Consider the following 527,411-nt stretch of genomic DNA (forward strand, 5'->3'; position numbering starts at 1 on the left):
GTACGCAGAAATGTACTGCGTGGTACACATCCTGACAACTAGGGCCGCAGTGGCTCAGTGGTAGAGCGTTCACCTCTGGTGCTTGGGGTCCCGAGTTGGATCCCAGCCCCCGCCAAGTGAACTTTGTGGTGGACAAACACCGTGTGCGTGAGTTTTCTCGGGGTTCTCTCGTTTCCTCCCACTTTCTTCATTCCACCATTTCATTCATTTCTCATAATCACCGTCTCCTTTACCTTAACCTGCATAACCATGGGACGTAAAACTCAAAGATTTCCTTTCATTTTATGAATGTTTTCTTTCACTTGATAAACAATGTTCTCAAATGTGGGGTCAGTAATGTAAGGGATGAAATTCTTTGTGTTTTTCCATAATTGTATTGAAATCTGTAATAAGTTTTGTCACTATCAATCTTAGGTTCGGTTCCACATTAAGATGATTTCTCTATAAGGTTTTAATACTGCAAAGAGTAGAAAAGGTCTGCTCATATAAGTAAATGGTAGGGAAAGGCATCAAATGTTGCAATGCCTTATCAGACAACTCTTCGTACTCACAACGCACACGCAACCAAAAGCTACACAGTTCATTTTCTTTGAAAACGTTTTTCCATTAAGTATCGCAGGATAGTTCCAATAACTGTTCTTGTTCTGTGTTAGAGAGCTTCGTATCTTGTATGTCATAGATTTCTGCGTTAGTGAAAGGATTTTCAATCCAACCATTACAAGGTTGTGGTTGCATACTTCTTGCATAACAGCTGTGAGTTCCATTTTATTACAACACATTTCAGTTTTTAGGTGTCGCGGACCCCCTGGCTAGGTCTTGCGAAGCCCCAGGGGTCCGCGGATCCCACTTTGAGAACCAAGGAAGTTAATTCCAGCCCACTTTCTATAAATACATCATGATTTTCAATTAAAATTACATATTTTACTCAAAAATATCACATTAAAAGCAGTGGCGGATTTAGCCCAGGGCCGGGGAAGCCTAAGCCCACCAGTTTTGAATGACAAAAGTAATTTAATCAATTGTTTATATATTTTTGAAAGTTTATATTAAACTCATGATTTACCTATCATAGTTTGGGCTCTGACTGCACCCCCTGTTTTTATATTCTAGATCCGCCATTGATTAAAAGTGCATATTACACTACCATGCACTGCCGTTATTATCATGTATTCCATATTTTCCGCAATAAATCCGTAACCATTTCTCCAAACTGCCAGAATTTATAAAACAGTTGAAACCTCGAAATAATTTCTTACATTCGCTTAATGTGATGGAACAGAGTACCGGTAACATTGTCTTCAGAGACTCATAATGTTTGCCTCATGTGATACATTCGACAAGCATAACCAGATATTACTAAAATATTCTGGAAACAGATATTGAAGAGAAATTCACCGAAGAAGAAGTAGGGTAGGGCGGGGCTAGTAATGACAGGGGCAAGTAGTGACAAAGCAGATATTTTATCTTCTATGAGGTGGCAACGATGAGTGACGCCGCTGCAAGTTTCAGAGTTTGGCGAGCATTAATCGAGGTGTAGTTAGAGGCAACACATTGTCGCGCGTTGATACTATAGTAAATTTAGTGTTTTTAGTGCACAAAAGTAAAATTTAGGGAATCCTTTGGAACAGTGTCAGTTGAAGTTTATGGTGAGGTAAGTAAAAATAGTTATTATATTTTTAGACAACAGTGTTTCAACATTAGTTTATATGATGTGTTGGCAGCAACACGTTGTTTTAATTCGTCACATTGTGAAACACAGAAAGCGAGGAGTGGGGCTAGTTGTGACACATGACAGGAGGCATGTTGTGACATTGTCACAACTTACGCTATCTGTAAACTTATGTTCGATTTTTGTTTCATTTTCAGAGATGGTTCATAATTATAAACGGAAAACGGAGAGAACTAAATCAGCTGTAGAGGACTATGAAAAAGTTGCGAAGGAAGTGGTTTCATATGCATGCAGCTTACGTAAGCACAAGAAATCTTCCACCTGAATAGAATATCCCCGCTTAGATATATGAAGAAGAAGAAGAAGAAAAAGAAAAAGAAGAACGGAAATGATGCTGTCACTATGGGATACAAGAAGACTCGTATGGTTTTCTCAGAATCTGAAGGAAAAGAGTTGTGCGATTATGCACTGTCAGCTTCCAAAATATTTTATGGGATTGTTCCTCGTGAACTAAGAAGTTTGGCATATGAATTTACCACAGTTAATAAAATTAAAGTTCCAGAAATGTGGGTAAAAAGCAGATCTGCAAGCAAGGATTGGTTTGCTGCTTTCAGAAGACGTGATTCGAATATATCGCTCTGTGTTTCTGAACCTCCGTGCCTAAGTAGAAGCACTTCTTTCAATAGACACAATGTTGCAGATTTATGACAACTTGGAAAAAGTTATGGAAAAGTACAACTTCACAGAAATTGATATTCGGAATGTGGACGAAAGAGGGACTGGAACTGTGCATAAACCTTGTAAGGCTATAGGACAAAAAGGAGAGTAAGGAGAGAGGAGAGTGGAATGACATCTAGTGAAAGAGGAACGAATGTAACTATGGTGTTTGGGGTAAATGCGTTAGAAAATTCAATTCCTCCAATGTTCATTTTCTCACGTAAGTTCTTCAGAGAATATATACTGTATTAGATGACTCCTAGTCTTCTGAAGATGGTGATTGCTTTTGCTTAGTGTGTTTTATTCCCTTCAGCAAATCAGCACATGGAGATGAATGGGTTCAATGCTTGGATTGTAAAAAGTGGGCTCATATGAACTGCACAAGTAACGATCTCTATTATGTTTACCTTAATTGCCAGTCTGATACTTAAATTGAGATTAAGTTTTCATTGGCCTAGTTCAGTTTGCCTAAAATCAGCCTGTATATTCCGAATTTTTGTATCATAATGTTTCATAATAATATGTCCTTGAGTTATTATTTTTTAAAGCTTATGTTATTCGCACAATTGTTATAAATTCTACATTTTAACTTGTATACCAATTTATGGTTGAATTTAGTTTTTCTTTTAAAAGTCAGTATTCAACCTTTGAAGAATAGTCAGTTTACATTGTAAGATCCATTTTGTTGGGGTGATCTTTTGTAAGTTTTCATTGGTTTATATTGTTATTTGGAACAAACTGATTTTCTTTTAATAAATAGTATAATACAGTGGTAGGTACTAATGTCAATGTTTTATAAATCTTGTCACTACCTGTCCCATGTGGGTCACTCCCTGTCCCATAGAGGGGGCCCACTTTCTTCATTCCACCATTTCATTCATTACTCATCATCACCGTCTCCTTTAGCCTAACCGGCATAATCGTGGGACGTAAAACTCAAAGATTTTTCATTTTTTTATGATACGGTTGTATACGTAAATAATTTACTTTAAAACGACTAAGTCAATCCCGCGAGTCTCACGCTTGGTGGATGCCGGAAGGTCTAAGCTTTTGTAAGCAAGTATTATTATTTTAGAAATAAATTTTGTTTAGAAGTTACAAGGTTGTAAGTAAAATTTATCTCAACTAGCCTCACCCTCCCCTATGTTGCTTTTCACATGATCCTGTGGCGTCATGCAACATGCAAGTAACATTTTCGTGTAGGCCCTATAAATCACTTTCAGTGACAGATGCAGAAACTTCACACAAGAAAATTCCCATATACTGTAACACCCTCGAATAAGGTAGGATTTCAACAAAACAAATATTTCATTTGATTTTTCGTGAATATGTTCGTGCTTGTTTTAATGATTTAGTTTTTTTTTTCAATTTGCTTCTCAGCTGAGGCAAGTGATTTGCCAATAAGGGCAAAATACCTATGATGATGATAGTATTGTTTGATTGAGCTTACAAACGGTGCAACGACGTTGTACAAATTTTTCTAAGGATTAGATCGTTGATAATCTCTGTAATCTATGATTTTTTAACGAGGAGCAGAAACTGCTGAAATTGCGCAAATTTCCACTGCGACATTGCCAACAACAAGATTCAGGAAATTTGTCCTTAGCGAAAGAAACGATACTTAAAGCTTCCCTTTAATATACAAGGTACACCTTTATCTCGTTTCGTCAATATAAATTCCATCCTGAAAGTTTCACTGATATTTTTTCAAGTTTATTGCTTCTTTATAAACTCACCCTCCTCACTAAAATTTGCTATCAATTTTCGAACCTGATTGACTCGTTCTGATTTTCGTTTTCATTGGCTTGTTATATTATTATATCTTCAACCAGCACACTGCCACTCATTTTTGTAACAATTTATATGGCAATAATATATAACATATCTTCGTCACAGCACCTAAGAACAGTAACTAAGATGCAAATGCAAATATAAGAATCATTTATAGAAATGTGAAAGGACAATTACTAAGATACGTGGTAGACACCTAAAATATGTACACAAACGACATTTAAAGGGAACTTCTAGAAATAATTATATTTTTTGTTTATTTCATACAAGTGTTTTTCTTACAGTTTTCAAATATTTTCTTACAGTTTTAATCCCACAGGAAATCTTAGAGTTAAACAAATGCAGAAAATTATTGACGGGACAAGTTTCTCCGTCTCCCTCTCTAACGACGCGCGTGCACACATATAATAGCAATAACTGAGAATGCTGTCATCCATTACTTGATTTTCTTTTTTTTTTTTTTTTTTACCTAAAACAACTTGGGTTTGGTGACTATTTTTATTAGGTCAAAATGCTTATGGTAATGATGGCAACGTTGCGCAACATTTTGTGCGCAATTTCCAATTTTGTTGCCTACTCATTAAGGCTTTATCTGTGTCCTTAGATAAGGGACTGAAAGTTTGCGCAATTTCAGTGTCCCCCTATAAATCCGGTCTCTAATGATAATAGTAAAATATTTTCCTCCCCCTTCGAATTGAATTTCTAAAAAAAAATCCATAAAAACTTTTTCTTCCTTGTTATAATCTGTTGTCATGCCAGGAATTAGAGGCGCAGTGCACTCTAGAAGCAAGCAAAATATTTAGAGTTGGAGCTTTTTTACACCTTACTCTTGAACAAATTCGTTAACATGACTTGGTGTTTGTCTACCATTAAATGCTGTTTAAGACAATAAGAGGGATCGCTCAGAGGAGTTTTGATTTCATGCGGTAGAGTAAATCACTGGAGGATGTTTGGTTCTATCTGACGGCTTGATGGCTAATTTCTAATATTCTACAATAATATATCTTTGTTTTAATAGTAAAAAAAGGGATGGCCACCGTTACCCGTTAAGGTATTAACGAATTGATTCTATTAACGAACTCAACAGTGATAATCGCTCTATCCACCGCAAGAAACAGAATTCAAAAGTTTGCTTTCGTTTAAAGAGTTATAATGTAGACCGTGTAATAACAAATATTGTAAGAGCGATTCTTTAATGTTTAAAGAAATGTATGCATTTATCATGAAAGTAACATTTGTTTTTAACGAAAGCTACTATGAAACATATATTTTGATCCCTTTACTAGTGCCAACTTCAAGCAGAAGACCGTTAGGAAGCAATAATAATAATTTTAGAAAAGCATGTAATCTGTTTATGAAATGAAATCCTTCAATTTAACGTCCCGCGACTATGCCCTTTAGACTAAGGGAGGCGATGATTAAGGCAAAAGAATGATCATGGAATAATTGTTGTAATGAAAAAGTGAGAGGAAACGTGAGTACCCCGAGAAAACCCACGGACACGATGTTGTCCACTACAAACTTACTTGGCTGGGGATTGAACCAGCGGCCCCACGCACCAGAGGTAAGCGCTCTACCAGTGAGCCACGGTGCCGTAAATCTCTTTAATTCTAGAAGATGCATTCAAAACTTTTTTATGATAAAGTAAACAAATTTCTTCCTCACTTAGTGATTAAATCCCAAAGAATAGAACCCATTGAGAATCCTCAGAATTCTGTTACTACTACTACGACAACTAATAATAATAATAATAATAATAATAATAATAATAATAATAATAATAATAATAATAATAATAATAATAATAATAATAATAATAATGTTTCATCGGCAGTTTTAGGAAAGTACTTGTAAATACATTCTTCATTATTATTATTTACTGTATTTATTTATTATTTATCTCAAGACTAGTTGTAAGAACCTGTCGTTGCGGGTCTTAATTCAGAACCTGGATAGAAATAGAGAAAAAATAATGTTCTTATTCCATTTCCCGTTTATTCATGCTCTGCTGTTACATAAGACTGCACAACCAAGATGTAAAGGGATTTCATACAGGCACGGCATTCTTACTAGAAACTGAGAGAAAAGTGCATATATTTTTACCCCTGAAATCAAACTTCCCGAGCGGAAAATCGAATGAAGAACTTCGTACGCGATTAGATCTCTTTGGAAATCTATGTGTGTATAAAATCTGGCAACTCTAGGTGATTCCTTTCGATGCGAATAGCTAATGACAAACATAGACAGACATTATAATATTATTATCATCATTATTATTAAAGATGAGGTGAATCCATGCTTCTGACTAGCTTTACCCAAGAAAATAGCAAATATTAAGTCTCCAATAATGCACACATTATGGTTCATGTAAAGCGATTTTTGGGGGAAATATATCGAAACTTATTTATTTGTGTATAAATGTACTCCATGGTCTTAGTCAGTGGGGATAATTAACAATTTTAAAAGGAACTAGCTGAACCTGCGCTGTAAACTCAGCGCATCATTCTGATATGACCATGAATCTCCTTCCCATTTCCTTGCTATATCTGTGCATGTCAGTTTACACATATAAGTAAAGGACAGGACGACGCACAAAGGGAGTGAATTGTCATTGAAAAACATGTAAACATTGCTTTTAATGTATAGATATAGAATTGAATTTGTGGCAAACTTGGAGAAGTGACAGATGACGTTAAATGGATTTTTTCCCTTATAAATTCTTATCCGTCCGAGTATGCCTCATTGCGGCTCTTGAGGTCTTTGAAGCTGTCAGCATGCAATAGGTTTTTCCATTCAAACTTAAGCAAAGTGCCTGCAATATCCGCAAACCCGCTCCACGTAGCTCCTGTACTGGTTGCCTAACACAAGGATACGAACATTAGCTTCGCCCTAGCGACAATGTTAATCTTATGAGCTCAAAACGAACCATAAATTGTTGATTAGAACAATAACGGCACTTTTTAAAAATTGGAATGAGGACTGGCAGGTATACACAAAGCTCGAAATTGACCAGTGAAAACAGCACGTTTCTAGAGCTTGTGGTTTCCGAGATCCCATTTTAAAAAGGAATTGGCTACAAACATATCAAATTTCGTGACCACAAACAAAACCTAGCATTTTAATATATAGATACACATCTTATTGTGTCAAAACGAATAATTTTTACGGAAGTTTCATGAAAATCTTATACTTTCTACTTTATATATGAGAGCTATTCAAATAGTTTCGCAAGTGCTGTCCACACTTTTGAATCTTAAGTGAGTAATTTTAATTAATACAGTTAGACTCACCGAACTTTGATCTATAAAAAATGCCTATTAGTGCAAGTTTAAATCTACGCAGTCTGAGCAAAGTGAGCTTGTGAGTTCAATCTATTTATGATATATTTGTGAGTCCACAAGAAAACGATCAATTTACACATAAAACAAGCTAAATAAAAGAGTTAAGAAGATCCAAGAGAGCTTGAAACCAGTTAATTGGGGTCTAGTGTATTCATTTGACATCATTGCAAGATGAATTCGATCATTTGAGATAGAGATGGAAGTAAATCGACAATCCTTGCTCTAGCCGACCTCGTGAATCTGTGAACAAAAGAATAATTCACAGTCAGTGGAATAACATCCCATGATTATGTTCTGAAGTTAAAGGAGAAATGAGATGGTGAAATGAGAAAAGTGGAAGGAAACGGTAGAACCTCGAGGAAGTTCAACCGCATGATGTTTGTCCACCACAAAGTCCACTTGGCGGAAACTGGGATCGAATCAGGAACTCCTCCGCCAGAGTTGATCTTTCTACCACTGAGCCAAAATTGTCGTGTTAGGCCTACCATGGAAATTATAAGTATGAAAGTTGATATTGATATTGGTAAAATTGATAGGATACTCCACCATTTGAATGTGAGGAAGATCTGTGTAAAATGGGTTCCTCATTCTTTCACTCGTGAACAGAAGATGAGAAGGAATGATTGTGCGGCAAAATTGTTCACTATTTTTCATCCGAGTGGTCAAAGACGACTGCAGAAGTATGCACAGGATATGAAAGTATCCTTCACTACCACACCATCCCAAACAAAACCAAGAACTCCGTACGATTGACTGAAAACGCTCCAAGAAGAGTAGTTCTTCGACAAGATTTAAGAACTTGAAAGCGATTTCTCACAATGATCTTCAAGTACGAGGGACAACTGATTGTTTGATTGGACACCAGAATGTTGGTTCGTGAATAAGATGTATTATCGTACTTCTGTGTTGGATTCTCTTTTCGAAGAATTTAAAATAAGACGTCCAAAGACAGGGACATTGAGGATGCTGCTTTTGCATGTCTGATAGGCCAATGGTGTCCCTTAGTCTGTGTTTGTCTCTGCGTTTCTTGTGGATGTTTGGTGTTGTGCTGTTAGGCTTTTATATTAAACCTTTTTTCTTGATTTACGGTTTTTTTAAGAAGGAAAGAAGCTGCTTTTCTCTGATATCTGTTAACATTTATCTTGTTTGAACTGTTTAAGCAAGATCATTTTGTAACTTTTTATGTCATCCATTTCCCTCACAATAATAAAACTGTCATTTTAACAATTTATTTTATTCTCTTATTTGCAATTTGCCACACTGATATATTTGTAATAAAATTGAGGTTTGCTCCAGCGCCTTTCGAATTCTCAACCAACGCAAGGACCGAGCTTTTTGGGTTGCCTGCAGGAAAAGGAGAATTGCAAGTGGTAATGCACTTTTGGAGTCATCCATACAAATACCTGAAGACTATATCGTTCAACATTTTCAGTTCAAAATTTTCAAAACGACTCGAACGATTTACTCATATTTCTGTTATTTAGAACTCTAGAGGGGCACTTTCCCCTCTGACCTTCAGACACATATGCATTTTAATCAATAGGACAAAATACACCAACGAAAAACTTGAAACTGTACTATAAAGGTAACCAAGAAACTTCTGTCGCTTTTTCACCCACCACCTTCGAACATCGATATATCACCTAAGACGTACCTGGAAGATCAAAAATAGTCCCTATCGAGATCTACGACCTTCTGCCAATGTTCTGGAGGGCCATGCATTCCATTGCGGTAGAACTTGGTGGTCCGTGAAGCGAAGATCAAGTGCATTTTGCACCTCTACTACTGATTTGAACTGGCGTTCTCTAAGGTGATTGTTCAAGGAATGGAACAGGTGATAATAGGAGGGTACAATGTTTCAAGACTATGACGGATGCAATAGTGTTTCCCATCCAAGGCGTAGAATGGTCCTGCGTCATCCTAGCTAGGTGGGGCTTAGCGTTGTCCTGGAAGAGGAGGATTCCTTTGCGATTTAGAAATGCTGGCTCCAAAGTTTTGAGTTTTTCTTGAACACGGCTCAACTGCTGACAGTACACAGTTACATTGGTGCCCCGATGCACGATGCCGCGAGCAGTCCACCAAACACAAAGGATAACCTTCTTCTGGTGCAGTGCTGGTCTCGGCTGTTTTGGTAACCAATGATGACGGCGCCGTGGAGATTCGTACAGGACCCACTTCTCATCACATGTCAACATCCTGTCCAGAAATGGCTCCTTCGTCAGACGAGACAGCAAAGTAACACAAATGTCTACTTGCGTTGCCTTCTGGCGCGAAGTCAAATCATGTGGGAACCATCGACCCAACTTGTATGCTACCCAAGTTGATGGAGGTGCTGTCGAATTGTTTCTCCACTCACACTGAATTGTATTCCCAGTTCCTCATATGTCTGGCCACTGTTCGCCTCAATTGCTGCTTGAAGATCTTTATTTTGTACATGTGTTCGTCTTCAGGCACATGGTGCGTCTTCAAGTGTTTTGTCACCGTCCTTAAACTTGTTAAACCTCCGCTGCACTGTCCGCGTAGTCATGACACCCTCACAAAAATCCTGGCATATCTTCCGCTCCGTTGCAGTGGCAGTTGACCCCAGTTTGACCTCGTACAGCATATACGCCCTTATGAGGCTCTGTGGAGGTCCTATGTTCACTCTGTCCTTACGCAAGTTCATGGTGTAACTGAACTGTCACAACCAGGTAGTATGTTGGATTGACCTTCGCCTTATCTCCATTTGCATTCAGCTCACCGTGAGAGGGGCAATGGAACACAGATCTCTAGAAAAAGTGACAGATCTTTCTTGGTTACCTTTATACATTGGGGGTTTTTCCTCCCCAAGAAAACACGTGCGATTTTGATTCTACGATCTTGGTGTTGAAAATGAACTTTTAAATGAATTAGTCATTTGCTTTAGAAACAATCGTAATTGGATGCATACTTTAATTTCAATGTATCATTAAAATATTACCGTGTCCATGTTTTACAAGTTAACAAATATGAACACCGAACTTTTAGTTAACTTTTTTTTTTAAACCACTATTTAGTTTTGTATGTTTCAAGTTACACTGTTACTAATGTTTGTCAACCCTACAGTGCATGGTCTTGCCATTTGGCTACGTTTTATACATCTTGCTATAGCCGCAATAGTACAACTCCAAACAGCTATATCATGCATTTACTATACTCTGCTGTGGTTCTAATTGTAATTTTTCAACTTAGATCTCATGTAATTGTATTTTGGTAGCGCATAAACACTAAATGGTAATATAAAAAGGAACAATAATTTCAAAAATTTATGTATTGTAGAGTTAATAATATGTAACATAACCAAATTGTCTTTTTACGGAACCGATTGAAAAATTTAAATTGAAGAAATAGGTTGAGCAGTATTAGTAACATTGTATTTCACTTCTTGAATAGCTGGAATTCTTTGTGCTGAATAAAATATTTAAAATTAAGTTCAATAATTCTGTTTCTAAGACACATGTTGGATGTATGATTATACAGTGAAATTCAATATTATTTTTCCTGTAGTATTGTGCTTAATATCAGAATTTTTAAATAATAGGCTACCTTCAAAGTGAAAACTTGAAACCCTAAAGCTGAGGAGAGGGCTTTAGGGGCAGAGAGCGGGGGCAAATCACAGCAGATTTCGTTGCCACCGCCGATGTGACTTTCTGTTGTAGAACTCTAAAGCCGCCACTGCTGTTGATTAATCATTAAAATTGACAGGCTTTACTACTGTGTTAGTTTCTTCAACTTATAATGAAAGTGAAAGTTAGAAGTACAAATTAAGTAATCGGTGTGTAAATATTATTTTTTATTTATTTATTTTCACTTTTGCCTAAAGAACACTGCGTTCATTACTTCGTCAAGAGATACAGTACATTATTACAATTAACAGTACAAATGTTATACATTCAAAATATATACGTAACAATAATACTAAACTAAAAATTTATTTTGTAAAGAAAAATATTAATTGTACCTTGTTTTATATATTTCGACATTCAAGTAAATCTTAAGATTGATATTTTACAGAAAGATCAAGCCGAAGGTATTCCTCTAGACCAGGGGTTCTCAACCTTTTAGACTGGCGTACCACCAAAGCGTTACTGCCATAAGTCGTACGTACCATCATCAGCAGTTCGCGTACCACCAGTGGTACGCGTACCATAGGTTGAGAAACTGTTCTAGACCATAGGAAAAATGTTTATGTAACAGCAACTTGAGGTTTCTTGTAAACTACAAGATTGGCATTTGTTTGACAAAATCTGGCAATTTATTATATAGTTTTATTCCTATGTGGTGTAACGAATTTTGATTTTTTGTTAAACGGAAATTTTATATATGAATATGATTGATTATTCTAGTGTTATATTGGTGTAGGTCCGAACTGAGTTGAAAGTTTCTTTTATTCATATGTATGAATAATGTTTCGAGGATGTAATTATATGCATGGCAATGGTAATATTTTTAATTTTTGAAACAGTGGTCTACTTGGTGTACGAAACTGAACTGATAGCATTATTATCGTAACACTTTGCAATTATCATAATTATGTTCATTAATACAACAATTTGAACTCCATAAAGACTTAGACAACATGGAAAGAAAATTAGGACCTCCCCATTTCTAACAAGATACTGTAGGATTTTGGCATTACTAACTGTAAGAAATAATATTGTTAAATTCACTGCCACGCCTCCCACCCTCTGCAATAAACGTCTGTTTAGGTTACTGGTTCAAAGTAATAAATGCAAAAAATCTTCAGGCAGGCAGAGCAATTACATATTTCCACAAAAATAATTCTAAACACAAATTGTGCTGTGTACTTGAAATCTCGATTTTTCAAGAGGGTTCACACATTAGAATTTAAATAATCGTTACACGGATCTTACTAATTATAAGCTATTTACGTAATGAAAATGGAAAATCCCCTTAAGATTTCCTGTTAAGAGTAAAAAAATTAAATGATGCAAATTATGTATGTATGACGTTGTTAACCATGGTTTGGGTTTGAGGAATAAAGAAGCAGTTGTTATTTAAATATATTGCTTATTTCTATAATGAAATCTAAGATGAGATCCTACAACTCATCTTATTCACCATTTATCTTCCTTAGTTGATGGCAACGTTTTGAGTTACATGAAAAAGTTACGTAAGTAATAAAGAGGATAAGAAAAGAGTATATCTAATAAATTACGATACAAAATTATAATTCTTTTGAAGCCATATCTTTATTTTTTCTTCATTCAAAGTACTGTACGTATGAATTTGACGTCATTGCTATTATCGTAAGGGCGTTTAAACTGTCCACATATTTGTCTTTCCATATTCAAGGTCATTACATGAATTTATTTTTAGGTACCTTGTAAAAATATGAAAATAAAATCGGGTGAAAACAAACATAGATAATACAAATTTCTTAGAACTCGCGATTTATGCCATGTATGTACAGCTACATAGGTTTACGTTAGAATAACTTCGTGGTATGATAAATTAGTTGATTTAAAGTTATAGCAATAATTATGCTTTTAATAAGGAGTTAACAGATTTTTTTGAACAGTTGTGTCTAAAATATATTGTTTTTAGTATATTTACACTTTGTCACCATAAATTTTATCTGAGCATTACTGTTTTATCATAGAAGATTAATTTGACACATATATTTATGTTGTTCGCCGCGGGAAGTCATAAAATTTGAAGATTCATGTGAAGTAGATGTCATGTCTAAATTAAGAATTTGTATTCTTCCTAAAACGCCTTCTGCAAACTGTAATATCTTTCTTTACTTTAATAGAATTGTGTTCATAATTTTTTACCACGTTTGAAATTCAAGAGTAAATTTGTGATTCAATCTTTGGAAACTTTATCCAGCATTGGGGCAGTGATGGTATGAACTTTTTATCAGAATTATCCTTCAGAACGCTGTAATGTTCTCTTTCTCACTCAAAATATTTTCTTAGACGCCTTACCAACTATACATCAATTTTGACTACCAAATTAATATTCCTAATGGATACCAAATGTTTTCCAAACTTTGCAAGAATACGTAATACTGCAAACAAAGGTCGTGCTTTAAACAAAATTGCAATAGGCTGAAACAAACAATTTATTTACACCTGAAATTCAACGTTTCCAACTTTAAAAGGAAAATGAGATCTGATTATCTGCCTACATTGATGTCAAAGTAAAGTAAATGTGCTAAACGGTATTACACCTTGATGTTATTATCACACTATAGTTCCTAGATTACAATGTCTTCTTTACAAGCACTACAGAAATATTTTTCGAATTTTGTTGATGCAATGCAGTCCTCTGCGATGGCATGATTTTCGTCATTGTAGACACGAAATTATAATGGTTTATAATGGTTTATGTCTTACCATTATGTTTGCGTCTATTATTATTATTATTATTATTATTATTATTATTATTATTATTATTATTATTATTATTATTATTATTATTATTATTATTATTGCTTTAACATACCATTAGAATTTGAGTGAGTGTAAAATTCACATGTACAATATGTGTGTATGTGATCAAAGGACTGTATTTTAATATTTGTAACATATATATTCAAAGATCTTCTGTGAACAAATCGCTGTGATAGAAGCCCAATAGTGGTTCGAGTCTCATTTTACATTACACACCCTGTCTTTTATTATGAGCTAAATTTTGCATGAGAACGTAAAGAAAAATCACAAACGTTAATGTGAAATCTAACATTAACATGGGAACTGACACTGCAGGGCCGGATAATCCTTGGGTTGATGCATAGGCGCCAACTTTGGGAGGGGGGAAGCAGGACACTTTTGGCCCCCCAATATTTAAAGATGCGGTCCTCGCCCCCCCTTCCAATATAATCCAGTTGAGGAAGAATTAACAAAGAGGAGCAATAATTTATGTCGTAAACTTCGTCGTGACTTTATTTCAATATTAGGAACAGCCTTCTTATTCGATAGGAAATACCGTTTTCAAAATGGTGTTTTTAATAGAGCACTGAAGCTTCAACCAACACTCTGGCAGCACTGATATGAAAAGTAAAGTTCAATGTAATGTGGTGCACAAAGTTGCAGTGAAGTTTCCAAATTTTGAACTTGATTTTTTTTTTAAATACCTTTAAGCGAATTTGACTTAGGTCGTGAATTTCGCAGCGGAGAGGATGCAATGGAGCAGTGGACCGACTGAATATAATGATATATTTATTCATTGTTCGGGCTTCCCCAATATTTTCTTCAAGTTGGCGCCTATGGGTCGATGTATTTGTATAAAAATCCTCATTGATGTGTTGTTAGATATCTAACAATCCTGAAAGTCCCTAACCTTATACAGAAATCGACCCCACTGAACATGAATTAAAATTGTTCCTAAAACTTTTATTTAAAACAAGAAGCACATCGTACTTTTCTTCTTAAACATGTTACTAAAAGTAGGAAAATAAAGAGCTGGAAGTATTTCAGGCTATGCACGTGTTTGTATTCAACAATTTAAGCGCTGATCCAAAGAAGTTTTGTTGTACTTGACCTCACTCAAAGGTTACACGGATCTTGGTAATTAATATGCTTTGACGCAACAGAAATGGAAAATCCGTTTATTTATATTCTTCAGGGTAACAACGACAGTAATAATAGTAAATCCAAATGTCTTACGTCTTTGCAGTTACAAATAAATGCGGTGATTTTTTTAAATAAACATACTTGTATATATATATATATATATATATATATATATATATATATATATATATATATATATATATATATATATATATATATATATATATATATATATATATATATATATATATATATATAAGTACGTATATTCGAGCCTGTTGCTCTCACGCCTCATGGGATTTGCCAGAGTATTTCCGTTTTCTTCTACAATTCCTTTCATTAATTATATTGTTGGGAGAGACAGGGATTATATTCATTTATGCCATTCTTTCTTTTTTTTTAAATTTTAATTTGAGAAATTTTACCATCTTATTTTTAATTGATTTCAATTTTAGGATTAGGAATTAGATTTCTGCGCTGTTGGCATCTGAGGCCATTTAGCTCGTCACGTATGAGGGATGACGCCCCTCGGCGAGCACACTACCTAGGGAAAGGGAAGGAAGGAAATGGCCTGGGACCTATAAGTTAGGTACCATCCTGGCATTTGCCTGGTGTGAATGTGGGGAAAAAACCATTCAGGATGGCTAGCCTGAAAAAGCTTTTTACACTTTTTCGACCGAATGTCCCCACCAAGAATCGAACCCGGGACCGCTCGCAACGGAGGCGAGAGCCATGGTACCCATAAGTATGAGCAGTGTTACAGTACGGATATGCTCGTGTTTCTGTCCATCGTTCCATCTGTTCCATCTCTGCCATCGGTATCAGAGCAGAGGCGGTACGAGAAGCTTGATCGCCATAGAGAAGAACATATAATAGATAGCGAGAATTCATTTAGGCATATATGAATCCAGCGTCGAAGAATAGGTCTATCTACCAAAACAGGAAGTGGTAGAAAGTTGGTACCACTTTCTGCTCCAGTATTGATTCCTAGACTGTAAAAGATAACAAGAAGCGATTTTTTCTTTTAAAAAAAATATAGGATCCGAAGAATATATTTAATCTCAGCTGTTATTTTTCCACTAAAGCCAGAAGGAGTAAACAACAAATACAACTCCCGTTTCAATGTTGATTCTTATATACCACAGAAGACTAGCAAAAACTTTTTTTTTTTTTTGTTATGAATTTAGCGACCTAAGAATAGATTTCATCACCAACTTTGTCCTTCTAATGTAATAAGAAGTTATTATAGAGATACTTCCGGTCTCAATATTGAATTCTCACCGCCTTATGCAGAGTCGTTTTGACGTTATATTAGCGTCATACTAAAGGCTTGACTACTGCAAGAAACATATGTTAGTCGAACTCTTTAGTATGGCACTAATATAACGTCAAAACGACTCTGCATAAGGCCCTCATAGTTTAGAAATCTGTCGTAATTTCATTACCTAAGTAGAAACACTACGCAAATATCGGCAGTGGGACATTGGAATACTCTGTAATACCATCCACTAGGTTACCAGTGTTGCCAATCCAAAATAAATTTGTATCTTTTTAATTGTACTACGTCAAGCTATTAGCCTGCATATTTCAAATATTACATATTAAATGAAATTTTAGAATGGCACACTTATTATGTAGTGTTGCAAATTAAAACGCTACAGATCAGAAACATCGAAAAACTACCAAATTAGTATGTACGTTTCTGCAACAGTAATAACGCAAGTAAGAGAGATGGGGCAATACGTATCCAAAACACCTTACCCTGTGTGGATATTTTATTAATGAAGTGATTTACGCAATACTATGGGGTTATTAATGAACACTTATGGATTGTTATTGAAATATTTATTTATCTAATGTGGAGTTACCTGACTCGTGTTTGAAATGAAATTAAATGAAATCTTTACGTTTTACGTCCAACGGTTATGCCAGGAAGGGGACGGTAAGGATGAGAAATGAATGAAATGGAGCAAGGAAGACAGTGAGAGAAAACGAGAGAACACCTAGAAAACCCTCCCACAAGGTGTTTGTCCACTATACAAAGCTCACTTGGTGTGAGCTGGGATCGAACCAAGACCCCATGCACCAGAAATGAATTCTATTCCACTGAGCCACCGCGGCCCTGGCTTGTGTTTGAGAAGTAGTTCGGAAAGAACTCATCCCCGAGTATAAACTACCCTTTGTGGCCTTCTACCTGAGAAATGGTTTATGTCACAGGATAGGATTGTTAAAATGTTGATTGATAAGATTAAATAGTGTCGCCCACTAAAACAGATGAGACGAGAAATAGGGCTTTCTCGTCTGTCCTCGCGTCGTATTTTTTCCCTCTCGCCTCAATTCTCGAAGAATTCTTTCTCGTCTGATCTCGATTTTTGGAAAGCCTTTCTCACCTCGTCTCATTTTCAGAAGCGGCGATTAGGGGAGCAAGAGGGGCAGTTGCTCCCCACTTTCTTGAAGTGACCCCGTAATGTGTACATATAGTTTAATTTAAAAGTATAAAGTTTTTGTATGTATTACTGGTTCATAGAAAAAATGGAGCCATATATTTGCCGTTGCGTGAGTAGGCCTATGTACTGGTTATTTGTCTTCCCGTAGAGTTAAGAAAAATACAGTAATTGCGTTTTAATTGCAATTCAAAGCAATTAATATTGCAATTTCGTATTTCTTTAAATATCGTTCCATATATTTGTAGTATTTGCTGTCTGTAATGTCATACATTTAATGGCACGTGTGGAACTAAAAAATAAACTTGTTCATTAATCCCAGTTTTAATATAACTTCTACAAAACAAGCCTCATTATTCATTACTATGATTAATATCACCCTCTCTATTTATTTGTTTTGCAAATTTATTACTAAATAATCTGATCACACAATTTTCCAGACAGAACTTTAAGATGTTCATGAACAAGGAATCACATATCTTGTTCACTTCCGTTGTTTAAGAGTACCTATTTATGTTGTCCTTGTCAACTTACTTAACAAAATATGAAATACGATATACAGTATTTTAACTGAAAAATATAGTATCCTATTAGTTATACAACCCTTCGCTAATGTATTAGAAACAACCTAGAAAACTAACATTGCTATACAAATATTCAGATCATGTCTTGCTCTCCTCACTTTTAACGTCCAATTGCGGACACTGCTCATTTCGTATATTATGTACAAAATTTAAGTCTTTATTTTTTCTTAATTTCGTCTAATTACTAATTATTAGAATTCTTCTGTCACGAGAGATGCACTAAAAATACCTAGTTTTGGATCCTGACAATCGGGTACACGAATCCAGAACCGAGACTCAAGGTACCAGATCTAGAATCTGGAATCGGGTACCCAAATCCAGCACCAAGAATCAAACACAAGGATCCAGAACTGAAAATCGGGTAACCGGTTCCAAAACCGAGAGTCGGGAACCCTGATCCAGAACCAACAATCGGGTGCCAGATATGAGAGTGATTAGTACTTATCATTTCGTTTGTCCAATCAATACATACAGAATTGAAATAACCTGTCAGTAAGATTCCCCAATTCTTTTCAATTAACAACTTATTCAGCCAATCAGAATATTTTATAAAATCATTAGTTAGTAGGTTAGGAGCAGATAATGCGGTCCTAATAATATTGGGGTTATTGTTAAATATGTATCATTTAACAATAATGACATTTAGATTCGAATAATAATAATAATAATAATAATAATAATAATAATAATAATAATAATAATAATAATAATAATAATAATAATAATAATAATTATTATTATTATTATTATTATTATTATTATTATTATTATTATTATTATTATTATTATTATTATTATTATTATTATTATTATTATTATTTCTTGCAACACGTAAAACTTCGCGTCGCACTTATCAGCTTGCTACGGCACGACGGTTGTGGATCTCTGGTTTACGAAACTCAAGAAGTTTATCGCCAGGTCTTGTATTTGAAAATGAACATCTCGGCTCGGTTCTCATCTCATTTTCGAAACGAGAATCAAGACGAGACCAGAAATTTCTCGTTTCGTGGGCAACAGTACTTATTTTTTATCGATTCTCGGAGTGTGGGATATTTTTAAGGCATGAGGGAAAATATAGATCTCCACGACGGAACTTCTTTGGTTGGCATCACTGCTGATACACTCCTGTCGCACATGCTGTCAGTTTATGGTTGTGGTTGTATAAAATACGTGTATTGAATTTGTCAAATATTTGCTTAGCAACATATGTGGTAAAAGTTAATTTAATATTATTTATCTTCTTATTTATTTGTAACTTTACAACTCATGAGTAGATTCTGTTTTATTTTTTGTTCGTGTGTATTAAAGAAAATCTTCCTTGTACTATTTTCCATAAAATTTTCTGTGATTCTAGTGTAAGTCGAGTTACTGTGACCCTAGGTTATTTCGTGGGTTGCAGCTCCAGTTTGTGGTGTGGGTTAAAAACCCAATGAACCTTTTTTTTTCGCTGATAATTATTTTTTCAAGGAGAAAAAAAGAACGGTGAAATGGAACGAACTAGATTGAGATACGGCTTCAGGTTAAAGTGGTTTTTGTTTTCCATTTACGTAAATAAAACTCATAGAGCCCCAGTTTAAGTATACATGATGTGGCTTGTGTATAGCCCGCTCCCCCCAGTTCTTTGTCACCGGAACAGGAAGAGTCACTACCAGTTAGAGATGCAAAAAAGCCGGCTTTTTTGAATCGATGGTTTTTTTCACATAAAAAGCCGGCTTTTTTGGGAAAAAAACGAGAATTTTGGAAATTTTGGCTTTTTTCAACTTCATGATTTTTCTATCTAAATAGCTTTCTTATAGTATATTCTATAGTTAGATAAAAATTCCATGACCTGAATGTGATATTTCGCTCTGAAATTCACCATCAAGATGGATGGAGCACATGTTTTACGAATTAAAGCTAACATAAAAAATGTAGAATTTGAGGGCAATTTCAGAAACTATTTAACTTTATTTTAACTTTTGAGTTATCGACATCTTTTTTCTTCTCTAGTTTGTCATCCGTGTTTCATTTCTAAGAGCTTTTAGTACTCTAGCTTCTAGCGCAAAAGTTAATCTTGCCCGTTTTTCTGTTTATCCGTCAAAGCGTACGTTTTTCAATATATCCGTCAAACCGTATTTCCACATTTCTGTCATACTGTAGCTGTGAAGTGATTTAGCAATAATTTTCCGGACACAACCTTGAATACCAATTTATACAAATAATCAGTAGCGGATTTAGAAAAGTACTTTAGGAGGGTTTTTTCTGATTGTTTCGTTTCCTAAAAAGTCCTAATTTTATTTGGGAAGTGCTTGAAGTTTATGAGTACAGGCATAACTAATATTTCGTTTCGTTTATATGTTTAGCAATAATCTTCCGGATACAACTTTAAAAATCATTTTATACTGAGAATCAGTGGCGGATTTAGAAAAGTATTTTGGGAAGGGTTTATTACTAATGTTTTTTTAAACATTCGTAATTTTTATTTGACGGGAGCTTAAAGTTTATGAGTAAAGGCATAAATAATAGATATTTCGTTTGTTGCAGACATTCCGTAACTTTGGGGAACGGGCTTCAGTCCGAAAGACCGCCCCCCTAACCTTCGCAAAACCGTCACTGCTGGTAATTAGTAATAATAACGATTTAAAAACAATAAAAAAGGAAGTCGCCCAACTCACAGTACACGCACAATTTCTACATTCACAGATGGAATGAAGAAAAGCTTTGTCAGAATGGTCGAATGCTGGTTGAGTCCCGGAATTCCCGATAGAAGCGCAAAAGCTAATCACTCAGTCATGTTTGTTGTGCAGTTGTATTTAGCTTAACTTAAATATATTCCGTAGTCTTTTTTTTTTTTTTTGGGGGGGGGGGTGGGAGTTCCGTAATGATATGTTGAATCCCTCTTGTTAAAAATTCAGAAAACTTGAGGATTGGGTAAACTGTGATGGTGGTTCTATAAAACTTAACTGTAGAATTTCAAGAATATACAGAACCAAAAGCTCTAGATGTGCAGCCTTTAAGTGTATCATATAAATCTAAGTATTTCTCTTATGTTTTATTTTAATTTTATTTTGTTTCAAAAAGAGGGTATGGAATATTTTGAAGTAAAAATACTACATACTATTTTGCTAGTTATTTGTGTATTCTTTAAAAAGAAGTGTTTACTTTTAGGGTTGGCTGATTTACACCAACTTTTTTTTTTTTTAATAACTGGTTTAAACCACAAAAATAAAAAGAATGAAAAATGCGAATCGTGTGAACTTCATGGTAACGTTTCCAGATATCAAACTACCTGCAATAGTTTTATTTCCCTTTCACCTTTTAATCAAGGTGTCCCATGTTCAATTCTCGGTCGAACCACAATCCTTCTTTCATGCGTAACCCAAGTAGCGGTTCGGATGTCAGTTTAAGCGAAAGTCTTCTCCTTGATAACCTCGATATTTCGTAAGGATGTTAAGCCTAAATATACGAAACAAACCAAATTGTATATTTCTACATGCCTAAATGCGTGTTGTTTTATAAAGAAGCCAATATTGCTTAAATATATTGATAGAAATTGGCAAAATTTATCGATTGCCTACGTAGCTTCCAACATTAGCTTGGATTGGACTTTCAATGATATCTACGTACCGGTACTAAATTTGTAATACCTCAGTTTTAGCGTACTGCTTATGGTACGTTGACCTTTAAATTTTACATGCAAAGCAATAACAGGATTTTCCCGTTACATTTCAAGTAATGACGGGATTTTCCCAATGGCTAGGGCGGGAGATTCTCAACTTAAGAAATTTACTGACCGCACTTCTTTAAGCTTATGGGAGTTCTTCCGGCATAACCCCGCTGTTGCATAATAACATCAAGGCGAAACATACTTAGGCTATTTCTGTGAATATGTAATATAAATACATAAAGCAAAAAATCTAAGTCAAAAAACCCTGGTTTAAACCAAAAAAGCCTGGTTTAAACATCCTCCAAAAAACGGGTTTTTGGCATTTTCAATAACAACCACGGTTCTTGCCAACTCTGCTTACTTTTGTATATAGGAGGTTAAAAAATTCTTATTATATACATTGGTTAATCCTGTGGAATTCGTAATGTAAATATGTTGAAGAAAAATTGTTTGAAATATTTTTTCGAAATTCATAGTTTATTTTCGATGTTTTATATTATTATCAGCATCAACCACTAATTAAATGATTTTTTGTGTTATAGAGAAGCGATACAAAGTCTGTTTTATCAATTTAAAGCAGTATTTTGAAAAAAGCCCAAAATTTCCGAAGCAAAAAAGCAAAGCAGAAAAAACCGAGTTTTTTTCCAAAAAAGCCTGTTTTTTTCCGAGCCCTTGCATCTCTACTACCAGTACTTATATCGAGAACGGAACCCAACCAACCCCTGCGGGGCTTCTAACCCGTTCCTACTACTACTACTATTGCTACTAACTACCACTACTACTACTGCTACTACTACTACTACTACTACTTATACTAAAACTTCCTTACCACAAGATTTACATCTTAAATCTTTATAACACGCGATTCCGATTCATTATGAACTAGTATGAATCGTTAGAATCACTATGATTCGTTAAAAATCACTGGGGGGAGCGGGCTATACTCAATCCACATGATGTATTCACATCTTTCATCAAGAACTGTTACTGTCTTGGAAAGCATTTCTTAAGTGAGGAGTTACCGTATTCACTGTTTGCAGGTTCACTTTAGTATGGCTTATCTATTATGAGTATAAATATACCGTGGGAACTTGCGCCATTAGAAGTACATTCAGAAACCCTAACTTCTGTTATGCGACCACTAAAAAGCGAGAACTATATCTAAAAATCAGCAGGGCGGCTCAAACGACAGGGCAAGGATGCGTCCGTAGAGAGCAGGGGCAACGTAGAACACAGGTCTCCCTTCCCAATTTGCTGTAATAAAGACAGAAAACTCCTGCGGGGCTCTAACCCGCCTTCACTCGCTAACGCTCGTTCGATAATACTATGTGAATTAAATATTAAACTTTGGTACTGAAATAAATCAACCTAGCTAGTGATCTACATAGGGTGACCTATATTCTAGAACCTTCCCGAGAGGGCAGGCACGTCAGCGATGGTTGTTATACCTATAAACGAAGATAATAGAAAAATATTTCACATGTTATTTATTAAAAATTCATACTTGCCCATGGCGTAGGTTTTTCCACACTGCCTCCTTATAGCACTTAACTTTATCATGGGTTCCTTATGGAGTATGATGTGGTAAAGAGCACACTTTGCATTTCGTATTTCTACCTTGGGGTTAACTGCTGTATTGCCTGACCATTTTTAGAAAATTTACGAAATGAATTGGAGAATTAATTTTGGGTTGTGAGGAAGAGAGAATGAAAGTTAGGTGAGTGGAATAGTTGAAGTTAAGAAAGTACTTGTTGTTAGTTGTTTTTGATGAGGCACTATGTGTGGAGGCGGAAAGGACTATTTGGCGGAGAGGTAGAATTCTTATGATTTATGGAAAAGGCAGTGTGGAAATGATGCGTAATGACAAGATTGTCACGTATCGTGTTTGAATTTTATCGAGTTGTACAAAAATGAGTGTCAGTAGTTGAAATTGTGTGAAAGGCATAGTCTACTAAATAGGCAGTTTGTCATAAGTGTAGAAACGAATTGAAACTACAGAAAAGAAGAGGAACATCTAACGAAATCAAATCTAATCTAACTTAATTTAGTACATTTTGATACGTTTTTAGATGGCATTTAGTATCTCCGCCAAAGCTGTGCAACACACAATCCGTGCTTTTTATGACGTATAAAAGTGTTTTCCACTGTGCTCGTTTATGCATATACCCACCGCTACTGATGCGCCTGTTCCCTATGCACGACCCCTCGCTACCGCTCGAGCACCCTGCTGCGCTTCTGCCCTGACTCAGATGACATTAATGCTTTTTAGTGGCCACCTAGCAGAAGTAGGTTCGTGTTTTATACACTGTAGTTTGTATGCCATGCGTCCACACTGTTTATACTCCTCACAGTTACAAATAACGAACCGTAATCAATACAAGATGATTTGAGGGAGAAACTAAATAATACCCACAACGCAAATCATATCTTCTTATTAGGACGTGTGCTTCTTAATCACACAGAGGCGCAGAATATGTTGCTTATAGTTTGTGTATGCTACTTCTGGTAATTTAACACAAAAAAAATAATTGCAAAGTTTTACGAGATATGAAGTTAATAGAGCTCCCTTGTAATTATATTATTAGCGTACGCGTCTTTTGCGCGCGAGACCCGGGTTCGATTTCCTCTCGGAGCTCATGTTCAGATCCCACGTTAAACCGTAAGCCCACGTCCCATCAGTCTGCTTGCTGAAGGGACGGTAAGTTCAAATCAAACTGAATAACACTATATATAAAATAATGTACATCACTTGTCTAGCTGTAAATAATATCCTAACCATTCTGCATTGTTCTTTTCTTGGCGCATGCCCAAGTAAATTTGGACGGAATGTTAATATTCGTGCAAAGGTATACGCCAAAAAGTGGAGACAGGATGAATATGTAATCTGGTTTAGGGCACAAATGTGAAGGATCATCCGTAAGGAGCAGGCCCGAAGTCGCGGTGAGTATGTGCAAAAAGCTATTATTCATGCGTGAAGCACCCACCAACCTATGTTAGATGGTCACTAGAATCAAGAATTGTATCTATTATAACTGTGCAGAGCCTACCTTGTTGGTTAATTTCCACTTTTTCGTGATAATCCCAAAGTTTTGATAGATATACAAGTAGTATTTTACATCGTGCATTGTACAACATTACTTGTAAAATGGAATTACGCATACTGTTTATTGTGGTCTTCCATCGTTGTTTTCTGATGTGTATTTTCGTATTTCTATGTTTATGACAGTTAAACGACTGATTTGTATTAATCCCGTAAGAAAGCGCATCGAGCAAGAAAAGTTAATGTCAGGACTCATACATATTAGGAATGATGTGCATTGTTAGCAGATTCTTCTTTCTTATCTATAGGAAAACACAACCCAGTTAGTTTTATTGCACAGAGTCGGGTTTTTATCAAAATTTTGGTTACATTTAAACCGTATTCCTACGTAAAATACCATTTAAATATTCATAATCTTTTGTAGACATGAAACAGTGAAATTTCCTGTGTTGCACAAAGGAAATCCACAAAGTCCCATCCACGTTTCTTGAGGCACATATACAGTAGCATTGGCTCTTGCTTATATTACTGAATCCTTGAAAGAACCAAGTAGACAATTTTGTAGAGGAACAAGGAAATGGATAGGTATATAATATAGAATAAAACTCCTACACTCAAGAATTTTATCTCTGGGCACTTGCCCTGACTAAAGATTTGTTTAATTTTCTTCAAAATACGTCAGTCAAATATTGGGATAGTACCTCAAGGCCAGGAGCCAAAGATGAAAAAACAGCTTTATTAAATGGACTTTTTTTAAAAGTATGTTTCTTTGGAAGAATTGAAATGTTTCAAACTTCTTTTATTGAAATGTCATTTCCAGTTGTCAGTTTGCTTTCTTACAATAGATTTTACTAATAAAGAACCTTTATAAAATACGATAATCAATAATCGTACTATACGTCATATATTCCACCACATATACAAGAAGGATTTGGAAACTTCCCGATCTCTTTTTCAGTGCAACTTTTTCGTTATTATGCATATACTTATCCAAATGTGACGTTGAGAAAATAGTGATAGATCTTTAGTAATTTAGGTGAAGCATTTGTAGTGTGTTTGATTGAGATTATGGTATTACAGAAAAAAAGTCTGATTTATGTATTTGTACACCATATGACGTCATCCCTCGCACGTGACGGGCTAACATGATCATAGCTGCCGAAAGCCCAGGAATCTAATTTCTAATCTTAATTTTGTAATAGGTTTAAAATACGTTTCGACAGTTATGTTTTAGATGTATGTTCATGTTTTACGGAAGATATATTAACGAATATGATATTATTAGGGGAAATTTGGCCAAAAATATTAAAAACTATATTTTGACTTTTGTTTACAATATGTAAAGTAGTATTAAAAAAGCCTTTTTTTAAAATTTCTTTTTATAATCTGTCACTGTATTAGCTAATATAATCGTGTAACGTTTCGTTCCATTGTATGTGTACTTCTTACCTGTATTAATTGTTTCTTACAGGGTAAAAAATGTCAGAAGATAGTACAGACAACATGGGTCAGGCCGGAGATACCAAGAAGCCAGTGTTTAGGGATCTCAGTGCTGATGATCCAGAACCAGAAACAACAGAAATTGAAAGTCTGTGCATGAACTGCAATGAGAATGTAAGTTTGGGTAGAAGGAACAATCTTTTTCGTGTATATCGTGATTCCAAAGAATTAATTTTCTCTTTTATTTTGCCTGTTAACAGAGATTTATCAGTTACTTAGTTTGATGTATGAGTGTTAATAAGAAAGAAAGACAGTAGAAAGAGAAAACGAAACGTGTAGATTGTTCGAAAATTAATGACGTAATAGGATACATATTGATAATTAGAAATTAAATGTTTACGAACTGAAACACCAAAATAGTTGCGCAAATTTACGTTGCGTTTCAGTGACCCCGTGTCATTTTCATGATCTAGACAGAAGGAAAGTGATCAAAATATGTAGTTCTACAAGAAGCATAAGTTCTATATATATAAAAGTAGTAGTCCTGACTGACTCATCAATGCCTAGCCAAACTGTTTAAGCTAGCAGCTTGAATAGTATGTTAGTATTTTCATTATCTCTACACCGTCATATACCTAGGTATATAGTATAGAAATAAAAGTTATTTTACACCCCTGTGTTGTACTAATTTCTAATGAAACTTCCACTGCATAGTAAGGAAGGAAAATATTGGGTCATAATTAAAAATTAAAACAACATAAGGATGTAAAATAACATTTATTTCTATTGAGATTTGAAATTGACACATTACGTAGATTTTTGACGTAAGGTACCACTAAGGAAGGGTTTTTGGGAATTCGATGTGGAAAGGGAAGAAATGGGGACTACATTTATTATAATAAAATGTCCATATCTTGGAATCCCATAACGTTTCGTTTATAATAGTTAAACACATTTCGTTCCCCCTATTTTTATGTTTGATCTAGAATGGAAGAAAAATAGGTGAGGGTTCACTAAGTTGCTCATACAAGGCAAATGTCAAAAAAATATTAAAAAACAAGAAAATGATAGAAGAAGAAATTTATTGTAATTGGTACACAGGTACATATCTTGGCTATTTTTCAACATAGTCACCATGAACCTCCAAACGTTTCTGGTAGCGTGACACAAGCTTTCATATACCCACTATGTAAAGACCTTTTGCCTTAGAATGTAATCAATGTAGAACCAATGTTTTTGAGCACTTTACTGTCGTAAAAATGCTTCGATGCAAGTCACTTTTTCACGTGAAGAAAAAGAAAGAAATCACTGAGGGGAAAGTCAGGACTGTAAGGGGGACGATTGAATAGTTCCCATCAACTTGCCTGTTATATGGAGCGTGTTGTATCTCAACACACTTCCGTGCCTCGTGCGTTGATATGTATAGGATGATTGCTCGCTCTTCTGTAGAGATATACTTGAATTTTTTTTTTTTTTCACTAGAGATGTTGGTGCCTTTTGTCTTGGATTAAAGTACAGAGGATATCGTGAAGCAAGAGAATTATTTTTTAAGTTATATTTTGAGAAATATCCATAATAAATTATGGTTTAATTGTTCGTTTACCATTGATAAACACGATAACATAAAGAAATTGTCACTGGTAATAATGTGCTTTCAACTGATGTATGTCTCATCCCTGGACAGTATATTAGTTAAACAGAAATTAATGATAATTTTGAACTGTATCTTGTTAAGCATAATATGTACTGTCATAACGCAGAGCTTGATGAGATATGTTTCAGTATTTCTTTCATATTTTTAATAACTGGCGTAGTTCTTGTACAGCATCAATTTTTATGTTTACAAAATAAAATCAATTTTCTCGAAAACTACGCATGAGATTTTATATTAACCCATGTCATTTTGTTCAGCTCCTGTTATCTATCGATTGACGTATCTCGCATCTTTGGGCAATGTTTTCCCCCCTTAAACGCTAATGATTTGTTAGAATTGTTATTTTAACTTACTTGAAAAAAAATGCAGCGACTAGGCATCATTCAGTTGCAAAAACTTGTCGGCAAGGTTTCTTCATAGGGTTTACATGCGCTCAGAGCAGGAGTGGCACAGGTGGCTAGGCGGCAATTGCCGCCCAGATAGGATCCACATCAAAAGCGGGGGCAAATGAAAATGTTAATAAAGAGAGGTGGTCAGGAGGAAGGGGAAAATGTGGAAAACGTGTGCAACAACTAATATTCTTGTGAACAGCCACGGCGGCATCTGCAAACTCAAGTTCTTCGTGCGTTACATAACATACACCCTGAGCTCCTTCGTAGCTAAGCGGTTAGCGTACGCGCCTTTGGCATGGGAGACCTGGATTCGATTCCCGGCGGGGGGACTCATGTGGTTCAGATTCCACGTTAATCAGTGGGTCCCGTCTCATATAGCCTCGCTGCTGGAAGGGACGTTAAACTAAAAAATCAATCATCAATAACATATACCCTGATTCTATATTATGGTCTTTATGGTATAATGTATGATGTAGCTACTAAAGAATAGTGTGTTTTATCTAAGATAATGGTGTGCTTTTATTGTGGGAAAACCATGGGCAATTGAGGGGTGGGGTTGAGAATTTGGTCTAACTAGTAGTCAGTCCGACCTTGTTTATCATCCTTAACAGAAGAATCTATTGTTGTAACAATTCATGTACTTTTTTTTGGTATTTTCTTTTTAATGTTTGGATAAATAAAATAGAGGATTAGAATGTTAGTTGTCTTTGTTTCTCTATTAGTTTGCTGTTTTTGAAAGTTTGACCGTACGTTCTTACGCACTACCGAAATTATGAAGGACAGGACCTACTATTAACGTAGATTCCATAGCTTCGTGACGGGGACAGATAGCCTCGTTGTTGACGCTACCACTAAACTATGATCATTCATTCGATCGGAAAATTAATCCTGTGCAATTGGTTGGTGCGCAGATAATCATGAAAGATCAGCTCTTACAGTACAACCCTTCCTCACCACACTATATTCTGTTCTTTTTAGTGATAATATTATGTTACGTAATTGAAAGTCTTACATCCTCATTTCGTACAGAATATTTTATAAAATTCTTCTTTTTTAGGGCATCACAAGGTTGTTGCTGACAAAGATTCCATTCTACAGAGAGATAATATTAATGTCATTTGAATGTAAACACTGTGGTTTCGAAAATAATGAAATCCAGTCAGGAGGGAAAATTCAAGAGAAGGGTTTACGAATAACGTTACATGTAAAGAATACCAGTGATTTGAATAGACAAGTTGTGAAATCAGATTATGCATCTGTGAAAATTCCAGAATTGGATTTTGAAATTCCAGCACAATCTCAGAAAGGAGGTAAGTCGTTCTATCGTCGTGTACGTTTTACTAACCTGCTTATTGGTTCTGTAGTTCAGGAATTTGATGTTTCACCAGCTGTCAACGGAACCTGTCCTGTGTCAATTTGATTTTGAGTCATAATTGTTGTATCCACTTCGCGAATATCCCAACATTTTAATTTTTGACTGAAATGTTCGGGCCTGAAGGAAACCGTACACGATAGAGGTTTTTCAAAGCTGGTATTTTTTAATATGATATACTCAAGGACAACACACTTCTCCAGCGATGAAGCGCCTTTAGCCCAGTGGAAAATAACCCTCCAGGTTTTAATCGTAATAAATTCTATGACATCATATTCGTTAGCAAAACATATTATGTAATTTTTATTTTCTATGGCGTTAAAATACATGTCGTCCATTGCCAGTCTGATCCAGTTGATAGTTCTTATTCTACTGGAAAAGTTTTATTTGTTTACTTATTTATTGTTAATATTAATTTATGTAATGTATAAAAAAAAACTATGAACCTTTAAGGACCAGATTTGATTTCTCTTAGCAGGGACGCAGACAGTGCTTATAATGTAAATAACAAAAAGCATTGTCAAGCACAAATTTTTGTTAAGAAGAATAGTTACAAGGCAAGAGCAAATATCATCATAATTTAATTTAGTTTCTGCCATATTTAAAACTTAAATTTCGGAACCCATTCTTTCGAATTGCTTTAATGGAGGTGACAGGAATTTAGTCGTGAATTGAATGAATGTATGGTGAATTGAATATTTCATTGAATTATTGTTTATGTTGAAGTAAGCACGTCCGAAAAATACTGCGGCACTAACCGAAACTTCAGAATGTATTATTTAATGTTTAATATAAGGTACGCTTATAGCCTTTTGAAAGAAAGAATTATTAAAATGAAATGAAATGAAATCTTTGTATTTTACGTCCCAAGGTTATGCCGCCTAGATTAAAGGAGACGGTGATGATGAGAAATAAATGAAATGGTGGAATGAAGAAAGTGGGAGGAAACGGGAGAACTCCGAGAAAACTCCCACACACGAGAAGTGTTAAAAATACATAATATACACCTAAATGTAATTCAGTATTTCTGAAAGAAAAAAACAGCTATTTCAAAGGTAATACAGTATTTAATTGAAACAGTCAAATTCTATTAAAATCAGTAAATTTAGTTGTCTGTACGTTTTTAATAGTTATAATAAAATGAAAATGCAGTAATTATCCAAATTTGAAATAATTAAAATCAGTAAATATATGCAGTTCTTTTTCAGTACATTCAAACTAATTTAGAAATAGTACAACACGTACATGTTTGTTTGTTGGTGTGTAAAAAAATAAATCAAATTTATTCAGAAATTGATAGTCCAAGAAATAAGTATGTATCAGATCTAAAATTCTATACTAATCATAAGCGATTACTTTGCAAAGGTTAATTTTTAAATAAACACTACATATACTCGTATTTTTAAGTATATTATCATACACTGAATTAAAACGTAATTCAGCTATTCAATAAACACTCAATGCGTGTACACTTACATTGAAATCACATGCATTTTTATTATGACGAAGATATCAGATATTTACTTTTGTTGCGTAACTAAAATATTTCTACATAAATAAAATACACATAACTCACTACCACGGCAAAGTCAATATATATTGCTCCTAATCAAAAATCGAAGTAACTTTTTTTTTATACCACAAAGAAATAGTCAAATGAAATTGCTGAATAAATAAGAAATGAGGATTAGGATCTACCTAGATAAATGATTATCCTGCTTTAATTTACTCCCTTTCAGATAATATATAATAGGAATTTGTGTTTCAAGTATAATTAAATTCAGCATTCATTAATAAATGCCTTATTTATTCAAAATCTGTGATACAGTAAATTTTGATTTTCCAAATTTTTTTTTATATATATATAATGAAATTAAGTAATCGAAGACATGAATTTCGAACATATAGTCGGCATTGGCTATGAAAAATAAAAGGCTATAAAGCACTTTAGCTATTCGTGGCGATAATTGAAAATTTGTGAGGAAATCTTACTGCAAGTGCAAGAAACATATTTAAATTCGGTATTCTGTCCCAGATTCCATTGGTTTAAAACATGTTAGAACTTGCTTACCAACTAGAAATTTCAGCCACTATGTTTTGGTGCTGATATCAATGAAATATATAACTATTTAGTATGTAATGGACTGTCAAAAGAAGCACTGAAACATCATTTTCATATTTTTGTAGTCAGTGGAGAGCTGAGTGTCTGAATATATATGGAAAGAAAAAGAAAGAAAAAAAGAAAGAAAAAAAAAACTAAATTTTTGCTTTACTTTTACAAACTTATCTCTTTACGCATTTAACATCTTCCAAGTAGTCCGTAATCCTGCACCAAAATTATTTCATCTTTCACTACCTAGGGGAGGTTACATGTATGTAAACAGAGCAATTTATCCACTTAAACATTTAATAAGAAAAATAATTCCATGTTTTGTTTGATTTTCATTAATTAATTTAGCTGGCGTAAATGAAAATAGTTAAAATCCAGTAAAAGTACTATTTTTAAAACGCGGAAAGCTGCTTAATTTATAAAATTTTTGGTAAAATGAACCTAATAAATGATATTAACAAAAGCTATTTAAATGAATTGTATTCCTACTTCTCTACTGCATAGTGACGTGGTCACTACTAGAAAATCTTATTACTCTGATTAATAAGCAACTAAACATTAAAGAAACTTGTTAATCGAACTAGATGTGAGGGTAGTAACAATGTGTGTGTTGCATATGTTTATAATTTGATTCTTGCGTCTTCTTCCAGAAGTAACAACAGTGGAAGGCATAATTAACCGAGCAATCACAGGATTGGAACAGGACCAACCCACAAGACGAGCTCTACACCCGGAAGCAGCGAGTCAAATTGACGACTTTGTGCAGAAGCTTCAAAACTTGAAAACCTTAAAAGAGCCATTTACTCTGGTAATTATTCAGTCCTTTCGATGTTACCATGCATATATATATATATATATATATATATATATATATATATATATATATATATATATATATATATATATATATATATATATCATTTTAAAATGTTTTCGTGCGCAGGGCACGTAATATATGTTTGTGACTTCACCGGTATTTGTTGTTCACCGGTGTCCATCGCAGGGTAGATTCATTTGTACAGTCTTTTGGAAAAGGTCGTATGTTTTTAGAATTCATATAAATTTAGTGTTCATTATCCCGAAAAGATATCTCATTAATGTTGGGAGACTGCAGGAGAAAACAATTTGTGTCCTAAAAAGTTTTGTGAGAAAAAATTACAAGCGAATTCTCATAAATTGGATAATTATAAAGGTGTTATAATTAAACAAACTATATCCCAATTAAAAAAGAACAATCGACGTCAAATTCCTAGTTCGTTGTTCTTAAATTAGGTAATCGCACAATGTAAATAGAGAAGAAAGAAAGAAATCTTTGTCATCGAATAAGACAGCGTGGAGTGAATTGTCTGTTGTGTTTTTATCTCAGTTTGATCATTCACTAGTCCTAATCACCCGTCTCCCTTAGTCCAACGGACATACTTGCGGGGTGTTAAACTGAAAGATTTCATTTAATTCCATTTTCTATCTCAGTTTTAGTACAAGGGGCCGCGGTGGCTCAGTGGTAGAGCGTTCACCTCTGGTGCATGGAGTCCGTGGTTCAATTCCAGCTCGCGCCAAGTGAACTTTGTTGTGGACAAACACCGTGTGCGTGGGTTTCTCGGGGTTCTCCCGTTTCTTCCCACTTTATTCATTCCACCATTTCATTCATTTCTCATCATTGCTATCTCGTTTAGCCTAGCCGGCATAACCGTGGGACGTAAAACTCAAAAATTTCATTTCATTTTCAGTTTTAGTACATACTGTGTAATTTACAATCCTTTTATATGCTAAGTATTAAGCAGTTTACACAAATGAAAATAATTTTTTTCCTTTCTTTTTATAATTGTTTTACGCTTAGGCCTTTTAGACTAGAGGAGTAATGAATGTGAATGATTATGGTTGTGCTCTTTCACCGGAAATCGAACCTGGGACCACGTGTGCCAGAGGCATACGTGCTAGCCACTATATCAGGGGGAAGAGTGCAGAAACTTCAAAAATTGAAAACTTTAAAAGAGCCAGTTACACTGGTAATTATTCAGTCGTAATTTATATGTTACCAAAAGGTAAAAAAGAATAAAACCATGCCCCAGTCGATCATCTTATATTTGACAAGTATTACATATAAGAATATAATTACATATAATTGATGGCATGATCTGGATATCGAAAAGGGATATTCTGTAGTCTTATGTGCATGTTCGATTTGTTAAAAGAGCAAATTATTATTTAAGCTCGAACGGACTATGAAAATAGCATAACCACTGTCCACCCCACCATGGATAACCTGCACTGTAAGAAAAAGCTATTCGATCTTATTTGTACCTACGACCACAAGGGTACAGAAAAAAAAGTTCAATTTCGAATTTTCTGTTCTGCTATGTATCAGTAGGGAGGGTCCGCAGCCAGATATACCTTTTAACGCTCTAGATCTTTAAGGCCCGGGCAACAATATTCTGATTGCTGTTTGTGCATACATAAAAAGTACTTACCAGAAAATATTGCAAGCGTTATCATGTAACAAGAAAGAAGGTACACTGAAAACGCTAGTGAAGGTACTTTCGCTAACGCTTCATCATGTAGATAGGAGAAGGAAGTAGAGAGAAAAGAAAGTTACATAAGTAGATAATATCAGATTTTGTAATATTCGCTATATAGTCCATATTACTCTTACCTAATTGTAACATTTTTAGTTAGAGAAACACATCTACAGATTATTCGGTACCAAAATTCAGCCAAAAGCTTAATTAATTAATTAATGATGAAGAAAATTATACCAACACAAAATCGTACTAATTTTTATCCTTGAAACAAACAAATTCAATGTTCCATTGCGTGCGGTTTGTTTAGCAGCATGTATTTTTATTAGTAAATCTAATCACTTTCAGCTATGACTCTCAAGGATTGAAGGATTGCGAATTAACAAAGTTCACTTCATAATGCTAATAATAATCATTATATATATATATAATACCAGTATTTGTTGATTTGCTCGAGGTATCAATTCTACAGTATCTCAGATTTAATCACATTTCATGAAATATTAGAATTTTATTTTAGACAAAACGTTTTCTTTCTATACTTTGTGAAATAAGTATATTTTCTCAACTGGTAATCTTTTCAACTCCACAAAATAAGCAGTTGAAATTATTGTTAATAAATTTCAGTTATTGAATTAAGGTGATTTAAAATACATTTCTTGGTACAACTTCAAATGCGTATATTTTCTATGAAGATGATTACTTTCGATTTATGTAGCTTGTAAAGACGTGTGATCTTTTCGATGAGACTACATATAGTGTACTAGTGCGTTGTGTTTTCAGAAAATATAACTTTTATCGTACCTCCCATGCATATTCTTCTATGGCATCACAGCTCGTAGTCGAACCTTGGCCTCTGTCAGAATCTGCCCTTTTTTTGTCTGCTGCATCTGCTTTCCAGTTCTGTATTCAGCTTCATTCATATTCCCTAATACCATGTCCCACCACCTTTCTTTCGATCCTTCCTTCTCTGTGTGCCTTCTATGTCAGCTAAAAAAATCTTTACTACTACTATTTCTTCTCTCATTCTGGTAAAATATCATATTCATTATAAACGGCTAAGTTTTATGTATGTTACTTTGTCTTCATCTTTGTAGCTGTTGTATAGTTTGTTGTTGTATCTGATTCGATATGATTTTCATCTATTTTTACTGCTCCATATATTTTCTTTTTAAAGCTTCCCAATAGATGTATTTTTTCTTTACGCACTTCTAGGATTCAGATCCATATGTGACTATTGGCCTAGTTAAGGTTTTGTAATTTTCGTTTTCGTGTTTCTGGAGATAAAGTTAGATCTTAATAAGGGAAATAGTGTAAAGTAGGCTCTGTTTGCAGTTATAATCAGGGTGTCTATCGGTCATGAAAGTCAAGAAATTTAGCTTTTGGGTCACGATTTTTTAAAATTGCACAAATATAAGTACAGACTGGAGGATTTTGTTCTATAAAACGTCAAAATTCACCGCCAAAAATGTCTATAGTCACCTTAGATGCTACCAAATTGCAAGCAAAGCACGCTTCTATCGCATGCATTAAAATTGGGTCTAATTCGCACCCATTCTATTATGTAATATGATTCCATTCTATTGTGTATCATGGTTGTCAGATCTCTTCCAAATAATGTCTGAAGATAACGTTAAGTTATTGAAACCGTAACGCCTTATTTTAATTTTAATAAAAAAGTACATACTCTAGTGAGAAAAATATTAATTATTTATCTAGTAGTTCCAAAGTCGAAATAAATGGAATCTATATTATACTTCTGGATTTCATTTATTAGTTCTTCAAGTGCTTCTGATTTATGTATAGTTCTGACATTCTGTGTTCCTATTACCATTTCTTTGTCCCTTTTCTGTTTCCGTTTTTTCTTGACCCGTCCATTCCGAGTTAATTCTTCCGGTCTTCTAACAATGACATTTTCTCCAGTGTCAGGTTGTCATCCTAACGACCAACTCCCAACCTGGAGAACCAGGCCCAGTTTATTTTGTCCCCTTACCTTCCATAGGGATTTCATACCTGTCTCCAGCAAGGGTTAACAATACCACCACAAGAAGGCGAGGTCGGAGTTGGATAGGAGAGTGGTAGGCTTTATTTAAAAAAGAAAAATAAAATCTACCATTCGGTACACTTCAGAACCCATCTTGGTGCCCGTATGTAAAAATACATATGTTTAATGCGTTTAAGACTATTTCACGTTCTGAAAATGCTGTCAAATTCCATGGGGACAGTAAAGTGAATCACAGTTTCAGGATTTGTGAAAGTTATGTAGTTAAGTCGAGTTTAACAAGTCAATTAATAATGCTCTAAGCTGAATTATTAAATTGAATAACATATATTAGTTTAACTCCTACGATTATACTCCGAGAGTAACGGAGACTGTGATCATTAGGGCTCGGAGGTTGAAGACCTAAAAATTGCGTAAAAAGGATCTATAAAAAGACCTTAAAAAAACCTAAAAACTGGAAAAAAGGACGTAAAAATAAGACCCAATTTAATTAGAATTACATATTTAATAAATATAATGCTGAAGAACAAACTAATATAACAAAACTTCTCCACCCTCACTCACCCTTGCTGGAGGACATTACACCTCCTTATCTGACTTGTGATTGTTGCAGATCTGATCTTATGAGTCCAGTCGTTGAAGGATGTCTTATCTTTTGAACTTTCTTTACTAAAGAAAAGATGTTTAATAGGTGGTGGTGATTCGAGTTAATGACCAATAAATTTATTGTCGAAAGATGAAATGAAAAAAAAAAAAAAAAAAAAAAAAAAAAAGAAGCCGAAAAAAGCAAAAAAGGACAAGTAAAATCCACCATTTTCTGGCCTACAATGACCCAAAATGATGTTATGTTTAGCCTCGTCTTCGGGCACTCGTAAAAAAGATTATTTATCCTCAACTTCCGGGCCCTAGTGATCGTTATGATAACAAATGAAATTATGGAATAAAAAAGCGGGAAGAAACGGAGAAACCTGAAAACTGGTGAGTTCCAAGTTTGTCCACCACAAAGCCCGCTTGACGAGAGCCGTGATCGACCCGGGTACCCCACGCATCAGAGATGAGCGCTGTACTACTGAACCACCACAGCCCCTAATAATACATGTATGTTGCGAATTACATTATTGTGATTTACAAGCAAATTCTTTTAATCTATCTGTGCATTTGAATAAACTGACTCATGAAATACTGGCCGGCCAGGTGGCGCACGTTCAATTCGATAATGCCTGGTAGCATTTACTCCCACAAGCTGTTATTTCAGAGTTTCTACACGGAAGTTAGCTTCCTTCCGATGCACGATATTTGGTGAACATCAGATATTCAGTGCCTTAATCGAGAAATGAATTCAGAATCGTGTGTGCTAACCATTCGGATGCACGGGAACTATTTATAGGATAAAGAAATGGAAGTTTATATAAATTCTTTAGTTTCTTTGCTAGTTTTATCATCTGTCACCGAATAAAGTAAATAAATAAATTAAATACTGTGGAAGTCCACGCCATGTAGATTTGTTGTTGGATTGGTACTTTTCCGTGAGTTTCCTTTTTCTCTCCACTTTACTATTTTATTAGTTATACCATCATCACCATCATTAGGCTCTACAGAACAGAAGACTAGGGTGGAAATATGGGCATCATTTAATGAAGTTTTCGGTACAATAAGTTTTAAATTTGGGTCAATGTATGTGCCATTATTAGTACAAAGCACTGCAGGTTGTTTGAGGGTAATCCTTAGTTACTTGTTCCTAGTCTAATCTATAAAAGATTATCTTTTGTGAACTGAAAATGGTCCACGTTAGCTGGAAGTCTATTCAACCCTTAAAAAGAAGAAAATCTAAATGTATCCTTTGAACAAGTAAGTTCAATTCGGATTTATTGACTGCAAGACACTGTGCCTGGATTATTATTATTATTATTATTATTATTTTAAACTGCCATATGCACATCACCATTTTCACACTAATTTTCGCTAAGTTAAACTGTTAGCACGTGAGAAGCTAAAGGGACCAAGAAAAAGTTAAATAAGCTGGGCTGAAAAGAATTAAAATGCATTTAAAAATAATTATAGATAGAACAATGGAACATATTTTTAAAATGTCAAGTACTTACTTGATATGTTTGTAAGTAGCAAAAATTAAATTTCTTCGCTCCCTATATTTCAAAATCTTACGGATTCCATCGTCTGGGACACTGATGATACGAGATATAACAATGTAAAGAAGAATGCAACTGGTAGCCTCCCATCTTCAGTAGGTCAGAGGATAGAATCCGTAAGATTTTGAAATATACGGAGTGAAGAAATATATTTTTGATTGTTTAGAAATACTGTAAACTAAGTACTTAGCATATATAGCGATAATATTTCGTTTGTACATTGTAAATATTGTTATGCTCATAGGAAAATTACATATTCTAATGATTTTAGAAACATTATGGTAAGTTGTCTTTTGATTGCAGTTTGATTAAAACCATTTTGATTCTATATGACATGTAAATTTGTAAAAATAAAATGTGAAACAAATTTATTTTTTTCTCCCTTCTTTTTCCTGATTATTTTAAAATTACCTAGATACTGGAAGATGTAAGCGGTAATAGCTTTATTGAGAACCCGTCTGCACCACAGAAAGATCCTAATGCAGAAACTCTTCATTTTGTGAGAAATAAAGAGCAGAACCATCTACTAGGATTATATGACCAAGAAGAAATTGGTGATGAAAATCAGGAATTAAAGAAACCTTCAGGTGAAGTAACGTATGAAGACTTACAAAGTGAAGTTCTTCAGTTTCCTACGAACTGTCCAAACCCTAAATGCAATGCACCATGTGAAACGAACATGAAGGTGACAAGTATCCTTTTACATGAAATGTTAACTTTCTTATGAATATTTTTTTTTTTTTAATTTTGTATAAGTTGTTGAGAGTTGTAGTAAAGCAGAATGATAAATTGTTTAACTGATGACTGATATCATTCGGTAAAAATACATTACAAAGGGAAGGACAGAAGAAAGGAACGATCAGGGTTTCTGACGAAGACATCAATCTGATAATTTTGTTAGTGTGTCAGTATTGCTTTTGCCTTATTTTGTACCTGTGTAAAATTTAAATTCTTATTCCCCGGGAAAGAATCTTTATGCCATTCAAATGTTGTATATTGACGAGTTCCTGTATATCTGAGGAGAGTATTTCTGTGTAGTTATTATGCCAATACCGTGATGCTTATGTTTGTAAGCATAATGTCAGTGGAGGTCCAGATTTTCGATGTTGTAACAGGATCACGAGACAGTTGAAGAAGATAGATGTTTTAAAGGGTATTGAACTCCAGTCTACAAAGCTAGAAGTAATGGCGCTCAGAACATACGACGATAAGTCGGAAAATAAGTTTCCCCTGGCGGTTATGGGAAGAAATATTTATGCAAGTCATAAAGTATACTGCCAAAATAAAGAACAAGGTTTACTTTATTTGTCCACGCAAGAATCAAGGACGTTGATGCATTTGTCATACTGTTTTACAAGGTTTGAAAACATCCACTTGAAGAAAATGCGTGTCCTGCATACCAAAAAACTCCTTCATGGTTCTCTTCACTTCGTCATTGGTTCCAAAGTTCCATCCGCTGGAAGTTTTCTTTAATGCCGGAAACAATGGAAGTCGCTGGAGGCGAGGTCGGGACTACGGCGAATGAGCAAGGTTCTTTCAGCCGAAAGTTTTATGGTTTCATATTGCTGCCGCCTATAGTCATCCATGAAAAGAAGGTCAGGTCGCTTCCTGCAAATAGCACACTTCAGTCTTGTCACTGTCTGACAATACCACTGAACATTGATTGCTCCAGCCTTCATATTTGCTGGATATAGAATGGGCCGCTCGTTCAAACCTTCTGCTAGCACTGTGATAACACCATCTGCAGGATCTTGCTCGTATGTCACCAAAGCACGTATTAGTCTCGTATTAAACCAATGTTTTGTTTGCCCTATTGTTTTACTATTTCTCATTGTGATGGAGAAAAAAAGGAAGGAATTATTTTCAGACTTCCCTCGTATGTGTTGACCACACATCATCAGTTGAATACGTTGTAACTGACTTACCGTAGCGTGTAATGAGCTGCAGTGGCAGATGTTTTTATTTTTAGTAATATTGATTTGCTGTAAAAGTATGCCAGTACAATAATTAGAATACGGCGATAATATAACACGAACTTTGTGCTTTTTTTCATACTAGTCATAATTCGATGTATAAAATTATTTCAAAACAAATAGACACAAATGTTTAATTAATTTTATTAATTTAACAAATATTGGTTTAACTATTAATTCAATGCATTATTTTTCTCTAAATGTAATCTTTCTGTTACATTTGCATAATTTTCATAGGAAGTGATGTTTGCCTATATACATATTGAAACTTTTTCTTACTGTTGTTTCCTTAAACGTAACCAGAGATACCATGTTTTAAAGAAGTTGTGATCATGGCAACCAATTGTGAAGTTTGTGGTATGCGAACAAACGAAGTGAAATCTGGAGGAGGAATAGAGCCGACCGGAATAAGGATTGAAATCAATGTGTATGGAGAAGATGATTTTAATCGAGACGTATTGAAGGTAATTCTTGACTTTAACTACATATTTAATTACATTTATTAATAATTGTGGGATACAGATTAAATTCACTCTTCTGCTGTTTGTTTACGAGTAGAAGCAGAAAATAAAGTTACAAAGCCTGCAGTGAAACGTGTATATATTAACATACAATCGATACAATCATACGTTACTTTTGACATACTCTCCATATCGGCTGGGGCACTTATCACATCGTGGGATGAGTTTGAAGATTCCCTTCTGGTAACAATCTCTGACTCATCACCGAGCTCCTTTGTGGCTGAGCGGTTAGCGTACACGTCTTTTGTGTGGGAGACCCGACTTCGATTCCCGGTGGGAGCTGATATGGTTCGGATTCCACGTTAATCAGTAGGTCCCCTCTCATATAGCCTCGCTGCTGAAAGAGACGTTAAACTCAAAATCAACTCAACTCAACTGACCCATTACCGATTTTTCTAAAATTCTGCATGCAGTAATGGTTTGGGGTAAGAGTTACGAAAACGGCAAAGAAAATGTCCGGAACACATCACACAGAAAATATACAACGTGTTCCAAAAATTGTGGTTTGCGACAAAGAACTTTCAGACCTTTTTTAGCTATCGATTTGAAAGGAGGACCATTGGAAAGAGGAACAACATTTGCACATGATTGCCTAAGTCAAGAAAATATGTCACATGAGAAATAAATAGTAAAAATGTTTTGAAATTTTCATTTTGAATTTTATATATATATTTTATAATTTTATATATAGAAAAAATTCTGCAGGAAATTGGTATAGACATAGTGTAGTACCTATACCCAATTACCACTAAGTCGCAAGATAGCATTCAATGGGATCATAAAGAAAGATCTTATGTCGAAATGTGTACAGCACAAACTTACTAAATTTAGCGACCTTCTCGGAATAAGACCTGGAACACTGATGTTTCAAAATTGCTTAAATCAACGGTTCTTCACACTTAATAATCTGAATCCTCTTTGTCATAACCCCACTGATGAAGAAATTTGTTGATTTTAAATGGAATGTTCCATATATATATATATATATCTTATATCTTATCTTTGAACATTAAGAGTTAATCATAATTCTGGACTATGTCTCAATCATAGTGTACTTCTAGTGCTATAATGAAAAGCTTGATTAGTGTATACTTCAGTATGTTTCAATCTTAGTAGATGGCGTGTTATTGGGCAGGATTAGTTTCTCGGTTCAGAAAATTCGTTTCTGTCTATTTTCTCGAAAATTATGCAGGAATATTTATACTCAGCCATATCATTTTGTTTAGCTCAGTAAGATATGTCGATTCATAGATGCCTCATCTTGAGAATTTTTTTTTTTTTTTTTTTTTTTGTTAAACTGATAATATTGTAGGTTTTTTTTATTATTATTATTTGAACCTCCTCGTTTATGCACCGAGGCTAAAGGAGACAGTAATGATAATGGTAGAATGACGAAAGTGGAGGAAACGGGAAACTCCAAGAATATCCACACACACGGTGTTTGTTCACAACAATACTCACTTGGCGGGAGCCGGGATCGAACAAGGAACCCTATGTGCCAGATGTGAACGCTGTACCAGTGAGCCATCGCGGCCTCGTAGAATTTAAGTCAGCTTGATTATGATCATCAGCCTTTCTTTTTATTCCATTACCCTCGAGGGTATAACGTATATCATCATTATCATAACTTTTGTAGTGTCGCTGTCAGGTACCTGTTGCAAATTGAGAAACCTCCATTTACTACTGTGTTACAGTAATCTCTTCGTCGTGACGTCAAGAATTTGTCTGCTCTGTTCTAATAGCATCCATCAATTGTAGATTGTACTTTTATTCATTCTGTCTTTTTTTTTTCTTTCTTTGTTTCTTCGTAGCTTCTATTTGTCACTCAGAATGTAACTTTCCAAATTTTCTAATCCTAAACTGTATAATTATTATAATGTAAGTCCCTTTAAGAGCAATCTTATCAATAAACTCACATGAAAAAATGTTCATCTAGATGACGGAACCACATTCTAACTTCCCACTTCACTCCACTGTCACAATCAGAATTAAGTTCTCTCAGATATTTCGGAAAAGGCTGAAAACCTGGTGTAGTTAGATCTGGATTGTGTACAGGATGAGATAACAATGAGACTAAGTTGAATCTTCTTAGTTGTCATTGCACGGTGTAAAGGCGAACATTTGTGGACGAACTCGTGCAATGCGAGGTTTCAGTTTTGTGAGATTACTACTTCAGAATTGATTGTAGTTACCTTAAGGGAGAATTCCAGGTACACTATATCATGAACACCCCAGAATATCATCAGCATGGCTTTGCCTGCCGATAACACAAGCTTAAAGTTTTTTTAATGCAGGCGATACTCCATTAAATATAGGGTTAAATATAGGCGATGCAGGCAGGTGCTCTTGTTTTCAGAATCGAAATGGTGTACCCAAGTTTTATCATCTATAACGATGTTGTTCAAGAACTCATTACCTTCGTGTTCATGGTGCTGAAACACCTATTTGCAAATATCCATTTTTGTTCGGTTTTGTGTTGGGCGTCATCTTCACCATGTGCAAACTTTCTGGTGTTCCAGATCTATAATTATCTCCTCCACTCACTCCCGTGATATGCCACGCTTCATAACAAGTTCTGCCTATGTGATGCGTCGGTTCTTTCGAAACAGTTCACCAACAAGATTGCGAAGTGGTTCATCTGTTGCAGTGTGTGGCCGGCCCCTTCATAATAAGTTCTACTGTACCTGTGTGATGCACTGGTTCCCTCGAATCAGTCCGTCAACACGATTGCAATGTGGTTCATCCGTTGCAGTGGATGGCCTTCTACTTTGTTCTCTTGTCAACTAAGGCAAGCTTTGTTCTAATTGGTTTTCTGTACGAGCGTGAACAGCCTAAATCTTCCCGTACTGATGTCTACACAGTCCTTCCTGTATACAGCCGTCATTTCCCGATGCGTGTTAATTAGGGCACCTTCTGCTGTGAGAAATTCGATCATCACATGCACCTTCAGCCACACCGACATAGTATTGTTACATGCCACCATGTTTCTTGCTATAGCTCTGACTCTAGTGCTGATGAGTTTGAAACTTCAAGAGAAAAGTGTCATTAATACATTGTAATGGTACTCACAATCGAATATTTGTTTACATTCAAGAATAAAAATAGGAGACGTTACATTCCAGCATTGTTTCTATCTAAATAATTAAATATTTGTATTCGTCAATTTATTTCATTAAGTAACTGTCCGAAAAGAAACTTATTGCCAGGAACTTAAATTAGATCAATCCTCGACTCACCTCTCTCGATACTGGGATTTGTCAAAGGACTTAGAATCAAAATGAAAACAGAGAAAACAAAGGGGAGAAGAGCTGAAACATGCCAAATAAATTACTCAATGAAGGAAATTAAACTTACTTCTGAGTACTTAGGAATCTCCAAACACGTCAAAGAAGACAAAAGAAGTGGTTGAAACTGTGTGATGATTACCAAGTAAGACGTATTCACAAATAAGTATTTTCTAGGAATTTACGATTACCTCCCTCTTCAACTCAAGTAATTCTCATATATTAAAATTAATCATAAAGCATACATTTAGAACTGATTATTTCAAGCTACGGGAATAATGATGTTATTCCTTACATAGGTTTGAGTACTTACAATATTATATTTAATAAGGCTCAAAATTCAGCAAATCCTACCACTAGCCTAGCCTGAACCAACGATTCTTAATTCAAATTGTTAATTCCAAAAGCTCCGTTACAGAGATGACAGGTAATAAATACATACTTACATAGTCTGCGAATTTATATTTTAAATTTGATTTTTTTTTATAGTACAAGCAATGATATTACTTGTAATTTTTTTTTTTCAGTCTGATACGTGCTCAGTGATTATTCCTGATTTAGACCTCGAGGCTGGTCCTACTGTATTGGGAGGTCGATATACAACTGTAGAGGGTCTCTTGAAAGCCATGAGAGACCAGCTGGCAGAGAATGATGTGGTGTTTGGTGATAGTGCACAAGTGGATACTAAACAACGATTTCAACAGTTTCTAGCAAAAATGGACGAGGTGTTACAAGGCAAGAGAGAGATAACTATAATTTTAGACGATCCTGCAGGAAGTAGTTATGTTGAGGTAATAACATATGTTGAAAATTTTCCTTCTTTTTGTTTCGATTTTAAGCTGTTTGGTAAACACGTATAGGAAGCCTTCCATTTAACGGAATAATAGAGGCAAAAGGGTGTCCGTAATAAAGAAAGTCCGTTAAATCGCGAATTATGAAGAACATTTAAAATAGGATATTACATTTGAAATTGTGCAATATAATGTAATTGTAAGGTATTTAATGTACCTACTAGTAAGAAAAAAGAACTTTACAAGTGTGTTTTAGAAAGGTGAAGAAAAGAACTGTGTGTGCAAACCGCTGTCGTATTATAATCGCATCTTTAAAAAAAAAATGATCAAAGTTTTTGTCACAATAATTTCTTTCTCCCAACTGCGCTACATTAGTCAAATTCTATCAGTTGATTCGAGGGTTTATTGTATAAGTAATAATGAATGTCCTGATGTATTATCAGCTAACCAAAAATATTCGTCAATCTTTCAAATTGCTCTTCCAATGACTTCGCGCAGGAAGTAGTAGTAGTATAGGGCGTATGGGCACGTGAAGTGTAAAAGGCACATCGTAATGAGTCTGTGGACTGTCCTAGCGACATCAATAGTGTGGATGTAGTACTCAAATAATCCCATATTATGAATGTGGAGAACTCTGTTATTTGCAAATGCCTGCCTTATGAATACAAGTTGGGTACAAAACTGGCTATTAGCAGCCCGTAAAATGTAGGGGGGTTTACGGATAATGAAATAAATATATTTACGGCATAGAACTTGTTCAAAGAGAAGTACCTGAAAGAGTGAGTCTCATTTAGGACCACTAACGGTGAGGATGCATTGAGGACAGTGATTGAAATGTATCCAAGCCAGACTCTTGCAAGAAGATTTCTTGTAAATGTTCATTTACACGGAATTGATAAATTGTGGGAGCTATAACAAATTCCTCGCTACTGTTCTGTCACAACATAGACTCTCTTCTTAGAGCTTTAACGTAATAAGATTAAAGATGGGTGTTGTACACAGATTCAAAACTGTGATACCAGTGTTTAACACCGGAGGAATCAAAACTACATAGATCGAAGCCCCCCGTTGCACCCAAAGAAGTTATTGGAATGTACTTGGCAGACAGGCGCCGCAATTTTCTAGTACGGTATAAGCTATTACCTGATTGTCAAACGATCAACTAGAATGGAACTACAGCGTGTTGAATATATGATACGACAAAGGCAGTCTACACTAGTCAACAGAAGAGGTGTCCTCTATGTTCAGGCGGGGCCGCGGTGGCTCAGTGGTAGAGCGTTTAACTTGGTTTGAACCCAGCTCGCGCCAAGTGAGCTTTGTGGTGGACAAACATCGTGTGCGTGGGTTTTTTCGGGGTTCTCGTTTCCTCCCACTTTCTTCATTCCACCATTTCATTCATTTTTCATCATCACCTCTCCTCTAGCCTAGCCGGCATAATCTTGGGACGTAAAACTCAGATTTCATTTCATTTCTTTCTATGTTCAGGACAATTCTTATATTTACCCTGAGGGATTAAAAATCGTAAATGAAAGCTTGTTACCCCGTCATTCGTATATCTCTCCAACTGACGTATCACCTGTCACTGGATAACCACATGAAAAACAAACGGTTCAAAAATAGAAATGAAGTGGAGAATGAGATGTCTGTATTCTTCGCCTCCAAAGACGTTTCACTAGTGGAAGAGTCTTGGAGTGTTATGTCTCATTGACAGTATCCTGTAGATTTTGTGGGAAACAACTTCCAGTGATTAAATCTACGTCATCATGGAGGTAAGCGTCTTTCATTTCTACCTTCCAAATGCGCACTACTTTCTTGGATAGCTGATTCGTGTGTGCTAGCGTAATCGGTGATTGCATTAGACTAGAGTGAGAAATTGCATTATTACCTTCAGAAATAATAATAGTTTTCTCTTCTGTGTATGATAAGCATTAGATATAAGCTCGTAGTACTTTTGATCAGTCATACTAAAATACAAGGCCATATTTTGAAAAATTTTCGACTGCAAAACATGCAGTATTATACAAAGCTGTTGGTGATACATGAGCAACAGAAGATGAAATAAGGATATACTGAAATTCTACATTTTCTGAGCAAATGTGTAAAAGTGTCACAAATGATACACTATCGTATAATTTAGCTTATGAGTTACATTGCATGAACATTCATATATACGGACATCCAATTCTTGCCATATAGCGAATGACATTATCAAGACGAAGAAAAAAATACTATATATCAAATGTGGGCAGTGACGGCTCTTAATATTTAGTCTTCGAAGGGTAGCAACACATAATCTTTATATATATATATATATATATATATATATATATATATATATATATATACAGGGTGGTTCAGTAATGTTGGACAGCCCTAAATAAATCGGAAACCAGAAGAGATATTAGCAAGAGTGTGGTGGATCCAGATACTTGTGGAAGGGGGACGTCTTTTGATGTACCACACAATGTTACAAGGTCAACAGTGTTGCCAGCTCAGTACAAAGTTGTATTTTTTTAAATGGAACATATGTAAGTTTATGCTATCAAGATAATTAGTACAGAATGTGAATACCAACAAGCGAAACCGCACCTGTCAGTGTTGCCAAATAAGGAAGTTATAAAGCTTCAAAGATCAAGAAATTAAAGTGTCCGTAGAGCAAAACTAGCAAAAAGGCAAGAAAAATAATACTACAGAATGAAAAGGAGTAACCGAAAGAGTAAACCAAAGAACGCATAGCATCCAGTGAGTAACAGGGTTGCCACAGCAAAGGGGGGAAAATTGAAAATTTTGCAGTTACCATAGGAGGAAAAGTGCCCATATGACATAATGCTGAAAACACCATAGAAAGTCTATGTAAGATTCAGGAATCCTAATAGCGTTTGTTCGAAAGCGATATCTCTAACCGTTCCTGAGATACACCAAAGGTGTGCGGGGTTTGCAACACTGCGTAATAATTCCGTCGCCCTCTAAACTACAGGAACAAGTAATGAAAATGACACGTCCAAAAAAATGTAAGAACTACACGGGTCTAATCGTCAAATAGAAGGCAATTATACCTTTATGTTTACAAGAACATATGATGAAGTGTGGGATTTTCCCCGTAACTCGTATGGGACACGGAGACATCATTGTTACGCAACGTCCGTGACAATATACACATTATGGTACACAAACCAGATCAGGTGTTCTTGTGATGTAGTGGTTAACAATTCGGGCTACGACGTAGGTCGTTGGTTCGATCCCATTCAGGGCTACTGCTGTTCTTTCAACAAGCAATATAATTACGTTAGATAGAGGCGATTTACTATGAAACGTTTTACTAACGTTCCTTGGCTTCGCGTTAGGATGTAGTCGGTTACACACATAAGAATTCCAAATCTAGAAAGAATAATAATTACATGGTTGTAGCAGTGAACCATTGTTTTTAATAATAATAATAATAATAATAATAATAATAATAATAATAATAATAATAATAATAATAATACGTTTTACTGAACGCTGGAATAGGCCAGTTATAACAATCATCAATAATGTTTCAACAAGCTCGTATCATGCTTGTTGATGGTTCTCACAACATGAAGTCTGTCAAGCTGAAAGCAAGTGACTGCCAACCGTACCAAGCTATCATACTGTATGAATACAGTGTATTGACCATACTAATAGTAACAATAAATGCGTGGATCAGTGTTAGATAAAGGCAAGAGAAATGACGTAAAACCTACCTTGTAACATATAAGAGGAAAACTTAATCAGTTTCAAGATGAGTACGCAAGATGGCGCTTACTGTTAGATTTTGCTACTCCTGTGCTCAATTTTATGAAATTTTTACTTACAAGCATAAATTATTTTACACGTAGTTGTCTCATTACGGAATATGAATATTATATTATCGTTTTTGTGTTATGTTTTACATTTTTTCCACGTAAATATTATACGCACGTGAAAGACAAAGATAGTTTATTTTGAAGATCATTTTAAACGTTAAATATGTAGCCTAATATGTGTTATTTCTTTTTTCTTCTTTTCGTTCCTTTCTTTCTTTATTTTTGCTGAAACTTAATTTGCTTAGGTAAAATATTATATCTTCTTGAAAATAATCTATTTATGTTTTTGAGCTTTCATATAATCACGAATAGTTCCCTGAATAAGTTAGTGGAAAATACTAATTAATTTCACTTATTAGGGAAGGTTGTGGGGTGTTACTCTGACTTCATATTGATACTATGCTCAGTCGACTTCTTTTTACATATGAAACAGTTGGGTAACCGGAGAAATCCTCGATCGCAAGCTTGTGCGAATTATGAGCGTTAAAATTTCAAAATTGAACAGATTTTGAAAAAGTTTGAAGAAACCATTTTTTGAGATACACGCTTCATTTTTAGTACTGGGGTGTTTTCTTTGGTGCTCGACAGAATGGTAAGGTCAAAACATACGCATTTTGCAAGATACGGAAACTTATTGGGAAAGGGTTGAAGAGTAATGGCGTCTTTCAACTTGCAAATTGCATCCTATTTGGCACACCGGGTAAATAGGCTAATAAAATTTATTTGAAAGCAACTGTATTGCCATTCAAGTGTCACTTTCCCGTGTGGCCACCTAAACATTAAACAATGCATTTGTCTCCGAAATGCTTAGCTGCGGAACTAACTTCAACGGGACTCCCAACCCAACAGGACTCTGTGCATTGTAGAAAAAATTAAATATTTCAATTTAACATCCAATGATTATACCCTTTAGGCTAAAGAAGACGATGATTAAGGCAAGTGAATGGTGATGGAAGAATTGATGGAATGAGAAGGAGGGAGGAAACAGGACTACCTCGAGAAAACCCATGGACATGATGGTATTCATTGTGGAAGACGGTGTTTTTGGGCTGGCTACCGGCCTAGTTCCATACTCACTCATTTTTTAATTTTTTTTTTAAAGTTTTAAAGGTTTTTTGACACCTCGTAACATTAGAAAATTGTTGTTTCCGTAACTACCGGATATGGAAGTGGAGATATAATTTTAACAACTGGTTCCAAGAACCTGAGAAATTTTAATAACCGGTCCGGGCGAACTAGGTGCATGACACCATTAAACAAAGCAATATGCTCTGTCAACGTTAAGGCCATGAGCGTCCGCAGCTGAGGTAAGGGGACAATCGCTTTACCTTGCATTTTCGAAAGGTGTTTGGTTGTTTCAAAACGCTTTCATCCGGAAACACACGTGAAGGCACATTATATTTGGCTACACCTACTAGAATATTTAATATAGAGCTATTTAATGTAGTCCTCAATAATAATTGTTTTGCATTATGCGTTATGTGCATCAATGTATGTCGGTCTTTTGCCCCTTCCCCGCCTTTGGAAAAAACCTGCGATTGTTTCTGGATAAAAGTGTTCTTATTCGGAACTGTTATTATGTTCAGGTGTGCATAGTATCAAGTATGAACCAGTACTGAAAGATACCGTGAAACTGTTTTGAATATATGCCACTATAAACAAGAATTAGAGAATTCATACTTGAGCTTGTTATTGTTGAAGATCATGTGATATATGAAGTACAGCAATCATGGTGGAAAAGCAAGTACTTGCAAAACACTTGGAGAATTGAAGTAGGTTAAATATACTAGCAGATTTTAATAAAATTAGCTGTAAATAGTTCGGTAGATAGATCACTTCTGGCACACGAGATCGCTGTTTCGATCTCAATTTTCGCCAGGAAGACTTTATGTAGGACCCCTAGTGTGCTTGGATTTTCTCGGTGTTTTCCCACTTCCTTCAGTCCACCATTTTGATAATCATCATCACTGCTCCTTTTAGATTCGGACTATAACCGTGGAATATTAAACCAGAAAAATTCAAATAGCGCCTTCGGCACCCTAACATCCATGCTAATCGTGTAGCTTTACTCGCTGCGGAAACTTATGCAGAATCATTCTGATGCGTGATTACTAAAGAGTTCGACTAACATGTTCCCTGCAGTAGTCAGGCCTTTTATGTGACGCTAATCATGCGTCAAAACGACCCTGTATAAAGCCCTATCTCAGATTCCTCATTCCACCTGGATTGTGGAACAAATCTGTCTGTGTAAGTAAGCAACCTAGTAAAGTTAATAGTTTTCATTTAACGTAGCCGTGTTTGGTTCACAATTTTAGTCATAATGATTATGCCATCTAAAGTAAAGTTGCACTAAGACATTCAACTTACAAAATACATGCACTGGGGAACACAACTTACAAAATACCTGCACGATAATACAACTTGACAAAATACCACGCTTGAAGGAACTAAGTCCGTTTGGTTGAAAAGATCGGATTTGTGTAATGGTTTTGTATTTGTATTCTTATTCTTAATTTGCACCTTTCAGACATCTAGTTATAGATAAATGTATAATATACAGGGTTTGAAAAAACCCGGGTATTTTTGAAAAAAACCAACCCACCTGGGACCATGTGGGTTTTTCGGGTATTTTCGGGTTTAATTGGGTTTTTTCGAAATATTTCAATGTCTTTGGGTTAAAATTTTAAAAAATGATTTACATTTCAAGATTGTCATTATCACAACTTGCAACATTTTTCTATTCTCTGCTGTTTTGAAAAAATGGCCGCCATATTGAATTTTTTTTATTGAATAGCCGAAAAAATCTATACAGCAAATTTAGAATGTCTCGTGCTTCTACCCTCAAAATTTGAACTTAAAAAGTCCGAAAATTGTACCCTGTAGCATGGATACACGCTATTTTGAATAATGGCCGCCATTTTGAAATTTTATGCCGTCAAAATATATACAGCTAATTTAGTCTCTCGTGCTTTTACTCTGAAAATTTTAACTTGAAAGACCGAAAACTGCCCTTTGTAGCGTGGATATCCGCTATTTTCTTTAAAAGAGCCATTTTGTAATTTTACGTTCGTATGCCGCCAAAATCTATGCAGAAAATTTAGTGTGTCTCCAGTTTGTATCCTGAAAATTTAAAAGACCGAAAGTTGAACACTGTGTAGTACAGGCAGACAAACGAACAAATGTAGATCATCCCAGGAGCCTGAGTGACGTTCGGCAAATATGAATACCAAATAGTTAAATTAATTTGAAACAAAGACGTAATTCATCAAAATGTCTTATATGAAATAAATATTTGTCAACGTAAAATAAATGGTTTTATTGTTGAAGTTCACTTTCGATGCTTTGTGCGTTCAATTACAGGAATTTCCCGAGCACTTGTTGCAAGACGGTTCTTTTCTAGTGTTTGCTAACTATGGAAAGTAGAAAAACCGCACCCCCGCAACACAAAATTCCCTATGATATAGGTGTAAGTGTAACGTATCTCTGTTTGGACCACCTCCCCCATGGGGAGGAAAATACTATCGTGAACAAAAGTGCATTAGCACCTGTATTCTGCATATCCTCGGTGCATTCAATAATAATCTTAATGCTATAAATTAGGAATGGCCAAAATTTTCCGAATTCCGGAAATTTCACTTTCCGGATTTCGAAAAATTTCAGAGTTCAGAAATTTTTCCGAATTCCAGGATTGGCCATCCTTACTATAAATGAGAAACTGAAATCGGCATTGATCATTTTTGTATTTATCACCACTTATTTAAAATTATCGAAACAAATTAATAAATTAATCTTTACTTGACAATTTTGGATTTGGAAAATGAAATTTATTCTTTAAACTTACACTTCACTACAGAAAATTGCTTTAAGAAGTACTTTTTTTTTTTTTTACTCTCAATAAATGTATAAAGTTCCTTACAAATAAATTTCAAATTTTCCGTGATACAGTCCCTGTCATCTCTTCAAAATTATGTAAGCAGATGAACAAAATATATTAATCGTTGATAGATGGTGAAAGGTGAGTTTTGGATTTACAGAATGAAAGTTACTTTTTAAATCTATACTTTGAACTAGGTATAAGTTTGAAAAAACTGGTCATAAATGGGCTGGTAAGAAATTTGCACCGGTCACCGGCTTTAATCAAAATAACAGCAATATTTCCGGCCAGGCCGGTGAAAAACCAACCCTATTCTTTTCCGAAAATTAATTTAAAACAATTAACAAAGATGGGCCTATAAATTCATATTTTATAAACTAAATGTTTCAAAATGTAATAAATGAAATTAAATATCTTCCAGCGTAAAATAAATATTTTTATTGTTGAAGTATTCACTTCCGATGCTTTGCGCATTCAATTGCGGGAATTTCCCGAACACTTCTTTCACGACAGGTTTTCCCTGAAAATGCAGCTTGCTTTACTGTACATCGAAAGTTCAATTAACACTGAAGTTTGAATTCAGCACTTGAAATAGTAAGCGTTACGTAGTCTTGGGAGCTCCAAGCATTAAGCTTCTTAATTTTGACAAGAATTTTTATGTTATTGCTGGTGTTGATTCTACAGAATGCTTATTTGAAGGGTAGCAACAAATGACTGTTGTTGGAAAACCAAATTTTTCTGAATACTTTTGTTACCACCAAAGGTAAGAAATAATACTAATAGGTTTACTAATGTATTTACATATTTACTGTTAGTACCGGCACCTATGATCTTAAACCCGTCAACGTATGAGGGGTAACGTCTCTCGGCGGCGTCGAGTCAGCAAGCACACTATTCACGGAAAGTACTTCTCTAAAATATAGAATTGCTTATTTTACTTCAAATAGGCTATAAGCATAATCCACACATTAATTTGTTCTATAATCATCTCAAGCTAAGGGAAGTTTTTTATTCATTCATTCTGTTTATTCCGAACTTTATAAAGGTCTTATGTTGAATTTTGTTGTCTACCTTAAAGTGAAAGCATCTAATTCGCCTAAATAAAGTTCAAAATCTGATAAAAATAACTTTCAATGTGATCACCTTAGTTGTAACAATAATATACTAACAAAAAGCTCAAAAACCCAGGTGGGTTTTAAGGCGGGTTTTTTCAGGTGGGTCCAACCCGAAAAAACCCGCTGGATTTTTTCGGGCTGGGTCCACTTGGGCAAACCCTGATAATATATCTGTCATTTGCTGAGAAAATTTTACCATAAAAGTAGTTTTAGTTACCCCTAAATGCAGTTTGAGTCGACTTTTGCCCAGAAAACGTTGGAATGTTAGCCATGATATTTAAGCCCCTAAAGTAAAGCTGCTCCAAGAATTGCAACTTCCCTTACAAAATTACATTTTTGAACGTACTAAGAATGTGTTTTGTCCTATCCATCTAGGTAATGATTTTGTATTTGTACACGTATCCTTAATCTGCACCGTAGAGACATCTAGTTATAAATAAATGTATAACGTTTAACTGCCGTTTTCTGAGAAACCATTACCATAGAAATATAATTTTTCTCTAAATGCAAATTGAGTTGCACTTTAACCAGAAAACGATGGAATTTCTAAATTAGAGATAAGTTTTACATCAAGGATTGCAACTACGCTTATAAAACACCATTTTTGAGCGTACTTAGAGTCTATTTTGTCCAAAAGATGAAATTTATGTAATGATTTTGTATTAGTATACGCCCCCAGGCCCCGCGTTTGCCCGGCCTACGGCCTCCATCTCTTAGGTATCAGCGTATGCACGAGGAGTGAATTTTGTGCATTTGCTCTTTAATCACATTTCCTGAATTTGGCACAGCTGGGGGGCTTCGCCCCCTAGATCCTCACGTTTACTCGGCCTACGGCCTCGCACCTCTTAAATCCACAATTCTACCAAATTTCAAGTTTTTTTCCTATTTCAACTATCTAAAAGATAACATTTTTTATCCTAAGAAAACGCCCATTTAAATAACATGGGAATTTCTTCATCCCCCCTTTAGACCCCTTAAAAATTAAAAATATTCACTTTTGGCAATTTTCTTGTACGTTAGTCCCGGAAGGCTACACTCTTACGAAATTTCATCATTCTAGTCCTGCCGGAAGTCTCTAAACATTTTGGGGTGTAGAAAATGTCCCATATAAATAACATGGGGAAGATTTTTCAGTTTCTTATAAAACCACTCTACATTTGGAAATTTTTATTTTTAGCGAATTACTTAGTTAACGCTAACGAAAACGTATAAGCATACCGAATTTTAAGTTTTTATTTTAATTCCAAGTACCTAAAATATGAGATTATAGGTCAAAAAAAGGCCCATTTAAATAACACGGGGAATTTCTTCACCTCTCCTTTAGATCTCCTAAAAATTAAAAGTATTCAGTTTGGCAATTTTTCTGTCGGTTAGTCCCGAAAAGCTACAATCATGTCAAATTTAAGCATTGTAACCCTACAGGAAGTGCCCAATAATTTGCGGATGTAAAAGGTGTTCCCCATACAAATAACATGGGAATGATTTTTCAGTTCCCTATAAAACCACTCTAAAGTTGGATTCTTTTTATTTTTGCCAAAAGTGAATATTTTTAATTTTTAGGAGATCTAAATGAGAGAGTATATATTAGTGTACCATAATGTGTATATTGTCACGGACATTGCGTGACAATGATGTCTCCGTGTCCCATACGAGTTACGGGGAAAATCCCACACTTCATCATATGTTCTTGTAAACATAAAGGTATAATTGCCTTCTATTTGACTATTAGACCCGTGTAGTTCTTACATTTTGTTGGGCGTGTCATTTTCATTACTTGTTCCTGTAGTTTGGAGGGTGAGGAATTATTATGCAGTGTTGCAAACCCCGCACACCTTTGGTGTATCTCGGGAACGGTTAGAGATATCGCTTTCGAACAAACGCTATTAGGATTCCTGAATCTTACATAGACTTTCTATGGTGTTTTCAGCATTATGTCATATGGGCACTTTTCCTCCTATGTCAACTGCAAAATTTTCAATTTTCCCCCCTTTGCTGTGGCAACCCTGTTACTCACTGGATGCTATGCGTTCTTTGGTTTACTCTTTCGGTTACTCCTTTTCATTCTGTAGTATTATTTTTCTTGCCTTTTTGCTAGTTTTGCTCTACGGACACTTTAATTTCTTGATCTTTGAAGCTTTATAACTTCCTTATTTGGCAACACTGACAGGTGCGGTTTCGCTTGTTGGTATTCACATTCTGTACTAATTATCTTGATAGCATAAACTTACATATGTTCCATTTAAAAAATACAACTTTGTACTGAGCTGGCAACACTGTTGATCTTGTAACATTGTGTAGTACCTCAAAAGACGTCCCCCTTCCACAAGTATCTGGATCCACCACACTCTTGCTAATATCTCTTCTGGTTTCCGATGTATATAAATGAATGTAATGTATGTATGTTTGTTCCAGTATAACTCTGGAGCGCCATGAGGAATTTTAACCAAACTTGGTACACATATTACGTCAGTCTGGAAAGGAGTATTGTACACCGACAATACTCTTTTCCATGCCTAGTACACCTAGGGGGAGGAGGAAATAGAAATGATCGATATTAGTGTCGAATTCATAGTTTTCGGGATCCATGAGCTGATTGGTGACAGTTCAAATTGTCTTTAAGTCCAATTTCATGCCCCCAGTGAGAGTAAGATCTAGCAGAACTAAAGGGAGTAGGAGAGGTGACATAAAAACTATATCATGTGGACCTGATAGAAAGAACCAATTATTTTGTAGTACATAACTTCAAAAGTGCTGCTGAGCAATTATGTGAACCAAGCTTATATTTTCTAACATTTACTACGGATCTAGGCAAAGAAACAGGCTTAATATCTGTTCCATTATTTAATCGGTAATTTTTCGATATAGAATCTGAAATCATCACCTAATAAAATTAGTAACTAAATATAATAGAAATTAAGTTTAATGTGACAAAATAATAATAATAATAAGAATAAGAATAAGAATAATAAAAATAATAACAGATGTGTTGAATATTTACACACTCCAGATAGAACTATTCCCTAAGAGCCATTACTGAATTAGGATAGAAAGAGGTAATAACGATGGATGGGAGTAGGAGAATCGTCTTATTTCAATTAAAATATATGCGAATTGTTTTCCGTGTCAGTGTGATAGTATAAAATACAGTATATAAATAATAAGGAATGTGAACATGAACACATGGAAAACCAAATCAAGATACTTGCGTAATAATCTTGAGTATAACCAAGTGAAACAAGTACAAATTAAAATTTTAAGTGTTTCAGTCATGTCAGACAATAAAAAAATAAGAAAATACAAAGAAATTGAGGAGGCCTGATTTTTAAACTGGTTTTAATATAAGCTCGTAATTTTTCCTTTAAATCATTTTAAGAGTGATTCGCTTACTTCTATCAGTTGTGATAACGTCTTAAACTGTCAAGTGAATTCTAATTAAAAACAATTGAACACTCGTCTTTCTTTCAAAAATCCTATCTGAACTCTCGCAGGGTGGTGATCGAGATATTTCTCAAGAATAGTTGTAAGATCTTTGTTTAATACAATCCTATTGCTGTTCACAGTTTAGTATAGTATCATTAGAAGTCCAAAGGCTTCTGGAAGATTGGAGTTCTTCCATGACTATGTGGTTATTATACACACTTTTTGTAAGGGAGACCCGGATGCTACTCCCAGTGGGAGCTTACGTAATTCAGTTACAGGGTGTCTATCGGTCATGAAATTCATGAAAAAGTCACGAAATCAGAAAAGGGTCATGAAAGTCAAGAAATTTAGCTTTTGGGTGACGATTTTTTATTTGTACAAATATAAGTACAGACTGGAAAATTTTGTTCTATAAAACGTCCAAATTCACCACCAAAAATGTCTATGGTCGGGTTTAGGCGCTACCAAGTCGCAAGCAAAGCATGCTTCTATTCGACCTAATTTGCACCTAAATTCGCTCTTGAGAATGTTACGGACTTTTATGGTTTGGTAAAGAAAAGATCACGAAAAAGTCACGAAATTTCAGTTTGGTAATTTAGTAGACACCCTGAGTTAGCTTCGGTTCTAAAAAAGGACGCTAAACTCCAAACCAACCCACTAGACTTTCAAAATATTGGTGTCCAATACGTTTAGGACGCGTATTTGACAAAGTTGCAGAATTGTGTTTGACGAAATTAACAGAATTCATAGGATAATTATTGTATTTAGGAATGTTTTTCTTTTTCAGAGCTTAGGTTCTCCGGATTCCAATTTAACTGTAAAGAAATATGAGAGAAGCTTTGAACAAAATGAAGAACTGGGCATAAATGACATGAAGACCGAGAATTACGAGGAGAGTTGACAAAGATTATGAAATGTACATAATTATGTAGAATAATTTGTGCACGTTTAGCGCTGTATATATACTAAGAAATTGATGTACATTTTTTTTCGGCACAATATGAACTCTTAAAATCAGTGTCTTCGTGTTTTATTTCAACAACCTGTACCAATCTTCGAAAATTTTAATGTGTTTAGAATGGAGTTAAAGAAATGGTAGAAACGAACAATGTATTATTACTGGCATACTGTGACAAATATACATGTGTCTCGGAATTAAGATTATTTGCATGGCTAAGTTCCTAAGATCTTAGCCAACTTGCTACGATTTGAAGTTCGGAAATGTGTGGTCAGTAGCATGGGCGCCCGAAGAGGGGGGGAGGATGGGGTCCGGGCCCCCCTGAATCACGAAAATGTGTACGTAATATAGCAAACCACGTATATTAAATACCACAAAAACCAGACGTTATATAGAAACCATGGAGATGTCCCCTTCCCCCCTAGAAAATTTTCTTTGGGCGCCACTGGTCAGTATGTAATCATCTTTTCTAATTTTTTAGACGAGTCAAACTATTGTTTTTTAGGTAGGGCCGTAATTTCCCTCCGATACTGAGCAAAGACCATTGCCAATGTCATGTGGTTTTCCCCCATCACATACTCATCTAAGTACTCTGCAGACCGAACATGTCTTGAATTCGTTGATTTCAGGGAATAGGCCGTTCGCTACGTTAAGACTACGTAAATTATTACAGCTACTTAATGGGGCTGCTGCTTTTCGTGTTTCGTGAAGATTTGCCCAATTGGGCTCAGCATGGCTGCAGTCCCATTTCAATTATGGAAATTGGTTATAGTCTTCAGAAGGGTTCAAGCTTACCTGTTCAGGCAGATGCTTTTTGAGATTCATTAATAATTTGTTATCCAAGGTTCAGTTCGGGAATGCAAACAGACCAGCTCTACCAGATAATGAGACATGTATTGTATCGTTATTTTTCTGCTGGGAATGAAGGTAAGATTTTTATTTTATTTATTTATTTTTATTTTTTTAATATATTTCTGAGACTACTGTCTTCTTTGACGGAAGTTAAGACGAAAATACAAACTACTAAGATTAAGAAAAAATCCTCAATGGAACAAGGAGAATCGTCAAAGCAAACTATGTAATTCGTAAAGTGCTTCTAATTCTTGAAGGTCTTCTCCGTGGCTTTTTAACCTTGAAGCGAGATGGTCGTATGTCAGTAGTCTAGGCTTACTGTCAACCTCTGTAGCATCAATGTGGATAGCATCCAATTTTATCTCTGCAATGCTAGTTTGTAGATCAATAGACTGTTCTATTTGCTAATTCCTTCTTCATATGATTTTTAATACCATTACTTCCTAAACTTTACAACCACTATGCAAATAATATATTACATATAATACAAAAGCATGCTGAACTACCAGATGAAATCATTACCTGAAAATTACTCACCGTATAAAACAGAAAATAACTTTTCATGTAAATAAATTAACCAAATGTTCAAGGTAGAATCTGTGAGTCATAATCTTGTAATATGCCAGAGATAAAGTTACACAAATAGGTTTTTATTACTTAAGGTAGAAATTACAGAAGGTTGATCCGTCTGTGTGTGTCCGAATTTGATGTCTCACCTACCTTAGGAAAAACCACAGGACCACCATCAGTTGGCAAGTACAGGAACGGGAAAAGTCAGGACGGGTTTTTGCATCTCGTGAGGTGTACGTTACGGCTCGAATTTTGTCAGAGTCTGATAGATAAATCCATGCTTCATCGAGTATGACAACAAATTTCCACTTTTCCTCGGGTAGATGGCGTTCGTAGGGGTGCCTGTAGTGGGTTTTTCACTCCCGATGGGCCGCAGTAAGGACATGTCCACGAATTTTAAACACCATCCGGCACTCCACGTAGATTGCAGTTCAAGTTGACTATGCTATGTGTAATCATCTTGCCATCACACGTGGAGAAGAATCTTCCTGCAGGGCTAATCAGCGCAACTTCTGAGCTATAGATGGAATTAACACAGTACATGGTCGCTATCTACTCCGATTACTGAGTGAACGAAGTACTGGAATGTCGTGGTGTTTATGTCGATTAATTATGTTCTTGATGGTCGTTGACCCCCAATGCACATCCATTTTCCTTGCACTTGTTTTGAATCTGTATCATGGAAAACTTGGCGTGGAAAAGTGCTACGATGTAGTCTTCCCAGACCCGGTTCACCTTGGAAGCCATGATGCACACATCACACATACATGCGAACTTGGCGCGATACTAGAGGTCTCTGACTTTTCTCCTGCTGTTCGAATCATTCGAATCGGTCGATTCTGTGAGCATGGGTTAAGATCTAAAATCGGACACAGAGATGGATCAACCTTCTGTACCTTAGGAGTTCTTAATCCGGCACGGAGGCCACATGAGTTGTAATCTGTTTGCATGTCCATCCAACAACCACTTCACTGGTTTAAAAAGAATTGACGTCACTGAAATATTGTGTGTTAGCTAAATTTCGGTTTTAATCAAATTCATATAAATTTTTAACATATCTAGGTTGAAATTGGGAATTTTTTCATTACATAAATTTGTCTCACATGAATTTCAACATGTATGGTGCCTCACTTCAGAAGATAATTAAGCCAGGTAAGTGCCTGATGTCTGCTTATATCTTCGTATTAAGAATTAAATCTCATTTTACACTTTCATGCAATGATAACACATAATAGTCAATTTCCTGTTTTAGTTTAAAGTATTAATGTTTCGAAATTTTAACCAAGTCAGCGTCCGTAATGATAGGAACTATGATGAAATTAATTGTAAAATTTCAAAAAATAATGATCAATCAAATAAGCACTATGAAATATCGAAATATCAAAAATCTTTATTTATTGAATTACAAATATCTCTGTTCCAATTATATGGAATATATAAAGAATTGTAACTTCTTTAATTTTAATGCATCACAAACCTTCAGTTTTTATCACAAAGGTTAGTGATACAATGATGAACCAGACACATTCAACAGGAGAGAAATCAGGTGAATGCGAGGTCACGAGAGCAGGGGAAATAATAGCCATCCAAGAATTGTCGGACGTTGTGTGCCACATGCGATCGCCGGTGGGAGCTCATGTGGTTCGGATTCCACGTTAATCAATAGGTCCCGTCTCATATAGCCTCGCTGCTAAAAGAGACGTTAAACTCAAAATCAACTCAACCCACATGCGATCGCACACTGTCGTGTTGGGAAATAGCGCAATTCAGAAAATGTGAGCATAAGTTTTAATTTCTCAAATGATATAACTGGCTGATCAACAGCCCGTTAATACAGGGGGAGAGGGTGCAAAGCAGGTATACAATTCATTATTTTTAATTTTTCAGATAATCATGGCTGGTAGTTATATTAAGTTTATTACATATATCTACATACATAAAAATGAAAGCCACTGTGTTTGTGACTTCCCACCGCTTGAACTACCTGACCGATCTCCGTCAAATTTTCAACATATATGAGGTTCGGGCTAGGGATTGTCTGTCATTTCACTTCGACGGTGCAACGAGAGAGAGAGAGGGGGGGGGGGGAGAGATTAAAACATTATCGAAATTGACCGATATTAGTGTCGAGTCCATACTTTTGGGGATCGCTGGGATGAACAGTGACACTTCAGATGCCGTTTAAATCCAAATTCAGCCCACATCTTGACAACGAATTATCCAATCGTAGGATAGGTCGACAGGGGCCAGTTTATGGTCACCACGATCACCAGACATCGCCCCAATGGACTTTTTCTTTTGGTGTGTTGTCAAAGATAAAATATTTTCGGGGAAACCACGCACTATTGACAACAACTAATTTCATGAGAGAAGCTTGCCAAAAGATTCGTTAACAGTTAAAATATCTGCGCCAGTGTGCTTGAGTGTAGAAACTAGACTGCAGGAATGTGTATATGCTGAAGGCCGGCACTTTAAGAACCTCATAGAGTGTACTTAATTGTAATTCCTATATCAACTTGATTCTGACCTCATAAAGTTATTATTTTTTCATAATTAAAAACTTTTAAACTTCTAATAAAAGAGAAGAGCTCTTATGACTGTATACCTACTTTTGCAACCACCTGTATATTAGTAGAGCTACGGTTGTTGCATTCGTTCAACATGAGCAGCAATTTTCACACTGTTGGCATCCCTGAATATCTCGCGATTAAATGCGGAAACCTGCTGATGTGACTCTCGAATTCACCAACAAGGTATATTTCTACTCTAGGAACACATTAACATCAAGTAAACGTACTTCGTAACTATGGCCCACTAGTCGTATCTTGGTTTCTGTTAAAAGAAGCGTGGCTGGCGTACGTGATGCGTAGCTTTTTGCCACTTTAATCCTTTCGTGCTGTACATATTTTGCAACATGAGTCAATCAGGTGACTCCTGGTATTAAAATGTCAGTAGATAGCAAAGTACTTCGTATTGTTTTCACCTTTTCTATGCCGATTAGACTTACCTGGTCTCTCTCACGAGGGCTCAAAGTAACAGTTAAAGTGCTAATTTCTCACTAACAACAACTTACCTGATCATTTACCGAGTTCAGCTATACATTTTTCAAGTTTCCCTGGTCAAGTAAGTTTGTGGTGGACGTCATGATGTCCGTGGATTTTCTCATGGTGCACATTCTCATTCCACCAATTATTCCAGCATCATTCACTTTCCTTAATCATCCGAGTCCCTTAGCCTAAAGGGCATAATCGTGGGACGTTAAATTGAAATATTTCTTTTCATTTACATTCTCGAAGTTTTAGATCCACTTTGGTGGCTTGTCTTACTCCACAGTTCATAGTCACTGCAGCACTGTAGTAGGCAGGTGAATCGTATCGAAAGCTTCGAGAATATATTTAAAAAGGAATTGGATTAAAAGGTGAGCTCTTATTTCATTGCTCTAAAAATTTAAGTAATTTTGCAGTAGATATATGTGTATTATTCATTCATCATCATCATCCCCCTTGATGACTGTTTCTCCATCTAATTTCTTCAAAGTAGGAAGTCTCTTCAGTGCTTCTTTTTGCCAGACACCATCAGCCATAGCCTTGTCATAGAGAGGATTACCTGCGTACAAAATTCACACTGAGTTGCGCATTTATATTTTAATATTTTCCTTACACTAAATCTAGCAATATTAGAAATATGTTTTATATGTAATTTATATCCATAAATCCAGCAGTCCATTGTTTACAATATTGGTAACTTCAGTGAAAGAATCTTCGCTTTCCGTGACTTCCACCTCCAACCCCATGCCCAAGCTCTCCGATCCTACACTAAAGACAGAAACCATTTTCATTACTCTATTACCGAAGCATTACCACCTCACCATCCTTGCTTTCGTAGTTATCAATTTATTATACATCAATATCCTACTCACCCATGACCTCAACGCCCTTGAAAAATTCGTAAGTACTCAACCCAAACCACAAAAGCGAGCGCACAATTTCTAAGCTCACTAGCTGAGTTCACATTCGAAAATAACCATCTAAAACCAGGCCAACCTATTAATGGGACACCTGGAAGAAAAATTACCGCTCCGCTCATTATCAGTTCAGCATTCCTTCTGGCATTTGATTCATAGATCGTTTTCCTAATATGGTCCCATGGAAATATAGTACTCGAACTATTCCTACAGTCCCGAAAAGACGAAGTGTCCAGTCAAATTTATGTGCTCCTAGGTGCATAGCAAAATGCACATGCCATTTACATATAACTCAGGAATAGGATGGGTATAAGAGATAAGATGTATTTGTGCTGCAAAAAGTCGAAGATAATACCAGCTCTGTGCAGTGATGCATTGTCCCAGTGCAGGTGAAACTGAATTTGCTAGCTGTCTTTTTTGCTTTTGCAATGCGAAAAGCAATATCTTCTTCAAAAGTTATACATAATACTGCCCAATGATCGAATGTCCTTTTGGTAAAGGATGAGCTAGAATTATCCTTTTTAACCCAGAATATGGCATTGAGAACGTTACGTTTAAGGGAAAATCGTGCGATTTGGGAGGAGGGGTATGAGGGATGTTTCCACTGTTTTGATTAGCGTTTTGTTCCGGGATTGAACAGGGGAATAACGTTTCATCCATAGTAATCACGGAGTCGTAAGTGTCCATTGGCAGCACTATTTCTTGTCAAGAGGCTACTGGCGAGACGTCTTTATTTCATCCAGCAGCCGAGAGACGCAACGTAAACTGTCTTTATTTATTTATTTATTTATTTTTGTTTGTTTGTTTGTTTTTAAAGCTTCAGGTGGTATGTGTTCCACGACGCAATGCGAGAACTCTGTTAGGTTACAGATGTTCATTTTTCACCATCTGCCGTCCGTTACCAGGTTCTCAACATGGGTAATGTTTTCAGGGGTTGTTATACAACTTGAGCGTCCAATTCTTGATAAATCGTCCATTGATTCCTCCCCGTGACTTCACGCACCCCTTTCGAATAGTATTATCTGCAAGTACAGTGAACTCACACACACATTCTTCAGTTGCCGATTAATATCCACAGCCTTTTCACCTTGGGCAGACATTAATTTTATAACAATTCGTTCTCCTCTCCACAGTAAAATCTATGATATTACATCAATATCCAAAAGGTGTCTTCAACTTCGGTTCGCACCTTCATTTGTACCATTGATTTCCTTGACTTCTCAATTTAAGGAAGGATATCGATAAAGTACGCATCAAACCTACTAATATCATAAACTCAAGAACTCTGCATCTACATCACAGTGATCGTCAACAGCTACATCATTATCAGTACGTAAATCGTCCAACCCCCAATACTCTCCACAAAAAATTCAATCTGAAAAAAAATCATTACCGTAGATCTTTTATTTAGACTTTCCTCACTTAATTCCATTCCAGCCTCTATACCCTACACAAACTCATAATCTTGCTTATTTCGTCTGGAAAAGTCAGGGAATTTTAAGTACGGATTACTTCCCAGAACCTTTTTTTTTTTTTTTTTCCTTACCCGGCTGTAAAATAAATTACTTTGTTATGCAAAGCTTCTTACACATTATATACATGTATATGCTTAGTAGATGAGGAACCCCCAGGTCGGGAAAAATATAGTTTTTTTTTTTTTTTTTTTTTTTCATTACATATAGACCTAGAAATTTGTAAATCGTAGTCTGGAAAACCTGGAAAAGTTACGGATTTCATGCTCGCCAAATAAGTGCGAATCCTGTCACGTAAAATCAAAATTCTTCCAACTCCTCCCAAAATCATGTACCGAAAATGTCTCAAGCTTCACATCCAGTGCAGGAGATTCTTGGAAGACATCGCATCTCGACCGAAGAATGTTAAAAATTCCAAGAATAAAACTTTATATTCGCCTTCAGTATGACTTTTCAATACTCTATTTCAAATAAAATGCATTCCATTCTATCATTACGATACTTGTAAATCATCTAGCCTCATTTACTCCTTAGATGCAACCGTTCTATGCTAGAATTGGCGTAACTAGGAAATTTTGCTAGGAGGGCCGTGGCCCCCTTTTGAAAATTGCAAGAACCTTTTAGAAGACCTTGTTATTATAATGTTTGTCCTCTTTCATTACTTTCTGAGCCTTCTATGCTCGCCCTCCTTATCATCTCTTCAAATTATGTAGTTCTCTTTCTCTTTTATTTCTCTGGTCTTTCATCTCAGATTCCTTCTAGATTGGTATCGTTCATTGGCTTTTTCAGGGCTCATAGTGAGTCACTTTTTTTTTAAACTAAAAGTTACTTTTTTTTCAAATTTGTCACTAAAAGTTACTTTTTTTTCAAATTTGTCACTAAAAGTTACTTTTTTTTTTAAATGTCACTAAAAGTTACTTTTTTGGGAGGTAAAGTGACTTTTTCGTGTGATTTATGTTTTGCATTGGCAGTTCTCTGAGAAAAATATAAAAATAAATGGAAAAAGGCAGAAACTTGTTACACATTACTCTTCTGAAAGCTTCAATACTTGCTGCCACATGTGAAACAGTCAGCTTTATTCTCACTTCAGCTTTTATTCTTTCTAAAGCACAGTAGATGATTGGTGGATGCTTAAGCTGCAAGGTGTTGAGAACCCTTCTGTATCTATGCTTTCTTCTATAATGATAGTCCTTTAGTTTTCTCTCGTAATAGTTAACGCTCCGCTCAACGTTGTGTGTGTGTGTGTGTGTGTGTTTGCGTGGTTCATCATGTTCGTCTTGTGTTATGCTTTTTGTATGTTCTTCTTAAGAGTAGGTGATGAATGCTCTCAATGCTAAGTTGAATATAATGTCTGGGATGGGATGAAGAAATTCGGAAATAGGCCAGAACTGGTTCCACTTACTCAGAAGCTTCTTACATCTGCTAAGTCTGCTTACCGTAACTACAAAGCACACTTAGAAAACCTAAGAAAGGAGGAAGCTCAAAGAAGAAAAGATGAAACAAAACAAACAAAGAGAGAGAGAGGTGATTGAGAAATTGACAAAGGAAAAAGGGACATGATGAGATTTTGGTCACTTTTCAACTATTTACAAGAGACCAGACCGCTATGAGCCCTGCTCTTTTATTTCCATTTTCCCCTCTTTATTTTCAAAAGCACAAGTTTAATGTGCTTTAACTCGGCACTTTCATGTAATATAGATCAGTGAAAAATTATTAACTGTTAGAAATTTATTTTAAATGAAATATTTCCTATGTTCTGTTGTTACTAAATAACTACCTAAAAATCTAGGCTAATTATAGAAACTCAATTTTCTATTATTTTTACACACATTCTTCTGATGCAATTCTGAGTGAAACCAAATATATTCGTAATTGTATCTTCCTTGTTCTCAGTTTACTCTTACATATGATAGGATCATAAATACATTTACATGCAATACCATATTATAATTTAATGTCGTAACATTTTAAAAATTATTCATGGTTCAAATATGTTCACTTTTGTGTTTAAGGTAGATTGTAAAATTTTTTCATTTTAAATTTTACAAGAAATCGCTGTCGCTTACTGGTATTGCAGCTTAATTACACAAGCCATTGCTAACAAAAGAACAAATACACACACAATTATTTACACATAAGACGTTTTATTAACTAAAAAACAATGGTATTTGTAAACATTTCCGAGTAGGAGAAATATAGTTGTTTTTCCGCAAGACTCAAAAATAAAAATTGCAAATAAAAGCAGGTCAACGATGCAGAGAGAGAAGATTCGTAGACGAACTTGAGGGACAGCAATAACAGTCAAATTAATATATAGTCTACATAGTTTATCATAGTCTACATAGTCAAATTAATGCATAGTTTATCTCATACATAGTCTCTAAGAGTGGTAGTAAGTACAAATTTCTTATTCGTTACGTTACATTAAAACAAAATCTACATGTCTTACATAAAATTAGAATCTTTAAGAGAACTAATATAAATTTTAAGTACCCATGGTTTACAACCCTCACAATATAAAAGTAAGATAGGAAAATGTTAGAAGACGTATTGATTAGAGTACTATGTTTGTACACTTCTCCCCACAGCAACCTAGACTGTCTTCTAGACTAAGTACGAAAAAATTATCCTAGAATTATATGAATTCCCTTTTGGTCTGACTCAGTTTCTCTGTATTTTTGCTAGGGTCAGGGATGGAAACTAAACGATAATATTACAGTATGTATATGTAAATTTCGTTGTAGATAAACAAAATAGTTAGAATATAGGATAATACGGTAATTTTAAGTAGAACATTTATACATTATTTATTTTTTTAATCTAGAACAATTAAAAAAGCGACGGAAATAACTAATGTTACACCGATTAACCATCTGCTTCATGCGATTTGCTAATTCTTTTCCTGTCAATTCGAGTGTCTTCAAAATATACCTTTGTTCGACTTCCTTCCTTGGAGCGAACACTAAGGAGTAATTTATGATGGGAAGGGAAAGAAAGAAATATCGAAATCAGCAGAATGAAAGTAAGAATATTTGAAAATATTCTAGTGATTTCTGGTATAACATGTGATTCATCCGACCTGTCTTTTGCATAAGAGGTTGAGAGGAAATTGATCTTGGCTTCTAAAATGGTTGGAGATAAAAAAAAAAAAAAAAAAAAAAAAAATCAAAGAAAAATCACATGTACTTGTAATGGAAATATTACAGCCTAGCAGAAAATTAACCAAAACCTGAATAAATTTTGTTGTACATAAAGCGAATTAATTTTCTTTCTTTTTCAGGCCAGGACCTTAAACGATTTTTTAAAAGGAAACAAACTTATGGAATTTATTGTCTGTAATGAACTCTGTAATTAGTATTCAAAACGCGATGAGAAGAATCTTTAAAATTGTAAATCGTTATTAAAATATAATGATTGTTACTTTTATCTCTGGTGCGTGGATCTCTGACTTGGTGGTGGACAAACACCATGAGTGTGGGTGTTCTCAGAGTTATCTCGTTTCCTCTCACTTTCTTCATCTTACTGTTATCATCCATCTCATTATTATAGTCCCTTTTAGCCTCGATTCGTAATCCTGGGACAAACTAAACGAAACGTTCCTCTATTCTTAATTAGGACCAATTCTACCTTTTGCCAGGAAGAGAAATTTTAATATTTAAAGTGCAAGAATAAAGCTGATGTTTCATTATGTTACAATAATTCTTACTCATTTTAAATTAATAATATCCGACGAAAAAAGAAAGATAGGGTTCTTGTAAAATCAATCCTTATTAGAATTTCAGTATCTTGTGTTTTTGTCGTAAAAACAAATAAGAAATTTTGCACTTTTTCTTCTAGTAACTGCTTGTATTAGTAAATGTATGATACTGATATATTTTAATTTCATAAAATTTGCATTAATATATCTATTTTTCTTAAACCTTGGTTTTGACACAACATTAAGTTCTTTGTAAAAAATTTCGAACTTACCAACAAATAAGACATCTTCTAAAACAGGACATTCTTGTAGTTTCATGAATTCACTCCAGTCTTTCACCAGGTTATTCGACATATACAGCACTTTAAGCTTCTTCAATACCCCAATTCCTTTCAATTTATCAATAATATTATAAGAGATCCACAGTTGTTCTAAAGTATCAGCAACAGGATCCTGTAATAACATGTAAAATAAACTTAATTTCAGCGGTGGAAGCTTTAAGAATGCTGCTGGTATATTTGTTAGTGTTCTCTATTTTATTTTCGTTATTTATGAATGATCCTCTCCTATCTATGTTTCAAAACGAGTTCTTGTACCTTGCAGTATGCCATTTCCAAATATAGCCCTCAAATGTACTCCTCTTGAAAACGACAGTTTTTCAAGTTTATTAAAATGATGCAGAAGAGATATTTCAATTCCTTTGTGGTATTATATATATATAGCTTCCTAAATAGTATTCAGAAAAATAACATTGTTGTTGGTGTTCTTCAGTAATCAGAATTACAACTTGGAATCAACTGTGACGACATAACCTTGAGCAAAAACCCAGTAACCTGTTAAAAATGAGGAAACTGCTTAATTTGAGCGCATATCTGTAAAATTATGTGTGTGTTCCGAAGGACGCAGAAACTTGGGACATGTTAAGGTATTTCTTTAGGACATACGTACTCTGAATTATAAAGAACTTACTTATACATACGTTATTTCCCTATCAAAGCGATTAAAAAAATTGATTCACGGAATGTTCCGTCACGAATCATTTGTTGGGATATAGTATTTAATTTCTTACCTTGCGTGATTACGAACGACCTCCGTTGTTCGGAGCAAAACTGGTTGAACAGAAAGGACAGCATTGGATGAATAGGAAACGGATATTATCTTTGCAAAATGGAAATAATTTATTTAAGAAAGTAAATGCTGAACACGAAGCACCAACTCCTACTAGTTTCTGCGTGGCTCCTTCAATAGCGAAACAAAACAAAACAAAACAAAAAAAAAAAAAAAAAAAATACTGACGGTGAATTAATCAAGGATTGTATGATTTTAGCAGCAAAAGAAATGTGTTCAGAAAAAGCTAATTATTTAAAATATCGGTTTGTTAGCAAACAGTGTGACTCGAAGAGTGGGTGATATTCCAGAAAGTGTATTAACTCAATTGTCTGATAGAAATCGACATTTAGAGTGGTTCCCTTTGGCCCTGGGTGAGTTAACAGATGTTTCAAATAGTGCTCAGGTGTTATTTTTTATTCGAGGGATAGATAAAAATTATTATGTGTATGAAGAGTTTCTTGCATTCATGGCACGACCACTGGAGAAGCTATTTTTAAAGTAGTTTAAAATGCTGTTCACAAAAATAATCTTCAATGGAAAAAATTAAAGTGTTTCGCTATTGTTGTTGGCAAAAACATGTGTGGAAAAAAATTAGTGTTGTTTCTCTTGTACCAAAGGCCCTAGAAAATAACAGTGGTTTAAGACTATTAATCGTACATTGCGTCATTCATCAACAACCTTAATACAATCTCCCATTGAAGTTTTTCTTTATATTTTTATTTATAACGTTTTTCTACTATAAACGTGCTCGTGGATAGTTCTATAACGTGCTTTTATATTTTAAATTCACATCTCATTAATGACATATAATAATATACGAACTCTTGTTCAGAATGATCACGTAGAGCTGGTGTTAAATACACACTATCGCTACAACGAAACATATTGGATTTAAACATTTGCTGAGATTTGAACCTTCTCAAAGATTAATACCTGTATTTTCTAACCTTACGCTTCCTCTAAATTTTGAGTAATTCTGAGAATGTTTACGTAGTCTCATAAAAACGCTTTACATTGCATTCTTTAAAGATTGATATTGTTTCATTGCAAATTACACACATTGTCTTATTCTTATTATTTGATTCAGTGACGAAATATTAAATGTTCTGCACTCAAATCTTTCGTTTCTTTTCCATATTTATACAAATCCATACAAAAGGCACGTAACTTCTAATCAAGATCATGCTTATTAATACCATTACTAGCAGGGCTTGTGAGTAATTTGTTGCTCTCTCAACACAATATGTTCGTATTTTTCCGTATCTGAAATACGACACATAAACTTCGTGACCTTTGACTTCTCTTGAGATTGGTGACCTAATTGTTAGGCTTAGACTTAATCTTAGGTAGGTCATTTATCTGCATGATGAATTACACTTCGGTGGGTTGACTTCATTTGTTACGGGAACTTCCTGAAATGAGTGCTATTACATCAAAAGTCACGAGTTACTTCCTACAGGTCAAAGGTCACAGTTCCACACATTCCTGATCCTTGTTTCACATTGGATGCTTCGCAAATATGCCAATTTGTGCTTTTAGAAATCGATATTTCGAAAATGTGTATGTCATACTCGAATTTAACACATTGAAATCCCACTATTATTACGTATTCTGTCTTTTAGCAGGTCTTGGTACTAATATATATATATATATATATATATATATATATATTTATATATAATTTTAGATTTGCGCCTAAGATATGTCCAATCGAATTAGGCGTGCTAGGAAGGATGCTGACTAATACGTCGTCTTTTCTCTCCTATCGTTTTAAAACATGTTCATTCGTTATTCTGTCTGTCCATTTTATCTTCTCCGTCTTCCTCCAACACCACATTAGGAAGCTCTTTAAATATTTCTTCTCTAATTTCCGTAAATCCAAGTTTTTGAACCATACAGTCCAATACTTCATATATAGCACTTGAACAACTTCTTCTTTAGTCCAATATTAAGCCTGCAAGTAAAGAGTGAGTGATCTTTACTTGTTGAACATTTCTTTGGCTATGACAATTCTTGACCTAATCTCTTTGGTGCAGTAAATGTCTCTCATCAAAATACTTCCCAAATACTTGAACTTATCGATCTCTTCAAGTTCTCTTTACTCTATACTGACCCATAAGGACATGTTTCCCCGGGATATTCTCGTGATTTTCGGAGTTGTGTTTCCCACTGTCAGCTATCTAGTCCAATTCTAGCTATAATAACCGTATCATCTGCATACCTGATCTTGTCAATAATCTGACCTCCAATCTTGAAACCTCCAATTCCCAATAATGCTTCCTTCATGAAACATTCACTGTAAATGTTGAATAACTAGGGTAACGTACAACCTTGTCTGAGCACTCTTCCAACCTCCTTACTATTAGTTTCTCCTTCATCCAAGCGCAACTTCATTCGTTGTTCTATGTACAGGTTGAAAATGAGTCGTCGGTCTCTCCAGTTGACCCCGATTTCTTTCAGTATTTTCAGAAGTTTCATCCAATTGATCCGGTAGAAAGCTTTCTGACAGTCGATGAAGCACAACCACAACTCCAGAATCCAAATTGATCTTCCTCCAACATCTCTTTTATGCACTTTTCAGTCGTCTTTTGTCGACTAATCAGTATGTGCGGAAGATTATTCCAGTATGGAAAATAAGGCTAATGATTCTGTGAACGCTGCACTTTGCTTGCTTGTTCTTAGGCAATGCAACCATTGTAATATCAAGAAAATCCTATGGCAATTCTTCACTCAGGTAGATCTTGTTAATAAGTGAAGTCAGTACTTTCATTGCATTGTCTCCTAATCCCTTGAGCAAATCCGCTTGTATGTCGTCGCCTCCAATAGTCTTCCTTCTTCCCATGTCTTTGATGGCTTGTACTACTACATTTTTAAATATACTGGGGCCGTTTGCTTATCACCCATTCTCTTCCTCTGTTTCGATTGCAATATCTTTGGGGCAATTCTTCTGATCATACAGCTCTTTTATGCATTCCTCCCAAATTATAAGTATTCTTTGATGATCAGTGGACTACATGACCTTGATGACCTTCGATTCCAAACGTGTGTATACTTTTATTAGCTTTCCCTCGTAATTCTTGTACTTTCTGATACATCAGATCATATCTGCCGCGCCGTTGAAGTTCCATTATTTCTTCACATATCGTATTGAAATGTATCGTATTTATTTTCGTCCTTTTTTCATACATTTAGCACTGTATTACAATGCATGTGAAATGGACAAGTCATTTATATATAAACACAAAAGTAAAAAGAAATAATAATAATGTAAATTATATACATTAGGTTAATAATATGGTTACATTTTGCATGATATCACTATTACAAATAAAGTTACAGTAAGTAGTTATTACTTGCAGTGTATGTAGAAATCCTTCCATATATATATCTAATCCTAAAGACAAGTAGTGACGCTGATTTAATTAGATCATAGATTTTTTTTCAGTTAGCTATTCATGTATTCTTCCACCGAGTAAAATCAGTGTTGTAATAAATATTTCTGAAGTTCTTTTTTAAATTTAGCAACAGAGTCCTCAGTATTTATATTTTGGGGAAGTTTATTGTACAGCATGATACCCGCATATTTACACCTTTTTTCATATACTTAGGTAATACAGTTCTGTGTTCTACAATGGAAAAGTTTTGTTTGTTTCTTGTATCATACTCATGTTGTTCTTCTACTCACGCAAGAATACCCTCCAGGTGTTTCTTTACAAATCAGTAAATTTATGATATACAAACAGGGTACTGGAAGTATAAGAAGATTTTTTTTTTTTTTTTTTTTTTTTTTTTTTTTTAATATTGGTTTGCAGTGATCTTTTGGTTTAGCAGTTGCCATCATTCTTACTATTCGTTTCTGTATTGTAAAAATTACTTTGGCTTTCTGTGAGTTTCCCCAAACTATAATGCCATATGTTAAATTCGACTGGAATAATCCAAAGTAAATTGTTTTTAAAGTAGAATCTTTTAACACGTTTTTTAAGTACTTTAATTGCGAAAAAAATTGATTTAATTTCTTACTAAGCTTTGTTATATGCACATCCCAGGAAAGATTTTTATCTATCCAAATTCCTAAGAACTTCGTTGAATGTACGTAGTCTATTTCACATACTCTTCTTTGACTTCGAACGTTGCTTTTCTCAGTTCATTATTCAACCTGTACTCTCCTATGGTTTTCGCCCTTCTGCATTCCTCCATCTTCTTAAGCATCGCTTTAATTATCCATGGTTTTCTTGGTGTTACATTGCCTATCATACGCCCATTGCACATAAGTTTTCTTCAGTCTCTTGTTTCGCACCACTGTCCATACTCCTCAGTCGCTCTAAGTTCCATTTTCGATTTCTCTTCCTGCTTTCTTGGCTAACCTTTTAAATTTGGCGTTTTTAAGATAAATTATATACTTTCAGTCAGGAAGCTATACCATCATCTCTATTTATTCTAGGCTCATGGTTCGTACCTCGTTCTCTTCAGAATAGAACAATACTTCGAACAGCACCATTCACATTTCCTTGTCATGTTCCTGAGGCGGGAAATTTTGAGAAAAATCGAGATTTTTTTCTGAAAAAAATTCTTTTCAAATTTTGGGCTTTACTGGACCTCCATGTGTTAACGCACAGATCTCAAAATCAGCTGAAAAATACTAAGGGGTGTGCGGAATGTGTGTACAAAATTTCAACCTTCTATCTTGAATAGTAAGGGCGGGAAAAATATTTACCAATGAGCTAAGAATATCCCCTAAATGTCCCAGATGACCCCAAAAGACCCGGATATAATATAAAAATTTACTGAGACATCCTTATTTATCCTAGGTCATGTTTTGTACCTCATTATCTTCAAAATAGAATAACCTTTCAAACGGTACCACTTACATGAGCCTATCTTGTTCCCAAGGAGGGAAATAGGGATTTTTGGTGAAAATTCCTCTTTTTAAGGTTTGGGGCCCCTCTGGGCCCCTGGGTTAACGCACAGATCTCAAAATCAACTGAAAGATACTAAGGGACATACTGAATGTATGTACAAAATTCTATCTTACTCTGTACGGTTCTATTCATATGTCTCCATCATGTATCGGGGGCGAGAAAATTACGAAAAAAGGGATTTTTGTTAAAATATCCTTTTTCTTTTACCTATTTGTTCCTCTGGACCCCCCATGTGTTAACGCAGAAATCTGAAAAATACTAAGGGGATGCACGAAGTGTGTGTGCAAAATTTCAATCTTTTAGGTGCAAAAATGATTTTAAAAAATAATAAAAATAGGCTTAACAAAAAATTAGTTTCTTTTAAGTTATCACACTCTATGTCTCGATGCAGAAAGGCGTGAAACCATACGTAATGCGCTCTACATTGCTTCCAGGCTTTAAAAAATGAAGTAAAAAGCTTCATCAGTGCTTTCTTAATCGAATAATGAAGATACTACTCTATCGTGTAAAAATACATGATTAAATTTAAAAGGGGTCAACTAAGGTGGAAAAACACATTTTGACCTTTGACCCTGTAACTCATTAATACTTGAAACCCTCGATCTTGCTTTGGTGTCACACAAAACTTCCGATCTTCATCTATAACCCCACCAAGTTTCACTTTCCTAGAGATTATCATTCCTATGCAAAATGAAAATGTAATTTACTCATGAATTTTGGATGATTCATTGAATGCTCAACCGTTGTTAATAAGGATTCAAGTAGCTAATTGCAGTAGTAATGTACTCTATACTTGAAATCAAACTGAGGACTGCGTTAATTAAAGCAATTACACTAGTTGCTCAATACTTGGGTGTCTAATCATTAATATATATAACGAATTAGTTCTTTTTCTTACCCATTTTTACCGAAAGAACCGGAGGTAAGTCTATGTAATACCTATTATTGTAAATTATAGTTTCAAAAATATTTTACTTACCAATCCAGCTAAACTTTTGATGTAGTTTCTACCAAGAGAAAGGATTTTCAGATGTTTAAGAGAGCTTAATCCTGCAATTTTGTCAATCATATTTGACGACAAGGATAATTTTCTGCAAAGAAAGGTAAATGATTCGCCATGAATAGCTATGGATTTATTTTGTTCGTTTTTTAAAAATAAATCCTCGAAGTATGTTCAAAATTGCAATATGCGTTCCGCCAACTTTCAGAAGTAAGTACATATGTATATATATGTATATATATTATTGCATGAGGAGACAAACCGTTGGTTTCATCAACGATCGTCAATCTCACAGTATTAATTTACTTAAATATTCAGAGCAATGTACATAAAATAGAGCATCTCTTTTTTCCACTTGTTTAGTGGCAAACATGCGGGCCTTTTTTGCACAGGATCATGCGTTCGATTCCAGGAAGATAGCATTGAAATTTGAAAACATCGGAAAACTAATAAATTGGTTAAAACGAAAATCACTACTCTCTTCTTCTAACTTGTATTGCATCTCTATAACGATAAAGAGATTTACAGTATTATAGTTCAATAAATTTTCCAAAAATATTTTATATTGAATGAAGGATAGTAGACTATCACACATCTATTTAAGGTGTATATATATTGATGAAAGAAAACACAAAATTAAAAAAAAAAACACTGAATACTGAATGAAGCATATTACTCTATTTTATGAACACATTTACTAAACGAAGGAAAACACATTTGGCCTTAAAAATAAAAAGATATGCTTTAAAAGTGTGTGATTTGTGGAGTTGTATATTGTTATGGAACACTTGACATAACTGATAATGAACATTTCCAAGGATGTTATAATGTAGACGATCTGCACAGTCAGTGAAGGCGAAAATCAAGTGAGCATTGCTAAATATGATTGGCTCCTCTCTCTTTCGCCATTAATGGCTCAAAACATTAGATTGTCCGTATGCGAATGTGTAGTGTTTATTGCGCTTATTTTTATTTAAATATTGCTTTAACGTCCAAAATGGTTACATAGCTCAAAATGGGCACACACTTACTTCGGCTCGGGCTCATCAATCTCAATTGGACTCGTAGTCACTCGCACTTGAGCTAACTTTTCTCAGCTCGCGCTGACATAACTGAACGAACATTTCCAAGGATGTTTGCAGCTGAGCCATTACCTTCAATGGCGCTTGAGGTCTCTGCTGCCGGTGGGACTTTACTTATTTGAACTCAGTTCATTACTTTTAGTGGCGCTCGCTATTTTCCTTGAGGTTTACGCTTATTCAGGCTCACATTCTTAAATGAGGCTCACACTCACTAGCCTCCATGCAGCTCGCGGTTACAAATTTCTTTCGTGCACGCTCTTACTTGGGCTCGAGTTCAGTAATCTCAATTGGACTCACGCGCACTCGCGTTCGGGCTTATGTCCCTAAACTAAGCTCGAGCTTACTACCATCAGTAAGGCTCGAGCTCACTGTCGTCAGTAGTGGGACTTGAACTAATTTGCACTTGGGTTCATTACCTTCAGTGGGGCTCGCGCTAACTATTCTCGTTGAGACTTGCACTTATTCATGCTCGGGCTCACATCTTTCAATAACACTCGCATTCACTAGCCTGCTTTGATATCGCGATCACTAATTTCTTTCGTGTACGCTCTTAGTTCGGCTTAAGCTCACTACACTCAGTGGAACGCGGGTTCAGTAATCTTGATTTGACTCGCGAATTTCCGCGCTTGGACTTACTTCTGTCAACAAGGCTTGGATTCACTACATCAATGGGGATTCAGCTCGCTGCCATCAGTTAGGCTTGTACTCATTTGGGCCTGAGTTGAGTTCATTACCTTCAGTGAAGCTCGCGCTTATTAGAGCTCGGGCTCACATTCACTAACCTGCTTGGAGCTCGTGATCAATAATTACTTGGGTTTAAACGTGTATATTTAAACGTGAAAATAAGGAAATACGTATTATGCCTTCTTCATAATCTAAAATCGGTGCCTTTTAAATTCTCAGCAATCTGATCATGGATCGGAATCATTTTTACTGTGGTAATAGGCCATTACTTACGCATCTTTTAAAATCTCATTTCTTTGAAAATTCCATCCTATATGGAGGACAGGGTGAGAAAATGGTATTATCATCACGTAATTATTTCGAGCCGCTGTACGTAAATAAACACAAAGTTTGGTGTACCAAAGATACACTTCATACCATGGCGAGCTGTCTGGGAATATCATATTTCCCAGATAAATTTTCTGTTAGGGTTCCAAGTTTTTATGAGGAGAACCAATGGTCATCAGTATTGTTACCAACTCTGTTTTTATGAAAATAAGCCAAGTTGCAATTCAAAAGTCGCAAAAATTTCTATATTAGACCGTATCAATGGACTAAACTTCATTCTTGTCAGCAAAGGGTGTTTAGAAACTTGATAAACCCGGATTTTTGAATCTAACTTTTATTTATTTTAATGTCTAAAAAATATGATTATTCTATCACTGTCGGAAACTTCAAACTTGAAAAAAAAATGCGGTTAAATGAAGAAAACTCAGTAAAAAGTGGGAAAAAATCATACACAAAATACGAACGTATCATTTACTTGCACAGATTTAATTAAACAGATGCAGGAGATGTATTTTTTGTCCTGCACCTTCGTAACTTAACATAAAAGTTAGCAATAATTTTGTAATTGTTATAATCACGGCAATTTATTTTTTGGTCAAATGACAAGCTATTTGGAACAGATTTTCATAGCGTTGTGTTTTACTGAATTCCACCTCGAAATTAGTTCTATGAGTTTATCTTGAACAGTTGTACATTCTGGGAACTGACCGGAGATTTTCCCCTTGACAAAAGTTGTCCCTCCCTCGGAAAGAAAACTTTCATTGCTAGCAGCTTCGTATGGTCATAAAGATAGAAAAGGTCAACTTTTATCTTGTGTAGCCAACCAACAAAGTATTTTATTTAATATAATTTCATAAATTGTTAGATATTTTTAAGGTTAAGTTTACACACACACACACACACACACACACACACACACATATATATATATATATATATATATATATATATATATATATATATATATATATATATATATATATATATATAAGGATTTCTTCATACAGATAAAAATCCATCTAATTTATTTATTCGTATGTACTCTGTAAGAGTTCAGATTTATGGAAGCGCATTAGTGAAGATGTTACAGCACCTAAATTGTTTAGATCTGACGATGCACATTTGAAAGATTTAGATTTTAGTAGATCTGTGGAACGAAAAGTTCGAGGTTATGCGTTAATTACTGTACATCGTACGATTAATGACAATTTCGTCAATCTGAAAGTGTCACCGAATCACTTGACCAAGACCATATCTTAGGGTTAGATACACAGCTTTGTATCGCAATATTGATATCAGTAATGGGAAAATTTATTTAGAACACTAATTTGAAAGCACTTTTAGATATTTTGCCTAGAGAATGTATTTTTGAGGAAATTTCTGATGGTCAAGATGAGAGTTCTTTAACATGGAAGTGAAAATTGACAAACCATTATTTCTTCAACATTATCGTATGCCTCATAAGTATTTACCTGTTGTTAGGGAAGAAATTCAGAAAAGATTAAATTTAGACTTAATCATTCACAGCTATTCTACAAATTCTAAGCCTATTTTAGTTTAACTAAGAAAAATGGATATCCCGAGTGTGTGTTGATTTAAGGGATTTAAGGCTATTTAATGAGAATGTAGAACGGCAAACCAAATATGAAAGTATACAAAACTATTATTTAAAATACAAGGTAACCCATTCATGACATCTCTTGCTATGGTCAGGTCGAGCAATCAAGTATTGTTTACTCCTATGTTACAAAGTATATATTCAATTTCGAAGACCAACATTATCAATATCACATCACGTATTTTGATTACAAGAATGGTAATTCTCTGTTGATGAATGTTACAGAAATCAATAGGACCTAAATTACATGCGCAAATTTTGCGATATATTGATGATCTTGCCTGTTTCTCTGACACTTTTGAAGAACATCTTCAATTGCTGCTACAAGACAAACTTCGAGAATAATCTTATTAAAAAATGTTTATTCTGTACAAGCTCGAAATCATTTTAGGTTATCAGATCAATCCACAGGGTATTGGCAACGATCAAAAGAACATAGAAGCAGTTAAGAAATTTCCACACCCACAATTCTGAAAATTTTACAATTGGTGATAGGTCTTTTTAACTTGTTTTTGATTTTTTGGTATCTAATTTATCTGAAAAATAAACCACTATTTGAATATTTAAGGAAAGTGAAAGTGGGATTACCATGAAAAGCATTTCAAGAAATTAAGTCAGACATTTGTCAAGATGTTATGTTAACTCATTCTGATTTAAATTTGCATTATTATATGGAATCAGATGCTTCACTGTTAGGCATTAGTGTGACTGTGTTAATACATAAATGATTAAAAGTGTCATTTAGTTTACTAGTAGGATATTAACGCCACCAGAATCTAGCTACAGTGTATCTGAGATTGAATATTTAGCTCTTATATTCGCAATTAGGAAATAGCGTCAACATTTAATTGGTCATGATATTTTATTACGGACCATAAGAATCTTAGTTGGTTAGATAATACAAAACCTTGTAATACATACCTTTTACGATGGAGCATAGAATTACAGCAGTTAGACTATGAAATTAAATACTAGAAAGGCTCCCAAAATGTATGCGTTGATGCAACTTCACGTTTATTTCCTTCTAAGGAATTACTCGCATAGCGTGTTTATCAGTTACAAGTACATAAGAATGATGTTGCAAATATTTCACTGGATGAGTTACATCGTCTTCAGCACCAAGACATCAATTACGTAACAATTATTTCTGGACTGGAAGGTAAGGAATGTGAGGAATCTTACACGAAAGCCTCCAAACTGGTTTATATATTATAAATTGGACAATGGCATTTTGTTTTAATAGAGATTTTCAGTTTCCAGAGTCATGGAAAATTTGTATCCCCTGAACTTTAACAGATGTCATTATTAAGTTTTATCATAGCTCGATCATGCAGAACTGATAAAACATTTTGTCTCATCTCAAAATTGGATGAGCTCTGATCTTATAACATTGGGAAATGTTAAGATATTAACAATATACTAAAGACTGTGTAAAATGTATATAATTTACCATTATCCTCCAGGTCATTTATTGTCTTCTAACGCTTATTCTCACCTGAGAGCATTGCTAGGTTTAGATATTTTATTACCGTATTCAGTTAGTAATAATCAAGCTCGATTTGATCCTGTCATCGTTGATGTATTCACCAAATATTACATTGCTTATCTAATAAGATCTACTGCTTCCGAGGTATCAAATATTTAATCGACGTTTACATGCTGCATTTACAATGTTGTTCGATAATGCTCCTGCAATTCACAATTAGAAATTTTTGCTTTAAATTTAGGAATATAATATTGAAATTTATCACATGACCCCTTTTACTCAAAGGCTAACATTACAAAACGGTCGAACAAATTCCTTTCAAATCTCAAGTTCTGTGTACCGACGCAAAGAATGAGCTAAAAATTTAACACAAGCCGTGTTGCTTCATAATTATTCGATTACACATCTACGAGACATCATTTAAATATATACTTCTATACTCCTATTTTAAAACATTTTGGTTTAATATTTAAACAACTTTCAGCAATATAGATTCGCCGAATAAATTTCTCATGGCTGATGGAAGGAGAAAGACTATTGAAATAAACTTGGGAATCAAACCTACTAGCAGTGTCGTTTAGTAACTCCAGAAGATTATTTAAAAAATATTAGATAGAATATTTTAAAATATTAGATAGAATTGTTTCCAAACAAGGATAAAAATGTTTATATAAATGTAACCAAGAAAGTCCTGTCACTTTTTGTGGAGGTCTGTGTTCAATTGGCCCTCAAACCGTGAGTTGAATGCAAATGGAGATAAAGCGAAGGTCAGTTGTTGGTGTGGGTATATCCAAAATACTAACTGTTTATGGCAGTTCAGTTATACTGTGAACTTGCGTAAGGAAAGAGTGAACACAGGACCTCCACACAGCATCACAAGGGCGTGTATGATGTACGAGCTGAAACGGGGATCAAACACCGCTGCAGCGGGGCGGAAGATATGGCAGGTTTTTGGTGAGGGTGTCGTGATTACGCGGGCAATGCAGCGGTGGTTGAACAAGTTTAAGGACGGTGACGAAACACTCGAAGACTCTTCACGTACCGGAAGACCAACACCTGTACAAAATGAAGATCCATGCAGCAATTAAGTTTAACAGTGGTCAGACATGTGAGGAACTTGGACTACAATTCAGTGTGAGTGGAGAAACAATTCGGCAGCACCTCCATCAACTTGGGAAGCACTGCATGTTGGTCGATGGCCCACATGATTTGACTCTGGGTCAGAAGGTGTTTCTTTGCTGTCTCGTCTGAGGAAGGAGCCATTTATCAAGAGGCTGTTGACATGTGATGAGAAATGAGTTCTATACGAAGCTTTACGGCGCCGTCATCAATCGTTAGGATCCTATGAACCGGTTTTAAAACAGCTGAAACCAGCACTGCACCAGAAGGTTCTGTGTTTAGTGGACTGCTCGCGGCATAGTGCATCGGAAACTGCTACCAGCTGGTCAGAACATCAATGCAAGTATGTACTGTCAGCAGTTGAGCCGTGTTCAAGAAAAACTTAAAACTCTCGAGCCAGCACTTCTGAATCGCAAAGGGGTTCTCCTGTTACAGGACAACGCTAAGCTCCATGTAACTAGAATGACCCGGAACACCATTCTTCTCCTTGGATGGGAATCACTATTGCATCCGCCATACTCCCCTGACATTGCACCGTCCGTGTATCGCCTGTTCCATTTTTTGGACAATCACCTTAGAGCACGTCAGTTCAGATTCCTAGTAGAGGTACAAAATGCACTTGATACCTTCTTCGCTTCACGGCCCACCAAGTTCTATCGCGATGGAATCCATGACCTTCCAGAACGTTGGCAGAAGGTCATCGATGCTGATGGGGACTATTTTTGATTTTCCAGATGTCTTAGTTGACATCGATGTTCGAAGGAGGTGGGTGAAAAAGCGACAGAACTTTCTTGGTTACCTATATAAATTACATTTGAAAGGTAAGGGGAAAAACAAGGAATGTCCTTGTGTGTGCTGTAACGGGTGCTTTGCCTTATCTGTTGATGACTTGATACTATTTGACTGTATATGCCATGCATGTGTAAATGTAGAAATGTCTATGGAAAGGGGCAATTTGACTAACCCTATTCATTTTGTACGCGGTTTTCAATATTAAAGCGTCGTTTTCTCGAAAATACTGTTTTGTGACCTTCCTTGTTTTTTTACCCTTACCCTTAATTTGTGATCATAATTGAGATTCATTTAACGTAAATGAAAAGTTGTAGTAAGGTGTATAATCAGTTATATACAATCATATAAATTATTTTGTGATAGATGTTTTAACAATCGCACTATCTTCGAGGAACATCAAAGTGACAGTTGTAGCTTTGAAATGTTATGTTTAACGCATGGTGTGTTCTGCTTTGTACACAAATATTTGATGAATTTTAAATACATTTTAAAGTATTCACATTACCGAAATTGATGAATAGACATTTTTCATATGCATTATTTAATCTTTTTTAGAACAGAGAAAATATTGAAATTATAAGAGCCGTATACTTAGAAAAAGATTTCTTATATAATGTGTAACATTATTCTTAATGAGTCACTTAATACAACATTTAAGAGGTTCATATTAACATGTGTTAATATTCGTTGTTAAAAATAGAAGAACTTTGTTTAGAAACAAATACGTATTTATTAATACTGAATTTTAAATGGAATGTTTCAAACTTGTTTCCGAATACACGCGTAGGATGTTGTAAATAACTTAAATCCAAAATCGATGCTACGCAACAGAGATTCCTGTTAGTAACTGATAATCCTAACTGGTTGAAAGAATGTATTTATGTAATTTAAACTAATACAAGTAATTCTCTATATATCCATGTAGTTGCAAAATAAATCGTCAGATGTATTATGAAATAAAAATATATTCTAAAAATGTTTGTATTCTGTTTCCTTATTTTATTTGTACACCTCTTCTAACTTTAAGATATTTGTTTTCAGTTGAAATTTGATTTTTCTCTTCTATTTTTCAATTATTTTAGAATATTTATCGTTTTGTATTAGTTTTTGCTAATACTTGATTTTAAAATTGTTTCGTAAAGGTAACTAGTTCGAACCAATGTAAGTTAGAGTATCGTAATTTTTACAGTTTCCTATTAGTCTTTACTAATACTGGGGTTTTAAAAATGCTTCCTAGAAGTAACATATTCGAACCAATATGGTCAGAATATTGTAATATTTACTATTTCTTATTAGCCTTCTCTAATTCTTATTGTTAGTAAAAGACGATACTGTTTGCAATAAGTAACTAATTCGTACTATTATTTAATTACAGTAGAAAATCGAAAATCCGAACTAATTGCGACCACAGGTAGTTCGGATTTTTGAAAATGACCAAGAAAATGCGATTTAGGCTTAAATATACTGTACGGTATGCTCTTTTATCGATACAGTGGTTATACAGTACATACAGTAATTACAATACCGTATGTAAAGCTACTTACATTTAATGTTTCTGAAGAACCTGCTCGTACACTAAATCACACTGTTCTTGTAACTCACACTTAAAACTTAACTTACATAGGCTTAAGGGAAAATAAAAGTAAAAATATGTATGACAAACAATTACATATGAATGAGCTTTTGTAAAAACACTGACTTCACACAATGTTGGCGGACAATCCTATTGTTTGTTTATCGCTAGCGCTAAGACAAAATGTAAAAAGCTTCTAGGGACCGCGTTCCTATTTTTGACGTTCGGATTATCGACGTCCTACTGTATTTATATTCTCGTAAGTGTAATTAATTTTATCATTTCAATAATACTCATTGTGAAAGATTCATTATATGAGGCGCCTAGTATCAAAACCCACCACATCCATTTTACTTAGTTTCGAGTAATCTCGCAAAATATGCGGTGAAGCTCCATATAGACACGTACAAGTTCCATATTTGAACTAGTTTATTTTTAGTATGAAATATTAAGCTTTTAAACAAAATTCTGTTTCCATGGAATTTATTTAGATGAAACATATAACAAGCAATATACAATTAAATTTCGGTAAAAAAAATGGATTTGGAAGCTTTGGTACTAGGCGCCTCATGTATTCTTGGATAATTATTAAATAGTTTGTGTTTAAAGTGTAATAGACGCTCGTAAAATTATAACAATGTAAAACAATCTCTTACTGTAGTATTAAAAGCTTCCTTTTGTTTCTTGTGAAAAATCATAATTATGTACAGTTTAAAAAAATTACACTCCTATTAGTACAATCATTTTAATAATTTATTTTTCACTTTTTATTATTATTATTATTATTATTATTATTATTATTATTATTATTATTATTATTATTATTATTATTATTATTATTATTATTATATTTTGAAAATATTAAACTTACGTTGTACTCAGTTTAGTGTTGTCTAAGAATAAAGCGTTCATTTTTAAAAATGTGTGTGAAATACGTGAAATTATATTCTTTTCTCAAAGTTGAAAACTAATAATGGAAAAAAAGAACATGCAAACATGATCTAAATTGTATCTATGAAATTTAAAAAAACCCTTAAATAACAACATCTAAAAATTTACTACATCGCTTGTTCAAATTTAAAGAACAACACAGCAAACACAAATTTACATTATGTAAGAAATAAGAAGACAATATCGAATATTAACTGCATCGTTTTCACGAAGTTGAAAACTTTTAAATAGAAACGTGTAAAAATAAAGTACAACCTATAATAATAAAAATACAATATGCAAATGTTAACTACATCATTTATTTGACAAATTTATTAACTATTAAGCAAGATACAAAAATAAACGTACATTATGTCAAACTGGAAATGCAATATGCAAATACTAGCTACATCGTTTTTACGTAGTCTCAAACTCTAAAACATACAAAAATAAAAATACATGTAAATATTAACAAAATCGTTTTCTACAAATTTAAAAACTCTTAAAAAACAACATGCAAAATTAAAAACAGAACATGCAAATATCACCTACATTTTTTGTTTGAGCCTTTCCCCGTTCATAAAGTGGCTTTAACGTTTTCAAAATTCGATCATTAAAGAATATAATTTTATAGATAAGAACATGCATATATAAGCCTTACACAACATTTGTCAACATAGAGAGTGAATTGTCCATCTTCTCAATTGGTGGCCACAGAAAACACAGTTGTACTTCAGTTGCTTCCGAGGCACGTTTACCTGTTTTTTCTTCCCACCTTGCAATAGCTTCTTTAATTGTTGTACCACCTCCCTTTAAAAAATAAAAAAATATAATAATCACAATGATATCTAATCACACTATCATAAAATTATTTTAAACCTCTTTAATAAGGAAGTAGAAATGAATAAGATGTATATAGACTCTTCATACTCTCATGACTGATATTTGTTTATGGCGTAACTTTTCTGTTGGATATCAAATGAAAGGATAAGTCGCGATGATTCAAAATATATTTTATACTTAGGTATTTTATTACATATAACAAAGGAAAGAAAATAATAAATTCTCGATTCAATAAATAAGTAAATTCAGCAGTTTTCAAGTTCTTGAAGAATGAACAATTGCTTGTTTCAAACACTCGCTCGCCTGTAATGGAAACATACAAGAAGCTCAATTTTGAAATGAAATGAAATTAAATCTTCTGAGTTTTACGTCCCACGTTATGCCGGCTAAGCTAAAGGAGACGATGGTGATGAAAGTGGAATGAATGAAATGGTGGAATGATGAAAGTGGGAGGAAACGGGAGAACCCCACGCACACGGTGTTTGTCCACCACAAGGTTCACTTGGCGCGAGCTGGGATCGAACCAGGGACTCCATGTTCCTGTGGTGAACGTTCTACCACTGAGCGACCGCGGTCCCCCAAGAGCTCAATTTTGAATAGAAGTGGTGTGTACAATTGCACATGTTTCTAGATCCGATAATTAACTCCTTTGTGGCGGGAGATCCGCGTTCGATTTCCGGAGGGAGTTCAATCAGTTCGGATTGCTCGTTAGGCTGTAGGTCCACATCTCATAGAACCTTGTTGTTGAAGGGATGATAAACTTTAATTCATCCATCCAACCATAGGTCTGCTAGTAGGGTCACTAAGTCATCATGTAATAGTGGTTCTGATTCCCACCATTTTAGAGAGATTTTCAGCTAGAGGAAATTTTAGGAGTTGGGATTGTAAGTTTTAGTTGTAATTTATACTGGTAAAAGAAATTTAACGTTCTGTCCTTCTTCCTCCTGGTGCGTGTCTGTGTTTACATAATAGTTCGAAGATTCAGGAGAGCAGTGCGTACGCCACTGCAAACGAGAGAAAATGGTTCCTGATTCTCCTATCCCAAGCCCATGTCACTTCATTTTTAATCTAATTGTTTCTCCTCCCTTCTGTTTATTTATTCATTTCTTAGCACAAAATTACATATAACATTTTTTGTTTAATTAGTTGGCAACATTTCTGCACTGCAGTCTGCATTGTTTACAAAGCTTCGTGAAAATCAGAGTAGTTCTAGTTACCTCCCTTTCGGAAGATTTATAAAGAAAGTCCCAGCCTTATAGCCCAGTGGACTGCTTCACTAAATTTGTTTTAATTGTTTTTGAAAACGTAGATTTGTATAAAATGGCGCGTTCCAACATGGACGAATTCGTCTGTTCTAAGTAAATTTGTTTTTACACTATTTGTAAAATTACTTGGGGGTTAGAGGCTCAGGACATATAAAGAAGATGTAATAATATATAACAGTTGTAAAGAAATTAAATTTTGTCAAAATTTAAAATTATGAACAAATTGCACTGTTGTAGGAGCATGACACTCCAGATGTAAAGATGTCCGTCGCCATCTTGTTCCCCTTGTCAAGAAACAACTTGAAAAACGAAGAATCGACATATACCAAGGATGTTATAAATAGAGGATCTGCCCATATGTATCTTCATCCTATGAAATCGATGAAGCCAAAAAACAACCGAGCATATACACTTCTGATTGGCTACTCTTTCTGCCATCGTCTGATTGGCTACTTTCGTTTCCGGCATGATTGTTGGCTCAAAACATTGCGGTCCTATTGGGCGGAGTGGGCACAGTAGGGGTGGTGAAATTGTGACGTATGGCTTCAAGATTTTATTGTAAGGGCCTTGTATCGTATCTATTTTATAAGATCCTTGTATCATACAGTATACCCTACATATGAACCACAATATTGAATTGAATTGAATTGAATTTCTCTTTATTTACAATATAAACAACATATGAAAAGAAAGAGATAATCTATTTCTTAAAACTGCTCAAAAAATTCACCTCTGAACGATTACAATTAGTTGAGGTACTGATTTGGTAGGTCAATATAGTACATCCCAAAAATATTACGTAGGCCTATAACAACCGTTTAAAAGACACAACATTAAAACAATGAAAATTCTTAAAACTGCTCAATAAAGCCATTCTAAAGTTTGAAATTTTAATTTTGTTCGATATATTAAATAATCCTATTGAAAATGTACACCTTGTCTCAAAAAGGTTGAGCGCATTCTTTATTGGTGTTTTGAGGCAAAAATTTTCTAAGTCCAGCTTCGGGTATCTTCGGGAAAAAGTAAGCCAGGTTCGAACCTCCAAGCCAGCCTTTGCAATCGGGAAAAAGTTTGCAGATGTGTTTTTCTTCTTTTAAATATAATAAGACTTGTTACCAAGTGTTTAAAAAAGCAACATTGATTGAAATACTTAATGATACAATATTTCGAAATCTTTTATTAATATGAGCACATGCTTGTTTGTCATTTAGCTCTCTATACGTAATGGAACATTTAAATACGTTAAAGAATCTTTCCATATGTAAAAGAATGCTCAAAGTTAAGAAATAGAACATAATTATCGCCTGAGTACTAAAATAAAAGTCAAAGTAGAACAGAAACAGCGTTTGTAATGGATATGAATGTCATAATTATCTTGAGATACGTTATACATCGCTAGAAGCTTAGTTCTAGAAGTCGTTGTGTTGGCTCATTGGTAAGCTATCGGATTTCAAATCCTAAGGTTGTGAGTTCGAGTCCAATCTGAGTCAATACTTTTTTTGAAATTATATTTTCCGCAATGCATGAAAAATTATATAAAATAATTATATTAAAATACATAAGTTGTTTATATATAACATAATAATTGCAGAACATAGTAATTATTATGTTTAAAATATAACATCTGAGATAATTTTCACAGTAGGTCGGTATTATATATGGGGATGTAAATACAAGTTAAGAAACTCGTTCAATAGCAATAAATAAATCATGTAGTGTATTTATTTGCAGCTATTTGTCATATAGAGAGTAATTCTCAACATTCATAATATAGAATGTCATTTATGTTCTTGAAAAGTTATTCGATGCATAAACAGAGGGTATAAACAGAGAATCCAAAGTCGGAACGCTCGCAAAAAAATTCATGAACCCCAAAGGTCACGTGAGCAGACTGGAATTGTCCTTATGAAGCATGCCACAGCAGAAAGTCTTTACATAGATTTTCAATTCAATTCCTGATATATGCTTTTGCAATGTGGAAGTGGTGATGCCTTGAGTCGCCCTCTCTCGCTCGCTCGCTCGCTCACTCTCTCTCTATTTATACAGAATATAAAAGTGGATTTATGTGTGTGTTTCAACATAATTCTGATATATCTAGAGCAATTTTAACTATATTTCTTACAGTCTGGAAAAAGAGTACTGTCGGGATACATATAAAAAATGCTAGAAACGGGTCGATATTATTATTGAATCCATAGTTTCGTGGTCGCTTAGGTGAATAGCTCTACTTTCAATTCAAGTCCAATTAAGCTCCCATTAGCACCCAGGGTGGTTACGTAGCGACATAAAGATATCGAAATCAACCGATATTAGAATCGAATCATAAGTTTTCAGCGCCGCTAACAGTGCAGCATTTCCCATTAGTCCACATTAGTCCCATTGCCTAGAGGGCAAAATATTTGCAGAGTGCAAATTTTAAAACTTGAATAATATTTTAATTTTTTCCGTATGAAAAAGTTAAAAATCATGAGCAAATATACTATTTCACGAGCAATCCTCTTTTACTATTCTAATATGTTTAATAATAGCGTAAGAAATGTAATAGTAATTCAGAACATGTTTCACAGTTGTTATTTTTTCTTACATAGTTGTAGCTGTAGCATGTAGTGAGTGGAATTTAACTGTAATTAATTCACTAATTGACCATATTCGAATTAAGTTTTATTTTTCAGTTCGGAATGAAGGGGCGGAGAAATATGGAGTTATTGGGGGCACCGAGCTTTTCTACATTTTATTTTCAAGATCTCCATTTTTCTTTTGTCATTTGTTCCTAATAAAAAAAGTTCAGTCACTTTTGGATTGTCATAGGATAGTAGGAGTTGGATTTTGGGATGCAGCCTGTGAGATTCTAGAGGAGCTAACTGCTTGAAAAAGTATTTTTGAATCATCTGTGACATATGAAATAAGGATATGTATCATAAAAAATTGAAAGTAACTATGTCTGCGTAATCATCACGGTCAAATTGCAAAGGCAAATGAATTGACGTTTGGTATATAATCAGGCTCCAATCCCAACTGGGAAGTTATCATACGCGTGTCACTTTCATTATAATACATATCCTTAGGGGGAGTAGAAGTCCGAATTTTTGCGAAAAATTTAGTATCTCACAAGCCGTTCAACTGAGAGCTGAAATTCAGCATATAACTCTTTATTAAAAATAAAGAGAATATGCCCTGGCATTTTTTAAAATTGTCTTTTATGAGCGGGGGGACGGGGGTGCATTTTCTATATATTGGAAATTGGTAGTGGGTTGATTTGTAAAAATAATCGAAAACGATTGATATTAGTTGAGAAAAAAATTGAGTAATGCAAACTAAAGTTCTTTTTGAATTTTATACCCACTGCTTTCTATTTATAATTGCTGAAGCTGGTGTTTAATATATGGAGCGTTCCGAGCATAAGGCAATCAAGCCATAAAGTTAGAGAAAAATGGCTATAAAATGTGTATTCTAAACTTAATTACATGGGCATTTCCAATTAGTACGGCATGCTTAATTATATAGAAAATTAGTTTCTCTCTTTCTCTCTTTTTTTTTTTTTTTTTTTTTTTTTTTTACGTTGGTCTACTTTTCCTTGATTCGAAACTTTTAAATTTCACCCTATTTTCTACTGAAATGTGTCTGTAAGGCAACAAAGAAATAATTACATATGATAAATTTAAATTCATTTTAATTCGGAAGATGAGAAACACTTTGCCATTATATATCGTAAAGGTCAGACCCACCAGTATTGTAACAAAGAGGTGCTTGAGCCAATGACGGTAGAAATTCAAACTCCAATAAGTGATAATTTCACAGTCTTGTTTTATTACAAGTGTAATCTCTTTAGTCAATGGAGAGGAGGACGTGGGTCATCGGTCAGAGTTGATGTCGATGGGTTTTGGTAGGTCGGAGTTGGTCGCAATGGTTCAGAGTGGTTCATAGTTGGTGGTGGGTCAGAGTGGATCACGATGGTTGATGGGTCAGAGTGGGCCAATGGGTCATTTGGGTGGTGGGTCATAGTGGGTCATGGTGGGTCCTGGATCAAATTTTCATTGACCCACACCATCTCTGGTTAAAATTGTACTAAAGATAAGAGGCACCGAAGATGCATGTCGGCTATTATGCTCAAATTTTGCGCATGGATAGTACTCCACCAGAAAGCAATAAATCTGAAACGGTTCACGGTATGACCTCCTAGAACTCGAGATGTAGGGGTTTGTCTGATTGGCTAAATTAAGACGTCAATGATTTATCCTTCAACAACCAAGCTTTTTATGATCGTTTCCGTGGGGAAGTCAGAAGAACACGTGCCTAGTAATCGTAATATTGATAGTTCGCGTCCACCCCGGGGTATTTGTTTTGTGTTTTTTTTTGTTTCACCTAAATATAAACAAATCACACATATAGGCATTTTAACATATTTTGGGAGAGTAATTTTGTGGTTCGTTGGCGTTTCATCGCGTCTCTGCCGCTGGTAGTAAAGTTTTCAATATGGAACTTGGGCCATTACGGATCGTCGCTGCGGGGCCACCAATTTCTGGCGAGAGGTTAATAGTTGACCATCTGTAGTCCACCGACGCTTACAGCTTAGGGTAATGAACGATGTCCTTGCCTTATAGACTTCATGACTACCGACGTCGGCAGTCAACTAGCTTTTAGTATTCCTTTACTAACCATCTATCGTTCATGTTTGTACACGGTGTTGTCATAATAATAATAATAATAATAATAATAATAATAATAATAATAATAATAATAATAATAATAATAATAATAATAATAATAATAATAATAATAATAATTATTATTATTATTATTATTATTATTATTATTATTATTATTATTATTTGTAGTAACAGTAGTATAATTGATGATAGAATAATTATTGTCTATGTATTGTCTAGGTAGGACTACACACAGGATTTGGCTCGTTTTGGTTCGATATGACTCTAATCCGAGTCGAGTTGGAAGATATTTTTCGCGCCGAGTCCAAGAGTAGACCTCAAAGATGTCTGTTTCGAGTCGAGTCGAGTTTCAAAGAAAAGTCGTTCGTGCCCATCCCTACTAATGAGAGCTTAATCGGAGTTAAGCGAAATTGAAAGTCTCACTATTTATCTAAGCGACCCCGAAAACTATGAATCTAATATCGATCATTTTCTAGCAATCTTTTATATGTATCTCCTCCCATTCACCATAGGTAACCCGACAGCACTCTTTTTGAAACTATAAGAAATGTGGTTAAAATTACTCTAGGCCAGTGGTTCTCAATCTAATTCCTATCACGATCCCCTTTTATCACACGCTCTTGCCAGCGACCCTTTTATAATTTGTTTTATAATAAGCTTGTGTGGGATTTTTAACATACCTATTTCTATAATAGTAGAATCCATTTTTTTTGTTTATAGTGAACAGTGCCATGGAAAATCATTGCCCGGGGCGAGAGTATAGTACGATGTCACCGTATATATGAGTGACGTCGACAGACTAGCTACGAAGCGCCACCATGGTTGGCACGAAGCTCAATAACATTTTCAAAATAAACCCTACCTTTCCTTAATTTTGAGCACATTTTATTACGTTTTTCCTTCTATTTTACACATGTGCACATGCACTTTCCTAACTTGAGTAACACACTTCCTCCGAAATGTGTGGCCCCTCTTCGGCGCCCGGCACTGACAGTGGATACAGTAACTGTAATATCTATATTCCCAACGACGAAGGTGCTGGTTCAAGATGGATGTTAAACTCCTTCATTGAAGAGGCCATTAACGTATCCGATCTAAGCCCACAACTTCTTGACCAAATAATAGAATGATCATGCGACAAGTCTTTGCAACTGGTTTTCTGTAACGAAGACTTGGACAAGTTCTGCCTGATGAGGAGAGAAGAATATCCTGGTCTGGTGATTGCTGCTTTAAAAGTAATAATTCCATTTGCTATATCGTACTTGTGCGAAAGTGTTTTTTTTTTTTATGGTAAACATTAAAACAAAGATAAGAAATCGCTTATCAGTTGAAAACGGCTTGATAATATTCGTCATGAAGATTGAACCGGGCATTGCTGCACTAAATTACACCATGCTTAGGTATCTCATTAGGTTTTAATTTTAATTGTATTTCAATGTGCAGGTTTTGTTTCATGTGTATTTTTCTAGTATTTCTATATACAGTTCTCATTAGTTTTATATCATACCTCTTTGATTTAAATTCATTTTTAAACAACTCTACCAACTAACTAACTCTATGGCCTATGGAACCCGGAGGTTCAATGCCGCGTTCACAAAAGCTCTACACTGACTTCTATCCTTAGCCAATTGGATCCAGTTTCTACTTTGTATTCTTATCTCAGCGAGATCCATCTTAATATTGTCCTCCCATCTGCCCCTAGGTCTTCCTAATGGTCGTTTTCCGTTTGGTCTTCCAGTCAAGACTTTCAAAGCGTTTCTACTTTCTTCCATTCTAGCTACCTGACCTGCCCACCTAAGCCTCCTAGACTTGACGACCCTAACAATGTTGGGTAACCGTATAAATTATGTAGTTCCTCGTTATGAAGTTTCCGCCATTCCCCATTCCCGTTCCTCTTTGGTCCGAATATTCGTCTAAGGATCTTGTTCTCAAATACTTTCAGTCTATGTTCTTCCCTCAGAGTAAGCGACCATGTTTCGCAACCATACAGAACAACAGGCATGATTATCGTTTTGTATATTTTAAGCTTCAAATTTCTCGACAGAATTCGCGACAACAAGAGACTTTGAACCGAATAGTAACACGAATTCTACACCCTTTGAAAATGTTCAGTAGACTTATTTTTTATTGTTCTTTACAGTGTGTATAAAAAATAAAAGTATGCCTATCAGAACAAAATTAAAAATAATATTTAAAAATAATTTCTGGTATTAGATTCTAACTATATTTGTCTCTTCCGCCTATCTCCGCGATCCCCTAGGGGCCGCGACTCCCAGGTTGAGAAACCCTCCTCTAGGCATACATGAGTTATGATGGAACATACATACATACACTTTTATATGTATAAATGCAGATAAGAGAGAGTTGAGAGAGAGCGATTAAGGAATTACCGCTCTCAATCTCTTCCCTTTACTTTTGCGATTCGTGAATTTCTTACGTGACAGTTTGGGGCTAGCTAGTTTTTTGTCTTGAACCACGATCCGATTTTCGATATGCTCTACCTAAATGCTGTAATGCGAATATTGAGAAGTTATCTGCGATGAAAGTAGCTGCAAATAAATATATTACATAACTTATTTATTGCTATTACACGATTTTTTAAATTTGTATTCAATATTCACACATAACACACCGACGTTCTGTGAATACATAGTCTCGAAATATTGTATCATTAAGTATTTCAATCAATGTTACTTTTTTCTACACTTAATACCATTTCAACATGTCTTATTATATTTAACAGAAGGAAAAACATATCTGTACATCTTTTCCCGATTACTAAGGTTGGCTTTGGAGGTTCGAACCAGCAGCTTTAGTTTACTGTTTTCCGAAGACACCCGAAGTTGGACTTCGAAAGTGTTCGTCTCAAAACAGCTATAATCATATCGCTCAATCTGTTTGGTATATGGTATATGTTTTTATACGTGTAAAGTCAGTATAACAATTCATTCTTTAAACAGCTTTTCGTATGTATTAATATTCGTTTATAAAAACTGTTTTTGTTATTATTATTACGGCGCACCATTTTCAGATTTCTTTCGCGAGCCGTTGACCAAGTCGTTCGCCACCAGCGTTGCCAGACTCACAGCTCGGAATTATTCCTAAACCTGATCGAACTTATGCTAGATTCGGTCAAATTATGCTAGATCCTCATAATTACTAATTCAGGAGTTAAAAAAAAAACAAAGTTGAGATACGATAACGTAACTTAAAATACACAGAGAGCAAGAATGCATGGATAGAACTCAATACTTCACGCACCAAAATTTTAACTCAACTAAATTACTGCAGTCGTTGCCAAACTCAATGGTGTATATATCGTATAAATGAATGCAAAGTTTTTGTTTACATATTTTGAAAGAAAATTACTTCGCAGCATAAGCGGAGTTGGGAATCGTCTGCTGGGGGAGGGGGCAGATTTTTGGTCGGTCTCGGAGCTGTCATTTCAGGAATAAATGTGATCATGAAGTCAGAAGTAAAGATGGTGAAGTTGTCAAAAAGTTGGGGGGAGAATGGCCCCCATAGCTCCGCCCACGCCTCGGAGTTAAAGGATTAGAAAACCCTGGGTGGAGCCACAAAAAAAAAAAAAAAAAAGCCCAAAGCCGTTCCGAACTTACTTAGGAAAATAAGACTGCCTGTATGGTTTACCGAGTGTATGAATCAATGGAAGAGGATACATTTCTGCCGTTCTTTTTCTTCCCACGACCAACTTCTCCAGGTTTTACGGCTTTTTGATAACTTGCTGAAATTGTGCTAGATTTGGGCAGGATGCTAAAAGCAAGATGCTAGGTGCTAGAGACATGCAAATTATGCTAGATCTAGCATCATTATGCTAGATCTGGCAACGCTGTTCCCCACAATAGGCGTGTCGTGCAAGTAACCAATCACACGTCAGGTACTAGCTTTTACCTATTGCTTTCTTCTCACAGCTCAGAACATTGGTAACTATGGATAGACGTACAGCAGTAATTACTTTATGGGAGTTGGAAGGTTATTCTGCAACTGCAGCTAGCAGGCGAGTAGGTGTCCCGGCCTCTACAGGAAGGCAATGGATTCGGAAATATGGTGCTACAGGTCAGACTGGTAATTTACGATCTCCTGGTCGTCCGCATGTGTCAACCGAAGCCCAAGATGCGAGATTAGTAAACGAAGCCCGGTTAGACCCACTAAGGACGTCTAGACAGATAAGGGAAGCTTCTCTCTTTCCTTGTAGTAAGCATACAGCTCTGCGAAGGCTTCGTCATGCTGGGTTACGTGGCCATGTTGCTGCCGTGAAGGAAAAACTCTCAGACGACCACAAAATTTACCGTCTCGCGTTTGCACAGGCGAATGTGAGTCTCAATTGGGAAAACGTAGTTTTCTCAGATGAATCCATATTCACAACATCAAAGGAGGGACGCCGTTTTGTGTATCGTCCGAGAGGCATCCGATATGACCATGGATATGTGGTTGCTTGCAATCGCAGTGGCCATGTATCTATTTTATGTTGGGGTTGGATTTCCAGTCGCGGAGCAGGACAGCTTCATAGAATTGAAGGACATCTGGACAATGCTCAGTACTTAGACATTATCAGTAATATCATGGTGCCATCTGTTTCAGCCTGATGGTGTAATTCAGTTCCAGCAATACCAGTCGCCAATACATAATTCCCGTGTGGTTCAGGAATGGTTCGCAGGGCACCCTGAGATTGATTTAATCGACTGGCCGCCTCGTGGAGCAGACCTCAATCTCATGGAAAATATGTGAGCAGAAGTGAAGCGTACTCTAAGGAAAAGTTGGCCTGAGGCCGATCCACCAAGAACTCAGGATGACCTGTGGCATCTTGTTTCCGAAGCATGGCTGGAGGTAGGGGAAGGAGATGGATTTGTCACCCATGTAATAGATTCCATGCCCAGAAGAATGGAGCGTGTAATAAATTCAGAAGGGTCTTGGACACAATATTAATGACCCCGCCTTAACTCCCGAAAACAGCCCTTTTCAGGGCTACCTAAACGCTTCTGAAAACATTTCTAGAAGTAAACCACTCCTTGTATCCGATTTCTGTGCAATCCTACTAACAAAAGAATGATAATTAGCTGTAGGCTTTGAACTCAAGACCTCTTCAGTGGCAAGTCCGTACTCTACCAGTGAGCTAACATGAACACGCAAACCTAACCTGAAGAAACACGACTTTCAATTTCTGGTATTCGATGACAATGATGCTCATATACTTTGCAAATGTTGTATTCAACTTGGGATATTCTGCAACACACACACACACATAAACAAAGCGAAAGAGAGAGAGAGAGAGAGAGAGAGAGAGAGAAAGAAAGAGAGAGAGAGAGAGAGAGAGATGAGTACACAAAAGCATATTCAACATATTCGAATGAGACTCTAAGTAACGACATTCCGTTCTAAAGAGAATTTGTGTTTCTTCCCGTGACGTTAAGGGGATCGGGAAAAGCTATGTGTCTTGAAGCAGGATACGACTTTGGATACTCTGTTTATACACTTTCTATATCCGTAGGAATATACTGTATTTCACGAATATAAATAACATACTGTAATGAGAATATTGAGAAGTTAAATCTGTATGACAAATAGTTGCAAATAAATACACTACATAACTTATTTATTGCTATTAAACGATTTTCCTAACTTGTATTTAACATTCTCATATATAATAACGACCTACTGTGAAAATTATCTCAGATGTTATATTTTAAACATAATAATTACTATGTTCTGCAATTATTATGCTATATATAAACAACTTATGTATTTTAATGTAATTATTTTATATAATTTTTCATGCATTGCGGAAAATATAATTTAAAAAAAAAAGTATTGACCCAGACAGGATTCGAACTCACAACCTTATAATTTGAAATCCGACAGCTTACCAATGAGCCAACACAACCACTTCTAGAACTAAGTTTCTAGCGATGTATAACGGATCTCAAGATAATTATGACATTCATATCCGTGACAAACGCTGTTTCTGTTCTACTTTGACTTTTATTTTAGTACTCAGGTGATAATTATGTTCTATTTCTTAACTTTGAGCATTCTTTTACATATGGAAAGATTCTTTAACGTATTTAAATGCTCCATTACGTATAGAGAGCTAAATGACAAACAAGCATGTGCAAGGTTTCGAAATATTGTATCATTAAGTATTTCAATCAATGTTGCTTTTTTAAACACTTGGTAACAAGTCTTATTATATTTAAAAGAAGAAAAACACATCTGCAAACTTTTTCCCGATTGCAAAGGCTGGTTTGGAGGTTCGAACCTGGCTTACTTTTTCCCGAAGATACCCGAAGCTGGACTTAGAAAATTTTTGCCTCAAAACACCAATAAAGAATGCGCTCAACCTTTTTGAGACAAGGTGTACAAGTCTAATTCCAAGTAGGCCTACTTAAAACATGAGATTTTATAGGTCTAAAATAACGCCCATTTAAATAACATGGGAATTGTTTCTTCTTCCCTTTAGACTCCCTAAAAACTAAAAATATTTACTTTTGGCATTTTCCTGTTGGTTAGTCCCGAAAAGCTACAATCATGCCAAATTTCATTGTAGCCCTACAGGAAGTGCCCGATAAATTTGGAATGTAGAAGGCGTGTCATGCAAATAATATGGGGAAGATTTTTCAATTGTTAATAAAACCCCACTAAAGTTGGAAATTTTTATTTTTGGTGATTTGCCTAGGTAACGCCAACGAAACGTACAAGCATACCGAATTTCAAGTTTTTATTCCAATTTTAAGTACCTAAAACATTTCAGTTTCAAGCACCTAAAACATGAAATTCAGGTCCAAAAAGAGGTCCATTTAAATAACATGGGGAATGTCTTCAATTCCCCTTCATATCCCCCTAAAAACGAAACATGTTCAGTTTTGGTAATTTTCTGTCACGGAGAATCATGCCAAACTTCATCATTTCAATTCTGGCCGTAGTGCTTAAACATTTTGGGGTGTAGAAGATGTCCCATATAAATAACATAGGAAAGATATTTCAGTTCCGCATAAAATCACTCTAAAATTGAACTTTTTTTTTATTTTTAGTGATTTTGATGATACTCCTATAGAAAACGTAAAGCATAGCGATTTTCAAATTTCTATTCTAGTTCCAAGTACCTAAAACATGAGATCATAGGTCTAAAATAACGTTCATTGAAATAACATGGGATTTTTCTTTTTCCCATTAGACCCTCTAAAAACAAAACAAAAAAAAAAAATCAGTTTTGGCTTTTTTCGTGCTAGTCCCTAAAAGCTACGATCATGCGAAATGCAATCATTGTAGCCCTATAGGAAGTGCCCAATAATTTTGAAATTTAGGTGTGCCAATATAACATGGGAAAGATTTTCCAATTGCCCATAAAATTCAATAAATTTGGAAATTTTTATTTTTGGTGATTTACTTAGGTGACTCTAACGGAAATCTATACTCATATCGAATTTCAAGTTTTTATTTCAATTCCAAGTACCTAAAACACGAGATTATAGGTAGGGCTGTTCCGATAATAAAGTAATCGATAACAATTCGATAAAATTTCAAAACCGTTTCATCGATAAAGAATTTTAATTTTATCGAATTATCGAACTCTCGAGACTTTCGAAATGTTCGAGACTCTCGAAATGATCGAGACTCGAAATATTCGAGACTCCTGAAATGTTCGAGACTCCCGAAATGTTCGGGACTCTCGAAGTGTAAGAAACATTAGACAACTTCGAGACACTCGAACTGTTCGAGAGTTTCGAATTGTTTGAAAGCAGCAAATACAGAAATATATCAATATGATCGCATTTGTCAAGTCGCTTGAATATTTTGAAAAGTTCGGATTATCAGAGTGTTCGGAAGAAACAATGTATTCAAGGTTATCATACTTCTATATAATATGTACTACATATATGCAGGGTGTACATTTTGAAACTTCTCTCCTTAGTAATGAAGTGAAGGAAAAGTTTTTTTCCCCACAGTCTGTCAGAAGAGAGAAGGAGGAAGAGGAAACATGCATCACCCGAATGGAATTGGAATCCAAGACACCATTAGTCTACTAATAATCACTTTGTCGATTGCGCCAATAACGGGGCAGGCAGAAAAATAATTTTACATATGATTTCGAGGGTTTAATTTAAAGTTCTGTACACAGCTACTGATATAGGTAGAGGTAAGGAAATTCGATAAGGCTGAAGACTTATCAAATTTCCGTTTCGAAAATTTACTATCTGGCGCTCGAATGCCTTCGAGTATTTGAGATTGCCATGAAACAAACCTTGAGAATTTTGGGTCCGAAGCTCCCTATTACAGACCGTCCTGTCTGTCTGCTTGTATGTGGCATCCAACGATAACTTTTGAACGGATTGTACGATTTTGACGGAATTTAGTTTAAAATGCTCTCGTTTGCTTTCACAATTGTTTTGATTGTCATACCACAAGGGGAATTTTCCCAAATTCAAGTATTTGTTCTTACTTTGAGCTTAGGCGTGTGAAAGCTACGATAACTTTCGAATGAATTGTCCGATTTTAAAGGGAATTAGTCTAAATGCATGTCAGGTATCTGTTGCTCTTGGTTATTTTACGATATTTGATTTTGTACATAAGATGCTGACCTCAGATTCAATGCGTACCTGAAAGGGGGGATGCGGCCGAAGCGTGGTGCCGACAACACCACATTCATCTACGACTGAGATCAAGAAAGTTTGGAGAATTAACTCCACACTCCCTATATGCCCTCATGGCATGGTGCTATGCACAAGGGAGAACTTTACATATGACAGAACAGAGACTAAAGGAAAATGAAATGAAATGAAATCTTCCAGTTTAATGACCTACTACAGGGTGTCCAATATACAATGCAACCCGGAGTTTAGGATAGTACAACTTTTGAACCTGAAGTGATACACAAATAATGGTTATACCAAAATGAAGCCTAGTTCATGTATATATTTTTAAACTAGGAAGCAACGGTTGAAGTTTACTAGGAATTACACAATGTTGCCAGATGTAACCAAAGGTGTAAAACTTTTTTTTTTTTTTTTTGCAAAATACGTAAATTGACTCATAACTTATATGTATGGATGTTCTGTCGTTAATTTTCAGTTTGCTTAGTTGGAGTAGCTTGGAAACTGTGGATCAGAAAAAAAGAATTTTGTTATTTCCACCGATAACTAATCGGATGGGGCCTCTATAAGGAGGAACTGGGGCTCTGATTCAATTTCCATTCAAATTAAAATAACTTCCGATCACTTCTTAAGGAAAAAAAGAAAAACATTATTTCCTCAAGAGTTATCTGAGCTGCTTCGTATATTGTTGCAAATAGACTTTCAAAGAAAGATGGTCGTGCAGTTACTTGCTTTGCAGTTGTTGAAAGAAATATTGTTTCTTTCCTTTCCGAAACAAGAAGCCAATGTCTGTGAAACTAATTGCGATTACATTGCACTTCGGTTGTAATCAGATTTTTCTATGGGAAACAAGGTTATACTGCTAGGACAAGCTGAAACGATGCTGGAAAGTGTGTTTAAGTTACTGTAGTGAAAATGTCAGCGAAAAGATCATATGGGATATTTGGATCATTCTGAAACTTAGATATTTGGATAGGGATCATACTAGTTCCTAAATAAAATTTCGATTCGACTACGGTAGATCCTATAGTATTGGAGGTATGGACCTATAAAGTTCATTTATTCATGTTTTCGGCAGCCTATAACTCCAAAAGGAAGCATTTGTGCACCCAGGTTGGTCTACACTTTTTATCTTGGTCTCAGGATAGGGTTACCATATTTTGAAATTAGAAAAGCGGGGGATTCTAAACCGTAAGTACTGATGTGAACTTGTGTATTGTAAATACTGACGATCCTTCTGACCATTTTTTTTTAGTGATTTCTTTGTTAAGTGACACTTCCAATATACTTTTCTAACAAAACTACAGTAAAGCAAATTTAGTTTTTGCCTTCAATGTTTTATCGAATTGTAAAGTAAGTATTAAGTAAGTATTACAGTGAGATATCTAATAAGGATATCTGTAAGACAAGTTGCCCCCCCCCCCCAAAAAAAAAGCAAGCGATACATGGCAGATGTTGTTCATACGGTTTTCTCTCTTAAGAAATACAAAATAATTTCTAAACTTTTATCGTAAGAAAGCTAAACCATATTTAGGAGTCTTGGTCCATCTCTTATAAAATTTCTAATCATTTTCAAAGATTTCTACTTGAAATCATACTAACATACGAAATTACCACAGTTTCACAATATATGAAATACAGTATAAACATTTTTAGAAGAAAAAATACTAATAATGAATCTAATCTAAACAAAATGCTAAGGATACCGTAGTTCAATTTGCAATCATTTCGGAATATATAAAGACTAGTTGAACATATAGATTACGTAGCAACATAGACTTGTTCAGTTGAACTGGACAGAATGTTATCAAAGAAATACGCACCCATGAGATTATACATTAGTATTCATGGGTTGAACTAAAATGTGTATGATTATGCCAAATTTTTTACATCTTTCATTCCCTTCAAATTTCTTTAAAAAAATCTCGATTGCATAAAATCTCATCATAAAATTCTACGCATGATACATCTTTCATATTGTACAAAACCAGTAGTAATAATTTGACAGTTTCTACGTTCATCTTATTTCTGTCATCTATCCACTCGCGATTGAGATTGACACAGAAATTTAGCGGTTTACGTTGAATATAACACTTTATCAACAAGTCGTCTTAGATTTTTCTCCAATCCAAAAAAGCGGGTGTTTTTTCATGATTAAGAGATGATTAAGCGGGGGACGAATATAAGACCTGAAAATCTGGTGGTATCCGCTAAAATCAGGTAATATGGCAACCCTATGTCAGGAATCGCCTCCCAAACGTTGGCGGTGTTGTTTTAAAACACTCTGTATAAAATAATGCACCGCGTAATTCTGAATTGATGCAAAACTCTTACGTTTTTAAAGCCTACATTATTCATCCAGGAAGCAATCTGCCTCCACCAAACGACGCTTCTGGATCCGCTAGTGTATGAATTCATCATAATGTATTTACAAACCGACTGTATAGAACATATGCTACACTGTATATTCACTGTCGAGCTAATAGATTTATTTCGGTTTTTCATCTTCATTAAACTTAGTGATGATTTCAAGGTTTCCCCGGGTAGGCTTACCATACGTCCTAGATTCAAGCCCGGTCCGGAAAATTGTCTGGGATTAACTAATGCCCGAAATTTTAGGGAAAATGGAAGACTGGAAAATTTCGCTGTGTTTGGTCAAGTCTTGCAATTCTGTCTTGTGCTGATATTTATGAAAAAATCAATAGCGATAAGGTGTTCTTCGCAAGAATACTTTACTCAGGAAAATAATTAAGACAATAATATAAAAATATGTTTTAAGTATAGAAAATGAGCATAAGCATTTTTGGAACTTAAGATTAGACTTTTGTTAACTTCTCAATAAACACACACCATTCTTTAAAATATCCAGAAATTATGGTAATCCTACCCCGGGGGATTTTGAATATACGGAGGGTGAAAGTAGCAAAAATACGGGTCCATGGTGAACATGATCAGAGATATGTTTTGGGGGAAATATTCCTCCTGAGCAACCCTCTAAAATCACCACTGACTAACATTTATTTTACTGAAAGGCTAAAGGGGGAGTTTGCGCCCAAAGCATCATCATGTCTGATTGCGGCAATGTGTGAACTAGTGGCCATTAAGAGAAAGCAAACACGACAGAAGATAACACATTTGGCTTAAAAAAATTTTTGCTACAACATTTTAGCAACACCGTACGTGATTAATATGGTTGAGGTGTTGGGCGTATACTGTATCGTATGAAGACTAAATTACCCTATTTGTACGTTTAAGACCTGTATGTCTGGCAAGAGTGATACAATAGCTGTCAGTAAATAACAAACAAGAGATAAAATTCAGGAAGAAATTGAACTTCCTGTGTGTGTGTGGGGGGGGGGGGGACGAAAAAGCAATTCCTTTCTGTACGCTTTCCTTTCTCTTCACAAATACAAGTTTCCAATAACTTATTAGATGAAAATAGTTGTTTGACTAGTTTGGCTGCAAGAATCAATCATTGGAGAAGTGAAGGAACCGAACTGTCCATCACTACTTTTGATAATATCCGAAACTTCGATAATACTTGAAATTTCGATAATATCCGAAACCGATAATACTCGAACATTCGATAATACCCAAAACTTCGATAATACTCGGACTTTCGATAATACTCGAAATGTCGATAATACCCGAAACTTTGATAATACTCGAAATGTCGATAATACCCGAAACTTCGATAATACTCGAACTTTCAATAATACCCGAAACTTCGATAATACTCGAAATTTTGATAATACCCGAAACTTCGATAATACTCGAAATTTCGATAATACCCGAAACTTCGATAATTTCAAATACTCGAACGGTTTCGAGTAACCGATGACAACTCGATAAATTTTCACTCCCGAAGTTCGATAGGTCCTCAGCCTTATCGAACACCTCTAATTATAGGTCCAAAAAAGGCCCATTTAAATAATATTGGGAATTTTTCACCCCCCTTTAGACCACCTGAAAATTGAAAATAATGTCTTTTGGCAATTTTCTTATGGGTTAGTCCCGAAAAGCTACAATCATGCCAAATTTTAACTTTCCACGTCAACTGAAAGTACCCATTATTTTAAGTAGGTTCATGTAGTTTTATATATAGTTATGTATTTTATTCCCTTTGTATATCAATATTCGTATTATTGCTTTTGCTTAACATAGGGTCTGCATTGTTCTATTTTTGCAGATTTTAAAGCAATCGAAACAGCTATTACGTACTTACCATCTCCATAAATGAGGATGCATATACTGTTGGTAAACGATAAGTTGCTACAGGCACGTAGCCAAGGGGGTCCAGGGGGTCCGCCCACCCTTCGAGACCAGAAATGAAATAAAATAAGGAAGATTGAAACAAAAAGAAAGGAAAAAAGAAGAATCAGCATTAAAAATAAAAAAGCTACATCAAGCTTTTGGTTACTCTTTCTTATGAGGAGATTAGTATTATTTGCAACAAATGGTGGCGAACGAGCAGGCTATCCTGGAAAAGTAAGAGAATTTGAAATTTCTAGAAAAGTTACGGAATTCTTAGAATTTCTGCTGCTAGTGAGGAAAATTTCAAGGTTTTGAAAACATAGTCCCATTCTGTAATAGTGTGGACATCATATATATATTTTTTTAATCATAATTTTTCGTAATCGCTTCTCTACAGAATCAAACATGTTATTTCAGAAACAGTTTTCTACTGCTCCTTTAACCTCTCATTTGGAACAGACTAGTTGACGGAATAATGAAAACAAAAAAGTTAATATGGAAAGAAAGTTCTGTTAACATTTAATTCTAAAGAGAAAGGAACGCAGATATTGTAATATATTTTACAAGACAACATTGGGAATGTACTTTTTATAATGGTGGATGTGTACTTTTTATAATAGTTGAGGTCATAATGAAAGGAAAATTGTTATATTTAAATGAACAGAGGAAGGAATGTAGATATTGTAAAATCTTTTTCAATACTTTTTTAATATTGTTTTACTCGAGATTTTTTCATAGTTTGTTATTAAAATACTTAATAACGTATCCTCATTTTATTGTCCTAACAAATTAATATATGTTGCCAGTAAAATAGCTTAGATTGATCGAGCTCCTGGGCCTTCAGTACTTCATGTCAAGCCCCCCTCCCCCTTATTACGAAATCCTGGCTAAACGAATCACTATATGTTGCCAATAAAATAGTTTAGAATGATCGAACCTTTGGTGTGACGGACCCCCCCCCCCTTTACGAAACCCTGGTTACGTGCCTGGTTACTATGTTCATCATAATCAAAAGAAAGAAAGGATAAATAATACACGCTCCAGCTGCGCGTCGTTTTAAAAGGGTATAGTAGAATAGGATCGGGTTAACTTAGGATAAGGGATGTTTAGACCATTTTGTTAAAATTAATCGAGTGTAATTTTTTGTCTGCTTAAAGGTATCAACTGGAGCGGGCCTTGTAAAGTTTACCCGAAAGAAATGTTAGTTCAGACTGGAATTAAGAGTTAATTTTGACTGTTACTGTTTTATTGAAAGTTTTCACGGAGATTTAATTGAATACAAACAACCTTGGGCTTGCAATTCAGGGCCTTTAGCAGAGTCATTCTGACACGTGATTACTACCGTACTAAAGAGTTCGATATTTCCTGCAGTAGTTAGGCTTTTAGTATGATGCTAATCATACGCCAAAACAACTCTGCATAAGGCCTTCTTAGTTTTAAAACTACTTTGTCATAAAATATGAAACTAAATGCATTACGGTTGAATATTACCTTACTCGAAACAGGGACGAATCCAGGGGGTGATCGTCCCCATAAGAGAGAGCTTTCTTATTTTATATATAAATAAAACCCATCCCAGAGTTTGGAGCTCTTAAAAGTAGCTCTAAAAGTAGCTATAGGAGCATTACAATCCACCCCTATCCCCCAGAAGTCATCCTGGATCCGTCCCTGACTCCAAATTTGCATTAAATGTTTTTCACCTGGTAATCAAATTGATTATTTCTCCTGATATTTTATGAATTTAAAATTACCGTTTATTTAATTTTAAGTGTAAATAACTTTTTGCGTTGTTTTTTTCTCCTTTTCAGATTCTTCTTATGGCATTTCATTTCAAGCAAATCTTGCCAACAGCAAATTTAGTGATTATACTGAAAGTAAACTAAGTTTTTAAGAATATAACAGTAGACTAAATTTAAAAAATGATACGAAATGTGGCAGTTTAACGTCCTACGTTTATCCCCTTTAAGTTAAGGGAGACGAATGATTTAGACAAGTGAATGATGGAAAAATTGGTGGGAAGAAATGTGAGAAGAAACGGGAGTATCCCGAGAAAACCGCGGATACGATATTGTCCACCACAAACGTACTTAACTGGGGATCGAACTAAGTTGAGTTGATGTTAGTTTAGCGTCCCTTTCAGCAGCGAGGCTATATGAGACATGGACCTACTGATTAACGTGAAAGCCGAACCACATGAGCTCCCGTCGGAAATCGAACCCGGCTCTCCCATGCCAAAGGGGACCGAGCTAGAAACCCCACATACCACAGGTAAGCGCTCTACCACTGAGCCACCGTTTCCCCAAGATTAAATAAGAAAGATTTAACAAAACAAAGATGCAATGTTGAAACATGTAACAAGCGGATTCAAATCGAGTTTATGCACACCTCGAAAATAAGAATGAATGAACAACTATAAACAAACTTGTAATGTTCTGCCAATGGCGGAGCATTACAAAGTGAATTGGTTAAAAATATTTTTGCCAATTGTCTCGGTAGATGTTAAAAGAGCAAAGAGCGTCTTAACCGAATACTGCTCCATTATTAGTAACCCAGAGAATTTCTTCAAAGACGGTAATTTTAACAGAAATTCGGTTACTAGCAATCGAATTGAGTTGAATTGAATTTTAGTTTAACGTCCCCTTTCAGCAGCGAGGCTATATGAGACGGGACCTACTGATTAACGTAGAATCCGAACCACATGAGCTCCCGCCGGGAAGCGAACCCGGGTCTCCCACGCCAAAGTTACTAGCAATCGAGTTTTCATTTAATTCTCACCAATGTGGAAGTCCTCAATGGAAAAGCAGAATCACATTGGAGCAAAATTCGTATTGTGCAAAGTAATCCTGTATTTAGGATGATGAAATTTTGTCAAACAAATTAAGTATGTGTTGTTATTAAGCAATGATGCAAGACACCACATCTTACAAAATTTACAGGGCAAATGAAACACTTTCATGTAAAGACATATTTCTAACGAAGAAATCTCTATAGGTGACCGATTTAAGTAGGAAGTACTTCAGCGGTATTTTATGTTTAACTGTTGTAAAATTATTTTAAGTGCTTTACGACAGTTGAAACTAATAAGTGCATATGAAGAAGGACTATATTAGACATTATTTTCCGCCGGCGTAGTATTTCTGCACAGTGTACAAAAGCCGTATTTTATTTAACAAATGTAGTGTTACATGCGTGAAACACTACATAAGTGCTATAAACATTCGTATCACTGCGAAAACCCACATTAAGGTATATGTAAAGGCAACATATAGGGCCTTATGCAGAGTCATTCTGAAGAGTGATTAGTGACACACTAAAGAGTTCGACTCTCATATGTTCCCTTCACTAGTCAGCACTTTAGTACCACCTTAATCGTACATTAAAACAACTCTGCATAAGGTCCATAAGCACTAAAATAAACTACCCTACTAATCTGACATATCCTACTAATCTAACCTGATCTACGCTACAACCCGTAACGATAAAGCTGTCCGATAGGTAAGCTATCTAGTATCATGAGAAACATGGTGGGCCTTATGTAGTCATTTTGATGTATGATTAGCGTCATATTAAGGGACTGACTACTGTCGGGCAAATGTTAGTCGAACTCTTTAGTATGGCACTAATCACGCGTCAGAGCGACTCTGCATAAGGCCCGGTATGTTTATACACTCCGGTGTTCGAAGTGGGAAAAAAGCAGAGGTGGTATATTTTACAATAAAACTTTCATTATGATTTTGACTCGACATATCGGCTATGTAAATGTTAAAATACAGTGAGGGTATGTTGCTTAAAAGATTGTATTTTTATTTACATAATGACTCAAAACCATGGAAGAACTCTTCGTAGTTACAAGGGGGATGGAGAGATTTTGCCCCCGCCGCCAACTTTCTGAGAATGAAAAAAAAAGACCCCCTTATGTTGTATTGTAGAAAATTATACACAAAATACTGTAAAACTGATTTTTTATATTAACAATTTTTTAAACAGTTTTCGCGAGACTCCCCCCCGCACTCGACTGACCCCCGGAAGTTTATCTAATTATTAGAAAGACACAAATATACGTTTTAATGAAAATATACAAGCTCAATCAATTTACTCTTTTTGACACATTACATAATAACCGAACACTTCAGCAAACAACAGATTTTTTGATTGTATACACTACATATATTTTTTCGTAAATACCGGACTCAGTTACATATTTATCATTGTAGACACAAAAGAAGGCAAACTTATAACAATACTTTCCGATTTCAGTTTAAACGAGTCGTCTCAATTACATGGCTTTTGTTTGAATGGGACCATTACTAATTCCTTTCTGTTATGTGACACTTATCTACAACCAACACCAGTTCTTGCATAGGAGAAAGGCGCTAACTTCTTTGTAGACACATCATTTAAAAAAAAAGAAATATATAACAATGTTTGTATTACCAACTTAGAAATTATTTCTACATAAGAAATAAGATGTTTGATGTATAAAGCTCTTCGTCAATTACTGTGTATAAAAATGGATTTAATGAAGGTGCATTAGCATCCACTTTCCAGTGACGGTGTCTTGATCACTAAAAACCAGAAGCGGCATGTCTTCATCACTGAGAAACCAGAGAGGTATAGCATACCACCGCATACCGTCTCACTTCGACCACTGTTTATATTATTCTTGCTTACAAGCGTACTCATAATCGCGGACGCGCCTGCTCCTTCTGGAATCACCCTCGCGCGCCCACCAGCTTCGCTCTTTTCGACTCGATTAGGTAATATTCATTGTTTTTATTGGTCATCTAACACAGGTTGCTTTATTTTTTCGACTATAGTTTTATTGCATATTTATACGCAAATCCTGAAATAATTCAAATTTTTCAACAATTAATTTTGGTACCCCTTGAATTTTTTCTTGGAATATTGTCATGTCGAGCGCAAATATTTTGGAGGACAAGAAGAAAATTATTGAATTATAATTTTCAACTATAATTTCAAATGGCGTAGTGGATTCAAATCTCATAATGTGCCAACCGAGAAGTAAACTACTCGTAGAAAGAACTTACCATTTTGTTTTGCTGTTAATAGGTTAAAGTGGTATTTTCAGGTGTGTGGAGCGCTGCGTATCAGGATAGGTTTCACGTAGTTATTTACATCTTGTTACCATGACTACGGAAAATGATCACCCATAATGCATCATTTTCGAACAAGTTACTGGCAGTTTCCACGTGACCTTCGATAACCAATGGCGAATTAGTAGTAAAAGCTGAGCACAGTGTATCATAAGTGGTGTTATTCTGGTACAAACATTGGGCATTTAGATGAAAAATGCCCAATAAAACCAAAAAAGAAAAGGTAATAACTAAGTTGCGATAATCTTATGCAAATGACAATGATTCTGTATTGATGTATATTTATAGCCTAAGAGTAATAATGTTACAGTATTTTATGTAAGCATGTGCGGTTGAGGGTGTAACATTGACGCCGTTGGTAGTTAGGCTTAAGTTTAGGTGCACGTAATCAAAGATCGAAACTGTACATTTTAACTGCTATAAAGTACTTTAAAAAGGTCGTGAATGTACATTGCACTAAGAGTTTTGTTTTCTTCCGTAGGAACCGGCAAAAATTAAATCTGTAAATGGAAAGAATGGCAAAGAAAACTCGGAGAACGGCGATGAGGTAATGAGTTTCTTTTAATTTTGTAGTTTTTTCCCGATCAAAATTAGGTATAATACTTAAATTAATTTTCAGCTTCAATAAAAAAGTAGTGCAGTAAATTTTACTATGCGGTATTTTGAGCGTAAGTAATGCCGCCAGAAATCGTATTATCGTATATGTCACATTTGCACTTAATGAATATGACAACGTAAGTCATAAATATTGTTGACATAATATGAATAATTTATTGTAGAGTGAACGCTTAATAATTGTTCAATGTGAAATCTTAGCATTCGATGTTTTTTCATACCTGCAATACCGGTATATATGCAATAAGATCTCAGTTGAAATGGATACTGCACTATTTATACTACAGTGTATGCCCTTGATATTGTCGGTGTCACTACCAAAACTGAAATGCAGTTGCATTTCAGTGCAGCTTTTGTTTGGAAGAGTCGTCCTTCTTTGTAAACATACTGTATAGTTAGGAGGGATTAAATTTAACTAACTGTGTAAGGCATATGTTAGAAGTGCAAGGCCAATTATTATGATGTGAGAGGATGCCTTCAGTTAGTAACGTGTTTTTGTTTATCCCCCAGTGATAGGCACATGTGTAAGTGTCAGGTTTTTATTTTGAGGGATATGACTTTCGTTAATATTTTATTCAGTATCGCGCACCACGTTACGTTGTTGCGGTTTCATAAAATTGAAATTTGTGATAATTGAACAGTTTCAGATTTTTACACATTAGAATATAATAATAATATAATCCCATACATAAATTTAAAGTTGTTCGTAATTTATTAATTTGGATACTCTTGTTTTTAATAATTATTATCCAAAAATATTAATTTAAAATATCAAATGTCATCGTTAGGAAAGTTGTTAAAATTTAATATTACATCATGCATGCACATAAGTTAATTTTCGGAGCAGCTTAAGTTAATATATATACTATGCAGATTTCGGTAAATCTAAACATTATTAATAGTTCATAAAATGTAGATGACTGAAAAAAATTCCTAGATTTGGCAAGACTATAGCCGATATTATTTCCTACATGGGAGGTTGTATGTATCTTGTAAATACGTGAAATATGTACTTTTCCTCATGCTTTCTTCTCATTAAGCTCTCGTAACACTAGTGTCAGTCAGAAAGATTCGAGAAAATAAAAATGTTACAATTTTTCTATTATTACTGTGTGAGCTTCAGCTTTTGATTATTAAATGTTTTAAAAGCAGAACTCAAGGAAGAGGATTGGGGGAACTTAATGCAAGACGTACTGCTTTTCATAATCATGGATTTTGATCTAATAAGCGACTGGTTCTGTTATCAGGATTTTATGTACTATCCAGTATTGCTCTGCCAGTGACCTTTTCAGCAGTATCTATTGTTCTGAGTAAAAAGTGTGTATTTGGCCTTTTAAAACTAAATTCTTCGGTACGTATACCGCTTATGTGATTAGTTTACGTGTAGCACAGCCAAAACAGAGAATAGTCGAATTATCATGAAACTGTACTCTTAAGTCTAGCTGTTATTCAGCTGAACTCGTCAAGTGAATTCTGTTGTACATGATTACTTTGCAGGTGGTAAAGTATTATAGCACTTCTTAATTATGTCATTTTTGGGTATATTATAACTGAATTGGTATTGTTTTTCGTATCGTAACCGTGTCATACATGAATATGTTTACCTTTTCTCACGAGTTTTTATATAAAACTGTTTCAGTGTTTGCTGAAATTTTTGTCACGATATCTTAAAGTTACTAAACTGGACAGATGTTAAGGTTCCTCTCTTTCTACGGAACCTTTCTGAGAGTAGAATATATGTATAATCTAATAGGCTTAAGTTTAGAGTTGCCCCTCCAGTTTCATACCTACAAAAAACCAGTAAACACATTAAAACGTGCAGTTTTAGTATACGGATCCATAGTGTAAGTAGTAGTAGCAGGAGTAGGAGTAGGAACAGATTAGAAGCCCCGCAGGGGTTCGTTGGGTTCTGTTCTCGACATAAAGTGGGGATGCTGCTGAATCATCGAAACTTCCCGCTTCTTGCAAATAGTACCCATTTTCACATATCTTTTCTCGTGTTAAACATAAACTTTACTGCCAAACTTACACACCTAAACATTACATAAGAACTCCAGATCATCATTTCTTACCTCATTTCTCCTGTAAATTTTCCTAATTTTTATAAAAAACGGAGGGGCAACTCTAAACTTAATCCATCTAATATAATAGAGGAAAGTAGTATAATCTCATTGCTCAAAGTTACAACAACATTTGAGCATCTATCAGTAATCACTTTTAGTATCACATTGAAACAGTTATAATCATGCGTCAGTTTCTTTCCTTCAGTACTGAGATACAATGGTTAACCTAATCATGGCCGAAGAAGACAGTCGGGTCCATCGAACGTTATTCTTTCATGATATTTACATACACTGTAGCTTTCTTTTCGACTTCATGTGAATTGTGTTTTTGTAAGAGCAGTGAATTGATGAGAAATACAGGGTCAATTATTAAGGGAAGTCACTGATTATTTTGCAATGATTGTTTTCTTTAAAGAAAGCAAAACCTACAATAGACCTAGAAGATGCAAAAGTAAAGATCCTGTAATACAGTAATAGAAATGGTTCTGATGACGTTCCAGGGAGGAAGGAAATATTTAATTGAAGTACCGGTAGTAAACAGGGAGGGATAAGGTGAGCCACTTTTTTAAGGGAGGGATAAGGTGAGTTTCTTCAGTGATTTTGCAAATATTCTAGAAACACGAAGTAAATATGATTCGTATTTGGACGATAGATCTTCTTAACTTCTAGAAAAAATGAAATGAAATCTTTTTAAGTTTTATGTCCCACGGTTATGCCAGTTAGGCTAAAGGAGATGGTGATGATGAGAGATGAGTGAAATGGTGGGATGAAGAAAGTGGGAGGAAACGGGAGAACCCCGAGGAAACCCACGAGCACGGCGTTTGTCCACCACAAGGCGCGAGCTGGGATCGAAAAAAAGCAAGCACCGGAGGTGAACGCTCTACCACTCAGCCACCGCGCCCCCCTAACTTCACTTCTAGATTATTCTACAAATAACATATACAAAAAGGAAAAAAAAAGTAGTAATTCCATGTAATCGACAACATTACAAGATATTTTATATACTAAAAATTCATGACAATTTTCTTTTTACGTCAGCAATTGTGTGTGTGTATTATTTCGAACTTCTGATGCTCAGGTAAATTCTTCAAGACGCAATAAACGAGGTAATTTCATACTGCCACTTCTGAAATAGTGAGGGTTTACGCTTTACCACAGTTTCTTCTTTGGTAAACCCGTAGTCCATAAGTTGTGCTTAGTATTCAGTGGTGATTATACTCCAAGAAACTAGAGCTATGATCGTTCAGCAGACTTCACACGCATGATCTTTGGAGGTGGAGAATCAGGATATTTGTGTTGATTGGACTGCTGTTATCCGGAGTGTAGTATTGTACTGTCATTTCGTCTGTGGTTATGAATCGACAATTAGATTAGTTTGATGTTTATCAAAGTTGCCCTTAGACATTTTCATTATGTTTCATTTTCGTTCAAATGTCATTTGTCTCATCTATCGTGCATATGGTTTCCTCACACAATTTTTCAATCAAAATGAGAAATACTCGTTCGCCTGAAATGTTAGTGCTCCTGCAGTTTTATTACGATTAATAACGGTTCTCGAATGTCATATCGTGCAGGACTGCTGTGGCTCGGTTTTAAGGCGTTCACCTCTGCTGCATGGGGCTCTTATTTAGATTCCAGTGTCCTTAAGTGGGTTTTGTGGGGAACGTATGCGTAGGTAACTTTATCCATCCATTTTTATCCACTTTTTTAAGGAATGTCGTTTGTAGTGGCAGATTTTGCTCGGCCACTTTGCTCTTTCTTTTGAAGCTTTTACAACCGAGTTCACATAATAACAGTTGAAAATAATAGTGTACAGTCTCCTAGAGTCATTTTCATATATATTTCTCTTGTACGCATACCCTTCTTCACCAAATCTTAGGAGACAGCTCGGTATTCAAAATTTGTCATTTAAAAAAAAGTAATAAAACACTAGTAAGCAATTCATACATTCAACTTGTATGTTACAGTAACCATAATAATCCTTAAGAAAAAAGGAAATGAATATGTATATTATTTCCGTGTAGTAGTATCATGGTTCCTCGTACACACAAACGTAGCACAAAGTTTTTAAGTGCCATCTAGTAATTTGTGAATAACAACATATTTTACGTTTATATTGCTGTATATACTAAGGTGGAAAACAAAATCTGTTCAAATGGATGAGACTTACTTGATGGTAGTGAAGGATAAATGATTATATGAGGCGTTGCGGGTAGTAAGGGCGAACTCAGAGAAAAAGTTAACAATCTTCCATACCCATTTGAGGTGTTAAGAGTAGTAATACTAAATAGATCTATAGCAGCTATTTCTCGTGCCTATATGTGTAGGTTGTCATTAATCTTTTCCGTTATATATAAAAGGTTTCAAATCAAATTACGATCATTTTGGTTGTTCAGGACAGGAAACTGATAAGAGGGGGGGGGGGGGAACAAGCCTTTGTTGAATTCACGTTTTTTGGTACTGGATCTGTTACCACAGTACTCTTCACCTATTTTACAAATTCTTTTCGTTTGTAACAAACTTAACATTGATTTGCAATTCAGCAAAACTGAGTTCCTGAATTATATGTGACAATTGGCAACCGTGTTGTGGACTTTTTTTTACATTATGCATGAGGTTCCGGGCATTTTCATTATTCGTCAGATATACAAATCGTTGTTCCGCAGTTTCACGAGAATATTCTTGTAGCACACAGTTAGTAGTTTCTTTATATCATTAAATTGTTTCTTATGATACTTGGTAAAATTTTTATAGTAGAAAGTCAGTAGTGTTTCAGCCAGTTAATTGGAAAGAATTTGTCTTTCGAGTTTTCTTCAGATCTTTTTATTGTTTTCAGTGTCTTGAAAAATCCAGTCGTATTTAGAGCATACGTTTTTGTACGTTGGGACATCGCTATATAATAGTATATTTCTTTCAAGTTCAAATTGAAAATTGATTATTTATTTTTAATCGTACTGACTCATCTATAATTGTAATAAAGATATTAATATTTAATTTCAAAATTACAGCAATTGATCTTTCTTTCGTTTTTTCTTCGTGTACTCAGATTTGGATGTAAGGTGTAGTGTGTTGCATGTAAGAGAGGTTGTGTCACATTTATGGTATCACGTACGATCACCTCGTAGTACCATGTATGCACACAACAAAGCAGCTTTTGTGGGTAGTTTCCAAGTATTGTTGACTACCACCTAAAATGGCTGTTGTACATATGAGCGGTCATGTGGCACCGAAGATAGCTTACTTTGGGAAGACTACATTTGTGCCTTTTCGACATTAGTTACTTACAGCCAAATAAGTAAATAATGTATGAAAGGAGGTTTAATTGTGTCAGAGAAAGAAATTAAGAATAATTATTAGAAATGGCTTGTTTGTATTTTTTTAGACCAAGAGTGGATACTGGAAGGGTCCAAAAGAAAAATGTATTCTAAAACTCAACATGATGTTAAGAATCAATATACTTCTCCACTTTTTATCCTGCATGTTTTGAAGTATTACTGTACGCAAAATTAAGACCACAGATATACCATAAGTACAATATTAAAATGACATACTCCCTTCTTCCCTAAAGAGTGTTGAGAAACATGGGACTGATAGGCAAATACCGTGTACGTGCGTTTTCGCAGGGTTCTTCCAAGGGAAAGATGAGCTAATTTGTAAAGAAAAAGTAAAGAAAATATTCTTGTCCATGCACTGGCTACCCACTATTATTTTTACTAATGGAAGGTTTCCTAAGTTTCCCACTTGAAAACAATTTATTGTGGACAGAGAAAAGAAGAATTTCAAATTCAGATTGGAACTTTTTTTTTGTGTGGTGCTTCAGATCAGTGATGTATGACAGACGTCTTGTGGGGAAGAGATTTTCGGTCTCTTGTATTGTATCTCAGATTTATTTCCAAATTGCAGAAAGAATTTCCAGTACTGTGAACGGAGAATAATTCCTGTCCGTTAAGAAGAGGGTACAAAAGCGTTGGCCTAAAAGAAAACTGCCCATATCTGTAAAATAAAAGGGTTCTATCCCATCATCATAGGTACGTTTTCGTCGGGACAGAACTAACATTTGTTCTTATTATGGAGGTGTCCGATAAGGACGATTTCACTATATTATATTATTATGTATGTGAGAACAACAAAACACAACCTTGTAGATTGTACGTTTTCTTAATGAAAAGGATATTTTAATATCAGTTTTCATTAAATACTTAAACTTGTGACGAAGAAAATTTAGATATGATACGGATACTATTATTGGATTACTACAATTTATACAATAAAAATAATCATAATAGTTAGAAATAGCACTGGTCATTCCACGTGAAATCATCACATGGAACAAAGTTGGTACTATCTCAGATCATGACCAAAAAAGTCTCAAATATACCCATGGTAAAAGAAGTTGAAATCCCAAATGGAAACTTTGTCACTCACATAGTGCCCCCCTCCTCCTCAAAAAGAAGTCAGGTCGAAGGCTTGAAATATCGAATACCTGCCTCAGGCTGCTTTTTTGTACCTACTTCAACTAATGGACATACAGAAGTGGTTGAAGGGTCATTAGAAAACTGAAGGGTTCCTTTACATGTACAAGGCAGTAAAACGACTGAATAGTATATTGAGCCATATGTTTGTGCACAGTGAAAACGAATAAAAGTGGCCGTTGACAACAACTTTGGAGGAAACCTGGATATTTGTGGGTGGAGGTACATGTGCGGTTTCTGGCATGGTGAAGCACCTCCTGATAGTGATATATTGTGGCTAAAGTTAGGTTAATGCCGCAAAGCAAACATCGGGGGCTTTGAAGTACAAAAAATGAAATTTGGCGAAAATTGGAAATGCTGGCAATCCGTAATCGTCTTCTGTGGAAGTGGAATCAAGTTAAGAATATATTCATATTGTACCACAATATCCCACCAACACCACCGGAAATTTCGTTCAGGGACTCACATTCGTGATGTAGGTAAAAACAAAATATGTTGTAGCTGTTGCCGCAACTAGCACAGTATACAGATTGTTACGTATGGTACATATGTACACCATATACGATATGTATTTTGTATTTATTTCGTGTATTTGATCAATCTAAGGCAATTGCTAATAATCGTGTGCAAATTCTTGTATCATCAAGCCGTTATGACACACGAAGTTCGATGCATTTTGAAAATGGTGAGATTGAAATGTAAATTTTTGTGTGTTGATTTGACGTGAAATATCCATATGTTGTTCATACAATAAAAACACAATAACTACGATTGAATTATATTATGGATGCTAATACGCCATACACCAGTTACACCTTTCACCCGTAGCAAATAATCTCAGTTAAACCTTTACCTGAATCTGCGTGAAGAAGTATCAATGAAGAAGTTTAAACTGTATTACCATTCTAATTGATGGGATACTATATTCTGTTCATATGCTTTCAGACTTCTGAAAATGCAAAAACGAGGGAGAACATGAAGAACGCTAGTCACAATATAACATGAAATCGAGACTTGCATATCATGAAGTCTACGATCCACCAGATATATACATCATTTAGGGTAGAAAGAGTAAGTAGATAGGTGTTTAATCATGATGGTTTTGAAAGCTCCTTCATGGCAAAGTGGTTAGCGTGCGCGCCATTGGCGTGGGAGACCCGGGTTCGATTCCCGGCGGGAGCTCATGTTGTTCGGATTCCACGTTAATCAGTAGGTCCACGTCTCATATAGCCTCGCTGCTGAACGGGACGTTAAACTCCAAATCATGATCATCATGATGGTTTTGAAAACATGCACCAATGTCATTCTGAACTTCTTTGGTAAGGTACTGTCTACCAGTCATTGTTCCTGGAGATATATCAGCTTTAAGAATATTAGTAGATTTCACCCAGCTGGGTTCATTGTTTCAGTGGAATGAGACTTCTGGTTCAGTTGGTTGTAGACACCAATAAACTTTCCCACACCCACTTTCTTCATTCCACCATTTCATTCATTTCTCATCATCACCGTCTTCTTTAGCCTAGTCGGCATATACGTGGGACGTAAAACTCAGATTTCATTTCATTTCATTTTCCATGTCTTGAGTGTTGGGGGAATTCATGAATTGTTGATAACCTAAGGAAGTTGATGTGCATCCTCCTTAATACATCCCATTGCAGTAAGAACTCAGTGGAAAATTCTGGTTTGTGGAATAGTGATGGCCACATCGTGTATAATCATCAGTGTCACAGAAAAGAGTTTAATGCCATTAGTTTCATTTAGTGCTTACTGTTACAACTATTGTGGTGTTCTAGTTTGATCATTGACTGGTTTTTGCAGCTAGTTTCTGTAGTGTGCCTCCAACACCATTACGTGGAATTATTGCCGAACTCGTGGCGAAGAATTCCATTCAGCTTTAGTGTTAAAGTCATACTGATAGCAAACAAGATTGGCAGAATTTTTGTAATTTTTCTTTTATTGACTGCTAGCACCGTCAGAAAAAAAATGATGTTAGTGCAAATTACTTTGCACAATTTCGAAAATCGGGGACAATGGTGGTTCAGTGATAGTGCGTTCACCTCTGGTGCGTTGGAGGGAGTCTGGTTCGATCCCAGCTCACGCCAAGTAACCTTTGTGGTGGACAAACATCGTGTGTGGAGTGTTTCTCTGGGTTCTCCTGTTTCCTCCCACTTTCTTCATTCCACCATTATCATCCATCTCATCATCACCATCTGTCTTAACTTCGGTGCATAATCTTGAGACGTTAAACTCAAGAAAAAAGTACAAAAATAAATAAATAAAGAGTTTAAAAATGGAAAACTCAACATTGTCTTGAAGATAACCTTTCTTGAATGAAGCATAAAGTTCATTTAAGTTGGTTAAGATTAATCTTTTTTCCCAGGTACATACGTATCATCATAAAATTCCTGAATTGCAGGGTTGGCAAAAAGCATGGTTTTTATTCAAAAAACTCGTTCTTTTGGTTTAAATAATTTGCTCTATGTATTTATATCATATATGGACAGAAATAGGTTTGTTTTATCTTGGTGTTATTATGCAACAACCGGGTTATGCTGGAAGGGGTCACATAAGCTTAAAATGGAGTCCAAACCGTGTCTCGACTTACATCCGAAACAAATTGTCCTCCATTTCAACTCGAAACCAGGACTAATTGGCCTGAATGCGATACGTCTGCCGACTCACTCACGAAGGACTCCTAACACGTTGTACTGATGTTTACATACTTTTAATATAATTGTCTAATTGTCAAGAGTCTTTGACAAGCACAAAAATATAAACAGTTGCACAAGTGAAACCATAATACAGAATTACATATGAACAATTTCAAAATACTGCAGAGTACAGAAGAACTAATTAAGTGCAAGTTGGTTCACTACGACTTTTATTAGTCCAAGTTAAAGAAATACGACTTAATTTGAATATCAGTAAGAAAAGTGAATAAAGATAAGAATTATTTGAGTCCACTTTGGCTCTGATCCATTTATACATAAATAGATACCAAAGATACTTCTGATTTCAGTAAATGCCTCGTTGTTTTTGTATGACCCCCCCCCCCAAAAAAAAAAAAATGCGGTATTTCGATGTATTGTATCAATAGTAAACATTATTAAAACGAAACAATATTTAGAATTTTTCTTTGATTGCAATTTCATAACAATAATAATAAACTATAAAAAAAAATCACAAAAGAAACATTCGTAAACTTAAAAGAAAAAAGTTGCTTTTGTAGTATAATCTCTTTGAGTAATAAATGGGGAATTTAGCTCTGAATACAATACGAATAATATGCGGGAGTGACACGTGATAACCCACAAATGTGTGTTCATCAAGATTTTACGAACACTTACACTTTTACGAACATTTTTCGTTTTTGTTTGTTTGTTTGTTTAAACCAGTCAACCCTGCTGAATTGCATACACTATATCAGGGTGAAGAATGTTTTTTGGTAAGATATTAGGCAATAGGTCTTGCTGCTCTTTCCAGATTGAATGAAACTTGGTGTGTGGTAACTGTTTGATGGCAAGAGTTTACATAATTATAGCCAATTACTAGTAATGCCTTAGACTGATCAGATGCAAAATATCTGGACCCGCGTAGCGCTCTTGCCTTTATTGCGAGCGGTCATGGGTTCAATTCCCGTGGGGACACACAGGCCAGTCATCCTGAGTGAGATTTTCCTCATTAATACCAGGCAAATTCCGGGATTATACTAAACATAATGGTCCCAGAACGCTTCCTTCTTTCCTCATTCCTTTCTTACTGGCCCTAATTCCCTTAGTGTGATCACCGAGGAACGTCATTGACCTTTTACGTGACTTGTTAACATGGCCATAGATTCTGAAAAACCAGAAGTCGAATTTGAATCCTTGAGTGCAAAATGCATACCGTATATGTTGTACATGTGTTCCATACGTACCAATCTGTATATTGTTGTTGCGGCAGCAGCCAGGGTTATTTTGTTGTTTACCTGTATCAGGAATGAGTATCAGAATGATACTTACAGTGATTGTTGGTAGATATTGAGACAAATGAATATGCTCTCAACTTGATACCACCTTCCACACATGACAGTTAGTGCGTGCCAACATTACCATTTTGGCCAAATTTTATTTTTAGCGCTTCAAATACCCGTGTTTGTATTATGGTATCCTCCTGACTTGGGCCACAGTAAATCACTATCAGGAGGTGCTTGACCATGCCAAGGATCACATATGCTAAAAAAATCTCCAACCACATGTCATGTGCCCAGCAGGTTTCCTCCAAAGTTGTGTGTCAGCGACCATTTGTATTTATTTGCCATGTGCCATGAACATATGCCACAATACATTTTTTAGTAATTTTACTGCCTTGTATGTATATAGGAACTCTTCAGTTTTCTAATAATCCCTTAACCACTTCTGTATATCCATTAGTTCACGAACGACAAAAGTAGTTTTGATGCATGTATTCAACGTTTCGTCCTTTTGTCCTAACCTCCTTTGCTTTTTGGAGGGGAAATATGTGAGTGACAACACTCTTATTTGGAATTTCAACTTTTCTTACCATGAGTTGCATTTCAGATTTTGTTTTATCATGATTTGAGATGGTCATGCTCCCAGTCATTAGTTGATTTCACGTGGAATGACTCAACACTGGATGCCTAAGCCAGTTACATCAAATGATGCTCATCTAGGTGACAACAGTTATTGCAGTGCAATTCAAAAATTTTCATTACCCATACATATGTATTTATAAAACTCGTGATTAATGCTAACTATAGTCAGCCAAAATATTGACGAAATTATCTTTATTTGCATACAGAGAATTCAGTGAGAGAGAGAGATTGTTTTTGTATCGTCAGTGCGGGTTATGTAGTCGTGATTGAGTTAATATGAATCAGTCAATTATTGCTAAATAGAACAAGGGTTCGAGAAAAAGACTTTTTTTTTTTTTTGTTGGAAAAATAAAACTTTTTTGTTAGGAAGTTTTTGCTTTTTAAAACATTTCAATTTTAATTCATTAAAAGTCATGAAGACGTAACTACTCATACGGTGACAAGAATAAAGTTTAGCCCATTGCTAATGTAGGAATTGGATAACTTTTAAATTATTACTTGACTGTTTTCATAAAAACTGTGTTGGTAACAGTGGTGACGATCTTTAGCTACGTTTAGTTTTAGGGTAGGGTGACCAGACGTCCCGATTTTAACGTGATTGTTTCCTTTTTTTGAGGGTCATCACTGTTCCGAGAAAAATGTAAACGTGATTCAAAATGTCCTCTTTTTAATGTAAGTGTTCCGTTTTTGGCTTGTAGTTACGTAGTTTAATCACAAAGTGTTTTTTTAAAACATATTTCGTGTATGGAGTTCTTAAGTTTTTTGAAGAGGATATCGATTCTTTTACAAGAAATTCAGTCATCAAAAAAATGTGACATTCAAGTGACAATAGATGACGCTAATCATTGTTCCTAGTGAAAGGTGATGTAGAAGATAAAAATTGGGATAACTAACTATATGGCCTACGAAACCCGTAAGTTCAATGCCACGTTCACAAATGCTCACCATTGACTTCCGTCCTTAGCCAAGTGGATCCAGTTTTTACTCGTATTCCTACTTCTGCGAGATCCATCTTAATATTGTCCTCCCATCTGCATCTAGGTCTCCAGTAAATTTGAAAGCGTTCCTGCTTTCTTCCATTCTTGCTACATGACCTGCCTGCTTGAGCCTCCTTAGACTTGATGACCCTAACAGTGTTTGGTAAACGGTATAAATTATGTAGTTTCCGCCATTCCCCATTCCCGTTTCTCGTAGGTCCAAAAATTCGTGTCAGGATCTTGTTCTCAAATAATTTCAGTCTACGTTCTTCCCTCAGAGTAAGCGACCATGTTTCGAAACCGTACAGAGCAACAGGCATGATTATCGTTTTATATATTTTAAGCTTTAAATTCCTCGACAGAATTCGCGACGACAAAAGATTTTGAACTGAGTAATTAAAAAATAGGGTCACGGTTAAATAAATATAAATCTGATTATTTTGAAAAGCTAGTAACTTCTTCCTCAGTGGCATGATTGACGACAGAACAATGACTATACCTAGGTGGATTGTCAGATTATGCTAGTTTGCCGAAATCCAGATCAGTATTCTCGCCTTGCATGAACTATTTCTGAATGGACTGCATAATTTAACTCAATTACAGTCCACAAGAAAGCAGGAAAGAAACAAAAGCATTGTGATATTTCGGGAGTAGTAAGAACTGCTCTTGGCACATTATGCTGTTTCCGTGCAAGAACAGGACCTTTTTTCATTCTAAAGACCAGAATAGGAAAAGCAAAAGAAATAGTTAATTACACTAACTAAATTAAAAGGATAATAGTTGATCATAATATTTGAGTTGCATCCAAAAGATGTTACTAGTCAAGTTAAATGATGACACTACGTTTTCAATGATCCTTTGTCATCTTCTTCATGTATGTATTAAAATAAAAAAAAAAAAAAAAGAAAAGAAAAAACCGCGCTTGGTAGAATTGCATAGTTTAATCAGTTTCGTCCGCAATAGAGTTTTTGATTTTACAAAGTTGTACTCCTTTGTTAGTGCTGTATTTATGGGCTTACGGTAAAGGGGAGTTCTGGGAGTCAAAATCCTCTCCCCCTAATCGTGGAACATAAAGCTTTTAAAGATTTCATTTCAAAACCTTCCCCGAAATATTTTAGAACTCCTTTTAAAAAATGAAAGAAATACTATTTTACATGTACAGTACAAGAAACCATGTTATTCTCTTTATTATGATTACTAGTTAATTATTGACCATTACAACTTCCAGTAAAATATTCTTTTGGTACTCACGTATGTATTTTACTATTCAATTCAAAAATTTCATGCAACTTAATATCGCACAGGTCAGATTAATAATAATAATAATAACCATTATCATAGACATTAGCTACATCGAATTTTTGATTTTATATAGTTTTCTTGGTATACTGTAGCAATAGTAACATTATTAATGGCTCATGGCGCTGTTGAAATTAGGAAGTATCAACCAACGTGTCAACGTTAATTTAGCTGATCCAGAAGAAGAATATAGTTTTCGTACCAGTTCTAGAGTGTCATTTTACAATTGAGCAATTTGTAAACAAACAGTCGTTACAAGTATTAAGGAGTTCATTCCGATCCTTTAGTTAGATACCTCTATCACTGAACTTAGGAAGTAGATGCACTTCTATCAAGGTACTTTACCCTATTCCATAACTAAACTTTTTGATTTTGAACTGTAGGAGCCAAAGTTGAATGTCATTATAAAAAAAGTGAAGAACTTCAAACAATATTGACGTATTGGTGCAATGCATACAAAAACATTTTATTCCAATGTATCTATGGAAATGTTGCCAATATTTGCTACTATGCCTAATGCCAACTCCTTCAGCTGAAAGAAACTATATTATTGAAGGGACTGCTTGCCAAAAGTGCATAACGTAATTTATTAATTTTATATTAAATAAATCATAACTTTGCTCTTTTTTCTGTGAAAAATGAAAAGAAAAAATCCTTTACTTTTTGCAGTTGAGACTTATGTAAGATATGTGACAAAAGTAAGCAGAGACTGTACATATATGGAAATACGTTATTTATTTGGAGATGGTGGAAGTAGGGAATATATATGTTCTAGTGAAAATGTCATGGCAGTACCCGACCGGACATACACTGTTAAGTCGCTTTCTTCCTAAATAATATAATTTTTTCTCAAATCCCTTCTGAATAAAATTTCAACTTCACGCCACTGGATATATTTAAGATATATTGTTCAGTTTGAGTATAACTTGCATTGAGGGGAAATATGTTCTTAACGGAAATAAAATATGGCGTCGCGTTATTTCGTTAAGCTTAGTCAGTCTATACCATTTTCTGAATTAAGTACTTATTATACATTTAGTATATCGCAATTTTTTTTCCGTGTGTTGTAATAATATGAATAGTAGCAAAGTTCGGTGTGATTTATGTAGAACCGTAGTATTATTTTTTTTCTAAGGAAGTAGTCAATAGTTGTATCGTCCCCATGTTTGTTAGCATGTCATGGTAAGTTAATTCTGAATATTGTCCGGCGAGAAATTATGTTCTTATTTCATACGTAGAAAGAGCGCGACGAGAAAATGCTTCTACCCTATATAGTGATGAATATGAAAAATAAATATCTGTAGTGATTTATTTTCTAGTGCTTTTAAAATTCGAATATTGAAAACTAATGTTTCAATATCCAAGTAACAACAGAAAAATTGTACCAATATTCAAACATTTTAAACACTATCTTTTATTATCAGCGTTTATTTTGTATGAAAATTAGTCGTTCCTGACGCAGTTCACTGGCTGTTCGATATGTTTTTCGCTATACGTTAAGCTTCTGCATTTCGTAGGGTAACTTATCCAATATCCATCTCATGTGTGCGCCATAGTAGATGCACCATTCAGTTTCTGACTTCAATCACTTTTTCTTCTTTTTCCAAGGTGGTGTTTTTATAAATTAGGTTTCTTATCAGCAAGCGACCTCTTTCGGTTGATAAGATACATTATCGTCTACACAATATGTGACCGGTTTGATGATTAGCAATATTAAATAATGGAGTTTTTTCCTGGGATTACTGTGGTAATGTTTTTAAATTTTTTTTCTGTAGTTTTATTTACTATTATAGTATATTGCTGAATTCGATTTCACTTGATTCAGAAGGGAATATCACTTAATTGTTGATAATGCAGCATGTTAAAAGAGTTTTCAGTCCTTGTAGCATATCTTGTGTGAATATTTCGCAGTATTCTTCGAGCTGAAATAGTTCAGTTACTTTTTATTACGTTTAATATTGGAGTTAAATATTAGCTTTGCTTTGAGATTTTGTAGAAATTTTTTACGGAAAGGAACAAGTATGGTTCGTTCGACTTTCCAAATGTTATACAACTGTTTATTTATATGGTTGTAACATTAGACAAGAGACATCGTGATCAAATCCCTGGAGGTCCAATTTTCACTTACAGCTAGTACTATTTCCTTTGTTTTTAGTGCTTGTATGCGAGACATAGACTGTTTTGTAGCAATATAAGCATTAATTTTCTTTAAAACTGATATTTCGGCGATTAAGTTATCAATGTTTTCTGCTTAACTTATTATAGAAACGAATAAGCGATTAGAGTTTTCAGCCGAATTAATGCCGAAAATACCAAACATTGTGAGCCAGTAAAGATGGTCATACTTACGTTGTATCAAGACATGGATTTTGCTTTTATATATAAAGGCAAAACAACCTTCGGTTTCATATTTACAAGACAAATTTATACTAGTTCATGTGACACTATGAATGACTAGTTTATGCATTAATCTCACACATATGACAACACTGTTTTTGATTTAAACTGCAACTTAGCTGGTATTTAATGAGTTAATTCAGGAATATTTTTCGGGCAGTTTTAACGTATGATTATACGAAATATCAAAGGTTTGCTTTATCTTTCGGTTTAAGTTTAAATGACTGCTTTCTGAGAGGAAGTGGAGGGGGAGGGGGGTTTAGACTTTGTCATAGTATTCCGTTTTGACTACAGAATTCACATTGAGAAAATGTTTATTCCAGGTTTAGGCAGAATTACGTCATAAAACTAAAACATAATAATTGGAGCATACTGTGCTTCATGTACTATTGTTCTAAGATTTCAGTGCTTGGGAGAAAATGGTATAAAAATATTTCGAGACAATGTTTCAACGGAACTCCCTGATTGAATATAGAAAAAAGAAAAAAAAATTATCGTGTGTTGAGTGTTGTACAGTGCGGTCATAAACCTGTAGACATAACGAAAATGCCATGAAAAACGGCTAGAGACGTTTGAAATATATGAAAAAAAAAAAAAAATGGTGGAAATTAGCTGAGTAGAACGAAGAAAGAATGAAAAAAAAAATGTTAGGAGTAATAAATGAAAAGATCAGAGTTAGGATATTAAAAGGGGTAACTGAAAAGTTTTGAGTCTTGAGGAAACTATAAGAAGTACAAATTTGGTAATACCTTTATTTTTCAACATAATCCCCTTGGACAGCAACGGTGCTGCAGTGATCTTATTCCAGGTTGTGATCACAGAAACTCCTCCACGCCTGTAATAACGTCATTATCGCTTGCAAAACATCGTCCTGCTAGAGCCTTTTTTAGATTATGGAAGAAGTGGAAGTGTGAGAGGGCCAGATCAGAGAATAGGATAGATGAGGAACGAGTTCAAAGCTGCATTTGTGAATAGTAACCATGGCAACTGCTGATGTGTGACCGGGAGCATTGTCATGCTGGTAGAGAACGCCTCTGGACATCATTTGTAGCCTTTTTTCTTTAATTTGCACTCGAAGTTCTTTCAAAAAGTCACTATAGTACTGTCCTGTGATGGTATGACTCCTTTGCAGGTAATAAATGAATATCACACCTTAGGAATCCCAAAAAACAGAGGCGATCACTTTGCCAGCGGAGGGAATTACCTTTGACTTCTTTGGGGCTGGGTGGGAGGGGGTTCTTTGGATTGTTTTGTTTCTGGCTGATAATGGTGTACCCAACACTCGTCCATAGTGATGAATCGACAGAGAATATCGTCCATATCACATTCTAACAGTTTCAAATTGTTCATAAATAGGTAGGAGGTAATCGAGTGCGTTTTTGTTCGGGAGTGAGAAGATGGAAAATTTTTAGTAAACCAAGCTCATTCTTCAGAATATGATCTGCTCGCTCCTGTGATATATCCAGCCTATCTGCTATCTGTGAGTTGACAATCGACGATCTTCCATGATTATATCAAGTACCAGGCCAGTGTTATTCATGGTTGTAGCACTTGATGGTCTCCCAGATCTCGGCTCATCTTCAATACACTGTTTACGACGCTTGAATACCTGCACCCTTCTTTTGATGGTGGCATATGAAGGTGCAGATTCACCTACGGTATTGATCCAAGGTCCGAGGAACACTAGGGTCGACGGACTTTGGTATTGACCGTATCCTGGTGGATCTCAGACACCAATATTCCTTTTAATTGCAGATACTTGACGACTGTCCTGTACTCGATTTTTTCCATTTCCCAGCTGGTGCCATCACACTCACTTCAGGAGCCTGTAAAAGACAAAAGAAATTACGTAGAACCAAGAGCTTGATACACATTAATATCAAAGGTTGTACTATTCTAATACATGTAATTATTCTATTCTAGATTCTCATTTTCTATGTTAGGCTCAAAACTTTTCAGCCACCCCTCGTATTGTATAAGTAATATTCTCGAGATCGTGGTAGAACATAATTGTGGAAGGAAATTGAGATAGGGAAGACGCAACATTATCGGCAATTGGGAAATCACAGTGGCACAAATTAAAACTTTTATCGCTACCAACTAAGGGTAGAAAATTTACCTAATGTAATAATATTTGTACAACAATTGAATTTAGAGCTCCTTCATAGCTTAGCGGTTAGTGTACACGCCTTTGGCGTAGGGGTTCGATTCCCGGCGCTAGTTCATGTCGGATTCCACGTTAATCAGTAGGGATCTCTATTTCATATCGCTGCTCGCTGCTGAACGGGACGTTCAAGTCAAAATCAACTCAACTCAAAGGTTAAATTTTTACAGATGTAATTTCTTTTAACAGCCGCAATTGGTTGATAGATGTATTACAACAGTTAATCCCTACATTCAGATTGAGAGGTTAGCTTAGAAGCTTAATAATTTGCAACGACTGACCTGACAGGAACGACAGATTCTGATGATGGTTACAATTTTTGTACTGTCAGCTTGTGATTCTACGAAAAAAAAAAAAAAAAAAAAAAGATTATTGATTTGCATACGCATAAATATATCACCAGTTTTGTTCGATTCGTGGTGGAGGTCTAAGTCGTTGATAAAAGCCCTGGTATTTGTTTGGATCTCATTTTATGTTAAATTGTAGTCAGGTATCAGTAAAACTCTTCAATGCTCATTAGAAACATTTAGGCAGGAGCTCATATATTTTGGATCTCACGTTAAACTGTTAGGTTCACGTCTTATAGCCTCGGTGCTGAAAGGGACGCTAAACTCTTAATTAATTAATGAACATTATGTAGACAGCTTAAAATTTCTAAAAGGGTTTTCCGTGGTAGTAACGTGATGTTACAGAAAAGAAACCAAGTACATGTACATTTACAGGACACGGAACACCCATGATTTATCTTTCCTCCCTGTGAATACTTTTTATTTAGCAGAACATTTTGTACAAGCCTGAGCCTGTTGTGAAATTCTTTGCCTATTATTTTTAGTTGAAGTGAAAAGTTTAATTAATTTGCCAAAAATTGATATCTGTTTTCAAATTTACTTTTTAAATTGCAAATCCGAAAATTATTTTTTCTGTTCCCTATTTTAGTCCACATTTGAGTTTGAGAGAGAGATAGAGAAGAAAAATAAAAGATGGGACAAAATGCCACTTTGAGACAGGACTCGTATCGTGAAACATGTCATTGTGATAAACCTTAATACCGTCATTGTTAGTTAACATCGAGAAATATTTTCTCTTCTTTGCAATGGACCAAAAAGTTCAATGAAATGCAATTGTGAATTATAAGACCTGTTCCTTCCGGTACATTATCGTGTATCGCGACAGTCGTCTTTTTCAAGGCCAGTAGAGTAGTACGGAGGTTTGTGTACATTCCATAGCTGATAACTTCTTGTTCATGGCTGTAAATCCCGTTTTGGAAGGCTAAGTATAAAAGCATAAACGATCTTCTTGAAAGAATTGTTTTTATTGGTTAAAAATATAGAATTCATTACAGAATGAGAATTTAATGTTTCAAAACTCTTGCAGCACATAGTTTTCCTTGGTTAGGGTTGAATGGCAAATAAATACAGCTACGTTGTATCAATTCCGTTAATAATATCCTAGGGCCATAGTTTAGATTTAAGGTTTTGGTGACCTTGAATATACATAACATAGTGTTGCGTGTGATGTATGTATAATCTGCGACCGGTTCAGCAGACTTCTAAGCTGATGTCGCTACGGATGTTGTAAGCATTCACCTTTATCTTAACGTAACGTTTGTGGTTTCGTCTTTGAAATTTTACGATGAATTTTAGTGGTCTTTATTTGCGCATGCATATCACGGCTTTTTTTTTATTATTTCGAAGCAAGTATTCAGTATCTCATGTGGATAAGATGTATTTTATTGTTTGTGGAATAATGACCAAAGTGTGTTAAAGATAACCTTGTTTGAGTCTGGCATTACTGAGCTAAGTAAGGCGAAGCTCTTCATTTTGTACTGTGTTCAGCGTTTATAATTCAAGAAGCGAGAAATTGTTCAAAGCTTATACCATGATAATTAAAAAAAAAAAAAAAGTATCCATCTCTCATCTGAAAGCACAATATTATTATCCATGTAGCCAATGGAATTAAACAGATGCGAATCATCTTTGACTGATTGAGATACCTATTTTTAAGGTGAATGTAAAGGTTCGAGTATCGTCAGTAGATGGCCCTACCTTTCCAGTGTGTTTCTAAGGAGTAACAGAGTTCATAAATAGTTCAATAAAATTCATTAGATGAATGGGATAATTCATATAGTTTTTAGTAATTGTATTTTATTAATTGGTGAGAACTTCAATGATACTCTTCAGATATCCCCAATAATGGAATTCCATCGACAATGGAAGAACCAAAATATGAAAAATGAAAGAACAAATACATTATAAAACTGCAGGGATTATACTCCGATTATTGAGTCAGTTTGTTTTCGGGGAGAGTTTCGAAGTCAGTCCCTTAATTTTAACTGAATTTTTGCAGGTAATGTCATTTCTTACCAGAATGGAAAGAAAGAAACGTGCTGCCATTTATTTCTGATTAACGCTCCTTTAAACTCAAGCAAAAGTATCATAACAGTAACTCTGTTACAATTTCCTAAGCGCAGCTGCGAGAATATGGTGTTGAAGCGCTCTTGAGGAGTCACATCGACAACAAATTAAATTTTATCGCGACAGGCTGATGGAAGAAAGCATACCTAATGTACGAATTCTTGTATACATCTTTGTGAAATTGCATGACGATTTCTTCCTTTAGTTTGCAGCGATAAAATTTACATCCTTACCGAAGTGTATTCAATCAAGATCCTCCACTACGTTGAGGGGCGCTGGGGATTTTTTTTTTCTTTTTTTTTAACAGGAGGCTGTTATGATCAGGCTTATAAATATAAAGATATCTGGTTAATAGTGTCCTGTAAGAAAAGTGATCTTAAATCCTAGTTTGTTTTATCTTTTTTTTTAACATCCTAAACCAGGAGAGACGATGATGGTGATAATGAATTAAGAAAGTGAGGGGAAACGGGAGAAAACCAACGCGATATTTATCTACCATAAAGCCACTTGTTGCAAACTGGTATTAACTAGGGAGGTGAGCGCTCTACCAATGAGCCAGCGTGACGTTGAAATTTGTAGTTGAGTATATAAACCAATATGTACGCAGAATTTCATCAAGGGTATTCAAGCATTCAATCTAATATCCTTTCAGGACACGCGTGATATTTGTATATATTTTTTAATACAGTAATTGTTTATTTTTTATAATATATTGTTCAGTGGAGTGTTAAAACCCCGAAGCCTCCTTGCATGCGGCACTGATATAAACAATCGTAAATACATAAATGTAGGTAGGGTTGGGTTGGATAAAAGGTCAGTCATGTGTAAATGTGTGTAAGTAGGCAATAAGCTGAAGATCGGGGTTTGAATCCGCGACATCACTGTTCCGTCAGTAGGGTTTCAAGATATATATAAAGCAACAAAACGTAGGACAAAGCACGTATCTCTGGTAAGTAGCCCAGTTAAGAGCAATCCTCTTAACAAGCGGTAGATACTAGTTCCTAAAGAGTTCATAGAGTCATGCTAGTAATAGTTCAGTCTAATAGTTGTCACTAGCTGCGCTGACTCGATGTCGCTTTCGTGCAGGCAAGTTCCAGACGAGTCGAAGGCTTAGTGACACTGTGCTCCAATGTGAATACATTACGGGTTGGGCATGCTCAATAAATCTGTTCGTGTAATGCGATAAGGCATGGGGGGGGGGTCTTCGTTGATGTATTATTTTTAGATAAAGATTCATATTTTCCAGAGCTGAACTTTCTCAAGACTTTTGTTGCTTAGGGTTGGGTTCAATTCCTTGAGAGATATACATGATTCAGATTGTAAGCATTAATAATGAAAATTGATATTAAATTACAACCGAACGAAAGCATAAGTAACCATTTTAAAAATGTTTTATTTCTAATTTAGAACCGTACATTTGTAATTGGAAATTTGTGAGACAGGCTTGAGATATGTTTCACCTGGTATATTGCGTATTCTCTACTAAGAAGCATCACTGATGAAGATGTGAATTGAATGTATAAGAGAGAGTCGTCCTGTTGTAGACTAGTTCGATTAGGAAGCGTCCGCGAAGGAGAGGAAGAGCGGCATTAATATGAAGAGCAATGATGTATCATTTATGCTGCACCCTATCAGAGAATTAATTGTCGTTGTCTGTGCCAAGTGGTTTGCATAGTAAGAACGTAGGAGAATCTTATAGCAATGTATCACTACAAGATTTTTACTTTCGAGCTACGATAGGAGTGGAAAAATTGATGATAATTGTGAAAAAAAAAAAAATAATAAAATAAAGAGATGTCAGAAGATTTACACGTTTCATGATCGCTAGAAATCAAAGAAGTGATTTTTGGGGTATCCGCCTGCTGTACGTCCGTATGCACCAATGTAAATGTGTTCACTCGCGTAGAGGCCAATTTTATGAAAAACCTTAATTTTATAATTTGGTGTGGATACCGTTCTACGTATCCGCACCAAATTGTAAAATTAAGGTTTTCATAAGAATCCCCACGGCCTTGTTCGAATTTTCGTTTTACCTGAAAAACTAAGAGTAGTTTACTAAAGGGTAAAATTAAAAAAAAAAAAAAAAAAAAGACACTAACGATTTTCTTTGTTTCATATATGTATAGTTCATTATCAGCCCTATAGTGTGGAATAAGTTATTTCTGTGGGAAAAATCCAGAAGGCTAATTCATCCTTAAGAAGTGTTTTTCTTGGATAATTTTCTCTGAGAAAGGTCAGGCAATTTTCTTCATATGTCACAAATAAATGCTTCACTCATAACCTGGCAATATGGCATAACTAATTTATGAAAAAATTCCTAATGGGTAATTTACTCTTGTTTTTTTTTTTTTTTTTCTGGATGATTTTCTCAAAAATGACCCAGACAATTTCGTTCATGTTTCATTAATAACCCCAATACAATGGCATAAGTCATTTCTCATGAAAAAATTCACAAGACGTAGTTTACTTGTGGGTTGTAAGTTCTCTGTGCCCCTAATTTTATTCGTATTTAACTAATAATTATTTCAGTAATAACTGCATCATAACATGATTTGTGTTCAGATATTGGAGGGAAAAAGTTTAGTGCGGTGGCCCGTACCTTTTATGTTTCATGTTGTTGTAAGTCCACAGTTCATGAATGATAAACCTTCTGTATGATACGGTATAACGAAATAAAACTGTGTATTAAATCATTCAATCTTTTATACTATGATGCTCATTCTGACGAATAGATTTTAATGTCCTTTTGAATTGATGTATCTATATATTAAAATGCAATGTTTATATGTTTGTGGTCAATCCAGTTTATATGTATGTGGCCAATTTCGTTTATATGTTTATGGCCTATTCTTTTCGACGATGAGATCTCGGAAACGACAAGCTCTAGAAACGTGGTGTGTTCACTGGTTTGTTTCAAATTTTGTGTACACCTGCCTGTTTTCATTCAAATTTTCAAAGATCGTGCCGTTATCGTTCTATTCAACATTTAGGAGCCGTTTTGAACCCTTAAGATTAATATTGTAGCTAGGGTTAACGGTAAAATAAGGTTAATATCTTTGTTAGACAGCCAGTAGAAGAGTTACGTGCAGCGGGTTGACGGATATTGCAGGCGCTTTTCTTAAATCGGAATGACAAAACCAACTACATGCTGGCAACTTCAAAAGGCCTCTGAACCGCTATGAGGCATTTTCGGATGGAGTTTTGAAATCACGATATCCGATTTTATTAAGACTTAGTATCTGCTTTCCTTTAATCTTCTGAAATACTCTCCATCGAAACTATGAGGGGGAGGGTAAAGTTGGAAAATCCGCTCACTTTTCAGGTTTTCAAATATACATAATATACAATTTTTAAAGGTAATAAACGTAAATAATAATCTACTTTGATGCAGTGTAATGCATTTTTTCTTTAGAGCTTTCCTATCATCTCCTTTTCTTGCGGTCGAAATTCGCCAAAGGTAAATGGATAAAAGTGGAAAAGTTCTTTGAAATTAGAATTTCCTTATTTAAATAATATGATTAAAAAAAAAAAAACATTCTGATAACTTTCGCCAGAATTATTTTATTTTGACGCAATAAGCCTTATATTTTCTTCCAGGCAGGATTCCCATCATGATATTCGTAAAGACCTGAAATTCGTAAAGAATGAAAAGATGAAATTAAGCCCACTCTTACCTGATTTTTTTTTTTTTTTAAGTGCCATGATAATTTTCGTAGAACAGAGTCGATTTTTATGCAACATGCTGCAAATTTTCTTTGAAACCTCCAAATCAATCCTATTGCATGGCGTTAAAATATTCCGAGAATGAGAGATGAATCCCTCCTCCCCCATCCATTTTTTAAAGGAGAGTTCCATACTGAACATTATGCATTGAACAAATTATTATGGCTACATTTCGACCCACGTGATCTGGCCACATTAGATTTTATCCCGCTGGTTTCAGACAACGAGGGTTTGAATAGCAGAAATTTGGGAGCCGATGTTTCAGCCGTGAGATTTTGTAATTTTAATGCAATCATTTATTTTTATTATGGCGACAGTAAATTTTCCAACAGTAACATCTCCATCGTGATTATACAGGGGACTTGGTTCGATTTTCAGTAGAAAAATATGTGATTAGAATTCTGCGTTAAGGTTGAGGTCAACATCTTATGTAGCCTTCAAGTCAATCTGCAGGGAGCATGCTTAAAAAATATATTACCTCGTTGTGTAAAGCAAATGTCATAATTGATTTTAACCCTACTTGAAACGTAAAACTTGGGTTTGAGAGAATTTGGATTTGTAAATATCAATACGAGAATAGATTGATTCTATTTTGTAATTGTGGGTAAACTCTTTAAATTCTTCAACTTGTATATGAGATAACGATTTTTAAACGCAAGTGTGTTTGCGCTAATGACATTTCACGATGTAATATGATTCTTTGCGTAGAAGTACAAAAGTGTTCATGTTGTTTTTCTGTGTTTCATGTCTTAGAGAAACTATTTTTATCCCTTAAATTATAAGTTTTATTTTTGACCACTTCGTAATAGGCAATTGTTTCTTTTATCTTGTATGAACAGACGAAGGTTTTCAATCGATAGCAAGTTAAAAATCAATCGTGTCAATAAATAACTTAGTCGGTCATGATGTGATGGTTATTTAGTTCGCCAAGGAGCGTGAAGTATAATTGTAGATCGCGTGCAGAATAGATTTATTCCGTAAATATTCCATTGTCGTAGACTAATATACCATAGTGCCATGACATACTCGCTCTGTGTTTACGTAGATGATGTCTTGTATAGTCTGGTCACGTTCATTGACGTAATGTCCTTCGTTGGTCAAATCCGCTTTTCATGTATCCTGTAATTGATGATTTCTTCGGTTTGGTTCTCTTACGTTCTATTCGCTAACCTAATAGTTAAACATTTCCAAGTATAAACTGTTTGGCAGTGAGAAGGATTTCAGGAGATAGTAAATTTTTTTGTGTCTTATTCTAGGTAATATTCCTGGTATTGTCTTAAAATAAAGTGGGCGTACAAAAATTGTGATGACTGTTCTTAGTTAATAAGTGCTAGATAGGTCATGAGCGATTGGGTATTTAAATATACTATTACCATATAAGAGAGGGTCCAACCCTATCCTCTTGCAAATTTTCAGAGTAAATCAACGAGAGATCAATTCTTACTACTCCTTAGTATTTCTTAGTATTCATAGTACGTATATTGAGGATCCACAAGGCGATGATTTTCAACAAACTTAAAAAGTTTGTTACTGAATTCTCTGTCTGTCTCTGTGTGTATGTCTGCGAATTTTTCAATTTAGAGCCCTCCATTCAATAGAACATCAAAGACTATCTGAAAAAAATGATGGAAAATTTCGCGTCACTCTTACCGTTCCCAAGATATTGGCCAAAAAGTTCCGATTCCGGGAGTTTTAAGGAGCCATATCTCGGGAACCATAAGTCATAGAGAGAATAATACTTTGCGAATTTTTCAATCTTGAGTTCTCAATTTTGAGGATGTGTCTTCGTAAAACAACATATCGTAGAACATTTTAACAGAATTCTTAAACAAAACATGTGGAAAAAGTTTAGCACTCAAAAGAAATTATAAATGGATAGATGTATTACAGGAATTGTTTAGGGAGACAATAATAAAGTAGATAGAACAATTGGTATAAAGCCTGTAGAAGTTAATAAAAAAAAATAATAATTCTTTTAAAATTGGTCCTGGCAATGCCCTTGGAGCATTCTCAACTGGTTTGTATTAAAATTCAGTGGCGCTGTAAGCTGGAGCCAGGCAGATGGGGTACGTTGAATCATGTAATGCGTGGTCTACACATCAGCTTCGAAGCCTGTAAGTTCTGGTTTTATAACTTGGACCTCTCTCTGTAGAGATACGTATGGATAATATGAGTGTTGCTAATTTAATATTGAAAATATAGCCCAATTGAAAACAGTTGTTATAAGGTTTCTTACTTTGGACAATAATGGCGAGATTCGCGTATTCTAATGCCTTACTCGAGATCTTCGAAATTTCGAAATGTATATTTCTTTGGAACTGCTTTGTGTTCATTGTTAGAACTCATATATACACAAAACTCGAGAGTAAATGACAAACCAATAAAATCGATAATTGATGTAGTAGTTCCAGAAATGATGAAGTATTGCATTATAGTTTGTGATAGTTGTAGACCCCACGCTTTTTCTTTTATTCAGTTGAACGAAATAGTTTTAGTGCATAGATGTATTTTGAAGCGCAATGTAACTCCCTTCCACATCTATAAAATACGACTAGGTGTTCATCCTTGCCTCTGGATTCCTGTAAGTGGCCAACGTAACAAAGTAATAATAGGGCATGACCATATATATTCGAGTGGCTTGAGTTAGAGTCTAAAAGTAGAGTCGCAAACATTTAGAAGTTTTACTATATAGCTATGCCAAATACTGATAAAGATTTCTTTATGTACTCATGCGTATGGGCTATTTCAGAAGACACTCCTGGTCGAATTGGACTCTAGAATATGTGCTTATCTGATCGGGATCTTCAATTCACTCTTGTAGTTTGTAGGGATGCGCACGAGACGAGTCGAGACAGGATTTTCCTGACAAAATTCGAGTCGAGACACGGCTCTTCCAATAGTGTAATATAAATTTTTCGAGTTGAGACATCACTTTTACAATACATTTTCGAGACGAGACAGCCATAAATCTTGTCTCGTGCGCATCCCTTGTAGTTGGTTGTGTGCGTGTTGAGCAAAAACCTAGTAGCACACTGAAGCTCTCGTGCATAGTGTTAAAATCAGTGCAGGGTAGCAGCGGCGGGTGTATTGTATGGGGTAATGCTGTTAAAAATCGAATAATGAATTCAGTCAAGGATTTTGTAAAATAGAGAATCTGCCCATATGTATCTTTATCCTTTTAACTCATTGAAGAAAGAAAAAAAATAACCTGTCAGACCACCGAGTCTGATAGGCTTCTCTCGTATCCGCCGTGAATATAGGCTCAAAACATTGCAATCTTATTGGGTAGGGTAAGCAGGGTGTGGGTGGTGGGTGACGTATGGCTTTACGATTTTGTTGTATAGGCAGATTCTCTATGTTATAACATTCTTGGATTTAGTAGCGAATAATGTATTCGGAGGAACCTGGAGGTTCAATGCCGCGTTCACAAAGCTCTCCACTGACTTCTATCCTTAACCTGTTGGATCCAGTTTCTACTTTCTATTCCTATTTCTGCGAGATCCATCTTAACATTGTCCTCTCATCCGCCTGGGCCATCCCAATGGTCGTTTTTCGATTGGACTTCCGGTTAAGACTTTGAAAGCGTTCCTACTTCCTTCCATCCTGGCTACATGACCTGCCCACTGAGCCTCCTAGATTTGATGGCCCTAACATTTGATAAACCGTAAATTATGCAATTCCTCGTTATGAAGTTTTCGCCATTCTCCATCCTCGTTCCTTTTCGGTCCAAATATTCGCCGATCTTGTCTCAGGATCTTGTTCTTAAATACTTTGTCTATGTTCTTCCTTCCGAGTAAGCGAGCGTGTTTTGCAACCATGCAGAACAACTGATATAATTATCGTTTTATATATTTTAAGCTTCAAATTCCTCGAGTGGATGACGAACATTTAGTGTTACTGACTTACAAATATGATGTTCTGAAAATAAAATTGAGTACCGTGTATATGTAAATGATTACAGAAACACAGCCGTACTGGTTTTAGTTCACTTGTATTGCTATTGTTACAAAGGAGGGCTTGAAACGTCAAATAGAAAGTAAAATACGAGACGCATCCAGAAAGTTTTATTGGATTGTAAAATGAAAGACGAACATAAGAAGAAAATTATTTTCTTAGTATGGAAAAAATGAAATCTTTCAGTTTTACGTCTCACGATTATACCGACTAGGCTAAAGGAGACGGCGATGATGAGAAATGAATGAAATGGTGGAATGAAGAAAGTGGAAGGGAACGGGAAAAACCCGAGAAAACCCACGAACACAATTGTTATTGTGGAGTTAGTGATATATAACCTAATTTTCTACATATGTATCATCCTTGTTGAGGCATTTGTGTAACGCGGCACCAGCTTTTGTATTCAAAGAATTCTGCCGCAGAGGACTGGAACTAGAATGTCAAACTGTCTGCAACTCAGCTGCGCTGTTGAAACATTGTCCTGCCAGAAATCGCGTCAGACTGAGGAACAGATTAAATTGTTGGGCGCACGGTTGGTGTATAGGGAGGGATGATCAAAGGTCCCAGCCAGCCACGGTCGGGCCTACAGTGTTATTCTTTGTGCACATTGAAGCGCCTACTGTGAATGGTCTGCACAGTCTGCTGACAATATCTTCTCTCGTGACATCCGATCCATACACTTCACACAATTGCTGATGGATATCTGACACAGACAGCTTCTGGATAAACCTAATTACCACATCATTCTCAGTCGGCGTGAGACAATGCGCGCAGCTACGTGTACCGTAGTACAGTCACGAACATTAATAAATGGAGGCTGAAGCGATTATTTCTTATGGCTCCAACTTCCATTTTTTAATGTTGTGACCGTACAATTGTCTCACTACTGACTCCACATAACTGCTCAAGCGCGTCCCGCTCGTACTTACTCTTGCCCTCTTGCGGCACTTTCGGACTTTGTTGTGGATTCACCTCGTACTTTTCTTTCCCCGTTTGAATTCCTGATTACTGAGTAGTAGTAGTAGCTATATTAAACTTAAATCTTCGCCCGATTTGATTTGAAGCCAACAAACTAAAATAAACACACCCTATTTCCCTTCTGCTTTTCATCTGAGCTAATATGCGATCAGTGTAATCAGAATCACCTGCACCCCCATTTGCCTCTTCTGGTTTGCCGCGGCTTTGTTTCTCTGGCTGCCGTCGATATACGGCTCGCTTTTTTAAAGACTAGTGCTTCATTACCAATTCATGTTTGTGCTTCAGAGTGCATATAAAATTAAATTACCGTCTTAGTAGTAATCTGTTAATTTGATTTTAATTGATTTTAGCGTCCCTTTCAGCAGCAAGGCTATATGAAACGTGGACCTATTGTTTAACGTGGGATCCGAACCACATGAATTGTCACAAATGGGAAGAAATCGATTTTTAAAAAAAGTAAATAATGTCCCTTTTCAGTAATAAAGTTATACAATGTATAATGCATGGATTTACTACCTCGTAAATCGGAATCATATGTATTTCCATAATTAGAACTCCAAAACGTCCCGGTTTAGCCGGGACAGTACAGGATTTACATTCTCTCTTACACACCTGAAATTATTCGAAACTCCAAATGTCCCGGTTTTTATTGAAAACATAAGTTAATATCATTTGTGCGATATTTAGAATACCGCATTTATTGGTCATCAATATTCAGCTTATAGAAATAATCTACTGTGTCATTAACTTTTGGTAGGTATTGACCTATTATTAATTAATTCTGATATTGCAGCAAAAAGTAATTGCATTAACTATAATAATAATACGTTCACCTCTGGTGCTTGGGGTTCCGGGTTCGATCCCAGTCCCCGCCAAGTGGACTTTGTGGTGGACAAACACCGTGTGCGTGGGTTTTCTCGGGGTTCTCCCGTTTCCTCACAATTTCTTCATTCCACCATTTCATTCATTTCTCATAATCACCGTCTCCTTTAGCCTAACCGGCATAACCGTGGGATGTAAAACTCAAAGATTTCATTTCATTTTTATAATAATAATATAAATTTTTATAGTGTGTCTCGATTTTGTTAGTCTGAAAACTTTGGAGCCCTACACCAGAAAAATAAATAAGTTGTAACAGACTTACGTAAGGTAGGCGGAATAGTGTAAGTACGATCATTAATACATTAAATTTGGCAGTACTCATCTCTCTTTTCTTTCTTGAAGAAAGAAAAAAAAGAAAGATGTGGATAGTTATGCTAATGATGGTCGAGTTGAACAATTATAAGAAGAGCAATTATTTAACAAGTAGAATTACGAACAGCCTGACGTAGGTCTCAAGGAAGAATAAACACCTTATGTGAACGATGAGAGATGTTAAATGTGCAGTCTGCGTGGGTACAGTATTGGATTTGGCAGATGACGTTGATGTCTACCGCTATGAATAAATTGTTTTGCTAGTTATATAATCTGTTTTTCATATACTGCCTGTACCATCCATTGGTTATATTTTAGAAACTAACCAATAGACACGGTGTTAACGTTTGTTTCCTGTATTTTAAACCATGAACTTCCTTGTTATACAAAGGAGATCAGTATATGTTTTAAGAGATACACAGTTGAGGAATGTATATTGGTACACTATGGACAGATATAGATTGCTTTAAAATAATAATAATAATAAAAAAGTACTGTAAAGTGTAGGGGGATAGTTTGGAGGGAACTTTGATATTTTCGAGAATACTTTGATAAAACGTGCTTAAGATTGTTTAATGTGGTGTCACTACACCTTAAGAGACCTTAAAATCCAAGCTTCTACCCTTGTAATAACCAGTACGTCATAATTTGCACACTGAATTTTGCAGGTTAAAGCCAATAATTTAAACAACAATAGAAATGGAAGTGAATAATAAGGTATTTTGAGTATTGTTAATGCTTATGTGCTGTTCGTAGTCGGCATCTAAACAATTATTGCTTGAGATGGGTTGTTTGTATCCATCTGGTCCCAGCTGGTTTACAGTGTCGGAAACTTTATTATTAAAATAATTGTTGACGTTATTGAAATGCTAGGTGTATACCAGTTGGAAGTAAGTTATAGCGTAAGTAGCACCTAATTAAAAATGATTCGTAACTGCGAAAGTAAGCCTGGAAGTTGTCCATACTAAAATTATGCCATAGAAAAATCTCCAGAAACCTTTCACGGCAGTAAAAATTAACAAGTTGCCAGTAAAGAAGACAGCAGAAATGTAGCATACAAGATAAAGAGAACCATCTTAATGCATAAATTACGTGATGATCATCCAGGAAAGCCAGGTCATCCAAGTTTTATTCCCAGAAGAAAAGCTGATAACGGACACTAGAGGAATTTCTGCAGATTGGAGATTTTCTATGACAAATACTAATATAAGAACTGTTGTAAGTAAGTTGGGAAACAAAGTCGGGTAGCATCCCAGTGGAAAGACGATGTTCATGACTTCGTAGAAGCATTTGTTTCCAGAGATGGTCTCTTTACCAGGCTAGCCACTAACATAAAACGTCAGAGTGCATTAGTTGGAACAGAAGAAATCAACGAATTTTTGGTAACATCCAAGATTCGCTCGAAAGGACAAAATCTAGCCTCATCTTCTGTTATTGTAAGACAAATCTCACGGATGACTCTGATGCTAAAAGACCTTTGGTACCGCGAGGACGCAGAAGAGTTTAAAGAATTCAAGAACATTCTAAAACAGCAATTAGCATTAGGTTTTGTAAACCAGCAGATGGATCCTTATTACCTCCCATGGTTGTTTGGAAATTTAAACATTTATATGAGTGCTGGACAACTAGAGAACCTACTGGAGCAGTTGATAACAGCAGCAAGTCCGTGTGGTTCGACATGAATCGCTTTGAAAAATAGTTTTTCAAGGTTCTGTTATCTCACATTTGAGCACATCAAGGTAGGAGAGAAAAAGTTATTGTAATAGGAAATAACCTGGGATCTCATTTCTCCCCTGAAGTTGTACAAACTGCAATAAAATATGGAATATGTTGAACTTCTGCCCACCAAACTCAATGCAGTTGCTGCAGTCCATAGATGTCGGAGTATTTGCTCCCCTCAAAAACATTGAAGGTAAATCTTGGACAAGCGGAGGCAAGAAGGACGACGGAAGGGAATTGTACCCAAAGAACAAGTTCCAATGTTGTTAAAGAGATTGATGCATGCTTTGTCTGACAGTTACAAGCAATCGTAAAAGTGCTTTTAGAAAAACTGGCACGTATACCTTCAATAAGCAAGCTGTACTTAAAAAAATTTCAGGCAGTCACAGTGACATATCTGAAAGAGTCTTGGATGCCAGCATTTTGGAATTTCAGAAGGAAGGAAAAGGTTTCAGCTTAGAAAGAATTCACCACAGAAGAGGGAAGAAAGTGAACGTAACAGCAGGAGCACAAATTAGAATGCAACGAAACCAATAATCAACCAAAATCTGAAGAACTTCCAGAGCTTGAAGTAGCAAGTAATGACTTCACTCTGGAAAACTTAACATGCCCTAACACCATAATCCCGTCATCATAGAACTTCTGTGGTTTCTGGTTTATATATATCAGGTAGGTAATGGTTGTAGTTCGTAACTACACATTTCCAGACACATGAACAAATTAACTGTTTTACTTGTCACCCACATGGAATCCACCCCTAAAGTTTGCCCGTACATATTTGTTACACCCTCCTTTGAAACTAACGTAACATCATTCAGAGAATCCTGCAGAGACTGAAACAAATGATAGTCTGACGGTGCCAGGTCCGAGCTATATGGTGTGTGTGTGTATTAAAATCTCCCAGTCAAGTTACCTCAGTTTCTGATAAGTCATTAAAGTAGTATGTAGTCTGATGTTTTAGCGTGGTATACAACACCTTTTCTGTTGACCATGTCCGAGGCACACTCGCACTAATTGTCGACAGTACAGGTCTGAGTCTGCCCTTCTGCTCAGTTTCATCAGCTCGTGATGCACGATAACCTACCAATCCTTTATCGATATAAAATTGTAAAATATAGCGCAGTTTGCGGAAAGTTCACTCATGTGCACTGCGCAATAGCTTATATTTGATTACAAGAACCGACATGTACTGGCTTCAGCTGTAAGATGACGTTAGGCCTGACCCACTGCCACTCAAATCGTGAGATTTAGGACACTATACCATCTCGTGCGTAAAGGGCTTAGTACTTTTTACATGTGATATTTTCGATAATTCGCATTGATGTGTCTAGTTACTGTTCACTGAATAACCATTGAGATCGATTAAGTTTTTTTTCTTTGCCATAATCAATATGGAACTTTCAGAAAGTATCGATTATTACGTAACAAGAAGTAGATGAACCTCTGTAAGTGTTGTAAAGATTTTTGAAAAGAAGACAGTAGATAGCTCTCGCAGCAGTAAATACAAACAAATTTTTAAAAATATGTTATCACAGTTTCTCAATCGCGTAATAATGAAGCTAGGAATTAAATTTACTATTGTCCTCCTTGCTAGTCTAGCGGCTAGCGCGCGCGGTTTTGTGCATGGGTCTCGGGTTCGATTTTCCAGTGGGAATCCTTGAAATTTGAACACATTACAGTGGTTCGTATTCCACATTAAACAGTAAGTCTAGGTCTTATATCTTCGTCGTTTTACCGAAAGTAACTAACTCCCGCAGTAATACATTGGTGTTAGTTACTTCTTTTAGAACGACTTGGATATAGTCTTTGTGCTGAAAAGGGTCGCTAAGTTCCAACTCACCAAATCTACTATTTTTATTGGATCACTATAAAAATAAGTAAATTGGTATACTTGGTTCCAGGTTCGATTTGTTTTGGGGTCATAGAATTGTACAGGGTGGCCCAAAAGTAGGTATACAGTCCCGTCCCGTGTTTTATATCATTTCTTATTGTTATCAAACAGGTAGACCTAGTTTCTTTGTTATTTGTTCTTATCGTCTTCTTACTTGTATCTTAAGCCCGGAACAGTCGAAGCAAATAAATCCATAAACTAGAATGTTATACTTGATCAATGCAGGGGGCGCGGTGACTCAGTGGTAGAGCGTTCACCTCCGGTGCTTGGGGTCCCTGTTCGATCCCAGCTCGCGCCGTGTGGACTTTGAGGTGGACAAACACCGTGCTGATGGGTTTTCTCGGGGTTCTCCCGTTTCCTCTCACTTTCTTCATTCCACCATTTCACTCATTTCTCATTATCACCGTCTCCTTTAGCCTAACCGGCATAACCGTCGGACGTTAAACTTAAAGATTTCATTTCATTTTGATCAATGCAGGGGTGTATATTTACTTTTGGGCCACCCTGTAGATGTGTTTCCAGTATTGTAAGGTAGTTCTAAAAGAAAGCAACTTCGAATTAAGACGGATACAATGGCTCTATGCTATAGTTCCCAGACCTGGTGCCTCGTTCAATCATTGGCCACGCGAGTTTGTGGTTAAGAACATCGTGTCCGAGTTTCTCCCACATTTTCATTCTACCAGGCATTTTATAATCATTCCCTTTGATTAATCATCCGTCTCATTTAGCCTAAACGCCTTAGTTGTGAAACATAAACTAGACTATTCATTTCATTCATTTAAAATGTATTGAGCATGAGTCGAGAAAGTTATAAATACGAGCGATGGCAACTCATGCATATATCATTTAGTACCGAAATAAAATCCATCTTGTCGTCCTGATTCCTTAATTAGCTGTAATGCTAGGGAGGTATAGCTTTTTATATAGGCCTATATATTTTTTGTCTGAAAGATGAGAAAACCTTTCAAACACCCAACTATAATTTTATAATCTAAACATTTTATATTTATACTCAGATGACGATTAAATAAATTGTTAAGAATAATAAAATGATCCAGTTATCGTTGAAAACCCGCACATTATTACTTCATTACAGAACCAAAAGTTTTGGTCTGGGATTTTTTTCCCGCCCCTAATCTGTTATTGGGCATTCGCATCTACTTCCGATTTCCATGTAATGACAAAATATATTTTCCTCAGCTTTTCAAAGAATCGTATGTAGTAGAGTTCATTAATGCAAGACGTAAATGCCTTCAAGGCTAGCCCAAATAGTTTTGTCTGAGAACTATTGATTTACACCTCTCTGCTTCTACTTCCACATGTAGTCAGATTCTTTCCACATGTTTGTCCGGTCACCGACACACGTTTGCACGAGACCGCTGTGCCATCTACCATGTCCCTACGTTACTTGACCTACCTCATACGAAAGGAATACATATGAACAGAGACAAAAGCAGCTAAAGGCGTATTCAAGCGAGAGCTGTAACATTGTCATTGTTAATGAAATCGATAGTGGCTAGTTAAACGCTTTGCACTAACTAGGAGAATTCAATATGTAATAAATAAGCAATATCAACGTTAATGAGGTCATGACGCGGCGCGGCGCACACAACTAACTTGTAAGCGAAAGTTCAAACCCTGATGCAAGAAACACTCAATTTAGTATAGGAGACTGAATTTCGTTAACTTATATCAAACGTTTAAGTATGGTGACATCTGAATCCCATTCCCAAAAAAGCCGTGACCAATCCCTGATTCGAGATTTTGCTTTACATTCGTGTGCAATGTCGAGGTTCTAAAGAAGAAACTCATTCCTACTGAAGTAGAATCCAAACCACTATCCGAAGTTTTATCTGAGACATGCTTTTTAGAGGGTTTGAATTTTCTGCATCACACACCGAAAGTCACTTATCAAACCATAAAACTACGATATAACCCAAGCAGCTAACTTACATAATAGAAAGGTCAGTCATAAGTCTTGCAGTATTTGCACAACCCAAACAGCAGGCGCGTATATACGCAGTGATCGACCGTAAGTACAGGGTCAGACTGACCCAATAGGTAGTGCGGTAAGAGGATTATTTAAAACGGAACCTGCGACTCCGTCGGTTTTTGGTGGCAGTGACAATGAATGCTCAACATCTGATACATTAACTTACTATATGAAGTTTGAACTCGGGCATAACTGCGGCAGCAACCGACAACATTTGTCATGCGAAAGGGGAAGGTGCAGTTGTAACTCACTATACTGTACCACATTTCAAGAATAAATTCCCACGTTAAGCAGGTTTGCATGTTCAGACTCCTAACTATGAAAACATTTACAATCACTCCAGCCCCAATCATGTAATGAATTGAGTCTGTTTTGTATGACGTAAAATCGAACGACACTTTTCTTCTGTGGTCTAAAGATCACAAGACTTTTAGGTGTATTTTCTTAGAACGTGAAGCCATATTTTATTATATTAGAATGATTTTTTTTTATCAGTACACTTAGCTATTTTTGCATTAGTGTTGTCCCTTACACGACTAATTGCATAGCACAATCTACTTAATTTAGTTAAATGAGGTTCCCAGTTGAATTTATTAGATATTTTTACTCCGAGAAATGTATTTTTACTCCGAGACATATGTAATTATTTTATTGTGTATTATTATTGTATTGGTTTATTTTGAACATTATGATCGCTGGCCGTGTGAATTCGTAGTGGACATTATGAGTTCTCTTGGAACTTTTCCGTTTCCTCTCTCCTGCTTTTTTTCTATCATCATTCATTTGCACTTGTCCTTGTAAAGGCATAACTGTGGGATAGACGAAAAATTTCATTTCATAAATTGATTATGGCTACTTTACGTTATATATATATATATATATATATATATATATATAAAGTTTGTGGTATTTAAAGTGGTGCCTTGTGTGAGAGTTTGTGATTATCAGTCTGTTCCAAAGATGGCCAAATTGCAGTTAGAGCTTAAGATATCTCAGACTTCCAATCACTAACATCAGTAAGGTTCGCTATCGTCAATGGAGCTTGAGCGTAATTGAGACGAGATCTAGGGTCCCGAGTTTGAACATCTGGTCTATTCAATGTACCACAAATTGTCTCGCATCCGGAATCATATGAACAGAAAACACTCATGCTAGTTCTCTGCTGATCAGCAGCTCTTCTTTCAAATTGTCCTTTGCACGTGTTCCTTTATACCTGCCTGTACATAAAATGTGTCTGTTGCAGAAGGCCTACGAAGGTATATATATTGTTTACAATGAATATGGACCAAGAAGTTCCTGGTTATAATTACCGTGTTTGACGCTCTGAATAGAGTTTGTTTTCCCGTAGCTTTTAGTTACGTAATAATGTTAAACACCTAACAGTGTTTTGTTTAAAGACTTGTTGTGGTGATTTATCTTCAGTGCATTATCCTTGTTTATTTTTGCACTTCAATACACTGTATCTGTAATGCAGAGTTGTAATAAACCGAGCTGTATCACCGAATTTTAGAGGAAACGTAAAACTCTTCCATCATGACTTATATCAGTACAAAGAATATAGTTACATGAAAACACACGAAAATGTGTATTTACTTTATATAAACGATGCAAGTATCAGTTGATTGATTGTCAGATAGCAGTTTTTGGTTTGCACGGGAAATAAACATAAACATCTGTCAAATAGTCTGTGCTCCGTTGCTGAATGATGTGACCCATCGATTCCTTTTCAATAAAAATAGTCAGCGGCCTAAACTCAGAGTTTGTAAAGTGAAGCTTTACGGAATAATTATAGGAAATGCATAATAAAAGATCCATCGAACTAGCCTATTTAGTAGTTTCGGTACCACCACGTGGTAAAATACTTCAAGACAGTATTTTATTCACTTGTATCTTCGTGCTTTTTCGCAGCAAAAAAACAAAATTAGAAATGAAATCTTTGAGTTTCACGTCCCACTGTTATGTCGGCGAAGCAAAAGGAGACTGTGATGATGAGAAATGAATGGAATGGTAGAGTAAAGAAAGTGGAAGAAAACGAGAGATCTCTGGGGAAACTCACGCACACAGTATTTGTCCATCACAAAGTTCACTTCGCGCGAGCTGGGTTCGAACCAGAGACCTCACGCACCAGAAGTGAACGCTCTTCCACAGCCATTGTGGCCCCACCAAAATTAGAGTAAATGGAAGAAAGTAATTTCATTTTAAAAATTGCTGTTTTCATGTACATGTTTTGCAATGACCAGATTAGTGAAGATCTTAGACTTCAAACACATTGATGCCTAAGCATTCATGCGTCTTGCGATAATTTATGGTTGAATTTCAAGTGTGCCATAGATGTGAATTGGTTATGCTTGCCTGCTGTTAGTTGAGTGACAGTCAGTTTAATATACTAACGTGTGAGTTGAAGTAGTTTTGCTCATGAGGCGAGAAACAGAACGATTGAAGACCTCGCTGCCAAAAGAAGACATCTCCAATTTTACAGTGGTTCAGAATTGAAAACAAACGTTTTAAAAATCAGCTGAGTTGATTTTGTTTTTGGAAGCTAAAGTAAATTTGATTTTTAACACTTTTTTCCCCTCTTTCAATCCTGAACGAAGTGTATAATTGGAGCTGTTCTTTCTTGCACCGAGGTCTCGCTTTCGAGACGAGACGAAAAAATTCTCGAATCTTGTGGGGAACAATAGTTCACCCAAATCTAAGATCGCAAATGTTGTTTTAGTGTTAAATAATTCACGGTATATAATATAGGGCTTGAAAAATTTTGTTTGCAAGTACTATCTAGCTAAATAATCTACTAGCCAAACCATTTTGGGCAGTGGCGTGTTGGCAAGTATTCATCTGCTGGTAAGATTTTTTAAATTCCAAATATGAAAGACAGGTAGAACCACGTTTGTGTCAAAGCCTAACTGTTTCAGCATTAACGCCATTGTTTGGCGAGAAACAATAACAAAATTTACAAAACTATGTACTTAGCGGTGTGGAGAAGCGGGGAGTCGAATGAAAAAAGAAAAAAAGTTGACGATGATGGTGCGTTCAATATTACATTTTTTATTTGTTGTGTGTAATAAATAAAACACGTTTTTGATTGCTCGGACTTTACTCGCCAAATGTAAAAAAGTACTCGCCACTGGCGAGCAGGCGAGTGGATTTTTCAAGTCCTAATATATATATTTATAAAGGGATTGTATGAACACAGTGAAGAGCGTTTATCAACGTTTAAAGATGTGCAAGTAATTACACAGTATACCCTAATAATAAATATTATTTAAATGTTGTTATATCGGAACGAATCGTGGTGCAGAAGGTTTCTAATAACTTCTAGATGAAATTAAGAAAATCAGAACATAAATTTTATACATAAGTTTACAAAACGAGACGAGAATTTGACAATACTTATGAGGCGAGACAGCCTTATTTTTTATATCGTGGATAACAGTGGCGTAACTACAATGGAGCGAGTAAAGCAGTTGCTCCAGGGCACAGTAAAAGGGCGAATAAAATATATGAAAAACTGTTCCTTATGCAAAGAACGTTTGAAAACATTTCAAAAGATACGCTATGACTATTAGCAGTTAATTGGCAACACCCGATACCGGGGGCGTATCCAGGAATTTTTGAGAGAGGCGCAGATCTGATAAATAAGCTTGAGACATTTTTTCGATATTTGTTTTCCTAACTAAAAATGTGGACTGCAGTGCTTCCATCCTTCTGGAGGCGGCATTGAGGAAAGCCTTGTTGTTGAACGCGAGAGAATCCAGGATTACCATGAACTGGAAACGCATACATTATCTGCAATGAGTGGAGAACACACAGAATCTTCCTTTTGAGAGAGATTTTAAAACTTTTTTTTCCCGTAGCCTTTGAACAAGCGCTTCACTAGGGACTAATTTATATATTTTACTCATGGAGGGGCGCGCGAGTCCCGCGCCCCCCTTTCTGGATCCCCACTGGGCGATACTCGGACAATCATCACTGCAATATTTGTCTAGCTAGCTGCCTAGTAAAAGTTTTGCATAATGAGTCATTGCAATCAACGCGTATATTGTTATATCGCATCAGCTAAAATGTGTGGGGCAGGGGCGGGTATGAGTAAATCGATGATCGATCGATCCAGGGCGCAGTAAAACTAGTTACGCCACTGGTGGATAACACTGCTTTGAAGGATTGAATTTTTGCATTCTCCCTCGTTCTCCATTTCCCACTCAACAACTAGTAAGATAAATAAATATTCGAAAATAACAAATACGTATTTAAGCCTTTAAATTTGTCGAGTAGAGTGTCATTTAGTTTCATCTTAGTGTTACATTTCACGGACATATTAGTATTTTGTATCCTTAGCATTATACTAACCTGCCAATCTCAGCAGCACTGCGGGTAGTCTGCCAAATAAGAATATGCATAATTACTCCTACGGGAATACATGCGGAACCGATTTTTGATTGCTCATATCTTGGGAACAACTGATAAATGGATGGAACACCTGAAGAAACAGTCTCGATTCTTAACTTTCGACACTCTAAATTCAGGTAATCCTGGTCCATTAACTACCGTAGTTCTTGAGATTGTCTCTCTCGGAAGAACTAACGGTAGAGTAAATATAAATAAGTTTTCGATATACCAGACTCTTTAAAAAGAAGAAGAAAAAGTACAGTCGAATTCCTATCGTTTGCCCTCGGGTGGTCCGCCACTCCGGTTGATCCGATCGTGCTCGAGGCGAACTTCTCCCGACTTGTCGGTGACTCACGAGTCCCATTGTCATTTACTGCCGTCGCGGCATTGTTGTTAACTTGCTGTTACCGCATAGGCGCGTTAGTGTTCTGTCATCTCTTGAACCGTTTCTTTCGTTGGGCGTATTTTCTGTACTGTATTATGCGGTTTTTAGTGCTTACTGTTCGTTTGTTTTTACTGTAGAGAACAATACAGTCATTTTTGAGTTCAGAGATCGTTTAGTTTACTGTAAATCCGTATTTTTGTATATTTTCTAATAATCCGACCTTTTTGGCGTTCCGACCATACCCCCAGTCCCAAAGGTAATTAGAGGAGTTCTACTGTAACCTTAGATGAAGCAGTAACGACGTCATTAATTCTATTCTGTATGTAGATTACTCACTGCTAAACATTTTATAATGAGATATGTAATGGGTGAATAATGCTAGCTTTTTTCAAACTGCGTCTTCTTTTGTCTTCATTCATTGATCTTCGTTTGCAACGGGACACGTATTAGCAGTTCCAGTTTATATATATATATTGCGCATTCTTTCGTTACGTGTACTGTAGCACACTGTGATCCTGAAAGTTCAGGCGATGCCGTAGTAACAAAAAGCAATATTTTGGATTTATTGTTACGTTCATTTTGTAAAATATTGTACTGTTATGAACTTATTAGTAGGTAGTAATCTTAAATTCGCCCAAAATTATAATGAAATTTAGTAACAATCATGGAAAGTGATTATCAGTTTACCAGAAATGTGTAAAATATTTTAACAGGATTTATTTGTGCATTTTTAAAAATATAATTTATTCTTAATCGTTGCCACTTTAAAGAACTTCAGCGGTTAAGAAATCCTGAACGTCAGAATAGTTTAAGCTATTATCGATGTAAGATATTGAGTCGCTGTACGTTGGGATAAGAACTACATTTTCTTTTCTAATTCTGCAGAGGATTCTATCACTGGTAGGAGTTTACTAAAGCCTTCCTAGACATTTATTGCAAAGAAAGTCCGTTACGATTATTGAGGCTCACCCAAGATAATTTTTCTCAAAGGGAGTAAAAAAAAAGCCCATTTCAGTGGGAAACCCATTAGAATCGTGTGGTTTGCTATTTTTCATCTGGAAGCTTTTCAGCATCACATTACAGTTATCATAACATAGCATATATAGTAGCTACCAACGAAAATACAGCAAATCATGCATATATTGCACCACTTTAATCTGTTTTGATGTACGAGGTGTTATCAAAAATTTCGTGCAATCAGCTAGAAGAAATCCACTCTGGAGAACTCGTAGATTGTGATGGTATTAGTCCTTCCCTACATAGTCACCATGCCAGCGACACATTTTTGCCACCGGTTCTTCACTTTCCTTAAGCTCATTTTGTAAAAGTCTACAGTTTTACACCACAGTTCAACCTCAGTAATGACGTCATCCCTGCTGTCAAAATAGCGTCCTCTGAGTGGACACCTCATTTCTGGGAAGGGAAAGAAGTCACTTGGTGCTAAATCCGTTGAGTATAGCAGTGGGGAGGATATTTCATATCCTAATTCCACTGCCTTCATGATGGATACATGGGCGGAATGAGGTGGTGCATTGTCTGCCAATAGCAGGACCTCTTTTGTGACCAGTCCACGACGTTTCTTCTTCTTCAGTTCCTCTCGTAACTTAGTCAGGAGATAGGAATAATAGGTACTAATAATAGTTTGTCCCTGTGGTAGGTAACTTAATGATAGAGCCAACTTCTATCCATTGTAACTTATCTGCGAAAAAGTCCTCTTCATCCATCTCAAATCAGTTCAACATTTCTCTTACAGCGTCCTCGCGATTTCTCTTCTGGAAAGGTGTGAGCAATTGTGGCATCTACCATGCTGACAGTTTCTGAAGATGCAGTTGGTTGTGTATGATATTCCGGGCAGACCTATAGCTCGTACCTATTACACATATAACACTTTCAGGATATCCTTCCGTTTTCCAAAATGATCCCAACTTTCTCCGTCAAGGCAGCAGCACCAATAAAATCTGGTATTCCAGATCTAGAGGCGTCCGTGAAGGTCATGTAACCAGTTTGGAATTGCCGTTTCTACTTGGATACCATCTCATAGGATGGGCTTTCATTCCAATAGGCTTCTTTCATCTTTTTGTGGATCTGCTTTGCTGATTCCCCTGAAGATGGAGAAACAGTGACGCTCCGTGCCCCAAGCTTGTGTATCATCGCACCTTCAATAATTTACCTGCGACAAAAATGTTGTGATGAGTCCAGAATTTAAAGTTTATTCAAGGAACGTTCAGTACCTCATGTAAACAAATACACGTGGTGAGTGTTTGCTTTTATTGGTTAGAAAGCCTTAGAACATCCATGTGGCAGAAGAAAATAGTCCTTGCTTATAAGGCTCATTACCAGAATTCCTTAGAATTAGACATCAGAAACAACATTTTATCTAAGAACTAAATTGAATTAATGCAATAAGAGAATACGCATGCATTGAAAGTGGTTTTGATCCAACTTTAGCGCGAATCACAGTTAACAATATGGCCACATGCGGGGAATAAATAAAACATCGACAGGGTACAAGCACGTTCTTCTCGAAAGAAGCGCTGACCGATAGCCAATCATTCGATGACTGGCGGAGTAACACAATTCTGCAATGTTTACATCAGGATCAGAAGGTTCGTTGAATGAACTTTACATATGGTTAACATATAAGGACCTAACTATAAAATGCATGCCCGAGGGATTCATAATTCGTCACTTTGTACGTGATTGCACGAACTTTTTGATACCTCCTCGCAAAACACCATACTTCGAGCCAACATTTATCGACCAGGAGGTAATCCGCCTTCTCCAAACGAACTTTCTGGATCCGGTCACGGCATGCAGTTCATATATAATCTTTGGACCTAAGATTTGTATTACTTTTCGGACCATTATTACTTTATTATTGAACAGGAATAAAATAAAAATTGCTCTTGTGCTATTAGGTACTTTCTACCGAAGAAAGAAATGAAAGGAAACCTCTCATCAAAGTGTTCCGGTTTGAAAGATTTGACTCCCACCAAAATTGCCCGGTTTACAATAGCATTTATATTAGTATGGCAACTCTAAATATAAGGAAAGATCCGATGCGTGTCCAACGTGATCCAAATTGAAAATTCCTTGCACACATTTTACTACAATTTTCTTTTCTACTCAGTTATAATATTTTGCCCATGTTGTAAAGGGTAGGCGCAAGAATTACAAATGCACCAATAGAATTAACATTATTCTAAAAGTAGATAATCTGTTTTCTTTGTACTGTTTTTGTGCCGACTGCTTTATAGAGTTCTTATTGTGTATAATTGCTTGTTCTTTTCGGCGGATTACATTACAGTGGTGCTTACATTAATTATGCTATTTCTACCTTATTACGACGCCTGCAGAAATAAGTTTCTTAGATATTACTCTTTCTTTGTGAATTTCTATACTTGTAAATTACCCCAAGTACTGGTCATCATATTTTTAATCTATACAACTTCACTATTTCTTACTAATTGTATAATAAGTGAATGATTGTATAGCCATTATTGTTGTTTGTACTTGCATAACTTTCGCCTCACGCGGTTGTATAGGAAAAAATATGGCAATCACTATGGTAACGAGATGAAATTGCATTACTGTTTCAGTTTGTTGCAGTCCTTAGCTTACCTCTTTGCTCTCACGTGGCAGTTATCGCATTGATATTTGTCCATTAAAACGTCTTCCCCGACTCGTTTTCCTTTCAGCACACCTTCTGATATCCATTAGAATACTTAGGTACATTTTTCTCCTTGTCTTAGACATTTAAAAAAATAGATCATATTAAATATCTTTATCTTCCTTACTGTCTCAATGGATTTCCGTTGCACCCACCTAAACTAGGTTATTCATTCTTCTCCATATGCACATTCAAACCTTTCTAAACCCTTTCTGTTTCAAGTTTGCCCATGCTGGCGCTGCTGTCGATGTGAGTTTGCCCATACCTTCCTCGATAGACAAGGGACGAATTGCTGTGGCCGAGATTCTTCAATAGTTTGATGCGGACAGGGTTGCCACATTGAATTATTTCACGGCCTTCGCTGTGCACTGCCTTGTTAGTCATTCTAACTAGACTACAATCTTCATTCGCCAAGACCAAATGACTGGCAACAAAGCCGACGTCATTTAATTCTTACCCCAAACCAAAAGGGATGGTTTCCTCCGTAAGAGAGTTGCGAGAGTGGAGCCAAAGTATGTTTCACATATTTTCCGAGGACACATTTGAAATAGAAAGGTTCTAGTTCATATGACTTATCATTGGATTTTTAAAATTCTGTCATCGAGAAAAGGGCGAAAATCATTATTATATATGTACTTTGAAGATTCATATATGCATTAAGACGAGAATAAATGTGAGAGACAAAAGTAAATTTTAATGGAAGGTTACATGTGTCTCATATGCGAGTTATTAGTTCGCAAATCTGCTAATTTAAAATCTAAACCTATTCAGGAGAGCAATTTAACATTAAAATAAGAAAATATCTGCTCACCTAGAGATCAGTAATAGGTGTGCATATCATGTTATTTTGAACTTAAATGGGCAGGTAAAAATATCTTAGAGTACAAGGGGATAATACATAACGAAATGAAAATAATTAACTATCAACAAATCACCATGTACTGTGAAACAATATTCACAATGAGTTGCAATTAAAGAAAATTAAATTAAATAAAAGTGCCTGTTCGTAAAAGTATTCTCAAGATTATGATCGTATGCTGTTTTAATGACAAGTAACTGAACCTGTGCTCTCACAGTGTATCATTCACATATGAGCATGAATCTCCTTGTCATTTCCCACATCTGTACTTGTCTCTTTACAGACACATGTGAAAGACGTCTTGATAAAAATCGGCAGGGGGCATCATAAAGGGGAGATTTTTCGATTATTTTTTCAATATTTCGCACTGTTTGCAAGATTTGAGCCCACTTCCGGTTGGAGTTTCTAATTCATGTATGATCATTGTTTTCTTTCTTTCTTGCATGCGGTATGTAATATAAAAATACATTACATACATAATTATAATATTAGTAGTATATGCTGTTCATTAGGGGAAAACACTCTAAAAAAAAATAAAAATAAAATAAAGACTCATCTTAACCTGGAGAAATGGTTATTCTTCGTTTTTCATTATCATTTGGCCATGAAACAAACGCCTGAGAGATATACAACCCCTGTAAACAATTATGTTGTGTTGGAATGTATAACTCATAAGATATGATGCTTTTTTTTAAAAAAAAAAAATCAGCAATCCAGTGTGCTCCTAAAAATGTAATAAAGAAATTATGACCACAGTTTTTAAATATTCAGTTAGAACTGGGCAATCTACACAAAATTTGGAATCGCCTAGCGAAAACGGCACGTCTCTAGCACTTGTGGTTTTCGAGATCTCCTTTTCGAAAGGATGGGATACAAACATATAAATTTTCTTTGGAGACAAACATATAAACCTAGCATTTTAATAAATAGATTTTCTATTTGTCATGGAAATAAATTAGAACTATTTCCAATCATTAATTTATCTGTCAAGTAATGATAAAACAATAGAAAAAGTATAAAAAGAAAGGAATGAAAATTGGTCTAACGTGGGTCGTGCAAATATGCTTTACAATGTGATAGGACATCTAGATTTCCGATTTTTTTTTCAGTACTTGTAGGGTTTATGAGTTTCAAATAAGATACATATATATCCGTCATTACTGTTCCACCAGTAAATAATTTCATTTAACATTTATCTCCTCCCTTTCACGTTGAAATAAACCATTCGTGGCTCCAAAATGTCTACAAATTGTAGAACTCTCTCTTCTGATGAACCTATGCGCAAACAATTTTCTTTATTTTTGTGTCATTAGGGGTTTTGGAGTTACTTATACTTTTAAATTATAATAGTATTTTAGTTTTGATTTTGTTTGCCCGTGTACGACAGCGGGGTTATGAAGGAAGGGACCTACTTTGAGCTCAGAACTACAATTAGGGCTTGAATCCGATAGATTTTGAGATGAAATAACCATCATGCAAAATCGGTTTCTATCGCCACCACACTGTCCCCTCCTAATTAAGCATCATTGATAAAACAAATTCATATGATTTTTTTTTAAACGTTGATTATAGAACGTGTTGGTGTGATGTTACAAAAGCAACAAAATTGTTTAAACAAGAAATCTCTGAGGGGAGCAATGGCCTCTGCTGGCACCTATAGTTATAATAAATGTATGGTATTTGTATGCATACTGTTCGTGAAGAGTACTGTAGCAAAGGAACAGGAGAGCTAAACACAGATAGCTACTGGAAAGAACTTTCAGAATTCATAGCTTCAATAAACCCTTGTAGTTTATCGGTGCTCGGGTAGAAGCTGGAGGCTTCGACCTTGAATCTAAAACTACGTATCGAAACATTATGCAACATGCCAAAGCAGGTACTGCGAGAAGTGAATTTATAAGCTAGAGAGGGTTGTGCACGCAGATTTGTTTTCGTGATGAATGTAAACCATTACTTCATTTTTATGTACTACGAGCTGGCTTTGAAAGAAAGAAAGACATTACACGTTGCAAAAATAAGAGAACCAGATTAGGCTGTGCTAGTCAAGTTTTTCTCCTTTTATTCCTACCGGTACAGTCACCAGCAAAAGTATAGGCCGTCCCATACTTGTTTTTCCTTTAAAACAATAACTTCAAAACAAATAACAGTTCTGAGTAAGATTTTTGTAAAATAAGTTGTTTCTTTGGTTGGTTCTAATTTAGCGTCCCTGTTTAGCACCAAGGCTATTCGATACCTACATTTTAAGGTGGAATCCGAACTACAAGAGCTCTCGCCGGGAATTGAATCCGTCTTTTCCATGCCGGAGACTCGTAGGCTAACCATATATTCACGAGAGAGTTGTATTTTTTTTTAAAGTTAAATTTATTAGGATTACAAGTAAATTCTGACAGGCTGAAACAAACACAACGATCAATTGTAACAATAAGTAGAACAAACTTTGTTCTTTAAAAATCATTATGGCTTAAAAGTTTTCCAAAAAATAACCATAAAAGTTTAAACTAACTAAAACCGCAATTATTATTATTATGATAGAGTGTACAAAATTATATACATGTATAGCAAATATGTTTTGAGTGAATAATTTGCAACGTGTCATGCAAAAACTGCGGAGAGGAATGCTACGCTCTGAAATTCTTCTAATTCATGAGAACGCCCAGCCCCACACAGTTGCTCGTACAAGACAATTCAGATATTTCGATGAACACTATTCAATCACCCTGTTTCAGCCCCGACCTTGCTCCCAGCGATTGCTTTCGTTTTCTTCACCGGAAAAAGTGACTTTTGAATCTAAGTTTCAATGACAGTGAAGTGCTGTAGATATCAATTGTAATCGTTATTTACGGTGACACAATTCTAGACTGGCTGCAATTTCAGGCGGCAGATTTTTACACAGAGGGCACGGAAGCTTGTGCCATGGCAATGTCTGAAGCTTCGTGGTGACTACGTCGAAAATAGCCAAGGTATAAAGTCATATGTCGATCACAATAACTTTCTTCTATCATTTTCTTGTTTATTTAAAAATATATCGACCCTTCTTTTTGGCATGCGCCTCGTATATAGGTCTACATATAATGTGAAACTCACATTCCTCCTGATCCCTCTAAGGAATTGCATTTTCGAAATGTCTTTATAAATTTCATGCAGTTCATGACCTTTCATGATAAGAAAACGGTCATGATTTTTTTTTTTAACTAAGAGTTGGGTTACAAGGATATTGAAAAATTCTTCCTCATCTTGTGACGCCATGTTGAATTTGCGCAATTGAATGATTCATTCTGTGTACCGAGACGCTTATATATGTAATTTTGTGTGTTCAGCAGTTCAAAAGAAACATGTAATTGTAGTAAAACGTCCATTCACCTCTCGAGTTGAATTTCGAAAAATTCGAGATAATGAAAAGCTTACTACTACTACATTGATTTCTTCTCAATCACATCACTGCAGTGATGGAATGCCACCTTTTTATATATTGCTTTGCAGACTTTTCTTCTTTTCATCCCATTGTTTCACTATAAAATGGGTAAAGAAGCATTGTTAATTGCTAAAGAAATATTCAGTATTGTCAATTTTATAAAATGAAAATATTTCAAGATTATCTGCAGCTTTCATCAATTCCAAATCATTTTTGTTGTCGGATTGGAGTTCAGTACCTCTTTTAGCACCGAGGCTATGTGAAACGTGGACCTTCTGTTTAAAGTGAAATTTAAACCACCGTAATGCTTTCAAAAATTTCAATCCTCCCACTGGGAATCCAATCTGAGATCTTGTGCACTAAAGGCGCGCACGCTAGCCACTAGATCAACGAGAAGGCAGTTCCAGATCATTGTTGCTATAGTTCGTTATCTTAATATTCTGAAGGGCACCTATATGTTCCTCTGGAGCCAAAAACTGTAATTACAGTATTTTTCCCTCATTCATTTTAGTATAGTAAATTTGAGTAGAGAGAGACTCAGAATTATTAATTTTCCTCGACCAGCTGACAGCAATGAGTTCTGGTAATACGTTAACCTTTAAGTCACCATGAAGGTGCGGTGTCTTGACCGTGTAACTTACCTAAGTGACCCGGTCAAAGCCGGGAATACCTATGAAACAGGCGACAAGGAATGTTGATTTAATAAGGTCAAACAATTGTAAGGACAGTAAAGAAATTAGTAAACAATAATAGTTTGTCTTATCATGCATATATGTCAATATACTTAATTCGTTAACATTTTAGCTACTTGTTTCGTTAAAGGAAAGCACGTTTCATGGTAGTATCCGGTATAGTGACATTCAGTTGACGTTGCCAGGATTGGATAACAGATTAACAAGTGTTGCCACTGTGGATACGTGCTTATGATGAGAAAAGAGTGAAATAAGTGTTGGAACACGTTCACGTAAACGACAGCAGATGGCACTATGCTACAGCTGGTGATATAAGTGTCGAAAGTTGTGTAGTTGTTCAGCACCACCTAGTGGGGAAGAGTAAAAACTTGTTCGAAGGCTATAAGCGTGATATACCTAAACTTTTTGTCTTAATAAGACAAGTACTAATTAACTCATTTCTGTAACTTTTTTTTTAAAATAAGGAAAACTGTATAAGCACGTTGGTTTTATTGAAATTAATAATTATAAAGTAATGTGAAGCTGCAGTGGCGACGCTAGAGGGGGGCGCTCCTTGATAGCACCGCCGCCCCCCAGTGCGCCGAAAATATTATATTGTAGTCGGTAAGCATAAAGGTAGTCACTCAAAAATGTCTCTGCTTCTCCGCTGCTCCCCAAAAAATTTAAGCCAGCACTGTAATTGTAAAGCAGCTTTTATTCTTCCAAAGGCTGTGTGTTCTTTGCTGTCTTTTTTGTTCTGGATGTGCGTGTGCCTTTGATATATGAGGTCCCAGAGTCGATTCCTAATGAGAGACCATGGAATTAACTATAGGATTCAGATTCCATTTTTAACTAGGTTTTATTCTATATAGCCTCGTTTAAATACTTATCAACCAAGGACGTAAGTATTAGGATGGTCAAAATTTTCTGGAATCCGGATTACAGAAAATTTATTTTCCGGATTCGGAAATTTTACTTTCCGGATTTGGGAATTTTTTTCCGACATCGGAATTTTTTTCAAATTCCGGAATTTTCCGACTTTACTTTCCGGATTCCGAAATTCCGGAATTGGCCATCCCTAGTAAATACAAATCAACCAATTAAACTATTTTTGATAAGTTGAGAACCAGTACCAGTGGCAGAAAATACCATTTCTAAAAGAATTACCTCGAAACTCTGGTTTCATAATGTATTATATAAAACGAGAATTGTGGCATAATTTGTTTTCAGAAATCTAAAATCCTTGACAAATTTCTCGCAATGTATGTTACTGTATAAAATAATTGAATTAAGTTTCCTTAGCTGGTAAACCATTTTACACTGGCAACTTGAAACACGGAAAGTAATTTTAGCAGGAAGTCCATCAGGACCTCTGTTCTGTTTACATGTTAGGGCTAACTCTGGAAAGATGTCTGATTGCGGGATTCGAACTCAAGACCTTTGTTTTCTGAAGCAAGATTGCTAAATGAAGTTTAGCTGTTCAAAGTTTGATTAATTTATACCATCTGTAGTATTCGTGGTCTCACATGTACTTAGCCTATAATTAACGGCTAAAATTACATAGTTAGCAGATGATGAGATGTGATTTAGAGTTTAGCATCCCTTACAGGAGCGAGGCTGTATGAGACGTGGACCTATAGCTCAACGTGTGTACTTTTGGAGATGCGATATGATTTAGCTTGCTCTAGGGCAAAAATTCTTTAAATGATGTGCCATTGTGACGCAGGCTTTCGTGGTTATGGTGCAAAAACCCACAATAGTATTTTATTAAAATTGGAAACCATGAACATAGACAAAACGTATGTGATCAACGTTATTACAAAAGTGTCACTTGTTAGAGAAATGAAAAATGTAATGCAGACAGCGCTAGTTAACATGTATTCCTTAAATTGAACCACCTATACAAATTCAGTGAAAATATATTAATACGCGATGGAATTCCAAATGAACAAATGTATAACTTATGTTCTCAGAAGCCTCCATCGTTTTTAATTTTTCGTGTACAAAGTGAAAAAAATTGTGTTCACATTAGTAGGTTGTTCAAATTGTAATGTAGATAGGGCATATTCTAGTTCACTCTTCAGTTATTTATTTATTTATTTATTTATTTATTTATTTACTTTTTGCTGAAATTCAGAGTTAAAGTAACATTGTTTCTCAAAATTTCAGTTTCAGAGTTCTATCACCATGAAATTTATTCAGCTTTCTACGTGTGATTGTGATCTAGTCGTATTCGTACAGATCGAGGAAGTACTGCTGTAGTTTGGACTCTAGACCCGAAAGATGGTCTAAAATCAAATTAACAGTAATCATTGAATCAATATTAACTAGAGACGGAATACCTAGGTTACTTTTTTTAACTTTTGACTTCCACCTTTTGATTTTAATGAACTCATTTATGGAATGATAATTTCTTCCCAACATATTACATTAAATGGTCAAATGTTCAGAAATATTAGCTAGGTATGCAGTGTTTGAACACTGATTTGTCTTAAATGATGGCCGGAAAGTCAGGCTTCTCTATGGCAAGTATTTATAATAGTTCTTTTTTTTTTTTTTTGTTATTTTTATTTATTCATAAAATTGATTGGGGAGTACCTTTTCTTTTAATAGCTAACGAACAGTGGTGTAAAGAACCATAGTTTCACGAAAAACACCTGCATCCTACATGCATGAAGTCCGTTGGTATACCTTCAGTTTAGTTAATTGTGCGATAGTTGAGCGCATTACGGATGTTTTTAGCTACCAAAATTTCTCGGTGAAGGAACAATGTATGGATGTAAAGTGAGAAAAGACTAACTTCAATCTTGTTTTAGTTCTTCGTCATGCCGCTACGTCTTCATACATATTTCACTTGGTGTGAAGTTTACACTTCCGGAACAGGAAGTACTCCGCTGGATTTTTTTTCTGTTGTCAGAACTATCGGACAATGTTACAGTTGTGTGAGGAAACATCGTTGTGGAGAAGACACACCATTCGCTGAAGAGTGGTGGCCGCGGTGGCTCAGTGGTAGAGCGTTCACCTCTGGTGCATGGGGTCCCGGGTTCGATCCCAGCCCCCGCCAAGTGAACTTGGTGGTGGACAAACATCGTGTGCGTGGGTTTTCTCGGGGTTCTCCCGTTTCCTCCCACTTTCTTCATTCCGCCATTTCATTCATTATTCATCATCACCGTCTCCTTTAGCCTAACCGCCATAACCGTGGGACGTAAAACTCAAAGATTTCATTTCATTTTTTTCATTCGCTGAAGATTTGCATCATGAGGTGTAGATACAAGCCGCTATTGAATAAGTCGAATTTAATAAATTGATTAAATATATATAAAGTAATCAAAAACTTGACTTCTGCATGCTAATCATGGTTGATCTTTGCTCCCTGGATTGACCCACGCGGACGACTGGTGTTCGGAAAGGTGATACTTAAAATACCATGCCACATCCCCGAGAACAATGGTTTTAAGAAAATTGGCGAGAAATTTGCTGTCATGGCGAAGACATTGAAACATGACATTGATTTCCTCTGCTGTTTCAACATGCTGTGTGTACAGCGTCTCTTTCCGCAAATCCTCGTGATGGCACGCCTGTGTATTAATGCTAAAGATACTGCTGATTTTTTCAGAGCTCAGATGATTTTGTCAGCAAGAAGGTTCTTCATGGAGTCTATTCGTCTATTCTCGTTTATTCGTGTGTTTGGACGCCCTGTCTTCTCATCGTCCTTCTGATTCCCTGGTGTCAGGAAAGTGTTTGTGCAACTCAGATGTGCTTATTTTAGATCTAGGCAATGTCTCATACTCGTAGTATTCTGGGTTTCCGTAACTAATTTTCCCAATTTTATACCAACGTTAATTGGAAGCTATTGCTTCATGTTAAAAATGACAGAGATACTGCGTAGGATGTAGTACTGTTAAATTCTACTGTTCCAAACTCACTTTCTAGGCGTTCGAAATACTGAATCAAACAAACTTGAGTCTGCTAGAAAACAAAACCAAAGAATGGTGTAAGTTAAATTGGAAAGTAATAGATAAATGATTTAATAATAGAAATGTTATAACTTGATTTGCTATATAGTAACTATAAATCATAAGTATAATATTCCGTGTCAGAATGCACAACAATGTGATTATTCCATTTGGACCCTGTTTGGTGTTATATCCATGAAAAATATTTCCCCAAATTTTCCAGCCTGTATGTTGAATTAGATCGTCGAATAAATATCACAATACATGACACTACTTCAGCCATTGCTGTACACCAATACTCAAGTGTTGTTGGATTTGGATTTAAGAGAGTTACTAGTGATCTTGTAAAAGAGTGATGGTGATTGGTTTATCTTCGTACGTGTTGCAAGAATCGAAAACTTTGTCGCGATCGTGGCCCTACGCCGCGATCGAAAAATTTAAAAAAAGTACTGTTGTATGATTTAAGTCTTATCTTGGTCTCCTGAATATTCAAGCACGCTCTTGGCTTTACGTTCATCAACAGTTGAATTCTGATGCAGTGTTCTTTATTAGTCTCAGAGCATGGGCTTAGTCCGAAATATACTGTGTAGCGTTACAGTCCTCAAAGATCTATACGGGGCCTCGTGGCATACACGGTTTATGTATGGATTTATCCGTTGAGTTTGTTCAGTGGCTGTGGCTTGGGGACAGGAAGAGAATGAAAAATGATAAGATGAAAATAGTGAAATAATGATAATTTCATACCCTAGGCTAAAATCCGACTCATCGTTGGTACGTTCTGTGTACGCCAGCCTATCGCTACAAACCATCCAAGATTGTCAGGCACCACTATTTCCTGAATAGGAATAGGTACTCATACCCTCTTTAAATGCCAGCAACTTTGGATTAATATCCTTTAATTATAGAATCCCTTTAGTTGTTACAGGTAGTGATTATATCGTAAACTAGCGTTTCTCAAACTTCCTTCAAGTGGGGACCACTTTTATTAAGCAGAATGTTGTGTTCGTGTCCCTTTCGAAAGCAAATTTATATACAAGGTGGCCCAAAAGTAGGTATAAACCCCTGCATTGATCAAGTATAACATTCTAGTTTATAGGTTTACTTGCTTCGGCTGTTCCGAGCTTAAGATATAAGTAAAAAGACATTAAGGACTAATAATAAAGAAATTAAGTCTACGTGATGGATAACAATAAGAAATTATATAAAAAGCAATGAGTTGATCAGTACGGTACTGTTTACCTATTTTTGGGCCAGGTAGACTTAATTTCTTATTGTTATCCATCGACTTAATATAAAATTAAGAGAATTTTAAATAGGGTATAGGGTATATTGATATTAGTAGATATCAATATACATATATTTTTAGAAGAGCATTATACCCTATTTAAAATTCTCTTAATTTTATATTGGTATTAATAAATTACGTAGTAGTTTTTATAATTGAAGGCTAACAAGAGTATTTTATATATTTATATAAGCTGTCGACTTCATTATATTTATATAAGCTCTTGATTTCATTTATACCTATTTAAAATTCTAAACTATAGCGTGTGGTACATAGTTCATTTAAATTTTATTTTTTCTCCCTCTTTTTCTGAACTAATGTTCAGTCTAAGAGACCACAATTTGAGAAACATTACCGTAAATAATTAAAACAGCTCCAAGCTGACAAATGCTGCTTATATTCACCAGCTGTAGGTTTGAAAGTCGGAATAAGATCGTGAAAAATTAAGGAACATTTACCTGGCTTACATAGAAGTTAGCTTATTTGTTGCCTTTCTTCAGAAATTACAGTGGATGAAAAGTGGAGATAGAATCACTTAAACTTTAACTTATATGTTTAAAGCTACAGAAATGTGCTGTAAAATGACAGAAATTGTGCTAGATGTGTGACTTGAAATGAAACGAATAATTCCTTTGAAGAATATGAAGAGTGAGAGTTGAATTGAAAAGCCGATTTCACTTCGTCATTGATTTTCAATTGGAAAAGAGCTTTTGAGAACGAAGAGACTAGTTGTATAGATTGGCGCAATCGTGTTTCTTCAATAGCGTCTACCCATGAATGTAAAGATACACCTTCAACTCGCAGTGCTTGCAATTTCCTTGTAGAAAGGCCAGGCTCATTTCAAAATTCTGTCACACGTACAGCTCGATAAAAGCTCATCCGCTATTGGTTTGGGGTCACTTACTGCACACTATTAATGCGAGTCGTGCTAATGGAACATAGGCAAACAATTGATCATTAGAGGACATGGCTGGAATTTCTATGGACAGAGAACGCGGCATGCATGTGATACGTGTGGTTCCACGGAGGACATTTAAATTGGTGATCAAGCATCATCGAAGCCAAATAAAACTGTTTAGAAATTCATTGGTATGCAAGAATTCAAATAGGATATTTAAATCAATGGCTAATCATCAGACTTGAAATTGCTAATGCGAGGTCGAACTTTGTATATAGATAATATTGTGACTCCAACCAACATAGCCATACATAAGTTAAAAGCGGCTACTAACCATTAGTTTTCAGTAGGTAACCAGAATCAGAGGTAAAGTTCGAGATGAGTGTAGGAAACTTGAGAACTTGATATTAGTATTAGTATTAGATAGGCCTATAACGAAATTAGCAAATTACCTCACGTGCTACTATGTGCAGTATTTTGCGTTCTTCTGCAACTTTCATTAGAATTCGCCTACGCTGAAAGTCTCCCACGAAATTCAAGCGCCTCGTATAGACATCTTAGTGCCCCCCACTCGCTTTCTTTCATTATGGATTAAGCCTGTAAACCAGTTGAGAATGCTCCAAGAGCACTGCCAGAACGAACTTTAAAAGAATTAATTTTTCTTATTAACTTCTACAGGCTTTATACCAATTGTTCTATGTACTTTATTATTATAGTTATTAAACAAGTCTTGCAAAATATATATCCATTTATAATTTCCTTGTACTTTTCCCCCCACATGTTTTGTTTACAAGTTCTGTTAAAACGTTCTACGATTTTTTTTTTTTTTGAAGACACGTGCTCAAAATTGAAAAATTCGCAAAATACCATCAGGTTCCCGAGATATCGCTCCTTAAATTTCCCGAAATTCGAACTTTTTTTTTTTTGCCAATATCTGGGGAACAGTGGCCAGTTGGACAGTGGCTACCGGTTGCTATTTGGTACTAAAATATTTACCATCCTCTTAAGTACTGATCAACATCAATATTACCTCTCTATAACATACAGTTCCCAAGATATGGCTCCTTAAATCTCACGAAATCGGAACTTTTTTTTTTTTTTTTTTTTTTTACCAATATCTCTGGAACGGTAAGAGTGACGCGAAAAATTCCATCACTTTTTTTTCAGGTACTTTTTGATGTTCTATCGAATGGAGGGCTCAAAATTGAAAAATGCAAATAACAGACAGACACACACACAGAAAGAGAATTCAGTGACGAACTTTTTAAGTTCGTTGAAAATGCTGAAATCTCTCACCTTAAGGAATTGGGACATGGACGTTTTGTTGTCATAATTGCAACCCTTACCTCTTTCCTTTCCGACTAGGTCAAATAAAAAAACGGTAAAACAATATGTTTAATTATTTTAAATGAAAAGTTTTAAATACCAAATTTCACGTCTCTAATACATAAAGACCCAAAGCGGTGTTCCAAGAGCTGATAAAAGTTTAAGCATCTTAGGAAACACTCGAAACCTCCTGTTATATTTTTATTTTTAAATCCAATGCATACATTCACTGACACACATTACGTATATACAAAATAGCAATATAAAAGGATTATATAATCATAATTTGTAAGACAAGTCTGTGTAGGAGTACCGGTTTGTGTAAAACCTTCTCATTCATTTTCCTTCTTCTCCTTCCTACCTTCTTTTTGACTGTTAATTCCATTATAACTCTTCATTTCATTACAACCTTTTAATATTCATAGTTGCTGAACCTAAATAAAAATACAAAGATTTAATAATACGCACAACTTAGTAGCTATTAATCATTATAAAATGCACCTCAGACCAAGTGAAGAATCATAACAATAATACGTACTCTCTTAAAAGTCGAAATAAAATTTTCAAGGCATCTCAGTTACTTTTTAAATCTACAACGGTATAAAAACAATAAATAAATATAATTAACAAGAAAATAATTATTAAAATAACCAAACTCATTAAATTGGGGTCCCGAGTTCGATCTTAGCCCCCGCCAAGTGAACTTTGTGGTGGACAAACACCGTGTGCGTGTGTTTTCTCGGGATTCTCCCGTTTCCTCCCACTTTATTCGTTCTACCATTTCATTCATTACTCATCATCACCGTCTCCTTTAGCCTAAGCGGCATAACCGTGGGACGTAAAACTCAAAGATTTCATTTCCAAACTCATAAAATCCTTTTATTCTATGTTAAGGAGATTCCAAGAAGTGGATGTTACAATACTTGTAACTGCTGTTCTCCAGTGCGTCTTCTACGTCGAATTTCCAAAAATCTTTCCTTAGTGGGACCTTACGTCTCTAAGCCTATGTAGTGCCCAATTTTCAAGTTTATGGTAGTTTGGTGTAGGTATTGATAAGTCAATCAAGACTCTTAATATAGATCTATAGAGAGAAACATTGATTTTACATCTTCAAACGTAGATTCAAGTTTTCATTCTCTTTCGTGGAGGGGAGATCCTCTTTCGTTTCAAGAAGTAGAAGCATTTAAAGATCTGAAACGAACGTAGAAAACCGTGACCTCAGGCACGAAATACGCACGCGCTAGCCACGAGACTAGCGAGGACAGATGCAGTTTCAAATAATAGAGAATCATCTTTTGCTCGGACGTGAGAGGTGCAGCCTTACTTTAGAACAGATATTCAATATTTTCACTTTTTTTTTTTTTTTTTTTTTGTTATAGAAATTAGATCTTTTGGATAGTGCCCCAATGCTTCATTCCAAATTTTGGCCTTAAAAAAAAGTGCTTTTTGAAAAACTTATAGTCACTAATTGGGACACGTTTAGAAACAGAGACCCGCTACTGTACCAAGACAATAGTTACGCTCAGTAAAATCATAGATTCACTTGTCTGTGCATTTATAGACTTGAAAGCTTTGGTTTCTTCTATATTAAGAGGACCAGTTGAAAAAGAAATCTCTTCATCTTGTAAAATTAATTTTGAATTTTAGATAAATTTTAGAAAGAATTCTCAGTATCAGAACTTTATTCCGAAAATGCGAGAGTATCAGAACTTGATTCACTTAAATATCACTTCCCTTGCAATTGTTAAGTTATAGATATTCCGAAGCAGGCCACAAGCATTGACTGGACCATCCATCCATGTCGTAATTGCGTTGCATTAGGGCTTCATAGAATAGAACAAACGATGGTTTACGCAAGCAGCAGTGAGAGAATCGCTACTAATAAAATAATAGGACACTAATAGCGTATAAATAATTCATAACATGAATGATTACGTATGGATATCGAGAGATAGTGTGAGTACTTTGCCCCTTTAATATACAGGGCGATTATAAATGTTTCATCGGATTTAAAGTGCAGCTCGTGTCGAAAATATCAGTACAATGCATTTGTGCTAATAATAAAACGAAAGAATACATTTGAAAGTTTATCATATTCCTACTTTTCGCGACACATGGCAGCACGTGGCTAGTTTCCAAAGTAACGTGTATGCAGCAAACAGTTTTCTGTATTTTGGGATATTAGCAGTGTTCCATTGTTACCGTACAGAGTGAATTCAGTAGACAGGAACATGTGAATGTGCTCCACTAACAGTAACTTTGGGTGAACTCAAGGATCTCATTACAGTTGCATTTACGGCTGTTAGTAGGGATATGATAAGAGTTCGTATGGGGCGAACTAGACTACCGCATACATGGATGTCGTATGACGAAAGAAAAGCATCTTTTAACATTTTGTAACAGTGAATGAAACTTGAACAGTTCATGTTCATACATCATTCCTTATTGTATGTGTTAATATATTTTTCTTAATACAGCTCTTTCAAACCCAGTGCATCATCTATAGCAACGCTAACGCTCTCGCCTTCGGTGTGAGAGGTCCCGGGTTCGATTTCCGGTGGGGGCACTCGGTCGAAAAAATGTAAAAAGCTTTTTCAGGCCAGCCATGCTGAATGAGGTTTTCTTGGGTTTTCCTCGTTCACACCATGCACATGCCGGGATGGTACCTAACGTACAGGTCCCAGGCCGCTTCCTTCCTTCCTTCCTTCCTCAATCCTTTCTTCCGTCCCTTTCCCCGGATAGTGTGCTCGCCGAAGAACGTCATCCCTCAAAACGTGATGGGCTAACATGGCCATAGATGCCTTAAGTCCAGAAATCTAAAATCCTAAATCCTGCACATAGCAAGAATAAATGTTGAACCCATATTAATCTTATCTTTAAAACAGTGATTCTTGTAATGTTGACGAAAACTGTTCTAAATATGCTGTTCGTCGCATTTAATATTGAAGGATATGCTAAATGAAATTTGAGATTCAGACATAGTTTCTACAAAAATAAATGTAAAATAAGAAATTGAATTTCATATCCGTAGGATAATTATTAGCGATTAATTTTTTTAGATTCAGCAATTGACTGATTGTTGTGTTCGTAGGTTATTTTTTGTTTATTATGTAGTCTCGCATGTCAGTAGGAGGGAGTTTGCATTTATCGATGTGAATCCAACATCGAGGAAGCGATTGGGGGAACTGCTTGAATTAACAGATAGTAAATGTTGGTCTAGGAAACCAGAAATATTGGTGCTGGGAGCAGATGCAACAACACACATTGTGTAGTCATCTGGTCTCTTAGGCATTTGTAAGTTGTAGATAGCATTCTCCTCTTGTGCATGAGGTCCTTGGTTTGATGTCAGCTCTTTTAACGTGGGGGACTCGGGTTCGATTCTCGGGGAGCTCATGTGGTTCGGATTCCACGTTAAGCTGTAGGTCCACGTTTTGTATAGCCTTGCTGCTGAAAGGGATGCTAAACTGAAAATCTAATAAATCAAATCGATCCGAGCTTGCGCCAAGTGATGGGCTTTTTGGTAGACAAAGACCGTGTGCGTATTAATAATAATAACCCAGAAAAGATCTTTTTTTTTTTTTTTTTTTTTTTTTTTTTTTTTTTTTACATATTCAAGTTAAAAGGTAGTCGTGTGACATTTCTAGCGAATTGTGTTCATTTAATCGTGCAAACCTAACCGAAGCTTGAAGATAACATTTAAGACAATTCATTGAGACGCCGGACCATAATTGCATCACGGGACAGCCAGGTGAGAGATCCAGGATTGTAATAAACACATTTCCAGGGTAAGTTTAGATATGTATTATTTTAATGGAAAGAACGAAAAGTTATAATCGAACTCTTGCGTTCCAGCGCAACGGACAAACGGACGGAGACGGAATACAGTGATCTCTTATATTTGGAATATAAAAATGATAGTGGTAGCATGTTTATTTGAAGAAGGAATTACAGAGAAATGAACATGTATTCTAGGAAACGCAATAGAAGGAGCTCTGTTTGGTTCGAATTCCAATTTAAGCTGTAGGTCCACGTCTCATATAGCGTCGCTGCTAAAAAGAATGCTAAAATCTAATCCAACAAACGAAAAATAATAGGTAGTTTGATTGATTTTTATGATTTCCTTTTAGGACCTATAATGGTTCGAACTTTAGACTTGATGTAAGTTATCTCCCCTGATCAAATGTTTCTAGCTACAATTACTTATAGGTGGGTTTTAATAAATATTCGTCTTAAATCTTAGAGATCCAGATAACATAAAATGTTCCGTTATGCACTTCCAGTTTCTGTTTTTACTTTTAAAATTGTATTTTTGTTCCGTTATGCACTTCCAGTTTCTGTTTTTACTTTTAAAATTGTATTTTTTTCTTTTATCTTCACGTGAAAGAAAACATTTTTATTTATCTTTACGTAAAAGAGAACTTTTTTTTTACTCGTTCTAAATTTATTGGAAAAAACGCATGTATGATGTTTATACATTTCCCCCCCCCCCTGATACTTGTAGGCGATAAAATAACAATACGCTGACTTTCGCAATTAGTCATTCTCGTAATAAATACTAATAGTTCATTAGTAACAAAATGTACGTACGAACAAAATATTGTACTAGAAAGAAAATGTGGAAAAAAGGTAAAGTAAAAGTCCATGATAAAAGATGATACCTGCAAAGTCTGTTATGAAAATGAATAGTGTTTTTAGCATCTCGTTTGCTTTTTTCTTTTTGAAATTTATCAAAATGTAACTAAGTGGTTAAGTAATATTTGCGGATTACTCGGATAAGTAGCTTTTTTCTTTGTTGGATTTCTTCTATACCATTCTGGTCAGAGATCGACGTTCCGAGCCGTCTGTAAGCAGTTTTGTTACGTCTAGATTGTCGCAGCTTTATTCGGAACTAAAAAACAAACACTTTGAGATCTGGCATGAGAATCTCTTTGAGAGTATGCTGAGAGCTGTTGACACAGAGTCTGCTTCACCTACTTCTCTCAAGTTGTCTGGAATAGAAAGATATAGACTGAAGAGGAATGAATTTGTTTTTGCCACTTAGGTTCTTCAACAGCCGCTAGTACAATAGGCACGTGCCACCCAAGACTGCTATTGGTGGCAATGTGGTATCCTCATCACATATGGAGACCTGTAGAGCATTCTCCCACCAATTCCCCTTCTTATGGTTGAATAGGTGCCAAATGTGGCTGTGTTTATTTCTCTGCTTGTGCTGTGACGACGCCCTCTCTGGGTGCCGTTGTGTAAGTTAAGTGTTTCTTTCTTCGTGGATCGAGACGGTCTGTTCCGACCCGCTGCACAGGTTATGTGACGGTAAGGCGAGTTACTGAACATTTCGTGCGGATTCGTCAAGTGTTAATTTCTATAGCCAACAGGGGGAGCTTTATTATTGTTGTGGTGTGAGTGTCCAGATTTAGTCGTTTCAAGTGTTTCGCTTTAGTGACAGTGTTTCGTATCTTCCCTAAAGTATTTTGGATGTGATTTTAAGAAAATGTGTTGTATGGTAATAATAATAATGTGTAGTGTTCTGTGGAAGTTTTTAAGTGAATATTAAGGTGAAGATAAGTGCTTTCCTTTATTAATTATTATTATTATTTTAAAGTAACAACAATGGCGTTTGGTAACATGTTTCGTCGAAAGAAAAGCTGGACTTTGGAGGCTGTTCGTAATGCGGCGACCAACAGTTTCAAAGGCTCATCAGATTCAAATCGTAATTCAACGACGGCAAATTCAAAATCGGAAGGAACGAAAACTGTATGCGCTAATAAATCTAATAAAGTTTCGGAATCGGTTAAAAACACACTCCCAACGAGTAACGGGTCTAAATTGCTAGACACGACTGAAATCTCACTTGCGCCTAACATCAAAGTAACAGACGATGCCCAGAGCACAGAATCTGATAGTACTAACAAGTCAGAGATAGTGGCGGATTCCGAAAGTGAAACTACGAATATGACAGAAGACCAAGATGATTCAGCAGATAGTACAGAGGTAAATAAAACTGTGTACCTTTTATGATTATTGCGAAGTAATTAATGCATATCTTCATGATAATGAAAACGAAATTTTTACAAATCAATTTGTATTGTTTTCTGTATTTCTTTGTTGTAATTTTCGCTTAGATTATTGCATGACAATGCCAGTAAAGGTACATCTGGAACTACGAGTTACGTTAGCTAAATGGAATGTATTCATTAGAAAATTAAAATTTAGGCAGTCAGGGCAGCCAGAACCCAGGCTATGATAAATACACCATGAGTTTAGTATAAATTTTCAAAAATATAATTAATAGCTTAACTTACTTTTGTCATTCAAAAGAACTGAGAAGAACCTATGTCCCCGGCTGTACGCCACATTGGCCACTGAAATCAGGAATAATTCCAAATTCTAATTTTTCATTAATTTGTTGTACATATGTCGAAAGTTCATTGTTGTATACCGGTGCTAACAATCGTCATGACAGGTTGAGTCCGAAGTTCTAAGTTAGCTGGGAAAACGACAGAAAAACTTACCTACAATATGCTCTTGTAGTATAAAAGTAAATGATATGCACAGTCGTGTATAGAATTAATGTGATATTCTGGTAGTCTTTATTCAAGTGATCCCTTATTTATTATATTTACTGTAAGTTCGAGTACTTGTAAATAGCCTTTGGTATGACAGATACAACATATAATACGGAATCGAGATTTTTTTAAAAATTTATATACAAAGCTCCACGTACAGTATTATGACGATTTTGCACGGGAAATATTAAAAACTAGTGACAAGAGTGGGAAGGAATGGTATTAGCAACATTAAATTATAACTACATTTGATATTCTTTCATGATTCCTCTTTATGGATATATATGACTTTTGTGTTTTTCGAAACTCGCCAATAGGAATAAGCTTTCACTTTCCAATGAGAGTACAGAACATTCAAATCAGGGATATCAAGTATTTTGAAGAAAATGAAATAAAATCTTCAGTTTCACGTCCGACAGTTACGCCGGCTAGGGTGAAGGAGACTGTGGTGATGAGAATGAATGAAATGGTGAAATGAAGAAAGTGTGAGAAAACGGAGTAATCCAGAGAAAACCCAGGCATACAGTATTTGTCCACCACAAAGTTCGCCTGGCGCGAGCTGGGATCTAACTAAAGAGGTGAACGTTCCACCACTGAGCCACCACAGCCCTGGTATGAAGCAAGTCTGTTATTCTTCCAAACCAATCGCTATTATGCAAATTATGAAAGCTTGCTTATCTTTCAAGTCCTAGCTAAGTTTGCAGAAAAAAATTAAGTCGATAGTCGGTTGAGAAACAAGATTCAAGATGATCATACAAAGGAGAATGAGAAAACATTATGCTTTTCGCGAAGGTATAGACTTTTATGATTGCTAATTTTGATGAATGCTTCGTAATTGAATTTTTGTACTTAGTAATTTTTTGTATCAAAAAATTTTAGATAGCGCTATAGTACTAATATCTACCAAATATTTGTTCTATCCTTATGAATATTCTAGAACAGAAATCAATTCTTGTTTATGTTATCTATGAATTTCTGGTGGTCTTTTGTGGAAATAGGTCAGAGACTCCGTTATTTATTGTTATCTTAGCATCATATTTTCCTTTTTGCTGCTGGTGAAAATTTCTTGCATTTCGTATGATTAGTACTGAACAGAGTACAGAAGTACACACACTTTTTCAGTGGACTGACTAGCACAGCTATAATATGCTTTCTAATATAGGAATCGTAGTAATACCAACAGAATAACAATAGTAATACATGAAATAAAATTATTTTTGAAACGGCGAATTTAATGGACTGTTTTAATATTTTCTTTTTGTTTCTAAAACTAACACTTCATTCCTGTTAAAGTTATTATTCTTTCCGGTGCTTTGAGCCTTTCGTGTCTCATTTTCCATCCATATAGTGATGTGTGTATTCATTTATTTAATGGGTGATTTGTTTAGATAATATAGTGCATGGCCACTATGACAATTTGGAATGTCGTTTACAGGTTTTATAACAAAATCGCAACCGTTATGTGATTAAATAGCACTTCTGAATAAATAATCCCTTTTAAGTCGCGTGATAATCACTATTTAATGATAATGGTTTAAATCGTGGGTCCTTAGCTGTCCATTGCACAATAAAAATTTTCAAGATGTTGCAGTCAATATCGTTTGTAATGACTCTGGAGTAACGTTCAAAATTGAGTTGAATCAGTAGAATATCTTTGGAGTCATACATTTTTAAAAAAAACATTTTCCGCAGAAGTGGAGTGTGAAGTTATGTAATAAAGAATTTGTCATTTTACAGGTCTTCAATTGGGTTGAGTTTATCGTCCATTTCAGCAGCGAGGCCATGAGATGTGGACCTATAGCTTAACGTGAAACCCGAACCACGTAAGATCACGTCAGAAATCGAACCCGGGTTTTACCAAATCGCGCAGGCTATATAGCTATAAGGGACCTGTGTAGGGCTTAGAGTTTTTAAAATAAAGGTATGCCGAAGACTTAATTTTATTGGTAATACATATTGCTATTACGTATGAAATATGTTTTTTTTTTTTTTTTGTGACGATTTGAAAGGTGAGTCGTTATTCTTTGTAAAAAAATAAAAAATAAAAATGAAGCCCCTCCCTTACCTTACGACACACATTTTAACGAAAATGACATATGACCCGGCGTGAGCCAAGTGCTATGTGGAATTCATTTCGAACAGTTCAGCCGTTTTCTCATGGTGATCACACGAACAACGTCGGTGTTACTTGAGAAAAAATATAAAAATTGGTCCCTTCTCCGTCCTTTAGAAGTGGAGTCCTTTATTTTAGTAGAGTTTATATACCATGTTCTATCTTCCTAACCATGGAGGGCTCATTAGCTGGTCTATTCTTGGCGTAAATTTTGAACTCTTCTCCCCCTTAGGATATGCATTTTAAAAATTCTAAATAGCCAACAATCTCCTTCCTGCAGTTACCTAGGAATATGTCAAACCAGCGGTTTGAATTTCTTTGTGTAAAAGACAAACATATGTTAATTTTAAGATTATGCAATTTCAGAAGGCCTTTCATTAGGAAAAAGAGATAAAATCATTACTAGGTTCTGCAGTGCTCAATATTGATATTTTGTTGTGGATTTCACTTATTTTGCGTGTAAACCACGTACACTTTATTCCCGTTTTTTTTTTTTAAACTTTTTCTTAACTCGATAGGTAAAAACGGAAAAAGTTTAATAACATGCAACAAGATGTATATAGTACACAATCGTTGAAGTGTTGCATACGAATGTAACTGTAATGCAATAGGATATCATGCAATTATGGTTTATATAACTCAGTGTTGGCAGATTGCTACTGTAGATTTTTAACAGACCGTACATGTCTCCGCCTACCGACAGCAATAATACGGAGTGCATTCTTTTCAGTTGAAATCTAGATTGATAGACTAGAAACTATAATGCATAATTGTTACATTGTGACAGTTTCTGATATGTATAGTACTCAGTGCATTTTTTAAGGAATCGCTACTGGGTATCCACAAAAGGGCCCTTGAGACACACAGCAAAATTCAAACGGACAGAGTTTTTTTTGAAAGTGCATTTTTGTGTAATGTACACTTTTGAAATAATGGCATACAAAATGACTTATTTGTCAGACTTCTGCTAACCATTTCATTTCCTATTCAACACATCGCCATCAATATAGGAGAGGATATTTTCTTTTTTACGTTTTGGCTTAGATCTGCCTTCAGGTCGGTACTTAAAGATAAAACCGTACGGTGCTACCATAATTGGATATTTTCCTCCATTTCTTTACTTATTTATTTTTATATCCATATTTTTAAGTTGGACATAGACAGGACAAGGACAGAGAAACGCGACTGGTACAGATGGGGAGGATAAAAAAAAAATACAATACAAGACGCAATACAATCACAAGACACAATACAATTCTAATATCAGTGTAAGGGGAAAATAAGGATGGGCACAAAGGTAACCAGCGACAGATTTAGGAAAATATTTTGGTAGGGGCTTCTATTAGGAATATTTCGTGTTTAGAAATTCCAAAATTTTAGGGGAAGGGCTTGAAGGTTATGAGTAACATTTGATTCTACAAAAATCATAAAATTTTGGAGGAGCTCAGCTCTTTCCCCGCCGGCGTAAATCCGCAACTGAAGGTAACTATGCAACAAAGAGAGTCAAAAATTGTTAAAAGTAGCGCTTTGTACTTAATGGACAATCCCTTACTTTCTTACAAGTTTGTGGCATCTATTAATTATGTCAGAAAATTTGCCTGAAGAAATCTCAATTACTGATATTACCCATAACAAAGACGAAATGTTTGGTTTGCATTATATGTTAGGCCAGGATAAAACAGGTTAGGTTAAAGAGAACAATCATTGGGAAGAAGACTAAAATTGGGCGATAATGAGAATTGAGAATCTGTGGAAAACGAACCAAATTACGAATGCGCGAGTGTAGCTCAAGAATAGCCGAAAGCTAGTCTCAACAGGCCTCTCAAGTAACAGTTTTAGTATTATGTATGTATAAACAATGAACTCAATGTAACCCAATCTAAGCAAAAAATCAAGTTTTTATTTTTTTAAAATCAAAGGTTATAACTTCATATGCGTCCCATTAAATGAATATCAACAATATAGTGCATAGCAGATCGATGTGATGATAGGATGTGTGAAACAATCACGTGGTGGTAAAGAATAAAAGGCAGTCTGACTTTAAAGGAAATATCGTCTGTGATCACTTCTGAATAAAATGAAAATGGATTCTAGGAAAATTTGATATTCAATTGTCTCCAGAAAACCTACAAGCAACAAAATAAAACAAACATGACAAGTCTAACTAATTCTGTCGCTCTAGTTCCTTCCTATTTACCATAACCTCCTCTTCAATAGACAGGTTAGCTTAGATTCAAATATGTTCTAACACGTGGGCCTACCTTATAGATGACAGACGACAATCCTGCTCTAAGGTTCCCGTTTTCGATCTGAGCCTGTGGACTTTGTGGTGGACAAACCTTTCGATCTAAGGTCCCTGGTTCGATCCCAGCTCGCGCCGTGTGGACTTTGTGGTGGACAAACATCGTGCTCGTGGGTTTTCTCGGGGTTCTTCCGTTTCCCCCCACTTTCTTCATTCCACCATTTCATTCATATCTCATCATCACCGTCTCCTTTAGCCTAACCGGCATAATCGTGGGACGTAAAACTTAAAGATTTCATTTCATTTTCAAGTCAACGAAGTCCCCCACCTGTTCTTGCTTATGGATTTTTGTACGATTTCCGTTTCAAAATATGTAGAGATCTGTAATTGTAGACTTGAGTAAATTAATATGGTGCAAGCCTTTCATTCTCTGTGGACGTTCGGTATCGCTTCTCGTGTGGGTGAACAGCGGGAGATACAGATTTCCGCCACTTTAAAAAAAGAATATTAATTTTTTTTTTCGCATTAAGGTCAACGTAAAGCCGCCTGCTCTTGATAAGCAATTATAGCTATACACAAAACTAATGAACAGTGAAAGATTTCATGTTTTCATCACTTACAGTTGGAATATTACGCGTTGAAAAGGTGGGCCACGTAACTTTTGGGACACCGTATATGATATCATTTCGAGAAGAAGTCGGTTTTACAGCCAGACTGAAGAAAATAAAACTTATGTACAAGCTCAGGAAAGCAACACACGAGTTAGAAATGAGATTATATTGAATATTATTAGGTCTCAATCGTTAATATTGCGATAGTATGTTTCTATAGTTGTGATTTACTCGTACTTGTAATGTGCTTTATATTTGCTACTGATGCTACCCGGATCTTGTGAAAAATTCTCCACTGAAGCATATATATATATATATATCCATTCGAAGACATTGGTTTTTCATGTTAAAAAATAGTTTAGAGGTTGTCATTGTTTTCGAAAAACGAAGACTACGATATTGCATTCGTGCTGACAGGTTTCACTCCGTTGAGTGTGAAAAAGTCCGTAACGTATTAGTTCCCTTTTGAGCATGGAGCTACTTCAACGTGTATTGAAAGAATGATTTTTTGCTACATTTTCTTACGTAATACGTGTTGGATGTGTTTTATGTTCTATTGTTCAATGTTTTTCTTCTGAGTAGTAATTTTTAAAGGATTATGTACTCTCTGAAATCACAATTCTAACGTTAGACCTATCTACTGTAAATGGTCTGGAAAAAAATCAGAACGATATCTTCCTTTTAATGAACATTATTTCTAACATGCTACTGATGTGCTCTACTCATTTAATTATATATGCCGTTGGGAAGAAAAGAAAGGGCTTTAGATAGAACCAATGTAAGTGTCTTAAGAATATTATGTACTATATTGCGGTAAATCACTATTTTAAAATTGGTGCAGCTGTTCATCTTCGTCTTGATAGAACACGGTACAGTTGTATCAAACTTGGTACAATGAGAATATATTTGAAATATTAATTAGTTTGTAGTATGTAGCTGGCAGTCTGAACGATGGGAACGTTTCCCAAACTAATGCCGTATCAAGACATCTTTTTCTCCCCTGTTGTGAATAGCTGTTCTACAGGAACATTAAAGTGGCGATTCAGATTTTTTTTTTTTTCAAACCTTTTAAAGGATTATTTGATCGTATGCAAAAATAGACGTGTACTATATATCAGCATGATACAAAATAAAATATAGAAGATGATTGGAGAAAATTTGAGGACACAACCATTTTTTTTAGAAATCTGTAAGGGATGCTTCTTCTCCATTTGGTCTAACTTACTAATTTCTTTAGGGGGAAGAAAATAGGACTTGAATTTAAATGTTACGAATATTCCTTAAAATTCTTCCCTTATACTTGCACATAAAGCTTTTCTCAGATTTATATAATCTTTTTAAAGATTTGTACTGGTTTTAATTTATTAAAAACAACTCACTCACTCACTCTATGGCCTATGGAACCCGGAGGCTCAATGCCGCGTTCACAAAAGCTCTCCACTGACTTCTATCCTTAGCTAACTGCATCCAGTTTCTACTTTGTATTCCAATCTTTGCGAGATCCATCTTAATATTGTCCTCCCATCTGCGCCTAGGTCTTCCTAAAGGTCGTTTTCCGATTGGTCTTCCAGTCAAGACTTTGAAAGCGTTTCTACTTTCTTCCATTCTAGTTACATGACCCGCCCACCTAAGCCTCCTAGACTTTACGACCTTAACAATGCTGGGTAAACCATATAAATTATGTAGTTCTTCGTTATGAAGTTTCCGCCATTCCCCATTCCCGTTCCTCTTGGGTCCGAGGAACCACTCGTCTGAAAAACTGTAAATAAAAGTGTGGTTACATTGTTAAGTATTAGAATCAAACTTGTTCTCTTGTAAATGAATGTAACATTTTATCTAAATTCTGTGATGATGTTTTGGATATAATAAATTGGAATCGAACAAAAATGTATATATATATACAGGGGCGGGTCCAAGGGGGCTATAGCCCCCACTTGACACTTATGTATACACTGGATAAAATGGACTTTAATTCTGTTTTACACTGGATAAAGCGGAAAACTATGGTTTAGCCCCTCCCTTGATCATATCCTAGATCGCCCAATATATATGCGTGCTTCCCAGGGTCCCGGCCGGTTTCATGGTTAGTCCCGGTCAGACGGAGAAATTTAGTTTCTAGTCGCAACGTTATTTAATAACTTCTAGCGCTTTTTTCAAGAAGAAGTGTAATGGAAAAGTCAACAGTAACAGGACTGCACTCTGCAAGATGAAATTTGCAATGACTTGCAGTGAATTCTTTGATAAAATCTTCCTCGTTTTGCGAATCTTAAATTAGTTAGTTATTAAATTTTGTCTTGCTAATTTTTTAAAACATATATACTCTTATGTATGTATTTCAGCAGAGACAAGTCTTAAAAGAAATTCAATTGCTTGAGAAACTACAACACTAAATTTGACATACTGAACAACAAATTTTGAGACTGAAATACTTCAAACTGATTCCTGCATTATTATTATTATTATTATTATTATTATTATTATTATTATTATTATTATTATTATTATTATTATTAAAGTACTATGTCAAGTCAATCAAAATAGTGTTATTGGGCATACTAATAATTTTACTGTGTAAATTGATTTGAATTCTGAGTGGTGTGTAAGAATAAATCTTATATTAGAATTTTGAAAAACGTGAACAATGAATTTTCAAACAGAATTTATCATGAGAATTTTTGATAAAATATTGACATTAATAATGTCCCGGTTTGGAGCTTTAGAAATCTGGCAAGTATATATATATATATATAGCCGCCCCCCCCAAAAAAAAATGTTCAGAATAGTCTTGAAAAAAACTATAATATGGTTGGATCGGGCCCCCTGTAACTTCTACCGGGCCCTCCCTACATTTTTGGGCTGGCTACCGGCCTGTATATATATATAATATGCTAAAAATGGCTATATCTGTGAACAAATTTTATAACACACATTTTCGATTAGAAAAGTATAACGAAGTGTTAATGATGGTACTTCTAGATTTTACAACAGTTGAAGTACTGAAATTATCGTTAAAATTCTTACGTTTTGTAAAAAAAATTACTACATGACTCTGTACGTCATCATTACATAATACAGACGTTTTCTTCTCATTCAGCTAATGATAGAATATAGAAGAGAGTGCGTGTTATTTTATTAGATGCTGTTGTAAGACTGTAAACGATCCTGAGTTGCAGTTTTAACACCTGTTGATTTCAAGGCCAACAACGATGACAAAGGAATAAGTGATTTCATTGCGCCTTCCTGTGATTGTTAATTGTCTTGTTCTCCTAAATAAAGTGTTCAAAAAGAATTCACTTGAACGCAAAAATAAATTGTAAATGAAAGCTTTGTTAAGAAACTTAAACTATTATGATTGGAAATCTTAATGACCGTGTGACTTCGCACGAAACCGTAATTATTTGTAGGCCCTAACAAGGACTGTAACAAGTTGTGATATACGTTGATGCATGAAAACGATGTTAAGTTTGCATATTTAAAGGTAACATTGTTGTACAGGTACCTTTAAAAAAAAAAAATAATTATGAACATTCAAACCAAACCTTTTATTTTCTTTTGTTTGAAAGATTGTGTGGTAAAATCGGGACATAATTAACAATCTTAGGAATCTTTATTTTCTTACTTTACTGTTATCAGTAAAATGTGTAAAAATATTAATTTTATCGAACATTTTTATTTCTATTATCCTGCTGTTATTAACATCAAATGAAGTTTCCTGAGAAGCAACCACTGAAATTGAATCACATATGGAAATTTAGAATGGCATTGTAAATACACAATATTACAGCCAATAGACTGTTTAACAGCACCACACATCCTTATGTCTGTCACTCCATTCATCCGATTTACAGCCTGTATGGAGTGATAGACAGTCAGTGAGCTTTGTAAATGTGAAACCCACATCTAATGCATATGACGCTGGCGAAGGATGTCGATAGCATAAAAATTTTCCAGGTGACCTCTTGTTATGTGTGTCAATATTAATCATATCTTGTTGAATAATGAACCACGAAACCACACCAGGGAAACATGAAGTCTTAGCATCTTCTGAATACGACTGTGCCATCGATCGAAGACTGGAAATTGCCTCTCAAATCATGATCGCGTGTCCTGATGGTACAGTCACTAGTAGTATAGTCACATTCGTCGCTAAAATGAACGTGCCACTATTTCACAGCTGTCGATATTTTCTAAATAAGTGCAAACGAATCCACTTATATGGGACGTCAATAGCTAACGGTTAAGGAACTTCAGAAATGCCGGTGTTTCTACAGTTCTGGTATATACAATTTTTAGTTTTAACATACTGTATCTAATTAATATTCGAGCGTGGCCACAGTTTTGAAAGGTAAAATTTAAACCTTAACAATCCAACCTTTCCATCTAGAAACAAGTTTATCATATTCTGATATGCATTGATGTTAGAATTTAATTTCTAGATGTGTTTTCTGTTTCCATAAGGAGATTCTCGTGTTCAGTTGGATGTGAGGCCAGCTCCACGCTGTATTCAGAACGTCTTGAAATCTAATATGCAGTATGTCTATTGAAACACATGATCATTGTGTGACAATATGACAATTACGAAATTTCCTCCAATTGGTTCTACCATGACCCTGTAATGCTACTATGCTTTTTAGTTATACCATTGTCGTGCGTATTCTTTTCAATTGCCAATTTTAATACCTGCATAAAATTACATGTTCAGAGAAGCAGAAACATACACAGTCTGCTTGATACAGATCTCTTCTTATGACCAAGTGTAGCAGATATGGCTATCTACTATAAAATTGCTGTAAGTAATGAAAATGTTGAAACAACTTAATTATAGGGCAGTTAGGTCTGATGGCTTCCTGTACAATGTACTGTCAGTAATGATTTTGTAGTACACACACTTCTGTCGAACAATTTCTAAGGTGAGATTATTAGTTTTTATTATTTGTTTTCGTATAGTTTGAGATACATCCGAAATAAAGGATCAAGAGGTAAATTTACAATAAGTAGACCTAGATAATACTTTTTTTTTTCTTTTTTTTTTGTGCGTTTGATAAAAGCAGGTGGAACAAAATCTTTCCATTTTTTGTCGCAGTATTACTTTCGAACTTTCATGTATGAGCCAAAATACATGTTTATTCAGTGTGTATATAACACCAAAATACATTCAGAATCTGAGAAGAAATTGAAATTGGGTAAACCATAAATCACATCGCTGTTTGAGGTACCAACCAGGAACCATAGATATTTGGAACAGACGTGTTTGGTACCGTATTACTTGTTTCAGGAATGAGTTACACGCACGATGCTGGGAACTGAAACAACATACGTTGGGCCGAGGGAAATATTCGCAGCGTCTCAGGCGTCTTATTTATGATCGAAGTGTCTTTTGTTTCCGTTTTAGGGTGAATATCCTTTTACACGTTTCATTGTCGGTTGGTTTATTTTCTATTTACATGCTCTATAAATTTTCCACGTTGAAAAACATAAGCCATCCATCATGCATGACTTCAGTTTGGTGCGTTTAATTTTGCTGGGAATTATTAATGAATATGCAATAAATGAAGGAAGTAGGCTGTTGAAGTCAAATAGAAACATTATTTCGCGCGATGCCAGTGCAGCTGTGACATTGATTACTTGTGTGTAATTTAATTTTATTTTTTCCCAAACATTATAGTATTGTACAATACTCATATTCTTTTAACCGGCAATTACAAAGTTGTACATGAAATTTTATTGGAAAAGAAAATGTGTAGCGAGAAAGTACGGTGTTTTTTAAATTAACAGACATGTTCAGCAAAGAGTAATTCATTGTTATTTATCTTAAGTGTTCTATCTGGACAGATTCTATTCTAACTCATTTATCCTGAGGTAATTCGAAGGGGTCAGTAAGCAATCAGGGCGGGGGTAAAGTGATCTGTTCTTTGTATTCAAGACTGATGTGGAGTACTGGAAATAAGAGATGAGGTGCAGGTACAGGTCGAGAATTAGAATTGGGAATGCTACTTATATAAAGAACTCAGTAATCGTGGGCTTTTTAATAGCTACTAGCTGATCCTGATCTATTTACACAGCGCACAGTTCTAATATGAGTGTGAATCTCCTTCCCACTTCTCATTATGTCTGTGCAAGTCCCTTTACGAACACAAGTAAAGGACAGGAAGTCTCTAAAAAGGAGTGAATTGCTATAGACAAGCATATAAATGTAGTATTTTAATATATAGAATGTTGGGATAAATTTGTGGCAAAGTTGGATAAGTGATAGATGATATCAAATGCAAATATTTTTTCTTATCATTCCATTTCCAAATACGCCTCATTGTGAATCCACAAGCCTTCGAAGTTGCCAGCTTGCAATAGGTTTTGTCATTCAGATTAAAGAAAAGCGCCTGAAATGTCCATCAACCAGTTGTACGTAGCTCCTCTACTGGTTGCCTTTCAGAAGGGTATCAATCTTAACATCCTAGTGGCAATATTAAACTAATAGAATCGAAAGGACGCTTAAAATGTGGAATATATATATAATATTAAAAATTGAACGAGAATTAGCAAATCTATACAAAATTTGGAATCGATCAGCGAAAGCTGCACGTTCTATCACTTGTGGTTTTCGAGATCTCATTGTTGCAAAATTGCCCGCAAATATATAAACATTTCTAACAGACTAGCTGAACCTGCGCTCTCTACACAGCGCATCATTCACACATTAGCAAGAATCTTCTTGTCATTCCTCACAACATCTGCACAAGTGAAAGACTTCTACATAAAAATTTGGCAAGGAGTACCATAAAAGGTAGATTTTTTCGATTATTTTTTTCAATATCTCGTACCGTTTGCAAGGTTGAGCCTACTTCCGGTTTGAGTTTCTAATTATGTATTATCAGTGTTTTCTTTCTTCTTGCATGCAGTATGCAATAAACAAATACATTGCATACACAATTAATTATTACAGTGGTATATGGTGTTCATTGGGCAAAACACTTCTGACAATAAAGATTCATCTCAGACTGGGGACATGGTTATCCTTTGTTTATCAGCATCATTTGGCCGTGAAATAAACGCCTGAGAGAGATACAACCGCTGTATACAAATATGTGTTGGAATATATAACTCGTAGGATATGATGCTTTACTTTTTTAAATTTCAACACTTCCAGTGTACCTCTGAAAAATGTATCGAGATTTCAGTGTCGAAAGGATTGAGGACAAACACATAAACCTAGCATTTTAATATATAGATTCACCTGGAATATCAAAACATTGTTCCAGTATCAAAATTCAAATTCTTAATAGAATATGTCTACTTGAAATATTTAATCCTTTCTTTATACCATTTTTTCTTCCTTGCTTGCTTGCTTTCTGGTCATACCCTTCCCCCTTTCCCATAACAGTTTATTGCTAAGATATGATATACGAGGAAGTATTCCCCGAAATGGAATATTTTTACCTTGTTTTATTTTGCCTACTTGTACATTCTTTAGATACATTTAGTTACATATGTCTGCATATAGATTACTTCAGTCAACTCCAAAGTATTGACCATGAGTTTCACTACATTTGTTCCAACGTTTTTCCCACTGTTGAGAACAGTTTCGAAACTAGTGTGACTAATACTGTCTTTTTTTTTTTTTTTGGTAATGTTTTTGACCTCATTGATGTCACTGAATCGCTTCCCTTTCAGATTATTCTTAGCGACAGAATCAACAAACAAAAAAGTCACACGGCGCTAAATCGGGTGAGTACGGGGAATGGGGCACAACCACCATGTCTTTTTGCAAAGAACTGTCGCACAGACATGGTCATGTGGGCTGCGGCGTTGTTGTGGTGCAGTAACCACATTACACTTCTCCATAGTCCTGGACATTTCCGTCGCACACTTTTACGCCATTTTTTCCCAAGACATCCAGGTAAAGTTGCTGATTCACGGTTCGTTGTGGGGAAACAAATTCCTTGTGGACAATCTCATTCACGTAAAAAGAGGACAAATTAACATTATTTTCGCATTGAATCGAACTTGACATGCTTTCTTGAGATGTGGTGAATGTGGAATTTTCCAGTGACTGAATGCTTGTTTTGATTCAAGATCGTATCCGTAGTACCAGAACTCATCCTAAGTTACAGTTCGTTTGAGAAAATTTGGGTCATTGTGCAACTCACTCTTGAAGTTGTAACAAACAATCACTTAAGGTTGGTGTAAACGGACAGGTTTTTCCGATAGATGTCACTACAGTCTTCGTCTCTCTTTCATGTGTTTTTCACCTTCGAAAAATTTACAATTTGTCTTATAAATTTCAGCCTAGAGACTTGATTTTTTTTTTCAGAAAGAACTTCATAACCCGTCAAAGACAAGAATCCGTGCCGATTTCTTATTTAGTATTTCCTTCATTGTTGAAACTGTTCCATTGTTAAAGGTTTGGATACCCATTTCAACAATGAAGAAAATTCTGAATAAAAAATCGGCATGGATTCTTGCCTTCGATAGGTTATGGAGTTCCTTCTCAAGTCTGAAGTCTCTAGGTTGAAATTTGTAAGAGAAATTTTAAATTTTCGTGAAAGATAAAAAATACATTAAAGAGATTCGAAGACTGTAGTTGCGTCTATCGGCAAAACTTTTCCTTTAAACCAGCCTTAAATCTTTTTTTCACCCTGACAGCAAGTGAGGCACAAATTTGGCGGAAACTCCTCTCATCTTCAAATCGGAAAATAAAATGCACTGGCAGGTACTCCAGTTTAACCCCACTTGTTCAGAAATATGCTCGATAGACTTTCTACTATCTTCATTAATATAATCTCGAACTTTTTCAATAATTTCTTCATTACTTTTAGTCGAAGGACTGCCAGACTGTGGTAGTCTTCAGTTTTGAAGTGGGAAAACCACTCATAGACCTGTCTTTCCCAAAGTAGCAGCATTAAAGTCTTGGTGAAGCAAAACAACGGTCTCAGCTGCAGTTTTTCAAAAACAAAATATACGTGCATCCTGAAATATTCTGCATGTTTTAAAACCTTGATTCATACATTTGGTCTACAGTATTGTGAAAAGACATCATACAATTCACCAGTGGCGTAGCACACTTTTTCGGGCCCTCCCGCAAAGTATAGAGAAGGGGCCCTAGTTGTAAAGCCGATAGAAGTAAGATTGAAGTTCTACTTCTTTAAATCTTTATTCATAGCAAGACTTCGGGGCCCCCTATACCTCGGGCCCCCCCGCACTGCGGGGGTTGCGGGGGCGGCTGCTACGCCACTGCAATTCACCTTCCCTAAAATCTTGGTTTTAAATCCATTTCATGGAATAGGTTCTTTCAGGGGTTAAATTACAAAGCAATGGACATGAATCAACTTATATATTTTAGTTTTAGGGGCACTGAAAGTCTATAATACATACACAGACGCTTTTATAGCCCTTCCGAAGTGAAGTGAAGTTGTTGAGTTGAGTTTTACTCCCGTTCAGCAACAAGACTATCTGAGACGTGGATCTACTGATTAACGTGGAATCCGAGCCCGACGGGAATCGAACCTGGGTCTCCCACGCCAAAGACGCGTACGCTAACAGTATAGCCACGAAGGAGCTCGTCCGAAGTTAAGTTGTGACAAGTGAAGCATCGCCAAATCTAGCAAAATAGTATAACTTTTAAAAACATGTTCATTTACATCGTATATGCGCTGTTTACATTTAAATGTAAGCTGGTGACATTTTACGTTCAGACATCTGTCATTATATGAGGCACAGTTTGAAGGGTTCCTGGTTCGATCCCAGGGTATGTGAGTTTGTGATGGACAATTATACTTGCGGTAAGAATAAAATTACTAAGGATATGTTGTTTTCTGAGAGACCTTCATTATCATTAACTTTCATTTAGATACATCTCTTTCCTTTAACATACAGGGCACAATCGACACACTGAAGATTTTATTTTTAATTACTGTTAATTAGGGAGAATGGATAGTTTATTTTATTGGGATAAACTTTTTATTGTGGACTATTCGTACTTTGTAACAAGGAAATTCGACCAATTTAAGTTACGTAGTTAAAAATAAACCTATTGCAATATTGAGAGCCTTTCATTCACATATGGAATGGCCATGTGCAATTTTTTTTTCTTGGAATCGCTTGATACGCTCTGTTTGGTAAGGTTGGATTTTCGAACTGTGTGATAGTCCGGTGGACGGTATTTTTAGTTTTACGAGACGTGGTTAGCAGTAACGTGCAGGTTCTGCTCACGTGCCTCGTCTTATTGTGATGCTACTGTTAATTGTGAGTGCTCGAGCAAATATACCAGCTAGCTTCGCAGAAAACGGTGGTATTTTCCGATGTTACGTGAATTTTATTGTTCCACTTTCGTGACTATGTTATCTGAAAGGAATTGTGAGTTCATTTTAAACGAAAATAGATGCTCATGAGACTAATACGTGTGTTGTATAGTAGTCAGAAGAGAGTTTTCTCATTTTTGGATATTTTTATTGTATTATTCTAATTATATATAGACTCTGCATAGGCCTGTATATAATACGCGGTGAGCTTTTTAAATTTGATACTGCTAAATATCTGGAGAAATAAGTATCGGACAAAGAGTTCGAAATAAAAAGTTATTACTTTGGAGGAGAAAATTTATCTCTGATGAAATGAGGCTGTTCCTGCCCCCAGGGGCCTGGATGGGGACAACTTTGGAAACTGAGATAGGGACCTCCATTTTTTAAATTAGTACAGATTCGGATTCTACTAGAAAAAGCAAGTAAATATTCTTTGAAAAAAACTTTTCGATTCGTGATAGATGGCACTGTAATCAGTGAATACTAGCTTCACTAAAGTCTGTTCAATTGGGAGCTCCCACGCTTAATTTCAGAATAAAACCTCCGAACGTTTGTCTTAAACGTTTTCCCAGCTTTTGGAAGGTAGCGTGAAAGATGGGTCTGCATTCGACGTGAATTCGGATAATTCAAATGTGGCAGTACAGTTAAGTAAACCGTCCGGTGGAATCGTTTGGCTACAAGCATTTTATTAATAGCGTCTCTCCACAGTCATGAAACCAGGTAAAACGAGTTGAAAACGAATACATGAACGCAGTTCAAAAGAAGTGTCCAATGGAATGTAGTGTCAATAGTATCCAGAATGTGAAGTAAAGTAACTTCAAAATGAATACAAACTAAACGAATGAAGCGATCAGTGGCGTAACTAAGGGCTTGGGGGGCCACCCCGCAGACAACGTGGAATGGGGCCCCTTACGTCCTACATCACGATTTGGGGCCCTGTGATGGCTTCGGGCGCCCCGCAATGCGGGGTCTGCGGGGCCCTTATTTACGTTCCTGGAAGCCATTAATAAACTAATTTCTTAGTTAACAATTAGATTAACATCTTTGTCAATTAAAGGAGTGAGTATTAAAAAGTATCGGATACTTCTAAAATAGGTACACTTCCGGTCACAGAAAGCGGGTCTACCTTCCAGGGACTAAGTCCATAAAGTTGAACCTAGATCCTTACGTCCCTGGGATCTCCTTACAAGGGAAATCTGTTTTCCCTACATTCTGTTACAGAGCAATGCACATGTTCTCTAATAGAAATAGACAATCAGGACATTGGTTCCAAGTACATATTCAGGTGGCATGTAGAAATCAATCATTAAATACGACAGTAAATGAATAAGGTAAAAAAAAAAAAAACTGCATGATACGAGATTAAAACCTATGGAAAGTACACCATCAGCAGAATAGTAACAGAAACAAACGTATAAAGCTAATAGAAATATGCGCCATTGGTCTAGTGGATAACTTAATAGATTCACGTGCTAATGTTTATTTTTATCATGAGTTCGAATCCTGGCTAGATAAGTCTTTATTTTACTGACAAAGAGCATTCATGTTTGAATGCAAGAATTTATAAATATATCAACTATGTAATATAGTACATTTAAACAGAGCAAAAGTCCTCCTCTCGTATCTAACGTTGACTCAGGCGTGGGAGATCCATATTCGATTCCCGACGGGAGCTCATGTGGTTCGGATTCCACATTAAACAATATGTCCAGGTCGTCTATAACTTCGGCATTGAAAGAGATGCTAAATCCCAATATAGCACAGTCTAATGTTTACTCGTGAACAGAAACCAATATGGAAAGATGTTCATCTTAGAAACTAATTCTTTAGTAATTTGCGTAAGCAGAGGCCTCATTTTCTGGAGGGCAGGAGGCTATTGCTTTTCTGAGTTTGAGATGTTTATACATTTTAATCAACAGTGTAATAATATACTAATGGAAAACGTGAAACTATGTATATCGGAAAGGCTCCCCCCTCCCAGGCAAACCTAAAATGACTACTGCGAACAAGGGGAATCATTATGTAAGAAAGTAAATTTTACCAATTTGCTAAATTTGGTCACTAATCAATACTAACAAAAGTGGCCTTTTTGCGTTCAGGAAGATGTAATAAATATAAAACCGGAAATTTGGATTTCAAATATGGATTTTTTAAGAAAAATTCTAAATCACGTATTTTTAGAGATATTTGAATATTTCATAAGATTCCCCCGTTTTCTTCATTAGACAGGAGTTTCCGAAAAGTATATCCGTAGTTGTAATTAAAAGTTTATACACGAAATTTTACACCTCCAAATTGAGCATGCTTTAGGTAGGTCATTTTCTGAATAAAGAAAAAAGAAATTTAAATATTATAGAAAAAGTTATTTCCATTCTCAAGAGTGGAATTTTTAGAAGCACATCCCTTATCTATCTATTAAAATGCTACAATAGCAATTAAAAGCGCCTGAGCTCCAACCTATAACTTTGGCTTTCAAATCTTTCATTTACGGTTGTGAGAGATTTCACTTTTAACAGAGACAAACATTTTAAGTATTTGTACTTTAAATAGTCCAAATTAGTTAGCTATATCTTTTTCATAAAGTTCATGATATAAAATTATTGTTCAAAGCCTTTGTATTTTTAATAAGCCTTTTCTGAAATCAATGCATGTGAATTGTGCTTCCATCTTCCGAGTTCTTTTAAACTATATGTTCAGGACGTTTATATGTTTGTGGTCAATTTTTTCGACAATGAGATCTAGGTAACTACAGGCTCTAGAAAGATGACGTTTTCACTGATCGATTGGAAATTTTGCGTAGATTGTCCAGTTCTAATTGAATATTAAAAAAAAAAACATGGTCATTATTTCTTTATTACATTTTTTAGGCTACACTGGAAGCGTTGAAATTTAAAAAACAACTAAAGCATCATATCCTATGCGCTATACATTCCAACACCACATTGTTGTATATTGGGGTTGTATATGTCTCAGGCGTTTGTTTCATGGCCAAATAATAATGAAAAAGGAAGGATAACCATTTCTCGAGTGTAAGATAAATCTTTATTTTTTGAGTGTTTTGCCCAATGAACACCATGTATAACTGACATTATAATTAATTGTATATGTAATGTATTTGCTTATTACATACTGCATGCAAGAAGAAAGAAAAAACACTGGTCATACATGAATTAGAAACTCTAACCGGAAGTAGGCTCAAATCTTGCAAACGGTGCGATATATTGAGAAAAAAATAATCGAAGAAATCTCCCCTTTATGATACCCCTTGCCGATTTTTTTTTTTTTTATGAAGACGTCTTTCACTTGTGTCTGTAAAGGGACATGTACAGCGGGGGACACTTCTAATGGTACACCTTAGCCGTAAATCTCCATATGGCTGTACCATTTAGAAGTGTCCCCCGCTGTACATATGTTGTGAGGAATGAAAAGGAGATTTATGTTCATATGCAAATGATGCGCTGTATAGAGAGCGCAGGTTCAGTTAGTCTATATATTAAAATGTTAGGTTTATACCTATGTTTGTCTCCAACGAAAAGTTTATATGATTATCTCCAATCCTTTCGACAATGAGATCTCGAAAACTGTAAGTGCTAGGAACGTGGTTTTCGCTGGTCGATTCCAAATTTTGTGCAGATTTGCCAGTTCTTGTTCAAATTAAAAAAAAAAAAAAAAAGTATTTATTTTTCTATTCCACATTTTAGGCATCGTTTTGACCGTTACTTTAATATTGCCACTGGAACCTTAAGGTTGATACCCGTGTGAAAGGCAACAATAGAGGAGCTATGCTTAGCGGGTTGACGGACATTTCAGGCGCTTTGCTTTAATTTGAATAATAAAACCTATTGCAAGCTTGCAACTTCGAAGGCTTGTAGACCCACAATAAGGCGTACTCGGATATGGAATTATAAGAAACATATTTGCATTTGGTATCATCTACTACTCATCCAAGTTTGCCACAAACTCACCTCAACATTCTATATATGAAAATACTACAGTTATGTTTATCTATAGCAATTCACTCTCTTTAAGTGTCTTCCTGTCCTTTACTTGTGTCTCTAAAGGGACTTGCACAGATATAGTGAGAAGGTGATTCATGCTTATATTAGAACTGTGCCGCTATGTAAATAGCGCAGGCTCAGCTAGTTTTTAATTAAAAATCTATTTACTAAATTTCATACCTCCATGTTAGACGAATCCTTACATTAAGCACTTTCAAAATAAAGAAAAGGAAATTTGGATATAGAACTGACCCCTTTAGAAGCAGAATTTTTTGAAACACTGAAACATACTTCATTATTTTTAATTAAAAAAAAAAAACTATATGCCAAATTCCACACCACCAACTTAAGCAAATCTTTACATTCTGTATTTTCTGAATAAAGTGAAATTTGAATATTATAGAAATGATACCCCTTTCCTTCTTAGAAGCGAGGTTTTGAAAACATCGAAACACGTATTTCCTTGTTTTTAATAAAGTCTCGTTTCTGGAAAGTTGAATGGTCTTTATGCCCCCTTGATTTATCACGATGCGATTATTTTTTCTATGGACTATTTGAAGGATATGTTTTATTTCCACCGACTTAACACTACAAAAGAATCGTGGTGTTTATTTTTATTGTTGTTGCTATTTTAGATCATTTGTAACAATTTCCTGTCAAATTCACTCAATTGATTCAAATAACCAGGACGGAGTTGCATTTTTAATCCTTTTTAGGTGCTTGTTCCAATTTGTAGGTACTAAATAGTGTCTTCATTATTTGATTTAAAAAGTACCAATAAAGCTTTTTACTTCGTTTTTTTTTTCAAGCATAGAGGCATAGTAGAGCATGTTACATATGGTTTCATGCTTTCCCACGTCGAGACATAGGGAGTGATGACGTCATAAAAATAATCTTTCGTTAGGTCACTTTTCATTATTTTTGGCGGGCTTACTTTTGCACCTAGAAAATTGAAATTTTGTACATACATTCATTCCAACAAGTAGTATTTATTTATTTATTTATTTATTTTTGCACATCTCTGCGTTAACACAGGGGAGTCCAGAGGGACAAAAAGATAAAGAAAAGAAATATTTTTTTTCCAAAAATCCCTTTTTACGAGATTTTCCACTTCAGATACATGATGGAGACATGTGAATTGTACCGTTTTTAAGGCTGCTGTATTCTGAGGAGAATGACGAACCATGATCCTAGGATAAATATGGATGTCTCAGGAAATTTTTACCTGACATCCTTTTTTATACCGGAATCTGGGGTATATTATTTTTGACGGGCTTACTTTTGCACCTAAAAGTTAAAATTTTGCACAAACATTTAGTCCACCGAGTAGTATTTATCAGATTTTTTTCAAATCTCCGCTTTAACACAGGGGGGAAGAGGGACAAAAATGATAAAATAAAGATATATTTTAACCAAAAAATCCCTTGTACGATTTTTACGCTCTAGATACACAATGGAGAGATGTGAATAGTACCGTTTGAAAGGCTGTTCTATTCTGAAGAGAATGAGGTACAAAACATGACTCTTAAGATAAATAGGGATGTCCCAGGATTTTTTTTTTTTTTTTACCTGAGATCAGGGTCTTTTGCGTTAATCTGGAGCATTGTGGGGATCATTTGTAAATATTTTCCCGCCCGTACTATTCAAGATAGAAGTTTGAAATTTAGTACACCACTTAGTATTTTTCAGTTGATTTCCAGATCTCTCGGTTAACACGGGGGGGGGGGGTCCAGAGAGGCTTAAAATTTGAAAAAAGTTCTAAGAATAATCCCGATTTCTCTCAAAATTTCCCGCGTCAGGGACATGATAGGGAAGTGTGAATGGTATACACGACTCCAAAAGTGCATTACCACCTGCAATTCTCGTTTTCCTGCAATAGCAGGCAACCCAAAAAGCTCGGCGGTTGGGTTGGTTCCGAATTCGAAAGGCGTTGGACCAAACCTCAATTTTGTTAAAAATATATCAGTATGGCAAACTGGAAAATAAGGAAATAAAACAAATTGTTAAGAATGACAATTTTATTATCGTGACGGAGTTGGATGACATCAAAAGTTACAAAATGATCTTACTTAAGCAGTTCAAAAAAGATGAATGGCAAAAGACACATATCAGACAAAACATTTCTCTCCTTCTCCCCCCAAAAAAAGAATTTTAAAAAAGAAAAAGTTACATAAAGTAAAGGTTTAATATAAAAGACCTACCCAAAATTTTGAAAATTGACACGCGAAAGGCAAGAATAACTGAACCCAAGTGAATAAAATTGTGCACAGATATTGCAGACGTAAAAAGTGGGAATACAGGTTTCATATTTTATTGAAAAAAAACGGTAGGGTGGGGCAAGTACCCCTCCAAACCCTTGATCACGAGATATCAAAAATGCTTGTAACAGTATGTCAGATGTGTGTAAAGGACATGAACAATTGTAACGAAACTTTTTCTATGGACAACACGTAAAAAATAAAGGAATACGAGGTTTTAATGTTCTGCGGAAAACAGTTTTAGGGGGCAAAAGCCCCCACGAAAAATTTTGAAATTTGACGTCCAAAAGGTAAGAAGAAGTGAACCGAACTGAATGAAATTCTGCACAGATATTATAAACATAAAATGAGAGAATACGGGTTTCTTATTTTCCTTTAAAAAAACGGCTGGGTAGGGCGCGGACTCCTCCAAACATTTGATCATGAAATATCAAACGTACTAGTAACAAATGTCAGATGGGTGTAAAGGACATGAAGAATTACAACGAAACTTTTTGTATGGACAATACGCAGAAAATAAAGGAATACGTTTTTTTATTATTATTTTCTGCTGAAAGACCCACCCCAAAATTTTAAAGTTGACGCGAGAAAGATAAGAAGAAGTGAACCGAAGTGAGTGAAATATTGCAAAGATGTCGTAGGTTTAAAATGAGGAAATACGGGTTTCGTATTTTCCTGCAAAAAAAGGTTCGGTGAGGCACGGACCCCTCCAAACATTTGATCACGAAATATCAAAAGTGCTAGTAACAGTATGTGAGATGTGTCTAAAGAACATGAAGAATTGCAACGAAACTTACTGTATGGATAATATGCGAAAAACATACGAATACTGTTTTTTTTTTATTTTCAGCGTAAAAATGGTTTTACGGGGAAAAGCACCCACCCAAAATTTTGAAAGTTGAATAACGAAAAGCAAGGACAAGTGAATCGAAATGAAGGAACTTGTGCAGACATATTGTAGACGTAAAATGAGTGAATACGGGTTTCGTATTTTCCTGGAAAAAACTGTTGGAAAGGGCACGAACCCTTCCAAAGTTTTGATCACGAAATATCAAAAGTACTAGTAACAGTGAGGTGTGTGTAAAGGAAATGAAGAATTGCTACGAAACATTTTGTATGGAAAATAACCATAAAATAAATCAATACGAGTTTCTTATTTCCTGCGGAAAAACTGTTTTAGGGGTCAAAGGCTCCCACCCAAAATTTTGAAAGTTGACACCCGAAAGACAAGAAGAAATGAGCCGAAGTGAATGAAATTTGCACAAGTACTGCAGACGTAAAATGAGGATAAGGGTTTTATATTTTCTTAGAGAAAACAGTTAGGTGGGGCGCCGACCCTCCCAAACGTTTGATAACGAAAAATCAAAAATAATATTAATAGTATGTGAGATGTGTGTAAAGGAAATGAAGACTTTCGACGAAACTTTTTGTATGGGAAATGCGCTGAAAACAAAAAATACGGGTTTTTCATTTTTGCGGAAAAATGGTTTTATGGGGCAAAAGGCCCCACCCCAAAATTTTGAAATTTGGCACCGAAAGGGAAGAAAAAGTGAACCGAAGTGAATAAAATTTTGCGCAGATATTGTAGACATAAAATGAGTGTATACGGGTTTCGCATTTACCTAAAAAAAACGGTTAAGTGTGGCACGGACTCCTTCGAATCTTTGATAACGAAATTCCATAAGCGCTAGTAACAGTATGTCAGATGTCTGTAAAGGACATGAAGAATTGCAACGAAACATTGTGTATGGAGAATACGCGAAAAGAAAATGAATACTTGTTTCTTATTTTATGCGGAAAAATTATTTTGTGGGCAAAAGAACCCACCCCAAAATTTTGAAAGTTGATGCCCGAAAGGTAAGAAGAATTGAGCCGAAGTGAACGAAATTGTGCACAGATATTGTAGACATAAAATGGGGGAGTATTGGTTTCGTATTTTCCTTGAGAAAACGGAAGCGTGGGGTGCCGACCCCTCCAAACCTTTGATCACGAAATAACGAAAGTACTATTAATAGTATGTCAGATGTGTGTAAAGGACATGAAGAATTCCAAAGAAACATTTCGTATCGACAATACGCAAAAAATAAAGGAATACGGGTTTTTTATGTTCTGCGGGAAAACGGTTTTAAAGGCTATAGCCCCACCCAAACTTTTGAAAGTTGAAGCCCGAAAGGCAAGAAGAAGTGAGCCGAAGTGAATTAAATTGTGCACAGATACTGCAGACGTAAAATGAGGATACGGGTTTCGTATTGTCCTGGGGAAAACGGTTCCGTAGTGCGCCAACCCCTCCAAACCTTTGATCACCAAATATCAAAAGTACTAGTAACAGTCAGTGACGACGCCAGAGGGGGGGCAAGGGGAGCGAGCGCCCCCCTAGTAGCTACTTCTGCCCCCCTGACTGCCACTTAGACTGCCCCCCAGACTCCTACAATCTTTAAACATTCTACATGTAGTATTGTATATCAGTATCATAACCAATCTCACTGTCAAATTGTAGTCTACTTTTCATGCATTTACTATGTGGCAGATTAGTCCTCAAGCTGCTTTCTTTGAGCTTCTGGGTATGCACGCATATTTATGTTTTCTAATTTAGCGCATTTTGAGGTAAATTTTAGTTATACTTCTTTCTTATAATTTTTAATTATCGTGCCTAGCGAATAATAGAGATTTGGTCGACTTACTCATTGGATCAACTTCAACTTCGATTGGAAACAAAAGAAAGGTAAAACCAGTTACGTAACTTGTTTGTATTTATCCAGGTTTGAAGTTTTCAGTTTAATATGTTGTTTTATTTAAAACTTCTTTTTTCTGAAACATTATTCTCGGCTTTCAATATTCTGAGGATGTGCTTATAACAACTTAGTTCGCAACTACCAGGGCTTAATTCTTTGAAGGGGATAAAGGGGGTTATGTTTGCCCTTCCTTCAAATGATAATAATAAATGTCTGGAATTAAATTGATTCCCAATAAAACGTATTGTCAGAGTGCTATCTTTCGTAAGTAATTGGTAATACTAGTGCTCGCTTACTTATTTTGTTTCAAAGTACTGACGTGACGTCTACCATATTGACTAGGAACTGCTGAAAATTTCGTAGCCCAACCCAGAAGGAGTGCACGTGGAATGGTGAAGTTTTACTTCTTCTACACTTCCCCCGAAAGTCAATATACTACCTTGTACAGTGCTCCAGTTTCTGCAGTAAAGTTAAAAGATTTCCTCGCACCACTGTTCGTAGCACTACCCATATCAGATCTAAAATGGCGTCCTTTCAAGTGTTATTTAAGTTTGGAAAATAAGTACACGTAATAGTTAGACGGAGCTAAATCTGCGGAATAACAATGATGATCTAGAAATTCAAATCCTAGATTATGCAATGTCAATTGTATTCGCAGGGGCTTGATGGACAGGTGTATTCTCCTGAAGGAACAGAATCCCTTTCTTTTCATTTTCCGCGGCGTTGAAATTTGAATTTTTCTTTCAGTTTTGTAAGTAATGTAGAGATTCTGGATTAAATATCTGACCGTTGCGGAGGTAGTCTATGAGTAGGACTCCATACTTATCCCAGAAGAATGTTGCAAACAGTTTCTCAACCTACTTCTGTGTCTTGAACTTCTTGGGGCGAGGAAGAAATGAGTGCTACTACTCTATTGACTGTTGTTTCGTTTCAGGATCATAGTGGTACAACCATATTTCATCTATAGTTACTATTCGTAAGCGAACTTGATCAGCATTACAGTCAAATTGGAAGAATACTTCTCTTAATGCCGCCACTGTTTTATTCTCCTGACAGATTTTTTGAGAACCCATTATGCCGAGAACTTGTGCATACCCAAGCCATTCTGAATTTGCTACCTACGAGTTTCAAAGAAATGCCCAGAACTGAGAAAGCGGGGCGCAGCCAGACCTCTGACTATAATAAGTATATCGTGAGTTTACTATACACTTTAAAAACTATACAAATAATAGCTTAAATTATTTTTGTCATTCAAAAACTGAGGTGGCCTAGGCCCTCTGGCCCCGGGCTATATTCACCACTGGCTGAAATGCTCCAATTTTCAAATGTCACAAATTGGATCCATGATTTTGGGAAGAGTCATTGCTTTTAATCATCTTGCATGTAAAGCATAATTTGTTGAGAAATCGTCACGTTTATACTAAGCCACTTCTTCACCACAGTCTATAACGGAGGAGAGTCCCGAGGTGTTTCACTGATTTCCTAGTTAATTTACTTCGGTGACTTTCCTTGGTGGAACAAAAATGTTATAACAGTTAGGATCTGAGAGAGAGATAGTTACAACAGTTAGGATATATATATATATATATATATATATATATATATATATATATATATATATATAGATAGATAGATAGATAGATAGATAGATAGAGAGAGAGAGAGAGAGAGAGAGAGAGAGAGAGAGAGAGAGAGAGAGACGTAGTACTAGAGGAATGTGTTGCTTGTAGCATAGCGAAAGTATTTCAATTTATGTTTAGGCTTCAAAAGTTTTATTGAAAAATATTTCATGTGCTGTCGTTACTTATAATTATTTGTTAGTTACACATTTTACTTCAAATAAGTTTAATTTATAATCATATAGGTCTAATATAAAAACAGCAACGAAATACACAATGTAATGTAAAATAAGTCAAACTTAATAAATATATCATTTTTGGTATGGCAAATAGCCGTTCCCCCCGAAAATGTATCTGCCCCTCCTTTGCCCCCCTAAGAACTTAAAGCTGGCGTCGTCACTGGTAACAGTATCTGAGATGTGTGTAAAGGACATGAAGAATTGCAACATATCTTTTTGTATGGACAATACGCAAAAAATAAAGGAATACGGGTTTATTATTTTCTGCGGAAAGACTGTTTTATGGGGCAAAACAACCCACCCCAAAATTTTAAATTTGAAGCTCGAAAGGTCAGAACAAGTGAACCGAAGTGAGTGAAATATTGCTCAGATATTGAAGGCTTAAAACGAGGGAATACGGGTTTCGTATTTTCCTGGAAAAAAAGGTTGGGTGAGGCACGGACTCCTTCAAACATTTTGATCACGAAATATCAAAAGTACTAGTAACTGTATTTGAGATATGTGTAAAGGACACGAAGAATTGAACATAACTTTTTGTATGGACAATACGCAAAAAATAAAGGAATATGAGTTTCTAATGTTCTGCGAAAAACGGTTTTAGGGGGCAAAAGACCCGATCCAAAATTTTAAAAGTTGACGCCCGAAAGGTAAAAAGACATTAGCCGAGGTAAATGAAATTCTGCACAGATATTACAGACGTAAAATGAGGATATGAGTTTCGTATTTTGCTGAACAAAAAGGTTGGGTGAGGCACCGACCCCTCCAAACCTTTGATCACGAAATATCAAAAGCGCTAGTAACAGTATGTCAGATGTGTGTAAAGAACATGAAGAATTGCAACGAAACATTGTGTATGCAAAATAACCAAAAAAAGTAAATGAATACTGGTTTCTTATTTTCTGCGGAAAACTGTTTTAGGGGTCAAAATCTCTCACCCAAAATTTTGAAGTTGACACCCGAAAGAAAAGAAGAAACGAGCCGAAGTAAATGAAATTTGCACAGATATTGCAGACAGAAAATGAAATTACGGGTTTCGTATTTTTCTAGAGAAAACAGTTGGGTGGAGCGCCGACCCCTCCAAACGTTTGATAACGAAAAATCAAAAGTGCTACTAACAGTATGTCAAATGCGTGTATAGGACATGAAGAATTGCACCGAAACTTTTGTATAGACAATGCACTGAAAACAAAGGAATACGGGTTTTTTATTTTTGCAAAAAACGGTTTTATGGGGCAAAAGACCCCATCCCAAAATTTTGAAATTTGACGCCAAAAAGTAAGAAAAAGTAAACGGAAGTGAATGAAATTTTGCACAAATATTGTAGACATAAAACGAGGGAATACGAGTTTCGTATTTACCTAAAAAAAACGGTTAGTTGTGGCCCGGACTCTTCTGAACCTTTGATCACGAAATATCAAGAGTGCTAGTAACAGATTGTCAGGTGTGTGTGAAGCCCACCAAGAATTCCAAAGAAACTTTCTATAAGGACAATACGCAAAAAATAAAGGAATAAGTTTTTTTTTATTATCTGCGGAGAAACAGTTGTAGGGGGCAAAAGAACCCACCCAAAGTTTCGAAAGTTGATGCCCGAAAGGCAAGAAGAAGTGAGGCGAAGTGAATTAAATTGTGCACAGATATTGTAGACATAAAATAAGGGAATACGAGTTTCGTATTTTCCTGGGGAAAACGGTAGCGTGGGGCGCCGACCCCTCCAAACCTTTGATCACGAAATATGAAAAGTGCTAGTATGTCAGATGTGTGTAAAGGACATAAAGAATTGCAACACAACCTTTTGTGTGGACAATACGCAAAAAATAAAGGAATACGGGTTTTTTATGATCTGCGGGAAAACGGTTTTAGGCGGCAAGAGACCCACTCAAAATTTTAAAAGTTGACGCCCGAAAAATGCGAAGAAGTGAACCAAATTGAATCAAATATTGCACAGATAATGTAGGTTTAAATTGAGGGCAAACGGGTTTCGTATTTTCCTGAGAAAAACGGTTAGGAGGCTCGGATCCCTCCAAACCTTTGATCACGAAATATAAAAAATGCTGGTAACAGTATGTCATATGTGTGTAAAGGCCACGAAGAATTCCAACGAAACTTTTTGTATGGACAAATACGCAAAAAAAATAAAGGAATGCTTTTTTATTTTCTGCAGAAAAACAGTTTTATGGGGCAAAAGAACCCACACCAAACTTTTGAAAGTTGACTCGCGAAAGGTACATATTGTCTCAAAGGTCGAGGGCATTCTTTATTGCTATTTTAAGGAAAAAATTTCTAAGTCCAGCTTCAGGTATCTTCGGGAAAAAGCAAACCAGGTTCGAACCTCGAAGTCAACCTTTGCAATCGGGAGAAATTTTGCAGATGTGTTTTTCTTCTTTCAAATATAATAAGACTTGTTATTAATTGTATAAAAAAGCAACATTGATTGAAATACTTAATAATTCAATATTTCGAAACTTTGTATTAATATCAGCACATGCCTGTTTGTCATTTAGCTCTCCATACGTAATGAAACATTTAGATACGTAAACGAATCTTTCCATATGTGAAAGAATGCAGAAAATTAAAACAGAACACAATTCTCGTCTGAGTACTAAAATAAAAGTCAAAATGGAACAAAAACAGCGTTTGCAGTGGTATGAATCAGAGCCCTGCACGGGCTGGGCGTGTCCTGTTCGGTCCGGACACAAATGCTGTAAGGCTGAACCGGGCGCACGTATTTCCGGGTTGCAACCGGCACTCAAGGACGGATTGGAAACTAATGTTGTCATTTTTTCCCTTAAATGTCCTCCACTACCCCTGCCTTTGCCGTGTTCGTACGGTCTTACTGTCAGTCTATGTTAATCGTAGTGTGTTTGGGAAACTGACTCTTTATTCAAGACTGCAAAGTACTGTAATACTACTAATATTACTACTACTTCTATTATTACTACTACGACGACAGTTAATACTACTATAACTGCTACGAATTCGCGTCAGAGTTGACATGTCTGGTGGTACAGAATTTGCCTTCTAAGTACAGTATTTTATAACAAGACTTGTCAAACAGGGTGAAATATCCCTATTTTCATTTTCCAACCATTTTTGACCATAAATCGACTTTTGCGAGGTGAGAAAGGAAGATACGACAGAAGGAAAACAAAGTTATTGTAGAAGCATTATCATCAATATCTTGCATTCCAAAATACGGAATGTTACTTAAAAAACATAACTTTAAAAGAAATATCTACTAAAATGAAAGAACAATCATGGCATTTTAGGCGTGTGCGTAACAGTAATATACAAAATAAATAAATAAATATTACAATACTTTTGAGGGTCTAGATCATTTAGATTAGATATTGGTATTACAAAGATAAGAAAATGAAATGTTTTTTTTTCTTTTCACTGAAAACGTGATTTTTAATTATATATATATATATACAGACTGTTATACAATTCGTGTAATTTTCTACAGCACTGGGAGAAGATGAAGTTTTCACACCATTAATATAAAATTTGGCACTCTTATTGAGAAATATATGAATTTTTCGAATTTCTAAAGGAAATAGAAGAAAATTAATGTTTAGCCCCCATTTTGGAAGTGTAAACACAGAAGTTCATTTTCCTTATGGGAGGTTCAATGTTAAATTTTGGAAGCAGTTTTCTCCAATAATTATTCGTAAAGATTTTGGGGCAAATGAGTTGTATTTGTTACGAAATGCAAAAACACTCATTCACAAAGCTAGTAAAGCCGTCTCAAACATTATTTTGGGAAGGCCCCCCTTCGGGGGGCAAGTGCCGTAAAAAGCTGGTGGGTGATGTGTTACCAAATCCCAAAATTTATTTTCGGAGTGCCAGTAAACGTCAGATTAATCACGAATGTCACATAATTAATGCTCCAATGCTCCTTACATGTAAGAGTGACTGATAATGGGGCTACAGCCCCCTTTCAAAAGTAAGAAAATCACCAGAAATATTGTTAGTAGGGACATACGAGAAAAAGGTGTTTTTGTTAATTAGTGTGAAATTTGGCGTCAGTGTAGCAAAAGAGTATGCATTTTTGAAATATGGAATGCTATTTTGATAACGCACCGCCTTAGGGGGGCACAGGGGACGAAGCATTAGATGATGTACCTTTATAAAAATTCAAAATTTTGTTCCGGAAATGCCAGTGAGCGTCAGATTTTTCACAAATGTCACAGAATTAATATTCTAGTGCTCCTTGCATGTGCCAGTAACTTGTGTGGGGCTATAACCCCCTTTCATAAAATATCCGCATAATTCTTCAATTTATTTGAGGTGACCTTTCTGCTGCCTCTGTACCATATCGGGTTGTGCATTAATGGAAGCCATGACTAAAAATAATATACATTTCCCTTCCCCCAACTTCGATCCGACATTTTGTTCTCGAGTTACGGCTGTTTTGGGCATTTTTCCGACTGGTTTTTGGCTGGTCATAGCGCCAAAAGGAAGCATTGTGCGCCCAGGTTGTCTTATCATGGTGTCAGGAATGAGCTCTCAAACGTTGTAAGTGTTGTTTTGAAACACGCTCTATATTTCTATCCTGTTTCTGATTAGCTTCTCTTTGCCAATCAATTTCCAGTATTCCCAAAATAAACCAAAAGTGAACTAAATTCACTAAATCGCCTTCCCCCTATGCTTTCTTCTTGTATAGTACTTATTATATATTTATATTGTAATTGACAGAGATACATGTAATATTGATTAAAATATCTGGTTAAAATTCTATTAGAGGAATTCCCTCTTCAGCACAGAAATTCCCTCCTTGCATCCTACCGCCATTTTAGGCGAGATGGGATTAAGTAAGATGGAAATTCCCATCTCGCCTAAAATGGTAGACATTCTTATTTTGGAGATATAAGTGGCTGATAAATCGTTAGGCGAGGTGGGATTAGGCTAGATGGGATGGAATCATCTGAAAATGTAGGGGTACGGTAGGTAGCTGCATGACGTCACGCCGTCCCCCATGCCTATCTTTGCCCATTGTAATTGCTTAGAAGTGGGAGGACGCCGTACACAGTTTTTTGGAGGTGAGGATAGGGTCCCCCGCGTTCCCACGCACTTTAACCCCTGCTGCTAAGTATTAATTGCTGTGAGCACTAACGAAAAATATTATGTGATAACAACAACAACAACAACAATAATAATAATAATAATAATAATAATAATAATAATAATAATAATAATAATAATAATAAAGTATCTGAATGATACAGATATTTTTCAACTTTTATTACAATTGCTGTGGGCTCCCATGAATCTGGTTATATTGTTTTTGAAAGGAATAAAAAGGCTTCAAACAACAATATGATTTGTATAAAAGAAAAAAAGCCTTATCAGTTGCAAGAACTGACAAGTGGCCTTGTGTCTGTTTTTTTAAACACAATGTTACGAGGCACAGAAGCCACCACGCCTGCGGTGTGCTTGCGTTTTTGCCTCAGGCAGCTTCAGTACTAAAGTTAAAGACTTTGCTTCAGGCAGACAGTACTAAAATTCTGTCAATTTATGTGTAGCTATCAGCAACCACACAGGTTCTTTGAAACGCTGAATTTTACAAGAAAGGTTTTGTCCATCGGATAGGAAGCGAACGAAGTCCATCGTACTTTGTAATCCCTTCCCCTCTTTTGCACACTGTGTGAAATTTAACTTGTATACTGTAGTAAGTTATAGAAAAGAGAATGCTATTTTTTAAAAAAAATGACATTATCGAATAAGATTGACCATTATTACAATATATTCAAGATGAAAAATATTCTTTTAACAGTCGTCGTACTTAGTTGTCTGCACTGAAATTCCCATAATGTGCTTTCTTCTTTTCTAATATGAGCTCCGAGCTTCTTCGTGGCTAAGTGGTTAGCGTACGTGCCTTTGGCGTGAGAGACCCGGGTTCGATTCCGGTGAGAGCTCATGTAGTTCGGGTTTGTCAATTAATCAGTAGGTCCCGTCTTATATAGCCTCGCTGCTGAAAGGGACGACAAAATCAACTCAACTCATATTGAGCACCATAGGAGATATAACTCCGAGGTGAATTTTGTTCCTGGAAAACCTCCCAAAATCATCAACGGTACGAAATATGTCTGCAATGCAACATGTTCATCATTTCCAACTCTATGGTCTGTGATCTAGTTTGCTTTTCATGTTTTCAGTAAACTAGACAGACAAAAGGAAGAATAGAGGCTTTCTTCCAGAAAATTGTGTTCGAGGGTGGGGGGTCACACAGGCTCGTATCCACGGGGAGTCTAGGGGGCCGGGCTCACCAAATTTTTTTACATTAGAATGATTTATGAGCATTAAAGTAGTCAGCCAATAGGATTTTTTTTTGTTTTAGGATGATACCAGATTCGACTCCTGGTGTAAGCTCAACTTTCAGTATTGTGTCATTTGCAGGTCTCGTCTCATACAGATTCGTTGAAAAACCTCTAAACATGTGCAATGACTAGTATGCGAACTAAAGTTTTTTTTAGCAAAAGAGAGAGAAATTTCTTGCTTTAGACTCTGCCCTGTAATCCAGCTTTTCTGGAGGCTAGATAGTATGGTTGGAAACGACCTATCAGATTCAAGTTCCGAACCCACATATAAAAGACCTTCCTTTATAACCTTGGTGTTCTATAAAGACGAAAAACAAAAATATACTGATAGCTCCAGTAATAGATATTATAGCAAAGAGATTTAAAAAATAGGTGGTTTTGAAATAGAGAAAGGACAGTACCTGAGTTTTGTTAGTATTACTAGCATATATTACCCGCTTTGCTAAGTTAAAATGAAAATTTTAAAGCACAACTCCGTATTTCATGTGTTTATTCCCCGTGAAATATGCTGTTTTCGTTTTTAATGGCATCGATTTAAACAGCATCGGAAAGATCATTGATCATCTCGGCGACCCCAAAAATCATGGATTCGACACCAATAATGGTCATTTTCGGTCATTTATATATATATATTTCCTCCTCCCCTATGTTGCGGCCCATGGCAACGAAAGTGTCACTGTTCATCTCAGCGACCCCCCACAAATGTGGATTCAGCACTAATTAACGGTCATTTTCCATTATCTTTAAGGTGGCTTCCCACTTGCGACAGTCCTATTAGCGACAGGAACTGTTAACTGTCCTATGAGCGACCGATTCGATCTGTTAACTGCCCTATGAATCACCGATTCGTTCATACTAAGATAATGGAAGAAGATAAGGTTCTCTCTTCTTTATCTTGTTTCATGCTAATGTGATTTAGAACCTAACAAAATGTTCTATGAAAAATTTCGCTCTACCTGAATTTAATACGTGAGAATGCTCTCATTACATTAACAATCTTTTATACGTTTTTCCTAATATTATATTTTTGAATTAATTTCTATGAATACATTGATTCTATCAAGGGGAAAACTAACTAAATACTTAGAGTAGCCTTTGCCTATGATTCTAATATAATTAAAAATTTCGTGTTAAAATGATACGAAGCGTAAGTTTAGATTGAATATGTTTATGGCATAAGAAAGAAATCAGAAGGAGGTAGGGGCGCCCGAAGAAAATTTTCTAGGGAGAGTCATCTCCATGGTTACTGTATCACGTCTGGTATATCTGGTATTTAATATACGTGGTTTGCTGTATTACGTATACATTTTTGTGAGCTAGGGGGGCGACCCCTGCCTTCCCATCGGGCGCCCACGGAAAAAAGGTGTTCACCATTTGAGGATATCAAAGAAATCTAAAAAACACGGTCTATTCGAAGAAATTATTACACAAGTTACAAATCTCTCGCAGGACTTAACAGTTCGTCTAGTTATAAGGGATTATTTCAGATTGCTATACGACAAGCTTTTATGTATAAGTCAAAACAAGGGAGGAAGGCAAATTAAGCAATTAGTTTACGTTTTAGTAGCTTACAATAGGGGGGAATGTAGTTTAAAAAGTTTGTTTACCTTTTGGATTGTTTAGAGTGAACTGCATTGTAATTGGTGCGATTGGTTGATAATAGCCAATCAGATGTAAGGGATCTCAAAAGCTGTCTTTTATCATTGACATTTTTTTTTCATGTTATTCATAAAGTCTTAGGAAGTCTAAAAAGTAGATAATTGGCGAAACTGTCACGTTTAAGTTTTCCAAATAAAATATATTACTGTGTTTACTTAGTAATTAGATTTGAATCAAATTAAGTACAGAAAACAGAGCTTTTGAAGAAAGGGAATATTACAACTGGATTTTCAATAATTACATACTAGGAATATACTTTTCATGGAAATATCCCTGTTGTCTCGTTAAGTTATTTGACTATGTTTTATGTCAAATCTAACTCAAAATTAAAATAAGTTTTATTTGCAATCACAGTAGAGGAAAATATAGTTGAACTGTATCACTGGTACGTACATATTTCATACGAAGGTTGTGCGGGCGCTAATAACGCCACAGGCAAACATATTTTACGAGATGGGATCATATCATCTTCCATAATCTCAATGTAAATGAATCGGTCGCTCATAGGACAGATAACAGTTCCTGTCGCTAATAGGACTGTCGCTCCTGGGACTAATTCATTTTTAAATATCTCTTCCTCCCTTTCCCCCTAGTTGTGGGGTTGAATTTGAATTTAAACATGATCGAAAGTACCACTGCTCATCTAAGCGACCCAGAAAACTATAAATTTGACACTGATAGTGGCCATTATCGATCATTTTATATATCACTTTCTCCCCTTCCCGCAAGTGGCGGAGCTGATTTTGCATTTAAACCAGATCGAAGATGTCACAGTTCATCAGAATGATCCCGAAAACTATGGATTAGGCACTAATATTGGTTATTTTCGATTATTATTATTATATATAGCTCCCCCGCCCCCGTGCTGCGGCACACGAAATCAGAATTGTCACTGTTAATCTCAGCTACTCTTAAAACTATTGATTCGACACTAATATTACTCAGTTTTGATCATTTTTAAACGTTTATCCCCCTCTCCTCCATTGTACCCTCCACCTTCCCAACTATTAGGGCTGAACTTGGATTGAAACAGCATCAGAAGTGTTACTGTTTGTCTCATCGGGCCCGAAAACTATGGATTCAACATTAATATCGGTCATTTTTGATCATTTTTAAATTTCTCTCCCTCTCGCCCTCCCCTACGTTGTTTCGTCAAAGTAAATAGCCTAAAGTAATCCCTGCCCCTATTCTCATGTATATTGAAAATTTGATTTAGATCGGTCGGGTGGTTCAAGAGTGATAAAGTCACAGAGACAGACATTTTTATTTATTTTTTTTTTACATATATCTGCCCCCTCTCCCTCCCCTACGTTGGCTCGTCAAAGTGAAATGATAAAAAAACACCCAAGGCCCGACCCTCATATTTGTTGAAAATTAGATCGAGATTGGTTGGGTGGTTCAAAAGTTATTAGGTTTTATTAGTTTCTATTTCTACGTTCCCCCCTTCCCCCTAGGATGTACCGTTAAAGTAAAATTACAAAAATGTTTCCAGATCGAAACCTCATATATCTTGAAAATTTGATTGCGATCGGTCGGATATTCAAGATATAGTTCAAGAGTTATTAAGTTACAAAAATAGTGGCTTTCAGTCTTATATAAATTGATTATATATATATATATATATATATATATATATATATATATCCTCCTTCTCCGCCCCCACGTTACTTCGTCAAATTTAAATAACACGATCCCAAGCCTGAGCCCCATCTATGTTGAAAATTTGATCAAGATTGGCCGAGTGGTTCAGGAATTATTAAATTTTATTTATTTTTACACACCCCCCCCTAAGTTGTACCATCAAAGTGAATAGCCTAAAACCAGCTCAGCCGTAAAACTCATCCATGTTTCAAATTTGATTAAGATCAGTGCAGTGGGGCGGTTCGGGAGATTTATAGTCACAAACATAGTGTTTCTCAATTATATATATATATATATATATATATATATATATTAGTAGTGTCGAATCTAGATTTTTTCCTATGGGGGCAACGTAAAATTTTACGGCACATTCCACCAGCCCCCCTTCCAACAGAACGGCGAATATGCATCGTTTTTACCACTACCACTCTACATTGAGACTTTTCCCAAATAGGCAGTACTGGCTTCGATAGAAGGAAAAAAAGTTTGAAGAGCCGGATCGGGACAGTGAAGAGAAGAGTGGCAGTGTTGGGCAAATTTCAATTGAATTGATAATTAACAATTAATCTGTAAATTTAATTGTTAATTGCAATTGACAACGGAAGTAAGTAATGGTTAATTGTTAATTGCAGTTGCCCATTAATAAAGGAGAATCAATTGCAATTAATCAATCGATTGAAAGTAATTGCAGTGGAAAGTAATTGCAATTGAATTCAGTCATTCAATTGCAATTGAAATTAATTAGCAATTAATTCAATTGCAATTTTTGATTTCCACAGCAATTACTTTCAATTGATTGATCAATTGCAATTGATTTTCACTGATTAATTTTCAACACTGTAGTTCAGAGAGAGTGTGGGGCAATGAAAACTTTAGCCACGACCAACTGACCCACCACCCATCGTGACCCATGACCCACCGTGACCCACTCTGTCCCACCACCCACCATGAACCACTGTCACACACTGTGACCCAAGACCCACCGAAACCCATTGTCATCAACTCTGACCCATGAATCATGCCCTCTTCTCTACTGACTAAAGAGTTTAAACTTGTAATAAAACAAGGCTATGAAATTATCACTCATTGGATTTTGAATTTCTACGATCAATCACTCAAGCACCGCTCTATTACAATAACGGTGGATCTGACCTTTCTAATATAAAGAAAATAGAGTTTGCTTGAGTGTCTGTCTCTCTATCTGTGTGCGGCCCGTGGACCAGACGAGTGGACGAAAGTTTTCAAAATTTGGTCGCGGGTAGCTTGGTCTAGGCCACAGATCAAGACGAAGAGTTTTTTTTTTCAACCGGGACCGGCCTGGGAACCAGACAAGTTGGCAGAGAGTTACCAAATTTTGGACACGGATACCTTGGTTCAGGTCCCAGACCAAGGTGAAGCGTTTTTGACTAAATTCAAACCAGGGGGTTCTCAGGAGGGCGTTAACCCAGACATGTAAAAGTAGTAGAAAATGACCGATATTAGTGTCGATTTCATAGTTTTCGCGGTCGCTGAGATCAATAGTGATACTTTCATTAGCGATGATTTTCTAATTCAGCCACCATTGTATGTGGGCCGGGAGTCACCGGGGTGGAGAATTGCGAGACATGTAAAAATAATGGAAAATGACCGATATTAGTCTCAAATCAATAGTTTTCACTGTCGCTGAGATGAATGGTGATACTCACACGCGTTGACTTCCAAATACTGCCCCCATCGGCTGCTGGCCAGAGGCATGTTTTTTTCAAAATTGGAACCAGAGGATCATAGGGGCTTTTATCGGAATATGTAAAAGTAGTAGAAAATGGCAGATTTTAGTGTCACATTCATAGTTTTCGCGGTATCGGCTGGAGGCCAGAGGCGATTTTTTCAAAATTCGAACCAAGGGGGTCTCAGGGGGCGTTTACCGGGACATGTAAAAGTAGTAGAAAATGACCAATATTTGTGTCAAATCCATATTTATCGGGATTGCTCAGATGTATAGTGACAACCCCGATAGTGTTTACGTTCAAATTCAGCCCCCATCGGCCTTCCCAATGAAAACACATGTAAACATTAATGTCATAGTAGATTAAATGATAAAATTCGAGTTAGTAATTCTGTTTTCCATTGCTCCATACATACACTGCAGCAAATCCCGGGGGGATGAAGGGGACATGTCCCCTCCAATCTTGGAACTGGGGAGATTGTCCTCCCCAATAATCCGATTTGAAATGTGTTTTTTGGGAGAGAAATTTGATTATTTGTGTCCGATCGCTAGAAAGGAAAGTGAGATGAAATTAATGTCCACTCAGAATAAGCCTCAAATCTGCCCGCCTCCCAATGTTGAAGACAATTCTGCTCCCCTGATCCTGTACAGCATTGTTTCTCGGCTACAGAAATATTTTGAACATCGCTATATATATATATATATATATATATATATATATATATATATATATATATATATATATAATATGGGAACGATCTTACCTGTCATCCCCCCCCCTAATGTTGAAGACAGTTTTGCGCTGTTGCATACATACCTGTCGTTTCTCGTTTCTTTTTGTCCATGAACTCAAAATCCTGGACAAGGCTTGCATAAATTTCTCGCCGTGCTTTTTGCTTTTCAATCCTGTCCTTGAAAGAGTCTGTTATCTTATCCCATATGCAAAGTCTACATTCCACAAGTTCAATAACGGTTAAAATATCGAATGGAAAAATTCCTGCCATCTCTAAAAATCTAAGGAAAACTAGAAAGGTAAGAATGCAATAATACACAACCATTTGATCCAGTCACTGTAGCTAAAATGCAGAACTCTATCAGGGGGTCGATCCCGGTACAAAGGGGAGAGGGAAAACTTGTATACATAGCTTTGGTCTTTGTTTTCAATTGCAATTCTACACATTATTTTTTAAAATGGGAGATTTGGGATAGTTTTGGAAGTGAGAGAAAAAATCTGTAACAAGTGAAGCATGAAGTCACATCCCTATTGTTGAGATCACAATCAAGAAAATGCCAAGTGAGTAACTTGTTCTTGGAGCTTGGGAAAGAGTGTTTGATTATGTTGGTTTCGTTTCAAAATAATAATTCTACTTTGACTTATCAAAAAATATTGTATTCAATCACTGCTTATTGAGTGGAACCGGGAAAAGTGATCTGCACACAATTCTAATGAAAATAAAAGGAAGTAATAATAATCAGGATTTTTTCCATATGCTTATGTTCACAGTCTATCAAAATTTGAAAATTACGCTTAAATTAATTTCCAGAATGTATTGAAATTTAAATGCATTAATAGATTAAAAAATATACCATCAAAGAGTGTGTGTGTGTGTGTGTGAGAGAGAGAAAGAACAAAAATTAAAAATTAGTGGAAAATAATCAAGAATTTGGTTATCTAAATTTTCTATATTCTATTTGGTAATAGCTATTTAGAGGGAAACCAGTACTCTTCAAACTTTCCACATTTTATACTTATTTAATAAAGGGAATTAGCTACTCCAAAACAGAGACTGTAAAAAATAATCTGTTCCGAAGTTGTTTATAGGACAATATAATAATAATATTATTATACAATTATAATAGAAAAAAATGGAAACAACAAAATTCCAAAGACAAGAAACGAAACAAAAATATACAGCGCCTTGTCACTCACGCTCTTCATCTAACCCACTGGCCGGCCGACATTATCGGCCACATGTGCATCCAATCATAAGAAAACATTGCCACCGACAAAATCGGTGTCGGCGATACCGCCCACATTATCTGGGGCTTGGCCGACAGCATCTGCGTGTCGGAGGATCGGCCGATAATATCGGTGGCGTGTGTAAGCTACGATTTGAGTACATTGAAGTCGATTTCACCGCCGACATTATCGATGCTTCCACCGATATTATCGTTGCCGTGTGCAAACGCACTAAGACTTCTCTTTGATCTGTATGTAAACTTTTGTCAGTTGATGCAAAAAATAAGTGAGTTTGTTCTACGCTCTACATTTCGAAACTGATTTTATAAGATGAACAGACTCCCCACACTTGAAAACAACATAGACAGATTTTCTGAAACTTTCGTACGTTGTCAGCTGCAATATTCCTCTACAGGTAATTATTCGTGGAGATGTTTACATAGAATCAAGGAAATCTTTACGATCTATGAAGAGAAAGAAAACAGACTTTGTTCTTATTTGCTGTCAATCTGCATTCCATCGGTTTCTTTTTCTCCGCGGACAATCCTAAGTTCACGCACGTGACCTAGCGAGGGAAGAGAGAGAAAGAAATCTACCTGGTTAGATTCCTATCTGCTGTTCTGCACTGTTGCAAAATGCAGCCAATATCTTAAACAGCTTTTAAATGGAAGAAAATTAATTTTTAATTACCGCGCTATAATATTACCTTAGCAAGAAATTTTAAAAGTGAACATGCAATATTAATACTAATAAACATTTGGCCGAATTTTGAACTCTATAAAATAAATAGTTTTTATAAAATTTTGGAAAGAAATATGCTATGTTATTATATATATTAGGGATGGCCAAAAATTTTCGGATCCGGATATCCCTCAGATTTCAGATTCCGGATATCTTGATTCGTATCCAAACCTACATCTGAAATTGTGATCTTATAAAATTGAATATCTAAAATTCGTTAAAACTTTTTTCAGATTCACTGATATAGTAGGTTGCTGTGCTTTTAAATGTTTCCGTAACACGTTTGTGCTACCTTTGTTCTTTATTTTATTTTAACCTTGCAATATTTACATGTTGCACTTTCTGTCGAAGTCGCTTTAGTAAAATGTTTCCAAGTTTGATTTCTTCCCATTTCAGAGTATAGTGAACTGTCTGAAAACTGATGTAAATGGTAACAAATTCCTCTGTTTAGCTCCTCTTCGAAACTTAATGTTAGCTTCACATTGATAATATTTATTTTATTCTTAGAAAATAAACTTTTTCCTTTTCTCATATACAAATGAAATATCTTTTAGATAAGGCCCTTTTAATCGCAGGAATACTAGACAAAACAAACTCTTTATTAATAGTAGTTTCTGACTCACTAGAGTCCAACCATCAACAAATGTAATAATGAATATCTTTCACTTCGAAGGTATATACAACAAAAAATATAGACTGGTTGGCGTGAGATTTTCAGGAGAGCGATATGGTTGTGTTCGTTGTATGACTTTATTACCTAACTTATGGCTTGCCCTTCTGAGGTCGGTCGTTTGTTGAAGGAGTAAATATAAAAGAGATTTCTATTATTTTTTCTTCACCCTCCACGTTTCTTTAAACATACATTGCAGGAGGTAACCAAAACATATCCATGCGTCGTATCATTGAAGCGTTTTGTGTTTTGTATATTAAAGTGTTCATAAAAATTTAACATATTCGCATTTGTTCATGTGATCTCAGGTTCAATTATCGGTGGGAACATACATGAGAAAATTGAAAGCTGAAACAATATGAAAATAGTATTTAAAAGTCAGGAAATTGATATTAAAACTTTAGCTATATATTGGGAGTGTAAGGCTGTAGTTAAATTAACCCACACGTTTCGTGAAGATATATTACGTCGTTATTGTTTTTTCACTATAAACTACCAGATACATCCTCAGAGGCTACTTTACACTGTAGTAATCAACAGATGAAAACATTGGAAAAGGAATGGAAGGAAGGTCTCCAGAGCCTTAGATCAAGGTACTAACCTAGCATTTGCCCAGTATAACTGAGAAACAACCCTGGAAAATCCTCAGTCAGGATGGCTGGTCTCCGAATTCGAATCCGGTATTATCCAATTGCGGAGCAAGAATCATAACAAGTAGCCTGAGCTCGCTCCGTATTATTATTATTATTATTTAATTAATGTAATGTTTTAAAATTAGTGCAAATTAAACCGTACTTTATTTATTGCTGATGTTATAGTTAATAAGTCTACATGAGACATCAGTCCGATATCAAGAAATAATAATAGAACTGGAATTCAGGAAGCGGGGGTAAAGAGATTAATTAGGATGAGGAAACTATGTACGATGCAAAAACTGAGTAATTATGACTTCGTCACAGATATATTCACTTACATACGTCAATTAATATTTCTCTGATACAGTGCACTCTTACTTTCTATAGTGGCATGAAAATGGCCCGCTTTTGTAAACGAAGACACTAAGCACGTGGGTATAGGCGCAATGTCCGTGGAAAGAAATATAGGTAAAAGTAGAAAAAAAATAGGGAAAGCGAGGGGAAATGATAAACCGCCCTTCAACGTAAAAAAAACTAAAAATAACTAAACGTAGAGCTACGAAAGACGCGAGACGAATTTTATTGAAAAGATTGTTTTTCCTTAGTGATTAGTTCTTCTAACTATGAACATGAATTAAGGAGAAAACAAGTAGCTAGCTCCGAGTTTCGCAAACTAGTTGAAAAGAAAATATTGGATAAAATTTAATAATAAAGAAGGCATTTATGATAATTAAAACAAACCAAATTCTTGGCACGACAGTCCTTTGGTTCCTACCAGCGGCCTTACGTTCAAAGTGGGGATGTGTAGTCAGCGCATCAACACCCGAAGTCCTTATGCCGGCTTTCTAGACTGGAGTCCGCTACCTCTTACTTAAGATAACTCCCCCACGATGCTGGGTCAACATCGAAATTGTTGAGTGCCTCTCCGGAAATTGAACCCATGACCACTGAAACCGAAGGCAGGCTTTCAGTCTTCTATAGACGAAAAGCTATAGTTACCCACATTATCTAATACAGAAATAAGTTCTGATTCTCTAATAGCTGCTGATGGTGATAGTCAAGGTTCACCGAAGCATGAACCCAAACCCAAACTGAGATATTGATGTCACTGGAACGCCTGAAAAGTCATTGTGGATAAGTGAATTGCCCCGGATGTCCGAAATTGTCAGGATGAAGGGCGATGGTGATGTGAAATGCGGGGGGGCTGTCAGAGGTACTACTTATGATAATTGGATTTATAATCTATGTTGCCATAAACCCTCTTCAAGAACATATCTGTTAATCTTAGCTTATAAAATGTTACATAAGGAGTTTTATTGCTATTATTAGGTTGCATTAGGAATTATCGGATTTATTTTAACGCTTAATTTTTACATCTCTTCTAATTTACGAATATTTAAATCGCAATTATACCCTTAAGGTCAATTAGTGATATTTTAAATCATGAAATGAAATGAAATCTTTAAGTTTAACGTCCCGCGGTTATGCCGGTGATAATGAGAAATGAGTGAAATGGTGGAATGAAGGAAGTGGGAGGAAACGGGAGAACCCCGAGAATACCCACGAGCACGATGTTTGTCCACCACAAAGTCCACACGGCGCGTGCTGTGATCGAACCAGGGACCCCAATCACCGGAGGTGAACGCTCTACCACGGAGCCACCGCACCCTTCATTTTAAATCATTTCGAACCAACTTTATATACGGTTAGTCTTACTATATTTGAATAATTGAGACCAGAAGCAGTCTACACGCTAAGTTCAAAAGAATCTTGGCCGACCTCCTGATAAACCACGTCTTTCAGAAAGGTGAATTGTGACAATCCGATACCCACATGAGGAAATCTTCGGTTCAGTGTGAAAGCTTCCATAAGAACCAGCACTCTAATCAGTGAAATATGCTTTGCTAATTTTTATTCAATGTGAAAGTACCTAACTTTATTGCTAAAAAAATGGCATTTATTTCAAACAAGTCGCTATTACAGTTTTCGTATTTAAACACAACACTCATGAAAAGTCATGTTAAAGCGCGACTTGCCCCTGAAAAAGAATATATATATCTGTTTTTAGTTTCTCGTGTTCCGCAAAGTACACCCTGACTTAGTGCAAGTGCCTTCCGCTCGCACTACCTAGGTACAAACGGCTACGATCTTGGTACTAGCACTTGTTTCGGTTTCCAGATCTCAAATATTTATCTTTCAGCCTGATTCTATGTATGAATCCGAAATTTCAAATCTAGATAAGGGGCACAAAAATTCATAGTTTATTCTCGGTGCTTATATTGTGATTTATTATATAATTATTAAATCTAATTGTAAGTTATACATTTGATATTTTGAGCAGACTGAGCAAGATAAATATACGTAAAAACTAGTCAATACTTATCTTAACTGTTTATGTTCTCTTAACTGTCAATGAAATAGGTGTATTGAGGAATTTTAAATATTCGTGTTTTGTACTCCGGTTTCAAATATAAATATGTATGTATTTCATCTCGGTCCTGCAACCGGGTGGACCTAGATTCGACATTCGAACTCTCATCCGGATCAAATCAGATTATTTTTTAGTTAGGCAAGCATTTAATCTTTAGTGTAGATTGAAGGAGAGAAATAGACTTGCCAGTATTCTTCTTAATTTTCTGTTTTCTTCTTCACTGCCAGGACTTCGTGAAATTTCTTTCGGCGAATTTTTGATATTCAAGTTTATCACAATTTGGGTGGGATGTGGGTTTGGATATGAATCAAGATCTGAGATCCGAATTTCGAACCCAGATCCGAATTTCGAAATGAAATGAAATGAAATTTTGAGTTTTACGTCCGACGGTTATGCCGGTTAGGCTAAAGGAGACGGTGATAATGAGTAATGAATGAAATGGTGGAATGAAGAAAGTGGGAGGAAACGGGAGAACCCCGAGAAAACCCACGCACACGGTGTTTGTCCACCACAAAGTTCACTTGGCGGGAGCAATCCGAATTTCGAATCCAGATCCGGATCCAGATCCGAGATTTGAGATCCGGATCCAGATCCGAAATCCGAGATCCGGATCCAGATCCGAGATTCGAGATCCGAACCCAGATCCGAGATCCGGATCCAGATCCGGATCTTCGAATCCGACCAGATCCGGATCCGGCCATCCCTAATATATATAACGTTACCCTCGCGTTCCCCTTCAGTTTTACCCCTACTATATATGAGAATTAACATTTCCCTTTATACTTATTATGGACATAACAAAATGGATACTCAGAACAGTTTTCGTTTTCAAACACTAATGCCAAGAAGCAAGCATATCTCCATGAAACAAGCATGTCGTTTTGTTTATTTCTTTCTTTCTTGACTCTTTGATCTAGTCGATCGCCTGAAGGCAAAACATCGCACAGCAAACAAGCTGCTTCGACACGTGCCAACGACAGAACGAAAGTCTTGATTTTAGTACTGAAACTACACTCAACTCAACAAAAAAAAAAAACAAAATGCCCGCACGCTTCTGTGCCTTGTAACATTGTGTTAAAAAAACAGACATAAGGTCAGCTGTCAGACACCTGATAAGACTTTTATACAAATCGTCATTGTTTCAAGCCTCTTTAATCCTCATAAAAACAATATATCCAGATTCGCGAAAGCCCACAGAGATTGTATTAGAAAGTTAAAAAATATCTTTATCATTCAGATCATTTATTATTATTATTATTATTATTATTATTTGTAGTAGTAGTAGTAGTAGTAGTAGTAGAATTAGCACATAATATTTTTCGTTAGTCCTTACAGCAATTAATACTTAGCAGCAGAGGTAAAAATGCTTGGGAATGCAGGGGACGCCGTCCCCCACCTCCAAAAAATGTGTACGGCGTCCCCCCAGTTCCTAAGAAATTTCAATGGGCAAAGATAGGCATGGGGGACGGCGTGATGTCATGCCGCTACCTACCGTTCCCCTACCTTTTCAGATTCACTTTATCTTTGCTTAGCAGGAAATCGATACAAGAGTTAGTAGGACAGCCACTCTTTATTGATAAAAATCGTAATTTGTCGTTATTAAAAACAATATTTCTGTGTCTAGAGGTAGAAGAGAGGGGACCATGGAAGTTACTATTGCCACGTACAAAAATGAAACCTGTATTCAACACTGACTACGTATAATTCAATGATTTTTTTAAAAAAGCAAAATGCTTACACCTTTTCAAAAGTAAAATTAAAATAATTACTAAGAAATACATTCATTGAAAAACTCAGGGGTGGAAAGTCCACCGTTTTAAATCCGCTGCAGAGCGTTCGAGTCCAAATTCAAGTAAAGTTAACGCATGGAAGACCCAGGTTCGATTCCCGGTGGGAGTTCATGTGATTCGGATTCGACTTTAATTAGTAGGTCCACGTTTTATATAGCTTCGCTGCTGAAAGGGAAGTTAAGCTCAAAATCAACTCAAGAAAAGTTAAAACAATGAGAATGTTTTCTACTGTTTTGTCGTATGCAATTCTATGTTAAATAAAACTACATACACTATTTGATAATGGAAGCATCGTCAGAAATACAGTATCCAATAAATAAAACTTTTCACGGAGGGTTTATCTGAAGATACATACAAATATTGAAAATAGTTTAAAAAGGTGCATAATTCGGAAATACTATTTTATCGCGTATGAACTTAAGGCTTCTAGAACAGCAAGTTCTGACCAGATATTAACACCGCAGAACCAGAATATGATCAAGGGATGGACTAAACCAGCGTTTCCCAACCGGCGTGCCGCGGCACAGTGGTGTGCCGCAAATGGGTCGCTGGTGTGCCGCGAGGAAATCGGAACAAAATTATTGATTCTATAGCAATCAAATTGCAAGACATACAGAAAAAGGTATATTTGTATTTCAAATTACTACTATGAATCTAAAATTTAAAGTTTCATACTGTGTTACTTTTCTGTAGAACATTTTTCTGTACATTTCTAATTTTGAAAAAAAAGTATTTGTTATCATTGTTATGACCATTATTGCTTCTTTATTGTTGCAGACTATTTCGTAACTTGAAATTTTAAAATATTATTCAATCCTTCCGGCAAAGTAAACATGCATACGAATTACCTATATTTGTGTTTTAAAAGTAAAAGAGATTCGTTTGTTCGTTTGTTATTTAGTGATCCTCCTTCTTAATGAAAGGTTGGATACAGTTTTCGAAAAAAAAAAGTGTATTTTTAACAACTTGAGCCCTATATCTGATTGTAATTGTTTTCTATTTTTAAATTAAAATGAAAAATATGCATAATGATTTACCACGGGGAAAAAACAGTGGTCTAGCATTCTTCTCTGTGAGAAGGATGTCAGTAATCAGAAAAAAATACTACAGTATTTTATATTTTCAAATAATAATAATAATAATAATAATAATAATAATAATATGTGTGCCGCGAGAATTCAAGTTACCCTGAAGTGTGCCGCAAATTGAAAAAGATTGGGAAACGCTGGACTAAACCATAGTTTCCAACTTTACCCAGTGTAAATAAAGTAGGATTGAAATCCACTCTATCTAGTGTACACCTGAGCGTCATGGGGGGCTGTATCCCTATCCCCTATAAATTTTCTCTTGGATCCGCGCCTGTTGAAACCAATTCATATTTCATAACTTCATACACGGCACAATCAAGCACTGAATCTATTGAAATCTTACTACATAAAATAATTATCGAGTGTATACACTTTTTCTATTAAAGCTCATAGTATATTCTATCATAATATAAATTGTCACTCAAGTAGTGTGTGCTAATATAACTAGGGATGCGCACGAGACAAGATTTGTGGCTGTCTCGTCTCGAAAATGTGCTGTAAAAGTGATGTCTCGACTCGAAAAATGTATATTTCTCTATGGAAGTGCCATGTCTCGACTCGAATGTTGTCAGGAAAATCCTGTCTCGATTCGTCTCGTGCGCATCCCTAAATGTAACTCATGACAAAAATGTTTTGTTTTAAAACAAAATTAAACGGTTGAAGTGGACTCTGCCGAGTAGAAGACATCCAATTTATTAAACTGCCTCGCAACTCACTTGGCAGCACACTTAGGTTACACTCTTCACCTTTTTCCCATGCTATCTAAAGTATCGGCTCATCTTAAATTCGCATAGCCGATTCGGGTTTTCTAACAAGAATTATTATGTTGCAACTTAATTTTGATGTGATATCCTGACTTAATTAGCATTTAAGAACTTCGAAGTCTGCATTAAAATCATGACAGAAATATAGTTAAATCTCAGTTATAAATTTTATGTCTACCTTGCATCTAAATACTTGTGCTGTCATTTCTTTCAATGTTGGTAGGAGCCGAAGTTCCAATTGATCCCAATTTTTTGGTTTAATTCCCTCTATTTGTTGATAAAATTTTAGAGAAGTATTATTATTAACAAGCAACACTTCTGAAGTGTAACACTCCGATCTTGATAAAATTTGGAAGGTAGATACTATACATGAAATAAACGAATACGTGTTTCTTATTTTCTGCGGAGAAAACGGTTTTAAGGGGCAAGAGACCCCACCCACAATTTTGAAAGTTGACGCCTCAAAGGCAAAAACCAAGGAAACCGAAGTAAACGAAATTTTACACACATATTGCAGATATAAAATGAGGGAACACCTGTTTCGTATTTTCCTGGAAAAATCGGTTAGGTGGGGACCGGATCCCTCCAAAACTTTCATCACGAAATATCGAAAGTGATAGTAGCAATATGACAAATGTGTGTAAAGGACACAAAGAATTGCAACGAAACTTTGTGTATGAACAACATACCAAAAAATAAAGGCACACGGTTTTTTTTATTTTGTGCTGAGAAACGATTTCAGGGGGCAAAATCTATCACCCAAAATTTTGAAAGTTAAGGCCCGGAAATCCAGAGGAAGTGAACCGAATTGAATGAAATTGTGCACAGATATTGTCGACACAAAATGAGGGAATACGTTTTTCTCATTTTCCTGAGAAAAAAAAAGAAAACCGTTTAGGTGGGACACACACAACTCCAGAACTTTGATCATGAAATATCAAAACTGCTAATAACAGAAGTGTTTGAAGGACATGACGAATTGGAACGACACATTGTGTAGGGACAATACGCAAAAAATAAACGAATACGGTTTTTCTTTTATTTTCTGCGGAAAAACGGTTTTAGGGGGCAAAAGCCCCCATCCCAAATTTTGAAATTTGAGGCCCAAAATGCAAGAAGAAGTGCACCGAATTAAATGAAATTGTGCGCAGATATTGTAGACGAAAAACGAGATAATTGGGTTTCGTATTTTCCTGGGAAAAGCGGTTGAGTGAGGCACGGACCTTCTAAACCGTTGATTACGGAATATCAAAAGTGCAAATAAGCATACGCAAAAGTTCCTAAAGAATATGGAGAATTGGAACGAAACTTCGTAAAGGGACTATTTGCAAAACAGTATATGAAACGTGTTTTAATTTTTGCGGAAAAACAGTGTTGGGGCCTAGGTCCCATCCAAAAAAAAAAAAAGGAAATATTACCGTAAAAGCTCAGAAAGGAGTGGACCCAAGCAAATCAAATTGTCTGTAGACATTATATGTAAAATAAGGGCTCTCGTGTTTCTCAAGTGTTCCTATCCGTTTTGCTTAAAATTTGGCATACCAATAGCAAACTGGAAATAAATCGACACGTGATTTTCTTTATGCTGAAAAAACATTGCAAGGGTTAAAGGTGCCTCCTGAAATACTATAAAATACGCTATACTGTTTGTGTTTGCTGTTACTTGATCTGCCAAATTTGAAGAAATCGGATGGAGACACGACACTTGTGAAACACGAGAGGCCATATTTTACATATCCAATATCTACATACAATTGCTTTCGCTTCGGTCCACTTCTCCCGCAACTCAACGCCTCGGTTCACTCACAATTTTTTTTTCTTTCAGGAAAATACGATACACGTATTCCCTCACCTTACCTCTACAATATTAGTGGACATTTCATTCACTTCGGTCCACTTCTTCTTGTCTTTTGGGGTCAAATTCCAAAATTGTAAGCGGGGGCTCTTGCCAATCAAAACCGTTTTTAACCAAAATTAAAAAATATATTCGTTTATTTTTTGCGTATTGCCCATACACGCAGAGCTCCTCCGTGGCTAAGCGATTAGCGTACGCGCCTTTGGCGTGGGAGACCCGGGTTCGATTCCCGGCGGGAGCTCATGTGGTTCGGATTCCACGTTAATCAGTAGGTCAACGTCTCATATAGCCTGGCTGCTGAAAGGGACGCTAAACTAAAATCCCATACACGCAGTTTGATGCAATTCTTCATGTCCGTTACACACATCTGATATACTGTTACTAGATATTTTGATATTTCGTGATGAAGGGTTTGGAGGGGTCCATACTCCACCTGGCCGTTTTTTCCAGGAAAATATGGAAACTTATTCCCTAATTTTGTGTCTACAATATCTGTCCAAATTTCATTCACTTCAGTTCACTTCTTCTTACCTTTCGCGCGTCAACTTTCAAAATTTTGGTTTTGGGTTCTTTTGCCCCTAAAACCGTCTTTCCGCAAAAAAGAAAAACATATTCTTTATTTTTTTGTCCACACAGAAAGTTTTGTTGCAATTCTTCATGCCTTTTACACACATCTAACATATTGTTACTAGCATTTTTCATTTTTTGTGATCAAAGCTTTGGAGGGGTCGGTGCCCCACCCAACCGATTTCTAAAGGAAAATACGAAACCCGTATTCACTCACTTTATGTCTACAATATCTGTGCACAAATTCACTCCCTTCGGTTCACTTCTTTTTGCCTTTCGGGAGTCAACATTCAAAATTTTGTTTGGGAGGTTTTGCCCCCCAAAAACCGTTTTGCAGCAGAACATAAAAAAACCCGTATTCATTTACTTTCTGCGTATTGTCCATACACAAAGTTATGTTGCAATTCTTTATTTCCTTTACACACATCTGACATACTGTTATTATTACCTTTGATTTTTCGGGATCAAAGGTTTGGAGGGGTCTGTGCACCACTTTACTGTTTTTCTCAGGAAAGTACGAAACTCGTACCCTCATTTCACGTCTGCAATATCTGTGCACAATTTCATTCACTTCGGCTCACTTCTTCTTGCCTTTCGGACGTCAACTTTCAAAATTTCGGGTGGTGGCTTTTGCCCCTGAAACCGTTTTTCCGCAGAACAAAAAGAAATGTATTCATTTTTCTGCGTATTGTTAATACACAAAGTTATGTTGGAATTCTTCAAGTTGTTTGTACACATCTGACATACTGTTGGTAGCACTTTTAATATTTCGTGATCACAGGTTTGGAGGGGTCCATGCAGCACCCAACCCTGTTTTCCAGGAAAATAGAAAACCGTATTCCCTCATTTTACGTCTACAATATCTGTGTAGAAATTCATTCACTTCGGTTCACTTCTTTTTGCCTTTCGGGCGTCAATTTTCAAAATTTTGTGTGGGAGCTTTTGTCCCCTAATACCATTTTTCAACAGAACATAAAAGAACCCGTATTGCTTTATTTCTGGCGTATTATCCATACAAAAAGTTTAATTGCACTTCTTCATGTCCCTTATACACTTTCTACATACTGTTATTAGAATTTTAATTTTTTGTGATCAAAGGTTTGGAGGGGTCCGTGCCCCACACGACTATTTTCTCCAGGAAAATATGAAACCCGTATCCTTATTTTATGTCTACAATATATGTTCACATTTGCACTCACTTCGATTCACTTCTGTTTGCCTTTTCGAGTTCAACTTTCAAAATTTAGGGTGGGAGCTTTTGCCCCCTAAAACCGTTTTCCCGCAGAACTTAGAAAAACCCGTATTCGTTTACTTTTTGCGTAGTGTCCATACACAAAGTTATGTTGCAATTTTTCATGTCCTTGACACACATCTGACATACTAGCACTTTTGATATATTGTGATCAAACGTTAGGGAGGGTCCGTGCCGTACCCACTCCTTTTTTGTAGGAAAATAGCAAACCCATATTCCCTCATTTTATGTCTACAATGTTCGTGCACAATTTGATTCACTTCGGTTCACTTCTTTTTGCCTTCCCGGCGTCAACTTTCATAATTTTGTGAGAGTTTTTGCCCGTAAAACCGTTTTTCCGCAGAAAAACCCTTCTCCATTTTTTTTTGGCGTATTGCCCGTACATAAAGTTTCATTGGAATTCTTCATGTCCTTTACACAAATCTGATATACTGTTACTAGCACTTTTGATATTTCCTGAGCAAATGTTTGGAGTGGTCCGTGCCCCACCTAACAGTTTTCTCAGGAAATACGGAACTAGAATTCCCACATTTTATTTTCACAATATGTGTGCAAAATTTCATTCACTTCGGTTCACTTCTTCTTGCTTTTTCGGAGTCAAATTTCAAACTTTTGGGGTGGGTTCATTTGTCCCCTTAAAACAGTTTTCCTGCAGAACATTAAGAAAACGCATTCTTTCATTTTTTGCGTATTGTTCATACACAAAGTTTCGTTGCAATTCTTCATGTCCTATACACACATTTGACATATTGTTACAAGACCTTTTATTTTTCGTGGTCAAATGTTTGGAGGTGTCCGTGCCCCACGCGGCCCTTTTCTCCAGGGAAATACGACATTCGTATCCTCATTTTACGTATTCAATATCTCTGAAAATTTTTATTCACTTCGGTTTACTTCTGCTTTTCAGAGGCCGCCGTGGCTCAGTGGTAGAGCATTCACCTCTGGTGCTTGGGGTCCCGGGTTCGATCCCAGCCCCCGCCAAGTGAACTTTGTGGTGGACAAACACCGTGTGCGTGGGTTTTCTAGGGGTTCTCCGTTTCCTCCCACTTTCTTCATTCCACCATTTCATTCATTACTCATCATCAACGTCTGTCTCCTTTAGCCTAACCGGCATAACCGTGAGACGTAAAACTCAAAGCTTTCATTTTTCTTCTGCCTTTCGGGCGTCAACTTCCAAAATTTTGTGTGGGAATTTTTCCCTCTAAAACCGTTTTTCCGCGGAAAATAAAAAAAAAACAATATTCATTTATTTTTTGTCCACACATAAAGTTTCGTTGCAATTCTTCATGTCCTTTACACACATCTCAGATACGGTTACTAGCACTTTTGATATTTCGTGATCAAAGGTTTGGAGGGGTTAGTGCCCCACAGAACCGTTACTTCCAGAAAAATACTAAAACCGTATTCCCCCATTTTATATCTACAATATCTGTGCACAATTTCATTCACTTCGGTTCACTTCCTTTTGCCTTTCGGGCATCAACTTTCAAAATTTTGGGTTTGAGCTTTTTTCCCGTAAAACTGTTTTTTTCACAGAAAATTTAAATAAATGTTTTCCTTTATTTTTTGCGTATTGTCCATAGACGCAGTTTGATTAAATTCTTCGTGTCCTTTACACACATCTGACATGCTGTTACCAGCACATTTGATTTTCCGTGCCACGTTCCGTGCCCCACTCAACCGTTTTTTCCAGAAAAATACGAAACTCGTATTCCCTCCTTTTACGTCTACAGTATCTGTGCACAATTTTATTGACTTCGGTTCAGTTGTTCTTGCCTTTCGGGTGTCAACTTTCACAATATAGAATGGGGCTTTTATATTAAAACTTACGTAACTTTATGTAACTTTTTCTTTTTTATGAGATTCTTTTTTTGGGAGGTGAGGAGAGAAATGTTTTCCTCTGATATGTGTCTTTTGCCATTCATCTTTTTTGAACTGCTTAAGTAAGATCATTTTGTAGCTTTTGATGTCATCCATCTCCGTCATGATAATATTATTGTCATTTTTAACAATTTGTTTTATTCCCTTATTTGCAGTCTGCCACACTGATATATTTATTACAAAATTGAGGGTTGGTCCAGCGCCTTTCGAATTCGGAACCAACCCAACCGCCAAGCTTTTTGGGTTGCCTGCTATTGCAGGAAAACGAGAATTGCAGGTGGTAATGCACTTTTGGAGTCGTGTATACAATTCAAAGGTTCCTCTGTTATGAAAAAAAAAAAAGAAAGAAACTAGGTATGAACCATGATTCTACGATAAATAGGGATGATGATGTAGCCGCTTGACTAAAACTATAATTTATCCTCCCCCCCAAAAAGGGCAGAACTTAAAAGTATAAACATTTAGTGTCTTTAAGAACTTAATACGAAATGGATATTTCGATGAAAAGTTGGATCAGGGTGTACATATTATATATTAATATCATTTCATCACATTACTGGTGAAACAGACAAAAGGTGGATAATTCTGCTCCTAAGGGGGAAAGAGCCAATTTCTATGATATTGAAATTTTCCTTTATTTATGTTCAAAGTGACGAATGTGGGGATTTACTTAAGTTGATCAGAAACTCGGTTTATAAACTCTTAAATATAACTAAGGGAACATATGTTTCAACATTTTCGAAAATTCCGTTCCTAAGAGGGAAAACGGGTTGATTCTATAAGAACTAAATTGCCTTTTTTTTTCTTTCTTCAGAAAGCGTCCAGTGTGAGGATTCGTTTAAGTTGAAGATGAGGTATTCGGTGTATAAACTCATATAAACATAAGTAAAAACGTATTTGAACCTTTTCGAAAGTTAAGCTCCTGGGGTTGGGGGAAGAACAGGACCCGATTGTATAAAATCTAAAATTCCCTTTCGTAATTGAGAAAGCGCCCATTGCAAAGATTTGCTTAAGGATGAGATGTGAAAATCGATATATAAACTCTTAAATAAAAATGAGAATCCCTGTCTAAGAAAATTTCAGACAGGGATTCACTGAAATCCTTATTTCAGTGTATGCGAAAATATCACTTCTAAAAAGGATAAGCGGTAGGTTTCTTTAATATTAAGGGCCTATGGTCTCGGCCTTTTGATACACCCGGTATATGTTTAATATTAGCATGTTTAATGTGAAATGCGAGAGCGAAGTGAATTTATCTATAACCACAGATGTTGCACGTGTGATGATGCAAGGTAGTTTATTTCATTTTGATTATAAGAGTAGTTATTATAAGAGAAAAATCTCTCACTCAGTGGTTGTAACGTAGGGTTCAACGAAGTATGAATTGGAATTGTATGAAAGAAGGGAAAGGAAACAAAAGAAATCGACGAACGTGAAAAAATATATATATTTACAGATCTTTACCCACGTCTCTCGTACTCCAGCGCAGTTTTTATTTTCTTTTTTGAGCGTGTGTAGGCATCTATTCAAGCGAGACAGTTTCATTATATAAAAAAGCCCATATATACATACGTAACAATTGTAATTAAACATAGCTGGCTCCTTTTGATTGCTGATGTTACGTTTGTTACATTAAAAGTTAATTCAAAATTATCGTGTAAAACGATTGGGAATGAAAATTGCTCTCTTGTTAGAGTTACGGTAATTTCGTAAACATATCAATGCAATCATGATTTTGGTGATATATGTCAAATTATACGTTAGCTTAAAATAAATGATTTACATTTAAAAAAAATGTTATGCAGTATATATTACACTATACTTTAAAACAAGAAGATGGGTAAAATTAAATTTACATCCTAATGGGGCTAATTGAACATTACCAAGTCTATATGTTGGAGGAACTACATTCACATATTGGCTTTTAGCTCCAAACACGGCTAAATCGACTTGGAAATATAAACTGAAAAGGGCATGTTTCGCAGAGTTAAAGTAAGTTAAGCAAATAAGAGTTACCCATCTTAAGTTTGTTGAAGTTTGTTCTTTTCCAGCACCGAGACTATATGAGACGCGGAACTACAGTTTATGATGACGAACCACCTTCGGGGAATTAACCCGGGAATCCGTGCACCGAAGGCGCGGTATTAGTCACCAGAGCAGCTTGGAGGTTTCATATTAAGTTGTATAATGCAGTTCATTCAGCTTCGGTGGTGGAAAATGTGTAACGTCAGTGGAGAAAGTGAACTTAGATTATAATCTTATAAGAAGCTCAATATTTGTCGGTTTGTATGTTTGTCCTTCATACAAATCCGCACACTTGACTGGGCGTACTTCTAAGTAACTGTTGGGAATAGACCTTAGGCTATTTAGATTTTTGAAGTCCATATTCTAAGGGAGGTTCAAAATATATACTATTTCAGTTCGTGAAGTTAAGACAACCAAATGGCTCTACTGTATTCCAGGTTGCGTACTGTTCTGCCCGTGTCCAGAGTAACACTTTTACTAATTTCGATATTTCAAATTAGTAACCTGAAGTTGACCGAACTTAAATATGGCATAGCCACCAACTAAAGTTCATATTGTCTCCTATATATTTTCAGTAGTTCTAAAACTAGCAAGGCAGGGTACCCATGTGTAACACGCCGATTGTGATAAGATTGCACAGACATAAAGAACATCGAAAAACAAGCGACACGTATTTTTTATATCGGCCAACAAGCACATTGAAAGTGTCAAATAGGGGCATAAAAATGGGGTCAAAATGAGATTATGTGGAATGTAGCGAGAATGAGAAGAGAGATCGGAAAAGTTTAAAAGTACGAAATACTACCCATAGTCGACGCAATTCAATGAGGTAGAACGCACCCATGAGAAGAGAGCAGAACATCCGAAAATGGACCGATCACGTGTACAACATTATCACAATGTGTTACGGAAATGAGCGAAAAGGGTGAAAAGGAGCAGGAAGAAAGAAGAAACGAAAACAGAAAATAACGTGTTTTTGCTTTGGGTGCATATGTTGCCCGTATGCGAAAGAGACGCAGATTTATCTCAATACCCGAAGATGGGATAACACGCAGGAAGTATGCAAACGCCGTTCATATAGACAGCCAGCGAGACAGCACTGTGTGGTGTGTTACATATATGGCCTATCGCGTAATGAGAACAAAGATGAGATGGATGTTGGAAACGAAAACGTGTGTAGGCAGTAGTAACACAAAAAGAAAATTGTTACTATTACTGTTATGTTGTACGTGTATTTTCGTAGTAATATAATGTTGATGCTCATGTGTGGTACTGATGATGGTAATGTTGCTGTTTATCTTACGTATGTGGACCACCTGCTATTATATTCTACTGTGCTATGAATTTTTGTTCCCATTACCCGATATATGCAACCCACTGCGCAGTACTGTCTCGCTGGCTGCCTATACGAACGGCGTTTGCATCCTTCCTGCGTGTTATCCCATCTTCGTGCATTGAGATAAATCTGCGTTTTTTTCGCATATGGGTGATGTATGCACCCAAAGCAAAAACAGGTATTTTCTGTTTTCGTTTCTTCTTTCTTCCTGCTTCTTGTCACACTTTTCGCTCATTTCCGTAACACATTGTGACAATGTTGTACACATGATTGGTCCATTTCCGGATGTTCTGCTCTGGGTGCGTTCATGGGTGAGTTCTACCTCATTGAATTGCGTCGACTATGGGTAGTATTTCGTACAATTAACCTTTTCCGATATCTCTTCTTCTTCTCGCTATATTCCACATAATCTCATTTGACCCCATTTTTATGCCCCTATTTGACACTTTCAATGCGCTTGTTGGCCGATATAAAAAAAATACATGTCGCTTGTTTTTCGATGTTCTTTATGTCTGTACAATCTTATCACAATCGGTGTGTTACACCTGGGTACCCTGCCTTGTAGGTTAGATTTGAATACATTTCAGCTGACATATAGATAACAATTCTCTGAATGTTTAATTTTTTTTTTTTTCAAATTTGTTAATTCACTCACATTTTTAAGAATAAAAAAGTGTTTTTATTAACCATTATACACTGAGAAAAATGATTGGCTTGAAGTTGACCCTATTGGTATATATTTTAACTCAACCAGGTGGCTAAAACTGCTCCAACCCAAATAGGGTCAAAGCGTTTAGTTAAATTGGGTTGAAATAAGTTCAACCCAACGTATAATTAAATGTAGGAGTCCAACTCAGCGACGCAATTAGTCGTGAAATTGCATAACCGGTTAATACGTTTAACCCAAATTGGTGTACAATATGATCCAACAAAGTGTAAATTCCATTAACCCGGTTGTGTGTTTGACCAAACGTGTAGTTGAAAGTGAACAAGCGCATAGTGGGGTCACTTGGAGAGGGGAGGGAGTGCAAATGAGGTAAAATTGATCACGGTGGAGTTAAAATATGACGAAACAATGGATTTTAAAAAACGTCACGGCCACATTAACCAGTATGGGATTTAACACAGCAAGTGGGTAATGTTAAACCATCAGTTGGTTATGAAAATGATCCAACACTACACAACATAAAATGACTACCACTTGGGTTTTTATTCGACACCAAGGATATCCTCTTCCAAGCATATCAGAAAGAACTCCTTACTGGCTGTATTTGCATTGCTCACACCCACTAAGTAGTTATTTCAAAACTTTTTGCAGTATATTTGGCATGGCCAGCTAATAAATAACGTTCTGTGTTTTCCGTAATTGGTCACAATAATAGTTTATTTTTATTTTTTATTTTTTAATTTGCGAATAGTTTGACAACAGTTATACCAATAACAGTTTCACCATTTGTTGTTCTTAGATGCTAGGACATAAGAATAACAGGTAAGAAAAAAAGATTACAGCACTGCTATTCATGCATTGTGGCTTCAGTGCAATGTTTTTTTCTTTCGGCGCTATTTTCTTCGTCTGTTGCCTTCCGCTTGGGCCGGAGCTAACGTTACTATAGTAATGTGCTCTGTCAAGATATAACTCTGTCTGTATATTTTCGACCAAATAGACAGTAAATAACAAATATATGTTGTAATTTTTGTAGTACTAAATTGTCCACGAAAGTCAGCTTCCTTTGGACTCTGTTTCACCCATCATGACACTTTTCGTTAACCAGGTATGACCCAAATGTTGGTATAAAATATTCTACAGTGACATATAGTCATTTTGTTGATCCAACGGTTAATGCAGTTGGATTGCAAGTGACCACCCATCATTCCCAAACAACCCAATTTGGTTTGAAACTTTTTAACCACATCGCGCGGTCATGGTTCAACCCAATCATTTTTCTCGGATAATTAACTATTTGGTCTAGGAATTAATTCGTGCGGGTGGACAAGAGATGGCGCAACGAACGGAGCGTCCCACAGTTCCGTGTATCCACACATGTGTTGCAAGCCCCTGTCATCGCGTATCGTTCGTAGTATAGGGCAGTGGATTAAAGCGTCAACAACACCAGTTTGTAGTTAAGTGAACATGGCGCAATTTGTGCCTGATAAAGTGTTTTTGCGGGGTGTCCTGCTGCATTACTTTAACATGCAGAAAAGTGCGACTGAAAGTCATCGTATTTTGGTGGAAGTGTATGGTGACCATGCTCTAGCTGAGCGAACGTGTCAGAAGTGGTTTGCACGGTTTAGAAGTGGTGATTTCGGCTTGGCAGACCAAGAGCGAGCTGGACAGCCAAAAAAATTCCAAGACGAAGAATTGACAGCATTGCTCGAGCAGGATTCGTGTCAAACGCAGGAACAACTGGCAGCAGCATTAGGCGTTGATCAAACAACAGTCTCCAAACGCTTGAAAGCCATGGGAATGATTCAAAAGATGTCACATTGGGTTCCACATGAATTGAAAGACAGAGACGTTGAAAGACGAAAAACCATTTGCGAATTGCTGCTTCGCAGAAAGGGGTTTCTGCATCGAATTATTACGGGTGATGAGAAGTGGATCCATTACGAGAACCCTAAACGAAAAAAAGCCTGGGTGAAACCAGGTGAACCAGGTCCATCACAACCAAAACGAGATATTCACTGTGCAAAGGTTATGCTGTGCATATGGTGGGATATGAAAGGTGTGGTGTACTATGAGCTGCTGCAACCGGGTGAAACTATGAATGGAGAACGTTATCGACGACAATTAATGCGTTTGAAGCAAGCTCTGGCCAGAACACGACCAGAATGGGAGAACAGACATGATAAACTTATTGTTCAACATGATAACGCTCGCCCACATGTCGCAAAACCGGTCAAAACCTATTTAGAAAATGTCGGATGGGAAGTTTTACCCCACCCGCCGCATTCATCAGACGTTGCTCCTTCGGACTACTACTTGTTCGATTGCATGAACAACGATTTGATTGGACAGCGGTTTACTTCTTCAGAAGATATCGAAACATGGGTCTCTGACTGGATCGCTTCCAAGGATGAGGACTTCTTTCGCCACGGAATCCGTACATTGCCTGACAGATGGGCGAAAGTGGTGGCTAGCGATGGACAATATTTTTCTTAAGGTATTTATGTATTTTGTGTTTGTACTACAGCTTCAATGTGTGCGTACCAACCGCACGAATTAATTCCTAGACCAAATATTTGGTATATTTTCTTTTAAACGCTATGTTCTAAACTTCTTTGCGACTCAATAATACATTTGCATGAAGCAAATAATTGTCAGTGACGGTAACATTGCTTGACGGTTGTCGAGTTATGGAAATAATAATACAGTAAAACCTCTCTAAAGCGGACAGCCGTGGGGAATCAAAAATTGTCCGCTATAGAGAGGTGTCCGCCTTAAAGAGGTTTCAATATTTTCTTACGTAAATTAGTAATCAAGGTGATATGAAATTAGAAAAAAAAAATATATTTTTGCATGAATCGTGTATTTAGAATATTACCAAAATGTTACGATACCTGCATTATCATCCACCATCCAATACTCTATGTTCGAGGCACAACATTGAAATAAGATGCTATTATTCTCTGCACTTTACACTTATCACTACTTACTACGTTTTCAGCATGCCACTTTAATTTGTGGGTTAATTGCAGTCCAGAAGTATCTTTTTTGAGACAGTATGCGTACCCGCGGGCAAAAAATACCAAACTTGTCTTCTTCAAGTTAGAGATTCCAAAGGGACAGTAGCATAACATGTCATACCAAACACGAGCAACTGTCAATCACTTTTGTGTCTAAAATAGCTTGGGTGGGAGTGGGATGCAAGCAAAGGACATGAGAGTGTTGTTAAACAGAGATGTTTCATCTGGGTTGCTGAACAGACAGTTGAGAAAACTAAATGTCACATTGCTTCATTGGTGACACATATACGAATTACTAAAAATGAAATTTTACTATACTTTTAAACTTATTTCTAGAGAAAGTGTCCGTAATACGGAGGTAAATAATATCTATAAAAGACCGAAAAGACTGTCCGTGTCCGTACTAGAGTGTGTCCGCTTTAGAGAGGTTTGCCAATATGTTTTTTCGTATTGCAGTATTTGGCGATTACAAAATATGTCCGTTACGGGAGGTGTCCGCTTTATAGAGGTGTCCGTTAGTAGAGGTTTCACTGTAATATCCGTTTTAAATAAAACTTCTGTGCACAATATTGAAAACGATAGGTGTTGGCTTATTGCAGGGGCGGATCCAGGACAGACTTCTGGGGGGCGGTAGGTTGTAATACTGCTACTTAGAGCTACTTTTAAGAGCTCCAAACACTGGGATGGATTATATTTATATATGAGTTCCCTCTTCTGGGGGGGGAATTGCCCCGATTGCCCCCCTGGATCCGCCACTGGCTTATTGTTTAAACTGGTTTTAAAATAGCAGAAGAACACTACACTGTGACACAGCAGAATCCCTCACGACAATGTAAAAAATTAGGGGACCAGTGTTGAGAGTGTACTAACCATGGAATTTTACCTGTAGTTACAATTAGCAACTACCATGGCATTATTTACGAATTAAGAGTTATCCTTTATTATTAAATACGTAGGATTCTTATGGTACACTTATTTACAAATGTTGGTACTTCCTACTCGTTGAGTTTATTTTATGAGTATAACGTGCATTTATATTGGAAAAGAGAAATAAAACTCGTATAATTAATGATGAAAATGAATGGCGGATAATATATCTACAAATCCGGGTATAAACCTTCACGATTGAAGTGAATAATAGGCCTAATTATTCCCCCCCCCAAAAAAAATGTTAATTTCGTAGCTATATTGTTATTTTTATCCTTTCAAAGAATTCGGGAAATTTACTGTAAACTTTAAAATACATTACCATTACATACTACTGAATATATTGGTAATAGCCTAGTAATCTACGAGGATAAGTTAATAAGTTTCTGCAATCAATTATTATTATTATTATTTATTACCACAAAAGTACAGTGTTTTTATTCATACCATTTTTCAACATAGTCACCGTGCTTTTCAATGCACCGTTGCTCTTCGAGCTTTTCGATACCCTCTGCAGAAAAGGTTTTTGGCTGCGTAGCAAGCACAGATACAACGCTTCCTTCACCTGTTGATCGGAGCTGAATCGACGGTCTCTAAGAGCATTTTAATTGGTTCAAACAGATGGTAATCGGACGTAGGGGAGATTGGGACTGTATGCAGGATACTCTAACACCTCGAAACGCAGTTTCTGAAGAGTTTGAGTCGTGGGGCCGGCTCAGAAATTATAGAAAATTAAATACTAGTAAATACACAGTTTTATTCCTTAATTTCAATAATGTTCGAAGAGTTCGCTACCCAAGTTTCAACGGACAAGTATAAAAATGGAGCTTCTAAATTATACCTTTTTACTTTCGAGTGACGAAAGAAGAGGAGAAAGTATGATGATCGTAAAAAATATCGAATTCGAGATTCCAACAATTTTACGCGTTCTATGGCCCATAAATTCCATAAACGAGTTATTTTTCTACATCTGTTCGTCCTCATGTACAATCACCTAGAGGCTATACCGTTCAACGACGTATCTCATCTAAATTTTAAATGTGAGATTTCTATGTAATCTTCCAAGTTCCTTTTTTGTTTCTAATTTTCTTCCTATCCCGAAAAATAAGGGTTTACGTAAGGGCAAAACAAGAAATTGCGTTCTCAAAAATGTTCTTAACGATTTTGTTTATATTGGACAAATCAATTTTCCAAAAACAACTCCATCATGTAGTATAAGTTATTTCTATGAGAAAAATCGTGTACTCTTGTGGTGATTCTTTTTTCGGACGATTTTCTCAAAAGCGACTCCTACGATTTTTTTTTCATATTTCATAAATACGAAGAGAAATAACCTGACAATATAGTATAACTCATTCGTGCTGAAAAAAATTACGAGGGTTAGTTGATTCTTGGAGGTACTTTTTTTGGGACGATTTTCTTGAAAACTACTCACGCGATTTTGTTCGTACCTCATAAATAAATAGATAACTCGTTTGTCATTAAATAATTACTCATCATCATCATCATCATAGGTATTCTGCCCTTATTGGCAGGTCACTTGCCGCAGCTGAGAAGCTTCCATGCTCCACGGTCCTCCGCTAACCTTTTCGTCTTCGCGTATGATCTTTCTGTTTTAATATCATCCATTAATTGTAGTCTCCTTCGCCCCCTCCCTCTCTTTCCCGCCACCATACCCTCTAGGACGTCCCTCATGATACAATCTCTTCTTAGGCAATGTCCCAACCAGTTTCTCTTCCTCTTCCTAATAATATCTAAAAGTGTTCTTTTCTCACCCACCATTTCTAACACTCTCTCATTCGTTTTCCGCTCGACCCAACTAATTCTTTCCATTCTTCTCCACACCCACATTTCGAAGGCTTCAAGTCGATTTTCTTCACCTTTACGTAATGTCCACGTTTCCGCCCCATACAGTACAACACTCCACACGAAGCATTTTATAAGTCTTTTTCTCAACTCTTTGTTCAAGGTCCCACAAAACAGACTTTTCTTTCTTTTAAAGGCTTCTTTCGCCATTCCTATCCTTGCTTTTATTTCACTTTCGCATTTCATGTCATTACTAAGAATACTACCCAGATATCGAAAACTATTCACTTGTTCTATTTTCTCCCCTCCTACTTTTATATTTGACACAGACCCCTTCGTTCCAATCACCATGGCTTTTGTCTTTCTAACATTTATTTTCATCCCATATTCTTCAAAGCCCTTTCTCATTTTTTCTAACATTTTATTGATTTTCTTTTCAGATTCTGCAACAAGCGCCATATCGTCTGCAAATCTTATGCATCTAATCATTCTACCTCCTACCGAAATGCCATCATCATCATGTAGGCTCTTTTTCACTATCTCTTCTAGATAGACATTAAATAGTGTTGGCGAGAGGCAGCATCCTTGTCGAACTCCCCTTCCAATTGCACTCTCTTCCGTCAGTTCTTCCCCTATCCTAACACTTACTTGTTGGTTCATGTATAAGTTTCTTATGAGTCTTCTATCTTTCCATTCCAGCCCTATCTTTGTTAGAACTCCCAACAACAATTCCCAATTCACGCGGTCAAAAGCCTTTTCTAGATCAATAAATACAACATACATCTCTTTCCCTTTTTCTATAAATCTTTCACCGATCACCCTTAATAATCCAATAGCATCTCTTGTGCCCTTACCTCTTCTGAACCCGAACTGCTCTTCCTCAACATCTTTATTTGTTCTTCCATATAACCTTCTGTTCAGTATTCGGAGTAATAATTACTAGGGGTAGTTTATTCTTGGGTGTTTTTTTCCGGGCTGTTTTCTGAAAAACGACTCATGCGATTTTGTTCATATTTCATATATAAATAATTAATAACCTGACAATTTCCCATAACTCATTTGACCTGGAAAAGTCTACGAGGAGTAGTTGATTGATGGGTATGAGTTTTTTCGGACTATTTTTTCAAGCCATTTTGTTCATATTTCGCAAATAAATAGTTAATTAATAACTATAATATTGTATAAATTATCCCTTACGAAAAAATCATGGTGGGTAGTTCACTCTTGGATATTAGTTTCCTTTTAGACTGCTTTCTCAAAGACTATTCAGGCGATTTTCGTTATTTTCATAAATAAATTAACTGAACCTACGGTATTTACACAGCGCACAGATCTAATATGAACGTGAATCTCCTTCCCACTTCTCACTGTATCTCTGCAAGTCCCTTTACGGATATAAGTAAAGGACAGGAAGAATCTCAAAGGGAGTGAATTGCTATATACAAACATATAAATGTAGTATTTTAATATATAGAATATTGGATGTGTTTGTGGCAAACTTGGATAAGTGATAGATAATACCAAATTCAAATTTATATATATATATATATATATATATATATATATATATATATATATATATATATATATATATATATATATATATATATATATAAAATTCCATATCCGAGTAAGCCTTCGAAGTTGCCAGCCTGCAATAGGGTTGTCATTCAAATTAAAACAAAGCGCGAGGGGGCCGCGGTGGCTCACTGGTAGAGCGTTCACCTCTGGTGCTTGGGGTCCCGGGTTCGATCCCAGCCCCCGCCAAGTGAACTTTCTGGTGGACAAACACCGTGTGCGTGGGTTTTCTCGGGGTTCTCCCGTTTCCTCCCACTTTCTTCATTCCACCATTTCATTCATTACTCATCATCACAGTCTCCTTTAGCCTAACCGGCATAACCGTGGGACATAAAACTCAAAGATTTCATTTTTTTAAAAAAACAAAGCGCCTAAATGTCGATTAACCCGCTATACGTAGCTACTCTACTGGTTGCCTTTCACAAAGATGTCAAGCTTAACGTCCTAGTAAAAATATTAAATTAATAGGGTCAAAACGACGACTAAAATATGGAATAGAAAAATAAAGACAATTAAAAAAAAATGAATGAGAACTGGCAAATGTACACAAAATTTGGAATCGGCCAACGAAAACGACACATTTCTAGCACTTGTTTTCGAGATCTCGTCGTCACCGGAAAGAATTGACCACAAACACAAACTCGAAAGTTTGGCCATAAACATATAAACCTAGCATTTTAATATATAGATTTACCATTATTATGTTGGATAAATAACTTTCATGAGAATATCAAGAAGGGATAGTTTACTTTTAGGATTAGTTTTTATTTATTTTTTGAAAGTGTTGTAAAATACTTCATGCTATTTTATAAATAAATATTTCATTAATAACTCTGAGATATGGCGTAAATTATGTTTGTATTAAGCGAGAAAATTGATTAACTGTAGCACAACATGATTTAGTTTGAGGAATTGAAGCGAGAAATTTTAGTGCGATGGCTCGTACTTTTTATTTTCGATGTTTTGATGAGATTATGTGAAGTTTATGGTGAAATAGAATAGGCGAAAGTCGAACTACTGTACCCGACAGTTATCATTATTAGTTATTCCATGCACTGCCGTTGGAAGATATTGTGAAGTAATACTGTTTGTTTTTATGATTGTGTATAGTTACCATATGTATGTTAAAACGGACAAAGACTTAAAAAGGTAAATTTATGAACAGTGCGTCGGCGTTTACTTTCTCTCACGTGGGAAGACAGTCGATGGGAAATGACCTTGAATTTACGTCCTTTTTTGTTCTTATTTAAGAAATTCTCTTAATGTACATTTATTGTCAGAAGTAAAATGAAGATATATTTATAATGTTTTGTACAGTAGTTTCTTTTTGTAAATCGAGCAATGTACATTGTGTAAACATGCAGAGCTTGTTAGTAGTCGGTCAGTAACTTATGTGGGGTAACAGTTCGTGAGATATTTTCAAGATCTGAAACACTTTAATGAATTTAAACTAAGCATTGCATTTGCATTGTAATCAGAATGCATTGTAAAGTAATATATTGTCTAAAAATATTAACAATGGATAAAATAGTGTATAACATACTTTTATTGCTGAATATAGAGTCAATATTTTTACAAATTACCTTTCCTATTGAGCATTTTTCTTAAAAGCTCCTTTCTCACGCCCACGTACGATGTTTTGTTACGTAATCTTTCAATTCATTCGTAGTTATGCAGTTCATAGCGTGTAAAATTGAAGTAAATGAAGGTATAAGTGCTATTAAACTACAAAAAAAGAAGCTTACAAACTTTTAATTCTCACTCTCAGTAACATAGCAATATATGTATAAAAGAGTGAAATCTCCCTTAATGGATACGGTCATAGTATGGACAGGGCCGTACTGCAACCCAGGGGCTCCACCAGGAAGGTATTTTCTTGGGGGTCTACTCACATGTACGTACTGCCCCTTCCCTGACAGTAAAAAGGAGTCGGGGAGTCTCACTCAGATCAAGTGTTCTGAAAAATCTTAAATGCATATTTGAAATATTTTTTTAAGGCAGTAATTTTCTCCCGGACACTGACAGATCTGATATAATGTCCAGTCCCCTATTCATCTCTTGCAACAACAATCATCTGCATTATTTCACATTTCTCCCTAAAATAAGAATGGCGCACCTTGCCATGAACTCCTCATAGACGCCCCTGGTCCTGTATTAACAGTGACCAAGGGGGGTTCAAAATTTTTTATAATTTCTGAAAACATTTTCACCATAAAAGTTACGACATGAGTCACTCCTATATAATTCATGAAACCTTTTGAAAGTAGTAATGGGGCGACTTGAGGACACTTTTTGGCCCCTGGGTCCCTGCCTCAGGACCCATGGTCCCTGGCCGGGGTCAATGACCTAGGGGTACCTAGGACCACCCCCTCTAAATTTTGGCAGGGGTACCATGGCCCACCCCCTAAATTTTGGCAGGGGTACATAGGACCACCCCCCTTAAATTTTGGAAATTGCCAAATCTAAAAATTTGGTATGGTAGCCTAGGACCATAGTATGTACCTCTATTAGTATTGGGTGTCTATGTCGTTCCCTTTCATGGGTAAAAAATTGCCAAAAATTCAAATTTCGGGGGTTTTTGACCTAATTTATCCCCTTGGATGAGGTGTTATTACCCTATATAGTTATATGGGCGTATACAGGGGTCCATTCCCTTTCATAAGACATGGGTACATTAATGCACCCCTTTAAAAATTTGGGAGGGGTACCTTGGCCCACCCCTTAAATTTTGGAAATTGTCCAATTTAAACATTTGGTATTATAGTATAGGACCCTAATATGTATTATGATAAATTTGGATGGTCCACCTCGTTCCCTTTTAGGGGTACCAAATTGCCAAAATATAAACGTAAGCAATACGTAGTACCACGTGTTTGGTTTTGACCTAATTTATCCCCTTTGATGAGGTGTTATTATCCTATATAGTTATATGGTCATGTATAGGGGTCCATTACCTATCATAAGACATAGGTACATTGGTGCACCCCGGGAGGGGTACCTTGGCCCACCCCTTTAATTTTTGGAAATTGCCCAATTTAAACATTTGGTATTATAGTATAGGACACTAATATAGATCACTATAAATTTGGGTGGTCCACCTCGTTGCCCTTTAGGGGTACAAAATTGCCAAAATTTTAGTACAACCACGTGTTTGGTATTTGGTCGATTTTATCCTATATAGTTATATGGGCGTATACAGGGTCCATTACCTTTCATAACATATGGGTATATTTGTGCACTCCTTTAAAAATTTGGGAGGGGTACCTGGGCCCATCCCTTAAATTTTTGGAAATTTCTCATTTTATATATTTGGTATTATAGTACAGGACACTAATATGTATTATGATAAATTTGGGTGGTCCACCTCGTTCCCTTTTAGGGGTACAAAATTGTCAAAATATAAACGTAAGCAATACTTTGTACCACGTGTTTGGTCTTTTGGCCCAATTTATCCCCTTTGATGAGGTTCTATTACCTTATATGGTTATATGGTTATGTATAGGGGTCCATTACCTTTCATAAGACATAGGTACATTTGTGCACCCCCGGGAGGGGTACCTTGGCCCACCCCTTTAATTTGGAAAGTGCCCAATTTAAACATTTGGTATTATAGTATAGGACACTAATATAGATCACTATAAATTTGGGTGGTCCACCTCGTTCCCTTTTAGGGGTACAAAATTGCCAAAATATAAACGTAAGCAATACGTTGTACCACGTGTTTGGTTTTGACCTAAGTTATCCTCTTGGATGAGGTCCTATTACCTTATATGGTTATATGGTTATGTATAGGGGTCTATTCCCTATCATAAGACATAGGTACATTTGTGCACTCCTTTAAAAATTTGGGAGGGGTACTTTGGCCCACCCCTTAAATTTTAGAAATTGCTCATTTTATATATTTGGTATTATAGTACTGGACCCTAACATGTATCATGATAAATTTGGGTGGTTCACCTCGTTCCCTTTTAGGGGTACGAAATTGCCAAATTTTAGTATAACCACGTGTTTGTTTTGGCTCAATTTATCCCCTTGGATGAGGTCCTATTACCTTATATGATTATATGGTTATGTATATTGGTCCATTCCCTATTATAAGACATGGGTATATTGATGCACCCTTTAAAAATTTGGGAGGGGTACCTTGGCCCACCTCTTTATTTTGGAAAATTGCCCAATTTAAACATTTGGTATTATAGTACTGGATCCTAACATGTATCATGATAAATTTGGGTGGTTCACCTCGTTCCCTTCCATGGGTACGAAATTGCCAAATTGTAGTACAACCACGTGTTTCGTTTTTGACCTAATTTATTCACTTGGATGATGTCCTATTACCTAATATGATTATATGGTCATGTATAGGGGTCCATTTTCTATCATAAGACATAGGTACATTGATGCACCCCGGGATGGGTACCATAGCCAATCCCTTAAATTTTGGACATTTTTTCAATTTAAGCATTCGCTATCATAGTACATGACCTCAATATGTATCATGATAAATTTGGGTGGTCCACCTTGTTCCCTTTCATGAGTAAAAAAATGCCAAAATATAAACAGAAGCAATATGTTGTATCACGTGTTTGGTTTTTGGTCCAATTTATCCCGTTTGATGCGGTCTTATACCGTATATGGTCATATGGTCATCTATATAGGTTCATTTCCTATCATAAGACATGAGTACATTGGTGCACCCTTTAAAAATTTGGGAGGGGTATCTTGACTCATCCACTCAGTTTTAGAAATTGTTTAATATAAGCATTTGGTATCTTCGTACAGGTCTTCAATATGTACCACTATAAATTTGGATGGTCCACAAAATCAAATTTTGGAGGTTATTGACCCCTATTTAGCACGTTATATGGTTTATTACCTTTATATGTTTATGTTCTCTTTTAAATTTGGGAATTATAAAATAACATAATTTGGTAAACGTTTTCTAGGACCCATTGGTGTTCCTCTTATGGCCAAATATTCAAAATTTAAAGGTTATTGACCGGCTTTATTATTGAATAAGTACAGGATTTATTACTTTTCCATAAGACACAGGTGTATTTGTGTATCAATCTTAAATTTTGGGAGGGGTACATTTCTTATTGTCATATCAATAATTGGTAATTGTTCTTTGGGTATCTCATTATGATCACGTGATCAGTTATTGACCTATGATGGGATTAGGAGTCCAGGACATTGGTACATTGAAACTTTGTACGATAATTTGAGAATTACGTCATTGGTATTGATTATTACAGCCAAATATAAACGTAAGCAATACGATGTACCACGTGATTGACCTTGATGAGGTAGTGTACAGGGATACATGGCTAACCTTATTGAATCTTATGACTTATAGTCTTAAGGGAATACATGCTACAACACTGGCAAAGTTATTGTTGATGCAATTTGATTGGTTGATCACTATCTTTCGTGCAATCTGATTGGCTGATCACTATCTTTCGTGCAATCTGATTGGTTGCTGATTTTCAAATCTTTGCTGCATTCAGTTTTGTTTTGTTTAACATTTAAAAATCTTGGTTTCGTTCAACATTTTGCACTCACTGATAAATATGATCAAAACCGTTTATTTGGTAATCGAATAGTTAAAAACCGGATAACGTTTGACGGTTAACCGTGAAACGTAAAATTTTTTGTTTGAAAGTTTTTGTTTGAAAAAAATTTTGTTTGAAAATTTTGTTTGAAATTTTTTGTTTGAAATTTTTGTTTCAAAATTTTTTGTTTGAAATTTTTTTGTTTGAAATTTTTTTGTTGCAAAATTTAGTTGGAAAATTTTTTGTTTAAAAGTTTTTGTTTGAAAGTTTTTCGTTTCCAAATTTTTTTTTGTTTAAAATTTTTTGTTCGAAATTTTTGTTTTGAAATTTTTGTTTCAAAGTTTGGGTTGACATTTTTTTTATAGATTGTGCACTCATTAGTAAAGAACCGGAACTGTTTAGAACAAAAACCTTTGTCAACATTTTTTTTTCATGATGCAATAGCACACGTCAGAACATGGGGCTGTACTTGAAATGAAAAAACACAAATCATTGAAATAGATCATTTTATTACACTCCACATGCATCCATACCAGATAGTGGTTCTGGATATTGTCGATACAATGTATTTTGAACTTCTTGCACTAGTTTGTCTTTAGCATATAATTTTAATTCCAATTGAAGTCTTTTAAGGTCTATTGCAATATCTATTGGTGGAAACTCAATGTCCATTTGATCACAAATAAACTGTTTATCAATACAGGTATGCACCCACGAACGATGTTGACAACCATCACAATATCTAGATGCATGTTGTACAATATGCGTAACACATTTTTCAAAATAGTACTTTTTCAGAAATATACTAGTTTTGTTGCACACTTCCACTGCATGTTTCACACACTGAAATACGCTGATGAATTTGTTCCATTCTGTTTGCGTTAGATACACCATGTTGCGAGGGGCATGAAATGTACTCTTTTTACGTAACAGCACCATCTTCTCTTCGAGGACTGTACGCAGCACCACTTCATGATTTGAGCCTAATGATTTGACTATGGTCACGTTTAGCTCATCATGAAAATAATCGTTCATTTGGTCGATTCGTGAACATAATATTTGCCATTCTTCACAGGTCAGTTGTACACCAAATTGTTCTGCTTTGCCCAATCGAATCACTGGTTCATATGCTCTAGCACTGATACCAATCATCACATGTTTTGTTTGAAATATATTTATTGGATAATAGCTTGCGAAGATGAACTCTTTATCGTTAGAAGTACACATCTTTCCTCCTGAAAAGCACTTGCTCAAATGATTTCACGGTATTGGTTGATTTATAGAACTACGACTGACGTCATTGGAAAGGAATGTGCTGACATTTGAATTCATGATTTCATCACAGTTGCTGACGTCATGCCGAGCAACCACATTCATACAACTATGTCTGATGTGTTGATGTTTGAATTCATGATTTCATCACAATTGCTGACGAATCTGGCTGTGTACTAAATTCAAATTGATGACTTCGACCCAAGAGTCTTTTATAGCATAAAGATACAGATCCAGTATTTAAGAAACGCAGCAGTTCTTCTTGTTTTGATGCTTCCATGGGTAAATATCTTGCTGGTAAAATTATATTCTTATCATTTTCAAGCTTCACTACGATTCTTAATCCAAACTGTAGGGATCATTTGGCTAGCTAAGATTCTATAAGGTACATTCTGTTGTAAATCAGTAATCTTGGTAAATGATTTCATCACATCACGTGTGTTTAGAAACTGCAGACAAGTAGCCATGATGATGTTATCATGAATACTAACGCGAACGATACTTATATATGATGCAAAACTGATGACGTTTCATTATCATGTTCTGACGTGTACTATTGCACCATAATGTTGCCAGAGGTTTTTGTTCTAAACAGTTCCGGTTCTTTACTAATGAGTGCACAAACTTTTAAAAATGTCAAACAAAAATTTCAAAAAAAAAATTTCAAACAAAAATTTTCAAACAAAAAAAATTTGAAACAAAATTTTCCATACAAAAATCTTTGAAACAAAATTTTGGAAACGAAAAATTTCAAACGAAAAAATTTTAAACAAAAAATTGAAACAAAAATTTACAAACAAAATTTTCAAACAAAATTTTTTTCAAACAAAAATTTCAAACGAAAAGTTTCAAACAAAATTTTCAAACAAAAATTTCGAAACAAAAATTTTTAAACTAAAAAAAATTCAAACCAAAGTTTCAAACAAAAAAAAATTCAAAACTTTTTAAATGTTAAAACAAAACTGAATGCAGCAAAGATTTGAAAATCAGCAACCAATCAGATTGCACGAAAGATAGTGATCAGCCAATCAGATTGCACGAAAGATAGTGATCAACCAATCAAATTGCATCAACAATAACTTTGCCAGTGTTGTAGCATGTATTCCCTTAAGACTATGAGTCATAAGATTCAATAAGGTTAGCCATGTATCCCTGTACACTACCTCATCAAGGTCAATCACGTGGTACATCGTATTGCTTACGTTTATATTTGGCTGTAATAATCAATACCAATGACGTAATTCTCAAATTATCGTACAAAGTTTCAATGTACCAATGTCCTGGACTCCTAATCCCATCATAGGTCAATAACTGATCACGTGATCATAATGAGATACCCAAAGAACAATTACCAATTATTGATATGACAATAAGAAATGTACCCCTCCCAAAATTTAAGATTGATACACAAATACACCTGTGTCTTATGGAAAAGTAATAAATCCTGTACTTATTCAATAATAAAGCCGGTCAATAACCTTTAAATTTTGAATATTTGGCCATAAGAGGAACACCAATGGGTCCTAGAAAACGTTTACCAAATTATGTTATTTTATAATTCCCAAATTTAAAAGAGAACATAAACATATAAAGGTAATAAACCATATAACGTGCTAAATAGGGGTCAATAACCTCCAAAATTTGATTTTGTGGACCATCCAAATTTATAGTGGTACATATTGAAGACCTGTACGGAGATACCAAATGCTTATATTAAACAATTTCTAAAACTGAGTGGATGAGTCAAGATACCCCTCCCAAATTTTTAAAGGGTGCACCAATGTACTCATGTCTTATGATAGGAAATGAACCTATATAGATGACCATATGACCATATACGGTATAAGACCGCATCAAACGGGATAAATTGGACCAAAAACCAAACACGTGATACAACATATTGCTTCTGTTTATATTTTGGCATTTTTTTACTCATGAAAGGGAACAAGGTGGACCACCCAAATTTATCATGATACATATTGAGGTCATGTACTATGATAGCGAATGCTTAAATTGAAAAAATGTCCAAAATTTAAGGGATTGGCTATGGTACCCATCCCGGGGTGCACCAATGTACCTATGTCTTATGATAGAAAATGGACCCCTATACATGACCATATAATCATATTAGGTAATAGGACATCATCCAAGTGAATAAATTAGGTCAAAAACGAAACACGTGGTTGTACTACAATTTGGCAATTTCGTACCCCTAAAAGGGAACGAGGTGAACCACCCAAATTTATCATGATACATGTTAGGGTCCAGTACTATAATACCAAATATATAAAATGAGCAATTTCTAAAATTTAAGGGGTGGGCCAAAGTACCCCTCCCAAATTTTTAAAGGAGTGCACAAATGTACCTATGTCTTATGATAGGGAATAGACCCCTATACATACCCATATAACCATATAAGGTAATAGGACCTCATCCAAGAGGATAACTTAGGTCAAAACCAAACACGTGGTACAACGTATTGCTTACGTTTATATTTTGGCAATTTTGTACCCCTAAAAGGGAACGAGGTGGACCACCCAAATTTATAGTGATCTATATTAGTGTCCTATACTATAATACCAAATGTTTAAATTGGGCACTTTCCAAATTAAAGGGGTGGGCCAAAGTACCCCTCCCGGGGGTGCACAAATGTACCTATGTCTTATGATAGGGAATAGACCCCTATACATACCCATATAACCATATAAGGTAATAGGACCTCATCAAAGGGGATAAATTGGGCCAAAAGACCAAACACGTGGTACAACGTACTGCTTACGTTTATATTTTGACAATTTTGTACCCCTAAAAGGGAACGAGGTGGACCACCCAAATTTATCATAATACATATTAGTGTCCTGTACTATAATACCAAATATATAAAATGAGCAATTTCCAAAAATTTAAGGGATGGGCCCAGGTACCCCTCCCAAATTTTTAAAGGAGTGCACAAATATACCCATATGTTATGAAAGGTAATGGACCCTGTATACGCCCATATAACTATATAGGGTAATAACACCTCATCCAAGGGGATAAATTAGGTCAAAAACCCCCGAAATTTGAATTTTTGGCAATTTTTTACCCATGAAAGGGAACGACATAGACACCCAATACTAATAGAGGTACATACTATGGTCCTAGGCTACCATACCAAATTTTTAGATTTGGCAATTTCCAAAATTTAAGGGGGGTGGTCCTATGTACCCCTGCCAAAATTTAGGGGGTGGGCCATGGTACCCCTGCCAAAATTTAGAGGGGGTGGTCCTAGGTACCCCTAGGTCATTGACCCCGGCCAGGGACCATGGGTCCTGAGGCAGGGACCCAGGGGCCAAAACGTGTCCTCAAGTCGCCCCATTACTACTTTGAACATGTTGAGAGAAGGCAAATCATAAAAGTTATGTTGGGGCCTCGCTTGTATTTTCCCGCTCCAGTGCCCTCAATCGTCTTAACCCGGTCCTGTCAATACGGAGAACAACGGCGCTGTAAAATATAAATTATTTTCTTTTGAGTTATGGCATCATTTGAGACTTCAATTTAGCTGAATACTTCAATATTACTCGTAGCAAAATTATAAAACAGAGTGGAAAATCAAGAATTGAATTATGAAAAATGTGAAATGCTAGCAATATCATGGGCTGGCAGTGTGGTCTGGGATTAGCTCCATTACTCCCGTATGCAAGGAGTGCGTGGCGTGTGCCTTTTTGTACATATACCGCTATTTACGGTACGAGGCGGAGGGCACACTAAAAATTGATCAACCAGGGCCCACCGGGAAATTTCCCAGTTTCCCGCCTGGCCGGTACGGCCTTGAGTACGAACATCTTTTTTGTCCCTGCAAGAATATGTATTACTTTGGGACACTGTTTTTACCCTTTTTACGGACACTTAAGACGCTGGGTTGTTTGCAAAAAACACTTCTCGCTATCTGTTACTGTTTTCGTTCTATGGCGATAAACGTTGAAACCAGAAATGACTAACTTGAACCACTTCCGGCTTGAATAGAGTTAACGAAGGAGATGAAAGGTATTCTTAGTACGCTGAATTGATTGTAAAAACCGTATCTCGATAAGTCTTACCACTTTTCTCCAATATTACAAACGGGTCCATTACTACAAGCCGCTACGTCTAATGTAGTGTTGAACGGGTGTTATTCTGCACGCGAAAAAAGTAGATAAGTAATTGTAATGTGGTAGTATTAATTTTAAGTTAAATTTAATTTACATTTTTAGTTTATAAAATAAAAAAAATTAAAAAATTATTTGTAAACAATTGTATTTAAAAAATTAAATTACAGTGTAACTGTTATACAATTATGTTAAATTTGTTTTGTGTGCTTATAACAACTTTACTTACATAGTTAAACTCATTACAAAAAGCTAGCACAAACATACTTCTTTCTACCTAAATTCCAAATTTGTTTTAAAACTTCTAAAACCCAAACTCAAAATACTTTATTACTGCACGTGGCTTTACGTCACGTCCACAAACTATTAAATTATCACCCTCAGCAAAAATCCTAATATAAAAAATTAGGTAATTTAAAAAAAAACAAATCAAAAAGTTAATGCAGTTTAAATAATACATAAATTTAAATCAATATCTCTATCTATCATCATCGTTAACATAACTCCTATCAAGTTTAACACCGCCGAAACAATGGGTGTTCGGCGTAACCACTATATAACTAATAAAGGACTACTAGTCATCAACACTGTCTCCAAGGTAATAATTCGCCAGCAACTAAAACCACATCAGGGTCAAAGCTGAGCAGCAATCAATAGCATAAAAATAAAAACTTACCCTTATCAAAACATACCAGGTATGTATCAAAAAAATCTGTTTATGCTAAACTTACCAAATGCATAAAATAATTCATTCACAAACACACAAATTCACATTAAAAATTAACTCTATTAAAGCTCTTTATAAATTTAATATATAAAATTTAATTATTATACCTCTCGCTATACACCCCCAAGTTAAAACCTAAAATTAAAACAATCTCATATAACAGTAAAATACTTCCACCTGTATTTTCAGGGGAAAAACTGTCAGAACTAGATCGTTTTTATAAGAGAAAAGAGTACAAATGAAGTATAAGATCAAATTTTCATGCTACATCAATCATTTCCGTGTTAAACAAACATAGTTTTATTAGAAAGTGTACAAATGTATGTTGAGTTAGGAAATTTGGGGGTGTCAGGTCCCGGTGAATCCCGTGGCTCCTTCCCAGCGCCTTATTATAGTTACACAGGTATTGTTATTGAATATATATTAAAGAGGTTGTTGCCTTTGTTCAGTACTTTTGTAATTTACTTTCATGAAGGTTATTACAATTAAGAGGGATTGCTTCAGCGTGAAGCATTGGTTAGTAGATTAAGAGGTAGTTATTTGTAGAAAGTTGCGTAATGTTTACGTTTGTTTGCAGTAACATATGTTTTATGAGGCTGTCATAAGACAGAAATGTTCCTTCGCAGCGAATAAGCTTTTAGTTCTGACATATCAAAAACTGAATGCGAGTTCGTTAGTAAGGACCTCAATTAATTTATCGTATATTTCACGCTAGGTAATTACAGGTTTAAGAAGTATGTAATATTTTTTTCTTATAAAACTGAACATAGGTATAGTCTGTGTTTGTCCATTTTAAATTGTTTAAATAAATTTTTGGATGTTTAAATGAATGTTTGAATATTGTACCTGTCTTGGACTGGGTTTTTGTCGTGTCACTTCGCCTAAAATGCTTAACCTAAAGGGGAGAGAAGAGTTAAAAATTTGCGGAAAAAATAATCTCACGAGCCACTCAAGTTAAGATGAAACTCGAATATAAAATCCGCATTAAAAAAAAAAAAAAATAGCGGATACGTTTCCAACCGTTTTCGAAAATTCTGGTTTTGATTGGGAGGAGAGTGGGGCAGTTTGTTACATTTTAGATTTTTTTTAAAACTTACATTCTACTTCAGCATGATTTGTGTCCATATATATATATATATTATATTCAGTATGTATTGTCAGTATCGGCAAAGTATATGATTTGTGCCAACAGTGGGTGATACGATATTTTGAGTGTCATTTTCGAATTCGGGTGGTCGAAATACACAAAGAACACCTACTTTTGCGAAAAAAGTTTTTTCATTGTTGCACTGTATAATTAATAATAAAAAATTCGTTGCTTTCGTTCCATTCAGTATGTAAAATATGAGCCATTCAGTATATAAAATAATTAGCAATTGACTCGACGTTGAGTGTACAGAATATAAAGTCGTGGTAGGTATTTGAAAGAAAGGAAAAAAAAAAAAAAAAACTCAAATCTCAGCTGTGTAGGATAAGAAGGAAGCTTTTGTCAGTAGCTCGTCTGGAAGTAAGTTCCCTCTGGTGAGCAACAACCTAGTCGTTTCGCGATTAGGCTCTTGTCATCCCTTTCGGAAGAGTTTTTGCACACGCAGACACGAGTGAGTGACTGAAATTGTGTTATGTTGTTGGGTAGTGTCAGCATGAGCATACTATGAATTCTGATTGCGATGAACCGTGTGACGGAAATTACGTAAGTTATTGCACAATTTTACTTAAGTTTTATCTTTATTCGAAAAAAAAAAGAAAGAAATTTTTAAAAAAGAAATAACTAGAACACATACAAGCTATAAACATGACAAAAAGAGGTCACTAGTGGATTTGTGACTGCAGTAAATCAGAAGTACTTCGCTGCGTTTTAATAAAGCTAATTGGCAGTGATTTGAGTTCAAGGATCTGATGCTTCCTATGTGTATATATGAAAATGCATTACAGTATGTTCGGGGTAAGAAGTAATGACAAATGAGAAATAAGTTTTGTTTAGATCTAATGTGCAATAAGTGATACATCAAATTTAAGAAATATTGTACAGAAATTAAAACTGTTATTATCTCAAACTTCTTTTGATTTTTATTAGAATCTAAAAATGCAAATCGAGTTGCTCTCCATTCTTTTCAGTGGCAGATGATAAATGCTTATAGTGTCATCTCACCTCATTAACTTAAACGAAAATTGATTAGTCGATTGATTAATTAGAAAATTGTCGTTTGTGTATTGAATAGTATGCGCCTTTATTGCACGTTGTCTCAGGTTGGATTCCCGGTGGGAAAGTATTTTAAAAAATTGAACTCTTTTTCGGTAGTTCGGATTTCACGTTGAAGTACAGAACTACGTCTCACATAGCCTCGGTGCTGGAAGAGACCCTAAACTTCCACTACTATCCCTGAAATAGATTTTTTGCTATAGCTCTCCACGAGTCCAGTCCGTATGTCTTGTTTTCTCGCAGCTGATATTAGTAATTCGAAGAATATATTACCATTTGTTTATATACCGGTACAGCTTCCTTGTACTTACGAAATGTTTTCAAGTAGTGCAAACACGTTCATTATCGCACAGTAAAGGGCGAGATTCCTAGAAGCTCATTATTTAATTTATTAGTGGTTTATAAATAGATTAAGAAACAGCGAAATTACAGTCTTGTTTTCAATTAAATTTTGTTCTCCTTGTAACCAAATGGTTAACTGACATTTTGCTCCTAGCTTCGAGTGTTTGATTTACGACGACAAATTGTCGATGGTTATCTAGCGTCTTGAAACAATTGAGGAGCTATTTGAATTAAGTGGTAGCAACCAATTCCTTTCTAGAAATTCAGTGGTAACGATAAGCGATGTCGATGTGCTAATCCAACTAACAAACATTTCCAAAAATTACTGTAGGAAAGTAAGACTTCGGGGTTTCCTGTCTAAGTATAGATTCCGATTTCGACGAGGTTGCAGGACGGACAGATTCCTTCATAAAACATAATAGCAGAATCAGTGTAAACAATATGTCGTAATTCTGGTTTTCATCCAGGCTCTGTATTAAGTATATCACTTGATCTATAATGAAACAAAGACCTATTCGTTATAAAAAGTGGTGTTCAATACGTGACAGTAATTCTAGGCAGTGTATAATGTCATAGCGGGAATTAGGGTTCAGTTGTACAGTGTTTGACGTACTGTTGCTAAATCAAGCATTTAGCATCGTCGTCTCAACTCAACAACTGCTGCCATATTAGCATCATTCCAGTTTCCACGAGAAGTGAGTCAACATGATTTTTAAAAAAGGAACTTTACGTACCTCTGTACTGTAAAGAAGTTTTTGTCAGGTTTCGATCAACTTTATTATAAGCTTTATTTAATTAATTACGCACAAGAGTTATCGGTAAGTGAGTTATTTTGTTTGTTTTATTTGATTATCAAAGTTTGACGTCCCTTTTGAGCAGCGAGTTTATGAGACGTAACCAAACCAGCGGATCAGCGGAAGACGAACTCGAGACCGTGTGAATCAAAGGCACATGCGCTAGTCATTCGACTAGCAGGGAAGGAAAAAAAAACGAATAGTATTTTGAAACGCTATAATTTATTTACTTTTTCAATTTTCCTTCATAATATAATAATAATAATAATAATAATATGCAGCAAAAGATTTTTTTTAAAAAAAGCTATATTACAGTAATATTAATGAAATAATTCTGAAAGAGAGAAATATTACAAAGAAATCGTTTTTAGACTTCCAAACTATGCTATACGTCAATGTCCGTAGTCTTATAAAACTATGCATAGGCTATGTCCATCTGTCGACAAGTATCAGTGCAAAAACTGTAAGAGATGTCAAAAAACCGTTTTTTTTATATATTGATTACACTATGCAACACTCATTTTGTCCTTGTCTTATAATAGTGATTTCCTGTATTGTTACCTTGAAAGTAACTAGAAAAGGTGTATGTTTTCCATGAAACTTCGCTTATGTAAGTACAGCTCAGATGACGAGAAGAACCCTAGCAGTAGTAGTGTGACGTATGTATGGGCTCGCCCACTTTTCGCATGGGGGTTTCAAATGACACCACGGAATAGCACACAGATAACTACCCGGAGTAGCAGACGACATGTAAGTATAGACCACACCTCAAAAACCGAAAATGGACTTGTCCGTGTCGTTGACCTTTCTCCGCTACCCCTGTTTTAGGGTTCTTCTCGTCATCTATGTGTTGTAGTAGCATCGAAAATATGGAATCTGTTCTATATTAATGAATTTATATGCGCGTCTTAAAACATTTGATGCGTTAGGTTGCATTTAAGTTTGATTGAAGAATCTGCCAACACTGAGAGATTCGCAGTATAATAAACATGCATCGGGCAGTGTGTTTTAAGGCTATTTGTAAGGATTTAAAAGTATGTGTATATACAGGGTGCCCCAAAAGTAGGTATACATCTCTGCATTGATCAATTATAACATTCTAGTTTATGGATGTATTTGCTTCGATATTTCCGAGCTTAAGGTGTAAGTAAAAACACATTAAGAACAAATAATAAAGAAACTAAATCTACCTGATTGCAGGGCCGTATCCAGGGGGATCTAGGGGGCCGTCCCCACTAAATGTTTGCTACCTCCCGTAAAATTTTCACGGTAGGCTTGCAAATGAACTATAATATGGATGGATCGGGCCTCCCGTAACTTCAGCCCCCCCCCCTACACTTTTGGGTTGGCTACCGGCCTACCTGATGGATAACAATAAGAAATGATATTAAATATAATGAGCTGATCAGTACAGTACTATATACGTACTTTTGAGCCACCCTGTATATTTATAATCCTAGAATATCCTGTTATACTAACATTGTGTCACAGCATGCCTTTCTTATTAAAAATTGCGGATATGAACTACTAATAGACAATTATACCATCCTAACCAAACAGATTTGAATGATCTTATTCGAGATATAAGTCTGAATAAAAATGGTGGGTAAAATAGTGGAACATAGTTGATAAATCAGTAAACGCAACAGTTCAAAGGAGACGGCACGAACAGTTTTTTTTGTATGAAAGCTAGATTGTGCTTATAACTGTTTATGCTTTACAGATACCCTGCATTCTGAAAGAGTGGCGTGTGTTTATAGACGGCTCGTCTAGAAGTCTCAAGGCTGTGCAACTGCACAATGGGAATAAGCACTTGTCTATTCCTATGACTCATTCTGTCTCTATAAAGGAAGACTTTAACAGCTTCAAGACTTTATTAGACAATTTAGAATATACAAAATATGAATTGCAAGTAATAGGGGACTTCAAAATTATTGCCTTACTTATGAGTTTGCAGGGTCGTTTCACCAAATTCCAGTGTTATCTTTGTTTGTGAGACAGTAGTGACACCGAGGCCCACTACCGGAGGAAGTACTGGCCACAACGGGAGGAGTACACTGTTAGGTCATATAGCCTAACATATAGCCTAAAATACGAACCACTTGTTGACCCTAAAATGGTATTGTTACCACTTCTACATATTAAACTTGGCATTATCAAGCAATCTGAAAGATTTGGATAGAGATTCTGACACATTCAAGTTTTTACAAGACATGTTTCCGCAGCTATCTCGTGCTAAGATGGAGGCTGGAGCGTTCAAGTGATGATAATGATCCAGTCCACCGAGTTCTCCACGTTGCTGAGATTGAAAAAGAAGCCTGGAGCAGTTGTGTGGCAGTCGTTCGGTGTTTCTTAGGATATTACAGAGCTGAAAATTATGTGGAACTTATGAACATGGTGACAAACTATGGCGAAACGGGTTGTAGGGTGTCACTTAAGTTACATGTTCTTGGCTCTCATCTGGACCGTTTTAAGGAAAATACGGGTAAAGAGGAGCACGGTGAGCGCTTTCACCAAGACATTATGACTTTCGAACTCGATTATCAAGGACTATATAACGATAACATAATGAGGAACTACATCTGGGGGCTAATTCATGAAAAGGATGATACGCATCAACGAAAATGTATGATAAGGACACATTTGTAAGGTATACACAGGTGCACATTGATATTTATCATGGTCGCACGAAGGGAGCAGAGAAGGGCCCGGAAATTAATGTACACGTAATATAGCAAACCATGTATATTAAATACCAGAAATATCAGACGTAATATAACAACCATAGAGATGCCCCCCCTAAAAAATTCTTCGGGCGCCCCTGATATCTATGTACCTAAGTTGTATTTAAGTAGCCTACTTTCTTGATGTTATAATAGGGGTGTTGAGCAACTTACTACCAAACTCCTTTAATTAATTTAAATGCTAAGTCTAATATATTTCATAGCGTTATTTGTTTTTGCAAACAAATCGATGTTAAACTTACAAAGGCGAAGTTTCATGAGAACTATGCACATTTTCAAAAACGTTCAATGAATATAACTAAGGAATCAACAATAGCAACCGAAGGACAATTTTTAAAAAAATGTGTTGCATAGTGTTATGCGTCCCAAGAATAGGTTCCATATGCTCCGTTAACCCTCTGTTGAAACCGGAAGTGGTTGAAATTAACCTTTTACGGTTTCGAAGTTTATCACGATAGAACGAAAACGATAGCAGATAGTGAGAAGCTGTTTTTTGCAAACTATTCAGCATCTCAAGACAACATGACTGTCCATAACACTACCAAAACCGGAAGTGGTTCAGATTTATTATTGCGGTTTCAATACTGACTTACAGTTCTGCATGAAAAACGGTAAGATATATATCGAGAAGTTAGTTTTTGCAGTTGATTCAGCACCTCAAAACATTTCACCATTCGCCACAAGACTACCAAACCAGAAGTGGTTGAAATTTACTAGTTTTTCTGGTTTAAATTCTTATTCGAATAGAGGAAAAAGGTAAGATATCGAAATGCGGTCTTTTGAAGCAGATTCTGTGTCCCAAGAAAGTTTTCCTTCTATTTTTATATCTGTCTGTTTAAAACGGAAGTGGCGATAATTTTCGATTTCCGGTTACAACACTGGTTTGCATAATGGATAAAACGGAAAAAGGTAACAACAAGTAGTTTTTGATATTGATTCAGTACCGAAAGAATAGGTTTCAGTGCAAGCGGAAGTGGTAACCAATGAACACTTCCGGTTTTAATATTAATCTCCAAAGAGCAAAAACAGTAAGAGAGAGCAAGTAATTGCTTTTATATGTGGATTCAGCGTCCGAAGAATAGATTCTATCTTTGATAGATGTACTACTTCAAGTTCGAGTATTAAATTCGCATAATTTGGAAATCTACCGTTGGTAGTTAAATTTGAGAGTTCGAGCAGCAGCGAGGATTTCCCGTTAAAATTGCAGGAATGTATAAGATTTTCAACCAGTATATTATTAATTTGAGAATACTGTACATTAATGCATTGTAATAATTGTGCTCAGTTTCAGTTATGTTCCTTTTTGTTTGTTGTACATTTTCATATTCCGTAAACTTAAACACAGAATTCTTTTAGATTATGTTTAAAAATTTGTTGCGGAGCTGCCGTTTATCATTATTGAGATCTAAGCAATTGGCTGACGGTTTCAAGACGTCTGTCGCAGGTTTAAATCCCCGTCATTATTTTTATTCCATCATTCATTCATCACCATCATTTATGTCTATTCGTCGTTTTAGGCTAAGGGACAGAACGGTGTGAGACATAAATCTAAATAATACGAATAAGAATAAAGAATAAAATAAGTGCGGAGATAATAGGGCGTTGTTCTAACTCCGAATGAATGAAGTCTTTAGTGACTTTGTTCGATGTTTGGATTCTCAAAATTAGGTAAGATTTGAATCAGGATGATCAATTCCAGGCACAGAATCCATTATTTCTCATTAATTTTTTTCACATACATTTCTTCGAATTACATGAAAGACATGGATGCAAAATAATTATGTTGTGATATCATATTATAGTCATTACCTGTAATAACTTTTCTTCTTGTTGGAAGGATCTTACATGTTGTTCTGTATACTATAGAGTCAATGCGTACTTCAGAATATTGTAGCATACATTCATTTCATTAGTAGTAATCGTTCTTAGAGTTGAAATGTAACATTGTAGTAATATTGCAATTCAGTTGATTTCTTAAATGTATAATTATATGTAAGCATCTGTTTCATAGCGCCAGATGCTCGTATCTTTTGTAAATACATATCTGGAGTTGTTTACTTTTGTATATGTAGTTGTGGAGATCAGTAGCGACAGTTCAATGCAGTCTGTTCTGTATTGATTGGAGAGTGATATTTGCATTTAAAAAAATAATGATCGCGCTATAAATACCAACCGGAACTTACGTGGGCTTAGAAAGTTAAAAGATGGTTGATGAAAATAAACTTTGTAGCGCTGGTGGGGATGAACGGATTTTCTCTGAGAAAATCTCTCACGTTAGGGTGAACTCCAAAGGAGAACTTCAGGAAGGGTGTGACAGTTATTTAGTAAATGTTTAAAGGGCGGGTCCATTGTGCTGACGTGTGTTGTGCTTCTATTTGTGGTTAGAATAGCCATATCAAGAAGAAATCCGTTATATTGATTTCTTCGCAAAGTCTGAAGGTTTTATCGAGTGGCGATTGGGTGCGAGGAGTGTTGATGACCAGAGAAGCAGAAACTGTATTTAAATCCGTCCTACGCGTGTGTTTCGAGTCAATTGCGAAGGTCTTGCTAGTCAAATGAGACGACGTGATGAGAGAAGATTTAACATTTGCTTCCTCCTCACTAGTTGGTAAATTGCTTTCTTTTTAAAGCACATCTTTAAAGTATCGCACTGTAGAATATGTTGTCACTGTTTTATTGTACGTCTAATGAACTTTTGCCACTTTTCCTTCTTCCATAACAATATTCTATATTTAATTGTAGTTGAAAATATTGTTACTCCACGATCAATATGTTTAATTCTGTTTGTGCTTTGACCTGATTGAGATGAAAACTTTTTTCTTTCTTTTTTCTTTTTTTTCTTTCTTTCTCTTTTTACTGTGAAACTCGTCCGTCTCCATCATTGAAACCTTCTAAATCGTGATCATTGAAACTTCTGTAGATATCTTTGTTTTATGTGAATATCATAACCAAATGGTTCACGAATAGTTTGATTTTCAATGGGATAGTAAGTCTTTGGTTTAACATCTCATGATATGCCTTTTGGGCTAGATGATAAACGGAACTGAATGATTATGGAGAAATCGAAGGGGGTATTGTAGGAGGGAACGAGAGAACTTGGAGAAAACCCACAAAGTTACACGTCACTATCACATGATCTGAAATCGAACCAAAGACCCCTCCTAACAGAGTCAAGCACGCTACCTTTTCATCAGCGTGCCCTCAATTTCCATTACGAGTTTTCGGAATTGACTTGCGTAGTGAGACAGTTGCATTAAAAGATTGCGAACTCCGGTCTCAAAATCAAAAAATAACGGCGAGGAGAGTCAGTATGCTTGCACACATCACCCAACTATATATAAAGAAACTCGAGCCGTCTCTACGTCAAGGTCGTGTTTTCATGTTGGGAAAAACATTAGTGATGGAGTTTGGGATTAGTTTACCCACTTTCAATTGAAGGTGTTCAACTTTACTGACGCACTGTGAAACCTATTAAGAGGTTACCTAGAACTTGGCTTTTCGTGGTAATTTGGCCTCCTATTTGTGGTACTATATGCAGGGTGCTAAATCTATATTTTAGTTTGGCGATAGGCATTTGGCCTTTACAAAATGCCAACCAAACACTCAGATCTGGCTGCAGGATTGACCTGAAATTTCCTATCCTGATATAGTGATATATCAGTATGCTACTGTTACTTCCTAAATGCATCAGTGGTAGAAGTTGACATTTTTCATAAACCAAGAATGTCAAATGTCACTGCAAATAGTAATCTACTAATGGGCTAGCACTGAGCACTTCACCGCAGACTCCGGCGGAAATATATAAGAGCACGTCGTTTTTAACGTTGCCGCGACGGCGCCACAGTAGCACATTTACGCCATGTGTACTTATGAAACAAGAGCAATGTCGTTCACCGGAATAACCGCTCAGTGAAGATATTGTTATGGAGCATTTAGTGTTCACTCCCCCCTCCACGGATTAATTCTCTGTATTATATTAATTTCGTATTATAGCTCCTAGTTGATCTCCACAAGCCTCCTTCTCGCCCGCAAATTGTCTCACACTAGTGACATCTCTCGGTACCAAGTAGAAGCCAGCGCAGCCAACGACAGCTATTAGCGTGACGGTGAACTATTAGCGTGATTGTGAACTCGTCATTGGCAACTGAGGCTTTTTGCTTGTATTATAGTTATTCATTTTATGATATTTTGCATGAAAACTTATTCTGTTTAGACACACACACACACACATACACATTATATATATATAATCATGATTTGTGTATTTGGTGTTATGTTGGTATATTTTGATATTTTTTAATGTGGTTTTATTCGCAGGTGAACAAGACTAATGCAAATTCTACTCAATCTGCAAAGCCTCAAACGACGACGCAGCCCCCGGCGAATGTGCCACCACCCACACAGATTAATAAAATCAAGTACGCAGGACCCCCACACATCAAAAAGGAGAAACGACAAAGTTCGTCGCGGTTCAACATTAGTAAAAATCGGGAACTTCAAAAACTACCTCCTCTTAAAGGTAAGTAATTTTTTTTTCTGATATTTGTATTTTAAGACCTTTGATTTTCATCTAGAGATGTGAAGTGTTCGGTAATTCAGTATACATTATACGTTACTTTAATATAATAGTATTGTGTATGACATAGTGCTAATAACAAGCTAAAAAGATGATAATATATAAAACGAAAATTCTGTAAGTTAGGAATTCGAACGTTCATGATTTTTTTTTTCTCCAGACAGTAACTGAAATGTTTGAGGATGTGGAAAATAGATATTAGATTTGAATAACAAGATGGCATCAGAGTAATAGAAAAGCAATATTACGTAAAGTAGACTTCATGTCGGCTGGTAAATTCAAGTGATCTAAGAATCTAGGATAATGAGGACAATATAATGTGAGTCGCGGAGTCGAGTCCCGACCAGAAACTCCTTCGTGGTTATATGATTAGCATACGTTCCTTCGGCGTGGGAGACCCGGTCTCGAATCCATGTGGTTAAGCCGTAGTCCACATCCCATATAGCTTCGGTGTTAAAAAGGAACGCTAAACTCGAAGTCAACCAATCAAGTCCCGCGAAAACCTTGTTATGTGGTTATTACTATTTCACCATTTATTTCGTAGTTGTAACGTAATTTTTCTTCTCCTGTAATCTTTAGGGTAAAACTCTTCAGTTTAAATTTTTGTAGTTCAGCGTTTCTAGTCCCGAGGAAGGTCATATAAAACATGTCATACATCTTAAAGTGGGATTCATACCACTTTAGCTTAACACGATAGTTTTCTGAACTAAGCTAGTTAGCGATTCTGTGTACTAATTGCCCCCCGCTCCTTCTAGTTATTATATATTTTATGCTAAAGTTGTACATTAAACAATAATAGTTCATGTTTGAAGCCAAGTACGAGGGATGATTCAAAAGTAATTGTAACGAGTATGTAGTAAATGGTTATGGTTTAAGATTATATATTTTTTATACATAGTCTTCTAACAAGTCGATACATTTAGTCCATATTTTTACTAAACGCTGAATACCTTTAGAAAACATCTTTGTCTCGACCGCTTCCAAGATGATTCCAAGTGGCCATCACTTCGCTTTCATCTTCCAATTTCTTACCCTGATCTTTTTCTTGACTCAGGATAAGAGGTAAAAATCACCCGGGCTAGATCTAGAGAATAGGGCGGGTGTTCGAGCAGTTCGAAGCATGCTTCTCGGATTATACTTCATGACAGATCTCACTACAGACACGAAATCATTTATATTTTTATGTGTATTACAAATGTCCGATTATCATTACTTTTGGATAGCTCCTTGCATTGTGAAAGAGTAGTTATACATGTAAAAAATTTCTTGTTAATTATGTAGTTTCTTCTGGGCTGCAGTGTTTCACTGGTAGGCGCTCAACTCTGGTGCGTGGGGTCCCTGGCTCGATCCCAGCGTGCGCCAGGTGGACTTAGCGGTGGACAAAACATCATGTACATAGGCTTTCTCGGTGTTGCTCTGTTTCCTCCCACCTTCTTCATTCCACTATTTTATTCAGCATTATCATAATCTTCTCTCTCATCCCCGGTGCATAATCGTGGGATGCTAAGTTAAAAAAAAAATTTTCATTTCATTTCCCAAGCAACAATCAAGCTCCTTCGTGTTGGCGTAGGAGACCCGAGTTCGATTCTCGGCGGAAGCTTATGTGGTTCGGATTCCACGTTAATCAGTAGGTCCCGTCTCATATAGCCTCGCTGCTTGAAGGCACGTTAAAATCAGCTCAACATTCCCAAGCAACAATCAGACACTCGAAGTTTTGTGTGTGTGTGTGGGGGGGGGGTAATAACGATTATCTGTATGGAGATTGTGTTGTAACAAATGAGTTTTAAAGGATGTTAAATGTAAACCATTCAGTTATAAGAGGTTTAACGTTATTTCCTAGAGGTGTTTGTAGTAGTGTAGTAGTAATAAATGAAGTTTGAAGGATGTTAATAGTATTCAATGGATTAATGTGTGGTTAGGCTTAAATGTATTTATTCTCTTGGCAACCTACAATTTAGGTATGTTGTTACATAATACTGCTGAATCTATATGTGATGTGTACTATCCTATAAAGAGGCTGATAGTATTTACATTGAAATAAACTCCAAATAGAAGTTCCTCGAGACGGAGGAGGGCCAAAATTTTGTAAACGCATAATTTTCTGAAAACTTCAGTTGCCTGATTGTAGACATCCATAATTTTACCCCCTAGGCAAGTACCTAGAGAGCGTTGAAAATAGTGAGTCGAGGCAAGAGTTCACTGAGCCCCCAGGTCCGGCTCAATTTGCAGGTACATTTTGAATAGGATGACCCAACGCCGTGCCCAGCAGAAATATTGTGGTCAGGTTCCACCAGCTTAGAAAATTTAAAATTTGAACTGAATAAAATGACATAGTTTTAGACAAACCGTTCATCTTTTTTTCCTCCTTTCTCTCCTTCCCCCTTCCCTCGGGCACGGATTTGGGATACGTCTGATAAAACTTGAATGGATTTGTTGTATTCATGAAATGTCTTTGGCAATATATTGATGGAATTTAGTAATTATTGTCAAAATGGTAACAAATTGAGTGAATTGTTGTTAAAAGGGTAACAACATTTTCTAAAGGGGCGTAATAGATTAACAGTAGAACGTCCCTCCTTGTGCGAAGGATCGTAGATTCATTCCCAGTTCATGTATGCTTCTGTTGGTCCGGGAGTTGTTCTCTCGAGGCTCTCTTTCTTTTTCTTTCTTTATTTTTTCGTTCCATCTGATAATACGCCTTTTATCTGCAGAGCATAACCACACCACGTCGAACAAATGATTCATTTCATATTTAAAATGAAATTAAATCTTTCAGTTTTATGTCCCACGATAATGCCGGCTAGGCTAAAGGAGATGGTGACGATGACAAATTAATGGAATGGTGGAATTAATAAAGTGAGAGGAAACAGGAGAACCCCGAGAAAACCCACGCATACGATGTTTGTCCTCCACAAAGTTCACTTGACGTGAGCTGAGATCGAACCAGGGACCCACGCACCAGAGGTGAACGCTCTACCACTGAGCGACCGTGGTTCCCATTTCATATTTCCTCGTGAGTGTATTGAAAGAACTAAGATGCATCTCAGATACAAACTTTCTTCAATCCACATTCTCCAAGTCGAGAATTTCAAGACATAATAATCAAGGATATAAACACCGCGAAACAAGAAATAATAATATGGGTGCGTTCTCTACTCATTCCTCGTATGTTTGTGTTCCTACTTCTTTTGTTTTATAGTCAATAAAAAGCGTTCGAAATGCTCTTAATAATAAGAGTAAAATCCACATAAGTATTATGCCATTATTGGTAGATCACTTGCCACGAACTGACAGGCCCTCATGTTTTTCAGTCGTTCATTAATTCTTTTGCTTTAATGCATTGGCTCATCGGTGAATATTACAACCTAAGAGAAGACAATTTTCTTGTATATAAGAATTAGAACATCATGTCAGTTTTCTTCCCATAACTTGTGCTTATTTTAAAGCAAAAACTTATTACTCTGTGAGTAACGCTAATATGCAAACTTCAAAACATGTAAGAGTTAACGAGTTGCATAAACGTCTACGCGAACATATTTTGATATTCTTAATTTTTATTATAAACAGAAGACTCCTCAGTCCCTCCGACTTGCCAGTTTGCAATTGTTCAAAGTCAGACTATAGTGCGTCCAGTAAGAGAACGTCTCTGACAGCTCGCAGCGTCATTGCCACTACTCGCGTGTCAAGGTTTTTTTCGGTGCAACTGTAGTGGCAATTTAATTAATGGTATAAGACAGAGTGATCGTGGTTGGTAACACTGGTATCAAAGTAGGTGCTGCAATGTCCCACCGCATGTAGTAAGAAACGTCAGAGACCATCTCTTGTTGGCCGTGCTATAGTAGCGATGAAAGTATAACCTTTTTTCCAAACGTTACTTCCCTCACTAGTCGACAATGCTTTCACGTAAGATTAAGACTGTTTAATAATTTGAGTTCCTGTTTTTGGTAAAATTAAATAGTATATTCATAGAAAGAAAGTGGAATGACTATTATACTTGCTAAACTATGTTATGCATAAGTATGGCATGTCTTAGTAGAACGACTATTTCCGTCCATCCGTCCGTCTGTAGACATAATCAGAGCAAAAGATGTCAGGAGGTATCGAGAAGCAGTTTCTTGCAGTCAATTCAGCATCTCACGAATAGGTTTCATCTCCTCCGTTACTCTGTTTGTCATACCGGAAGCGGTTGAAATTAGCCAATTCCGGTTTGAATGTGTTTTGTGCTAGAACAAAAACGATATTTGATTGCTACAAGTGTCTTTTTTTAAATCGGATCAGCGGCTCAAGAGAATATCTCACCAATTGCAACACACTACCGAAGCCGGCAGGAATTAAAATTTAATGTACTTCCGGTTTTAACACTAGTTTATAGAGAGCAAAAATGGTAAAATAATGTGGAGATGCGGTTTCTTGCAGTTAACTCAGTGTCCAAGAATAAATTCCATCTTCTTCGTTCTCTATTCAGACCATAAGTAGATAAAATCTTAGTTTTACGTCCTACGGTTATGCCGGCTTGGCTAAAGGAGACAGGGTTGATGATAAATGAATGAAATTACGGAATGAAGAAAGTGGGAGAAAACGGGAGAACCCAGAGAAATCCCACGCACACGGTGTTTGTCCACCACAAAGTTCACTTGGCGCGAGCTGGGATCAAACTAAGGGCCCCATGCACCAGAGGTGAACGCTCTACCACTGAGCCACCGCGACCCTTAGACCATGAGTAGAAATCAACCATTTCTTGTTTCAACTTCATCGCTATAAAACAAACGGTAATGGATAGCAACATACCTTTTTTCGCAGTCGGTTCAGTGTCTCAAGAGAACATGTCTTCATCATCTGCAACATACTACCAAAACTGAAAGTGGTTGGAATTTACTAGCACTTCCGATTTCATTAGTTATTTTCATAGACCAAAAACGGTAAGGATCTGAAAAGTGTTTTTTTTTTCTTTTACATTCATCGCCCCAAAAATATGTTTTGTCTCGACTACTAGTTATTTATTGAAACGAGAAGTGAGGACAATTACGTTTATTCGATTACAACACAGATCACAAAGTGAATAAAACGAAAATAGTTATGTAGAGAAAAGCAGATTTTTTTTCTTTAATATATGGATTCAGTACCACGAATATGCTTCATCTCTTGATTTTATGATTTTTATTGCAGCCAGGAATGATGAAGATCAATTCTGGTCTTAATGTTAATCTCCATAGACAGAGGCGAATCCAGAACGGACTTCTGGGGGGGGGGGAGGTAGTTCGTAATACTGCTACTTTGAGCTACTTTTAAGCTCGGATGGGTTTTATTTCTATAAAATAAGAAAGTTTCCTCTTCTGGGAGGAAGGGGGCGATCGCCCCGATCGCTCCCCTTGAATCCGCCCCTGCCCATAGAGTAAGAGATAACGAGTAATAGTTTTTGATATGCATTCATCGTCCGAGGAACAGATGATCATCTCCCTTTATTGCAACCATTATTAATAGCTTTATTTTCAGTATTGTTAGCAGCTGTTAGACAAAAAAAGATTGCATTTTATAAGCATATCAATATACAACCTTGCACAATAAGCTAGAAAAATCAGTAATAATACAGTGCATAATAATAACTAAAACGGTTTATTCGTGTTCGCCGCCTCCAAAAATGTTTATAACATAATAAGTCAGCTTTTACATAGACCCGATATATATAATACTCATGACAACACTAAATATATCACATGAAAGGTAAGTTAATAGGACTTTCATCTCGTTTCGACTTGCTGCAAATCTTAACCATCATCCAAGCTCGGAACTATATTTCTACCAGGAATCGTACTGTGGTGTCTTATGTTGTAGAAAACAACATGCTATTCAGCCACGTATTCCATTTAGTGAATTTTGTGTGATTATGTACATCATTTCTGCACTGCTGTAAAACATGTAATGCTTATTAGCACGTGAATACATCAAGATATTTACATGTTAAAGTATTCGCGAAAAAAAAATGCTAATTTATACAACTACGTTGCGAAGAATTGTAAATGAACTGCTAACTAGTTTTAATGCAGATAAGCGTTATAAAAATTACTTAATGGTAAATTGATTTGGTTTGCAAATTTAGGTACAGTGTGCTCTGAATGTTTCTGTTTATAATTGGAGCCATGTAAGCATTAATAATCCTTGTATACGTGTTTTGGTAGAAGTGCTAGTTCGACAGCTCAACTCATGCTATATAAGTGTGTGTTTTTGTCTGTGTTGTTTTTCATTGGCCAAATGCCGGCACTGTATGAAAATAAAGTGCCTTTTGTGACGCAATATTCCGTCCCCATGTGTGCGTGTGAGAGATTTTTCATGTGTAATATGCTTGGCAGCATCCAGCAATTCAGTGTGAGATAACTGGAGTTAACTGCAGGACTGTTTGCTCGTGACAGTCAAGAAACATTTGGATTCAGTAGAAATTTACATCACATTAAACATTCCACGCAAAAAGACAGCGAAATTTACTTGCTTTTATTTATTTATTTTTTTTTCAGGAGAAAGAGAGAGAGAGGACGAAAATTTGACAATCTTATATATATATATATATATATATATATATATATATATATATATATATATATATATATATATATATATATATATATATATATATATATATATATATATATATATATATATATATATAATACTGTTTTAACATCAGGAAATACAGATTCTGATTGTCCTCTATTCGTGGTTTAGCCGTATCAGAGGCAATAATCTTCGGTAAAAATTGATTTGATATTCGTTTCAGCAGCGAGGCTATATGAGATGTAGACTTACCGTAAATCTTAATGTGGGATTGAAAAGTCAGGTCGAAAAAGGTAGCGATTTGAAGAGTATTCGGGGCCGCTGTAGCTCAAGGTAGGTGTGTGACCTGTGGCGCTACGCAAGTGGGTTCCGATTTAACCTCAGGCTATGCAAATTTGTACCGTACAACTTTGTATTCGTATGCAGTTTAAGGATTTGCTGTTTCTCCCATTTTTTATTCCACATTTTCTTCTGTCCCCATTAATTTCCACTTATGTTTCGTCTTCTGTAATATATAGGGTATAATCGCAATATGTTAGACTTAATTTGAATTTATTCTACGTGAGAAGTGCTCCTCAAGTAGTCCCCAAAACTAACATATCCAAAAAATCAGAAAATTTTCGTTGCGTGAATTACTAGAATTTTCTGTTTCTTATAATGTAGTCTTCGACAAAAGAAAATATATCATCATACTCAGATTTTATTGTACTTAAAAATTGAATGTAGTGACATAGTGAACATTGTTTTCCATTATTAATAATTGAATCTGTAAATCAATTCATGTACGCTTTCATGCATGTTTCTGGACAGAAATTTTGATAGTATTAAAACTGATAGATGTGTTTCTTTACGTACAGAAAATCAACTACACGCACATAGTTTGACATGATGATGAAAATGGGGAGGTGTTTCAATGAAAGTGTTGTAAATTGTGATCTAGAAAGAAGGAATGCCGGTTGAGGTAGATGTGCTGACCACACACAAACGAACTGAAAGTAGGCCGTATTCTTTCATATATATATAGTCTGTTACAAAATAACTGCACCACCTGCTAAAGCTACAATGTTTTAATTTCCTTTAGAAAATTGTTAATTATTTTAATCTCTAAATGGGCTTAACGTATCATACAATTGTTAGCCATTGGATTTTGGTATGTTTTTGTTCGCTACTGCTCTTGGATTTTGTGTGCTCGTTGCTCAACAGGTTGCAGTGCATTCAGGATGCAAATGGCTGCCTCATGTATCACAAGTGAGGGGTGATCCGCTGATCCTTGTCAATGAAAATTTGTTCCATACGTGACCTTTTGTGGTTGCGAGTTGTTGTTTATGATCTGTATATGATATTTAGTGCTTTGTGATTGTTCCTCAATAGTTAGTGTGATTTCACACACACACACACACAAAAAAAAAAAAAATGGGTAAAATACTGAACGACACATCCCCTTGTAAACAAGGGAAGATACTAGCGTTGTACCATCGTGGCAACGTCAAATTGCAAAATAACTTGAACTGCATCATACAACGGTTGGTAGAGTTCTAAAAAGCAGACAATGTATAATAAGTGCTCTTAGGGAGACAAATGTGGCCGAAGCGAAAAACAAGCCTTCGGACAGACAGAAAAATAAAGGTCTTAGCTCTGATAAGCAGAAAATCATCTTCACGACAAATTGCTCAAACTGTGTCCTATGATAACGATATTAGTATAAGCTACGTGACAGTTGTTAGACGGCTAAAGAAACAAGGAATTCGGAAGAAAACACCTAGAAAGCAGCCGCTACTTAACGCAAATTACGTAAGAGTCAGGAAACAATTTCTTAGCATGTACGAAGCGTGGGGTGTTGAAGAATGGGAACATGTGATTTTCTCCGATAAAGAAAAGTTTAGTGTGCTTGGGAATGACAGTGGCGTCCGACTATGGATGAAGAGTGGGGAAGAACTTAATAGCGACTGTATATCACCGACAGAGAAGTTTGGTGAGAGTCAAAAGGTGTCGGAAGACTACAATTTGCAACAGGTCAGTTAACGCACAATATTAGATGGACATTTTAAACGTAAACAGCAAGGGATCATTTCTCAGGCAAAAAAAAAAAAAAAAAAAAAAAAAAAAATCAAAATGATAATGCACCGTGTCACAGGTGCTGTGGTTAAGAAGTGGTTTTCAGACATGCATATTCAAAGGTTGTGGTGGCCACCTAACTCTCCAGACATGAATCCTATTGAAAATTTATGGCATATGTCCCGCAAGCTTTCAGGGAAGTGCTTCCAAACAAGGAAGGAGCTTATTGAAGCTGTGGTGCAAGTTTGGTTTCATCAGTTAGACGTGTAGTGGAACCGCAAATTCGCCATTTCTTTTTGCGAATAAATATTCTTTTTTTTTTCATTTTTAAAAACCTGCAACAGAATTCGTATTCATTTACTTCTTTAAAAATACAAATTCGTGTTGAGTGTTCTTTTTTTTTTCCCTAGCTGGAAACCAGACATTCTGTCTGCCTTCACAAGTTCCCCCTGTCTGACCTGTAGGTCAACAGCAGTTAAGATAAACATTCTCCCCTTCTGGTTCGATACGGAAGCTTAGTTCTTTTTTTTATATTTATGTAGTCTTTTAACAAGTTAGATTATTATTATTATTATTATTATTATTATTAGTGGTAGAATACTGTTAAGGAAATCCATATAGATTGTGTATCTTTTTAAATGTCATTTTTGCTTCTAAAAGGAAGATTCTTTTTCGTTCTTCGAAGCATTAAATATATATGTATGTCTTTGGTCTAAAACAAGTAAGATAAACTGTCGAAGGGTCTTGAGTTCATTATGTATAAAACCTTTCAAGTTTATTACTTGAAATCTTTTATGTTTTAATATATGTTTATAGTATAAGATACTATTTGTACAATTCTCTGTAATATCTCGATGTAACCTCATTCTTCCAGAGAAAGGGGCTCACACACATAAATTCAAGGACTACACATCACATGCACACGCATGCGCACACACACAATCTTATCTTTGGCCTGGCTCCGCCCAAGGCACCTTGTTCTAGCCAATCTAGATGTTAATGGCATGGCTCGTTCCAATAGCTAGCGTCTCCGCCCCTCAGAGTGGAACTCTTCCGAGCTCCTTGTGCACCCGAACCGTGTGCAAAGCCAATAATCTTTCTTTTCAGGATACGGGTCCCCTTCGGGCTCCGCCCTAGGTACTTTTTAGATCTCCACGCATGCTCAACCTCTGACCTTACGGTCCTAGTGCAACGTTTGCTCACGTTACTATTTTGCACACAGACCGTAAATTGGTGCCGCTTGCACCTCCGACCGAGGCCCTTAAAAACGCGTGTTTTGGCCTCTCTCGTCGGACAACGTCCCTCTCCTGAACCCCTCAGAGACGTGCAGGCTACGAGGAGTACGCAATTCGTTAGGCACGTTTCAGTTCAGGAACTATCACGAAGAAGTCTCTAGTTGTCCATCCCTCTGCCTTCCAACCTCTCTACCTCTACGGAGGCCTGCCTACTCATTCTATTGGTTACCTACCTCACTACTTTGGTTTACCCAGTACTTGGCAATCTGTTTCCGAAAGCTCGATGGCTCAGCCAGGGTTCTCCCATAATTGCTGGTCGGCTTAGGAAACTGACGGTCAAAGTACTACCCTACCTAATCCTCACAGTAACTTGGCAATCTGTTTCTGAAAGCAAGATGGCTCAGCCAGGGTTCTCCCATAATTGCTGGTCTGCTTAGGAAACTGACGGCTAAAGTTACCTCCTTCCGAACTTGGCAATCTACTTCCGAAAGCTTCGCTTCAGCCCGGACTCGCTCCAGAAACTGCTGGCAAGCTTAGGAAAGTTGACGGCTAAAGTTCTGTCGCACCCCTATTTGATGTGTGTTTTGACAGACTCTAAGTTTATTGCTTAGCTGGCCTAAAACGCACCGGTAGATCAAATAGTTACTCCCTGTTTGATGTCTGTTCGCAGACCGGTAGATCAAACGGTAAACCCTTACACCTTCCTTGTTTGATGTCTGTTCGCAGACCGGTAGATCAAACGGTAACCTTAATTCCTTCTGGTAACCAACTTTGTTCAGACGGTAACCTTTACACCTACCCTGTTTGATGTCTGTTCGCAGACCGGTAGATCAAACGGTAACCTGTTCCTAACCTTTGGTAGCCTACCCTATTTGATGTCTGTTCGCAGACCGGTAGATCAAATAGTATACCTCTTACCTACCTACCCACTAGGACTGATTCGTGCCCTCCCAGTCTAGTGCAGTTTTTGTTTTATTTGTGAAAAGTGCTACAGTTAGTTTGTTTTATTCAGTGACATTTAGTGAGTTATTTTTACTACCTATTGGAACGTCGCCACGTAAGTTAAACTCTTTTATATATAGACACAGTACTTACACTATCGCCCCGGCTCTGGTTCTTGTAATTTGCTTAGAGCCAATAAACTGCAGGCTTACTGTAAGGAACATATTTGTCGAGTTTTGTTTCAAGAGATATCCCAAAGGATTGTTTGGTTATAAAACCTTAATCAGGATAACGATTCCATTGTTTCCATTAGAAGATAAGTCTTGGCCACGGCCAACGCTACCGTGTAATACTAAGATTCTTCAGACTGTTTTGTTAGCTGAGTTCCTGTTTCCAGTATAACTTTACCGCTCGAGTTATAGTTGGTGTTTTGCAGAAACTTTGGTTGACTAAATAGAAGTATTTTGGTAAATTACAAAACTCTCTTGTGTGGGTGCCGGTCTACGCAAACGCATACCACCGGCCCGCCACATAATTTGGTGTCAGCTTTGTAGGATATCTTGAACAATCTAGGATATCTTGAACAACCTAGGATATCGTGAACTTTTGCACAGCCTTAGGATATCAGGAATAATCGTGACATCGTAAACTTTGATACCAGTTTAAGTTATTTAAGTGAACTGTGTTTTGTGCATGTGCATTTTGCATGTGTGATATTTATTGTGTGCTGAAAGTTTTTTCCATCTGTTTAACTTTCATTCCATCCTCCTTGGCGGAAGCGAAAAAGGGAAAAGGACGCTTTTGTTGTTTGACTGGCCATCAATCAGCAAAACATCCTGCTCACTGTATCGTGACGCCAAACGCACATAAGTGATTTCAGTTCATTAGTGTTTAAAATAAGTGCAGTGCATCTTAGTGTTGAAATTAGGCATTTTAAAGCCCCATACAGGTGATAAACTCATCGTGAATTTAGATTTAGTTAGGTTAAGTGAGAAATTCCTCTCAAAAACCATTATTGCTCAAACCTTCGAGTTTTCGCAAATCTAAGAGGTTCATTCATTTATTTAATTTGTTGTTTCCACGTTGAAACGTAATTTGAATTTTTAATCATGGCAGAAGCTGACGGAAGTAACGTACAGCCAGAATATGTTAAAGTTTCTCAGGCAATTCAGGTTATTGCAGAACCATTTACAGGAGATCGTTCTAAGTTGAGGCAATTTATTGATAGTTGTGAAATTGCTCAAGGGTTAGTTAACCCCCGTGATAAACCTGTATTATTGAAGTTTATTAAGTCTAAAATTTTAGGAGAACCTAGAAATCGTATTTTAGTTAGATTAAACGTAGATACTTGGGAAGCAGTTAAGACAATTTTAGAAGAGAATTATGCTACACATAGATCTATTGATTATTATGCTTGTTTATTGTTTTCTGCCAGGCAAGGCAAAAATGAGGGTATTAGCTCATGGGCTAGCAAGTTAGATACAATTCGAGCTGATCTGAAAGCTGCTGCTTCGAAAATATGTAGTGAAACTGAAAGAGCTGGTGCTCATTCACTTATTGATCATTTGACAAAAGCATCTTTTGTCCAGGGAATTAGCGATCCCCGCATTCAAACAGTAATTCGTGGTAAAAGTACAGAAGATGATAGTTTCGCTCAATTAGTAGATTTCGCTCTAGTTGAAGAGTCGCACATATTGTCTCAGAGACGAAAGCCATTAGATTCTAAGAATGAAGATAGGGCAAATTCTTCAAATCATAACCATAAGTCAGAGAAGAAAGGAAATAGGAAATTTTCCCAGAAAAAGCATTCTGAAAGTAAATCTAGAGATTCTCATAACTCTTTTCATTCCCGTAAGGATAGTAGAAATTTTAAGAAAAAGGTTCATTGTTTAGAAGATTGTGATCATTCAGTAGACTCGCATGAAGAACCGCATGATAAACATTGTAGTGAAAATAGTGACAAATTTGAGGATTCCAATTCTTGTTGTGTTTTACGTTGTTGTAAGAAAAGTAACCATACTTGTGCTAACAAACGTATCCATGTTTGTACCCGAAAGAACAATAGTTCTCCGCGTTGTTCTCATCACCGCCAAACGCGCAGTCCTTCTCCGCGTAGTTCTCGTTGCCGCAAAACGCGAAGCCGTTCCCCGCGTCGCATTCAGCGTCGCCCAGCGCGAGATTCTTCTCCGCGCCGTCCTCAATGTCATCGCCCAGCGTGTGCTCATTCTCCGCGTCGCACTCAGCGTCGCCGATCGCATAGTCATTCTCCGCGTCGCACTCAGCAACGCCCAGCGCGTAGTCCTTCGCCGCGTCGCCCAGTGTATGTGTGTCCCCAGCGCCGTACACCGCGCAAACCTTCTCCGCGACCAAAACCGAATAATGTCTCACCGCGTCGTCATCCCGTCGTTGACACGCATGATTGTGAATTGAAAGAGAAATGCCGTGCTGACCACAGCACCAAGCCAAAATCTTGTAGTAAGAATAAGTCTTTATGTTGTTTATCGAAACACAACTCCTCAAAAGTTAAATTAGAGAAACGTGTTGATAGTAATAGAACTCAGAATGATAATGTTAAGAAGATTTTCCTTTGTTCCACTGAACAAACGAGTAATAATTGTACGAAGGTGTCCCCACCTCAGAAACCTGATCGAAATTCTGTTAAGTCTGATACAATTGGACGTTACGCCCAATTATGTGAATGTTCCACTAAGAGTATAATTGATGAAAAGGGTAAAATTAAAGTACGAATGATTGATTTAAATAAGAATTACGAAATGTTATTAGATTCAGGCTCAGATCTATCGCTTATTAAGTATAGCCATTTACGTGAGTCAATGTTGAGAAAGATACATAGATGTGACTCCACTCCAGTGCATGGATTCAATAATTTTCATGCCCATACTTTAGGTACATTAGATCTTAGATTAGAAATAGGCAAGAATAGAGTGACTCATACTTTTCATGTAATGCGTAGTGATTTATTACCTCCTAATGTAGCAGGTATAATAGGCAGAGATTTTCTTCTTGAACATCATTGTGTAATTTCGTATGACGGACAAGCTGAATTGAAAATTGATGTAGGAACTAAAGTAAAGATCCCAGCACGTACCGAAAAGCTAATTGAAGTTAAGACTGAAAATAATGGGATAGGATTTTTGTCTAAACGCACTTTGGCAGACGGTGTATTCCTGCCAGACGCTATAGTTAAAGCATCCGATAACAAATGTGTTACTAGCATTTTGAATTTGACTGAAAATGAGGTAGACGTACAAATTCCTCCAATCTCTTTAGATTTTGAACCACTTCTTGATATGACAAAATCTCATAGTGTTTATGCATTGAGCAAATCTGACAATGCAAGTCAAACTAAAGGATTAAAATCGCGTTTAGAATTACTTAGGCAGAACTTGCGATTAGACCATTTGAATCCAGAAGAGAAAGCGTTAATACTGTCGCATTGTGAAGAATATCATGATTTATTTTATTTAGAGGGAGACAAACTCTCCTATACTGATGTGATTGAACATAGCATCCCCATTCATCCCGACAAACGTGGTACAGTCGTGACTCAGAAACCGTACCGTATTCCCGAGGTACATAAGGCAGAAGTACAAAATCAAATCGACAAGATGTTAGATGAAGGTATAATTTCCCCAAGCAAGAGTCCTTGGAATTTTCCGATATTAATAGTGCCGAAAAAGATGGATGCATCAGGCAAACCTAAGATACGTATATGTTTAGATTTTCGTAGGCTTAATCAGATTACTATTGGAGATAGCTTTCCTTTACCGAATATTACAGAAATACTAGATCAGTTAGGGCAATCGAAGTACTTTACGACCTTGGATTTAGCCAGTTCGTATCAACAGATTAGAATTAAACCTGAAGACCGTAGTAAGACCGCCTTCAGTACACCATATGGTCATTACGAGTATAATCGCATGAGCTTTGGATTATGCGGTGCCCCCGCAACCTTTCAGAGAATGATGAATATTGTTTTATCCGGATTGCAAGGATTAAAGTGTTTTTCGTATTTAGACGATTGTTGTATCTATAGTAGAGACTTAAAGGAACATATGTCAAGATTGAAACTTGTATTTGATAGGTTTCGAACCTACAACCTCAAACTTCAGCCTGATAAGTGTGAATTTCTTAGAAAAGAAGTAACATATTTAGGACATCAAATAACAGATCAAGGTCTGAAGCCAGACCCTCGCTTAATTGAGAAAGTGTTACATTTTCCGCATCCGAAAAATGTCAAGCAATTGCGTGGATTTTTAGGATTAAGTTCTTATTACCGTAGATTTATTGAAGGCTATAGCAATATAGCCAAACCTCTCACTCTTTTGTTAAAGAAAGATGTTCCATTCAAGTGGGAAACCAAACAAGAACTAGCGTTCCAAACTTTGAAGGAAAAATTGACATCACCACCTCTCCTTCAATATCCTGACATGAGCCGTCCCTTTATTATTACCTGTGACGCCTCAGAAGTCGCAATTGGAGCTATCTTGTCTCAGGGCCAAATTGGTCAAGACAAACCAATCGCTTACGCTAGTCGTACACTAAATAATGCTGAAAGAAATTACTCCACAACCGAACGTGAATTACTTGCGATAGTTTGGGCTGCCAAACTATTCCGCCCATACATCTTTGGAAAGGAAACAACCTTTGTGACTGATCATAAACCTTTGCTTTGGGTGTTTAGTGTAAAAGATCCTAGTAGTAGACTTTTAAGATGGAGAATTAAGTTAGAAGAATATAATTATAAGATTGTTTATAAAGCAGGTGTCCGTAATACCAATGCTGATGCATTGAGTCGCATTGCATATCTAGACCCCGATCCAGAAGGTCAACCTTCTACCCTTGACGAAGAAACAAAGAGTAGGATTCTGAAAGAGTTTCACAACCTTCCTACCGGTGGACACCAAGGTATTCATCGAACTATAGCTAAAATCAAAGCGTACTTAGGAATGAACAATATCGATCCGAAATCTTGGAAAAGACTAAACGCCGATGTCGAAGAATACATAAAGAAATGTGAGTCGTGTCAAAAGAACAAACTCACCCAACCTAATGTCAAACTTCCTATGGTTTTGACCACCACTCCTGAAGTAGTATTTGAGAAATGTGCTTTAGATCTTGTAGGGCCGTTTCCTGAGAGTTCTCTCGGAAACAAATACATCTTAACATGCCAAGATGAATTATCGAAATATTTAGTGACCATTCCCCTACAGCAACAAGATGCAGAAACCGTAGCTCAAGCCTTTGTGACTAAATTTGTTTGTGTTTTCGGTATACCTCAAACCATTTTAACCGATCAAGGAACTAATTTTATGAGCGATACCTTTAAGAAAATGTGTCGCATGTTCCAGATTAGGAAACTACATACTAGTGCATTCCACCCTCAGACTAACTTCGTTGAAAGAGTTCATAGATCTCTTGCTGAGTATCTGAGGCATTATGTGTCTGAAAATCAACTGGACTGGGACGTCTGGTTGCCATACGCTGCTTTTGCTTACAATACAACTCCGCATTCAGTAACTAACTATACTCCACACGAGTTGATGTTTGGCCGGATGGCTAACATCCCTGGTATATTACAGAAACAAACTACCGACATTAATTACGCGTATGATGATTACATCAAAACCCTAAAGCAGAAGCTTCAGAACAGTTACGAGTTAGCTAGATCAAAACTGAAACAATCTAAGGTTAAAAACAAAGAACAATATGATAAGACCGCCTCTCATAAAGAACAATTGTTTAAAGTAGGCGATCAAGTGTTACTTAGAGATGAATCTGTTAGAAGAGGACGATCCAAGAAATTGGGTTCACAGTGGATCGGTCCATACAAAGTAGTTAAAGTTAAAGGTGTTAATTGTACTATTGCTAATCGAAGAAAAACATTTGTAGTTCATGCTAATAGGTTAAAGTTATATTATTAGTAGATTATATTAGTAGACTTTATTAGTAGGTAATGTAGTTTCCGTTCTTGTTCGCAGCCATCATGAGACATCCTCTCTCCTTGTCTGCTTGCTTGATTATATATAAAAAAAAAACTTTTGGTTATATGTTCTGGGTATTCTCATCAAGAACTTTAATTAAGTATAAACACCCGAAAACTCCACAAGGTTGAGCAAATGTAAAAATACATACATGGTGAAAAACCAAAGAGGAAATATTTAATTTACTTCATAAATTTAAATTGGTTGTTTTTCAGATGTTAATTATCAATGACTCTTATTTAATTATTTACGATAATTAAATCAGATGTCATTTCATATGCTAATTATTATCAAATAGTCTTTTGAAAACTATTCATGACACTGTGTTGTCTATTAAACGTAGTCAATACTTGTAGTCAGACATTTATGAAATTTGCATGTTATACATTAATAAAAACATCTAGATCCATTGTTTTCATCAATCAGAAAATTCTTGGTTATGTTATTAGTTTACCTTTCACTGATGGTTTAAGATTAAATATGTATAAATTAATTCCATTTCCAACTGAGCTTAAAGACAATAAGTATTTCTTTATACAGCCTCAAAATCCGTGTTTGATTATTGAAGTATCAAAGCAATACTATTGTAAGATTGATGAACATATGTTTAATACTTGTAAGAAATTAACCTTAGATAAAAACTGTAAAGCTTATGATCCAAATTCCTTAATCAGTTCTCAGGAAATATATGTAAGTAACAGTACAAGTAAAGATTTGCTTCCACTACTAAATGATAGCATTGATTGTTGTATATTCTCAGACTCAAAGATTAATATTAAGAATATGGAATTTACTTTGCCGTTAAATCATATCATACACAAAGTTACAGATTTACAATATGCCAGCCATCGTGTTGAGGATGTTGAAAAATTAATTAATGAACAAGAATGGCAGATAAGACAAAGTAACCATGTATTTTCTTATTCTATTTTGACTTATATAATCATGTTTACTATTTTGATATTTCTTTGTGTGTATTGTAGTTTTAAGTTTAATTGTTGTAGACACAGAAATAAATGGTGTAATTCAGACTGTATCAGAACCATATGTTTTAAGCCAACAATCATTGCAGGTGTACAATCAAATAGTCCAGCTCTTAATGCTACTTATCGAGCTGCTTCTGGTGAAATAACTTTTAACGAGGAATCACAAGATGATGATTCACCCCATCTCAATCAGAGAGTTACTAGGTCTAGGAACTATCGTTAAAATTTAATTTTGGAAATTTTTTTTTTCAAATTTTGATTGTAGTTAGTACGAAAAATTTTTGCCTTACAGTTAAAATTTAAATTTTTGCCTTACAGTTAAAATTTTTCTTTCCCTAGGAGGAAGGACTGTAGTGGAACCGCAAATTCGCCATTTCTTTTTGCGAATAAATATTCTTTTTTTTTTCATTTTTAAAAACCTGCAACAGAATTCGTATTCATTTACTTCTTTAAAAATACAAATTCGTGTTGAGTGTTCTTTTTTTTTTCCCTAGCTGGAAACCAGACATTCTGTCTGCCTTCACAAGTTCCCCCTGTCTGACCTGTAGGTCAACAGCAGTTAAGATAAACATTCTCCCCTTCTGGTTCGATACGGAAGCTTAGTTCTTTTTTTTATATTTATGTAGTCTTTTAACAAGTTAGATTATTATTATTATTATTATTATTATTATTAGTGGTAGAATACTGTTAAGGAAATCCATATAGATTGTGTATCTTTTTAAATGTCATTTTTGCTTCTAAAAGGAAGATTCTTTTTCGTTCTTCGAAGCATTAAATATATATGTATGTCTTTGGTCTAAAACAAGTAAGATAAACTGTCGAAGGGTCTTGAGTTCATTATGTATAAAACCTTTCAAGTTTATTACTTGAAATCTTTTATGTTTTAATATATGTTTATAGTATAAGATACTATTTGTACAATTCTCTGTAATATCTCGATGTAACCTCATTCTTCCAGAGAAAGGGGCTCACACACATAAATTCAAGGACTACACATCACATGCACACGCATGCGCACACACACAATCTTATCTTTGGCCTGGCTCCGCCCAAGGCACCTTGTTCTAGCCAATCTAGATGTTAATGGCATGGCTCGTTCCAATAGCTAGCGTCTCCGCCCCTCAGAGTGGAACTCTTCCGAGCTCCTTGTGCACCCGAACCGTGTGCAAAGCCAATAATCTTTCTTTTCAGGATACGGGTCCCCTTCGGGCTCCGCCCTAGGTACTTTTTAGATCTCCACGCATGCTCAACCTCTGACCTTACGGTCCTAGTGCAACGTTTGCTCACGTTACTATTTTGCACACAGACCGTAAATTGGTGCCGCTTGCACCTCCGACCGAGGCCCTTAAAAACGCGTGTTTTGGCCTCTCTCGTCGGACAACGTCCCTCTCCTGAACCCCTCAGAGACGTGCAGGCTACGAGGAGTACGCAATTCGTTAGGCACGTTTCAGTTCAGGAACTATCACGAAGAAGTCTCTAGTTGTCCATCCCTCTGCCTTCCAACCTCTCTACCTCTACGGAGGCCTGCCTACTCATTCTATTGGTTACCTACCTCACTACTTTGGTTTACCCAGTACTTGGCAATCTGTTTCCGAAAGCTCGATGGCTCAGCCAGGGTTCTCCCATAATTGCTGGTCGGCTTAGGAAACTGACGGTCAAAGTACTACCCTACCTAATCCTCACAGTAACTTGGCAATCTGTTTCTGAAAGCAAGATGGCTCAGCCAGGGTTCTCCCATAATTGCTGGTCTGCTTAGGAAACTGACGGCTAAAGTTACCTCCTTCCGAACTTGGCAATCTACTTCCGAAAGCTTCGCTTCAGCCCGGACTCGCTCCAGAAACTGCTGGCAAGCTTAGGAAAGTTGACGGCTAAAGTTCTGTCGCACCCCTATTTGATGTGTGTTTTGACAGACTCTAAGTTTATTGCTTAGCTGGCCTAAAACGCACCGGTAGATCAAATAGTTACTCCCTGTTTGATGTCTGTTCGCAGACCGGTAGATCAAACGGTAAACCCTTACACCTTCCTTGTTTGATGTCTGTTCGCAGACCGGTAGATCAAACGGTAACCTTAATTCCTTCTGGTAACCAACTTTGTTCAGACGGTAACCTTTACACCTACCCTGTTTGATGTCTGTTCGCAGACCGGTAGATCAAACGGTAACCTGTTCCTAACCTTTGGTAGCCTACCCTATTTGATGTCTGTTCGCAGACCGGTAGATCAAATAGTATACCTCTTACCTACCTACCCACTAGGACTGATTCGTGCCCTCCCAGTCTAGTGCAGTTTTTGTTTTATTTGTGAAAAGTGCTACAGTTAGTTTGTTTTATTCAGTGACATTTAGTGAGTTATTTTTACTACCTATTGGAACGTCGCCACGTAAGTTAAACTCTTTTATATATAGACACAGTACTTACACTATCGCCCCGGCTCTGGTTCTTGTAATTTGCTTAGAGCCAATAAACTGCAGGCTTACTGTAAGGAACATATTTGTCGAGTTTTGTTTCAAGAGATATCCCAAAGGATTGTTTGGTTATAAAACCTTAATCAGGATAACGATTCCATTGTTTCCATTAGAAGATAAGTCTTGGCCACGGCCAACGCTACCGTGTAATACTAAGATTCTTCAGACTGTTTTGTTAGCTGAGTTCCTGTTTCCAGTATAACTTTACCGCTCGAGTTATAGTTGGTGTTTTGCAGAAACTTTGGTTGACTAAATAGAAGTATTTTGGTAAATTACAAAACTCTCTTGTGTGGGTGCCGGTCTACGCAAACGCATACCACCGGCCCGCCACAGACGTATCATTGTGTCAGTCTCGTACGCAGCATGCCAAGTAGGTTGGCAGCACTGAAAGCGACACATGGGAAATATACAAAATAGTGAATGGGGTATATACACACACTTATGGCTTTTACACACTTAACAGTACTGTTCAAAAGACTCGCATCCATTTCTTGTTCATTAATGAGATGTTTACATGCGTTCATACAAAGTGTATGAAAAGAAATATGTTCAATCTTTCTGTAATAATGGCTATTTGTAGCGCATCATTATGTAATATATTGTATTTGAATCATTTGTCTCTATATATGTAGTAGATAAAACACCAAACGATGTATCAGAAATAATTTGAAACCATTGCAATTAATATCGCTCATAATATATCTAACAATTCGCAAAATGTATTGATTTTTCTTAAGTGGTGCAATTATTTTGTGACAGATTGTATATTATATATATATATACCTGGCATTCCTATTATACAGTTGCAGTAAATCAGATGTAGAAAAAGTTTTAAAAAGTCAGTTTTTTTTTTTTTTCTCTTGTGTAGTAATAGTTTGATTTTCTAGTACTGAAACGAAATATTAATATTCATTCACCACCTTTATAATCGTCATCTGCGCGCGACATACCCATTAGTGTCCCATAGTCCCACGTGGTTGCAGCAGACTCATATCCTCCTCAGTGCTATTAGGATTTGAAGTAGTGGTAAGTTCTGTCCTTCATAACCTCCATATTGTTGCTGTTTTTCAGTCTTGTTTCTATGATATTATTATTATTATTATTATTATTATTATTATTATTATTATTATTATTATTATTATTATTATTATTATTATTATTATTATTGTGTAAGTTAGGCGTTTCTTTTGACAGAAATCACTTTAAATCTAGGATAACCTCGACGTTATTTTCAGATGTGAAGCAAAATCCCAAATCCAGTACGAAAACGTTCTTATTTTCCATAATTTCAAGAAAGAGGAGGGGAGTAGATAGGCTTTGTACAACACATGTAGATTGATTCTAATATTCTAATCATGATAGGGAAGAGAAGCGTTGTGTGCATATATGACAAGATATAGTATACTTATGATTTTATCTCAAAATAATGATTGTTTTTTTTCGGAGGTGTGTGAAGTCCTGTGAATACGGTTCTTCAAAGACGCTTCAGTCAATTGTTGAAACGTCGAGTATACCGCATGTGTGTAAACGCGTCTTAACTTCAGCAAGGGCCAGAGAAAATCGGTAGGTAAAGGTGTTTTGGATATTCATCGTGTGAGGTGCTCGAGAGAGAAGCTGCATCTGTGTGTGATGTAGTCTGCACTCTGGCGGAAAAAGTGAAAACTAGTTGTTCCCGTCCAGAGGCAGAGGGAAAGATGAGATGGGATAGAATGATGCTGGGAGATGATGATGCTTGAGTGGAAGTGTCATTTTCTCTATTTCTTTAATGAAAGTGCGTGTTATTTTGTGATAAAATACTTCGTGTGTGACGATTGGGTGGTTGCAGTCGAAGAATTCGTAGGAGGCGGATGAGGGAATTACTCTCTCGAAGGAGAATCTTCACAGCATCTTTGCGAAGTGAAGCATCCTGGTCCCTGGGCGATGGGAACCAGCTTCCCTTGACAGAACGTGGATATTTACATGAAGTAAAACGATGCAGGTGACAGTTTTGCCAACTTTTGAAGACTCCGTTAGTTTGAATTGTTATTTAATTAAGCATCTTGAAATTCTGTAATATTTATTGTTACATCAGCTCGTATTACGCTATTTTCTTGTTTGTTGAGAGGGAGAGGAAAGGAAACTAAAGTGTTTGAGTGATACAGACATTACACAATAATAGTAATAAAAAAAAAGATTTGAAATGCAATGATCAGATTTGAAATGCAGCAGTTTATTTTGACAGCAAAAGCAGAGCATCGTATACATGAGTGACACTCACAATTCGTACATGATTTCCAATATGCGCCAAAAAGAAAAGAAAATAATGAAACAATATACAAAATACCAACTATTAGTAGCAAGAGTCTTGTGTCAAGTTAACAATTAAAACTATCGTATAAAATAGGAAGTTTCTCGTGCAGAAGAGAAATGTTTACTTCAGTTACCTCAAGGTCAGTGACCTAGCATACAAACATATAAATAGTGTAAACAAGCACTAGTGAAACATAAATGTTAACGGGTATTATTTTGACAAAAATAACCCTTTTCCATTAACTTAGTGATAATCACGCAAAGTGTCAATTACACGCGTTTGCAATAAATTAATGTGATATTAAAATGCGACTTTGGAATAATTTACGGCATTAGATTTTAAAATACAGAATACTAGAAAAAATCCTGTAAGCGTTTATTGTTACAGTGATGATATTTAGGTGTCTATGCAGTTGGAGAAGAATGATAGTCTTAAATTACCTGTAAGAGTAGTGACCTATTGGCAGTATTCGTACACCTTCGCTGTTAAGTGTATTGGTTTTATTGAGTGTAGTCTGGTAACAAAATTTGGAGAAGTTGATTAGTTAAGGTGTAATAAACGTAAACCCCGGAAGTGCAACGTTTTGGACGAAAACAAACTGAATTAGCAATCTTGTTGGTGTTTCTCATTGATCGGTAACATTTGGCAACACCGGATGCGGGCGTGGCGTGTTGGATGTCACTCATCGTGGTGCCCGCGGCGCGTGAGATCGAGAAGCTGAAGGCACCGCTGTGTTGCCAGGTGGAGGAGCGGGGTTCGTGTCGGCTGTCGTGCGGCGTGGAGTGCAGCAAAGAAGCCGGCATGGTTCATCAAAGCCGGGTGAGTGAAGCGCCCCGGCCAATGTTCTACAGGGACGGCGGCGCAGGAGGACTACCAAAGAGCCCTAGCTTTCACAGCGGACTTGACCTCGCAGGGGAGACCTGTGACCTTGACCTCGGTCGTCCCCGCTCCTTCTTGCAATTAGACAGTCCCGCTCAGGATTCTAACCAAGCAGCCGTTCATATTTACGGTGGTTTTACAGCTCTACCTCGTCAATTACCTGCTTTATTAGGTAAGATTTTTCCCCCAAGAAACATAGATGTTTGAGGCATGTTTAGTAGTAAATATTTTGCACGTGTACTTCTAACCCCACGTGGTCTTTAGTAATTTAAACGTGTGTGGAAACTTCATAGTTTAATTCGTGTTGACAACCTGATGTAGTGGAAAACAAAAGTGTTTTTAAACGACTTCATATATTTATTTATTTATTTATTTATTCAAGACTCATTTATTATATAAACGAATATTTCCAAATGGTGCTTATCATTCAAGGATGGTGTTATGGTAATTTAAAGCATTGATTAGTTATATTGAATACCGTACTGTCTATTGGAATGACGTCTGAATGTGAAGTTGCTGTCTTTAAGTTGTTTACTAGGCAATGCCTGATCGACACTCTCTCGCTCTATCAGGGCTCATAGCGAGTTACTTTTTTAAGTTGTTCACTAAAAGTTACTTTTTTTTTCAAATTTGTCGCTAAAAGTTACTTTTTGGGAGGTAAAGTGACTTTTTCGTGTGATTTATGTTTTGCATTGGCAGTTTTCTAAGAAAAATATAAAAATAAATGGAAAAAGGCAGAAACTTGTTACTCATTACTCTTCTGAAAGCTTCAGTACTCGCTGTCACATGTGAAACCGTCAGCTTTATTCTCACTTCTCCTTTTATTCTTTCTAAAGCACAGTAGATAGTTGGTGAATGCTTAAGCTCTCAAGGTGGGGTTAAGAACCCCTCTGTGTCTATTCTTTCTTCTATCAATAATTGTCTTTTTTTAGTTTTCTCTCGTAATAGTTACCGCTCCACTCAATGTTGTGTGTGTGTTTATGTGGTTCATCATGTTCGTCTTGTGTTATGCTTCTTGTATGTTCTTCTTAAGAGTAGGTAATGAATTTGAATATTTCATGGCTTTGAGAACTCTCAATGCTAACTTAAATATAATGTCTGGGATGAAGAAATTCCAAAATAGGCCAGAACTGGTTCCACTTACTCAGAAGCTTTTTACATCTGCTAAGTCTGCTTACCGTAACTACAAAGCATACTTGAAAACCTAAGAAAGGAGGAAGCTTAAAAAAAAAAAAAATAAATAAAATAAAATAAAGAAGAAAAGAAAACAACAAACAGAGAGAGAGAGGTGATGGAGAAATTGACAAAGGTAAAAAGGGGCATGATGAGATTTTGGTTACTTTTTCGTGTGCTTTTGGTCACTTTCCAACTATTTACAAGAGACCAGACCATTATGAGCTCATTTCAGTTGTCAAGAGTCGTACTGGTGATTTGGGTCCCACATTTAGCTGTAGATCCATGTCTCATCCCAGACAGCAATTTAAGCTTGCTGCAAGTTGCCACAAACTTGCTGTTGCAAGGTCAATTAGCTTGCCGCAAGCTATATTATGCAAGACAATTAGCTTGCTCCAAGCTTGTGGCAAGCTAGTTAGTTACATCTGGGCAAGGCTTGCGGCAAGCTTGTCTTTACAAGTTAAACACAAGTCAAATTATCTCAAACTCAAGCCAAGTATAAGCGTATTCTCATTAATGGCAAGCTTTATTAAGCTTATTGCAAGCTAAAACACGCCAAACAAGTTATATGGAAGCTTGCATTAAGCGAATTTCGATAAAACAGTATTAAATCAGTATAATTTAACCGTCTGACTAAATCTATCCATCAATATACTATCCCCTCGCCTTCCCAATTATTGAAGCAAATGCACAACCGTGAAAACACCAAAGTCTCCGATCCGCTTCCGCAAAACATCAAAATAAGCATAATTGTTACGGTTTAGTTGTGTCGAACAACCCGCCGTTGCTTCTTACAAATATCTCATACGTTATTATATTAGCCGCGAGTTCTTGAAATTTCTACCTATTTATATAAAAACGCAGAAAATTGTTTATACTTTAAACACACCGTTCAGATAAAGTTTATACTGTAAGTTAAACTTGAAGTTTATATTAAAATATCTGCAATAGTTCTGTATTCTTTCGCGAAATAAGTAGGCTCAAACCTGCTGCCATCTATGTTCACATTTATGCTTTATACACAAATACTATAATTCGTTATGCCTCATGGTTACCGAAATATGAGGAATTAAAGAGCGACATTATAGGTACGTGGGACTAGAGTACTAGACGGCACAATTAAAAAAATAATTAAGTTTGTCCTTTATTCAAGCTGAATGCTAACAAGACGCTAACAACGCGAACACTACGTTGTCGCCGAAAGTTAAGAGGTCAGCGTCACGTGGTTTTTGAGAACAACTGAAAATCGAACGCGCGCTGGCTTTTTACTTCAATCTAAAGAAAAGCGTCTCGCAAGTGAAGAGTGGGTTGCCCGCACTACAGCTTGCGCTAAGCAGAAATAAGCTTTTCTGTATAAGCCAAAGCGAAATAAAATCAAATAAAAGCGACAGGCAAGCTTGCGGTAAGCAAACATGCTGTCTGGGATGTAGTCTCGGTACTGAAAGGGGCGTTAAACTCAGCTAACCATTAGGCAATAGAATCCAAGTTTTGAAGACCTTTATATTAATGGGTTTGCATAGATTTGCAGGTAGCAATTTTTTTCCTTCGTAGATAGGATGTTCCAGATTCAAATTCTGTTGCCTGCCATTCTGGAGTGTTTTTCTCCGTGTTTTTATTTCCGTTTCGTCAGATGAATACTGGAATAATAATTTTAGATCGATTTACTTTCTCATCGTTATTGCTGCTAAGTGTGTAAATTGCTTTTGCATATAATGTGGAAATATATAACTTAATTAACTTCCTGATTATGTAGGACGGGCACTTCTAAGTAAAACTTTTTTCGTCATTTAAAAAATAAACTTAATTTTCTCTGTTGCAAGAAAATAGTCTTCAGTTATCGGTGTGATAGGATCTTCATGGCACATAACATGTTAAAATATTATTTCAAAATTTAAGAGAATTAAGTTTGGACGGAGTGAAAATATCGTACAGACAGTGGAAAATGACATTTTCGGCTGCAAAACGTCACTCATGCAATTAATCCTGTTTTGAAAACAGCTAGAAGTAACTTGGAGAAAGATAACTTGAATGTGGCGGGTGATGCCTGGGGAAGTATTTCTATGTTCTTATCATATAAGAAAAAAAAATAGCAATCTGTGACGAGGTTTGTTATCCTAGCAAAGAAAAATCTGACTCAGTTTTGGTCGGCGTTACGGCACTAAAATAATTAATGGTTTGTCCTAATTTCGATTCCCGGTGGGGACACGGAAAAGTGTGAAAGCCTTTTTGGGCTAGTCATCCTGAGTGAGGTTTTTGCTGAGTTTTTGTCATTCACACCAGGCAAGTGCCGGGATGTACGTAACATGAAGGTTCCACATCCTTCCTTCCTTCACAAGTCCTTTGTACCTTCCCCACTTCCCTGGGAAGTGTGATCGTCGAGGGAGATCATCTCTCCTACATGACATCTAAAATGTCCATAAATGTTGAAACCCAGAAATATTATTCCTGCTTCCCAATTAATCGCTTATCCAAATGTCCCCAGTGATAGTTTTTACTTTTGGTGCAGAATCAGTCATAATTAATGAACTTTCGTCTGAGAAGGTGGCATAAGAAACTTACTTATTAGATGGGATTTGCGGAACTTGTTGGTGGAGGCGAAGCAGGGTGTTTTTCACTAATTAGTTTGCCTTTTGTTTTTGGATTGAAGAAGGAAATAACACACAGCATCAATCGGAAATGTTTCAGTGTATACGTCCCACGATTATGCCCTTTAGGCTAAGGGATACAGATGATTAAGGGAAGTGAATGATGGAAAAATGGTAGAATGAGAATGTGGGAGGAAAGGGGTTACTCCGAGAAAACCTATGGGTACGAAGTTGTTCACCACAAACTTACTTGGCCGGGGATTGAAGCAGAGATTCAACGCATCAGAAGTAAGCGCTCTACTTCTGAGCCACTGTGCTCCCTTGCATCAGCCAGGACAATAGTACCACCAAGAAAATACTAGATACTAGACAATGTCATCTAGTGATACAATGATACATACCAGAGGTAAAGTGAAAAGGACCTCCAGCAGTTGCGCAGAGATAGGCCTACAGACGAATTGTCAAAACGAAGTTCAAATAGAAGCCAAGACTTTCGGCCCGTAACTTCTGTAACAAACGTCAAAATACTGCCTCTTCCAGAAATAAACGTTTCGACCATTATGTTAATGTATTTCTTGCAGTTACCGATTTGTTGGTTGTCGTCAGAAAACCACAGGCGTTTGTAATGCGGTAGGTCTTTTCGTCCAGCTGTTAAAGGAGCCAGTATAATATAGTCAAATGTGGATAGTTGTCTTACAAGTAAAGGGTCCAAATGGATGAATCGAGTTGAGGGATGAGATATAGTGCCCCTGATAGAGGATGTGAAAGTATGTGTATGTGCAAAGTTATAGCGGCTGAACGCCATAAGATACGAAGGGGGAGGGAGTCAAAGTTGGTGGGAGAAGTGCTATGCTGTGTTATACATCAAATAAACTGTTAAATCGTAAAAATAATGAAAAATAGACAATGCAAACGGTAGTAGTTTCACATATTGGCAAAAGAAGAATTGGCAGAGTAGACCACAAACCTCTACCGCCATCTTGAAATCCGACATTTTGAAATTGTGATATTTTTTAATGAAAAGATAGTCATGTGATATATCAATTAGGGCCAGAATGTTCTCAAAAAATCAATTATGAACTTTAATGATCATTATCTGTACTTATTTCGAAGATAAGATCATTGTTATAGTTATTTACGAAAATCTAGGAGATTGATACTTGTAAGTTGAAAGTTTGGTTCGTAATTGATTCACCTTCGATTATCGTTACAATGTTAGTTCGCGAATTCGGAACATGCAGTGATGGTCCATAGTCGGAGGACACAATAATCGTGTCCTGTGCTAACATTGTCACAATAATCGAAGGCTTCATATTTCAAACAAACTAATCAAATATAATGCGACACGATAGACACTCGAGGAAGCTACCTTACCCGATAACTTATTTTCCGCTACAACTTCATTGCCGTATTCGACTGCAGTAGTCCACTTTTCATTTAGATATCCCATTCTACGCTCGTCCCAAATTATTGCTTACGAAGGTGGATAAAGTTGAGTGAAAAATATAGCAAGTGGTTAAAAATATTGTGGTTTATGTACAGTACGTAATAATTGCATTCCAGTCAGATTTTATTTTATTATGGTCTATATTAGTAAGTATGTCATTTAACAAAATGTAGCTGTATAAATTCAACATTGTTTTCGTCCAAAAGCGCAAGAACAAAACAAAACAAAGACGTCAAGCGGAAGCGGTTCTTCCAGATCGGAATAGTTCTCTTCGGCACAGTTCTCTTCCAATAAAGCAAATTGGAAATAATGTCATAAATAATACTGCAATAATATACAACGTGGATATCAAATTTCACTTTTAGTTTTATTTGCTTGTAGGTATGTTTAATTTACTTATGTTTTCATGATAATCCAAACTTTCAATATACGAGTATCAGTCTCCTAGATTTTCCTAAATAACTATAAAAATGATCTTAAATCTTCCAAATAAATACAGATAATGATAATTAAAGTTCATAATTGATTTTTTGAGAACATTCTGGCCCTAATTGATATATCACATGACTACCTTTCTATTTCAAAAGATCAGATATTTCAAAATGGCCGATTTCAATATGGCGGCGGAGGTTCATTATCTACTCTGCCAATTCTTCTTTTGATAATATGTGAAACTACCACCGTTTGCATTGTATATCTTTCATTATTTTTATGATTTAACAGTTTATTTGATGAATTTCTATAATATAGCATAGTCCTTCTCCCCCTCAGTTTCTTATAGCGCTCACCCGCTATATAGCTTTGCACATATACATACTTTCACATCCTCTATCTGGCGCACTATGTCTCATCCCGCAACTCGATTCATCCATTTGGACCCTTTACTTGTTAGTTCTTTCAACGTCACTAACATCCTCAACAATGTATCTTTTGCCTTTGACGAACAGGAACTCAACCCGAATGATTTTTTCTTTGGTAATGACACAGATTGGTTCAAGTCTTCGGTTAATTTCCACTTCCAGATAGGACACTGTCTCTACAAATATCCTCGAACTGACTGTGAATATTGACATTATATTCGTCTACGACGAGTATAGTTTTCACCACGTAGAATAATAATAATAATAAAAAAAAAGTTGGTGGCACATCATGGTTCCAGAGCGAAATCTGCAAAATCGAAACATTGACCGAAACAGCTTTTCTTTATGAATGGACTTAGTGAAAAATTAGAAATTTTATTCATACATACGAGACGAGGGATATATATATATGTATGTATGTATGTTTCAATCTTTTTTAAGGCGCCAAAGAAGAATGACATTACGAAACGTAGATAAGCCAAATTGTTGATTGGACATCTCCATCGCCCACACCGAAAGACAGATTCTGTCCTTCAGTCATTGTTGCGTAGCGAGCGTAGAGACATACCGGGTGCAGTCAAAGCGCTCATCAAGTCGATTTGTTCACACGGCTGTTGAGTTCCCAGAAATTCCAAGATCAGGAACCTCAGAAATCTTAACCTACACCTTCACGTACCACATGATTGACACTGAATACTTTCGCCATGTACGTCGATAAGTCCTTTAAACTCTGCAGCACTCGTGCACGGAGCCATCATTTGTAAAGTTCCCGCCGTAAATCTTACTCATGTGACATTGAATTGCATCTGTAGTGCGTTTTCCGCTTAAGGAAATCGAATTACATCACATAGTACATACTTGACGGGAGATTCGATTGTAATATACTTTCACGCATGCCTCTCCACAATGGATTGAATCTCAGTCTGTCCATGGATGTGTGGGGGATGAGCGACGTGCAATGAAATATCCATTCGTCATCGCACGTGGTTCTCGTGTGGCTTAACGGGATTAAAAAAAAAAAAAAAAAGCATATCCCTCGTAATTATTCACGGACACATTAAGAAAAAAAACTAAACAGTGTTCCTGCTGGTCAGGGAAGTCAGGAAAAATGGTGCAGGTATGGGAAACCCAGGGGAAAAGACTGGAAATCAGGAATAGACAGGGAAGTTTTATAAAATATATTTTTCTAACATTCATTGTACACCAGTTTCAGCTTAGCCAATCATTAATAATCACAGTGTGGAACGTTGCTCAGATTTTTATGGGTGGTAAGTGAAATGTATATATGAGCAATTGATAATTATTTGTCTCTATAGAATAAATGTTCTCATATATAAATATTCACCGTTATTTATTCCTTATTAATGTTACTGTCATCCAACACCGGTCATGAAAGTCAGGGAATTGCCTGCCAAAGGTCAGGGAGAAGTCAGGGAAATAGATTCCTCCAGATCAGTAGGAACCCTGCTAAAACAAATTGGTATAGCATTTCGTAAATTAGATTGGGAAATGAACCAAATTGAAGTGAAAATAAGTGAAAAACAATTGGCCCGTTGTTTCAGTACCTAAGCTTCACGTACTGCCCAAATGACTGGTTTGTTGCAGTTAAATGACGGGCTAATCATCAAAACTACACCAGATCCAAATTTAGACGACCGTCGCATGTTCTGCTGAAAATTAATTGTTAAAAGAGTTGACCACTTAGTTTTTGCTTGTTTGTTTGTTAGAGTGGAATTTTGAACTTAAACATCAGGGATTTCATACTAACTATTTGTCATACTGATAAGTAAACCCTATAACAATATATTATTTTCACATAGTTTTTGTGGCTTACCGTTTTATTTAAAATTAATTAAGTTACTAATTGTACTCAGTCATGGAACCAAAAGTGCTGTAGAGTTAGCAAGTACAATATAACATTCAGGAGATCGTCGAGATTAGTTTCGTTTCTTGTGAAACTACGATGGCCTTGAAGAACTGATTTATGTGAGAACATCTTATAATAAGAAGTAAAAAAATAATAATAGTTTAAAAAACCTTAAGAACAATGCCTTTATAAAATGCAGTACTAAGGAGAAAATATTGTCTTTGATGAAGTAAAATAAGGAAGTGGCAGTAAGTTTAAAAAGTATTGGGCGCGATTTAATGTGTAATTGTTGGTTATTGTTCATTGTCCCTTTTCAGCACAGAAGGCTATATGACATGTGGACCTACAACTTAGGGTAGAATCCGAACCACCGTAATACGTTCAATTTTTAATGCTCTGTCACTGGAAATCGAACCTATAACCACTTGCAGGTAGTAAGTCAAGAATGAGAAATGAAATGATCCCTGACGTAAAGAAAAACATATACTGATTATTCCTGGAAGTGAAAAAAGCACACACACATACACACATACATAATACATATTACGCCTTAGAGCAGTGGTGAACAGTTCATAAGGCAGTAAGGACGAAGATAAAATAAAAACATATTTGAGGGCCATTTTTCTCGCCTCACTGAGGGAAAAGTTCATTGAACGTGCATAGTTAAGTAATACATAGTCTGAATCTTCGTTTAATACTGCGTATCCTGTTTCTCGTTTCATGTGTTAGGACAGTTATGGCCTGAGCTTCGAACATTTGGAAATAACTGTTAATTTTTTTTAAATACCTAATTCGGTCTGATACCGGCGGTTTTAACTAGATATATGGCTCGGTAACGAAAAAGTTAAAAGAAAAAATTTTCACTGCTGAAAGTCAGGAAGTCTCGATTCAGGTATATTATGATGATGCACTTTTGCGGGCCTTTTGGCATAATTGTCTTAGAGGAGTAATTATTTCTGCTGTTTGAGTTAAATATGAGTGTATAAATTTCCCCTATTATTATTATTATTATTATTATTATTATTACATAGGTCTGCAACCAAAAAGCTGTTCGCATAAGTTGAGCTGATTTTTACGCTTCTGGGTGCACCGAAGTCGAAAATGACCCCCGTTTCTTCCTGGGACGTCAAGTTTTTTTCACAATCGAAATGTAACGTAATCAAACAGGTAGCTGGAAATCGCTAAATTGCAAATACATCACACGAAAATAAAAATGAACATAGAAGATTAAATGTATTTGTGCTCCCCGAAACATGAAAATACATATATATATTGGTCCTGATGGGGATCACTGATACACATCGTAATATGTCATGAATGAGAGTACGAGATTACAAAGGAAAACAGAAAGCAATAAATCTCTTCATAAAACGAATTTAGTAAGATTACATCTTAGATTTGTAAAACGTTGGTAAGTAGTTCTGGCTACACGGTTTGTTGTTCAAATACTATGTTGTTTGTTGGCCCTGATATTAGAAAACTCATATCCGACAAAGACTTCATCAGTTCAATGGCTCCAACTCAAAAAGAGGCTTGGGTTGCCTTTACTGTGGTCATCAAAACGTTTTTGGGAAACCGAAAGGACCCACAGTACAAGGAAATGGTGGAAAAAAATATTGCACACATTCCGAAAGCTTGGTTGCTTCATGAGCTTAAAAGTCCTTTTTTTTCTAAACTCCCACCTTGAATACTTTCCTGACAGTGTGGGAGCAGTGAGTGAAGAGCAGGGGAGCGTTTCCATCAAGATTAAAAAAAAAAAAAAAAAAAAAAAAAAAAAAAAAAAAAAAAAAAAAAAAAAACCGACGGTATCAGGGGAACTACAGTGTCATGATGATGGATGTTGTTTAGGGATCTTCCGGCAGCCACCTACAAAGGGACAAGCTCCAAACGAAACTTGACTTCAAAAAAGACGATTTCACAAGCAATCTGATTTAGGGTGGTATTACTTTTTGTCTTCACGTGTGTGCGTGTTTCTGTACATTAATTTGTGTTACGCTGTTAATGGTGTTTCTGTAAATCGCATATTTGTGTTCATATTTTTGTTCAAGAATGACCATCCGTTTGTTCGAAACCCAGACGTCCCAGGACAAAACGGTTGTCATTCCTGGATTCAGCGCACCCCAACACATACGAATCAGTTAACTAGACCGAAACAGCTTAGCATTGTTTTATTTTTGCAGACCTATGTTATTCTTAAAAAGTATAACCTTGGTAAAAATGTTTTTGTGAATCGTAAGACTTTAAAATCATCCCCATTGGTTATGGTAGAAATTGTAATTAGTCCAAAATATGGGAGTAAATTACTGTTCTGTACTATTCGGCATTTGGAAAGGTGAAACTTTACATGCATTTTCCTTCAAGCTTAGTCACTCCTATTGTGAGGAATTGAAATATTAGACACCATCTGTGGTAGGCATGGAATATCTTTGAACTGGTTAACTGGTAATTATTTGTATAGTTTAATTTGATTTGGTTTCACATTCTTATTCAACATTGAGGCTATGTAAGATGTAGACTTAGTTTAACATGAGACCTGAATCACCTAGTTCTCACTGAGACTTGAACCTTGGTCTTCTATGTCAAAGGCAGGAATATTAGCTATTTAGTCAAGATTGCTCCATTTTATAACATATTTAAAAATAAGTACGTAAAAGCGCAGAATCTGGTTAGATTTATTGTGAGCAGCGTGTAAAATGTTGTATTGATTTGCTGCAAATGTCAGGTCAGTTCCCTGCTTCCAGGCCAGTAAATGTCAGCAAATTAAGTTACCAACCTGGAAAATTGCTTTTCACGGAAAGACTTATTACAGAAATTACGTTGTCGTGCATTTTATATTGACGTTCTTCATATTATAATTTTGTGTTACATCGTGTTACAAGTGAATTAAGGTATAATACTGCCCATTAATAATGCGTAAGAATACTGAAATATTAATTAGTCATAGACTGCGAAGTATAAATCATATCTGTGACGGATATGGAGTCGAAAGTAACTCACTTGTGAAGTGTTTTCCAGTATAATTCACAAACCGCGCGAGTTAAAAAAAAAAAAAAAATGTTCGTCTCTGTTTTCCATACTTCTGGTGTGGTTCGCTCAAAGATTCGATTCAAAATGATTTGTATTGCACGAATTTTTTCAGTAACTAGCAGAAGCATTCGTTCTTTGCCCGGCCCAAAAGGTTTAATGAATATAAAACTAGAAGAGAAATTTTCGAACACGCGGCAACGTGTGCTCGCTCAGATTTGATAGTGAGTTTATATTAATGAATTTCACATTCGACGAATCAGAAATTCGAGTATTGTGATTTGTTATATATTTGCCTTTTGCAGATTTCGGAAATATGTAATGGTGTCACTCCGTGTGTATACACAATAGATATAAGAGGCAATAAGCAATCAATTCCTGTATTTTAGGAGACGTTACTTTTAATTTTTTATCCCTCCCGTTTCGTCCCTTGGGTTCATTGATCTTCAGAGTCAACATTGAAAGAGTTTTAAATGTTTTTCTAAGGTGGTGGTGTCCAAGATACGAAGGTAAATATAACAGCATTGGAATAACGTAGCTTCAACGGAGCCAACTGAGAGTAATAAGTAATACATTTCTTATGGAGAATACAAATATCGTAAAAATAAGGCCAATTAAGAGGTGACTAACTTAGAAAGGTGGCCAAGGTAGCAGATTTTACTGTGTCAACTTCCGGTTCGCATTAGAAGATATATAGATTTTAATTATTCTGTCCTACAAGTAAATAGACACCCGAAAAATGAGCCTGTAACTATTACTACGTACCAGTCCAAACAAGGAACCATTTCCGATGCTGGAGTTAGTAGTTGGTGGAGGCCTCTTTGGCAGCATGTAAAGCTTGCACTAAGTTAATGATATCCTATGACACGTGGATGCCTCAAGTAACTGTTGTTCATTTCCGGGTATATGTAGCCGTTAGTTCAATTTAAGTTGTAGAGAATGTTTAATATTTACCTTAGAATTAGTCTGGTGATCGTTCGGGCTATGGCAGTTTCACCCTCTTCTCCATTTTGTCTCTTCCAGCGGGTAATCAACTTTGCTCAATGACACGGTGACCCGTCATCAATGAATTTATATACTGACTTGAGATAATTCACGTGTTTCAAAGGAGTGTAGCAATCAGTTTTGCTATACCGCGATATACTTCGCAGCATTGATGTACCCATCGCAAAGGAATGAGATCCTACGGTCGCCTATCCAAATTACACCTTACATAATACTATTTGGAAATAACTTGGAAATGATCTCCCTTCTCGAATATCTTACTATTACTGTCGTAAATAAAAAGCAGATATTGACTGTTTCATAGGCAGCGCCAGGATTTTGGTAATATGGGTGCAGGCTGGGAAGGGATAAGACATATCAAAAAATGTAGGCCTACACATGGTAGGCCTACACAATAAAAATTTATGTACTGTACATATTTAAAGGAACTTCATACATGGATACACGTGTATGTGAGTTAAGCAATTATCAAAGAAATATCACAATGTTTAAGTGTACAAGTTTTTCTTCTTCTTCTTCTTGCATTGGCAAGTTTGTTTCTGGACTTTGCCTTTATCCTCTGCCAATTGCTTCTTCCTATTAAACGATGATTTACCAGCAGTTTCGCTTGAATTTGAATGTAGTTTTTATCCACCCAAACAAAGTTCCCTGTTGTTTTGATTTAAACATTTTAAAGGCAAATTAACATGCCGACATGCGTACATACAATAACAACTAAACTAGCAATTACATCGCACTGTTAGCCAAAGACACTCCGCCAACACATCCTAACATTGTTGCCAGAACGCTCTGCACTATTGAGCCTTAAGATCTCAAAAATAATCCCTAAGTTGAACACTGTATGATAGCAAGTAACTTGTGAAAGACTTAAGAAGTCAGTCAAATATATCCAAACATGGGGAACAATAAATATACATAATTGAAGGGATTATTGTAGGAAATCTGAAAATCGAAGTTAATGTGGGTGCAGCTGCACTCACTGCACCCACTGTGGCGCCGCCTATGACTGTTATACGCTATCTCAGTACGTTACTTGGAAACTTCTATTACTACTATCTCAAAGATTCGGAAAAGAATCATCAGCTAAGGAAAATATGGATAATTTATCCTTTTGCGGAAGACGGACTGCTGTAGACTCACTTTCCCGAAGAAGAAATGTTTAGCTGAACTTTCTGCTGATGTAACTTTCAATTTCAGGTTCAAAAACAAATCTGTAAATCAGTATTGTAAATAATATCCGGATCTGAGAGACAAGCTTTAAAGTATTAATTTTTTTCAACAAAATATGAATGTGCAAACCTTCTCTACGGTCTAATCAATTAAGATGAAATTCAGGAATCTACTGGTTGCTGATGCCACTCTACGTCTTGCAGTTTCAACATTGGACCACATACCCGACAAGACTTTGGCAAATAAACAATAGTAAATGTCATATTGAGTACTCAAAAATAAATAAATAATTTTCTAAGAAAATAAATTTAAATAGTTGTGTGGCCGTGAATTTCGAGTCCGAAAGTAAAATAGTATTGTGACTCAAAAATGTGTGATTTTTAAATTCATTATTTCAATAATAAATATTGTTAATAATAATAATAATAAAAATCTAAAATGAAGTAGTTCTTTCTACTTTGCCGGTCCTCAACATTACCCCACTTTTTTCTCCCGGTTTATGAGAATCAGAAGATCATAAACCACTAGTATAGATTACGTCAAGTAAGATAATCTAAAACTAAATAATGTAGGTGTCAGTATTCATGGTAGGATAGAAAGTTTGCTCTTCTAACTTGCTGTTTTGCTGTTCGAAATAATTGAGGGAGAGCTGTAATAATGCATTGCTCTGTGGCTCTGTGAAAGATTTGAAGTTGCACGTAGAAACGTTCCATCACATTAAAAGAATAAAATAAAGTACAGTCCCTAGTTTAGTGGATTGTTGAATGTTGAAATGCATGACGTCATCCTCATCGGCCATCAGAAATGTTCGCGGTACGCTTATATCGTTTAATTCTACACGTATTGATTAATTCTTGCGCGATGAGTAATACATACGATACGAGTTTGCCTCACTATTCACAGATTTTGTGCTTTGTGCTTCAATATCTAGCTACGTGAGTAGCCAAGGGTGTCTACTGATACTGGAAGTACTTGAATTATGATACTGGAAATATACTCGAATTTTGATCCACAGACTAGAACACTCGTAATTTGTCAACAATACTTTTTTGTAATTGTTTTAATAGTCTTAGAAACAGTTTTGTATCCATTGAGATTGTATTTTTTTTTCCCCAAAGCAAGGGATGTATATATTTTGTAGTTAGACATTTAAAGCAATGGGTGGAATGGAGGGCTGTGAGGGTTGTTGGGAGGCCCTTTAAAAAATGTTAAATCATTGTATTTCAAAAAAAGTCAAGGTTAACTAAATTTATTAAAAATAAAATATTCTTTTGATAGTAAAACAATTACTAGCCTGAAATTATCAAGAGTGTGATTATTCCTAAAAAACTTTTAAAAATCATTGAATTAGGTACGGGAATTTTGCTGGTAGTTAAATTGAATATACTGGAATTTTGAAAATGAAGCACAGTAGACACCCTGTAGCCACAAGTTTGCCTGAACTTGGATGAAATTAGTGGTTGTATATAGTTTAAAGCTTGTCGGAATTAGTTTTTATCAGGAAAAGAAAAGGTTATACTAAGTTTTAATGCAATATTCATATTTAATATAGTCAGCAACGTGGTTCTTGCCTTTTCATTGAAAGGATTGTTGTTTATGTCTGGAACTCAAAACTGCGTGGAAAGTTACTATAGTATTAGTTTAAATGAATTCTATCATTCAGGAGAACATTGAAAGTGCTCCAGAAATTTTTCTGTTAATAAAGTACGCACATTCTGCTTAGGAAATATTTCAGAGTGGAACAATTTGTTGCTAGCTCACTGCTGTCTAGTGGATTCCCGGTGAAAGAGCATTAAAATTTAGTGTTTTGGTGATTCTTCCACCTTTGGTGGCGAAGTTTTATACGTCGCGTATAGCTTGATAGTGCTGAAAAGGGAGGCTGTAAACATAAAGAAAAAAACTAATGAAGAAAATTTACTGGGTGTATTGTAATGAAGATACTGACGTAATGTTCATCTTGCTTTAAAGAAAGAAAAAAAAAGTTATTCCGAAATTAAACGTTTGCAGAACTGTCGTTGAGATGTTTCGTTTCTTCGGTAGTAGAATTAAAGCACTTCAGATCTAAAGTCCTCTATTCGGGAGTACAGGTTTACAAATTCAGAGTGGTTGTTATGTGAATTGGGGGGTGGGGGTGAATGTGGCGATTTATGTACACTCATGTTCAAAATTATTGTTGCATGTCTATAAATATGTTGTTGTAGGAATATAATTTGATAACTAATTCGCCCGGTATTTTTTATAATGTTAGTATATGTATAATCGGCAAAGACATGTATGTGGCAAATTACATGTCAAAAGAGCAGTAAATAACAGCAATAAAGCGAAAATAAAACTTTCTTGTCCATTTAGCAACATTTTGTTTTACTCATTTAATTTTCGTATTTATAATTCTTTTCCTATGAAATTTACCACAAATATACATTTCCCGATTATATACATAGTATCAGTATTAAAAGTATCCTGCAAAATCATTATCAAATTATATTCTTACAAGAAGACACTTATAGATATGCGACAATCATTTTGGACATGAGTGTACGTAGGTTTTCACTCACAGTTCCTTTTTTTTCAGTTTCCAGCTTCAAAACATTTTGCATTTACATTTATAATAATCAAAGGGATCATATCCACTAGCGTTCAAAATTAACCTTTTAATTTTCATTTCCAACTTTTGAAAATTTGGAACAGTTTTGTGTTTAATATCTTTCGAATTTTGTGACAGATTTTGTTTAATGTACTTTATATCATTTAGTTGTCTACATGTAATTGTAACATCAAATTTTGCAATTTGCTTTCTAGGGTAATTGTTATACAAAAATTCATAGTGATCTACTTTGTTTTTGTACATATTAGTACATGTTTAAAGTCATGTAACGCTTATTTTGTAGTGCATTAGGTTAATTTAGATGAGTTTAGAGGCATGCAAGGCAGTTTTCCTTCTAAAGTCTTCATATTTTTTTGCTAGATAATGACAGGTATTCGGTTACAATCGTGTAGCAGGATGGAAATGAGGAAACGTATTTGTATGAGGCGATCCTTGCGTGATATGCAACACGCAATGTTGCTATGCGCAACAGGTCGCCTGAAGTGAGGCTTTGATGAGGCATCGATGCTTGTTAATTTTTGAGCGTGTAGCGTACTAGTGTCTTTCAATCGACTATATTAACTACTAGAAATTGTACTGAATTTTGGAAGTACTGATGTCTGTTTATTGTTACGCATAGATTTTGTGCGTGCAGAGGAAAGACAGTTCTATTCTAAGAATAAAGTACGCCAAGAAAGACAGTACATTCAGTATCAAGAGTACAGTCGCTTCCCAGTCTTTACCTGATAGCGTGATGAGTTAGGAATTGAAACAGATGTAGCAAAATCACTATAACCGACAAGATTGTACCTTTTAGTTGCGTGGTTCGTGAACGGCGAATCGACTTCATGCGATACACACCCATAAAATATACAGGGTGGCCCAAAAGTAGGTATACACCCCTGCATTAATCAAGTATAACATTCTAGTTCATGGGTTTATTTGCTTCGGCTCTTCTGACCATAAGATGTAAGTAAAAACACATTAAGAACAAATAATAAAGAAACTAAGTCTACCTGATGGATAACAATAAGAAATGATATAAAATGCAGTACGGTACTGTGTACCTACTTTTGGGCCACCCTGTATATCAAATTGTCTACTAAATTTTTTTTTCTTATTTTATAAACAAATATTTCATTAATAAGCCTAACATATGGTATAAGTTATTTCTTATGAAAGTGTAAGGGGTAAGCCTTCGTATATTCCATGCTCCAAATCTCTCATCCATTTTAGTTTGCTGATCAAATTATCAGTCTGGTTCGGGGCTTGTAGGAATTATTATTAGTATCATCACAGAATTAGATTGTTAGTGAATACCGAACTCCCAAGTTGAAGGACCCAGAATTAATTTATTATTATTATTATTATTATTATTATTATTATTATTATTATTATTATTATTATTATTATTATCATTATCATAACATACATGGAACTTTGAGAGACAGGTTATATGTTAAAGTAGTGTTTCAAATTTAATAGCGGAAAACGGCACTTTCGGCCGCAAAACGTCTGACGCACAATGAATCTTCCAGTTTTAAAAACAGCTAGTAATAACGGGGGACAAGATAATTTGAATGTGCTGGATGATGCCTGAGAAAGCAGTTCTATGTTCTTATCGTACTAAAAAAAATTACAATCGGTGAAGAGATTTATTGTGTCCTTAGCGAAGAAAAAATTAACAATTTCGAGAAATGTTCCGGAATTGCAATAATTAATTACTTATGTCCCGGATTCGATTTCCGGTGGGTACACTCGGTCGGAAAGATATGAAAGCCTTTTCGGGCCAGCCATCCTGATTTTTTTTTTTTTTTTCCTGACCTTTTCACATTCACATCAAGCGAATGCCTGGAGGTATCTAATGCACAGATCCCAGGCAGTTTCCTTCGTTCCCCATTTCTTTTCCTTCAATTTTCCGGGTAATGTGATCGCCGAAGGTCGTCTTCCCTCATACGTGACGGGCCATGTATGCCGAAAGCATAGAATTGTAATTACTAGTCCTGATTCTAATTTAGGACGAAATCTCTGAAGAGGTGAAATATCTATTTGTCATAAGAGATCTAACATTGAAAATAATTTAGTAGTAGTAGTAATAATAAAAGGTTTAATAATACTTGAAAACGTGCTTCATTAAGTATTAACCATTTCTCTAAGTTTAGTTTTCCCTCAGTTATAGACCATTACTCTGTAACTAATTTATGAGTTAATTATACTTTTATAGAGATTTTTACTCTTTGTGTTTCAAGAACTAAATATTATCTAACACAATTTTTAACTCAACAAAGTTTTAGACAGACATTTTTAATCATTGAAGTATGAAAAGTGAAATTCGACGAATTTGCTTCTTCGTTTCTGTAAAAGAATTAATTCCAAGGAACTTGTTTTTCTAGTAAAATCCTAAAAATGAAGTTTTATTGCAGTCGAATTACGTTCATTAGCAATAGTGTTGAGATAACCGTATATCAGAACGAATTGGCTGTCTTAGCAACAACCTTTTTTTTTTTTTTTTTTTTTTCTTCGGTTAAAGAGTAAATTTGTTATTTTTATAAAGAAAGGCGTAGTTAAAACCTGAAAATTGGTTACACGTGCAGGATGGTTTAATAATGTGTTTGCTTATATTTTTGAAATATTCGGCCGCTCAGTTTCATCGATTTTTAAGAAATGAAACACTGTGTGAAGAAAACTGACACATTCACATTTATCAAATTACACGCTGCTGAGCGATCGAAGTCACAGCGGAACTTTGCAATTTCTGAAAGTAACTTGTGGTGCAGCAGAGAGAAATTCAGACCGTCGCACCACAATTTGTCTTGATCTGTTTATTTATTTATGTAGCACCTGGAGATATACATTAAGAGGCAGCAGCGCATGTCATTGACTGAACAGAAGATAGGTCAGATTTCCTTTTGACACAACTACTAACGAAAACTTCTGCTAGCAGTGTTTCCATCTGATAATATTTAAAAAGGCACAAAACAAATCTTGCAAGATAAAATAATTTGATGTCAATAGTGAAAATTGAACCAAGTCATAAATTTCGTAAATCTTGATTCTATTCGGCGTATCATGTTTCTTGTTTAATGTGTGTGTGCCAATTATAGCACACATTTGAAGTAACTATATGAAATATGCATTTTTGAAATTCGGTCCGATACCAACGGCCTCTTCTTTATGGATAGAGTATACAAAAAAGAAAAAAAAATATTTTTTTCATTTGGTTCGCAGGCATGATAAAACATACTCGCGGTCCAGATCCAGCCCTCTGGCCGTGATTTTTACCCATCACTATTTGAATTGATGGACAGTTTACTGCACAGTAGATCATTGAGGTCTCACAGTGAGTCTTGATCATTCTAAGATTTGAGATTTGTGGGAAATCTGATACCAACTCAACATGTAAATATTAGGAAAACGTATCAACTTACTGCTCGTCTGTACGGACTCGTACTGAAAACACAAATCTGTTTCTTGGAGAAAATATAAAATTCGTCTTCAATATCTGAAAAAGTAACTTTTTTGTAATTGAAATAAGTAGAAAATATCATAGAAATTTTAAGAATTGATACCATTTTGTGATGCATGTATGTTTTAGTTAAGACTTGAATGGGTTATTCTGTACTCTCTCCTGAAATGAAATCGATCCACTCATTTCAGTAGCCTTGTATCCACACGTTTTTTTATAGACATATTTGCATTATATGCAACAAATGCTTCAGCAAGATCGAAAATCAGATATCAATGACCTAAGAGAGTTGTCCAAGTGGGACAAGATTAACCATTCAGCAAGTTTTGAATTTTTGACATGGAGAGAGAGAGATGCGTAATGCGCAGCATTTTTAGAGGGGAATTCTTACCAGATATGTTGGTACATAACGAAAAATGATATTCGATATATGACATATGTAATAGGATAAAAAGGATTATTCAGGAACTATTGTGAAAATGCTGTATTTTAATAGATTAGTTTGGTCTATTAGGCGTGTAGTCCTAATGTCCATTCTTGGTGTGAGTTATTGCCCGTGAGCTCATAGCGCATAATTGTGGACCAAAAAATCAGGAAAGAAAACAAACAATGCATGTCATTTACTATATCGAATTTAAGTCAAGTAAGATGGAAAGATAAGTACTTAAAAAGAAATAACATCACCGTTTTGGCAGAGATACAATTTTTGTATAAAAAGTCCTCATAGATAAAAAAGAAACGCCTGCCAAAAGAAAAGTATCCCATGCCAAACGTAAAAGCAATTCATTGATTAGAATCTCAAGTAGGTAATAATTTCTAGTTTTATTTTTTTAAAATAGGGTTTTCAAACTACGAGTCGTTAATACCCATCCCTCCTCTGCCCGTACTGTTGCTTACTTTGAATTTTGTTGAATAAATTTAAGACAATAAATACCAAAAGTTTAAAAAGTGAGCCAGATAGGAATAAAATTATATGAAGTAATAACTGTTTTCATATCTTTCCTTATAGGTCAGTAAAATGTGTGCCCAATTTAAGACGTCATAATCATTGGGTACGGTACTCAAAGAAAAAGTGCTCATTCCAGTGGTAAAAGTGCTTACGCTTGGAAAATCTAATTGCGCTTTTCATACTAATTTCTGGACACTGAAACTAATGAAACCACGCTGTATTTTATTTCCGGTGGAACTATGTTTTAAAACCTATATTCATCCACAGAATCACGAGAAAAATGGCCTCAAAGGTGGAATATGAATGAATATAAATATTCGAACTTTGGTGCCATTTATTTTGAACCCATGTGCGAATAAATTTAGAAATAGTTCCATTGAATTCATCTACATTAAATTAGTACAAAAAGCTCAATTAGAAATGTATCCAAGCGTTGGCACTTTCTTTTATCATTGACATGAGCGTTTCTTCTACTACATGTGAAAAGGTCTAAAAAGAATAACTATTACTTCAGTGGATAGCATGTGTAGATACATCTGAAACATTTTCCGAAACTGTCATCTTGTGTGCGTTGTTGAACTGATGGGTATTCTTGTGGTGATAACTTTGCATATTTGATTGACGTTTCAGATTGATAATAGAAAGCAGAATCATAACTTTTCAAACATTTTCATCCACAAGGATTGTAAGTTCGCAACACTTACTCTTTTTTGTAAAACAAGTACTGCGTTTTACGTTGGAATTGTCTGGTGTCTCTGTGTGGACTTAATTGACTAATAAATTATTTTGAAACAGTTCCTTTTTAAATCTGTTCCCCTTGTCTAATTTCTCGTCACAAAGAGAGCAATACATGTCGAAATTCGTTAAAAAATTAAGTTTTTCAGTCCACGGATATTTCAGTATTTTTTTTCAACTTCAAAATAAAATACATGGAACAACGTTAACAAAATGTATAGAGTAATATAATCATTTCAGAAAATTTATGTTTTTGTTCATTATGTAGAGGTAATGTACTATGCAATGCACAGGCATATCACATCTAATAATTTTGTTAAACTAACCAATCAACTATAACCAAATTGAATCTATTGTTTCAGATGCGGCGCCGAGCGAACGTGAGGAATTATTCATTCAAAAAATTCGACAATGTTGCGTTCTGTTCGACTTTGTGACAGATCCATTGTCGGATCTGAAATGGAAAGAAGTGAAGCGTGCAGCACTTCACGAAATGGTGGAGTACGTAACGACGCAGAGAGGGGTTATCACGGAACCCATATATCCCGAAGCCGTCAATATGGTAAGTTTACCAATTTTTTATTTCGAATTTTGTTCGTTATGAAATATGAATTAACCCGAATTCTCCTTTTCAAAGTATAAATTAGACGCGAAAAAAGTCATTCAGTCTCTGTTGTAACACTGTAAGGAACAGAAGAACAATATTGACAACTTGGGATTTCAACAATTTTAATTTCATATTCCAAATTTTCACCGGCAGTATTCAAATACATTTTTTTTCAACATACCCGGCATTCTTCCTATGCAGATTGTTTCTGTAGAGCCAGCTTTTCGCTGTTAAATGTTACTGCCTATAATTTCGTATCAATAACTTAACTAATCCAGAGATAACTGGTTCAACTCACTAGCGGATGCAGAAGAGTCGTTTTGGGGAAAAAATCCGCTTCCTGGATGATAAATGTAGGCTCGAGACACGAAATTCAAGTTTCACATATAAACAGAATAAAGCAGTGTAATATGTTATATATATAAAATTATGTGTGTAAAAGTAATTAAATTTTCATCACACACTGGTTACTGGTGAGAGCACACCAGAGCTATGATATAGGAAGAGCAAGAGGAAGACATATATATTTACAAGAATACTTCATTCAACAAATAAAAATTCTTAATTAAACGTTATTATTCTCTCTGTGTGTAAGAATCACTTTCAGAACAGGTAAAGTTGCAGATCCTCAAAGGGAGCTTTATAAAATATCTGAAGCTCAAATACATTTTTTTTAAAAAAATATATCAATATATATATTTTTTTAATGTAGTATGTTATTACATATAAACTTGGTAGTGAATATTTCAGCTGAAAAGATTGGAAAAGAAATTAGTTCCTATTCATTAAATTTTAAAATTAGTTTACACGTAACGATTAGAATTTCGTAAAGTACGGACTTCTTGCTATTTACCCGATCCACATAATTAGTAAAGATTAAGTTGCTGAAGTTAAATATATCTTCCGGTTGCTTTTACGATGCACGCCTCCACTAGTTACATAAAAGCATTTGCGTGGATGTCCAATGAGTGTACAAGTAGTTTTCTTCAAATGAATGAAAATTTCGTATTTTTAATAGGATAATTACATTATTTACGTTATCAGTCTTTACAAGGTGATATTTTCCTCAGTTCGTGTTCCCAGCGCTGCTTAACAGTAATTAACGTTTGTGTTTAAATATAACTAGCTATTCCAGAGAATATATAAACAGATGATCATAAGGAGAAATTGACCATTTACCAGGAGTTCGGTAATTTTGGTAAGCGATGCTTATTGGGATTAAATCAGTTAATTTTCTTTTGATTAATAAAAATAAGAACAATCCGTTACTCTTTATGTGATTTTTTGGGTTCTATTCTGTTAAATTAAACTGTATTTGAAATGTTATACAAGTGGCAAATTAACTGGATGATAATGAGGGGATACCACAGTTCGGTTATAATGCTTACCTCGGGTGTAAGGCGTCCTTGATTCGATTCTGAGCCATGAGCTTGTGGGACCTATGTAATCCCTTTTCGTTCTGCATCTCTATTCCACAGATTCTTTCATAATTATTGATTTAGTGTTTCTCACTCGTCTGCTCGAATCTGAAGGTCATAATCATGTGTCTTTGAACGTTTCATTTAATTGACAAGGTCCCGATGGCAGAACTTTGTCTTTTTGAGATGAACTTTTGTAAGTCAAAATTTTTTTTACAGGAATTTCTTACTTACCTTACTTTACTATACAGCTCTACAATCCTGGGTGGGCTTTGGCTTCATTCACGAGGCTCCTCCATTCTTCTGTTCTTTGCTTTACCTTTCCAGTTCTTAACGTGAAATATTCTCAGATCCTTGTTTGCATCCTCGTACCATCTTTGCTTTGGTCTACCTTTATTTCTCGTGAAAAATATCTTTTCATGTAATATCTTCTTTGCTAGTCGTCCTTTTCCCATTCTTTCTACGTGTCCCGTCCAGCGCAGTCGTTGCGCTTTTATAAACTGTACAATATCTTCTTCTTTTAAGATGTCTTCTATTTCTTCGTTTGTTGTGCTTCTTCATTCGTTATTTTCTCTGATTGTCCCGAAAATCTTTCCAATTATTTTCCTTTCGAATATTCATAGTTTTTCTGCGTTTTCTTTAGATAACGTCCATACTTCTGCGCTGTAAGTGACAATCGGTCTAATTGTCGTTTGTAAATCTTAATCTTTGTTTGACTACCAATGCTTTTGTTTTTGAGTATTTGTGCATTAGTATAATACGCCTTGTTTCGTGCTAGAATTCTTTCTTTGATTGTAGCTGTCACGTTATTCCTGTTATCTATTGTCATTCCTAAATATCTAAATGTCTACTTCTTCAAATGTTTTGTTTCCTATTGCAAACCTTCCCTTTCTTCTTTTATTTTTATCTGATGTTATGTGCATGTATTTTGTTTTTCAGTGTTTACTTGCAACCCCAATGGATTCGTTAGTTCCTCTAGTTTGTTGTATAATTTCCTGAGTTCGTATTCCGTTTTCGTCAAGATGGCGATGTCATCTGCATAGGCGCATATTTGGCTCGTTTTAATGATGATTGTGCCCCTTTTATCTATTCCTCCTATAAAAGAATCAAAATGATACTGTCATATTTTTATTACGGCGTTACGTAAAGCATGGTAAACAGTTTTCAGCAGTATTCCTAGTTCGAGTTACAACTTGTGAAGTCAAATTTTTTAAAAGTGTTTTGCTAAAAGAAGCAGATTTAAAATATTTATACGATACACCGTATTTTGTAATGAGAGCAGCTTTAAGGAATTTTCTTTTATCCTAAGGGGGTCCGTTTAGGATAATGTATGTAAGCTGGTCTGTTGTTCCAATATTATCACTAAGTCCATCCTTTGCTGTTGGCCTTTTTTCCATCACATTAGTAATCACTGAACCCCAGCTTTCACATATGGCCTCGGACAATGGTATACTCAAACAAAACATCATTAGCTTTACTGCACGGATTATTTTTTATTGATTGATTGATTTAGTTAGTTTGGGGCAAAGTTTGTATTTCATCTCTCAAAGTTGATTCAATTATTGTGAATATTGTCGCATCCTACAAAATACATTTTATAAATAGTTGATACGTACTGCCATTTGTTGGCAATAGTAGAGCCTTTACACCCATTTTAAGTTACGGAAATACGCATTCAAGTAATTTCTCCATTTTGAAGTTAGTGTCGAAAGAAAGTTCGTGTTTACTTACTTAAGCTACTATTACCAACATCAACATCATAACTAAAATAACCTTTGATATGGGAAGCCGTTTTAACCTGCGGAGGGAGCTCGTTTTGATCGGCAATGAAAATTACATAAACGCGCCTTTGGTATGGGAGAGCCGGATTCCATTCCCGGCGACGGAGCTCATGTGGTTTGGATCTCATGTAAGTCCACGTGTCATACAACCTCGCTGCTGAAAGGAATGCTAAACTGAAAATCAAGTCAAATCAAACATAAAAAGTGTACTTTAATGCCCTATGGTTACAACAGCATAACTTCGCAAGGGTTTCAAATACAGTCAGTGCCAGGATAAATATTGCCAGTTTTTTTCGTGCTTTTAATATCTCTGTACTGCTTTCAAACAGAAAACTACTTTATATGTATTTTATCTTCACAAACGTATTTATTGCCTTTAAACATTATTAGCTTGTGTTAACAGTATTAAGGTTCATTTGTACACATTATAATCGTCTGTAAAGTACGTGTGTAAAGATTTTTGTAATATGTTTACCTGTAGAATTCTCATTATCTTATTTAATGTTCGTTTTGTTTTATGAGAGGCATTCTTTTTGTTTACATCAAACGTTAATGCAGACCTTGACCATATATGTTACTCAATATTAGTCCTTCAGATGTCTTTCTATTTTTGTCACGATTATGTAAGATTACGTTGCAACCATGCGTTGAGCAAAAAGAATCATTGCTGTACTTGATAAATTATATATATACAGGGTGGACCGTATATCTTGATACATAATTATAATTTTTAAACTAATAGACAAAAAAGCTGAAGTTTTGTGCCATGCAAATGTCGGCAGAACGGTATTGTTTGACATGCTCTGTGATAACATTAAGTGCACAGTGTTACCAATCCAACGTAGTTGTATTTTTCAAATGGCGCTTCGTCAGGTTATTGCATATTTCAGGAGAACTTACAATATCAGACTTGTGAACCAGTGTTACAAACTAAGGACGCTACAGTATCACAAACATCCGAATTTTGATGATCGCTATAGCAGTAACAACGCAAGTGAGACTGGTGGGCTGATGCACGTCCAAAGCAGTGTTGTGTATTGGTTTAATAGCTTCGACTACCACTAACCTTTATATTGCCTGTACATTATTATTATTATTATTATTGGAATTTAGTTTCCACATTATTATACAGTCTTCAAAATAAGAGAACCGCACAACATACTTTCTTTATAGTAGATAAGTATGATTTGCTCTTCACTAGAAGAACTTGGAAAAACGATCGTAAATTTCTACCTTCATGTGCTGCGTGAAGTGATCCTACATTTTGCTTTGGATAGGTTGTGCGAGTAATAAAGAACGCTGAAATGGGCGATTAGCCAATGAAGGAGCCTCAGTCTGTAAGAGCCTTCGCAACGTAACGCAAATAATGCAATGGGTAATTATAACAGCTATGCCAACTATCACAAAATACTGTAAAACAAAATTTGCGTTGTGTTGACGCAAACCGCTGCGGAACGAGGCATAAGATGTCCGAGACAATTCGTAGCAACCCCCCAAAATTCGCTGTTATTTCTCGTATAATGTTCCTTTACCCTTGGCGCACGCTCAAGAAACCGATTACTTTATAGGTAACTAGTGATACCTGGCAGCCCGTTCGTACGCTGTGGTTGGAGGTGCAGTGAACTGCGCTGATAACTACACGATTCTTACTGCAGTAACTAGAGAAATGGTTCCTGCTACGTTGCCAAATCAAAGATATGAAAACGAGACAGACTGCGTGCAAAGAAGCTAGTGGAGGTTTCAAATACATAAAGTTTTCAGAAACTTGTATAATTGAAATAAGGTGCTAAAGTATAAAATTATCAATAAAAATTAGTTTTTATTGTAATTTTATTTCGTAATGTTCTAGGCCTACCGCTGGTAGGCCCGGTAACCCACAAAATACGCGATTGATACAAAGGACTTTACTATCTAATACTATGATCATGATAAGTTGGATTTCGAATGAATAAGAACAAATATACATAAGAGATTGAAAATTTGAAGTTTTCAAAAGCCTTTATTTTGAAAAACTGCTTAGATAAGTGCCTATTCCAATTATATAAGCGCTTTCAATAGATGCGAGGATAATAATGCCGTGTACAGCTGTCTCAAACCTTCTGGAGATGATAAATATAGCTAAAGTCGCAACATTGCTTAAAATTATGTAATCCCGAGAACTTGTAATTACACCCACCAATAAGAATTGTTATGTCATAGAAGCAAGGTGAATAAAAAGTTATTTTAAAAAGTTCCCACAAACACGCCATCTTAAGCAAAATGTCAAATTTAACTGATTTTTTCTCTCTCCAAAATATGAAATTGTTGAAAACATAGTGATCTTTTATACCTATTAAAACCCATCTACGTAATTGAGTGTGATACTTGGGCTACCTAAATACTTTTTCGAAAAAAAGTGTTGCAAAAAAATATATTTTTAAACCCTTGTAACTTTGTTTCTACGTATTTGAAATACATCATATGATTATTATAGTGTTGAACTCCAAGTTACTCTGGCTGTGCATTACTATGTCCGTGTCACTGTAAAGGTGGTTATGGTGAAATCTATGATAAGATAAAATTAGCCTCGATTCATGTGTGTTTATTAGCATAATGATGTACACTCATGTCCAAAATTATTTTGTTACATGTCTATAAATATGTTGTCGTAGGAATATAATTTGATAACGAATTCGCCCGGTATTTCTTACAATGTTAGTATGTGTATAATCGACAAAGATATGTATGTGGCAAATTTCATGTCAAAAGAGCAGTAAATAAGAACAATAAAACGAAAATTAAATTTTCTTGTCTACTTAGCAACATTTTGTTTTACTCATTCTAATTTTCGTATTTATAATAATTTTGCTATAAAATTTACCACAAATATACATTTCCCAATTATACACACAGCATCAGTATCAAAAGTACTTTGCAAAATCATTATCAAATTATATTCTTACAAGAAGACAGTTATAGATATGCGACAATCATTTTGGACATGAATGTACATTAGCTCTCATTCGTCAAATCTGAATAAATTAATATGTAAATTTACTTGCCTAATAAGCCTGTGCTTTGGCTAGATTATGATTACAGAGCATGATATTCGTACGATAGCGAGCTAGATCATGGAAAGCTGAAGTTAATGCCACGAGGCTCGAACTCCAGGTTTCCAAGTCTAAAATTCAATAGTGGTTTCCGAATGATCGAAAAGAAATTTAATACTATTGATAATATAAAGATTTCGATGTCCTACTTTCCCCCCAAAACTGTATAACCAGGGCGCTAGGAAAAATCCATGTGCCTAATTATTTCGAACTTCAAATATAGAAATTGCACTGTAATTTCAAAGAATATCCTCATGCTGCAAAACTGAAAGATTTTTAAAAAAGCAAGTGATAAATGTATGACATAGTACATTGCCAAGGTGATCTGATGGATGCGACCCTTCTTATTTTGTAACTTCTTCAGATTAACAAGATAATTGAGTTTCTAAATACGTAATACAGTATTCATTAGTCACGAAAGAACAAACTCTAAATATATTCTGCTATAATGATAAAAATAGTAGAAAAGTCATTTTGTATATTTGTGACCATCTACCTATATAAATAAAAATAAAAGTGACAATGTTTGTGACTTAACTCTTGAACCACACGATTGATCTCGATCAAATTTTTTAACGTAAATAAGGCTCGGGCCTGGGATGATTTTTATCATTTCCCTTTGACGGTGCAACTTAGGGAAAGGGGAGATATAAAAAATATCGAAAATGACCGATATTAGTGATGAATCCATAGTTTTCGGGGTCGCTGAGATGAACAGTGACATTTCCGATGCTGTTTAAATCCAAATCCAGGCCCGCAACTTAGAAGAGGATATATATATATATATATATATATATATATATATATATATATATATATACAGTGGCGGATCCAGGATATGATCAAGGGAGGAGCTAAACCATAGTTTGCCGCTATAGATATATAGATATATGCGTGTGTGTTCGAAATTACCGATATTAGTGTCCAATATATAGTTTTCGATGTCGCTGGGATGAACTGTCATACTTCCGATGCAGTTTAAATTCAAATTAAGCCGACAATATCAGAGAGCGCCACAGTAATAAAAAGTGACTGACCAACGGAACATTTTACTAATTTTTCTTATTTTAACTCAGCCAAATGGGTAATTGACGTGAGTATTACATAAATTTAAAAAAATAATAAAATCCGTAAACAGTTCATTCCATCTAAAAACAGAAAATAGCACAGTGATCATTGTTTTTACGTGATGACAGAGTCGATAAATAAGCGGATGGAATCAGACAAAATATTTCATTTTTGAGTTGTAATGGGGGAGAGAAATTTTAAAAGCTTCTCGTACATTACAATAGTTGCGTTTCATCCTTGGATCATCGAATATATATATATATAGACGTGAATCCGCGGCAATACACTATACTGGGTATAATTCACACAGGTGTAATTTACTCCACTGTAGATATGAAAGTCCTCCCTCAGACCCGATGGTTGCATCTTAGGTAGACGACTCCTGTGGTTGTGCAACTCCTACGGGTCATCTGGTTTGAGATCAGACAATGGTCGTATCTTGCTTCCCTAAAGTTCAATCATATATTTTCACTGAATTCACGTTTACAATGAAAACAAATTTGTCACCTACTCAAAATGTGAATGGAAGCTTGCCGTTAAACCACACTATTTTCTCTTTCGTCATTTGAAAACTTGAAAGTTAATCTCAAACTGAGCATCAGAGAAGTTTGCGAATAAAGTATGAAATAACACATATATATATATATATATATATATATAATTTAATTCTGTTTTGAAACTAGTGTGTGTATGTATGATGTGTTTGTCGTGAAATCTGCATTTAAACTGACTGGGTGTTGACCTGTCAAGCTAGGTTCCAAAACATTATACTTAAAATAAAATAAAATAGATTTTGTTTCTAGTTTGTTGAAGATGGCGTGGGCTGTTAACCCATTTCGTGAACTCTTTCATGCTTCGATGTGAAATGACAATTCGAATAGATAATAGATATCATTAATCTGGAGACGACTGTCTGTTTTCTGCTTTTCTGGACATTTTTGTGTTCATATTGAGTACTTTCTTAATAGCAAAATACAAAGATACTAAAGAACGTGTTTGCACATTCTTTCACCACATGTACTTCTGAGTGATCTGTGTGTGTCGATGTATACAAGAGGAACACAGACAATGCGCCTTCTCCATTTACGTGCCGGGAAGCAGTTGTCGGATCTCAAAGAGAAATAGATTTGCTTCGCAAAAAAGAAAATTTTTTGCTCATATCAAATACATATTATTATGTAAAATAATTTCTAAGTTTAAAATACATAATAATGTATTCTATGTATTTTCAGTGTTCAGTGGAGCGAATATTACATTTGCGTAATTACTGTTACAGAACTTAAATTTGGCTGTTTTTCGATGTTTGTGATATCATAGCATCCTAAGTTTGCAACACTACATAATAAGTGTCATATTGTAAGTTTTCTTTTTGTATGTAGATTTGAAATATGTAATAACCTGACATAGTGCTATTTAAAAAATACAATCTTATGTTCGGTTGGCAACACTGTTAATCTGGTGGTATTGAAGTGTATGTCGAACAGTGTTTCCCTCTCGATATTTGCATGGTACGAAATTCCAACTTTTGTATTTATTAATATAAAATTCACAAGGAAGTATCAAAAAGACCAATGGTATACTCTATACAGGGTGTTTCAAAATAACACTGACAACATTTGAGAAGTGATTCCTGACACCAAGATAAGACAAAAAGTGTAGACCAACCTGGGTGCACAAATGCTTCCTATCGGAGTTATAGGCTGCCGAAAACATGAAAAATTAAACTTTAAAGGTTCATAGCTCCAAAATTATGAGACCTACCGTAGTCGGATCAAGACTTCACTTAGGAACTAATATGTGCACTACCCAAAAATACATGTTTCAGAATCCTAAGGTACTCATGTAGCATTTTTTGCAGAGGGAGTTTGGCTACGGGCGTATAATTTGAAGTACTTACCAACTACCTCTATAAAAATTGTTGCGGAACTGTACCAATGAAAACATATGGTTATATGCGTGTTGCCCTTCTCTGTTTTTCTCTACAACTTAAAGGTGACTGCCCTGTGTGAACATATTCCTCTAAAGTGAATGTGGATACCTTTTAGCTACTGCTTAACCTCTTCATATTAAATTCGATACGATTTCATAATAAACTCTTACCGCAATGCCAGTTCAGCTTCTAGCACTTATAGCCATGGCTAGTGGCGTGGTTTCGGCTTCTCTTGCCGATGAGGTGGTTTTGTGGGTGAGGGTTGATCATGCATGGTGGTCAGTGTTCGAAGTGGTAGAAAAGCAGAGGCGGTATATTTTATTACGATTTTGACTTGACATACCATCTATGTAAATGTTGAAATACAGTGAGGGTATATTGCCTAAAAGATTGCATTTCTATTTCATAATTGCTGAAAACCATTGGAGAGCTTCTCTGCAGTTACGGGACGGGACAGAAGGGGGCATGGAGGTAGTTTGATCCTCCGCATACAACTTTATACAACTTTCTAAAAAAAAAAAAAAAAAAAAAAAAAAAAACTTATGTTGTGTTATAGAGAATTATACACGAAAATGCTTAAAAACTGAGTTTTTATATTAAAAATTTCCTTCAAGAAAACTTCCGGACCCCCACTCGGTTGAGGGGTATTCCAAACCTCGGAAGAACCGTCCCCCACAACAGACAAACCCTAAATCCTCCCATGCTCGAAACACGACATTATATGCATTAAGGCAAAAAGACATACACATACAAGAAAGAAACAATTCAATATGGCACATCAAAATATAAAGTAGATTAACTTCTTTGAAGACGCCTCAGTTTGAAAACAAAAAATAGGAAAAAGATAAAAATGTCAGTCTTGTCAACTTAGAAATTATTTCTACATAAGAGATAAAACCTTTTTACATGCAAAGCTATTCGTCATTTACTGTGTATAAAAACGGATTTATTAAAGGTATATAGCATCTACTCTTCAGTGATAGTATGTCTTGATCACTGAAAAACCGGAGGCGGTATGCCTTCATCATTGAAAAATCAGAAGCGGTGTGGTATACCACCGCATACCGTCTCACTTCAACCACTGAGCTCCCCTATACGTACTTTGTGTGCTCCCGCCAACTGCCGGATTGAAGCAGCAGTGACGTTAACAGTAGTTACTGCCCTTCGATGTTGCATAAAGACGCAAAATAATAACACGGCCTTAAAATGATGGCTTTTATTGCAAATGGTAATCATAATTTTTTTTTTTTTAGTGCTGTCTTTCTCGTACAGGCTTTATTTTCATTCCATGTTTTTTTTTTTTTTTCTGTGTTCTTTTCGTGGGCATCTATAACTGTCAAAGCCTTTTAACCCGGAGAATTGATACTGGCATAATAGATTGCAAATCCGATCTCTAGGCCCTGCATGTTTGCTGTCGCCAGTTTAGTCTGTTCATTGGTTTTTATGAGATTGCTCCGTTTTCTTCCACATTTGTTACAATTCCGTAATAAATTATTTCATTGTAATTCTTTTTTATTAATCATCTTTCCTTTCACGGACAGGTACAACCGTGGAGAGTTAAAAGATGTAATTTCATTAGTGAGAAGTTATACACATTCTTCAAATTCAATTAAAAGCAAATATGCAGATATGCTGTAAAAACGTTAAGTACTTCTATAATTAGGGCGACCATACGTCCCGTTCTAGGGGCATGTCCCGGTTGTCCCGTCAGTAGATGGAAAAAAGTAGCATTTGTCCCGTTTTATGCAAGTGAAAGAAGTAAATAACAAACCCAGTACCTTTACTCTTTGTAAAGGTATTAATAACAGACACAAGAATTGAACTGAAATTCCCTTAAACACTAACTATAGTTCACAGTACTGCTCAGTTCGGGTCAACTTCTCACCCAATGTAATATCAAGGATTCGAGCTAGGGTAAAGGAATAAATGCAGGTAGCATCATGTCATGCTATATTGTAAGTTAAATGTTGTTTATATTTTATAGCTTTATATATATATATAATATGGTTTTGCTAAGGTAAACAGGAACTAATTTTCGCACTGACCTGTTTCTCATTTCTCACGATTTTAAAAAAGTCGGAATCTATTCCGTTTTGAGCGGAAAATTTTAGTCTCCCTATCTATAATGTTCATTACGAGTGTTTAATAGTCTTGTTGCCATTATTCAGTAATATATATATATATATATATATATATATATATATATATATATATATATATATATATTAAAATGGGAAAATTTGAAGTACTTGTGAAGAAGAGTTGTATAATAACTTTGCTAGGGTGACCAGATTTTTTAAAATCCAAAAGAGTATATCCCAAAAAAAAAAAGAAAAAGAAAAGAAAAAAGAAAGAATTGACAGTAAGTATGAAGACAAGATGAATTACAGTATTTTATCCAATGCCCATGCAAATGAGTTAAATACTTAAAACAGTTTTACTTACCATCATTCATACTTCTGCGACGATCTTGCTTTCTTGAGTAAGTTAATGTCATCCTTTATTGCCAGTCTGAACTTTTCATAGGTCATTACATTCAACTTCACTTTCATCACTTGTTCCAGTGTCGACACTGTGAGTTGACTTTTTTCCTCGCTCCAGTAAGTGTTAATAGCACTGAAGAGCCTCTCCAATCAACATAGTGCCCGGTAAAGTAAACAAGAATTGCACGAGTGGCACAATCACTTTTAAATTTGACCCAGCCCACATTAAATCTTTGTACACTATTTTCCATTTGCCCATCATTGTCTCTCTTTTCTCTCCCCATTGTTCAAGGTGTTCTTTAACACATCTGGATATTGCACAGTAAGTGTCAAAAATATCATTATCACTGAATTCCAACGAACTGTCTACATGTTTTACCTGCTCATAGAAATATGCAAACGACACCTGAATTTCTTCATAAGGTAACTGATGTGTCAAGTAGTAAATGTTTCATCTTGTTTACTTCTCCGAAAAAACGTTGTGACCACATCTCTAAGTATGTTATCACTTCAAAGTAAAACCTTCTTGACACTGAGTAGGCATATTCCTCCTTCACATTCCCTTCTTTTATAAGTTTCGTAAGTAAATTTCTAGCAGAAAACGGAAAAAAGGTTTGTTCAATTCTATCTTAGTATTTCCTCAGAAGTTTAATATATTCAACAGAAACTTAGTCGCTGTTATATCCTCCCTCTCAATTTTTGTAATTGTTTCAGTAAACAAGATTAGCAGAGCATGCAGAAAATACAGTCACAACTCACTTGTTTCATCTCGAAAGAAATTGACTATAGCTATTGGAGCATTTTCGTCACTCAAAAAATACCCCTTAAGTGGTTCATACTGATGTATAATTTTTTCTACATACGGAAGCAGAGGCAAGAATCTCGTCTTTGAGTGATACAAAAGACCCTCATAATGACAGCCAATTAACTCACAAAAGTTTTTCAAATTTTCTGTCCTTACAGTAAAAATACTGAAATGGTTGTATATTTTAAAAACCAACTTCGATCGGTATTACTCTCGAACACGCCACAGAAATTCCATTGTGAAGGATATGAGCCCCACACCCGATAGGCAAAACATTTTTCTTCAACCTGCACTCTAGTTCGCTATGCACGTTTCCTGTTGCTTTATTTTCTATGCTTCCAAAATTTACTGGTGCATTATCAGCTACAAAACCGATGACCTTAATTTTCCAAACAAAACTAACGTAATGTACCCATTAATACGTTCGACACAGTTTCCGAACATTAATATCAGTATCTACTCCACAGTACCGCACTAAAACAGGCATGAGCTTGGTTGCTTTACGATTGGAAGCATCACAAGCAACAACGACGAAAGGAACTTTTTTAACACTATTACTTAAAATATTTTTTGACCACACTCCCACCACATTTGTTAACAAAGCCTCTGTTTTCGTTCTCGCACATGCAAATTTTTTATTCACTGTTGATTTCCAAAGTTTGCTAGTATAGTTCATGCTTCTAAAAGAGTGGTTATGTTTAACATTATGGTATGACCACACAAGTTCTAGTCGAATTAAATCTAGCTCTTCTGAAGATTCTGTGGTGAAGAAACTTGCCTGCTTCGGAAGTTGATGAAAATTCAGGGTGCGACTTAGATTTTGTATGTTGTTCTATATCATATTTCCCTTTATTTTTTATAGAGAACTCCTTCTTACATACCGTGCACCACGCTTTGTAAACATCGTTACTGCGGGCCCTTTTAATGCAAGGATAGCTTATTTCAAACGTTTGATTATACTGGCACTTTCCTCGCGACATTGTTAATAAAATAAATCCTTCCAATCCTCGAATAATATAATTGATTGAGTGTACGTACACACGGTAATTAGAATAATAATCACTGCGCAATTCCCACTACCAAAAACTGACTCATTTTGAAGGGAAAACAAAACCCCGTGCCATGAACTGTAGAGATACCAGATATAAATTCAGAAAATATAAATCATTCCAGGTACTCAATCAATTTAATTAACAATTTAATAATTAAAACGTTGAAAGTTTGGATAAATCTATCACTAATTTTGCCGTCTTTACTATAGTTTCAGTACTAACTAATAAAAACAGTTTAGTTATTTTTTTCTTTTGCAAAAAGAAAATCTGGCAACCCTACAATGCAACGAGGACGAGAAACGCAGCGTTGTCAACGTCCAAGTTTTTATAGGAAAAAAATGCGAGTTTCAATGGGAAAATGCATTAAACGTTAAATGAAATTGAAAAGATCACAAAAGAGTATAATTCGATATTTTTGGGAGGAAAAAAGAGTATAGAGTATATGAACCTCAAAAAGAGTATAATACTCTTAAAAAGAGTATGTCTGGTCACCCTAAACTTTGCACAGTGCAAAATGAGGTTGTCTGTAGAAGAGTGTTGAAAACTAAAGTCGACAGAAGCAAGTGAGCGTAGATGTAACTGCTGTTCACCCTTCCTTCCCGCGTCTGGTGTATTTCCTCTCGGCTGCGAAATGAAAATACACCCTGTTTCCATGGCAACTTGGTGTGTGGAGGTTGGTTGTGTTGGCGTGAAAACTCGTTGAGTAAAGTTTAAATCCCTATATTATCCTTTTGTGCGGGAGTTATTGTTGTACGGCAGAAATGACGCAATTCACAAATACCATTCATGCTGATTATCACTGTATGTCATTTGTTAGTACTGTTGGAACTGTCAAATACCAACAACCGGCAGCGTTGGTTAACTCCATTGAATGAGAAACCTAACAGTGTTACTAGCTTGTTGCATTTCATTCGTGGAACGGGGCTTTTTATAAAGATTATTGCGGGTTGAAATAACGCTTAGCGAAGTCGTCTTCTCGTTTTCCGTGTTAATTAGCATTCTCCTGTATCCTACAGCGTTACTAATTTCGATCTGCATAATATCCATAATAATTAGTTCTTCTGATACAAATTAATTAAAATGATCCCAGTAGCGTAAAGTGAGTCACCAAATAAAATTGTAGTCTATGCGGGTCTTACACAAAGAACAATTTGTAATATAGAAAATCCGTTTTAATTTTGATATTTTTCTCATCATAACGTAATTCTGATGAGAAAGAAACTTAGCCAGATAGATAACATAGTCGTCTTTACTATAGTGTAGTGGTTCCCAACCTTTTTCGACTAATGATATACTTTGCTAAACGGCCAACGAAATCATGACACAAACTATTTGGGATTTCTTATTAATATAAATTTTAATAGTGTAAGTCGAAGTTCCTATGAAGTAGTGACTTTGTACAAGGTTCATTATGAAAGTAATGAGCATGATGCTACCTTGACTCAACAATCCACCCCAGCGCGCGCTACCGGCGCGGAAAAAGTAGTGAGTGGTCTGTCCTTCCAAACGCGCCCGGAGTCGGTCTGCTGCGAGCAGTGACAGCGTGTGGATGTCGATCCGCGTGAAGCACGTTTTTACAAGTTGTAACACGGCGCGATGGAGGGTTCGCTCGAACAACGCTATGCCATAAAATTTTGCGTCAAGTTGGGTAAGAATGCTACGAAAACTTACCAGATGCTGAAAGAGGCCTACAAGCAGGAGTGTTTGTCAAGATCCCAGATCGGAAAATGGCACAAGTCGTTCAAGGAGGGTCGGGAGGAGGTCGTTGACGAGCCCTGTTCTGAACGACCAACAACGGCCAGGACCGACGACAACGTTAACTGTGTGCGTGAAGTGTTGCGCTCAGACCGGTGTGTGAGCATTCAACAAATCGCGGACACCCTAAACATGTCAACATTTGCGGTACATGAGATAGTGACCTAGGACCTGCAAATGCGAAAGGCCTGTGCGAAGCTTGTGCCGAAGGTGTTGACGAACGAACAAAAAGAACTTGTTGGCATTGTGTGAAAGTGATTCGGACTTTTTAGACTCGGTCGTAACTGGAGACGAATCCTGGATGTTCGAATACGATCCAGAATCCAAAAGGCAGAGTGCGGAGTGGCACACCTCATCCTTTCCCCGCCCCAAAAAGGCGCGCAAGAGCAAATCCCGAATCAAAACCATGCTCATTGTCTTCTTCGACGTTCGAGGAATCATCCATTTCGAGTTTGTGCCACCAGGACAACCTGTCAACGCAGGATTTTATCTAGAAGTGCTCAAGAGACTGAAACGCAGGGTCTCCCGCGTTCGAAGTGACATCAAAGACTTAATGAAACTCCACCACGACAATGCACCAAGTCACACCGCCTTCAACGTCGTCGACTTCCTGGCCCGGAGCAGAACCCCAGTGGTTCTCACCCCCCTATAGTCCTGACCTGGGTCCTAGTGACTTTTTTTTTTTTTTTTTTGTCTCCCCGTTTGAAAAGACGCCTCAAAGGAAAGCATTGGGACTCCGTGCAAAACATTCAAGCCCATGTTACAATGTTTTTAAAAGCCATTCCAGCCGAGGACTTTAAAGATGCTTTCCAGGCGTGGAAAACACGTCTCCAGAAATGTGAGCGTATTTTGAGGAATTTTAAAGATTGGTAACAATCGGAACAATAAAACAATTTTTCTAAAGCAATGCTCATTACTTTCATAATGAACCCTGTATAGTGCTGAGCATTGTTGCTGCCGCTGGAGGCGTTAATGGTGCAGTGCCTCAAAATTGATTTTAACTAATCAGTAAATGCTTATGACTTTTAAATTCTAAAATTTCACGATGCACCATAAGCACCACGATGGTACTGCGTGACAAAACGTCTACTATAGTGCATAGGCTAGATCACTGGTTTTATTTATTTATTTATTTATTTTGACTGACGACACATTTTACTGAACGTCCAGGACATCACGATACACTTGTTTGATATTATTAATTTATGAGTGTAACCCTCTAAGTTTTTATAATGTTCTAACTGAAACCGCGCCATTTACACAGCTCAGTTTTAGTATGAGCGTGAATCTTCATCCCACTTCTGTGCGAGTCCCTTTACGGACACAAGTAAAGGACAGGAATACTCTCAAAAGGAGTGAATTGCTACAGACAAACATATAAATGTAATGTTGGGGTGAGTTTGTGGTAAACTTGGATAAGCGATAGGTGATACCAAATGCAAATATTGTTTTCTTATAATTCCATATCCGAGTACGCTTCATTATGTGCCCACAAGCATTCGAAGTTGCCATATTGCAGTAGGTTTTGTCATTCATATTGAAGCAAAGCGCCTGAAATGTCTTATCAACCTGCTATACGTAGCTCCTGTATTGGTTGCCTTTCACAGGGATGTCAACGTAGTTGCAATATTAAACTAACATATCCAAAACGACGCCTAAAATATAGAATTGAAAAATACTTTTTTTTTAATAAAAAAAAAATTGAATGAGAACTGGCAAATCTACACAAAACTTGGAATCGGTCAGTGAAAACGGCACTGTTCCTAGCACTTGTGGTTCTCGAGATCTCATTGTCGAAATGATTGGCCACAAACATATAAGCTTTTCTAGCATTTTAATATATAGACTAGCTGAACCTGCGCTCTCTACACAGCGCATCATTCACACATGAGCATGAATCTCCTTGTTATTCCTCACATCTGTACATGTCCCTTTACAGACAAGTAAAAAACGTCTTGATAAAAATCAGCAAGAGATACCGTAAAGGGGAGATTTTTTCGATTACTTTTTCAATATCTTTCACCGTTTGCAAGATTTGAGCCTTCGTCCGGTTGAAGTTTTTAATTCGTGTATGATCAGTGTTTTCTTTCTTGTTGCATGCAGTATGTAGTAAGCAAATACATTACACACACAATTAATTATAATGTCAGTGATATATGGTGTTCATTGGGCAAAACACTCCAAACAATGATGATTCAACTTACATTGGAGAAATGATTGTCCTAGGGTTGCCAGATTTTGTAAACGAAAAACCGTGACACCAATCTCAGGTTATAGACCTGTATAAGGTCAGGTTTCCTACTCATTTGATCAGAGTCAATTAATTACCTGACTTTTCCCGGTTACTACTCACTATGTTCCAGTTTATTCTATACATAGTTAACACAAATGAAGCCTCAGAAGGAATGTATAAAGAAAGTGCAAAGATACCGTAAGAAGAGCTGCCTGACGTCCCTTATTCCGGATTGCGATTTGTTGTATTTAACAGGTCCTAAATATTGCGCCAATTATGACACCCTCCCATTTATGATTGAGGAGATACTTTTTTCTTTGTTGCATCATCAACTGAGTCAGAAACACTATCCCAAAATTTTAGCCTGAAAATTGCTGAAAATTTTATCAGATAAAGGACAAAATATAAAACCAAAATTATTGAATATGCATAGCATCTTTAGAAATATTTATCCACACATGGGAAAATATATTAAATACAATTGAGTTCTCAGTAGAAATTGTGCCTAAGAAGACGGCAGACCGGACGAAATGGACAGTTTAAATGCGGTTAACATGCAGCGACTGAGAACAGTATCGCCATTGTTGATTAAAGTTTCAACAACGAAGTAGTTCTGTCCTGCCGGTTGAAGAATAAAATAACTAGTAGTTAAAGCCTGTCACAGGGAAAAATACATTCTTTTGTATTGAAAGTGATATTCAAGAAATTATTGCCATAACATATGCTCCCTCTCGAATATTTTAAAATCCTTTTTCTCTCCTCTGGAGGCTAAACAATCCATAGCATGATATAATGGATGTAATTTTAAAACTCCCTGAGTTTGTTTAGTAAAATTAATTGGCTATACAAATCTTCCGAAAAATCTCCCGTTTTTAGGTGAGACATACCAGTTCCTGCAGGTGAATTTTTTGAATCTGAAGAACAAAAACCGGGACACAAACGCGTCCCGAAAGCCTTTTTCGGTACAGTTAATTCTTTCAGTGAAAACCGGGACGTCTGGCAACGCTAGGTTATCCATAGTTTTCATTATAATTTGACCATGAAACAAACTCCTGAGAGAGATACAACCCCTATATACAATAGTGCTGTGTTGGAATGTATAGCTCACAGGATATGAAGTTTTTTAAAAAAAATCCACACTTCCTGTGCAACCCTAAAAATGTAATAAAGAAATAACGACCACTTCTTTTTAAAATATTCAATTAGAACTGAACAATCTACACAAAATTTGCAATCTATCAGTGAAGACGTCATCTTTCTAGAGCCTGTAGTTTCCGAGATCTCATTGTCGAAAGGATTGGCCACAAACATCTAAACGTCTACAAACGTGGCAGCACAATTCATTTGCATTGATTTTGGAGATGATTTATTAAAATACAAAGGCTTTGAACAATAATTTAAAAAGATGAACTTTATAAAAAAGATCTACTTAAATAATTTATTTAAGGTATCCATACTTTAAAATATTTGTGTTTGTTAAACGTGAAATCACAAATAACCGTAAATTAAAGGGTTGGAATCAAAAGTTAGAGGTTGGAGCTCAGGCGTTTTTATTGTTATTGTACCATTTTAATAGATAGATGGTTCTACGTAGTACTGAGCATTGTTGCTGCCTCTGGAAGCGTTGACTGGTACAGTCGATCTCAAAGTTGATTTTAACTAATTATTATTATTAAATTCTTCATGGTTTTTAAATTCTAAAATTTCGTTCATGGTTTTTAAATTCTAAAATTTCGTGACACACCATAGGAGACTGCGTGACACACCAATGTGTCACGACACTGGTGGAGAACCGCTGGGCTATTTACCGGTTGGGAATGTCTACGATAGTGCATAGACTATATACTTACACACTAGGAATCCATAAATAATAGTGTCATTTATGTATTTATTTATTCATTTTTAATTGGAGTAACTTTGAGAATATTCAGTATCTAAAATTTTAAGTGTGTAAAAGACGCAATGCATAGAACAATCAATACCTCTGAAAGAAACGGGGGAAGTGTTCATAATTGACATTGGGATACAGATATTGCGACATACACGGGTGGGATAAATGCGAAAGAGGTGTTGATGTTTTCATTCATCTGCTCTAGGGTTTTCGGCTTATTTTTTATTTATTTTATTTTTTTATATTTTTTATTTTTTTATTTTATTTTATTTATTTTTTATTTTTTTTTTACGTATCTGATTGTAGTTTACCCCTAAGATAAGTAAGAAACTAACAGGTCAGGAGAACGAAGAAGTGAAAGTGGATTGATTCGTCTGCTGATAGTCCTGTTATTTGGAGAGAACTATTGAATTCGCTCAAGAGTTACTGTGTGGAAGTGCGGAATCATCCTGTTGAAAGCAGGCGTCGGTAAATTCTGTGGCATGAGTCGATTTACAAAGACATTACATGTTTCATCCAGATAAAGTTGGAAGTTGAGTATTTTGTTAAAAAGAATTAATATAATTCGACAAGTTGACAATCGTTACGTAATGGAATTTTACTATACTCTGTGAATTTCTCACGATCGCTGACTTGTATTCCGCACACTGACATTTTCCAACAACCAGAAGCATTCTTTATCCAACATAAACATGTATCTCGATTTTGCTATTTTTGGAGCAGTATTTTTAACAAACCATTTAGAAAATTGTACTTACAGTACTTCATCAATTTCATGCAACTTGTGTATCAGTATTTATACGGATGCAATTACAGATCCTGTTTCATGATTTTAGTGTTGTTGATTGAGAAATGCGAAACTACTTTGAAAAGCCTGCGTGGTGATTCTACGCATTTGTAATAGTTTATGGCGTGCGAACTTGTTTCCTACAATTTCTTTTGGTGTACAAAATAAACCATGTCATATGCCATGTAACTTAAATTTTGCATAGTGCATGCTCAACTGTAAATGTAATCATGTAGCTTTATCACGCTTTCCGCGACTTAACTTAGGAATATATGGCACTGAAAAAAAAAAAAAAAAAATTCTGTCATACCATTTTCCCCAGTGTCTATTTCTACAGTTTTGAACATTATACCCACAGTACTCACTCTGTACTCAAACCACAGTGCTGGCGTTCTCTATCCTGCAACATAAAAAAATTTAGAATGTCGGTGCGACATTCAGGGACATACTACACGTAATATACACACATTGCAGGCGTTTTTCACAAGTCCTGCAGTAAATAACGTGAACATATTTTTGTTTGTTTCAAATACGTACTTTTCTATACACAATTATAATCTAAAATGATTCTTCGTATTCAAAATTAGAGAAAACGAAGATTTAAGTTATTTATGTATTTTGTTAGGTAATGAGATTAAGAAATTCTCTGTACCCAAATTATTTGTATGTATGCTTTGGAACATAATTCAGGTTCGGTCCTCCTCGCTGGCCTAGTGCCTAGCATGCACACCTTTCCTGTACGAGGTTTCGATTCGATTCTCCGTAGTAGAGTATTGGATGCATTACGATGGTAGGCTTAAAAGAAAGAACATCTTTGTTCTTTTAAAAGCTGCACGAATATTGTACAACAAAGTAACTCGAATTACGGGTAAGTTAAATAATCAAACTAGTGATACCATGCATTATATAGGTGAGGGAATATTATTTTCTTTAGGTTTTACCTACTTTGAGGCGTTTTGCCAGTATATCCTTGACCGTTTTCTTTCCTAACTAATATTGATAATTCTTAGCTAGCGAAATCACACGATAAGTTGTTGAAAATGTGGTCTTTAAAAAAACTAAAAATCATGTTTAAACTTTCTAGTTTGAGATCTCCTTGCCCCTGAATGGATTCAACTGCAAGCAGTAAATCGTATTAAAGATCTTTTTAGATGTCTTAAGTTTTTAATCCTACATTTTTAGTTTTTCTCTTTCTTTCTTTGAGTTTTTATTATATTGTATAAGCTTATCTAATTAAAAAAATGTGTGTCTAATGGTCCAGGATCTATACTTAGTTTAGAACAATTGCACTTGGTTGTCGTCATTTTCTCTTTGTGAAATTGAATTAGAATATCCCCTTGTGAAATTTAATTTTCATCAAGATTTATATTTGAATTGTGACATCGTGCTTGCTGATGTTAAAAACTTCAGTGGTAGCTGTAAGCCTCTGCTGATCGTTTGAAATTAATTGTACGCATCACTGTGTCAACACATGCCCGTAGTTTGTTTACGCTTCTTTTGTGAAGTGACATCGTAAAGCGAGGGAGCGATGAACCCATCCAGTGGCCTCGACTTCTCTCCAGATAAGGGTTCAGCAGGGAAGCGTTGAGACCAATGTGTGGCGTATTGATTGGTTTTCCCTGACCGGATCCTGTAGCCATGAGCTGTAGGTCTCGCGGTCGAATTCCGGTGAGGTGGATGCTAACAAACCTTTAGTTACGGAGGAAAGTTAGAGAAAGTTGTCAACGAAAGCAAACAATAAGATAGTGTGTTCGAAGACATACTTGGAAGTTTTAACACGGTAAAACGATGATGCTACATACCTATTCCCGAGGATTGTATACTTTGCTCCTGAAATTGTTTTAACAATAGTAGCTAGTTAATGTGGCTATTGTTTGCGTACATATTCAAAACTAAAAAGTAACTTTCGTTCAAGTCATCAAAGATATTCCGCTACTCATTTAGCGACCTTTCTATATACAGAGTTATTCAGTGTGATTGTTGATGTTTCAATTGCTTTTTATGCGTAGTATATAAACTGCTTAAGCTAGCAACTTTAAATTTTGCAAGTGCGTAGGATTTGTGACTAAAGTACCATTAAAAAGGGTTTTTTGAACATTTAAGAGGGAATGGGGATGGTTTTTCTTCCCTTCTATGGGATATATACTTTTTACCGTGATACATTTTTCAGTCAAGCAGGTACATATATATACAGGGTGGGGTAAGAAACTATTTGGACAAACGTCGGGAGCTGTTTCCCGACACCGAAACCAGCAAAAAAGTCTTCTGGAACTTCGGTCAGTAATGGATAGTTTATGCGATATAAGGTGCCCAAAGCATGGAAAAATTAACTTGAGAGGGCTGTAATTCAAAAACAACGCAATGTAGAGAGTGCGGTTTAGAACATGACACTCGAAATCATGCCTGCTTGATTGAAAAATGTATGTTGCAAACCGCAAGTTGTGGCGAGGGATTCCTCAAAGGAACGAAGGGATTATTTGCCAGGTTAAAGGGAATCCCTACATTCCTGTGAGGAATCCCTCGCAGACAACTTGCGGAGGTTTGAAACATACACAAGTTCGTTCAAATAGTTTCTTACCACCATATATATATATATATATATATATATATATATATATATATATATATATATAATGTATAATAAAGGGTTGGATATTTAGTAATGGCAACACTGCTGTACATACAGTCGGGAACAAAGCATTCCATTATAATTCATACCAGCGATAGGTTAGATGCCGACCCTCTCTTAGAGCACATGAACTCGTCTGCTCTCCCTTACATGCGCGCGTAGCGCCAGCAGTTAGAAGGCAGTTCTGAGCAGAGATGTTCACCCTCGCGAGGGTGGCCCTCTAGAGAGCATCCTCACCCTCAAGTTCCCTCGCCCACAGTGACGCGAGGGCGAGGACAAGTTTTGGCCGCGAGGGCGAGGACAAGCTTCGATGGCGAGGGTGAGGGTGCGCGAGGGCGAGGAAAAGCTTCGACGAAGAGGGCGAGGGTGCGCAAGGGCGAGGACAAGCTTCGATGGCGAGGGTGAGGGTGCGCGAGGGCGAGGAAAAGCTTCGACGAAGAGGGCGAGGGTGCGCAAGGGCGAGGACAAGTTTCGGCAGCGAGGGTGAGGATGCGCGAGGGCGAGGACAAGCTTCGATGGCGGGGGTGAGGGTGCGCGAGGGCGAGGAAAAGCTTCGATGAAGAGGGCAAGGGTGAACGAGTGTGAGGGCCAAGTGTTACTGCGGGAGCGAGGGTGCACGATGGCTAGAGACAACTTCCTTCAGGAGAACGAGGGCACGCGAGGGAGGAGGACAAGCTTCCTTAAAAGCAACTGTTTTGGAGTTTGCTGTTTGACCTCTTTTGTAGAGAGGCAAAATTTAAAATATCATCTGCCATGTCCCCTAGATGAAAAGTTAGTGTCATAGCAAGGTTATACATTAATCGTATTTTTCCTTTCAATTAATTGCAGTAGACAATTTCTCGTGTGTACGTACATAATTATTAAAAATAATAATGCAAATAAGAATAATATTTGATTTTTCCCATGAAAGTTTCCGAGTAGAAATAGCGCTACATTAAGAGGTAAGTGTGCCTCATTGTTGCCCTCCCTGTGATGGAGACGTTTTAGATAAGAAGTGTCTACTACACTGTCATGTTTAAAGAGTGTTGGTAGACAGACAGACAGTCACTCACGTCATTCAGCTGTAAATGACAAGAGCGCTGATATCTGAACAAACACAATCAATGAGAGAACCATCAGAATGCAGTAGAACAGATGGAAAAAGACTTGATGGAATGACTTTGGTTCATAGATGGCCATTTTGCTCTTTACTCTCTCGGACTCGGGCTCATTTTTTCCAACTGGGCTCTTGCTCATTTATTCCTTTGGGAATCGTGCTCGGGCTCACTTCCCTCAGTTGGACTCGCGCTGACTTATTTCATTGGCGCTCGGGGTAGCGCTTAATTATTGAACCCGAGAACGGTCGAGCGCGAATGCCGAGCTAGCAAGCGTTAGGCTTGTGAGTTTGGATGCCCATGAAATGGGCTGATTAATAGCATACATCCTCCTCCAATGTCCACCACTGATGAAGTTGTTACAATTAATCGGAATTTTTAAGTTTTTCTTTAATTTAACTTTTAATTAACTTTTAATTTAAAACTTCATAGTTTTGTGACAGCCCAAACTATTATCTGAATCGATATTTGTTAAAGTAATGTCAGTCACTATTGTATCGATTTTCATTGTTTCTGCTTTTATAATCTACGTGGGTAGAGCTATCATTTAGTTACAAAATAAATATGTTTTTTCTTGTCCTTAAATAGAAATATCTGACACGTTAATACTGAAATTTTGTTAAAAGAGCTGCTTTAACAAAATAAATTTAATAAGTTCCACAAGACATAAGTTGTTTATGCAGCCGAAATTTGCAACTGTTGACTGATTGCCGTTTAGCGTCCTCTTTCGTCGGCGAGGCTATGAGAAGTGGACCTATAGGTTTAACGCGGAATTCGATCCACTGTCGTTCAATGTTCTCCCACTCGGAATTGTCCCCAGGACCCCATGCACCAAAGGTTCGCGTGCAAGCTAGTGAGATAGGGTTTGTATGTTGTGTTGTTCAATGCTTTTTATTAGGAATAAAATACGTTACAGGATGATATACTGATTGTAAATAATATAGTGCAAGTATTGAACGATTGTGTGGTAAAAGGAGAAATATAAATTTGGACAAATTAAAAAAAAAAGTCCTGAAAAAAAGCTGTAGGATATATGAAACATATAAAACTTAGGAAAAAAACACTTCAGCAAAACGAGCAGGATTTTGTTGTGGGTAAACAGTTTAATCATATTATTATTAATTTCGCACAAATGTGCCACACATCATAGCATGGGCGGCGATTAGGGGGGCAAAGGGGGACAGCTACCCCCCACTATTTTGAAATGACCCATTAATGTCGCTATATAGTTTCATTTGGAAATATAAAGTTTTTGTATGTATTAAGGTTCATAGAATGAAAATGGTGCCATAAAATATTTGCCGTTCCGTGAGTACGTATTAGTTGTCTTCCCGTGCAGTTAAGAAAGCTACAGGAATTTCGTTTTAATTGCCACGAAAAATGGCTCAAAAATTAACCTATCCGAGTGTACTTTCATATTCATTTCTTCTTACAAGGGCTCGATATGTTAGTTAGCCGCTTTGGAACTAATTGAGATAACATTTTGCAGAAAAAGAAGTCCTTCATAAGCAGTGTTTCTATCAGAAACAATGTTCTGGGGGGGCACACTTAGTATCCCGGGGCGGCACTGCAGGTACCATTCTATCCATTATTATATTATAGACGTATTATTTTGGTCTCCTTCGAGGGGAGGCTCTCAGAGCTTCGGGGAGCAGTACCCCCCAAAAAAACATGTCTGGAAGAAACACTCTTCAGACTGTTGATAAATGATGTAAACGTCACTATCGACCGAGATCTCCATTGTAACAGTTGTTCCATTTTAGGTGTTCCACAGTAAGTTATACGATGATAAGTTTAGTTTCCTTTCTTTAGGACGTATGTTAAGCAAGAGCGGATCCAGGACGGACTTCTGGTGGGGGTGGTGGGTTGTAATACTGCTACTTAGAGCTACTTTTAGGAGCTCCAAACTCTGGGATGCGTTTTATTTGTATATATAAAATAAAGAAGTTTCCTCTTCTGGGAAGGAGCGATCGCCCCCCCCTGGATCCGCCACTGACGATAAGGAAATAATTCAACAAATAGGTTGAATAATTGATGCTCTGATCCTCACGAAGGAGGCCCTCTCGAGGTCTCCTCACCCTCAATTACCCTCGCCCTCAATGATATGAGGGCGAGGGTGCGCGAGGGCGAGGAAAAGTTTTGAGCACGAAGGCGAGGGCGAGCGAGGATAATGGACAACACCTATCGCGAGGGTGAGGGTGCGCGAGGGCGAGGAAAAGCTTCGACGAAAAGGGCGAGGGTGTGCGAGGGCGAGAAGAAGCTTCGACAGCGAGGGCGAGGGTGCGCGAGGACGAGGACAAGCTTCGACAGCGAGGGTGAGGGCGCGCGAGGGCGATGGACAATTCCATTCGCGAGGGCGAGGGTGAAAGAGGGCGAGGGCCAACTGCTACTGCGAGGGCGAGGGTGAGTGAGGTCGAAGTAAAATGAACATCTATGGTTCTGAGTGAGTGCTCGTGGACTACAGTCACGCTGCGTGAGTGCTCGCGCAATACAGTCATGTTTACGAGGAGCTGGTTGAAAATTACATGCGCTAGAGGTACATATGCAAAACAGTGCTACGAAGTATTTCAAGATGTTTTCGGTACAAGTACATTACTATACCCTACAGTAGCAAGGTGGGTCAAAGCCTTTAATGACGGACGACAAAATGTCACAGACAAGCCTCGCTTCGGCCTTTCTCCTGTAAGTGAAGATGATGTGCAGAACGTAAACGCGTTAGTGCTAGTGGATCGGAACGCCACAATTCGTCAGTTGGCCAACGATACAGGACTAGCACATTCGACTGTGCTGAAAATTCTGAAGAAGAACCTGGGACTGCGTAAAATCGCCTCAAGCTGGGTTCTACATGATCTGACTGAACAACACAAGTGGTTGGGATATGATGCCGCTCGAACATACTTGCAGCGGTATCAACGTGAAGGTGAGGCCTTCTTACGGCGGATCATTGCTATTGGTGAGACTTGGGCCAGAGCGTATGAACCACAGCTGAAATGGCAATCAAACGAGTGGCGTCATCCTGGGTCACCGAGAAAAACATTTCGAAATACCCCAACCAATGTGAAAGCTATGCTCATCATTGCATACGACTGGGATGGTGTAATCATAAACCATAACGTTCTCCAAAGAAACACCGTTAGTGCAGAGTACTACTGCAATTTTTTGCAAAACAGTCTGCGAATAGCTGTAATTCGAAAACGAGGATACTACCTGACGAACCCACCCATCATTCTGCATGACAATGCAAGAGTACATTCTGCAGTTGTGGTCACTGATTTGTTGCATCGTTGGGGCTGGGAAGTGCTGTATCACCCCCGTATTCTCCAGATTTAAGTCCCTGCGACTACGACCTCTTCCCGAAGATGAAGGAACCACTTCGTGGGACACACTTCCGTACAGTTGATGATCTCCTCCGGGCGACTGATCGCTCCATCCGTACTATCCAGAGATTAGGCAGTGCCAACGGCATCTATTGGCAATGGGAGGTTTCAATTTTGTATTCGCATTTCAGCAAGATCCATCTTAATATTTCCTCCCATTGCGCCTAAATCTTCGTTAAGGGTCTTTTTTCCGATTGGATTTACAGTTAAAATTTTGAAAGCGTTACTATTTTCTTCCATTCTGCTACATTACCTGCCCTTCTGAGTCTCCTACAGTCAGTTAAGTAAGAGCGTGTTCGAGTTTATGCACAGAAATATTTTTTCAAAATCTTTTTTAAATACATGAGTACATTGTACAAGATTAGAACAAAGATGCAAACCTGTCAAAAGGTTGTCCAGTCACCATCAGCGTCGATGATTGCCTGACATCTGCGAGGCATGCTTTCGACCAAGCTCACGGCGTATTTATTTGGCAAGGACTTCCAAATGCGACGAATTTCTCGCATTAGTTGCTTCGAAGTAAATAATGTTCTTCCTTGAAGCTTGTGCTTGATGTATATCCACACATTTTCGATAGGATTTGCGTCCGGTGACTGCAATGGCTAATCAAGTGTCTCGATGTCAGACTGCTTCTTCCACTCAAAACAAAGCTTGCTGCGATGTTTCATATCGTTGTCCTCCTGCAGGATCCAATCGTTTTTTGAATGAACGAACGTTTAGCAGTGGGTAACAAAGCTTTCTTATAAATTTCAACCATTTTTGGAGCATTTAGATTGTAGGTAAACAGATGCAACTTTCCAAAACCCAATTGTGAGAAGCAGCCCTAAAGATGAACTTTTGTTGTGTGTTTAACGGTCCGCTGCACTAACCTGTTGGCGGAAGATGACCACGCTCGTGGGACGATAACGTGACCCCAAATCGAAGCTTCGTCAGTAAAAATTATTGCTCCAATCTCGGTCGATATTGTCCTTTGCCCAAGCGAGTCGCTTCATGTGCTTTTCACCTAACAAAGGTTTCTTTATCGAACTGCGCCATTTGATGCCATGCACTTGCAGATGGGTTCGTATAGCTACGTGAGATATATCAGCACCTTTTTGTTTCAATTTAGCTGCTCCTTGACGCAACGGTAAGGTCGGATTCCATAAAAACAAGTTCAGGATCTGCTTTTCGATTTTAGGTGTTACTTTGCCTGTCGAGCCACGTTCCGGCAACTCATAAACACTTTTTGTCTTTTTATATCGCTCAACCCACTTACGGGCAAATGATGTCGACTTCCTCATGTACTTAGCAGCCGCTGCATAAGACAACTTTGGACCTTTTGGATGATTGATTACAGAGGAATACAGCTTCGTAGCGCGACGTGTACCCAGCAATCATGGCGATTTACGTGTTTCTTGGGCAAAAATTGAAGGCCAACTGAATCTTTCATAACAACGCATCAAAGACGAAGGTTCCCTCTATTGACTCATGAAAGAATTAGAGCGATATGTGATAACAACGGCTAGTTATACAGTACACGCTTTTACTTAACTGACTGTAGGTTTAATGGCCCCAATAGTTAGGTAAACTGTATAAATTATGCATTTCCTCGTTATGAAGTTTTCGTCATTCCCGTTCCTCTTGGATCCCAGTAGTTTCCGAAGGATTTTATTTTCAAACCAATCTTTGGCTAACACGGGGCTCCGCCGCCAGACCCCCGCGTTTGTTTGGTCTACGGCCTCTTACCTCTTAAACCCACAATTGTACCGAGTTTCAAGTTTCTTTTCCTATTTCAACCTATCTAAAGGATAAGATTTTGTATCCCAAGAAAACACCCATTTAAATAACATGAGAATATCATTCCCCTTGTAGACCCCTTAAAAACTAAAAATATTCACCTTTGGAATTTTTTCTGTGGTTCATACTCGGAAGGCTACAATCGTGCCAAGTTTCAACATTCTAATCCTGCCGGAAGTGCCTAAGCATTTTGGGGTGTAGATGTCCCATATAAATAATAACATGAGAAAGATTTTTCAGTTCCCATAAAACCACTCTATATTGATTTTTTTTTTTTTTTTTTGTGATTTATTTAGGTAAGAGTAACGAAAACGTACAAGCGTACTGAATTTCAAGTTTTTATTTCAATTCCAAATATCTGAAATATGAGAGTATAGGTTTAAAAAAAAGCCCATTTAAATAACATGGGCTATTTCTTCAGGCCCCTTTAGACCCCTCTCCCAAAATTAAGAATATTCACTTGTGGCAATTTTTCTGTCGATTTGTCCCGAAAAGCTATAATCATGTCAAATTTAATCATTGTAGCCTTACAGGAAGTGCCTAATAATTTTGAGATGTAAAAGTTGTCCCATATAAATAACATGGGAAAGATTTTTCAGTTCCCCATAAAACCACTCAAAAGTTACACATTTTTTTTATTTTTAGTATTTTTGTTAAATAATCCTATTGAAAACTTAAAAGCATACAAAATTTCAAGTTTCTATTCTAATTCTAAATATCTAAGACATCAGATTATAGGTCCAGAAAAGGACTCCGTTAAATAATATGGGGAATTCCCTCATTCCCCCTTTAGAGCCTATAAAAATTAAAAATATTCACTTTTGGCAATTTTCCTTTGGGCTAGTTCCGGAAAGCTACAAACATGCCACATTTCAACTTTCCACGTGAACCGGGAGTTCCCGTTATTTTATGTCAGTTCATGTAGTTTATATATAGTTAGGATAGGATAGGATACTCTAAGTTCTTCTCTCAGAATAAGGGACACAAAGAGAATATCCACCTTATTGTCATTAGATTTTGATTTAGTAATCTCAGAATATACTAAGAACCTAAGGAAAGGCAGAATAACACAATATACTTAAATCAATTACAAGCTTAAAACAAGTGGCTAGTGCAAGAGTTCCCAAAGAGAGAGAGAGAGAGAGAGAAGGAGACAGTTGATTAATGCAAGTGAATGATGATGGAAGAATTGGTGAATGAGAACGTGGAATGAAACGGGAGTACTCCGAGAAAACCCTCGGACACGATGTTGTCCACCACGGCCGCGGATCGAACCAGGGACTACGCACCAGGGGTAAGCGCTCTACCACTGTGCCCAGGGATATCCAGGAAATTGAATCTAGGGGCTGCAATTGCCCTTCCGTGCCCTCTGCTGTGCGGGCGCCCATCCATATAAACATGGTTTGTTAGAAGTGAGGGTTAGACAAGATGTGGAGAAATAGTAAATAAAGAACTATGGTTCTAGAAAAGTGCTACAGGTGCTACACTCTTTATGAGTTGGTTAGGCATTAGTTTGTCTTTAAGGCGTCGTACGTTACGTTACCTAGTCAAAGAGAAAGCCTTGGGATTACAACAATTATGAGTTAATAACTACCGCAAACAAGTCACTCTTTCTTCCCGGAAAGAAATACCATTTGGATTGAACTTATGCCACAGTGCGGAAATTATGAAGAAAACTCAATTTAAAAGGGAGCGAGGTAGTCTTCGGTCGCAAAATCCGATAATATAGTAAAAAAGAATTCTTAAACTAAGAGTAGCGAAAACATTGAACATTTACCTCAGCAAACTTTATTTGCGACTGCTATCAAACATTATCTATTAGCATAAGCAAAGGGTGACGTGCAGTTTGAGGTCAGTCGCTGACGTGAACGGAAATGTGCTGATATACATACACACACACACACAAATAAATAAATAAATAAATAAATTAAATAGAAAATAAAAAATAAAAATAAGTGATGAAATTATAGTCCTTTATACAGGGTGGCCCAAAAGTAGGATACAGTACCGTACTGATCAGCTCATTGCATTTTGTATCTTTCTTACGGTTATCCATCAGGTAGACTTAGTTTCTTTATTGTTTGTTCTTAGTCCTTTTACTTATACGTTAAGCTCGGATCAGCCGAAGCAAATAAACCCATAAACTAGAATGTTATACTTGATCAATGCAGGGATGTATACCTATTTTTGGGCCACTCTGTATAATCTTCTTGTTCACGTCAACCGTAAGTTGGTGGGCAACATGGAAATTTAAAACTTTTCTCTCGCTTGGGAGAGCTGTTTTATACTTTTATAAGGCCACTTCTTCGTAACTGGATCTAGATATTCTATCCTTGGTCTTCCTCTTTCTGGTTTTCCTTCTGCTTTTCCCTCTTTCTGGTTTTCCTTCTGCTTTTCTCTCTATCAGCACGGTGATCCAATCGGAGTGCCGAATAAGATGGCCAAGCATGCTGTTTCTTCTTTTTCCTGTTATCTTCATGATCTGTCGTTCTTTATTAGCTTCCTTTAGTATGTCGTCATTCCTTTTCCTTTCGGTCCATAATATGTGCAGCATTCTGCTCATCACCACATTTCAAATGATTCCAGCTTGGATATTTCAGCTTTTCTCAATGTCTACGTCTTTGATCCGTAAAGCGCCACGCTCCATATCAGTGTCTTAATAAATCGTGTAGGATCCAGCGACACATTTCTTGATGTTAGTAATCCTCCTTTCCTGTTGAATGCTTGTTTAGCTTGCGCTGTTCTGGAACTTACGTCTTTTTCACTTCTTCCGTCCGAGGATATTAGATTTCCTAAATAGGGGAACGTTTTAACATCTTCGATTTTCTCTCCATCTAGCCATACGTTTGCCTCTTCCTGTCCTGCTCTTGTGCACGTTATCACTTTTGTTTCCTTCTTATTTATCTTCATTTTGCATGTTTTTTGCAGTTGGTCGTTCAAGTTTGAAAGTGCTTTATGCAAGTCCTCATCATTCTCTGCTATCAGTGCTATGTCATCAGCAAACCTTATTGTGCTGAAAATCTGACCATTTATTTTTACGTCTGTCTCGTTTTTCACAAAGAATTCTTTCATAGTATATAGACGTTGAACAGGAGAGGTGAAAGTCCACATCCTTTCCTCACTCCTTTACTTATTCTTGCTTCCTTGTTATCTCTTCCTATAACAACTTTCTGGTTTCTATAAAGTTGGTATATTATTCTTCTGTCTCGATAATCCACTTTCAGATTCTTCAACGCTCTGAACATGATGTTCCAATCTGCGTTGTAAAAAGCTTTCTCTATATCTACAAATGCTATCACAGTTGGTTTGTTTATTCTGATGTGCTGTTCCATGATCAACCGTAGACTCAGTATTGCTTCCCTTGTTACCCTTTTCCTTCTGAATCCAAACTGGTCCTCCGATAACCGTTCTTCGATTTTCCCTTCTATACATTGTGCGGTAATTTTGCACAGTATTTTTGATGCATGAAAAAGCAAACAACGTTCTTTGTCCCTCCGTGCGCGTTTCCTCTTTGGGATAGGTACCAATATGCTTTTCTCGAAGTCTCTTGGTATTTTTCCCGAGATGTACATTTCATTAATAAGATTAAATAGTTTCTTCTTTGTTGCTATTCCGAGATTCTTAATCATTTCCGTTGGTATTTGATCTATTCCTGGGACTTTACCATGTTGCATTTTCTCCAAAGCATTGTCAAATTCGCACTGTAAAATTGTTGGTCCTAATTCATTTTCATCTCTTCTTAGTTTGATCGTGTTCCATCTTTTGTTTGGTGCTACCACTCGTTCGTTTCCTCTTTAGTCGCAGTTTGCTCTTCATCAAAACTAAATTATGGTCTCAGTCAACGTCTGCTCCTGGGTAACACTTGATTTCTAAATGCCGTATATAGTATGTATATTAATAATTGAATGTAATAGTTTCTACTCATGTTTAATTTTATGCGAGAAATACATTTCGTACTAATTACAATGCGCTATATTCTAAATTAATACTTTCCATTGGTTTGTGCTAACGAAATGACATATTAAAGCTTTCTAACATGGCTATGATCTATTCATAAATAGCATCACGATACAGAGAATGAGTTAAAATCATCATTCATTCTTGGATAATAGAGACAGGGGACACTGTGGCTCAATTGCGGCTAGTGCTCACGTCTGGTACGAAAGGTCTTTGGTTCGATCTAGGACATGTGAATTTGTAATATGTAACATTTGTCTATGTGTTTTTTTTTGGGGGGGGGGTCTCACCTTCAGATTACCCAAATTCTTTCATTATTACTTTATTGTGCGATTCTTTCAGCTTACAAGTCCATTCATTCATAAATGCACATTTTACGTGGTTTTCTTTACTTCCTTTAATAGAGTTTATTTTGAAGTATGAATTGGTTTCTGTAATATGGTCCATCAATCGCATTCTTCTTCCTCTCCGTCATTTACGTCCTATAATATTTTGTCACATTTCTAATAAAAAATAGATATCTCAGATAATATTCTGACTAGTTTTTCTTTCTGACCCTCTGTTCTTCACTCCCAACACTAATTTGCTTAACATTTCTCCATTGATTACACAGCCACACACACATAAATAAATAAATAAAAATAAATAAAACTATGTACCAGACCCCAGAGTATGGGTTCGATGTATTTTGTTACACAATCCAAATTTCGAAACCCGAGGACGATCGACTCTGTCAATTGTTTTGTTATAAGCGAAAAATTTGAGCGAGTTTGGATAGTGAGGACACAAGTTTTTTCGCCCATAGAACAAAATTGACATGTTCAATCGTCCTGGGGTTTCGAAATTTGAAATCCTATGTAACAAAATACGTCGAATCGATATCCTGGGATCCGGAGCACAGAACTTCTATTTGTATGTATGTGTGTGGTGGTGGTGGGGGGGGCTGTGTTTCAAATAATTTATTTTGATTATTCTCGTCCACATGCTTATTGCTGCCAAGTCATATACTTTTTGCCGCAGATAAAAATATTATTATTATTATTATTATTATTATTATTATTATTATTATTATTATTATCTCTTCTATAGTATATTTTCTTTTCTTTTTAATCATATAAACATACCTTAAACTAGGCACTTGTTCCTTTCCTACAATTTTTAGGTGCCCTCTTCGAAATAAAAGGCTTGTCATGTTTCTCTCAGTGCATCTTTCGCTTCAAGTTGAAGGCAAATATATAACGTGTTATTGAGTATTTGCTCTTGTAGCCTGCTCATTGTGCTCGCTACAGTTCAACGAAACCGTCAGTGAGAACAAGTTAAAAACATGGATGGGAGTCTCAAAGACGGAGCTGCATACTTTAGCAGTTGAAATTGGGAATAGATGTCAGTGAAAAATATGCTAAGCATTCGATAATAAGCAGAAGAATGGCGAAGAATCCCTCTAGACTACGTACAAAGCATTTAGACCAGCCTGTGAGGTCGGTAATGGCCAACCATGTGAGGCATTAAATGCATTCAGTCGGAGTGCAGGAACCATTCGCCAACCTATCTATCAGTTTAGGAAACTGTGTAAGGAGAGGCGATAAGTTTCAGATGAGTTAACCGCGACTCTGAAAGCGACATGAGAAACTTTGTGTTTTTTGTGACACTCTGTGGGATCATTATCATCGGTTGCCACCACACAAAGTCATTCCCAAGCAACAAAATCAAATATATTATTAGCGGGAGTAGATTTTTTTTCAGACATATTTTTTGGAAGGGCAGTGCATCTATAATAATAAATATAATAGTACCGTGTGAAAATAGTATATGCCCCTCCGAATACTAAGTGTGCCTCCCCCGGAGCTTTTTTTCTTTTAAATAATAATAATAAAGAAACACTGAACGGGAGAGGTTAGATATGCTTTGTAGACTGCATTGAGTATCGTGCATCACGAACTCCTGCTACATGGCTAGACAATTAATTCAATTTTGTACGTACAGCAATTAAAACGAACATGGAAAGCTAAAAACGTCTAGCCAATGCTTTTGAACCAGAGAAACATTATTCTGCTTCAGGAGAGCGCATAACTACATATTGCTACATCGGGTTACCATTTCTTTTATTCGTTAAACAGCCATCTATGGGGACGAGGTAAGAGGTCATCTACACAGTGGACGACTTCATTTGTTTCAGGTAGTGACCAATTTAGCCATTTTAAGGCTAAGTTAATCATTGTCACATGGTGATTAGCCATTAAAATTGTAGTGTTGCTACTAGGTGTAAATTCGGACGAGTTTCAGCTTATAATTGCCAATTTATAGCCTTTTGTCTTGAGCGGTACTTAAACGTTTTTGTCAACCTGAACTTCTTAAATATATATATAAATTCGAATAGAATGATCTATTAGTACATACTTAGTATATTCCTACTCTACAATGTACCTTGTTTATTTCTCGATTACGTGACGCGGTGTATCCAGATTTCGGATATTTCGCCTGCATTAACTAAGTTCAACATGTGATTAAATTGTTTGTTAGTGTTTCGAGTGTGTTTTTGCTAAGGCTGTGTAAATTAGTGTTGTGATAGATCACTAGTGCATCGATATGTAGCCAATCTTCCCACAAGAATTGGGAACGCAGGAAGAATTCAACTGATATTTAGTATCTTTCGTCAATGATACGAGAAGTGTGTTCTGTTAAATACATAAAATATAAATTATAGGTTAAGCTGATCGATTTACGAATACCATAAATAATATTGCCGTATTCTTTAGGTATGTTTTGTGAAACCACAAGGTATTCTACTTCTTTATATTATTAAATTCTGTTAAATTTAGCCGCAGTAGAGTTCAGTCGTTTTTAGTGTTTTCTATTAGTCATTTATTTACTTTCTAACGACTCCTGTTAGCAATGGCAACAATGGTTCCCGGAATCCGTTGACCGAAATTTGAAGATAGGTTGCTGTTAGAAATAGTTGCCGATAGGAAATATTTCTAATTTTGCGAATACGTCTTATTCATGTTATCGCCTTCCTTGTAGGGTTAAAATTCGGCAGAACTTTTCGGATAATGATTTGTCATTTTTCAGACTCGAGACTTTAACTGTAAGAGAGATTTTTGTGTGACTACATCTAGAAGTAAATACCAGCGAAATAGGAAATCACATTAGAATACTAATGTAGAATAAGATGTTTGGGATTGTGCGCATTTGTTTATGTACACTTATTCGAAAAGAATGGTGCAAAACTAAAGTATATTTATTTTGTACTGAAACTACATACAGATGCAAAATTAGTCGTACAGATAAAGGAAAGTTATATGTTTTATAATCTGTATTCGAGGCTTACGTGAAAGTGTGAGTTCCTTCGTGGCTAAGCGGTTAGCGTACGCGCCTTTGACGTTGGAGGTCTGGATTCGATTCCCGGTGGGAGCTAATGTAGTTCGGATTCCTCGTTAATCAGTAGGTTCACATCTCACATAGCCTCGCTGTTGAAAGGGATGCTAGACTCAAAATCAACTCAGCTTCCGTCAAAACCGCTAGAGCCGCTGGGTGTGTAAGTAACAATGCAAGTGGCGACCATGAAGTTAGAGCATGTGTATTGTGTGATTGAATTTGCACGAGCACGGTCTGTCGTAACAGAGCAGATGCATTTTCATAATAAATTCAAGAAATAAGGACTGCATTTCACGCTGGGTGCATTCTTAGTGCAGTGGAACGGATAACCGAGGATACGGTGGAACGTCTGGCAAGAACCGGAATATTGGTTGGATGTTTGCCGTGCTATCCAGCGTGCTCATGTCCAATTCCTAATGTCAACGAAAACTTAAAACCTTCCTTCTTTTCGACCACTTTTGGGTTTTATGTTCTTTCAGTGCATAGTAAATATGCTTTAGTTTTGCACCATTCTTTTTTAATAACCCTGTATTTATTTATTGAAAGGAAGCAACGCAGGTCGAATCCCAGGTCATCTAAGTTTTTAGTATCATGTCCGTGGATTTTCTCGGTATTCGCTCTTCCCTAATCTTACCTTAGTTCCATCAGTTGTTCCATTAGTATTCACTTGGGTTTATCATCCACCTCGTGCATTCTAAAGGGCAAACTCGGTAACATAATATGGCATTCAGTTTTCAATATACCCGTTCCTCGCACGGGGTAAAGATATTTATGAAAAATATTTGAATCCTAATCTTCCTTAGAATATTTATTTTAATGAAAGTATAATGATAAAAATACAGAGTATACTTTACTTTTGGCATAAATATTAAAACACCCTACCCCCACAGAATTCACATTCAGTTATCAATCACATTGAAAGGGGTCACGATGACACAATGGTAGAGCGCTTACCTCTGGTGAGTGGGATCTCCGGTTTTCGGTCTTTGGCCAAGTAAGTTTGTGCTGGCCAACATCGTGTCCGTAAGTTTTCTCTCCATACTCCCGTTTCTTCCAACATTTTCATTCCACTGATTGTCATCGTTCACTTCTCTGTTTACTAATCATGCGTCTTCCTTAGCCAAAAGGGCATAAGTGTGGGACGTTAATCTGAAATACTTCAACACAAACAATTTGCTGAGCAAAACAATATGTTCACATTTAAAAATTACATACGTGTTACATTTTCGCCAACTAACACGTTGGCTTCACCAGACACTTATGAAAAATATTACAGTGAAATACTTAATTTTCATTGTTTAATCGATGTAATGAAAAAACCCGGCTTGAAGTGGGTAGTATTAATACGATTAAAAAGCCCAGCTTGGAGTGGGTTCGACACAAATCTCAATCATTTTTGACATTTTATTTTTCATCTCCCCTCTGCCAACATAACTGGCATATGATCCAGCATAATTGGAACGCCTGAACAGTTTCAACCAATCTTGGTACACATATTGCATACAATCTGAAAAAGAATATTGTGAGCTACGAGCATCCCTATGGGGGAGTCGAAAGTGGTTACCTGTAAAAATGATCGAAAATGACCGATATTAATGTCGAGTCTGTAGTTTTCGTGGCTACTGGGATGAATTGTAACATTCTTGATGCCGTTTGAAGTCCATGTTTAGCCCCATTAGAACCTCTAGGGATGAGAAGGGGTAACAAGTAAAAATAATCAACAGCGACCGTTATTAATGTCGAATTCATATGTTTCAGGGTCGCTAACTTGATTGGTCACAGCTCTGATGGTAGTTAAGCCCAAGTTTACTCAAGAACGAGCTTGTCAGCTAGTCCGAGATTTAACAGGGGGTAACGCTGTAGGTGTTGCTCATAGTTGGTTATTCTGTTCAGCTCATGGTTTTTTGATATGGGCAACACGAAAGGTATTGCTCGTCGAATAAAAAAAATAACGGTGGGAAAGGGGTCAAATGCCAAAATAATCGAAAACAACCAATATAGGGTAACTGAGATTAACCCTCCGTAGTCATATTGGGATTTCACAGTCCCTAGAGAAATTACTTTTAGTTCTGTGTTTTAAATCTTTCTCACCCATGTAAATCAATTGGCAACACCGCCTGTTGTTACGGCTGGTACGCTGCGTCTATCACAGAATAGTAAAAACAACAAAATTTGCAAAAAAGGTATTTAAAACCAAGGAGATAAGACAAGTTTCTGGGACCCATGGGACCCCAGTGTGACTTCCGTGTCACAAAAAAAATATGACCCCGGAAGGTTAATAGTGACACAGCAGATACCGTTTAAGTCGAAATTCAGTCTCTCGAGAGGGGGATGAGGGAGATGCCGATGACGTTGTTAAATCTCCCACATGTCCCATCGTTTCCGAAATTCTGGTTTTAATGAGAGTGACAGTTTCTATAATTGTTTTCATCGCATTCAAATTGATGTTATCTGTCGCTTATGATCGTACCACGGAAACACGGTTGACCCGTTTGAAATCAGTTTCAGACATTATTAACTACCTCAATCTGAATTTTTATTATATCACTTCGATTAAAGGGTGTATCCTAAGGGGGTAAGAGGTCAAACTTTGCCAATTATACAACTTACCATTACACTAACAGTAGCGGTTCTAGAAGGTAAAAACTGGGAAGAGGGGCAGCCAGAACTCGGACTGTAATTGATATATCATGAGTTTACTATAAACTTTCAAAAATATATAAATAATGCCTTAAATAATTTTAGGTACTAAATAGCTTGGGACCTAGCTCCCCCGGCCCCGACCTAGAACCGCCACTACACTTTAATTGAAATGAGTATTGTAGAAATGCGTAAGAGGGTTCAAGTACTTCGACAGATCTATTTTTCCTGTCAAAAAACGGGCATTGCAGGTAATAAGCTATATAGAAACGTTTACTAATGTTTCTGATTATGTATTTTCTGATTACCTGAGTGTATAATATACGACACAATTAAATTTTAGCTTTTTTAAAAGTATCTTAAATTACGTTGGAAATAAAATAATTATCTCAGTTTGGTAAGAGAAACGACACAATTTTAATGGAGATACCGTTTATCAAAATGAACGGAAACTGTGAGACAGAAAATTAAATGTTGGAAGCTTGGAACACTGCTATTCACTAGATGTTTATCTTCGTGAATTACCGACGTTAAATGTGCAATTCAGAAACACAGACCATGTTAACTGCAACGTTGCGGTTCGCATCTGAGAATAACTCAGAAGTTTACTTAAGGGATAAAAGCCATAAAACAAGAGTTAAGCGGTGCTAAAATATACTGACGAAAAAAAAAAGTGTTGCGTATCAGACATCGTGTAATGCAATTTAAGACTGAATATGGAATTGCGGATCTACTTTTTTTTTTTTTTTTAAATATACCGTACCAGATTTTACTGAAACAGTGGATTTCAATAAAAAAAAATAAATCAAAGCTTACGAATGACGTCAGTGTCTCTTTGTAACGGTTGTATATCAAGATAGAATATAAGAAAGTGTCGAACGAAAATGTATGCATCAGAACCTATCAATACTGATAAATTTCATGTTTTATTATTTTAAAAAAGATAATTAGTGTGGAATTGGGATCTGTGTTGCTTTATAAAACATATTAAATAAAAGAATTGATTTGTTTTTATTATGAGTATTCATTATTATACAGTGAACTCTCTCTTCAACGGTATCGTACCGTAACACTTTTTGTTATATACAAATTTCCGCTCAAGAGGCAGTATTTAAAAATTATGGAAACGCACTTTTAATATCAACGAACCATTTCCGCGTAATACGGATTCCTTTATGCACAGGTTTCCCTCTAGTTCCTCGACAAGGGTAAAACGATGTAGTATCCATGTCATATACGGAAGTTTCTAATTTTTTGTATTATGACTTTGCGAAAAATAGTGTAGTAAAGCAGATTTCCAGTTTTTATTTACCTCATCATAGAGATTCCATTTGATAAAGTAGATTTGACAAATTATTGAGTTCCGTTTTTAGGTGGATGAAGTATAACAGCTAATTACGATTAATATGTGATAAAGTCCCAGCTGCTTATGTATTTGTTTTCTTGTAATATTCTTGTGTGATACCAATTAATCATGTTTCTAGTTAATGTACTTAGTTTGTTCACACCTACTTAACATAATTCAGTTTCACAGATTGTGAGGATGCCCACTTCGGTTTCGTAGTACAATTTTCGGTTCAGGTGATTTCTTACTGTGTATATATATATTTAGCACATACATTGTGCACACGTAAAATATATGAATCTCAGTTCTTTTATTTGTGTTTGTTTTACTGTTGAAATTTCAGTTCGTAATTGTTTTATTTTTCTAATAAACCTCTCTTTTTTTTTTTTTTTTTTTTCGACAGTTCGCTGTGAATTTGTTTCGTACGTTACCGCCTTCCAGCAACCCCAACGGAGCAGAGTTCGATCCTGAAGAGGATGAACCGACTCTGGAAGCTGCATGGCCTCACTTGCAATTGGTGTATGAATTTTTTCTCAGGTAATTATATTTGACAGAACCGTCCAAAAGTATACTCAAATTCATTCCGACCAATGGCATACTCAGGTGGGGAATACGCGGTTTAAACCCGCCTTGAACAGGTGTGACGAAAAATAAAGATTCAGTGTATTAAGATATACAAAATTCACGCTTGTCCTGAAAGGATAGAAGATTGAGCACCGAACTCCCCCCACTGAACGTAGAATCGCGATATTATTGATAAAAGAAAAAAATGTAGAAGCAGAGAAGCTATGAACTTTTGCTTTCAACTGTACCTAATTAGCAGCATTTTTAAGCAGTGAGTGTTTAAAATGTATATGGAAATCTGATATGTTTTTCTCCGATAATCAAATTCGTCACCTTCGGTAAAACTTTTATGGTTACGTTTACACTGTCAGGCTTTCCAATGCTCCTATATTTCTTATTTTTCCTCTATATTTGCATCTCTTCGTATAAACTCCTACATTTCGTATATTTTAACGAAACCTTCTATGTTTTGTGGCATTGATACTTCCACTTGTGAAAATAACATAAGGAAATAACAGCGTTAATAGATGCTATGCAGAACGCCTGGAGAAAGCATAAAGATTACTTAAAAGAGTACAGATCCAAAGAGGCCGCAGTGGCAAAGATTTCTAGAGAAGAAAGTGTGTTAAGAAATGCGAAGCAAGAAGCTATACCAAAGGAAGTTTCAAACAGTGAATCGTCTGTGAAGAAGTTAAATGAAATGGACGAAATAGTACAGAAGGAAATAGAAGTACTAGTAGACTGATGAAAAATGCTCAGACAAGATTATTTTCTGCGCTATGAAAAAAGGACATAGCTGACGTTAGTGTTGGCCAGGCAATGATCCAGACCTCATCCTTGAAGATGAATGAACTACAGGAAATTCAAGACGAGCAGAACAAAGAGAAACGGAAGATGGCAAATAAGCATATTCAGGCACTGAAGAAAATGAAAGTGTAACTGATACATTTACTGTTGTATATATTTCCTTAGATGCATTAAGTTCTGTCTGCAATTGTGTATTTAGATGCTTAGATGCTTAACAAACCAACTCTTTGTATCGTGTTTGTGTTTTGTGATTTTTTTGAAAAAAAGAATTAACATAGAAACGATAGGATCTTGCAAGTGATTAAATTATTCACATCTTGGAGACGCATACTTAAAAACACTGATTTTCTGATTCAGGTCCTTTTTACGCTGTCCTTATGATTGTTGGTTAATACTGGTGAGCTCCGTATGAAAACATTTAAGAAACTCGTATAAAATTTTGCAACTAGATTATTACCCGTTTAGTTATATTTAGAGTAGAATTATGTTCATATAACAATTGGTGTTTTATATATACCTATTGGATAATTGAAATGTTCCTTCCAATAGGTAGAAATATTGTTATATGAGTTTCTTTGTTCTTTGTACTTTCAAAATGCTTTAAATGCACAAATGTTCCTTCAAAATGTTTCAGTAAATAATTGAAATGTTCCTGTTTCACAGCTTCGCAAAACCTCCTATGTTTTTTCGTCGTGATTTCCTATAATTTTTCATTAGCATTAGAAAGCCTGCACTGTTCATTAATTTCACCATAACACGTTCTCTTCTGTTTAGTATCCTTGGCTTTCAAGTCTTATATTGTCAATTTCAGTTATTAATAAGGTCTGACAAAGGTTCACTAACACATTTCAGTATCTGATTTCATAGTCTTTCCGTTGAGGTGCTTTGTACGATTTCCAGTTTCTGTTCTCTGCGTTCAAAGTCATTTTAGAACTTCGCTTGTGGATTGGTCTTTTAAATAGGACCATCCCGTTGAAAATGCCAGTTGAAATAATTTATTCATGCTGGGTATCTGATTATTATCTACATTATTGGCCCTGCAATTTAATTTTACCTCAGGTCTTGCAAATCAACGGAACGGCCTTTGAAGAATTATCCTCTTGATTCTTATGATCCTTTCTCCAAGAATAATTCCGTTCAGCTTCGGGAACAGAAAGGGTTACATTGGCTAAATAAGGAAAGTGTGTAGAATGTCAGAATTGTACGACTTATTTACCTGAAATTAAATTAAATCTCCAGTTTTACATCCATGATTATGATCTTTAGGCTAAAGGAGATGTTTCATGAAAGCGGGTCGTGGAATAGGAATGTGGAAGGAAACTGGAGAACCTCATGAAAATCCACGGACACAATATTGTCCACCACGAACTCGCTTGGATAGGAATCGAACCAGAGACTCCTCGCACAAGAGGTGAGCGCTCTACTACTGAGTCACTGTGCTTCTGAAAGTTGAAATCAGTACTAAGCGCCGATGCAGCTCTACTTCTAAGTATAGCTTTAGTTGCCGTAATTTCATTTTGTAATGGAGTTAGCAACTTGGGATTTGTTACTATCAGAAGCCGTAGCTTGCCAGTTCATATAAAGAAAAAAACGAATACAAAATAATTTGATTCAGTCTGACATTCGCTACTATAGAGCATTTTTCCTCAGGACATAAAGATTACTATTCTCCTTAGTAGTTTTAACTCACCTTTATTATAGCAATACGTAGATCTAACCAAAGAACTTAGGAATCGCTTATAGAGCATACAATATAACTGCATGCGATTTATGTTTAATCGTAAACAGTGTGATCATATGACGGCTTTCAGAAAACCTTACAATGGCTTAGGAAAAATTTCCTCTCTACCAGAGCTTATGTTATGCAAAATTTAGACATTGATTAATTTGAGGATTTATAAATCTGCCGCCTACGATTTCACCCCTGGCTTACACTGGTATGTAGTTCGGGGTCAGCATCAAAATGTGTAGCGAGCCATTTCTTCATCGCTGGGAAGAGGTGGTAGTCGCCCGGCGCCAAATCCAGGCTGTATGTTTGAGTGATTGAACACCACCTATCCGAAACCATCCAAGAGATCTCTGGTAAATTTGGCCGTGTGTCGAATGCGTTGTTGTGAAAGAACACCACCTTCGCTTTTCCCCGGCGCTTGTTTTCACACAGTTTTCGATGGATTTCAATTGGCTTGTGGTTCTCGTGCCAACAAAAGGCTAATCGTAGAACGCATCTCACAAGAGACGGGATTTTCTATTGTAACACGTCATAGAAAACACAGTAAGTGTGTCACAGTCCTCACGCTACCGCAGGTGGATGGGTACTGAGTGTGGTAACGTTCAGACACCAAAATGGCGACTCTAGCCCCGCCCACTGCCGGTGATAGGCCAAAACGTCTGGTACTTTCTGGACAGCCCTCGTAGTTGTTTTTTAACGTTAAATGTAAGCCTGGCAATTTGTAAATCATGACCTGGGAAACCTGGAAAAGTCAGGGTATTGGTGTTCACCAAATAACGGGAAACCCTGATTCAGCTTCGTTTAATAATACTTTCGAATTATCAGATAGGTATGAGAATTGTAGTAGTTTTAGAGCTTTCGCTAAGCTCACTCTCATATACATAATAAAAATAGGAAATAAAGAACGTGAACTAAAAATTCAGAAAATTAACCAGCTAGCATCTGCGAAATGCTATTACTTGAACTCACAATTCTTTTTAAGACCTTCGTGTAGTGTGTATATTTGGGTGCCCAACAGTCATGACGTCATAAACCACGCACCCAAATTTCTGGTCTTTAGAGAAAGGTTTAGAAACAATTATTAATTTATTTAATACGGTTTGTAAATACCACCTGGTCCACATTTTTGTTATTTATTCTTCGTTGTCTTTAAATATTCACTGAAGTTCAAAAAGTAGGGATAAGCTTAGGAAAGAGTCTTAAATTTGGCTGCTAAGTGAATCGTTGAAATTATTTCTTTGTGGATGCAACATCGCGACGCAAAAGTATTTAAGTACAAGTAACATCTTTTGATTATACGAGCACCATCAAATTAAATTAAAAAGTCTGCAGCATATAAACGAGGATTCTGAGTTCATGGATATTTTTCAGTATTAAGTATTTTTGATTGTAGGGAAATTAATTCACCTTTAGCTCAGGATTTTTTAAATTTCCATTTCAGGTTTTTGGAGTCTCCAGATTTCCAACCAAACGCTGCAAAAAGGTTTATAGATCAGAAATTCGTATTGCAGGTATGCACACCATTTTTAATGAATCAATGATGAAATTAAATATTTTAATCAGACTTTTTTTTATAATTCAGTAAGATCCGTACGCTAATGAGCTCTGTATTTACTGTTTTAAGGAGAGAATTTCTTCTCATTGTGCGTAGGGAAATACGGAATATAAAGGATATGGTTTGCTCTTATTGATTATTTCGTTAAAGTGCATATTATATGAGTGTTGATTTTTTTTAAAATTATTTTTATTGTTACCTTTGTATTAAATTTAACGAAAGCACTGCTTGTATTCAGTTTTTTTCATGTGTAGGGTTAGAAAAAATCAACTAAATTTCACGTATAGCTGTGAACTGTTTTTCACTGAAAATCATTAATAATGAAACAAGATGGAATTTTGGAAGAAGTTCAATTAGAGCTTATACTTGACGGTATCATCTTAGATTGACCTTAGAGATTCAAAGCTGGGTCGTCGAATCGTCGAGCGGTTACAATTATCTAGACTCGTTTGACATTTGATCTCAAGTAGTAAGAAGTTCCACGTTTTATACAAGCACATCAGTAGGACCGGAGAAAGCAGAGAACTGTGGTGTCCTATCCGTTTTGTTGGGGTCAGAGTTGGTGTATTGTTTCTTCCCTTTTCCTTTCTATCAAAAGCAGCACAACACCTAATATGTCTATATTATAAAATTGGAAATGACTATATTTGTGACTCTTAATCTCTTGAACCACCCGAACGATCTCGATCAAATTTTCAACATAGCTGAGATTCGGGTTTGGGATGGTTTTTATCATATTACTTTGACGGTAGAACGTATGGCTGGGGGAGGAGAAGGGATCTACATAAAAATAAATAGATCTTAGTAACTCTTGAACCACCCAACCGATCTCGATCAAATTTTCAATATAGATGAGTTTCGGACCAGGGATGGTTTTTATCATATTATTTTGACAGTGCAAATTAAGGAAGGGGAAGCTATTTAAAAATGATCGGAAATGGCCGATATTAGTGTCGAATCAATAGTTTTCGGAGTCACTCAGATGAACAGTGACACTTCCGATCCCGTTTAAATCCAAATTCAGGCCCGCAAATTGGGGGAGGGAGAGAGATTTAAAAATAATCAAAAATGACCAATACATGTAAATCCATGCAACTAAAAATAAAAACAGCATATTCACGGATACCAGATACATGAGATAAGGAGTTGTGCATTTAAAATTTTTATTTTAACCCAGCGAAGAGGGTAATCGATTCTAGTAATGTATGAAATCAAGTACATAGAAATTCGTCAGAAGGGATAAGGTTTTGTCTTCGCTTTACCCTTGATGCGGCTAAAGCTCATCCACAGATAGAGATAAGTCTACCTTTGAAGAGGAGTAAATATATATATATATATATATATATATATATATATATATATATATAATATTGCGGTCTGACTTGAATTTGAAGGAACAACTTGTTAATAAATGTGATTTGCAAGATGGATATTGGTTTTGGTTTAGTGAAAGGAGTCTTTCTCTATGCTCTTCTTTTCTTGAAGACGATCAGTAAAATATTCTTTCTTGCAGTTATTGGAATTGTTTGACTCAGAAGACCCTCGTGAGCGAGACTTTCTGAAAACAACTTTACACAGGATATATGGAAAATTTTTAGGTCTTCGTGCATATATCAGAAAACAAATAAATAATATATTTTATAGGTGAGTATAATAAAGGTATCACTTTTAATTCAATCAGGAATCTTACAATAAAAGCAGTTTTCTGTAAATTACATGGAAAACAGAACTGTTACGCAAACTAGGAATACCCAGGTAATTTGAAGGGAGGATCATTACTCATACCATGTTGGGAACTAGTTAGTTATTAAAATAGTGTACGCTATTCAGGAAAATCATTTAGTTTCGGAAAAGTTCTAAAATGAACGTTGTATGTCATGAAGAGAAGTCTACATGTCCGAAAATCGAATTGAGAGGGAAAAAGTAAATATTAGAATCAGTCTTCACCGATAACTTAAACGCATTATTTTAATTATATTAGTATTTGTAAGATTTAAAAATTACTAACTTCTAAACTAACATGTATTTGGAATGTAGACATTGACACTTGTTTCAAGGACATTTGGTGCTCTAGTTTTCAGTGAAAGTTCTCTGAATATTCCCATTGATGGAAGTTTCAGGGTACATTTACAAAATTTACATTACAAAACATAATACACAATAGGAACTTTATTGCTTCTACTTAAATTGATTAACATTTTATATTAAACACTATTATGTTCACCTGCATAACTGTTCTTTTTATGAACATACCCACGTGTTAACAGAGCACACCCAGCTGTCAGTTCCGTCGATGTTACCTGACGAGCAAATTAAATGCTCTAATTTGTCACACCGTTCATGCTAATGTAGAACTCAACTCGGATTTATGTCCAATAAAATTTACATTGCAGCAGAGATTTCTCTTATCTGAGTCATACGACCCCTAAGCCAAAAACAAGGGCATGACATTGCTTCCTTGAGATAAGGGATTGTTGGGAAAATACCTACCTTGTATCCAAACCGAGAATGTTTTAGTATTAAGATGACACACTTGAATTCATAGGATTATTATGATCTGAAAGTTAATCATGTTACTAAAAATACAGGTTGAAATAGAGAAAACTTGTAAGAAAATAATATTTTATTGTCCTTTAGTGTTAAATCCAGCAGAATATGCATGTGGTTATTAGTTACTATAATGAGTTTTGTAATGTTTGAATGATCCATTTTTTTTCTTAACAGGTTCATATATGAAACAGAACACCATAATGGAATAGCAGAATTACTAGAAATTTTAGGAAGGTAAGTTTCTTAAGTTTTAATCAATGCAAAATCAAAGATAGGAGATGGTCTCAAAGAGAAAATCTACTGTCATATTAGTTTTATTTCTGGCGGTATGCAACGGTAGGGCGTACCGGCACCTTTTATTGAAAACGGAATATATTTCCTTTTGTTTAAACAAGGATTGACGAGAAACTTCGAAAATACCAAATAGTAAATATAGTTTTATTGGAAATTGGAATTTTTGTTGTTTTCCCTTATCTTTTCTCTCTCGAGAAGGAGTTTCGAGTCTTTGTTCCTTCTTGAAATCAATTAGTTTATTCAGGGACTAGAAATATTTGGGCTCTTCTGTCCCTCGCTCACTGGCACGTTCTCGCGTCTCCTTTTTTTTTCATTTCTGTTTCGAACGGTAATATAAACCATTAAAGGCTCTAAACCTTTTTCTTCCCCCTCTCTCTAAGAAGACTGGCTTCCCACCACGAAATAATTTCAACAAATTTGTCCAACTAAACTGAAACTCAGTACAAATATTCTGTTGAGACTCCCACTCTGTATTTTCTCCGAAGAGGAGCTTTTGCTCAATTTCTATTTCAATGTGTCCAATTAATTGTTTTTATTCAGCTTTTACGAAGAGGATTAAATGAAAACATTTCCTAGATTTGTTTTCGGAAAGTTTTCTGTAAATTCCATTGATTTAGTAGAGGTTCGTAGAACATTTTGGTAGCATCATTAGTATGCTGAAGAACATTATGTGAACAGTGTACTGTGTGTGTGTGTGTTATTGAAATTTAGTAGCTGTGGAACACTTGATGCCTTTTGAAAACAAACAATAGCAGCTTACTTTCGCTCGTTTGTGAAAAGAAAAAAAGAAACAAACAAATCACTTACTGTTGATGATAATACTCTGAAGGGTATGCAACCTTTTAGCTATTATGAACCTGAGGTCCAGTGTATCAAAACTTTTATTTTTAGAAATAAAACGCTCTAGCTTTCTTTTATTATGGTTTTAGTTGACATTTTTGATGAAAATTTAAAATATTTCAATTTCATTTTTCGTGCGAAGTGGATGCTGTTACTACTAGTTAACTGATTTGTTTCTATGACAAAAGGTATATTTGTATGTACTTCTGGTATCATATTTGTGATAAATGTTGTTCTGTAAATTTTATATATGGACAGTAACCAACTTTCACTCCTTTGTTTTTCAGTATAATCAATGGCTTTGCACTACCACTAAAAGAGGAACATAAGGTATTTCTTCTGAAGGTGTTATTACCACTTCACAAGGTAAAATCACTATCAGTGTACCATCCTCAACTGGCATATTGTGTAGTGCAATTTTTGGAGAAAGATCCTTCCCTAACGGAGCCTGTTATAATGTGTTTGCTCAAGTTTTGGCCAAAAACACATTCTCCTAAAGAGGTAGGTAACAGAGACAATGTCCCAGATATTAAGCTGCCTTGATCTAGATATGACAGTCTTGATTTGTATTCTTACATCTGTAACATGAGTAGTTGTGTTCTGTTTATTATGTTTGATATCTTTCATTTTTCCGATCTACAACGTTAATTTTCCTGTTCTTATCCCACTCGATACTTCAGAAGCATGTAAGTCAATTTTAGTTGCTTTTTGCTGTGTCTATGTTTGTTTCGTACAGGTACCGTATTCTTCACGGAATACTTTGAGTCTTTTTTTCTAACGATTCAGTAAACCCATAAAATACACTCGTTTCTTCCTAAGACTTGTTTCCCTATTCTTATCTGTACTTTTATTTCTGATCTTCAGTTATAATGGTAGTGAGATGCCGGCAAGTAATGACCAATTCTGCTACTTGGAAAACGCTACATTGTGAAGTCTAAAAGTTCGTTGTATTTTTCTTTCAGTCTTCCTTGATGTAAACGACTAATTGATTAATGTGAAATCGTAGGACGCAAAATACTTTATCTGCACCAGACACACACATCTTCCAACTTGCCACTCTGCCACGTGGCATAATAATTTGGAACTACGACCGTGCCAAACAAAACTCCAGGATATGGTCGAAAGTATTTCAATAGAATTTTAATCGTTAATTGAGTTTAATGCTTATGGAACGATTTCTTATCAATCGAATCATTTTGAAACACACCATATTCTTACTTATCCAGCATTTTCCAGTATTGACATACCTCTTGACAGTTCTCTCCTCGGCGTCGAGAATGTGGCACCTCCCTCAGCTAGTTCTTCGGAGCTGCAATAACGTAGTCCTCTTCAGGTTGGGGAGCTCATCAACCTTCCCGTAACAGGGAAGTGATGTTACTATCAATATAATGCCTCGCATGAAGTCGATCTGATTTTCTGTTGTAACCTGGCAGCGGTTTGGTTTATGGGCGGATTTCCATGTTTTAAATTATTTTGACCTAGTTATGATTCTTGGATCTGATTTTTGGTTGTTCTGGGGTCTTGTGATGGGGGAGTGAATCTTGTTGGCGCCTAGCCGTACTAGACGGAGTAATGCCCTCAAAGAGAAAGCTAGGAACGCGGCATGTTGGATTTCCAAAGAAACCTGGCCTCATATCATGAACCGGTGGGACGGTGGTTTCCTTAAAAGTAGTCCGGTCGGAGATAGAAGTTGTACGGGCTCCTCTCATACCACACTGGGCCTGGAGTCATCACTCAGCTTCCTGATAAGGATTGTGGTAGGTAGTACCTGACCGTCTCGTTAATCCTCCAGAACGATTACAGGAAAGTGGAGATTATGGTTACTTTCACATGACATAGTATAAAACCCCTTAAAAGATAGTGATACAAATACTTAATTAGAGAAAGCTAATGAGGAATAGATTGTGGAATATATCCCACGATATTTGGTTATTGAAGATACTAAGGAAGAAACTGCTGATAGTTTGAATAAACTTTCAGCTTTTATTCTACTTCAACATTTCCAACATATTGCTACTGGAACTTTTCCACTGGAGTAGATTCGCAAACTTAGAAATGGAACTCGTTTTATACAGACTGTAAATGATAAACAAAGTTAATACTTAAATGCACCACATTGGTCACTGTCCCAATGCAAGTTGAAACACAGCAGATAAATATAAGCAAAGGCGTGATTACTTGTTTTGACCTTCGAAGCTTGTTGGAAGACGAGATCAAGGATGATTGCTTAAGCAGCATGTTGCGGACATTAAGCGAATCCAAAGCACAAGAGTGGCGAGCTAACATCGACGATGCCTATATCATTACATTTGGCATCCCAGGCCTACCTGCCAGTCTTACTGTAGCGTATTGTCGGTTAAAGATCAGACTGTATATTCCTCTCCCTTTACACTGTTTTAAATACCAACATCTTGACCACTCATCTGCGTTGTGCAATGCTTCGGCCATCTGTAACAATTGTTTTGATGCAGTATATGGTCCAACACAGTGTATGGCCCCACTTAAAGGTGCCATCTGTAAAGAGGACATCAGTCGTAGTCAAGTGACTCTGACATTCAAGAACAAAAAACTAATCCATGAACTTAATGATTACTGAAAAGATTTTCACTTGAGGCCAAGCACCACATCAGACCGGTGTATATTTTTGCCTCCTCTTTTTCATTTGTTGTGAAATTTACTCGTTCGCACGGAACATAGATCGTTGATGTAAGCGCTCAGACATCTGATCCATCTGTTGCGCCAACAGTAAACACTGCGCAGCAGCCACAAATATCCATTCCTACCCAAATCACTACTGCTTGTGGAGAAATTTCCGATGTTCTCAACGATCCTTAAGGGAATAATTCTTAAAGAATACATCTTTCTACATCGAATCGACTTAAGTCTACTACTACAGAAATCAGAGTACAATCGGACCGTGCAGTTGAGCAATCTGTTTAATCTCAAAGACTGTTGCTCCCACCATCTCTAATGTGAAACAGAAACCTGCACGTCGATTCCTCCGCATAAGAAAAAGAAACACTCGTCACTCAGTTCCACAGAGTGATATTTTTTCTGATGGAAGGCAGGTGGAGGAATATCTTGATAATTTCCTTCTTTTTAAGAGTAAGAAGAAAAGAAGAAACACAGTAAAATTTCAGTCTTTCTTAATTCTAACCGATAATGGCTCTTCTACAATGGAATATGAATGGCTATCCCTCCCCCTCAAAGAATTTAATCACCTTTTACTGTAAATGTCATTCAACCTATAATTTTCTATCTACAAGAAAGTCACCTTACTGGTACTCGCTCTTTTGTTCGAAACTACAATGTTTTCCACCACGAAAAGAACGGCAATATCATGCAACGGCGAAGTAGCAATTAGAATACAGGACAAATATCATTTCACCCCCATCCAGATTAGCAACGATTTTCACTTTCTAGTTGTTGAGATCATCTTCGAACAACCACACTTTCTGCAAATCTACATGATACACCCTGAAACTGTTACATCAGCTGATCTAGATGACATATATCGCTAACTCCCCATCCAGTCCTTCTGCTGGGAGACAACTCTTTTTATCATGAACTGTGAAGTTCCCATGTACCGGGCCGCGAGGTAAGAATTTACAACCTGTCTCGACACTTCACACCTTATGAAACGATGGCAGTCCAACACATTTTACCACTGTACGGGATCGTATTCCCATCTGGATCTTTTCAATTTCCTATGTTATTTTTAAATATTATGTCCATGCTAAACCAGCAAAAGAACATTATGATCACTTACCTAATATCTGATGTCTTCATCTTTGGTTCGCAGGACAACAGCAGCGCTATTTGGCATGGAAACAATAAGGTATTCGTAGGTGGCTGGAGGCATGGCGTACCAAATCTGCACACGCAAGTAACTTAATTCCTGTAAATTCCGCGAAGAGCTCAGATCTAACTTTCAATGACATACTAAATGTATTCAATTTGGTTGAGATTGGGTGAGTTAAGGGACAGTTGAAATTCATCACTGTGCTCCTCGAACCACTGAAGCACAACGTTGACCTTGTGACTAGGAAGTTGTCCTGCTGAAAGATCCCATTTCTAGTTGGACACACGGCCATGAATGAGTGTACATGATCACCAATGACCTGCCCTTAGCTAGGAGTTATCATGGTGCCCTCCACATACATTAATAGGCTCATGAATGGCCACCTGAATGTTCTCCAAATCACAATAGAGTCATCGCCGGCCTGTCGCCGTCCTACTGTGCACGTCTCGAGCAACTGTTTCCCTGCAAGACGTCTGATTCCGACTCGGCCATAAATGTGATGAAGGGAGTGTCATAATTCATCGGACCGTACAAGGTTGTGCCATTTCTTGGTGGTCCAATGAGGACATATATTTGGCCAATGAGGACACATTCCAGTCGTAATCGACGATGCCGTGCTGTTACCATTTGTACAATTGTGGGATGTCTAATAGTGTACTGTAAACTGTGTGCTCAGACACACCTGTGCTTTGTCCACTGTTAAAAATCTGTTGCTGTTAATTTTGACACAGTTCACACCCTACCCTGTTATACCAACCTGTAGTCTACGACGTCCCACATCTTTAATGAGGAGTGGCTGCCCACGCCTCTACGTTTGGTTTCTTGTTTGACCATCTTTTTTCCTTTTGAAAGAGACTAACCGTAGCAGCATACGAACTTCCGAATAGTAGCATTGTTTCCAAGGAGCTTTTTTTCAGCTGCCTGGCCATCATAATCTGGCCCCTACCGAACTCGGATATATTGCCATTCTACGTAGAAGCACCACAATAATCGACTGAGATCCCTCTCACCATCTGGCGACGTCACCCAACCATTTCGTTCAAAATGTAGCGGATCATAATGTTTTGGCTGGCTAGTGTACGTTTATAAATTTCTCTATTTATTATTTTACTTCTTTCTTCAGTACTCTTACCGACCGACCTATCCCATTCGTTTTAGCTTCTTCAATAGATTTCTCTCTAGCTGTAATTTGGCAATGATCTCACAAGACGTATTCCAAAATCGGGCCTACGTGGATCCTTCACAATACTTTTATCTCCCTTTGTGTTAAAGCTTTCAGCGAAAGAGCTTTTAATTTTAATTCATTTCCTTATTTATTGTGGTTGGTAATGTTGTTCCTACTTCCCGGCAAGAAATTAGTTTTGTATAAAGAAACTTTGGAAGTACTAACGAACTCTCCAGTGTTCGTTCCTTTGTCCATCATTCTTCCTATCTTCAGAAACATTTCCCTACCCTTCTGTCATTTTCTTCACCTCCCAAACGAGAAAAAAAAAAATTGCTTTTCCTCAAAATTCAAAATTCCTTTAGTAAAATACAAAGCTGTTTTTACTTTTCAAACAGTGTTCATAACAACATATAATTATTTTCAAAATACAGTAGAATGAGTCATCTTTATAAAGCCTAAAGAAATTAGGAGGGAGGCGGGGTAGAGAATTATATAAATAAATCGTGTCATGAAAAATGGAACGAAAAAAATAAACTGATAGTGTGAGTGATGATGATATTTTTAAGAGTGGGTGCGGACAACCAAAAAAGGAGAAAAGCGACCATTCTGTATTTGACATTAATAGTATTCCTGGACAAACAAGAGAATGAAAACTAATCAGTTAAGTGGATGCTTTTATGTATTTAAAGGATGTAGGAGGTGACACGAATGGTGTAACAACGTAGCAAAATTGAACAGTGATGAAGTGATTGCCGATGCAAGAGATGACAGCGTTTTTCAGGGACTTACGGAACGTATATTTTATAATACTCATAATAAGAATTTTGTAAGGACTACTGCCGATGCAAGAGATGACAGCGTTTTTCAGGGACTTACGGAACGTATATTTTATAATACTCATAATAAGAATTTTGTAAGGACTACAAGTGTTGTAAATCTTCTCTCTTCTGTGTTTGCATAGTTGATCCCTTTATATAAAAATGATGTCTGTTATAGTTAAGCATGAATGCAAACTTGAAAATTAATATAATTCGTAAATACAATCATGAACTATGATGTATTAATATTTTATTGCAGGTGATGTTTTTGAATGAGTTAGAAGAAATTCTAGATGTGATAGAACCAGCCGAATTTCAAAAAGTAATGGTGCCATTGTTTAGGCAATTGGCGAAATGTGTTTCCAGTCCACATTTTCAGGTAACGTAGGTTTTCCTATATTTAATATGTGTGTTCGTCTGTTTTCTGCTTCACACTGATCTATATGTCATCTTAATTGTTATATGATCGGTCTTGTCTGTTACATATAACTGTAAATGACTCGCGAATCTTGAATCATCTTATGCAGAACAGAAAAAAGTTTCCTAGTATGATTTACCATCATCCGATGAAGTAAAGAGTGGTGGAGAAGGGTTTTACGGTTCAAGAGGATTGCAAGAGTCTTACGGTTCATCAGAGAATTCTAGAATATCCAGTTAAAAGGGATCAGATAATAAAAAGGTTAAAAGGGCACGCGATCATCGTTGGAGAATGAGCGGCACAACGAAACCTTGGGCAGAAATTCGTAGATGCACCGGTCAAATATTCCAGTGTTAATTTGGTAATGAAAAAGAAATACGTCGTTCCATGCGATATAAGAAACCGCCAGACGGATGGGGTTATGGTAGAGAGAGAGAGAAAAAAACCTTGTAAGTGTTTGGCGAAGAACGTCCTTATTGACACTGATCGATGAAATAAATGAAGAAACTGTTCATTCAGATGTATGCAATATTGTTACAAGAATGTAAACATTATCTGTCAAAGTTTTTCAAGTCATAGAAATGGCATTTTCTGCGATGAACGTTTCTATTTAACACGCATCCGATTAGTGTTGGTCTGTGCTTTGTCTTTGTCAGGTGTCAAATGATGATAGGCTTGTTACGACTCATACACCCTAAGATTTGGGACACTAACGCTATGTCGTGAATGGATCAATACTATTTAGACGATCTGATAATTCTTACATTCGAATTTATTTTTTTCCCTTCCCTTTCGATATAGAGGGTACATCTGAATTTTCTTTGGTCTACTCTACTCACTTGTATATTTGATACAAGTATCTAAAACTTCAAAGTCGATAGATATGTTTATAGGTGATATTCAAATCAATCGGTAAGTCTTAGTCGTATTTCATGATTGAACTTAAGTTGAATGAAAAGAGGGAATGGAGAGAAGTAAATCAAATCTATGTCAAGAGGGGTATCACTAAGAATCATCTAATATGACATATCTCAGAAGTTCGTATGATTTTTTTTTAATCGATACACTTTTCCCCTACAGTGTAATCTCGCTGCGCTACGAGTATGTAAGTTTAATTAAATCGAGGTTTTTCGTTATGATCCGTAAGTCAAAATTCAGATCCTTCAGGTATCAGATCAAACCCGTTTGTCCAATATCTTCTCCAGGATTACGGGGCAGTAATTTCGTAATGATAAAAAATTCACAATAAGTATACAGGGTATTCGGGAAACGATGTACCCTTTTCAAAAAATTATTTCGTGGCCCCTAATGTGATATTAGAGTCTTTTATATACCAAAAGCAGGTGTTTTTTTTTTTTTTAAACCTACCTACCTTACAAAGATTCAATATTGGACGTCCTTCGTAACACGGCAGATACCTAGTCGATAGTGCATTTCCTCTCATACTCGAATCAACATGTCTCTTGTAATGACAGCAAAGGGTTCTGTGATCCGCTCTCGCAGCTCCGTCAGATCGTGAAGCAATGGTGGAACAATGACGCGGTCTTTGACAAAGCCCCATAAAAAGAAGTCGCATGGTGTCATGTCTGGAGATCTCGGGGGCTATCTCAACAACGCTTTATCATCAAAACTAGTGTGATCTATCCAACACTGTGGAAGTGGTATGGAGCTCATCCTGTTGGAAAAATGAAATCTCGGGAGTCCTTTTTAAGTTATGGCATCAACCACCTCTGGAACATGTCAAGATACGAGTGTCCCGTTACACTTATTTCTGCAAAGACAAATGGCCCATAAAGCTTCGTTCTGCACATGGCAGCAAGGACGTTCTACTTTGGAGAATCTCATACACACTTAATGATTCGCTGAGAGTGTTCTGCATCCCAGATTCTAACATTATGCCTGTTGACTTTTCTGTTCATATGGAAAGTTGCCTCATCACTGAAGACGGTCTGAAGTTCTTAGTCATCTTCAATGAGGGCTTGCACAAGTTGCAGCTTGTAAGTCTTGAATTTCAAACGCTTACAAAGAACATCCGAAACTGCTGAGCGGGGCAATGTTAACTCATGGCCCACTTTCCGAACTGAATTCGTGGGGCTGCGTTGGATGAATTGCTAAACTCTATCCACTTCCCTCTGAATGTGAAGGACAATCGGTGTCTGCCTTTTACATAAAGGCCGCGGTGGCTCAGTGGTAGAGCGTTCACCTCTGGTGCTTGGGGTCCCGGGTTCGATCCCAGCCCCCGCCAAGTGAACTTTGTGGTGGACAAACACCGTGTGCGTGGGTTTTTTCGGGGTTCTCCCGTTTCCTCCCACTTTCTTCATTCCACCATTTCATTCATCACTCATCATCACCGTCTCCTTTAGCCTAACCGGCATAACCGCAGGACGTAAAACTCAAAAGATTTCATTTTCTGCCTTTACATATGCAATCTGTCTCCATGAGTTGGGTATACCAACGCTTAATTTAGTTTTTGTCTGGTGGATCGAGCTCAAACTATCGCTGAAAGTTGCGTTAAACTATAATAACGGACATTGTCTTCGTGTATTTCCAGCACAAAATACCTTCTGTTGTTGTGGGCACCGTCTTGAAAAAAATATCTTGGGAATGCCGGGTGTTTCAATCAGTATTAGTATCTAGCAGTCGTTTTCACTGACACCTTTCTCCACACACTGGGTACTTAGATGAAAAATAAAGGGTACAATCTTTTTCGGACAGGGGGCCGCGGTGGCTGAGTGGTAGAGCGTTCACCTCTGGTGCTTGGGGTCCCGGGTTCGATCCCAGCCCCCTCCAAGTGAACTTTGTGGTGGACAAACACCGTGTGCGTGGGTTTTCTCGGGGTTCTCCCGTTTCCTCCCACTTACTTCATTCCACAATTTCATTCATTACTCATCATCACCGTCTCCTTTAGCCTAACCGGCATAACCGTGGGACGTAAAACCCAATGATTTCATTTCATTTCATTTTTTCTTTTTCGGACACCCTATATATATATATATATATATATATATATATATATATATATATACAGGGCCGGATCCAGGATTGTCTGGGGGAAGTGCACCAATAACTGCCAAAATAACCAATCACACTGAACTTTTCAAAGTGATATGTGCTATTCTTTATCCCTGACAACGCTGATGCATAGAACGGAGGAAAGCATTTTAAAGAGGGTAGTAAGTGTTATGGAAGAAAAAATGTTCTTTCCTCCTGGCTTCTGTCTTTTCCCCTACATTACAAATGCTGTATTGTTTTGCTTGGTGATTTTTTTTCTTTCAACCTTTGGAAATCGATTTAAACCATTGCTTTTGCAAAGCTCCGCTTTCTTTTAATCCCCAAACGGAAACCTAATGGCAGAAAGTTTCGGAAAGTGCTGGTATTTTCACTGCTAGCTTTTCATTTTATATGTATCTCTATAAATATATATATATATATATATATATATATATATATATATATATATATAACAAACTGATTTGGAGCCACTGCATATGAATTGTCTGTTGTAAGGGTTACTAATAGGATATTTACTGAATTTTTGGATTTAATGTTTTTGTGAATCGTTGAAGTGTTAATGAACATTGAAATGCTTTTGAGCTGTTAAAATGGTTCTACTCATAAAGTAAACCAAGAAAGCAAATAAAATACAATATGGAAATGTGTCGCGAAAATTTTAAAATTTGTATATAAAGTAGCGTTCGTATTTGAAAGGAACAGTTGTTAGTATTCTAAAGTTGATCGAGAGCGACAATATCATGTTAGTTTATAAGTGCACTTAAAAGCTCGAAATATAATAATTTTGACTTTCTTTTCGCCACATAGTATTTTAACTGAAATTAGTTACAAATAAGTTTCTTTAAACTATGAATTTGCTGTAAAGTTTATTTCTGCTTGCCCTTTGTTACCATTTCAAGTTGAACGCAACAAATACTCTATTTCTTTTGCAGGTTGCGGAAAGAGCTTTATATTATTGGAATAATGAATATATTATGTCTCTTATAAGTGACAATGCGTCAACAATATTGCCAATAATGTTCCCGTCGTTATATCGCAATTCCAAATCCCACTGGAACAAGTAAGTGAATATTTTCTGTCTGGAATGCAAGCTGGATTTACTGGGATTGGTGTTAGGATCGTTAGAAAAGATAATCTTATAGGCCTATTACAGTTTTTAGTTAGTGATGTATTGTCAGTTAGTTGCTAAAATGAATAAATAAATAAACTAATAATAATAAATAGATGGTCTAATACTGCAGTAAATCAGCTGATGAGGATTTTAATCACTTGTCAAAAATTGAAAGATACGCAAATGTATTTCTTTCGTTTTGGTGTTAACTCGCATCTTGATAGGGGTAAATCACTATTTAAAAAAAAAAAAAATTTTCTAAATGACTGAGTTATTGTGAAGTATCTTATTAGAGACTGATTATCTCCTTTTTTACATGATTTAGCTTACAAGGTAGGCTTTTTCAGTGTTATTAGGCGCTCCGATCCCTGGCAGAAATCTAGGGGGGACAACGTTCAATGTATCAAGGCCAAATTTTAAATGTAAGATTTTATAAAAATTCCACGAAGTTTATACATTTTTTTTTTTTTTTTTTAATACTCAGTATTACGCATAACTCCCTATAAGGTGAAAACAGAAAATTGTTATTTATTGAAAACTGCTGTAACTCATTTGTTCATATTTCTTTAAATATTTCATTAATAGAACTCTTAGTTTTCATCGGAAAACTTTTAAAAGAATGGCTTCCATTTTCACCAATTTTCTTGAAAACTACTTTCACCTGTCCGTACGAAGGTTGCTGGAAATGTTTCTGTAATCTACTATTTACAGTATCGCTAGTGTTCCGATATTATAAAATGCGGAGGAATACCTTTCTATATTTAAATTATTTTTGTTATGTAAGCCGATTCATTTATTTTTCACAGCAGTTTGAAGTAGTAGTTTTGTGTGAGAAATGGAATTTTCTCGAGTACTTTGGGGCAGTGATTTTCTTTGTTTTCAAATATAGTTTAACACCGAAACTATGTATCGAGCGACATCATTTGGCTTTTAGGGATTAAACACCATCAATAGGACTGTGTACAATTCGATTTTCGAATTCCAGTTTGGTTGCAAATTTCTCGATGAATTTAAGGGAGATCGTCCCTCCACATCTGTTGTCACCAGTAATGTTGATGTGCGTGAAATGATTGACACACAGATTAGCGTATGACATACCGTGAGATTCAGGCACATTGACATGAAAGCAATGCATACAATTGTTCATGATCACCTCAATGTATGGAAACTTTCAAGCTGTTGTATCCTACATAATTTGACGGATACTCAAAAACTGGTTCGTGTCAATTGTTTTAAAGAAATACTCAAAATTCAACCGAGGTAAGTCAAATTTGGTGTACTACATCGTTACAGAGAAGAAACTTGGATCTATTCATATAAACCAAAAACTTAAACAGCAATTCACTGTTTGGCTGTTTGAAAATGAGCCGGAAACAACAAAAGCTGCTCGTTCGAGGAGTCGTGCCAAGCAAATGATTGCTTGTTCCTTCGGTTACACAGGCATGCGGCAACCGTAGCTTTAGAAGATCGAAGCTGTAAATGCTCAGTGATAGATAGCAGTTTATTACCCATAAGGCATCAATAAATTTCGTAAAATAAACTCAAATTATCACATCATTCTTTATCACAGCAACGCCAGTTCCCACTCAGCACACCAAACTGTTGATTTTTTTTTTTTTTTTTTTTTTTTTTTTTCAATAAAAATGTCAAATTAATTATTCATTGCCCGTACTCACTTGATTTAACAGCTAATGACTTCATTTTGTTCCCACAAATGAAAAGTAAGATGCGTGGTGAGCGATTTGTTGCTTGAAGCAGCTTTTTACTCCTTTCCGAAGAGCAGTTTGTAAGGTACTTCAAACGGCTGTGGAAAATAAACTAATGGGCTTAAACTAACACGAATAGGTTTAAGATAATTTAAACCTAGAAAGGTCTATTCTTCAGAATTTTATAACATCGGAACCCTAGCACCACTGTAAGTAGTGGTTTTCAGAAACTTTTCTAGCAGCTTTCATATTTAAGAATTTTATAATATGATTGTTTTTTTTTCTCAGAAATCCAGAAACGATAGTTTACTGAAGGTGGTGAGTTGTTTTTGAATAAGTTTTCCGAAGACATGTGAAACTGTTTCGTGCATTTTTTCAGATAAACTAATCATTAGTTACTTCTGTAGGTCATGACTCTAAATTAAATACAGAATCTGATAATCAATCAAATTCAGCGAGACAATTAACTGTGGTTCGTATAATTTATTTTTAGTTGATACAACCTAGTATCTACATAAAATACAGTACTTCATAAAAGTGTCCATGTATTTAAGAAAGAGATGTAATTTTTTTTTTTTTTTTTTGATCAAATCTGAGACACGTGGTGATTATTAAACGAACAGTATATGATTGTCATTGATAATTACAAATTATATTTATTGCTAATATTGTGTTAGGGAATAATGGTTACTCTATCTTCTAATTATTTTACTGTAATTGTTTAAAGCACTTTCCTAATTGATGTTCCATAGAACAAATTTAGAAGGTCCAAGGCATTACTTATATATATAGTGTTCTAAAAATGGCGCCCACGAACCACAGAGCACTATTCTACAAGTCACAATAAACTAATGTATGTATTTGTATACCTTTCGGGTCCTCGTCTAGAGACGTGAATTGCATTATGTTGCAACGTCTCAAAGAACCATACAGGTAGATTAGATTTACCAGTCCATCAAATAATTACATCGATTCTTGCCAGATAACAGTTAAAGTCAATAGACGTTGACACTAGCACAATTATTACCTTAACAATCGAAGTAACCGTTTGATGGATTTGTAGTGCAATGCTAATGGTTCCAAGTTGCTATACGATCTTGCCACATAATGAAATTTTGATTCCCCATAGCGGCTGAAGGAGACCCCGGGGGGCATTCCATCATAAAACATGTTCGCTTTATTTTGACCTGTACAATAGTGCTCTGTGGTCCGTGATCGCCATTTTTTAGGACACCCGATATATATATATATATATATATATATATATATATATATTATAATAAATAAAATCCCATGAACTCTCTGTATGTATGTACTCTTTGTGTAACTAAATAAAGGTTTCTAATTTAATTTTTGTTAAGATTCTTTCTTACTACCTAACTGCTACTACTATTACTTTGCAGATACCAATATTTAAAAGTCTGGTGTCCGTACCTTGTTTTAAAAATAAAATGGAGGTCCAAAAATCTGAAGTAATTGGTAACCACTGGTTTGGAAAATTTGTGTTTTGTAAATCTATGCATTCAAAAGAACCATTTGAAGTTATATAAAATTTGTTATAAACATTGTGTTGAATCTGTGCTTTGAAATTAAACTGCGTAGGAAATAATATCTCTTGATTCAGTTTAATAAGTTGATGTTTTTATATTAACTACCTTTTTTTTTTTTTTTTTAAATAATTGTTTCAGAACAATTCATGGCCTGATATACAATGCATTAAAATTGTTTATGGAAATGAATCAGAAGCTATTTGATGAGTGCACGCAACAATACAAGCAAGAGAGGCAAAAGTGAGTATTTAAGGATAAAATAGGGTAAATATTACGGGTATTTCATTGCATCTTAACTTCTTAGGTACGAGTTAACGTTGTAGTAAATATATTGGTTTTTGCTATTGTATGTATGTATGTATGTATTTATGTGTATATATGAGGATTGCATTTGACACCTGGATTAAGTTTGTTATATATTTTCTTTTGGTGAGAAGGTATCTTTATAACATCTTCCCATTTCTCTTTGCTCCGTCTTTGAATGATATTTAACCATGCAGGGTGTTGTTACCCCCTGTAGAGTGCCTGCTTGCTTACTTGTGTTACCTTTGCACCATTGTGACACCTTATTTTTTTTTATGTGTATAATTTCATGCATGAACTTTTTGCTGCGTGCTCTTCTATTTAACTGTTCTGTTGGTTAATATTGTGAGAAAGCGAATTATTCTACAAATTTGTAAAAAAAAATATATATATATATATAAGCACATTTTATGAGAAGAACATATAGGAAAGACAATATGAGTAAATTATTGTACTGTATGTTTGCTTTACTGTTGTGGCAAGGGGGGCAAGTTAACGTTCATTTCCCTATAGTACTGCCTCTTTTTCGCATCACTATTTCATGGTTCCAGAGGACACTACCGCAGGGAGGTGACAAGGAGTGGATTTAGCAGAGGATCTGCAGGACGTAATCGAAAGTCCCCGTACAGCCCCGCAAGGGAAAGATATATGGCGAATATCAGTTTCATCAGACTTATGAACTCCTTGTATTTCTTTTACATCATTTTATGCGTTGCTGTTGTCATAAGATTAAATAAATTAATTGTGTTACGTTTACGAAAAGTATTGAAATAAAATGGCTAGCTCGTAGTCCTATTTTTCGGTGTTGGCCCAGCATTTTGAGGCAGTTGGAAAGTTACTTGAATGAGTGGCTAACAAACTATGGTCTAGAAAGCCAAATTAACGGAGATAAGGGCGATGTGTTAACCATACCTCTTCCAACGTAAAGCCGTGTGGTTGGAGAAAACTTCAGGTTTCAGTTCATACTGACTCAGCTGAACAGTTATTCCATCGTCTTTGGACCAAAATAGACGTGCGTTTAGATATTGTCAGTTTTGCCGATAAGTGGTTTGGAAGAAAATAGAAACAGTAAAATTGTACAAGAAATTATTAGATATCCTCTCCTACTATACCAACAAACCTCAACACACCGCAGAGCTCCCTCGTGGCTATATGGTGAGCATACGCGGGTTTTTCAGTGCGGGAGATCCGGGTTCGATCCCTAGTAGGAGCTCATATTCGGTCTGCTGTAGGTCCACGTCTCATGTAGCCTCAATGCTGAAAGGGACGCTAAACTCAGTTAACCGACTCAGTGCACTGTCTCATACTGTGTCGAACATGTTAGTATGTGCCTGATGGTTTTCGGTAAATTCACAATTTGAAGAAAGAAAGAAAGAAAAGATTTAGTAAAGAACATCAAAAATCGTAACTTCGGTCTGATTTGATTTTCTTATATATATCTTTCAATTGCTTGAAAGACATGTTGAGGCAATATTCGGGCATTTCGGTGCGCTAGTTTAGTTTAGTACTAAACACCGATCAATGATTCATATGTGGTACAGTTCTTATGGATCACTGTTGCCGTATTTCTGTCCGCACGAGTGAATCCAGACAGGATGATACCTCGGCCCTTGTTATAAAATCCACAATTCAAAAATCCACAATCCACAGTTGGAGTAAGCCAATAAATATTGGATTTATGTGTAGAAACATCCTTATATAACAAGAAACATTTTTAACAGTGTCCGGGAGATAAATAAAATACTTCATCTCAAAAGTTCTAACATTAGTTCTACTCAAATTATACAAGGGTTTAATATCAAAGGAACTTTATACTATTCACCGAAAATATTTTTTTTCTTTCTTCTCTGTGATATATAAAGCAGTTTTGGTAGTGTAATGATTGTCATCGATAATGGCTCCATAATACCATTCTTTAGTACAGAGAAAAGCATGAAATTATCACTTACTTAAACGCACAAGAGCTGAACGAAAGTACACAGAAGATACATACATGAATGTTGATGCAGATAGAACGAAAATTTAAAATATATCCTATAGTTAGGTTAGGCATCTACTTAACTGTGATTTGGTAAAGACTATATTAAGATGTTCATAGTAAAGAAGTTAGAAACACAGAATCATTTATTTCAAGGAAAGAAGGAGCATATCTAGAAATCTTATTAATTTTCTAGATAATGTCTATAGCTTACAGTTTGAAAACACATCATGATAGTATATACAAAGACGTTTTTTGATATACGTGGTGTATGGCGTTAAAACATATAAATAATTTTTTCTAAGAGACATTATTAATTCCGTATCTAAAGCACAGATTATACTGCAACTGTGTAGCTATGTGAATATCTCGGAAGTTTTGTAAAATCTGGAATAGGCAAAGAAAGTGTTATAAGATAAGAAATTAATATGTCTTCTATATACGAACTGAAAATGCGAAACCAATAAAGCAGTCTTCCTTCATTATATTCTCTGTATGTAGTTGAAACAAAGGAACCTGAAAGCGGTAGTGGAAAATGAGCTACTGTATTTATTCGATTATAGGCCGACATTGATTGTAAATCGACTCACGAGAATTCAAATGCATAATAATAATAATAATAATAATAAAGCATACAAACCGTAAGGACTAAATTTTCTGGCCAAATGCTAATGAATTGTGCTAAATTAATATGCTTTTTATATAAAAAGATTTATTTTCTTGCTATAATATATAAAATATCTGCTAAATCCAAACGTGAGCAATTCCAAATATTCGAGGGCAATAAACCATAATCGTGCATAAGGAAGATAGCGCAAAAAAATAAGAAGAAATGGAAAATTTTCGGATTAATTTTCAGTGAAACGAAAGATCCGAAATGAAACCGTAACAAAGGAAAACTAGATAAAATGTACTGTAGATAATGTTTTTGGATAACTAGAGTTTATACAACAAAATAACTGGAAACAATGTCTTTCCGGCAGTTCCATAAAAAAGTGCTCATTTGGATGACAGACATTACAACCATTTTTAAAGTGCAGTTGTAGGAACTTCATCAACCACTTCCCTCCCCAAAATCTTCACAACAATATCATACTGTCTTCGTGATGACTATGGTTGATGATTTTTAGCCGAATATTAAAGAAATAACATATTTACATGGAGAATATAGCAAGGTAGACTATGCTTTGCAATTTAGAAAAGGGAAAAAAAAAAAAAAAAAAAAACAGCATACCAGGTCAATTCATATTTGCTGGTAGTGTGTTTATAATGAACAAAAAGTACTTTTTGTGTGTTAAAGTACGGATGATTCTTTATCAAGATTTAAATCAAATGTAAGAAGCTATTATATTTTACGATATTATTATAAATAATCGTTGTATATACGTCTTTCTTATGACTATAGCTAACATTTGGACACACGTCTGCACAAATGTACCGGTGGGGGCACTCGATCGAAAAAGTGTAAAAAGCTTTTTCAGGCCAACCATTCTCAATTAGGTTTCCCTGGGTTTTCTTCATTCACACCAGGCAAATGCCGGGGTGGTACCTAACTTATAGGTCCCAGGCCGCTTCTTTCCTCAATCCTTTCTTCCTTCCCTTTCCCCGGATAGTGTGCTCGCCGAGGGACGTCATCCCTCATACATGACGAGCTAAATGGCCATAGATGCCGAAAGCCCAGAAATCTAAATCCTAAAATCCTGCACAAATGTAATATATCAGTTGTAAATATGTAACATATAATAAATGAAGGTAAGGGATATGGTGATAGTAGTAGTTTAAATGAATTCATTAGTCATATTACCCTTTCTCTAATAAACTATATAAGAAAGACCAATTAAAAATGTTAAATAGTTCTGTAACGTTTTCACTTTAACTTGCTTTTAGAAGTTTTTGCCTTTAAACATTGTCAAAATTAGAAAGGAAAATCAAATACATAAGAGCACTTGTAATGTAATAGGACGCGCTAATAACATCGGAATTTTTAAAATCATTTTTTGGAAGTTGGTTAATGTTTATTTTTTTAAGTGTTAATATTCGGAAGAAGGTTTATTAGTTGCAAATTCTTATCATCGATACTAATGGAGAAAGTAAAATTCAAAATTCATTCAGAATCTAAATAATAGCAGTCTATAGAAGTATAGATTGCAAGCAGTGGGAACAGTCACAATAATAAGCAAAAGAAAATGCTTCACACTCACTTCAATAATTATAAAATCTATGGAATGTTTTCGAGGAACACAGTCCTCTTCGTCAGCTTGAATAAGCCCGAAAAGGGTTTTGTATATATTATTGGGTGTTCTAAAAATGGCGCCCACGGACCACAGAGCACTACCGGTATTCTACAAATCATAATAAAGCAAAAAATATATTTGTATACTTTCGGGTCTTTGTCTGGAGACACGAATTGCACTATGTAGCAACGTTGCAAATAAAGAACCGTAGGGTACATCTACTAATCTATCAAATAGTTACATCGATTCTTCCCAGGTGGCAGCTAAAATCGATATTGATTGATACTAGCATCACTTATTAGTGTAGCAATCGATTTAACTGCTTGAAGTATTCGTAGAGTGATGCTAATGGTTCCAAATTAATCTGCGACGTTGCCACATTGTGAAAGTTTGATTCCTCGTAGCGGCTGAAGGAGGCCCCGGAGGGCAAACCATCATATAACATTTTCGCGTTATTTTGTCCTATAAAATAGTGCTCTGTGGTCCGTAGGCGCCATTTTTAGAACGCCTGATATATATATGTAAAATAAACGGCGAAAGGGATAGAATAATTCGAAACGTCACAAAACTTCTTCGTGCTGTAAAGTTGTGCGTCATTTCGAAATACCTTTTAACCGTTTTCTTTCCATACGCTTTTTTACTTGTAATTTGGTAACCTTTTTCGGGCTTATTGAAGCTAAAAATAAGGACCATGATTCTCGAAAACGTTTCCTAATTCCTTATAATTATTGCGGTGAGCATAAAGCATTTTCTTTTACTTCTATATGCAGGGGGAAAGGTCATACGTGTTTACTTTAAAAATTGTAGATTCGAAGCAAATACAAAGAAAAGTCATAAGTCTTGCAATATTTCCACACTTAAAGAACAGGCCTGTGTAGACACCGTGATCGATCGTAAGTACAAGGTCAAACTAGCCCTAGAGGTAGTGTGGCAAGCGGACTATGTAATACGGAGGCGCCATTCCACCAGTATCTTCAGTCAGTTTTCAGTAATAGTGACAAATGAGTGCTCAGTAACATTTGATACGTGAACTAATGAGTTCTAGCTCGGCCATAACGCTGCGGCAGCAATCCAGAACATTTGTCGTGCGAAAGGGGAAGGTGCATTGAGTCGCAGTACAACTCCTCGTTGGTTCCAGAAATTTCACGCAGGTTGTAAAAATGTCTAGATCATCCAAGGTTCGTCCGCCCCAGGGTAACATATTCTGAGATCATACAGCACGCCATTGAGAAAAATCCATTCACCAGCATACGACGATTGTCAGTCCAACTCAGTATGTCCGAGTCCACTGTGATGCATCACCTTCGCGAACTCGGGAAAAGTTATCGGCGGTCTGGTGGCGACTAACGGCTTCTACAGGGTGAAAAACAAGAATGCGCATTAAGATCATTTATATACATGCATCAAACACGCCTCCGTAGGTACATTTGTTTGCGCCAAAAATTTAAGATCGGATACTTTTTGAACGAAACTTGTATGTTTTTACAGGAAAACTGCTAGATACAAGCTTAAATCTAATGTGATAAATTTGTAGAAAACTTACTTGTAATTATTAAACAATCATAGTTTCTGAGGAGGATACAGCCCTTTTACGGTCCAACCTTTTCGAAATTTGAGGGTGGTTAGGAGAAGTTCCTCCTCAAGAGAGGGCACTCCTTGGTTTTCATTTCCTGGAAACCCGAGGAGTGTAGATCAGATGAATGGGCGAATCGAAAATCCATGAAAGTAAGTATCTAACGGCACATTTCGTCTATAATACACATGTGAACAGAAGAAATTACAAAACACCTTAAACATTAATTAAAATTTGTGTTAGTTCACTACAAAGCATATATATTGAAATTTTTATATTTCAGAACTGTGTACGTTAATAATCACAACGTTTCTGAATGTTATCCATAAATCACAGCGTACTACCTTTTTAAAAGAAAGTTTCTTTTCTTCTCCCAATTTAAATGTAAAGAACAGAAAAGAAAGTACAGAAACTATAAACAGAGTACTTCAACTAATTACATATAATATCAAGGAATGAGAAAAGTTACAAAGTATTATATTCATATTTACATTGGGAATAATCTACTTCTTATGCTAAAAACACTTAAATGCAGATACACCCACTGAGGAAAACTTACTGTAATGACAGTCAGAACTAATAAATTCAACTGGAAATACATTCTGTGACGACCAGAAATGTTGGTCTGTTAATAAATTACGAAGGGGTATTCACTTTTTGTTCCTTCCCAACAATCGTACCATCAATGCCGATATTTATTACGAACAGTTGGGAGTAGATGTGTGCTGCACTATTTCAAAAATATCCTACATTGGTGAACCAAAAATACTTCTTGCTGCAAAACCACACTGGGCTGGGAAAAAAATCATGTCACACCCAGCATATAGTCCAGATGTTGCCCCTTTGTACCATTACCTGTTTCGGTCCATGGTACACTTCCTGAAATATAATGCTTCCCCAACCAGCAAGAGGTGGGAACAGCAGTGAATGTATTCTTAGCCTCTGAGGATAAAGCACGTGGTATCTAGAAATTGGCTGGAAGATGGGTGCAGACTAACTCGGGGTCTACACTTCGGTAACCTGCTTTCATTGTGCTGTAATGAATTCAGGTGTTATGTACTAGAGTATTACAAGACTTATGACTTACCCTTGTGTTCCGTGATTACGTGTAAAATGTTACAATATCAAATGTCTGTTTATTATATATATATATATATATATATATATATATATATATATATATATATATATATATATATATATATATATATATATATATATATATATATATATATATATATAATTTCAAACTAGATGCAGACTTGCTGGGTTTTTTTTCCTCCATCGGATAAAACGAAAATATTAAATTTGTCATGAAATACTATAGAAAAATCTGATAAGATTACCAACATCCAGTATCGAACTCGTATCAATAATGTTTTTCACATTTACTCTACCACTATGGGAATTAATTACATTCGGAAACTGAAAATTCCCTACGCACACGCATTGGAACAACGTGTAATGTTAGAAGTAGAATGCACGTACTATGTCTTAAGTTGCGTAATAGAAACACGAAGAAAATCTTTAGTAAAGTTGCACATTGAATTAAAATTGGAGGCACACTTGAATCAAGACATCTAAAAATTTTCCTGTTGAAAGGATACATACGTTCTCACATGAAATACTGACGTTATTGCCCGTTTCTCATTTTGTGTTCAACTAGTAATGCTGTGTTTTGTTGAAGCGAGCAATCCTCCTTTCTCCCCTCTTACTAATTTCAACCCAGAATTATACAAGTAAGTCATTAATATCAAGCAGAAGAGACATTATGCTTTACAAAAGTAGCAGTATTCTTACGAAATTCTCACGGAAATACTTTATGTGAGAAGGGGGATTCACCCTCTCATTATTTGAATCATTTCAGCTCCATCAGTTGTTGATTGTTTGTTGTTGTGAAGGATTGTTTGGGAGCCTAAATAAACATCTGCATTATATTTATCAAAGTGGGATAACTATTACTGGAAATCATGGGAATCAGGAAATCATGGAAAATATTTCTTAAATCGGAAGAGAGGGGTTTACAGTCAATCACTGTGAATTAATTTTAAATCCAAGTAATGATGATTGTGAAACCTCAACATCTTTTTTTAATTAATTAATTTATTTATTTATGATAGTTATCGTGGAACATATTTTTAGGGGTGTAAATTCACCGCTTATTCCTGATAGTTTTTAATCCCAAGCACTTAGGACCGTGATATATATATATATATATATATATATATATATATATATATATATATATATATATATATATATATATATATATATATATATATATTAAAACAAAATCGAATATTTTCTGCGAAAGTTAATGGAACTTTTTATAAAGAGCAATCGGAATGGGTTTGGGGGGGGGGGTAATCCAACCTTTGCTGCTCCATTGATTTTAAGGCCATCCCAGAGGGATGCTTCGAAAGGCTCAAAGAAAATATTCAACATATTACATCAAAATCGAACATTTTTTTAAAAATAACATTTTCGTGGAACATTTTAATGGGGCGGGGATGGGGGAGATTCACCTTCCACTAGTTAACGTCAAGCTTTGAAGATAATCAGAACCCCGTAAAAATAACTGTACACTACGTTTTGTCAAATTCGAATGATTATTGCGTAGATTATTCTCCAACATTGTTTAGTATGCAAATGTTCAAACTTATAACATGGTTTTTATTTTATCCCCGTTGATCTCCTTATTCTTCGTGGATTACAATCTTAAACAATAGGGCTTGCAGTCCACGTGTTGAAAGAATGCACATAACAACTATTGTTAAAAATCGGTTAGTTTTACGAGAGTTACCACGGAAAACAGATAGACAGACACACAAACACCAATCGAGTCGAATGTTAGAAGTTTCGCTAACGCTCGCTTCAACAATTTCTGTCTAGTTATGCTGTGGAAACAAGTTACTGCCGAAAACTATGATTTGTTTAAACTCGAGTATACCTTCGTCCTCCCTTAAAAAGAAATCAGAATTTTTGTAGAACTATATTTTCCTTTCTCAAGATTGTAGCAAGAATTTCTAAATGTAAAAGTTTATATTGTGGATAAAACATTAAGAATATTACTTCTGAATTGACTTAGCAGAGGGGAAAATCAATATTTTATACTGTATAGAAACTAGAATATATATATAAAATTGTTTTAGAGTCGCTGAAGGTGTTTTTAATACCAAAAGAATAATTTAATTAACTCGTTTTTCGTGCTTTCAAGGAGAGGCTGTGATCTTTGTGTCAGTGGTATTTAAAGATATTGAGTGCAGGTAAATATAAGTAACACCTCTTTAAACCATTTCTTCTAATCACGTTATCTATGAAGGTGCAGTAGGAAACCCTGTGGAGGAGAACTAACGCTATTATTTCGACTCAGGTCGCGCCATGTAGGCTTGGTGGTGGACGAACCCAATACTGTGGGTGTTTACAAGTTTTTTCCGTTTCATATCATTTCACATCATTTTGTACATTCAGATGATAACTGTTCGGCATAGAATAAAACATTTATTCATTAATGTAATGATTTCGTTCTTTCAGCAATCTAATCACGCTTTTTATACTTGGTTTCTGAGAGTATCCAGTGAATTTCAAAACATTGTCATCGTGCTTACCATAGATATAATGCACGGGAAATTAATTCTATATCTGACATATTACGATTACTTCAAGTTGCATGAATCTTTAAATTGTATTATGTAAATACGCGTGAGCCCTAAAATCTAATTAATTAAATGAGTTAAAGAATTTAGCATCTTAGAATTGCGTATTATATGAATGATACATATGGAAAAAAATACTTAACTGTCCCATTCTTTCAATTAATCCTCATGAGAACTGAAAAAAATGCTCATGTGTATTATAAGAAATTTAGAAATATATTATGTTGCTGATACAAATATACACTGTAAAATATACACGGGATCGCAGTTGCTCAGTGGAACAGCGCTCACTTATGGTGTGTAAGATTCCTGGAAATCCTAGCTCGCGCCAAGTGGGCTTTGTGTTAGACAAACACAGTGTAAGCAGGTTATTTCTAGGTTCCCCTTTTCATCCCACTTTCTTCATTACAAAAATTGGGTTTAAATTATAAAGTGTTCAGTTTGAATACGGTGTACATCGTGATGGCTTTTTCATTTTTGAAGAAGAAATCATGAATAAAATTATAAAATACAAATATACGAATAAATTACAGTTATTAAATGTGCTTGTGAAAAGTCTTAAATTTACTTTTAGGTAAGATAGGGCTGGAAAATGCAGATTCTGCTTCATTGTATGGAATAAACTTGGTACAACAATAGAATATTAGAAATACCCATTAGAAACTAATCCATAACTTCATCTCATTAAAGATAACCTTGTAAAAACCTTACTATCCACCAATACTGTGCTCTGGGTTTACTAATTGTTAAAGAAAATATCTCTTGATCGATTCTGGTAAATATGGCGTGACTTGAGATACACTGCGAAACTTTATCTTCGGTAATTATCCTATAGATAAGCAGTTCCAGTGGGGGCATGAGATCAGATTTGTAACTATTTCGTGTAAGCATTAAATATTCCATTATCATTTAGCAATTAAGATATTTCCAAACTAATCATCAATACTACCGCTAATTGTAGGTCTAATTTTCAGCAACTCGACCTGAAATTACATCGAGTATGCGGGGTGCGTGGTTATTAAGTTTGCTTCACAAGCCAAAAAGCCATTGATCTGTTCGAAATTGGGACTGAACGGTTATATTCGCTTTCAAAGTTTAGATAAAGGAAAATAGTGATATATGTATACAAATAGGAACTAAAAAGTGAGGGTGTAAAAAATCAAGTTGTCAAAATTTCATATTGCGTGAATCAAATGGCTTGAAGAAGGTGTTACGTTATTTAGTATTCGTTCACCGTATTGAACCGAAGGTTGTAGCCTCGTCTTGTTAAGTAATTTTAACTAAATGCATAACTATTAGCTTAGCGAAGAGTCAGGTTTGTCCACGAGTTATTATTTGCTTGTGTCGTTGCGCTCATTTGAAGGGAGAAAGAGAAACTGAAGGAACGAGAAGAGGCGTGGACGAAAGTTGAAGAGCTAGCCATGCGAAATCCGGGCTATACTGGATTAACTCGAACACCAAGCACTGAGAGCAGTTGTATAGACTCCGGTGCAACTTCCCCCCAAGGAGCAGATGATGATGAGGAAATGACTTATGAGAAATTGGAAGCGGAAGCTAGAGAAGTAAGTATTTTCTAACTTTATCTGTTATTATTCGACTTCTAAAAGAGCTTTCTGACAATGTACAGGGTGCTCCAAACGAATATGTACACATTTTAAGCCCATTACTGGAATAGATTGCTTTCTTTGTGAGAGAATTACACTCTCGTCTTCCAAATTTTAAAACAAGATCGCAGTTTTATTTTCATACTTAAAATATTATCGAGGTGATGTTGACTGTTACAGAAGAATTGATTCGCAGAATATGTCAGAATCGACATGAAGACAGATTTTTGAGCAACAAAAAATCTTCCAGAACCCTTTGCTAGTTTAGTTAGTAAAGAGGGAAATGCATTTGATTACATTGAGAAGAAAGTGGAATATGAAGAGTATAGAGAGAGTTGAATGTGTTTTGTGTGACACTTTGTTCTTTCAGAAACATGACAAATTCATCGTTTTTTTTATGACGTTCCGTGAATTTCTTTAAGTATATATAGCTTCAAACTGAATGTCTTATTTAGCCAGTTTACTCAAATACACAGTAGTATCACAGTGGCTTCGAGTAAATGCCGGTGTCCAGATTCCCCGCTTTAAAAAATAAATAAATGAATAAAATTATATGCATTGTATTGTGTCATGCATGGCCTCGGACGGAAGGGGAGCGAGTAAGTAGATCAAATATTTTTTCAACACTAACGTAATTACTCTTACATCATTTTCGGAATTTAATCTAGTTTTGAATGTTATTAACTCACTGGCAATATGCTTCACGAAGGGTTATAGCAAGGCAGATGACGCATATTAAATTGGATAGTGTGTGGGTTAACACTACTGTTTCTGACACTCTAGAACGGAGTCTGCCACTCTTAATTTAGATAGACATCGGTAATATCAGATTTTTCAAATTTAAGTTATACAGGTGTAGGTCTATCCTCATCCTATTGTTTTTAAGTTAAAAGGAAGGCAACAACATTACCACGTAATGAGCAAAAAAAAAAAAAAAAAAAAAAAAAAATCATATTTCTGGACACCCTGTATGTGTGTATCAGTCGTTAACATCCAATAACACGTAGTAGGAAGACTGGAATTCATACACAAAAAAAGGATACACACTTTTAATATTACGTCATTTACCGAATTACAAAACGTCACGATATTCATCAACATATAATTTCGGTTTCCTTATCAGAATAGTGCCATTTCTTTCTCACTATTTGTTGTAGTACTGGTAAATATTGTTTTCCTGAAATTACTTTTAACTTCTTAATAATAAGACAAAAAATGAAAACAGTAACACATACTTCTCTAAGCAATTAAGTACTTGCGTATAAAGAGCAATACCATATACAGTATTGTGAATGATTATAGCTATATATTAATTCGTTGTATTGCCTGTAATTTTTAATTGTCTTTCTATGTTTTATATTTCATATTGATGCTATGCGTTGTATAAATTTAATGACTAACACTAACCATTGATTGTATTTCTGGACGCGGCCTAATTACTCTAATGAACCAGCTCAGCTTTTTTGCTTGTATTTTATTTGACTATTTCAGGTGAAGATAGTACGAGTATTTGTAAGGAGTAGAAAAGTATAACATTTTTAATGTAAATAATTTTTAGCCATGCAAACCTTCTAGGACATTTATTATTATTATGTCAAGAAGTATGGTCCTGTTTTTTTCTGTCTTTTTATCCAATCGTTTTTATTACTGGAATTATTATGGATTTTTGGTTCCAGAAAGCAGTCTAGCTATGTGCAGTTTTTCGAGTTAATGGGAACCATTAAGGGGGCAGACTACTAAAAATGATACAAAAGCGAACCATTTTTCTCTTGCCCGTTTTTCGTAAGTGAAAAGAGATAATGAAATGTAACTTACCACAATAATAGATAATGTTATTCTACACCCGAAAATACGAATCAGAAGTATTTTCAGTGTTGGCATCCACAGAAATTACAGTGTGACCTGAATATGAATTGCCCAAAAATCTAGGTCAAGGCAGAGACTAGAAAAATGAACGGTAATTAATGACTTATATGTTGTCTTGGCTCCTTGTTAACTACTTTTTAAATAGTATTTGTGTTTATTTTGTAATAAACAGCACAATATATATATATATATATATATATATATATATATATATATATATATATATATATATATATATATATATATATATATATATAGATAGATAGATAGATAGATAGATAGATATAGATATATATATATATTTATAAACAGTACAAAATAAGTATAAATATTATTTAGAAAGTAGTTAACAAGGATCCAAGACCAACGGTAAGTCATCAATTACCGTTAAGTTAATTTTTCTAGTTTCTGCCTTAACCTAGATTTTTGGGTAATTCATATTCTGGCCACACTGTAATTTCTATGGATGGCAACACTGAAAATTCTTCTGATTTGTATTTTCGGTTGTATAATAATGTTATCTGTTATTGTGGAAAGTTATATTTCATTTTCTCTTTTCATTTATGAAAAACGGGAAGAAAATGGTTAACTTTTGTACCATTTTTAGTAGTTTGCCCCCTTAACTTACAAACTGGTAACTTTTTTTTGTTTTGTTTTTGTTGGAGTAAGGGAAACGTTTTATACTCAAAATGTTTGTGTGGTGTTTTTTTAAAAAAATAATCTTACAGTTTCAGTGATTCAGTAGCTGCCTTCATCAAAGCAGTGAAAGAATATTCTATTCTTGTTAACCTAGGAATTTACCTCCCAATAAATAGATATACTTTTCACTCAAAATTGTGCGTAGAACATCGAAAATATTTCTAAAGCTTGCTTTTTTTAAAATAAGTAAATAAAGCATGAAAGTTCGGGAGCAGTGTGAAGAATGCTTTAGGTACATAAACACATTATAAAATTAATAATTGTTATTTTTAAAAAAATCCAAAGTTTTATTGATCAATGACGAAAAATATCCTGTGAGTCTCACATTAGAAGTATGAGTATGTTTATATGGATCGTGCAAACTTTTAGTGAACACTATAAATTGAGAAATTGTGAAAACCTGGACCATGCAAACTTGAAAGGAGGTAAAGTAGACTGAAATCGTAATTATACAGAAATTAAAATTAGTGTTGGAAGTAATTGAAAATTTCGACTGTTATGTATTGACTCCAATTAAGGAAAATATGGCTCTTTCAGCCGTATGTTTTCGTTCTTTTTTAGTAGAGAAGGAGAAGGGGGAATAATGAATTTTAACGGTTGTATTTTCAGTAAAAGGAATTAATTCGCCATTGAAACTGACAACCAAGTCTTGTCATATTCGATGAAAATCATTTGATTGGTCAGGAGCAGAGTAATATTCCACTGGTTATTGGTATGTTGTAGAGCTAATAATTTTCGGTTTATGTTCAGTATTACATTACATCCAAATGTGTAAATTTTGTACTTGTAAACCTATATTATCCATGATCTATGATTTTATTTATTTATTTGTTTTCAATATAAATCGAGAATATTTGGTATGAATGTAATTTGGCTTCGACTTCTCGGTAGAACGTGCAGAAACTCCAAGTTAACCTTATTTTCAATACTTCCAAAATATACGAGGCCGTATCTACACGATACTGGCTTTTTGAGTTTCGAAAATCAAATTATCAAAACTTGCTTTTCTAATAATTTCCTGCAAGTTGTAGTACTCGCATGCCTTAATGGAGAAAATTAGCAGGTTCTGTATGTTACATCAGTATTTTTGTATTTATAACACAAAACATTTTAACAGTCAAGTACCCCGTAGTATTTATGGACCTATTGTTGCATGAATGTGTACAATGATCGTTCTAAATGGGAAATTTGATCCTGATAAAGTGGTGCTTAAGTGTAACACACCGTTGTTTGTATATTGGTTTATATTTTAATTTTATTCTTAATTTTTAAATTTGATTCCTGCTTCTACTTTTAAGAATAAAAGTGTCGGTAAAAAATCAAGACTTAATTAAGCAACACTTAATTTAAGGGTGTGATAAGGATGAATACTTTCTGCTCATAGAAACATCATGTTACTGTTAGTTGTAATATACAGTAGAATGATATATAATGTATGTGCACATCGGAAAGTATTTCTAGTTTGAAAATAAATTAAAAATTATTTGTAATGAACATGGGTAGAAAAATGCTTGGGTTAGCTGCTAATGATGCGGGAAATTTTGTCGGCGTCAATATCAGGAAGTTACAACTAGGCAGAGAATCTAGTAATGGTGGTTAAATGGCAATTATACCATTAGGCAGAAAATTATACCGTTAGAAATATTAGTATCAAACATATTTGAAGAGGCAACAATATGCGAGGAATTTTCCTCTTCCACCAATAGCTTCTATTCATCGAGTAGTTGAGGTGAACTGATATGATCAGTTTCCCTTGGTGCCATTAGTACGTTAATTCGTTTCAGAGTTACAGCTGTTTAAAAATGCCGACAATGTTTTCCACGGCTATTGCTTTCCAACGAAGTCTTTTTCGACTCTTCTTTCCTAATTGTATCATTATTTCAAGTCAGAATGTATCAGTCATTTTTTTATTCCTACGTTATGATTTACTCTACAAAGTTTTGTGTAATAAGCGTATAATGGTCAAAAATATAGTGATAGAAAGTTACTTATCAAACTTAAATATGTAAAATACGTTAGACAAATAAAACTCGATTTGTCTTGAAGCTAGTTAAAAATTACAAAATCAGTCTTATGTAAATCTAACTTGGAATTGATGACTTACTATTTCTAGAAGAATTAAACGTTTAAAATCCTGCTTATTTGTTTCAGGTAAAGAAAGTTGCCAACAATATGGAAAAACAGAAGCAGTTGCTACGAAGGAAATCCGAACTTCCACATGACATGTACACTCTGAAAGCTCTAGAAGTTCACAAGAGGGCCGATGAATACCTTACTACTCCACCAGATGTGAACAACTGCTAATAGAGTCATAGAAGAAGAAAAGTCGTGAACAAAGGATGAAGAAAAATAAACACGACCAGACCAGCAGTGCCAAGTGTCTGGCTATTGATAAAAAATAATTAAAAAAAAGTGATAGTCTTTATCAGCCACTAGATACTTGAGGAAAAATATATATTCTATATAAATAATCATATGATGAGTATGTAATCATCTTTCACTCATTAAGGGATGCATGTAAGAAGCTTAAGGTACTGACTCAGTGCTGTACTATGTAAAGTTGGAAAAAAAAAAGGAAAAAAAGTGCCAGAATACGACATTCCTGATGAAACGTAAAAAGAAGTAAAAATAATCTACGTGACGTTTTGGTGCTGAGGGGCTAGTTAACCAGGTTGGGGAAAGAATCTCAATGTTTTTCTTCTTGAAGCTGTCGATTGACAGTTGTGAGTCAGTGATGATGCAGTCTTTTGACCACGGGATTTTTTTTTAAAGCAAATATTTGTCAACCAACAGAAGAAGAACTTGGTGCCAATCTTGAATTTATATTTAATGAAAAAAAGCAACTACTTCTGTCAGTATTAGCACTTTGGGATTCTAACAATGAATGGTATGTCTTTAAGGAAGAAAAAAAAAGAAGTTTTACACATGAACGGAATATAATCAGAGATAAGAAATATTCTTTATATGACGCCTAGTTGACAATATACATACATATAATATAAATATATATACATACATATTATATATATATATAAAAAGAAATGTTTTTATGCTCAGCATCAATGTGTAATTATGTGGCCTTAGTTTGCCATATTCTACATAAGCAGCAAACAGAAACCAGCTTTTCTGCTTAAGCTCTTGTTCCTTTGTGAAGGAAGAACACGACTACGTTGCTAATTCCTGTTCTCTATTTGATGACAATTTGTGATCGTTCAACTTTTTTCAGCCACTTGAGTTACAGATGAACAGACACTTTTGGGCCAGACTTTTCTATGTGCATCCTGTATATTGTTATGTACTGCAAAAGTACAGTACTAATGTAGTGCTACTTTTATAACGAAAGTTAAGTTGTTGATAGGTTACAGTGTGTGTATATATTATATATACAATAACTATTTTGTGTAACTTTTGAAGCCTTTCCGCCCTGGCCCCTTTTCTCTCCCGTCACAATGTAAAAAGAAGAAAAAAATACAAAGAACTGTGGTAGGTTTGGTCAATTTTTCATTTATGTTATCGCGTTCACAATTATTTTGTCTTGTAATGTAAAGAAAGAGTGGACTGGGAACTTCTCTGCGAATATCGCAGCGTAATATGAATGTAACAGAAAGTGCATCTTGATAGGAAGCAGGGGTAAAAGAAAAAAAATACTGAAATGTTCGTATTGTATTTTAGAGTATCACTTCTTACGTAAAGGAATCATAAGGTACAGCTTGTATATGCAGTTGAATACTTTCTAAATTACTTTTATATATATATAAATAATTATATGTATAGAGAGAGATGATTTTTTTCCTAAAGAAGAAACAATTTTTTGTACATGCGCTCTTAAATCTTAATCAGAAGCATTCCTTGTAATCAATTTCAAAGTCTGAAAGTAAAAGATTTCATAATCAGTGCAGGTATATGTCCAATACGGTGTGGTTGTATAATTCTGCCGTGCAAATGTAATGACCATCATATATATAATGGAATTGGCTGAATAACTGCAAGTAAACAACATGAAACAATAAGTGTGTATGTATGTATGAAAGTATGTATGTAATTATATTGGCATCTGCACGAGATTTGAGAACAAAATTATGGATTACTATTATAATCTGTAGCTAGGTGTATGTTTCCACAAAAGTTTATCGTACGAACAAAGCACATCTCCGTGATGTGCGTGAACAGCAGTATCAAATTGGCCAAATGAAAATGGGAGAGCATTCGATTGTTTTGTACGAATGATTCTATGCTGTGGACTTGACGTGAATATTCGAATTGTACTCTCAAAGGCGGGTGATTGTATGTTCGAGAGTGGCATTTTATGTGGAGAAGTGTGTAAGAGGGGAATCAAATGCTTTTTTTTCCTAGTTTGTTTAATTTACTGTTCTTCCTATCGTTTCTTTGCTAACAAAAAGTAAATTTTGCTAGACATATTTTCTGAAATAATGGCAAAGTTTATGCTCATGTTGTACCTTTCAATCTTAGTACCTTTTTTATCTGCTGACATTCCAATTGTTTGTGTCCTTTTCTAATGGCGACGTTTTTATTTAGTAAAAAGAAGAAAAAAAGGACCTATGACAGGTAACTAGAGTAGTGATTACTGTCGAAGAAAAGATTTTCATTAGAAATACGAATCAAATATTATTAAACTGGTTACAATTTGAACAATAGTGCCATTCGTCGATTTAAAAAAAGAAAATAAAAGAAACATGCAAATGAATGCTGCTGGTTTGTTTTTATAGCATTATTTGTTCGGGACAAATTGTATCGAGTATCGATAAGTCAGCTTCAGATAGGAAGGCGTACTACGTACATTTAACTAATTTTTGTTGTTACTAAACTCAAATCTTGCATAAACGTACAGTTATGCATAGTTATATACTACGTTTATGTATGCATTAGAGATAACTGCAATTGCATTTTTTTTTAAAGAAAAACTCATTTATACTTGTAAATATTTTCTTTACAAGTTGCTTCAGGTGTTTTTTTTTTTTTTTTTTTTTTTTTTGTTAAAAAAAATGATCCTAATAACAATGAAAAGAAAGGGAAATTTCATACATTAACACATTTTGTGGTAAGTGATTGCGGAAATGCGAGTAATTTTGCCTTCTGCCTATTTAAACATATGTAATGTGTAAGTTGGAAAAGAAGTTGAATACATAAATACGTAATGAGAGAAAACTCCTGGGAAATCAATATGTCCAATTAACCATTCTTCACCACACTTTGCCAAGATTTATATTTGTTTAACGTAGGTACATACAAAGAAAACTCAGATATGCCAGACCTTACAGAAGGAATGTGTAGACAAGTGAAAAAAAAAAAAGTTCTTTAGCATATGTATATGAATTTATCTGTACAGCAGACTTGTTCTCCCTTCATTTGTTGTAGTTCATATAGTGTTTTCTCAGCGACTCACCTTATGTAAACTTGTAATAATGGATTGGTTATTTTCCTATGTTGGTGCAGGGCACATACAATATAAGTATTTGGTGGGTTGATTTGAGAAACAGTCCTGCAGCTTTTTTTTTTTTTTAAATCCCAGGTTTAATTGAAAAAGACCATCTTTTTTACCCCTGAGTTGAAAATAGCAGCTTAAGTCCCTTTGTACCTGGTTGTACAAGAATGATACCAGATAAATAAATTGTCAAACATTGGGAAAACTGTAGTATTTTATTTCACAGCATTAAGATGAAGTAGTAAATAAACAAGTAAATAAAAAGCCAGAAAGGGTAATTACCAGACACACACACACACACACACATATATATATATATATATATATATATATATATATATATATAATATTATACACCAAAAGAACTAGGAAAGTTTAGCAATACGATGGAACGGTCATCACAGGCGATACGGATTAGCGCGTATTTAGACAGGTTCCAACCTGCACTGTAGCCGCTCTACTTGCTAACTCAGTATGAACTGTGTTAGTGAAAAGAGGTAGTGATGTCATCGTAGTCGAAAACTGAATACCAAGCAATTTTCACTACATCTTTGTATATAGGTTAAGTGTTTAGAAGAAACAGCATCTGTCCTTGGAAAGGATTGTCCTAATCGTACAGTGTTTAGATGGAACCGAAAGGTTCAAAGATGAGATTGTAGCTTGAAGGACGCTCAAAGATCAAGTCGATCATCTACGTCTGTGACTGAGGCACAGCTACAGTATGACAAATGGTTGAGACAGACGAGCATGCGACCTACAACCAAAAAACTATGTCCTTGGACATGAATGTACTAGCAGTTCGTGTGGTTCTGCGAAACCAACTAACAAAACTTTGTATTCTTCTGTGCCGTGTAACTTGACCAATGATCAGATGGCACGTTGTGTTTCAGGGTACCGTGAAATGCTGAAAAAGTTTAAAAACGGGAATTCTCCCTATGTGAAAAGTATTGTAACGAAACTTATCTATACTATTGCATTTAAACCAAGGCTCAGAGCTTGAGTATGAGTTTTCTAAGATGAGGAGACACATGTGGCTATTCGAAAATCTAGAGAAGAGAATGGTGGCCTTGTCTCTTAGTGTAAGAGTGGTTTTAGAGCGAGTTGTGTTGGAAACTCACAGTCAGTCACAAAGAAGTAATATACCGAGGAATGCCTGCCAAAAGTTGTAGAAACTCTCAAACTGTGTCCAAACTCAAGAACGGATACATGATTTCTTCACCACCATAACGCTCCAATTACTGTAAAATATTTGGTCTAAGTATTGGCTGGAAGAGAACTGGTTTTAGAGTACCCTTCCTACAGTTCTGATCTTCCTCTATACGAGTCTTATTGTACAACAAACATAATGCCAGTAATGTCAAGCAGTTCCATGTGACAGTCGTGTGTAATGCATTTTTTCGTACATCTTCGTGTTTAGTGTGCGTGATTCCATATTCAATCCTCGTTAAGGGTAAGTACCTAGAATAAATATCTTGAGTAGTGGTTCGGATACTATTCTAAACAGTATCCTCTCGTGTAGCCTCGTTGCTGAAAGGGGATAAAAATCCAGTCAACAAATCTGTTGTAGCGTAGCAGATACAGAGTTCCAAGCACATGTGCTATATATATCTAGGAGGTGTGATTGGAAAGTTTTAAGACTGAGCTTATAATTTTAAAATGGCAGTACTTACAGGCTATTATGATGGATCTCCTTTAAAGTAGTTCCCTGCTGAATGAACACACCGACTCCAACGGTGTTTCCACTTCTGGAAGCATTCCTGAAAATTATTTTCCGTGATGGTGTGAAGCACTTTCTCCGTATTTGCTTGAATGTCCTCAATTGAGTCAAATCTCTTCCCTTTCAATGACAATTTTAATTTAGGAAAGAGGTAGAAGTCGGCCGGCGCCAATCTGGGGAATACAGGAGTGGCAGAAGCACAGGAATGTTGAATTTGGCCAAAAATTCCTGGACAAGGACGCACAATACGCTGATGCATTGTCGTGGTGGAGAATCCAATTCTTTTCTTTCCAAAGGACAGGCCTTTTTCGCCGCACATTTTCGCACAGACGCTGAAGGACACTTTCGTAAGTATTCCTGGTTGACTGTCTGCCCCCTAGGGGCAAATTCGTGATGCACGATACCCTTAGAATCGAATAAATAAATAAAACACCAACATAGTCTTGGCCGACCACCACATAAAACACCACATTTGACCGACTTTGTCGCGCTTTTTTTGATCTTGGTGAATCTGGGCTCTTTCACTGAGAAGATTGGGCCTTTGTTTCTGGGTCATACCCATAAACCCATGATTCATCACCTGTTTATTACCCTATTCAAGAAATCTGAGTCCATTTCGGTTCGATTAAACAGTTCTTGGGACACTTCAAGTCTGTGTTGTTTCTGCTCTTGTGACAACACTTTTGGAATGAATTTCGCGGACACTCGACGCATGTTCAAATCATTAGTTAAAATTGACTGAACCTCATAGAAACTTAAATTCAGGTCTTCAACCATCTCCCTAATTGTAAGTCTACGGTTCGAGCGCACACTAAATCGCCAACTTTCGCAATGTTTTTGTTAGTATTTGATGTTGAAGGCCGGCCAGACCGGGGGTCATCCTCTACTGACTCGCGGCCATCTTTGAATCTGTGAAACCAGACAAACACGTTTGATCGGCTCAGACATTTGTCTCCAAAAGCTGTTTTTAAGAGTTCGTAAGTCTCCGAAGCAGATTTCCCAGTTTTAAAACAAAATTTCACACAAACACGTTGTTCCAATTTTTCGTCCATTTTGCGTACTTAAAAATCCGCCAAGATACACACACATGTCTGCACTCAACTGGTTGCTACCCCGTGCTGAATAAAGATATTTCGGTGCATGTTTCAACATGTCTCAAGGACACACCAAGCCACCGCTTCCATGCTAACGGGCGATTATATCTACTCCTCCTGAGCAGTGTTGCCAACTGTCTTAAAACTTTCCAATCACACCACGTATATCGTACTTACATCTTAAGACTACATTGTAGAAGCAAAAGTAGTGAAAAAGTTATTAGCTGTTGAGCCGTACTGCTACGTATTTTGTGGTGTAGAGGAGAAAAGCTCACGTTATAATTGTAAAAATACGTTATAGTTGGTAATATAATAAATGCTACAAAATTATTAGCGTTTAATATATATCGGGTGTTCTGAAAATGGCGTCCACGGACCATAGAAAATTATCCTACAAGTCAAAATAAAGCAATATATATAGGCGGTACGCAACGGTACGTCGTACCGACACCTTTGTATGAGTACGGAATATTTCTTTTGTCTTAAAAAGGAAGTGACGAGAAGTTTCGAAAATACAGTTTTGCTTAAAATCAGTGTGTTTATTTTTTTCCTTTTTTCTATGTAGAGAAAGTTGCGGATCTTTGTTCCTTCTTGAAGTCAGTTGTATTCAGGGATTAGAAATATTTGGGCCCTTCTGTCTCTAGCTCCCTGACAAGTCCTCGCTAGTCCCTTTTTCATTCTTTTTTGCACGGTATTATAAACCATAAAGGTCCTGAACTCACCAGATTTTTTTCTGAAAAGACTGACCTTCCACAACAAAATAATCCCAACAACTTTGTCGCTGAAATTCGACTAAACTGAAAGCCAATACAAAAATTCTGTTGGGAATCCACCTATGTACTTTCTTCACAGAGGAGCCTTTGCGCAGTTCCCATTTTAATTTATCCAATTAATTGCTTTAATTATTATTAGAAAGAGGATTAAGTGAAAACATCCCCTAGATATTTTTTTCGTTAAATTGATCCATGAATTGAGCAGAGGTTTGTAAAATATTTTGGTAGCATGATTAGTATTCTGAAAAACATTGTGTAAACGTACTGCGTATGTGTTTTTATTTAAATTCAGTATTTGTGGAATTCTTGATGCCTTTTGAAAACAAACAATAGCAGCATACTTTAGCCCGTTTACAAAGCAAAAAATCAGTATGAAATATTGATTATCATTACCTTTATTGTATTATAAAATTTAAGATGTAAGAATCAGACATTTTTAAAGCATCTTTATACGTAAGAGATACAACACTGCAGTGATATGCTATTGGACATTATAATTATTGTAAATAATAATACCCTGAAAGTTATGCAACGCTTTAACCATTATGAAACTTGTGTAGCATACCGGCACTTTTATTTTTAGAAATAAAATGCTGCATATATATATATATATATATATATATATATATATATATATATATATATATATATATATACCAATCGATAGGATTTTTTAAGCTAAACAAAATTATGTATATCAATATAAAAGCTCATGCGTAGTTTTCGAGAATATTCAGAAAAACAAATTATTTTGTAATCCTAAAAATTGATGAACAAAAACAACGCCACATATTAAAGTGGAACAAATACTGAAAGATACCCTTATTAAAGCTCTTATGATACTAATAAGCAACAATCCATAGGATGATTCATAGCTTTTAGTTTGTATTAAAATATCGTCCATAGTTGAGACATATATCAGTTGATAGATCACTTCGAGCGTAGCATAGCAAAAGACATGCTTAAGGATAAATTCCGAAAGAATGATAAAAATAAACTTTTATAACGCTAAAAGTAGGTCGTTCGTTGCCAATAATAGTCGATAGTTCTGCCGGAACAATTTGTTCGTAACTAGATTTATATGCTGTTTTTTTTTTTTTGCAACAAAAATACGAGGTGTGTTCAAAAAGTATCGAATTTTTTCTTTCCCGCATAAACCAATGAAGCGCGGGAGACTTTCTTCAGTGTAGATGTAGAGGGGACACTCATGTGCAGTTATGAATCCACCCTCCGCACACACATATAGAGAAAGTGTTCATCGCTGGCTGTCGGCCAAAGAATGAACACGTGTAGTGAGCGTTTGTCGGATTTCATTTTTTTTTAAGTGACAGGAAAACTTGAACAGAGATATTGCATCTAATTTTGTGAAAAGCTTGGAGATACGCAAGCGGAAAACCATTAAATCGGATTGGTACATTCAATTTTGAACGACAATTTGGGCATGAGGAGTGTGTCCGCGAAATTTGATTCAGGCTGTGTCGTTAAGCTCCTTACTCACCCGACATGGCTCCGTGTGACTTTCGGTTATTTCCCGAGCTGAAAATGACACTAAAAGGGATCCGATTGGAGTCAAGAGAAGACATCATGCGGAATGCGACACCACGGCTGCTCACCATTCCAAAAACTCCGTTCCAGAAGTCTTTCCAACAAGGGCGGGAGCGCTGGGAGAAGTGTGTGCATTACCAAGGAGATACTTTGAAACGGATTAGTGTTTTCAAAACAATAAATGTATTTTTTCAACTAAAGGTTCGATACTTTTTGAACACACCTCGTACTCTCTTAAATATTAGATTGTGTCATGTTCTAGCAGTAGCATACATACTCCTAATTTATAAATATACTATTTTAATGTCTTGCAACATTTGTTTATTTTAATTCGATTTCCACCAATGTTCGTGTATCTTTTCCAAAACGAGAAAATTCACGGTAATCAAGAATTCCTTAGAATTTTATAATATCCGCCATTTTGATTAGGTCAAAAGTACAAAGTTTAAAGTCAATATACATACAGTATATGTTAAAGATATCACAACATAAAATACATAAACATTTTACTCAAAACAATAAATTACTAGAACTAGCCGCAGAAGAACTCACTTCAACAAAAACAAATATATGGTCAACCTATATGATTTTTTATCTTTAATATAACCGGAAAGCCATTCATCTGAAGAAAGAAAAAGAAAAAACATTAGTAATTTCGTTTTTCAGCACGCGAAATTCGTCTTGAGTTAGTAATGTTTCATGTTCTATCACGATGAAGTGCTGGAACGAAGTGTGGATCAAAAGTTAATTTGACGAAGTGTACACTGTCTAATATATACTCCAGTTGTATGTTTCGACCTTGCATGGTGATGCATGGAGTTTATAAATAGATGAGAAAATGCCCAGGTCAATGGGCGATCGGACCGACCTCGTTGACACTGGACAACACTATTCGTGTTGACGGAATGGTGAAAACGGATCGACATGTTCATCTGAAGTACATTACCAGGGAGCTTTACATTTCCTATGGTAGTGTACATTGTCCACAATTCGTTGGAATACCGCAAGTATCATATTAGCGAGTTCCTAAGGTTCTTAATGATGTCAACAAAACGGAATGGCCATGTCATTGAACGATTTGCAGCGTTATGTCGAGGAGGGCGACAGCTTCCTAATTAACTGGCGACGAAATGTGGATACTGCATTACTCTCCAGGGTCAACAAAGAAGAGCTTGGTGTGGAAACATCCCGGCTTGCCAGGAGCGAAGAAATTCCAATCACCACCATTGGGCGGTAAACTGATGATGCGCACAGTGCTTTGGGACAGTTGGGAACAACTCTTACTGGATTTCCTGACAAGAGGTGAAACAATCAACGCAGAACACTAATATCGCGCACTCTCATTTGCGAGCAGCCATTAGGAAAAAGCGTAAGGATATTCAGGATGCTGAGGATAATTCGGGATGTGTTTTTCCTCCATGAAAACCCACCTCGTGTGGCGAACAAAACAACCGCCAAATCTCTCTTGGAAGTGGGAGATTATGGAGCATTTCCTTACAGTCCGCACCTTTCCGTCAGTGATTATCATCTTTTTGATCCATTGAAGTTCCTGGCAGCACAGAGTGCTCGAATGACACCGAAGCGCAGAACGTTGTTCGTTGGTTCCGCGGTCAGTTGGCCACCTTTTATGAAGCAGGCATCGAGAAACTGTGGTATGGTGAGACAAGTGCCTCAACAGATGTAATTACGTGGAAAAATATACAAATATGATAAAATATTGTGTATATCTTGTTTCTCGTTTATGGTTTGTAATTTGGCAATAAATCAGTAGGCGCAAAGACTTTTCGATTTTCGGTCGTACATAGAAAGCACTGCTACCTCCTTAGGAATCGCATTTTCGAAAATCCTCCTTTTGTCGTAGAGAAAAGTATTCTTCAAATTATAACTTTCTGAAACACCCTACTTTCGACTTGACGTTAATGAATGGCTCAGTGAGCCACTTTAGTTCTTTGTCCGGTTGTCTATAAAATATTGAGTCTTTGGAGGTCAAAATTGAGACTACGTTCATTGAGATTTGAAAATAATAATATAAAACCACATATGCGCCCTTTTTTTTTTTTCATTGCCTTGTGTCATTTTTCTGGTAAGATCATAATTCCGTCGGTATAGAACTTCCGTAGTTCCTTGTCAAAAAATCACGACACATGATTTTTGCATAGGTTCATAGAAATTAACATCATTCATGGAGTTCTGCAGAGACCCCAAAACTTATAGTATGATGGTGCAAGGTCCATGCTATAGGATGTAAACATTCCCATCAAACTCCCTCAATTTCTGACGGGTCGTTAAAAGATGTTTGTGGTCTAGCATTGTCAGCGCGGTGTACAAGAACATTCATATTGACCAGTTCCGGCTGTTTCTTTTGAATTGCTAACTGCACTCGTGCTTATTGTCGACAGTACAGGTTCTAATTTGTCGTTCTGCTCGGCGACAGCAGTTCATGATGCACAATGCCCGCCCAATCGCACAGCATTAACTGTGCTGAGTGTCAATGTGTGCTTTGCCACAGACCATGGAGCTTGTTTCTCGCATATAGCTGTAGGTATTATTTTATCATATATGTATATTACTTTTCATCATTTGCGATCAACCGCTTCAGAAATGGCTTGAGTTCATTACTTTCAGTAGAGGTTCGCAAATAAAAATCTGATCGAGTAAATGTTTTTCAGTCAGACTATATGTCACACAAACGTTGAACTAACTTTTGTAGCCAGCTTTCTCCAGACGGTTTAACGCTGTTTGGCAATGGATGTTCAGGTCGTTGACGATGTTACGACTGCTTACATGGTGGTCTTGCTCAACTTTTCCCAGAATATCATATACAAGAAGTCTATCGGTCACGAAATCAGAAAACGCTCATGAAAGTCAAGAAAAAGTCACGAAATTTAGCTTTTGGGTCACGACTTTTTTTATCTGTACAAATATAAGTACAGACTGGAAAATTTTGTTCCATAAACAGGGTGTCTATCGGTCACGACAGTCACGAAATCAGAAAACGGTCACGAAATTTAGCTTTTGGATCATGATTTTTTTAAACTGTGCAAATGTAAGTACAGATTGGAAAATTTTGTTCTATAAAACGTCAAAATTCACCATAAAAAATGTCTATGACCGGCTTTAGACGCTACCAAATCGCAAGAAAAGTATGTTTCTATAGCATGGATGAAAATTCGGCCTAATTCGCACCCAAATTCGCTACTGAAAATGTTAGGAAATCTTATGATTTCGTAAAGAAAAAGTCACGAAATTTCATTTTGGAATTTTAGTAGACACCCTGATAAAACATCAAAATTCGCCATCAAAGATGTCTATGGTCGGCTTTAGACGCTACCAAATAGCTGGCAAAGCAGGCTTCTATCGAATGAATGAAAGTTCGGTCTAATTCGCGTCCAAATTCCCTCTTGAGAATGTTCCGAAATTTTATGGTTTGGTAAAGAAAAGGTCACGAAATTTCATTTTGGAATTTCAGTAGATAACATGATATACTTTTACTGTGATTGGTCGCCCATTGCGAGGAGCATCTTGGGCATCAAAATTTCCAAAACGAAAGCGACTGTTCCGTCTTTCTGGCTGCTGTTTTTGATAACTTTTTTTTTTTTTTCTGCAATAAATAGTCCAAATTTCTTCATGAGTATCGAAATTGTAAAATGTGTTGCAGGAGTATGGTTTGCCAAAACTCCTTTATATATCTACTCTGTCTGTCCGTCCGGAAGGCAAAAAAGTATCAAGAACTGCTTGATGGAACACCATCCATTTTGGCAAGGATGTAGTGTCGAAAATTTGAAAGCTAGTTCGTTCATGGATGTGATATTCAAACCGAAAGTGGTAGAAAGCAACCATTTCCCGTACTAATGTTGATAATTATAGAGAAAGAGAAAAAATAGTAATAGCGAGAAGCTGTTTCTTGCAATCGATTAAGCGTCCCAAGAATACATCTCGTTTCCACACTTAGCTCTCAACTAAAACCAGAAGTGATAGAAATTTACCGCAACTTCCGGTTTCAATATTGATTTGCATAGAGCAAAAGCAATGAGAGATAGCCAGAAGCATTTTTTTTGAGTCTGTCTGACGTTCTAAGAATAGGACCATCGTCTCTCTTAACCCTCTATTCAAACCACAAGTGGAGCTCCTTCGTGGCTAAGCAGTTAGCGTACGCGCCTCTAATGTGGGAGACCCGGGTTCGATTCCCGGCGGGAGCTTTGTTCGGATTCCACGTTAATCAATAGGTCCCGTCTCATATAGCCTCGTTATTGAAAGGGACGTTAAACTCAACTCGAACTACAAGTGGCAAAATTAATCACTTCCGATCTCAACGTTGATCGCTATAGTGCCAGTAAAAGCGGTAATAGATGGCGACAGACAGTTTTCTACTGCCAAAAATATATATATCTCCACTCTGATCTCTCTACTAATGGCGAAAATGGTAGAAATTCACTAACACTTTTGGTTTCAATGTTAATTTACAATCTAGCGCATACAAACCAAACTCGTACACGTGACACTGCTACTTGTTTTACATCAACAATGCTGCACATAGTTGAAAGCGCGAAATAGCAGCTTTGAGCTATTTGCCTAATAAGTAGGTACGAGTACGTTTAAAGCATGCAAATGAAGGACCGATTTTCAGTAACGAATTTTGACTAGTTATCACCTCATAACCGAAAAGAAACCTTGCCGTTGTTCCATCGTAAGAAACTTACAAATCCAGCTCTAAAGTATTTTTTAACATTGAAAAAAAAAAAAAAAGAAAAGAAAGAAAAAAAAAAGAAAAGAAACAGTGGAAAGTGTTTATTTATGAACGGTAGGTATTGAAATGGAAAGTAGCCACATCGAAACGAAGCTGTTACATGAAGATTCTGTTACATAGAAGTTTCTCAGTTTGCGGCAAATCACACTTACGAAGGTAACGCAAACATAGTTACCTAGGTAGTATATGAGAGTAATTCAGTAAATAACGGCAAATTGAATAAATACCTTACATATATATATATATATATATATGATGTTACAGTCTTTTCTAATGCCTGTTTATCATCGTTGGATAAGTTTTCGCATTTAAAGATGATATTCTAGTTTGGATGAGAACTTAGAGGTGCACCACCTCCCAACACACAACATATTTCAACTTATGTCCACCAGTCATCTGGCTTGCTTTCTCTGAAATCTTCCTACTCACTGGTGCATTGTCCTTTCACTTAATACAGTTGACATAGTATTGCTGAAATTTCTTCCGGCAAGTTGGGGCTTGTGCAGTATTGCAGGCGGGGATTCTTAGCTTCGCACTCAATCTGAAAGTATTTTCATTCAGAGTACAGACACTTACCGAACATCACGTGTGTGATTGTATCTCGATAAAATTTATTACGCAGTGCACTGTTGAACGGGATCGTATGAAAGTACACCACGGATAACACAGAATTGCGAGGAATATTACTTGACGAGTTAAATATTACTGGCCGTGGAAAACCTCCACAGTGCATTCAGGTCAGGAGTGGTGAACGAACGCGTCATACGCCTTGGTCTGTGAAATTTTCTGCTTGTTACACCGAACACTGTAAAATGACCCCTACGGCTACCAACATATGTTCTCATGAGCTTATCAGGATCACCGTGAAAGCGGAAAGTGTTGTTACAATCGCACAGAGTTAGGCATGCAAATAGCGCTGATGTTCGGGGGCTCCGGGTAATCGGTAAGGTGAAGAAGTTGGACTCATAGGTTGACACCAGCCAAAAGCAATTGCTGTGTGGAGCTGTAGTTTCTTGAACTAATTGGGAAGATTCCATGCATTAGATTGTCACTTCTGATGAAAAACGGATCTGGTACGACAATCATACATGGGCATGGCATTGCATTGCGATCAAATCCAGGACGGTTTCCAAAATCAACCCTACATTTGCAGAAGATATTGATACTAATATAATTGGGGTGATCCATCATGCCTCGAGGAGAAACCATCACTACGGATCATTTCAGTACTGAACTCATGAAATACATAGTCAACGTTATCCGCAAGCATGGTATCCTTATGTTGCAGGCCCACAGAACGGTGCCGACTCTGTTGCAGTAGGAAACGCTTGCTCATCTACGGTATCTTACTGGCTTCTCTTGCAGCGTCTACCACCTCTTTCGACACCTCGACCACTTTTAGACAGAAAAGATCTTTCTAAAGACTGAGAGGTGAAATGTGCGGTCGAGAATTTCTTCGCAAACTTGGGCTCTTCTCCTCATGGAACCCAATTGTTGGAACCGGAGACAACTTTGACTAAACAGGTATTATTTGTCACATGGACATTTCAATCGCATCAAACCAGTAGCTTTGCTCGTTTGTTTAACATCCCCCTCAGTTTATAGGATCGAAACCACATATTCTCTCACCATTTATTGAACTTGGATCTCCAAAGCGAAGCGGTCACCATTTAGCCACGCTGTTTTCTAGTTTTGTGTAAATAAAAGTGAAAATGATATAACTTTAGACACGAAGCAATTTATTCTCATTGGTTTGTTAATTCGGAGTTTAACGTCCTATTCAGCACCAAGACTATCTAAGACTTTGATCTACAGCTTTACGTTCAAAAAAAATCATTGAAAGAAGGAAAAAAGAAAAATTTGTAGTAGTATGAAGGTAGGATGCTCAAATAAAAGTATTAAATTTAAAGTAACATGTGATCTACTTACAAGTCCAAAATATAAAGCAGCTCAAACTTTAATCAAATCATAACTTTATCACACTTTTATCTGTGGTAATGCTGTTCCATATACACAAAAGTTATTGACACTACTATATTATTATTTAATCAATTGCCATGTTGCATGTGTAAAATAACATTTCTATATTTAAAATTTGTGCTCAGGTACATTGTGCATATATCGATATGCAAATTTGGACGAAGTAGCTAATACATTTGTAGTTTCAATAACAAAGCCTTGAGAAGTCGAGCCTCATACGTGACAGTATTCTTTCCTTGGTGAAGATGAGATTCTTCCAAGGGTTGTTCTATCACAGTCTTCACATTTCGTCCATAAACTGAAAATAACAATTATTAATATTTCGTCATTCTAAAATAACTCTTGTAGTATCACTTATGTCTTAATACTGTACTTTACAGTACTTTGCACAAGATTTAAATAATTTTAAAGAAAATCGCATGTAAATTGCAAACGTAATGATTTAGAACACTGTATTTTAAACATATAATAGCTAGATATATAAGGAAAACATTCGTGCAAGTGCATTACTAAACATTCAGTATGACCATAGTTATTGAAATATAAACTTTGGTGCAAAGTAACCCCATAGGTGAGGATACTTTGCACAACATACAGAAAAGTATGTTCAACATACGAATACTACACAAAACTGCATGCAGTCTACAAATATTGATACTAGAATGATGATATCTGTATCGATACTTAGTATGAATTACCAATATTTGTAGAGAAAATTATGTATTTTCTGGTACCAGCACAGGAACCACATTCTGATAGTTGAGCATGTCACACAAAAATGCCAACTCAGGAACAGAAAAAAAAAAAAAAGTGAACTGATTTGCCTTGGTTATTAATTGTGTCCAAGAATATCCCAACCGTAATCAGTGGAAGATTTACGGGGTTTGGAACTTTCAGGCTGAACCCCACCCAAATCACGTAATTTTTTTTCAAAAAATCTAATGTTAGTCATTCCTATACTATATGCTTCAAGCCCCCACTTCCCCCAAAAGTCTACGCATTTAAAAATAAATAAATAAATAAAAAAAACTAGACCTTTGTGAGTTAAGCCCCTTTCAAACTAGTTTTCTGGATCCGCCATTCTTCATAATTTATTTTCCAACAAGAAATTCATTCCTGCATCTACCTAAATAGGAAATTTGCCTAAACAGAATGCAGGCGGTTCCAATAGTAATAATTTCCTATCTAGAGGTAATTTGGACCGGTGCAAAGTAACGCCGATTCGAGGCTGAAACCGCCTTCTCCCAGTTTTACTTTTTTATGACTTTACAACGTTCCGTATTTCAATTTCAACTATTGCACCGAAGTTCCATCGTTCACTTCAAACCATGAGCCGTGTTTGTGTGTGGCGGACACCAAGAGAAGCATATTGTTCTCAATGTCTTCGCCCAACCACGAAACAGGTTCACAACATCCTGTTTTTCAGTGAGTCCTGTCTGACGCTTATAAGTCACGTCACTGCTCGAGATTATGTCGTCATTTTATCGCATCATGTGCGTCTTATGGTCCAGATGTTTTAATGCAACGATGCCATATTCCAGGATAATAGTGTGCCCTTTCACACAGTTGAAGCTGTTAAGGCGTGATTTAAGAAACATCGGGATGAAGTTGAACACCTCCCCTAGCCCGCTCTTTACTCGGACCTGAACATGTGGTCCGTTATGCAGATTTCCGCGCAGATCTGCGTCCACCCTCTCTCACGGAATTGAGTGATGCATTGCACGCGAAATAGTATGATATTCCACTTACTACAATTCAAGACCTCTTTTCCACGTCGTCAGGGTTGTTCTGAGGGCGAAAGGTTCTCACGCCATACTAATCTAATAATTATACTGTTTTACGCCATACTAATCTAATAATGATACAGTTTTCAGGTGTTTCCGTTAAACTGATAAGGATATGCATATTGTCGTCTTGGAAGAAGGAACTAAAAAATATAAAATATTGAGACGTGTGTTTTGAAGTTCAAAACCATTGCTGAAATCAGTTTGACAGTATAAATCTTAGCCCTTAATAACCCAATTGGATCTCTCGTGCCTTTACCTCCCTGAACCCAAACTGTTTAAACTCAACTTTTTTTTTATTTGTTCTTCCATGCAACATTTTGTTCAGAATTCGAAGCAAAATTTGTGCTGCATGAGATATGAGACTACTAGATCTATAATCCTCACATCTCTTTGGGTTCGATTTCTTAGCTATCGGTATCATGATCGCCGACAGGAAGTCTTTTGGCCGCTCTCCTGTTTCATATATTTCATTTCACAATCTGAATAGCTCTTCCTTGCCCTTTTCTTCTATATTCTTAATGAATTCGATTAGCATATTGTCTATCCTAGTTGCCTTTCCATTCCTAATCTCGGACATAGTTTTTCAAATCCATCCCGAAAAATATTAAACCTTTTGTCATCCTCGCACACGTCATTTTCTACTTCAACAACAAGATTACACGGTCTATCCCTACTCTCACGTAAGTCCTCAACATATCCTTTCCCTCTTCATAAGACTACACTTCTCTCGCTGACTACCTTCCCATTCTTATTTTCTAGTGCCATCGTTATACTCCGCCGAAGTTCTATAGATTTCACCTGCTTGTACATTTCTTCGTTATTTCCCTACTCTTTGTAAGTCTATACCCTCGCATTTTCTTTTGTAAAACTCTTCCCTTGGTATGTCTGTTTCTCTTCATAACTCATTGTTTAATTTCCTGTACATCCTTCTGCCTTCTTCTGTTTCAATCTGTCCCTCTTCGCTTCCTTTTCCTAATTTTCTGCAATATCTGTTTTGTAAACTGTGGTTTCTTAGCTGTTTTGTGCTCGTGATAACCTACTACTTCTGCAGCTTGCTGTATACAAAGTTTAATATGCTCTCGCCGTCTGATACTACCTGCACATATCCTTTTCTCGTTTTTCTTTTTTTCAAACTTTTCTGTATTCGATATCTTGTTACCTACTTTTGTTCTGCCTACATTTTTCAGCTGAATATCCAATTCAGTCAACAAGAAGTTATGATCAGAGGAAATGTCGGCCCCAGGAAGGGTCTTCGCGTTCTTCAAGCTATTCCGATACCTGTCCTTAATCATAACATAGTCTATCTGATATCTTCGGCCGTCTATTGAAGATTTCCATGTATATCATCATCTTTTGTGCTAATATGTGTTCCCCATTACTAGTGAATTCTGTTTACAGAAATTTATCAGTCTCTCTTCCCTTTCATTTCTTTCGCTTGAATCATATTTGGCTATACAACATTATCTCCCTATTTTTTCCTATAACTGCATTGAATTCTCCCATTATAATTACACATGCACTCTCTTCTCTTTGTCTATAATTTCTTCTATTTTCATAATTTTCCTCTACTTCTTCAGCTGTATGCGAAGTCGCAGTATGTGTGTATCACCACTAGATCGTTCTTTTTTCCTTCAAGTCTTAAGATCATAACCCTATCAACAAATTCTTTCACTCTTTTAAGCGCTTACTAAAATTATTCCTACTCCATTATGATTGCACTTTTCACTACTTGAGTCCGTATTTTGCGATGTTTCGTAAACTTATAAAACAAAAATAAAAATTAGATTTGACTCGAAATAAAATCTAAGATTAGGACTACCGCTCTATTTATAAAGCCTTTACTGTCAAAATTGTACAGATTTAAATACATTTTATAACGAAAATAGGCATACAACGTTATCGTTTTTATAGTTGTGTGTGTTCTAAATAAAAACTTTAACACATTTCATGAATCTTTGGTATTCTGTAATGTAAAATGGAATAACTTTATTAGGATTAGCAATCCTGCTAATAGTATTCAAGGCACACAAAACAAACCACAACATATTTGGTAAAGTGCGATCAAGAAGTAAAGAGTGAAACAGACGCAAGGAGAGGGAGCTACTACGAAAGGTGACCTTGAGATGACAATTCTCAAGTTCTTAGTCTAGAAAAGATACACCTTATTTAAACTATACTGTTCAAAATGTACATACCTTCACAGTGTTCCAAAAACTGAACACATTCTTGAATCACCGAGTCACGTACACTAATCATGTGTTTCGCCATATTTTCTATCAATGACAGAAAGCACCTTTTGGCATAGAACCTAAAAAGTGAATTTTTTTTTAAGTTATTCATGGAAAAACGATATGTAAGCTTTTTTCTTTATTTATTTCTTCGAAGTAATACTCCAGGGTGTCTATCGGTCACGAAAGTCATGAAAAAGTCAGAAATCAGAAAACGGTCATGAAAGTCATGAAAAAGTCGCAAAATTTAGCTTTTGGGTCACTTTTTTTTTTTTTTGTCTGTACAAATATAAGTGCAGACCGGAAAATTTTGTTCTATAAGACGTCAAAATTCACCACCAAAAATGTCTATAGTCGGCTTTAGACACTACCAAATCACAACCAAAGTATGCTTCTATCGCATGTATGAAACTTTGGCCTAATTCGCACCTGAGAATGTTACGAAATTTTAGTAGACACCCTGTGCTCCCAACGCTTACTTCAAAACTGCCGAACAGTCGAATAGCAAGTACAGAATTTTCGATATTGACCCAGCACTTAGATGTTAACATATTAGGCGAGCCACATTCACTCCTACCCGGAATCGAATCCAGGTCTTCCGCGCTTAAGGCGCGTACGGTAACCATGTAGCCACAAAGGAGTTTGAGATATTAGTTAAATAACTGTCTTTGGGAATAAGAAAGAAATAGGGTATTGGGAATGGATGTGCTGACCATTTATTATCCACCTGAATATGACCCACAAAACTCCCAACAATCCTTGATCAGCTGAAAGAAATCGCATATATTTTCTTATCATCCAATTTAAAAATAATTTCAAACATCTAAATCTTAAGAATAATGCTATTTATGGATTGTATATATACAGTAGTGATGGGCACTATCGAATGAATACTATCGAATTATTCGATAGTTTTGTACTATCGAATGTATTCGATAGGCCCAACAGACTATCGAATGATTTTTTTTCTTTGTAGAGGCAAACACTTGAGCTTAACTATCTGACAGACTGCTTTCGTTCTCCAGACCAGACTATCGATAGTTTACCGTTAGGCGGCCCTGCTGCTTTGCTGTATGTTGAAAGGGAGAAACCAGAAGTGTTATTACCCCCTATTCCGGCCACGTGAATGAATGTTTCTGAACAGCAGCGAGTGAATTCCAGCCTGTTGAAATGTTTCGTACTATAGATAGTTATATTAAGACTTCAGGAGCCGTAGTGTCTTTCTATGAGGCCCTGAAGAAGGCTTAACGTCACTACTAGCTTTTCGCTATCGAATGAATTTCAACCAATAGTAGACTGTTAAAAACTATCGAATGAATTTCAGCCAATGGCAGGCAACGGAGAATTGAGGAAAGAAGTGACTGCATACGTATGGTTATTTTACAACGTTATGGTGTCACCAGAGGAGAGAGGAGAGCGTATAATTCCCCTTCAAGTTCCATTTCGAGGGGTATTGCATCCCGAAAAGAGATGCCCCGATCTAAGGGGAGAGTTAATTTACCCTACGTGGACAACTGTCATCTAATCTCAGCAATTTTCAAGCGCGCACCAGTTATGATAAAGATAAAATATGTGTAGTATATGCTGCGAAGAGGAAAATCTTGTGATTTTACTTACCATAATTAAAATTTTGAAAATACTAATCTTTCTTTCTTCTGGCAATATTATAATTTCATAATTGGACTGAAAATATTTATAGGTTCTTAACTTAGTGATGTTTAAAATAGGTTTCTTAAAGAATTTAAGGTAGAAATGAAATCTAATTTAATGCTCAACAGTTATGCCTCTAAGTGGAAATTTTTTTTTTTTTTTTTTTTTTTTCATAGTATTATGAGATAAGCGGAAGGTTGGTTAGCGCAAGGGACATTATGACACCAGTGGCTTGAGGACACTTTCTGACTGGCATACACAGTCATCATATTAGTATTCTTAGGCACTGGCGCAAATCCTGGGGGAATGAAGGAGACATGTCCCCCCAATAATTCGATTTGAAATGTGCTTTTTCGGGAGAAATGTGATTATTTTTTTCCGACTTCCTTCCAGTGTTGAAGACAACTCTGCTACCTTGATCCTCTACAGCAGTGGTTCTCAAACTTTCCGATAACGCGGACCCCTTGTTCATTCGGAAAGTGAGCTGCGGACCCCCTGTTCATTCGGGAAGTGATCTGCGGACCCCTTTGCAATGCTAATTTGAAATTTCACATGCTATTAAAATATACTAATTAGAATTATCACTGACAAGAAAAATAATGCAATAAGTAATTTATTCTAAAGATACATGATTGTTTCCTATTGAAGGAAATTTCAATTGAAAATACAGTAACTTTCAAGACTAAAAATCATGTTTTTAAAAAAAGAAAATTCACTTGATAAACAACGTTCTCAAATCTGTGGGGTCAGTAATGTGAGAAATGAAATTCTTTGTGTTTCTCCATAATTGCATTGAAATGGGGAATAATTTTTGTCACCACCAATCTTAGGTCCGATTCCATTATTAAGACGATTTCGCTTTAAAGTTTAAATACTGCAAAGAGCAGGAAAGGTCTGCTTGCATAAGTAAGTGGTACGGAAAGGCATCAAATGTTGCAATACCTTTTTAGACAACTCTTTGTACTGACAGCACACACACAAATCAATTTGAGTCATAAATTACTCGCAGTGGCGGATGTAGGAACATATTTTGGGAGGGGTTTCTCATAGATTTTTAGTTTTTTAAATACCAGAATTGGGAGAGGATTGATGTTTATAAGCACAGAAATGAATAACATTTACTTTTTAAAAAATGTGGAATTGATGGTAGTGCTGGGAACTTTCCGCCACTTGAAGTTGAAATCCATGAAATTCCGAGGCATCGTACAGTTAATGTACAACTGCTCTTGAAAAAGTGCCCTAACAAAGAAGAAATTTCTCTCACTTCAAGTAGTTCTATATAACGGCTGACTAGCCTCAGGGCAGAAATTTAGTAAAGTAGGAAAACATTTAAAACACACGTAAGTGTAATTTCTAATTGCTTTCTTTTTAGTAACTGCTTTAGTAACCGAAAAAATACTTCTTGCCTAACAGGCGTGAGTTCCATTTTATTACAACACATTTCAATTTTTAGGAGTCACGGACCCCCTGGCTAGATTCCACGGACCCCACTTTGAGAACTACTGCTCTACAGTATTGTTTTTTCAACTTTATATCGTAAATATTTAAAACATAAATAGAAAAAAAGGAATGATCGTAGCCATCCTCCCCCCCCCCCCCAATGTTGAAGACAGAGTTTCGCCGATATAGGCGAAGCATCATAAGCTATCTGAGTAGACAAATATAAAAAGGGGGAAAATAATGAAAATTAAAAAAAATAGATATTCTTTATCGGGTTATGTCTACTCTACACACAAATACTGTTGCAGTCCCAACAATTAAGGAATCCTTATTTCAATTCTACCACGTGGCCCTGCGTGGCGTAGTCGCTAACGCTCTCGCCTTTGGTACGAGCGGTTCCCGGCTCGATTCACGGTGGGGTAACTCGGTCGAAAAGATGTAACATCTTTTTCTGGTCAGCCATCCTGAGTGAGGTTTTTCCTTAGTAAAGACTGCTTCAGAAAAAAAGTCGCCAAGCAATCTTTGCATTCTCGAAATGTATTTTTTGTTCCACTTTTACTGTTATCAATAATATGTTTGATATAATAGCATGAAGATCATAAAATAAAAAAAATAGATAAAATAAACCAGAGATTGGGTTGAATAGTAGCTGAGGAAAAAATCTTTTAGAAACACTGCAAAGGAGAAACGAATTTCTTTAGTCGCCGACCTTTCATTCGAACGACGCGGTACCGCGCTTCTGCTTCTACTTGTAAACAACGCTCTTCCCTCCTTAACCGCCTTGTCAATCTGCGGACGTCTCCCTAGAGACTCCAGGGAGTCTAGTCCAGTGTACATTTGTCAGGCAGACTATCGAATGAATGTTTAGGTAGCCGAGAAGCACGTTAAGAACACGATATTTGAATGAATGAAAAAAACTATCGGACTATCGAATGAAAACTATCGATAGTTCAAAACAACTATCGAATGATCATTCGATAGGAAAAAGTATTCGATAGTGCCCATCACTAATATACAGACACTGCTACAGTAAAATATTTGGTGTCCCGTTGAGTTTATGGAAGAGGCATGTGCTTCTGCAAGTATAAAGCTTCCGATGTGATGCTGGTAAGCGATATGTAAAGACAACCACCAATACTGCTTTTAACAATGAAGTTATTTCCTTTGTGATGAAACAAAGAGAATCAGCTGAAAGTGATAAGTAATTCTAGAGATTCTCAGAAATTGATTGACACAATCTTATAAGTAAAATCGAGAGTGGTGACTATCTTTTTCTCATGAAATGTTTGCTTTTCCCTCATTTTATATATTTTATATGCAACACGATTTAGGATTATTCTACGAGTTGTCGAAAGTTTAAATGCGGGAAAGTTTAGGCGACTTTGAATATTTCTTTGAAATCGATAATTACATAGCAGAGCCTTAAAGATTTACATTAACAAACTACATGCTAATTATATTTGCAGACTGATTTCTTTAAAGGCTACTCATATTTGCTTATGTATCTTTCCTTTTAACTCTCTTATTATTACTTTGAACTTCATTATAACTCCTTGTATTATTTTTTTTTTTCTCTTTCTTGATGACAAGGATTAGATGGTAGAACAACCTTGGCTCAATCTCGCTTTAATAAAGACATTTGAATTTGAATTAAAAGTAATATAAGTAAGGATAATATGAAATGAAATCTATAAGTTTTACGCCCCATGGTTATGTCAGCTAGGCTAAAGAGACAATGATGATGAGAAATGAAAGATGGTGGAATGAAGAGTGGAATAAAACGGGAAAATCCCGAGACCTCCCCCCACACGGTGTTTGTCCACCACAAAGTTCACTTAGCGCAAGGTGGGATTGAACCAAGGACCCCATGTACCAGAGGTGAATGCTGTTCCACCACTGAGCCACCGCGGCCCCAGTAACGGTAATACTCAATAGAGAAATACAATACATCTTGCAATTCAACAGCTTCTCCCCTTATTTGTTAATTCCTAATTTGAAAACACTTGGAAAATCATCAAGCTCCTTTTAAAATCACCTCCCTAGATAAACGATTGTAACTGATTATTTTAAGTGCTCACTTTGAAAAGGTTTTACAGTATATCACCATAGACATTCTGCCGTCGCACGTTCTCGCCGCAATCTGAGGAGTATTATTTATTTTGAATTCTACAACTAACTTACTTTTACTCAAAACTAGACTAATGTTTATTAACCAATACAGAATGCACACAACAGTTCTAACTATTTCTAAGATCATGCAGGCCTCGCCTTTCAAAAAAATCTTTCGCATCAATTCGGCGTTTAATTTCTACATGCTTCCTGTCTACCACTATCAGAGACTTTTCATCAAAACCCAGTTCACCATGAATTTCCTTCAGAGGAGTAGACTGTCAATAAAAATAGCTACTTTTCGGATAAACATCATTTAAGGATCAGTACAGGTGAAACATGAAATCTTTCACTGCAGAAAAATTAGCTTTATAATCCTGAAAGTCTACTTCAAAAACTAATAAATTCATATAGTCCACGGTGAATCACACTTCAGCATTTTTCTTCTAGCTTAGCTTTATATTTCCACACTCTTAAAAACGCTAGAAAACAAAGATACCTACGATAAGTTGGATTTGAATAAACCAATATATAAAGTTCAAAAAGAAATGTTATATGTACCTTCTTATATTTAGGAATAATATTTCTTTCTTATATTTAGGAATCTTACCATGTATCTGTTCCTAGCTTTTTGTTATATGGTTCTAAACTTTTAATCACTCGAGATATTCCAAATTCATAGTTTCCTTTGGCACAATACAGAGTGCTGCAAAAGAGAAATTACTAGTAAAAGGTTTAATTACATTAGAGACAATATGAAGGTAAAGTCAAAGATATTTTCTTTCAGAGTTGTAGAACAAATTTAAGGAATTATCAAAATATTTTACCACTATTCATGTGCATCATTAAATGAAGTAGCATGTGTATACAGAATGTCTACAAGTTTGAAAACAAGTTTCGACCCCAACTCCCGCCAAATGAGCTTTGTGGTGGGACAAACACCGTGTGCGTTGGTTTTCTCGGGTTTTTCCAATTTCCCCCTACTTTTGTCTTCCACCGTTATCATCCCACTCATCATCACTTTCTTACTTAGTCTCGGTGCATAATCGTGGGATGTTAAACTAAAGAAGAAAAGACTGTTGGATTAGAAGAAGAGATTCCGTGAAATAAGCACCATGATCACCTCTCAATATTGTCATATGGAGAATTTTGAAATCTGAGCTGTATTAGTGAAAACCCATAACTTGAATCATCTATGGCTGCTTTTTTTTTTTTTTTTTTTTTTTTTTTTTTTTTTTTTTTTTTTTTTTTTTAATGGTGGAATCAGGACCGTACTAGGAGGAGGCTGAGTCCCCTGAAATTTCCAGCTGTTTGTTTAGATAAATATGTGCTCAAGAATGTAACGTGAACTTAAACCCTCAAGAATTATCTCGTTCGCCCCTACTCTGCCTTAGTGTTCTCGTTATGGCACTGGATGGAACGTTTGTGCAAATATATTAAGAACTGTGACAGACATGTGAAGTATGATTTGATTTGGATTTCTTTTGCTGTTCCTCAGTTTATCATTGGATCTAGATTTACTGTTATATTGTAGCCTACATAAATGAAACAAATGTAATTCGAAAATAAAATATTAAGATTTTGAAGTCGGTAAGAAAGGGGAAATATATGCCAGCTTATTTATGAAGTTAACGTCTTGAGAGACACATGGCTGTAAATATATGTTAAAATTAAAATTTTAATAAACAACCATTCACTGATTGCATTTGTAGACTTGAAAATAAATTTCAGTTGTTTTTATTTTAGTAGTAATTCATAATATGCAATTTCCCGTAAATCTTACTAATTAAAGTATGAAAATCATCATCAACTATCAAACGAGTGAATAGTTTTAAATGAATTGCATTATTGATTTTTTACAACTAAATATTGTTACAACTATGTAATATCTTTCGGATGCTGCAGTAAATACTTACCTTCACTTATCGGAATTGTGTTTCTAGTTAGGCCTTACGACACAATACCTGATCATATATAAATCAGAATATATATTTGCTCACCATACAAAACATTACTAAAATATACTACAAGATGCGTTCTTTAACACTCATTAGGACTTCCACAAAAGCTTGCATAAATATAAACATATCCACAAATATAAACAATTTAGATAACATAAAACGAATACTTAAATCACCTTTTCTAATTCACAGTTGTCTCTCAATGAATACACCCTCCATTCCAAAAGAAACCGAACTTTTGAAAATAAATAGTACCACTAGTGCCATCTGTTGTAATATTTTACCGGTAGATGGCGTAGTCCCTCATTGACAACTGGTATAAATGTCATGACATTTGGACGCACGGCAACAAAGTTATTGCGTTTCAACTGTCAGTGTGTTGTGTACATCGGTCGGAAAATGAGTTTCAAACAACGAGCTGCAATTGAGTTTTGTGTTAAACTGGGTAAAACTTTTAGTGAAACGCACCAAATGCTACAAAATGCATATGGTGATGAGTGTCTATCCCGTACGCAAGTTTACGAGTGGTTCAGGCGATTGAAATCGGGTAGAGAGACGCTGGATGATGACGAAAGATCAGGCCGTCCCAGAACCGGATTATCGGAAGAAAACATCGAAAAAGTGCGTGAATTCATCAAACATAACAAAAAATCGTCTGTGAAAGTTATTGAAATGGAATTAGGCATTCCTCAAACAACCACATACCGCATTTTGCCCGAAGTTTTGGGCCTTAAGAAGGTTAATTCGCGGTTTGTACCACACAAACTCACGGAAGACCAAAAAGTTGATCGAATTGCGCATTGCAAAGACATCGTTAAAAGTGCTCGGCAGGATCGAAACTTCTTGAAATCGATTGTAACTGGTGACGAGACGTGGTGTTTTGAATATGAGCCCGAAACAAAGCGGCAAAGTGCTGAATGGAGAGCGCCGGATGAAGAAACACCCAAAAAAAGTCGCTTGGTGAAGTCAAAAGTTAAGGTGATGCTGATTTGTTTTTACGATTCAAAAGGAATTATCCACAAAGAATTTGTTCAGCCCGGCCAGACAGTCACTGGAGAGTTTTACTTGGGCGTCATGAAGCGTTTGCTGGCAAGAATTCGTCGTATTCGGCCCGAATATCGCGAAATCGGCAGTTGGACTCTTTTGGACGATAATGCACCATCACATCGTTCGCGACTTGTAACTGAATTTTTGGTCAAAAATCACATTATTCGGTTGCATCATCCGCCCTATTCACCAGATCTCGCTCCGTGCGATTTCTATCTGTTCCCGAAACTGCATTTGGCGATGAAAGGAAAGTGGCACGCATCGATTGATGCCATTGAGAAGGCGACGACCGCCGTCCTAAAGACCATTCCAATAAAGGACATGGAGAAGTCGTTTGACAACTTGTTGGAGCGTGCAAATATGTGTATCGATGCAGAAGGGGAATACATTGATTAATAAAAATGATTTGTTCCAAAATGTACATTGCTTTTTTGTTGTTTTAAAACGTTCGGTTTCTTTTGGAATGGAGGGTGTATATACATAGGTTGGATAAAAAGTAGCGGCAACACTTTTCTCGCGTCAGAGGCTGTCTCAGCAACACACAACTTCTGTAGCTAATAGGGGAATGTGAGGCGATGAAATGTGGTTAATAATGACTGTGTGTCATCCCGTCAAAAGCAGAAGAGTAGAGGAAGAAAGCAGAAAAGGAAAGTGAATGCGCCAAAACAAAGGGACCACTTCGCCAGAAGCACTACAACATAAGAGAAGCCATAATCCGTGTCATATGGAGATCCGTCGACAGAGATTGACGTTCCGACGGCCTACAACGTCTTCCACACGTATAGCAGAAGGTGATAGAGGTGGAAGGCGATTACACTGAAGAAGTGAAACAGGTGTTTTAGAGGCGTAACCAGAAAAACGTCATGGTGGAAGGTAAAAACCGCCACAGTAATTGAAGCCGTATATATATATATAATGTAATGTACCAAAGCATCAAGGTTGGAAAAAGCTGTTTTTTTTTTTTTTTTTTTTTTTGAAAAAAAAAAACTTTTTTGGGGGATTTAAACCAGTTTTTGGTTTAAATGATTTGCTACAAAAATTATTTTTTTTCGCATTGGTGTTATTGTACAACGGGGTTATGCTGGAAGGATCACATAAGCTTAAAGCGGAACCCAAACCACTTCTTGGCTTATATCCGAAAAAAAAAATGTTCTCCATTTGGACTTGACACCGGGTCTAAATCGTCACAAATGCGATGAGTCTGCCGACTCACTCACGAAGCACTCCTGATAAAAAATACATTGTACTGATCTTTACATACTTGTTAATATAATCGTCAAGCGTCATTTCAGAAGGACAAAAAGAGTTACACAAGTGAAACCTTTATACAGAATTATATATAAATCGAGAAACTCTCGCCTTAGCCATTGGAAAAATCCTGTTATTACTTTAAATGCAAAGCAATAACGGAAAAAAAAAAAAAAAAAAAAAAAAAAACGTTATTGCTTGGCATGTAAAATTTTAAGGTAAACGTATCATAATCAGTATGCTAAAACTGAGGTATTAAATTACAAATTTAGTATGTAGATACCATTCAATTAAATTAAAACTGAAAGTCTAATCCAAGCTAATGTTGGAAGTTACGTAGACAGTCGATAAATGCTGCAATTTCTATCAATATATTTATTCAACCTAGGCTTCTTTATAAAACAGCAGGCATTCAGGCATGCAGAAGTTGTAGCAAACTGTAGTTGGTTTCGTTTCGTATGTTTAGGCTTACCATCCTTATGTAATACCGATGTTATCAGGCAGAAGACTCGTTTCAAGTGACATCCAAACCGCTACTTGGTTTCATTCGAAAAAGGAGTTGTGGTTCGATCGAGAATTGAACATGGGACGCCTTGACTCAAAGGTGAATAGGATGCAGATGGTTTGATATGTAATAACGTCAACATGAAGTTCACACGATTTAAAGCATTTTTCCTTTTTTGGTTTAAACTAATTAAAAAGAAAGAAAAAAAAAACAGCTAGTTTAAACCAGCCAACCCTGCAAAGTATTTACAGAGTCTTGCAACACGAAGTTTAGTACTGTATTTCAGTACGCACAGCTGAAGCGAATTATACGAGAAACGGATAATAAAGAATTTACATTTTCTTCAGTTTTCTTTAGTTACACGGTATTGAAACACAGATGAAATTAACTTAAGATAAAAAGAATTACTAAACTAAACTTTCTAGAACTACAGTCCATAAAGGGCTGTGGAAATCTAAATAATCCATATTCAGCTGAATGATACGTGGTCAACATATAGGCTCCCAAACATCATTATTCTGATTTTCTAGACTGGAGTTCAATACTACAAGTAGCTCCCCACTTTGCACATTATGTTGAGACAACACTGGAAAATTTTACTGCTTACGTTGGGAACAGAATCAGGAACTATGCACATCGAGAAATTGCGCGCACTCACAATTCGGCTAAGCAGATCACTATTTAAAAACAAACCGATTTCTATCACTTCCAGTTCACTTACCACTTATTCACAGAGAATCAAAAATAAAGGTGACTGGCAACCCTTAGTGTTACGTGAGGCATGTGTCAATTTTCACGATAATGAAATCTGATAAATCTGCAATGAAAATACTGTAGCTAACACCACCAAAGTCAAGTTGTAGCAAACTGTATGCCACCGATGAAACGCATTCTTCGGACGCTTAATCGCTTGCAGAACTGTTTCTATCTACTATCGTTTTCGCTCTGTAATGATCAACACTAAAGCCAGAAGTGGTTGCTTTTTACTACTTCTGGTTTAGGCTAAGGGAGATAATGATTAAAGCAAGTGAATGATGATGGAAGAATTGATAGGATGAGAAAGCGGAAAGAAACGGGAGTATCCCGAGAAAACCCACAGACGCGATGTTGTTGTCCACCACAAACTAACTTGGCCGGAGATCGAACAACCAGGATCTCCACGCACCAGAAGTAAAGATTAAGATTTTAGGATTTAGATTTCTGGGCTTTCGGCATCTATGGCCATGTTAGCCTGTCACATATGAGGGATGACGTCCCCCGGCGAGCACACTATCCGGGGAAAGGGAAGGAAAGAAGCGACCTGGGACCTATATGTTAGGTACCATTTCGAACCCAGGGAAACCTCATTTAGGATAGCTGGCCTGAAAAAGTTTTACACTTTCGACCCGAGTGCCCCCACCGGGAAGCGAACCCGGGACCGCGCACCAGAGGTAAGCATTCCTGAGCCATCGTGCCCCCTACTACTTCTCCATCAATGAACTCGACCCCACCCCTACATCCTGGCCAAAATTGATGGTGATCCATCATATAGTTCTTGAGACTTTTTTTGTCTCCCAAATGGACGGACAGACAGAATAAATATAAAGGAGTTTTGATTGGTAGACCAAAGCCTTTTTAAACTGAGCACCATCTTTATTTTAATTCTCTCTATTTATACACACAGATCATAAATTATGATGTATATGCTAACGAGAATGAGCTCAAAAGAATACACTATATAACTCAAAGGCTTGTGTGCAGTAAGCTCTTTTGAACATGAATCTACTTGTTTTCTGTGATAAATTATTTTAAAAAACTCAACATGATGGATCAGACATGGAACATATTAAATGTAGGCAGAATGCATTTTCGATATTACTATACTGAGAGAGGAAGGGTGGCTTGAGGCTTGTCTACGCCCCTAGCTACACCTTTGCTCTTTTGGTCAGTCAGTATTATACGCACAAAGCCTTATTTTGTTTATTTATGGTCTATCACATAACCTGGTCTCACGCAACTCATTACCTTACTTGGATAAATCTCTGGTTAGATTTAATAAAGATTGACATCTGACCAAATATACAAGTTTAATCAGGCTTCATTTAGGAGCTCGACGTCCTTCAACAGTTCCATCCGTTCCTTCTCCACCCTTTCGTCCCTACATTAAAAGTAAATTTAGGAACCATGCGGCACGCCTAAAGTCGTACTATTTTCATTACTCCGTAGATTCGGAGCACTTCTATGTTAATGCAGATGAGTGTTTCTTGTCTTTGTATTTATTACTGCACAGACTCGAAGTGCACGGCGCTTCTATCAAACATCCTTTATTTTGCTCTTTCTTTTCAGTTTTTAACTTTAAAAAAATGTTAAAAGATACTTTTTAATTTTGCGCCCTTCAAAGATTTTGCACTCTAGACATGGGCCCAGTCAGCCTAATGGACAATATGGGCATGAGTGTAATGGTACGTAATTCCTCTAATTATTATGCGTACACACGACATTAGAAATGACGATTAAATTTAACAATTTTTTATAGCCTACTTGAGAAAAAAGACAGCTTACCCAATGACTAGATTCACAATACATAAATGAAAGATTTTCTTATCAGGATCTTCATACGCAAGTTGCTCCTCCTCTTTTTCTATTTTCCTCATCAATTCTTCGGCTTCTTCATTTTGGGAAGTCATAATGTACGACACACACAGATTTGCAAGAACAATTGCGCTTACGTTTAAAATCTGGAAATAATAATAATAATAATATTATAAACTAAACTCCCCGGAACTATGGTATACAAAGAGTTATGGCCGGCCAAGTGGCACTCGTTGAATACAGTAATTATCACATCTGGACCATAATGGAGGAAACATATCGATTTGCTTAATGCAATAAATATCTTTATATACAAATGCTAAAAGACACTACTGGATGGATATTAAAATATTCCATTTGTCTAGAACACCCATAACGATTAATTTTACAAACAGTTAAATTAGTTAGTTACATGGAAGACACTTCAAGATAGTGTTGCATTTTCAACTGAAACTAATCACAAGACTTACTACATGGGTACCAATTTGTGAAAAATCCTCATCAAAGAAAATGTCTTCAAGAAAGGTGAACGTCGACAGATCACAATAAGAAGAGTGAAGATCACATAAATTATCCATAAATTAGTTATTCTGCTTTTAATTTTTAAAATTTATCACAATGACAAATCTGTATAATATGAAATAAGTTTGGCAGCAAATCTTAATGAGTCGCACTGAAAAAGAGAAAAATATCTCTTAAAAATGTGACATAGATCTTTATGGATGTTATAGGTATGAGTTCTTTCTTGCCAGCTTGAAAATTATATATCAGGCAGTCTAAAAGTATTGAACCTTTTGTGCACGAGACAGCGGTAATGTCCCAAATTTCAGGTATATGAGTCGCAGCAGGTAAGGCTTAACGTTATTTTAATAGCTGAAGCTAGTAGATATGCAAAAATTGCTGGAATTCTTATAATCAGACGTAAGGTATTGAGCCATGAGTGAACCTTCTACAAAACTGCGCTATTTTGCAATTTTATTTCAATGCCCATAAAAAAATTTGTGCTGGTTATGGGAACATGTTATCAAAAGCAACAGCCAAAAGATAGCTCAGTCGCTTTCGTTGTGGAAAATCCATAACACGACAAAATTTCTCTTCTTAATGTATTCAAATGGTCAAAGAATGTGATCTTTTCTTGAAGAAAATTATTTAAGTAATACAAAGATAAATTCACGCTTAACAGCTGTAAAACAAACTACAAAATTAAAATTTCGAGATTACTGAGACAATATTTTTTAGCTGTGAAATATAATATATCATGACGTACGTTGTAACACAATCATGATGTATTTTTGTTTGTTCCAAAATTCTTACCATTATGGTAATCCAAAGTATCGAATGTGTTATGTTAAAGGTTAAAGTACAGGCACTGTGTATACTACTAATTCTTATAAAACTATACTTAAGGAAATGGCAGCAAGAACTCTATAGTATTTTATAATATTATGAACAATCCTTCCTTTCATTATGCATGTACTGCTTTATGAACTAATGCAAAAATTTATTAAAAAATTGTACTAGGTGACTACGTAAAACGAGAAGTAATATGAAGCCGACGCATAGAAAACTATAAAAAGCACATGTACTTACGTTGTCATAGTGTTTCTTCACGATTGGCTCATAAAACCCTGTGGCTTCCTTAAACTTGTTTTCTTGCATGAACAGCACATGGGCAACATTTAATTTCCACGTATCATTCTCATTGCAAAATTCAACTGATTTGCGAAATATTTTTTCCACTTGAGCGTAATTTTCTAAATCCCAATAAATTTTCGCCTGAGCCATAAGAACTGGAATATATCTACAAAACAAAAAAGTTAATTTTCATTACACCAATCATTTTCATCTCCAGAATTTTATAGCCATACACACAAAGTTACATATATTGCCACAGTTCGTTCATTTGTCTCCTGGAATACTTATTATTCATACTATTCTACACTATTCACCACGTAAATAAGTACTCCTTCGTTGTGGTAGCTTTAATATTCAATATATTATAAATATCTGACGTACCTAACAGTAAATTTACATACGTTCTTCTAATTCAACCTTCTAATCTGTTATATCTTCATTATGATGATAAGTACATAGAGACCGTACTGATAACCGTAATCAATACAGATTCGTTGCCATAACGACCAGTAAATTGCAGAAATCAACATAAAAACTTGAAATAATCAATAAACAAATCAGTATTAATTAGTACATTTTAAACTACTTTTCTTTTTCTTTCTTTTCTCTCTCTCTCTCTCTCTCTCTCTCTCTCTCTCTCTCTCTCTCTGCTGGTTAATGCAACATTTAGGAAGCACTCTTCGCCCTAAAAGTTTAAATACGCAATCACACATAAACGTTATCGTTACAATTTGGATACGGAATTACTGTTAAAACTATTATATGCGTGATTCAATGTTAATTCCTTTTCGGGATTCTGAGTTTTGGTTCACCTATGACTAATTCTGATCTTGAGAAAAACTTTCACTCTAGTAATCGTCCGATGGCATATACTTTCCTAATATTTTTAGACAGTAAGCATATCAGAAATACTGAATTGATAATGTTAAGACTTCCTATAGTTGTTCTTTCCGTCCTCAGTTATTAGCAGTTACTACGTGTTAAATATAATTCATTAAATCACTAATTACTTTCTTCGAGAAAATTCAAACTTACAATTTAACTAACCACCAACTGCATTACATTAACAGCAAGTGATTTTGGCACAATTTTAGACATTTTCGTTTCAGCAGATCACATATTCAATTAATGATTAAATAAGTAACAGTAATAAATGCAGCTTTATTACTTTTATATATTTGTTTTCACTAATTAATTTTCTCTTAATCAGAATATTGAAAAATCGAAGAATTGATCGATGTTAGTTAGCTAATGTTAAGATTATATAGCTCAAATAATTAATATTTTTCTGACCAGAGTATGTACTTCTTTATTAAAACTAAAATAAGTCGTAACAGTTTCAATAACTTAATGTTATCTTCATCAGATGCTAATTGGCATATATATGTTCATATTAATGTAGGCAATGTAGGTGTATAGCTCAATGTTTCACCTAACTAGTTTTTAACCAGTCCAACTATACATGTACAGAGAAATAATTCTATAGTGATGTTCTCACACATTTTTCTTTTTCAATCTTTTGAACATTCGTGAATGTATAGCTAAATAAACCAAGAATTTCAGGATGATAAAAAAAAAAAAAAGTGATCCTGACCAATACTTAGCTTTTGGATCAGGGGTCACAAGATGTTTGAACGGCCCCTAAATCGAGTTTTCGTATTTTTTCGGAATAATCACATACTGAGTTAAGTTATAGTTTGGGTTAGGCTACGCTATATGTAGTTATCCAGGTATAAGGCTTACAAGAAAATTTTTGATTGAAATATATTGGATCTTTTGATCCAATAAAACTTTTAATATTCCATCCGTGTTTTGTTTAGTTCGAACTGACACTTCAAAAGCAACTGACTACTTTTATCATCAGTTACAACAATTCTCTAAATTGATTAAACTCTGTTGATAAAGGCAGTCAATTGCCTTTGAAATGTCAGTTTGAATTATATAAAACGAATGGAAAATTTAAAATTTTATTAATTTTCACGAATGTTTAAAATTAAATAATATGGACTATATATGTGAGGGTAATTCAATTTTTATTTTACGAGTATAATACCAATTAAATGGAACGTTCTTAAAATGATATTCGAAAACAAAGTAAAAGGTTACGTGAAACACTTTTGGATCACGATTATATTTATTTGCCTACTATAAAATAATACAAGAGAAGTGTAATAGTTATATTCTACCTTTCTAAAGCATCTTCGTAGTCGTTTACAGCTCTCTTAACAGATTCATCGTCATGGTTCTGTCTCGCTTCTTGCACTTGCTTCGTTAATTTGCGTAACGTTTCCGTGTGCTTTGATGCAATTTCATCAAACTTTCGATACGCTTCTTCTGCAGACGTTTGTTGAGTAATTAAAGCATCTAGAAAATCGTACAGATACTGAAAAATAAATAAAAATATTATTAGTAAGAAGTACTTAAACTAATATTTAGTATTTTCCTCAATGATAACTAATTATAGCTGATCAGAGACAAATTGAGCCACTCGGATATCCGGGAATTTTCACGAGGATCCTCTCAAAATCAAATTTCATAATATTGCAGTAAATAGCTTTAGTATTATTAAATTTGTTCATGTTATACTCTTGAATTCGATACTGACAAATTACAGGTTCTCAGGGCTTCAAAATTTGATTTTCATGAATATTTTCATTTGAAGCAATGCCATTTATTTAGCAACACAGCACACAAGATTAATTAACACTAGAATTATTAACAATATAATCAATAATAGTAACAACAATGAGAAAGGAAATGAATCTAGGGTAGGGTTATGTTTAAAGGTACCATTTGGATTTATCTGGTGGAATTGAGGGAAAAATCTAAACCTGGAATCTTTCAATTATGAAGCAAGAACACTAACTACTAGCCTATGCTCGTTTGTTGAGAGTAAAATAAATAAATAAGTAAAGTAATGCAGCAAAATTAATTGATCCCAGCATGGCCTGGCTCAAATTAAATATGACAACGTCTCCAAGCCTGGACCATGCAGATTTTAATCGTATACGGTAAAGACTATTGTTGTACAGTTTCCAAATAAACTTATATTTTTAATGCGTTAACTCGCATGGCTTGAGAGTTTTACTATCAACGAACTAGATATGCGCGTAACTTAAGTATCACTGCAGAAGAAATGGAACGAGATCAGTTGGAAAAAAATTCAATAGTCTAGCTCGCTAACTTAATTTTCATGCATCGAGAGTATCATTTTTATATAACTTTACAAAAATCAACACAGATAAGAATTCTTATTATGCTTGCTTGACACCATGGTGAATCAATGATAGAGTACTCACCTCTAGTTGGAGAGGTCTGAAATTCGATAACAGACCTTTTTTTTTTTTTTTTTTTTTTATGTTCCGAGGCTAAGTGAGACAGTGATGATAAGGCATAAAATGGTGGATTGGAGGAAGTAAGTGAACCTCAAGAAGAAAAACTCATGCACACGCTGTTTACACACAACAAAACCCATTTGGCACGAGCTGGTATCGAACCAGGGACCCCACGCACCAGAGGTGAGCGCTCTGCCACTGAGCACGTGTCCCCCAAATTTGTGGTGACGACATTGTATGTATGGGTTCTGCCGGAGTTGTCAAGTTTTCTTCACATTCTCATCCCAAAATTATTTTATAATGATTCACTCTGATTTATCATCCATCTCCTTTAGCCCAAAGGCATATTCGTCGGACATAAAACTAAAGATTTTTTTCCTTGTTATGCTTACGGTTTTCGGATGACCGTAGTGAATGCTAACAGGACCATTCAGCCCGACAATTATGAAGCCATGTCATGTGTGGCGTTAAAAAAAGAAAAAAAAAAAGTAAACTTTTCCAACAGTATTAATATTATGATTAGTAGTAGTAGCAGTAATATTTAGTCTAGGAATTAATTCGTGCGGGTGGACAAGAGATGGCGCAACGAACGGAGCGTCCCACAGTTCCGTGTATCCACACATGTGTTGCAAACCCCTGTCATCGCGTATCGTTCGTAGTATAGGGCAGTGGATTAAAGCGTCAACAACACCAGTCTGTAGATAAGTGAACATGGCGCAATTTGTGCCTGATAAAGTGTTTTTGCGGGGTGTCCTGCTGCATTACTTTAACATGCAGAAAAGTGCGACTGAAAGTCATCGTATTTTGGTGGAAGTGTATGGTGACCATGCTCTAGCTGAGCGAACGTGTCAGAAGTGGTTTGCACGGTTTAGAAGTGGTGATTTCGGCTTGGCAGACCAAGAGCGGACTGGACAGCCAAAAAAATTTCAAGACGAAGAATTGACAGCATTGCTCGAGCAGGATTCGTGTCAAACGCAGGAACAACTTGCAGCAGCATTAGGCGTTGATCAAACAACAGTCTCCAAACGCTTGAAAGCCATGGGAATGATTCAAAAGATGTCACATTGGGTTCCACATGAATTGAAAGACAGAGACGTTGAAAGACGAAAAACCATTTGCGAATTGCTGCTTCAACGACAGAGCAGAAAGGGGTTTCTGCATCGAATTATTACGGGTGATGAGAAGTGGATCCATTACGAGAACCCTAAACGAAAAAAGGCCTGGGTGAAACCAGGTGAACCAGGTCCATCACAACCAAAACGAGATATTCACTGTGCAAAGGTTATGCTGTGCATATGGTGGGATATGAAAGGTGTGGTGTACTATGAGCTGCTGCAACCGGGTGAAACTATGAATGGAGAACGTTATCGACGACAATTAATGCGTTTGAAGCAAGCTCTGGCCAGAACACGACCAGAATGGGAGAACAGACATGATAAACTTATTGTTCAACATGATAACGCTCGCCCACATGTCGCAAAACCGGTCAAAACCTATTTAGAAAATGTCGGATGGGAAGTTTTACCCCACCCGCCGTATTCACCAGACGTTGCTCCTTCGGACTACTACTTGTTCGATTGCATGAACAACGATTTGATTGGACAGCGGTTTACTTCTTCAGAAGATATCGAAACATGGGTCTCTGACTGGATCGCTTCCAAGGATGAGGACTTCTTTCGCCACGAAATCCGTACATTGCCTGACAGATGGGCGAAAGTGGTGGCTAGCGATGGACAATATTTTTCTTAAGGTATTTATGTATTTTGTGTTTGTACTACAGCTTCAATGTGTGAGTACCAACCGCACGAATTAATTCCTAGACCAAATATTTATTTTTTTTATTTTTATTTTTATGTATTTTTATTTATTTATTTATTTATTTATTTTATTTATTTATTTTTTTTTTTTTTAAGTTTAACATTTCGAAGCTAAGGGAGATGGTGATGAAGATATAGGATAATTGTCCCAACCTAAATTACACAGTCCTGGCAACATCAAATTTCAGTTCTTTCCTGAGATACTTGTAACAGTGTATTCTCATGTCTTGATTAAACAGTCTACAAAGAAATCGTACCTGGCAAGTTTGAAAAAATGGTTGGATATCTATCGGATCTCACACTATCGGATATCATATATTCATTTCGCAATATGAAAGCATTATTGTTTTCTTAACATTTTTCACTGGCGTCTCTGCAAACACCTACAACGATTATAAAGGAAAGATTCTACAGTTCATAAAAAAAAAGGAAAATCATTCTTTTTAACTTTCTTGAGTTTCAGTTTTTTTATACAACGAAGAAAAATTATGATGTAAAATAAATGATAAAGTAAAATAAATGTTAACTAAACTAAAATAAATGAAGATGGCATTTCAGTAGGAGGTAGAATGATTAAGTGTATACGGTTTGCAGATGATATGACGCTTGTTGCGGAATTTGAAGAGAAAATCAATAAGATGTTAGGTGGTCAGTGACAAATATAGAAGTAGGAGGGGAGAAAATAGGACAGATAACTAGTTGTCGATATCTGAGTCAAACTATTAGTGATAATATGAAGTGTGAACGTGAAATAAAATCAAGGATAGGAATGGCGAAAGTTGTCTTTAGGAGGAAGAAAATAGTATTTTGTGGTGAGACTTGAATAAAGAGTTGAGAAAAAGACCCATAAAATGTTTAGTGTGGAGTATTGTTCTGTATGGGTCAGAAACACGGACGTTACGCAAAAATGATTTAAAACTACCCGAAGCTTTCGAAATGTGGGTGTGGAGAAGAATGGAGCGAATTAGCTGGGTCGAGCGGAAGACGAATGAGATAATGTTAGAAATTATAGGGGAAAAAAGAACAATGTTAGATATTATTAAGAAGAGGAAGAGAAACTTGTTGGTACACTGGATAAGAAGAAACGGTATCATGAGGAATATTTTAGAGTATGGTCACAGGAAAGAGAGGGAGAGGGCGAAGGAGACTACAATTAATGGACAATATCAAAACAGAAAAATCGTACGTGAAGATGAAGAGGCTAGCGGAAGATCGTGGAGCATGGATGCTTCTCAGTTGCAGCAAGTGACCTGCCATTAATGGCAGAATACCTATGATGATGATAAAAGTGTCTTGTACACTGCAAACAAAAGTATTTGAGAGCCAAAGTTCCGTTACACACTCAACCACACCTGAAATCATCTTAAAATTTTCATTTCAAATGTTTTTAAAATCTCATTCTTAGCTAATCGAAATTTCCTAACTCAAAGCAGAATTTCCTATTCCCGGCCTTCTCAAATTCCCTCTCTTTTCCAGATTTGTCGCCACCCTGATAGTACATTTAGGTAGCTACATATTCCCATACAATTAAGCCTGAGATTACATTCCTTCTTGGGGTAATACGCCTTCGAACATTGCAAATTTGTCAGTTTCCATGTCAACTGTTTAGATGATTTGGACTATTTTGCATACAAATTTTATTAAATATATATTGGTCATAAGATACTCTACTTTTTCCTGAATAAAATAGTTTTCGTTTTATCAACCTAGGGTCCACCAGCTCTGAGTAATTTAAGTTAACGCAAACCCGTACAAACGCAAAAATCAGCACATGTTGTCTAACAAAAATGGCTGCCATCAGAGTTGGGAAAATGGATTCTGTAAGCATGCAGAAATCCACAAACAAAAAATAATTTTATAATGAAATGGTCAAACCACCCTGATTGGCTTACTTCATACGAATTGACCTTTCTGCTTTAATATCTCCATTTCATGAAGTAGAGGCTTTTACGACGTATTTGTTCAGGCTTTTGCCAATTTGAGTTGTATAATACACTTTTTGGCACTAGAGGTCATTTACAGTTCTTTTTTTTTTTTAAATCACTTTCTTACTTCTAGTGTTATTATTGTTATGATGCCAGTATAAGATTGCCTTAGTGCTAAATCTGGAATGTAAATAAGTTAATATTTTGTTATATTTTCATGGAAACATAATTTAAAATATATTCTTGCCTTTCTAGTTGTGTATATCTATCGCTGGTTGCTTTTTTTGACACATCTTTAGTGCGAAAGAACTCTCCATAAACAAGTTCTTAAAACATGATCTTTTCTTGCCATCCTTTCTGGAATTGCATGAAGCAATATCCGGTTTCCTCGCGAATAAACGCTTAATTTTCTAAAAAGAGGGAGCGATGTAGGAAACTCTCATCTGTCTCTCTTTCGACCTAGCCATCTGTACATTTCCGACTATAGCGTACCTACTTTGCTCAGACGATGGCAATTTATTTTACGAATTTCGTTTGAGTATTCAGAATTTGAGTAGTACTGTCTTGTTAAGTAGTTTCACTTGCTATAACTTGCTGATTTTGAACTATAGTACTCGCGCCGAGTCGTGAAGCTTGACCTAGATCTACCGATTTCACCACCCAATAGAACGCGAGGGTGTGTTCCAGTCGTCAACCCCCACCCATCAAATTTTGTCAGTGTCTTCTCTCACGCTACACGGAAAACATCTCCCGAGAGTACAGTGTTGTCGGATTGGCGTCAAATTCCGTTTTGTTAATTCTTTTTTGTTGCGTTATATCTTAGTTGTTACTATTTGTGCTATTGTTACCATTTTAGAATAGTTGTTACAGTAGTTATTATTGTGCAGTGTTATTATTGGTAATTTTAAATGCCTTTTTTATATACTCGTTTACTATGTCTTCAAAGTTTGGCAACATTGTTCGGTGCGCTCGGGAAGCGGCTCAACGAATTGTACCGAAGTTTTCCGATGCATCGAAGCTCAAACAAAATATTGCTGTGATTGGTTTAGAGCCCAAGCTTCACGACTAGCCGCGAGTATTATAGTAGAAATTTTATTTTTGTAACCATTTATCTCTCAATTAACAAAACGACAATCAAATTGAAGTTTTTTTTTTTTTTTTTAAATCCCCAAAAATATGTACTGTACAGATGGATCGGTGCTTTCTTGACAACTTCGAAATGTGTGAATTGCTATAGAGAAGAAATTTGCGATGGAACTTCATATCAAATAAAATTAAAAAAAAAAAAAAAAAAAAAAAAAAAAAAAAAAAAAAAAAAAAAAATGGAACTCTAAAAAGATGAAGTTCTAAAGAAGACGGCGCAGATGTTAATAGGTGAATGTTTTTCTGAACAATCTCAATTTTTATGAAGAATTGCGTCACGTTTTAATTTCTGCTGATATTCCTTTAAGAAAACTGAATAATCCAAAATTCAAACAGTTTTTGGAGAAATAACCGATGCTGGGAAGGTGATATCTGATTCTTCTATCCTAAGAAAGAAAAAAAAAAAAAAAACTGTCAGCAAATGCTACCAACGAACTATGATTCAAATTCGGAACAAAATTCACGGTAAGAAATTATGCGTGTCAAGAGACGAAATTACCGATTCAGTGCGACAGTACATAGTGAATGTGGTGATTGGTACAATGGTGGTATTTAGGTCTATGAAGTTTGCTATTCGATTGTGAATGTTTAGAAACAGCAAAATATTCGTAAGCAAAGTTTTTAACAACTTGATGTAGTTATTATGGCTCGATGGCCTCCAATTTATGGTGAGGTATTGCTTTTTGTAACAGACATTGTATATGGTTAAGGAAGAGAATTCCCTCGAAGAACTACTCTAAAATGGTACCTGTAACATTCTAGAGCATTTGTCAGAAAAAAAAAATGAACTTATTTTAAAGTTCACGTCTCACGAATATGCCTTTAGGCTATAAGAGACGAATGATTAATGAAACACTGTGAAATTAAATTTTGTGCTCTCCCATCGGGAATAGAAAAATGAAATGAAATCTTTAAGTTTTACGTCCCACGGTTATGCCGGTTAGGCTAAAAGAGACGGTGATGATGAGAGATAAGTGAAATGGAATGAAGAGTAGGAAGAAACGGGAGAACCCCGAGAAAACCCACGAACACGCTGTTTGTCCACCACAAAGTCCACACGGCGCGAGCTGGGATCGAACCAGGGACCCCAAGCACCGGAGGTGAACGCTACTTCTGAGCCACCGCCCCCCCCCCCCCCCCATCGGGAATAGAGTCACTAGACCAACATGTGGGCATTCGTCACAAAACATTAGGTATAAACGCATAATTTTTAGTTTTTTCCTTTTTTTTAAGTGCTTTATACATCTTCAAAATCCTAGCCCAGTTATTGGTAACAATACAAAGTTTTATAGATTGGTGGCAGAAAATAAGCTATATTTTACTTAAACTTTATTTAAATATTCTATTACGTCCAATTCGCAACAATTAAGTAATTCCAACAATGTGTCAATATCCAGGCATACCATTCCTTACATAATTTAGTCGTAACTAGCAATACGGAGTTTTATAGACTAGTGGCAAAAAAAAAAAAAAAAAAGCAAGATAATTTATCTGAAATGTATTGATTTTGTTCAACTTTTGTATTTCGTTATGTTGTCCGTGATATGACATGTTAAAATTTGATTTTAAAAAAAATGTAGAAACAATGGCTTAAAAAACAAATTATCTTGACACACAGCATTACAACCTGCTCTTCATTGATGGTAGCTATATCGATGAGATAACTTACATTCGTTCAGCAAGAACAGAGTTTCCAACGATGTCCAGACATATTATTCCCACACTATTGGTCGTAAGTAATTGTATAAAATTTTATTGATTTATAACAGAAACTAAGCAAATAGGTAGTTTGTTTTATTTAAAACTAGCATCAATTACCCGTTTCGCTGGGTTAAATTAAGAGAAAATAGTAATATGTTTCGTTAGTCAGTCACTTTTTGCTTTTAATAAAGCGCTCTCTGATATCAGTTATTTTCAATGACTTTTATATTTCTCGCCCTTCCCCTCCTACGTTGCGTGGCTGAATTTAGATTTAAACGGCATCGGAATTGTTACAGTTCATCATAACGATCCCGCAAACTATGGATTTGGCACTAATATCGGTCATTTTCGATGATTTTTATGTTTATTCTCCCTGCCCTCCCCATGTTGCGGGGCAAGGCATTGGAAGTGTCATTGTTCATCTCAGGGACACTGAAAATTGTGGATTCGAGACTGATATTGGTAATTTCCATCATTTTTATATATCGCCCCCTCCCCTAAGCTGCGGGGCTGAATTTGGATTTAAGCAGCATCGGAAATGTGTTCATCTTAGCGACTCCGAAAACTACAGATTCGACACTAATATCGGTCATTTTCGATCATTTATAAATGTCTCTCCTCCTCCTCTAAGCTGCACCGTCAAAGTCATCCTAGGCTCAAACCTCATCTATATTGAAAACTTGATCGAGATCAATCAGGTGGTTCAAGAATTATTAAGTTTTATTTATTATTATATATATATCCCCTCCCCCCTCCCCTCCTATACCATCAAAGTGATATGACAAAAACCATCTCAGGTCCGTACCTCATCTACGTTGAAAATTTGATCGAAATCGATCGGGAGGTTCAAGAGTTATTGTTTATTTTTATATATGTTTCCTTGCCCTGCTCCTTTCTTAAGTTCTACCGTCAAAGTGAAATCACAAAAATCATCTTAGATCTAAACTTCATGTATGTTGAAAATTTGATCGAAATCGGTCGGGTGGTTACAGAGTTATTAGGTTTTATTTATTTTTATATATCTCTTCCTTCTCCCCGAAGTTCTACCGTCAAAATGATAAGATAAAATCCATCTCATCTATGTTGAAAATTTAACTGGGATCGGTCGGGTGGTTCAAGAATGATGAAATCACAAAGATAGTCACTTTATTTTTAATTTTTTTTTTTTAACATATATATCTCCCTTCTCCTATGTTGTACTGTCAAGTAAAATGACAAATGTTGTGCCAGGCCCGAAACTCATCTATGTTGAAAATTTGATTGAGATCCGTTGGGTGGTTCAAGAGTTGTAAAGTCACAAACCTAGTCACTTTTATTTTTATTTACATTGATTTCCGTACATCTCCTCCTTCTCCTCCTCCTACCCTACGTTACTCCGTCAAAGTAAAATGATAAAAAACATCCCAGACACAAACCTCATCTATGTTAAAAATTTGATCGAGATTGGTCGTTTGGTTCAAGAGTTACTTAGTTTTATTTATTTTTTATAACTCCCCCTGCTCTCCTAAGTTCTACCGCTAAACTGAAATGATAAAAGCACTCCTAGGCCCGAACCTCATCATTGATCAAGATCAGTCGAGTGCTTCAAGAGATTAGGAGTCACACAGTCACTTTCAGTTTTATAATATAGATATGTAAGTTAGTTCAAATAAAATGAAAGTTATAGTTCAACGTCCACGATTATTTAACGGAGGAACGGACACTGTGATGATGATGATAATGAACGGAATGGTGAAATGGAGAAAGTGGGAGAAAATTAGAGAACCCCGAGAAAACCTACGCACACGCTGTTTGGTCGGGTTCGAACCAAGGACCATATACACCACAGCTGAGACCTTTATCATTAAGCTACAGCAACCTGGGAGATTTCGTTTCAGTTAGGCAGAAAAAAAGCTGCGTACTAGAGAAAAATGTATCAGGATGCAACAGCTCATACCATTGAAATAAAAATTTCATTATACACTAGCCTTTGCCCAGCCTACGGCCTCGCACCTCATATTAAAGCTTTTGATTCTTAATACTCTGCTTGTTCTCTCCTAGATATCTTGATCGTAACTAGAGGTACAAAGTTTTTATAAATTAGCGATAGTAAAAATTGATTTGTTTGCAATGCGTTGATTTTGCTCATCTTTTGTATTAATGGCCTGAGAAAACTAATTGGCTTCGCACTTAACATTAAAATCTACTTTTCAATTACACTACCTATATCGCTGAAAAACTCCAATTCGTTTAGCAACAATAAAGAGCTTCCAGCAATGTCTGGACATATTATTCCCAAAATAACTTGGTTGTAAGTAACAGTACAAAGTTTCATAGATTTATAGTAAATACGCAAATAGATATATTTTGTCTTATATAAAATATGTAATTTATTTCAAATGAAATGACATTTCTTGTTTGTCCCATACTAATTTACAGAGGCTAATGGAAACGGTGATGAAGAAATGGTGGAATGCAGAAAGTGGAAGGAAGCGCAAGAACCCCAAAGGAATCAATGCAAATGGTGTTTGGCCACCACGAAGTTCACCTGGCGCGAGCTGGGATTGAAGCAGGGACCCCCCCCACGCACCAACGGTGAGCGCTCTACCACTAAACCACCATGGCCTGGTAGTTTTCGTTTAAGTTAGGCAGAAAAGGTATACTAGAGAAAGAAGTTTTTCAGGACGCAATAGTTTGCTGTGGTAAATACTATTGACCATTTAATTATAACTGATATTTAATAGAGTCATGATTTGTAGTAATGAGATGCTTTTAACAATCGCAAGAAATGATGTATCAAAATTCTGGTCGTATCATTTCCTAGATATCTTGGTTATTTGTAACAATACGAATTTTTATAGAAAATAAGGGAGACATTTTATTTAAATGTCATCAAATGTTCTATTTTGTCACATTGTTCGCAATAATTAATTCCAACAATGGTAACAAAAATGTACGAAAATTCTACACATACATTACCTAGATATTTTGGTCGTAACTAGCGGTACCAAGTTTTATAGACTGGTGGTAGAAAATTACCTAGACATTTGATTTAAAATATGTTGATTTTGTTAAGTTTTACATTTTATTACGTTGTTTCCAACAATGAGATGTTAAAATTTGACAGAAACATTTATTATAGAAACGAAAGGCTTTAGCTACTTTTCATTAATCGTAGAACTATAGCTAATATCACTCACATTTGTTTCGCAGCAATTAAGTTTCCAACAATGGTAAAAATAAATGAATCGAAACTCCGAAAGCTATTTCCTAGATAACTGGGGCATAATGGTATCAAGTTTTAGAGATTTATAGGAGAAAATATGCAAACAGAGATTTTTTGGCTTATTTAAAATGTTTAAATTTTTTTCAAGTGTTGAATTTCGATATGCGCTTTGCCACAACAGTACGTAATGTTTGACAGAGAGAACCAGTTAGAGAAATAGAGATTTCAGGTCGCAACGGTTTGTTATGACTGATATACCTGTAAAAAAAGTTTTATTATAAATTGACAATTGGGATAACCTTAATCTGCAATAATGAGATGCTTCCAATAATAGTAAAAAATACAATGTGTCATTAGAGACATATCATTCCCTAGAATCTTGGTTATTGGTAAATGTTTGAAGTTTTATGGATAAATGGAAGAAAGTATGCGATATATATTTTATTTAAATTTCATTGAAAAAAATATATTGTTAACAACAATTAAGTAATTCCAACAATGATAACAAAAAATATATCAAAATTTCAGACAGCATTCCCTAGATATCTTAGTTCTAAACAGAGGAACAAAGTTTTTATAGACCAGTGGCAGAAATGAGCAAGATTTTACTCCAGATTTATATTTCATTATGTTGTTTGCAACAATGGCAAATTAAAATTTGGTTGAAACTTTCATTACAGAAACAATGGCTTTAGAAATGCAACAATCTGTCTCGACATACAGCATAAAAAACAGTTATTACATGAATGGTAGCTATATCGCTGAGATAACTCATACTCATTTCGCAATAATGAAGAACTTCCAAAAGTGGTAAATATAGTCGCTAGAAAACTTAGTCGTAAGTAAAAGAGAGATCCTGTATTTTATTTGAAGGGCGTATTCGGTTTGGCATACGTACTAGACTGTGCTACATGATCAGGTCAAGTCATGTTACGTGCTAAATCGGGTCTGGAAATTCTAAATCCAGATGTGAGATATTTCAAGCACGTAACCTCCGCGTGAGGCGCCCTGGGTATTTGCAGAAAATGCATATGCTTTATCATTATTATTAATTTTTACTCAAACAACTTGACTTTTGACAATGTTCTGTCCATATTTACCTTCCGTGTTTATACATCATTTTTAAGTTCTTCTTTATGTCTTTGCAATAAGCTTTCAATTAGTCATTTTCTTATTATAGTTTTTGAGATATGTGAATGACTTCATTTTTTCATTGCATATAGCCTCGATGCTGAACGCGACGTTAAACTCAAAATCAACTCAACTCAACTCATTTTTTCATTGATTTTAAATTGACTTCAATGTTCATGTTTCGTACTTTTTTTTAAAAAAAAAACTTCGTTCCATTCATTTTAGGACAATTTGCTTTTGGAATATACTCTATATAGTATCTTCTATATTTAAGCTGAATTTCAGCCATCTTCCTCTTTTCGTTTTTGAAATAGTGGAGAAATTATGTTTTCCATTGATTTTCCATTGACATTAATGTTTCATGCTGTTTAACTATGTTCCATCCATTTTAGGATAATTTGCTTTTGAAATATAGAATCTACATATTCTCTACAATTTGTAACATAAAATTGATATTTTTTCAATATAAATTCCTATATTGTCAAGATAATTCAATAGATTTGAAGGTGCTCCCAACAATGGTAGGAAAATGTACATTGAGACTCTGGACATATCATTCCTTAGATATCTTTATCATAAGTCTTGTTGAATTTTGTCATTTTGCGATAGAAAACAAGCAAATATTATTGTTTTTTTTTTTTTTGGTTGAAAAAGTAATGGTGTACCTAGTGATAAAACGAAAGTGCCATCTAATCCCAGCAGGAAATTTGTCCAGGATATCTACAAAAGCCTTCCCTGCTATCTGCATGGTAAGCATTGTTGCCAGTATTATCTTTATTATGACTCTTTCTAAGTGTTTCCATCATCTATTTAACTGACAGTAATCTAGACTGTTTAAGTACTTTTGTTCGAATAAACCAGCGTCATATATATATATATATATATATATATATATATATATATACACAGGGGTGCCCATCCCCCCCAAAGCTAATGGCGCACTCCCCCCAAAAACTAATAATCTCTTCCCTCCTCAAAACTCAAGTCCTCTAAAAACAATTGCCCAGTGTAGCAGTAGTTTTTATAGTACTAGTAATTGTTATTTTTGTTGTTTTTATTTCCTGTAGTAGTATTATAGAATGCTTGTAGTAGTAGTAGGGGCAGTAGTAATTATAAAAATGGCATTACTTTTATTAGTAGTCTTGGTAGTGTACAATATTAAATATGTTCTATAAGGATATTGAAGGGTATAAAAACTTCTACACACTGTGTATGGCACAGGTATTCTTTTTTTACAATTAGTAGTATTATTTTTTCTTCACAAAATATTGATATAATTCCCTTGTACATGAAAAGTAAGACGCAAGTTACAAGTTATTGAGTTTGATACCATAAGAAAATGTTATCCTCGAAATTAGCCTACAAAAAGAAGTGATATCCAACAAAAAACATTCCTGTAAAAGAACCAAGTACGAGTGGCCTTAAAAAGAATTGAAATCACAAAAATAGGCGCCAAGTTCTGGTGGACAACAGTTACAAACACTCACTGGGTCACATCAAATTTAGATTTGAAACTTGTCTGTTGTATGTATGGTTACCACTAGCTCACAATTATGTCAAACTACTTTATAATTTTCAACAGACAACATAGGCAAGTTTCAAATCTAAATTTGAAAGTGATTCCTTGAGTGTTTGTAACTGTTGTTCACCAGAACTTGGCGACATCCTTTCATATAGCAACTTGCGCGGTACTTCATTCATAGAGTTTCTAAGCAGGGGATAGGGGGATTCATTCTCGAGATTAAAAAAAAAAAAAAAAAAAAAAAAAAAAAAAAAAAAAAAAACGCATCATGTTCCAATGTTATTCTGACGACAGCAAAATTACTTATTCGACATTAGAGTAAAATTCTTCCCCAATTTTTTTATTCCCCCCAATTTTTTTCTCGATGGCACAACTTGCGCCATTCACCCCTCCTGTGGGCGACCCTCCTCTCTTAAAACGAACCAACCTTTCCTTTCATACGGCTACTTGCGTGGTACTTCATTCATCGAGTATCAAAGCAGGGGGTACGGGGGTTCAGCCCGGAAAATTTTTGAAAATTAGCTTCTCAAAATGGTGTTTTAATGCTATTCCGACAGTAAAATTGCCAGTTCGAAAGTAGAGTAAAATCCTCCCCAAAATTTTTCTCAATGGCGCAGCTTGCGCCATACATCCCCCCTGTGGGCGGCCCTGTATATATATATATATATATATATATATATATATATATATAGGGTGTTTCAAAACAAAACCGACAACGTTTGGGAGGTGATTCCTGACATTAAGATAAGACGAAAAGTATAGACCAACCTGGGTATACAAATGCTTCCTTTCGGAGTTATAGGCTGCCGAAAACATGAAAAAAAAGAAAGAAAAAGAACTTTAACGGTCCATAGCTCCAAAATTATGGGACCTACTGTAGTCGGATCATGACTTCACTTGGTCGGAAATAATATGTGCGCTATTCAAAAATATATGTTTCAGAATCCTAAGGTACTCAGGCAACATTCTTATAGAGGTAGTTTGGCTACGGGTATATAATATGAAGTACTTACCAACTACCTCTATAAAAATTTAACGCAGGATTCTGAAACATGGATATCTGGATAGGGCACATATCAGTTCCTACGTGAAGTCTTGGCCCGACTACAGTAGGTTCCCTAGTATTGGAGCTATGAACCTTTAAAGTTCATTTCTTCATGTTTTCGGCAGCCTATAACTCTGAAAGGGAGCATTTGTGCACCCAGGTTGGTCTATACTTTTTGTCTTATCTTGGTGTCAGGAATCACCTCCCAAACGTTGTCGGTGTTGTTTTGATTGTATACAACACATTGTATACAACACATATTGTATATACAAATGTACAATTTTTCACTTCTTTGAAAGATACCTTTAATTGGAATGCGATAAAATGAAGATCATTTGTCTTTCGTAAAATATTCCACTACTTTCCTTTCCTTAATACAGTGTGATTTAGAAATAGAAACAATAAAAATGACATTATTATTATGAATTAACTACTCGACAAAGTCATTATCATTTCAAGGTTTTATTATTATTATTATTATTATTATTATTATTATTATTATTATTATTATTATTATTATTATTATTATTATGATAAACCAGAAGTGTACTTTGACTAGCGGATTAAAATTTCCCGACTGCTTGTACAGTCACGTTCATAAACTTTTAATAATTCTTTCGTAACTTTTCAGATGTAATCTCGCACGACAAATTAGAAAATCAACTTTCTTCTTGTTTCAATAATAATAATAATAATAATAATAATAATAATAATAATAATAATAATAATAATAATAATAATAATAATAATAATAATAATAATAATAATAATAATAATAACGATGACGACGACGACGACGGTATATCATAGTTAATTAGAAAGAAGAAAAATCATTGAATGCATCTTGCTAGAACAGACATAACATCTTCGACAGCAACGCCTGTCTTTTTTGATTTAAATCCGAAGCTACAAAATATAATTTTAAAATAACAGAATTCTAACTTCTTTTTAAAGCAATTTTATGGTGTCTAATGTCATTACAACAGTTATCAATATCAATAAATTAATTAGAGAACGAAGTAAAAGGACACGAACATGAATCAACATCACAACTACATCTGAATGTATCAAGAAGCCGCATTCCACGTCAGAAATTTTGAAGACTTTTTAGGATTATATCAGGAAGTTGTGATTTTATCCTTCAACAGTTCTAAACATCCAAGTAAGTGTAAAATTACATATTTATTGTAATGCGAGGAAAAATTTTCAGTAACATTGATTTACCGAGAAAGACAGGCGTCACTGTCGAAACTGCACAGGAAAATTCTAGCAAGACGCATTCAATGGAATTTTAAGTCTTTCCGTTTAACAATATGTTAGTTTCTGTCGTTAAATCAGTATATTAGAATTACTTTTATTTAAAAAAAGACAACAGATAATATATATATAAATCTATAATACATACTGGTGTAAGATACTTGTACGTAAGGTGGGCATTTTCTGCCAAAACATCAGCTGCCAGATCATAATATTCATATTTACAATAGAGCAATAAGAGGTTTCCAAAAGTTTCCGGAGGAAAAGGATTCTGCTGAAGTAAAAATTGAAGTTTCTCGAAGCCTTCCGTGGGTTTTGAATCCATATTCATCAGGGCTTGGTTGTGCAAAGTAACAGCATCCAATTCCTCCTCTGACCTCGGTGGCATGTCAGTCAACGCTTCTCGAGCTGCTTCATCTACAAACAAAAACACGACAAAAGATTATTTAATCATTTTTTTAATCTCATACAGTAAGTATTTTTAAATAACGAAAAGCATAACAATATTTGGGTTATTCAACTACTACACTAAAACTTAAACAATTCAGGTGATGCTGAAATGCAAGGTACGTAATTGCTTTTAGTACTATCGCTTAGCTATGTATCATAGGTTTTCACTCCTAAACTTTAAACCATCCAGTTCGGTCGGTTCGTTAAAGTCATCCAAATTGTCTCCATGAAGTTAAATATACTTTTATTATTATTATTATTATTATTATTATTATTATTATTATTATTATTATTATTATTTTATACACAGATGATTATTAGTATATGGTACAAGGAAATATTTAATGATTCTCAATAATGAAACAGGTTCCTATAACAAATCACTAGAATAATTTCATCTGTCAAATTACACGTATCAATAGTGACATTTTTAAGCAGATTCATTGCAGAAAATAATATTTTACCGAATACACGTAACACATAATTAAACCTTCAAGATATTGAAAAGGGTACATTTTCTATTTAGGAAAGTTTATCATCCAGGTTAAAATATTCTGGCGATTTGTAATAATTGAAGATTCGCTGTACAAACAATGTGTCACCTCGAAATTGTTCCACTTATTTTATTTTTTAATACGTCTATGCCTTAGTTAGATTTTCATACTTCGTTATATACTAGGTTGTACTTCTAAGCAATAGTATTTTCTATTTTGAGACGCTTAGGCACAATTTACTATCTTTTGTCTCTACTATTACAGTAACTTTTGTTTCTGGCTCTTACATTGTTTTCTACAGCGAGTCTTTAATTACTGTTTAGTTACTGAGAATAATTAGATATTTTTTCGTCCTTATGCAACACCAAGATTAGATCTACAAAAGCAACACTCGTCGTTCGGAATATAAAGTAAAAGTGACTACATCACGCAAAATGCTCAAAGTGTTCTCAATTTAGTGGAGGAAAAAAGTGCTCCTGTCTGAGATAGTGGCTCGCCAGTTTCTTGCAATCTCTGATTGTGACTGTGATAATGTCAACTTTGTTAAAGATGGCCCTGCAGACTGGTATTGTATACTACTTATGAGAGATGATATTCTCATAAGACGTAGAAAGTAATTATTTAGCATACCCAAAGTAATTTTTCACAATCGCGCACTCATACTAGGCAAGACCAAGATTTTTAAATAAAATTATCTTTTTTTAGCGTACTTGTAAATGATTAATCAATTTTGCGGTATTACTTGGTACATTCGTGCAGCACTGTCGCTGTTAATTGTGTATCATATAGAATGTTCATGGGCACGATAAAAATCATAAAATCATGGAGAGTATCGGTATTTAGCACTGGAAAAAAATCATATAATCTATTCATGTATCACCTCATGAAAATTCTAAAGAAAAGCACTAAAACTGCGAGACGTGCTCTTAATAAAGCAGAAATTTGCTAGAACTTTGGAAAATATTTTCAAACTCATGTTCAGCCGGCACAGTCAATATTTTATGAAGGGTTTCTATTACGTGACGAAGAAGAAAAATTCCATTCTCTGCACAATGAGCAATACTTGATGTCTCTAGAGAATATCGCCGAGTTTGATCCACTTATTTTTTTTATTTTTATTATTATTATTATTATTATTATTTTTTTTTTTTTCTTTCTTTTCGGGAACAATGAACGGTATGGAAACCCAGGGAAGGTTCATACAAGCTATTTATCTTCTACAATTTGTGATGACGGTGTTGAACTGCTTATTGATAGAGAAACAAAGGCGCTCATTACATATGTGCGTAGGGGCGCCAAGGAAGCTTAATCCTCCACTGCTATAACCCAGAAACCGAAATTTGTACAACATAATATTTCACAAGCTTATATACCATGTCAAGATATATCACCATACCAAGTTTAGTTCCGATCGGATGATCTTGGTGTTGGACTTCTTCTTTGCGAGTATGACTCATAAATTTGACTGCCTACAACTCAGGAACCGAAACCTGTACAACATAATATTTCACAAGCTTATATACCATGTCAAGATGTATCATCACACCAAGTTTGGTTCCGATCGGATGAGCTTGGTATATGACTTCTTTCCGAGTATGACTGAAAATTTGACTGCCTATAATTCAGGAACCAAAACCTGTACAACATATTTCACAAGCTTATATACGATGTTAAGATATATGAACATACCAAGTTTGGTTCCGATCGGATGCGCTTGGTGTATGAATTCTTCTTTGCGAGTATGGCTGAAAATTTGACAGCCTATAACTCAGGAACCGAAACCTGTACAACATATTTCACAAGCTTATATGCGATGTTAAGATATATGAACATACCAAGTTTGGTTCCGATCGGATGCGCTTGGTGTATGAATTCTTCTTTGCGAGTATGGCTAAAAATTTGAATGCCTATAACTCAGGAACCGAAACTTATACAACATAATTTCACAAGCTTATATACCATGTCAAGATGTGTCACCATACCAAGTTTGGTTCCGATCGGATGAGCTTGGTGTTTGACTTCTTCTTTGCGAGTATGACTCATAAATTTGACTGGCTATAACTCAGGAACCGAAACATGTACAACATAATATTTCACAAGCTTATATACCATGTCAAGATGTATCATCATACCAAGTTTGGTTTCGATCGGATGAACTTGGTGTATGGCTTCTTTCCGAGTATGACTGAAAATTTGACTGCCTATAACTCAGAAATCGAAACTTATACAACATAATATTTCACAAGCTTATATACCATGTCAAGATGTATCATCATACCAAGTTTGGTTCTGATCGGATGAGCTTGGTATATGACTTCTTTCCGAGTATGACTGAAAATTTGACTGCCTATAATTCAGGAACCGAAACCTGTACAACATATTTCACAAGCTTATATACGATGTTAAGATATATGAACATACCAAGTTTGGTTTCCATCGGATGCGCTTGGTGTATGACTTCTTTCCGAATATGACTGAAAATTTGACTGCCTATAATTCAGGAACCGAAACCTGTACAACATATTTCACAAGCTTATATACGATGTTAAGATATATGAACATACCAAGTTTGGTTCCGATCGGATGCGCTTGGTGTATGAATTCTTCTTTGCGAGTATGGCTGAAAATTTGAAAGCCTCCAACTCAGGAACCGAAACCTGTACAATATTTCACAAGCTTAAATACCATGTCAAGATGTATCACCATACCAAGTTTGGTTCCGATAGGATGATCTTGGTCTTGAACTTCTTCTTTGCGAGTATGACTCATAAATTTGACTGCCTATAACTCAGGAACTGAAACATGTACAACATAATATTTCACAAGCTTATATACCATGTCAAGATGTATCATCATACCAAGTTTGGTTTCCATCGGATTAACTTGGTGTATGACTTCTTTCCGAGTATGACTGAAAATTTGACTGCCTATATCTCAGAAATCGAAACTTATACAACATAATATTTCACAAGCTTATATACCATGTCAAGATGAATCATCATACCAAGTTTGGTTCCGATTGGATGAGCTTGGTATATGATTTCTTTCCGAGTATGACTGAAAATTTGACTGCCTATAATTCAGGAACCGAAACCTGTACAACATATTTCACAAGCTTATATACGATGTTAAGATATATGAACATACCAAGTTTGGTTTCCATCGGATGCGCTTGGTGTATGACTTCTTTCCGAGTATGACTGAAAATTTGACTGCCTATAATTCAAGAACCGAAACCTGTACAACATATTTCACAAGTTTATATACGATGTTAAGATATATGAACATACCAAGTTTGGTTCCGATCGGATGCGCTTGGTGTATGAATTCTTCTTTACGAGTATGGCTGAAAATTTGAATGCCTATAACTCAGGAACCGAAACTTATACAACATAATTTCACAAGCTTATATACCATGTCAAGATGTGTCACCATACCAAGTTTGGTTCCGATTGGATGCGCTTGGTGTATGAATTCTTCTTTGCGAGTATGGCTGAAAATTTGACAGCCTATAACTCAGGAACCGAAACCTGTACAACATATTTCACAAGCTTATATACGATGTTAAGATATATGAACATACCAAGTTTGGTTCCGGTCGGATGCGCTTGGTGTATGAATTCTTCTTTGCGAGTATGGCTGAAAATTTGACAGCCTATAACTCAGGAACCGAAACCTGTACAATATAATATTTCACAAGCTTAAATACCATGTCAAGATGTATCACCATACCAAGTTTGGTTCCGATCGGATGATCTTGGTGTTGGACTTCTTCTTTGCGAGTATGACTCATAAATTTGACTGGCTATAACTCAGGAACCGAAACTTATACAACATAATTTCACAAGCTTATATACCATGTCAAGATGTGTCACCATACCAAGTTTGGTTCCGATTGGATGCGCTTGGTGTATGAATTCTTCTTTGCGAGTATGGCTGAAAATTTGACAGCCTATAACTCAGGAACCGAAACCTGTACAACATAATATTTCACAATCTTAAATACCATGTCAAGATGTGTCACCATACCAAGTTTGGTTCCGATTGGATGCGCTTGGTGTATGAATTCTTCTTTGCGAGTATGGCTGAAAATTTGACAGTCTATAACTCAGGAACCGAAACCTGTACAACATAATATTTCAAAAGCTTATATACCATGTCAAGATGTATCATCATACCAAGTTTGGTTCCGATCGGATGAGCTTGGTATATGACTTCTTTCCGAGTATGACTCATAAATTTGACTGCCTATAACTCAGGAACCGAAACATGTACAACATAATATTTCACAAGCTTATATACCATGTCAAGATGTATCATCATACCAAGTTTGGTTCCGATCGGATGAACTTCGTGTATGACTTCTTTGCGAGTATGACTGAAAATTTGACTGCCTATAACTCAGGAACCGAAACCTGTACAACATATTTCACAAGCTTATATACGATGTTAAGATATATGAACATACCAAGTTTGGTTCCGATCGGATGCGCTTGGTGTATGAATTCTTCTTTGCGAGTATGGCTGAAAATTTGAAAGCCTATAACTCAGGAACCGAAACCTGTACAATATAATATTTTACAAGCTTAAATACCATGTCAAGATGTATCACCATACCAAGTTTGGTTCCGATCGGATGATCTTGGTCTTGGACTTCTTCTTTGCGAGTATGACTCATAAATTTGACTGGCTATAACTCAGGAACCGAAACTTATACAACATAATATTTCACAAGCTTATATACCATGTCAAGATATATCACCATGCCAAATTTGGTTCTGATCGAATAAACTTGGTGTATGACTTCTTCTTTGCGAGTATGACTGAAAATTTGACCGCCCATAACCCAGGAACCGAAAGCCTGTACAACATAATATACACAAGCTGAAGATGTATCACACCATGCCAAGTTTGATCCCGATCGGATGGATTCGATATGTAGTCCTTGATTTTTCAGGGAAATATCAAATTAAGGACGAAAATAATTACTCAAATATTTGACTTGTGAATGAGTCTTCTTTTATTTATATGTATTTTTAGTAAACTATCAGAAACTGAACCTTTATTGAAGCAGAAATTCTGTAATATGGCTTTTCAATGGAAATTAAATGCTATCAAGACGCCGATCGTCAAGATATTTACCATTACTTAAGTAATAATGAAGGTTGGTATAGTTCCTTCTTTTTGAAAATTCTCTGATCCGACCTGGACGAGGAAGGACTTCTGTGGACTATCTCCCTTAGTTCCAAGTGTATATTACCATACATTTTAATCATGCGATGATAAATGTCTGTAAAATCTTCGTTGAAAAGAAACTATCTAACCACACACTGATTTGAACGAATTCATTTCTATGATTTTCACGAAAAGTTAATCAGTTTCACTCATAATTCGAATGCTATATAGCACATTACTAGGCAGTAAAGCTACAAGATGCAGGCCACTGGCATTAGAGCGCAACTTATAGGGCTGCTAATATTCATTGAATAATTCAAATATGATGGATGATCAATGTCTGCTACATGAATTTACATATTTTTCGACTTTTATCTCAAACCAATTATAAAATCAAGTATTCTCCTCTCTTTGGAAAGCATTGCACTCGCATACTTACGGGATTTTTGATACGTCAGCTAGCAAGAAAAGCTTTAAAAATATATGCCTGCAAGTCTAGCTATGAATGAAGATATAAACCTGAAATAGAACTGGGTATTCAAGCTTTTTGTACATGTAAACTACATTCACATCTTAAAATTAAATTTCTATCTTAAAAATATCTATATCGAAGATGAATGGTCTACGCACAGGTATAACCAAAGCATATTTTAAAACATAATTTACATTTTACATATATAATGACTTCATTATCTTCGTTTCGAGGCAGAAGTCTTTACAAGCAAGGTAGATTATCAGTATTTACTTGTTTAGCCATTACTTACAATTTTTGAGTTGATACTCGATTGCTGCCTTTAGGTTAAACGCCTCTATGAGAGCAGTCTCATGTAAGGTTAGTGTATTGCCAACACTACGAACTTCAATACCTTCGGTTGTCATACCAACACTCAACTCTGGGTGCTCTCGGATACCTCTTTCAATTATATCAGCTGGAAAAGAAATTTAATTCTTAATAATTAAGAATCAAAGTAAATAACTAATTATTCCCTTAAAAGATTCGCTATAATATATGTATTATCACTCTTGATATTCTTTAAGAAATAACCAAGATAAATTTGTATGTAAATTTAAATAAATATTAGGATAAAACTTCAAGATAGTTGAGTTGGTATTATGCTACCAACAACTGCAAGAAATATACAAGTAGTCATTTTTTTCACGGAGACTAAATTTACCACAAGATTGATATATTCTAGCTACATTATATAAAAGTTCACTGTTACAAGGTAATACTTGGTGCAAGAAACCTGAATTTGATTCCCAGTGGGAGTCTGAATTGCGTCTGCACTGTACCTAGTCTATTGACAAAATAATTAACCTCAGTGGTAGAGGGTTCACTTCTGGTGCATGGGGTCACTAGTTCGATCCTAGCTCGCGTGTGGTGGACGAACACTGTGGGTTCTTCCGTTTCCTCCCACTTTATATTCATTTTACCATTCCATACATTTATCATCATTACCGTCTCCTTTAGCCTAGCCGGCATAACCGTGAAACGTAAAACTGAAAGATTTCATTTTTTCAAAATGATTATCGAATAATTACTGACAAACTCTTGGACATAACTCAAATAGATAATAAATAAATAAAAATAAACCCTTCTCTCAAATATCCATTAGAGTTTGTTTATACATACGATTTCGGGGCATAACTCATCTATTCATCATTGTTATCTTGCAGCTAAAAGAATTTCATGTTGAAAAAATTTTCATCGTGACTAATCCTGAAATTTAAACATAAGAGGTCTAATTTCTAATTTGTTCATAAGATTATTTCTGGGAAGAGAAGTTGCCAAAGCTCACTACTCTTGAACACCGTTATCTTGTTGAGAATTTTCCACAAATAATTAGTACATTAAAGACTAGTCGCAGTGGAAACAAGCTTTGAGATAGAAGTCTTTTTTATCTATTTAAATATATTATTTTATTAGTTATTCGTTTGATTTCGGTAGAACAAAGAGTGGCATTTCGTTAAAATTCGGTCTTATCACCAGGCGCTGTCACTAAAATACAAATAAGAATGCGGGTCGTCATAATTGTAGGATCTCAAAGAATTCTAGTAAAAAGTGCAACAGGATAAGTGAAAAATTTACAAACTAAGATATCTATATTTTAGTTTCTAAATTCTTCGCTTATCCTAAACCTTCTAGTATGAGTCTTTGGGACCCGAAAATTAGGTAAATTTCTTCAATTAAATCACGACTACACACAGTAAGTGTAATATGAATGCTTGTCCTCTTCGTTTATCCAAATTTAAAGGCTATTTCATTGCACCCATCAATGCTGAAGATCAATACTAGTGAATGAAGTGTTGCTAGATAATAAAATTAGTGCGTAGTTTTATTGCTATTTGCAACCATACAATGGTACCTTGATCTATAGATATGTCTTATTTCAACTCAAGTTTTCGGAGAAGAATAACTTGAAAGCGAATATTCAATTGACAGGTATGATAAACGTTCTTTCTCTTTCTTTCTTTCTTTGGTGTGTGTGTGTGTGTGTAAGGCTATAGAAAATGTGGATGTACAGTTTAAGGTGGAATCCGAACCATCGTAATAGATTCAAATTTCAAAGCTTCTCACTGGGAATTGAACTCGGGACACGGTGCTACAAAGAAACGCCAGATATTTCTTTAAATAGTCACTAGAACAGTAGGGAAAGCTATATTACTGATTATATTTACCATTGTTATCTTTAAAGAAAATTACCTTTCTTCAGAATAGAATACGCTAATTGATTTTTACTCATATATTAATATTTTTAGAATGTGGAATAAATTAATGGAGTCTCTAGCATTTCATATGGGACAATTTGATTTGGGTAACTTTCGGAGTAACTGTCTGAAACGAATCAGCCTCGTAACTGGGAGTACTGTTGTTTTAGTTCATTGTTAAAGCTATCAATAAAAGCTATACCCTATTTTATTTGCATCTTTGATTCCTTTAATCTGGTTTTATTTGTATCTTGCTTTTCCAATTTACACTTCAAAAGTAATTCCGATATTCATTAATGTAATGTTTGACTCTATGTAAGTATTGTAAGTGTTCAAAGAACCCAGAAACAAGGATGAAATTATTATTTCCATAGTGGATAATTTTGATTATAGTTTTAACATTACATTTTATCATGCCTATGATTTATTCATGACATTCACATAAACAGTGTATGAACTTCAGATCTCTACATACCTATTCTAACTAATGACTTCTCAGTATTTTTCGAATGGATTAACATGGAACAGAAATTATATATTATCAATTTTAGATCCTGTAAAACAAAGAGAGATTGCAAAATTACGTACAAAAGTTACAAAAACAGCTTACCAATATGTTTCAAGGCTGGAGCATATTCCTTTAATCTGTAGTAACAGAGAGCTACATTGTACGACAAGTGAGGACAGTAGCCTACAACTTGCAGAGCTGTAAGAAATTTTTGCAGTGCATCTTCATATCGACCTTCCTACAAAATATAAACGAAAAACATATTACTCGATAATTACAGTCTCATTTTATAGTAACATCTTTCAAAATGATATTGGTATGTTCGAAAGAAGCGAAACTTATAAATCGAAAAAGTACGGTTTTCACCACCAGGTCATTGTGGACTTAAATTCACTTTTATAGTTTATAAAAATGACTTGTTGGTAAACACAGCTATTAAAATTTCATTAGTACACTAGTATTGAGGTCCGTTAAGAATAAATAATGAACATATGAAAATTAATAACAATGTCGAAAAATGTTGATTATATGAAGCTAGCTATATGTTATAGCTATGTTTGAAACCAACTAGATATTTCCTTAAAAAGAGTTGCCAAGTATCTATGAAAAAATGAACAAATTTTACTCAGTGCCCCGGTGATGAAAATCGATATTTTTCTTAGATATAACTTTTGCTTCTTTGGAAAATTTCAGTACTATATAGTAATAGTAACATCAATTATCCGCTTCGCTGGGTTAAATTAAGAAGAAAAAATAGTAATATGTTTCGTTAGTCAGTCACTTTTTACTATTACTAAAGCGCTCCTTGATATTGATAATTTTCGATGATTTTTATATATCCCCTCTCCTCCCCATGTTGCGGGCCACGGCATCGGAAGTGTCATTGTTCATCTCGGCGACCCTGAAAAGTGTGAATTCGATACTGATATTGGTAATTTTGATATTATATATCTATATCTATATCTATATCTATCTATCTATCTATCTATCTATATATATATATATATACTCTTCCACAATTTTTGCGGGGCTGAATTTGGATGAAAATGAAATGAAATCTCTGAGTTTTACGTCCCATGCTTATGCCGGCTAGGCTAAAGGAGACGGTGATGATGAGAGATGAATGAAATGGTGGAATGAAGAAAGTGGGAGGAAACGGGAAAACTCCGAGGAAACCCACGCACACGGTATTTGTCCACCACAAAGTTCACTTGGCGGGGGCTGGAATCGAACCTGAGACTCCAAGCACCAGAGGTGAACACTCTACCACTGAGCCACCGCGGCCCCCAGAGCTGAATTTGGATTTAAACGGCATCGGAAGTGTCACTGTTCATCTCAGCGACATCAAAAAACTATAGATTCGACACTAATAACGGTCATTTTCGATTATTTGTAAATGTCTTTCCCCTCCTTTAAGTTACATCGTCAAAGTGATATGACAAAAATCATATCATGTTCGAACTTAATCTAGGTTGAAAATGTGATCGAGAGGTGGTTCAAGAGTTAAGTTTTATTTATTTTTATATATCTCTCCTCCTACCTCCTCCTCTAAGTTCTATCGTCAAAATGAATAGATAAATACCATCCCAGGCCAGAACCTCATCTATGTTGAAAATTTGATCGAGATCGGTCAGGTGATACAAGAGTGAAGTCACATAGACAGTCACTTTGATTTTTATTTTTATTTATTTTTTTTTACATATATCTCCGCCTACCCTTTCCCCTCTCCTACGTTGCACCGTCAAAGTTAAATGATAAAAATTATCCCAAGCCCGAACGTCATCTATGTTGAAAATTTGGTCGAGATCGGTTGGGTGGTTCAAGAGTTATTAAGTTTTATTTATTTTTATATATTTGTCCCCTCCCCTCCCCCTCTCTTAAGATCTACCGTCAAAGTGATATGATAAAAACCACCCCAGGTCCGAATTTCATCCATATTGAAAATTTGATTAAGATCGGTCCTGTGGTTAAAGCGTGATGAAGTCACAAAGACAGTCACTTTTATTTTTACTTTTTTGACATATCCTCCTTCCTTTCCCACCCCTTCGTTGCATTGTAAAAGTGAAATGAAGAACATCCCAGGCCCGAACCTTATCTATGTTGAAAGTTTGATCGAGATTGGTCGGGTGGTTCAGGAGTTATTAAGTTTTATTTATTTTCATATATTTCCCTCCTCTCCTCCCCTTCTCTACGATTTACTGTCCAAATGAAATGATAAAAAACTTCCCAGGTTTGAACTTCATATATATTGAAAATTTGATTGAGATCGATCGGGTGGTTCAAAAGTAACTAATTCACGAACATAGTCACTTTTACTTTTATATTTATTGATTTTTGTATATTTCCCCCGCCACCCCCTTCCCTACGTTGCTCCGTCAAAGTGAAACGATAAAAATCATCCCAGTCCCGAACCTCATCTACATTGAAAATCTGATCAAGATCGATCAGGTAGTTCAAGAGTTGTTAAGTTTTATTTATTTTTTCTATGTCCCGGTCCTCCCCCTTCCCTAAGTTGTACCGTCAGAGTGAATAGCTAAAAACACTTCCAGGCCAGAACCACATATACGTTGAAAATTTGATCGAGATCGATCGGGTGGTTCAAGAGATTAGGAGTCACAAACATAGTCACTTTCAATTTTATAATATAGATACCATATATAGTAACTTGTAAGCAAGTTAAATCTTAAATTCTAAGAATAGGCAATCGCGCATGTGATTATTGTTGACAAATTGTGTTACCACAGTATCCCAATCCTTGTTTATATTTTCTTTTCCGTATTCATTTTTCCTTCTTCTTCTATGGCAATACTTCACAATCTAAACAAGCGGATAAGGCTAGTGGAGAATTGTATCGTAAAAGATAAAGGAAGTGAGAGACGTGATTATTCAATGCGTTGATACAGAATAACATGTATCGTACAAAAACATTAAGAGAAGCATGAAGTTCCCAAAGTTTACAAAAGAGGAGCGCCAGGAAAAATAGTTGGAAACCAATGTTTTAAAATATTTGTTTCTTATATACTGAGTTCATCTATCTTCGGTAGATTTTTTCTAACTACGTACAAGAAAAAGAATTAAAATTACGAATAAACAACAATTAAAAAAAAACCTACATGCTCTCCAAACGTTGAATGACATGGTTTTATTCCCGATTCACCATGGAATGGAGGACAAGATACCAGGACTAGCAGAAGGGGTCTGTTTTACACTGCCATAAGTGTCGTGTTGTTTATCGCATGCCACGTTTCTTCCTCCTCCTCCTGCTTCTTCTTCTTCTTCTTCTTCTACTACTACTACTACTAATAATAATAATAATAAGAAGAAGAAGAAGAAGTAGAAGAAGAAGAAGAAGAAGAAGAATAGTACACGTTCCTTTTCATTCTCTTTCTTGATTTATGTAGAACTATTCACCCTTAAGTGCTTAAGATGGATATATCCGTCTGTTATTTTCTGATAGTTTATACGTTATAGGCACGAAGGGTTAAAGATTTTAAACTTGCACTCTTAATTAATTGCAGTTTTATCCGAAAAAGAACACCACTTCAGAAGTGTTTGCCATTTTTCGTATTTGTTCCTGTACTAGAGTGCTGCTACAGAAACTTTTTACTTGTTTAGCAGAAAGCTAACCGTGAAGCTTTGTTTGTCAGTTAGTTCAAGACAGAATAATCTTTGAAACCTATAATTCTCACTGTTTTATTCTCTTTTGCTTTGCAGCGCAGACTGTGTACGTTTGAAACAATATCATGAGGCAATTTTACACGTTCGCACCATCCGCTAGAAAATTAGCCACTGTGAATGAAACCTGAAGAAATTAAGTATTTAAGGGATCACTTAGAGTGCGGATGAAGATACTTGAAGAGGTTACAAGTGGCTCCACGGTTTCCAGGATCACGCAGGGATTTCCTAATTCTGGTATCTACTTACATTTTCTCATATCAGTGTAAAATTCGAAAGTCGCTACCACACCTGAATCTCAATTTCACGCTGCATATTACCTATCTAGTAGGTGGCATTATAGTGAATAAATACATGGATATGGAAATTATAAAATTTCAACACTACGAAACTCTTCTCTAATTCAAATGCAGTATTATATACAACTAAAGTCAGCAATATTAAGTTTTTAATTCTAAAACAAATTTCTCTGCAAGGAATGATGCTCTGAATTTCTGTACATTCAGTCGAGAAGCCACAGTGCCAATAGTACTGACGCAATATCTACAACTCCAAATTACTATCAATTCTCAATGAAATTTTCTATTACACTGAATCACAAAGCAACTACCTTATACAAAAGACATCCATGATTTATTTCAGTGTCGGGGTCATCCTCTGGACTGCTGTCAACCAAACTTTTTGCCCCTGCAAGATCTTCTTCGCCATACTTAATTGCCGCTTTTAATTTAGTAATCTAGAAAGAAAAAAATGTATTACATCACTTACAAATTCACAATACTTAGGTAATCCCTTAACATTTTTTCAACAATTTTACGACCTCTTAAAGTATAATTGACTAAAATTGATATGGACGTGTGGATTCTTTTTCCTAAGGCAAAAGTTTTTAGATTTTGTCAAAATTCATCTAATATTTAAAATTTTAATTTCTTTTGCAGCGTGTTACAAATCTATTCTACAAGCTTTTCGAATACACCTAGGTATATAGTGAGAACTAACATTTCAATACTTCTACATTGTACACATTGTTCTTGAATGGGACGAATTACTGTTTAAGTGTAGCAACCAGCTACTAGCGAAAGCGTATATCTATCTACCATCTATGATTCTTGCCAACAACTACATATCGAATTGATAACTTTGATTTTAAATTCTTTTTCAGCTGCGAGGCTATATGAGACGTGGACCTACTGCTTAACGTGGATCCAAACCACATGAGTTCCTGCCGGAAATCGAACCCGAGTTTCCCTACTTGGCGTGTTTAGTATTTTTGGAAGAAATTGTTAATCAAGGTAATTGCCCCGAAATGTTGCAAGACAAAATTATATCTAATGCTAAGAAGTCTAACAGAATCATATCAATGCAAGATGGTGCACCTTCTGGTTCAGTTCCATATAATGGATATTGTCGTCATACAATCCTGGTATTTTGCATGTGTAAATTAGGAGTGAGACGTGTTCTAGGTAATAAGCAACGTTGATTTTGAAACTTTTTTTTCACCCTTACAGAATCTTGAGCTTCCTATGTAACAAAAGCCAGTAACAACCATTAAAACTTTTCACGAAATTTTCTTTGCGTGGTGCACGAAGTTACGTTTGTCTTTTTCATGAATATCTTTATAAGTAATGTCGGGAACTTTTCCACGGTCACTTAGGTAGATCCAGCGAAGCTATATGAAATGTGGACTTACAGCTTAACACGTGGAATCTGAACCTAATGAGTTCCTGCCGGAAATCGAACCCGGGTTTCCCACGCCAAAAGCGCATCTATTGAGCCACATATAATCGTTTGGCCATAACACGCTGTGGCCGCAATATCCCATATCATCTTGAGAACAGAGCTTCTCCGTGGCTAAGCGGTTAGCGTACGCGCCTTTGGCGTGGGAGACCCGGGTTCGATTCCCGGCGGGGGCTCATGTGGTTCAGATTCCACGTTAATCAGTAGGTCCACGTCTCATATAGCCTCGCTGCTGAACGGGACATTAAACCCAAACTCAACTCTTCTTGAGAACAGGATTTGTGAGTTTCACTGACGTCCTCTTTGGATACAGTTTCGTTGGTGATGTGGGTTGGGTAGGAGGCTGTTGAAAATAACGTTCAGTAATAACACTAACAGTGGCCCATCCTACACAAAGCCATTGTTCCGATACTGTTTTATTATGCAGGAAGTTCTAAAGATTGCATGGAAAAGAGCCCTGACGTACTCTTCCCAAAAGAGAGTTTTCTCGGCGGCATTTTGCTCAACAACACCACCTTCACTCTGGTACATAACAGCTGAGAGGGTGATACGCGTATGCCTCTATGGAACCCAGATTGACAGGAGTTACAGTCTGCAAGTTGTTCCGAGGAAAGCTGATCAGCGTAGAATGTCAGTATGTTGCACTTGTAATGGTTCATTACTACGTTAACGAGTAAAGCTGACAAGCGACTCCCCACGGTGAGACCATCACTTTGTTGGTATAGAGTTTTCCTTCAAACTGGAAGCTATTTGGACTGGCATATTTCTAAAATTCTGTAGAATTATATATATTTCTAAATCACTGAACTTCTTTTGAACGAATTTTAAGTGCAGTGGAAACTAAATTTTCCAACATGAAACATTCGTGAGTGTTAAAAGCTTTCGAAAAGTTTAAACAGCACAAAGCTAAGCAAAGAACTTTAAGGACTGGCTACTTTGTAGTGCTAAAAAGTTGCATGGACCCTTTATTTTTAAAATCTTACAATGATCTTTTTACACCAAAATTTTCCCAATTAGGCAAGATCTTTGATCTGGGTGTTTTTAAAAAAAGTGTTACACTAAAAGTTATTTAAAAGCTTAAAATAACTAGGAACTTATTAAAATTTGTAGAACTGCTACTGCAATATCTCTTATTTCTCGTAAATGATGTCTTCGCTCCAAAATGAGAAACAGAAAACATTGTAAAATAGCATTATTCTTTAATATTGGAATTACTTAATAATAATAATAAATGAAAATATGTTATAAATGCAACAAACAGTCTTAACCTTTTCAAGATCTTCCCATTTACATTGGTTATAAAAACTATTAACATTAATACTTAATTAGTTGAAGGTTATTGAATATTTCTGTCGCTGTGCTTTCTTTTTCTTTGCAAGGTACCGGTTGTTTTAAATCTACTGTTATATATCTGCAGCGAGCAGGTAGAGGTTGACATCATGATTGAATCTCATACTTTATGTCACATGTGCTGGCACTATCTATCTATCTATCTATCTCTCTCTCTCTCTCTCTCTCTCTATATATATATATATATATATATATATATATATATATATATATATATTACATCATTCCGCCTGTAGTGTATTACTCAGTTCCATCACAAATAATGGAGGCGGAAATACGCCGGATTCCTGTCTCCAAAACGGACCATAGATGTTCAATTATGTTCAGGTCCAGGGATTGGGCGGGACAAAGGAGGTATTCAGTTTCATCCCGATGTTCCTCAAAACACGCTGCAATAGCTCCAGTTGTGTCAATGGGCACATTATTATCCTGAAATATGGCGCCATAGGCCGGAAACATCTGGAGCATAGAATGCACATGGTAACGTATCATGGGTAGCGATGCGACTGGTAACCGCCCGTACAGAAGCCACTGAAAACCAGGATATTGTGACCCACAGCATCACAGAGCTACAGCCACGTTTCATAAATTGATATAGACACTGTAGATCCTACGCTTCCTTGAGCGTCCGCCACAGAAAAACATGGCCATTGGTTTGGGATAAAGTGACCGATGACTCATCCGATCATATTACACGTTTCCAGTCATCAGAGGTCCATGTTGCAAGTTCGCGGCACCACTGGCACCGTACTACGTAAAGCGTTAAAATCCTTTATCAGCTGCCTCACTCGTGCAAGTGGACCTGTACTTCCATGCCATGCAATTCGCAGCAAGCTGTAATTGTCGCCTAAGGCTGTGGGAGATACTTCTTGAGTTTCTTTGCCATTTTCACCGCAGTCGCACGACCGTTCTGAGTGACAATCCGCTTTAATGCTCAGCGGAACCTGTCATTTTAGATTTTCTTCCGACCACTGTTCCTCTTCATCGATGTTCTTTTGCCGTGACTTTTGTAGACCATCATCACCTTGGGCACTACTTCTCGCAGCACACTCAACACACCTATCACTTTCGTAGCGCTCATACCACGTACTCAAAAGTCAACAATTTGCCCTCTTCGGAAATGAGACAGGTCGCCCATTTTGCATTAGTTCAGTTCACTGCACACTGTTCTACCGCTCCTCACGTAAGTTAGTACCCAGTTTTCCCTAACATACCACCACCAACAGTCCGGTACTGCGGTCGCCGCTTGATCGTTGTCAAACCCAGACATCTAATGTATTTCCAACTCCAGATGTTTTTATTATTTTGGAAATCACTTGTATAGTGTGAGCGTACGTGAGCACCTGGAACCATGGGTGTCAAAGTTCAGAAGAAGATAATTTTTCGAAAGTTCGACATTTTATAAATAATAATAATAATTACAGCTCTTCTCTCACAAGTAATAGTCCTATTTTATGCTGAAGGAAACAGTGTAAACCTACAATAAGTAGGATAGAAGCATTAAATGAAGATACATTTAATGTTCTGAAAAAGAAAGAAAGATCTTAAAATGAACAAGAGAAAAAACTATTAAAAACTAAACTACAGGAAAAAATATACAATGAACAATTTGTGTGAAATACTTATGCTTACTAAAATTTTTTGTTCAGTTGTGATTCTTAGATAGCAAACTTACCTTTCCCTGAAAATCAGGATTATCTATCTGAGAGGTAACTTTCATTGCCTCCTCATATAGACAAGCCTGATACAGAGACTGGGCATAGTATAGGCGATACTCGTCCTCGTCAGGGAGAAGAATGGTCAGCTGCTCGTAGCAGTTGGAAGCATTCACAAAGTCCTGGGTGTAAAAGTAGCAGTACGCCAAAAGAGAGAGTCCCGCACGAGACTATAAAATAAACATTTACATGTAAGAATTTAATATATACAGAAGAAGTTGGTACATTATATAGTGTCTGGCATAATGATATACTCTTTTTGAATTGGCCACCATGCACACTATATTTACAGGGATTCGAATCCTCTGTCGTTGAGCAGTATAAGATATGCCATTTTAGTTGTGAACATGTCATGGAATGATGAACATCTAGGGTTTGTATTGGAAACCATTTTGAAGAAGGCTGATTTCGTGATTGTCGTAAAACAGCGTCTCGGTCTCCAGATCTGTCTCGTTAATTTCTTTCTTTGAAAACATCTGAAGTCTTTCAAGACAGACCGCAGATAACAGAGGAATTGAAGAATAGCATTCGTAATGCGATCACTGCAATAACACTAGAAATAACAAATCGAATAATGCTGAGCTTCACGGTGCGCTACAAGAAGCATTACTCATGAAAGTAAATATCTGGGCGATAACATCTTCAAAACTCGTTGAAGACTCAGTGTGTATTATGGTAAATATACTCTGCACAATGGTAAAATAAAATGTTGACCAGGATCTATGTTGGTCCTTTTATGAGGATTTCGAAAAGGGTATATCATTATGCCGGCCCCTGCACTATTGCACCAGGCTGCAGTTCAATAATTAACAATGACAACTTTAGATCAGAGCTATTCAAAATAAGGTACACCGAAGAATTCGTATCAGTCGGGGCTCTCAAGTAAAATTTTGAGATATTATTAAGCTAATACTTTGCCTGCTTGATGATGCATTATCGCTTTATTTGTTATGGAGTATGATAGGGAATTAACTAAAAATGGAGGTTTTTCTTTCTTTTTTTTTTCTGTTCATTATTATAGATATGTTTCGTGCTCTTGCGTTCCTGGATCTGATTCAGTAGACAGCATTAACTGATGCAGAAAAGAATATGAGTCGCACAAAGGTAGATAACTCGTTATATTTTTCCCCAGCAGTCTTCACTTATAACTGAATAACAGTAAACCAAACATTTCATCAGCGCCAGACTTAATCACGAAATGATGTGAAAGGATACGGAAAAGTTTCTCAGAGAACATGAGGTCAACAAACGATGAACTAAAATTATTATATAGTATATAGTTCGTATGATGTCTTTGTTACTGTACCAAAACAAGTAAATTACAGCACACTACAGTACTACGTACCTTATTAACAAGATTACGTATGTTTCTGTTTTCCTACTTCTGTACTGTAACATAAACAATGGATTGTTTTTACCTCAAACACGAAAATTCATGTAGTCAGAATTGCAAACAGTTAAAATACACTGTGGCTTAGTTGTCCGATATCTAACCTTGTCAACATCATTTAAACCCCCGTAGTGTATTAGGGGCAAGCGGTGGCTCAGTGGTAGAGCGTTCAGCTCTGGCGCATGGGGTCCTTGGTTCGATCCCAGCTTGCGCAAAGTGAGCTTTGTGGTGGGCAAACACCGAGTGCGTGGGTTTTCTCGGGGTTCTCCCGTTTCCTCTCACTTTCTTCATTCATTTCTCATCATCACCGTCTTCTTTAGCCTAGCCGGCATAACTGTGGGACGTAAAACTTAAAAAGATTTCCATTTCATTTCCCCTGTAGTGTATTATTGTTATATTTTTTTCTTGATTTTGAAAGATTGTTGAAAACGCTAGCTTAGAACATAAATGTTTATAAACCACTTTACATTTCCACATGATTTTTTTGCAATCAACTTCAAAATTCCAAACCTGACTTGCAACTATTTGAGAGTATGTATGAAATTTTGCTCAAAATTGATATTGTTTCGATCGTGATTTCTGTGACATCTACGAAATGGTATATCTGAATTATTATGTATTATCATATAATTTTTATTTATTTATTTTTTTATGTGCCGTATATCCATGTTTGAATTTCACATGTGGGGTGGTCCAAATACAAGTAAAGGATAACGTATCTCACGTAAAGTGTGAGTACTGAGATACACCCTTTACTATATCTCTGAATTTAGATTAAATGAAATGAAATAAAATTTTTAGTTTTACGTCCCACGATTATGTCCTTTAGGCTAAAGGAGAGGAATGTTTAATGAAAGTGAATTATTATAAAATTAATCATGGAATGAAAACGTGAGACGATAACACCAAGAAAAACCACGGACACGATACTGTCTACCATAAACTCGCGTGTTCGCGGATCGAACAATGGACCTCTCACACTAGAGGTGAACGCTCAATTAGAATTTAGCTTAAACTTACAGAGATATTTAGTAGAATTATATAGATGAAAAAAAAAAAATACTTTCAGGTATATCTTGAAGCTAAAATACTAACACAGTATCTAATGGGTTTCGGACCTGAAATATTTTGCTATTCATTACGCTAGTACCAATAGATTCAACAGCGGTTATGAACGTGACTCGATACATATCCTTCGCTACTTCTCCAAATTTGAGTGCTGGAGATATTTCGAAAAACTATATGGACGAATAATATATTTTTTTTAATATATATATATATATATATATATATATATATATATATATATATATATATATATATATATATTCATCTATACTTTCATTTTAGGGACGTTACATAGAATAAGGAGGAACGATGGTTCAATGGTAAAGCGCTCACCTTTAGTGAGAGAGGTTCTTGGTTCGATCCCAGGCCATGAGAGCTCGTGCTTGACACCATCGTGTACGTAGGTTTTCTCGGGGTTTCCCGTTCCTCTCACATTGTCATTCCACCAACGTGGAACGTAAAACTACAAATTTCAGCTCGGAAGAAGTTCAGAATCGGAGATCCAACCCCCTTACCTGTGTGACTAGACGCTAGTCACTCTTCACGAAGAATAAAATTTTGTTTGTTTGTTTGTTGAAGAGCGTGCCCTTCAGCATCGAGGTTATATATGAGAAATTAACCTATAGTTTAAGGTGGAATCTAAGCCAGTGTAATGCGTTTATTTTTTTAAATGTTTTTCCATCGGGAATTGGATCCGGAACCATGGAATCAAGTCAGAGACGCCACATGACAAACACACTACGTCTCGAAAACCGTCATAGAAGCCACTGGACAGATTCGCTATCGGCCATACAAGCCAACATTTATAAGAGAAATCGGTCATATAAGCTGCATTTACGTTCAGTCAAACCTGCTACATAACACAGAAAGCTTAAAGTTGGCACGCCAAGCCACATTTGCTCAGTAGTGCCTGGCTTTTTTCTTGAATACCATAATTAGTAATTTGTCAGTCTTCTCAATCATTGGGAAGTATTCCGTAATTGTAGATTTAATATTATTATTTGCAGAATTGTATATCAATTAGGCTTTGAAACGATTATACAATGATTTTCAAGAAAAAAACAGCTTTAATAACAGGTGTTGTAATGTTGTTGACGAAAGGAAATGTAGCTCTATAAAGATTATTCGATCATTAGTATCTAATAGATCATGCAATATGATACAGGGTCGACTTTCATTAGCAATAAAGACAAATTATACTTTTAAATTACGGGACATAGTAATAAATACAAGAGCAGTATTTCTTTTTGAGCCTTCTTTCTATCCATATTATGAACACTGTTACATACTTTCATATTCCAAAGTGTCATTAGGAATTTGTCCTTAATTATTAGGAGTTATTTATGTTTTGAGAATTTATTTTTACAAAGAAACAATAAATCTGAACTCATTTTACAAATTTTGGTCCCCAGTTTGTTTAACTACACTTAATTTTCAATTTTTAAAAGTTTGGTGCAGCTTTTTATTTTCTATTTTCGAAAATGAACAAAATCAACATAACTCCGTCAAAAAACAAACAAAAAAAAAATCTTTCTAAAATTGCTGCAATTAATATAACCTATCCACATAAAAATTCACAATTTAGAAAGTAGTAGAACGGCTATAAGCATCACAGGATACTTCCCAAGAATTGAGAAAACAGCAAAACTACTTATGATGTAAGGCAGTCTGTCGCTAATGCTCAAATATAATCTGTCTAAACCAATAGCATCAGTGACCAGTGAGTGTTATGATCAACCTTAAACCTTTTGTCTGAAGTGGTGTCTATGATTGAACACGCTTGTTTGACCAATTTATCTTATACATATGGCTGCATAGACCAATGACTTGTATGACCAGTGTATGTGTGACTGTTATTTGTGATGTGGCGTGGTGGTCATACGACTCCTGTAACCTAGACATGTACACGAAAGGCACACCCATTATCCACTAGAACAGCGGGAAAGGCATACGAACAATATAACTCCTCCGTGGATTCCGGATATTACACAGCCTTAGACTCAAGTAGTTAGATGTAAGGCTGCCTCTTATCCCGCTCAGTACAGTCAAATGTAGTTCGTGATCTATGTTTAACTGTAGATCGTGTACCATATAACTTCGGTGAAGTACAGGAACATTAATTTTAACTACTTAAAGAAACTGAACTTTATACCGCTCGTTGAATGAAAGAGGCGTGCAGGTAAAGGAGATCAAATAGTGAAGGAAACATCAATACAACAATGACAGCAGAAGGAAACGAGTGAATCCCACGAACACACAGAGATACGATGTTGTCTATCAGAAACCATATTTAAGTCATGCTTACATTCAAAGGAAACGTACGGTAGACAATAAATAAATAAAATAAATAAATAAACCACTTACATTAGGATTAGTTTCCAGGATGCTAGTCAAGATCTGGATAGCTTCATTATAGCGCTGTTCCTTGATCTGAAAATGAAAAAATGATAATAAAAGAATATTGAAAATTCCATTCAAAAATGTTATATAATGTAGGTATATATCATTAGTATTGAAATGGCATGAGAAGCGTTATCTAATGTAGAAAAACATACAGCTTCGCTTCGCACTCACCAACAGAGTTCTTTCTCAACCTTATTTATTTATTTATAAATGTTTCAGATACAGATGAGTGTCCATTTTACAACGTATATAAGAAATAACAAAACAGAAAGAAGAAAATATTTAAAAAACAAAAATAACAAAAAATATCTATATATATAAAAGAGAACGTACAATTTTTTGTCCGCTCATCACGCTAATACGGCTGAACCAATTTCTTTCATTTTTGGGGGGTTATTAGGATTTGGACCCTAGATGGTTTTTATCATATCACTTTAATTTTTAATTACCAGTGTCTTGAGATAATTGACCATTCAAGTGTCCATAACGTACAAATCCTTTGTTATTAGTTCATCATAGGTAAAAATAAACGTATTTATATGCAACCCGCATGACCGTGTCACTCGGCGGGTTAACATAAATGACAGGCGATATACAACGGAAAATAGCTTGAATCTTCTGTTTAAAATTTTTTAATTGATTTGCTTATTTTTACAGACACTTTTACAATATGCCAGCACCGGGATGACCGCAGCGAAGCGGGGCGGGTTAACATAAATGACAGGCGATATAATGTTAAGATTTACTGCAATCTTCTATGGTTTTTATCATATCACTTGAAAGCGAAAAAGTAAAAATTATCTAAGTAACAAAGTTTATTGCGTTCCGGGGTGACCGCAGCGAAGCGGGGTGAACGCTGCTAGTATTTATATATACATAGAATATGTACCATATTTACAGAGACTTGTTTCTAAATTATTTTTTGAGTAAAAAAAAATACCAACATCTGACAATAAACTATTATACAATGATGCCAGCCTGCAGTATAAGGAACGTATAATTGATAATCTAGGTGTTACATATGTAAGTAACGTATAATTGCGAGTAAGGCGAGAAGGTACGCGAATATTGAAGAACGGAGACCAACAATTCGGAGTTAATTTTCTCATTGATAATTTTATAGAGAAACAGCAAGTCCGCCACCATACATCGAGTAAGTGGAGTTCGAATATTGAGTTTGTTTAGAAGCTCTGTTTTATTAAGACTACACACTGAAGGAACTCTTTGCTTGACGGTGGCAAGAAAAAAGTTGAGGACAGAATCAAAACAGGATAAATTTGAAGCACAGGCCATATTCCATATCGGTGAGCAATATTCAATTTTAGGAGATACAAAAGCTTTGAAGAACTCTTAACAGTAAAGATGATGTGATCAGCAAATGTAAGTTTCTTATCGAATAATACTCCGAGGTTTTTATGTGTCGCGACTCTTTCGACAAAACTGTTATTAATACAATATATGTGATCAATTTTATTTTTCTTCAAAGAAGCACTAAGAGTACAACAATTTTGAGGGTTTACTTTTAAATTTCAAAAAATGAAATGAAATCTTTAAGTTTTACGTCCCACGGTTATGCCGGTTAGGCTAAAGGAGACGGTGATAATGAGAGATGAGTGAAAATGGTGGAATGAAGAAAGTGGGAGGAAACGGGAGAACCCCGAGAAAACCCACGAGCACGGTGTTTGTCCACCACAAAGTTCACTTGGCGGGGGCTGGGATCGAACCCGGGACCCCAAGCACCAGAGGTGAACGCTCTACCACTGAGCCACCGCGCCCCCCTTTTAAATTTCAAGTCGCAACCAGTCAGTAAGTTTAGTAAATTTTAGTAAGAATTTGTTGAAGTTGTAGGGCATCATCTCTGTAGAGATTTTATGACAAATTTCACAATCATCAGCAAAGAGAAGAATGTTCGTAGATGGTAAAGACAGAAAGGGAGATCATCCATGTAAAGAAGAAATAGCAGTGGTCCTAGAACACTTCCCTGGAGAACTCCAGCAAGAACTAGGACAAATTTGGATGATGAATCTGGCATAACAACACGTTGCATACGATCCGTAGAATAATCCTTTAGTAGAGAGAGGAATTTGCCATGAAGATTAAATCTGTTCGATAGCTTGTAAAGAAGAAGATGGACAATTTTGTCGAAAGTTTTGGAGAAATCTAAGTATATTACTCCAGCTGAGAAGTTTCTGAAATACAGTTTTATAGCATGAATAAGGAATTCTGAGAGGTTGGTGAGCATGATTTCTGTTGCAGGGAGCTATGTTGTGCAATATTCAAATAAGAGGCTGTGAATTTGTAAAGTATATCCTTAATAATTTTCTCGCAAAGAATTGCCAACGAAGAGAGAAAAGAATGGGTCTATAGGAACACACATCAGTTTTAGTGTCAGATTTATAGATTGGAATAATGTTAGCCTGTTTCCAAAGTTGGGGATAAAAGCCTTCTGTAAAACATCTATTAAATAAAAAAAAAAAAAAAAAAAAAAAAAGGCCACGGGTTAAGGAATTGACACGGTTATATTGTGAAATAAGATTGTATAAATATTGTCGGGTCCACGAACACGATAGTCAGGTAGAGCCGACAAGAGTGACTTGACTTCAGCGGGCGTAGTAGAAATCGAGGATAGGGAATGCGAACATACAGCTTCAAGAGCAGGAAGAGGATTTTGTACCGTCTGGGTGGAGAAATTTCTGTAAAAATAGTCATTGAATGATTCAGCAGAATGTCTCTTACAACAAACAAATTACTATAAAATGTTGTGGTATATTTATTAGTAGGTAAAGTTGAAAAAGAACGCTATTTATAAGCTCAAAAGTTACCATATATTAATTTTTATTTATTTATTTTTTTAGGACGAAAATTGATGTGTGCTCTCCTACTTTACATAAATATATATTTTAATAAAACTTGAGTATAGTCTAGATAAAAGCTTATGAAATTCCTATACAAAGAAAATCGAAGAATTTTTTTGCGTGCAGAAGTTGCAAAAATATGGACTTTGCTCTATAGTTCTGGCTTACTAGCTTCGTAGTTTATTACTAATTTGCTTTCTTTCTTGTTCTTCTTTCTCGACCTCCAATTCACCTGGTAAAAATGAAAGAGTTTTTATAGACTTAATTGTAAAAGAAGTGTTTTCAATACAAATCTCTCCATCCAATGGAAAAATGTCTTTTTGCTTAGGACACAGTGAGCCAAAAGTTGCCTACAGATATTGTGTCTTGCCTGTTTGTGGGCATATATCTACTTTCTGTGGATCCAACATCCTGGGACCCTGAAAAGCCGCAATTGGTGAAGGATGCTGCTAGTGGACCCGGCACTGATCTTCAAGATGTTTAGTAGCTGCTAAATAGTTACTCTCCAGTTTTCCATCATATTTTTTCCAACGTTGTCCACTACTTCTTCACTTTCAGTGGTTACTGGTCATCCACTCCTTGGGTCTTCATCTATGCTCGCTCGATCTCGTTTTAATTTATGTGTCTATCTGCAAATTAAGCAATCCTTTCCAATGACGCTGAAAACTTTTATCACAGCCCGTTCCTCTGGATTTCTCATTTTCTTTGAAAAGACATACTGCTTCAGATGGTTTTACTTGGAAAGGTACCAACAAAAGATTAGTGGCTGCAATGTGCAAGATCCGTACCCATGTGATTTACGGAACAGACTGATTAAAATCCTCGTACAAATACAGAGCTAATGCTTTTGAAGCTTTTAATTTAGTTAAAAGATCTTTCACTTTCATTAGATGCGCTTGCACGAGAGAATTTGTTTCATAACTTACTGGAAAGTGCAGTAGCCTAAGCAGTGATAGGAACGGATGTGAATAAGAGCGAGACCTACGTTGTCTCTGTTGTTTACAGTAAATTATAGCCATTAAAATGTTGTAGGTTACAGAAATCTCATTTTCCGAGAAGATATATTAATTTTATTTGATAAGCAACCTTTTTATACCCTCTCATTATCCTTTTCTTTAAAAAAAAAAAAAAAAAAGTTCTTTTCAAAACTGCCGATGACCTTTATTTTATAGAAGGGGTCCAAATATTAATGATAGCATACGATGTCAAATTGGTTAGGCTACGTTAGGATCCCCTCGTGGCTATCTGGATGGCGTACGTGCCTTTGGGCAGGAGACCCAGGTTCGATCCCGGGGGGAGCTCATGTGGTTCGGAATTCTTGTTAATAGATCCACGTCTCATATAGCCTCGCTGCTGAAAGGGATGCTAAACTCCAACCAAATCTAGGATATGCTAAGTTATTTCTGAACCTCTTCTGTGGAGCTAATCCGTGCTGTCAAAAGTATGCAGACTATATTGTGTAACAGTATTGCACTAGTGGGATTTGCGGTGCTAGTTGTCTTCATGTGTGTTTGTGTGTGCCATACATATAAAGTCATTTCTAAGATACAAACACATTTTCTGAAACAAAAAATACGGTTAACACACTTAAGCCGTTCCAGTAATATAACTTTGTATGGAACTTCATTAGTTAGTACACATAAACTACCCCTCTTTAAAAAATCGTTTGCCATCATCTCATTAAACTACACCTGACATAATATATTTTCCATGTTTTAAAGGCAACACCTCAATTATAATTTCTATAATTAAAAAAATACACTTCTGCACATACTATTCATAAATTCAAAGATAAGATCATTACTTGCCTATTCAACGGGTTAATTCTAATTGCGGGGAGCCAAAGTTACGTAAAAAAAAAAAAAAAAAAAGGAATTTTACAGGACAAATGATTTCCTGATAATGAAGTGTAATTAATGTGTAAATAATATGTGAAGTAAGTGGAACGGAAATACTGTGTGTGCAATGAAAAAACAATAGTGAAACAAGAGAATATAACGAACACCTTTTTGCAAGCCATTACCGATCTATACAAACCATGAAGGTAAGTAGAACGTAATGTAACCTAATCTAACCAAACTTAACCTAACCTACCCAAAATTAGGCTATGGTTATGAAAAAAAACGTGAATTTTTAGGAAAAATTCTGGCCCCCTGTAATTAGAATTTATTCATTACTATTCTAACATATGAAGGGACATCTTTACAATGCCCACTAGAGCTGGTATACTTATTCAAAAACGAGAAATTACACTCTATTAAATTTTATGAAATTGGGTCTAAACTTCCCTAACCTTAAACTAACTCGTTCCTACCCCTACCCTACTTAACCTATCGAGTTAAGTGCTGTATCGCCGGACCAATTTTAGGAAATTTACCGGGTCAATTGGAGAATTTATTTAAGTTTGTGATGAAGAATGAGTACAAAGCAGACAAGGGGAGCAGTAAAAGTTAATGAAGTGGTTGTATTTGTTGATTGTTTTTGATGATAGCGGCACTGCATGTGGAGGCGGATGGACTATATCCATTAGTTTTACTATACGGATCCATAAATTGTAAAATGTACAGAACCCAAGCAACCCCTGTCGGGCTTCTAACCCGATCCTACTACTACTATTACTACTCTTACTCCTGCTCCTACTATTACTACTCTTACTCCTGCTCATACTACTACTAATACTTATACTATGGATCCGTATTAAAGTAATACTGCATACCTAGTGTACGTAATCTAACGTAACTTAATGTAATCCAACAAAATATAACCGAATACAATACTTTTTGGTGCTTTTTTTTTTTCAGTTTTCAAAGTGATACGGCACAAATGCCATCCTATCTTACTCTACTATACCCTACCTTACTGTACCCTTTTAAAGCGGTCCTACTTATCGATGCACAGCTGGAACGTGTATTGTAAAGTTTACCCCATATGAATAACACGTAAGGCAGTAAACCAAACAAATGTTTCTTACCATAGTATATATTGTTTTCGTGTATTCTCCGTCCTTAATTTGGACATTTTGAATGAACATTTTAGATCCTGTAATTTGTATTTGTGATCTTGAATGTACTTAAAAATGCATAATTGTTAACTCAAACGCCTTTTAAATATATTCAATTAAATAAAAATGCCGTTTGGCATTTGCCACAGTGTTACTAAAGCTTTATATAGCACCTGATGAAGCCAAGGTAAATAAAATAACGCGATCGTATATTGCAATCTAAAGAATGTACGGAATGTTTGTAAACATCCATCTCACGGTCACCATAGGAACACAGACTGCTAAATATGACAGTTGAAAAACGAAATTAAGCTAAATTATAATAATTGAAAAGTAGTTACCAACTACCAGTGGCCAGATAAGTCGTTTAAGAGCTTTCGGTATTTAGCAGTGCTTTTCATAAATCAATTTACCTCTTCCCTTATTATTTATTTCTGCTCTGCAAATTTCACTATATTGAACCATTAAAGAATAATTACTTTCTAGTCGTCACATTGAACACAAGGTTGTAGAATGGTGAAATATTTTTATTCCAACTATATTATCTGGCATCACTGGATATATTGCGGGAAAATTTAGGAAATACTTTAATACGGTTTAGTATATTTCAAGGATGGTATATTTACACTGAAGAGTAGTTCGGAATTATGGTTGTAGATAAAAGTAATGGTTATAGTGATTATTTGTTTACAGCTATTTGAGTAAAACATAAGTTTGTAAGATATAAATGTACTATAATCTGGACAGCCCAAGAAGTCGTACCTAATTAAGACATGAATTCCGTGAACGTGAAACTAAAAAACAACTTAACTAAGACATTTAAGATGCATGGCTTAACTTTGCGAAGGTAATGAACTGTTGTAATTTGGAAATAGTGTTATGCATATGAAGTGTAGTGCCACAATTTGATACAGTTTAATTTTCACGATTCATACTAATGTACACAAGAATTTCAGGTTGACTTCAACAGACGGTTATTCCAAATAGAAAATAAATAGGTAAAGTACATTTTTTGTGAAGAAATGTGGGTGAATATAAGTAATTACTGTCAGTGCACAGGTTATTGGAATGAATTTTGAGTGATACTAAAATTATTACATGCCTAAATGTACTCTTCCACTATCTTCGTTTATGCGTATATCCCCGTTGCTGACGCGCCTGCTCCCTACGGACGCACCTCTTCGCTATTGCTCGATCTCCGTGCTGCTTATTTGCCCTGACTTGGTTAGATAGCATGCGTTTTTTTTTTTTTAGTGGCCAGCTAGAAGAAGTTGGTTCGAGTTCTATGCACTGAAGTTTTTATGCTATATGTCCACACTATACTGAGTACTGAAGTAAGTCTGCAAGTAGTAATGGAACTCCCCTCATTTAGCGCATGTTCTGCTAAACGAAACACAAAGTTGTAACCTAACCTGAAAATGTAAGAAATGTGTCAAAATTTCGTAGAACTGTTTGCTTGAATAATGCCGAATTTGTTGGTGGAGGGCACATTCTACACCAGTTGTAAATGTTAATTTTGTTGTAGCCCCACTACAGATTATGTGCGCCGCATTTCAAAGTATATAATCGAACATTGACTTCATGACCTTTATATATTACTGATAGATTCAGTATGTTTACATTTAAAATTCCCTCACATTGATAATACCCCAATGTTTAAACTATCACATATGCCACCACATTGAAAAAACGTGATCACGGCAGTGTTCTAAAAAGGTCCCCATTTCCATTGAGTCGTAATAAAGAAAGTAAAGCTACTGACCTGCCTTCACTCACTATCGCGTGCGCGGCATTACTATGCTAATTGATTGTTGAGTTTTGAAAAAAAGTAAAGAACCTGGCTACTAAGCCAACTTCACCTACAGTATATGTGCGAACCAACATTCTAGAATATTCCCCGCGATCTCTTTAGGCCTAAATCAGGTGTTGATTTACAATAGGGACCTGACATATATAGATGTACTGCGAGCTTGCTTCTTTTTTCATTAAATTCACTCTGTACCTTGTGGGTCATTACCTGTCATTTCTTGTGGGTGAAGTTGCATTCTTCGGTTCACATTAACTTTAGAAGAACTTATACATAGTGTAGGTATAAATACATCGTTTTTACATATACAATAAAAATTGTAGAAAGGAAACCATACCAATGTAAGGAGCAGGCGCATCATGGACGATGTGTATATATGTAAACGAGGATAGTGGAAAAACACTCTTATCTCTATATGTAAGAGACCCCATAGCAGAACATGCCGCGATCTGCGATGTGATCGCAGAAAATCTGCCGCGCCTGTGCAGAATAATTGCCATGTAACACTGTAATAGAAAGTATCATCTTGAATTTTTTTACTTTGGATTTTTTTTTTTTTTTTTTTTTTTTTTTTTTTTTTTTTTTTTTACTTGCAAAAGCTCATCGCAGAAAGACAAAGAAAATTCTGCCATCGGGGTAAAAGAAATCCTGAATGAATAACTTACTGATTAACGCCCAGACCAAAACGCTTAAGGTAGAAACTTGAAATTTGGACAGTACATATTATCTGACGTAAAATACCACTGATGAAGGATTTTTTGGAAATGGTGAGGAAGGGTAAGGGGAATAGAGGTGGTAATTATTGTATTGGCCACATCTCGAAACTTTTGTTGGTTAGAGACATGAAATTTGATGTATGTACTTATTTAGAATTTAGAATCGGTATTTGTTTAGCCTAAAATGATTAGATACGTGCTTCTGTCTTACGGAATTCAATTATTATAATAAGATGTCCAAATCTCGAAATCTCTATCTCTGTACATAAAATTGTAGACATCTTGTCTATGGGTTTTCTCGGGGTACTCCCGTTTCCTTAATTCTCATTCCACCAATTCCATCATCATTGACTTCCCGTAATCATCCGTTTCCCTTAACCTTCAGGGCATACTCGAGGGAAGTTAACAGAGAGATTTAACTTCATTTTCAGTTCAGTTTCTGGTAAAATCGAAGAAAGAAAAAAAAAAAAATTGAGAAGTATCCAATCCGAGAACTGAAATCCCTGCCTGAGAAGTGTTGTTGAAGTACGTGATATTGAAATGGTTAGGTTAAGTTCCAAAGTTGGTCGTCCGTTTTCAGCAAAATTTACCGGGAAGAAATGGATAATTTGCTCGTTTGTGTGCTTCATAATATATAAGGGGAGCGAAAGTTGAATTTATTATTTTTATGAGTGGTTATAAACATGCAACTATTTGGCAACCGGGGGAACTACCTAACGCAAGGTTACAGAACTGTTGAATTGTGGAGAAAGTAACGAGCATTTGTATTGTGAACATGGCTGCAGCTGTACAGAGACTTTGCCCTGGATGTGATTTAACAGTAATACAGTTTGTAAAATAATTCGGTGATAATTATTATTATTATTATTATTATTATTATTTTTCTGTGTGAAAGTCATGGATTAATGCATCTAATAACAAATTGCGTGCAAAATCAGAAAAGCTAATCCTAGTAGTTTTGGCAACATCCTCGCTTGCGTGCATATCATCATCGCTGACGCATCTGCTCTCTACGGACGCACCCCCTCGCTAACTCTCGGACCTCCTGCTGCGCCCCTGCTCTGCCTTGGTTAGATAGTATTCGTGCTTTTTAGAGGCTACCTAGCACAGGAGTTGGACATGAAAATAGATGTGGGCAAATTATTGTCGTTTGGTGATCCTAAGCTGAGGACGATCCTAAGAAATTTAAAAGTAGACGAAGCCTTTGAATATCGGCTGCAAATGTACTTTATGCATGAGGACTGAAAACAAGTATAACTCTGATGAACTATGTAGAATACTGAGTGCTGTTGATAAACTCACTTTAAAGCCAGGTCTTAAAATTAATTTGATACAAGCTTATCTGCTCCCCAAGCCTTTCTGTATGTTTGATTCGCAAGTTTTAGTAAACCGTCATTTTTAAATTCTATTGATGAGCTAAGATGATTTTTTTTTTTTTTTTTTTTTTTTTTTTTAATGGCTGCATTTGGTGAATTCTGTCGTAGCCCATATTTTTTATTCAAAGAGAAGGGATGGTGGTTTAGGATTTCCAAATATTCTTGATATTATATTGCTTGGGCATGTGAAATTTATCTATATACATTGCAGAGGAAAATAATCAGTTTTTGAAATAAAGCTAAATAAAATGAGACAAGATAGAAAATAAATTACATATTGAAAGACCCTATAATTCAGTGGTGCTAGTGTTTAATCAAACGAACTTTAACTTAAAAGGTAAATATGCAAAAGGATAAGTCAGGGCAAAGGTATTCAGTCTGATTTAAATCACTTGATTTTTTAAATAAAAATCGTTGATTTAATCAAATTCCGAAATAATTTATAGTGAAAATAAGTCCCGTTTCTGTTCTGTTATTTCGATTATGGAAGATGATAATCATAATACAATGAGACTCAAATGTAAAGTATGTACAGCATAGTATGAAAGCAAGTGTCATGCAGAGGGTGATTAGGGAAAATCCCGTTTTGAACGGGTAACAGGGCAATCCTGTTTTGTTCTCTTCGTAACATAGGGTTCATATTGTAAATCGTTAACTATTCAAACGGGGAAATCACCATTGACATTTAAGACGAAGATTCTTTTGTGTGCGCGCCTATATATTTGTTCCCAGATAATAGGTCGTATTTAGAAGTGTCCTATCCCCCCTCCCTTTTATTTTTTTTTTAATTTTTTTTTTTTTTTTTTTTTTTTTTTTTTTTTTTTTTTTTTTTTTTTTTTTTTTTTTTAAGATTTTATAACTTAAGGCAAAATTTATGTATTTCGTGCCGTAAGCTACTTACAATTTTCTTAAAAATATGCCCTTCCAAATATCAGTAACTTTTGTGGGAAAAAAGTGTCACTTTGATAAGCGTTGCTATACTTTTTCCTTAACGCTTAACTTTTTACATTATATCACCTATTTTTAGGTGATAGGATAAAATCTTCATTATTTGATTAAAAAAGTACCAATAAAGCTTTTTACTTCGTTTTTTCAGGACTCACGCCTCTCTGCGTCGAGACATAGGATGTGATGACGTCATAAATTTAAAAAAAAAAGATTTTTTTTTTTTTTTTTGTTTTTTTTGTTTTGCCTACATTTTGCATTCAGAAGACTGAAATTCTGCACACTCGTTCAGTAAACCCTTAGTATTTTTCAGATGATTTCAGATCTCTGCGTGGAAACAGGGGGTCCAGAGGGGCAAAAATGTAAAAAAAAAAAATGGATATTTTTTAACAAAAAAATGACTTTCTTTGCGATTTTCCCGCCTAAGATGGAGACATATGAATGGTACCGTCTGAAAGGCGGTTCTATTCTGAAGAGAATGATGTACGAACCATGATCTGGGGATATTATTTTTCGCGGGCTTACTTTTGCATCTAGAAGTTTGAAATTTTGGACCCTCATTCACTTCACCACTTAGTATTTTTCAGTTTTGTTTAAGATCTTTGCCTTTAAACAGGCGGTACAGAGGGGTAAGAAGTAAAAAAGGGGATATTCCTTAACAGAAAATCCCTTTTTTCGTGATTTTCCAGCCCCAGCTAGCCTACACGATGGAGACATTTGAATGGTACCGTTTTGAAACTCTTTTTATTCTGAAGCGAATAATGTACAAATCATGATTCTAGGATAAATAGGGATGTCTAAGAAAATTTTTATGTTACATGGTCATCTGGGGTATTGTGGGGATGTTCTTAGTTTATTGTTAAATATTTTCCCGCCCTTACTATTCAAGATAGGAGCTTGAAATTTTGTACACATATTTAGTACGTCTTAGTATTTCCCAGTTGATTTTGAGATCTGTGCGTTAACACATGAGAGTCCAGAGGGGATCAAAATTTGAAAAAAAAAAAAAAAAATCAGAAAAAATGCCGACTTCTCTCAAAATTTTCCGCTTCGGGAACATGATAGAGAAAATGTGAATGTTACCGTTTTTAGAGACTGTTCTATTCTGAAGAGAATGAGGTATGAACCATGATCCTAGGATAAATGAGGATGATGCTTGACTGAAAGTCTATTAAAAAAAAAAAAAAAGCCATAATTTAAAATTGTTAAGAAACATTGTTTGGGATTGATATAGGTTAACGATTGGAGATTAATTCAAAATTCAACCCCAATACTTCCACTTAAATTGCATAATTGGCATTTAATACTAATTCGTAATGCTTTTTCTTCAGTTTGCGAAGTTTTTGTATTATACGAGGAGAAATATTTGATTTAAATCAAAAAAATCATCAAAAATGATTTTTTTTTTAAAAAAAAAATCATGATTTTTTCCACCCTGTTTTACAGTAACCCCGTTTCTAATTGTTTACTTTTCGATGACGAGGTTCTGCTAGATAACAAGTTTATTGATGTCCTAAAAAATGCGTACGAATACTTACGGTATGAGGATAGCTCTTGTTAGAGCCCAGCCAAATTAAAGAACTGACATATGTATATACTTCAGTTCTTTTATATGTGATGCCCCTAAATTCTAATTACCAACCTATCTGCCCACACTTTAACTTCTAATTTCTCATGTGCCTTTTTGAACACCAAGGGTGAAGAATCACCACTTATTCTGTGCTTTACTTTCATATTGACTTTCTTTTGATGTAGAACATGAGAAATCTAGCTTCTATCGTTAGTCCAGTGACTAGTGCCAGCGTCTTTGGTGCACGTGGTCCCGGGTTCGATGTAGTGGGAAAGCATTGAAATTTCGGTTTCCACTATAGACTTCAGGTCCACTTCTTATATAGCGTTGATGATCAAAAGAGATGCTAAAGCTTCAATAAAGAGCAAATGAGAAATCTGTCTTGTTTATAAGTTGTATGTTATGTTTTTGTATAATTGCCTTGCAGGGTTGGCTGGTTTAAACCATGGTTTAAACCAAAAAACGCAAAATGTTCGTAAAAGTGTAACTATTCGTAAAATCTTGATGAACACACTTCTGTGGATTATCACGTTTCACTCCCATATATTATTCGTACTATATTCAGACCTAAATTCCCCATTCTTTACTCAAAAAGATTATATTCCAAAAGCAACTTTTTTTATGTAACTTTTTGGCTGTTTCTTTTGTGATTTTTTTATAGTTTGTTATTGTCATGCAACCAAAGGAAAATTCTAAACATTGTTTCGTTTTAATAATGTTTACTATTGATAGAATACATCGAAATGCCGTACTTTTTTGGGGAGGGGGGTCATACAAACTCCACGAGAGGCAATTATTAAAATAGCAAGAATCTTTGGTAACTATTTATGTATAAATGGGTCAGAGCCAAAGTGGACTCAAATAATTCGTATCTTGATTCACTTTTCTTATTGATATGCAAAGTAAGTCGTTATATTTCTTTAACTTGGACTAATAAAAGACGTAGTGAACTGACTTGGACTAAATAAGTTCTTCTGTACTCTGTAGTACTTTAAAATTGTCCATATGTAATTCTGTATAATGGTTCCACTTGTGCAATTGTTTATCTTTTTGTCCTTCTGTCCTATTGATTCTTGATGATTATATTAACAAATGTGTAAAGATCAGTCAACGTATTTTTATTAGCAGTCCTTCGTGAGTGAGCCGGCAGACGTATCGCATTTGTGGCCAATTAGTCCCGGTTTCGAGTTCAAATGGAGGACAATTTTTCTTGGATGTAAGCCGAGAAGCGGTTTGGATTTCGCTTTAAGCTTATGTGACCCCTTCCAGCATAACTCGGTTGTTGCATACTAACACCAAGGCGAAACAAGCTTATTTCTGTCCATATGTGATATAAATACATAGAGCAAGTTATTTAAACCAGGAAAACCTGGTTTAAACAAACAAACAAACAAAAAAAAAGGGTTTAAACCAAAAAAAAAAAAACTTCAATAAAAACCATGGTTTTTGCCAACCCTGTTGTCTTGTGTCTTGTTACATATACACTTTTTTTTTTTTAATCTGCAAATATACGTAAAACTTTAATAATGTATGTTAACATATTTGTTCTCGTCTTTAGCGATGCATGTAAATATATGATGGAGTTGTTTCTGCCGTTGGAAGAAAGTGATCATGAGGAATGGTTGCAGAAAATAATAGAACATATACAGAAACAATCACTAGATACTCCTGCAGTTGAAAAAGCAAATATCGAACTTGCCATACAGGTATTTTTTTCTTTTCATTGTTTAATATGTATTTAAAATCAGTAAACACAGAAAAATGTTAAAATCAGAGTTTATTAAGGCTATACTGATACAGCCGTAGTACGCTAGTTTTTCTTTTCTGGATTTTTTTTTTTTTTTTTTTTTTTTTCGTAAGAAAGCATCACATACTTTTTATTTGCTTCACGATGCGATATCATATGCAGCGAAATTGATCGGTTAAGTAGAGCTTAATAAGCTGTAACTGTTATGGCGTTTCAATAAAATAGTGACAGTGTTCGCAGAATATAGCAGTTACAGGAAGTTTCAAGTTTCAATGTTGACTATTCCAATGGTTACTAGACATTTGAAACCAACTAAGTTATATGATTAGGTCATTGAACATTACCCATACAGTGGAGTCAAATACTACTCACAGTATAAGTAGGGATTAATAAAAATGCTTAATCAAATTACATTTAGTTAGATATGGTAGATGATTTCTGGCAAACAGTATTCTACGCTGTTGTATTTGTGCATAGGAGGTTTTTGTAGAATTAAAGTAAAAGAACCTGTTCTACCTCGAAATGCTTAATAACAATTTTATTTACACAGAGAGTTCTAACACATATTTCGATGGTATTTATGCTGTTATTTGCATATTTGAGTTATTTGTTATAAAAAACTAATTATGCTAGGAAACCAAACTTGGAAAGCTTATATTTATTTTAAATTTTTTATATATTTATTTTTTATTTTATTTTATTATTTTTTTTATAGATAACTTTTACAGGTGATAGCAATGGTAACTCACATGAGTATATGGTAACCTCTCAGTCGAAGTCCCACGTTAATTTTTTCGCACATGCCTCAAAAAACGACATCTATGTTGCCTCCGTTTTCACTCTCCCCTTATGCCAGCCTGGATCCCCATTATATTACCAAATTTTATCAGTCTTTAACTGCAAATTAAGAGTTTTTTATGATTTTTTTACAATTAAAAAGTCTTATTAGTTTGTATCTCCGTTGTCCCTTGGAACAAGTTATTATAACAAAGGAAGAACATATTAATGATTCCTCTTTTCAAGGTTTTTTCTTATAATTCACTTAAACATTATCCCTTTTTTTACAAATTATCATATCCATTTATTCCTCTTTTATTTTCATAAAATCTGTTTTCAACACAGTAGAGCTCCTATCATACACGTACTTTTTATGTTATTTTAGTTATGTGGTGAAATTTCATACTTTTTGTCTATTGCAGGAATGTAGTAGAAGTGAATTCGATGATGCAGATTCTCTATTAAATGTTATTAGTGCCTTTGAGGTTCCAAGGTTCGTATACAATCCGGAGCGAAAAAAATATGTAGAAGACAAGAGCAAAAAGTCTTTACCGTGCCTCTTTGACAAACCAGAATCCAAAGCTGATCTGTACAGAAACAGGTAAATATTTGTATCTTTGCCAATAAAATAATAATATAGTAACAATGAAAGTACTTAGTATTTTATCAAAGTTGATGTACAGTGGAGTTAACTGTGTTTCCATTCAAACTTTAATAGTTGTCGTATTGTATCCAGTCTGATAATGTGTGATTTAATGTGATTTCAAACGTTCAGTTCTAATTCTAATTTATTTGTTATAGGTATATCTTACTGAAGCAGAGAACGGAACGTCATGAATTGTTCACACCAGCTGTTTTAGGCTCAGGAACGGAAGAAGCAGCCAAAAAATTCCAGTTACAACCAGTTGAATATCTTCTTAGTTCATCCACTCGGCTAGGGGAAGTGATAGTGTTGGGTTTATTGACGCAACTAAAAGAAGGATGTTATTTCTTGGAAGATACGACAGGAGTAGTCCAGCTTGACCTGGCAAATACAATATCCTTTTATTAAAAAAAAAAAAAAAAAAAAAAAGTCACTGCCAAGTATACATACTCTTACTTTAGTTGTTGCAATGTTGAAAGAAATAATTGTAATTGTTTTAAGTCATCCCTTCTGAAGTTATCTTTCAGTTTCTAAATTCCCTTGGTGCGGAGGCTCAGATTCGATCTCCTCTCGATATACACATGATTCAGACCCCTCTTTAAACTGTATATTGTACGCTTCATATGTTCTTGGTGATCAAAAGATATATTAAACTCACGCAATCAGTCTAAAGTTTCAGAGATCCGAATGACATCATCATTCAGTTCTCATATTAAATATACAGAGTCTGCCAGAAAAATGTGTACACTGTTAGGAAGTAAGTTTGTAGTGTGGACAGCATTGTGTCCATGGGTTAAGTAAGATCTGGCCCGAGCCAAGGCACCTCTGTCTTATATATATATATATATATATATATATATATATATATATATATATATATATATATCATACTCCTTAATTACATTTAATTATTGTTCAGACGTGAGTTACAAATCTGCAAGTAGGCATATGTTTACATTAGATGTTCAAGATGTTGCTGGTTGCTGGTTGCTGTAGGCGTTGGACTTGTTGCTTTAGGCGTTCTTCGCGATCTTCCTTTGTGAATATCGCAAATCGTTTCATGCGCCTTTAACTTGTCAACAATGCTTTTGGTTATTAGGCAAGTTGATGGTTCAGTACCGAACTACATTCTCCACTGACGCTGCACTTCGATGACTTTCCCAAACCTGATGAAACGCTTCAAAACGTACTTACACTGCTCGAACGTCAAGTTTGCTCCTGCGATTTTCTTATCTTACTAACCGTTCTGACAGTACCGACATCTGTTGGGCGAAAAGCCATACTACAACATACTTAAATTTCAGAACAGTTGTCAATGGCAGTATCCTGATACAGGATGACAAAGAAAGTATACATTTTTCTGGCGGACTCTGTATTAACTTAAAAGAAAAAAAAAATGTACAGCGAAACTTCCATAACACGGGCAGAATTTTTGTCCCGAAAACAATGTATGTATTATTATGCAGTAGAAACCTCCGTTTGAAGGACAATCTCATTCTCTCCAGCGTTTTAGAACTTCTTCATAACGGACAGAAATTATTCTTATTCCATTCGTGTTCAACACGTAAAATACTTTCTGATCTTGAAAATAATGTGAGACTCAGTACAGAGACAGAAAATCGCTCCTACAAAACGTATTTGTTAGAAGTGAATGAATTGGTGAACCGCCATACACATAACAATTGTAAGCTGAACTCTTAATAGATGGCATAGTAATCGTACAGCATTAATTTTCGGGTTTACAAAAGCGCATTTGTTTTGTCTCGAAAACTACTCATGAGGATTTGCACTGACCATTTTGATTTTGTTCAGCTCAAGAAAATCTATTGATTGATGAATGTCTAATCTTCGGACAACCCCTCTCCCCTCTTGAAACGCTTTACTGTTGTAGATCTTTCCTCGATTCTTTTGTCCATTGTATTTATTGCCCTCTCCTACTTATGTCGCCTGAGTGTTCTGACCGAAGACAAATTTTTAGTCCATTTAAGTTAATTCAGGGTGTCTATCTGACACGAAGTCATAAAACGGTCATTAAGTCAAGAAGAAGTCAGGAAACTTAGCTTTTAGGTCACGACTTTATATATATATATATATATATATACAGACTGGAAAACTTTGTTCTATAAAACGTCAAAAATGTCTGTGCTCGTCTTCAGACGCTACCAAATCGCAAGCACAGCACGCTTCTATCGCATACATGAAAATTCGGCCTAATTCGCACAAAAATTTACTCTTGACTATGTTACGAAATTTTATAGTTTGGTAAAGAAAAGGTCAAAATTTCATTTTGGAATTTTAACAGATACCTTGTAATTGCAACAACTAGGACAGCAGAGTAAGTCTAAGGCCGTTTCTTTCCGTTGCTTCAAACGGTATATAGAAAACAAGAAATTAAGTGAAATTAAAAGAGAATAAATTAAATATTTCAGTTTTACGTCCCACGATTATGCCGGCTAGGCGAAAAGAGATAGTAAAGATGAGAAATGAGTGCAATGGTGGAATGAATAAAGTGGGAGGGAACGGGAAAACCCATGAACACAGTGTTTGTCCAGCACAAACCCCACTTGGTGCGAGCTGGGATCGAATCAAGTACCCCACGCACCAGAGGTGAACGCTCTACCACTGAGCCACCATAATAAAGAGAGAAGTTGATAATTAGGATACAGAATATCACGTATACAAGAGCTGTATGATAAAGGTTTCATGACAGATATTCTGTCACAGACGTCAACTAATACTACTCTTTCTACATGTAAGTATAAAACACTTTGGCTTCTTATAGTATCAAAAAACATATGCTTGATAGAAGATTGTCTGAGCGTTACCTATTTAAATCGTAATTTATATTAGGTATTTATTTTGTATAGATGTAAAACGCTTTTATGATATGTCAGTTCTCCTTAACATTCAGTGTACAAATTTCATACAGGCCTCCACACAGAAAATTGTTTTGTGTTAGCTGAAGGGTGGTATGAAGATAAAATATTCCATGTGAATGCCATGGGATTTCCTCCTGCTGAAACAGCAAAAACAACAAGGTAATGTTTTTTTTATTATTTTTTTATCAACAACTTATAAGTATTGTGATTATTGTAAAATAAAGTTTAAGAATTTACGAAATACTCTATAAGAAAAATATAATGTGTTTAAGTACACTATCTCTTAAGGCTGAAAAGTTCGTGTGTTAAAACATGTTTTGACATGCTGAACTACTCTATGCGTTATATCAACCAAACCAAAAAGGAAAATAAGAAGTATACCTATATACAGTAATGTTTAAAATTAGTGTCTATGTGATGAAATTTCCTTGACTGTGATATGTGAATAATTTTGCCAATATGTATATCTATAAAACTTCTAATTGATTGGAAGTGTAGTGTCGTAAGTGTTGAGTAAGACTACATCCCTTAAAGTAACTTAGGGTATCAAATTCCACTTTCGAATCTGAGACTGGAATTGAATTCGAGCTCTGATAATCACTTACAATCGGGTTGCATTATATTCTTCTTTATGTGTTCAAATGAATTTAATCCTAATATATTGTGCATAATTAAAACAATTTTATTTGTTAATTTTTAGAGCTTACTTCGGTAATTTAAACTTTTTTGGAGGCCCGTCTGATGTGTCTGTGAAAACGTCTTCGAAATTGCGTCAAATGGAACAAGAAAATGAGGATGGAATGATTGTATTCTTAGCTGATGTATGGTTGGACAGAATCAAGGTAAGAGTATGGAATTCGTCTCTGTGACTATACATCTGAGGTATTGCTGTGAAACTACCGTTGAAATTCTGTTTAATTTGATTTCTTATTAATGTATACGAAAAAAGAGGGAAAATATTTTATACTATTAGAATTAACCAACCATCACATATTTTACGATAGGCGTCCATTAAATATTCCCGTTGATCTGCGTCCAGTAGTCATAGGAAGATGAAATTACATACGAATCTTTATTTATGTGTATTTATATGACATCGTAATTAAAGGTACTGTCCTGAACTCACAATGGCAAGATGTGAAGATGGAGCTGTTGAAATCCAGAGGAATATATCAAGTTCCTAATGTTGAAAGCAAATACTCCAATAAATTTTCGCAAAATGATAGTCAGGAAAAAAGAGAAATATAGAAGAAAAATAGGAAATGAGGATATTAACGACACGGGCGAGGTACTTATCTTGTGATTTTAAAATACTGGCATCTTGTGAGCAGACATAGGTACAAATAGCTAGTGAAACATTACCAATCTTCGGATAGGAGAAAGGGTAATGTTGTCCTTATTTAGCTGAATTTCTTATGATAGACAGACTCTAATCTTAAGTTGAAATACTTATAAATTACCATTTTCTTCATAACTCTGGGATGTAGCTTGAATTTACAAATTCTAGAAATAAAATGCAATTTGAATTGGTTTTAGATAATTGGCACAGCAAACGTTAAGGAAAAGGTTAAGACAAGATTTGACTTTAACAAATTAGAGAGACTTTTGGTGTGTTCGTTCCTGATTGTTTCTGCGGTGATTTACCTTTTGAGCTTGATGTAGTTCCATCGTAGCAAAGATCCTTAAGCGTGCGATCTCACCTTCATGCACTAATCGTCAAGAAGACCCCGATTGTTCCTCCTCCTCCTGATTTTGTTCATCATTCGTTTCCGGGGTTTGGTTGAAACTCCGCCTCTCTCCTCCTAATCCGAACATGGGACGATGGTGTCCAAACTGGCACCTCCCACATACGTCATGAAGCCCAAAGTCAGCTTGATCTTTTGCAAAACGTTTCCGGGGATTGACCACACGAGCGGGCACCAAACCCGGTAGAAATTCTGACGTTTAAGCAAGCAAAACCTAAATGCAGCAACAAATCATAAATACGGAAGATACGTAGCTCAGCAAGTTATGACTTCCTTGTAGACAACCAAACAGGAACATTAGATCAAAACTTCAGCATTCTTTAAGAATGCAGACCTATAGGGAAGTTAGGACAGACAGGAAGAGAATAAAGGAATCCAGAAGTGAAATATTAACTAGCTTTGCGGAAGCTTGGGTAGGAAAGGACATTTGCCTTGTGCCATCATTTATTATTAACAGAAAGAAAAAAAAAAAAAGAGAAATTACAGCGTGCTCTTCGAGCCTTGAGACTACAACAATAATTGTAAGGAAAAAATAAATAAATAAAATCTTCCTTGTGTACATCGTCGGGAATCGAATCCGGAACCTCTGGGATGGGTTACGGAATACTAGTATTCCCTCGAGTATAATTAGCAGTTAATGAGGATACCATTAAGAAGAAGATGGCTGCACACTTTGGAAGATAGTTTGTCGAATAACAATTCGAAAAGTAGCTGACATGGTCAAGGTTAGGATAATGTGTCGATAAAAATAATAGAAACGTTTACAGATGCAGAAGTTATCATCACAGTGGGTTCTTTATCTTACCTCCAGAAGTTAGAGTCGGTCACTCGCCCCTGTAAACTTTGTCATCTGCAGAAGGGGAGTTGAGTCTACTTAGGATGACGTGAGATCATTATGACCGAAAATCTAAAGATAGTCTAAATAATTTAAGCATATTGACTTACCTCCACCACGTGTTCAACTTTCTACTGTATAATAATGCTCACAGTCTTTTGGGAGCAAAAGAGATTAGATTAGATTTATTAATCATTCTCTGGACCATGCTACATATACATTTGTACAAAATGGTATAGAACTCGTCAGTACATAATTTCGATACAATATTTAAAACAAATACAATGCTCTAGTGTTCAACAACCTGTGAAAATAGATATAGGCTAAACCAATTCTACAATCTATATAACAATAATACATATATATATATATATATATATATATATATATATATATATATATATATATATATATATATGAACTTAATTATTATTTTAATTACTGTATATTTGTATTTACCATCTTAACTATACATAAAACTACATCAACTGACATAAATCTAGTATATACAATTGGAATTTAATTACTTTTGGAAGTTTCAAAATTTGCTGCTAAGATATTCATTTACAGTATAAAATATGTTTTCTAATAGCAGTTTGCGCACTGAGTTCACAAAGAAACTCTTTCCATGACTATTTTTTATGTACCCGGGTAGTTTATTGTACAACTTTACACCCATATAGATGTGTGATTTTTCCGTATGCTGATGTTCTATGGTACACAGTGAATAAGTTATCTTTTACACGCGTAAGGTAGTTGTGAGTATCACCATCTCTTTTAATATTATCTAAATGATCCCAGGTGATTTTCAGAAGTCCAAATATGTATAAAGAAGGGACTGTCATCATATTCAATGATTCAAATATTTTCTTGCATCTGGTGCGTTTTGACGATTTAGTAATGATTCTTAACACACATTAGTGTAGAGGATAGTAGTGATATAATTCTTCACAAAAGGAGACGTAATAGTGAAATTGCAAGAAGCCATTAAAACAATTGCAATGTATATTCCAAAAAATGTCCACACTTGATCGCAACTCTTACGTGCAAAATGAAAGTATATGCTTGTGGCTACAAAATTCTTCACCAATGCAATTCACCTGATTTCCTTTTTTCTCCTCTGTGCAATTATATTTAAGTCAGACTCTTGTCAAATCTGGACATGCAGATTACTGAGGTACAGTCATGATTCTATTTCCAACCTACTGAGTTCTACCTGACTAGTATCCTTAGCTGTATAAAGCGATGGGAGAAAGTGACAGACTTAAGGTGGACTTGCTTTCTCACAACCCATGGTAAATGTATCAGGAAAAATCTATATTGAATGAATCTACTATTTGGTTATCTCTTTATGATGAAGAACCTTAGATAGAATAGAATATGTCTAACTTTGTAAGTTGTGTAATGTAAATGATGTATACGTTTCGTGTACGAAGCTGATAGTTGAGGATTGAATTTGTAATATTAATATCACTGCTACTACGAACCTGTAGAGTCATGGAAATTGTTCGTAATGGAAACCTACGACAGCTAGAAAAAGTGTCGATAATTTCGTTTCAAACGTTTTATAATGTAAAGTATTTAGTGCGTAGATTTCTTTAGTTGAAGTTCGTTACCAAATGAATTTACTTATAAATATTGACCAGCCTTGCGTTTTGCTTAATATCTTAACTGAAATTTTTTCCAAGAAATAAGTAGTTTCTGAAGCGTTACAACATAGTTTCATACTTTTACACTATCATTTACTGGTATACTGTTGGGAGCATATGGGCGGAAAGTGTTAAAAGTTAGTGCAGATACAGAAAAAGAAATTGAAGAGTGTTACGAGACAGATTGTTTTATATAATTTGAGTAGATTTACGTAGTATGTATTTATGTATAGGTTGGCAGTTGGTATTTTAAGAAATTGGTAATGAGTTTTCGTGGAGTTGATAGCCAGAAGATTATATCTTTTGGTTTAAAAGAGCAATTAGGTTTTAATGTAATAATAGGTTAAGCCTGATAAAGTAGTAAAACAATACTTTGAGAAAGTTGGAGTTATATAAGGATCAAAGCAGTCATAAGCAGATTAAGTAAAGTCTAACATCTACTACTGAACTTAACATTGATTTATTATTAGGTAATTCGTAAGTAATGCATGATATTCTTGTAACTGTAGTAGAGATTATTTTTCCTTTATTTAGCAATCTGGACAGTTTCACTCTAGTTTCCATCATCAAGAATAGTGGAAAATCCACAGAAGACATTATTCCTAAAATTTGTTATTGTTCTTTAGGTTCTCGAGAAGCTTCGAATCTTATTCCGGGGCTATGCCGACTTTCCACCAATTGCTTTTGTTCTGATGGGTAATTTTCTTTCGTCACAACAAGAAAGTAGCCATGCGCACACGTTAAAAACCCAAATGAAAGTTCTCGGAGATCTGATCGCAGAGTTCCCGTCATTGATCGAGAATAGTAAATTTATCTTTGTTCCTGGACCATCAGATCCATCATGTGCAAATATATTACCTAGGTAAGAATTAATTTATGTATGCCTCTTGAGTTTCTTATATCTGAAAGAGAGGGTAAAGTGATGGAGATGACACTTTGTTGTTTCATTCACAATGAAATAAGTAAAAGAATTATAATATTTATTAGTTGGTTTCTGTTACTAATTACTTTACTGATTAATTGAAAATGGCATTAAGTAGCATTATGCTATGTTGAAAGAAAAAATACTAATAGAAATAAATTAATCCTACTAAACGTATTTGGGATCAAGTCCCATAATTTTCTCGAAAAAGAAATCGAGGTGGTACTTTATATAAGAAAACTGTAAGACATTTTAAGTAGGTTACATCCTACAACAGTACGTTGTGAAAACAATGTCTAAGAATAAGAGAAATCTAGAATTAAAGGTAAGGGAATACGATTGTAGCTTCTGATGCAAAATTCCAGCTGGATTGTAACATCCGCAAACTGTTGACGACTCATCTTACAACCAGTTCAGAGATTCTTGATAAATATAAATATATAAACTGTAATTGCACCAATATATATGGATTAAGATTTATTGATTGTATGAGCGAGTGGCGTTTCTTTTAAAATAAAAATTTGTAACCTTTTTAAAGACGTACGCAACAATTTGAGTGGAATCAGATTTAATATTGGTGCAACTCCAATAATATATGTTACTTATTATTTACTATTGTGTTTTTCGCTAACGCTCTCGCCTTTGATGCGAGTGGTCCCGAGTTCGATTCCCGGCTGGGACACGGTCGAAAAAGTGTGATACCTTTTTCAGGCCAGCCATCTTGAGTGAGAGATTTTTCCTGGGTTTCGCTCATTCACACCAGGCAAATGCCGTAATTATACATAACATAATATTCCCAGGCCGTTTCCTTCTTTCCTCATTTTTTTTTCCTTCCCTTTCATCGGATAGTGTGCTTGCCAAGGGACGTCATTCCTTATTTCATTTAACGTTCATTTTTGTTTTTTAAAAACTGAACAGAAGTATTGAAGGAATTCAACTCAACTTCAAATGCTTTAATGAATGACAAAGTGATTTATTTTTATGAACGTACAATGAAACTTCGTGTAGATTTAAGATTTTTTAAATTTTTTATCGATTTTCGGAGCGTGTGATTATGTTAAAGGGATGAGGAAAAATTTAGACTGGCACGAGGGAACTTCTACTTAACTTAGTTAGCATCACTGTCATACCTTACCAATATCTTAAGAAGCCCTTCTCAGTAAAAACAATGGTTTGTTGATTGCCTCTCCTTTCCTAATCTTTTGAGGAATGTTATAAAACGCAGCGCTTCATTATTCAGGGAAGAGTGCCTGTGATTCAAAATGTTGTGAATAAAGAATGAAACATTAATATATTGCAAATAAGTTAACTCAGGACATTTCTCGATTTTGTAGGCGTCTTCTCAACACGCAGGACAGCTCTTTAAAAAAAAAAAAAGAAAAGTGTTGTACTGCGAAAATCAGTACGTCTGGTCACCCTATTCTAGTTCGTTATTTATTATTTTAGTTTTCTCACGACTTCTTTAAAAATATATTCCATCGAGCTTTTATTTGGTTCCCCCCCCCTTTTTTTTTTTAAGATGGTGGTCTTTTTATGAGCAGCATGGTTAGCCTTTGATCTTCTCGTGATAAGAAAAAACAGTCCGCCGCTAACGTTATCCCGTTAAGCAGCAATCCAATCAACCTCTCGCTATTCTAAAGCTATAATAATACTAGTATTAATTTTATCCGAAAAGATGAATAATCAAATTAACTGGGCAAAAAGTAATGAAAAAATTGAAACAAGAGTAGCTTAAAATTAAATTGAAATGAAAGTCATCAAATATATATATATATATATATATATATATATATATATATATATATATATATTCGCTAGTGACTGCAAAAATAGAAAACAAATATTTCAAAAAAAAAAAAAAAAAAAAGGAAAAAATATTTAACTTAATCGAAGAGGGAGAGAGAAAGCAAAATACTGTGTTGCTAACCGTAAAATTAAAGATTGAGCTCTGTTAAGTAAAATTTGGTTGGTTGGTTTACTTTAGCATTCCTTTCAACATCAAGGTTGTGTGAGACATGAAACTACAGCTTAACGTGAAATCGGAACCACTGGGAATTAAACTCAGGTCTTCCGTGTTGAAGGCACGTACACTATCCTTACAGCCATTAGGGAATAAAAGAAAAAAGGAAAACTAATATGGTTGGCGGAAACTATGTATAGCTATGACGTGGGTTATACATAGCAACAAATAAATATCATTAACTATAGGTAAGAAAATAATATCTAATTTTTTTTAACTGCTAGGGTAAAATATAAAGAAGAGAACTTGAGTTTGAGTTTTACGTCCCACGGTTATGCCGGTTAGGCTAAAGGAGAAAGAAGAGAACTGTATATATATATATATATATATATATATATATATATATATATATATGAAATAACAAAACAACCCTTCAGTAGTGTCAGAGTGTAAACAATGAAAGCTGTTGATCAATTTCAAAATAATAATTTTATTATACAAGAGAAAACGAATAAATATAGGGCGCAGGTATGCCACTAATTTGGATTCCTTAAACCTAACAGAAAATTCATGAATGGTGATAGTACCAAGGAAATATTTTATGAAAAAAGAAAGAAGGAGAGGTCAGTAAGTTTGTATTACCCATATGTGGAACCGTGACATTTTATATATATATATATATATATATATATAGATAGATAGATAGATAGATAATTCTTCTTTTTTCTTTCTCAGACCTCCAATTCCAAAATTTGTTACTGAAGATCTTCAGCGGAGGGTACCTTCAGCCATATTTGCTACAAATCCCTGTCGAATTCAGTATTGCACACAGGAAATTGTAGTATTCCGAGAAGATATTGTGACGAAAATGTGTAGAAATACTATCTATTTTCCAGGATCAGGAGAAATACCTGATCATGTAAGTAAGAGCTCTTACGCTTTTATGTCTTAATATTACAAATCTTGTTATATATATATATATATATATATATATATATATATATATATATATATATATATATATATATATATATATATTCGAGGCTGCACGTTATAGTCTTTCATCATGTCATTTGTCAGTGTGCCTACTTTGTAGCGGGCAACTGAAAATTCAATACTGAAAGCTCTATAGAGGAGTTCGTTTGTATTTCTTGCTATTCTTATTCATGAACTTCTGAGATATGATCTCACCGATTTGGACTAAAATTGGCATGATGGTAATGGATAATCAACATTGGTGCCTCCTAAATTTGGTTGTAGTTGGTCAGACCAAAAGCCGAAGCTGATACGCAATATTATTTTTTATGATTTTATATATTATCTCCTTGTAGAACCTTGATTCTCTTGTACTAAGATTTTGCTTCTTGGTGATATAATTAAACGTGTTACTTTTGTAGTTCTTCTGTGATCTTTTTGCACGTGCACATTATCAAATAGTTTAAAAAGTAGTGAGCCCTTTACACGAGAGCTGGCGTTAGTGTCTCAAATCAGGATTTATGAGTCGCAGCGGGTCAGACCCAACGTCATTCGACAGCTGACAGTTGAAGCGAGTAGATGTGCAAAAAATGTTGCAAATTCTTATAATTAGGCATAAGATGTTATACTATGAAGATGAATAAACTTTCCGTTGGAGGGAGGCACGGTGGCTGAGTGGCAGAGGTGGATGGGGTCCCTGGTTTGATCCTCAGTCAAGTAAGCTTGTAGTGGACAACATTGTGTCCATGGGTTAAGGAAGGTCTGGCCCGAGTCAAGGCACCCCTGACTTTTATATATATATAATGTATATCTTCTTGGCCCAGGAGTACATCTCGTATACCGAGAACCGAAGGCACACCTCCAAAAATTGAAGGTGTGGTCCGGACGGAATTGGATTGCCCAGGCCAAATCGAGGAATTGATTTAAAATTTGTCAAAGGATCAGAGAAGATCAGTGTACCTGAGGCCATTAAGAAGGACCTCACCCCTTTCTGTATGCCTTTCAAATTTAGTGTTTTGCGAGAACCTAGTTCTCTCCGTAGAGAAAAAAAAGGAGGGATACAGGTAATATACCCGTCCTGAAGTTCGGCTGGGAAGAGGCTAAAACAATAACCTTATTTTTTATCGAAGTTATGCTTCGTGTACGTAGAAATGTAAACAGAGTTTCGGTACAAACTGCCCATTCGTATGTTTAAAGTCTCAGGTACACGCATAATACATTTTGCTGATAACAGGCACACAGATTTTTCTTAAAAATTACATTCACATTGAAGGGCTATTAAAGGATATGCATCCACCAATAACACGCAAAACAATTAACGTCTTGAAAGACGCGATACGGAAAGAAGTTGCTGGTGATTAGCATATGTTTCCACCGGTTTCCAGATTTCCATACGAAAGTATATGGATGATCAAAAATGCAAGGGCATCAGCTTAAGTTCTAGGCAGAAATTCCTTTCTAAAGCATACAATATTCATGGAGAGTTCTTGAGAAATTATTAAATCAGAAACTTAATGAGGAGTATTCAACTTTCATAACGAGACAACTATACTGTAATACCCTTAATTGAATACAGTCAAAGATGTAGCTTTTTGGTTATGTATTAATTTAATGTCTCTAGTTTCTTAATAAAATGTGTTTTCGTTTGTTTTTTATGCGGAATTATCCTTTAAAAGTCGTAGTTTCTAATACATAATTTTCTTTGCAGTTCGCTAAAACAATTTTATGTCAAGCACATCTCGCACCTCTTCCCTTATCCGTTTGCCCAGTATACTGGTCATTCGACGTGGGAATGCAACTATATCCTATTCCAGATTTGGTTGTGTGTGCTGACCAACTGAATGCATTCAAAACAACATACATGGATTGTCAAGTAATAAATCCTGTAAGTAATTTTTGCTTCATAAGATGGTAGTGTAATATTCTTGTTATTAATTTTAGCATACACGATAAGCACTTGCTGAAAAGTAGATTTGGACGTACTGCGTGGTCTCATTGTTTTATCGGATCCAAGCGTGATTTATTATTATTTTATAATTGCCGTAATCATAGCGAACAAAAAAAAAAAAAAAAAAAAAAAAAAAAAAAAAAAAAAAGTTTACAAGTACTATGCACTACATTTCAAGAAAAAGTAAATCCTCACGTTAAGCGGGTTTGCATATCTAGACTCCTAACTATAAAAACATTTACGATCACTCCAACCCCAACCATTTCACGGATTCAACCTGTTTTATAGCGTAAAACAGAATGTATTCAAGAAATACTTTTATACATTACAAGAGCTGTAATTTCCAAATACTCACCGCAAACTCATAGTCGTATCAGAGTAAATAAAAGCGAGTGAGGAGCAGAAAACTGCTTTACACAAAAATCAAAATAAGATCTGCGATTGCATAGAAATGGTCGAGCAGTTTGAGTCAATAGTCTATCAAGCGTATGCTTGTGTGTTTAAACCCTGTAGGAAGTCTCATTTTTAGACTGTGTTCTTATTTTCATCTGGAGACATAACATTTCTTCGAATTAATCCTTGGTAACCCTTTCTTTCAAATTCGATTAGAGAGGAACATTGTACTAATTGCAAATCTAATTCCATATCTGAAAAGAAAATGTTAAGTATGCTCATTATAACAATTATCATCCTCTGATTTGGAATTATTTTTTTTTTTTTATTTATTTTTTTTTTTTTTTTAATGATGAATGCTAATTTTAGAGTTTTCTTTTCCAATATGTGGGGGAGTACTGCAGAAACAATTGTAGTCCACATTGAGCACAATTGAAAGTATGGTCCCGAAGGGAAATATATCTTACTCGATGGGGTGTTTCAAATTCTCGCCAGGTCACCACCCTCTAAAATCATCACTGTTTAAAATGTTTTCTAACAAATAGAATATTATATTTGTTTCTCGTTCAACATTTTCAACTGGCAAAATCAGCTATAGAGATTTATAATAAAGGCATAAAGAATTAAAATACTAATTTCGTATGTATTATCGTGTAAGTTACAGATTTCTGGTCGGATTAAAACTAATGTTTTTTCAGATTACACTTTACACTTTAAAGTAAGTCCTCTCTATATAAACTTGACTGCAAAGCCATGTTTAACTCCAATTAATTAATCAATATTTGTACCAATATATCTTTATTGTAATATGTTTACTATTCAACGTTGAATACGTTTCATTTCCAAAATCAAAATCTCGCAAATGTATACTGAACGAGTACATACATGCTCGTAAATAAATTATCATTTAGTTTACATAAATGCTGGTTCGGTTCGTCTGGAACTTCATACATAGTTTAACAAATAATAATAATATAAAATCATAGTCATATCTTTATCAAAGTGTCGGGCACAGTCAATAAGTGAGTTAAACGTTAAACGAAATCAAATGCTACGTATGCATTCTATATATATATATATACCTTTTTAGTCTCTATTCCAAATTCTGTTTAATCAAATCCAACAGGAACACAAACAGAAAGTTTGAGAACAGGTTAAAAAAATAAATAAATAAATAAATAAACATTGTACTTTAGTGGAACTTAAACTTACCTTTAATAGTTCCTCACAGTCTACAGCCGAACGTTTTAGACTACTCGGCTAGGTCGACAGCTTGCAATTGCATCAAACGTGTTTCAAGTAGAACTTCTTGTTACGAGATAAAATGTATTTTGTATTGTCTGAAGTTTAAGCCTATTTCACCCCGATGTAATACGTATATTGAAATATTTTATGTTTTTATGGTATTCGTTACTTTGACGAATATATATCTAATTGATATAGGTTCTATTACGTGTTTGTTCATGAATATTATATAAATTATCAGGCTTATTTAGGATCTCTTTCATGGAAATTCACTGTATTATTCAAGTATTACACTGTATTTATTACAAGTATTGTTATTATTTGTTAAACTGTGAAGTTCAAGACGAACCGATCCAGCATTTATGTAAAATGAATGATAATTTATTTGCGAGTATGCACTCGTCCAGTATACATTTGCGAGATTTTGATTTTGGAAATGAAATGTGTACAACGTTGAATAGTAAACATTTTACAATAAAGATATATTGGTACAGATATTGATTAATTAATTGGAATTAAACATGGCTTTGCAGTCCGGTTTATATAGAAATATATACAAAATATATACAAATTTGAATGGTAAATATATATTACATTAAAAATATATTAGTAAAAATATTGATTAATTAATTGGAGTTAAACATGCCTTTCCAGTCATGTTTATATAGAAATTACTTACTTTAAAGTGCAATCCGAAAAGATATTAGAGTTTTAATCTGGCCAGAAATCGGTAACTTACGACAATATTTATGTAATTAGTATTATAATTCTTTATCCTTTTATTATAATTTTCCGTGTTACGATTTTGCCATTTCAAGATTTAGAATTATAGAACGATGTGCAAGTGTAATGTTCTATTTGTTAAGAAAATCTTTTAAATAGTAATATTTTAGGGGATGACCTGGGGGAGGGGAATTTGAGACTCCCTTCAGCTAAAGATATCTCCCCCTTCGGGACCATATCTTCGATTGTGCTCAATGTGGACTACCAGTGATTTTGTAATATTTCCTTACCCCCACATATTAAAAATCCCCCGGGAAAGTTTCTGAAATCACCATTGCTTATAAATTTATCGTTACAAATCAAAGAATAATGATGTTATAATGAGTATACTTATTAATTTATTTCAGGTATGGATTTTAGATTTGTCATTCGCACAATTTTCTTTTCTAGTCGAATAGAAAACTAAATACATGGAAGTGCGTCGGGACCGGAATACAGCAAATTATGGACGCGTTTAAAATATTAAATAATACTTTTGATGAAGTGGACAGTTTCAAATATCTAGGATCAACATTAACAGACGAAAATCATATTCACGAAGAAATTAAATATCGACTAAAAGCAAGGAATTCGTGTTACTATTCGGTTCAAAATCTCTTGTCGTCGCGAATTCTGTCGAGGAATTTGAAGCTTAAAATATATAAAACGATAATCATGCCTGTTGTTCTGTATGGCTGCGAAACATGGTCACTTACTCTGAGGGAAGAACATAGACTGAAAGTATTTGAGAACAACATCCTGAGACGAATATTCGGACCCAAGAGGAACGGGAATGGGGAATGGCGGAAACTTCATAACGAGGAACTACATAATTTATATGGTTCACCCAACATTGTTAGGGTCGTCAAGTCTAGGAGGCTTAGGTGGGCGGGTCATGTAGCTAGAATGGAAGAAAGTAGAAACGCTTTCAAAGTCTTGACTGGAAGACCAATCGGAAAACGACCATTAGGAAGACCTAGGCGCAGATGGGAGGACAATATTAAGATGGGTCTCGCAGAGATTGGAATACAAAGTAGAAACTGGATGCAGTTAGCTAAGGATAGAAGTTAGTGGAGAGCTTTTGTGAACGCGGCATTGAACCTCCGGGTTCCATAGGCCATAGAGTTAGTTAGTTAGTTAGTTAGTCGAATTTGAAAGAAAGAGTTGCCAATGAGTTATTCAAAAAATATTATGTCTCCAAATGAAAATATTAACAAACTTTTTAAAAAAATGACTTCCTACAGGGTTTGAACACTCATACTTGATAGACTATTGACCCAAATTGCTCAACCATTTCGTATGCAATCGCAGATCGTATTTTGACTTCTGTGTAAAGTAGTTTCCTGCTGCACACTCGCTTTTGTTCAGTCCAATACGACTAGGAGTTTGTAGTGTATATTTGAACGTTACAACTCTTACAAAAGTTATATTTTTCGAATAAATCACATTCGATTGTACGTCTTAATACTTACACAAAACAGGTTGAATCCGTGAAATAATTGGAGTTGGAATGATCGTAAATGTTTTGATAGAAGTCTGGATACACAAACTCGCTTAATGTGCGGATTTACTTGATACGTGTAGTGCGTCATAGTTAGGGCTAAGTATATTACCGTTAGAAGACAATAATATATAAATCTGCAGCTTAACTATTTTTTTTTTCATATAAGTGAAATAAATTAATATATAAGCGACCAGTTGTAGCAGAATAAAACTGAACAACTGTTATTGTTAACGGATGAGATAATTTTAGTGCCATAAAAATTCGTTTCCCTCGGTTTTTTCAAGAATTACGCATGACATTTTACCTGCAAGCATCTCGTTTTGTTTATCTCGGTGTCGTATATCTCTTGATGCAGTCTGATTTTGTCTTATTTTAGAGCCAGTCATAATTGTGGGCTATCTCATTAACTATAGTGTGTACTGTCATCTTGCTAGCGTCATGATGCATATAGGTTGGTAAGGGTACACTTTAGTATCAGTTTCAAGTAGCATGGTAAACATACAGAATAATAATAATAATAATAATAATAATTAATAATGTCTTTGGATGAAGTTAGGATGTCCTTAGGTATGTTAAGGTTGTCCGAAAATAGGATTAGTTTCGATCTTAAAATGCTACATTCAATTCTTCACGGTAATTTGAATTTGTTATCAATAAAAACTCTGTATACAACCAGTTATCATATAAGAAATCCGAAAATATTTAAACCCATTCAGTTTCTCAATGATGTTCCTTTGTATAAAATTTTATTAGTAGCCAACGATTTTGCCAGTGTTATTGACATTTTTGATCATAATTTTAGTAATATACAAAGACAGTTATATGATCATTTCATTATCAGCTGAAAGTATTATTGTCTTTTATATAACAGCATGTTTATTGTATGCCTGATTTTATTTCCTTTTCTGTGCATGTATCATTTGTATTTAAAATGTATAATGTTTATTTTTGTTATGCATGTTATTTGTATAGAGTGGGCAGTTCTCTCTGTAATTTCCAGTATGCAATAATAATAATAATAATAATAATAATAATAATAATAATAATAATAATAATAATAATAATAATAATAATAATAATTATTATTATTATTATTATTATTATTATTATTATTATTATTATTATTATTATTATTATTATTATTATTATTATTATTATTATTATTATTATTATTATTATTATTATTATATTTACAAGAAAGTTTGTTTTTCTCTACTTCCTCGAACGCTATGTATGAGGTTGCGTATATATACTCACTCTCATCATTTTCTTTACCTTGATGAGATCTATTCCTTTCATTGAACTTTTTTTTTCTTTCCATTAAACGCTAATAATATGTAATACTAAATTACTTTTGTTTCTTTTATTTTGCAGGGTTCTTTTCCAAAGAGTGATTTTTCTTTTAAAGTATACATTCCATCGAGCCGACAAGTAGAAGATAGTCAGATTCCAACTGAATAACAGAGATATCAGTTTCCTTTCCAGAGCCGAGAGAACAAGTTAACGAATATATATATATAGGGTGTTCTAAAAATGACGCCTACGGACAACAGAATGCTATTATACAGGTCAAAATAAAGCGAAAATGCTATATGAAGATATACTCTCCGGGGCCTCCTTCCAGCCGCTATAAGGAATCGAAAGTTTCACTATGTAACAACGTCGCAGATTAACTTAGAACCATTAGCATTCCTCCTCGAATCCATCAAACAGATACATCGATTGCTATGCTGGTAAGTGGTGCTAGCGTCAACGTCTAGCGACGTTAACTGCCATCTGCAGAAAATCAATGTAACTATTTAATAGATTGGTAGATCTTCTCTGAGATTCATTATCTGTGACGTTGCCACATTGTGCAATTCGCGTCTCCAGATAAGGTGCCGAAGGGTGTACAATTATATATATTTTTCGCTTTATTTTGACTTGTAGAATAATGCTCTGTAGTTCGTGGGCGCCATTTTTAGAACGCCCGATATATATATACACGAACAACTGCTAATATACATGTTAATTAAAACGAAGTCGCAAATGCATAGGCCTACGATATTAGATCAAAATAATTCATAAAAGACATTTATGAACGTCTGAACTGTGCTGCTGATCATGAATACTTCATGGTCAGATTTACATAGAAAATTAACGGTATACTCACAATACAAAATAAATAGTTAAAACGATAATTCACACTACTTGTATATCTACTACAGTATTGGTATTATATCGTCTATTTAATTCCTTAAATTAGAATTGTTTCCCAGGAGTCGATATATGTCTGAGAAATAATAGAGATTCTTTATAATAATGAATAATAGCGAATATTACTTTTGTCACTTTTATATGTTGTTACTTTTATATATTGTTTTTACTTACCAATAAACGATTAAAAACTTATAGATCAATTTTGACGACTTACAATTCAGTGACACGTTATTTTTTACAGATATCTGTACATTTTACTTCTCGAAAGAACTGTTTTATTTTTATATTTATAGTAATTTAAGAACGAACGTGTAAAAGTATTTTTGAGAAATAAAAATATTTCTATTAAGTTAAAAATGTTTCTATTATGATTTAACAGTTGTAACAAGGCCCCTTCAATAAAAATCGAGTAATTTCATATAATGCAACACCTTTTTTGAAGCATTTTTTTAATAGTCTAAAGAAAAAAATATGAAGCAAATTGAATTGTTTTCTTCGCAGTTAGTGATGTTGAATGCATACACCATTTGGGTGGGTAGAACCAGAGTGAACCAAACGCCATGAAGTAGAAAACGGAGAAACGTAGAGGTAAAGTTTCCACTCTTATGAGCTTTACCGTAAGCTTCACTTTTTTTTAACACGACAGTGCACCACTTTACGAGTGCTACAGCGCGTTCATTCTACCAGCACAAACAATGTGTGCCAGCTCAAGAATAAGAAAATACCAATATCTCAAAATCAGCTGAAAATGAAGTTGGTTCACTTTAGTTCTACACCAATTAAACAAGAAAGAAAGAAAAAAAAATAAGATCTCAAACAGAAGGAAGTATTAAAAGAAGTGAAAACAAATCCTAAAAGCAAAAAGAATATTTTCGGAAACAACAACAACAAATATATATATATAACCGAGATTTCGAAGAACGAGGAAAAGCGATAAATTTTTCGAAAAACTAACTGTTTCTGGTAAACGAAAAGCGAATATTGCTTCCAAAGACAAAAAATCGAATAATTCTTCCAAGAGGTAGGTTTAACGCAAGTGAGAAAAATTTGTCCTTAATTGATTATAAGAAAATATGCAATGCAGCGAAGTAATCAAATATGTAATTTTCATTAATATGAAATTTTACCATTTCTACTTGGATATATGTTTGGGCGGACTATCTTGAAAAGGAAATTGAAGTTGAATTCAGTACAGTATGCGTTGTCATCATTTGAATCATATCTGCACATTTCGTACGTTATGTATCCTAATTGATTCATTGAACGATTGTCAACAGTAAAGACTGTACTGCGAACTCCAAGATCTACAACAATGTTAAGCTTAGTCAAGATCGGATTCTGTGATCGCGTTTTAGTTATATTTCCTCAATTTCAAACTTAAGTCAAGACTTCAAATTTGATGGCCAATAATTCGGAAACCAAATCACACCATAACATTTCATATGAATACTAAGCTACCATTGGATGAATTCCATCTTGTTATTATGAAATTTCTTGATTTCACTGAATTCAAACCTAAGTTTGGTGGACAATGACTTAGGATCCAAAGAACTGACACCGTAATATTTCATACTAAACTGGCATGCATACTAAGCTTGTAAAGATCATCTAATCATATCAAATTTGGTAAAGATTAGATGAGTTACATCAATCGCATTTTAGTCAAAACCAAACTTAAATGGCCAATTACTGGAGCCTAAACACCATAACATTTTACCCAGATACTCAGCATAAGGTCTATACCACTATGTCAATTTTCGTCAAGATCGGTTGAGTTTAATCGAACGCGTGTTAGTGAAATTTCTTGATTTCGCTAAGTTTAAACCCAAATTTAATCAATAATTCGGGAACTAACAGCCCATACACTATAATATTTAAGATGCATGTCAAAATGTACCAACATACACATTTCACTCAAAATAAGATTGTTTGCCTCGATAGTGTACGTTAAACAATACTCATTCGATAAGTCCAAACCTAACTTTGATGGCTACTGTGTGCGAAAGGAAAAGTGGCTTCTGACAGTTGGGTAGAGCACTTGGGAGTATTGGCGGCGCTGTTGCCAGAGGCTCCGCAACAGAGACAACAGCTCTGGTAACAAACTAAAGACATTTAACAAGTCGTCTCAACTACCGGCTACAGCGCGGTCAGTGACCTTCGTTGACTAGCAACAGCGCTGTGATTGGCGAACAATCTTCCCTCTCGTTTTGTTTACAACATGTGCAGCCATCTGTCAGAGGCCACCTTTCAGTAACTCGGGAATGAAAGGTCTGCTCACCATAATATTATATACAGTTGTCAAGATCTACCACCATGCCAAGTTTGGCAAATATTGGACGAGTTCCGTCTTTCGCGCTTTAATAAAAAATTTTTATTTCACTGACTGAGAGTCCAAAGCTAACTGATGCCTAACAGCTCGGGAACCAAAAGTCTGTACACCATAATATTTCACACTGAATTTCCGTGCATACCAAGCTCGTCAACATTTACGACCATACCAAGTTTCATCAAGATCGTTTGGGTTTAATCAAATGTATCTTAGTGAAATTTCTTGATGTCACTAAGTTAAAACTCAAAGTTGATGGGCAATAACTCTGGAACCAAAATACCACACCATAATATTTAACATGCTTACTAAATACATCCATAACCGTACTAATTTCGTCGAGATTGGATGAGTTTCGTCGATGCTATGCGTTATACGATATTCTTTCATTAAATCCAAACTTAAGGAGGAACAGTGACTCAGTGGTAAAACGCTTACCTTTGGTGCGTGCGGTCACTGGTTCTATCCCCGGCCAAGTAAGTTTGTGGTGGACAACATCGTGTCCGTGGGTTTTCTCGGAGTATTTCCATTTCCTCCCATATTATCATTCCACCAATTCTTCCATCATCATTCATTTGCCTTAATCATCGTCTCCCTTAACCTTACGGGTATAATCGTGGGACGTTAAACTGAAAGATTTCAAAGAAATCTAAACCCATATTTGATGGCCAACAATTCGAGAACCAAACGCCTGCACACCATGCCATTACACATGGTTACGAACCTTGTCCAAATCAACTGTTTTACCAATTTTGGTCAAGATCGAATGAGTTTCATCGATCGCTTATGGTATATATTATCTTTGCTTGATTTTAAAAATAATCAAATAAAAGGTGATAATTGATATTTTAAAAGAAAAACCAAATGAAGGACGAAAACAAAACAAAGAATCGAAAAAGTTTTCTGTTTTAGAACAACTTTTTCTCGAAAAGTAGAAAACAAAAAAATATCGAAAAACAATAACATCGAAAACCGAAATATTTTTCTAAGAACAGAAAACCAATATTACGAAAAACGATTTTTTTTTTTTTTTTTTTTCGAAAAAGGCCATTCCTAGTGTGCCTAATAATTGGGCTGCTGTCGTTGGAGCTGCGAATGGCGCTGATACGGCTCGATGTCACTGGCGGTATAAGTGAATTTCGTTGAAGACTCACCACAGGGTTCGAACAAAGTTAGGGATATTGAGCAACTGTTTGAAAAGAAAGTAAAAAAAAAAAAAAAAGGAAAAATACGTTTTATTTAATTGTTGTAGACTTTTTAAAAATCATAGAAAATGAAATGAAATCTTTGAGTTTTACGTCCCACGGTTATGCCGGTTAGGCTAAAGGAGACGGTGATGATGAGAGATGAGTGAAATGGTGGAATGAAGAGAGTGGGAGGAAACGGGAGAACCCCGAGAAAACCCACGAGCACGGTGTTTGTCCACCACAAAGTTCACTTGGCGGGGCTATGATCGAACCCCGGACCCCAAGCATCAGAGGTGAACACTCTACCACTGAGCTACCGCGCCCCCTTAAAAATCATAGAAGTACATCTGATAAGAAAAATGTATTTCCATATTTTAATTCTCATTTTATGAAAAGTTGAAAGGTCTTTTGTTCAATTTGCTGAATAGAACTTCATCTGCAGTCGAAGCCAAACTAGAAATCGATTTGGTGTATCTATTAATTTGTGCGTTACAGGTTTTGATCTCCGAGAAATGCTCTCAATGAATTAGAAAAAAGAAACATATTCCAAGGAGTATCCATCACTGAGTCTTCTGCTAGTGACAAAACGAAATTTGAGACTTCCCGATTGAGGTTTCTTCAATCCCTATTAGACAACATAAACTCCCGTTTTCCAAAGACTTTATCGCTGATGCTTCATATTAAACTCTGCATCTTGGTTATTTGATTAATGGACTACTGTTCTTCGGAGACAATGCTATTCACCGATTGTCCAAATTGTTAAAACAGTCACAACACGTTGATATTTTCTTCGCAGTGAAAAAATTTGGTTTATATATTCTGCAGCAAAAAACCTGCAACATGAGCATGTAAGTTTATTGTGAAACGACGAAGTCTATTGTTCCAAAATAAGTGTGCAGGAGAGTACGCCGAGGTTTTTCCTGGCGTGATTCGTACCACTTAAACATTATGTTGATTCCTGCGCTGTTAGGCGAAGTTTCACAATAAACTTACATGCTCATGTTGCAGGTTTTTTGTTGCGGACTGTACAAGAACAATACTTCTTACATGTTTCCCGCTGTAGAGGAACTTAAGAAATCTGTGGAAGTAGTACCGATATCAACTGCAGAGTGTTTAGTGCAGCGAATCAAACTTGACTGATTAGAATAATCCTATGAAGATTTAACACTTACAAACCTCCTTTTTGTATCCACAAATGGCTTTAAAAAAAAAAATGCTGAAACATATGCAGCAATGTGGATAAAATAGAAGCGTCACAGCGCGACAGACAATCCTATCGGAAAAATGTCGAAGAATGTTCACATGTATCTCGTCTTTTCAACTAAAATATAAGAAATGTTTTTTTCTTTAAAAATGGTAAATTTAATTTGTTGTTTATATGCACATTTTGTATTACCCTTTCTTTGCTACATTTTGTCACTTCTGATAATTGATTGTTTTGTTTAGTTAAGTCTAGACTTTGAATATGAAATATTCCTTTGATCAGAACAGGCTCTAGGAAACACATTTTTGATCATCTCAGAATTTTGAACCCCCACTGCCCTTAATGTATATGCAAATGCACTACACATTGTAATCCACCTATCTGCCTCTGGTAAAGGAGATGTTCCAAAAGTGCCCGATTTTCCCGTTTGAGTCGCGCGCATACAATTTGGTGTGGTAAGAGGTCGTGGCCTGAGTCCTTCACATATAAATAATGATGGCTATAGCTCAGGAAAAACATGGCCAAAAATGGGTCAACAACACAATGGAAATGCTCATAAAACGCGCATATTCTTGACATATTTTTAGTATATCGCCCAAAAGAGGGGGCGCGCTCCGTTTAGGTTTTATGGAAGTAAGACTACACATTGAGCTCTACAACACTATGGCACTCGAGCCTGCGGAACAGGGAAATAAATCGGGTCAAGTCAGGGACGTACCATCTCCGATGCTCCGAGTGGCTTGATATGAGACAAACACATTCACCGTATTCGTGCACATATCCACTCAAGGCACAGTAATCGGTAAAGTTCTGCACTTTCGTTTTATGCGATCTTGTTCTGGAAGGGGACGATTGCATTATAGGATATTTTTGGTAATGTGCAAATGGAGAATGGACAGTTGAATGTTGTGCACCTGTCATTCTCATTATTTGGTACTTAAGAATAGGCAAAGCAATTGCACCACATCCGAACTCATCTGCATTCTTAATTTATTCACAAGAAGACATATCTAGGCTCTTGGACGATAACGATGAACTATTCCTGTCAGAGGATCAGGAAATCGACAATTGAAACCTTTTGCATACTTATGTGCAGTGATGTAATGCTGATTTTTTTTTAGGTGAGTATACGCTCATCCCTTGTTACACACACACACACATATATATGAATATTTGATTAGGGATAAAATCGTGTCCCATTAAGTTTTCATTGTATTTTGAACAAATACATGTTATATTTGTCTTCCTGATATTCCTCATGAATTTTCATGACCGTTACAATATGGTTTTTGCATTAGCATCTATTCTTTGTATTTTTTAAAAATTAAGTTTTTACTTAAATGTCATTACCGCAACGTGTCCTCACTAACAAGTTGTCAAAATACATAACCGTTTGTGTCACTTTCCAATATTTTGTTTTTTAAAATAATCGACACATTCAACAGAATATACATTGCTCCTCATTACTCCGATGAATAAAATATTCCACCTTTAATTTTATTTATTTTATTGTTTGTAAAATCTGTCTCCAGCTTAGTATGTCATTACCGCAGAAAGTTGATAATTGAATTATTTAGCAACTTGGAACTGGCAACATTGAAGAAGTAACAATTGAAGAACGATTTGACATCCTAGTTATGTGTGACGTACGCGACAGTTCATGTGTAATGTATATTACTGAAGATTTATTGTGCTTCAAACTTCTATGTTTGGGTGAGTATTTTTATTCAACGTCATTACCACAACGTCTGTTTTGTTTGAAGGATATTTGTAATCATAAAACTTTTTACGAAGTTACATTATGCTGTAATGCATTATATTTGTCCAACTTACTTCATGGCCGTAATTTAACAATGAACAATGACAATAGAGGTTTATTGCGACTTTGTCATTACCGTAACTGTCATTACCGCAACATACATTTCTGTTACGATAATGACATAGAAGTGTGATAATGGCTATTGAAGTACATAAACGTGTTTCTACTGTATAGCATAATTATTTATGGTATGCTTTTTCTTAATAAAATATACACATTATGCAGATCACATCTTTATACTAGAGGGAAGCAAACTACTACGATTTATGCTATTTAAACTGCCAATTACGGCATTTATGAATTAACTAGGAATTTGACAAGTCCTAGATTCAGTGACGGTACCAAAATTAAATAGGCGATGGGGAAGCTACAAAAAATTCTTTCGAAAGTAGGGAGCTTAACATCTGTAATATATCAACCAGAAAACATTAAAAATATTGTCTTATTTATTTAATCTGTAAGGCAACTTGTCTTAACACCTTCTTAGGGGCTTAAGTCCCACCTAGCTCCATCTTGTGCTATCACAGTGTAATGGTACATTTAAAACGTTTCATTCATATTAGGGGGTAGATTAAATGTTTTTTTTTTTTTTTTTTAATAGAATTTTGCTGTTTTGCTTTAAATAATATTCTTATGTAAGGTTATGCACTAATTTCGTAATAATTTCTTCAAGTGTATTAATGGTTTCTCACAGACTTGCTGTACTATGCTACGTCAAGCATTGACTGTTAAAAGGCGAACTGCTTGTTATAGATCAAAATTAAAGGAAGATTCAATAAAATGGCAAAAGTACTTGAAGATGGAAAGAGAAAGATACAGAGAAAGGATCAGTAAGAAGAAGCTTAAATCTGTAAATGAGAGAAGCCCAAGAGAGGAAAAAAGACAATGAAACAGTGGAGAGAGAACCAAAGAAGGAAAAGAAGCAAAGACAAATGTTCATCAAATATTATCAGAGAAACTCCACCAGCATCTCCTCCGTCATCAGAATGAGCGTAAGTTATATAGCCTATGATACAAAAAATATAGGTAATAACTTAGCATATGCCTAGTGCCGTTTAGCTTTCCTTGTTCTGTTGTTGTTTAGTGATTTTGGTCGTTTTCTTTTGGAAGGGCAGAAAGAACAAGACATGGGGACCAACACCGCGTTTATATGCGCCTTTAGGTAAGGTAACGAATGGAAATGGCATTCTATCTGGCATCAAGGAAGGGAAAACCATTAACCTTCTCCTGAGAACAAGTTCCAGGGTGGTGAGTACCAGAACAATTATGACTTCACCGCTACTCATCACGAAAATAAAGTAGATGTTTAGAATACGCCTGATAAAATAATGGCCATTAAAAAAATATTATATTTGAGTTGTTCAATATATTCATAGACAAATGGAACAGGATAACTCAGAATTTACAATAATTGAAGACTCGCTGTAGAAAACAATGTAAGTGTTACCTTGAAATTGTTTCACTTATTTTTAATACGTTTATGCCTTAGTTAGATTTTTATACACAGCTTCACTTTCTTATATGCTAGGTTGTATTTCTAAGAAATAGTATTTTCTATTTAGTGACACTTGGACACAATTTACTGTCTTTTGTCTCTACTGCTACAACAAATATTGTTTTTGGCACTTACATTTTTATCTACTGCGAGTCTTCAATTATGTAATAGCCACAGGAAGACATGCAATATTCTTATAGTTCACTAATTCTCATTTTTGAAAATAAAAAACTGATGACAGGAAAGTATATTTTGAGATAAAAGAAGTCAGAAATTAAATTTGTTCTATGTGCATTATTTAGATTATAACTGCAATTTCGTTTCTTTTTTTCAAGGGTCGAGTGTTAGCAGGGAACAAGAGGAAGACAACATTTGAGGAGATAAAGATCCACTGCATATAAAAGAATTAAAGAATTGGAGAAAAATAGAAGGCACAGAAGAGAAAAGCTGGAAGGTACAAGAACAACATGGACAAACAATAATGAAAAAAAAAAGTGAAAACTTATCAGAGCTTAGACCTCAGAAAGAAACTAGAACATCATGTCTTCAGGTCACCGTGAGAGGGAACTAACACCGATAATGGAAGAGACGACATCCTTGAGAACAATTGAAACTCAACACTTAATGGCTCTATGTGCATAGTCATGTACACTCATATCCAAAATCATTGTCGCATGTCTATAAATATGTTGTTGTAGGAATATAATTTGATAACGAATTCCTCCCGGTATTTCTTAGAATGTTAGTATGTGTATAATCGGCAAAGGCATGTATGTGGAAAATTTCATGTCAAAAGAGCAGTAAATAAAAACAATATAATGAAAATAAAACTTTCTTGTCCATTTACCAACCTTTTGTTTTACTCATTCTAATTTTCGTATTTATAATTCTTTTCCTATGAAATTTACCACAAGTATACATTTCCCGATTACACACATAGTATCAGTATTAAAAGTATCCTGCAAAATCATTATCAAATTAGGTTTATATTCTTAGAAGACAGTTATAGATATACGACAATCATTTGGGACATGACTGTACATGGACAAATCATGTTTAAGTACAGTAAAGATTGATGGAGAATATAATTACGAAGTTCAGTGCATGAAGTCTGTTGGCAAAAATATATTATTTTGACCTCCAAAGCCTGGTATTTTGTGGTATGAAAGAGATATATAGATATATTGTATATAGAAATATTGTATATAGATATATAGAAAGAGATATATTGTAGATTTCAACATATCTGAACCTCAGTATGTAAGCAGGATAAGAGTACATGTTCAAATTGATCCAATTCTGTGGAAAGACTTTTGTATTACAATTTGTAGTGTACATCAACTGTTGGATTGTTGTTTATTTATGTTTGTCATCACCACATAACATTGTGTCATTACCATAACAATGATATCATTCCCACAACGGACCAATAATTTGTAGTTAATATGTAAAGTAAACAGGTATCAGCTACAGCAAGCTTCTAAATGTACACAACTAACGCATATTTTTGGTATTACACAATAATTATACTAAATTGTTACTTAATTGTATAGTATATAGATATTTTGGTGTTACTTTTGTGTTCGATTACCGTACTTGCACAGTTATCAGTATTAAATTAGTATTTTTAGTTGGTTTTTCACTAAAATTGTTTATGTTACTGTTCAATATATTACAATAGATCTAGCAAGTATGAGAAATAAAAGAAAATTGCAATACATAAATTATGGTGAAGAAAAATGTAAATGTGATGGTAATGACAAAAATTTACAAGTAGTTCTGAAAAATGAATAATTTCTCTGAAATAGGTCGTGTTCCAGCGCTGTCCTATACTGACAGGTATCGTAAAACTATGTACTATTATCTGATGTATCTTTGCTTGAAGAAATATTTTTTTTTTTTTTTGAAAACATGACATGCCATTTTTTCCCCTAATCTAATATCGGCCCATATATATATATAGATATAGATATAGATAGATAGATAGATAGATAGATAGATAGATAGATAGATAGATAGATAGATAGATAGATAGATAGATAAGTAACCAAGAAAGTTCTGTCGCTTTTGTGGCGGTTTGTGTTGCATTGGCCCTCACACCGTGAGTTGAATGGAAATGGAGATAAGGCGGAGGTCAGTTGTTGGTGTGGGTATATCCAACATACTACCTGGTTATGGCAGTTCAGTTACACCGTAAACTTGCGTAAGGACAAAGTGAACATGGGACCTCCACAAAGGGTCATAAGGGCGTGTATGCTGTACGAGTTTAAACTGGGGTCAAATGTCGCTGCAGCGGGGCGGAAGATATGCCAGGCCTTTGGTGAGGGTGTCGTGACTACGCAATGCACCTGTAGTTTAACAAGTTTAAGGACCTTAAGACCAACGTGTACAAAATGAAGATCTTCAAGCAGCAATTGAGGAAAATAGGCCAGACATGTGAGGAACTAGGACTACAATTTAGTGTGAGTGGAGAAACCATTCGGCATCACCTTTATCAACTTGGGAAACACAAGTTGGATCGATGGATCCCACATGATTTGACTCCGGGCCAGAAGGCAACGCGAGCAGACACCTGTGCTCTGTTGTGTCTGAGGAAGGAGCCATTTCTGGACAAGGTGTTGACATGTGATGAAAAGTGGGACCTGTAGAAGCTTCGTGGAGCCGTCATCATTGGTTAGCATCCCATCCGGTTCCAAAACAGCCGAAACCAGCACTACACTAGAAGAAGATCTTCCTGTATGTTTGGTGGACTGCTCGTGGCATCGTGCATCGAGAACTGCTACCAGCTGGTCAGAGCATCAATGCAACTGTGTACTGTCAAACGTTGAACCGTGTTCAAGAAAAACTCAAAACTCTGTAGTGAGCACATCTGAATCGCAAAGGGTTCTTCTGTTGCAGGACAACGCTGAGCCCCACCTGACTAGGATGACCCGGGACACCATTCTACGCCTTGGATGGGAAACACTATTGCATCTGCCATGCTCCCCGGACATAGCACCATCACATTATCACCTGTTCCGATTCCTTGAACAATCACCTTAGAGGAAGTCAGTTCAAATCCCTAGTACAGCTGCAAAATTGCCCCTGATATCTTCTCTGCTTCACGGCTCACCAAGTTCTACCGCGATGGAATCCATAGCCTTTCAGAACGTTGGCAGAATGTCGTCGATGCTGATGGGGACTATTTTTGATCTTCCAGGTACGTCTTAGGTAACATATCGATGTTCGAAGGTGATGGGTGAAAAAGCGACAGAACTTTCTTGGTTATCTTTATATATATACCGGGTGTTTCATAATTGCTATTACAGATCTTGGGGGTTGAAAGTAGAAACGAACAAAATTATTTATTACGCAGGTCAAAAGCGGTGTTCTTTCCAAGTGATGATCGCGGGAAATTGCAGAAAATTGAACTTTGAGCATTAATAGCGGAAAGACTAATAGTGTTAGAAGAAATGGTATGGTGAATTTAAGAGGAAGCAATACTTGTATTTTCGAAAAATACCACGTTCAAGATGTTCCGAGGTTTAGGTTTCCCCTCAGGGGCGATTCAAAAAGGAAAATCACGAACGACAATTTTACCGAGCGAAGTAGCTCAAGTGGATTTTCCTCAGTCCTATCAGGGAAGTACCGGGAAGTACCGGGACTAGACAGGCCCTGCCCAATGCCTTCCCAAATCATTTACATTGTTCTTGTTAGATATCCCGTATAAAATGGCCTCTGAGCTGTATCTGGTGATTGTTAAACAAATAAATAAAATAAAATAAATATCCTGGAAAAAAGGAGAAATAACAAAGACGAAGCGAAAAACAACATTCTACCCCTTAAAATTTTTCCTAAAGAAAAATAAACGGTAAACGACACCTGAAGGGGACGTCTTATTATCTCCATGATCTTCAAGTACATTCAATAATTAGTCAGGTTTCTAGCTCAGCAAACCACTATCGCGCTTCAGATCTCTCAGCAACTGGCGTTTCATAGTTGAATGAACTTTCTTTTTCCTGAAATCAGCATTGCAACTATCTGTCTTAAGAAAAACATTTTTAAATCAAAATCTTTAACAGAATAAGGAGAATAAACATGACTCAGTTATATTAAATTATTATTAAAGAATATACGTATATATGATGCGTTACGGATAAGAGCAAACTCGCCAGCGAGTGTTTTTCATTATCATTATCATAATTAAGTAATACGAAGTACATCGCACATAGTGTTGTAAAAAACGGTTTTTTCTGTGAATTTTTTCAATAAAAAACATTGTTCTTTTTCATGTTTTTTTCAAATGTCTGTTTTTTTTCTGGCAACTATTATTTATTGATTTATGTTGCAGATTATTGAAATAATCAACAGAAGTCGAAGCCCTCGTAACTTACAAATCGTTTGTTTCTTTGTACCTATACGAGCAAAATTGTGTGATTATTCCTTTCGTACCCAGGTCATTTTTGGCGTTTTCCTACATTTTCAGTTAGTGACTTATTGCTCAAAAACCATTCATTCGATTGATATGGTTAAGGCCTTGTTTTTAGAAAATGGATGTGGCTATTTTTTGGTGTAAGTTTCATTGCAGTGTTCCCAACGGGTGGGAAATTATTGAGGTAAATGTAGGGGTGAAAATTTACAAAAAAATTCCCTAACCTAATTTCATTTTTTTTTTTTTTTTTTTTGTATCTAGCACCACTGCTGCTAGCCCTATATGAGTTCAAGTCACCCAAAAAAAAAATCTTTGGTGTGTTGACAAGGTACAGTGAAATCCTGAAGTCGCAGGCTTCCATTCAAAGAGGGAAAGAAAAAATTATCTGTCATCATGCACATAAAATTTTGACACTTTTTACGCCTCAGAAGCAAATATCAACAGATATGCCGGGGCTACAGCTTCTCTAATTATCCTATTGAAACTTTTTATGGTGCGTTGTGTAGGGCAAAGAGGAAGCTTTCAGGTAGTGGCACGTTTGCTTCAATGTAGCCAGCAAGAGGGTAACAATAGAAGAGAAAAGGGAAATTTTCCGAATTTCTCACCTAAAATCGGGAATTAATTGTTTTAGCTGGAAACACTGCCATCAGACAGACGAAAACTATCTGAAAATAAATCTTAGTACTCCAAGAATATATCCTACAAGTGTCATGGCGATATCTAACAAAGTAAGCACGAAATTTTAAAAAAAATATATATCTCATTCTACCTCAGAAATTCACTATTTTCTTACCATTTCCAGAACATGGTTTATTATAAACCTCAACTGTACTCCTAATTACTCTAGTGAAACTTTTTATGGTACGCTGTGTAGGCTAAGGACGAAGCTTTTAGACACTGGTAGTTTTTTCGAGTGTAGCGAACAAGAGGAAAAAAATGTAAACAAAAAGGGATTTTTTTTCAAAATTTGTCCCTAAAATCTGGAATTAAAATTTTCTGTAGCTGGCAACACTGCTATCAGACAGACACACACACACAAACTATCTTAAAATAAGTTTTGGTATCCCTCTAATATATCCTACAAGTATTGTGATGATATCTAATAAAGTAAGCATGTCAATAAAAAATATCTCATTCTACCTTTAAAAAATCACAGTTATCTTTCCAATTAGAGAACAAGATCTACTGTAAACCACAACTGTACTTCCCCTAATTATCCTATTGAAACTTTCTATAGTGCGTTGTGTAGGGCAAAGACGAGACTTCCAGATACTGGTACGTTTGTTCCGATGTAGCCAACAAGAGGGAAATAATAGAGACAAAACAGATAATTTTCCTAAAATTTCAGCCAAAAATCTGGAATTAAAATTTTCTGTAGCTGGCAACACTACTACCAGACAGACACACACTATCTCAAATTAAACATTGGTACATCACTAATATATCCTACAAGTATTATGACGATATTTAAGGAACAAAGCTTCCAATTACCAAAAATATATTACGATAAACATAAAAGGGAAAAACTAGAAAAATCAAGGGTTAGAACCTAAATACGAATTTTTCGTGCGCTCCCTAATTTCCCCATTGTAACGATCTGTACTTGCGTTTGTTAAGTAAGGACAAATGTTCGATTGGCATAAGTTGACTTGCACTCGGACGTATAGCTGCGGATTTATAACCAAAAATCTCGAATTTTTTGCCCAAATTTAGGGAAGTTTTAATTTCCCTAATTGGCAACAATACGCGCAGGCCCGTCCAATTGATGTTAACAGTTAGGTATCCATCCGAGGTATCTATCTGGCAAGTCTTAAGGAGGTCTTTCTACAACGAAGGAAGCTACAGGGAAAAAAGAAGTAAAGGAAATTCGAAATTAGAATATTCTCGAATTTTTGACGGGTGAAATTTGGGAAGGAAATTCGACACCATAAAAAAAAGAAATTAATATAATAAACTATGGTCCAACCATATTTGGCAAGAATAATATTCAGATATCTTAATTAGTGTCCACACAGGAGCGAATTAAAAAAGTGACACACCCGTGTGTGCCACTTTGGCCACCTAGTGTACATTTGTGTTGTTGTTTGTAGTTACAGTCTCGACTAATAATAATATCGTTGTTGTAAACAGTAACTTTATAAGGAAAATTTTCTCTCCTTTTCACATCTTAGTTCCAACACTGTTGGTGAGAAATGCAGGGTGTTTCAAATTGAATATCGGGGTTTTATGTCTTCGTAGTACTTATTACATTTTACGTACAATTATAAGCAATGTATCAAGTAAAAGAGCACCTCAAACAGTCTTTGCTACAAGTGTTCGATGTGAGATTAATTCGTCCACGGTACACATCTAGTAGATAGACGAGAAAGGCCCATAAACTTTCCGCCATATGGCACAAAACACATTCAATTTAAGGGAGTCTCGTTTCAACTGTAGCATCTCCTGAGGATTTGCTGACCGGCAGATGCGAACATTATGAGTATTCACGTTAGCTCTTGGGTGAAATGTCGATTTATCACTGAAGACGACACGATCTAGAAAATCTTCATTGTTATGCAGCAATATTTCATTTCCGAAATTTGCACGTAAACTGTAGTCTGTAGGCTTTAGACCTTTAGCAACTGCAAACGATAAGGACATAGTTGCAAGCGTCTCCTTAATATTCTTCACACAGAAAGTTGCACTGTGACTACAGATTCAGTCTTTATTAAAATACTAAAAGGTTTCTGCTCTCTAGTCTCCATCTTTGCTACTTGCTCTTTCTAACGGCAGACAGAAGAAACAATGCATGTACATGCGTGCATACAAAACTGTTTGAGTTGCTCTTTCATTTGATATAATATTTGTAATTGTAAGTTAATTGTAATAGATACTAGAAAGTTTCAAAATCCTAATATTAATTTTGAAACACCCTGCATTACTTCAAATTGAGTCATCCTATATTCATGTCTTGTATATGTCTTGTAAGAAGTGCCTTTATTATCAACTACTAACTTTCATAGACACGGCCGGCCCTAGGGAATTTGTCGCCCCGTGCAATGGCATTATTTGCCGCCTTCCCCTTTCTCCAGAAAGAACAAATCTTAAAAGTCATGATTTAAGTATACTACTCCAACATGAACAACGAAGGGGAGGGTAAGTGTAGTCGCACTCAGAAAGGCTTAAATACTTACTAAAAATGCAATCCCGTTGTGTCTGTTTTTTTTTTCTCTTTAAATATTAATATTATGTTAGTGAAAGATGAAGCAAACACACCTGCAGAAGAAAGATGGTAATCCTTTTTATAGAATTCAATATCGAGCTTCAATATCAATGTATCGGTTTGCAATTCCAGTACAACTAGTTCTTTTATCTATATTTCTTGATTTTTCTTCTACATCTGTTAACATTAAAAAAAAATAACTTATTTCTATCTTCAATGATAAGGAACTTGTTTCTGACAAAAACAAGACTAGTTGTCATATCAAAACTGTGATAACTTACCAAATGGAACAGATATTCGCTACTATTCGAGAATTGAATTCTTGCATTTGAAAACAATCAAGCCATTTGTGCTCGGATTGATTCGACCATTTGCTTTAACATTGCCCATGTAACCTTAAACTAATGCAACCTAAACATAATTTATGAATCTAGTATTCAAATAGTCAGCCTAGTAAATGTAACTACTATCATCATGAAGTCTGTTTCCAACAAGAAATATTTAATTTAAATAATATACTTATAACTAGAGACCGGATGTTCGGCAAAATGCCTATTCTTTAATGCTAAAGATATGATCAAATATAATGTTTTAAAGTTTATATCGGGGATTATAGTTTCGATTTAAGCCAACTTTATTTTGCCTATTTCGCCCCTCACTGCCTAAATAATTGTTTTAGTGCCTAATGTTGCGTATTCCATTCATTTTCTTTGAAATAAGATTTAATTGGGAAATATATATAATTTATATGCTGTAAATAACACAAGCACATGGTACATTACAATCTCTCTCTCTCTCTATATATATATATATATATTTCAAGCTTCGTTCTTTATATATACTGTAGAATGAAGACATTAATAAACATGTATGTTGCTATATTCTTTGAACACTATTTATGACGAATCTATTTTTAAAATTGTATTGAGTATTTATCTTCATTATTTCGAGTTACATTTTAGTGCCTATTTTACTGCTTTTTTAAAAATTTTAAGTGCCTATTTGCCTGCCTATTTTACAAGTTTTTAATGCCTAAACATCCGGTCTGTACTTATAACAGATTTTGCCGGACCCTCCAAACTTGCCGCTCCATGCAAATGCGCGTGTTCCCTTGCAGGCATGGTAGAGCCGGCTCTGCATATCATATATATCTAGTCGACAAATTATTTATATATGATATTTAGAAAAATACTATTAGGCAAATTGGTATTAGCTTTTACCTTTAGACAAGTTATTGGAATTTTATACTGTTCGTGACATTATTTTCGTACTTATTAAAGGCCTGCTTTCACGAAAAAACAAAATTTTATTTCTACTTTTATTTCTTAGTTGGTATTGATGAAAACTGCTGAAACCCGAATTGTTAATAGGTATGGTATTCATGTAAATTGTAAAATATTTGTAGCGTATTAGTATCTAGCGTTTAATTTATGTTGCATTTTATGGTTATTACACCTACATAAAAATAGTTCATACTTAAATAGACGTAAGATGCATTACAAATGACTATTTGAAAAAAAACGAAATTTAGAAAAAAAAACGAGAGGCAAAACCTTTACCACGGAGGGGCGGAGGGGGAACCCCCCCCCCCCAAGGTCTTTCTTTTTTTATATTTCCAGCATTTATCATTGCCAAATATAAATATTGCCTTTTCACGACCGATCCAATTTGTGTAACAAGCCTAGGAGAGTCTAATCAAAATGTGCGGTATTAATAATACTTAATACACACATATTTTAATTATGAATACTTTTGTCCCTAGTTCCTTAGGCAGACACCATAAACCCCAAAAGAGCGAATATATGATTCATTCGTTGGACGGACAGCTGTAGGAAGGAGGGTAAGACGGCTCACTCTTTGAATTAAAGACGTATATTTTAAAATTGTATCCTAGGAAAAGGATATGAAAATGAAATTCTGGTCCCGAAACTTCAATTACCTTTACCTGAATAAAGATAAATGTAGGAAAAGAGCTGGGGGTGGTTCACTAAAATGCCTTACGAGATGTTTGAATTTTGTGACAAGAGTTTTAGCTCAATTCAATTCTAACGGGTTACAACTAAAAATCTGCACAAAATGTGAGGTAAGATAAAAGCAACCAGACGACAAATGGAAACTATGTTTTAACGTTTATTTACAGTATATACATAGGCAGAAAAGAAAATGCTAATGACACATTGCAAATGGTCCGTGATCAGCTACAGTCCGCAAACGTGTTGGAATAGACGCACAGGCTGTTTGGACGCCAGTTGGGTCAATTTCTTTTAAACATTTGCGTATTCTTCTTTGAAGCTGCTGAACAGTTTTTGCCTTCCAATTATGTTTGTACACCTTGTCACTCAATTGTCCAAAAAATTTTCGATTGGGCGGCACTGGGGCAAGTTAGTTGGATTTTTGGTTTTGGGCACAAAAGGGATGTTTTGGGACATGAGGTACTCCTGAGCCTTTCTCGCATAATGAGAGCTGGCTTTGTCACGCCAGAAAATAAAATTATTGTCAGAATGATATTTTCGTATAAAGAGAACTAAGATCTTTTGAAGATATTGCTTCACGTACACATCTTGATTGATTGCTAACCCACTAGGCTTGAAATATGGCTGCGACACACCTTTGTCCGATACAATTAAATAAAGCATCACTTTGCTTTCAAATTTCTGCTTGGCTTTATATTTTATATTAGAAGGAATGTGTTGCTTGTCTGAGGAATAATAAATGTCATTTCCGGGCATTTGGGATTTAGAAAGGCTAAAGTAACTTTCATCATCCAAAACAAACGATTTTCCTTTATAATTTCTGACCATCCAACGACAATTTGATTTCACAGTTTTTATTTTCGTGTCTGTGTAAGATGGAGCTTTTTTCTTTTTGCATTCTTTGATTCCCATTGATTTTAATGTTTTAGATATGTATTGTTGTGAACACTTAAATGTTTTTGCTGCGTCGTTCTGACTAATGTTGTCTTTCTTGTCAAACATCTTTTTTAGTCTTTGTTTATTTTTATTCGTCATAATTGCTGCCTTTCGACCACTTCCTGCTTTTCTTTATATTGTTCCGGATTAAAGTATCGCATAAATTGTTCTTTTTGGCACACCTTCAGCAGCAAAGTGTTTCACAAAATATGATTTCCTCAATTCGTGATGTTTTTCGTGGAAATTTACAATGCGTGCACGGAGGACTTCCTCCTTTGACGCCATTTTCTACCAGTTACTTCGCATTTGAAAGAAAGCAAACATATTGTGAATTAGACAAAGAGTGTACTATCAACATACCAAAGATTAGCGATGACTGTGTCAATAGGTTTTATTTTATGACTCCGCACATTTTGTGCAGATTTTTAGTTGTAACCCGTTATATGAAAGATACAGAAGGAAGAACGCTAAATATTGAACCATAGTAACACGTATGAGCATTTGCTATATTGGGCGAGCCCGTATTCGAAGCAAATTGGGGGTCTGGAGGCGAAGCCTCACCCTAGGCGAAAGCTAATATAATATATTTTTATTGTTGTTATAGGAATAACTATAATTATACTATGTTTCTGAAAGCTACATTTAACAAATTACTTAATAGAGCCAATTTCTAACCTCCTGTACTTAGTCTGGTCTATTACTTTTTTTCTTTACATACTCAATTATACCATTGCAAAAGCGGTGAACTTGGACAAAATACCCTATACGGTGCTCATGGTCTCCGGTTCGATTCCCGGTTGGAGTACATTTGAACAAAAAAAAAGTGGTTCGGATTCTACTATAATCAGTAAGTGAACGTCTCCTTTAGCCGCCATGTCGTTACCGCTCAAGCAACAAACCAAAATACCCTTTGCATACACTTTTGTAACAATGTCCTATATTTGTCTTCTCGTTCTCTTCTGTTTAAGTGAAAAATTCCTGAACGTACCAGCAATTGAATTCCTGATACATTCATCTTTAAATACATCAATTGAATACAGTTGAAAGTTTTTTTTCTTGAGAAATGAACAATTCTATGGATACATAATGCCAAGGTTTATCAGTAACTTCCAACATCTCGTGAATCCTGGGTTCTATACCGATCATAGAAAAGTTTTCCTCACCTTTGATACATCAGAACATTTTGGTACGATTTATGGAGCCGCAATCCGAACACACATTTAAGAAAACCTCAACAATGTTGAAAAATTGAAGTCGTGGTGAAATATTGAGTTTCAGAAAACGAAACGCATCGAAAATCCAACAACATTTTGCCCATCAGGAAATGTTCTTTGCACAACGCTAGAGTTCACAGATTATGTCCCTCTCAGAGAGGACGATGAAAAAATATAATGGATAGGAGTCGACGATCGGACCTTACCCTTGCATTCTATTGGATAGTGAAATCGATAGATTTAGGTCAAGCTTCATGTTTCCCTGCGATCACTTTAGTGCAACAAAGGAAAGCTATAGTTATCTACACAGAGGAGAAATGGGAGGGGCTTAATGGCAGATAACAGATTACAAGATAATTTTTAACCGTGTGACCCTACTCTGTTACATTGACAGCGATAAAATATTTTTTGCGTGACTGTAATTTTAACATATTTCAAATTCAACCCGTGATATATTAATTTACGGTGGTTCTGTTATTGTGTGTGTTTGTGTTGAAGATGAGTAAGAAACTGAAAAACGTGACTCTGTTGTCATTTTTGGTGAAGCGACCGAGACTGGAAGAGGAAGTATAAACATGTGAAAATCCCGTAATGAGAAATTCATGTAATTCGGGGAGGCACGTGAAAACAGGGTGTATGTGTGGCTTTCAATTATTTCGAAATACATGATTTGTTTATCACACTTTGGCTAAAATCATGGATTCGAATCAAATCGAAAGAAGTAAGCGCTTTACAGGCTTATACCACAACTCACCATGACACCCCTCCCAAATAACAAAATCAACAAAATATAAAGAAAGCTTGTTTCTTTTAGCACCGATGCTATATGAAACGTACATCTGCAGTTTTAGGTGGAATTCGAATCACTGTAATGCGCCCAGAGATAAACGATATTGCCACTAGTAGAAAGTGCGTACTCTTGAATAAATTTCTAATTGCTATTTTCATACTAATTTCAGGACCCTGAATCCAATTGAACTATTTTAACGCATATCCGTTCATGGTGTCATGAGAATGAAGTATGCATATCCATCCATTGATGTCATTTTTCTCGTCGCTTCATACACCAATGTGTTGAAACATCCTTCCATTGGCCTCAGTGTCCTCAAATTAGTATAAAAAAGAGCAATTCGAAACGTATTCAACCATCGAACTTTTACCATTGGCATAAATGGAAGTTCAAAATTTCCAGTTTTGAGGTTATTTGGCTAGTGACCCCATGAACGGATTTGTTTAAAAATAGATGCATTGGATTTAGCGATTTAAAAAAAAAAATCATTTTTTTTTTCCAAGCGAGGGCACTTTTTACCAGTGCTATTGGCGTTAGTTAGTCCTTTCAAGGCTGTAACACCAGGACCTCATGAATGAAGAAAACGTAGTAAGTCATACATGTCTTATACCTCGTGATAGGCACGGACGTTGGACTATTTCGGGAGTCCAAATTTAAAATGAAAATAAATTATATTCAAATTTGTAAAATCACCACCAAAATTATAAGAAATTTACAGAAAAATCACGATTTTGTGGAAGGGATCCGGACTCCCTGGATCCATCCCCTGCGTACGTCCCTGCCTTGTGATGTGATACTTCAACATCTCTCTCTCTCTTTCTCTCTCTCTCTCTGTCATTTTTGTAAAGGAAAAAATGAAATGAAATCTCTGAGTTTTACGTCCCACGGTTATGCCGGTTAGGCTAAAGGAGACGGTGATGATGAGAGATGAATGAAATGGTGGAATGAAGAAGTGGGAGGAAACGGGAGAACCCCGAGAAAACCCACGCACGCGGTGTTTGTCCACCACAAAGTTCACTTGGCGGGGGGTTTTTGTAAAGGAATATTTACGAAGTGCAAGAAAGAGTTTTATAGAGTTTTAAATGGATCTTTAAGTAGACTGAGAAGAAGAATGTAAAGAGTAATCTTGTACAAGCAAATTATAAAAGCAATTACTTAATTGGTACAGCGTAAGGGAGGATGCACTTGCGTTCTTTTGTTACTGCGGCAATGAATCTACGGGTTCATTAAGCCGTAAGAAAGAACACTTTCATTAAAAAAAAAAAAAAATCGGGTCCCAAAATGGAATCTGGGAATCAGGTTTACACCGCCCTCCAACCCTGAATTGGTATGCGTCCCATACTTGCTAACTAAAATTTTAGTCACCTTGAAGTTACGCTCATCTTCCAGGAAGCGAACCGCCCCCTCCAAACGATCCTTCTGGATCCGCTAGTGCGCTAGTGCCATGATTTTTTTTTCTGCGAACATCTCTGTTTTTATTTATTTATTTATTTAGATATGGTGCACAATGTGCGAAATCCTAACTACCATTCAATTCCACTTATTTCATCTATAGCAATGCCACTCAGTGGAAATACGACACACGGTTATGGCATTCTCTTCCGAGAGATTTGCTTCATATCAAGCCAGTCTGAACATCGGAGATGGTAGGCTACGTCCCCTGATTTTGACCCGATTTAATTCCCTGTTCCGCAGCCTCGAGTGTCATGAAACCCATAGTGCTTGTAGAGCTCAATATGTAGTCTCACTTTCATTAAATCTCAACGCAGCGCACCCCCTCTTTTGGGCGATATACAAAAAATAGGTCTATGTCAAAAACATGCGCGCCTTATGAGCATTTCCATTGTATTGTTGACTCATTTTTGGCCGTGTTCCCGCTGAGCTATAGCCACCATTGTTTATTTATGAAGGTTTTAGGCCACGTTCTCTTCCCACGCCGAATTGTATGATCGCGACTCAAACGGGAAAATTGGGCACTTTTGGAACAGCTCCTTTCAAATCAAACCCTAATAAATCCACCTCTCCCAAGAAATCAGAATATTGACAAAATGCATCAAAAACTGAAACGTCTATTTCGACCATTAGTCAACAGAAATGGTCTAATCATGTTACACGACAGCAATGTGAATAAATGATAATACAAAGGTTACATGCATGATCATACGAAATGTCGTCTATTCACCATGTTTTCTCACTGACACTTTTTTTTTTCAGCATCTAGACATATTCTTAAATTGACACGTCTTCAGCAATCAAGAGAGTGCCCAGAATGATTTCAAAGAATTTGCTTGCTCCCAAAAAGCAAAGTTTTATCTGGCTAGGATTATCGTTGAATGAAATTTATTGATAATGGATGTTTTTATTTCTAATAATTCCGTTCAGCTTCAGGAAAGTTATGGTAGTTTGACCTTGCGATTGAATGAAAATCCTTTATTAATTTTACAACAACCCAATACCTATCATTATTTCCCAACTGTTTTCCAGTCTGTGCTCACCTCGAACTTCACTGAAACCAAAACAATCCATAATTTTTATAATCAGAAAATAAATGAGTTACGGATACATCAAATCTTAATTCCAATTAAATATAAGAACTATAGCAACTTCTTATTTTACCCAGTCTCTTAGTAGAGGGCAGAGTTGGCATGGGTCAATGAAAACTTGACCCACGACCCACTGACCCACCACCCACCGTGACCCACTCTGACCCACCACCCACCATGACCCACTATGACCCACCACCCACGGTGACCCACTCTGACCCACCACCCACGGTGACCCACCGTGACCCACCACCCACCATGAACCACTCTCATCTACTATGACCTATTCTGACTAAACAAAATCCATCGTCATCAATTCTGAACACGATCCACGGCCTCTTCTGTACTGACTAAAGAGTTTACACTTGAAATAAAACAAGACTGTGAAATTGTCGCTAATCGGAGTTTGAATTTCTAGTCAATCGCTCAAGCACCACTCTGTTAGAATAACGGTGGATCTGACCTTTATGATATAAAATGGTAAAGTGTTTGTCAGTGAGGAAATTGAAACAGTTCGAGGTGGGGGGAAATTAGTGTGCCTAAAATATACTTGTACTAAGAGAGTATTCTTGCAAGTGTTAATTTCTGAACGCATTCCACAAGAAACTTCTATTCGCAGGAAAATACCCCTGTACAATATGGAAAAGGTTATGGTTTCTCAGTTCACAGTAAAAAAAAAAAAAAAAAAAAAAAAAAAAAAAAAAAAAAAAAAAAAAAAAACTTGAAAAATCAGTTTTTCATAGTTTATAAAGGTGCTCGGGTACCCTATGTGAGAGCATCTCCATAACGCATGCTCATAATTGTAATTTGTGTAATCACTAAAATACCACGTTAAATTTAAGTTACAAATATGCATAATTGCTGTATTATGAATATTTATTCAAAGTAGTTTACTTAAAGCATAGACGAGACTTACTAAAAAATAGGTACAAAGTTGAATAACACAAATAAGCCATTACTAATACAAGTATACATTTTCTATAACTCGTAATTTTCTACCTTAAAACAAATCTAAAATCGGGTTTATTTCCTGTTGGTAACTTTTTCGTGGTAAATCATCCGCAGCGGAATGATGTCCATCCTTCAGCCAAGAAATAACTAGCTCGTCTACTTTGAGCTTGTCTAGCGGTGGGCCATTAACATTGATGAACAACAAGCTAGACAATGTTTGAGCACTTAGTCTATCTCTAATATCAGTCATCTGTAAATTCATAAGGGGGAAATCCCTTCGTACTCTGTCGTGGAAATTGATAATATTTCTACCCGATTTCTGTAACTCCTCATCGATAATCTGCTTGTTAGACTGAAGTCTGATAACGGTTTTTCTTAGTCAGTTTTGAAATACTCAGCAAGAAGTATAATCTCTCTATCACCATACAACATTTTTTCCATATCGACCAATTCAGTTGGCAATGTCGACTCATGGAGAACAGAAACTTCATCTACCACGCCTTCGATAGGGGATCTTGTGAATAAATTATCAATTAAAGCCTGATAAACTGATGATTTCTTATTTGTTTATAAATTTAATTTTTGTAATTACACATGAAGGTTGATGCCATTACCAAGTTCCCTCCCCGTCTAGAAAGCGAAAGGGAACGAAGTTCCTGCAAAGTGTTCAGAGGTGAATGGGAATTCCCCTCCTTCTTCCCCTTCAATTACCACACTGCTGTTTGCCATGGGCCAAATTACGATGAATTTCAATTAAATTATCCTAGTATAATTATTTCCTTGTTGAATTATCAATACTTTTCAGTGGAAAAAAGGATGAAATTTCAAAGTTCTAAATCAAAGTAAGTAGACCAACGTAAAAGGAAAAAAAAAGTGTAAAATTTTCCATACAATTATGCATACAATCCAAACTTAAAATTTCCGTGTAATTAAGCTTACAGTACAAATTTTATGCCTATTTTAGTCACACGTTTTTGAGTTGATTGCCCTGTGCTGTAAACGCTCCATATAATAAACATAAGCTTCAGCAATTATTATAGTAGAAAGCAATGGATATATGAAGCCAAGCATTGTATTTTTTGTTTCTGATTTTTTTTCTTAAATAACATCGATCGTTTTAAATCACTTTTTCAAACCAACTCACTACAAATTTTCCATATATAGAAAGTGCCCCCTCCCCCACACACAAATAAAGGAGAATTTTAAAAAAATGCTAGGACACATTCTGTTTATTTTCAATAAAGAGTTAATACACTGAATTTCAGCTCCGTAAGTTTAACGGTTTGCGAAACACTCATTTTCCTGTTTTCGCAAAAATTCGGATCCTCTCTATCTCCTTAGGATATTATGCATTATAATAAAAGCAATATAACATCCCAGTTTGGATTAAGGCCTAACTATATACCAAAAGTAATTTCATTTGACGTTGCAATTTCACCGTGATGATCAGGCACACATAGTTACATTCAATTTTTCATATAATTTATATATTACAGTGATTCAAAAATGTATTTTTTCCAATAGTTAGCTCCTCTAAAAACTCACAGATCTCGAAAGCCAGTAGTAGTAGAAGTCCTATTGCTATTATTACAATTAAAAATATCAATATCCAAAAGTCCTGAAGTTCTTTTTTCACTTGGTTAGATATACTCACCTCAGGTAAGTAGACAGAAACAAGTGGAAAAGGAAGGGAAATGAAGGTCTTGAAAGTAAAACGAAGACAAATTTACCAGTCTTCAGAAGATACTGTCTACAATGCAGTTGGCAGAGAGGGTCGGTAGATCATACTAAATCGGTGGGTCGCAGTGGGTCATGGTGGGTGGTGGGTCGCAGTGGGTCACGGTGGGTGGTGGGTCGCAGTGGGTCATGGTGGGTGGTGGGTCGCAGTGGGTCACGGTGGGTGGTGGGTCACAGTGGGTCATGGTGGGTGGTGGGTCGCAGTGGGTCGCGGTGGGTTACATGCTGTTGACCCACGACCCACTGACCCACTCAGAAAACTTTACCCACTTGACCCACTGACCCACTCCATCTCTGGTAGAGGGACATGAGTCACTTAACGTTTCATCCGAATCTTCAGAAAATCCATTATTTACACAACTGAAATTATTAACCTTAATTTAACAGTTTAGTCCGATACAAATGATTTGTGACCCACCAAAATTCCCTCATGACTCACCAGTGGATAGCGATGTATAGGTTCCGACAGTGGCGTCGCCTTGTGCAGTTCGCAAGAGCACGTGAACCACGAAGAATCGTGGGCTGTTTGTCGTTCTTTAAGATATTTAATAATATTTGGAATATTATTATATTGTAGTTTCGTTTCTATTGTTCGCTTGCTTCATCCCTTGCGTATATGCATTCCATCATCATACCACGGTCACAACAGAGCAGCGAGCGTGATAGGATGCTCTGTGTGTAGTACGGTTGGGAAACGCGTGCAGCTGTGGGGAGGAACTGTGGTCTCCTGACGTTCAAATCGAGATTAGCACGAGCAGCGTTGACAGCACTGTTGTTGACTTATTTCCAGTAATGAGTCAATAACAGGTGTCAACGCAGAAGTTCATTCTTTGTTTTTGTTTAAAGCGCCAGATTCCCAGTAACGTGGCGCTTTAAATAGAATCAGGCAATGAACTGCAACTTAAAAAATATAGAATAATATAGTAGTACTATATAACTCATTCTTTCAATCAGTTATCTACAGTTCTTTTTATCTCAATTTCTTGTGATGAAAATACACTAATGGAACAAACAAAATTACGACTTTCCAAGGTCGTACCAAGAGGAATGGGAAGTTTAAAACCCTTGCCCAGAGATTTTTAAGTTAATGTAGAATAAAATTAAAATTTAATTTATTTTCAAGGCTTTTTCTAAATATATATATAGTCTCTGATTTTTCTTTAGGCTACGGTTTTTTCTACCTAAATAAACTAAATGATTGTAAGAAAAGCGAATAGCTTATCAAAACATGTACTTGGTAATATTGCTACAATGGTAAAATCTTATCTTCTGTATTGTGGAAACTTGAAGGAAATTTTGGAATTGATTCTTTTCAACATTCAACAGTAATGAAGTGTCTTAAAATAACAATGCAAAAGTACATGGACAAAGCGTTCCTAATTAAAGGTGCCCCTGTATTATCATAATAATTTGATACATTGCATGTTTTGTGCATACTGTTGACAGTTCACTAAAGAGCATACATAGCAATTCAAATATACGAGTTGAGTTGATTTTGAGGTTAACCTCCCTTTCAGCAGCGAGGCTATTTGAGACGGTACCTACTGATTAACGTGGAATCCGAACCTCATGAACTTCCTCCGGAAATCGAATCCGAATTTCCCATGCCAAAGGCACTTACGCTGACCGCTTATGGGGCGTTTACACTTAGTCGATTTGCGTTCGATTCAGTTGAATTGACGTCACTTTCAACTTAATCGACCGTGTAAACAGGACTTCAACTTAATCGCTTGTTGATCGAAGGCAACTAATCGACTGACAACTGAATTGAAAGCCGTTCTATTTTATGTGGTTGTAATAATTGAACACATCCATCGATCTGATTCGGCCTAGTTGCTTCGATTTAGTGGCAAATGCAGCGAGTCGATTTAGTCGTGCGACTAAATCGACCAAGTGTAAACGCCCCATTAGTCGCAAAGGAGCTCTTCAAATATCCGAGATAGGACACGTTTGCAGTATTGATACTAATGGAGATTACATTTACTATGTTGTGAAATTGATGGCGAGTCTGTAGAAAGAGAATGGCATACAACAAAATTTGTTAAAATCGTAGCAAATAATCCGAAGTTGAATTCAGAAACTGAAAGTTGTGACCATATTAAAGAATATTAAAGCATTTAAAGGAGTACCGTAGCTCAAAATAGTCTAAGTGCATTAGCTATAGTATCAACAGAGAAAAAAAATTGAAGAAACTAAACTTCAGAAGAGTTATTGACAAGTTGATTGCCCAGAAGAGCATGAGAAGTAATTTCATATATGAATGAATGGAACATTTGTTTATAAATTGGTACTTTTCATTATATATATATATATATATATATATATATATATATATATATATATATATATATATATATGACTACTTTCATTGATTATTTATAGTTTTTCTTATTTAGAATACTGAAAGAATTCTAGAATAGAATTTTCTGACTGTGAACTACCGAAAAACCCAGTGTTACGAGACGCCACTGGGTTCCGATTCGCTTCACATTATACAGTATCTATATATTAGCTATACATATATAGATATATTAATATATATTATTTTAAAATTCAAGTATTACATATCTTCTACCGAACTCTCTCGTGGCTAAGCGGTTAGCGCACACGGCTTTAGTGTGCAAAACCCAGGTTCGATTCCCGGTGGAAGCTAATGTGGTTCGGATCCCACGTTAAGCTGAAGGTTCATGTCTCATGTACCCTCTCTGCTGAAAGAGATGCTAAAATTCAAGTCAAAACAAGTCTACTCCCAAAGCAAAGTAGGGGGCCGCGGTTGCTCAGTGGTAGAGCGTTCACCTCTGGTGCTAGGGGTCCCGGGTTCGATCCCAGCCCCCGCCAATTGAACTTTGTGGTGGACAAATACCGTGTGCGTGGTTTTCTCGGGGTTCTCCCGTTTCCTCCCACTTTCTTCATTCCACCATTTCATTCATTACTCATCATCACCGTCTCCTTTAGCCTAACCGGCATAATCATGGGACGTAAAACTCAAACATTTCATTTCGTTTTTTCCAAAGCAAAGCGATACGCGAAGCCTATAAAACAACCTTAAAATTACACACACTTGACTTCCATTGATATAAACTTAATTTCTCTGATGATACTTACGTAATTAGTTAAACTAGCTTTTTGAATATATTTTCTGGAGTGTTAACCGATAGATGTGTGCGAAGAGTATTAAATTCAACGCGATCTATATTTAAGCTAATCTGCTGCATACTTGTCGTCATTCACAAACTACAAATAGGCTTTAATGGGTAAAGGACCCCGCACTTTTCTTATGGAAAGTGGCTTTCGGCTAACGTTGTTGAAACTTCGCTGGTTGATAGTTCTTAACATGTGGATCAAAAGTCTCAATGTGCACAAAGACCGAAATCCACTCCTTCCCCCCAAAAAACCGCCTTCAAGTAGCTGCGGGGCATTGAACTGACTTCAGCATGTAAAACAATTTGTTGTTTTAATCAACTCAACAAAGACCCCAAACAACCACATGTTAGACTATCAAACTACCCCACTTGACACCGCCCTTTGCCCCCCACATTCTCCCCCCCCCCCCGCGAATTACCTTACGGATGTTCCATATTACTGTAGTTTATAGTTGCGCGTATGTGTTGAAATACCTACAGTTTTGGTCTCACCGATGATATAATGGGTTTCACGTATCGCTGATTACGAATCTGAGGTGAGAGTTCTAGAATTCAAGATGGATGAACAATATGGCGGATTAAAAACACGAAACTCCTGAATGTAGCCACAAATAGCTGTTTACTAGGGTATTTTGGGTCGTTGGTTACGAATCTGAGGTCAAAATTCTTGAATTCAAGATTGCAGATCCAATATGGTGGATAAAAACGTCGAAGCCACAAATCGTAGTAGACTAGAGTGTTTTTAGATCGCTGTTTAAGTACGCGACATTCCTAGATACTTCAGCCACCATGTAGAATTATTCTGCAACCTTGCCCTTTACCAAAACCCACCACAGATATCTTAATGCTGAACGGTGTAAAAATAATTCATCAATTATCTGTTCATTATTTTCACCATTTCGGTTTGCAGCATCTAATGTGGTACTTAGCAATGAGTCATCGGGATATCTAATATTCTGTAAATGTCGTGCATGGCCTAAATACCACAAGACACTTGCAACGTGCGCACATGTACCTAATGTACAAGCACCGCTTTGACATGTACAGTAGTAACCTTGAATAACATTTTGATCATAATCCTGGTCATCTTCATCATTGGTTACATATGCTATGAAAACTTGATGCTTAGTTGCATTGCGGAACCTTGAGTAGAGACGTATGCGCAGGAATCCCGGTTCAGTTACGTTTTCGTCAAGCTGGAATTGCTCATCCTTATCTCGTATTAGTTTATCTTGGACGTAAGAGGATGAGAGATCTACTTGATATGTGCCTACTGTCAAATCTCGTAAGTAGTTTAAGTTAAGTATAGAGAAATCAATTAGTCCTTGATCATTCAGCGGTACCCATTGACCGTTCCTTCTAATAAGATTATCTACCTCCGCTCTTGCTTTAACAACGTTCGGCATGATTCACCTATTTCTCATTTCTCTAGCTAATTCAATGGTTGCATCTTGCATGAAAATAACGGGATCGTATCTGTTCAAAATAGCTCCAGCTATGCGATAGAAACTATTCAGTTTCTTTGCATGTTGCAGATTAAACGTCTGTGCTAGAAACATAAAAGCAGATCTTAGATGCCCGTTTCTTGCCTCGAGTATCCATCGACTTTTAGTAAATATTCGAGAAGTATTCGCTTCTTCTGTTGATAGTTGTCTTTCACGTAGTAGTAGGAGTGCGGGCATTCTATGATCAATTCCTAAATATTCAAGTAAAGGAATTGCATCGCGGTATCCTCTGTCTACTAACACAATGACCAGGATTATGATCAAAATGTTATTCAAGGTTACTACTGTACATGTCAAGGCGGTGCTCGTACATTAGGTACATGTGCGCACGTTGCAAGTGTCTTGTGGTATTTAGGCCATGCACGACATTTACAGAATATTAGATATCCCGATGACTCATTGCTAAGTACCACATTACATGCTGCAAACCGAAATGATGAAAATAATGAACAGATAATTGATGAATTATTTTAACACCGTTCAGCATTAAGATATCTGTGGTGGGTTTTGGTAAAGGGCAAGGTTGCAGAATAATTCTACATGGTGGCTGAAGTATCAAGGAATGTTGCGTACTTAAACAGCGATCTAAAAACACTCTAGTCTACTACGATTTGTGGCTTCGACGTTTTTATCCACCATATTGGATCTGCAATCTTGAATTCAAGAATTTTGACCTCAGATTCGTAACCAACGACCCAAAATACCCTAGTAAACAGCTATTTGTGGCTACATTCAGGAGTTTCGTGTTTTTAATCCGCCATATTGTTCATCCATCTTGAATTCTAGAACTCTCACCTCAGATTCGTAATCAGCGATACGTGAAACCCATTATATCATCGGTGAGACCAAAACTGTAGGTATTTCAACACATACGCGCAACTATAAACTACAGTAATATGGAACATCCGTAAGGTAATTCGCGGGGGGGGGGAGACTGGGGGGGGGCAAAGGGCGGTGTCAAGTGGAGTAGTTTGATAGTCTAACATGTGGTTGTTTGGGGTCTTTGTTGAGTTGATTAAAACAACAAATTGTTTTACATGCTGAAGTCAGTTCAATGCCCCGCAGCTACTTGAAGGCGGTTTTTTGGGGGGAAGGAGTGGATTTCGGTCTTTGTGCACATTGAGACTTTTGATCCACATGTTAAGAATTATCAACCAGCGAAGTTTCAACAACATTAGCCGAAAGCCACTTTCCATAAGAAAAGTGCGGGGTCCTTTATGGTTAATGACTTAAAGACGTTATCACAAGCAGTTATCTTCTGGTAATTGCTAGAATTCACTGGCAACACTGTCTTTAAAACTGATTATAAAAAGCATTTGTTTGCTTCATTGAACTGCGGAATCGCAAGATCTACACACTTCAGCACCACATCAACCTAGCAATACCGATCAATTTCCATAACGAATAGTAACATGGACGAAATATGGTTGTACCACTACGAACCTGAAACCAAATAACAGTCAATGGAGTGGAAGCACTCATTTTCCTCGCCCCAAGTAGTTCAAGAGACAGAAGTAGGCTGAGGAAGTGGTTGCAACATTCTTCTGGGATAGAGATGGAGTCGTACTCATAGAGTACCTGTCCAAGGACCACATATTTAATGGAGAATCTCTGCATTACTACTTACAAAATTGAAAGAAAAATTCAAAGTAACGCCGCGGGAAATGAAAAGAAAGGAATTATGTTCCTTCAGGAGAATGCATCAAGCACTGCAAACACAACTGACATTGCATGATCTAGGATTTCAATGTCTAGATTATCCTCCTCATTTATCCAAATTTAACTCCGTCTAACTATTACCGGTATTATTTCCCAAATTCAAATAACACTTGAAAAGACGCCATTTTAGATCTGATGGGGATAGTGCTACGAACAGTGGTGCGAGCAGGTGTCCAGGTTTTTAAAACTGGTCTGCAAGGACTGGAGTACTGTACAAAGAAGTGTATTGAACCTCAGGGAAGTATGAAGAACAATCATTCCACGTACATTGCTTCTGGTTTGGGCTACGAAGTTTTCAGCAGCTTCTCGTATATTTTACTCAATATAGTAGACGTCACATCAGTGCTTTGAAGCAAAATAACTAAGGGAGCACTAGTCAATACCAATTACTAACTAAAGATCAGCCTCTGACAATACATTTTATTGGGAGTTAATTTAATTTCTTATATTTATTATTATCATCATTTGCAGTAAGGGAAAGCACAACTATTTTTATCTCCTCCAAAAATTAAGCCCTGCAAATTAAGTAAGCCCATCTTATGAATACTGAATGCCGATAATAATATTTCAGAAAAAAAATATAGAACCTTTTAATAAAACAAAATGTGTAACCGAAAACTTCAAATCTGGATAAATACAAACGAGTTATTAAATATATATAATTAATGGCTTTACCTTTTTTGTTTTTAACTGAAACTGGTCCAATGCGAAGAAAACAAGTCGACCAACTCTAATATTGTTGCTAGGCACAATGAAAGTCCTGTTTTCAGTTGAATCGGATCTACAATGTTGTCTATTCTCATTGTTGAAAATTAAAAATCATAAGCAAGGACTATTTTAACAAAAGAGACACTGACCAAACCTTAAAACCCACTTTATTTTAAATTATAACTTGTAACTGTTTCGGAAGATAGTAGGACTATGACTAAAATTTACCGGAAAAACCGCAAAATTAGAAAACAGAAGTATGCATGCATATCCAGACGTTCAAAGAAGAAAGCTTGAGCACTAATCTGCCTCATAGTAAATGCATGGATAGTGCAGTTTGACAATGAAATTGGTTATGATAATGACTTATAAAATAAGTTATGTTTAATGTTTTAAGATTGTTGTATAGAAGAAAGCTTGAGCACTAATCTGCCTCATAGTAAATGCATGGATAGTACAGTTTGACAATGAAATTGGTTATGATAATGACTTATAAAATAAGTTATGTTTAATGTTTTAAGATTGTTGTAGTTTAAGGGACGGAAAGGGGGGCAGGAGTAACAACCAGGAGGGCGCTCGCCCCATTGCCCCCCTCTGGCGTCGTCACTGGCTCTGATCCGGATCATAAACTGGTAACGCCTACTGGGTCCAAGTCTCGTGTAGCCCCCGTGCTGAAAAGATATGCTGAACTCCAACAAGGATTTTAAATCCATAAAAAATATGCCAAATACAAGAAGTAAATAAGAGACTTTATTTCGTAATAGTTTGCGGAAATGCAACGCAAAATCTGAGTATAAGTTTGATGAAGTTGTGCCACTTCTACATTGTTTTTTTTTTTCAGTCTGGCAATTTTTCGAGGACTGTTACAGAATAAGCTTCCCAATTCGGAAGACGGATAGAATAATTGTATCCATAAAATTTACAAACGTTAATACATGCGGGGTGATAGGGGCGGATACGGATCTTGGCCACTTGTTCTGGAACAAATTTCGCAGAATCTTTAACTTGTAACGCAACGTAACGCAAATGACGCATTATGTATTTATAACTACTATGCCAAATCTAGTTAACTAAATCGAAAATTTTTCCTTGCGTTGACGCCAACTGTCACAGAAAAGACTTCCGTGAACTTAACGCTAAATTTACGTTTAAAATTACGATATCATAGGCATAATAATTATTTTTGTTTTCTTTACATTGCGTTGCAATCTGAAAATTTTACGAAGATCGATACAGAATGAAGCCCCTTGAGTATCATTTGAGATTCTGCTTAAGCGTGTTTTACATCATCATAGTTCCCCATCGTATTTCGTACGTACCAAATCTTTCTTTGAAGTCACCTTGTGCTTGAATGGTTACACATGGTAGTTTAACACTGTGATGAATAAGAATAAGGTTGTAAACATGAGTCGAATGACTGGTTAAAGTTCAGGTGATGGCCTCCCCTGACCGCAAGCATATGAACCTATTTGCAATATTATATTCCTAATTAATTGTGGTTATGCTAATATACCTCACTCACAATTACTTCTATTTCATTTCCTTCAGAGTGATTTTCTTCAGTTTTCTGTGATGCAACGCTAGATAGAAATAGAACTAGTTTTGTTTGAACATTTGTAACAAATATTGTAAGCAGCCGAAAATTGTATAAATTTGGAATAGGCCTATTTAGAGAATTAATATAAATGTGAGTATTTACGTACCACAATATATGATGGAATATTTTATGTATAATCAGTTTTAGAGGAAGTTATACAAGTAGAGCTTAATATTTTTCATTACTATGTTACTACTTAACTTATAAGTATTCCAAACTCAGAGGAAATTTTCACTACGTCCCTTAAATTACTCCTTTTTTTTTTTTTTTTTTTTATCTCTCTGTTCTGTCTCATCTTCAATAGGATCCCCACAGCGAAAATTGCTGAGCGTAT

General features: G+C 35.8%; 5 protein-coding genes across 13 annotated transcripts; 3 read left to right on the plus strand and 2 right to left on the minus strand.

The window, feature by feature from the left end:
- Nucleotides 1–19,162: 19,162 nt before the first annotated feature.
- On the plus strand, nucleotides 19,163–58,247 carry Zpr1 (zinc finger protein Zpr1). Its single transcript, XM_081730379.1, has 8 exons — nucleotides 19,163–19,316; nucleotides 26,263–26,405; nucleotides 29,335–29,587; nucleotides 32,410–32,567; nucleotides 38,840–39,116; nucleotides 40,701–40,861; nucleotides 44,730–44,993; nucleotides 58,017–58,247. The coding sequence occupies exons 2-8, from the start codon at nucleotides 26,271–26,273 to the stop codon at nucleotides 58,128–58,130; spliced, it is 1,362 nt and encodes a 453-aa protein (XP_081586505.1). The 5' UTR covers nucleotides 19,163–19,316; nucleotides 26,263–26,270; the 3' UTR covers nucleotides 58,131–58,247.
- Nucleotides 58,248–61,534: 3,287 nt separating this feature from the next.
- LOC145664055 (dynein axonemal light chain 1-like) lies at nucleotides 61,535–110,175 on the minus strand. The gene is made up of 5 exons (XM_081730387.1): nucleotides 110,066–110,175; nucleotides 86,044–86,192; nucleotides 75,751–75,862; nucleotides 69,015–69,195; nucleotides 61,535–63,215 (listed from the first exon to the last, which is right to left on the minus strand). Exons 1-5 carry the CDS (start codon nucleotides 110,066–110,068, stop codon nucleotides 63,091–63,093), a joined length of 570 nt encoding a protein of 189 aa, XP_081586513.1. The 5' UTR covers nucleotides 110,069–110,175; the 3' UTR covers nucleotides 61,535–63,090.
- Nucleotides 110,176–110,200: 25 nt separating this feature from the next.
- wrd (Protein phosphatase regulatory B subunit well-rounded) lies at nucleotides 110,201–386,908 on the plus strand. 6 transcript variants are annotated; one of them, XM_081730383.1, is made up of 14 exons: nucleotides 110,201–110,354; nucleotides 110,613–110,678; nucleotides 260,481–260,682; nucleotides 305,366–305,565; nucleotides 346,499–346,632; nucleotides 350,637–350,706; nucleotides 352,264–352,394; nucleotides 353,475–353,534; nucleotides 354,722–354,935; nucleotides 360,479–360,598; nucleotides 364,582–364,709; nucleotides 368,155–368,256; nucleotides 379,121–379,322; nucleotides 384,081–386,908. In XM_081730383.1, the coding sequence occupies exons 1-14, from the start codon at nucleotides 110,328–110,330 to the stop codon at nucleotides 384,231–384,233; spliced, it is 1,809 nt and encodes a 602-aa protein (XP_081586509.1). In that variant the 5' UTR covers nucleotides 110,201–110,327; the 3' UTR covers nucleotides 384,234–386,908. The 6 variants fall into 6 exon arrangements, with proteins under 6 accessions (XP_081586509.1, XP_081586511.1, XP_081586506.1 ...); XM_081730380.1 differs by lacking the exons at nucleotides 110,201–110,354; nucleotides 110,613–110,678 and adding an exon at nucleotides 172,656–173,414; XM_081730381.1 differs by lacking the exons at nucleotides 110,201–110,354; nucleotides 110,613–110,678 and adding an exon at nucleotides 172,657–173,414 and having other exon boundaries at nucleotides 379,124–379,322.
- A 12,279-nt stretch (nucleotides 386,909–399,187) lies between these two features.
- Nucleotides 399,188–464,308, minus strand: Ttc30 (tetratricopeptide repeat domain 30). 3 transcript variants are annotated; one of them, XM_081730388.1, is made up of 13 exons: nucleotides 463,991–464,307; nucleotides 458,126–458,191; nucleotides 453,264–453,473; nucleotides 449,112–449,237; nucleotides 444,929–445,064; nucleotides 442,374–442,538; nucleotides 435,639–435,907; nucleotides 419,596–419,792; nucleotides 417,365–417,575; nucleotides 415,745–415,920; nucleotides 409,053–409,148; nucleotides 403,211–403,323; nucleotides 399,188–399,526 (listed from the first exon to the last, which is right to left on the minus strand). In XM_081730388.1, the coding sequence occupies exons 1-13, from the start codon at nucleotides 464,048–464,050 to the stop codon at nucleotides 399,396–399,398; spliced, it is 1,956 nt and encodes a 651-aa protein (XP_081586514.1). In that variant the 5' UTR covers nucleotides 464,051–464,307; the 3' UTR covers nucleotides 399,188–399,395. The 3 variants fall into 3 exon arrangements, with proteins under 3 accessions (XP_081586514.1, XP_081586515.1, XP_081586516.1); XM_081730389.1 differs by lacking the exon at nucleotides 409,053–409,148 and having other exon boundaries at nucleotides 463,991–464,308; XM_081730390.1 differs by lacking the exon at nucleotides 403,211–403,323.
- A 268-nt stretch (nucleotides 464,309–464,576) lies between these two features.
- Nucleotides 464,577–492,974, plus strand: PolE2 (DNA polymerase epsilon subunit 2). 2 transcript variants are annotated; one of them, XM_081730391.1, is made up of 10 exons: nucleotides 464,577–464,867; nucleotides 471,993–472,140; nucleotides 473,381–473,559; nucleotides 473,760–473,994; nucleotides 476,518–476,639; nucleotides 477,181–477,322; nucleotides 481,336–481,571; nucleotides 484,327–484,510; nucleotides 486,275–486,451; nucleotides 491,793–492,974. In XM_081730391.1, exons 1-10 carry the CDS (start codon nucleotides 464,794–464,796, stop codon nucleotides 491,877–491,879), a joined length of 1,584 nt encoding a protein of 527 aa, XP_081586517.1. In that variant the 5' UTR covers nucleotides 464,577–464,793; the 3' UTR covers nucleotides 491,880–492,974. The 2 variants fall into 2 exon arrangements, with proteins under 2 accessions (XP_081586517.1, XP_081586518.1); XM_081730392.1 differs by lacking the exon at nucleotides 464,577–464,867 and adding an exon at nucleotides 464,888–465,018.
- The last annotated feature ends 34,437 nt before the right edge of the window (nucleotides 492,975–527,411 follow it).

Source organism: Thermobia domestica, chromosome 11 (assembly GCF_964235325.1).
Source record: "Thermobia domestica chromosome 11, izTheDome1.hap1.1, whole genome shotgun sequence".
NCBI classification, from domain to species: domain Eukaryota; kingdom Metazoa; phylum Arthropoda; class Insecta; order Zygentoma; family Lepismatidae; genus Thermobia; species Thermobia domestica.

What these genes read in the sequence shown, in the direction of transcription:
- Zpr1 (XM_081730379.1), top strand. Translation starts at nt 26,271, where the DNA reads ATGTCAGAAGATAGTACAGACAACATGGGTCAGGCCGGAGATACCAAG. An exon ending in AGCACAATCTCAGAAAGGAG is followed by an intron (nt 29,588 to 32,409) that starts GTAAGTCGTTCT and finishes GTCTTCTTCCAG; the next exon opens with AAGTAACAACAGTGGAAGGC. An exon ending in TAAAAGAGCCATTTACTCTG is followed by an intron (nt 32,568 to 38,839) that starts GTAATTATTCAG and finishes AAAATTACCTAG; the next exon opens with ATACTGGAAGATGTAAGCGG.
- LOC145664055 (XM_081730387.1), bottom strand. An exon ending in TCTATGTTGACAAATGTTGT is followed by an intron (nt 75,863 to 86,043) that starts GTAAGGCTTATA and finishes CTTTCTTTGCAG; the next exon opens with AAAATTATCCTTGTCGTCAA. An exon ending in TCAAAAGTTTAGCTGGATTG is followed by an intron (nt 69,196 to 75,750) that starts GTAAGTAAAATA and finishes ATGTTATTACAG; the next exon opens with GATCCTGTTGCTGATACTTT.
- wrd (XM_081730380.1), top strand. Translation starts at nt 173,034, where the DNA reads ATGGCGTTTGGTAACATGTTTCGTCGAAAGAAAAGCTGGACTTTGGAG. An exon ending in ATCCCGAAGCCGTCAATATG is followed by an intron (nt 305,566 to 346,498) that starts GTAAGTTTACCA and finishes TTTTTTCGACAG; the next exon opens with TTCGCTGTGAATTTGTTTCG. An exon ending in TGGAAGCGGAAGCTAGAGAA is followed by an intron (nt 379,323 to 384,080) that starts GTAAGTATTTTC and finishes TATTTGTTTCAG; the next exon opens with GTAAAGAAAGTTGCCAACAA.
- Ttc30 (XM_081730388.1), bottom strand. Translation starts at nt 464,050, where the DNA reads ATGTTCATTCAAAATGTCCAAATTAAGGACGGAGAATACACGAAAACA. An exon ending in CGTACAAGTATCTTACACCA is followed by an intron (nt 419,793 to 435,638) that starts GTATGTATTATA and finishes TTTATTTTTCAG; the next exon opens with TATCTGTACGATTTTCTAGA. An exon ending in GTTTTTGGAACACTGTGAAG is followed by an intron (nt 399,527 to 403,210) that starts GTATGTACATTT and finishes TGTTATTTTCAG; the next exon opens with TTTATGGACGAAATGTGAAG.
- PolE2 (XM_081730391.1), top strand. Translation starts at nt 464,794, where the DNA reads ATGAATTCCGTGAACGTGAAACTAAAAAACAACTTAACTAAGACATTT. An exon ending in AGCTTGACCTGGCAAATACA is followed by an intron (nt 473,995 to 476,517) that starts ATATCCTTTTAT and finishes CATTCAGTGTAC; the next exon opens with AAATTTCATACAGGCCTCCA. An exon ending in CAGGAGAAATACCTGATCAT is followed by an intron (nt 484,511 to 486,274) that starts GTAAGTAAGAGC and finishes TTTTCTTTGCAG; the next exon opens with TTCGCTAAAACAATTTTATG.